Raw genomic sequence first — 576,716 nt, 5'->3', positions numbered from 1 at the left:
ACAGCCGCTATGGCAAACAGCACGCCTTGTTTCTCATTCATCTTTGATATAAAGCATTTTATGTACTGATTCCATTTATATTTTGTCTTTTCCCTCCAAAATGTTTGTTTTTAGTGGCAAGAAAAGAGATTCGCTGTCAACAGCAATGGAATGACATCTGTGAATGTCATTCATAAACGTTACTGGGCAACCAGTAGTGGGAACGCCCACTAGCGACTTCACCGCCAGCCACTGGCGACCTGCAGCGACAAAGTCGCTGGCATTGTGTACGCAGCTTTACTCTTGTGTACCTTGCTGTCAGTTTCTAATATTCATAACCCATGAATTTGTTCCTGTACTGGAAATTTGTGAAAAGGTACTCAACCAGGTATATACGTCTTTCACACAAAAAGAGTCTTTTCATCTAAAAAGCAGTTGACACAGCACAACAAATGGAAAATAATGCAAGATTCTCAAGACGTATTTTTAAAAGACGTATTTCTTTAACTTGATTTGCTATATAAAAAAAATGACACTTGAAAAAAGTGAGTCACAATACAACAGTCAACAATGTCTGTTTAGCACATAGAGAAAACAATTGGAAAAACAGCGCAGATGGACACAAATATGTGTTCAGTGTTGTCAAGGTGTGTTATCTTGAAGTGGTTTTTGTCCTCTGTCTTCTGTTTCATCCAGAATACATTTCCCATAATGCACTGCCCTCATCACTGCCATCTGTTCCCCATTGTTCACACCTGTTCTTCATTCCCTCATTAGCCCTTATGTGAACAAATATTCTCTAGTTTTGTTCCCTCTTTGTCAGTTCTTGTTTGTTGCTATTTGAGTTCTTTTTTTTTTTTCACTTTCATCATATTCATTAAAATCCATCATCTCCCGTCTCATCTCAGCAACTACTTGTTACAGGAGAATTGACCAACATGGATCAAGCAGCTGTCAGAATTATTTTGCTCAAGCAAGGGAACCGTCCAGTTGAGGATTACGTCCGTGAGTTTTTAGAACTAGTGAATTTAGTGCACTATCCTGACTGCTCTCTGGTGGTTTTCTTCTGGACCAATCTGAATAGTGCACTGAAGGAACTGATGCATCCGGCTGATCCTCCAGCCAACAAGACAGCGCCCACTCCTGCCACAGCCAACAAGCCAGCGCCCGCGCCTGCCGCGGCTAACAAGCCAGTGCCCGCGCCTGCCACATCCTAGAGCTAGCGTTGACAGCCTTGTTCGTCCCAGAGCCAGCGTTCACACTTGTTTCAGCCCTAGTGGAATTTTCAGGGGGGGCATCATGGCTCTGCCCTTCAAGCCTCCTACAGCTGTACTCATGGTATTCTGGAAGTGGAGGAGGAGCTCCCCAGGCACTGCCCATGCTCACGACCATGGAGGTCATTCCCCAGATGCTGCCAGTGCTCACGACCACGGAGGTTGTTCCCCAGTCGCTGCCAGTGCTCTCGACCATGGAGGTCGTTCCCCTGTTGCTGCCAGTGCTCTTGACCACAGAGGTCAGTTCCCAGTCACTAACGGCTCCAACCTCAGTGTCCTCCATAGCTCCACCCCTCAGGCCTCTCCTGGCTCCGCCTTCCTTGTCTCCACCCCTCAGGCCTCCCTCGGCTCCACCTGCCTTCGTCGAGCCTCTCTAGGCTCTGCCTTCAGAATCTTCCATGTCTTCGTCCTCAACCCCTGAAACTCCACCTCCTACGGTTCAGCCCGCTCCGCCACTATCTCCACCTCTGGTTCCTCCTCAAGACCTAAATCCTCATCCTCCTGTGGCTCCGCCTGACCCCATTCAATGTCCTTCTCCTGAATGTTCAGTTTTTAATCCTCCAGCAGCTCCACCTCCTGACTCTAAAACTCTGGCTCTTCCTGTGGTACCACGCACTTTTCATCCTGAGACTCCTCCTTCGACTGCTCTGCCCGCAACGTCTCCAGACCCATCTCCAGCTCCGCCTCTGGATCCACCTATGGCTCCGCCCCCTAAGTTTCCACCTCCGGCGGCCAAACCGCCGAACCCCATTCCCTTCCTAGAACTGCCTCCCAAAACTCCTGAACCGTCCCTGCTCTGTTGCTGCCTCCCAGAACTCCTGACCCTGTCCCCAAACTGTGTCCGCCTTCCAGGCCTTCTAATCCTGTTCCTGCCCTGTGACCGCCTCCTAGGCCTCCTGATCCTATCCCTGCCTTGTGGCCACCTCCCAGGTCTCCAGATCCTGTCATTGCCCTAAGGCAGCTTCCCAGGCCTCCTGTTTCTGCTCTGTAGCCACCTCCCAAGCCTCCGGATCCTGTCCCTGCCCTGTGGCCACCTCCTAGGCCTCCTGACCCAGTCCCAGCCCTGTGGCTGCTTACTCTTTACAAGTGTAATCGGCCACTTAGACTGCAACATTATGGATTTTTTTTTATTCTGATTGGTTGATGCATGTTTTAAGGGTGTTGATTAGTTGTCAAACTGTACAGCTATGAAATAGTTCCAGATTTGTTAACCACAACAGTATATATTTAATATGTGACTAAACTAAATAGTTATACAGACAAAAGCATTTGAGGGATGTTGTGGTATTAAGGCCTCAGGCATAAAATATTAAATAAATAAATTGTCCAAATTCAATGATTCCTCACTTATTTCATGGCTCTCTCTAATACTCACTCTTTTTATTTTTTTTATTTGACACCTAAACTGTATAATATATCAAGCAACCAAGCCCTGCACGTTTGACTCTACAGTCTTTTTTTCTACAATAATTATATAATGTAGTATATATATAATTATATTGTACAAAAATATTATTTTAACTGAAATCATGTTTCAAGTTCATTTATTTATCGCAGTGAATACTTGCACTATGTGTAAATAGTACTTGCCACATATTGCAACAATTTGCACTCAAATTGAAACAGAATTTGATAACAAACTGTGGAACGAAGGTGTGGATGTGGAAGTCTTTGGAAGTCTGAAAAAACACAATAAACATGCTGCAGTGATGCCCCTATACTGTTTGTTAGTATAGAATTATGGGTGCAAAAAGTGCCTGCCAACTATTTGCACTTAACACCATAGTGCAAATAAGATCATTTTGTTGCTCTTTACACTAAGTGTATATATATATATATATATATATATATATATATATATATATATATATATATATATATATATCACCTATATAGCCTCTGCCTTTATTTATTATTTCCCAAGTAGCCATGTAATGCATTGTATAACATACAGTCAACCAGTCATTAATCCCCTATATATTGAATGGACTGTAATTCCATCCCTTCCAGTCTATTTTTCATTTGTGTCAAATTAAATATGGGCTCTACTCCAACTTAAGTCTAAACAGGGTTTGCAGAAAATAGTTTTATGAGATCTGAAAGGAGAAAAAAAACTCTGTGTATATGAGTATGCTATAATCAAACGCATGACCTTCAGTGCCTCAGCAGAATTGTCTTGTACGAGTCAGAAGCTGTGCCATTGATTGGTTGCACAAGTGGGGCCTGCCCTGGTTCAAACTGTACGTCCTTACAATGTAATCACAGATACTTTGACTGCCTGGTAAAGAGATGTTTCTTACACATGTCTTCTCCCTCTACACAGCTCAGTTCAGCAGGCTGCGTGCTCCGTTCTTAGCTTAATCGATCTCTTTTTAGGTACTTGGTTAGCTAAGCGAGTGTTGGCTTCCCAGGGCCAGCAATTACACGGGCCGATCTCTTATCCGATGAAGACAACAAATGGATGTTCTGACACTCCCTCCCTCAGCTTCATGAGAGAGAGAACAGGTTCTGACTGACAAGGATACAGCTTACCTTATCAGCTCACTTCCCTCACTGTCAATAATGACTGTGGCTCACACACACATTACCTGAAATATTTACTGCAGAGATGAAATGGGGAGTGAGGGCAGTGGGGTAGGAATCAAGCTGTTACTAATCAATCATCGAAAATCACTGTCATACTTTATGGCTCTTTGATCTGGGCTTGCAGTGAGGGGCGCTACAGCGAGAAGTGACGGACAGAGGCAGAACAGGAAAAGCAGTGAGGTGTGTATTAAGGTTTGATGGACAGGGGAAGGAAAAACAATTAGACTAGAGAGTGCTTAGAGGAGAAAATATGAAGGGTAGCAAGATATAAGGAAAGCTGGAGACAAGCGAGTGGGAGGGAGAAAAGAGTACAATAAATTCTCTCGGCAGGGTTAGACCACTTTCACTCGGTTGATCTCTGTGGGACGACACCACTGATGTCCACTAACCAATAAACAAGCTTCCATTGGTTCTCTCCTTATCCAGCTACTCAATTATAATCTCTTTTTCTACTCTTTCTCTTTTCCTCAACTATAATTGTTCACCTAAAACTGACAATTCTCTCTGTAGGTACGAACAATGCAAGTGAATCGTGACCAAAACTTTGAAGCTCTAAAAAGAGTCCTCTTCAAAAGAGCGGTCTTCTAAGGTGATCTAATAGGTTACGCGTGAGAACAGACCAAAATGTAATTCCCTTGCGATCATGATTTCAAGCTCGATTACACTTCCTAGTGCCATCTAGTGCTCTGCGCATGCGTCAAGTACTAGGAAGTGTTATCTAGCTTGACATCATGATCGTGCCTAGAGACCGCAATGGCAAGATGCACAGTGAATAAGTAATGACATTTTGGTCTGCTCTCACCCAAAATGTATTAGATCACTTCAGAAGACATGGATTAAACCACTGGAATCGTATGGATCACTTTTACGCTGCCTTTGTGTGCTTTTTAGAGCTTCAACGTTTTGATCACCATGCATTTGCAATTCCTATTTAATGCTCAGAAATTTTACAGAAATTAGACAATTGTTGATATGGAGTATAAAAAGGGCTTTAAAGTGTTCTTTTAAGGTTAAAGTCTAGCCCTTATATTTTGACATGGGAAGAATATAATGAGACATGTTTTTTTGTTTTAAGTTATGGTTTGTTTTGCCTATGTTTATAGGAATTTGAGATATAGACAGGAAATCGGAGAATGGAGTCGGTACACAATGTAGGCTGGGCTTGAACCTGCATGTGGCACAAACCCTACCCACTGTGCCATGGCTACGAGAGTGCTCGAATTGTTCATAGTTTGTTCATTTAAGTTCATATTGAAGTATAAGTTCTTTTAGAAAGCCTTTGATATCTTTGATAAAATGTTGAATAATGTTTAACAAAAGGAGTGTAAATTGAACCTAAATAATGTAACAAAGTTGTGTCATTTGTAATCAGTTGCAGATTACATTTCAGGAGTAATCTACCAAACACTGCTTGCAAGTAACTTCTCCCCAGGAATCCTCACTATCTATTCCAGACACAAATCTCGAAACCCTGCAGCTCATCAGTGAGTTCATGAAAAACATGTGACCGTGAGACTACTCCTAAACACTGCACTCTGAACCTTTGGAGAGCTACTGAGGCCACATCAAATCCAGAACCATTTGAACATAAGAATGTGTGTGTGTGTGTGTGTGTGTGTGTGTGTGTATGTAGGGCAGGGCCGCTAAGGGCCTCTCCACCTCTGTACCAGCAGGGCCTGAGCTAATCCCTGTCCTGAGGCCCCAGAAAGACATCACCCTCTGCCAGCCGCCTGGTTGTCTCCCTGCTGCTGCAGGAAATGAGCTCAAGAGCACCAGCCAGGGGGAGACTGGCAGACTCAAGACAAGGGCCAGCCCTCCCCTTACTCTGCCCGGAGGTACAGAACCGTGACCCCAACAATGCTAAAGAATTTCAGTCGCATTCTGCATGAGCAGGGCCAGAATACCAGAGGAGATGGGGAGAGGAGGTGTGGACGAGGAGACTAAACGGATAAAAGTTTTAGAGCTTTTGTGTGTGTGCGTGTAATTGAAAAAAGAGAAGGTGTGTGTGTGACAGACAGAGAGAGAGAGGTAGAAAGAAGGAGTGATAGCAAAAACAAAAAGTCAAAAACAAATTGTAAAACCATGAAAAAGATACTGTGTGTGAAATGTGAATAAAAGCATGTTGAGTAGTGAATAAAAAAGTGAAAAAAACAATGCTGGTCAACAGACAGTTGAACAAAAATTAAATGTTTTGGTGCAGATTGACACTAGTTCCTGTTTAAGCCATCAATGACACCAAATGGCTTTAGTTCTTGATGTCTCATACTCGTTCACAACACATAAATGAACATGCATAAGCACGTGAAAGTGTGAAATTCGAGAACTACACACATTTTTCAGTGTTTAGTGACTTAAATTTAAGTATGCTCCATACACAATGCTATCATATGGCTTCACTAGACTTGAAATATAATGCATAAGTTATATCATCTACATTTATTGTACTCATTTTATTTAATTTTTTAAATTTTTTGAGTTTTTGGAGGTCGGTTTGGAGCAAATGACTATGCAGCAGGAGGAAAACAGTGTAAACATTTTCTACATTTCTCATTTTGTGCTCAATACAATTAAATAAAAAAATCGATTTATAGAATGATAAAATATCTCTTATCTCTTACAAGAGTCCAAAATGAATAAAGTCCCAAAAAGCAGTTTGTTGTTTCAACCAAAATCCCAATAATAACCAGAAAATTCCGATTTGGTGTGGAACGTAGGACGTTGTACTACAAACGAGCACAAAATACATTATTTTGACATGACAGAGACATGGCTCCGTTATAATATACAGTAAGTGTTTAAGTATTATAAGTATCTTTAACTGCTTATCCAATGTGCGCAAGATGTCTGCATGCCTGTTTAGGTTTTGACGTCAAAAGCAGAGAATAACCTGCTGATTTCAAGTCTCATGTAAACACACTTTTCTTGCGTTGACGCGCTCTGACAGGAAGCCTGAACGAGCCTTCTGCATTTGGCCTTATGTTGCTGCTTTCCATGTGCTAACAAAATGCTTAAATTAACAAATGAACACTGTACAAATGTTTGCCCCAATGTTTATTTGTTTCTGAGAGAGAGAGAGCGAGAGAGGGAGAGAGAGAGAGAGAGAGAGAGAGAGAGAGAGAGAGAGAGAGAGAGAGAGAGAGAGGGGATTGTATGAGCATGAGGGAGGTGGAGAACAGCAGGACAGAGTGTCGAAACAGTTGATTATGAGTCCCATCATGTGATCAATGATTTAATTAATAAGACGGATCATATGGCTGTCAGCGCACTGACTTCAGAGAAATGATCCCACATCACATTTACTAAACCTTCCCTCCCGGGAATACCGGAATTACCCCATACACACACACACACACACACACACACACTTACCAATTCAATAATTCCCTGTTAGTATAACAGCCCTACACCAAATGGAGGGGACACTGAGGGGACGTAAAAATGAAAGAAGCGTCAGGATAAACGGCTCGGAGAAGTAGAGAGACAGGAAAAGGAAAGGACAAAATCCATTTTGAGGCCCCATTTTCAATTAGGCTCCACAAGCTGTTATCACAGGTGTCACAGAATAGGGCCGAGCGAGGAAGAGTGGCTGCTATCCGCCTGCTGAAATGAACCCTTATCTGCACGCCACAAAGATGTGCCGGGACAGACTATCTGTAAATTACTTTCTGACCGTTCTGCTAACAGGAACTTTATTTCTGTTAGATGACATTCGCCTCTATTTGCTGGTGATCATTTAAATGCCTGCCTAGAAAGAGGGACGTCACCTCTGCCTCTCTCGCTTTCTGTTTGCTCTGCCTCTCCTTTTATCCTTTTCACGAGCCTGTTTTCTTTTTCTGTTAAGAGCTATAATGGCTTTTAGGTAATCTCAAAATATGCCCAAACAAATTTGTGGTCTTTAAAGAGTCCATTGCTACACTACATCAGCAAAAACAAACACATAAAAGATCCTCTTTCATTTTTTTAAAGGAAAAGTTCACAAAAAAAAAGATTCTGTCATAATTTACTCGCCCTCACGTTGTTCCAAACACATTTGACTTATTTTATAAAGAATCTCAAGGTCACACTTTTCCATTAAATGAAAGTGAATAGGGACTTGGCCTCTCAAGCTCTAAAATGGCAAAAATGTACCATAAAACTAGCCCATAAGACTTGTGTGTAATATTTAAAGTCTTCTGAAGCCATACAAGAGCTTTCCATGACAAAACACAGACAAATTTAAATTGTTATTCACTGATAACCTTCCCCTTCGCCAAAGCTCTGAAGTAGACCACAAAGATGGATTACATAAATGGCACAACAAATGCCTTTGGCTCTTGCGTTTCTTGAGACCAGAGGTGGGTAGTGTAGCCAAAAACTAATCAAGCAAAAGTACAATAAAAATTTTGGAAACATAAATCTAGAGGCCTGAAGTTATGTAACACCAATAATAATAAAAAAAATTAACACTTAAACATACTAACATTGCAATATAAAGAAAACAGAATACAAAGAATGTAATGTATGTATAAAGAAACTATATATAATAATAATTTACACATAGAATCAGGCACAGTTTTACATTACCATACAAATCAGACCTCGAGACCAAAATCAAGAACACAATATACAAGTTCAGTCCATGATTATAGAAATGGAGAAAAATCGATGTCCCCATTGAGACTGGGATACAAAAGAGCTTTCAATGTCTGTATCCAGTAAGTCTCCTGCTGCTTTAGTCTTTTCAACTTATTTCCACCCCTGGTACCAAGTGACACCTGTTCTATACCCAATGCTTTCAAAGTGCTGTCATTTCCATGTTCGGCTTGGGTGTAGTGTTTAGCCATTGGGTAGATTGTGTTGCCAGTGTGTATTGGGTACCTGTATTATGCCACTTTTCTCTTAACCTCCTCTTGGTAAGACCTATGTAAAAACATTTGCAGGGGCATTCCAGTCCACATCGTACATACTGTAAGTGGAATTGCAGTTGATAAAGTCCTTGATGTCATACATTTTCTTATGTTTTGTGTCCTCAAAAGAATTGCTTTTAACCATGTTGATAAAATAACTGTGACTGCCACAGCTAAAATTTCCTTTCGGTTTTCTTAGCCAGGTTTCCCGTCTTGGGGCTGGAAGGTAACTTCTCACCAGTGTATCCTTTATTGTTGGGGCATGTTTAAAAGTAAACCCAAGTAAGAGTAAAAAAGTATCCAATTAAAAGAATACTCAAGTAGCGAGTAACTAGTTACTTTCATATGAAACATAATGGATGTTTAAATCCCAATATTCCATTACATAATTTACATTTAACATATAATATAATAATAATAATAATAATAATAATAATAATAATAATCATCATTTAATAGTATAATAATAATAATTATTATTAGTATTGGAAATTCTTTCATCATTCATCCTCATGTTGTTCCAAACCTATATGGCTTTCTTGCTTTAATGCAACACAATTAAGAAGATGTCAGACAGAATGTTATCCTCAGTCACCATTTACCTTCACTGCATGTTTTTTACTCCATATTTTAAAGGGAATCATGACTGAGACTGTCAGTCTCCAACATTCTGTCTAACATCTTTTGGGTTCCACAAAATGCAGAAAGTTACACAGGTTTGGAACAACATGTCTGGAGGGCGGGGAAATGATGACAGAACATTAATTTATGGCTGAACTGTCACACTAAAGGATGCTGGTAAGATTTGGATGAATCTGTCAATTAGAAGAGAAGTTTGGAAACCAGTTTCTAGTAATTATTAAGGTGAAAAACGAGAACAATATTCCACAGGCCAAATAATATATAATGCTGAATTAAACTAAGCAAGATCATGCTCTATTAATTTCACAACTTTTTAAAGTCCTGAATGAGTTCTTAGTTATGTTACAAAATTTTTAGGGTAGAAAGAATTTAGATCATTAGTTCTGTTCAGTAAACTGCACCTTATCTCTGTATTTGGAAGCATGTTAGGCTTATTTCTAAACATCACTGCAGTGTGTTTATTGTGTTTATTTAGGCAGACACAGACACGCTACTTTAGCGCCTACACCTAAACCTAATCTTAACCTTACCTTAGAAAAAAATAACTTGGGTTTTACTACAGTAACCATGATTTCTCCATCATTGTGGTGAATTTTCAGTAACCACAAAATAAACCATGGTTACTGTATTACCACAATTTAATGTACTTGACATTCACTGTGACCAAATCACAGTGACAACATTTATATACATTTTTATAAATTATTTTAAGTAGTATTAAATGAAATATTAAGAGTGGAAACAGGAAATCAAATGGGAAAAAGAGTGGGACAATATGCAGATTCCAACCGCGGTCGCTAAGACAACGATACACAATCACACAGGCCGCTGCAGCGACACCTGAGGTTTGGTTTGTCATATATGTCTGTGGTTTCACCAGATTATTGGGCTGCACTTTGTGGCAGATGCTACTTGCAACAGGGTGCTAACAGACACTTTGTGTGTTCCACATAAGAAAAAAGTCATACAGTGTTAACTATTCCTATAAGGAGCAGAACTTCCACCTCTAGAAATACACTGTACAATCTTTGCCTGACAATCCAAACTCTTCCCTCCTTTTTTTTCCTCTGTCTCTCCATCCGTTCCTTATGTGTCCTTCCTTCATGTTCACTTCATCATTGTGGCATCCATGACAAAGTACATCAAACCAACAATCCTGAAACTCTTTTGCACTCTCATTCTCTCTCTCCCTCTGTCCCACTGTCCTCTCTGAATGGCGGGTGCCTTTTTGCCCCTTTCTCCTTTTTAATTAACAAATTATCCCATGACGACCAGATTTATTCAGCCGAAGCGTATGAACATCTCTCTCTTTCTTTCTTTCTTTCTTTCTTTCTTTCTTTCTTTCTTTCTTTCTTTCTTTCTTTCTTTCTCTTTTTCTCTCTCTCCCTCTCACGGTTTAGGCAGCAACAATAGAATCAGGGGACTTTGTGGTCCACCTGCCTAGCAAATGATGTGAGCTGAGGAGGAGGGAAGCCCCCCTCCCTTCACCCCTTCCAAAGAGGACCAATCAGGCCTTTGTGGTGGCACAGTCGGTTCCTTTGAGCTGTCAGGCCGGGGGAGCGGGTCCGCAGATGAATGCTGTGCAGGCCTGTGCCAGTCTTTAGCTATCCATGTGGGAATGCTCCCCACCAAGCCTGCACAATTACACAGCGCGGCTAAACTTTTTCATAACTTTGGAAAGCGGAAAGGAAGAAAAGTATTAGGATAAAGGAGAAGAAAATTGAAAAAGAGAAATGTGCTTGCACTATTGGGTGTTAGTAACCTTAAGAAACAGCTTAAACCATCCCTTTGCTGGTCTTAGCTGGTTTAACCTGGTCTCCCTGCCTGTCCAAGCTGGTCTCCAATTGGTCTCCCAGTCTGACTGGCTTAAAAGTGGTCAAAAGCCAGCAAAGAGACTAGACTTACTTTTTTTATACCAGCAGTGTGGCTAGAAATACTTGCATTTTTTCTTCTATTAATTTGAAAAATACTATGAATCTGTTATCTTTTCCCAAGTGAAATAAAGTCTTATCAAACACCTGGCTTCCTTTGTTCCCTTAGAAGCTACTCTTTCTCAAAATCATTAATGTTGGCAAGCTTGTAATTCATCTCTTTTTTTTTAAACTTAAGCTCTGCACCACCACCACATTCTCGCTGTATTATTTGGGGTTTCCCCTTCTGCACATTGCTGGGACGTGCCAAGACTGATCTAGGATTAGTTCTGGTGTTTATCTTGAAGGTAAAGGTTATTACTGCACCATAACTGGCTGATCCTGGGTCTGTGAAAGAGGAGGGACAATAGACCGCTGCCAATGTTGGGCTGCTCACAATTGCCTTTTGTTAGTGTTGAGGGGGCGGCCCGGGTATCACGGGTTAAAGTTGACGGGGTTTAGGTTACATCAGATAAGAGGTTATGAGTATTGGGAGACCAAGAGAATGCAAGGTAATTATAACCACACCAGGAATGTGTAAGCTTTCTTATGGCTGTGGTAAGGCCCTTCGGGGAGCAGGTCTGGGGTCTGTTGTGATGGATAGCTCATTATGGTTCTGTTGAGAGCTTGCGGTCAGGGCTGCTTACTGGAATCAGAGCTTTAGAAAACGCTGTAAAAGTTTACTATGTTGGTATGTGAATTTAGAAGAATTTCCATCACATTCTGCCTCCAAAACAACTTCTATGGTTTGCTCTGCCCACAGGAATGAAAAATCACAAATGAGATCTCTTTTGGACTATTCTGGGTTCAATATAAGTTAAGCTCAGTTGACAGCTTGTGTGGCATAGTGTTGATCACAACAGAAATTAAAAAAAATTAAAAAGAGAGCAAATTCTGAGGTTACAGTAAGGCACTTCCAATGGAAGCGAATGGGGCACATTTCTGGAGGTTTTAGAAAGCCAGAAATGTGAAGCTAATAATTTTATAAAGCACTTAACATTAATTATCCGGTTAAACTTGTGTATTTTTGTGCTGTGAAATCGATTAAATCGTTGTTTATATGGTCGTTTTAGCATTTTAGACTTTACGCTGTTACATCGCCATGGCAAAGAAGTTGTAAAATTGTCTATAACTTTACACAGAGAAGGTTAATAAGTGATTGTATTACACTTTAAAAAAAAGTGTTTTTTGATAGTCAACATTTTGCCACAAATGCTGTCAATTGAGCTTAACTTGTACTGAACCTGGAATATTCCTCCCAGACAAAAATGAGAGAACAAATGATAAAACATTTTCTCTTGACAAAAAGCCCCCTGTAATCTCTCATGTGTCTCCTCCAGAGTTTCAGAAGAGATTTCAGCAATGTCTCACTTTTTGAGAAATATTCTGGAAAATCTCACAGATTTTCCAAAATACCAAAGTCTGCAATCAAAAGTCCGAGCTCTTATCTGAGCTATGCCATCCACATTATTGTTATAGCTCTATGCTCTTACTGTATGTCAATAACTGCCTCATCTTTATTCATCCTAAGACATTTTAGAAGAAAGACAAAGTTGATAAAATAACAGTTTCATTAAGTCTCCTGAGCTATGAATGAGTAATATTTTCCTCTGGGTGTAATCCTTCAAAAAGGCACAATGAATGTGCCACATGACCTCTGACAGCTGATATAATCCTTCATATCTTGGATCTGCATATTAGAAATGTTCAAACTTATTATGGATGAAAGATTTGTCATGCCTTACTATTTCATAAACAGTTTGCTTGGAATGTTAAGCTTGAGTCTTGTGGCATGTTGAGGGTGATGGTTTTCATTTAGAAGTGAACCCCTGGTTTTCTCCCCTGAGTATAGGACTGCAATCTTGGCCAGATGATCGCTGCAGCAAACTTTCCAAGACAAACCTTATGTTGTTCAGAGGAGTAATTACCCTTGCATTACAGAGAAAAATCCACAATCAGTAAGCCAAATTACATCCATGATTTTTCCTCAACAGTAAAAGCCCTATCCCCCATCTCTGCCCCCCAACCCCTCCCCAAACCCGTCGCCCCACCTCTAATTAATGAAAGAGAGCTGGCCATCTGGGAATGAATAACAGTGAAATAGAGATGGAGAGAGAGCTCATAAGAACAATTAACGATGCCCTCCTTCACAAAAAAAAAAAGGAAATTCTTTTTCTGACTTCCTGCCATTTCACCAGAGGCTCTCATATGGAGTGGTACAAAACTAAAACCACTCATCAACCAAGACACACACTCAAAAACACACATGCATGCATACACAAATACATTTGTGTGACTTTTTCATCACAAGATGGTGAGAAAGGAGAGTGATTGATACAACCCTGCTGAAAAACCAAGCTACAACCATTATATACAAATAGGCCTAGATGGTTGATCAGCTGGGCTATCAGCTGTGGACCCGATTTCAATCTGGAAGACCATCTTGATCAAGCTGGTTAGAGCTGGTTAGACCCTATTGGACCAGCAAAACCTTGCTACGAAGTCCAAAATCCAGCTTGATCAACCATAAAATGGTATAACCTGGTTTTCCTTGCAGGAATCCTAAATATTTAAGATATTTCCATCAATAGGGCATAAATAATACATTTTATGAAGCACTAAAACAATAAAAACAGAAATGGAATAGAGGATGGACAGAAGTTTGGGTTTGATGGTTTAAAAACTAAAGAAAGAAAAGCTAAAGTTGAAGGGGTGAAGCTGTACCATTGGAGGTAGTGCTGGAGGCCACGGCCTTCTCACTGATGTCTGTGCGGGAGGATGCACTCTTGGTGGCTACGATGGTCTCCACTCTCTTCTTCTTCTCTGCTGCAGAACTGGTCTGGGACTGGGTTTCCATGACAACTGTGCATTCCTCAGTACCACATCAAGACAAAATACCTGCAGGTTCAAGGAAGAGGTCAAAAGTAAGAAGAATGCAGATGAGTCTGGGAAAGACCTTTATGCATGACACTGATCTTCAATCTTCAAAACAGAAGCTGCTTAATTGTTTTTTCATTACACATTTAAGAATTTAATAACAATTATGGATGTCCAAGAACAGATAATTAATAATTATTTGTAAATCCTTGCACATGACTGCCTGTCTAAGATTTCTTTTGGGAATATCAGAGTGCTAAGAGGCCTTATCACCCCAATTCTACAACTCAGAAAGATAGTGTTTTACTTAAAGGGATAGCTCATAAATTTAAATTCATCATTTACTCACCCTTATGCATTCCTTGATATGTATGACTTTATGTATTCTGCTGAACACAAACAAAGATTTTTAGAAGAATATTTCAGCTCTGTAGGTCCATTAAATGCAAGTGAATGGTGGACAAAACTTTAAATGTCCAAAAAACACATAAAGGCAGCATAAAAGTAATCCATAAGTCTCCAGTGGTTAAAGCTATATCTTCAGAAGCGATATGATACTAGGTGTGGGTGAGAAACAGATAAAAGTCTTTTTTTTTTACTACAAATCTACATTTTCACTTTCAGAATGTGAAAGTGAAAGTGTTGATGTATGGTAAAAAATGTTTTTTTATATTCATCTGTTTTTCACCCACACCTATCATATCGCTTCTGGAGATATAGCTTTAACCACTGGAGACTTATGGGTTACTTTTATGCTACCTTTATGTGCTTTTTGGAGCTTTAAATCCACTTGCAATGTATGGACCAACAGAGCTGAGATATTCTTCTACAAATCTTCATTTGTTTTCTGCAGAAAAAAGAAAGTCATAGGCCTACACATTTTGGATCTGAGATTTTTCATTTTTGGGTGAACTATCCCTTTAAACCTAATTTGATGGTTTTGGGTTCACCCAAAATGCTACATTAAAAGTTCTGGGCCCCCTATCAATGCCTTGATACAGAGACAAATTGGTCTACAGATTTACTAGTTAGTCAAATTTGATTCTCAAAATCCATTTCACACTGGAATATGACATGACAAGTTAAAAATACACACATTTGAAATATGCATATTTACATTAAGCAAATTCCACATTTGTGAATCTACAAATCATCTATAATTGATGTAAATGTTCAGTCTTTCTGTTTGTTGTAACAGAATTATTGAAATGGTCTAACAACATTTCTAATCGTTTTCTAAGTCTCTGACAGGAGTAGGTTACAAGGGGAATATAGAGGCAGCTGTCTGGGATTTACAACACAGCTATTCAACTTCAGAGTGCTTGAATCTGGGAAGGGGGGCAGACAAACACAGTTAGCTTTGTTTGTTTAGGGACTTTTTTCCTCAACCGCTCGAGTGTGTGTGTTCACTTTCAGCTTGATACAACATCTGCTAACAATCCTGGTTTACGAAACAGAAAAAAATGGAACAACCATGCAATTATCAAGACTTATTTTCATTTTTCCTTTTGGTTGTTTGTTTTGCATGCAAGGACATTTTTTTAGCCTTTTGATTTGTTAATGGAGATGAATAAATGTTGGCATAAATTCTTGTGAGGATGGTCAGGCAAATCTGTTTGGTTAGTAACTGTGGAACTGTTGAAACCTGGCAATGTGTGTCAAAAAGTGTAAAAATGTCCCAAAAGTTGGTTTACACAGTCTGATTGTGGAGCAAGGGTAAAGAGGAAAAAGTGTGGAGAGACGAGAAAAGAGATTGAGAGTCGGGACATACACATTCCTGTGGACAAGCAAAAACGGTGAAATTGTGTCCACTCAAGCATAGCTGACATGTCTTTTGTGTGCTCCATGGGGCGGCCGGCTGTACAACTGCAGCAATTAAAACCGGGACCTTTTCACCCATAATCCCACTGACCTGGCCTGTGCCACCTAATCCCACAGGTGTTCAGGAATCCTGATTCTCCACGCTTCTCCACCCAACTTCACCCTTCAGCAACACTCTTTCTTTCTCTCTTATTTTATACTTATATCCTGTATCTTTTTATCTCTTCCACATATTCCACATAAATTGTAGTTGCAAAATGTAAAATTGTAAAAGCAGAACCACCATACTATTGGTATTGGTAGATGATGATATAAATAATCGCATATTAATCTCGGCACACACATTTTGTAACAGTGCATCCCAAATTTCCTCTTCTTTTTTTTTAGAAGAGAAAAATATTAGATCTAATTTGTGATTTTTCTTTCCCATTGGATTACACAGTTGATTATTTGCTCATTAGATGAGATTATTTAGTCATTTTCTTTTGCCCAATGAAATTCAACACTGTAGTTTTATTACATACAGGTGTACTTTATAGTGTGCATGTCAATAACACAGTGTTAAGTAGCGCTGACAATGAACAGATGATACGTTTATGGCCTTAATGTAAGTGTCAGGATGTTAAACCACACATTAGAATGCATTAAAACCACTGTTTGGTGACAGTTGTTCCCAAAATAAATGTAAATTCTCATATTAATGCTTATTCCTTGCTCTAACAGTGTCCCATACCCAATTAGCTGTGGGAAAGAGAAAGAGTGTTTTTTTTCTGTGTTCTGGTCCATAATCCTTTCTCACAAAAAAGAGAAGTGATTAACCAGGTTTAAAATACCACAATTCAGCCTTCTAAAAAAAAAAAATCTTATTTTAAGCATATTAAGCAAATCAATTTAACATAAATTATATGCTCTGCTGACAAAAGCTAGGAGTTGAAAGTCAGCTATGAATGGTACATCAAAGTCACAACTGAAATACTGTTTTGACTCAGCTTGATACAATTCAAACTTCAAGGTGTTTGTCTTCACCTTGTCATCATGTAAACATCATTTCCTTTCAGAGGTTTTACATGGTTCTCACTAGCATACTTCTTATAAACCAAAGGCGGTTTCTATACGGTGGGATTTGTGATTGGATTCATAGTCTCTGGTGTGCAGGTGAGCGGATTAGTTTTAATTTAAAGGTCAAGAGCATGGGCGCCTGCAGTATTTCATCTGAGGGTACGCACAGAAATCTGCCTAATAAACCTTATATCTAAGGGGGTCCGGGAGCATGCTCCCCCAGGAGATTTTTTTCTTTTGTGCAAAAAACAACACCAAAGCATTCAGTTTTGGTGACTGAGATAAGCATTTGTTTTATTTTCTTTAGGATGAGTAGCAGTCATGTAACTATTGGCTAAAGCATTTCTCATAACCGTTCAGAAAGATGCATTTTCACGCTTAAAAAGCAAAATAGAGCACAATAAATAGAGCAGAACACAGGTGTCTTGAGACAGTTGAAGTTCTTTTTAAATTGACACAGAGGCTAAAAACGAAGCGCTCCCGTGATAGATGCTAAAAACACAGTGAAACGAGACGCAGCTGTTAAAAGACATAACCCTAACTATAGAAAAGCAGTGCGAGCGGATGCAAAAACACGTTTGGTACCATACAAATTGTACTGAATCACGAATCGATTCAGACTGTTTTGCAAGCCTGTTTGGCCAATTCACAGAACAAAGCCAACCCAAAATAATTATTTTCGCATAAAATCGCATATTGGGCATTGCTAGTTCTTTTAAACAGCCAACAGAATTACGGGACACATTTCATGATTGGTGAAATATTTTCAGAGTAAATGTTAAATGATTCTCAGGTCAATCAGATCACTCATGGTACGCACAGTGTGTACAGCCGTACAGCTGCAGGCGCCACTGGTCAAGAGAACAGATTTTGGGTTTAGTGGGTACGTGATACTGGGTTAGTTTAAAACAGGGTACTGAGTGTTTTGTTTGAAATGTTTCCAGGGCAAATATTAGCTCATAGTCAAAAGTTAAAAGAAAGCTTCTGAGTATAAACTAATGATAGCGTTCAGACTGTGGTTAAAGTTCAAGGCTGAAATTTCTGTATAGAGAAACTGGGGTTTTGGTTTATGAAATGATGGGTTTGGGGTGTAAAACTTTGGGTTTGAGGGATAAATGTCACTACAGAGCTGTACCTCAGAAGACATTCCACTTGAAAATATGTGAGGAACATATGAAGTTCCTTATGGCGTGACCACAATTATGTTGCGTCAGCAGCATGGGAGACCCAGGTTCTTATCTCGGTTGAAACCAGGAAATAATTGCATTTGTATAATCAATGATGAGTGTAATGTGGATTTTTACTCCACTGATGATTAGGTTTAGGATTGGGGTTTTGGTTTTTAATGTTTTTAAAGTTTTGCTTTTTCCCCAACTGATTCTGATCCCAACAGAATATGCCTCAACCTCAACACAACATCAGTTCACGAGAATCTATTTGGCAACAGGCAAAATACACACATTATTTGTAACCTTTTGCAAATAGTTTGAAAATGCTGTTGAAATGTCTCATTTAAGTCCTTTTGTTTTGACTTCCTTTGGGGGGACAAAAATGTATGTATAGCAACAGACAATCCAACAAAGTAAGAGTCTAAATTATTTTCTGTTGTTATCAACATTTTGCCACAGATGCTGTCAATAGAGTTTAACTCTATTCTATCCTTCAGCTCATTTACAAAGCTATCAACAGGCCAGAATGTTCGATGTTTAAAACCATTTCTATTAACTCTCTCCAAAGCCATCCTTGCGATCCACTGCCCTGTAACCACCTGCAAACAAGCTTTCCTCTTGGTGAACAGTATCTGTTGAAACTGAGACAGAAGTATAGGAAGGTTTTGAAGCAAAAAAGGGCTGTTTAAAGGATAAGTGAGCCAAGCTCCCTTGTCCCAGCCACACGGTCCACCAGTGAGCATTGAGCACAGTGCGCTAATAAGATTAGCTTTCCTCTCTCTCTTTACGCATAGTGTCATACAACCTTTTCCACTTAAAATGCTTTAGAGGAGCCGGCGAGGGATCACAAATGACTTTCACCGGCAATTGAGCTCGCCGCGTCTTACATTCCTGTGTAACAAACACGCAACGATGTAATCTTAATGCTTACACGGTCCCTCTTTTGCGCTTGCTGCTCAGTAGATAAGAGCAGAAGAAAGAACGCATGACAATAGCAAACCTCTCGTGAGCACCGGCTCCTTGGCTTATTAGATGCCTTGTTTGTTTGTTTGTTCTGCCCCACATTGGTTTGAAAGCTGAGAGAGGGGGGAAAGCAGAGACACAGAGAACAAGAGACCCAAAAGACGTGGCGAAATGAAGGAGCAGCTTTTTTCTTCTTCGTTTCTTCCCCCAGAGCCAAGAAGTTTCTGTTGTGTAGCCATCTCAGAAATGCTCCTGACAAGACTCATTTCCACGCTGTGCCACAGAGCTCATGTCAGATGGTTTGCACGCTTTATTATCTCAGACAAATGAAAAGGGGGAAATGCAAGTTCAGCTGTTTGTTTGAAAGCCGCCAAACTATCTAATTCAAGGCCTAATGTGAACGGACAAACAGAATGTGTAAGGTAAAAGCCTGAAAGCACAGTAGTGGTAGCATATATCAGATGGTAATACTATTGTACTTTGATATATACAACATTATGGTATGGAAAAAATCAAATATGATAAAAATGATTCTTTACACAGCTCAAATTCTTGATTCTGATTGGTTAACTGTAACATTCTGCAACCACATTTGTTTTATATTCGCACAAATCAAGAATGCCTAGCGCTATTAGTCTAACAAAAACTTAATTAAGACTAAGAAGGTTTTTATATACTTATGTAAATCTGCATAAAGTGATAAATAATCAAAGTACTGTACTAATGTTTTATATACTCACTGATAACGAAAAAAAAATAGTTTTTATGAAATGCAGTTGAAAGATCCTTTCGTAATATGTGCTATCAACACTGTTTAGTGGCCTATATGTTTAGTATGATACTAATAATTTATTACACAGTTCGAATACTTGATTCTGATTAGCAAATCGAGACATTCTGTGGTAAAATATACTTATATAAAAAAATATTTTGCAAACACAAAATGTTTCTGTATAATTGGTTGTTGTTTCAGGAAACAAATTTGACAGCTGTGGAAATAAATACATAATAATAATAATATATATATATATATATATACACCGATCAGCCTCAACATTAAAACCACCTGCCTAATATTGTGTTGGTCCCCTTCGTGCCGCCAAAACAGTGCCATCCCGCATCTTAGTAAAGCAATATAATGAGATTATATTCTTCTCACCACAACTGTACAGAGCGGTTATCTGAGTTACCGTACACTTTGCCCAAGACAATTCTCTGTTGACCTCTCACATCAACAAGGCATTTCCATCTACAGAACTGCCGCTCACTAGATGTTTTTTGTTTTTGGCACCATTCCAAGTAAATTCTAGAGACTGTTGTCTGTGAAAATTACACACACATCAGTTACAGAAATACTCAAACCAGCCCATTTGGTGCCAACAATCATCCATGCGATTATCTAATCAGCCAATCATGTGGCAGCAGTGCAGTGCATAAAATCTTGCAAAAATGGTTCAGGAGCTTCAGTTAATGTTCACATAAACCATCGGAATGGTGACAAAAATTGATCTCAGTGATATGGAGCATGGCATGATTGTTGGTGTGTTTATGTTTGTGTGTTTTTAGTTCAGTTTATTATTAAAACTATTATTTAGATTGTCAAGCCGGTTTTCGCCTCTTCTTTCCTTTAACCCTCTGGGGTCGACAGACGCGCCTGCTGGATATTTTCGTCATTACAGCAGAAACAACTTAAAATACCCCATCATTTTTGAGTATACAGATAAGTGTAAGACATCATTAGAGACTACAAAGGGTCTTATTTTATTTGTGTACACTCACCATAACAACAAAATCTTTTTTGCTTTTGTAAAATAAAGAAAATAAAAGGGTGAGCTTTCAGCAGTCTCTGTGTTCACGAGCATATTTCAGAAACACGTCACAAAAATGAACTGAAACTGCAAATACTTATCACACAAACATGAAACATATGTCTAAAAAAGCTTAAGATTTCTACTTTTAAATAAAACAATTCAAATTTAAAACAAATATTCTCCTGCAATGCAATCTGTTTGAAACAAAGTGATGTACAGTTTTTACTTGGCTATCTTATTATCTGTAATGTGATCCCACCCACCAGCAGAGCACGGCATTCATACGGTAATGTGCTGAGACGATCAATGCAAATGTACATGCCCCGACTGTGAGGTTGTAAACACATTTCATAAATTTTTATGCTAGTTTGCAAAGATACACAGGCGAGAAAGCTCCAGGATAGTATGGAAGAGTTAACATTTTCCTCAGAAGAAGAGCAGGACTCCGATGAACATTTGTATATTGAAGAGAGACTTGATCCAGTCGAGGATACAATTTCGGACGAGTAAGTCATTTGGTTTTCATTAGTTGACATTCTATTTTATATAAACATGTACATATTTTACTAGTGGGACTGTTCCCAGACTTGCCAGCCAGGATTCAGAGTATTGATATTTGAAATATGTCCTAATAAGCAAGTTTTAGTTACATTTAAATTCTGTTTTGGCTAAAGCAGGTATTTCAATTGTATGCTGTATAATATAAATATTATATGTAATATGATATAAAAATAATATGAATGTTTAGATTATATTTTATCTAGTGTTTGTAATGCCTCATTATCATCAACAAAGCTTGTGCTTGCAAATATTTGTTAGGGTTAAATTAGTAAAATGCACTTTAAATATGCCCATATTAGAAAATCAGCATATTAGGATGATTTCTGAAGGATCGTGTGACACTAAAGACTGCAGTAATGATGCTGAAAATTCAGCTTTGATCACAAATTGCATTTTACAATATATTAAAATAGAAAACTGTTCTTTTAAATTGTACATGGGGTCTGTCTAGATTTGATCAAACATTACTTCTTCTCAAATAGTGATGGTGCCGTTTTTTAACATTAGTAATGTCCTTAATAAATTTTGTGATCAGTTGAATGCCACTTTGGTGAATTAAAGTACCAATTTCCTTCTGAAATGGCAAAATCAGTACATTATTCCAAACCTTTGGCTGCCAGTGTGTATATATATAAATACATATATACGATAACCCAATTGTACTTTTTTCCATGGGATTTGAAATTTAAATGCCAGATAAAGTAGCATGGCCAGTTTCAAAGTTGAGGTTCCTAACTATGAAGTAGTCAATAGCCTGTCTCAGTGTGTGTATGTGTCATAAACAACACTCAAGTTTGATGTCACATTGAGAATCTAGATGTGTGGGGGAAGAGAGATCCATCTCATTCTGCATCTAGTGTTTATGTGCACACATTCAATATTTGCGTTTGGTGGTATGTGAATCTGAAGTTCAGGTAGCAGAAGATAAAGAAAGAGGGTTTCCTTTGCTGATGCAAAGCACCCAGTCAGCCCATTTTCTCTTTTTTCTCAATCACATACACACACATACACACACACACACACACACACACGTTGCTTGCATTGACTGAGATCAAACATAGCTGTAGTGAGGCTGCTAAGGCTTTTAGGGGGGTCTCACACTCATCTCCCCAGAGGCTCGGAGCACACCTCAATTCCTGTCACATCTCAGTACCTTACAAACTCACAACAGGTGCAGAGCCCTACATACATCTAACTGCCTTCCTCTGGCTATATATCAACAGATGATCTTACACAGAATCACATTTTATTGCTCAGAGGTCACTCTTTCATAACTCAGGAGAATTAATCGAGCTTCATTAAAGTATCAAGTTAATTTCAGATGTTTCCCCCTAAAATTCCTTTAGAGAGGTTCAAATTAAAGTAAAGTACGACTTCAGATACACACCATTTTCAGATACCAACCAAATTTCAGATACTCAAAATGCATACGCTTATACTCGCGCACACAAACACCTCCTTGCCTATCCAATCAGCCAAAGCAGATAGGCCTTATTAGCCCCATTGGTGTAGAATCAAGGAGCAAATTATCTATCCCATGGCTTCACGATTCATCAAGCTACAGCCCAGTCCCACAGCTGCCCCCTCCCCCCCAACAGTCCCCTGGAGAAGTCATAATGTTTACTTAAAGACAGGCTGCTGCCCCACAGGCATGCTCTATTAGTTCTTATTAATTCCTATACAGATCCTGGCAGCCTCACCATTTACAGCTTATTACAACCCAGAAATTAGACTAGATGAAGTCATCCTGCAGTATAGGGCTCTGCTGTTGAAAGAAAAGGAGGGAGGGGACTTCCATTGAGGGCTGAATGTAGAATGAAGAAAATGAAAGTGAGATGGAGAGAGGAAAAGACAGATGGAGGAGAGCAGAGGGGAGAGAGGAAAGGTCAAGCGAAGAGAACACGTTAGTTTTAACATAAACAAAGATAAATACGGAGCGGAAGAAATGCGAAAGAAGGACGACAAACCAGTCCAGATAATGTTATCGAAATTTTGAAATTGAGGGATGGCAAGAGGCAGTAAGATAGAGCGAGATGGAGAGTGTGAAAAAAAGGGGGCGAGTTTTAGGGCCGATGTTCTGTCTAGAATGGTTGCTCTTACAAAAGCTGCTGAATCATATAAACCGGACATCTTCTAATAGACAGTACTTACAGTACTTACAGTATACATCTGCTCAGACTTATGAGAAATATCTGTTCTGAAGGGTCGTATGCTAAAATTCAGTGTTTGTTATTTTTGAAGGATGCATATGGATTGCATATGTGGAGTTTGACCACGTTTTGCACACATGCGAGTACTGGGTAGGTAAATTTAGTATTAATCATATCTCACTTAAATTATTTATAGCCCAGAGTGTTTTCCAATAAAGGGAACATGTGTAATGAGAATGTTAATGTTTTAAACTGTTATATATGTCTTTAAAGCCTGGTTTAAAAATAAGCAAAATGCATTGAGTGATTTAAGCAAGTACTTAAATGCATAAAATACTGTGATTTATATAAGCATGTATTAAGCAAGTGTTGAGGTATATGGGTAAGCTAATGCCCTGTTTTTCCTTTCATTTGGGTAGTAGCCTCTACCCAAGATCATTTCTGTATTTCGTTACCGTATTTCATTTCCATTTTACTGTTTTTCATTGTTCTGCATTTCATTATGCTGGAAAGTATCAGCATTCTTTTTATATATATATATATATATGGCCCAATCGACCACTATATGTTTTCTTCAGATAACCCCCCATCCTTTGTGATTACTTACATCCCAACATCTGCATAAAAATGGCCAAATATCTACCATTTTTATTCTAATATATTTCATTTATTATTTTTATTCTGCCTGGTCGATATATACACTATGTCTAATCACTCATAAGAATATTAAAAAGAGCAGTCAGACACATAAAGCGAGCAGTAAAGCGAGAACATTTGTAAATTTGTTTACTTTGTAAAGGTCTGTATCTTTTGACCAATAATATTAAGTGTCAGAGAAGTTTGTTTTGTTAAGTAATCCCATCTGAAAGAGACTTGTGTAATGATAAACAGCTAAACAGGATTATGTGTGCATGTCTGTGTCTAAAGTTTATTTACTTTTACTAACTGCATGAGGAAGACATTGTGTGAGTTTCTATATTCCTCTGTAAATCAGAGGCAAATACATTTGGAGAGTCCAACAGACGGGAGGCAAACTAAGATGTGGGACAAAGGCACCAGGGAGGCAGGCACAGGGGGAGTTCTGGAAACTTCTACCAACTCTGTAACTCCCCACACACACTCGGAAACATCTCCCATCTGCATGTACTGTACACAGAGAGACACGAGCAGAAACACAGAGGCAAGAATTGCTTCTCACTTCATCTGTCTTCTCCCGCAGCCTTCTCTCCATATTTTTCATCATCCTCCAACCCACCATATTATCTCAGATTTAATCTCACACACAATCTCAAACTCTAATGAAATTGAAAGAGATGTTCTTCTTCGTTCTTCTCTCAGAGCCAAAAAGAAGTTTGAAACAGCTGAGCAATGACATGCTGATTGCGAATATCCAGACACCAGCCACTTAGAGGAGCATTTAAATATGAGGATGCACAACACTACATGTAAAACAATGACAGTGTTATCTATGACATCATGCCTCATTCTATCGAGTAGAATTCACACAAGATCAGCAAAAGATGCTGTTTAAACAACTCAAAGATGATTTAAAATAAGTAGATTTGTCATGTTGACATTCTGCTATCTGTTACTGTTTTTTATGATGACACTGACACAACTGCAATGATCGGTGAATAAAAGAGTGTAAATGGGTAGAATATAGACAAAAAAATTATGAGGCATATCTTACTTTGGGTAGATGTGTGAATGGCTTTTGGCAGCAGACAGCACCTGAGTGAAGCAGCATATCAAACAACAGAGTACATGGGCACTAAAGAGTATTTGATTAGATTTGATTCCTTTTGTAGACTAATTAAACAAACAAAACAAAAGAAAACATCACATGACATATTGCCAAGTGAACAATTGTACAGATATAGGTAAGTTTGCACCAGCTCGCTCTCCAAGCCGGTGTGTTCATGTTGACTGATCTCCAGGTCACACCTACCGATGACGTGGACCAATGATGGTTTGGACAAAGTTTTCCTAAAGGTTTGCGCTGGAAAGCTGTTACATACCACCGAAACTAACGCAAAAACACCTTTGTTTTGGACAGATTTTGATCTAATTCACGTCACACCTCTTACGTTCTTCAATTTTGTATGAAGGATGCTAGGGCCTTTACCTTCAAGAACCAAACATGTACTTTAGGTATGTTGGAATTATCACATTCTACAGAGCATATGACCACAATCCAAAATCAAAGATTACTCTTTGAATCATTGACAGGTGTGCAAAACATCTGTCTAATCATAGAAAATCATGAATCCCAACTATCTCTTAAACACACACACACACACACACACACACACACATGCAAACAAATGTCTCTACACCCACTGTGACACAATCAAATTAGAAAAACACAGACACCCACACACACTCATTAACACATTAACCTAATCTCACACATGTAATTTCACTGATCTGATGTGTTTGTGTGTGTGTATGTAAAAACAGAGACAGGTCTCACAGAGTTAATGAGTTTACATGGCTTGTTGAGCGCGCAAGAGGCACTTTGCATTGATCTCCTCTCGCTGTGCGAGAAGACAAATCACTCTGGCTCGACTCTCATCTCAACCTCTCACTCTCTAATCATATAAACACACTCCCAATAACCGAGCCATTAACATATGTCACTTCCACAAATGCCCACAGTTTAACCAGTGGGAAAATAATCTCCGGCGTTTAGGCCTTTGCTCGCTCCGCAGACTTAACATGTCTCGAACACATTGAACAAAATATCCTATTTGATTTATTGTATTGAGAAAATACATAGTTTCATTTTTCAAAATAGAATAATTTTTATTAAAATTCTCTGAATGAGAACTATTTGGTTTTTGTCCGTTGAGTGCCCTTACTGAACATCAAATAAAAGAATGTTCTGGATAAAGCTGTTGATTACCACAGAAAATAATTTCTCTTCCCTCAGTTTAGTAAACCACAACAAAAATATTTGTTTACAGTAATGCACTTACAATGGAAGTATGTGGGGCAAAGTATTCCAGAGGGTTTAGGGGCCATTTAGTCCAAATGCATACTTGTGCTTAAAACAAGCTAGATGCAGCACAACGAATAGAATAGAAGTGTCTCAAGACTGTCTCACATGTTTTTAAAAGTAGAAGTTCTTTTTAACTTGGCATAGCATCTAAATAATTTGCCACTCCTGTGTGTTTAAAGGCACCTGTTTAGGGCACGTTTTCATAGAAAAATACGTTAATACAGCGCATATGGATGTCCCTTAAAAGTAAAAATATGCAGATTTTATTTAGTTAAATAGCTTATTTTATTTCTTATATACAAAAATGGGTGTTTTTGAGCTGTTAAGTTGTCTATATTCTCTATTTAGCTGAAGGACTACTTGCCTCATAGACGTTCATTGTAAGTGCATTACTGTAAAAAATATATATATATTTTCATTGTTTATACAATCTTATGGGCAAGTTCGCAATTATTTTAGTAGTAATCGACAGCATGTCGCAGATTCTGGCGATACAGTTTAACAAAATGGGTGTAACTTGCAGACAAGAATAATTGCAGTTACGCAAGACTTTTGAAAACAGGCACTGCAATTGGCATTAACAATTTTTATTCTGGGTGTGTAAATGTCTTATTAAAAGATGTATACCACATCAACTGCTGATCATTTTGATTTATGTGCATGAGAATTATACAAAACAACATGCTCCAAACAAGGCTGCAAGATATACAGTCAACTAAGTGTCTGTCCTCTCGGAAGGTTCTCAGATGCCCTCTCAGCAGAAAAGAGGGATTTTGGAGGGAGGAGTTGGAGAGATGTCGTCTGAGTTCAGTAGAGTCATTCAGTCTAATAGGAGGAGACAAGTGCTTAGACTGTAGCACAAAAAGCCAAACAACATAAATAATTCTAAAAGCTAAGGAGCCCCCTTTGTATGTGGAAGTACCCCCTGAATACAGTGCTGACATACACACATGCCATCACGTGACGCACACACATATCCTGGCATCTGAGGGGTTTTTCAAGTCTTTGTGAGAGAGGACATCTATAATACGGATGTCAGTACAACTGTTCTAGATATCATATTGGTCATATAAAGAAAAAAATTATGCATACAGTATTCTTTCTTTTACTCATGCATTCATACTTAAAATGATAGTTCACTCAATAATTCAATATATAGTCATTTACTCACCCTCTTGTAGTTCTTTAACTGTATGATTTTCTTTCTTCCATGGAACACAAATAGTTAACTTTTGAAGAACATCCTGGTCGCTCTATTTCCATATAATAACAGGCATTTAAGTTGTTATTCATTGATAATCTGATGATGAACAACAACTGTTCCTCATACAAAGCTATCATATTATTTCAGAAGACTTGGAATAGAGCACACAATTCTTGAGACTACTTCTACAATGAAAAATATATTTTTAAACTTTTGTGTTCCACTGAATAAAAAAATGAATGTGGGTTTGGAACAACACGAGGGTGAGTAAACAATAAAATGTGTATTTTTGGGTGAACTTTGTCATTAAATGCCTGCACACACTAAAATACAGACCGACCTGAAACGTGCACATGAAACTCCACTGTGTTCTACTCAAACATGCACTTTATATGCATGAAATAACTCACACAGGTGGGCAGACATACACATATGCATGAAATGCAGGGTGGTAGAATCTTGTAAATCTGTTTGTGAAAGCAGATTTTGAGGGGGGGGGTCGAAGGGAGCTTACACACTGAGTTCTGAGGGGGGAAAAAACACTCCCCACTCAACTCTTTCTCTCTAACTCTCTCTACCCTCTTTTCTTTTCCGTTGTCTTCCAAACTCATCCTGACCCTTTTTCTATCTCTTTATAATCCTTTCTGCATTCCTCTTTCTCCTTGCCACTATTTTTTCCCCAAAATGGACTTCAATTAAATCATATCAAACCATATCGTTTTAGTTTTTCAAAGGACTTTGAATGTAATGCCATATTAGCCATACAGGTATGGGACAATGTGAGGGTGAGTAAATGATTAGGCAATTAAAGTCCCCATTTATTAAACAGTTTTTTGCTTTCATTAGTTAATTTTAAATGGTCCTGAATAAATATTATAAATGTATTAATTGTAGTCTCTCAATTAAAATGATCATAAAATGTGCATGCATAATAATTAAAAAATTCTCTTAAAAAATGGTTTAAGATGAAGTCTAGCATGCCAAACCATAACTTGTCAACTTCCCAAAACTATTTCATATTTCAACTACACATTTACAGCAAAGAACAGCATCCAACATGCACTTTTGGACATCTTACAGTTATCACAGTCTACACAGCACATCACCACAATCCACAATTCCCACCAACACACACACATACACATCTGTGCTACCCATTCTATGATTCACTGTCTCTCTCTGTTCTTCATATGGTGGAAATCTGTCTGGACAAAGTTTAAAGAGCCCTTTTGTCCCAGTAACTAACCCATAGTATGCAAACTCAGTTCCCCATTCATAAACTTAGCAAGTCCGGGTGCCCTGGGCCTCTAGTCTCTCTCTCTCTCCCTCAGCAGTGAGTAATGTCCTGCCTCTTCTCAGACAATGACTACGGCAAGTAGCCGCCAAACTGTGGGGCAGCGAGAGAGGGGGAGCACTCACGAGCGCCTTTGACAAATGGAACCTATCGCTCTAAACCGCGGCTGCTGGAAGAGCCTTTCCTACGGCACATGGCACGCCACTGTCCGCCGAGAGCACGCTGCAGCCTAAAGAGGCCAATTGTGTGTGTGTGTACCTGTGTTTGTGAGTGTGGCTGAATAATATATTCCATAGCAAAGTCTAACCTTGTCCTCCTACAAGAATAAGATGTATTTTCCAAGCAAGCTGGGCCCTCTTGATAAAAACATCCTTCTGGATTGGTGTAGTGTGGCGAGAGCCCTTGTACCGCTCATGTGCACATTTATCCTGCTTTTGATCTCTAAATGTTTGCCTCTATTAGGGGTGGTTGGAAAAGCCAAAATTGTATATCATGATATGAGTAATTCTATATCACAGTAACAGAATACATCACAGTAGGCCTTTATTATAGTTCTTTTTGAATATACAGTATGTGAAATGGTGCTGAAAGCGATTTTAGCATTCTGAAGCTTTCACATGACCAAGACGTTGAATTAGCCATGCCCCCTCATTCCAAAACCCTGCCCTGCAAGGATAATTTTGCGACCAAAACCGAGCAAAAGAGCAGCATTGCTTCCCTGGCTGTCAAATTGAACAATGGCACAATAGCGCCCTCAGCTGAAAAATATTACGATTCATAGCCTCAATGATCCGCTTCAAATACAACACTATGAGAACAGGCAAAATGATTGACAAGTGAAAAGCGTCAATGTCCGCGGTTCACAAAATTTTGTAAAACTGATACTATTAAACGGAGAGTTCAGAGTCAGACATGAAATTCTGACTGGATGAGCCACTTCAAAGCCAATGTAAAAAAACAAAAGCTGATATACACACACCTGTGACCGCACATCTTTTGAATTCTATATTAACACAGCAAGCTGTGCCATTGCAACCATCGAGTACAGCAGTGCCCACCCATTTTTTTTTTTTCAGCTTTCTTGGTTCCGAAAGTATATTTACCATTTATTTATTCAATAGGGATTTCATAAAACCCATCATAAATTCATTCTAAGCCAAGAACCAGTCAGCTCCAAAGTGACTCATAAAATAACAAACTTTGATTTTAATCAAAAAAGTATTTGATAATCAGACAAAAAGACAAACGTATATGCAGTTGTTAAATTGGGATTTCGGAGGTGGGGAAACCCTAAAATGGTAAAAGGGTGATGTCGCAATCATGCCACCCGCCCATGTATTTTATGAACTTCAACTTATTTGAATAAAATACATGGGTGCCTAGATATGGATTAATTAATTGGCCTGGATTTAATTCACATAATAAGCTTTTTTTTTGCAGATGAATCAATTTTACTGGGATAATGATTTGTCTGTCATTATTTCTGCATCATGTAATTAATCAACTTCATTGTGAAATAATATATAGAATATTTGGTTTTAGTGTTTTACATTAGATGACAAACTTGATTAAGAATGATATCAATGTATATTATACATTTTATAAAAATCAGATGACAGCTTGGACAAGTTACCTTCTTCTTGCCCTAGATTGGGCATCATCTTATAGAACATGCTAAACTTTGGCCTAAATCTAGTTATGCTATAATTTAAAAGTAAATGCACATTGCTCTTAACAAACACCTTCTACACAACTACCTTTTACTCAAATTTTTCTTCTGATAATATAATTTAAAATGAAAACATTTGCTTTATATTATAAAAGAGTTTTAAAATTCTTCACTGTGGTGTGAAGAAGAATTTTTACTAGTGAATCCCACTGTACATTATGTACGAGTGGTCTTTAGATCTCAAGTGATTTTTTGATTTATGTTGATATTGCATGTGAGTGATTCCACTACAAAACCCCTTTATGTATACAGATTTTTAATAAACTAAGCAAAATACGTTCTGCATATCAGTGGATCTAAGAAAAGGTTGAGCAGTTGATTCCATATTACGTGATTTCTATGAAACAGAGATTGGACCACGGTGCAAAGAAATGAAAAGTATGTCTGTATGTGGGGCCGCTACTGTGATAGATGCTACATGCATCATCTACCAGTGTCCGCAAATGACTAGAGAGAAGCATAGTAAGCTTGAGATGTTTTTAAACAAGCACACTCACCAAATATATGGAATGGATTGACAAACAAGCATTTTTTTCGAATGATTTTTTAATCGAAGTTTAAACGGAAACGAGCGGTGTTACGGACCATATCGGCCCAATTTAACATCTGGGTATGTAATTAATGTCTTTCATGAGGGAATAAACTAAAATCCCATGAAGCATTGTGACTGACATAATCTAATTAAAAACTATGAAAAAATATAAAACTATTGATTTAAAGTTATTGATGTAAAGTATAGAATCTAGTTTGAGAGTGTAGGCATTGCATCATGGAAGTGGGCAGTTGCTGCTGGACCCTTTTGCAGCAGTTTGTCAGCTGTGATTCTCTGATTGGAGGATTTTTCTCGGTTGGATCGTGGATAGATCACCCGCATGAGTTAAAACAAAATAAACTGAAATAACACGCCTAATAGCTTCAGCAGAAGCATATCCCATTGATTAGAAACTTCAGCGTACAATAGGTCTGTCTTAAAAAGTTTAACAATGTATATACAGTGGTGGCCAAAAACTATGGCACCCATGGTAAATATGAGAAAACAAGGCTGTGAAAAAAAATCTGCATTGTTTATCCTTTTGATCTTTGACTTTTAATTGAAGTAAAACAATTGAAAGAGGGGAAATATCTCATTATTAAATACATATTTTTCTCCAAAACATGTTGCCACAATTATTGGCACTCCTAGAAATTCCTATGAGTAAAATATATCTGATGTATATTCACATTCATATTTTACATTTTTGAATGCACCTGGGTGGCAAGGCACATGAAATTGTTCAGCCATGACTTCTTATTTCAAAGGGGTATAAATATGAGGTAACACACAGGCCAAATTCCCTTAATCATCAATCACAGTTTGTTAGTCTAAAGAATATAGTTCTGATGTGTGGCAACAGGGTGTTGAGTTTCACAAAATGGGAAGTGGCTATAAGAAAGTAGCCAAAGCATTACAAATGCCCATTTCCACCATCAGGGCAATAATTAATAAGTTTCAATCAATGGGAGATCTTAAGAATCGGCCTGGAAAAGGACACGTGTATATATTGTCTCCGCACACAGTGAGGAGGATAGTTCAAGTGGCCAAAGAATATCCAAGGATCACAGCGTGAGAATTGCAGAAATTGTTTGGGTCTTGGGGTCAGAAAGTTCAAAATCAGATATCACCTACATCACCACAAGTTGTTTGGGAGGGTTTAAAAAAAAAAAGCCCTCATCCAGCAACATACTCAAGCATCTTCAGTTGCCAGACACTACTGGAACTTCGACTACTGCGACTATGGTCAGATGAAACAAAAAATTGCTTTTTGACAGCAAACACAAGAGATGGGTTTCGCACACACAGAGATGAAGAAGTTCCCAATGCCCAAGGTTAAATGTGGTGATGGATCTTTAACATTGTGGGGCTGATTAATGACATCTTGTTTAGATACATGGCATCATGGACTCTATCAAATACCAACAGATGTAAAATCAAAACCTGGCTGCCTCTGCCAGAAAGCTCACAATAGGAGCTGATTGGATCTTCCAGCAGGACAATGATCCAAAACAAACATCAAAATCAACACAAAAATGGTTCACTGACAACAAAATCAAAGTTCTGCCATGACCATCCAAGTCCCTTGACCTTAACCCCATAGAACACCTGTGGGGTGAACTGAAGAGGAGAGTTCACCAAAATGGTCCTCTGAATTTGAAGGATCTGGAGAGATTCTGTATGGAGGAATGGTCTCAGATCCCTTGTTATGTGTTCTCTAACCTCATTAGGCATTATAAGAGAAGACTCAGAGCTGAAATCTTGGCAAAGAGAGGTTACAAATAGTACTGAATAAAAGAGTGTCAATAATTATGGCCAATGCTTTTTGGATAAAAACATTTATTTAATAATGAGATATTTCCCCCTGTTCAATAGTTTTACTTAAATTAAAAGCCCTCTTTGCTCATATTTACCAAGGGTGCTAATATTTTTGGCCACAAATGTACAGTAGTTAAAAATCAATTCACTTATGGAGAAAATGAATGGGATTTTAACTTCCGGAATAAGACTGTTGCGCTTTATTAAACTCTTCACGTTGTGCCAAACAACACCCCTCATCTTCACTTGTTTGGGACACATCCCGCTCTGTATTTTCACGTTATTCCATGTTTTCTCATCACTCTTGTTTGTAAATAACATAACATATCCCTGCCTACTGATAGCAGGTGCAAATACTGTGTGCAAATATCTTCTGCGGCATAAATGGTACAGCAAAATCTTCCCTGGTTGACACATCTCTACCACCGAACCGTGTACTGTACATACCGTCAGACCGCCCAACCCTACTCTATTACTCCTCCTCTCTTGCCCCTCTGAGAGTATACGTGTCATTATAAACAACTGCAGACTCCGAAGACCCGTTCTCTCCCTCCCCTCCACTCCAAAAGCTCCTAGAGGGAACTAGTCTGTAAAACTTTTGCCTCCACCCCCTCTCCCTCTCTCCCTGCTTGAAAGGAGCTGGTCTTTGTTCAGCAGGAGAGGGACCCCTCCAATAGCCCCTACCTCCTCTTCAAAGCTCCCTGTGGAGTATTGTTAAAACAAAGCCCCCCCTCTTACACACCTCTTCCCTCCTCTCTCCTTCTCTCTCTTACTCCATCTAAACCCGGGCCCTTAAAACCAGCACACTTTGCATGAGAAAAGCGATTAGTCTTCCGATGCTGTGATGACAATGGGGAAGTCTTTCAGGCTTGCTTGAAATTTGCTCATATAGTTGAGTCCCCTATTTTGTTTTTGTAAATAGGGACATTATTTATCTCAGTGACAGGGGAGGGCAAGGGATTTAACATTTACTTCTAAAAGTACTTAGACAGAGAGTGTAAAGGAGTCAGTGCAAAACATACAGGGAAGAAGAGGCAAATAGGAGTGGAGTATTGCTGAGGGATTTAGGAGTACATATTCCCCTTCATTGACTGTCTGACTTTCTATGGATCTGATATTCAGTTATTCCTGAGGTCTTGTGTCCCTGACCTTAGGGTTAAAGATTAAGTCAGTAAATTGTGGATGATTATAATACTTAGAAAAGAGATTTAATGGTTTATTTTTTTCATTCAACGTGGAATGCTGTAAAATCTTATCTATATCGTTTATGCAACCTATACAGCATAAAATAACATACTGATGTGATTAATTTAATTAAAGGATGTTCTGGGTCCAGTGCAAGTTAAGCTCAATTGACAGTATTTTTGGCATAATGTTGATAAACACCAAAAAACAAATGTTGACTCTTCCATCCTTTTCTTTAAAAAATGCAAAGATTGAGGTTACAGCGAGGCCCTTACAATGGAAGTGAATGGAGACAATGGAAGGGATTGTAGCCAATTTTTGGAGGCCTTAAACACAGAAATTTTAAGCTTATAATTTTTTAAAAGCACACATTAATTCTGTTAAAACTCATGTATTATTTATCATTTAAATGGACATGTTTACAGTCATTCTAGGGTTTTAGGGTTTGTTGACTCTTACATTACATCGTCATGGCAACAAAGTTGAAAAATTGGCTATATCTTTCCACAGAAATGGTAAGTTAACGATTTTATCACACTAAAATCATGTTTACATGCATATCCTTTATATCTTGTGGCTATACTTTTAAAACAGTGAGTAGTTCAACATTTAAAAATTTGCCCCATTCACTTCCATTATACTGTAAATGCCTCACTACAACCTTGATGTTTGCTTTTTTTAAAGAAATGGAGGGATGAGTTGAAACAAATGTTTGTCCTAATCAAAATTTTGTAACAAATGCTGTCGATTGAGCTTAACATGAAATGGACCCGGAACATTCCTTTAAATCAATTCATTAGAATCAGAACGGCCTATTGTAGCTTCTATGCAATGGTGTAGAACTTCCATTCTTCTTTGTCCTGACAATCTCCTGGTGTAAACTCTGGAGACCAGCAGTGTAGAAATCAGAGACATCGATCACACTGAGGGACCAAGTCATTTGTGCCCTTTGCGTGTGTGTATGTGTGCAGCGTCTTCACATTTGCTCAAAATACCTCACATCAAAGCTGATGTCCCGGGATATTTACAACACACTAAACACTCCGTCACCAGAAGTCATTCACCCACCCTGCCACCAAATGGGTAAGTACTTAGTTCTCTTGTTGCCGCACTTCACACACACAGGTTTACAGATGGTTTTACGACCAGGACAGCAAATAAAAGAGGCAAACCAAGAAGTTCTTGCCAACACACTACCTGAGCTGTTTGCACTCACCTACTTGAGAAAAGAAAACATTAGCTTTAACCATGCCACACTTTTTTTTTAACACATACATCCAGAAACTATTCCAAAAGCCAGAATTTTCATGTTTAGGCTGGTTTGGCAATGTTTTAGCTAGTTGGATAAGTATACTCATATTGTTCACCTTAGTTGGTGAATTTGGTTAATCAGCATGATTTTTGTGGTGAAGCTGTTTGACCAAGGACGTCTTGCTGGTTAAGCTTCTTAAGAAGCCTGTTGGTGACACCAGCACACCAGCATGCAAACATATGGTCACAAGAATGCAAAAATCCATCTTATTTAAACGCCCTTTAAGAAAGTGTCCAATCAGTGTCAAGTGAACCTGAAAGCAGCCTAATTAAAACCAACCTGGTAAAGCTAATTCAGAAGCATCCTGTGTGCAAATATGCATATGCTTGTGACCGACTATGCTTGTTTTTTTGTTTTTTGGAGGGGGAATAACTATTTTTTCTCCTTTTCCCAGTCTCTAACCCTTCTCTAAAAGGGTAAATGGCCAGGCTAATTGGCAGGTCAATTCTGAGTTTCCAGCAGCCAGCGCTGCCAGTGAAAACAAACTGTCACCTTCAAAGTTTGGTATGGACCTGCTCATTTCCTGTGACTGCCCGCAGGCTGTATGTGAATGAGAGAGAGAATGAAATGGGGGGGTGGTATGTGACTAAACATGTGAATTAGCATGTTTTCTTGCCCCTGAGTCCCATACGAAGCATGATAGGAGATTTTAGCTGGGTTACTTACAGGTCATGAGCAAGTTATTATAACTGAGGAGATAATGGGACACTGGGAGGGCAACACAAGGCATAATTAATAGAAAAAAAACTGAGAATGAAACATGGAACATGTACAAGGAAAGAAAAAAGAGAGTGAAAAGAAAAGGCAACAGATACAGTGGGCTCCACAAAAATGCCACAGAAATTGGTAAAAAAATTAAATAATTCAAAATATGGGTGAAAATATGCCTCCGTAAGAAATTCTTCTTTTTTTCCTTCTTTTTTTTTCATAATAAAAAGAGTTGATGCTGATTAAATTTTGTAGGTAACAACCTAATTAGAATGAAAATGGATTTTAATAATTGATTCAAAGTATTTTGCTTGAAACAATGACACATTTTTATATAATTATTAAAAAAATGCTCTCATAAAGGTAAAAATACCACTGAAAATCAATTCCAGGAGAGAATATTGCCCCTTAAAAAAAAAAAAAAAATTCCAACAATGGTCCAAACTGAAATTCTGTGATTTTGTTCATTTAAACCTGGAAATAAGATGAAAGTTTGATCATGACAAACCTGGAAATAACAGAGAAGTATACATTTATGATGTATAGGCCTGGAAAAATCATGGAAATATAAAATCATAAAAAGTTTTCAAAATTTTTAAAGTGAATATGAATTTACTAAATATAAATTGGAAAAACTTCCAATGAAGCAGACAAGATACTCACATTTTGAAACAATGTCATACCATGCTTGACAACATAGATTGTAACAAGTACAAGGGGGGCATACCATATACTTCAAAATTCTAAAATGCATGTAAACATTTCCATTCAATTCAATTTACACTCAAACTGTTAGCCTGACAATATATAATTTATAACAAACAATTTGGATATAATCAGTAAACTGCATTTTCACAAGAAGTCTCAGACCTGGACCCTACTGTATATAAGGATAGAATAATAGAAAAGGAGATAAAGAATAAAAGAAAGAGAGGGAGAGAAACAGAAAGAAGAGAAGGAAGGGGTCGTCCTGACATAGAGGCAGATCTGAGGCATGCCCTGAAGGGACGACTGGGCCTGGGGATTAGAAAGGGGTAAAGAGAAAAGAGAGAGAGAGCGAGAAAGAGAGAGCAAGCCCATAAGAGCAAGCCCCCCAACAAAGCAAGAGACCCCCTCTACTGAGACACAAATATAGATGAACACTTCTGACATGTCTCTACTTCTCCACGATGGCTCAACTTCTCATCCAACAATCCGCACTCTAACCTGTCCCACACCTTGAGAACCTCTCCCTCTCTACCTTTCCCTCTGTCTATCCGCCTTTTTCCTCAATTACACACTCTCACTTGTTCCTTTCTCTCTCTCTTTCGCCCTTTGTCTCCTTTTCATTTGATGTCGAACGTATCAAAGTTGAGGATCATCAAAGTGAGAAATTTCAGTTGGAAGTCATGGCTTGTTGACAGCATTGAGTGGAAGCAGAGCACCACAGTACCTCACAACAAAGATTCCATGACAATTGTAGTCAGGTGCTGCTAGTTTAGGTCAAAAATGCTAAACATGGGCAAATACATCAGTTACGTTTAGAAAATAAAAAAGTAATTTTACTCCTCAGTCTCTCTCTCTATATATCTCTGGAGGCAAGATATAAAAATAGGACAAATCTGACAACAGAGTGGGGAGCTGTACGGAGTTCGATTTTTGATAAAATACCACATGCACAAAAAGCCTAGTAGTCGCCACATACCGCAACAGATCTATCATAACAAATCACTCTCTATGCCTAGTGCAAAAGCAATCAGCCCAGCCTAGCTGCTGAGACGCCAAACTCAAAAAACACTGCGTAACAAGAAAAAAAAGAAGCTTCCAATCGCCCCGAGAGCACTTCCACAATCTCAATCTGTTATCAGCCTCAAAGAAACACACAAATTTCCCATCCATTTGTTCCTTATTGGTTTGGACAATAAGCACAGTGCTATTCAAACTTGCATTAGCATCTCAATGGCCCCCTGTTAGTCATCTCATTCCCACATGCACCTAATGACAGGTAAAACTGCTTTAGGATGCTAAAGGACCCTCTGGGTGAAGGGTACAGGCGTCCCTCTCAAATGCCGTGGCCTAATCTGAGGGTTTATGCACGTGGAGTGGGGGAAGGAGGGGGTAATGGGATGACATTGAGGATAATCGTGTGTCATCTCCGCTTGTTAATATTAGCCGGTGACATAGTGTGCTCAGTACGGTGGGCGGGAAAGGGGAGGCAGGCGGGAGTGACCCGCTAACCTTTGGTTCTGTTCTGCAATGCAGCCATGCATATATGAACAGTAAACCATGATAAACTCCTGTTTGATGAGGGACACTTGCAAGGAACTGTGAGTATGTTAATAAAGATATGAAGTCTATTTTTTATCTTGGATGTCTCCTCTGTGCCTGGCTCAGTGAGGATGAATAATTCACGAGGCAAATATTTGTGCAAAATTACACCTGTTGGATCAAAGCCTTTTCTGTTTCATTTAAGCACATTTGTACATTTTTATGTTATACACATTCTACACGTTTACTGGATGTCTGTTCTAGATTACTTTAAGCACATGCAACCATTAGCAATATAATATATTCTGTCCTGTTTCATGTTGTAAAGCTTGAGTTTAATTAAATTCATATCCCAATATCCAAATATAATACAAATGCATCCATGTTAAACTATAAATTACAAACATGTGTGCTTGATTCATTCATATTTTGGGAGATCAGATTTTTCAATTCAGTGTATCTATTCTAGTATTTAATTTTTAAACTACTTAATTTTATTTTTAGGCAAAGCACAAGCCTAAAGACATATTTGTTCCCAAAAGAAAAGATAGAAGCTTGAGATAAACACAAACTCATGCAGTGGAATTTTTGGTAATCACACAACGGTTTGAGTCTTATCAGAAAACACCTTATCAGAGAGCTTAAGATCTTAAATGGATTCTTATTTTATATTTTTTTTACTAAAGGTGGAAACATCATAAATCTCTACAACGACCTACTACTGAATTTGACATCAAAGACAGAACTGATTACAGATTATATGATATATTTTCTTTATATCCCATGTTTGACTAAGATCATGCAAATTCACTAGGCCACTGTATAACTTTTAACATGATGAGATGTTACAAAAATATATAATTCTGAATTACATTTAAATATCTGAGGAAATATAAAATCACCCATTAGAGCCCTGTGTCAATCATGTTTAAGAAGTAATACAGTCTACATAGACTTATTCAATGAAATGTAAACAATTCACTTGGAAACAACTGTCATAAACTGCTTGGCACAAGGTAAATGTAATAAAAGACCAAAATGAGAAATAAACTGGAGGGGGGCGACTTAAACAATCAAAAATAGAGAAAGAGCAGGCCTCATTTCGTAAACTTTACATTACAGTGACCATGTTAAACATGTATTATAATTATTAAAATAACAATAACAAGCAACTATATCTGCAAAATAATTTAATATATAAATATATATATTACATGTTGTTCGTTACTGTTAGGCTCCGAGCTTATACTTTTGTAATACACAGTAGAATTAACACTGTAACATGTGGCCGAACGTTTAATTCGAATTCAGATTTTTGAATTTAAATTTGAAATTTTGAAAGATGAAATTTTTTCTGAATCACCGTTAATTGCGCGCCAGGTGTTAGAAGGGATTTGGCGGGGCAGTCAAGGCATGAACATTCCAAACACTCTCATGCGTGTTGCCGATCTGCAAAACTGCAAGTTTCTGGAGTGACTGTTCCTTAAGTCGGGTTAAAGGCCATAAAGTTTTACATAAGCTGCAAGCGAATATCTAAAGTAATAAGGCACATTAATGCACTAACTTTGCACCATATTCAAACGGAAAATGATAATTTCCACCATTAAACTCTTAATTAATCTGGGTTTTGATGCTCAAAGTCTAATCAAATTAAAGGCATTTGTACTTATTTCAATTAGGGATCTATTTAGGGTGTTTATCATCATGCAAAGCCGACACTTAATTTAAAAAAACATTATTTTTATTCATTTGAGCTAAATACATACATTTTACATAGTCCCAGTACAATCGAACATAATTATTTTAAAATGGCTGGCCCGCCTATTATTATCATCCAAAGAGATAATTTTTTTTTTTTTACATTGTAAGGCCATCATGCAATCCGTTTAATTTTTTGCAACGTATAAGAGTTCAGAGACAGGTTGTTTTTTCCCTTCTCCATATAGTAAAGTGAGAAATAAGCTACCCTAAAATTGTACTGGCAGGAAAATTACGCAATTAAAATATAATGCGATGTAAATATCCAAATCTCCAGCTTTTATTCAGGGCTATATTTAAAAAAGTTTTTAAAAGCCCCCTTTGAACTTACTTTACCACATAAATAAATACTAAATAATAATATTAACAATTACAATTGTGGCAATGGACACAATGAAAAGTTCATTGAAAATGACGTGCTGCACTGAAGCCCGTTGCGTCCCTAATGGATGTTATTATTTGGAGAAATTATCAATCAGACAGGCGTAAAACATTAGGACACAAAATATTAGCAGACCAATCTTTCTCTATTTTTGCCGTAAGTTTGTCAATAAGTGGCCAAAGTGTGCAAAACGGCTCTGCTGAACTTGCGCCGCACTTTATAAAAAAAGAAAACCAAAATAACAGCACACATCCGACAATAAACATTCTCTTTATGTGTTCGTCCCATTGACTTAATGTATTAATTTGCACCAAACTGTCAGGGGTATCGCATTGCGCATTTTGCGACTTATTTGAAACGCGATACCCCTGACAGCACGGTGCATTACTCTTTTCCCCCCTCTTCTTCTTCTTTTGTCAAAACTTTCATGCAACCAAAGGCAAAGAGGCACAGCTCCAGATTTCTTGCACTTACTCGTCCGAAGGTGTCTTCCCTCCACTTGTTCCGAAACTTCTTTCCTCTCCTCGAAGACTTTCTTCTCGCTCGTGCGCAGATGCTTGCTGCAGAATGAGAGCGACTCTTCGCTTCTTCACTTAAAACTCCAAAACTGCTCTGCTGAGATTTCTCTTTTTTCTTTCTGTCTTTCTTTCCTAGTCTTCCCTTTCTTTCCAAAGTGCGCTTGGCAGAGGCAGCCCGAGCACTAAACTAACGCACTGACTTTGCCTACATGCCTAAAGACTACCACCAAAAGTGCTGCGACTCGAGATACTCCTAAATGTTTATCGCAATAAAGGCTGTAACGGACAGTTTCTTGAGGAAAGAAGATTTGAAGTGTGCTGTGGAGCTCCAGCTGCCCTTTCCCTTTGCGTAACTCCTCCCTCTCGGAGAGCGAACACACTACTTCCCCTCATTTTCTTTCTGCCCCCTTTTTCACTCCCTCCCTCCTTCACTTATCCCAGCGCTCATTCCTGAGACGGTGGAGTCACTTTTGAGTGATCGGAGACTGAAAACCAGTCACACTTTTCATTAGTATTCGTGTCAGGTGAAAGAAATGTAGTTATTATGAAAATATTTGGTCAAGCAACTTGTAAATTAGGGTTGCTACTATTGTAATGCATTATTATACTATGTTAATTATGAGTAACAGATATTGTAATGAAAAGTGTGAACAAGCAAATACAATCTCAGCCATTACAATCTTCAAAAACTGGGCTTGATTCTTTGGAACTTTTTTTCCTTCAAGACAGTAGGTAAGGTAAACGAAATGTGGCAAGGAACTATGGTAAGGAATTCTTCACTAACAGGAACTTTGTGAAAAATGATGCAAAAAACATTCAAATAATAATAATAATAATAATAATAATAATAATAATAATAATAATAATAGATATATTTTAATAGATATGAATTCCCCATTATGCAAACCAATTTTACTATTTGGAGGATACATTCAAAATGAAAATAACAGGTTCTTTGTTATTCTTATTTTATTTTTTTAATTTTCTAATTATTATTTATGTATTGTAACATTAACAAAACAGAAATAAAACAAAACAGAAATTACTGTGACAACATTGTCTTGTCTTCATTTAATATTCAAGGGTTTGTGTAAGCAACTATGTATGCAACTCATTTATCAAGCAGAAGAAATGATCTGTTATGTAAATCATTTTTCGATGGGATACAAAGTAGTGACTTTCTAAAGACAAACATGACATTTTGAGGCGATGAAACAGTTTTTTAGAAAGGAAAATAGACAGACAGAATTTTCCATATTGCCTTACTGAGCCTGTTTTACTCTTTTTGCCACTTATCATGCTTTGTAACAAGGATTCCTTTTCAGAAACTATCATTAAATAATATATTAGTCTATTGTAATTGACATCTCCAATCTAACTGTACAAGAGGCTACATTATGTTATAAAGTCAAAAATCTAATCTGTAATGTTTACCTCGAATCTAATTCACATTGCTGTTTTTCAGTAGCGCAGCCATCCATCCTGGGATCTGGAATGGGGAAAAATGTCAAGCTTATTCGGGAGAAGCTGGGACCTCTGTCTGCAGGGAAAACACCTTGTGGGACCTTAACGCAAACATCGAAAGGAGGATTCTGCCCCCAGTATGGTTATTCCAAATCAATGTACATAATCAATATACAGGGAAATGAAGCAGTTAAAAAAGACCTTCTGGGCTCACCATCAATCAATGGGGCAGTAACAGATTTTGCAGTTGAAAAAAAAAAAACGCTCTAATCTCCTAAACAGGATCTGACTGCACGTGTGGCCGAGAAGTCAAGTCCACTAAGAGTTCTTGTAATGCCATTTGCTACTGATGTGTCTATCAGAGAGACAAACACAGTGTTAATGATTGCACGGCATGCTGCACTCCATCTTGGTAATCAAGATTGAATTTATTTACCCATAAAACAACAGTTTTGCATGTTTTCAGTGCAAATCAATGCAAACCTCTTAGATTGAAACCAATCTTTAAGTAAGCACATTGAGATTGATGCATGAAACAGATGTATATTTATAATTATGCAAATGAGAAATATTTATGAATGTTTACACCATATAAGGTCAAATGCTTTGAAAATACAAAAATGTATACTGTTCGTTTTTGGTGGATATGTGGAAAAAATTATTATAAAAACTGTGCCCAAAATTCAACTAAAGAAAACCAATGTGGCTCAAAACAACCAGTTAACCAAGATTTAGAATTACCACAAAAAAAGGAGAAAAATGTAGGGGGAAAAACAAAAAGAACAAGCCAAGCAAAACCCTTAGACTAACATCATCCGTTACACATAACATCTAACATTTGTCATCTACAAAAGCCACAGTCATGTTCATGTATGTATTTGGGCACATAAAGTGACTCAACGCATTCGAAATTAATTTCAACAGAAGTATCTGAATAATGTTTCCTGCCACAAAGTGCTTCTTATTCAACTAGATACAATTTCCCATATTTAAGATCTGTGGGCAGACACAGAGAACACATGATACACCTTTTCATGTGTTAACTCGCTCTCATCCATTCTGGTCAAGTGGATGGAGAGACTGATATAGAGATGTAGGCAGTCAGTCAGTCAGCTCTCTTTGTGAATCTCTCTGAGAGAGATGGATGAGAAAGAGAGGGTCCATGGAGGAGAGGGGGAATGAGGAGGGGTAAGGCAGCGTAGGGATTGGGGGTGGTTAGCTGCTCCCGATAGTATTCCATCAAAGAGGAGCTGGATCCCGGGGACTGAGATTTTGCCTGGAGGCAAGAAACCGTTGGTCTCCCAAGAACATATTCCAAAGTCAGCCTCGAAGAGCCAAAGCACACATCAAAAGCCGCAGCGGTGCCAAAGCGGTTCTGGAGGAGAAAGAAAGGGGTACAGGTCCCTCCTTGGCCTCTTCTGAGCCCCTGATCTCACCCCAATTAAATAAGAATTCCTGACTATTGCTGACCTGACGCACATGGATTTGGTGCACACACTGAGACTTAAGTACATACAATCCAACAGTCATTTTGCCATGCAGTGTGTAAGAAGGATGCACAAAGGTTTCCTTATGGAGATTGCACATACTGTACATTTACAGTACATGAAAGCAATATTTTCAACTTAATATTTGGTTGCACTTTATTTTACAGTACGTGTACTTGCAGTATACTTGCAGTGTACTTACCCAATAAATACTGAGTAATATTAGGTAACTACACATAAGGGTTGGGGTTAGGTTTAGGGTTAGTACTTAGTAATTACTAGTTGTTGTAATTATATATGTAAATGTAGAACACTTAGCACATGAGACACATGGACTTCTTTCATGGTGCATTTTGGCCATTTTGGAGCTCAACTGCATCCATACCTATTCTCATTCTTTTCATACATTTGCATTTGGCAGGCACTTTTTTATCAAGCAGTTTGCAGAGCATTCAAACTATACATTATATATGTACATGCATTGAATCAAACCCACAATCTTGGCATTGCTAGTTCCATCATTTAGCAGTTGAGCTACAAGAACGTACAAACTTGTTGTTGAAAATATGCACACATATGGTCTCACAAACACAAACACTACCTGAGTCAATAACTTGAGGCACTTTTTTTTCTTTTTTTTTTGTCCGGTTCTATGTTATTTTAAAATATATATGAAAAAAAAAATCATTCATACAAAACAATTACTTGAATACAGCTGTAATATGATTTCTGAGTTCAAAGTCATTTTGATATTTTTTCTAAGACTTAATGTCATTAATGTCTAAGTGGTGTAACCGTACAGAGACTCATTAAACAAGTCTCATTAAAAGCTGAAAATGGTGAAAAAAGAAATTAGTAGTTTGTAATAATCTTTCATTACTTCTTAGAAAAATAAGCTGTGAAACGATATTCTAGACCACTAAATCAAAGTTATGCCAACCAACATGCAAGAATACCATAAAACAGAGAGGACCCCATTATTCCCTCCTCACTGTTTGAATTTGTAAAAAATATCAGACATTTTGAAATCTTTATGAAAATGCACATTTTGTACAGGTAAATGTAGTAACCCAAAGAAAACGTTTTATTATTCATGATTTGTAAAAAAAAAAAAAAAAAAAAATGGTTGTGCCTTGACAAATATGATTGAAATCGTAATTATTGATTGAAAAAACATAATGATTAAGAGACGTGTTTTCAAGGTGGAAGGAAAGTATTTTAGTACCGCTTATTTGATGGTTTACACCTCTTGACGTTTCTAAAGTCATGATCCATTTTTTTGACAAAAGAAAAACGATTCTATAAAAATATTATACATAAATGTCTTTAAAAAATCAGTGCAACCAACATGGACACAAACATTTCAAAAAATTTGACACGTGCTTTAAATTTGATTTTTAAAATATTTCTCATGTTATAACCTTGAACAACCTTATTTGTCAATGACCCAGAGCGTACACACATACTTGCACGGAGAAACACAAAACATCCCAAAAATCCAAATAGTTGTCACATATGTTACCAGTCAAGAATAGTAGAAAAAGAGGTCTAACATAATGTACTACCAATATTATAAAAATCCTAATCCACAATCCATCCTCGTGTGACAAATTTGACAGATTTTTGACAGGTTTTTCAGCTTTCACCAATCCTGTCATTCATAAATTGGTAGTCAATAATTTAACTCATACGGTTGCTTGTTTGCTTTGCTTTTTGTTGTAAAGCTCGAGCAGGGATTAGCTGGTTCACAGACTGACGTATCTCATCTTGAAATGTTTAGTCTTGAGCCCAGTAAACACTCCACAAAGTAGAGATTATTGAGTAATCCAGTGTATGCTCAAAGGCTAAAGAGTAGAAGGCCTCTCACTTCTAAAGCTTGAAACGTCCTATGCAAGTGTCAAATCCTCGTTGTCTATCCCAGCAATGAGCAAATTGTGCCGATATAATCTTTCTCATTTTTAAGTCTCTGTTGTAACCCTCTCATAATATTGGGATCTCTCTGTGCCCTCCTCCTCTCGCTGTTGGAGGTATATCTGGTGTCTACGAGTGAGCCATTAGTGTGTTCAACCGATAACGGGTGTGCTCTTTGCCCCTCACCCCGCCCTAAAATCGGTAAAGGGATATTTGTGAGATTATTTTGAAGCTGTCAAAAATAATAAATGCAAAACTGAATCCACTTCAGCTAGTTAAGTAATTTTCTGACTGATAGTATCCCGCGGGGGATTCCATACCACTTCTGAAATGACAGCATAATGAAAGTGGTATGCAAGTTCTCTCTTATCGACAGGGATTAGAGAGGAGTAATGAAAAGGAGGGGTTGCCGAGCCTTGTGTGGCATGAATTTGATTATCTAATGGACAACGGTGGAAAAGCGTGCTAATTTCACTAAAGCGTGAGACCTTTCTACGCCCCTGGCTCCTCTCAACTTTTCTTCATATTCATCGGTTTACACTCAGACTCACTTTATTTTTCTTTTGTATCATCTCCCTCTCTCTTTATTTCTCATTACATTGAAGAAATGCCCCACAGAGGTTATTATGCACATTAGCATCTCAATGTGCGGATGCAGTGTATGCAAGCATGCACAATTGAATCCCTCTGTTTTTCATGCATTCTTTCTTTTGCAATCTTTTCCTCTGTCCTGAAAGGGCTATACTGACTATACTGTCCTACAGTCACAATAAAGTAAAAAAAACACACTCAAGGCAGTTATCAATATTCACATTCTATATAAGTGTATTTCATGCCTGGACTTTTTCTTTGTTTCCGCAAGAATGTGGGTCACTTCTACCAGCAACTCGAATCAAACTTTTTCGCCACCACTGGAAATCTTATTTCACGCTCATACTGATAGGATGTATTTGAATATTGGGTCAAAGAGTGCTCGTTTAATTCTCTTATGGACAGAACTTGTGCATATTTGTGTCTTTTGCCACTTTAGTGAGAACATTGCTGCAAATGAGAGCCCAAAATCAACGGTTGCACTTCAAACTATAATATTAGGAACCATGTCATTATTCATTTCTCTCATGACAACTTGTAATAATTTGTACAAGATGGTGAAATATATTACAACTTGGCTTTCATACAACTTTTGTTCCCATAGAGGCCAGCCAATTAACAGATAGAATTTCAAACTGATACAATGCAGTCATCAAATTTGAGCTAGCCTCCTACCCAACACTTTATTTCAAGGAAACATATGAACAAATTTGGAGTCGCAAGTTTGAATCCAGGGCGTGCTGAGTGACTACAGCCATGCATCCTTAGCAACTAAATTGCTAGAGAGGGTAGAGTCACATGGGGTAACCTCTTTGTGGTCATGATTAGGGTTCTCGCTCTCAATGGGACACGTGGTAATTTGTGCGTGGATCGCAGAGAGTAGCATGAGTCTCCACATGCTGTGAGTCACCGAGGTGTCATGCACAGCGAGCCAAGTGATAAGATGCTTGGATTGATGGTCTCAGAAGCAGAGGCAACTGAGACTTGTCCTCCGCCCCACGGATTGAGGTGAGTAACCGCGCCACCACGAGGACCTACTTAAGTAGTGGGAATTGGGCATTCCAAATTGGGAGAAAAGGGGATAAAAAAAAAAGAAAAAGAACCTGGAATAGGATTCGTTCATCTTGTTCCAAACCACAAAGTTTACTTTTTGTTCGTGATACAGAAAAATTAATTTTCCTTTTAAAATCAGGCTTAGGAAAAATCGTAACAACATTGTTAATGTGTTTGGATATTTTTCTCTACGGGATAAAATTAGTTTGTTTCTGTACGTACCAACTCGTACAATTTCGTACGATTTCACCATCTCATAATATTATTATGACTTGTCACGAGACCGTGTTGTTACTGTAGATGGGACATCCACTGTAAAAGAATAGTTGAGAATGCTGTTAAGGAATGTTTACTATTACAATAAAACTATTCAAATTAATGGATAAAACGTTATAGTTAGTTCTGGTCCTTCAATCTGATTGGAGAAATGTATTTCCAAAAGTGTTGATATTTAGTTTATCACTGCACTTGTAAACTATTTTCATTAGCTGATCAAAAATGGACCAAAATAACTGGCCATATTTTGTCCATCTCACGCACAGTCGAGCGCTGTTGTATAAGCTGAATATCAGCACAGCTGTGACTCAGCTGAAGGTATGATATTGTTTAATTGTCCCTCTGTTAGCTGACAGACAAATCAAACAGTCAGATGTATCTGGGAGGTATACGCACAGAGATATACAAATATAAATGTGCAAGACACAAAGTGAGGAAAGATTTTACACCTCTGACAGGTTCTTTTTATTTATGTTGGTCAAATCTGTCAAATGTTTGTCAGAAGTTGACTATGTGTGGGTATTGATGTGTGGGGGTGCATCTTCTTTTTGATCACAATAGCTAGTACTACATTGGGTTGATCAACTGAGTGATTAGCTCCAATAAAAAATTCCCACTCTGATGCTGTGATACCTGATGAATCACATGTCTTACTCTGCAGGTCCACTACACTAACTCCTCTTGCTGAAAGTCAAACTAACTTCCCACGGGAGCTGCTATCAATTGGAGAATTGCTATCAATATTTCATCAAACTGCTGCCTGTATATGGTCAACATCAAAGACTTAACTCCTGTTTAAAAGCAAGCTCAGGCTATGTATGCTGGATCCTAAACTGTTTAAGGGGGCTAACTTTACCTCAAAAACACAGCCGTAAGGGTAGGTATATATTTCTTTTTAAACATGTCTGTCTTTTGGACAACAAGGAGATGGTGGTCTTAGAGGAATATCCTCTTATGTAGGACAGCACATAACAAGTTTACTGAGAAATTATTGTAATAGTTATACGTTCTGCAACATGTTGTAAATGAACATCACTTGATTCATCGTAGATAGATATGTATGAAAGTAAAAATTTGTACAGCTAAGAGGTTGCTCTTTCAAAGCTCAGGAGACTTAACGCAATTATGTGGCATATGTATTTCAAGTATCAATTTTGTCTCAGAAGTTTCTCCTAAAATTCCTTGGAATAAATATAAATAAATAAGACATACAGTGAGAGAGCTGGAAGATGAATGATGTACATATCTTAGAAACGTTGGTCTTGGAAGAATTTGATGAGAAATATTCTGAGTTTGTATTTAAATCTCTAACATTTGATTTGACACTTGGTATTTTAGTAAATGTGAACACAGTTTATACCATAGTCAAGTTTAAAATCAATGAAACCTACCTTCCTACCCTAAAGCTAAACCTAACCAATAGTGTCATAAAAAGCAAATGTGTGTGAACAACAGATGAAGTTGTTAAGGTTAATGGTTTTTAAGGTCATATGTTTTTGAAACTTAATGATCTATAGAGTTTTAAATCAACAATACCTATCTCCCTACCCTAAACCATACACCTAAACCTGATGATTGATAGTTTCACAATTGTGAGACATAAAACACAATTGCTAAAGCAACCACATCATTATGTAGTGCGTCTATGGCACTTTTGGTTCACGTGTTGACATGCTCTTCAGGAATTGTACCCAGATCCAGTTGAGCAACTTTGCAATTTGATCACATTTGAACAAGCTTGTTAATGTAGTTGGTAATGTAATGCAAATGTTAAAATATATTTCCTGGCAAGTCATGTACTATTGTAAAAGTGTTTTAATGTCACAAGATAGCATTGTGTGAGGAACAGTGCGAAAAGTAAGTGTTTATGAACTGATAATCTGCCGGAGGTGTGTGAAAGTGAATAAGACATTGGTCTTGACTCTCTGTGGTCAATAAAATCCCAGGACACTTCTCAAAAAGAGTAGAGGTGTAACCCTGGTGTTCTGGCCAAATTACCCCCATTGGCCCTTTCCAGTCATGGCTTCCTAATAATCCCCATCCATTAATTGGATCTATTACTCCACTCTCTCCTCTCCACCAATAGCTGGTATACGGTGAGCATACTGGTGCACTATGGCTGCCGTCACATCATCCAGGTGGATGTTGCACACTGGTGGTGGTTGAGGAGAGTCCCCTGTTCACTGTGAAAAGCACTTTGAGTGTAGTGTCAGAAAAGCATTATATAAATGTAATGTTCATTCATTCATTGTTGTTTTAGCAGCTCTAGTGTTCACTTCAGCAGGAAATTGCCCTGATGCATTCAACAAGCCACTTAAAAAATTTAGTTATAGTAAGTAACTTGATGCGTTCAAAACAGGTTGGAAAAATCAGAAGACTTAAACAAACATTTCAATTTGTTCTTCATGTAATCCCATTTCTGTCTATGAGAAACAATTGAGAGATTAAGGAGCTCTGATTTGTGTTTTTTGGTTGTTGTTTTTTTCATTCCAATGGGTGCCTGTCTAAACATTTTGAGCAATAACTTTTCTTTGCAACAGTGATTCATACTGCTGTTTTGGCACAAACCTAGGCCAAGGCAAAAGGTTAAGTCACATCACTAAAGCTCATATCTCTAAAGCACATTTCAAAGATCCTGCTAACTCCTGTTCATAAAGTCAGGATAACAACAATGACAAACAGCTGTAAAAGAATCAAGAAAACAGTCTATAAAAACAGATATCCAGTGAGAACAGCAGAACACTTTCGAAGCTTGAAAAGAGCAGAGAATAGTATACTTTTGTAACACTATCCAACACTACCCAAGATTTCACACAGTAAAGTTCTGAAGCGTTTGTCTGGAGTGGCTGCCCCAAGCCCCATTGCTGTTTGTGGTCTCCAGTGTGTCAGACAACAGAGGAATCTTACACTCAAAATCACATCTGTGAGTGTGTGTGTGTGTGTGTGTGTGTGTGTGTGTGTGTGTGTGTGTGTGTGAGTGTGAGTGTGTGTGTGTGTGTGTGTGTGTGTGTGTTTGTGTGTTTACGAGGGCATTTTTTTAGGTTACAAACTGGCAATTAAAAGGGTATTTTGCTATAAATGTGGTTTATGAGAGCATTTGTAGTGTACCCATAATTCAAATCGCTTAAAAAAACATACAAAATTATATATTTTTTTAAAATGTAAAAATGCAGAAAGTTTTTTGTGAGGGTAGGTTTAGGATTAGGGTTAGGGGATAAAATCTATAGTTCATTCAGTATAAAAATTATTATGGAGAGTCCTCGTAAGGATAGCCGCACCGACGTGTGTGTGTGTGTGCGCGTGTGTGCGTGTGTGTTCGCGTGTGTGTGTGTGTGTGTGTGTGTGTGTGTGTGTGTGTGTGTGTGTGTGTGTGTGTGAGAGAGAAACTTGGAGGAGGACAGTGACAAATGACACCCGTCGTCCATCACACACTTATCACAGTGCAGGTAACACACACACATGCAGCAGCATGACTGAGATGAAATGGGAATGTGTGAGAGATATTCTATAAATGGAGGGGATGAGGAGATGAGGAAGGATAAGAACAGAACTGTGGTCTGGTATGACACTTCTAGAGATGGCTCAGCATCCAGAAAAACCAGTTGAGAGCTTATGAAAAGGTATTGGGGAACATAATATCACTCCATCCTGATAACCAAAAAGTAGATAGCGAGGACAGAGAAATTCAGAGACTGGGATGATACACGAGAATGGCCTTTAGGTACCTCAGGTAACCCTTGAATGCTATGTCAACACAAATTGATATGCTCTTATACATAAAATAAAGAAAGAAACTGAATATGCACAAGATAGAGAGAATTAAAAGAATAGTACGCCTAAAAATGAAAGCTCATCATTGATGCACCCTCATGTTGTTCCAAACCCATATTACTTTCTACTGTTTAACACAAATGGAGATGTTAGGCAGAATTTTAACAATACTGTTTGTGATTTGAAAATAATGCAGAAACATATACTGACCAGGGTCTGTCAAGTACCAAGCATTTCTCCCTAGAATTTCCTTGAAGAAAGTCAAAGGATTGGAACGACATGACATTGAACAAATGATGACAACCACTTCAAGTGAACTATTCCTTTAAGAAACAAAAACAACATTAGAAAAACATACAAATATAACACATAAACAACTGTACTTGCCTACACACATACTCTAGGGAGATGTATAATGAATGGGATGTTCAGAGACACAGGTGCTGCTCCACTTTTGAAATACACTCTCCTTTCATAGCTCTTGGGCTGCCCTCTGTGCCGTTTCTCTCTTCTGTGTAATTGACCTGAGAGTGAGAGAAAAAAAGAGTAAGGCAGAGAGAAATATGCTATGAACATAAAAACTAAAGCCTTATTAGCCCTTACACACCTGTGCTGTTGGTTGAGGTCTTTTGTTTTCCAACTTGTCAAACTTGAACACATTTAACACCACTATGTGTCGCTACTGTTCCCCAAATTTGCTTATATTATTCTATTAGTCCTTTGCTTAGCTCATCCACCTTATGCAGTGCGTTAGTCGCCATCTATTGGTCAATAATGTGAATTGCAATCTAGTATTTGATTGACTATATACTAGTTATTCACTATGGTGAAATGAAAAATCATGGCACATATAAAAGTATTTTAAATGATTATTCAAATCGTGAAAGTCTTTTATATTTTTGACATTAAGGTAAAAAGTGAGAGCTAAAAGCAATTTTAAGTACTAATTTTAAGACAGACCATTAACATTCTGCCTCTTTTTGTGCATGAGCTTGAAAACGACATACTCTTCCAGTTCTTGAACCCTTTGGTCTACAAACCCAAACTTGGGCTTGTTTGAAAGCAGACACTTAAAGTAAAAATGTATCACTTTAGTGTAAAAAAAATATTAGTTAGAGCTATTCAATATTTTAAATAGTGACCGCAAATATCATTTCAAAAAACATTTATTTTAAATATGCAATAATATGCGTAGTGCCCCAAAAACACATCTGATACAAAGCAACATTTATGCACAATTTTTAAGTTGATATGACAAATCTCTTTGTTCCATAATGATTTATGTAAGTGTACTTCCAAAAAAAAGGCCACTTGTAGGTGCCAATAGACCAAAAATCTGTGGACTTGGCTGACGGAACGCCCCGCCACGTTCTCAGGGAACAGATGGGGTCTCTCCTGCCCCTGGAAGTGGCCCTGACCGCTCCAGGCGGTCAGTTAGGAGCCCCTTCTCCCCTCGTGGTCGGCGGCCGTTCCTCCGCTTCCAGGCAGCCGGGCTCCTCCGTCCCCCGGAAGATGGCTGCGGCTGATTCATTGGGGTGGATGGTAGCGGCGAGAACTCAACTACACCATATCCCTCCTCCTTCCTGTGTTTCTGCACCAGTGTAAAGATATTTAGGAAAAGGAGGAGGTGAGAACCGGCTTGGCAATATTGTCACGAACATCGAGAGCATCTCCCCCTCCAGTCGTCGGAGATCAGATTCACCGGAGTTCTGAGTATAGACTACATTTCCCATGAACCCACATACTTAGGTCTGATTACTACGCAGCTGTGCCTTGTTTGTTATTCCCTATTTAATCAGCCTTGTTCTAACACTCTTTGCGAAGTCTTGTTTTGCTCCGGCTACAATTCCAAGTGTTTGTTCCAGTTCATTATCCTGTCTATTGTGTATCGACCCTGCCTTGTTCCAGTACCGTGTTTTTTAGCCGCCAGCCCTTTATTACCTTTGCCTGTTCCAAGTTCGTTGATTGTTTGCTGCCTGCCCCGATCTCCTGCCTGCTCTCACGTTGATTCTGCCTGCCTCCTATATTCCTGTTTGCCCGTGTTGACCATTGCCTGTACCTCTTCTGTGTCTTCATTAAAATACTGCTGATGGATCCCAACCAGTCTGTGTCTTCATTACAGAAGACTTCGCCAAACACCGATCCCGCGGTAATCTCCCGCATGGCAGAAGAGCTCTCAACTCAAGCGAATCTCTTAACAACGCAACAACATCAGCTCGCTCGACTTACATCAGCTGTCGAAGAGATGATGCGCTCCATGCAAGCGCAGCCCCAGTCTGTCTCTTCTTCGGTGCCCGCTATACCTCAAGCCAGCGCAGCTGACACCACTGTTCCGCACTTCATTTCTTCTACCAGCCCAAGGCTCGCGCTGCCAGAAAAATTTGATGGCACGCCCTCTAGATGCAAGGGGTTCATCATGCAATGCTCAGTTTTCCTCTCCCAACAACCTGCACTGTACCCAACTGACGAAAGCAAAATCCTCTTTATGAGCTCTGTACTCACGGGTAGAGACCTCGATTGGGCCACTGCAGTCTGGACCAACCAGGGATTCGCTCAATTCACCTTCGACTCCTTCCGTCAAGGTCTGATCGACGTCTTCGATCACCCTGAAGGGGGTAAGAATGCAGGTGAACAACTACTGGCGCTCCGCCAAGGCAACCGCACGGCGGCAGACTACGCACTCTCCTTTCGTACCCTTGCTGCACAAACTGGTTGGGTTGAAGCAACCCACAAATTACTATTTCGTCAGGGCTTAAACACTGAACTCCAGTCCGAACTGGCCTGCCGTGATGAGGGGGTGTCACTCGACCAATTCATCGCTCTGGCTATCCGAGTGGACAACCTCATCCGTTCCCGACGTCCTAGTCGTTGGTCACCACCTTCCTCTGCCATGTTCCCGATGAGCGACACAGCAGAACCCATGCAGGTTGACCGCACACACCTCTCACCCGAAGAACGTGAACGCCACTTCTCCAATCGCCTCTGCCTCTACTGCGGCCGGGCTGGACATCAACGCGCCAGTTGTCCGACGCGCCCGTCACAAATGCCACGCCCCGGGGTAAGTATATTAATTTCTTCTACCCCATCTGGAAACTGCCTCGAAGTACCTGTAAAGCTTACCTACCTTTCGGACAGTATTGACACTCATGCCTTAATAGACTCCGGGGCGGCGGGCAACTTCATTGATGAGAGTTTCTGTGAGCATTACCAAATTCCCCTGATCGCTTGTAATCCTCTCTTGACAGTGGCAGCGCTAGATGGTCGGCCTCTGGGATCCGGCAGAGTGTGCTTCTCCACCTGTGACATCACCCTGCAGGTGGGCTTACTACACTCGGAAAATTTACGATTCTTCGTCATCAACTCCCCTCGCAAGTCTGTTATCCTTGGTTTCCCCGGGCTTCGAATGCACAACCCACAAATCTCCTGGCAGGAAGGGCAAATATCTTAGTGGGGCCCGGGCTGTTCCACGCAATGTCTTCAAGTAGTCCGACCTATCACCGTGGGCACTACCCATGCTAGTAAAAACCCCGACTCACTTCCTGCGATACCCCATGCATACACTGATCTCAGAGAGGTGTTTAGCAAGTCCAAGGCTGCTCTACTCCCACCCATCGCTCCAGCGATTGCGCCATTGAACTCAAGCCCGGCGCCACACCCCCTGTTGGTAGAATTTACCCCTTGTCCGAACCAGAGTCTCTTGCTATGAAGTCCTACATCGAAGAGGAACTTGCCAAGGGCTTTATCCGTCCCTCCACTTCTCCCGCGGCAGCTGGTTTTTTCTTCGTTAATAAGAAAGATGGCTCCCTACGTCCTTGTATTGACTATCGGGGCCTAAATGAGGTTACCATTAAATTCCGATATCCTCTACCACGTGTTCCCTCCGCCCTAGAACAACTGAGATCAGCAAAATTCTACACCAAGCTGGACTTACGAAGCGCCTATAATTTAATTCGCATTCGGGAGGGGGACGAGTGGAAGACCGCATTTTCTACCACTTCTGGCCACTATGAATATTTGGTCATGCCTTTCGGCCTTTCCAACAGCCCCTCAGTATTCCAGTCCTTCATCAATGACATTTTCCGGGACATGCTCAATAGGTGTCTAATCGTTTACATCGATGACATCCTGATTTACTCTGATTCCCTTGAAGAACACATTGCCCAAGTCAGAACGGTACTGAAGCGCTTGATCCAACATCAACTATACGCCAAGGCAGAGAAATGTGAGTTTCATCTAAGAGCAGTTTCCTTCCTCGGCTACGTCATCAGCCCGGAAGGGGTGGCCATGGACAGCAGCAAGGTTCAATCCGTCCTAAACTGGCCTCAATCTAACACTGTTAAAGAGCTCCAACGTTTCCTGGGTTTCGCCAACTTTTATCGGAGGTTCATCAGGAACTTCGGTACTGTCGCCTCACCTCTCACTGCTTTGGTTAAAAAGGGACAAACCAAACTTCACTGGTCCTCCGACTCTCTCCGGGCCTTCCATCAGTTGAAGGAGCGCTTTACCTCAGCTCCCATCTTACATCACCCTGACCCTGATATTCCGTTCGTGGTAGAGGTTGACGCGTCCAACACAGGCATTGGATCCATTCTCTCCCAACGACAGGGTAACCCACCTAAATTATTTCCCTGTGCCTTTTACTCTGCATAAACTGTCTGCTCCCGAGCAAAACTACGACGTCGGCAACCGGGAACTCCTGGCTATGAAAGCCGTTCTAGAGGAATGGCGACACTGGTTGGAGGGGGCCAGACACCCATTTCAGGTCTTTACCGATCATCGCAACCTTGAATACCTGCGCTCGGCCAAAAGACTCAACCCCAGACAGGCCAGATGGGCCTTATTCTTCACCCGCTTCAACTTCTCAATTTCCTATCTACCCGGCTCCAAGAATGTCAAGGCCGACTCCCTTTCTCGACAGCACGAAGCCACACTTCAAAACCCCTCCGATGATCCCATAATTCCTCCCGGACTGGTTCTCGCTCCCATCCAGTGGGACATCATGTCAGACATCACTCAGGCCCACACCTCCAACCCCCCCTCCCGAATGCCCACCCAACCGAACATTTGTACCTCACAGTTTGTGGGAGAGGGTAATTCGTTGGGTACATGATACGTCACATTCCGGGCACCCAGGCACCACAGCTACAGTTCGCCTGCTTCAGAACCGCTTCTGGTGGGAGACTCTGTTGGAAGATACCACCGACTTTGTCAACAAGTGTCAGGTCTGTAACATCGCCAAGACACCCAAAGAGTCTTCAGCTGGCCTACTGCAACCCTTACCCATACCCCAACGTCCCTGGTCACACATCGCCGTAGACTTTATCACCGATCTCCCCAGTTCTCAACATTACACCACGATCCTCACTGTCATCGATCAGTTCTCCAAGGCTTGCCGTCTTATCCCTCTACCCAAGCTACCCACTGCCCTCGAGACCGCTGAACAGCTCCTTCAGTACGTCTTCCGTTATTATGGTCTCCCAGAGGACATCGTTTCGGACCGGGGCCCCCAATTCACATCCAGGGTATGGAAAGCCTTCTTTCGTCTCCTAAATATTAATGTCAGTCTTACCTCAGGCTATCACCCCCAGTCCAATGGCCAGACAGAACGCCTGAATCAGGAAATAACCAAATTTCTCCGAACATACTGTCACCAAAATCAGTCGGACTGGAGTCGGTACCTCCCGTGGGCAGAGTATGCTCAAAACTCTTTACTCAAACCTGCTACCAACTTAACTCCCTTCAAATGTATCCTGGGATACCAACCCCCCCCTGTTTCCCTGGTCCGGCGAACCTTCGGAGGTCCCCGCAGTTAACGACTGGCTTCGGTGAAGTGAGGCGGTATGGGACCAGGCCCACGTCCATCTACAACGGGCAGTGAACCGATCCAAGGAACAAGCTGACCGTCATCGTCGCCCTGGCCCCAACTACGCTCCTGGTCAATGGGTCTGGCTCTCCACCCGGGATCTCCATCTTCGCCTCCCCTGCAAAAACTCAGTCCTAGGTATGTGGGTCCCTTTAAGATTCTCAGACAGATCAACCCAGTTTCTTTTCGTTTACAACTTCCAACTAACTATCGCATTTCTCCCACTTTTCATGTCTCCCTGCTCAAACCGGCTGATGGTCTGAGGGCTGAGGAGGAGGTGAGTTCCAGGCCCCCTCCCCTGATTGTGGGCGGCGAGGAAGCTTTCCTGGTGCGGACCTTGCTTGACTCCAGACGACACCGGGGTCAGCTCCAATACCTGGTGGATTGGGAGGGGTACGGTCCGGAGGAAAGATCCTGGGTAAATACCAATGACATCCTCGATCCCAATCTCATTGCAGAGTTCCACCGGACCAATCCGGAGAGACCGGCCCCTCGACCCCGGGGGAGACCTCGACGTAGGTCGCATCCTCGCATCCGGAGCCGCTCACAGGGGGGGGGCTCTGTCACGAACATCGAGAGCACCTCCCCCTCCAGTCGTCGGAGATCAGATTCACCGGAGTTCTGAGTATAGACTACATTTCCCATGAACCCACATACTTAGGTCTGATTACTACGCAGCTGTGCCTTGTTTGTTATTCCCTATTTAATCAGCCTTGTTCTAACACTCTTTGCGAAGTCTTGTTTTGCTTCGGCTACAATTCCAAGCGTTTGTTCCAGTTCATTATCCTGTCTATTGTGTATCGACCCTGCCTTGTTCCAGTACCGTGTTTGTTAGCCGCCAGCCCTTTATTACCTTTGCCTGTTCCAAGTTCGTTGATTGTTTGCTGCCTGCCCCGATCTCCTGCCTGCTCTCATGTTGATTCTGCCTGCCTCCTATATTCCTGTTTGCCCGTGTTGACCATTGCCTGTACCTCTTCTGTGTCTTCATTAAAATACTGCTGATGGATCCCAACCAGTCTGTGTCTTCGTTACAAATATAAATTATATTTAATTAAGAACTTAAACCAAAAGACACAAACACACACATATGACGGACAGCTGCCCGTAAACACTCTCTCTCTCTCTCTCTCTCGCACCACCGTCCGCAGTTGGCCTTTATCCCTTTGGAGGCTTGATTAGCCTGATAAGGGGCCGGGTGTCTAGAATCACAACCCAGCCCCGCCCTCCGCCCTGTCACAGTGAGGCATTGGGTACGAATCAATATTAGACACCGCGTTTACTTTTCTATAATCCACACAGAACCGTACAGACCTGTCGCTCTTTGGAACTAGAACAACCGGGCTGGACCAATTGATGTGGGATTCTTCTAATACCCCAATAGTGAGCATTGCATCCAATTCTTCCTGGAAAAGAATCTTTTTGTGCTCAGGCAATCGGTAGGGATGGCTACGTGCCATTACCCCAGCTCGGTCTCGATGTGGTGCTGGATGAGGTTTGTATGATCAGGCAGAGGAGAAAACACATCTGCAAACCCCTGTTGCAACCTGGCAACCTCTGCAAGTTGATACGGTGAGAGGTGGTCTCCACAAGTGACCAGGGTGATATGATTGTGTTTTGTATTCACCTCCAGAACTACTATAGCCAACATCACGGGGACCGTCTCCCTCCATAATTTCAGGATGTTGAGGTGATATATTTGACGTGCGCCCCCTCAATTGGTTCGCTTTACCTCATATTCGAGAACCCCCACTGGTCATATGTCCTCAAAGGGTACTTGCCACTTGGCGAGTAATTTGGAGCTCAATGTGTGGAGTAATACGCGTACCTTATCTCCCGGTGCAAATTCCCGCAGCCGAGCTCCCCTGTTATGCAGTCGGCTCTGTCGTTCTATATATCATTCTTACTGGCTGAAGGTCCCTCCTCACAAGCTTGTGTATGACATCAAGCACACATGTGCTGCCCATACAGCGGCTCGAAAGGGAAAAACCCAGTGGAGGACCTCTCGTAATGCAAATAACAGGGGATCTAGCCATTTGTCCCAATTTCTAGAATCCTCGTGCACAAACTTACGAATCATGATTTTAACATGATCTGTTTGTGGATGGTAAACACTGATACGAATCGACTTAATGCCCAATAATTCGTAAAGCTCATGTAGTGTCCGTGACACAAAGGTTGTGCCCTGATCGGTGAGGATCTCTTTCAGATTCGCCACCAGGGAGATTGTTTTGAAGAGTGCCTCTGCAACACTACATGCTGAAATGCTGCGCAGAGGCACTGCTTCCAGATATTGTGTTGGATAGTCCACTAGGTCTAATACAAAGCGATGTCCGCGTGCTGACCACTTTAATGGCCCGACATGGTCCATGTCAATTCTCTCGAAGGGGACCTCGATCACCAGGGGCGCAATAGTGCTTTTGAGGTGTCCGGCAGGTTCAACAGCTGACATTCACGGCAAGCCGCACACCACCTACGGACATCGCCGGCAAAAAAAACGGGCTATTAGACGCTTCAGTGTTTTTCTTTCCCATTTCACCATTTCCCAACAGCTCCGGGGTATTAAGAGCTGGCTTGTATCTTCCTTTGTTTGAGCATCCTGCATCACTCCATACAACCACTTTTTTATATTTGCGAAATAGGGATATGAAAGTGCAACATTCGGCCGGAGTTGTTGACCATCGATCACTCTCACTTGGTCGAAGGCGTGCTTGAGCGTTTCATCCCGCGACTGCTCCAAAGGGAAATCCACTTCGGGAAATCCTGGAGGATGGGAGGGGCTGCAGCCTCTTCCCCCCTCACGTCATCCTGATGTGGAGCTGACGAAGACGGCCCTGGCTCCGCCTCCCCTGCCAGAGCATCGTACATTTCACATCTCATCGGTTTATGCAGGACCCGTCCTTGCATATTCCCTTTAACACGTTTCTGAATTCAGGCTAATTAGTCCCCAAAATCAGCGGATTGGTGAAATGGGAACTAACCACAACCTCCACTCAATGTTTTGTTCCCTGGAATTTTATCACAAGGGTCACCACAGGGTAATTGTAAATATCCCCATGCACACATTTCACCCTCACCCTTCTGGTTGTGCCCAAATCCTAACGTTGAACCAAGCATGGGTGGATAGTGGTTTGATTACAACCCACATCCACCAATGCATGGTGAGTACCCCCCTTAACTCTTACCGGTATCCGGTACGCTGTGACCCGATCGGGGGCAGCCTGTGGAGTGTCGTGGATCCAGACCACCATCCCCAGCTCCATCACAGTTCATTGATCCCAGAAGTGTCCTGGATCCCCACAACTCCAGCAGACCAGCCCAGGTGCCACGCCCGCACCTGCGTCGGCAGACACTTCCACCTGAGAGGGGAGAACAGCGGGGTACTGCTGATGCTGTGGGCGGTGCAAACCCCCACATGTGGGGTACTGGCTTCGGTGGTGGGACTCCTCATCTCCGCAGCACAGGACCGGGCTCTGGGGAGAGAGCAGAGTGAGAGGGAAGAGTGGAGGGGGAAGAGAATGGGGAAAACATAGGGGGAGGGGAGAGAGAGGATGAGGGCTCTTCCGCCCTCGGGTAAGCCGCTATATGGTCCACCACCAATTGGACAGATTCCTCCAGTGACGCCGGGTGGTGGCACTGGACCAACTCAGCCATTCCTTTTGGCAGTCGATGGATTAGCTGCTCCAGTACCACCTGGTCGATCACTCCCTCGACGTCACGATCCCCAGTCAGCAGCCATCTCCGGCAGGTGTCTCAGAGCCATTGGGTGAAGGTGAATGGATGGCCGGTTCTTACCAATTTCATGCCACGGAAGAGCTGGTGATTCTGTTCCAGGCTCCGGCCAACACACTGCAGGATGGACTACTTTAGGTCCTCGTAAGCCAGGAGACTATCTGTCGGCAGTTGTTGAGCTGTGAGCTGGGCTTCCCCGGACAGCAACGGCCACCCAGCCAGCCAGCCCCAGATCTCGGCGGTATGCTCAAAGAGAGCTATGAACACCTCGGGATCATCTGGGCGGGGGCATGGGGGATGTGGTGTCCAGGGTCACGGCCGGGGCTTTCTCCAGGCTGAGGAGGCTTCTGATTGCATGCCTGTCCTCTGCTTGAGCTCAAAGGACCTCAAAGAACCGGCGATCTTGATCTTGTCGGAGCTCAAGCAGGGATTGTTGGTGAGACTGGTGTAGGCCAGGGAGGGACTTGAGGATCTCTGCCAAATGGGAGGACTCCATGGGGCGTACTTCCCAATTCCCAGGTTGCAACACCAGTGTGAAAGAGTCCACAGCAGAATGAAGGAGTACACAGGGAAACTGAAACTTCTCCTGGCACAGGTAAGATCTTTAATTGGCAACTTCAATGCTTACGGCTTCCCAAAACTTATTAGCTTCACAGGTACGTAGTTTCACAAATGTATTAGCTTAACTGATACGAGCACACATCAGCTTCACAGATATTATGGACTTCCTTGTGCCAGGCTCTCTCTCTCTCTCTCTCTCCACTGGTGGTGTGGCTGCTTACATGCCGCTCTTCCAAGGCTCACTGGAATTAGAGACAGGTGTTAGACATAATTTAGCTCAGGTGCAAGCATCCTTACTGCTCTCTCTCTCTCACTCCGGACGGACACTTGACCACGCCCCCGCTGCCACAGTGTTGAGTACGTAAAACAAAACAAAGACAGATTTATCAATATTTCTACATATTTGTACATTTTTGGACCAAAATCCTTAATGGATTTTATTTATTGGACTCTTACATTGAAAAGCATACCGAAGTTTGGCGGAGTTGTGCTCATCTATGTTTGGCTGGAATAAAGGTCAGAACTTCCAGTTTCCTTTTTCGTGTTTTGATTTTCACTTTAATGAAATCTTATTGTTGTAGATTTGCGATCGTCAAAATCGCTTTAAAATATCACATTCTGAGACCCAGATCTTTCAAATGATATATTGGATGTCAATATTAGTTTACAATTTCACAGTTTAAACATGCTTTAAACATAAATTAAATGTAAATAACCATACAAATAGGTCATTTTTGAACCACCCATCATTAACAGTTTAAACAAAGTTGTGAGTTTAAGGAGGCTAACCTAAGTGTCTTCCACTTTCACTACCACCTACGTACTTCACACACATAAAACCAACAGAGTAGGTCTGATGCAGCATGTGCAGATATAGAAGCACGCACAGCATGGTTGAAAAGGACCACATGAAGGACTTATGTGGCTCCAAACAGAGCCAGATAACTTGCGAAGTGTGCATCACTCAAGTTCTCATTTCGGCTTACCGAAAATAAAGCCATTGTAGGCCAGAGGGAAAACACGTGCCATTTGAACAAAACAGTTTCAAAAGAGCATTTTTGTATATATACATGTTTGTGGCCCCCACAAGCAAATACAGTCAATTGATGACATTGAGTCATTGATTCTCCAAGCATATTTTACAACACATAGCAAAATTACTTTCATTATAAGCAGACTTACATTATGCAAGGCATGGTTTGCTGGTTTTAAACATATATAAATAAATATATATATATATACACTGGAGGCCAAAAGTTTGGAATAATGAACAGATTTTGCTGTTTCGGAAGGAAAATTGGAACATTAATTTAACAAAGTGGCATTCAACTGATCACAAAGTATAGTCAGGACATTACTGATGTAAAAAACAGCACATCACTATTTGAATAAAAGTAATTTTTGATAAAATCTTGACAGGCCCCATTTCCAGCAGCCATCACTCCAACACCTTATCCTTGAGTATTCATGCTAAATTGCTATGTTGGTACTAGAAAATCACTTGCCATCCCATAGATATTGCAAATGAAATACATTTTAAAGTACACTGTAAATAAGCATGTTTTTATAAGCAAATAAGCTATTCTTATTTTTGTAAGTTCATATTAACACTATTTATTAAATCAAGTCAAATCAAAGACTCATCAAGTGTATGCATCATTTTATAATTATAATTTTTCAATTGCCTCAAAAACAATACCTACAAGAATACAGCAACAAGCATATTTCATGTTAATTTGATCTGTTCGCCTATTATTTTTATAGTCATCTTATTTTTGGATCATCTGTCATCTACTCCTTGGGAAACAGCACAGGATTCGTGATGGACTGCGGTAAGGTTGTTTTTATATTGGATATTCGTTAGATATTCAATACTTCATATAACATTAATTGGTATGTAATTGCAAAATAGTGGCAGTTTATGCTGTCTCGTTCAGATAACACTGTTTATCAAATAACATCGTAATTACTTTTGCTATTATGATTTACAGTATGTTTTTAAGCATCAAAAGTGAAAAACGCAAAATAGCGATCCCAACACATGCAATCTAAGTTAGGGAGTGTCTCAAAACTGCAAAATGCATAAATATCAGTTAATGGTGCAATATGTAACATTTTTCATGTAATATTCGCTTTATTTTACCAATGTGCAAATGGTTTGTAATGCAACTTAAAAAATGAGCCCTTCCCGGACTTTCTAGGTTGCCTATTAAAGCCTGTAGACAAGAGAGTTTTGCCGGGAAAATCCAAAGGATGTGACGTTTATGCGCTCTTCCGAGAACCTTGCCTCAGTGCTTCTCTTCTGCTATTCAGCAATGACAACAAACTGCAACACTAGGTAATGTTATCTTAGAGATGGAATCCAACAAATGTCCGGCTCCCAGCACAACACCGACTAGCCAAAAATGTTTTTTAAATGTATCTACTGAATCCCGTCTGACTAAGTGGGAACGTGATCGTGGGCGAGCGAAAATTATAGTGAACATCGGCAGGGCATTTGATTCCTGGAGGGACATTCGTTTGGTTTTGGGGATCAAAACCGACCCTGAATTGGCATTCTTCTTATTGGACAGGTAAGCTTACATAACGGCAAAGCATGTAAAATATAGTGGCATAAGGATTGATCTGTGTAATTTTAGCTAACTTGATCCTGCCTGCTAACACTGACGAATTGCAAGCTACCTTGCTTCGTAACTTTCAAATATTTTCAACAATCTTCTCTTTATACTAAAAGTCACGTATACAGGATAAATGTATGCTGGTATGATGGTTTCTTCATCGTAGTACAACATATGGCATACAAAACATACAATAATGCAACATAAAAGTGTAGTGCAACAGTAAACTGTCTGGTATAGTGCGGTAGTATTTAGCTGTATGTTTGTATCAGTATGCCATCAGTTAGCTAATAAGTAGTTTTAGTTTAGTCTCAAAGTTTGCAGTAAAACAAACTGTATAATTTTAATTATGCTAACTCATCTGTCAGCATGATGCCGGTGAATCACATTTAGTCTCTTTGTACATTCGTCATTGTTTTGGCCAATGCTCGCTCACATCCCTGTGGAGTGTGTGTAGGAGCGCAAGCACGAGCAACAGGTAGCTGGCTGCAGTTCACTAAACATCCACAGGTGTCATTAATAACAAGGGTTTCTGAATCTTACATACTGCACCTTTAAGAGATAATTTAAGAGATAGTTATTCCATGACTACATTAAAAAGTGGTTATTTTTACATATATATTGTTTATATTGGTAAACAATTAAGTTAAATTTAGATCATTTTTTATGTTATTATGATTTATATCCCTGTTATAACTACTTAATGTAAACCGAATGCATTAATGCAGTTCCCAAACATTTTACTGTGGTGTACCTCTCCAAACACTCAACATCCATTCATGTACCCCCTTTTTAATGCATAGATAACATTCACAAAAAGTATTTTGAAAATGTGTACTGTATATTTAACACCATTATCTTTGTAAAACAATTCCCTAATATTAAACATGTTATATTTGTTCATGTTTTGTACATGTTATATTAATTATATACATATTGAATAAAGGGTTTACCAAATGAGATGGATATGCAAGATACAGTATGATATAACTGCATAACTTGAAAACTCCCCCTCATCTTGTCGCAGTACACAAAAATAGCGTTCAGTTCTGTGCCTGGAAATGCGCATCATTGCAGGTATGTTGAGTCGAACTCTGTTTCCCCGTCGGGATCTCTTTCCCCACAGCAGATCTGTATGGGCGGGAACAGTTTCTGACGGTAACATTCCACGCTGTCAGAATGCGTTACCCTATGCACAAACCTAGCCTACCTACCTTAACCCTAACCTGCACTACTCTACCTACCCTAACCAACCCCATACCCTATCGGCGCTAAAGGAGGAAACATATTCCGACGGGGAACACAATTCGATACAACACCGGCTGACTTTGACCATTGCAGGAAATCTGTGTAATTGCGTGGTCAGCTCAAGGTGCTTTTTTGACATTTGACACTGTTAGCAAGGTTGAGCTCAAAAACATCATACAATAATGTAAAAACCGGTCTCTAGTGTGCGAGCAAATGTGATTGAGAATTACTGCGTGTGAATATGGAACATTATTTGGCCGCTCCGGATGTCATCAAAACTTATATAGGCCTACCATCAGAATCAAAACTATGTATGCATCTAACCTTAAATACAAATTCTGTTTTAAACTGTGAAAAAACAACGAGTGAGTCTGCAAAAACAGTGAAGTATCAATTTTACTTGCTATCACTTGTGAGAGAAAAAAGAGGGGAAAGAAAATTGTGTGAGTGCTAAAACAGTGAAGTGTCAATTGTACGTGCTATCACTAAGATACGTCATCTACCACTGTCCTGGGCTAGATGCATTTTGTTAACCGCAAAAGATATGGTTATTTGATTGCATATTTATCTGACATTTATGACACAATCATTTTGGTGTTTCAACACTAGAGGGCACACAAATTATTTTTGCCAGTGAGAAATACATGAACTGGGTTTGAATGTTGGTTTCGACTGCAATGAAATTAAAAGAACGGTAAATCTAAGAATTGTATTTGCATACCCCCATTGTCACCTCACGTACCCCAGTTTGGGAAACACTGCTTTAATGAAATAAATCTATTTAACTTTCTGGCTTTTTTACCTAAAGATCTCACATAACCTGTAATGTATTAATACTGTTAGGGGTATAACAGTTATGACCCGGATCAGATAAGGAGAAAGAAAAACCAGGAGTCAAGAAGTTCAATCAAAGAATCCAAAATTTACTGAAGAATAGTTTGCAGTGAAATTGGTACAGCCAGCGGCAAAGTCTCACGAGGAGATCGAAAGCTAACTCATACCTTACACAAAATTTTACATCAATTATACCATTTGCAAGGACGTACATTCTATTATTTAACTCCTGATTGGCTAACAGAACATAAAGTCACAACATATAGATGGCTATGGCCTATCAACATTAATCAGCGCACTTGTCGTCAGAGCCCGGGATTTACGTCTGAAGTGACCTCGCAGATGATCGCGGGCGTCTTCGAGTCGGCCTGGTGTGTCTTCCTGGGTAGAAGGTCGAACGCACACACAAAACACTGACGAACAACAGTTCTTCTCTGGGCACAGGAGAGCCAGAGCACACATTATCAGGTCATTTAAGCCAAAACAGATAGATAACTCTGGAATGTTCCTTGAAAGACACATGCATAACATTCACACACATATGATTCAAAGTATATTTCAGTTATGCATAAGAAACTAGAATTGATTATGTGATCATGCATATAGTTAATTCATCATTTTATTACGTTTAAGCAACAGAATATAGATAGATATTGATATGAAAGGATATATATATATGTATTGATATATCTGAAGAGACAAGGGATTTTTGACCCTCACCCTTCAATACACACTTGCTGCATATCGTACACAGCTTTGATTGTGAAAATATGTTTGTGTATTATGCTGGAACTTTTCTGGAATACTAAAATCCATTTAACTTTTTGTTCATTTCACCTGATGATGTCACACCACCTGTTTTATGTTTACAAACACCTAAAACACATCTTACATGACTTGAAATTTGGAAATATGATTTTGTGTATTTTTATGAATTTTTGAAATGTTCAAATCCATATAACTTCCAGATCATGTGACCTAATGATGTCACACTACCTGTAATATATTCAAAAACACTATACTCACAAACACCTATATCACATCTTACATGACTTGGATTTTGGTTTAAAATTTTACATTTTTTATGAATGTTAATTTCAGAAATATGAAGAAGAAAAAAATGCTGGTAACATTATATGAAGTCTGGCCTCCTTTGACAGAGGCCAGATTTCAAATAATGGTACCAGCATGCCTACCTTAATGAGTCATGGCAAAGCACTTGCAGTATGCTCCTATTTAATATGCAGCAAACAACCATTTTAATAAGTGACCATAACCAGCAGTTTGGACAGTGCCTGACTTGGGATTTGAACCCATACTCTTGGTGTTGCCAAGATCTGTTGAAATACATGACTTACCCCAAAAATTTTACATGAAATCTGGATTACTAACTCAAAGGACAGTTTACCCACAACTTCATCAATACCAACAATACATCATTAATACTGTAACCGCTAAGCCAGCCTAAGCTTAGAACAGCTGAGGGTTACACAGAGGGTTGAAGTAGGCTAGTTGACGCGCTTACCGTGGTCGCTTAGTTCGGTTCAGAAATAATGTTACAGGAGTTCAAGTTCTGATTTCTTCTCTGTCGTGAGAGATATGATTTATTGTTACACAAGGTCTTCATTATCCACAACGAAACAATATTCCATCTTCATCGACACTGTCACATTATCAAACATACAGCCACAGCCTCCTTTGGCGGTCAAAAACTAGTTGGCATTTTCCCTCTGGCAACACCTGTGTCTGATTACACCTATCCTCCTAAGTAGTTGAGCCCCAATAGCTATACCATGAACATGTCACCACCTAATGGCCAAACCTGGACATAAACATTGAAATGGCTCTTACACAACCAGCCCCTAATTGAAATGGTTAACAAACATTACAATTCAAAACAAAGCAAATTAAGGAGCCATTACCAACCTGATGTAACATATTATCTAAACATTTTTAGTCACAGTGAGTTCACACACATTAAAACTGAAATTGCCCATTTAACCTTCAGCCTCAAGCAACAGACAGAGCTTTGTTACAGGACGTTGAACAACACTTGACTTTGTTTGCAGACGTACTGAACGCACAAATCCCTTTTGATCCCGGAAAGCTTCCAACACTCTTCCCAGCGGCCAAGAGCCTCGTGGGGCAGTAGGATCCATAATGACGACAATATCTCCAGGCTTTAGATTTCTCCTGATTTCATTCCATTTTTGCCTCTCTTGCAACAAGGGTAGATATTCCCGTACCTAACGTTTCCAAAAAGTTCAGCAATGTACTGAACTTGCTTCCATCTGCGTTTTAAATACAAGTCATGCGGCTCAAACAATCCTGGCGGCAATGATGGATTTCCTTTCATCAGAAGAATGTGGTTGGGAGTAAGTGGCTCCAAATCATTTGGATCGATCAGAGAGTTTGGTGATAGGCCTATCATTTAGGATGGCTTCAGCTTCACACATAACTGTATGAAGCCCATCATCGTTCAGGGTCTGCTGTTGAAGAACTGAACTTAGAATCCTTCTCACCATGCGGATAACCCGCTCCCAAACCCCACCATGATGTGAACCTGCTGGAGGATTTAAGCTCCACTTAACTCCCCTTTGCCTCAGAGCTCCCTGAATTCTTCCATGATCCAAAGCTACAAGAGCCTCTCTTAATTCTCTCTCTGCTCCTATAAAGTTGGTTCCATTGTCAGATAAAATACGAACAACTTGACCTCTTCTACAGATGAAACGTCGCAGAGCATTAATGCATGCATCAGTGTCCAAAGAGTCAGCCACTTCAAGGTGGACTGCTCTGCTTGCCAGGCAGGTTAGTATCACACCATAGCGTTTGGCTGTACCACGTCCTTTCCTCACTGTAATTGGGCCAAAATAATCAATGCCAACGTTGGTAAATGGTGGCTTGTCAGGAAGAATCCTTTCCTCTGGCAAATCTGCCATCTTTTGCTCCTGCATCTTTCCATTATATTTCTTACAACAGAAACATTCGGTAATGACTTTTCTTACAGCGGAGTTGGCGCTAGTGACCCAGTACTTTTTCCGCAGTGTTGATAACGTGTGATTCTGACCACTATGGCCCTGCTGCTGATGAATGTGTCTAAGGATAAGAGTGGCCACATTTTGATCCTTAGAGACGATTAGTGGATGCTTAGTTGACTCTGGCAAGGAACTTCTAGTCAGCCGCCCACCAACTCTGAGAAGCCCATCATCCAAGCGCGGATCCAACCTGTGGATTGTACTACATGGTAATTTCCTCTCCAAATTTCTGTTGCTGACAATATCGAATGATAGCCAACTCAGCTCCCAAAAGGTCATCTATGGACAAAATTTGCCCTCCAGGCTTGTCCTTGAATCTTGCCTTTTCCGTGACATATTATTGTCTGTGTTCTGCTTACCATCCACAGCAGGTTTCTCCTCCCTCCTCCTGCGGCTTTTTTCCAACAGAATGGTTTTCCATTTAAGTAACCAGGCCACTGCCACCTTGAGCTTACTCCAACTTGAGAAGTAGGTCAGTAAACGGGTTGTGGTAACATGGGAACCATCCACAGACACAACATTCACTGTGACTTCCTTCTTGACCTCTTGATCATCTGGTTCTATGATAGTTTCTACCACATTGATTGTCCAATTAGCTTCTGATTTGCACAAAAAACTTGGACCCTCTATCCACCTCCTGCCATGAATGAAGTCTCCAACCCTCACTCCTCTGGATGCCTCATCCGCTGGATTTTCCTTGGAGCTGATGTATCGCCATTGTGAAGTTTCAGAAGCTCCTCTTATAGTCGATACCCTGTTTGCCACAAATGTATGGAAACGTTTATCCTCGTTTTTTATATACTTCAACACAGAAGTGCTGTCAGTCCAAAAAATGGACTGCTGTAACTGGAATCTCAGCTCAGCCTTCAGCATCAGATCAACACGAATGGCAAGCACAGCAGCAGTCAGCTCCAGGCGAGGAATAGTAACAGTCTTTAAAGGCGTAACTCTGGCTTTGCCCATCAGAAATGCAACATGAATGTCATTTCCATCATTCAGCATCCTGAGATATGTGACTGATCCATATCCTGTTTCACTAGCATCTGCAAAGTGATGAAGCTGAGCATGTCTTGATTGTCCAAAGCCCTTGGGCTTAATGCACCGATCAACCTTAAATTCAGACAGCATATCCAGGTCCTCCAACCACCTGAGCCACTGTTGCAAGATGTCTTGTGGCACAGTCTCATCCCATCCATAATTTCTTCTGCAAAGTTCTTGCAGCATAATTTTGGCAGGCAACACCACGGGTGCGACGAAGCCTAGAGGATCGTACACAGAACTAGCCACTGACAACATTCCACGCCTGGTAACTGGCCTCTGCTGGATCTCCATCTTGAATTTGAACGAATCACTCTCAATGCACCATTGCAAGCCAAGAGCTCTCTCAAGAGGAAGTTTGTCTCTATCCAGATTCAGTTCAGTCAGGTCTTTAGCTCTGTGTTCCTCTGAAATAGTCTGCAATGTGGTGCGACTGTTACTAATCCATTTCATCAGAGTGAATCCTCCTGCCTGACAGAGAGTAATTAAATTTTTGACCATGAAGGCAGCTTCTTCTTCAGAGGGCATGCTCTTCAGACAATCGTCCACATAAAAGTTCTCCTTAACTGTTTGAAGAACTTCAGCCGGAAATTCAGACTGGTTGTCATCTGCTGTTTTCCTAAGAGCAAAGCTAGCACAACTTGGGGAGGACACAGCACCGAACAGATGGACAGTCATACGAAACTCAGCTACTTTCTTGGTGAGGTCTCCCTCTGGCCACCATACAAAACGCAGGAAGTCTCTATCCTCCTTTGCAACTCTGACCTGATGGAACATTGCTTGTATGTCGCCCATGACTGCTACAGGTTCCAGCCTAAACCTGAGCAGGACACCAAGCAATGTACTGGTCAAATTGGGGCCTTGCAAGAGCTGCTGGTTCAAAGATGTTCCCTTAAAGGTCGCACCACAGTCAAACACCACCCGCAGACTCCTCTTCCTGGGGTGATATACACCATGGTGTGGAAGATACCACACCCTACCACTGCTGTAATCCAACTGCTGCTCTGGAACTTGCTCTGCATAGCCCAGATTGATCACCCTGTTGAGGTTCATTTTGTATTCTTCATAAAACTGTTTACTATTAAGGAACCTCCTTTTCAGCCCAAGCAATCTTTGCTTTACCACAGAGAAGTTGTTGGGAAGAGATACATTGTTCTTTTTAAAGGGCAGCTTCAAACTGTAATGACCATCTTCAAGCGTTGCAGAATTTTCCATAATCTCCATGAACTTGATGTCTTCTATTGAAGGAGCTTTCTCCTCTGTAGCTCTTTCGCTGAAATCATAATTATACTGGCTATGTAGCATTTCTTCCAATCGGCTCACAGAAATCCTGTTGACAGCTACTGAAGGAACTTCTGTTTCCAAGCTGCTGTCATTAGCCGGCAAAGGGCCATTAAGGACCCAGCCCAATACTGTCTTAATTGCATATGGTCCTCCCCCTTGGCTATTTATGACCTCCCAAGGTTCCAATATCTTGGGATTATTGCTTCCAATCAATAGGACAACATTAGCCTCTAAACTGGGAATCTGTACTTTTGCCAGATATGACCATTTTGCCAACCCTCCTTCAGAGACAATACTGTCTGAACTTACAGGCATTTTCTTCTGCGTGAGGACTTCTGGTAGCTTATAGAAGACATTGCTCTCTACACTAGACACCTCCAAGTCACACAATAAATTTGCTGGCACAACCCTTTCCTGTCCCATGGTTTGTAGCAAAAAGTGGGTTTGTTTACCATACAGCCCAAGCCTTTGCATGAGATATTCCGAACAGAAAGTGGCTGAACTGCCGGTGTCCAGAAATGCATATGTTTGTATTACTCTGCCCCCTTTGATGGATTTGACTTGAACTGGCAAGATGGAAAGAAGACAGCGATCACTTCCGACCCCTACACGACCACAGGCTTCTTTAAACACTGTGGTGTTAGGTCTCACAGGCTCCTTAGGTCGCTCTGTGTCTGCATTAGCTTTGTCTCTCTTGTCAACATGAAGCACACTAGGATGGGTTTGACCACAAATCCTACAAATCGCACGCTTTCCACAATTGCGACTCATGTGCCCAGCACATAAACAGCCAAAGCAAAGTTCTTTCTCCTTTAGAAAGATTAGTTTATCCTGGTGCTTCTTCCTTTTAAACTGTTGACATTCCTCTAAAGAGTGACTTTGCGAACAACACACACAAATTGAAATAGTAGAACCATTTTCTGGCAAGAAAGCCTTTCTCTCTTCAAAGTTACCAGCTGAGTGTACAGGGGCAATGGTGGTGGCAATGCTGTTTCCTTTAAATCTGTTGCCTGGCTGCGACTTCAGCCTGTCGACCTTAGCACCAACTATTCCTGGTGCTGGGTCCTGAATATCGCCAAACAAAGGGTCTAACAGAATATGAACATGTTTCTCAATGAATGCCACCAAATCTTTGAACAGAGCTCTGCGTCCAGATGTACCCATTATGTTATGTGCCACTGACCTCCATTGCTCCCTCAGCTTGAATGGGAGCTTAGACATGACTGCTCTTACGTTACTCGTCATGTCCAACTCCTGCATATATTGTATGTTCTCCATGACATTACAGCATGAGCGCAAAAAAAGCGAGTAAGCCTGCAGTGTATTGACATCTTCTGCCTTTATAGGCGGCCACGCCAAAACCTTTTCCATATATGCAGAGGCAACTTTATACTCGTTGCCGAAGTGTTGTTCAAGCAGCTACTTTGCTTTAACGTAGCCTAGATCAGCTGTCATATGCTGGCAGCTTCATACCAGTTCCCGTGGTTGTCCCCTCGTGAATTGTTCCAGACTTTCCACAAATCAATAAGAGCACCCATTGTACATTGTACACCTTCTTTATCACTTATTTGCATAAGCTCTTTAATACGTTCTCTTAGCTTAGAAGCCTTATTTAATTTAACCTTCCTATCATTTTGCAGCCTTTCCAACTTTTGTTCAAATCCCTTTGCAGTTAATGTTACAACACGTTTTTCTTTCTGTTTTAACACACCAGAACCATTTGCTTTACTGTTCCATTCCGCTGATTGCACAACCGCCTCAGCAGCTGACGCGTCTTTTTCAAGTACACTCATGGTGAACTTGAACGTCACAATGCTAATAATCAGTAACCAATGTAATTTGTTTTTCAATACAAAGTTCCTTTGTTCAGTTTTTTTTTTTTTTTTTCCTTTCACCAATGCATTGGATTTTTACGCCCGGGTAATGACTAGTATGCACACAACTTATGAATGGCCATTCAAGTACTTTGTAGCGCTACAACATACCTTGCGTGGGACGTCTTGTAGATGAATAAAAACCAGCTCACAATGTCCTCACATTGGTGAATGATGAAAGAAGTTTCTCGTAGTCCTCGAACAGCTGAACGGACCTTAGCTTGTCTGACGTTGTCTCCGGGCCGGCTGAATCAGCACCGCCGCGTCCTCTCACCGATGCTGGGCTAAGCGGGTAGTCCCCGCTTACTCCGTTTCAGCCTGTCCTCTCGTCAGGTTCCGGTGTGTAACAAAGCCGGGCAAATACACAATGAACAGCGTTCAGATGTCCGGTTTCCAGCGGCCACTCCACATGGCTTTAACTGTGAACATCAAACTCCACGCGCGACGATCTTCCAGCTTCATAAAGCCTAGTTTTTGACTTGTGTAACCGCTAAGCCAGCCTAAGCTTAGAACAGCTGAGGGTTACACAGAGGGTTGAAGTAGGCTAGCTTACCGTGGTCGCTTAGTTCGGTTCAGAAATAATGTTACAGGAGTTCAAGTTCTGATTTCTTCTCTGTCGTGAGAGATATGATTTATTGTTACACAAGGTCTTCATTATCCACAACGAAACAATATTCCATCTTCATCGACACTGTCACATTATCAAACATACAGCCACAGCCTCCTTTGGCGGTCAAAAACTAGTTGGCATTTTCCCTCTGGCAACACCTGTGTCTGATTACACCTATCCTCCTAAGTAGTTGAGCCCCAATAGCTATACCATGAACATGTCACCACCTAATGGCCAAACCTGGACATAAACATTGAAATGGCTCTTACAAATACCATTGTATGCTCATGTGAAACCCTTAATATTGTTTACATGAGTATCAATTGTTTCCTTTCGATTACGGTCTCTCAACTTTGCGTTGCTGACGCTATGAGAAATTCCTTTCTCATCAACATAGCTGAAGTCCTTTGTACAATAACGCCAGTTTTAATTTGTTTTATATTTTATTAAAATTAATTTTGATTTGACCAAAAGTGCAGTTGTCTGTGTCAATTAGTTGTTTACTGTACACAGGGTTGGGGAGTAATGGAATAAATGTTATGGGATTGTGCATTTAAAATACAAAATATAAGTAACTGTATTCCACTACAGTTACAGTTTAAATCATTGGTAATTAGAATACAGTGGCCGCACTATGCATATATTGTTTATTGTGCAAAATAAACAATATATGCATAGTGCGGCCACTTTTTCCATTTTATATGTTATCTTTTAGGCCAGCACTCTTAAAATTCATTATATACACTGAGTGAAGCCTGCTCTCATCCTTACTTAATTAGAATACAGTTACATTCAAAAGTATTTTGATTACTGAAGAGATTACTTTGCATTTTATTGTCCTTTTTTTCATTTAATATTTAATCTTTTCAGATGGAAAACATTTATACATATAAATGATGTGATCTAAAGTGCATTTGAATAGCAGTGAAACACTTTCTCATGATGTGTTACATTAATTTGAGCAGACAGAGAAGTATAAAGTTTAAAGCAAGTTTGGAGCGGAAGAAATAGAAATAAACCTTGTGTAAATTGTCAGCTTTATGCTAAACTAAAATGCTATTTCTAGCCATTTTACATGCACATGTTACCAGAAACGATCATATTTAAAAATATATATTTTAATGCTTAAAACAAGATCAATTTGATTAATCTTGTTTTAGAAACAACACTGCATAATATATTTAGTTTTTTCAGAGAATGTATTTTTAACATGTGTATTTTGTCTTACTGTACTGGCAGAGTTTTTATAGTGAAAACAAGTGAAAAAATCTAAAAGTAATCCAAAGTATTTAGAATACGTTTCTGACCTTGAGTAATCTAATGGAATACGTTTCAAATGACGTTTTACAGCATGTATTCTGTAATCTGTAGTGGAATACATTTCAAAAGTAACTCTCCCAACCCCGACTGTGCAAATAGTTTCTCCACTTACATCAGTTCATCCTATTCATTGTAGGGATGGGCGGATCGGTCCTAAAGTGTCGATACTTCCGATATGATGTTTTATCAAAAATATTGATCCTAACATTTAAAAAAAAAACTAGGGATATAATTATTTGGTTACCATGAACATGAACAAAGTGAATTAAAATGGATTCGGGCAAATATTGTGCAGGATGGGAACTATTTGTTCTTCTGCTCATCTTAACATGCATGCTGAAAGACACAAGCAGACAAGCGAAACCATGGTTTTACTACAGTAATATTGTAGTTGTTACTAGTGAAACCATGGTTAACTATTGTAGGGGTAAACAATCTCACAAATGTAAAAAAAAACAACAAAAAACAACAACAACAAAAACAATAATAATGGCTAAAAATAATATTTTAAATTACCCATTTAATCCCTAGAAATCATAGAAAAAATAAATGTATTAGTAGTATTGGTATCGGTGTCGATGATATTGGGCTTGAAATGATTGGTATTGGATTTTTAAAGAAAACAAGTGGTATCACCCATCCCTAATTCATAGCGATCTGCAGAGACCAGCTGTGATGCCGGAGCATGAGAGGCGGGCACTATAGCATTGATTGATTGACAGATTATTGAGCGAATTACAGCTAACAGACCTTTCTCACAGACCGTGATGACGCGTTTCCACCTTATTTAGCAGCGAAAATATAGCCAACCTTTTTTTAGTGTAAGTTTACAATGTTATGCTTTGTGTTATATTACCTTGGAATTAGTTTGAAAAAATTTATTACCACAGCTGCAAGGAGGTTTCGATTACAGCTGCTGAGAGAGTGATAGTAAATTTGGCATCTTCCCCATCTAACTGTCTTAATCCACCATTTTCTATTTATTTATTTTTTTCTCATCTGGAAAGTCATTCTAATGTAATAATGGATTTTTTTATTTGCTCTTGGAGGAAATGTCTAAGTGAAAATAATATTTGCTGTAGTCTCCCATTCACCGCTGTCAAAGTTAATCCTGCAATCGTTTACTTCTGCGTTCCAAAACCCGGAGTGTGAAAAAGATCTATTGGTGCCAATAGTCTCCCCTCACGTGAATTTTCGCCTATATTCGGCAGTTAATTCGCCTCCAATTCAGCACCCACTTTATGAGCAGTTATATTGCAATAAGCTGAAGAGATGTGTGAGAGATGCAGCCTCTCTATGAAACTTTACCCACTGGGTGTCTCTGTTTGACAGAGTGACTGCTACACATTGTTTGAGCTCACATTTCGTAATATTGTATTTGTTTTATTTATGTACAGTCGTTTAATTTGCTCACCCACATTTTTGAGGAGACATTGCCTCCCTTGCCTACTCTGAGTATTGGCCATTGATTCAGACCCTTAACTCAGTACATATTTGAACCACTTTTGGGAGCGATTTCAGCATTAAGTATTTTTGGGTATGATGCAACAAGCTTTGCACACCTGGATTTGGGAATTTTCTGCCATTCTTCTCTGCAGATCCTCTCAAGCTCTGTCAGGTTGGATAGGGACCGTCGCTGGACAGCCATTTTCAGGTCTCTCCAGAAATGTTTGATTGGGTTCAAGTCCGGGCTCTGGCTGGGCCACTCAGGAATATTGTACCTAAGCCACTCTTGCATTGTCTTGTCTGTGTGCTAAGGGTCTATGTCCTGTTAAAATGTGAACCTTCGGCCCAGTCTGAGGTCCTGAGCACTCTGGACCAGGTTTTCATTAAGGATATCTCTGTATTTTGCTGTGTTCAGCTTTCCTTAAACCCTGACCAGTCCCCAAGCCCTTTCCACTGAAAAACACCCACGGCATGATGCTACCACCACCATGCGCAGGTGCTGAGTGGTGCCTGGATTCCTCCAGACATAATTCTTGGAATTGTGGCCAAACAGTTCAATCTTCGTTTCATCAGACCAGAGAATCTGGTTTTTCACAGTCTGAGTCCTTTTGGTGCTTTTTTGCAAATTCCAAGCAGGCTTTCATGTGTCTTGCATGGATAGCCCATAGAGCCCAGACCGGTGGAGTGTTGCAGTGATCCTTCTGCAAGTTTCTAAGTGATAAGTGATCTCCACACATGATCTTAGTAGCTCAACCAGAGTGACCATCAGGTTCTTGGTCACCTCTCTTACCAAGGCCCTTCTCCCCCTATTGCTCAGTTTGGCTGGCCGGCCAGCTCTAGAAAGAGTCCTGGTTGTTCCAAACTTCTTCAATTTAAGAATTACGGAGGTCACTGTGCTCTTGGGAATGTTCAATGCAGCCGCATTTTTTTCGTAGCCCTCCCCAGATCCGAGTCTTGACACAATTCAGTCTCTGAGCTCTGCAGGCAATTCCTTTGAGCTCATGGCTTGGTTTTTGCTCTGATCTACATTTTCAGCTTTGCAGCCTTATATAGACAGGTGTGTGCCTTTCCAAATCATGTCCAATCAATTAAATTTGCTACAGATGGACTCAAATCAAAGTGTAGAAACATCTCGAATATGATCCAGAGAAAAGGGATGTACAGTACATGAGTTAAATTTCAAGTGTCATAGCAATGGATCTGAATACTTATGTGATATTTCATTTTTCTTTTTTCTTTTACATTTATTTTTTTTTTTTTTTAAAGTTATAAAAAATCTGGGTTTTAAAGCATTTTAGCATAAGGCTGCACCATAACAAAATGTGAAAAAAATTAAGGGGTCTGAATACTTAATGAATGCTTACTGTGTGTGTGTGTGTGTGTGTGTGTGTGTGTGTGTGTGTAGACTTTGATAAAACCCAACAATCATAACTCGTGATATCTACCAAAATAAAACTATTCAGTGCTGTTATTACCCCCATATTGCAGCATTTTATTACAGTTTGAGTAAATGCAATGTTAATAAACATTAAAGAATGGCAGTGAATGAAAATGAACTTTCATAAGAGGCATAATTACATATCTGGTGTGTAGTGTGTGATGGTGCATCTGAGAGCAGAGGGGCTTTAAAGAAGAGAGTTCTAGGAAGGTTCACATATATCAGTCATTCACTACAGTACATGTTGTCCCTGCAGATCTCTGTGTAGTGCACAGAGGCACAACTATAGCATAAGCATGCATAAAGAACGTTGTTGACATGATTGACAGTTTCCTGTCGTGAGAGGTAATTGAAGCAGAGAAAGTAAGAAGGTGAGGGACTTCTCGAGTGAGTGAGGTAGAAAGAAATAGAGAGAGAAAGATAGTCAGGTGGTAAGACAGAAAGAGCAGCCGAAAAATGTTTCCAGGAGAAGCTGTGGTCTCACCTGAAGGCTGCAGGTACAACCACTCTCTAAACCTACTAAACCTCAATAACATCATACTTGTTTATCTCTTGCTTTGGAAAAAGAACATTATCGATGCCACAGAGCAAAACATAAAACCACATTTTCTAAAAATTACAAATAATTTTGGATGCTGTAAAAACAGTTTTTTTAAAGGTGCATTCAGTAATTTTGGGTTAATTTAAGAAGTTTTACACATAAACAAATGAACATTTTTGTGAAGAGTGATCTGAATAGTGTACACACATGAGATGAAGACTGTACTCATAACAGTTTTCTATAAAAAGTGTTTTTATTATACATGGTGCGGGCAATGTGTTTCGCCATGTTGAAATGACATGACCCACTGTGTTTCACTAAACGTCGAAGAAGAAAATCCTTGTGCTCATTGGCTGCCACCTATGTAGATATGCTTGGCTATGCTTAGAATAGTGTTGTTTGGTGATGCGAAGGGCGAAAAGAACACAATGGAATATACTTATTAACGTGCTTTAGCAGCAGAGACAACAGGAGATTCAGTAGCTGCACTGCCGAAGAAGAAAAAGGTTCGAAGCAAGAAACATTATTACAGCATTCACAAGGTGGAAAGATTTGATGATGGAGAAAAACCTGATGCCATACTGCTTTTTGTTGGACAGGCAAGACATTATTAATTGTTTAGACCACTCTCTAAAACAGTATCTCATTCAAGTTTCTCTCAAACTTTTTAAAATGACATCTGTAGTCAACGTATGTTAGGAATGGACAGTTTTCAACAGTGTTTAAAAACGCAACCGGAATGCAATGAGTCATTTGCTTTTCTTTGTTATCACAGCTATAGTAAAGGGGGCCCATCTACCTCCACCTCCATAAAATGGCACACATCTTCATTCATTTAGTAGCTTGGCACAGCGATTGTTGTGGATTTTGCGTAAACCATGACGTTGGATTGCTTGGAAACAAAACGTGTTCTTCAAATACATGGACATTCTTAGATTCATGGACATGCTTAATCTGATCATCAAAAACAATTCTAATCTTTCCTTTACCAAGACTGTAACAAAGAGGAGGGCGGGCCAGACCATGAGTGTGCATGGCCAGCCCCCAATCGCGCTAATAAGCCGAGGAGAGGGATAAGGTGAAGCCAGATGCGGCAGTATGTTTGTGTTTTTTTGTTTCAGTTTTCATTAAAATAGTACTTAAGATGCTTCGTTCACTTTCCGCCTCCTTCTTGCCCATTTGAACCATGTTACATTGGCTCCGAAACCCAGGAAGGTGGAGGGACACGCTTTCGTGGAGTGCTCGCCACTGCCGTCTGCCCAAAGGAGCAGACGCTGCCGTCCAACAGGGGAGGATGGGCTTGCTGCTGTCCGCCTGGATTAGTTTAGCCACTGCCAGGGGCAGAGGGGCTCACTACCACCAGCAGAATGTGGAGAGGCGTTGCATCTGCCAGGGGTCGTAGGACTCTTTGCTGTCCGTCTGGGGAGGAGTGGCTGTTGTCCGCAAGAGAGTGGAGGAGTGGTCGAGGACCAGGCGATGGCGTGTCCGGGAACCGGCGAGCAATTGTTTTCTCTCTTTCCCCTCTCTCGCTCTCTCTCTCTCTCTCTCTCTCTCTCTGCTTTGCCCTTTGCTTCTCCCATTTTCCCTCCCCTTGTCACCCTCCCATGTCATAACAGGTTGGGAAAGCCTGCCAGCAGGTGCAGCTGGAAGGGCAAGGCCCCCCTCGCAAAGGATGACATATTGTTGTGTGTTTATGTTTGTGTCTTTTTAAGTTTTTATTAAACATTATGGTTCAGCCGGTTCCCACCTTCCTCTTGCCCGACCTTTACCTGTTACAATGACATTCTGAATGGCTGGATAATTGAGGTGTATTTCACGCTAAACTAAATTCGTTTTCCAATAAAGGTAATAACTGTCTTAAGTAATACCGTGAAACGTATTGATATGAGGGACAATAATAATCTGTCCTTTACTGTAGAAGTCTGTTCGCTTGAATTCTGATGTTTGTTTTTAGGCAAAAAAATAATATTACAGTAGTAATAAATAACTTTACAAATTACCTCAAACTCCAACATTTTCCAGATGCAAATGATATTCCAAAGATGGCGGGGCAGCTTTCTTCTGCTTAACACAAATTTTAGATAAATATCTCCAATCTCTTGGTCCATACAATGCAAACGAAAAATAATGCATATAATGGCAGCATAAAAGTAATCCATACGACTCCAGTGGTTTAATCCATATCTTCAGAAGTAATATAGTAGGTGTGGGTGAGATCAATATTCAAATCCTTTTTTACAATAAACTCTTCTCTTTGCCCTGTAGGAGGCGAAATGCACAAAGAATGCAAATTGCCAAAAATGAAAGAAGACCTCTTAGCATTTAGCAGGGCTGGTGAAAGACTTGTTGTAAAAAGTCTTACATTTTGATCTGTTTCTCACATACACCTACAGTATCATATCGCTTCAGAAGACATAAATTAAAACACTTGGATCAAATTGATTACTTTTATGCTCTCTTTATGTGCTTTTTGTTGTTTAAAATTGTTGGTCACCATTCACTTGCAACTGAATGGACCAACAGAGCTGAGATATTTTTCTAAAAATCATAACTTGTATTCAGCAGACGAAATAAAGTCATAAACATCTGGGATGGTATAAGGGTGAGTAAATGATGAGAGAATTTAAATTTTTAGGTGAACTGTCCCTTTAACTCAAAACAGACATATAGATATAAAACAGATATACAGGTGAAACTCGAAAAATTAGAATATCGTGCAAAAGTTCATTCATTTCAGTAATTCAACTTAAAAGGTGAAACTAATATATTATATAGACTCATTACAAGCAAAGTAAGATATTTCAAGCCTTTATTTGATATAATTTTGATGATTATGGCTTACAGCTTTTGAAAACCCCAAATTGAGAATTTCAGAAAATTAGAATATTACATGAAATCAATAAAAAAAAAAGGATTTTAAATACAGAAATGTCGGCCCTCTGAAAAGTATAATCATGCATATGTACTCAGTACTTGGTTTGGGCCCCTTTTGCATTAATTACTGTCTCAATGCGGTGTGGCATGGATGCTATCAGCCTGTGGCACTGCTGAGGTGTTATGGAAGACCAAGATGCTTCAATAGCGGCCTTCAGCTCTTCTGCATTTTTTGGTCTCATGTCTCTCATCTTTCTCTTGGCAATGCCCCATATATTCTCTATGGGGTTCAGGTCAGGCGAGTTTGCTGGCCAATCAAGCATAGTAATACCATGGTCATTGAACCAGGTTTTGGTTCTTTTGGCAGTGTGGGCAGGTGCCAAGTCCTGCTGGAAAATGAAGTCAGCATCTCCATAAAGCTTGTCTGCTGAAGGAAGCATGAAGTGCTCTAAAATGTCCCGGTAGACGGCTGCGTTGACTCTGGACTTAATAAAGCACAGTGGACCAACACCAGCCGATGACATGGCTCCCCAAACCAACACAGACTGTGGAAACTTCACACTGGACTTCAAGCATCTTGGATTGTGTGCCTCTCCATTCTTCCTCCAGACTCTGGGACCTTGGTTTCCAAATGAGATGCAAAATTTGCTCTCATCAGAAAAGAGGACTTTGGACCACTGACCAACAGACCAGTTCTTTTTTTCTTTAGCCCAGGTAAGACGTTTGACATTTGAAGCCCATGTCCAGGACCCGTCTGTGTGTGGTGGCTCTTGATGCAGTAACTCCAGCCTCAGTCAACTCCTTGTGAAGCTCCCCCACACATTTCAATGGCCTTTTCCTGACAATCCTCTCCAGGCTACGGTCATCCCTGCTGCTTGTGCACCTTTTTTTTCCACACTTTTCCCTTCCACTTAACTTTCTATTAATGTGCTTTGATACAGCACTTTGAGAACATCCAACTTCTTTTGCAATTACCTTTTGAGGCTTTCCCTCCTTGTGGAGGGTGTCAATGATGGTTCTCTTACGAGAAGTTCTCTCGTATTGCGTAAGCTAGCTTACGCTACGGGAAAGATTCATCTTTTCTGAGATATTGAAGCCAAAAAATTATCCTTAATTTTGTATCCATTTTCAACGCAGTGCGGCAGCTGCGGCAACTGCTGCAGCCCATAGACGAGCTTGGGCGAACTCGCATCCAATGAGAGGCGTCCGCGCGCTCACTGCATCAAAGCCCGCCAAAAAGGGCGTGACTAGAGTGCATATAAGCGTAGTTCGTAGGCTGGAACCCTGATTTTCATCTCTTCAGCGAAGCTCTTCGCATCACTGAACCGGAAGCCGCGTCGCCGTTCGAGGGGCATCAAGCAAGCGTGGACAGCACTCGAAGAAGCCGGCCGTCTTCGCCACCTTCAGCCGTCCTGCGAGCTACGCCATCCGGCGACGTATCCTTTTTAAAAGCAAGCTAGTTCTTAAAGAACTTCACAAAAGTGTACGAGCGTCTTTTTTAAGATGCCTCGCTTGCGCCTCATGCCGCGCTCCTCTCAGCACCGGAGACCGCCACATCATCTGCGCTCTCTTCCTGGGACTGGGGCATGCAGAGCTCGCCCTCGCCGAAGGCGGATGCGATCTCTGCGAGGAGCTGCCGATGTCGACCCTGCGGCTCGACTCGAAGCACTCAGGACCGAAGCCGCCGCGCCTCGGGCTCGAGTGGTCACCGCCCCTTGAGCAGGCACCCAACAGACTTGACGGCTGCTTTCTACAGAGCCGCCGCTGCGCAGCACCCGCTACCCGGGCCGCTCCCTTCCTGCCGGAACTCCATGCCGAGCTTTCCAAATCATGGAACGCGCCTTTCTCGGCCAGGGTCCGATCCCACGTCTCCACCTCTCTTGCTTCGGTGGACAGCGCCACTGAGAAGGGCTACGCTTCCATCCCTCCGGTCGAGGATGCGGTAGCAGCACAACTTTGCCCGCCCTCCGCGAGATGGCGGTCTAAACCAGTGCTCCCGTCTAAGGCCTGCAGAACAACTTCCGCCTGTGTTGGCCGCGCCTATTCCGCCGCCGGCCAAGCTGCATCTGCTCTGCACTCTATGGCCGTCCTACAGATCCTCCAAGCGGACCTTCTGCGGGAGTGGGATGAGGAAAGCAGGCATCCAGAGGCGGTTGCAGACATACGGAGTGCTATGGACCTCGCCCTCCAGCTACCAAAGCTGCAGCCCAAGCTATAGGGAAGTGCATGGCGCGCTGACTGTGACCGAGAGACATCTGTGGCTAGCGCTAGCCAACATGGGAGAAGCAGAGCTCTACGTTCCTCAACGCACCGCTCTCTCCATCCGGTCTCTTCGGCTCCGCGGTGAGTGGTATCATTGACCGGTTTTCAGAGGTCCAAAAGCCACACAAGCCATGAATCTCTTTCTGCCTCGTCGCGCTAGCTCCTCTGCAGGCCGCCCACGTGAGCCTCCTGCACGAGCCTCTTCACAGCGCCCAGCTCAACAAAGCCAGACTTCTCAGCGTCGACAGGGCGGCCGCCCTCGTCAGCGCTCAGACAGCCGCCGCAGACCGCTGCCCCAGCGGGCCTCGGACTAGAATTGCGCTGAAACCTGAACAACCGAAGTCCTCCTAGCTTTGTTGACAAAGCGACGGATCAGTCCCGCTGCGGCGGACCACCGTCAAAGCTTAGCCCCTGTCAGTCCCCTTCCTTCAGGCTACTACAGTGGTAGATTCAGCAGCCAACAAGCCGGTGTTAGCGCCCGCTTGCCTGCGCTCAAACGCCGTTTTCACGGCGACCCAAATAAATCTGGTAAAGAGCAAGCATGCCATATGTGTAGAAAATGTGCCCACAACCCAGTGTTCACCTCTACACACAAGCATTACACATCCGTGTCCATACCAGAGAGCAAACATGTCTTATGTGTAGAAAATGTGCCCACAATCCAGTGTTCACCCCTACACACAAGCATTACACATCCCGTGGCCCTATCACGGCACACTCACATAAAGCGGTTCACGAACCGCTCGAGTGTTAGGGTTAATAAGCGCACCCACGAATCCGTGCACGCGCCCATTCTCTGGCAGCTCTGTCACACGACCAGCCTTATGTGTAGAAAATGTGCCCACAATCCAGTGTTCACCTCTACACACAAGCATTACCGTTCCGTGTCCCCATCAGAGCACACTCAAAAGCGGTTACGAACCACTCGAGTGTTAGAGTCAATAAATGCGCTCCGCGAATACGTCGGCGCTCCCATTCTCTGCCCGCTCTGTCACGCGGCCAGCAAACACTTCTCTGTATGTAAGTCCCGTGCCCGTGACTATGCTTGCGTATCACTTAACAGGCGTGACTCTTTCCCCATTCACCTCAATCGGAAGTCACTCACAGAACAGCCTGTCCATGCTGTCTGCGAGCAGTCCAGCATAAGCACAGTAAGCGCTCACACATTCTGTTCAGCGCTGTGTCGCGGCAATCAGAGCGATTTGGCCACTCACCCTCTAACATTACGCTTCAAAGCGTGGGAAGATATTCAGGGATATCCGAATGGGTGTTAAGCACAATAAAACAGGGCTATTTGCTACAGTTCGATCGCCGCCCTCCTCGCTTCAGGCGCGGCTCGAAACTACTGTGAACACGGAAGCAGCGTGCATGCTTCGTTCAGAAATAGCAAACCTTCTGTGCAAAAGGGCCATAGAGAGTGCCGCCTCCCTGAGCGAGTCGGGGTTTTACAGCCATTATTTTCTTGTCCCCAAGAAAGACGGCGGCCTCAGACCAATATTAGATCTCAGGGTTTTGAACAAAGCGCTTGCAAAAGACCGTTCAAAATGCTTACAACCAGCAAACTCCTTGCGCATGTGCCAGGGGACTGGTTTATTTCTCTCGATCTGAAAGATGCATACTTTCAGATTCAGATAAATCCCGTCACAGGCCATTCTTGAGATTCGCCTGACGGCCAGGTTTATCAATACACCGTCCTTCCGTTCGGCCTGTCCTTAGCACCCGTACTTTCACGAAGTGCATGGACGCGGCGCTCGCACCCCTGCGGAGTCAGAGTTTGCGAATTCTGAACTATTTGGACAATTGGCTGATTTTGGCACAATCATATACGGAGCTTCTGTCTCACAGGACAGTTCTCCTCAGTCATCTGAACAGTTTGGGCCTTGAAGTCAATTGGACCAAGAGCTCACTACAGCCCAGTCAGACAATTTCCTTTCTTGGAATAGAACTAGACTCAGTGGCAATGACGGCTCGCTTATCTACACAGCGCGCGTGCCGTGTGCAGCGACTAGCCGCGTCATTTCAGATGAACAGCCTCACACCTCTGAAGAAGCTTCACATAAATTGTCTGGAAATGATAGCGGTCGAATACGCGCTCGTGCGCTTCCTCCCGATCATTCAGGGTCACCACGTCCTGGTCCGCTCGGACAACAGGTCTGTGGTATCCGATCTAAACCGTCAGGGCGGTGTCAGATCCAGGAACCTCTTCCATCTGACGAAACGCATACTGAGTTGGTCCCAGCGCCACCTGCTCTCGCTGTGGGCGACGCACGTGCCAGGCCACCTGAACGACGGCCCAGACAGACTGTCCAGAGACAATATTCCCCCAGGGGAATGGTCCCTGCACGCTCAAACAGTCCAGACGTTATGGCGCATATTCGGCAGAGCAGAGATAGACCTCTTTGCGTCAGAAGAGAACTCTCACTGCCCAATATTTTTCTCAGCGAGGGCAGCTGGCCCAGGACTGGCCCAACCGCCCGCTTTACACCTTCCCTCCCGTCTCGCTAATGCCACAGGTAATGCAGAGGATCAGGAAACGCGCCACTCGGTGCTCCTCATAGCCCGTGCTGGGAGAATCAAACATGGTTCCCGGAGCTTACGCAGCTGTCACTGACAGCGCCGTGGCCCATCCCAGTGAGAGCAGATCTCCTCTCGCAAGCTCGCGGAACGATCTGGCATCCCCACCCAGAGCTGGGCGCTACGCGTGGGTGATCAGCGACTACCCGTCGCTTTGCCAGAAGGAGTAATAAAACCATCATACACGCTAGAGCCCCCTCCACGAGAAGACTCTATGCGTCAAAATGGTCTGTGTTTTCAAAATGGTGCACCGACAGAGACCTGGACCCACGGACATGTGGGGTGTCGCCGCTGCTCGTGTTTTTACAAGAGCTGCTGGATAAGGGCAGATCCCCATCCACGCTCAAAGTGTGCGTGGCGGCCGTCGCGGCGTTCGCTGAACCCCTGCACGGCCAGTCACAGGGTAAAAGCGAGCTGGTCATCCGGCTTCCTCAGGGGAGCTAGAAGGATGAACCCTCCGCGCCCCCAGCGGTTCCTATCTGGGACCTTTCTATAGTTCTCGAAGCTATGAAAGCCCCCTTTCGAACCGCTTCAATCCGTGGATGTGAAACACCTCTCACTTAAAACCGTTTTCTAACTGCCCTATCATCAGTTAAGCGGCTGGGAGACCTTCACGCGCTATCTGTCAGTGCTGCGTGTCTTGAGTTTGGACCAAGTGACTCCAAGGTCATTTTAAAGCCTAGACACGGCTACGTCCCCAAGGTGGTCGGTACTCCTTTCAGAGCACAGATCATTTCCTTGTCGGCGCTACCAGCATCTGATAGCGAGCGTGGCGCCAATCTCCTTTGCCCAGTCAGAGCACTGAGATTGTATACTGCGCGCTCCGCATCTTTCAGAAGCTCCGAGCAGCTTTTCGTTTCATTCGGAGGGCGACCAAAGGTCTCACCGCCTCGAAACAGACACTGTCCAGATGGATAGTGGGCGCTATTGCTGCAGCGTACACGTCAAAAGACCTACCATGCCCGCTAGGCATTAAGGCTCACTCCACTAGAGGCATGGCCTCCTCGTGGGCATGGTCCAGCGGGATTTCCATTCACGACATATGTGTGGCAGCGGGCTGGGCTTCCCCCTCCACCTTTGTCAGATTTTACAATCTGGAAGTACCCGCTCTGCAGGCTAAACTGCTAGCGGTTTAATACGCTACAGCTCCCCTGGTGAGCTGCATTAATGGGACACAGTCCACACAGACCGGCACCGCCGCTCTGTCTATGTGCTTATGTACTACACACACACTGGCCCGCACCTCTTGCCGGCAAAATATTAATTCCCCACTCACAAGGGCTCCCCCGGGTCCCCCTTAATTCCCTGGGGCTCATGCAGTGGATGCTTGGCGAGCACGGCGTTGACAATGGGTTCCCGTAGCGTAAACTAGCTTACGCAATACGAGAGAACCTCTCGTAAGAGAACGAATCGGTTACCTAACGTAACCTCGGTTCTCTCTAGATGAGGGAACGAGTATTGCGTAACCGGCCGTGCTTTCGCGCCACGGCGATTTTACGCTTCATTCAATGAAAACCAGGGTTCCAGCCTACGAACTACGCTTATATGCACTCTAGTCACGCCCTTTTGGCGGGCTTTGATGCAGTGAGCGCCGACGCCTCTCATTGGATGAGAGTTCAGCCCAAGCTCGTCTATGGGCTGCAGCAGTTGCCGCAGAGCAACCAATGAGCTCGCTAGCTAGCCCGCTCAAGGTCTGCAGCTGCCGCACTGCGTTGACAATGGATACAAAATTAAGGATAATTTTTTGGCTTCAATATCTCAGAAAAGATTAATCTTTCCCGTAGCGTAAGCTAGCTTACGCAATACTCGTTCCCTCATCTAGAGAGAACCAAGGTTACGTTAGTAACCGATTCGTTTTCTGCACAACTGTCAGGTCAGCAGTCTTCCCCATGATTGTGAATTCAACTGAACCAGACTGAGAGACAATTTAAAGGCTCAGGAACCCTTTGCAGGTGTTTAGCTGATTAGAGTGTGACACTTTGAGCCTACAATACTGAACCTTTTCACAATATTCTAATTTTCTGAGATTCTGAATTTGGGGTTTTCATAAGCTGTAAGCCATAATCATAAAAATGATATCAAATAAAGTCTTGAAATATCTTACTTTGCTTGTAATGAGTCTATATAATATATTAGTTTCACCTTTTAAGTTGAATTACTGAAATTAATGAACTTTTGCACGATATTCTAATATCTAAAAAAGTCTTACATTTTGATCTGTTTCTCACATACACCTACAGTATCATATCGCTTCAGAAGACATAAATTAAAACACTTGGATCAAATTGATTACTTTTATGCTCTCTTTATGTGCTTTTTGTTGTTTAAAATTGTTGGTCACCATTCACTTGCAATTGAATGGACCAACAGAGCTGAGATATTTTTCTAAAAATCATAACTTGTATTCAGCAGACGATATCTTACTTTGCTTGTAATGAGTCTATATAATATATTAGTTTCACCTTTTAAGTTGAATTACTGAAATTAATGAACTTTTGCACGATATTCTAATTTTTCGAGTTTCACCTGTAGATATACTGTTCAAAATGAAGACAAAATGTATTTGGGCACTGTCTGGTTGTCAAATGTCCACTTTAATGACTTTGAGACCAGTTGGTTTGCAAAAATAGCTAATAAAGTCAGTTCTGAAAGAAAAAAGTGAGAAATATATTTGTGGATTCCACTTGTAGATACCAAGTGGTAGCTGATTTGCCATTGCAGTTATTTTTGCAAGCATGGTCTCATATAAGTACCTAATATCCTCTGAAACCGCTGTGTCACGCTTGCATTACCCAAGGTGCATGCCAACTAGACCTTTTTTGCATTACACTTAGCACTTTCAATGTTGTGTTCGATCTACACCAGACACTGTAACAATCATAGTGAAAACATGGCTAAGACAAGAAGCCACATTCAAAAACATTTCTCTTACCACAGAAAATACGTTACACACTTCTAAAAGCACCATGTGGCTTTCTCTGAGGGGTTTGAACAAAAACAGGGCCTGAGGGTCTAGTTCTAAGTAAGATATCTTGATAGTCAAACTTGATCAATCGAACAATAAAACACTGCTAGTGTTCAGCACTGACCAATACAGAAGTAGGTACTAATAACAATTAATAGTAAGATAGGCCTAAACATGACAGTAGAATTGTAGGTATTGATAACAGTAGGTATTGATAGTACTAACTGTTACTAATAGTAAGATAGGCCTAAACAAGGAAGTAGCTGGTACTAATAGTGCTAACAGTTACTAATAGTAAGATAGACCCAAACAAGTTATTAGTAGGTACTAATATTACTAATAGTACTAACAGTAACTAATAGTAAGATAGGCCTAAACAAGAAAGAAGTAGGTACTAATAGTACTAACAGTTACTAATAGTAAGATAGGCCCAAAGAAGTTATTAGTAGGTACTAATAGTACTAACAGTTACTAATAGTAAGATAGGTCTAAACAAGACAGAAGTAGGTACTAATAGTACTAAAAGTTACTAATATTAAGATAGGTCTAAACAAGAAAGTAGTAGGTACTAATAGTAATAACAGTTACTAATAGTAAGATAGGCCTAAACAAGACAGTAGTAGGTTATTAAAGTTACTAATAGTAAGATAGGCCCAAACAAGAAAGTAGTAGGTACTAATAGTACTAACAGTTACTAATAGTAAGATAGGCCTAAACAAGAAAGTAGTTGCTACTAATAGTACTAAAAGTTACTAATAGTAAGATAGGCCCAAACAAGACCGTAGTAGGTTATAAGATTTCTAAAAGTTACTAATAGTAAGATAGGCCTAATCAAAACAGTAGGCCATAAGATTTATTCAATCAGATTCTAAAATCTACCTAAAAAATAAAACAAATGCAAATAAATAAAATAATAATTAGGGCTAACATTTCAAAATTGGAACATTATACTTTAAGTGAGAAATCAATGGAAAAATAATAAGCTTGAAATGGCTACACCCAATAGCCTACCCCACTCTGTTAACAGGTGACTTAACATGTAGCCATGTACCATCTTTTTCCAGGTGAGATAAAAAAAACTATACAACAAAGTATAAACAGCAACAGTCAAAGTCCCATTTGGCGGCCATCTTGGGAATGCTCCCGTAGGCAGCTATTTCCTATTAATAGAAGCAGCATAGAAATCTTACTTGAATGGTGAAAGCCCGAAATCTCCAAAATGATTGGTCAAGATTACGATCGAAGAACATATTTAAAATCAGCAGTTAAATCTGCCAACATTGGTATCATAAATTGTGCTTCTTTACCTCAGTTACCACAACAACAACAAAAAATTCAGGCTGGTCCAGCTAATGCATACGCATGTTCTCGAGTTGACTAACAGCTGATAACTGTATTTAAAAGGCTCTTTTACCTGTAAGGCCAGACTTCCTTTTCTACGTCCAGCACATTTTGTGTTTCAGTTTCTCCCATTCATTTTAATACAAGTGCTCCATCTCATGCAAAATAGTCTCTTCAATAGCTAAATGTAACACATTTTGTTACACTTACTCACATTTAAGTCATTCTAAACTCCATTTTGTTTTGCTCTGTGGAGCACAATAGTAGACATTTTGCAAAAAGTTCCTTTTGCAACTAATTTTGAATAACTGAGCTGTCAAGCTCCAGAAGCACTATATAAATAGTAATATGTGACGCATGGGTTATATTTTTAAATTTAAAGTATTCTAAAGTCATCCGATAGATTAGTGTAAGAAACAGAAATTGCAAATGTGGTTATCCAGTAATTGTTTCCTGTAACACAAAGTTTTTTTTTTTCTAAAGGGTGTGTTTGAATGCTCAGAAAACCAAATCCTCTGTTGATCCGCATTCAACCGCCAGGAGAATACATGTATAATTTGGGGACACATGTTCACTCTAAAATCATTAAAAAATGATTCTGCCCCAGCAGAAAAAAATCTGCCCCAGCAATTTCAATAAAATTATATTAAAAATTCCTTAACCAGTAATAGTAATCGTCCATCCCGACCATTGCTAAGAAAAGTAACAGGTACTATGTGACCTGGCTTACAATGTGCCATGTCAGCAATAGTCTGGACATGAATTTACACCAGAATAATGATACTGCAAATTTTTAATAAACATTGAAATTCAAATTTGACTTCTTGATTCTATATGTGAAATATTAAATTGTTCAAAAAATTATCAATGATCTATGTCTTTGTTGCATATTTGATTATATCTGGTTGAATAGATATATCAGATAGATTTCAGCACAATCATCAGTTAAGGTTAGCTGGCTCCCGATGAATCCATAAGGCCCATTTCCATTGTTATACTCCTGCAGGTCAATCCTAATCTCATCTAACCGGATACATTTGTTTCTGTACTGAGCAGGATTGTTTTATATAAACAATCATTCTGCATCTATAAACAATCATTCTGCATTCTGCAGGATTGTTTTCTATAAACAATCGGCTGCATTCATGCCATTCACCTTTTGAGAATTTCATGCGGTTCACATCTTGTGGTACACCCTCTCAGTGTGTACATGCGTAAATTAACCAATGCCAGTCCCTGTAATGCCTCTGATTTGGTGCAAAGTCTTTATCCTTCCCACTGAGTGCGTTAACCACAATAGTTTTGAGTAGATACAATAGCTAATTTTTGGGGCCACTGTGTAAATTAAACAAGTTGTTACAAAAAAATACATTTAGAACTTATAATGTATTTATCAGTTTATTTTTAAATGTATATGCATAACACTCAGTTCAAACAAGTACTACTTTTTCTCATCTATTTACAATTTACTTACAATATAGACTTATGGAAAAAGTATGGAAAACATAGTAATGCAGCTACAAAATACATTGTACCCCTCTAATCATCCTTCCCAAAATCCAATCAAGATTGACTATATGCTCAGGTACAGACTATATACAAAATATCCACAATCTTCCATCATGTACTGTCAGAGAATATAGGCATAAATTGTGGGAGTTATATTACGATGAAGCATATTACTCAGGCCTTGCCCAATAATGTTTGTGGTCATAAGGGCTGTTTACAAGGACAAGCAGAAAATCATCCCTCTGATAACATGCTAAAAACATACTTTGTTGATGTACAGTAAATGCAGATTTTGAAAAAATTGTCAGTACTGTAACAATGGTGAGTTGGTCTATAAGGAAAACCCTGGGGTGGTGTCTGTGTCAGACATAACAGAAGGCCTTTTAGGAACTGGTTGCAATTTGCTGTTGTTGACCAATCCCAGCCCGCAAGACAGACGGTGAATCAGGCTTAAGAGATCCTTCCTGAAGCGAACCCCAATAAAGACATACAGGATGGGATTCAGGCAACAGTGTGTGTAGGCCAGACACTTCACGATTTGGCCAGACATTTCTAAACTTTGCATGACAGTGCAGTCTGTTATTGTGGCATTGTTAGCTTGGGTAGCCTCTATGATCAGATACCCATTGAATGGCAACTGGGAGAGAATAAAAGCTGCCACAACTGCAAATATGACCTTCAGGGCTTTGTGTTTTTCAAAGCTTCGAGCCTGCATGAGTTTACGAATAATGACTGAGTAGCATATTACAATAACCAGCAAGGGAAGTAGGAAGCCAACACAGATCTGTAAAGCTAACACCAAGACTTTGGTATGGTTATTGTCTAAGGTTGAGTACACCAGGACACAAGAATTTGGCTGGTGCTCATAAGTTTTTACTTTGGCGAAGATGAAGTCCGGTAGGGCTACGAGGCAAGAGGCAACCCACACAAAGACGCAAGTTATTTTACTAAATAACATGCGTTTCTTTTTGTAGTTGTGAGCTTCGGTTACGTGGACAATGGCGATGTAGCGGTCCACACTAATGCAAGTGAGTAAGAGCATGCTGGCAAAGAAGTTGATCTTGTAGACCGAAGAAACTCCTTGGCAAATGATCTGGCTGAACACCCAACCCTGGGCGGCATTTGTTGCCCAGAAGGGCAACGTGCAAAGGAAGAGAAGGTCAGCCACTGCCAGGTTCAGCAGGTAGACATCAGTCATGGTCTTGAGGCGATTTCGCACCGTTGTGAAGATGCAAACGACAAGCATGTTGCCCAAAGCCCCTACGACGAATATGATCCAATAAAGCGGTGGCTCAAAGGATTTACTGAACTGCCGCACATGTTCTTTGTTACATAATCCACTCAGCTCAGACTCGTAGTCAGTTGTATCAGATATCTAAAATGATAAAAAAAAAAAAGAAAATATATTGTCAGGCACTTATATACTGTAATTAAGAAGCATCACTTTGATACCAAACATCTGTTGTATTAAAGGAATAGATAGACAAATAAATGAAACCAGTCATTATTTACACACTCTTGTGTTGTTTCAAACTCGTGAAACTTTATTTCTTCTGATGTCAGATCTGCATATAAAGGCATCACATTTGAATATACAGCATGTGGATGCAGAGAGCAGAAGGCTCAGTAAATCTTTAGTAAATAATGACCTCACACTAAGCGATCGTATGGCTTCAGAGGACTTGGAATATAGCACACAGGTCATATGGACTACTTTTATGAAACTTTAATAGCACTTTTTAGTAATTTTGGAGACTGAAAATCCCATTTACGTTTTATAAGACTGAAAAGACTGGTGGTACTGTACATTCCTCAACATTTCCCCTTTTACTCTAAGATCCACGAAAGACAGTAAGTCATACTGGTTTAGAACAATATAATGGTGAGTAAATGATGACATCATTTTCATTTTTGCCATGGAAAGTCTTATTAGACTTATTATTCATGGTTATTTTATCAAATTTCTTCAACATAACATTGCAGTTTGACAATCTCAATTATTTAATTCTGACCACATTAGCTTCTTTCCTGTCAAAATGCTGACTAAATCAGTTAGAAGTTTGGGTATTTCGTTTTCCCACCATTTATTCAGACAGCTTTCAGCTCATCCGACAGCCACTTCCTGTCTACAGTGGTTTGAACACTGTCAAGTATAACTGTCTCTCACCATTGTGAAGCTGTAATCCAGTTGATCAGTAAAGTGTGAATTCTTGTGACATCATGTCCCAGTGAGTTACAGTCTAAATTTACAAAGCATGCTCCATAGCGAAGATCAGGTGCAGGTGTTTTAAGAGGAGCAACCACACCAGTACACGTACACCAAATCCACATCCTCTTTCAAGCATTTCTAAAGCGTGTGCAAACATCACCCACCCCGAGGGGTGAAAAAAACAGACCCCCTTTGGAGCACATCTAAAGATGCTTTTCCATGCTGACATATATAGATATGAAAGATAAAGTATATGTGACGCACACAGTGGAAAATCATTTCATCATCTTACTTAAAAACTGTACCAATGTGGTAACAGTCAAATTTGTTTGTATGAATTTTATTTGAATCCAAGCAGTGCTTCAGATAATAAAGGGTAAAGACGTTCTTTTGTATAAGGGTTTTTACTTGTCTGACACATTTTTAACAAATTATTCTGAAAAAAAAAAAAAAGCAAAAGAAGTTTGATGTAGAAAAAGGCATGCATCACCAACAGAAACAGATGAGAAAGCCAGATGCATGGAAAATTGTAAAATCATAACAATTATGTTTTTGATATACTGTAACTGACATATTTACTTTCCATCTATTAAGCTATAAAGTATACTGTATATAGGAAAGTAGCTAAACACAGAGAGAGCAAAGCAGGGTATAATAAATGCATTACTTACCAATTCATCTGTGAAATTATAGACTTCATCAGTTTCATCTGATGAGAGACAAAAAGAATAATATAAATACAAATATATAAATATAAAAAGAGTGATCAGTGGAAAATAGATACAAATAAGGAATATGGAATGCATTTGAAATGAACACAAAAATGCAATATATTTGATTAATCTATATATAATAATATTGTATTGCTGTTGTTATGGATAACCACAAATCACAGGACAACACAGACATGTACATTTCAGGATTATGTCTAAATTATTCAATTAAAATAAAACAAAAACCACAGGCATGTTGACCACATAAGCTAAAAAGGCATGAAAAATGAATCTTACATAGTGGCTTAATATACTTTTAAGAGATTTATTTTTATGTTAAACTAATAATATGTCACAAATATGATTATATTCCAAAAAACTATTTATGATGTACTGTACTTACAGTCAAGAGTTGAAGTTAATATTTGCATGTTCTGTCTCTGGGGAGAGTCAAAACAGATAGCCAAACGTCTTGAAACGGTTCAGTCATGAATAATGCTCCCCCATTGTCTACACCAGTTTATAAGATGTTACGCTCAGACCACAAAGTCACATGCCTCTGAAAAGTACTGTCAAAACCTTCAGAGGCTCTATGCATTTGTCACATGACAATTCCACTTACAAAAATGCATTTTGGATGGAGACGGTCGAAATACATACTTTTCATGCACAAACACTGCTCTGAATCCCTCTGAAGTGATGTAATCCATCCTCAGAGTTTTGATGTTTGAATGAAGCTGTTTGATGGGGCACTGAAAACAGAGGTGTGGGTTGTTATGGTATACCCTTATGACTCAAAAGATGAAACCTTTTGGCTGGGTGCTTCATTCACCTGATTTCTTAAACATTTCCATCACGTTGAGCTGTAGTGTCGGATAGCAAAAAGCATTTAAAGCATGACATTTAAATAAAGAGCAGCATTGCACCTGATTGCACTCAAACTAAGCTTGCCAACACTACTGGGAAAAAGGTTGACACACTGCAATAATGTGTCTGGCTTTAGAGGCAAAGTCAACTTTAGCACCCAAATGAGGCTGATCTGCATCTCTTGTACTTTAAACAGTGAATCTCCTTAACTTTTAATAAGTGGATTAAAGTATATGCATCATCATGAACTGTGAGAATAAGTGATAACAAGGGGATTTTAAGAGCAAACAACTAGGATTTTCCCTTTTCAACCAAGGAATCATGAGTGTCTATAGCATTTGTATCGAGAGATATTGCTGTGCGAATCACAACAGAAATCCTGCTATGGAATCAATAATGCTTAATTTAAAATTTAACAAAATAATATTAAATAGTTTGAGCCAGTGTTATAAACGAAGCAAGAGAATGAAAAATACAATAAACAATAGAAAGAAAGGGGGAAATGAAACCAAAAATATTTTTAGATGATGAGTTCAATGTGGCTAAACTTTCACCTTTGGTGTAATGCACCGGTATTCCCTCATTGTGTATGTTTTGGTTCTCTAAAACTATACTTATACCTTTATAACAGCTCATGTGCACTGTAGAGTGAAAATTTGCTCAATTGTTACCTAAAGACATAGTTCACCTAAATGTCTAATGTTGCCCCAAATCCATATGACTTCATCAGTCATGCTTTTGGAACAACATGGTGATTAAAGGGTGATTAAATGATTCCAGAATTTTCATTTATGGGTGAACTATGCCTTTAAGGAGCTATTTGAAACTGATCGACCTGTTCTGACCCTTTAAAATGACTTTTGATTGTGGAATCCAATGAAATTAGATTGATTAAATGCAAATAAATATTTTTTACTTATATAAAACAAATGAACTGAGATGTAAGTGTATAAAGCACATTTTGGGTAATCTGCCAAAACATTTTGTACAGTGTGAACAATGTTCTCATAAAACAAGTGCATAGATGTGGTCTTGTATGCTGTAGCAGTTTTCAAGAAAGAGATAAAACACAACGTCTGCTTGGTGTGAAAGTCCTGAATGTGAAAACAGCCTCAGCGCGTTCACAGGGGGGTTTCATTACCAAAACCTGATTTGACAGTTTCATTCGTCAGGAATAAAGCATTGTTTTTTCTGCGAAGGAGCCAGAGACGGTGTTGTGATGGTGAGGTGTCGTACCCACGGTTTTGTCGTTTTCTTTCTCAGTTTAAACCACAGTAACGCAAAACGAAACGGCCGTGTCCGGGACCCTGGCAGTGTGGAGTCTGGGAAAGTGTTTGCACAGGATGTGACACATACAGAGGTTTTGGTGATATCAGTGCCAATTTGCAGAGCCGATCGGAAGTGAGAATAACGTACAGACATCCAAAACACCAGGTGCACCCTAACAAAATGTAAAAAAATATCTGAAGTTAAAATTATTCTAATTTACCAAAAAATATTTACAAATTACAAGTGTGATATTTCAATGTCAGATGGAAAATCCAGAATTATTTCAGATTTCCAATCAAAATCAAATAAACCAGGGTAGGGTCAGGGTAGATGTCGAAACTACTGTACTGCACACTATTCTGCTGCCAAAAAGCACCTCCTTCCATTGATGGACAATTAAAAGTAGACGTGTATTAAACTCGGCCATGACAGTAGTTGGCGTAAGGAGAATAATCACCATAGAAGTGGACAGTTCACACTAAATAAAGCTATACTTGCATTGTATTATGAACCCAACAACGTATGAAATCGAGCTTGAGTAGCCAGAGTTCATGTTCTGTACTCTACATATCATAGAGTTCAATTGGTTTCTAGTGAAGGATTCGGAATTGTGCCTTGTGGTGCTATCAGCGTTATTATGACATCACTGAAATTAATGATAATGGGTAGTTTTCTCCAGATATTATAGCCCTCTGGTGATAAACAGACAAAGTCAAATATAAAGTATCTCATACTCAGAGTGAGGTTAAAAGATTTAGACTCTTGCCCCTCAATGTGGTTTTGTGGGATGTCTAATGAAATTGATCTTTTGTCGTTATGCCACTTTTAATCCACAACAGTTAAACTGAAAGCCTGGTCACATGGCTTGTTTTTACTGACTCATTCAATTAGTAGACCTGGTATGAGAACTTGTTCATGTTGGCACAGGGTATAACCACAAACGGACAGAGATAAAACGGCAACTGTTTCTAATAACAACTGAGTTATGAAGACAATGAAAATTCTAGTCCTCCTATGTGTGACTGCAGAAGTCTCTGCAGAAAAAAAATCTGTCACCTGATATGACCTGGAAGTGTAACGAATGGTTGCTGAGATGAGACAGGAGATGTTGGATCCATTTGCAGACTTTAATAAACATGATGACAGTGACACAACTAACGGGAATTCAAAAAAACAACAACAAACAAGAACTGACAAAGAAGGAACTAAACTAGAGGGTATTTATACACATACGGTCTAATGAGGGAATGGAAAACAGGTGAGAGCAATAAGGAACAGATGGCAATGATGAGGGCAGTGCATACTAATTAACGTAGTCTGGGGGAAACACTTCATAATAAGAGTCTTGGGATACCTGAGGGAGACAGACTGTGACAGGAAGACAGATTGAAGGTTTGCCTAACAGAGATCTAAGGAACCAAGCAGTCTTGGGTATATTGGCCCTCAAGTCCCTTTAATGCAAATCAGGTGACTCGGCGGCCTTGTTCATAACATCCCCAGCATCCTGCGGGAAGCTATTTTCTATGAATACAAGTACTGCTCCTAGTTACTTGAATGGGAAAAGACCGAAATCTACAGTTTGTCAAGATTACAAGCAAATAACATATTTTAAATCAGCAATGAATTCTGACATCAATCATATAATAAACTGTTCTCAGATCACACTAAAAAACCAAGCTTTTATTCCGATGAATTTTGTTACTGCATGTGCACGTTCTTGATGAAAACTGACTTGATGAAATATGATTGGGTCTTTTAACTGCAACATGGGACTTCCAATACAGTCACCATATTGAGCGTTACAATTTACTAGTGACCCGTCTCATTCTCTACAGTCTCTGATACAAGCATGTCATGACTTATTGTTCCAATTGTTTCATCAGTCATAACAGTTGTTAATATGACATGGGCTTGCCATTTCAGAGCTTAGCTATTATTAACTGAATTCTTATATGTATGACTTGAAGTTTTACTAATTATTGTATATGTTTATATTTCATTTAATCAACCTAAAGGCTAAATAGCATGGGCCAGTTAACCCCTGTTGATACTCCCTGCTGGTACACATTTAGGCTCAAAGAGCTTTTCAAACAGGCTCTTAAAAACAAGAAACTGATGAATCTCATTTTCGCTTTTGCAAGTTAATTTTAGCCACAGAAAACACAACGATTTTAGCCTTGTACCAAACCACTGCTGTACACACCAGGGATAGCCTCACAATTTAAAGACTGCACTTAGTAAATTCCTGTTCTAAAGGAGAAATGTGGAAAGTCCATTTACTCGTCACTTTATACATTGATAATATAAAGTATATTGTATAAATCGCATTGCTTGCCTCAGGAACCGCATGAGTCATGAGAGCTTCCTCTTGTACAGCAACTAACTTTAAAGCTTCCATATGTATGACTGAAACTGAGATGACGAAGTTGGTGATGGCAAAATTCCTCAGAGTTCTAGGGGCCTTTCTCTGTTGCACTGGGAACTCACAAGCGCAGTAACGATGAAAAAATAATAACCATAGGTTTTTGCCCACTTCAGATTCTAGCGGTACACACACACACACACGCATACGCAAACACACACAAAAAGATTTGAGTGGGGACAATTTGAGTAGCACAGCAGAAACTAACCACTTCCTGCTTGTTGTTTGTGCTGTGTCTGCTGAGATTTGTTCCTCAAATTGATGTGCTAATGATAAGGCATAAGCTCGGACATTTTTTTTATACCAGTAATGTCATTCTAGGACGTTCACATAAAAAAAAAGTAAATGTGGTGTCATGATTTCCCAGGTGCATAAGTCTCGCACTGTAAGGTTTCAGAAGCGCCCCAGCAACATGACAGTTAGGATTCTCATTGCACGCAAGACATGGACATTGCCTTAACGGTGTCATAAATCACACACTGAAGTTTCAGTAACTGACAGTTAGTTTGTTTCATGCTCAAAGTATAGAATACTGTGTCTTGACAGTACCTTGAAATAATTTGCTTGGTAATAACTGAATTCCAATTGAATTCTGTTCCAGTAGATATCCTTTTTTTTTTTTTTATAGAATATAAACTTAGAATATATTCAGTATATTTATATTATTTTGCTTGAAAAGTTTGCAGTAAGAAATAAGCCTTTTTGTGCCATTAGTTTTGTGATTTTTTTCTTCATCCTGAAATAATATAATTGCTATAATTTTATTACATTGTGAGAAACATTTCAACATTTTATAGATGTGCTTTCATTTAAGGTCCACTCAGTTCCCCCCCCATAAAAAAGGTTTTACTCCTAAAGAAATTAATTGTCATTTTGAAAAGAAAAAAAAAAAACAGTATATAAAATCATGAACACCCACCTGAGATGAGGACTCTACTCATATCAGTAACCTTATAAAAGCGGTTTTATTCTACATGGGGCAGGGGCGCCCTCATGGGTGCTGCCAGTTTAGAATCACATGACCAGCTGAATACGACTCGTTTAATCTCAGTAACCGTCCTGTTATTGGACACTTGGACACGCGTGGATTAAATGAATTATGGCTGACTCTGAATATTGAATTTCTTTAATGGCATCTATAACTGAATTCGATTGATTTTGAATGATGCTGCATCCACACCACTAAGTGTCAATGAAAGTCCAAGATGACACAAGAAAAAAGCTACTGAGTGCACTTTTGAAGTTACATAACATTATCACACACACACACACACACACACACACACACACACACACACACACACACACACACACACACATGTTGTGTTTCCATGTTTTATGGGGACTTTCCATAGACATAATGGTTTTTATACTGTACAAACTTTATATTCTATCCCCTAAACCTAACCCTACCCCTAAACCTAACCCTCACAGAAAACTTTCTGCATTTTTACATTTTCAAAAAACATAATTTAGTATGATTTATAAGCTGTTTTCCTCATGGGGACCGACAAAATGTCCCCACAAGGTCAAAAATTTCGGGTTTTACTATCCTTATGGGGACATTTGGTCCCCACAAAGTGATAAATACATGCTCACACATACACACGACACACACACACACACACACACACACACACACACACACACACACACACACACACACACACACACACACACATGTACACAGATCATATGTTACTGCTCTCCTGGGTTACTTCAAGACAGACTGTGGGTTTGAGGGTTTCACTATAAACATTTTAAGGGGCTTACCGCTGGTACTCTGTATACCATGCCAAAAACACTTTAAAAAGGGGTGATGCCGTTTGGTCTTATACCACACTCTTCATGCTATATTAGGAGTGCTGTGGTATCAAAATCAAGCCACTGGCTAACCTTGTGTTAGTTTTGTACATAATGTGAATGATCATTAGTTCATTATTTAAAATGAACCCTCACAATAATAATAACACTTAAATATTATACTTTCTCAAAGTTTTTTTTCTGCTCATAGCATAAATATATATATATATATATATATATATATATATATATATATATATATATATATATATATATATATATATATATTTAAACACACACACACATAAGAAGAATATAAGTACATCTAAAATTCTTTAAAATTTTTCATATCAAATTTACACTAACATTGTTATGCTGATCATTTAATTTATAATGGAAAAACAGTATTAAATTATAAAAACAAAACAATAGAACACTTTTTGTTTTGATTTATTTAGAATTTTTTAATATGCAAATATACTGATGTTTAATTGCAAAATTGTGTTATTTACTACAGGACATTACACTATCATGCACACACTGTTATGCTCCATTCTGCACTACTACATTTATATTTAGGTTCAATGACTGTAAAGAACTGTGACTTCATTGTATGATTGCCAAGTGCACCCAGATCAGCAAATTCAATATGCCAATTAAATATTTATTTTAAGATTCATATCTTTTGCACCTTTTAAGGCAACATTATCTTTAGAAAAACCACCACTGACAGCATGACCACTGACAAAATGACAAAAAACGATCTCAATATTTATTCTACTTCATGTCTATGAATAATTGTTATCTGTGGACAGATGGAAATAGAAGTTTTCATACATATTCGACTAATTTCTTCAGCGTTATCTGTAAAACCTCTGCAAGGAGGCTTTGTGCAATTATTGGAATGATCTACCACCGTCCACCAATTTCAGATTTGCTTGCCCCTTAAATGTCACATAAAAAAAATGAACTATGGTTGGTCATTTTTTACATGATGTTCAGGCAAGTGGATGTTCTTGGCCTAAAAGAAAACATTACCGCGTCTAAACTGAATTTGTTATCTTATCTGAATTTGATATAATTTAAACAAAGTCGCAATTAAGGCGAGCCAGTCCACTTAGTGTACATTTTTGGAACTCTCCCGGGCAGCTACTTTCTATGAATACAAGCAGCACCTGCAAGGGACCACAATCTACTTTAATGGGTAAAGACAATCTCCAAAACAGTTGGTGAAGATTACAATCAAATAACACATTTCAAATCAGCAGTAAAATCTCACTACATCGGTATCATAAATTGTGCTTCTTTAGCAAAGATTACGCAAAACAAATGCTATTTTTCAGGCTGGTCTATCTAATGTGCATGCAGGCTCTTGTGAGCACATTCTAAAAGATGACTGGCTCTTTTACCTGAAAGGCGAGACTTTCTTTTCTCCATCCACCATATTGGCCTTTCCAGTGTATACCATTTATTTTAATACAAGTGGTCCTTCTCAGGCTAAATATTCTCTGCATTTAAGGTCACAATGATAAGAGATCAAATAACTGTGATTAGATTTAAAAGTTACAAAAGAATCTAGGAGAGTCGTTTTAGCAGCAATAAACCATAATCAGACCATGAGTGCTGCAAAAGCTGACTTTATGAGCTCATTTGTGAACAATTGCACTTTCACACTAATATTACAGCACTAGAAAGGTTACACACAATAAAAGACCCCTACCAAAGGTAGAGTATATCACTCCAACAGTTGTTCAAGCAATCCTTTCTGATTGGGGAAAAGATGCAGGTCTTACAAAAATATACTGTGAATAGCATACAAATATATAATGAATGTGCAATACAGGAAACATTTTAAAGCACTAGTGTCTCCACTGTTGTGAAGACTGCAATCTGAGTGTAATTGGTCTGTTAGTGTTGAAATGTAGATACTTTTCAGCTTTTCAAAGAGAATTAAGTACAGCCTCTGACATTGAACACCAATTTTACAAGGTATTTCAAAACATTCAAAGCCAAATGAAAAAGAATAGCAAAATAATAATAATAATAATAATAATAATGAAGGTTGTGGATTGGTACCCCACTGTGGTGTGAGCCAGAATAAGAATAAAAGAATGAAGAAAAGAAATGAAGGAATATTCAGAGGGCCAACATAACTAATAACACAGTACAGTCAGACAGTATCCAACTATAGTCAAACAAATTAAAAAATGACAACATTTTTGACATTGACATACACAAACTCTTCAAAATTCCACCACAGATATATCAGTAAAGTCTCTACTGTGTGTGTTTTTCAGGTTTTCTGTGTATATTATGTATTATAAAACTATTCTTAATGCCATGTAACACACACACATTGTAATCCTTTATCTTTTTATAAATTACTGTAACAACAATTATAATATCTACCCATCCAAGCCCCTGCCTTTTAAGAGTACAATGCATTATTAGAAATATACAATATTTTATGTACAGGTATAACCATGTGTAGGTATGTATTATGTACTATAACTGTGGTTACAATTATTTAGCTTCAATAGATTAGGTGTTATAATGCTTTATGAATAAGTTATAATGTATTAAAAGAATAGATCACCCAAAAAAAAAAATCTCATCATCTACTCACCCTCATGCCATTTCAGGTGTGTATGACTTTCAACTTTTTTTTCTGTGAAACACATACAAAGATTTTTAAGAAGAATATTTCAGCTCTGTAGGTCCATACAATGCAAGTGAATGGTGGCCAGAACTTTGAATCTCCAAAAATCAAATAAAGGAAACATGCAAGTAATTCATAAGTCTCCAGTGTTTAAATCCAAATCTTCAGAAGTAATGTGATAGGTGTGGGTGAGAAACAGATAAATATTTACGTCCTTTTTTTACTATATATCTCCACTTTCACTTCTACATTCTTCTTCTTTGTTTTTTGGCGATTGACATTCTTCGTGCATATTGCCACCTACTGGTCGGGCTAGTCAAAGGTGACCAAATTAAAGCACTGTAGACTTTGGTCACCATTCACTTGCACTGTATGGACCAACAGATCTGAGATATTCTTATAAAAAATCTACATTTATGTTCTGAAAAAAAAAAAGAAAGTCATACCCATCTGTGATGGCATGAGTGTGAGTAAACAATTAGATATTTTTTTTTCGGTGAACTACCCCTTTAAGTATACCTTTATAATGCATTATATGCAGGCTTCACAGATATATCCTTTGGAATGTTGTCATCTACAATTTTTTCAAACTCAGGTTATTCTAGCTGTAGCAGCTAAACTTTCTAGTAGAATAACTTATGCATAAAATCTGAAAAACAACAAAAACTGAAAAAGATGCACAGATGTGTTGTCATCTGGAACAAAGAGTAAAGATTTGTCATACCCAGAAACAATCAAAGTGTCAAGGATAAATTCATCTCTAAGTAATAGGAACAAAGCCTTGGACATTACATATCTTTTCTTCAAAGAAAACACAATATTCCTGTGCAAAAACATGAAGGAACTTGAATAAAGTGCCTCTCTGGCAACCAGCCACAGACACTGAAGAATACAGAGTGATGAGAAATAAGCAATTGTAGTGTCATGTCTGAATTATATCTCTAAAGCACAGAAAACTACTAAATCATACAGCAACATGTTGGTGATACTGTATGTCAGATGTTGGTCTCACTGATGAGAAATGACAAAATCCCTTCTTCTCCTTGTTACTCATACTTTGGTCCCTTGCTGATTTTTTTTTATATGTATAGCTTTCTAGGCCAAAAATAACTTTACTTCCTTTAGTATCCACTAAAAGTCTCTTTGTGTCCTGTAGTTTAAACAATCACTCATCCGATTCATACCTGAAAAGAAAATATTATGCAATAAATTACAACAAATTGGCAAATGACTATTTTATGATGATATTTCACACGAGTTCAAAGTCATAACATTTCAACTAAAAGTGTACCTCTGTAATCTCTTTCTCAGTTCTTTAATCTGATCATTCTTTTTCGTGAGAATCTCCTTCATGTTACGATAAGCAGCAGTCTGCTGAAATTTCTTCTCCAGTTCCTTGAAGGACAAACATAACCATGCAAGAAACATGATAAGGTTGATCCAACACATTGAGCTTCACAGATTAGTAAACATATACCTTAAATGATTTAAAGACACAAAACGTTAGACTTATGTCTTGTAAGTTCACTATTGGGTGTCCATTTATTTATAGTTGGGAAATAATGTGTCATGCTGCACTTGAGCTGCATGTATAACCGGTTAAAGAATGGTCTATTCCATCTTCAGTACCTTCTCAGCCAGGGAAAGTTGCTCCTGGACACGGAGCAGGTCGTGTTTAGCAGATACCAGTTTGTCTTGCAGGTCTTTCTGAGATGCAACTTTGGCACTCAGAGTCTTCTCGAAGTCAGCCTGCATTGCTGCTACTGTATCTTCCAGATTAGCAATCTCCTGAGCACACGTTGCAGACTGACAAAGACAAAAAGAGGCTGTGAACATTTTGCCATCACACGGCAGCATGTAAACTTGACAGAGGACACTCAACACTGTACGTTTGGCCATGCAGATGTAAAAAAATAAAACAGCACATACCACAGAGTTTCCACGAAGCCAAACAGAAAGTAATAAAGGAAATGGTCAGAAATGAAACCTCAAGCAAAATATGAGAAGTCACAAAAAGCCTTGACGTCTTTTTAAGTTAGGTGATTGACAAAGGGACAAACCCAGTCTAAAACGAGAGCAACCCAAACAAAAACAAGCTTCATGGTGATAAACAGGCAAATTTTTAAATCCCAATCACCATGTGATAAATTTGATACCTGCTGATCTCCTTGGTTCTTCTGAAGATCTTTCAAGGCTCTTTCTGCTTTGGACCTGTCGTCTAGAGCACTCATGGCCTAGAATACAACCATGATATAGGCATTAATTATAATCGAACTCTACCATGAATCACGTCTACAAATGTATTTTCTAAAACCTTAAATCTTTACACTTCCAAGGTGGCACAGAAGCTGCATTTACGCAGACTGTTTAATGCTACTCAGAGCAGGCATAAATGTATTTACACAGAAATTACAATTGCATACATGATACGAGATTATTGTTTTAAATAGAAATATTTGAATATAGAAATATGAAATGAATGAAAATTTGAAATTATACCTTAAATATGAAAATAAATTATGAAATATAAGCTATATCATGACAAAAACAAAGTTTAAGGCTGCTCTGAGGTGGGTAAGAGCAGGCTTAACTTAGACTGGCTTTTATAACTGCAGGATTAACTCGGCCGTGTAAAGACGCCTACAGTCGCTTTTCTATATTTGTAAGTTGCTTGGATATAAGCGTCTACTAAAAGAATAAATGTCAATTCTTTTCACCTGGGATTCCAAAGTTTGTAGTCTAGATTTCAATTTATCTTTCTCCTCTTGAAGTCTAGAAATCTCCTGAAAACATGAAATGAAAAGTTGAAACAACCATCACTGTTAGTTGTACTGATATACAGTACATGCATCCATGTCAGATTTGTGGGTTAGTGAACTTAACTGATCAGTTATACAGGGTTCCCACCATTTTTTTTGACCAATGGAATTCCATGAATTTCCATGACCTTTCCGAGCATTTGTGATAGAGAAAAGATCATTTTAAAAAATAATTTAGATTCATACAAATTGGCTAATGAACAATTCAGATTGATTTGTGAGCCATTCTGACGATTCACTGTCGAGCACATTTTAGCCAAATTTTCTCTCCAAATGCAATTTTTCCATCTGTCTGTATTGTTTTTTTATTAGTTTTTTTTATGTAAACATGTCCTAGACAGACATCTTTGAACGTTGTGCCATGTCATTTCATTTTCTTTAGCATTTGGCGGCTGTGGCTCAGGTGGTAGGGCAGGTCGGCTGCCAATCGCAGGGTTGGTGGTTCGATTCCCGGCCCACACGACTCCACATGCCGAAGTGTCCTTAGGCAAGACACTGAAACCCAAGTTGCTCCCAGTGGCAGGCTTGCGCCTTGCATGGCAGCTCTGCCGCCATTGGTGTATGAGTGGCAGAGCCACATTTACAAAAAACACTGTATCCGCAAAGCAACCAGCATTGTGGACGACCCCACACACCCCTCACACAAACTCTTTACCCTCCTGCCGTCTGGCAAGAGGTACCGAAGCATTCGGGCCCTCACGGCCAGACTGTGTAACAGCTTCTTCCCCTAAGCCATCAGACTCCTCAATACTCAGAGACTGGTTTAACACACACACACACACGTGACCTGAGTTGCACTTTAATTACTGTCACTTGTAACTGTCTGCTACCTCAATAACTGCTATGTGCATAGAACACTATCTCATAGTATGTTATGTTTACGTTTTTAGAAACTGTCTTCTTTTTGCACTACTGAGTACTGGTCGGCGCTGCACTGTGTCTATTGTCCTGTTCATTGTCAGAAATGTGTTGTACTGTCCCGTACTTTGCACATGTTTGCACATGCACTTTATATAGGTATATATAAGTATTTTATATAGGTATTTTATTTCGTTGTGTTGTCTCATATGGTCCTGTGTTGGTCCTTTGTTGTTTTTATGTAGCACCATGGTCCTGGAGGAACGTTGTCCCGTTTTGCTGTGTACTGTACTAACTGTATATGGTTGAAACGACAATAAAAGCCACTTGACTTGACTCGATTTGAGTGTGTGTGTGAATGGGACACAGTGTAAAGCGCTTTGGTAACCTCTAAGGTTAAAAAAGCACTATAGAAGTGCAGACCATTTATCTTGCACAGCAGCACTGTGTTTTTTAGATGTTGCGTCAGGTTAAAAAGAACATCAACTTTAAATAAACACACCTCAAGACATCTGTGTTCTGTTCTATTTATGACTTGCGTCTAATGCCAAAAGATTACATCTATATTACCATAAAGTTTACTTATAAGTATAAGAACGCTGAACATCCACGTACAGGAAGCCTGACGCAAATTTCGTCATCAGCATAGTACTCGAGCACTTAACCCGTGCAGTCATATTTTCCTAACTGCACGCACCTGGAATTAATTGCATTTATTAGTGGGTCCACAAGGTGGCATCACTCACAACTGAACCGTTGCTGTCACAAAGAAGCACTAGAAGATGTAACCACCACTAAACAACAGGAGACTGAAGGTGAAAACAACAACAGTGGATGTGCAGGAGATAACGGCATTTGTATAACTAGAGTCTGAAGGACTATAAAACATCTTTATGGGTCTAAACTCCTCAAGATAAATAGTCCAGTCTCTCATAGCAGTCGTAGCACACATGCGCCAACCATCTGTGTATGTAACCTTAAAAGGCTGCTCCAGAACCAAAGTATATTTTGGCTTTAACGCATTCATTCTGAGTGGCCACTCACTCTACATAAAAGAAATCTTGACTTTTCCAGGTCTGGAAATCACAATTTTAAAATGCACATATATTTTCATGTTTCCCATGACTGTGGAAACCCTGCTTATAGATCACATGAATGGTTATGTTATACATACAGTATATATCAAATTTTGCCAAAACTATTTGTCTTGTTTACCTTCTGGAGTAGTTCAGACACACCTCCTTCATTCAGTGGTGCTAATTTTGGTTTATTGGGTTCCTGATTTACCTGAAAGTGCATTAAAACAGATGCTCAAGTTAGCCTACAAGGACATAACATTCTTAAAATACAGTGCTGTCTTTACTTCTTAAAAGCAGAAACTAATCCTTCTCTTCAACTCTGAAAATGACCAAACAGACCCCACAACACCAAAACAATATCTTTATTATAAAAGGGAAGTTGTGTTTTTATTCAGTCTATATTTGCTATCAAAATCAGACAAGAATGCAAACTGATTTTGCTTTCAACAAAGAAGGCCTATGTCACACTTTAATCTGCAAAATGTGTAGGCGTGTAGGAGTTTCTGCAGGCAGCAGGTGTTATATGTTTTTCTATATCTAGTGTCAAAAAGCAACTCAATCACTATGCATTTCACAGACCGATATATGTCCTTTCCGGACCTGAAATGAGCTCACCTTGCTGTTAGGTTTGAAATCAGTCTTCTCAAACTCAGCAACTTGTTCTAGTAACTCTCTAATAAGATGAAAGAAAAACAGGTTTAGAATCAGACAGTGAGAGAATAGAAATGTACAGTTTCACTATGATTCAAACAAGATAGATGAGTGTGATTCACATTTCAAAGAATCAAATTTCCCTTGATTTTTCAAGTTGTTTTACTATGAAAAAAACTTTCATACCTCAGAACTTACTTTGGGGAAAACAATTATCGATACTAAGCTGCAAAAACAGTTCCATACATTCTTAAAACGTCTGACATCGGACAGATGAATCCATCTGAACACACGAACAAACATATCTGCTTACATTCCCTCGTTAACACCTAAAGGGTGATGATGACACCAGATGCACTAAAGATAAGAGTAAAACATGAGTAAGTCTATCAGTCCTTGCGCCGTTCCTGGGTGCATGTAGCACCTCCTGCTCTGCATCCTTCTTTTTGAAGGATGAAGAACTGAATTATGACTATTTTATGGCTTTATAAGTGGCATTTGAGGAAAATTAAATAACATGGCCCCTTTAAATGCATGAGAAATCTTCCTGAATTTAAAAGTCACACATCTCGCACAGAGAACATCTAACCATTGGCAGTCATAGTTTATTTAACCGTAGCTCAAAGCCACACATAAGAAACATCTCTGACACAATAGCAGGTGCACCTGCTCTGATTCTCAGTTGTAGGTGGAGTCAGAAGAGAATGAGAGAGTAAGAACACATACATGTCAGTTACATGGTTCTAAGAGGAAAAATAAAGCCTCTCCTTCTCCTTGTGAAAACAGTTTGTGGTAGGCAAAACATCTCTCCACCGGCTGGCTATACGTGTGGTCTGATAAGGTTGCGGCTAACGCATAGGACGTGCAGATATGGGTGTTTTCCCTGTGTGTGTGTAAGCCAATGTGTGTGAGGCTTGGGAGGGGGCATACACAAACACACAGCTGTTTATTTGAGGCTAGGTATGTAATGGAGATGAAACATACTTAGCAGCAAACACCCACTCTGCAAAAGCAACATGTTTCAGTAAACTGTATTTACATGTGTGATTGCATCTCAGCTCAGTTTGTGATGTTCAGTGTTGTGCTTTCTGTAAACTGTAAAAAAAAAAAAAAAAGGTCAAATGAAGTTCATGATGTTCTGCCACTGCATATACTACAATACATAATGTAAAGCAACAGTTTACCCAAAAAATTTAAATATATATCTTTTATAATCATCTACTGTTTCTCATGTTCAAAATCTGTGTGGAACACAAAAGGAGACGTTAGGCAGTATGTTAGCTTCAGTCACCATTGATTTTCAGTCACCATTGCATTTTCCCCCATACAATAAAAGTGAAATGTCAGCCTTATGTGGAATGCCTTTTATTTCAGACTACAGCAGTGCAAGCACAGGCACTCAACTCCTACTTGATCATTTCACTTAGGTGGGTCCCACTTGATCGTGTTTCACTGTTGGTCCAATGGGGCCATCAGAAGTTTCAGGGGGGCACCAAGAAAATCTAGGGGGACATGGCCATGGGTAGGAGTGGTATTCAGCTAAACTCAGTTGTGGCCAGACTCAGCCTCACCACCATAACGACATGTATCTGAGCCCAATGCTGCAATAGGAATTGTTCAAACAGAACCTGGGATCTTGACATGCACTATTAGATATTGAGCGGAGGGGCATTTGTCAAATTTAGTAACAGATCCTGCCTCACAAATATAACATCATGAGTAAAATGAACCACTCTGACTCTAATTCCTCATCGTAAGTTCCCCAAAATTATGACAATTTTGGCTGGTTGTTAGTGTGGTCTGATAAGATTGCGGCTAACACATAGGATGTGCGGATATGGGTGTTTTCCGTGTGTAAGCCACTATGTGTGAGGCCCATCCCTGATGTACTTGGGGGGGGGTACACAAACACACAGCTGTTTATTTGAGGCTAGGTATGTAAAGGAGATGAAACACACTTAGCCGCAAACGCACACTCTGCAAAAGCACCATGTATCGGTAAACTGTGTTTACATGAGTGATTGCATCTCAGCTCAGTTTGTGATGTTCAGTGATGTTCAATGTCAATTCAGGCATGGTATATCAGCCTATGGGCCAATAGGAACTGTTCAAACGGAACCTGGGATCTTGATAAGCGCTATTCAATATTGAGCTACTTTCAACTTGACACAGTGTTTTAAAATGCACTGCTTAGGTGTCATTCAAAACGCAAAAACCTTTTAAAAGTGGACATTCTTTTAACCTTACAAAGCATCTGAAATCGGCACTCCTGCATAAGATGCTGAAAAAACGGCTGAACATGGAGCAATGATCAAAGACGTCTGTCTAGCACATTTACATATAAAAACAATTTGAAAGGAGTACAGATGAACACAAAACCATTCTGTGTAAACGGCCCCTTGTGCTACGAGAGGCTGATAATTGTGCAAGACGTAATGTACAAAGACCACCTCTAAGTCATCGTCAGTGCTTTGCACACATCTTAAATTCAAAAGCACAGTTTTTGCATTTGAATGTACATTTTTATTTCAAATCTAGGAATATTCTAATTTTAATTTGACAGCCTTACAGCCTAATATCTCCATTTGTGTTCCACGGAAGAAAAGAGTAAATTACAGAATTTTCATATTTTGGTGAAACTACCCCTTGAATGGCTATGATTTTGGTATCTATTAAAAAGATTCCAATCTTTATATTAAGTAAAATACTGACATAATCAGCAATTGCCCCAGTTTGAGTATGTATGAGTACTCAACCCATGATAATTATGTAATACAATTCTAAGATCACTGTGGCGTTACAGACGTTCTAGAGTGATGTTACTTGCTCAACTCTCAAGTACCTTCAAAATCAACAAAGACTGCTTTGAAAGTGAAAGTGTGACTTTTAGTTGACCTTTTTGCATGAGGCCAGGGCAGAGCAGTGGTAAGGATGTGGCTTTGAATCTGACAGTGGAGCAGAGGGGGCATGGGTCAAATTTAGTGACAGATCCTGCCTCACAAACAAAACATGAGTGAAATGAAGCACTCTGCCTCTAATTCCACATCATAAGTTCCCCAAAATTATGACCATTTGTGCTGGTTGTTAGTACAATTATTTGATTAGGCTACAACATCAAGAACATTTTGTAAAGGTCAGTTAACTGTGTAAATACTGTTATTTATTAATCAGCTCCAAACCGGTATCCACCCTGTTACCAGTCTAGTCCCAGATGATTTTGGAAAGGACCACGATGTTGAAGTGCCTCAACAACAACATCTCTCTGTCCCTCTGTGTCTACAGATCTAATTCATCAGTATGCTGTTCTGAGCTGAATTTCTCTACTAAATGTCCTCCTTCCCTGGTCCATTCCTCTAAACTATTCCTCTAGCCCTCCAGTCAGTCCACGGTGGCACCTGTAAACTTTTCAACCCAACTAGCTCACTTCTCCAATCATTCCACCATACTTGTTTATTAAATCCAGTCAAATCCTTCTGCTCGATTCTTTTCCCCACTGCTTCCATTTCATGCCTCTTGCTTTCGCTTACCTCTTCTTCAGACTGCTGTCGCAAGTAGAACACCTTGTTGTAGCTGCCTAAAACTTTCTATATGCCTTAAAATTAAGCCCACACCTTTAAAATACTGTATGCTGAACCATAAACTCAACGAATTATCCTTTACAGCTTATTTCTTATAGTATAGTGCAACAAGGAGTCAGATTTGCAGACTAAAGGATGGGAAAATGGTAAATTTAGAGTTAAGAAAGCAACATCAGGCAAGTCAGATGGGCATCATGTCACACATCATACGATAACAGCATTAACAGAAAAATAAAATGTTCTTTGAGTACATTTGTTGAAAATTTGTATGGCTGGGTTGTGGTAACAGGAGCGGTCGGAATAAAAATCCCTAGGGGCAGAGAGCAGTGAACATAAAGCAAAATTCTGCGAGAGTGGGCGGGTACGGATAGAAAAAAACAGTCCCACGCAGACCTCTTTATTGTTCTTTCCTTCTGAATCTTACCATATCTCTGTAACGTTCCGGTGTTGTCTGTCCTATGTTCTCTGTTTTCACCCATCACGTTTATGTCATGTTTCCTGGTCTGCTCCGTGTTTTCCGTCTCACCTGTCACCGCTCCCATTCCATGTCACGTTTTCCCTGTTGTCCGCCTGTAGTCTCACTGTCCGAGCGTAAAACTGCAATTCCCACAATTCCCGGCCCCTCTCACTGCCTGCACTCTTCATTGTTCTCACCTGTGTCTCGTTGAGTCTTCATTGTGTTCGTGTATTTAACCGTGTCTGTTTCTCCTTTCCCTTGTCGGTCTTTGTTGTAAGTTGATGCCTGTTTCCCATGCTTCCATCATTGTTCTCTCCGTTGTTATCCCCGTGTACGCTTCCCGTGTTATGTTAACCCTTTGTTTGCCTTTCGTGTTTTGTTTATCTTTTTCCCATCGTGGATGTTTACTTTTGTTCATGTTTTGTATTACCCTTGTTGTCTAAATAAAACCTCCACTGCGACTAGATCCTCATCCTGTGTCTGCCTCCACCTTCAATCGTGACATAAAGACCGACCCCGAACGGTTCTAGCAGCGGTTTTCACCACACTGGCCCATGCAAATTTTCCCATTTGCGAGTACTCACGGCTCTTCTCCACGGTCGCCATCCACACCGGGTTCGACGACGCTTCCCTGAAGCTCATCTACCGGAGCGGGTTACCATCAGCCCAGTGGTGGGAAGCGCCGGAATTCGGAGAGCACACTTGGAGGGAGTACGTGAGTCTCACCCTCAGGAAACTCGCACCCGAGAAACCACTCCTCGTGTTTCCGGCTCTCGAACCTGAGCCCCTGCCTTCCCGGATCGATGAGCCAGCGCAGCCAACTTCTTCCGCCCGGAGAAGGAGGAGAAGGAAAGCCTCCGCTCTCCAGCTCACGCCTGCCACGGTCAACGAGCCAGCACCCGCGCCTGCCACGGTCAGCGAGCCGGCACCTACGCATATCACGGTGAGCGAGCCAACGCCTACGCACATCACTGTGAGCGAGCCTGTCGCCCCTGAAGTCCCTGAGCCAGCGCCTGTAGCCTCGACCGTCCCTGAGCCAGCGCCTGTAGCCTCGACCGTCCCTGAGCCAGCGCCTGTAGCCTCGACCGTCCCTGAGCCAGCGCCTGTAGCCTCGACCGTCCAAGAGCCAGCGTCAGCAGCCAGGACCGTCCAACAGCCAGCGCCCCTCGAACCCTCTAGGGCTCTGCTTCCCGAGCCTCCCAGGGCTCCGCCTCTCGAGCTTTCCAGAGCTCCTCCTCTTGAGCTTTCCAGAGCTCCGCCCCTCAAGTCACTCTGGCCTTCCAGGGCTCCGCCCCTCAAGTCACTCGAGCCTTCCAGGGCTCCACCTCTCGAGTCTCTCGAGCCTTCTAGAGCTCCACCCCCTGAGCCTCCTACGGCTCCGCCTCTCGAGCCTCCTACGGCTCCGCCTCCCGAGCCTCCCACGGCTCTGCTCCCAGAGACTCCAGAGCTTTCTACGGCTCCACCTCTTAAGCCTCCTACGGTGCCACCGCCTTCGGCTCCGCCTCCTGAGCCCTCCTCGGCTCCGTCTCCTGAGCCCTCCTCGGCTCCGTCTCCTGAGCCCTCCTCAGCTCCGTCTCCTGAGCCTTCCTCAGCTCCGTCCCCAGAGCCTTCCAGGCCTCCGCCTCTAGAGCTGCCTACGGCGCCACCGCCCTCGGCTCCACCTCCTGAGCCATCCTTGGCTCCGCCTCCTAGGCCTTCCTCAGCACCATCTCCTGAGCCCCCAGAGCCTCCCTCAGCTTTATCTCCAAGGCCCCTTGGATCAGCCCTAGCCCTTTGGCCTCCTCCCAGGCCCCCTGAACCGGCCCTTGCCTTACGGCCAGCCTCCGGGCCATCTAAACCCGACCCTGCCCGGGCAACACCTCCCAGACCACCGAAACCTGTCCCTGCCCGGTCGATACCTCCCTGGCCTCCTAAACCTTTCCCTTTGTGCCCCCGCGGACTGCCTAATTGCCCCTTGTGCCCCCACGGACTGCCTAATTGCCCCTTGTGCCCCCGTGGACTGCCTAATTGCCCCTTGGGCCCCGTGGACTGCCTGGTTTCCCCTTGTGCCCCCGTGGACTGCCTAATTTCCCCTTGTGCCCCCATGGACTGCCTAATTGCTCCTTGTACCCCCCTTACTCTGTCTTTGTGTGCCTTGTGTCCTCTTTGGTCTGTTAGTTTTTCCTCCCTTCTAGCCCCTCTCGCCCTCTACATCTGTTTATTCCTGTTGGTTTTTCCCTCCTGTCTCTTAGGACCGTCTGGAATCCGGTCCTTTTGAGGGGGGATTATGTAACGTTCCGGTGTTGTCTGTCCTATGTTCTCTGTTTTCACCCATCACGTTTATGTCATGTTTCCTGGTCTGCTCCGTGTTTTCCGTCTCACCTGTCACCGCTCCCATTCCATGTCACGTTTTCCCTGTTGTCCGCCTGTAGTCTCACTGTCCGAGCGTAAAACTGCAATTCCCACAATTCCCGGCCTCTCTCACTGCCTGCACTCTTCATTGTTCTCACCTGTGTCTCGTTGAGTCTTCATTGTGTTCGTGTATTTAACCGTGTCTGTTTCTCCTTTCCCTTGTCGGTCTTTGTTGTAAGTTGATGCCTGTTTCCCATGCTTCCATCATTGTTCTCTCCGTTGTTATCCCCGTGTACGCTTCCCGTGTTATGTTAACCCTTTGTTTGCCTTTCGTGTTTTGTTTACCTTTTTCCCATCGTGGATGTTTACTTTTGTTCATGTTTTGTATTACCCTTGTTGTCTAAATAATACCTCCGCTGCGACTAGATCCTCATCCTGTGTCTGCCTCCACCTTCAATCGTGACAATCTCGCAGTTACAACTGAGTCCACTGCGGGGCACTGTGGATGTGTGTCATCGAGTTGTTGGATGAGAGAAGGAGATAAGATGGCGTCTGTGCTTTCAAGCAAACCCAAGTGTAGCAATACTTGTAATATTTTGATTCCTATTAAATTCTACTCTATTGGTTTTCGGTTCTTGTTAGACCTCTTATTAGAGCTTCTGAGTTTCTCGTACCGCTTCACATTTTCATTCCACCTTAAAAGAAAATCGTCACCCATTGGTTTGCAGCAACCAATGGATGTCGATATGCTTTTAAGGTGGAATGAAAATGTGAAGAGGTATGGGAAACTCAGAAGCTTATTAGATTTAGCAGAGACGGGCCACTTCTATTAAAGGGATAGTTCACCCAAAAATGTAATGAATGAAAATGTTCTTGGTAATAACAAATTATAATTTTTTTGTGGGTTAGAGTACTCGACCACAAAATTACTAGAAAAGGTCCATCCCTAATACATCGACAGCTGGATGGTGCACATCGGATTGCAGGGGTCACAGAATGCTTCAAGAAGTATCAAACTACTTTTAACTTGACATAGATGCTTATAAATATGGCATTTACACACAAGATGCTGAAACCAGTCAGACGCAACCCAACCAAAGTGAGACACTCCAAAGGCGTTGGAATTTGTAGGCTTTGATTTTTTTTGACCGCTTCGTTATTTTGATTATATGTTCATACCTTTTAAAGTGTCATTTCAATTTAGAAATATTTTTGGTTTAGTTTTTGTTTCAATAAATTAATGTAATTTTTAAAAATCTAAATCAATTTAATATGATTAATTGTACTTATATTCTCTGTAATTTAATAGAGCCTACATACAAATTCTGACGAGAATCATATTTCCTATGCATATAAAACGAGTGTGTCACTGTCATAGAAATATGCCTGAAAATCATCAAAGTTAATACACAAAAGAACATCATTTTCAATTCATCTAATTCATTGCATACAGTCCATTTACACTACCAACTGCTTTTGAATGTGCTGTCTTGGCTTATATCACTGGTGATTGATGGAATGAACTACAGGATGCAGATGGTGGAACAATAATCGGAGAAAGCCTTAGAATTAAATTGCATTTAATCCAGCCCATTTGCATGTACAATTTCGCCAAACCTACTTGCGCATAGACTAAGTGCATGCTTGCATGAAAAAACTAAATTTCATGGCCATGCCCACTGACTTAGTTTGCACTTACGACTGATGGCATAGTGCTGCGCTAAACGCTAGCACTCTTAAACAACTCTCTCCCACTTAACCCTTCCATTTCCCTTGTTCCTCCTCCTCACCTGTTCTCCAGCTCAGAGATGTCAGTCTGCAGTCTCAGGTAGAATTTCTCCGCCTGGGAAAAGAGCTGTCGCAGCAGCAGCACGTTAGTGTGAGCTGTGTTTATGAGTTCCATCTCCACCTCTCCACGCACCAGAACCTGCAGTCCATCCAGCATGTCAGACACCTCGTCCACTGTGTATGTCTCCTCAATGAGCCTTTAACATGGACAAAAACTGAAAAACTATAAGGGCCAAGAAAAACATTTCAGAAGCTAACAGAGGGTAACTGCTAAAACTACCCAATTAATGGATTGGAAAACATATCTAAATTACGGGATCAGGGGAACTTTGACATCTTTGTGTAGCCTCTCACCTGCTGTCCTTCAAGTCTTGGAAACAGGAGTCGACGGTCTTCAGTCTCTGCACCCGTTTAGAGCGGGCAAATCGCATGTAATTTATCACCTCATTCTGATGGTGCTCATTAAACCCCAAATCAGCCTATGGAAGATAGAACAGAGAATACATTCAATGGCAAACTGTGTTTCACAGGCAAGTTTGAGCTCTACCCCACAAAGCTTACAGTAAAGAAACAGCACCTTCTTCTGGATGAAAAAGGCAACCCTAGAATTAAGTGCTATTGAAAAATCACTTTTGCAAAATTATCAGTTTCTTTGGATTTACTATTTATAGGTATGTGTTTTGAACATTTCTTTAATGAACATTTTTGTTTTATTCTATAAAGTACTGACAACATTTCTCCCAAATAAAAATATTGTCATTTATTTGCAGAAAACGACAAATGCTCAAAATAACAAAAAAGATGCGGTGTTTTCCGACCTCGAATAATGCAAAGAAAAAAGTTCATATTCATTTTTAAACAACACAATATTAATTTTAACTTGGGAAGAGTTCAGAAATCAATATTTGGTGGAATAACTCTGATTTTCAATCACAGCTTTCGTGCAACTTGGCATGCTGTCTTGGCATGCTCTTGGCTTGTGGCCATCCATCTTCCTCTTTATCCCATTCAATGGGGTTCAGGTCTGGAAATTGGGCTGGCCATGACCATCTGGCACCAACAATCATGCCACGGTCCAAATCACTGAGATCACAATATTTCCCCATTCTGATAGTTGATGTGAACATTAACTGAAGCTCCTGACCCGTATCTGGATGATTTTATTTACCGCAATGCTTCCACATGATTGGCTGATTAGATAATCACATGGATGACTGTTGGTGCCAGACAGGCTGGTTTGAGTATTTCTGTTACTGCTGATCTCCTGGGATGATTTTCATGCACAACAGTCTCTCTAGAATTTACTCCAAATGGTGCCAAAAACAAAAAATGTCCAGTGAGCGGCATTTCTGTGGATGGAAATGTCTTGTTGATGAGAGAGGTCAACAGAGAATGTCCAAACTGGTTTGAATTGACAAAGTCTACAGTAACTCAGATAACCGCTCTGTACAATTGTGGTGAGAAGGTTGGCGCTGCTTTGGTGGCACAAGGGGGACCTACACAATATTAGGCAGGCGATTTTAATGTATGTATGTATGTATGTATGTATGTATGGATGGATGGATGGATGGATGTATATATGTATGGATGTATGTATGGATGTATGGATGGATGGATGTATATGTATGTATGTATGGATGGATGGATGTATATATGTATGTATGTATGGATGGATGGATGGATATATATATGTATGTATGTATGTATGGATGGATTTATATATGTATGGATGTATGGATGGATGTGTATATATGTATGGATGTATATGTATGTATGGATGGATGTATATATGTATGGATGTATATATGTATGGATGTATGTATGTATGGATGGATGGATGTATATATGTATGGATGTATGGATGGATGGATGGATGTATATATGTATGGATGTATGTATGTATGGATGGATGGATGTATATATGTATGTATGGATGGATGGATGGATGGATATATATATGTATGTATGTATGTATGTATGTATGGATGGATGTATATATGTATGGATGTATATATGTATGGATGTATGTATGTATGGATGGATGGATGTATATATGTATGTATGTATGGATGGATGGATGTATATATGTATGGATGTATATATGTATGGATGTATGTATGTATGGATGGATGGATGGATGGATATATATATGTATGTATGGATGGATGGATGGATATATATATGTATGTATGGATGGATGGATGTATATATGTATGTATGGATGGATGGATGGTTGTATATATGTATGTATGTATGGATGGATGGATGTATATATGTATGTATGTATGGATGGATGGATGGATATATATATGTATGTATGGATGGATGGATGTATATATGTATGGATGGATGGATGGATGGATATATATATGTATGTATGGATGGATGGATGGATGTATATATGTATGATGTATGTATGTATATGGATGGATGGACAATATGTATAAAGTTATATAAATACATTTGTCTCAAATATCATTCCAAATTATCAGTTGTTGATTTTTCCATGTAGATGCATAGTCATTTCAGTAGTTAAAATACTTTCATTGACTATACAGTACCTCTTATTAATACAGTTTAGTAACATTTTAATTAATTACATTAATAATGTGATTAAAGTGGAGAGATTACCATATGTTGTGAAAAATTATACAAAAATTAGATGGTTATAAACTACCTATAACATTAAGACAGACCTTTAATACCTTGTTTATTGATATTGGCTGCAACATTGCATTTAATGGTTTCAATGGCCTGATTACGTTGCAACCTGGTGTTGTCATGCTGCTCCTGTCTGTCTTTACTATCCCCACTTCCTTAAATTGCTTATTTTAGTGATCAGACAGAGATTTTATAGCTCAAAAAGGAAGCATCTGTGTAAACTTGCGCAAATCACACGCACACATGTGATTTATTCAGCAGTTTTCTATCAGATCAGCTAATGTTAGCTGGCTAAGCTACTTACCATTACAGCAGGATGATGCGGAGGAGTTTTATCGTGAAAAGAAGATAAAATCAACGACTCTAGAATACAAAAGTATCCGTTAACTTAAGGCTGGAATACAAGAAAGCATTGAATAGAGAAAATGGCGGCAATAATGTTCAGGACTGGAAGATATATAATGTAAGTTAGCGAGAAGAAAGCCCTGTTGTGCTTGTGGTTGCGCTTGGCGACGGAACAGCGTCACTGCGTTACTAACCACACTGGAGAGAGTTCAGAGAGCGGACACTAGATGGCGATCTGCGCACGCCTGCGTCAACAGAAACAGAAAAGTGAAGAAATAAAGAAATAAAATAACGAAATACTATTAAAATAATACATAATATAAATTCAAATAAATACAATTTAAATACATATATTTTATTAAATATTAAATAATATGAAAGTATATTAAACATTAATGATTCAATATGAATTAAATTAAAAAAGTATTAAACTAAATAATTGATTGTGAAATTATACATTAAATAACAAATTGATATTTTAAAAATATGAATATAAAATTAATAATAAATAATAAATTTAAAAGAAAGAAAGAAAGAAAGAAAGAAAGAAAGAAAGAAAGAAAGAAAGAAAGAAAGAAAGAAAGAAAGGAGCAGTATAGTGGGTCTTAATATTTAATTAAAATCTTCATATTATTTTAACTCTACACAGAATTCAATGTTTATTCAAATTTTAAAGGGGTCATTGCATGCCTTTTTTATTATTTTATTATGTTGCTTGAGGTTCACTTATAGTATTAGTAACGTTTTTTGCACAATAAACAGTCATATTTTTTCATCATTTTCCACCCTCTGTCAGAAATGCTAGGTTTTGATGCTGCTCCTCCTTTAAGATTTGACAGACAACGGCCACTGTTCTGATTGGCTCTTTGCTCTTGACTGACCTGCTCTCTCCTAACCATCTCACTGCTCACTGCTGTTGAGGAATAATAGAACAAGTCATTTTCCAGACCAGAGATTGTTTAGCTCGAGATGGACCACTTGTATGAAAATAAATGCAAGAAATTGGAACACCCAAGATGGCAGATGTAGAAAAAAAGTCCCTCCTTTCAGGTTAAAGAATCAACCACTTTCTAAATACAGGCATTACCTGTCAGTTAACTTGAGAACGTACATGTGCATTAGCTGGACAGGCCTGCAAAATAGCATGTTTTTTTGTTTTGTATTTTCCTAGCAAGGCCTGAGCTAAAGAATCACGATTTATGATACAGTTGTTGACAGATTTTACTGCTAATTTGAGTTAGTTGATTTGATCATAATCTTAACCCATTTCGAAAATGTTGGTGTTTCCCCATTCAAGTACATAGAAGCTGTACTTTTATGCCACAAATATCCATTAAAAATGGCCTTAGCCTCACAAGAGTCTCATTCGCTGTTAATAAGATTAGATTTACATTTAGATTTTGTGGTAGGGTTATGGTTAGGTTTATAGGGGTTGGTGTAGGGTTTCTGTAGGACTGGCGTGAGACTTTAGAACCGGGCGGTTACCTTCTTCTAGACACAACCATAGAAAATAGCTGCCCGGAAGCATTCCAAACAAGATGACCGACTTGCCTTGAAAGCGACTTTGTCCAGACTGTGGCTAAAGTAGCAGGCAGATGGATTAATCATATTGTACATCTTATGTAATAATTTTTGACGATGAGGGCCTCTTTATTTGTATGACAGGCACTAATCCTTGCAATGTATTAATTTAAAAGACGATACTTTTAGTGTGCAAATGTTTGCAATGAGTAAAAAAAAAAATGTTATTAATCAAATAGCCTTTCTTTGCCATCAAGTGCCCTCTGGAAGGGAGACTTTTTATGTCCCATAGGAAGAGATGAACAGATATTAAAATGAGCCGCCAATGCGTTATTTCTGTATCTATATAGAAAAGGTTTGAACTGAGAGCAGTAGGGCCTATAGTGTGCTCTGCACACACACCTCAGTTGCTGAAGAGACATTAGCTCCTCAGACTGACTGAGTTCAAACCCTCACTCCCCTATAAGTGTTAATATTACTATCTGCAGGAACACAATTTGACTGTACTTTTATTGTAACTATCCCACTGACATTTGGTTTGACACTAATGTGAACCGAATCAAAATTATTAGACCTTTAAGTCTGTCTAGGAAGCCAAGACTGTTGTCAGTGTCGGTTTTGTTTTGGGATTCTACCAGAAAAGCATGAAACCCCATCCTTTATCCTTGCTGTACTAACTTCATTTGGATAATGGGCAGCACATGCTAGGCCCCTTGGATCAGATGCTTCATAACGTGACCTCTTCCCTTGCTCTCCCATATCCCATCACTCCTTATGTTGACCAAAGGCAGACAGCAAGATGTTTCCTCTTTACCTTCAGCCAGGGTGAGTTCCTAAAGCTTCATTTGTTTTCAAAGTTGTCAAAGCAGCATGAAATTAAAGGTTCTCTTGGCTTGAGAAATGTCAGACAGTGAAAGGATTAGTTGTAATTGAGTTAGAAAGTTTGATCAGATTGGGGAACTTACAGGCACATAACAACAAAACTGATATAAAAATGAACTTTTGAACTTTTATCAAGAAAATGAGAATCAATAGGAATCTTATATTTTCTTATCAGGATGCTGTTAAGTTAATAGATTTAAAATTAAGTATATTCAAATGATAGTATGTCACTAATAGTGGGTTTCTTGTGTTTTTATGCTTTTAATAAACACATTTCTTTGAAAGTGTTTGAATGAAGTCTTGCTGATTTTTACCTGATTTATCTCTCTTTTCATTTGACACGTGCATTTCCATTTGCTGTTTCAGAAATAGTCTTATTGTATAATTACAGTGTAGGCCTATACTTCTCATGTAGCCTATTGTGTTTGTTACAAAGCTCTGATGTGTTTCTGCTGTTTGTAATGACTTGGTCAAATAGGCACTGTCAAATGAAAAGATCTTAGTTACTGTACAGTGATGTTTCATTTACTGTCATGATGTTTGTGATTATACAAATTTAGTAGTTTAAATGAAAAAATGGTGACAATTTACAACAGTGGTTCTCAAGCTTTTTTGTATGTCACCCTTGACAGTGTGACTGAGTTGGAACTCCTTTTATCAGGTTCTTATTGTAAATGTAGTATTCTCTTTGTATTTCTGTAGGCAAACAAAAGCAGATATTTTTTATTAAACTCAAATAGATAAGTAAACACATGGAAGCATGGACCTTCTTGATTTCTATAAAACAAACTATGGAATTTTGTAATTATAAACAGTAGGCCTACCCTAAAAACATTTAAAAACAATAAATACAAATACAAATTTGTAACAAAAATATATTACATTCCCTCACATCCCTAATGTAGCCTTTGACAAATTGAATTGAGCTGAAGTAGTGATATGATAATATTAATCATCAATCTATTTCTCCCTAAAGTACAGTTAGTGTTACTGTAGTAAATTTAAGGGTTGTGATGTATAATTCTGTGCCGAAGTCAAATGGTTTCTGCTTCTCACTGGTTCTCGCAGCGCTGTTGTGATCAGAGGTGTGCATTTAAAAGCTCGAGACCAGTCTGCAAGTAAAAACGCACCTGCTTTGTGCTCGCGCTGCTCTGTACATTGAGCCGTATCCATCTACAGAGCCATACAGGTGCATTCAGATGTGTCGCTAGAGTTCAGAATCAGATGAAGCACGGTACAAATGCGTACCAACCAATAGCCAAAAAAACTGTCTGTCTAAAATGGAGACAGACTGTATAACACTGTGACACAATTCAGAGATTGGCCTTGAGTACTAAGAAAGATACTACCCAGCCTAAGATTCAAAGTTAACAAAGTTGTAATATAATGTAAACTACTAAATTATATAACAAAGATATGGATGACATTTGAAGTTTGGCATTGACAATTCAGGCTTAATCTATTTCTGATTACTTGATAGCTTAGAAACAGAATTTTTTTTCAAAAATATAATAAAAAAGAGGTGCAAGGGGGGTAGCACATTGTTGAAGGGGCTAGTGGGGCCTACATTCTATATATGACAATCTAACAGCAGAGGAATCTGCAACTCTTGTTCAAAAACAGTTTTATTAGGTCTAGCTCACTTAATAATAATCAATGCAGTGTGCCATCCCCACCCCAACAAAGCACTCTCTCTCTCTTTTAAATGAGCTTTTAATGAGTAGTTAACACATTCAGTAGCTGAACTGTGGTCTACAGGAAACCTGGAAATGTTGCCTAACACCAAGCAATTTCATAGCACCTTTCATTACAAGTAAAATGTGTTATAGTCCAGCATTAATTGCAAACATTTTGCAAATAGGTTGTTTGTAATCACTACTTAAAGGGCACCTATTGTGGAATTTTTAAAATTACCTTTCATGTAGTGTGTAACATAGATTTAAGTGAACAAAAACATCCTGCAAAGCTTTATATATGAAAGTTCACCGTAAAAAAAGTTATTGTCTCTCAAAAGTAGGAGTCGACTCTTGAGTCAATGTAATGAATCGTTTTTCCAATGAGTCATTTTCCTTTTCGTTGTGACGTCAAGACGAAAAATTATCAAATTGGCACGCCCACTCATTGCTGCGCACGAGACACCAGGGAAAACTTGAAAACATCATGTCGACAACAAGACGCTGTGTTCTGAAGTGCATATCAAAAGCGACCTTTTTTTCACTGCCCAGGGACGAGCATGTGAAGAATCAGTGTCTAGAGTTTATATTTACAACTATACCACACAAGTATAGCCCGAACCTTGTGCTGTGTTCGTGTCATTTTAATGACTATTGCTTTACGAACATGAATGCTTTCAAGTGTGGATTCGCGAGCCGGTTGATACTGAAGGAAGGTTCAGTACCAAGTTTATTTGGATCAGCTTCCTCCTCCGAATCACAATCTGTAAGTATTATTAATAATTGTTGCTTTTATGTGTTTTTTAGCATGCTTAATAAGTATTTGTGTGTGTTGTGTACGTTACGCTCAGCGCAGCTTCTAGGTCTCCAATGTCAATTTTTTTGAAATATGTGAAATGTTTGTCGATGTTATTGGAGTTGTCATAAATAAAAGAGCAATAACTTGTAGTAATGCAGTGCTTTATCAATATGTTTATGCGTTGGGCTAACGCAAACAATAACTGATTGGTTGTTTACCACCGAACTTTGGGCTATGATCGCTAACATAAATCAACTCAAATTCCTTCTCTGATTTTGATTTTTTTTACTACAAATCGGTGATGGGCGTTCCTTTTCCGACAATCTCTGCACAGAGTATACCAATCACAACTGACTGGGTCATCTGACCAATCACCGCAGATTAGCGTCACGCAAAGGAGGGGTTTGGAAAAATGAGTCGTTGAACAAATCATTTGGGAGTCGGTGAGCAAATCAGGTAAACATAAATGCATATTATAAGACAACAAAAGTGTTTTTTGTGATTGCATGCATGTAAAACTGTTGTTGGGGACTCCCAAAACAATATTAGGAACATTTTAAATGCCATAATAGGTGCCCTTTAAGTGAAGGTTTTTGCTGTGGTGTCTGCAGTGCAATTTTTATAAGGAAGCCTCTTCTCATTGTTCAAATAAATCAATGATCAAACAACAAAACAAAACAAAACCACTATCTTCATCATTAGCCACCACGACCATGTTTTAAAATCATTGTATATAATTTCCAAGGAGTTGCATGAGCCAGACTATGATACAAAGACATAAGTTATGTTTCAGCTGATCAAAGGTCAACAGCACAGTCCAATTGTGCTCACAGTATAGTCTATTGTCCATGCTTATCCACAAAATTACATTCATAGTAACCTCACTCCCCTCCAGTGAGAAGTGATATTTCTAAAAGACACAGGTAAGCAAGCGGCCTTCCATGCAGCAAGGTTGTCTGATGGTTCCAACACAAAATTTAAAATAGGTGTATGTGGTATTGTAACGGTTTGGCAGAAGGAGGCAGACAAGGAGTGAGGATCTATGTGCAGTTCTTTAATGAGATAAACAAAAGGGTGAACAGGATAACTAAAATAAAACAACACCAGGAACAAACAAAACAACCACAAGGGGAAAACACAACATAAACATGAAAAACCATCGACAGCGAATACGGGCAGGATTTAAACACAGAGATTACCATAACATGCACAAACATCAACGATCGACAAGGGAATGGAGAACAAACAGGGTTTATATACACTGGACACATGATGATGACAAACAACAATCAGGTGAACACAATGACACAGGGCTGTAGGGTTGAGGGCCGGGGATCATGGGAAGTGTAGTTTTAGACAAAGACATGTGAAACCCAGGGCAGACAACAAGGGAATCGTGACAGATATGTCCAGTAACAGTTCACTCTTGTGGAAAAAAACATAGTCAATCAGTGCAATCACCTGCTTTTGATGGGAAAAGTGGTGATAAATCCTCAATATTTTCAAGCAGGTGCAAATTCAAAAGCAAAAGACATTTATAAATTAAAGGATGCTGCATTGTCAAAGAAATGGGAATAGAGAAACGCAGTAGCATTCTATTTGGCATCCTACCTGCAGCTTGATATCCCATGTTTTCATTTCTGACAACAAATGAGAATATTCATCACCGTCCATGCTCAGTTCTGTCCATTGTTTACCTCCCTTCAGTGCTTCGGTACAAGGTTTGGAAAATCTAGTAGACTCCAAAATGTAATTCAAATCAGCTGTCCCATTACTTGCCTTAGACCACTAACAGCACTGCATTATGTTTTAACAGTGCAACAATTGCTTTGATATACTGAGGAGCAAGGTATCAATGAGAGATGCCAAGAAATTGTCCCAAAAATGTCACCTCAGAAAATTAAAACTTCTGACTTTTCAAATGCACTTTAAAATAGTTTTGGAGAGTTCTCTGAATGTAAAATCTGCAGAGTCTGTTCCTTCTATGTTAGGCTGGAAATCATAAATTCATCCATATTTTGTAAAACAATGGATCCACTTTTCTCATTATATGCAGTCAATAACATTAGCCAGAGTCCAATGAAAAAAATAAAAAAAAATAAAGATACTTCTTTTTAAGCTAATTGCAAAAATTGATGTAGCAACTGTGTCCATGTCCATTGAAGCCATTTACAGGTGACTGCAAACGAGCGATTGGGCCAGTCCAAAATACATTAGAAATGTCCAAAGTTGTGAATGCCTTTCAAAATGGAAGGAGGATTGGGCACTAGCATGTAATCAGTTGTAAAATGACATCTCCCATCAAGCATACTGACAGGGTACATAAGCAATTTAGTAGGTGGAACAATGATCCACAGCTTCGTTTTCAACAATTATCTCTGCTTTCTAACAAGATTCTTTCTTCTGGAAGTGTTGTAGTCTGGCTTCATGCATGGACCTTGGTTCACTTAGGGGTAAAATGTATTTCTGAGCCAAAAAGAGAGTGCATAAAGAGCAAGATTATCTTGAGAAATCAAAATCTGTTATAGGTAACATTATATACATTTTAAGTAACACAAAGCATATCTATTCATTAATTACATTGTACAATCTTTTTTTTGTCTAAAAATCGTTGTAAAATATATGAGCTATTTTCCCACAACAAGAACATTTGACAGATCCTTAATAGCAGTTCTAAGCACTATGTCCAGATTTTCCACACAAACGACAGAAGGATTTATCTGAAGCAGGCATCTCTTCTTCTTTCTGTGTCTCTAGAGCCTCAAGCCATTTGAGGCTCCAAACACAAGTGCACCACTTGGGCAGTTTAACCCTAGCAATCAATATAGATGGCACGTGACCCGAAGAGTTCTTGGTATTTCTCATTCAGTCCAGTGAGAACATAGTCTACCAGTGGACATGAATCGTAGATTTCTGCCATGTTGTTGGCACTACAATAAGTCTCATAAGCTTTGCGAACGTGCTGCACACAGTTTTGAGGGTTCTCACCCGGCTGTTGTCTGATAAAACGTACAATGTTCCAAAAAAGAGCAACCCTTTCCTTGAACCTCCTGTATTCAGTTTCTGAAATCTGAAATGGAGGCATGGAATTACGTTGATTTGGCCGTAGCTGTGGAATGAACTTCAATTTTTTAACCTCTGGTGATTTCGCGAAAGGCAGCAATTGCTCAATCACATCTTGGACATCACACATACTTAAATAGTGAGAGTGCTATAAACTGATAAACCCAATCTAAAGAGTAAACTGAAGATCTAGTATTTTTCACAAGTCCAGTATTAAAAGACAAGAAAACAATCTGTTATTCCAGTGACTTTGATGAGAGAACTAACTCCGAACAAAGAAACTCTAACAATTATAGGCATGTGCAAAAATAATTTGCGTCAGCTCAGCTCACTGTGCGATAGGCTAAAGGTTAGAATCTTCTGGAAACTTGTTCTGGTCTTCATTTTCATACAGATATATTACGCATGTGTAACAGAAGATCATCCTTCTTGACATCCAGAGCAGCACCTCTAGTCACACTGTCTACCTAGATATAAACATTCCATGGGAAAAAAATAGATTGTAATAAGAAAAACAATCCTTATCCTCCTCTACCCAAGGACGAGTGTTTATAAGTACATCTTTGAGAGGACAGACATGAGCGCAGACTATTTATGGAGAGATCCTCAGTTTTCCTACACGTAAAACACTCACAATATGGCTGCTTAACCATTTCACACACATCAGAGACAATTTCTGTATTGTCAGCTTGCAATATGACGGTTAATCTTATAAATGCAGAACTCATTCTTAATAGGCAATGATTTAGCCTATCAGATGGGGAAGAGGAATTAATTTAAAAGCGGAACAATTTTGGTCATATTTTTTATTGAATCTGAGAACAGATTTCTATTTTCTGGTAAAAAAAACCACAACACTACAGTGGTGTAACAACAGGCAGTGCCAGGGGTAAAAGGGGGGCCCACAACAGCCGCCCAAAAATGTACATTTAAAACTACAGTGGTCATGGGCGATGACAACCCCCACAACCTCCCCCCGGAAGGCGAAAACAGGGAGCCATAAGATCCAAGTTATGCCACTGCAACACTAGGAGGAAACAATCAAAACGTTTTTTTTTAAATTGGTAATGGACAAAACTGACCAGTGGAATAAATTGTTCAAAATATAGTATCTTCTCAATTATTTGTTTGTAAATTTCATGCACATGTGCCTATTATAAGCGCCCATTCCTGCTGAAAAAGAGAAACAAAAGAAGGCGAGGCACTTACAAGTAAATGTGGTCAATTTTTGGAGGGTTTAAAGGCATAAATAAGAAGCTTATAATTTTAGAAAAGTACTTTACATTAATTCTTCTGTTAAAACTCATGTATTATTTGAGCTGTCATTTTGTTTAAACTGTAGGTGCATCCCAAACTGCACACTTCTGCACTATTATATGTAAGTATAGTGTAAGTAGTGCAAGTAGTATGTTAACACTGAAAATGCAGTAGGCTACCCAGATGATGCACTTTTTCAACCGTTCAAACAGAGTGTGGAATGTTGGATACTTCATGCACTCAGCGCATGCGGCTTGCCGTAAATAGTGGTAGGGGCATAATTTCCCGGCTGCACTGCTCGACTGACAAAACAGTTGTAAATAATGAAGAATGTAGAACCTAGCAAAACTACAGTGGATACAGCACCTTAAAAATATAAGCTGAATGCTTTAACCTTACCCCAAGCTGTGTGAATTTATGATGCAAGTGTTGAACTGAGTCTGGCTCAACGCGCTAAAGCTAGTGGAAACACATCACGTTTGCTTCAAACGTCACATCTGTCAGCTGTTAAATGGCAAATGCTTCCGTGCAGTAAAAAAACGTTAAGTGTTCCATTTGGGACGATACTACACTTTGAAAATTCGTACAGAGTGCATAGTAATATTTTGTAAGTGCAGTGTGTCGTTTGGGACACAGCTTGTCATTTTTACAGTTATTTTAGGGTTTTAGGGTTTGTTGGCATTACATCGTCATGGCAACAAAGTTATAAAATTGGCAATAACCTTACGCAGAAAAGGCAAATAAGTGATTTAATCACACTAAATTCATGTTTATCCTCATATTGTTTATGTCTTTTGGGTATACTTTTGAAAAAATGTGTATTTTAACATTCAAAAATTGACCCCCATTCATTTCAATTGTAAGTGCCTCACTGTAGCCCAGATTATTCTGCTAATCAACATTATGCTTCAAATGCTGTCAATTAAGCTTAACGTAATCGACAGCTTAATATATATATATATATATATATATATATATATATATATATATATATATATATATATATATATATATATATATATATATTTTTTTTTATTTTATTTATTTTTTTTAAGCATCTTACACACAGGTCTAGCCTAATTGCTCCCATTATTTCAGTTTAATATATAGCTACAATTTAATATAACCACCCAATCCCTTGACTGGTGTGTATTTTCACCAAACAAGAGACATTTGTTGACAAAATTCCATTTCCCAGTAATTTGCACATCCCTTGCAATACTTAAAAAAACATTTATGTCAAAACACACATCAAACCCTGTCATTACCTCCACTACTCCAAGTTCTTTACTTCCTGTCTAACCAATCAGCTGACAGACTCATGAGTATAGCCAGTCGTGCGCATGCGCAGTTCCTCGCTGGTGGCAGAAGGAAGATGGCGGCGTCCTGAGTTTCTTTCAGAGTGAAGCGCAGTCGGCCAGTTTGGGCATCCGGGATCACTGAGCTGCAGCAGCCGCGCATAAAGGAGGGTGGGGGGCTGAGGGACATCTACGAGTTGCTTCTGATATCCTAGATTCAGGTAAAACATAACGACGAGAAGCATTCCCCTGCACTGCATTGAACGCGCTGGAGCTGTGATATAAGGCCAGTGGCGTCTGACAACGTCCAGTTACTTTAATATACAACACTTACTATACAAATACCATGGTAAACATAGTTTACACAAAAATACCATAGTTAAAATTGTAAAACCAATCATAAATTGATATGAGACTGTGTAAGGTGCTTTCAGAATATGTTTGGAATTTAAATATCTTGGAAACACTACAATAGCCTAAGGTTGTTTGTGTACGTTAATGCATGAGGTATCATGAAATTCCAATGAACATTTCTTTACAGCACTTTTTAATAATGGTTAGTTCATGTCATAATTAATTAACAAATAATACTGCATACAACTTCTAATTTATAAATTTGTGTATGTTAAAATGAAAACTAACAAGATTAATTGGTGCTTTACATTAGTAAACAAGAACTAACACTGAACAATTCTTTTAATTTACTAATGTGAGCCATTACAACCTTATTTCAAAGTGTTACTAATTACGTTTCTGATGAAAGCTGGCTATTAACAACAGTAACCGTAATTATTGGTGGAAACTATAGTTACATTGGTTATTTATGTAAAGATAGTTCTAGTTATGACAATGGTTTGCATTATAATAATAGCACAATGTGTCAGTGTCTTTACAATTGATGACTGACATGAACTAAATGAGAATATATTGCCTAATGTTGGAGCTTTGAGGCTTTCCACATAATGGAAACTGAAATTGAACCGGTTCTTCACAGATGATGTGAAGGCACTTTTGCTCTTCTGCACTCTTTAAGTGTTTGTTAGATGTCTGCTCATATTTTTAAACTTGTGTGCTTAAACTTAAATTAATCCTATCAAATGTGGGCAAATGTATTTAGGAAGTGGCATATCACAGAGCCTCCGTTTTTATTGGTGTGTTACTGTCATGATTTCCTACTCCCTTTTCTCTTAAACGTAACATTTGTTAATGCCCTTAAGCATTGTGTTACCACATGTTTTACCTTTTTCATTTCTGTTGCCCAAGTCTGCTGGCACTTCACTTACCTTTTATGCTTATTTTGATTGAATATGGATACTGTACAGGGTTAAAAAAGTTCTAGCGTCATCATTGCAGACAGTTTTATAGTGTTGGACAAGTTGAGGGCACACTGAGCATTTTGCAGTTGCTTTAAATCTATTTCTAGTTTGCTTCTTGCTGGCCTAGTTTTTGATTCAATGAGTTTCTAATCATCCAAATTAAAGTGTTTTGTCATCAGTTTGTTTTAATTTGGGAAATTGGAGGATATTGCAACTGCACTGTTTAGTTCCCAGGGTTGTATTTAATCATAGTTAGCATTTTCTTTTCTGGGGCTTTGGGTTTTGACATGGGCAATGAGCACATGACTTGAGTCATGTGACTCATCCTCTATCAAGCTGAACACTAGGCTGTCAAGATGAGAGCGTCTGGCCAGCACGCCTGATAAAATTCTTTGTTGCAGGGCTTGGTTACTTTTAAAACATGCATGGCAAGAAGCAGATTAAAGGTAGGAGACACTGCTCGACCACTGAATTTCGGACCTGCATAATTTGTGCAGTTTTATTGATTTTTTCTTTACTGCAACACATTCTCTTTTTCATGTATTGCTGCACATCAGGCATTGTAATTATCTAGTATTGTTTGCTGTCCTTTTAAATGGCCTTGAGTTCCATTGTCAAACATTTACTATTTAAACACAATTTCTGCCAAAATGTTGCTTTTATAATATTAAGTAAATGTGTGTGTATATATATATTACATATTTATAATAATGATATTATAATTATTTAATTATATAAATTAGACTATATCAATTATAATTTTATAACTGAATATTTTTTTTTTTGTTGCTTTTTGTTGAATTTCTTTTGTTGTTTTTTATTTGCTTTTTAGTTATATCCTTATAAATGGTGTTTCATTCTCTTTGGTTTGTGAATATGCACTGACAGGGAAAACGTGTGTTTATAGACTTATACATCTTATTCAGCAAATTAAGAGACCACCTCAAAATTATAAATTTCTCTGGATTTACTATTTATAGGTATGTGTTTTAGTAAAATTAACATTTTTGTTTTATTCTATAAAGTACTGACAACATTTCTCTCAAATTCCAAATACAAATATTGTAATTTACAGCATTTGCTTTAAATGACAAGTGTTCAAAATATAATAAAAAATATAAAATATGCTGTGTTTTCAGACCACAAATAACTTTTTTAACTCAGGAAGAGTTCAGAAATCAACATAAATATTAGGCAATGCATTATGAACTAACAATGAAAAATATCATATTTTTACATTAACCAAAATGAATAAATGCTGTAAAAATGTGTTGTTTATTTTATATCATGATACATAAAGTGGGAAATATAAAGTGAACCTTTAAAGTGAAAGTGTTACCTATTTTTGTCTTGCTATTTGTATTTATGTTTGCCATGTTTCTCATATAGTGAAAAGATTTAAAATATATTTTTCTCTTTGTGAATTATAAGCTATACAGTGTTCTCTGTATTACATTTAATCGCTCAGCTATACAACTCGTTGCCTACTTAGTGTGGCACACAAAGTAATTTCCATTATCTAAAGTTTATTTTACATATGTATTTTCACTTGTGTGAGAATAACCCATAATGCGTCTCTCTTTTTCCATGGTCCCCATGGCTTCAGTCTGTTTCTCTCTGGAACTCTCGCCTGTCACAAAAGCAAACATTTGAGTGTAGAGGCATTGAGTATGAGGTGTAGAATCTGTATGTCCATTGTGAAGTGTGCTGGTGTTCCTAGTTTAAGAAGTGTTGGAATCTCGTTGCCTTTGTTTGAGGGGTGTTTGCAGTCTAACAGAGTTACCATGTGGTTGTGAAAGAGTGGTTGGGTCCTGCTCCTACTTGAGTAAAAACTTGTAGCAGAAGTCTATATCCTTTGGTCAAGCACTAAAATTGGCTATATTTGTCTTCAGATCTCATTTGTCATTTTTGTGCTGGAAGTAAATCTGTTTATGTCTGCGCTCATGTCTGTCCTCTTTTGAGTTGTAGACATTGTCCCTCTTCTCTTTTCACAGGCCCTGTCTGAAGATGAACGTCCTCAAAGACAACAAAGACTTGGCCTGTTTCTACACAACCAAACACTCCTGGAGGGGAAAGTAAGCACCTCATTTTACACACTGCTTGCCGTTACTATGATACTTTCATTCAGAAGGAACCCGCTTATTGGATTTCATGACTTCTTTGTGATCAGGCTTCAGTGAGATTTATTCTTGCATGAGTACAGTGGAAGCCTGTCGTATACCATGTGGTGTCCTGATGAGAAATTACCTGACTTACCTTGTTTTGTGTTCTTGTGTCTTGAAAAATTTATCTGTTTTCTTCATTAATACCTGCAGATGAAAAATTCCTCCTACCTATCTGCTATCAAAACTCAGGCATTTGTAACCTATATGCTCAAAAAGCTTGTTTGAAACATAACTACAGACCACCTGCGAATCTATATTTCACACAAAAATGGCATGAGCTGATTGGCTGGATTTATGCTATATTGGGTGTCAGGGTGCACTTGTTTTTTGTCAGTTTGTCTGAAAACAAAGTTATGTTTACAAAGTTCCCTGGTCCTACAAGAAGCGCTTCAGATGAACATCTATTCGGTGATGTTTTGGGTTGCATAACATCTTTGAAAGATACTCAAGTAAGCAAGATATTTTTGAATGCACCTGAATGTTTCGCTTAGTTCTTAGAAGATCTCCCGATTTTAGATCTTCCTGCCCTTAAACCAGTAGTGTAGTCAAGGACATGCTGTATGCCTACCTATCTTTCGCAAAGGATTTTGCATATGCCCAGTTTATATTAGTTATGAAACGTATGGCTGCCAGAACAGTGAGGAGGCTTTGACTCATAACTTTTATTATACTGTGGTGATGCTACAGCACCGTTGAATGATTTGTGATTATTATTATTTAAATAAGTGTACAGAGGTTCTCAGCACGGAGCAGCGGGAGTTGGGACTGCAGCTTAAGGCACTGGCGAAATAGACAGTTTGACTCCGCTGAGCAACCAATCAGAACGTTCGTTATAGACGCGATTTGGATATTTTTTTTAACCAATTATATTTTCTGTTTCAATAATGGGCTGGAGAATTTCTAGCGTCTGCAGTAAAATGCTGATTCACCTGCAGCGCTGGAGTCTCCATAATCATTTTGCATTGTATTTTTACTTCGCTACTAAAAGTGAAAACATTAATGCCTTTAAATAAAACAACTTGCCTAATAAGATAAGAAATAATATAAGGTAATATAAAATCACAGTATGCCCACCTCTTCAGTTACTACTTCACCACTGCATTAAACGTCATGTACAAAAGTCCTAACAGTGGTTGGTCATTTTACACATGGATAAGATGGGCTTTTCCTGTCTAAGTGGGTGGTTTTTGCATGAATAAGCTGCAATGTGGCTTAGGGTCTGGGCGAAAGGACGATGTCATCAGATATCAATGATGTATTACAAAGATCCTGATGCCGATTGCGACACTCGATTGAGAGACGGTGACCGGCAATATCAGGAAATGGCAAAACCATGGATCTGGGAAGTCGGATGTGAAAATATCACCCGCCACCCACAAAATGCAACGAGGCTGAATCCAGTTTGCGAGCTCTTCGTCCAAATGTATTTCATGCACGATTAATTTTACATTAAATTAAGTTCTATTTTCTTTTCTTTAGGCAGCATTAACTGTATTACCAAAATGCAATACAAGCACAAATTCGATAAGAACACACATTTGGCAGCATTATTTTGGGAACACAAAGACATTTATTAGGCTTATTTGTCTTCAGTTCTTAATCTGTAGGCTATTAGTAATTTTCCAGATGTTAATGTTGACAGATGCTTGCATGATGGCAAATGGAGCTGTTGGAGATGGTAAATGTTTGGATTTGAGGAGGTGGTTAAATTAAGATTTTTGGATCACTTTGATATTTTATTGCTTTTTTCATTTTGTTTAATGTGTAATTTGAATAAAAAAATGTCTTATGTTTTTTTTTCCAATAAATTAACATTTTAAATCAAAATCAATAATGCAAAAAAATTCCCGACCCTCGGCAGGGGGGTTGACAATGTAATCGTGTATCGCAATTTCTTTTTAAGGCGATTATCACTAAAATAATTTTTACATATCGTCCAGTCCTGATGTAGATCAGACTTTATTGATTGGTGAGACTGGCTTGCATATTCTGGGATTTTTTTTAATTCTTTTCTCTTTTTTCCTAGAACCCAGGTGCGTTCACATTGTAGTCTCACTTTTACTTCTGACATACTCTGTTGGCCATGTACCCATCATATTTTAATGATGCATTGATGGAGAATCCAACTATTGCAGCCTGTTGAGCCCAGGCTCTGTTTGATGTGAATGGAGGCCTGGCAGATCTTCACTGGGTGATTGCTTAAACAGGAGGACGTAAGAGAAGCACTTTGATGTGCTGCAGGAAAGGGGATTTGGGGGGGTGAAGGGAGCTGCTTATGTCATTGGAATTAATTGTGCCTGTTCATCAATGGGCTCAGAATAAGAGGGAGTTGAACAGCTGTGCGCAGCTGGACTCTTAACCATTACAGGAGTGAGAATGCACAATTTTGTAGCCCTGAAATCTCCACATTCCTCAGATATAAAACATGTGGACAATGTGTATGGTCAAAAACCTTGCAGGTTTATACACACAAGACTCCGTGCATGATTAACTAATGCCTCCCACACACTACATGACTTCCAAAGATGTTGGATCGTGGTACCACTCATATTACACAACTGTCTGTCTTGTCATGGAAGTCGTAGCGTTTTCAAATTACACGACGAATTGGCGACAGTGGTCACATTACAAAACATTTCACTATTGACGAATCCCTGACGACTCTGCCTGGACTCCAAATTACGTTTCACAACAGAGTACACACGAGAAATGATACGCGATACAAAAACAAATGCATGATCAGATGTTATGCGCTTCTCTCAAATTGGAGTGGTGGTGGTGTAGTGGGCTAAAGCACTAAACTGTTAACCAGAAGGTTGTAGGTTCGATCCCCACAGCCACCACCATTGTGTCCTTGAGCAAGGCACTTAACTCCAGGTTGATCCAGGGGGATTGTCCCTGTAATAAGTGCACTGTAAGTCGCTTTGGATAAAAGCGTCTGCCAAATGCATAAATGTAATGTAAATGTCTTTGAAAGTTCATACATTGCGATCATCGCTCACGGGAGCGAGCGAGCTCTGATTTGCCTACGATTTCAGGCTTTTGTCTGCATTCTCCACAAAACTGTTGGCGAGGGAAAATCTGGCTTAAAATCATGTAGTGTAAACTCGGCATAAGAGTCCTCAGTTTAAAGGTGAGCAGCTGGATAATGTTTGGGAGTTTCTGCTGTTTACATGTTAGGGTTTGACAGGGGTCAATTTATGATCCAAATAACACACTCCGAGTTAAAGGAATAGTTTACACAAAATTGGCAATTTTGACAAAACGTAATTATTCCAAACTTGGATGTCTTTCTTTCAAGGAATACAAATGAAGATATTGGGCAGAATGTTCACATGAAAGTGAATGGGTATGGAGGCTGTTGCTCCAAAAAAGCACCTTAAAAGTAACATAAAAGTGGTCCATATGACACTTAAGCTACATTAAAATATTGCACATCAAGATGCGTTGTGCCATGTTTGATGTCAGAGATGCAAAACGTCATTGGTTCTTGCATGGCTTCAGAAGACTTATAGCGGATGTAGAGTAGCAGTCATAGAAATAAAGTTTTTGCACTTTTACAGTGCTTTTTTTTATTTTTGAAGCTCAATAGCACCTTTTCCGTTAAGTCTGATTGTATTAACAAGAGCGGTGTAAAGCGTTATGCCTAATGCCTGTTTTACATCACAAGCGTGAGCAAGGCATATATGAAGCTACAGCGCAACTAGATCATAACTACAGCTGCAGACTCGCTAGGTCTTTACTTTAGGGAAGTATTTTTTACAGCATTACATCCGCTGCTCTATACAGAAAATAAAGTGATTTCTACGCAACTACGTTAAGCATTTCCTTTATAAATGACTATAACTTTAAATGGTTTCCAAGAGTGGGCGATTGATAAGTATTACAAACTTTATTGTCATTTACTTGATGCTGGTGTAACCTAATGTAGTCATGTAGAATTGTTTCAGATAGTGGCAACGAGAACAATAAGCTTACAAACATCATCATTCAGTGTAGAAACTAGGTTTTTACATGATGGTGAGGGGTAGTGCGACAAGCCTTTGAATTTTATTTTGAACCACACAGGTCGCTTAATCTGTGCGATTTCTACCTTTTGTCTCAAATCGTATTCAATTTGTCCATCAGCAGTGTGTGGTCACTTTAATTCAGCGTGAGCAATGCTGAAAAAATAGACTTGAAGCCGAAACTGCAGCTCGATTGACGCTCAAGTTATGCTCTGACGTGCTGCTGAAACTTTAACCTGTTAACATGGGCCCCATTATAAAAAATACTCTCTGCTCATGTGCTACTCACTCTTGCGATGTTAATCAGGCCTAAAATCTTCTGTTCAATAAATCTTTTTGCCAGATAAAAAAAAAATTAAGAACGTTCTTAGGATAGGCTAAATTGTAACAAGTTTGTAAGAAGGTATCTAGCTATCCACCTTTTCGGCTAAACTAGGGTGCCGCCATTATCAACCTTTAATGTGGACCACTTCTGGTATTAGCCACTTCCAACTATGTTAGTTATTCAAAAATACTACATTATGCTGCTTTATATTACAGGCTGGCAATAAATGTCAACATATTACTATCATTAATAAAGATTTTTATAAACGGATTGGTTTTAAGCCCATATAGTTTTATTGTTTATCGCATTTTGTGATTAATTTGTTAATCAGGCACTGACAGGACAGTCCTCTGCGCCATCTGACATGCCTCCACAAACTTTACACAACCAGCAGAGAGAAGAAATCTGCCAGGAAAATGCTGCTTCAACTTTCTATGCACCAAAACCGCATCTTGTTTCATCTTGACAAAATAATAAATGCATTATTCTCCCTGTTCTTGTCAGAGAGCATTCTCTCTTTCTTAGCGGTGTATAGTAAACAGACACACAGATCGCACATGCAGCATGGCTGATGAAACATCGCCTTTGGAAATAAATAAAGGCATCATCAGAGGTTATGCAGGTACATAGGAATGGAGGTTTACATGGAGACAATGTTTTGAATCTTGGTTTGTTGGTTCTGCAGCCGAGTCAATCTGGACAGTAAATATAAAACATGGAAATAAAAAAATATAAAAGGCCATATATTCTCTCTACCAAGTCTGAGGAGTTCATAAGGTCTTTGGAGAAATACACTTGGATAAAATCTAGAGAAGAGACTCAAAGACAGAGAGAGGGAAGAGTGGTACAACAACATACCTCCCTTCCTCCCTCCCAAACAGCAAATCATGTCTTTTATGATCGTGTATAATAGTGTGGAATGTAGGGAGGTGTTGGGAGTGATCTCTGGAGGTCGATTAACTTGAAATCTGTTGTTTTTGTGCACCATATCGCTTGTTTGTTGAATTTTAGTTATTACTCAGAGAGTCTACTGAGAGTTGCTTTTAGTGGTCCCCGTAGGCTAACTTTAATTACCTGTGATCTTTTTAAGCCATAACTCTCTTGTGTAGGCCTGACTCATTAACCTGTAATCATTAGTCATACCTATGTATACAAAAATACTGCTGTGATTTCCTTCAGGTTCCTTGATGTTTTGATTATTTTTTGTGGCATATGTGAGAGAACTAGTCGTAAACATGTGATGGTGCCTACTATGAGTTTATTAGATTTACTAAAGACCCTCTTAGTGATGGGTCCACAAAAGCTAAACACACACAGCCATATAGGAAATCTTCTGTTTGTTTCTGATATGGGTCTGCCCCTGTATACTGGATATGGACTGCTCACACAGCTTAAATTTCTGGCAGATGTTGACAAAATTATGCAACAATTCTTTAACATGATTGGTTAGTTTTGTCAAGATTAAAATTGTTAAGGTGTAATGCTCATCTAGTTCCGGTCTTAAAAGCCATACACTGACCGTCTTCTGCATAATGTTTACAAAAATGGCAAGCTTTAATCTGATCGGTTGGCTCTATACAATTTTCAGGAGTCAGGGTGCACGACTTTTAATCTTTCTGCCAGGAAACAAAGTCATGTTCACTTAAACAGTGGTTGGTCACTTTACATGTCAGTCAGATGACCCCTTTCTATCTAAATGGCCAAAATAAACTGGAAAGTTGACAAGACTTTATGCCAATAGTAAAAAGTCTGATGGTGCAAGACTAAAACTATACGTTTATCTTACCCTGAAAATACAGCATCCCTGTTGAATCCAACACTATCATACAGAAAACGACAAGTTGTTTCCAAATATTCATGTACTTTTAAATCATCTCATTCAGCCAAATTGCTGATACCCATACCTGATCACATAATTTTACATAAAAGATTTATGTGATTTGCCTTTTCACACTGCAATGATAGCATGTTTTGTGAGTAACCTTCAAGACATGGGACACAGGAAGTAACCATACTCTGTGAAAAAACCATGGTGAGCACGATTCGGTAGTTGCATTTTTGCTTCAATGACAGCTAGGTTTTGGGTTATGGTTAGAGCCAGAGGTGGGTAGAGGAGACAAAAACTGTATTTAAGTTAAAGTACAATTACTGACAAAAAATTATTACTCAAATAGAAGTAAAAGTACTAACATAAATAATTACTTGAGGAAGAGAAAGTATCCAATTAAAAGAGTAACTCGTTACTTTCACAAATTACATAATAGATGTTTACTCCCCTATATTCCAATACATAGTACACATTTAACATGTATTACAGAATAATAATAATTATTATTATTAATGGAAACTAATTCAACATCATGTTGTTTCAAACCCTTATGACTTCCATGCAACACAATAAGGAGATATTAGACAGAATGTTTGCAGGAGTCACTATTTACTTTCAGTGAATGTTTTTTTTCTCTCCATATTTTGGTGGAAAGTCCCTAACATTCTGTCTAACATATTTTGTGTTCTACATAATACAAAGCATCACACTGGTTTGGAACTACATGAGGATAGGGAAATTATGACATAATATTAAATTATGGCTGAGCTATCATTTTAAAGAGATTTAAATTCTCTCCTCATTTACATGCACCCTCATGCCATCCCAGATGTGTATGACTTCCTTTCTTCTGCAGAACACAAATGAAGATTTTTAGAAGAATTTTTTTTAGCTATGTAAGCCAAAATGTTGATGCTCCAAAAAGCACATAAAGGCAGTATAAAAGTAATCCATAAGACTCCAGTGGTTAAATCCATGTCTTCAGATGCGATATGATAGGTGTGGGTGAGAAACATCAATATTTGTCATTTTTGCTAGACAGCAGGGGGCGATATACACGGAAGAATGTTAATCACCAAAAACATAAGAAGAAAGAATGTGAAAGTGATCTGATTCTCTGTTTCTCATCCACACCTATCATATCGCTTATGAAGATACTGATTTAAACACTGGAGTCTTATGGATTACATTTATGCTTATTTATGTTTGTTTAGCTTTAAAATGTTGCCACTCATTCACTTGCATTGTATGGACCTACAGAACTGATAAATTCTTCTAGATGATTGTCATACACTAAATAATGTAAATAATGTGAATTGTAATTTATGGTGAACTATCCCTTTAAGGCTCTTCAGATCTTGATGAATTTGTCAACAAGAGAGGTTTGGAAGCATTTCTTGTACCCCCGCGAGGCTGCAGGGTAAATGCGTAAACACTGATCATGACATTGGGGACGTGGGACAAAGCACACTGATATATTGCTGCACTGATTTAAAAATGTACACTTAAAAACTGATGTCAAAAGAGCCCAGTTACATTATCACCCTGAAAATCTCATTACACAGAAATCCCGCATTTGGATTAGAGCAATAAATTAACTCGGCATGCTGCCTTAAATTAGAGCAGTAATTTTAATCTTGAAATACCCGCTTGTCTTGGTGTTAAAAGAAGGCATTGCATGATGAAATTGTTCTTTTTTTCACTATGTGGAGTGAAGAAAGTGTTTCACTTTGAAGAGTTTGATGCCGCAGCAGTGATTGAGTGACAGTCTGTGACAGCAGCTCGCGCAGCTGCTTGAACTTCCCCTGTCCTAAATGTCCCATTCAATAATCTCTTAATAAATTAAACATTAAAGTGAAACCAAGGAATTTAAATAATTTCATAAGAAATTTACTTGAGTGAGAGTAAAAAGTACCCACTTTTAAACCTGCTCAATGTAATCCCCCCCAAAAAAAGTTACTCAATTAAATGTAATGGAGTAAATGTAGCGTGTTACTATCCACTTCTGGTTGGGCTTATGGTTAATAAAATACGCTTTCCTGTTGACTGTATTACATTATTTACAACTAAAAATATTACTCACTTTTGCTGCAACTCTGTGGACTGGTGCTCACACATGCCAATGAGTTCAACAACACTTCCAGCTTGGCCACTCAGGGCAGTGTTTGAAATTTTGGTAAATCCGATTTCTGCAGCAGAACTTCGACCTTCGACTGTTGCCAAATTTACAGTGCAATTAGTCTGTTAAATCATCATTAAGTATCTTTGCTGGGTGAAGTACACACTTGGAGGTTGACATGAACTAATAATTAGTCAGGATTTGGTGGCATTAACTTGTGATTATGTCGAAAAAAGAATAGTTGGTTGGGGAAGTGTATAGATATCAGAATCCTAATAAAAGAAAATAAGTGAAAGTGTCACAGCTGTTCAAACTAAAAATAAAGGACAGAATTGAAAGCGAAATGAGAACCGATACTTCCACCAATGGGCAAATGCCTTCCCATATAGGCAGAGAGCTCCTGACCATCACTGCCATCATTATGCCATCATTAAGCTGGCCTGTTTACAGCTGGTAATATTGTGTACTGCTCTGTGCTCTTGTTGAATGCTTTTAGTGGCTCTTTCCGAGGGTACGCTACACTCCTGTAATACAATCTGTCAAGAGATTTATGGACACAAACCATCATCTCAACTTCACCCCAGCTTTCTGCAACATCAAATATACATTATGTGAATGTTTATGCTAGTCCCACAATTTTTTTTCAATTAGCCTATGTATTGGGACTCACATATGAAGCAATATGAATAGTCTAAAGTCTTTTTACTTTTTTATAAAATAAGAATAGTTTGTTGGGTCCAGCTATGTGGAACGGGTGTGATGAAGATTGAGTGTGGTGTACTTGTTCAAGGGAAGATGTTAAAAGCCAGAGACAATGAATTATTAACCAGTCTTGTGACTGGTCTCATAAAGACTGTATTGCTCTGCAAGGTCAGAGAGACAAAAAGAATGGAGACTGGAAAGAGAGGCGTTGCCTTAAACTGCAGATAGTGGCTATATTGGGTATATCATAATACCATACTGCTTTATGTGCTGTATGTGCATTTTATGTAAAAATAGGCTGCGCCCTAATTCACATTCTGCCAGAGTATGTACTGCATTTGATGACGAACGTACTTCTTGCTGTCATTTTATATTTTTTTTAAACAGGCTTAAGTTAAGTCATGTTAAATAGTGCTGCAAACACTAATCGATAAAATCAATAATTATATCAGTAATGAAAATCATCTACAACAAATGTAATTATCGATTGGTTAGATATCCTAACTGACCTAAGACTGGGAATGTTATCTATGATTACATTTCAGGACTTGTGAAAAACTGAGTTTAAATGTATTTGGCTAAGGTGTATTTGAACTTCAGACTTCAACTGTACATATTTTGAATGAATAAATTGTACACTTTTCTGACACTATACTAGTAATTACTAAATCCTTACTTGCACTCAAAGTGCTTCACATAGTATAGGGGGAATTTTCTCAACACCACCAGTGTGCAGCATCCACCTAGATGATGCTACGGCAGCCATAGTGTGCCAGAACGCCCCACCACACACTAGCTATTGGTGCAGATGGGAGTAGAGTGATGTAGCCAATTCAGGGATGAGATTAAAAAGTGCTTTTACATAGAGAACAGGGGACTCCCTTCAATCACCACTAGTTGCCAGTATATTTTAATCTGATTATTGGAGTGTTTTATCTACTAATAATGTTTGTATTGTAGCCTACTACACATCAATTTAAGAGGTGAAACTCGTGATATTGTTGATTCAAGTTCAATGGAAGACTTCATTATTTTTACATAATGTAGTGTTAATCTCGTCAACTAAATCAATGACGAAAATGTTCGTTGACGAAAGGTTTTTTGATTTTGTCAAAGATATAGATGAAACTAAACAAGCGCATCATCACGATAATTAAATTATTTTATTAATTTATACTTTTGATGAAAATATGATGATAAAACTTAAAATGCAATGTATAAACAGTGCAAAATATTAACAAAAACAAAACATCTTGAGATTCTGTAAATAGAAGAAGATATTAGACATTGATTCATCTAATCCATTAATCCAGTACGGATATCTCCGTTTGTGCTGTGCATGTTGAACGTGCTGAATGTACTGCTTTAAAACATCCTATTTATAACATCCTATTATATATCAATATATCCACAACATACTGTATATGTAATATAACAACTTACATCTGCACAGTGAAGTAAATGAGCAGGTGAACTTTAAACGACACGCTAATCAGTATATGCATAATTTGCGTTGCGTAACTTTCATTGTGAATATGCCGTTTCCATAAGAAACACGCAAAACGCAATGTAATATCCGTTCACAGAAAATGAATAAGTCTCAGAAACATGAATAATTCAGAATACAGGCTAAAAAGTAGCAAATACTTCTGTCTTTACATTATTATTTCCACTGTAGATTATTATTTATGTCAGCGTAAAACAGACTAAAATTAATGAATTTAACTTGACGAAATATTGACTATTAAAGGACATTTTCATCAAAAGACTAAAACTGTGACTGAAACGTAAAATGAACACGGCAGTTGATAAAGCAAGAGAAAATGTAGGCCAAATAACACTTTAACAACTAAAAACATAAAACGATCAATAATGTGGATAAAATATACTTAATTAAACATAGAAGTCAATTTCAGAAGTCATACGTATTAGTAAACATGCACAGAAACGTTGATACATCACGATCGGTTAGCATATGTGAAATGTTTGATTCAAAAGCATGACGACCCTACCAGACATCAACTGTATCCAATTCCAAGCATTCTAGCATGTAAACAACTTCGGTAAACGGATAACAGATAAATGTCCATACAGACTGCAGTGATGCCATCCTGAACTGTGTGACTGACTGTGGAGTGGTAGTGGAGTAGTGGACTAAATCACACAACTGTTAATCAGAAGGTTGCTGGTTTGATCCCCACGGCCACCACCATTGTGTCCTTGAGCAAGTCACTTAACTCCAGGTAGCTCCGGGGGGGATTGTCCCTGTAATAAGTGCACTGTGAGTCGCTTTGGATAAAAGCTTCTGCCAAATGCATAAATGTAAATGTGAACTGTACAGCGTCCTCATCTGGAACACGTGACAGCCGTTAATTTAAATTCTTCTTTCCTGTGTTTACGGACATGACATCATGATTCAAAGAGGAACTATGTAAGCCAGCATTTTCGCACCAAATCGAACCCGACAGCTCAAAATACAAATAATTGTATAGGCTTATCGAAATGAATCTGGAGGAGGTAAGGACATTATTCCTCCACAATGTTTAACAAGGACATTGTTGTGGACATTGTGTGATCACTTGTTTTGATTGTGTATGTACATAATCAATAATGGCAATTTATTAATTTTTATCCAAAAGATCTTACATAGTGCAGCTTTAAAATACTAAAGTTTATGTAATCGGTGAAAGTGTATATTACAAGCATATGTATATAACATAATTATATCATTTAAAGCTAGGCAGAATTATTCATATCTCTGTTCTGGTGGCACAATTGAGATAGATAGACAGGCAGGCAGGCAGCCGTGTGTTTATGTTTGTTTTATGTTGCTTTAAGTTCAGTTACATCATTAAAGTTATGTTGACTGTCCTACCAGTTCCTGCCTCCTCCTTGCTCCAGTTTCACTTTACGGCCATGTAATGTCAAATATCCGTGGTCATTGTGGGTTTATTTACGCAGTGTTACAGTGAGACAGAGGACATGTCCTGCCCTATTTCTGTGGAGATTATCAAATGCAAGAAACAGAATCTCAAAGTCTTCCTTCATGAGAAATAAGGGCTTGTGAGTTAACCAGACAGCCTTAAAATAATGTGTGAAAGTGAAGAATTTAAGGCAGAAATATTTTACTATTACTTAATATAATATAATATAATATAATATAATATAATATAATATAACAGCTATATAGGTTAGCTGGGTTACAAAAGAAGCTAAAGAAAACAAAACATTGAAAAAGTTAAATGGATCAAAAGTAAATCGGACAAATAAGAGACATACATTTTAGTTATTTAGACATATTTTGATAATTAAAATATTATTTTAATTATTTTATAATTTTATTTGACTGTCATTCATACGTTTTTGAAGCCTGAAAAGGAAATCGTATACCCTTATTTTATTATATGACCCAATCTAAATTAGTGTAAATGACTTTTGGAGAACATGAAGCACACATAGTGAGTTTGTTTGGTATTTAATCATCATATTCGTGAAACACCTAAAACAGATAATTAATCATCATAGTCCTAAAACAGTAATCATAGTCATAATCACAATTATTTGTTTGACAATTAATTGTCAGCCAAATTTCACAATCGTGACCCCTAATTTTCATTATTAGGGTCCAACCTTGTGAATTGTTTTGTTACAAATGTTTCTTTTACTGAGAGTTGATTAAGATGCACAAGTTTTAGTTATTCCTGTTAGAAAAACATTTAAGTGTTACTCAAATTGCACTAATTTTACTGTAAAATAATTGTATGTTGGACTGCTAAACTTGAGGTTGCACAATGTTTTGATATTCCTCCTGAAAGTGACTTGAATTTTACATTTTGTTTTATTTATTCTGTTGTTGGATTGCTAAAGGTAGATTGCACTTTTCTTTTACTGGAATTGAACAAGTTCTTACTTAAAATCACTCCAAAATAAAATTAAATGAATCTACATTTAGCAATCCAACAACAGAATAAATGAAACAAAATGTAAAATTCAAGTCACTTTCAGGAGTAATATATCAAAACATTGTGCAACCTCGAGTTTAGCAGTCCAACATATAATCTCTCCAAATAAAAATTAACGTTGGACTGTAAAATGGAGATTACCAGTTGAGACGGGGCTATTTTGTTGAGGAATAATTTCCTGCAGTGCACACTTTGTTTCTTGTACATTTGTTTGTGTTTATGAGAAGATCATTTATTAAAATATTGAAATATTAATGAGAAGTTTTTATATTTATTTTGGGTTAATTAATTGTTATATTAATCAAGAAAAAATAATAAAACATCTTTAGAAAAATTGGCAAATTATTCGTTAGATTAATCGACTAATCGAAAAAATTATCGTTAGATTAATCAATAAAAAATAATCGTTAGGTATACCCCTAAACTTTACCTGACCCTCCATTTCCAGTGTGACGAATGAATCAAAGAAACATTAGCACAAGTTCTTAAGTCATAATTTTTTTGGACTTTCAAGAGTTCAAATGTTTTAAAGATGCACTCAGTAACTTTTATTTATGTCATTTTGAACTTACAGTGACACTTAGTGGTGTGGATGCAGCATCATTCAAAATCAATAGATTTCAGATGTCATTAAAGTAATTCAATATTCAGAATCAGCCATGATTCATTTGATCCAAGTGTCCAATAACAGGACGGTTACTGAGGTTAAGCGAGTCGTATTCAGCTGGTCATGTGATTCAAAAATGGCAGCCCCCATGAGGGCGCCCCTGCCCCATGTAGAATAAAACCGCTTTTATAAGGTTACTGATATAACTAGAGTCCTCATCTCATGTCAGTGCTCATGATTTTATATGTTTCAAAATTACTATTCATTTCTTTAGGAATAAAACCTTTTTAATTGGAGAAAAAATACTGAGTGCACTTTTTAAGCAAAATTAGCTAAAAAAGGCAAAATAACGAACCGTATTTATTTCCGTGATAATTGGATTGATCTTTTCACACTTGTCTTATAAAAAGCTTCTTGCACTGTTTGCGTGAGTGTTTGTCAGCATGCACAATGTAGCGGATGAGATGGTGTTGAAAACTTTCCATTCACTCTCAAACTGTGAGTGATTTGCATAGGTCACTCTCTAAATGAATACAGGGTAAACAGCCTGCCTTATTTTTAAAGACACATCCATATGCATATATATAATCTGTCTGTGCTGGGCTAAACTCCAACAAACATTATCTTCAGAGTAAGCTGCTTTCTTTTTGTCTCGTTTAGTTAAATCAGTCACAGTACCCCCTCTTACAATAACTTGTTTTGTAAAGGGCAGTTCATCTTAATCAAATTTTTTTGTATTTTCATGTCACTTGTGTGGTGGTATTGCTATAGTGAGGATGTCACCAAGAAGTCTATTCGATGTGTGATTCTCCTGTAAAGTTACTCTGAAAAGATGTTTATCAAATAATGATGCTTAAAATAAAGAGAAACTTTTCAGATGAAATGCTCCTTCATTGACATATCGCTTTGTGTGAATTTGTTTTAGTATGTCTACATGGTTAATCAATTAAATGAGACATTTTGAATTATAAATGGCTGACTTTGTTACTCAGCTTCTCTTCATTTGTCTTTTGCTCTAAGCAAATGCAACATCTTAGTCAAAGCACTTAGCGCACTCTTCCTGTGAGGTTTTTTGTTTTTTGTTTTACTTCTGTCTGTTCAACTAGCTTTACCCGTTAAGCTGAAACCCAGTGCTTTCGTTACCTTCACTCAATGGTCCAATCATGTTATAAAAGCATTATAATAATGACGGGTTTGTTTGTGGGCGGAAAGAGCATTTTGAAGCTGTCGTTTGTTTCTGTTGGCTGTTTCTGGGGCATTCTGTTTCTCAGTATATCTTTTTACTGTTAAGATGTCAAGACTCAAGATGACATTTCACATTCAATATTTCATATAAACTCATATTCCTTCATTTAAACCCTAACTGGAAATGGCTGTTTTGGTATTGGACAGAATTACAGTGTATTTGAGACATTTTATCTGTATATATTTGAGTTCATTTGCTTGGAGGTCAAATTCTCTAACATTTCAGACCAGCATAATCCAATAAACACTTCATTGAATATTCCAGGTTGAATACAAATTAATCTGAATATTTGGCATAATGTTGACTACCACAATAATAATATCAACTCGCCCCTCCTTTTCTTTAAAACCAAAAATTAAGGTTACGGCAAGGCACTTACAATGGGAAAAATGGGGTCAATTTTTGGAGTGTCATTTTCTTAAAGTACTTGCATTAATCCTTCTGTTAAAACTTGTGTATTATTTGAGCTGTAAAGTTGTCTAAATTAGCTTTTTTTTTTACAGTTGTTTTAGAGTTGTAAAATTGGCTGTAACTTTACACAGAAAAGGTGTAGTAAGTGATTTTATCACACAAAAATCATGTTAACATGCATATTGTTTACGTCTTGTGTCTATTTTTTTGAAACTGTGTATTGTAACGTTCAAAAATTGGCCCCATTCACTTCCAATGTAAGTGCCTCACTGTAACTTATTTTTTTGTTTTTGCTTTTAATGAAAAAGAGGGACGGGGCCTGGGTAGCTCAGCAAGTAATGACGCTGACTACCACATCTGGAGTCGCAAATTGGAATCCAGGGCATGCTGACTGAGTCCAGTCCGGCTATCTAAGCAACCAGTTGGCCGGTTGCTAGGGTGGGTAGTCACATTGGATTAACTTCCTCGTGGTCACTATAATGTGGTTCTCGCTCTCGGTGGGGCACGTGGTGAGTTGTGCGTGGGTGCTGCAGAGAATAGCGTGAAGCCTCCACACACTAGGTCTCCGCGGTAATGCGCTTAACAAGTCACGTGATGAGATGCGCAGATTGACGGTATCAGACACTGAGGCAACTGAGATTCATCCTCCGCCACCTGGATTTAGGCGAGTCACTACGCCACCACGAGGACATAGAGTGCCCCCCCCATGTATTTAACATGTATTTTGTTTACATCCATATAATTTGTACTATTTAGAAGTATTTACATTGATTTGATTTTAAGAATAAAAATTGGTATTGTCTCTTTAAAATACTAGTTGTTCTGTAAAGAGTGTCTGTAAATGAGCGCATGTTAACGAGAGACAACTTAAAATGCTTTGTTTTTTATTGTCAATTGACTGTAAAGAACAGAAAGGATATGTTATTGAATGACAAATGGATTGTGTGGATCTCATCTTTGGACACGCATTACACAGATATTTTCAAACCAAATTTGTACTCTGAACATGCAGTGAAAGGATCTCGCTGCTAAACTTCGCCGTTATACTACACAATCACTGGCCAGTGAAATCTGAAAATGTACTTTGTAGGCACATTTTGGGTCACAAAAGCCTTTATTCACAGAAAAGCATCCTTCAGTGACATAAATATCCCCCCTGATACTGTATCAGCATTTTCTTTGGAGTGAGGAAAGAACATGCCTCCCTCCCTACAAGACTGAAATGATCATCAAGGTATCTGGTAGTCGACCCACAGCTGCAAAACTAAATGAGACATAGAGAGAAAGTAGTATGAGGGAGATGGCTAGCACAAACAGGTTAGAAAGCAAATGCGTCACATCATAAGGCCTTCAGAGCAGAGGGGAATTTGCTGTTTTTTTCCTCTCCCCCTTTTGTTGTATTTCTCTCTCTCTTTCTTACTGTGAGGCTGCACACATTCACACACAGTCTGTAGTTCATTTCAGCCCTCCTTGTGTATCATGAACTCTGCGGTTCATTCATAGTGACATCAGCACTGGTTTTTTTTGTAAATCAACCTTCTCTCACTTTGTTACTCTCTCTCTTTATCCTTTTTACTTTCTTTTCCTGCACTCAAACACATTCCTGTCTAATTACTGACATATGTTCAGATTGTCTGGGGGCGACATTTTTGGACTCAGACAGATAACAATGTGATCATCGACCGTGTCTGCCTTTTCAGATGGCTTGGGTCTGAACTTGCTGCCCCATCTTAAATTATCTTGCCTTATTCTGTAAGATAGTACCAAGATGCCTGTTCAGTTCTTATAAACCTGTTTTATTTTTTAAATAAAGTATGCCATGAATACCAAAGGAAAATAAAATGGAAATGTCAAAAATGTGTGTTTTTTGTGTTTCCTCAGGTACAAGCGTGTTTTCTCAGTGGGGACTCATGGCATCACCACATACAATCCCACCACGCTAGAAGTTACAAACCAGGTCCATCTTTCCCTTTGTGTGATTTCAGTAGTTAATGTGCAGTATTTGACCAACAGTGATGATAGATTAGAATGTATGCAGACTCAGAGGCCATTGTTTGAGAGCATTTTCCATTTGACAGTTTCACTGATATGACGTAGGCCTTCAAGACAACATGAAATTGAAATTGACACTTCTTAAAAAGTGTCTCTCATCTTTTTCTCTTTTTTTTATTTTTTTATAGCCAATAAAATAATAATAATATATATATATATATATATATATATATATATATATATATATATATATATATATATATATATATATATATATATATATATATATATTTATTTATTTATTTATTTATTTATTTTCCTGATTTCAGTCAAATTCTTAATTGATAAAATCATGTTTCATGTCTTTAAACATTAAACATTGTGTCTGTTTTTCTCCCCCTGTTTGGTCAATCTCACATTCTCTCTTTTTTCTTCTCTAGTGGCCTTATGGAGATATTTGTGGCATTGCTCCGGTGGGTAAAGGCCAGGGCACAGAGTTCAATCTTACTTTCCGGAAGGGCAGTGGCAAGAAGTCAGAAACGCTCAAGTTTTCCACTGAGCATAGGACAGAGTTGCTTACAGAAGCACTGGTGAGAGAGACCCTTTTTTCATTTTGTTTTCCTCTTTCATTTTCTCTCATTTATATTAAATTAACCAAAAGACATCATCTAATTTTAATTGAATACTTATTTAATTGCTGTTCAATTACATACTAGCCTAATACTGTATATGCCTGTTGTTGCTATGATACCCTGGTGTACCTATTAGGACATATTAATGGGACATTTCCACAAAGAAATTACTCACCCTCATCTCGTTTCAAATTTGTTTGACTGTTTTCTTCTGTGGAACACAAAAGGAGATGTTTGGGAGAATATAAGCCTTGTTCATTCACTATTCTATGGAGCCCCGTAGAGCAGTGGTTCTCAACCAGGGGCCTCAGCACACTTCCAAGTGGGCCTCAAGATTACTTAAAATTAATTTAAAATAAGAAATATATAAAAAAAAAATTGAACTAAATAATTAATTTTTGAAATTGATGACCAAATAATAAAGAAAAGCAGCCAATAAGTGCCCAATATAGATGGAAACTCCAATACCTTTTAAAATACATCTCTGGGAATACCTATAGTCACTTAATGTTGATTGACTGCAACACACAATTGATTTGTTTGACTCAATGAGCATTAGACTGAAAACACAGGTGCAACCAATAATGAAAAAGGAAGCTAATAGCTAGTTGTGCTTCTCCTTGATTCTCAACTGGAAAGTAGCAACATGGAACCTCAAAAGAACTCCCTAAGGACTTAAAAACTAGGATAATTCATCAATATGAATTAGGAGAAGGATGCAAAAAGTTATCACAAAGGTTTAAGGTCTCTGTCTCCGCAGTCAGAAATATAGTTCGAAAATGGAGGGCCACAGGAACAGTCCTTGTGAAGGAAAGATGTGGTAGGCCGAGATAAATATTTGAAAGGCAAAGTCGAAGAATGGTTAGAATGGTCGCAGACAACATCTTGCAGCTGATGGTGTCGTTGTACATCGTTCCACAGTCCAGCGCACTTTGCACAAGGAGTCATTTGAGGTATGCAAAGGCTCATCTGGACAAACCAGAATTATTTTGTAATAATGTGCTGTGGACAGATGAAACTTAGAGCTATTTGGTCACAACCAGAAGCACTTTGTATGGTGGAAAAAGAACACAGCTACAACAAGAACACAGGAGAAGAACCTGCTACCTACTGTAAAATTTGGTTAGGGTTAGGGTTATTCCTCCCAGTATCAACAGATTCTTAAGAACAATGTACAAGAATCAGTCAAGAGGTTGACGTTATGCCAGGGTTGGTTGTTTCAGCTGGACAACAATCCAAAGCATTGTTCCAAATCTACCAAGGAATTAATGCACAGACACAGATACAGTGTTCTAGAATGGCCATCCCAGTCTGAACTGGAGACATTTTGCTAGGAAGAATGGTCCAAAATACCTGCAACCAGAATTCAGAGACTTATCAGCAGCTATAAGAAGCGACTACAGGTTGTTATTTCAGCAACAGGAGGATCTACTAAATATTAATGTTATTATTCCATTGAGGTGCCCAAATGTTTGCACCTGTCTGTTTTTGTTATGACTCACATTGGATTGTTTCTGTTGATTCAATAAATGTTATTTCAGTACTGAAATGTTACTGTTTCCATTAGGTGTAAATTATATCCAAATGAAGCTGCTGCTTCGAAAGCCCAGCAGATTATAAACTGAAATTATGATAACTATCAGGGGTGCCCAAGCTTTTGCTTAACTGTATATTAACCATAGTTTTTGGCAGAAACCATGGTTTTACTATAGTAATATTGTAGTAACTATGGAAAGTGTGTGTGTGTGTGTGTGTGTGTGTGTGGTGTGGGGGGGGGTCATGGTTTTAATACAGTATACTGTATCCAAATAGTAACCAATAAATAATATAGATAGTATATAGTATAGATTAATCATGGTTAACCTTGAGGTTATTATGTAAACCATAGTAACCAAAAGTATTATTTTTATTACCATTATTTTTGTTCTCCTTTATTAATTATGTGATGTTACTATGAATATCATGGTAAAAATATAATGGAAAATCTATTGCAAAGGAATGCTAACTATTGTGAATGAATGCAAAACGTATTGTGAGGGAACAAAAAATGTATTTGCAAGGGAATGCAACAGCCTACCAGTTTAGAACAAGCCGAACAGGACCTAAATGAAAACAGGACCCCATCAAATCAAGCCCTCCATTCAGTGGAGAATGAATGCCAGTTCACTAACTGGCTGCATCACACTGACCCAGACTGTCTTTTTAATATGATATCTTGTCTGACACTTCCCTCTTTCTGCTCCACAGAGATTCAGAACAGACTTCTCAGAGGGAAAAATCACTGGAAGAGTGAGTATGACCTGGCCGTATGCACCGTTACTGAAATGAAGCAGTTTCACACTGAAATTCAAATCTGAATGTGCCCTGATTTTATTACAAATATCCCCAAAGCATTAATTCCAATCATGTTTTTCATTTAAACTGCTCATTGAGGACTTTGAGACATTACAGACATTACTGCATCATTTTCTGTCACAACACAATTTTCTACAGTATATACTGTAGCTGCTTTGAAATTATGTGTTGTGAAAAGTGCTACACAAATAAAAATGACATTACCAAACATTCCTTTTTAAAAGGAGAGGTATTCATTTCTCAAGGGAATCTGTTTTAGCTTCTATTTACGATATTTTGATTTTGTGCTAATCCTGATGTTTGGCTGGTCGTGTTTCCACAGCGCTATAACTGCTATAAGCATCACTGGAGTGACACACGGAAGGCTGTGTGTTTAGAAGTGACGCCAGGGGGCATTGATCAGATTGACCCCAACACCAACCGAGTCATCTGTTCCTATGACTACCGCTGCGTTGAGGGCTTCGCCGAGGTTTCCGACTACCAGGGCGGCTTCTGCATCCTTTATGGAGGCTTCAGTAGACTGGTGTGTGTTTATGTACTGTCCTATAACAAGGAATTAACTTCATAAATGCACACTGCTATGTCAGTATCTCAATCAGTATTTTTGTCTTGCTTATATCTAAAGATCTTGTTTATTATTCTCACACCATTGGCAAATTTTTCCTTCTTTTAAGTAAAAATCAAACAAAATGTTGTTAGGTTTATACTTTAAACTAAAAAAACAAACATAAAAAAAATCTATTTGCAAATGGTGTGAGGAAACATAAAATGAATTCAAGATATATTCCTTGAAAAAAAGTCGTATTATCCTACTGTACACATTTGCTTCTCAAGAAAATGTATGCTGTTTTAAAGGAATTCTGGGTTCAATACATGTTAAGCTCAATCAACAGCATTTTTTGCATTAAGACATTTTGAATCTATGTACTGATTATCAATTTCCTATGTCTGCCAAACATGTTGAGTGGGCCATACATGATCTGCTGCCTGAAACTGAACTTTAGGTTGGATTTTAGGAGTGAATACACTTATCTGCATAGAAAGCTATAGGATACACCCTTGCTTCCTATTTAGTGAATGACTTAACCTTTAGTGTGCTGTCTGTTTGCACTGGTCTTAGAGCAGTTGGAAAGGCCCCTTATGTTCATCCTAACTCCATATAAAGGCTCTGAAAACAAAACTTTTAGTCTTTTGCATGAATACATTAATTTTCAATGTGGAAATACAAATTAAATATACTGTGTAGGAATGCATTTACTAATGTTAATAAATAGAACCGTATTGTACAGTGATAAAAAAAAATAAAAAAAATCATACATGAAAAATTCTATGGCGCTACACCCATAGAACCGCTTCACGGAAATCGATGTCATGCTGTTGTCACGTGACGCAGTGCGCCAAAAATGTAACCTGTAAATGACAGCGTATAGTGTTGTGAACAGTATTCAGTCAGATTTAATTCGTTTAAATTATGTTGCGTATTGCAAAGCCAAAATGCAATGTTCACACATGTGGACACAGGGTTGCACAAGGTTAAAGAAGAATCAATGTAAGTGCTTTTATAAAGTAATAAGCTTCAAATTTCTGCCCTTTTAAGCCCTCCATGGATTGAACCCATTCACTTCCATTGTAAGTGCCTCACTGTAACCTTGATTAATGTATTTTTTTTTTAAGAAAAAGAGGAACGAGGAAGTTACTTACAGTTGAAGTCAGAAGTTTACATAAACTTAGGTTAAAGTCACTCCACAGATTTCATAATAGCAAACTATAGTTTTGGCAAGTCATTAAGGACATGAAATGAGTAATTTTTCTCAGCAATTCTTTACAGACAGATTGTTTCACTTTTAATTGACTATATCACAATTACAGTGGGACAGAAGTTTACAAACACTTCATCAGCTTCTGACAGGCTTATTGGCTAATATGAGTCAAGTGGAGGTGTACCTGTGGATGTATTTTAAGGCCTATCTTCAAACTCTGTGCCTCTTTGCTTGACATCATGGGAAAATCAAAAGAAATCAGCCAAAATCTCATGGCAATTTCCAAAAGGCTGAGCCTTACAGTGTTCATCTGTATTAACAATAGTATGCAAGTATAAACACCATGAGACCACGCAGCCATCATACCGCTCTGGAAGGAGATGCATTCTATCTCCTAGAGATGAATGTAGTTTGATGCGAAAAAAGCAAATCAATCTCAGAACAACAGCAAAGGACCTTGTGATAATTCTAGAGGAAACAGGTTGACAAGTATCTATATCCACAGTAAAACAAGTCCTATATCGACATAACCTGAAAGGCTGCTCAGCAAGGAAGATGCCACTGCTCCAAAACAACCATAAAAAGCCAGACTACAGTTAACAAGTGCACATGGGGACAAAGATCTTACATTTTGTAGAAATGTCCTCTGGTCTGATGAAACAAAAAGTGTATTGTTTGGGCATAATGACCATTGTTATATTTGGAGGAAAAAGGTTGAGGCTTGCAAGCCGAAGGTCACCATCCCAACCCTGAAGCATGGGGGTGGCAGCATCATGTTTGTGGGAATGCTTTGCTCCTGGAAGGAAAATGACAGAGGACAATTATGTGTATATATTGAAGCAAAATGGCTTAAGGACAACAAAATTAAGGTATTGGATTTGCCATCACTAAACCCTGACCTCAGTCTAAAGAAGATTTGTGGGCAGAACTGAAAAAGCTTGTGTGAGCAAGGATGCCTACAGTCCTGACTCTAGCTGGAGGAATGGGCCAGAATTCCAGCAACTTATTGTGAGAAGCTTGTAGAAGGCAACCCAAAACGTTTGAACCAAGTTAAACAATTTAAAGGCAATGCTACCAAATACTAACAAAGTTTATGTAACTTCTGACCCACTGGGAATGTGATGAAAGAAATAAAAACTGAAATAAATAATTCTCTCTACTATTATTCTGACATTTCACTTTCTTAAAATAAAGTAGTGATCCTAACTGACCTAAAACAGGGAATGTTTTCTACGATTAAATGTCAGGAATTGTGAAAAAATGAGTTTAAATGTATTTAGCTACGGTGTATGTAAACTTCTGACTTCAACTTTGTTTGATATTTTCCCCAGATTTTTTACTCTTACTATTTCTGTATCCCTGTGTAGCATCTTTTTGCGTCAGAGCACCGTGAGGAGATAATTCGCAGTGTGACTGAGCATGCTGCTAACTTCATAGGGATCACGTTGCGTCTCCGTAAGGAAATTCTGACATTCGAGGGCTTTCTTGGCGAGCGTCTGGGGAAGTACAGCACGGACGAATGCATCACCTCTCTAACAGAGTTTATTGTGCAGAAGATCACGCCACGTCATGCGGTAAGACATGCTTCAATATACTCCCTATCAAAATGTTAGACATTATAACTGTCATTACATGCTGTGGGTTCTCAGTGCTTTTCTGATGTAGTGGAATGTTTTGATTAAGTTATATGGCTCATTTTAGTTAGACAAAGTCTAACATGCTTTTTTCAGAAGTGTCACTTTTCATTTTCTTTTATTTGTTCTGTTTGTCATAGGAGCCTGTCAGGAGGATTTTGGCCCTCACAGAGACATGTCTGGTGGAGAGGGACCCCGCATCCTACAATATAGTTACTGTTAAGCCTTTTGAAGAGGTCTGTGTTCATTTAACCATTTCACATTTTATTTCCTTACTAATAGCTAATGCTTTTATCATTTGTGTGCAGATTTGTTTTAAGATATTAAATCTTCAGTATTAAAATGTTAAAGATGTCAAGATAATGTCATAACTTGACATTAGTTAAGTTAAAAACATGAAGTAATATTAAATGAAATGAACTAATCCTTTCAAATTAAAATGTGGTACTTCACTAAGACTGTAGTCTCTAATATAGAGAATTATTATTTTATTTTCTTATTGATAGCTTGTTGACAGTCTGTTTTACATTAAAATCACATTAAAATGACATGAAAAATATTAATTATTTGTGGATGAAAATATATTTTTAGGACTGTGTTGTGTTCTTGTGCAGGTATTTGCTCTGATCTGTGATTCAGAGAATCCTCAGGTGTTCACTATCGAGTTCATCCGAGGACAGATACGAAAGTACTGCTCCACTGAAAGGTACCCACAGACACAATCACCTCATTTATTTTCCTCTGTCGAATACAGTCAGCAGTATATTAGTAACTTGATTTCAGCACAGCAGAAGGTGAAAAAGTATTTTCCTCCCATTTTGTTGTGTCCTTAGGGATTCTCTGTTGGCAAGTCTGCTAGACAGTGTGAGGGCATCTGGGAACAGGGATGTGTGTGTTAAAATGGCCCCCACTCAGAGAGGGCAGAGGTGGGGTCTGATCAGCATGCCTGTGGGCGAGGAGGTGGAGAGCTTACACCTCAGATTCCTCGCTGCCCCACCTAGTACGTTTGTCTAACGTACACACACACACACACACACACACACACACAAACGAAGTGAATGTTGGTTTACATCTAGTGTGCAGGTAATAGGAGAATCTCACAGAAACAGATCACATTTCATCCCAAAGTCAAAAGAAAATAAAATATTTTTAGCAAGATTTCTTGGCAATTAAACAAAAATGACAATCAAAGGGATTGTTCACCCAAAAATGAAAATTGTCTCATCATTTACTCACCCTCATGCCATCCCATATGTGTATGACTTTCTTTCTTCTGCTGAACACAAATTAAGATTTTTGGAAGAATATCTAAACTGTAGGTCCATACTATCCAAGTGAATGGTGGCCAGAACTTTGAAGCTCCAAAAAGCATATAAGGGCAGCATAGAAGTAATCCATAAGACTCCAGTGGTGAAATCTATGTCTTCTGAAGAAATGTGATAGGTGTGGGTTAGAAACAACAATATCTATGTATTTTTTACTATGAATCTCCACCTTTGACCAGACCTGACCAGTAGGTTGCGATATGCATGAAAAATGTGAATTGACATAGAACAAAAGAAAATTTATTGTAAAAAATGACTTTTTTGTTTTTTTTATTGTTCTGTTTCTTACCCACACCTAACTAAATCTTTGTGTTCTGCTGTAATAAGAAAGTCATACACATCTGGGATGGCATGAGGTTGAGTAAATGATGAGAGAAATTTCTTTTTTGGGTGAACTATCCTTTCAAATGATATCGTCGTGCATTAAAGGTGATTTATTGCTGTAATCAAAATTTGATTTTTGTTTTATTTCAGTAATGAAAATTGTTTCAACAATGCAAAAAAATGGCAATGTTTCTAAAATAGTCTTCATTTTCTTTGAGCAAATATAATTTTATGATTTTGAGGTATATGTGAAAATGAAGGACACTGAAATATGACCCAGTCATGTTCTTAACAGGTTTGGTGAGATTCATACTATTGTCCAGTGTGTGATTATTATCAAGTTTATGTGCCCGTTTCATTGTGATTTGTAGAAATACATGCTGTCATCTGCTGCCTACTGGGTTCTTTATCACTGTGCCGCAGGAAATCAGATTTGTAGAACTCATAAATGTCCTGTTCCTTGCTGCAGTCATCAATATGCTCCTTATTTATCAAACATTCCCAAAACCTCACTTCAGACAGAGTAGTACTGTGTCCTCATCCCCTAACATGTTAATATTAATACATTTCAATGTTTGTTTTTAGGTAAACATTTAACAACAGTTGTGTAAAGTCAGCATTTAATGGTCAATGTAAAATTTGGGGCTTGGAGCAAACCAGTTGATTGAGAATGAAACAATTTTGGCTGGCATACATTTAAAACTATTGTGTTCTTTATAATTGTATTCTATAACAATAAAGTTGACTAAGTTACTATTTTGTTTTTCTGTGCTATAGATTGTAATTTTGCAGATGCAGTGTTCCGATTTAATGCCAACATCTCCTACAGTGGAGTGCTACATGCCGTTACTCAGGATGTAAGTGTGTTTGCTTGAGTGTCTCTGTGTCATTTTTTTACATCGTTTTAAACTGAATTTTGGTTGATCAGTCTCTGTGCACCAAGTGCTCTGGTTAATATGTACATTTGTACAATCATTCCTTCGCTCTCATCTCTCTGGTTTCTTTTATTTACAGGGTCTTTTCTCAGAGAACAAGGAGAAACTGATCAACAATGCCATCCTCGCTCTCCTATCTCAAGATACTGAGCTGCCAGGACCCAATGCAGAGCTGGAGGCCCAATTTCAGGCTATCAGACGTCTGGTGGCCTCCAAAGCTGGATTCCAGGCCTTCACCCAGCTCCCAAGGTATGTTCATCTGGGCTCACTAGATTCCCTCCAAGCATAGGACTGTCCAAACCTAAACTCAGCAGATGTTTACTGTATTTGTAGGCCAAATTGGTTGGTTTAGGTGGTAATTCTGAGCTAAGGGTTTGTGTTTGATCTTTGTCTGTTTGCTTGATGAATCATACATGCTCTGTCAAGGTGTTAACAAACTTTCAATAATGTTTTTGTTCTAAGGTCTGGTCCCTTGGCTGGACTCGAACATACAACGTAAATATTAATCTATATATCTCAGTGCACCCTCTTTATTACACATAAAGTCTGTCTCTCCATTGTCCTTTCTGTCTTATAGCATTTTAAGAAAAGATCTATTTTCTTGTCTATTTTACATTTCCTTTTTTTATTTTTAATGCAATTTGTTACCTGGTTTACTTCTTGATTCTCTCTCTCTCTCTTGTTATGCTGTATCTCAGTTCTTTCTCTTTCTCTCTCTCTCTCTCTCTCTATCTCTCTCTCTCAAATTCAAATGAGCTTTATTGGCATGTTTTGTGCAGTATTGCCAAAGCATTGGCCATTACATGAGCAATGAACAAAATAATGATTATATAGTAAATAAAGAAAATATCAATCAATCAATCAATAAATACATGAGTACTTTAAAAAAAAAAAAAATGTATTTATTTTTTTAAACAAGAAAATGATTGGGGAAAAAAAACTGTTCATATCTCTCTCTTCCTCACTTATTATACTGTATCTCAGTTTTCTCTCTCTCTCTGCTCTCTCTCTCTCTCTCTCTCTCTCTCTCTCTCTCTCTCTCTCATTATACTGTATCTCAGTTCTTTCTCTCTGGGTCACTGAGATGTATAAATTGACTGTTAGGCTCTCTAGTTGTGTTTATACATCAAGAAGTAATTCTGTATTTGTATAGCACTGCACAAATATTGAATGGACTACCAGAAATGACATTTTTTACAGTTTCTGTGAGTTGTGATGATTTTTGGGTCATCATTCATGCAAGAATTATGATTTGTGATATATAAATTATTTATACTAAATTGTGTTTGTGTTTTAATATTGTGTGTTCCAGGTTTAGGGAGAAGTTGGGTGTTAAAACAGTTAAAGCACTGAAGAGAAACAACAACGGTGTGACACATGCTGCTATAGACATGCTCTGTGCTCTTATGTGTGTAAGTTACACAATAAAAAAATTCAATTACTAGAGAGAGGTGCTCCAGTATTTAAAGACCCAACTCTGTAATGTACATATTGAAACATTTTAAGATGACTGTTTAAAGCTCTGCGTGTGTTTCTGTAGCCGATGCATGATGATTATGACCTGAGGCAGGAGCAGCTGAACAAAGCCTCTCTACTCTCCTCCAAAAAGTTTCTGGAAAACCTTCTGGAGAAGTTCATTAGTAATGTGGTATGTCACCCATGTGTACATGTAGGAAGTTGATGTGCAGTGTGACATGCTGTATTGCAAACTGCTTTAAACAGCATTTTGAAAATTCTTTAAAAATGATTTTGCATTCAGCATTTATGACCTCATATAAATAGCGAGACTGCATTACTTTTGTCACAGATACATGCGTCAGACAGACGCTTTTGGATCATCTCACTTCAGTTGCTTTGCATCATAAACACAGCGTTTTTATGTTGTAGTGTCAAGTTTAATGTATTATGGAAATATAAGTATCAAGAGCCCTGCATTCGAAATTGTGCTCTGTCCAGCTGTGTTTGAATGCAAGAACATGTCCTCATCTTGTTCTGTCACTAGTGTCAAGCAAGCCGGCTGTATCTACAAGATAACACCCCAGCAACCCAAGTCTCATGAGACTATCATTTGCTGTTACTAAGATTAGGGTTATGATAAGATTTAGTGGTAGGGTTAAAGCTAAAGTATGTAACTTTTTTCAGAGTAAAAATACTTTCTCCTATCCCAGCTCAATATGCAGAGACCACTATAAATAGCCATTCAAACTGTAAACATTTTGTCTCTGTGGCACTATAAAAATGTCTGTGTTTGTTTTGAACAACCCCATCTCATTGTTTAACCAATGGCAGACTGGGGGCGTAGTCCGAAAGCTGTTTTGAAAACAATGTTTTTTTTGCAATTCCGTTCGGTGTTGCTAGTATAGCAGGAATTACATACTTAAGCTTTAAGTTTAGGTTTAGGGCCAGGGGAAGGTATAGGATTTCTGCAGGACTCCAAATAAACAGTGTGAACATCGCATGCAGCTTTTGCAAGATTTTAGGTTGCCGGGTGGCTACATCCTAAACATGACCTAGCAAGCAATGTGTGGCTTGTTTGTTTGAACAGCTGGAGTTTTGCTTACTGCCCCCTGCTGAAAACAGATGGTACTTCAAGCTTGATTTGCCCCGATGATAGGGACATTCCTTATTATGGCCCGGGGACATGATTAATTGCAATAAGTTGGTTAACTCGTTATTGTTTATATAATTAATCTCGCTGAATTAACATGTTGAATCGACAGCTCTAACATTTAAGCTAAAATCTTGATACAGACATGAATTACTAATGCATTAAATATTAAATGAATGTGTTGTTTTTTTTTTTTTTAAATGTCACTCATTTTCAGTTTGTCTCTTGTTCTTCAGGAGCAAGGCACAGGAGCATTTGTGATCAGCTCTCTGCTGGACTTCTTGACCTTTGCCCTATGCGCCCCCTATAGCGAGACGACCGAGGGACAGCAGTTTGACATGCTTCTGGAGATGGTGGCATCTAACGGACGGACTCTTTTCAAACTTTTCCAGGTCAGGAGTTGAATTATGAAGGGAAAAATATGGAAACACGAGATTTAAAGATGTGTTTCTTTTTCTGTCTAACTTTTTGTGTCTCTGCAGCATCCTTCTATGGCCATCGTAAAAGGGGCGGGTCTGATCATGAAAGCCATTATTGAGGTGAGATCTTTAGTGCCAAGACCATGGTGTACTGTTCACTAAGAGTATGTTTTAACATGCTTGCTGATCTGTGTGTGTCTGTTTTTCTTTCAGGAAGGAGATAAGGAGATATCCACTAAGATGCAGGAGTTGGCCCTGAATGAAGGAGCTTTGCCCAGACACCTCCACACCTCAATGTTTACTATCAGTGCTGACCAGAGGATGCTCACCAACAGGTCAAACACATGACACACTCCTGTCCCTGCAGTTGTTGGGTATGATAGACTATGGGCAGAAACACAAGCACAGATGTGAATGCTTGTCATTGCAATTGCACAGTCCTGTGGAACATGAATTGAGTTCTTGTGTTACTCTGTGGCATTAAAATAAAGATGCCTTTGAATCTCAGTGCCCTTAAACCAGATTTGTTTTTATTCAGGGTGCTTGCTATAAGCATCCAAACTTTAACTTTAGCAAGATTCTCTTCATATTGTGGCTGTGCCATGACAGTAGTAAAACTGAAAATAAAAGCAGACATTTTATGCTATTGTCCACTATAGCGCCCCTTGTGGCAGTGTTGAGAATGTCATGCGTGCTTGCATTGTTATGAATTGCAGTCTGACTCTGGAACTTCTGGAACACAATGCACAAAATTGAGTTTGTGTAGCTACAGTAGATACATGTGCTTTCACACAATTGCATATTGTTAAAGGGATAGTTCACCCCCAAATTTTAATTATCTCATAATTTACTCACCCTCATGCCATTCCATATGTGTGTGACTTTCTTTTTTCTGCGGAACACAAACAAAGATTTTTAGAAGAATATCTTTGCGCTGTAGGTCCATACAATGCAAGTAAATGGGTGCCAAAAACCTAGAAAGGTAGAATAAAAGTAATCCATACGACTCCAGTGGTTAAATCCATGTCCTCTGAAGAAATATGATAGTGCGGGTGAGAAACAGATCAATATTTAGGCTAAGTTTGTGTTTACCATAAATTCTCCCCCCTGCCTAGTAGGTGGCGATATGCACAAAGAATGTGAATCGTCAAAAACAAAAGAAGAATGTGAAAGTGAATAATTAGAGTAAAAAAGGACTTGAATATTGATCTGTTTCTCACTCACACCTATCATATAACTTCAGAAGACATGGATTTCACCACTGGAGTCATGGATTACTTTTATGCTGTTATGTGCAGTTTATGCTGGGGGTTAAATGATGAGAGATTTTTCAGTTTTGGGTGAAATGTCCCTTTAATGTGGCCTATTTTTTCTTTTATTGCCTCATTCAGACAGTTAAGTCGTCATCTAGTGGGTTTGTGGACTGCAGAAAACCCCATTGCCTTGAACCTGCTCAAGAGAATTCTGGTGAGCTGACTATTCTACATTTATTCTACATTTAACATTTATTTTCATATTTTCCTATCTTTTTGAAGTCAGATTGAAAAGCTTTTTCTCGTTCTCTGTCACTGTCTCTTAGCCCACTGGTCTGTTGGCATATCTGGACAGCTCTGATCCTGTGCCTGAGAAGGACGTTGACAGAATGCACATACGTGACAATGTCAAGATTGCCACAGTATGGAATGATTTTCAGTCTTTTAAGAATGGCAGTTTTTTAAAGGTCTTGTCTTTCTAAATTTCAGAATTCTTTTTTTTTTCGCAGGACCAGTTTGGGAGAAATAAAGTCCCTGAGTGGCAGCGTTTGGCAGGTAAAGCTGCTAAAGAGGTGGAGAAGTTTGCAAAAGAGAAGGCCGATGTAGTGCTCATGCACTGGAGAGACAAGATGGGCATCGCTCAGAAAGAGGTGAGTCACCATAGACCCCTTGGTCTGGTTTTGTCTGGTTTTGTCTGCTTTTTGCACCTTATGGTAGTTGTGCACAATATTGCACATTGAAAACTGTTTACTTTCACTTCATGCTGGGCAAGATTATTAACACTGTATAAAGCTGGGCTGTCGCTCTTTTTTATATTTTTTTATCATCTATTTACAGGGCATTTGCATTTGTGCCATGCTTGATCTTACAGGGCTTTTGATTTGCTGGTATTTCTGTTTGGTTGCAAAGGTGATGTGAAAAAACAGGACGCTCTAGTGTTCATTATATTGAATGGCTTTTTAATCTTGAATGCTGACTCTTAAGTTTTCTGTCTGATTTGTCTTTTATGTTTGGGGTGTTTTTGTCATTAGTGTGGTATTATTCACTAATAAATGGACACACTCTTTGCTTGGTATTTCTATGGTATGGCTTGCGCAAGTTCTGTTGGAGTCCTTTTATAAAGAATGAACAGAATGAGTAATTTCAACCTTTTCCTGTATGTTACAAGTTTACTGTATGTAAAGCTCATGATATGTTCTCCTATTAATAAAGAGGCTAGAGGAGATGCTTGGACATTGAGTGGTGGCACAACACTGTGGTTAAGCTCAATCGACAGCATTTGTGGCATAATATTGATTACCACAAATATTAGTTTTGACTTGTTAAAAAAAGCAAAAATATATGTATTACGGTGAGGACCTTACAATGGAAGTGAATGTGGTACATTTTTGGAGGGTTTAAACACAGAAATCTGATGCTTATAATATTATGAAAGCACTTGCATTAATTCCGTGATCCCTAAAAACTAGTCATTTGATTATTTGAGCTGTAAAGTTGTTTAAATTGTCATTTTTGCAGTCGTTTGTTTGTTGACATTACAGCGTCATGGTAGCGAAGTTGTAAAATTGGCTAAAACTTTACAAGTAAAAGGTTTATTAGCAAGTGATTTTATCACACTAAAATCATGTTAACTCGTATTTTGTATTGTTATGTCTTGTGGCTATACTTTTAAACTTTATACTTTCGGCCCCCCATTCGCTTCCATTATAAGTGCCTCACTGTAAACCAGATATTTATTTATTTATTTATTTTTTAAAGAAAAGAAGGAACGAGGGGCCTGGGTAGCTGAGTGACTCTAGCCAGGTCTCATAAGAAACCAAATTCGCCTGGTTGCTAGGGAGGGTAGAGTCATATGGGGTAACCTCCTCGTGGTCACGATTAGAGGTTCTCACTCTCACTTGGGCGCGTGGTGAGTTATGCATGGATCACAGAGAGTCGCATGATCCTCCACATGCTGGGAGTCTCCGCGGTGCCATGTAATAAGACGCGTGGATTGACTATCTCAGAAGCAGAGGCAACTGAGACTTGTCCTCTTCCACCCAGATTGAGGTGCGAGGTGCGTAACTGTGCCACCACAAGGACCAAATTGGGATAAAAATGGTATAAAAATATAAATGCAAATAAAAAACGAGAAAAGTAAAAGAGGAACGAGTCAAATTCAATCTTTGTGGTAATCAATATTTTGCCACAAATGCTGTTTACTGAGCTTAACTTGTATTAAACTTTTCCTTAACCAGCATAACACATGAAACAAACACTGAGCCATATACTGTATTAGTATTGCCAATTACCAATTGACAGATTCATTTGCATTAAAGTACAGTGTGTTTTATTTATTTTTTATCAGCCAGTGCAGACGAAGGCACAGCATTGGTGTGAGAACATGAGTTATAAACGATCATCATTTATTCTTTCCTCTTGAGACACCAATCATGCAAATTCACACACTTGCCGCTAAAAACAAAAACAAACACGCGTTAAAAAAAGAAGAATTAATTGAAGTGATGAATTTGAATTTGTATTTATTTTTTTGTTCAAATAAATGGCTAGTTGTCACCATAAGTATCTGCAAGTGCAATTCGTTGATATCAGGACCAATAACCTCTCTTGTCTCTACCCATTCCCTTCCCACCGGCCCTTATTGCGGTTTTCTACTGTCAATCAATGCAGCAGGACAGGAATAACCTGGTGAGTAGTATTATCCGATCAGAGACCACTCCCTCTGTTAGACCCTCCCTCCTCACTATCATGTGGGTTTTCATTCAGGTGTCTCATTGCACATTTAAAGCTACAGTTTGTGTTAGTTTCCATATTTCTTTTCAGGTTGACACTTAGTACAGTGAGGGGGAAAAAGTATTTGATCCCCAGCTGATTTTGTATGTTTGCCCACTGACAAATAAATGATCAGTCTATAATTTTAATGGTAGGTTAATTTGAACAGTGAGAGACAGAATAACAAAAAACAAATCCAGAAAAACGCATGTCAAAAATGTTACAAATTGAATTGCATTTTAATGAGGGAAATAAGTATTTGACCCCCTTCTCAATCAGAGATATCTGGCTCCCAGGTGTCTTTTATACAGGTAACAACCTGAGATTAGGAGCACACTCTTAAAGGGAGTGCTCCTAATCTCAGCTTGTTACCTGTATAAAAGACACCTGTTCACAGAAGCAATCAATCAGATTCCAAACTCTCCACCATGGCCAAGACCAAAAAGCTGTCTAAGGATGTCATGGACAAGATTGTAGATCAGCACAAGGCTGGAATGGGCTACAAGACCATCACCAAGCAGCTTGGTGAGAAGGTGACAACAGTTGGTGCGATTATTCGCAAATGGAAGAAACACAAAAGAACTGTCAATCTCTCTCGGTCTGGGGCTCCATGCAAGATCTCACCATGTGGAGTTGCAATGATCATGAGAACAGTGAGGAATCACCCCAGAACTACACAGGAGGATCTTGTCAATGATCTCAAGGCAGCTGGGACCTTAGTCACCATGGAAACAATTGGTTTCACACTACGCCGTGAAGGACTGAAATCATGCAGCGCCCGCAAGGTCCCCCTGCTCAAGAAAGCACATGTACAGGCCCGTCTGAAGTTTGCCAATGAACATCTGAATGATTCAGAGGAGAACTGGGTGAAAGTGTTGTGGTCAGATGAGACCAAAATCAAGCACTTTGGCATCAACTCAACTCGCCGTGTTTGGAGGAGGAGGAATGCTGCCTATGACCCCAAGAACACCATCCCCACCGTCAGACATGGAGGTGGAAACATTATGCTTTGGGGGACAGGACAACTAGTTTTTCTACTAAGAAGACAGGACAACTTCACCGCATCAAAGGGATGATGGACGGGGCCATGTACCGTCAAATCTTGGGTGGGAACCTCCTTCCCTCAGCCAGGGCATTGAAAATGGGTCGTGGATGGGTATTCCAGCATGACAATGACCCAAAACACATGGCCAAGGCAACAAAGTAGTGGCTCAAGAAGAAGCACATTAAGGTCATGGGGTGGCCTAGCCAGTCTCCAGACCTTAATCCCATAGAAAATCTGTGGAGGGAGCTGAAGGTTCGAGTTGCCAAACGTCAGCCTCGAAACATTAATGACTTGGAGAAGATCTGCAAAAAGGAGTGGGATAAAATCCCTCCTGAGATGTGTGCAAACCTGGTGGCCAACTACAAGAAACGTCTGACCTCTGTGATTGCCAACAAGGGTTTTGCCACCAAGTACGAAGTCATGTTTTGCAGAGGGGTCGAATACTTATTTCCCTCATTAAAATGCAATTCAATTTATAACATTTTTGACATGCGTTTTTCTGGATTTTTTTGTTATTATTCTGTCTCTCACTGTTCAAATGAACCTACCACAAAAATTATAGGCTGATCATTTGTTTGTCAGTGGGCAAACATACAATATCAGCAGGGGATCAAATACTTTTTTCCCTCACTGTAAATTGAAGCAGTTCTCATCGTGGGAAGACAAAGCTGACCCTGTTTTTGTGTTAAGTTCTTTTTGTGCTATTTGTTTATTTGTTTATTAGAGCAGTATTGTAACCTCACATACATTCTCACAGTACATTGTAGCATATGTTCTTAATTCACAATTGCAGTGTCATCGGAATAAACCTCCATAATATTTGTAGTTAAAGCATTTGAACCCACATTCTCTGTTCAGTGTTCAGATTCTACAGTATATGCTTTACAATTGACCTAAATTGCCTCTTCATTGAGTCTGTGTTTTGACCGATTGTAGAACCCAAACCAAAAACCAGTCATCCTGAGGAAGCGACGGCAGCGAATCAAGATTGAGGCCAACTGGGAGCTTTTCTACTACAAGTAAAGTGCATGTTACATTATTGCATATTTCATTATTGACTGTCCTTCAAAAGCTCTCCTCATGGGCCTGGGTAGCTCAGTGAGTATTGACGCTGACTACCACCACTGGAGTCGTGAGTTTGAATCCAGGGTGTGCTGAGTGATTCCAGCCTGTCCTCCTAAGCAACCAAATTGGCCCGGTTGCTAGGGAGGGTAGAGTCACATGAGGTAACCTTCTTGTGGTCACTATATGTGTGGTTCTTGCTCTCGGTGGGGCGCGTGGTGAGTTGTGCATTGATGCCACTGATAATAGCATGAAGCCACCACACTCGCCATGTTTTCACGGTAATGCGCACAACAAGCCATGTGATAAGATGCGTGGATTGACGGTCTCAGACGTGGAGGCATCTGAGATTCGTCCTCTGCCACACGGATTGAGGCGAGTCACTACGCCACCCTGAGGACTTGGAGAGCATTGGGACTTGGCCAATAGAAAAGGGGAGAAAATAATAATAAAAAAACCTCTCTTCATAATTCCAGTTATCTTCCATTCATTAAATGCGGTGTCTTTGTTGTTCTGTGTGTCTCTATAGGTTTCAGTTGGATCATGCTCGCTCTAATCTCATCTGGAATCTGAAGACTAGAGAGGAGCTGAGAGATGCTCTTGAGGGAGAAATGCGCTCCTTCAATGTTGACCGGGAGCTGGGTAGTGCTAGTATCATCTCCTGGAACCACCAAGAGTTTGAGGTATGTGTGTGTCACAAAAGGAGAAATGTTGATGAATGTACTGGCATTTTTTGTCCATATACTGTAATGAAAGTAAATGGGGACTCAAGCTGTCAAATTCCATAATGAATTTAAAGTATCATATAATTATTCTATATGAACATACATTTTAATTTGCAACATGACGAGTCATCATTGACCTCAAACCTGAAGTGACACTTCTAACAGCTTCATATCTGATTTGAGAACTAATGCGGAGGGGAAGATTTTAAGTGAATAATGACTTAAATTTCAGTCTTTTCTTAATACAAATCTATTTACAAACCTATCTGTAGGGGTTTGGAAGAGCATGAGGGTAATTGATGACAGAATTGTTTTATTTTTTTTTTTTGGTTATCTAATTCTTAACTTTTACATTGCGAAAGCATGAAGACACTCCTAACCTTTGGAGCTGATTTGATTGTTGTTGTTTTTTGCGACCGACTAACTTGAAGCAATCATTTAGACAGTCAAAAAGGTTTGCATCATCATGTATGAAATATAAATATAATCACATTAAATTGTGTGTTCAGGTGAAGTACGAGTGCCTTTCTGATGAGATTAGAATCGGGGATTATTACCTGCGTCTGCTTCTAGAGGAAGACGAGAATGATGAATCTGGAGCTATCAAGAGATCGTACGTTTACCATAACTTTCTCTTCAGTCTGTTAACATTATGATGTCTGCTTCTTATTGCTTTGCTAAAGACAAAAGGGGGAATTCACAAAAAATACATTTCACCTGGTAAAAGTCTGTGCTGGTTTAGCACTCAGTTCACTGAAGGAATAATGCAAATCGGGCATCGGCGCAAATGCACAACAAAATCACTGCTGAAGGCAATTTGCATGTGCAATTTCAATCTTACGGGCAGATTCTGAGCACCATATAGTTTACGATGCAGCAGACCAATGCTACACACTCTGGCAGAACTGAACAGCATCACTGACTACTGCGATTCAGACACCTGAATCAACTTGCCAAAAGTATGTTGACTACACCGTGCATCTGGATATGTGCCAGGTTATGATGCCATTTCCATCATTTGATCATTATTTGACTAATTACTTCTGACATGATCGATAGAAAATGTACACAAACATCTCTTTTATCTAAAATTAATTTTACTGCCTGCTTTTATCTGCCGGTAATAGCATAATGTGAATGAAGTGCAATCTGTAATAAGCCTAATTTACATGCAAAGGAGAGGCATGTTTGCACCAAAAGGAATGACAATGTCTTCATTTAAATGCTCAAAAAGCTGATTGCACCTGCTTATGCTAGATTGCGAGTGGTAAGTGAATAAGGCGCAGGTATTTACACCGAAATACCTCCTGCTTAAGTGTTGCAACTGTTTAGTGAATTCACCCCAGAGACTCTTGAGACAAAGACTTTCACCGTGCTGATAATCTGTCTCTGTTAATCTCTAGGTATGAGTTCTTTAATGAGCTCTATCATCGGTTCCTGTTGACACCCAAAGTAGTCATGAAGTGTTTGTGTCTTCAAGCTCTTACTATAGTCTACGGGAAGTGCTGCGAGGAGATTGGACCTTTTACTGACACCAAGTACATTGTGGGCATGTTAGACCGGGTCTGTATTCTCAGTTCAAATCTAGTCATTGCATGCTTACCATTGAAAGCTAAATCTTCTGTTATTGAGTAATTGCATTATTTAGCTTTCAAAAATATACCACCTATCATATGTTATTGCATGATTTTCATGCCTCTGTATTTTACAGTTTTAACTGGTATATAACAACTCACTCACCCTCTTTGTTTCTGTAAATCTCCAGTGTACAGACAAGCTAGAGAGAGACCGGCTCATCCTCTTCCTCTACAAACTCATTCTGAATAAGGTGAGTGACCCTTCATGGTGGTCTATAACTGTACTTGCTAAGAGAGCACAATCTACCAAGCCTCTTATACTAAGGCTCTAATACAATCAAATCACCTTACAATAGCTGAAAAGCTCATGACCCTCTAGCAAATCAACAAATTGGCTCTTTCTGGCCATTACATAATCTTCTTGATGATGATGTATTGCTGTAATCTGTCAGTAGTGTCATGATTGAGCTCAGTCATTATTTAGTAGTGATCGGTTTATTATGCTTAGGTAAAAATTCAAAACGTTTCTTTATTCTTGCGTTGAATTAATGTGTATGCATCACCATTTATTGATCTATTATTTTCTGCTGAGAACAGCCGTTGTTGTTTACTAATTATGAACTGTGCATCAAACCCATTTGGCCCTTTTAATAATGATGTAATGGCTTCAGTGTTTTTAACATTCTCCTCTTACAGAAAAATGTCAAGGATATCCTGGACTCTAATGGAGTCCGTATTTTAGTGGATCTGCTCACCCTTGCTCACCTGCACATCAACAGAGCCACTGTACCACTGCAGGTGTGTGTGTGTGTGTGTGTGTGTGTGTGTGTGCCCACGCGTGTTTCAATATATTTGATATGGTGACCCACATGTCACATAGCCAGATGTTGTAATCTTTCTCATCTGTCTGTGTGTGTTCATTTGATTCAGAGTAACGTGCTAGAGGCAGCGCCGGACATGAAGAGAGAGAGTGAGAAGGAGTGGTACTTCGGTAACGCAGATAAAGAACGGAGAGGACCTTTCAGCTATGAGGAGGTGCGTTATTTTTTTTCAGGAGATTTATGATGAACATATCCTGACATGCAGCAAATTAATCATAAGATTTCAATCTAATGACATTCATATTTCGACAAGAAAACTTGGATTAGAATAAGGCCTTTCAGTATTTTTAAATGTAGGAATATATTTATTTTGTAAATTTTTTTAATGTAATAATTAGTGTGATTTGATTACATTCAAAATAGCTTGTTAAATAAAATTACGTTAGTAATGCCCCCGGACCATAATAAGGAATGTTCACCTCCATATTTTTACTAATCTTGGTCAGCAAGGGGCATTAAGCGCACCTTCCAGCTGTAAAGGCAATGTGCAGCTGTAAGAAAACAAAACACACTTACAGACAGCACAAGGTGAGGTGTTGCATTGAAACACAGCTGGACAGAGCGCACGCAACTCTGAATGCAGAGTTCTCAAGATGCGTTTTTCAATCTTTCAAACTACGTTAAACTTGACACAATGTCTTAAAATGCTATGTTGATAACACAACCAAAGGGAGACGCTCCAAAAGTGTCCATCTGATGCATTTGTACATTTTGTCATTAAAAAACTCTTCCTACTCAAACTCTTCATTCATTTCATTATCTCATGTTTAATAATAACGTAAAAAAATTAAATATGCAATTTATTGCCTTCTAAAGCCATATGTATTTTGATGAACTGAATTATTATATTTATTATATATCATGTTTAAAATCATTCGAGTGTCAGTCATAGTAAAAATATAGTTATATCAAAGTAAGCTTTGTGTGGGATTGTATTGTAACATAATCCTTGCCGAGATGAGATGGTTGTGGCAAGAGAATGCAGGTCTTTTCAAACTAAACAATCACTGATTTGACCAACAGATGCAGGAGTTCTGGAACTCAGGTACTCTGACGGCAAAAACGCGCTGCTGGGCTCAGGGCATGGACGGCTGGCGCCCCCTGCAGGCAATCCCACAGCTGAAGTGGTGCCTGCTGGCCAGCGGACAGGCCGTAATGAATGAGACTGACCTGGCCACACTCATCCTCAACATGCTTATCACCATGTGCTCCTACTTCCCTAGCCGGTACAGAATCTCTCTTTCTCTCACTCATTCGGTGTGCATTATTTTCATTCATTTATACTCTAAAACACTCTTCATAATAATGCCTATAGCTTTCATGTGTTTGTGTGTTTAGGGACCAAGACAATGCCATTATCAGGCCTTTACCAAAAGTGAAGAGACTCATAAGTGACAACACCTGCCTGCCTCACATTGTCCAGGTACTAAGTCCACTGGTTGCGTATCAGAACAATCGCAAAGCCTGAAGCAGGTTTAAACTGCTCACTCTGTTTAATGCTTCTGTTATAATTTAAATCGCTATGGTATTATTTTATATAGATTAGTATCACTTATTTAATTCTGACCCTGACTTGACATTACCTATGATCACTCTGTCGTTTTCAGCTGCTTCTGACCTTTGACCCGATCCTGGTGGAGAAAGTAGCAAATCTGATGTACCTTGTGATGCAGGATAACCCTAACCTGCAGCGGCTCTACCTCACTGGAGTCTTCTTCTTCATTATGATGTACACCGGCTCCAACGTGCTGCCTGTTGCACGGTATGGCACCATAATATACCTCTCCCGAAACCCCACCACAAATGTTGGGTTACCAGTAGCACTGGACAACCAAATGTTTAAGTCATTTCAGAGTTTCACTTTAATATTCCTTGATTACTTTTATATTAATGTCCTTTACAAATATGGCTATATTGTATTCTAATTAATGAAGTAGAATCTTGTTCAAAAGCATACATTTTCTGTTTTGTTTTACTAGCTTCTTGAAGTACACTCATCTGAAACAAGCCTTTAAATCAGAGGAGGTAAAGCTTTTCACTCAATGGTCATTGCTTTAATAAGAGCTTTATTAAAACCCTTTTGACAATAATTTAGATCAGCTCTGACAACTGTTGCTCATCTCTATACATCTTTGTTCCTTATGGACCTTAGGCTAAAGGTCTGGACATTATCCAGAGAAGCGTGTTGGGCCCAATGTTACCGGAGGCCATGGTGTGTTACTTGGAGAACTATGAGGCTGAACGATTCTCTGAGATTTTCTTGGGAGAGTTTGATACGCCTGAAGCCATCTGGAGCAGTGAAATGAGGTAAAACAACTCATGTTACTTACTTTAATTCCTGATCTGGGTATATTTAGTGTAATCTTGGATTGACCTCTGTAATAATGCCTTTTGTCTTCTTTTTTATGTCTATTGTTTTGTATGAGCTTTTTACCGTTGGCCCAGTTTCTTTTCTTTTTTTGAATCATAAATGTGTTCTTTGCTACTTCTATACATTTTTAAAAGAATGTTTTATTATGTCAAACACTTATTTTAAAGGTGTAGTTCACCTAAAAATTCTCTCATCATTTATTCACCCTCACATCAACCCAGATGTGTATGACTTTCTTTCTTCTGCAAAAAACGAACAAAGATTTTTAGAAGAATATCTCAGCTCTGTTGGTCCTTACAATGTAAGTGAATGGTGACCAGGCATTTGTAGCTCCAAAAATCACATAAAGAAAACATAAGTAATCCATAAGCATAATAGGTGTGGGTGAGAAACAGATAAATATTGAAGTCCTTTTTTTTTTATTATTACTTTAAATCTCCACTTTCACTTTTACATCTGAAAGTCGCATGTGGTGCCTGTTAAGTTTCACTTTCACATGTGAAAGTGAAAGTGGAGTTTTAGGGTAAAAAGGACTTAAATATTTTAGTTTCTCACCATGCCTATTACGTTGCTTCTGAAGATATGGATTTAAACACTGGAAACTTATGGATTACTTTTATGTTTCCTTTATGGGATTTTTGGAGCTACAAAGGTCTAATCACCATTCACTTGCATTGCAAGGAATAACAGAGTTGAGATATTCTTAAAAAAATCTTAGTTTGTGTTCTGCTGAAGAAAGTCAAATACATGGGATTGCATGAATGTGAGAAAATTATGAGAGAAATTTCATTTTTGGGTGAACTATCCCTTTATGTAATATCTTGGTTTGGTAAATATTAATCTTTTACATTTGGATGAGGTTTAGATTCAAGTAATTGAAACATCTGTTCGAGAGACAGCGTCCATATACTCTGGGCACTTTGCTGTTTATCTGAATGGAGACTGTTTTGTATATGTTATAGGCGTATGATGATCGAGAAGATTGCCGCTCACCTGGCAGATTTCACTCCCCGTCTGAAGAGTAACACTCGTGCTCTTTATCAGTACTGTCCCATCCCTGTGGTCAACTTCCCTCAGCTGGATAATGAGCTCTTCTGCAACATCTATTACCTCCGACACCTGTGTGACTCCATTCGCTTCCCCAACTGGCCAATAAGAGATCCTGTACGCACATATACAAACACACCTCACACAAAAACATTGCACTTTAACTTAGTTTGCATGTTTAAAGCTGGTTTCTGATCCATGAGCTTTCAGTCTTAATAATCATCATAATAATCATCTGCCCTCAGAAGTGAATTTTTGTGTTACTGTGCTGCTCCCTATAGGTGAAGCTATTGAAAGACACTCTGGATGCATGGAAGAGAGAGGTGGAGAAGAAGCCTCCCACTATGTCTGTGGATGATGCCTATGAGGTGCTGAACCTCCCTAAAGGACAGGGCCAGTGAGTATACCTTCTCCTCAACATACTGTTATTATTAAAGGGGATTATTACATTTTACCCCTGAAGTCAATTTGAAGTCAGGTGTTGTGCACCAAAATAGTTGTAAATTCTCCATAACCATTTTCTGCCTTTTTATCAATTTATTATTTATTAACAATACAATTATACAGGCAGTTTAAGTACCCTTAAAGGGGTCATTACATGAGGAATACAGTTGTCCTTGATCTGTAACATATAAGAGTTAATTGTAATATAAAAACATACTGTAAGTTTCAGAACTCAAAACTTCTTCCTCACTGCAGAAAGAGCATTTGTTGAAACCAAGCTGCCAAAACGACTGGTAGACATTTGCATCTAACCCACAAACACATTAAAGCCTAATTTATCACTTCCTTAGCCCCACCCAGTAGTGGCGAGCAGTGAGATGATGAGGAGAGAGCCAATCATAACAATAGTTACTTTCAAGTCTTAAAGGGACAGTTCACCCAAAAATGAAAAATCTTTCATCATTTGCTCGCCCTCATACCATCACAGATGTGTATGACTTTCTTTCTTCAGCGGAACACAAAGATGTTTAGAAGAATATTTCAGCTCTGTAGGTCCATACAAGTGCATGGTGATTAGACATTTGTAGCTCCAAAAATCACATAAAGAAAACATAAGTAATCCATAAGAATAATAATTGTGGGTGAGAAACAGATCAAAATTAAAGTCCTTTTTTAACCCTAAATATCCACTTTCACTTTTACATCTGAAAGTCACCTTGGTTCCTGTTTAGTTTCACTGTCACATCCACATCTGAAAGTGAAAGTTAAAGTGGAGATTTTGAGTAAAAAAGGAACTTAAATTTTGATCTGTTTCTCACCCACACATATTTTTTCTTTATGTGATTTTTGGAGCTCTACAAATGTCTGATCACCATGCACTTGCATTCTATGGACCAACAGAGCTGAAACATTTTTCTAAAAATCTTTGTTTGTGTTTTGCTGAAGAAAAAAAGTAAAAATAATTGTTTTACAAATATATGACTTCACTTACATTAAAAGTGTACCTCAAGGAACATATTAAAATAATAATAACAATAAAGCATATCATGACCCCTTTAAGACTTCTGTTGTCATACATTAAAAAATCCCATGGACATCAAAATTGAAATTGAAATAATTGAAAGAGTGTTGTAAGAATGTGTGCTGGTTTGTTTTGCAGGCATGAAGAGAGTAAAATAAGAAAAGCTTACTTCAGATTGGCCCAAAAATACCATCCAGACAAGAATCCAGAGGGCCGGGTATGTATATAAAAGCACCTTCATTCTAAAAATCAGCGAACAAAATTTAAACCCCTGTGACTGAGAGAAGAATCTTTAACTGTGTTTGTTCAGGACATGTTTGAGAAGGTGAATAAAGCCTACGAGTTCTTGTGCACTAAATCAGCACGTATCATAGATGGCCCTGACCCTGAGAACATCATCTTGATCCTCAAAGCCCAGAGCATCCTCTTTAACAGACACAAACCAGGTTAGACTGCACTAACCTAGTCATAACTCACTAATGCAGGAATAGAGAATACCAATTTTCTTAGCAAATTAACTTGGACTTGAATGTGCTTCCAGTTGCCTGATGTTAACACAGTAAATAAGAGATTGCATGCTTTTTCTCTTTCAGATTTGGAGCCTTATAAATATGCTGGCTACCCCATGCTAATTAAGACCATCACCATGGAGACAGGTGATGAGCAGCTCTTCTCCAATACCTCACCATTGTTACCGGCAGGTGCTGAACTTGCCTTCCACACTGTCAACTGTTCTGCCCTCAATGCTGAGGAACTCCGCCGGGAGAATGGCATCGAGGTGAGAATTCCTTGATCTGTCATAGGACAGGCATCAAAGTTAATGGAATGTTCTGGGTTCAATTCAAGTAAAGCGGTTTCAATACAAGTTAAGCTCAATTGACTGCAATTATTTGAGCTGTAAATTTGTTTATATAGACATTTTAGTCGTTTTAGGTTTGTAACGCGGTTGTAAAATTGGCTATAAATGAACACATTAAAGGTTAGTGATTTTATCACACTAAAATAATCTTTACATGCATATTGTTTATGACTTGTGGCTATACTTTCGAAAAAAGTTAATATTTTTATGTTTAAAAATCCATTCACCTTCATTGTAAGTGCCTCACTGTAACCTTGATTATTGTTTTTTGTTTTTAAAATAAAAGGAGGAACAAGTTGAAATGAATATTTGTGGTAATCTACATTATGCCATAAATGCTGTCGATTGAGCTTAACTTGTATTGAACCCGGAACATTCCTTTAACCATCAAGTGCAATTTTATTTTTATTTGAAAAAAACCTTCTCTTATCCTGATTTAATTGGCTGAGACAACTGTAAATTAGCCATTTGTAGGTTGATTGTCCTCACTGTGCCTCTGTGGCACTATCAAAACATTGTTTGTTTTATTTGAGTATGCCGACCAGCCCAAAACAATAAGAGTGACTTAACCAGTGGCATGAGTGTAGAGTGGAACTATCTGTTTGGTCATTGAGTTGGCTTGACAAAGCCAAAATACTGTTGTTCTACAAACTTTGTTTTATAGTTTTTCAAAATCACTAAACTGAGATAAAAATGTCTTACACTAAATAACTCCTAGAGCTTTCAAGCTACATCCACCAATCTCAGCACAGAACTGCAGACTGTTCTGGAATAGTATGCCATGTATTTTCTAACTAATCAGATTTAGGGTTTTTGCACAGCAGACAATCAAAAATGGGGAGAATCCCATAGATTTACATCAGAGATAATTTAGCAGAGATTGGCCACTTCTATTAAAATGAATAGGATACATTAGAACGCTCAACCAAGGAAAAAAGTAAAAAAAAATGTAATTGTTGATTTGTAATATGTTCTTTGATCTTAGTCTTGACCTACTGTTTTTGAGATTTTGGAATGCTTGTTAATTCAGATTCCAACTTTAAAAAAAATTCAAACATAAACAAATCCACAAAAGGCCTTTGATCTGCTTTAATGCTGCCTTCACGTGCTATCAGAATTATTGAGTATTATCAGAGTTTCCAGCTACAGCGAATTATTAGTGCTTACCGTTTTGGTCATATTCATTTGTGTAGATCTGCAACTATTCTATGCATGTTGTACATTTTTACATCGTGAAAATAGCTCGTATTTGACCACATTTCAATTATCGTCAGCAAGATAATGGAGTAATAGATATTATGGTGTCAAAATAAAAGTTCCTCAAGAAATATGTATGAATGAACCTGCCGTCGTCCATGTTTCCTGTTCTTTCTGACAACAAAGCACTTGAACATAACATACGCACAAGAAGTCTTATCTGTCTCCATCCATCCATCCAACCGTACATCTATCCAACCATCTGTCTGACTATCTAGCTACTATCTAGTTAGTTAGCTTGCTAGCTGGCTGTTCTACTGTAATGTTTGTATAACCATCAAAACTAATTTAAACATTCACACAAGCCAACATGAAAGTTTGTCTTGTCAAATTTTACCCATCTAGTTTATTTTTTTGCATTTCTGCTTGGTGCTGTTGAAGCACAGAAAATAAACGCTTCACCTTTAACAAGGAGTTTTAAATGAAGCAAATGAAGACATGATCAGTCATTTATTTACTTTGGATCACAAAACCTGAGGAAAAGTCACACATTTATGTGCTCCTACTTCTGCATCTCTACTCTTAGGTGCTGATGGAGGCTCTGTCCCGCTGCGTGGCTGTACTTACGGCTTCCAGCAAACCAGAGGATATGGCAGTGCAGGTACAGTTCAGCCTCTTAATTCAACTCCAGTGGCAAAATATCCAAATACAACCACCTTGAAATTATTATTATTGTTTAGGAAAATTGTATTTTAATACTTTTTGTCATGTGAAATATATAATACACAATTCATTATATTCAGCCCTATGGAGAATTTAAACCTGATTATGTGTTTGTTTGTGGGTATTTTTCAGGTGTGCGGGCACATCTGTAGGTGCTATAGTGTAGCAGCTCAGTTTGAGGAATGCAGAGAGAAAATTGTTGAGCTTCCCAACATTATCAGAGATGTTTGTCACATTCTCTACTATGGCAAGGTAGGAATCTATTCCAGTGTCATGAAGCATCCCACACCTTTAAAATAGAATTGATATAATTTAATTACAAACCAGCCATATTATATTGATGGGACACCTCTTCATTAATATTTCTTATTTTAATGAAAAATATATGTGCTGTTAATGACCTTTATGATTGGCTTACCTCCACTTACTGCTGTTCACACTGTTGTTCATCAGGGTGGTCAAGTTGTTGAATACTGAGTTTGCAATAAAATCCAAATGTATTTTGTCACCACCTTTTCCGTCTTTGTCAGGGTTTGCCACGTTTGGCCTCATTGGTTGTTCAGTGTGTGAGCTCCTTCGCCATAGACTTCTTTCTCCAGACACACCTGTACCAAGCTGGGGCTCTGTGGCACCTACTAGTTAACCTTTTTAACTATGACTACACTTTGGAGGAAAGTGGAGTCCAGGCCAATCAGGAGACCAACCAGCAGGAGGTGGCCAACAGTCTGGCTAAGCTCAGCCTGGTGGCCCTCGGTCGGCTTGCGGGTTACACCTCTGCGGTCAGCCCAGACGATGGCCCTGGAGGGGAGGTAAATGGTGGAGGGACAGTGGGCCATCCTCCAGAGAATCCCGCCATCAGAAAGAGTTTGGCAGCCATGCTGACGCCCTACATCTCCCGGAAACTGGGCAGTAATTCACCTGCTGAGGTGAGGGAGAAAAATAGGTGTTTTTAGATGCGGTTATCAACATAAATTGTTCAGACTGTATTTTGGCATGTGGTCTTTTGTTGTGGTTTAGGTTTCCTTACAATTCTTTTCAGATTCTGAAGTTGTTGAACAGCAACTCGGAAAACCCTTATTTGATCTGGAACAATGGAACCAGAACTGAGCTAATGGGGTTCCTAGAAGAACAGCAAGAGAGCAACGTCAAAAGAGTGAGAGAAGCACCACTCACATTTTCTTGCAAAAAATTCTGTTTTCATATTGCACTCAATCCTTTGTCTCTTTTTTCTTTGTAGGGAGAGTGTGATAAGAGTTTTGGAGCAGAGTTCTTGTTCAGTGAACATGGGAAGGAGCTGATTGTGGGAGAGATCTTTGTTAGAGTTTACAACGAGCAGCCTACCTTTCCTCTGGAGGTGACACACTATTTAATGCACTTATTCAATGATCCACTCTTAAAACCTTGTTTTTAAGATAGCATTCAGGGAGGTTGATTTCTCTGTTTTCTGTTAATTTCATTATGTTCATTCTTAAATATTAAAGGGATAGTTCACCCAAAAATGAAAATTCGTGCATCATTTACTCACCCTCATGCCATCCCAGATGTGTATGACTTTCTTTCTTCAGCAGAACACAAATGAAGATTTTTAGAAGAATATTTCAGCTCTTTAGGTCAATACAATGCAAATGAATGTTGACCAAAACTTTGAAGCTCGAAAAATCACATAAAGGCAGTATACAAGTAATCCATAATCCAGTGTATAAATCCATATATTCTAAATCAATATGATGTGGGTGAGAAACAGATCAATATTTAAGTCCTGTTTATAATATATAAAAAAGTCTCCACCTTTGACCAGACAGACCAGTAGGTGGCGATATGCATGAACAATGTGAATTGGCAAAAAAAAAGAAAAAAAAGAAAGGTGAATATGGAGATTTATAGTAAAAAAGGTCTGATCCGTTTCTCACTTATAATATTTCTTTAGAATATATGGATTTAAACACTGGAGTCTTATGGGTTACTTTTATGCTGCCTTCATGTGCTTTTGGAAGCTTCAAAGTTCTGACCACTATTCACTTGCATTGTAAGGGCCAACAGAGCTGAAATATTCTTCTACAAATATTCATTTCTGATCAGCAGAAGAAAGAAAGTCTTAAAAATCATGAATGGCATGGGGGTGAGTAAATAATGAGACAATTTTCATTTTTGGGTGAACTATTCCTAATCTGTCCGTTTCTCTCTTTCTCAGTATCCAAAAGCATTCGCATCTAGTCTGTTGGATTATGTTGGCTCCCAGGCTCAGTACCTGCACACTCTGCTAGCTATGACTCAGACCAATAAAGTAGAGTCCCAACAGCATGCTCAGAGATTGCGCTGGGCCGAAATGGCTCTTGAAGCTCTCCGCAATGTCATAAAAAACAATCCAGGTGATTAATAAACACAATAGGATGATACATGGTCCTCCTGTACGTATGTGCTCTTTAAAGATCGACGTCCAAGCTGTTATGTGTTTTGTTTTTTTGTTTTTTCATTATCTGCTGACTCTAGGCTCTGAGATGGAGTGTATTGGCCACTTTAAGCTTCTCTTCTCACTGCTGAGAGTTCACGGTGCCGGCAAAGTGCAGCAGCTTGCTTTGGAGGTACATCTTTTTGCAAATATCATACAGTGGGTTGTATTTTTAAAATCTGTGCTGTTTCATACACTTCCTACATTATGAACACCGTTACCCCTCCTGTCTGTAATGTAGATGCATTGATGTGTTTTACGTAATGTCATCTTGCAAATGAGGTTGTCTCAACATTATTATTCTCATGGGATACTTCCTAGAGATGTTTGCTGCATGAACTGTTCTTCAGTCTGATGTTGTGTTTTTGTCTATAGGTTGTGAATACTGTCACGTCAAACAAAGACTGCGTCATTAACATCGCAGAATCTCTTGTTCTTCCCAATCTGTTGGTGCTTCTACACTCTTTACCATCCAGTAAGACTTCCTTCGTAGTTAAAAGTTCAATTAGACACAAGCAATGCACCAGGAGCAGTTTTGCTGCTGATTTCTTAGTCCTGAAAAAAGGTTTACGGACATGTATGCTAAATATCTAGTTACATATAAAATAAGGCCATGACTTATATGTTAATTATATTTATAATGAACTGTTAAACTGTAAAGATTCCAGGGTTTTTTCCTCCTCCACTTTTCTAACCACCTCCTCTCTGAATGGTCACACAGGCAGACAGCTTGTGCTGGAGACACTCTATGCACTGACTTCTAACACAAAGATTGTAACGGAAGCCATGAACAAAGGTGAGTGTAAGCTCCAAACATAAAGTAAAATAGTTAAGTTTTAGATTATTTAGATTAGATTTCATCTGTGTATGCATTGATAATGTTAGCATAATCATGCATTCAGTTTAACACACTGTGTAAAGTTTCATTTTCATTTAAGATTAATTTCTTGTGTGCATTTGTGGCTGTTCAAGGACCTGGAGGACCTCAAGCACACAACAAAATCAAGATCAGTATGTTTACAACACCATATGTGACATCCGACTTCTCATTTCTGTTTCCCAGGTGCACTGATCTACCTTTTAGATCTATTCTGTAACTCCACCCACCCTCAGGTTCGCACCCAGACTGCAGAGCTCTTTTCAAAAATGACCTCAGACAAGCTGGTGGGACCAAAGGTAAGACACTCAATCACTTCTACCATTAATGTCTTATATATTTCTTGTCATTATTTGTACTGTAGCTTCCATCCATGTGGATATGGCACCAGGAACACCATTTTACTTGTTGAATGACAATTACGTTTACCACAAAGTTGAGCTTTCACGCTCTTTTCCCACCCAGGTGCGTCTGACCCTGATGCGTTTCTTACCGGCCGTTTTCATGGACGCCATGCGTGACAACCCAGAGGCCGCTGTGCACTTATTTGAAGGGACGCATGAGAACCCAGAGCTCATCTGGAATGACAGCTCGAGAGAGGCCGTCTCCACCACCGTCAGAGAGATGATGCTAGAGTGAGACAATTTTAACTCAACTTAATGTAGTCTATATATTGCAATTTTCAGGTCCAGGAAGTAAAAATCCAATTTATTTATGCCATAGAAAAATGTATATTTACTGATAATGTAACTATCCGAATGTTTCAAGTGGTGATAAATGTTTCTGTAGAAGCTACATGTCAGTGTGGTTTCAAATTGTTATTTTTAAATTGGGGTTAAAATTTTAATTTAATTTATTATATGATATGATATGCTAATTAATTAAACACAAGTTAATCACACATATAAATATTTGCCGAGATGGGCCCCTGAATAACATGAATCTATATGTAATGATTAAATAATAATAGTTACTTTTAAATAATTAAAATATGTATTCAAAAAATTATAATAAATTAATAATAATAAAGATAATTCAAATGCATTACATTGTTCTGGCAGAAAAGCATTGATAAGACAATACACAAATTGGCTTTAGAATCCAATATATTGTTAATTTCCATAAACTTGATCATTAGCCTATCATTGGCCTACTGTCCACAGCAATCCATTTTGCAACTGACTTTGTCAATGTGTCAGAGATAGATTTATTATAAAGACTTGCTTAAGGACACGTCAATGTGCACATGAGTCAGATGGATGCTTTTGGAGCATCTCACTTTGGTTGCATTGTGTCATAAACTCATCGCTGTAGGTCACAGTTTGAAAAACATGTCTCGAGATCCCTGCATTCAGAATTGCGCTCTGTCCAGCTGTGCCTTAATTGCTGAATTCCCAGTGAAAAACTAATACCCATAATCCAGAAGTGAGACATCCAATCAGAGAAGGCACTGTTTCTATGTATATAAAAATTAAAAATGGAAACCCATTGCAAACACGGGGAGAACATGAAACCAAAATAGAAAACAAAAATTATATTTGGTGCATAACGTGAGACTTTTAACTATAAACAAGACCCCAGAATACACTTATTTTTAAATGACGGAGACATGGCTCCACTACAATCCTCTATGTTTAGTTTTTTGCCAACTTAAGCTTTTTATGACCTACGTTCACTAGATTAAAACTATTGGCAACTATCGGCATATATTTTTTGCAGATTGTTAACTATTGATAACTATCGGCACGATTAACGATTAAACCGATATATCGGCCTACCTATATTGGACCGTAGTTTCTAGTTTGAATTTGTCTTTTGCAATGCTTCATGAGATGAGTTGTTCATTCCCTCATTAAAGAATTTAAGTACACAGTCTTGTACCTTTTGTAATTTTCAAATTGTCAAATGCTTTTCACTTAAAATCACAGTTTGTAATTTGGTTTGTCGCTGATAGGTTTGGTTCAAGGCTCAGAACTCTCTAATGAATCATTTTTTCTAAACCCCTATGAAGAAAATGAAATGGGAAACAGAACCAAGGCCAACAATAATTGGGCAGGCACTATTGCACTTGAAGAACAATAATTTCTCCTGGGTCATTTTCTCGTTAACTCATTCTTGTTTCCTGCAGGCATTTTAAGCAACAGAAAGATAATCCTGATGTCAGTTGGAAGGTGAGGAGTTTTTTTATAATGTATTCCATCTGAATGTATAGTTTAGTTAAGTTTAATCATTTGTGACCCTGAAAGTACCGTGTTGTGATATATCTGTGTGTATGTATCACTCACAGCTGCCTGAGGACTTTTCAGTCCCATATGGAGCAGGGCAAGGAGAGCTGGAGGTTGGTGGAGTGTTTCTACGGATCTTCATTGCTCAGCCAGGCTGGGTTCTACGCAAACCGAGAGAGTTCCTGGTGTCTTTAATGGACACGCTCACCACGCTAATGGAGAGGAACAATCCCAATGTGAGTGCCTGCACTAAAGCAGACACACTTTAATGGCTGCGTATTAATAAATGACTTTATCAAATATCCTTTATTCTCATCATTTTAGGGTGAGGCGCTTGAGACAGTAACCACAGCAGCAGTGTGCCTCTTCAGCACCCAGACACAGCTGGCCGATCAGGTCCCTCCTCTCGGGCATCTCCCTCGTGTCCTATCGGCACTCAACCATAGGAACAACGCTGTCCCTAAAAGTGCCATCAGAGTCATACACGTGCTCTCAGACAATGAGGTACAATGCAATTGTGCACACACTGTTACTTTTGTGTTACTCACAGAAGTAGCTTGGTGGATACAGGTCTGGGTTGGATACCATGAACAGTTATCATCAAGGTCACATGTTTGTTAGTAGCAACAATTGATAAAAGGGAGTAACAGGATATTATTATTTTTTCTTAGTTTTTATTTCTCCATCTCCTTGCCCTGCCCACTGCGGACTCATAAATAACTGTATATTACAAATCAAATATGTTCTAATTGGATGTGATTGTGTCATTTTCGTGTTCTGTGTGAACAGACTAATTGCTTGCATCTTAAACCTAAATTGGATGTATTGATCTCTACCTTGCTTTAACACTATGACAATGACAAGTTTACCATGTGCACATTATTAGTAATCTAATTGGGTTGTTCTGGGGTATCTTTACCCTGTAGCTTTGTGTGCGGTCCATGGCAGCTTTAGATACGATTGGTCCGTTGATGACTGGTATGAAGGTGAGGGCTGATATGGCTGGACTTGCATGCGAGGCGCTCAACCGCATGTTCCAGCGAGAGCAGACTGAACTGGTTGCACAGGTAAGCAAACCTATGCACTGTTTTTCCTGCAGTGTGAATAATTTTATTTTGGAAATATGACCCAGACATTTCTTTATGAGATTGAATAGGTCCATTTAAGACCCAAAATGTTATGTGACTGCAACATTCACAGTGCTGTCATTGTTATTGGAGATGGTGGGTTTCTTTCAAGGCTTAGAAATCTTTATTAAAGGACTAAAGCCTATGGAGAATGGAAGAAACTCTTCTGAATCCATGTTAGCGGGAAGAAAAATAATAATATTATGAGCCCTTCTAAAAAATCCTACTGGTTTTTATGTTATTCCATTTTCAGGCTCTCCGAGTAGAGTTGGTGCCCTACCTCTTAAAGTTGTTAGAGGGAGTTGGCTTGGAGACTCTAGAAAACCCTTCAGCAACCAAAGCTCAGATCGTCAAAGCCCTTAAATCCATGACCCGCAGCCTACAGTTTGGAGAACAGGTACAACCCATTTTCACTAGCATACTAGAACCTACTAGAACAACAATATAATGATCTGTGCACTGTGCCATAGCAAGAACATATTTTACATACTTACATATGTTCCAGGACTGACGCAGTGGTTTTGTTGCAGGTAAACGAAATCCTCTCTCGTTCCACTGTGTGGAGTGCCTTCAAAGACCAGAAACATGACCTCTTCATCTCCGATTCCCAGACTGCAGGCTACCTGACGGGTAAAAAAACATTCATCTGCTCCTCTTATGTTTCTCTCTTTTTTGCTTTTATTTAGGGCATCAGAATCCTGAACTCAAGTGACCCACTGGAATCTTCCTGGTTTGAAAAGAGTTAAGCTCTAGCAACAGCATCTGTAGCCTGCTGTCAGTTACCACAGACAATCATTTCAACTCAGCCCAAACAAAAAACTTGTTTATAGCAATGCACAATGGAATTCCATTGTAAGTTTATTACTGTAAAAACAACTTTTGCTTGTTCTTAAAAGCTGAGAGAGGAGTTGAAATTGATCTCTGTAGTAATCAACAGCATACTTAATTTGCAGTGAACCAGAAACATTCCTAAACATTGTTGCAAGCTTTTAACTGTCTGCCTAAATAGTTTATATCAGTGCTGGATATAAACTACTTACACATGTCTTAGCTTTAGTTTCTCCACTGCATTTTTCTCCACGTCCTTGTTCTGACTTCTGCTTGCTTGCTTTCTCCTGCACTCTTCCCTTCTTCTCTCTTTTCTCGTCTCACTCTTCAGGTGTGTCCACTCCATCTCTTCTGGCTGGCAGCAGTCCGTTGCGGAGTGGGCTTTAGTGGCCCCATGTGGCCTTTCCCACCCGCCTCTTTTTTTAATTACTTTAAAACAGGTAGACTCTTCACCTCGTCCTCTAAAGTTCGTTTTTGTTATTCACCGTTTCAAATTAATTTCCTCTGACATGTAGAATTTATGGTGTATTCTAGTAAATTTCAGGCTAGTGCTAGTCTTTTCCATCGAAAGGAGCCTTCTCATCATCTTTACTCATTACTCCACACATTTTCATATCTATTAAAAGAATAGTACACCCAAAAATAAAAATGCACTCATCAAGCTTTTTATTAGGAACACCTGTACACCTGGTTATTCAATTACGACTCGTTCCTCTTTTTCTTTAAAAAAAAAATAAAAGTTACAGTGAGGCACTTACAATGGGGGCCAATTTTGTGAATGGGGCCAATTTTTTTACGTTCAAATATCCACACAAAAAAATTCATATAGGTTAGGAAAGATGAGAAATTATGACAGATTCTTCGATTTTGGGTGAACTATTCTCTAAACTCACTATATATTTAATTTACGTGTAGTCATCTAATAAAGTTTATTTAAATGTATTAATTTTAGATGTATCTAAATGCTGACGTGTAGTCTTAGGTTAACTACATAGTTTTCAGTTAACACACCCTCGCCTACTTCATTTCACCAACCCATAGTGATTAAAACAAGTTAATACATAAATATGATTGTGTGTTAAACGTGCACAGGTCCAGGAGTGGCAGGTTATCTAACAGCAGGCACAAGCTCTACAGTAATCCCAAGCGTCCCACCACCTGTAGATAACGACATTGGCGACCTGGGCTGAATTACACAAACAGAATATCAGACGAACTCCACCTGGCTCTCTGGAGTGGTGGCATCCTGATCCTGAGGGAGAGAATACAGGATGATGAATAAAGAGAGAAGGAAAGAAATGGAAGGGTAGTGATTACATCCTCTGTTGTTGGGTTTCCTGAAAATGCTGTCACCATGCTATGAAAATGTCCAGCATCCTCCCTCACAGCACTCATGGTCTTGTGATTCCTTCATTTTAATACAAGTCAATGCTTCCTTCTATTTCATGTTATATTCATTTCCATCTCAAGCTTTTATGATTTCTTTCCAAGGAGAGTAGAGTAAAATAGTTTAATTTTGTATTGAGAGATTTTTTTTATTTTTTATTTTGTATTCATTTTTGTTATTTTTTTGTTTTGCCTGCCATGTTGGCTCCAATTCATGGTCTCTTCTCCTCGTCTTCCTGGTTTCCCATTCAGCCCATTCTTCACTTACATCTGTTGCCATGTCAACAAATTCTAGGTGTTGTTCATTTTATAATTTGCAGCCTTTTCAAAAAAAATCATGATTGCCCATTTTTGTATTTTTCTTTTATTCTAAAGTACCCAAAGAGCTTGCTAACATAAGGAAAGATGAAGTTAAGAAGGAACCTGTTAAACTGTGATTATTTGTGCACATGTGAGACCGCACTGGCTGCAAGCCTATCCTTGTTTTCCTCATCGGTCATCTCTGTTTCATGTCTGCTCGTCTCATATTCCTATATAATATGATACGAGCAGACCTATACTCCCATATTCCCCGGCACTCCACTCTTATGTTGCTACCAACAAAATAATCTTCTTCATTTTTTCTACCTTCCCCAGAAAGCACTAGACTATTTATGAATAAAGACCAACTGAAAATGAGCTTCTAAAAGAACAAAGGTCAAATTGTACTGACTCTGATTACAAATATATGTGAAAGACTAGTGCAGTTGTGAAATGTGAAATGTAATATGCCGTACATACACTTTCTATATTGAATGTACATTGATAAAAAAAAAAACACAAATCAGTTGCACTTGTACATAAAATTTTAAAAATAAAAGGGAATCTACAGTTGTTGAGTTTTATTTTTCATAATAATGCAATGTCCTTTTTAAAGGGTAAAACGTTGTTCTATATTACACTAATTGGCTATTTCATTCATGGTGATTCTCAATATTTTATATTTGCAACTTATACTCTATGTGACCATGAAAATGGGCCCCATTGGTGTAGAAACTGAACAAATTCGTAGTACCATTATTTATATATATATATATATATATATATATATATATATATATATATATATATATATATATATATATATATATATATAGGCATTCTTGGTAAATATGAGCAAAGAAGGATGTAGAATTTTAAAATATTCAAAATATTCACAAAAATGTACCCTCTAATGGATATCGAACATTTGCCACCACAACACATTCATCCATCTTCTATAGCCCCTTGTAGGGCTGTGGGTTGTGCTGTAGCCTATCCCAGCTGTCATCGCTGAATGGTCCATCACTGGGCATAACACAACACAAGTTTTATTAAAAAAAACAAATATCTTTTTCAAATATTCTGTTTGTGTGGCACAATTGGTGGCACCCTTTTATTCAATATTTTGTGCAACCTCCCTTTGCACAAAATATTGAAACACAGCTCTGAGGCTTCTCCTATCGTGCCTAATGAGGTTGGAGAGCACATGGCAATGGATCTGAGACCATTCCTCCATACAGAATCTCTACAGATCCTTCAAATTACAAAGACCATGCTGGTGGACTCTCCAGTTCACACCACAGGTTTTCTTTGGGGTTCAAGTCAGGGGACTGGGATGGCCATGGCATGTGTGCTGGAAGATCCAACCAGAGCCCATTGTAAGCTTTCTGGCAGAGGCAGCCAGGTTTAGATTTTTTTATCTGTTGGTAGTTTCATGATGACATGTATCCATACAAGACATCAAGTCTTGTATGGATACATATATATATATCATATATATATAGCCCTATAACATGAAATATGCACCACCATATTTAACCGGCATGTGGTACTTCTCCATAAGGCTACCTCTCTGTGTGCGCCAAACCCATCTCTTGTGTTTGTTGCCAGAAAGTGCTCTTTTTGTTTTATCTGACCAGTAGTGTCTGGCAAACTGAAGACGCTTGATTTTGTTGTTGGATGAGAGCACAGAGGCTTTTTTTTTTAAACCCTCCCAAACAACTTTTTGTGAAGTAGGTGACATCTGGTTGTAGTTTTGCAGACTTTCTGACCCCAAGACCCAACTAATTTCTCCAATTCTCCAGCTGTGATCCTTGGATATTCTTTGGCCACTTGAACTATCCTCCTCACTGTGTGCGGAGACAATATATACACGTGTCCTTTTCCAGGCCGATTCTTAAGATCTCCCATTGATTGAAACTTCTTAATTATTGCCCTGATGGTGGAAATTGGCATTTTTAATGCTTTGGTTATTTTCTTATAGCCACTTCCCATTTTGGGAAGCTCAACAACATTTTGCTGCACATCAAAACTATTTGTGATGGATGACTACTGGCTTGTTTCCTCATATTTATACCCCTGTGAAGCAGGAAGTCATGGCTGTACAATTTAATGTTCCTAGTCACCCATATGCACTAAAAAAATTGGAAATATTAATGGGAATGTATATCAGATATATGTCACTCTTAAGCATTTCTAGGGGTGCCAATAATTGTGGCAAGCATGTTTTGGATAAAAAAAAATTTTTTTTAGGTTCCCCCCTTTCAATTAGTTTACTTCAAGCAGCCGCATTTGATCATATTTACCAAGGGTGCAAATATTTTTTACCATAACTGTATATGTTACTATATGAGCTATGCGCCATGTGAGTCTACTTTCAGGTAGTCACTATTGCTGTTGAATTGTTCACCATTTTTATCACCTTAATGTGTTTTGAAGGAGTGATTTGCAAGAAAACTAATTACATCTCCAGTGTCCAGACGAGGGCATCATTTCATCAAATCTAACTGACTACAACCTCTTCAACTGTGTGATTTTATGTGTGCCGTCAGTTTCCAGAAACCCCCATTATTTCTCATTAATCTAAAACTCAGTCATGAATTGTAAAATGATAAATGTTCAACATAAATCCAAAGTGCATCCAAGTGTGTCATTCTAAATTTAGAGTCATTTGGGATGCCAAATAAATCTGTTCTTGATCTTTGACCCAATTGAGAAATGTCAGAAACAGTTATTAGAGAAAAAACACCACATTCCTATGGTAACCATTTTATAAATCAGCTTGGAATTTAAACAGCAGTTTACTGACATCAGTCAGTTTATTATTTCATTAAAATGTGTTTATATAAGCCCATGTCTCAGGGGCTGTGTGTGTGTGTGTGTGAGCGTGTATTTATCACTTTGTGGGGACCAAATGTCCCCATAAGGATAGTAAAACCCGAAATGTTTGACCTTGTGGGGACATTTTGTCGGTCCCCATGAGGAAAACAGCTTATAAATCATACTAAATTATGTTTTTTGAATAAAAATGCAGAAAGTTTTCTGTGAGGGTTAGGTTTAGGGGTTGGGTTAGGTTTAGGGGATAGAATATAAAGTTTGTACAGTATAAAAACCATTATGTCTATGGAAAGTCCCCATAAAACATGGAAACACTACATGTGTGTGTGTGTGTGTGTCCTTAGACAAACCCTCTACAAGAGTTTTTCCCATAATTTTGCCAGTCCAGGTGCTGGAATATCCCACTCATTCTGTTCTTGCCCCAAAGCATCCTGTCTCCCAGACCCAATAAACTTTATCTTCTCCAGGCAGCTTCTATGTCTGACTCATTCAGAAGCCAGATATGCTTAGTTGGAAAGTTGTGCAAGACTCCAGCAGACACTCCCGGCTGTTGATTCCACTGGGATTGTATCAGATCATTACAAATGAAGTAGGCTAAATGATTTTGAGCAATACCTTGAGCCATTGGAACTAATTCAATAAATATGTTTCTCTATGTTAATAAAGTGGCAATAGATACACAATGAGAAGAAAACAAACAAAAATGCTATTTGATGATTTATTGATGCGCTTTCATTTGCATAGCTGCAAGAGCATGTGCTTCTAGAGCCAGTGCCCTTACAAGAAGATCAAGTGAATGTACCTGGAGATCCCACCAATGAAACTTATGTTGATTCAGAGAGAAAATATGAATTCTAGGCGCGTCACTCGAACCCTTTTACTGGGGCACGTGCTCCTGTATAAATGTGCTGTGCCCCAGTAAAAGCTCAAGTTTGAGTTTTAACAATTTACTTTATTTGTCAGTGCATTCATTTAGGGGAAATGGGTCTATCTAGATGCAACGCAGTAACCCAACCAATCAACGTGTTTAAAAGCAATGCAGTTTAACTGAAAACACAAATGCATGCTAGCAGAAATCCACGTCCGTGCGGCGCACGCCTGTGCGCTTGCTATAACCAAAGCACACACAAGTCCAGGGGGCGGTTGCACCAGCTATACAGGTGAAACTCGAAAAATTAGAATATCGTGCAAAAGTTAATTCATTTCAGTAATTCAACTTAAAAGGTGAAACTAATATATTATATAGACTTATTACAAGCAAAGTAAGATATTTCAAGCCTTTATTTGATATAATTTTGATGATTATGGCTTACAGCTTATGAAGTGGAAGGGCTATGAAAACATGATAAAACTAAGGTAAGTTTCTAAATAATACTGATGGTCTTCTTTTGACTCAAACATGAATGGCTCCTGCAGAGGGACATCAGAAAATTATTTGGACAAGCAGGGATACATAAAGGAAAAATTTTTTTTGGGAGGTAAACAAACTACATGATAAATAAACTACATCCTCAGCTGTCAGAGTCAGGTTTCAGACATTAGATGAAAAAGCATCAAGTCTCAGGAAACCGTCTGTCAAGTCTATGGAATTGCAGAGAAAATAAAAAAAATTTGGTGTTCTGTAACTCTGTCTTTGATTATGAAAACATTGAATCAATCTTTCAGGTATTAAATTAATTTAATTCACTAGCGATAGTTTAGGACACTACATAAACAGTTGGCAGAAACTATGGCTGCTGTGTGCTAATTACCTGGCGACTAAAAAGGACTATATTTTGGCTTGTTTTGAGTTGTTGTTGCAAGTAAACTTAATGAGTTTCAAACGTCAGTTTACATTTACACCAATTATGTTAGCTAGCTAGTTATTCATTTATAGAAACAACACTTTTGCATTTATAAAGTTAGAGATTGCGCAGCTAGTTTCACAAGCTAGCAACAAAATTCAGCCAGTTTAGCTACCAACTCTGCATAGTGACCAACTCTCTGCTCATTCTGAGACTTTTTTGTCTGAGGCCATTTTGCCTGACATTAGATAATGCAGTTCCATAGACTTACTTGACAGGTTTTCCTGATGTGTAATGTGTAATATAGAAGAATGCAAATGTGCAAGAAAGTTTTCTCCGGCTTTGTTATTTGCATATACAGTGTATGCATTTTATGCTGTAAAACATGTTGAGAATACGTATCTTAGTATCTCTACATGTTTACCTTTCCCAGTACTTGTTGCAGTGTAGGAATAGTGGGTTAAGCAAGGTTTTGTATAGTGCATTGTGTTGCACACTTCTTGCACACAGCAGGCTTTCAAGAAAGAAAAAAAAAACGATATTAGTAATGAGGGCCCTGTGCCCCAGTAAACCATTATGTCTAGCAACGCCCCTGCATTCTAACATTTAACCTTGTTGAATCAGTAAGTCACAGTACAACATTGGAAAGGGAAAAGAAAAACTGAATGATCCAGGATATGATTTAAAGGCAAACTAATTAAATCCTCTATCAGTGATCATTCTTGAAAGAGATTATTGACCTGCTTGCTTTTTTTTTTTTTCTCCATTAGAATCCTGTAGATCTATTTCACTTAATTTTCAGGAATTTCCAACTTTCAAATTAGGACAAAATCCTGTTTTGCTGGGTCTAGTTAGTAATACTATGCTAGAAAACATGGTATTTAAGAAATACAGTTGTCTCCAACATTTTGACCTACTGTATTTGGACACTTAAGCCAAACTTACAAATAGGTAACAAAATATCAAACCAAGTATACTTGCAAACAAATTATATTAGATGTTTATTTTCCAAAACTAAATTCAATGTTCCTAGCAATTTTTGCACTCACTGTTAACAGACTGGTGTCAAGGAGGTTTTATTGGATGTTTTATTGGAAGTCAGATTTTTTTATTTATTGTGGCTATAATGTTTAACTGGGGCCTCTGTGTGTTTCTTGGACTGTCATGGTGGCAAGAATTTGTGTTGTGCTCCAGTATTTAAGTATTGGATTTTTGGAAGAAGGAATTATTATTTTAATTTGAATTGCATAGACATTTTTATTATTATTGCATACTTTGGTCTCCTTCACTTGGTCTATAACTATGAACACACACACAAAGATCCCAGACTCAACTTTCCCCCATCCTGATCAGATTGGCTATGACCCAGTAAACCCCAAGCATCCCTGACAATGAAATGTGACTTATCCTGTCCTCGCCAACCTGTGCTTTGACTTCAGTTTACTTTCCCCTCATATATGTGCACTGAAAGCAGCTCTCCAACTTTCACATCCTCTTCCATCTGTTTATATAACACCTTGGAGTACTTTTTGAATTATCACATATAAAACTGTCAGATATTATTTCGTAAGACACGATTTCTAAAGTAAACACAGCATATCTTAAGTGCCTGGATCTCCATTCAAGCCTTTCAGTGCAAAATTCACAGACGTGGAGGGCAGAATGATTTTTAAAAAATATGTTTTATTTTTGAGTGGTGTGGGGGGGTGGGGGTGTTTTTGGAAAAATCGAGATGAATGGATTGTCTTAACATTTTTACTGGTTCTAATGTTGGCATCCACAGCAATGAATGCAAAAATGAGCATGTTTTTCTTCACTTTTCATCTGTTCTTTCAGAAATACTTTTAGAATACATATCTTTTAAACTGTCTTCAAGAGCATTCCTTAGATTAATACAGGTTGTGCATGACATATACACTGTAAAATGTGGTAACCTGCTAACTATTGTTACCTTCTGGGGCTATTTCTACTTGATCTAAAATTTGTTTTGCTGGTATAACCAAATGTATGTTGGGTAATACAGTGATGTTGTCCTTAACATTCTGCCAAACATACCTTTTTTTGTTCCATGACAGTCATTCAGGTTTGAAATCAATTTGTTACTCAATAATCGTCAACCTTCAGGACACGTGTTTTGTGGTAAGTCTCCATATTGCCCAGTAAATCAGCCTCTTAAGCCATTATGGCAAATTACATCAAGACTGCAACATATTTTCCACTTAAACAGACACTTTCTTCACAGTACAAATTTGAGGCACATCTAGTTTAGTTGACACTTTATTATCCATTAACTCTGCCATCAAAATATGAAATCATAATCCTTAATTGAAATGTAGAAAGTTTTTACAAGTAATTTAATGTCTTTCATTCAGAGTTTCATTGAGCCAACATAATTTAGTTTGATTATTAGGTCAAATGAATGTACTATAGTAGTTTTTACTCAACATCGTTTGTCAGACTTAATTTACTAAGGTTTAATTATAATTCTTTTCATGTTGAACCAACTTAATATATTTTAATACTCAGTATTATAAAGTGTGCCAGGTGAGCAAATGTAAGGACGGTGAAACTGTTGCACTGTCAATTTAATAGCATCTGCGTGTAGAGCTAAGTGGCACTTAAATCAGAAAGTACGTCCCCTAACTAACCACAAGTGCCATTCTTCACCACAGTGGTTACAAAGCACACTCCAGCATAACAGATATTCTTTTTAAATATCAATAGCCTATAACAGAATATTAAACATGAAAAACTCCTCCTATTCTCTCCTGGCTCATAAATGCAAAAAAACCCCAAAAAAACCACTTAATTTCAACATGTTTTATTCTTAGTCCCATTCAAAGCATGCTGCGAAATGGAAATCTACATTAAATGCTACATTAACACCACAAATGGTACTCATGTTGTCCCAACTCAAATGGATTAAGTAAACCTTTAAATTGTACACATTTAAATGGATAGAACGCAGTAAAATCAAGCTGTGACAAAATGTTCTAGAATTGTTATGCTTTTGTTTAAAAAATCCTCTTATGAGTGTAAAATAGAAATGTGCTTTTGAAACTAATATAATAAATTACACAAACGTAAAATGAAAAATGGAAAAAAGTAAAAGGCACAAACAGAACAGCATCACAAGTAATTACCAAAGTGATCAATTAGAATCTCTGTGACTATAATTACCCATAAATGCCTCTCTTACAGAACATTTAGAAATGTCCTCACACCATAAATCTGTCATCAAAAAACAAAACTGTCACCAGGAGATTGGGTCTGACAAAATAGTGTATGATAAATCTTGGCACTCCATAGCTACTAAAAGTCCCAAAGCTCTACAGCAGATTGACCAAAACGGAATTAGATGACAAAATGGAGCTTAACACATCCTGCTCAAGCAGACAGCCAGGGAAGCTTGGGAATATCATGCCCACCCCAAATATTCGGCCTGTACCTTTTGTGTGGCTCTTTGAATAGAGAGACTGTTTGAGTTCAGTCCTGCTCAGCCCCTGAGAAGAAAACAAAACCAAACTTATGGGAAGCAATCTCATGCTTAAATTCTTATACAGTGCAAGATTGAGTTTTATTAGTTTTATTTAACACAGATTGTGTTAAATCCTTGTGGCAGTTGTTTATTAGTTTAATACTTTAAAAACCATAGGCCTAATTTTAAGAGTGCTAGCATTAAGCATAGCGTTACGCTTTAAGTCATAAGTGCAGTCAATGGGCATGCCATGAAGTTTTGGCATTTTTGTGCAAGCATGTGCTAAGTCTAGGCAAAAGTGGGTTTGGTAACATTTTGCATGCACAAATGGGCTCGATCAAGTGCAATTTAATTTGGTTATTACACTGTCTGCGGCATCGATATAAACAAAGACAGCACATTCATAAGAAGTTGGTAGAGTAAATGGACTGTATGCAATGAATTAGAAGAATAGAAATATTCCTATGACGCCCCTTTTATAAGCATAGAAAATGTGAGTCTCATCAGGATTTGGATGTGCGTTCCATTAAATCATAGAGAATTTAAGTATTATTAGTCATTTTCATCAACTGACACGCTAATCCTGGTTAGTATTAAAGGTGATTATATCGGCACACACTTCACTTCTACTGTTCGATTTTGATTTTGAAAAATTACATTAATTTATTGAAACAAAATAACAAAGTGGTAATTAAAACATTTTATCCTCTCCAACTTCTTCCACCGGCCCCTTTTGCAGTGAAATAAAAATCACTATGCTACAACAGGTGGGAAAATACCACTATAAATAAGAAAATAATTACAATTATAAATGTAAACATAATAATAAATTAGACTTTTATTTTGAAATTCTTGTTCAATTCCCCACCTGCTCCACCAGAGACTCCTCCTCCAGCGGCTCTGCCCGCTGCTCCAGAAACTCTTCCTCCAGCGGTTCCCCCACTCCTCCAGAGACTCCTCCTTCAGTGGTTCCGTCCGCCTATCCAGAGACTCCTCTTACAGCGGCTCTGCCCATCCCTCCTCCAGTGGCTCCGCTGCCTGACCAAGTCTCTGCCCATGTTCATGACCACGGAGGTCATTAGAGAGTCTCTGCCCTGGTTCACGACCTCGGAGGTCTTTCCCCAATCTCTGCCCGTGCCTACGACCACAGAGGTCGTTCCCCAGTCGCTGCCAGTGCCCACGATCACGGAGGTCGTTCCCCAGTCGCTGCCAGTGCTTACGACCATGGAGGTCATTCCCCAGTCTCTGCCAGTGCTTACGACCATGGAGGTCATTCCCCAGTCTCTGCCAGTGCTTACGACCATGGAGGTCATTCCCCAGTCTCTGCCAGTGCTTATGATCATGGAGGTCATTCTCCAGTCACTGCCAGTGCTCACAACCTCCGAGGTCATGAACATGGGCAGAGACTCTGGAATGACCTCCGTGGTCATGAAAATGGGCAGAGACTTGGTCAGGCGGCAGAGCTGCTGTAAGAGGAGTCTCTGGTAAGGCGGACAGGACCGCTGAAGGAGGAGTCTCTGGAGGAGTGGGTGGAACCACAGGAGGAAGAGTCTCTGGAGGACTGGGTGGAGCCGCTGGAGGAGGAGTGTCTGGGGGAGCGGGCAGGGAACTAAACAAGAATAAAAATAAAACTCAAGAACAAAAAACAGGAAATATTTGACAATAGTGCAAACACTCCCACCCATGTCCACTTGGCACTGGCATGAAAATTGTGTTTAGAATTAGCGCTCTCACGAAAATTGGATAAGACTGAGCATGATCGTTTGTGTATAGCTCTGCGCTTTGTGCACTCACAAAATAGAGCCCCTTATGTTTAAGCAGAGAGGCTCTGTATTTTCTTTTTCAAATTGTATTTCTTTTTGAAAATCCATGTTTAACAATACAAAAACAAGTCTACATTTTGCTACTTGGTTAAATAGTTGCCGTTATTGTGATGAATATTTACTGCCCTGCCCCAAAAACAGGCCATTGGTTGAGTCAATACTGCTATGTAGGTCTAGTCGGGATACTCAAATCAAGAAACAGAGCAATGCTTTTGATAGTCACAGTGTTTACACTTTTTGGGGAATTAACCTGACGTGCGTATAGTTGTTTCTACATATTAAGCCGAGATAAAATATATTTTATACAATTACATCAGCTTTAAATAACGGTCGTGGAATTCCCTTTTCCCAGAGCATTCCAAGCATATGATTGTCAGGATTGGTGGGATTTCTCTCAAATCTAATCACAGCAGTGTGTACCTGTTCCTTTTGATGTTATTATCATATATCTATATTCCTGGCTTTGACGTATGACCTTTGATGAGGCTTATATTTCCTCACGTTGACAGTAAGTGTAGTTAAGAGGGGCTCCATCTCAGCTGGTTGAATGGCACTCTTTATATTCTTCTGATAATTCCGAGCAAACATACATAGACGTCTTTGAGTCTTTGAAATGGATGCAGCCAGCTTATTAGTGTCACATTCATTTTAAAACACAGTGTTGTGTCCAACTTACACCCATTGGACATATTTAAGGGGCAGTCTTTGAGAATGTCTGCCACACTCTGGAAAACAGAGAACATTTGCATTACAGGTTCCTATTTACACTGCTTTTGGGGCTTTGTACATACTGTATACACTTGATAGTTTTAGTGGGCATTTTGCAGTTAAGCTCGTTTCACCTTTTGTATACTTGTCTTGGAATGAAGAAATTTGCTTCAGTGTAAATATATGTGTTCTTTTGCAATTTGCAAGTCTGCAATTGAAGCTAGGTTGTTTATGGTTTGCACACATTTGTTGTTGAAGTAGCTTCTCATGTATACCTTGTAATCATCAGGGTCATTTATTGTTTTTTAGTTTTTTTTTCTCCCTTTTTCTCTCCAGTTTGGAATGCCCAGTTCCCAATGCACTCTAGGTCCTCGTGGTGGCATAGTGACTCGCCTCAATCCAGGTGGCGGAAGACGAATCTCAGTTGCCTCTGCATCTGAGACGTCAATGCACGCATCTTGTTGAGGCATTACCACAGAGACATAGCGCATGTGTAGGCCCATGCTATTCTCCGTGGCATCCACGCACCCCACCCTTGAGCAAGAACCACACATTATAGCGACCACGAGGAGGTTACCCCATGTGACGCTACCCTCACTAGCAACCAGGCCAATTTGGTTGCTTGGGGGGGCGGACAATTACAACAACAATAACCATGGCATAGATATCAAGTTACATTCTCTTGCTCCACATTTGACAGGATGTTCTAATGTGTGCCCCATATCTTATATCACTGAAACCATCTCCACATTGCTTTCATCTTAATGGCCTTCAAAGGTCTTAGGAACCAACAGGAACAAACAACTTCATTTCCCCCACGCTGAATCGCTCAAAGTGATTTAAGTGTTTGTACTCCCAGTTGTGACTTGTAACTGTTAAATTACACAAACTATTTTCTCAATAAAATGAAAGAGTTTTATGTGTCTAGAACTTCTTCAAAAGGCAAAAAACAAAAGCTTTCATTCCATTCACCATTATAGGAGACAATATTGACCTGGAGTTTGAGTGTTTGTTCTTTTTCAATTGTCAGAGGGAATAAAGGTATTTGGATAAACTATGAATGTGAAAGCAGGTCTGTAACCCCTCTGGAAGAGACGGTTTCCAGTTTTGTTTATGGCCAGATGAGAAGACCACCGATAAATAATAAATAATGTAATAACTTTTATGTATGACGGCCAATACATTTTCTTTTCCACTTCTCCTTCCAGTCTCTTTTTTCTCTTTTTTTTTATTCTCAATTTAACATTTTCTGTCCATCATTGTTTGAGAAACCACAAATGTTTTCTCACTGCATGCTATCAACACTTCCAATGGTCCCATATGCTCAAGATTGAATCCACAGAAATAGCCTAATTCTGGACTGAAGTAGACTAAATAAAGAGTCTTTATATATCTCACTTAAAATTATTTGGGTATCAAAATACCTAAACACAATAATAAAAATCCCATTCTAATGTAATTATCAAGTCAAAACTTATCAATCAGTTAATTTGCCTCAACAGAACAATTCAGTTCAGCACAGTGTGAATACAGACAAAAACCATTTATTTGCCCACAGGGACTTTCAACAAACTTTTCATGCTTAGACTGTTGCATTATGTTTACATGGTACACATTACCACAAAATACAAGACAGCTGATGGCCAGCATTATTTCTATTGAAGAATATTGATGAAAGCACTATTTGACGATCTAGACATTTTCCACTGTGACCATATGAGCTCTTTTAAGTCCTTAATAGTTTCCACTGCAACTGTTATTAATTCTGCGATTGTGGTCTCAAAGTATGCCAATAGTGAAATGACTAAACTGCCTCTGCCAGTCTTTAACTGCCTCATCAAAGATCTACAAACCAAGAAACCGATGCACAACAGGTTTTAATAGCACCCACTGAACATGGGGTTGGCTGGTCCTGACCCTTCCTGCATCTTTGCCTTTAGCAGGGCAATATCTGCCCCCTGTATGTGTGTGTTAATGTGTGTCTATGCTGTTGGCGTCATCAAACAAAGATAGCAGGGTGTGAAGTTCAAATCTACCCCCTCAGGGTTAGTGCGTATGTGTGTTAATTGTCTGACTCTCTCTCTAAACACTTAAAGGGGGGTGTTACATGGCAACAGTAGAAGGCAATCTATTTCCAAACCTCTCTCCATTGTGTGTGACCTGTTGGTAGCCTCTATGGATTTTCAGCCTCATTCTAACTTTTAATTTTTCAGAGAATAAAACTTAACATCCATCCATCCATCCACCATCCATCCTTCCTCACTCAATCTTTTACTTATTCAGAGCAAAAAAACATATCATCCATCCATCCGTCCATTAGTCTGTCCAACCATCCATCTGTCTGTCCATCCATCCGTCTGTTAATCTGTCCGTCCATTCATCCATTCTTCCATCCATCGTCCATCTATTCATCCGTCTGTCTGTCCATCCATCAGTTCATCTATCCATCCGTACATCCGTCTGTCCGTTCGTCCGTCTGTCTGTCTGTCCATCCGTCTGTCCATCCATCCATCCTCACTCTACCTTTTACTTATTCAGAGAATAAAAATATATCATCCATCCATCCATCCATGAAAGGAAATTACTTTGAATCAAATGTATACTGTGTATATATATAGATGAAAAACTCATACACTTTGTGTATTGTACTGTCAAAATATGCTAAATTTAACAATGTACCTCTTGTGAAAATAGTACCAAAGCGAATTAAAATCATCAGTGATGTCCGTTACTAAATCCGCAATGTTTTAAAATTGGATACAATTTTGGGTGACCAAACTTCTTTATATACTCTTCTCCTTATTGGATAAATGCTATTAACACAGCATAAGGATGATTATCTCTTGACCTCAGGCTTGGTGGCAATGTGTCTTACATCTGTAGCTGAAACATGATTAGATGACCCAAAGCTGGTCAGCTGTGAAGAGCTAAATTGATCAGACTTGTTCAGGTCTTACACGGGCTATGAAGCCATTAATTAGAAAGACATTTGCTAAGAACGACTGTGAACCATAAGGCACAATGTGGTGGATCACATTGGGAACACATTGGGTTTTGCGGATTCTGAAACATTTTCAAAGTGCAGGTTTTGTACAACAAATATACAGTATGTGTTAAAATATACATCTTTGCAACTTTGAAGCCCTCTTTCTCTCAAGAGAATGGAACAGGACACAGCTAAGAGCCAAGAGTTGGTCCTTAGGGAACAGGTCTGATCCCGTGGACAATGATCTTACTCTATTCGCGTCTTTTGTGAGATGTGACCCAATGCGCCATGCAGAGTTGTTGATTCTGAGCCACCGAGCTGCACTTCAGTCAAGAGATTACATCTTTATACCCTTTTATCTGATCTGATTTCCCTCATGTTTGCTAATAACTTCATGGTGTATTACAGTACTTGCAGGACATCGAAATCCACACATCAACACATGATGCTTTAGGTTATTGTATTTTCTTACAGGACTAAAACAAAACAAGCCCACAGAGAAAAAGATCCTTTGTGTACCTCTAATTTTCTTTTTTATCCAAGATAGAAAGATAGATTTACAAATACATGGATTTTAGGCTAAAATAAATATATAATGATTAAATAATTACAAATGGTTATATTTAAATAATTATAAATATTATACATTATAAATATAATAATTCAGATTATTAAAATGCATTATATTATTGTAGCATACGAGTAAATCAGTAATAACACAATTGAAAAAGTGGCTTTAGAAGGCAATTTGTTGTTTATTTCCATATTATTGAACCAGACTGACCTCACAGTGAAATTGGAAACAATAGGTTGCCTTTTATTTAGCTGAAACAGCTCTGTGCTTACAAAACACTACCCCCAGTGGCCAAAGCGTTAACTGTACTATATACCTACATTAGACAGATGCTTTTGGAGCGTCTGACTTTGGATCCGTCACTTTATGAACTACGTTTTTATTTTGTTGTGCCAAGTTAAAAGTTGTTTGAAACTTCTCGAAATCCCTCAATTCAGAATTGCGCTCTGTCCAGCTGTGTTTAAACGCAATAATTTTTATCTTATCGTATCACAAGTGTCAAGCAAGCCTGAGTGTGGTTTGTTGTTTGTGCAGATGCATGTTGCCTAACAGCTGGAGTTTCACTTACTGCCCCCTGCAGAAAACAGGGAGTATTTCAAGCTTGAATTACTCGGAAGGAATATTCCTTTTTATGGCCCAGGGACATGATAATTTTATTGAAAAGAAATGTAAGCATTCTTATATAACTAATCACACTGAATAAACATGTTAAATCGACAGCACTAAAATGACATCTTCTTTAATAGAAGTTAATAGATGCACTATTACAGAAATTATAAAAAAAACCTTACACAATAGCTAGAAATATGTTGTCTTTGTAATTTGGTGGTAAATACTCAGGCGAGTATAACAAAGTCAGCTTTTTCCATACACACTAACTGACAGGATGATTTACCATTTACCATCGTTTTATAGGAGTCCTTGCTAGGTAAGAACAAGCCTCTTAAACCAGCCAATCTGATATGGAGCATAAAAGAGAGGTAATTCTTCCTCAGAACATGTGTTTCTGTTTGTGTGAGGGAAAGTGCAGTGGAGTGATGTACAGTAACTCAGTCCACATGTGCCATGTCAAACTGCTGAAGACTTACTCTGGCCTGACCAAGAGGAGGAGATTGGCCAAGCAGTGTGGGCTCTCATTGACAGTAACAGAAAGAATGGTTCAAATTAGTATGCCGGGGCTTGAGCTTTCCATTTTTTAAGTGTGATCAAATTATTTCTAAAGAAATGCCACTCATCTTCTGTCCACCCAGGACATGATTTGTTGCCAAGTGCTGAAAACCTTGCATAAAATCAAATGCCCCACTGTTCATTCCCATTCCTCACACATGCACTTGTGTGTGTTTTTGAAAATGTGTAATGGAATGTTCCTCAGTGGAGTCTGTGGTCAATACAGAAAGAGGAGTACACATCCTTTTTCCAAGATGATGAAGCTCTACTTATATGTTGGCTGCTTGGCTGTGCAGCTGTATGGTGCTGACCATACAGAGTCATGAACAAACTTAAAGAACCATATGAAGAAAGAAACAAACACTCTAGAACGTCATCCATGGGCTGGCACTCTTCCACACAGTGATGTCAAAGGGGCAAATTAACATGTTCAAACCTGTTTTAAGCCATGTATTCACCTCATCATTCACTGTTGTGCTTCCCTCCTTTCTACAGCAATATGTGAGTTAGCTATGGAGTTACAATCTCGCTAGGGAACTATGACTTAAGAGCTTTTAAATGCCTCTACAGGAGCAAAAGCGTGTCTGAATGAATGTTACATTATTTCATTTTAGAACTCAAAGGCAAGCAAGATAAGTTTTTTGGATACCTGGTGAGGTAATTTTAGTCCCTTGTGAGTTTGGTTCTAGTTTTCATGACATTGAAAGCCCTAGTCAACTTGAGGGCCTGAGGTAATGTCAACCGTGTGAGTGCAAGTGTCTGTCAGTCTTTCCCATTTATCATCATCATGGTCTAACCAGCTTGGAGTATTTTTCATTTCACCACTACAGTGTAGAGAGGACATCCCTTTAATCTTGCTGTTTGGAAAAGTATTGCTGTCTGTTGCTCCACCACAGGATATTAAGTATGGTTATTCGCAACACATGTCATGTGCTCTCTTGTCATTTGAACAATTCAGTCCTCTTAAGAATTACCTCACTCAATGCATCTGATCACAGCTAAAGAGTTACATGTTCCTTATCATCCTGCTGCGAGATGGGCCAAGCAGCCAAAATCTGCTCCTGAATATACAGTTTCTTCAATTGGCCAAACATTACATAAAACCAAATAAAGACAGATGGCATGGTCATTACAGCGATTTTATCACTGTAATGGAGATAACATTAGCGACACAAATTGTGACTGGTAATTCTTATTTCTTGTTTGTGAGTGTTTCAGCATAGCATATATGTAAAATGATAACATTGTAAATCGACATGTTGCTGTAAAATGTTCCAGTTGCACAGGTTCTGGTCCCATGGAAAATAGGAAGTAATACTGTTAACATAATTATTGATGAACACGATTAGGACTTTCATTTTCTCCTTTGAGATTACATTTCTACTTCCCTGATGGTTGGTTTAGGGTTAGGGTTTGGGTTAGCTCATTTGGTTAATAAAATGTACATTCCTGTTGACTGTATAATGTCATTTGCAACTAAGAACGATTTACTTTAAAACTTGCTTTTTGTGACACTTTATGGACATTTCACCTGAAAAGTTGACCTCACATTTTAACAACTCTACCAGCTTTGGCCACTGGAGGCAGTGATTCAAATTTGAGTAAGTACAGACTGATTTCAGTAGAAGAACTTTTGAACTTCTGTTGCCGAATTCACATTGACTGCATCTGAAAACGTAGGCAGCAGCACCATTTGTTAGGTGTGTGACACCCTCGGCCAAAATCAAGTTGTTTTGATCTGGCTAGTAAGATGCCGGCAAAGGTGGAAAGTAACAAATTACAACTACTTTTGTTACAGTGCTTGAGTACATATTTTTTTGTTTATTTTAACTGGTTCCTTTACATGAACTGTCAGAAATACTTATGAGAGAGAGAGAGAGAGAGAGAGAGAGAGAGAGAGAGAGAGAGAGAGGATGGTTTAGGTGAGCACATTTGATGACTCACTCGACTCCATTGCTACAGTCACACTATTGAATATTTTATTTAAATTTGTAACTTATAATTAACTAATCCCCAACACTGATTTTTATTCATTAAAGGAATAGTTCACCCAAAACCAATTTTGTTTGAAATCAAACAAAGATTTTTTAGAAGCATTCCCAACTCATTTGGTCCAAACAATGCAAATGAGTGGGTGCCAAAATTTCCAAGCTCCAAAAAATCACATAAGTCATCATAAAATTAATCCATAAGATTATAGCTGTTAAATAAATGTCTTTAGAAGTGATATGATAAGTGTTGATGAGAAACAGATTACTTTCAAATTCTTTTTCTTGTGTCTTTGGTGATTCACATTCTTCAAGCATACCATCCCCTACTGGGCAGGGAGAAGTATTTCAAGCAAAAAAGGGTTTAAATATTGATCTGTTTCTCACCCTAAACTATAATATCTCTTCTGAAGACTAAAACAATGGAGTTGTATGGAATACTTTAATGATGCCTTTATGTGTAATTGTAATGATCTTCAGAGCTGAAATATTCTTCTAAAAACCTTCATTTGAGTTCTAAATAAATCATACATACCTTGAATGGCATGAGGGTGAATAAATGATGAGAGAATTTTCATTTTTGAGTGAACTATTCCTTTAAAATAAAGTGCTTAATCCTACATCTATAGTGCTTTATATTGAAACCAAACTGTCTGTATTCATCTGCAGGCTCTCAATTGAGCACAATCATTTAACCGCCAGTCAGAGCCAGTCATCTGTTTACAGATATAATGTCTGCCATAATGTGTAGGAGATAAATTATTAACAAACATTCCAACAGGAAGGCCATGTTTTTTAAGTGAGAGGTATCCACTACATGGAAAAGAGTACAGTATATTGGTCTAAATTCCCAAAATAATGAAACCGGTTTTGATCAATGGAGGACATTATATTTGAGCATTTAGAGAAAAAACAACAAAAGATAAAGAGGGAGAGAAATAGTGGCAGAGACAGAGAAAGAGAGATTGATATGGCCTCTAGACTGAGACCTCAGGTTGAAGCATTTTCAAGAAATTAGATTTTCTAAGAGGAGTTCAACAATAACACATTGATGTTTTATTTAGGAAGTTCCTCAAACTAAGGCCAAGTTCTTGCAGAGGACAGAGTTCTAATCACACCATTGACGAGACACATACTTTAAGTTAGAACATTGCTACAATGTATACTAAGGCTGAAATTCCACAAAGGCCTCTGTAAAATGGAAAGGAGGAAGCGAGAACCGGCTTTACAATATAAATAATGGTTTAATATAAAACTTAAACAGAAGACAAACAAACACTCACATGGCGGACATGTCCGTAAACTGTCTCTCTCTCCCGCACAATCCTCTGCAGTCGACCTTTATCCCTCTCGGAGGCTTGATTAGCTTGATAAGGGACCGAGTGTGTATGATCACGACCCGGCCCCGCCCTCCGCCCTGCCACAGCCTCATTTGTAGGCACTAGATCTTTACCAAGCAATACAGAATTACTTTGACACTGACATCACCCTGCATCCAAAACAAAAAGTCACAAATTATATTTCAAACTTGAAAGCCAGAATGTTTCACAATGGATGAGGTAGTTGGGTGAAGTAATTGCTTCATTGTGTGCTTTTGAGTGTTTGACATCCCTTACAATATGAATGCAACAATTCACTGCAACAATGTGCTGAACACTACAGTATGTGATCAGCATACTCCGGAGATGTTTATGTACACAGGACTAAGCCAAGATCATCTGTCTCCGACTCTTGACACGCACCTGATCTTCAGATTGCATTTAGTCACGCATAGAGTGCAAGATTATTTACTCCTTGGAATACCAAATGTAACGCCATTGAAAGTGTTTTTCCACTAATTAACCCACAGGGAGAAATGGCACATTTTTACAAGAAAACATATAAACAGATCATTAAGATAATACCAAAACCATGGAAATACACAAATATTCACAAAAGTGAAAAGATTTACAGAGGAATGAAAAAGGGTAAGATCACCAACACAACGTCTTCCATTGTTTAGATGGTTTGTCTGATTCTTGTCCAATATTTGTTCATGTAAAGATATGCAGAATGTCTTGAATCACATCCTAAGGAATCAAGATATGTGTTTTTAGTCCATTTCTATTAGCTTTGAAGCCATGTGCTAGTGTTCTTCTAAAAGTTCACAAAAATAACCTTTAACTGATATTGGCATTTAACAGTTACAGTCTTTCTCTTTTGGGATCAAATATTTTGATGACTCATCTTACAATAAACATGATTTTAGAACAATCAAATGCTCTAAAGAGCAAGAGAATGAGAATGTCCCTCCCCAATACCACTTATAACTGACTAGCAAGCAGCTAAATTATGGTTCAAGGCTGTGATGTAACTAAAGCCTATTAACCTTTTTTTTAAGTGAAGAATCTTTTGATATGTCCAACAAAAACTTCATGTTTCAAATGGAAATATGTTAATACAGGAAAGAAAACTGAAGGAAATTATTATATTGGGTCTGTAAAGCTTTTATCAAAATTAGGTGTGTACATTATGTGCCGAGGCATACCATTTTTGTCTGATATATGAGATCCTTTAGCATATAATTGACGTAATTGGTGTATTCATTTTATGCATTAGTGTCTGTTGGAGGGACTAACTGTAGACAAGGACTCCTTTCAGTTATTTTTGGGGTATTTCCCTCTTTTACTTTCTTCCCATGTGGGCAAACCTATCCAGCTGTGTGTTTCCTCACATATCCAATTAATCTGTTCATGTTCTGATTCCATTGCGTCAAGAAGCCATAATCTGGCACAGGCCTCATGACAGCATGATATTTTCCCTATGTTCTTACAGGACTCCATAAAAGTTATCTCAGATCTAGTACAATGTCTTGTTGTCTTGCATCAGATTTAGGTTCAAAATCATGGTCCAGTGAAACCTGTTTGTTTCTGACAAGCTTTGCATTACTGTTGGTTCTGCCACAGACTTCCAGATGAAGTTTTCTTTCCCCAATCATTTTTAGGATAGATTCAGTGCAATTCAGTCCAGCTGAAAACCTAGTCATATTGAAATTGGATTTGGTTTAAATAAGGACAAGGGACTGTGTGGTATTTTGTGCACTGGCTCACACGTGGCAGTACTTGAAACAACAAGATATTCCACAACAAATAATGTGTGCTGTTGGATATGTAAAACAAAAACAATATGGGGGCTGTAAATCTTTCAGCAATTGGACAACATGATCACACGTGAGGTTGGCATTATGTTTCCAATAGTTTCGGTACCCTAGGATCAGCGACTGTATGCTGATGCACTGACATGCAGCATTCTTGCATCAGACATGTTTGCAGTGGTTTCACTGGGTTTACCTTTCCACCTGGCATGATTGGCAGCACATTGCATCAGCTGTGTGGAAGACTAGGGTTCAGAGCCAGGCAGTAACTACTTTTGAATAATCAATGATGAGCGTGATTCAGAGGTTTCACTTTTCCCCTTAACATTACTTTTTACTCCACTAATGGTTAAGAGAAGGTTTGGGTTTGGGGATAGAATCTATAAATATATGCTTTTCTCTTCATTGTATAGCGTCCTGTAAAACTGAAAACAACTTGCTTCACTACTAGCTTTTGGTGACCTCTCCTGGAAATAAATGGAGCTCACATGTGCCAATATGCTCTACAACACTTACCGCTTTGGCCACTGGGGGCAGTGTTTCAAATTTCGGTCAACGTATACCGATTTTGACGAAAAAAGTCGGTCTACTCTTTCCAATTTCAGGCTGAGTTGGATTAGATTGAGACCATTTCTCCTGTTTCTTAAACTATTATTATTATTATTATTATTATTATTGAGATCTCAACAATGTCATATTTGGCTGATTTGCTAAGATACCAAAGTTCAAAAGTCTTTCAAAATTCAGATATTTCAACATGAACATTTCTCATAAAAATTTTGCAAGCCAAAATGATCTGAACCAAGCATTACATATTAATTTAAATTTACTTCATAGCTCTGTACTCTTAATGTATGTCAACAATTGTCTCATTTATGTCTATTTACAGTATATTTCTTGCAAGAAATGTAATACCTAAACATTACTTAGAACTAGAAGTTAGTCTCCTGAGTAATTAATGTTTCCTGTGGGATCTCTCTATATTTCTTTTGCCAAAGAGCTGAAAAAAGTTTGCTTTGAGATATCATCTACTGTTCAATGATGTCATTTGAAGTGCACAGGAAACTCAACTCTTAGGGGGAATTCCAATTGACAGAGATCATCCCTATGCCATACTCACTCCGAAGGACAGAGCTCTTGATGTGGGCACTCTGATGGGAGCTTGGCATTACTGTATGAATGTACCCTTCGCTAACAGTCTTGTGGAAGAGCCATTAATTAAAAAATAAATAAAACAATTGTGTATATATATATATATATATATATATATATATATATATATATATATATATATATTCTTACAGTCTTTCATTTGGAATGACATTTTGAGTGGCTTACCATTCCCATTGTGCCCTTCAAGGGTGCATAAATGCTGTTTGAAAAATGCCCTTGATTGATTTTAATAGAGTTTGGCATTAGCATGTTGCTAAGCTAAAAATATAATACTCTAATGAGCATAAAACTTTAAAACACAAAAATGTTGAGAAACTTTTACATTTTTAACTAGATTGAAGTATTTTATTAATAATGAAATAATATTTAAAAAAATTAACATTTCTTCCCCTTTGTACAACTTATCAACTTATTAGCAAGTTAAGTTAACAACATGATACTCGAATAAGTGTAAAAATACATAACATGTTGGGAAACAATTAAATTTTTTATTAGAATGAAAAATGTTTATTGATACTTTTCATTATTGAATGAAATATATGTACACTCACCTAAAGGATTATTAGGAACACCTGTTCAATTTCTCATTAATGCAATTATATAAGCAACCAATCACATGGCAGTTGCTTCAAACCATTTAGGGGTGTGGTCCTGGTCAAGACAATCTCCTGAACTCCAAACTGAATGTCAGAATGGGAAAGAAAGGTGATTTAAGCAATTTTGAGCGTGGCATGGTTGTTGGTGCCAGACGGGCCGGTCTGAGTATTTCACAATCTGCTCAGTTACTGGGATTTTCACGCACAACCATTTCTAGGGTTTACAAAGAATGGTGTGAAAAGGGAAAAACATCCAGTATGCGGCAGTCATGTGGGCGAAAATGCCTTGTTGATGCTAGAGGTCAGAGGAGAATGGGCCGACTGATTCAAGCTGATAGAAGAGCAACTTTGCCTGAAATAACCACTCGTTACAACCGAGGTATGCAGCAAAGCATTTGTGAAGCCACAACACGCACAACCTTGAGGCAGATGGGCTACAACAGCAGAAGACCCCACCGGGTACCACTCATCTCCACTACAAATAGGAAAAAGAGGCTACAATTTGCAAGAGCTCACCAAAATTGGACAGTTGAAGACTGGAAAAATGTTGCCTGGTCTGATGAGTCTCGATTTCTGTTGAGACATTCAGATGGTAGAGTCAGAATTTGGCGTAAACAGAATGAGAACATGGATCCATCATGCCTTGTTACCACTGTGCAGGCTGGTGGTGGTGGTGTAATGGTGTGGGGGATGTTTTCTTGGCACACTTTAGGCCCCTTAGTGCCAATTGGGCATCGTTTAAATGCCACGGCCTACCTGAGCATTGTTTCTGACCATGTCCATCCCTTTATGTACCCATGTACCCATCCTCTGATGGCTACTTCCAGCAAGATAATGCACCATGTCACAAAGCTCGAATCATTTCAAATTGGTTTCTTGAACATGACAATGAGTTCACTGTACTAAAATGGCCCCCACAGTCACCAGATCTCAACCCAATAGAGCATCTTTGGGATGTGGTGGAACGGGAGCTTCGTGCCCTGGATGTGCATCCCACAAATCTCCATCAACTGCCAGATGCTATCCTATCAATATGGGCCAACATTTCTAAAGAATGCTTTCAGCACCTTGTTGAATCAATGCCACGTAGAATTAAGGCAGTTCTGAAGGCGAAAGGGGGTCAAACACAGTATTAGTATGGTGTTCCTAATAATCCTTTAGGTGAGTGTATATTTAGAAATGAAGATTTCTCTTCCTTTGTCCGCCAACTTATTAGCATGTCGCTAAGCTTACAACATAAGATAATCTGATAAGCATGAAAATATATAACACACACAAATGTTATTTGAGCTATTCCATTTTTAATTAGATTGAACCATTTTATTTATACTTTTCAATTTTGAAAAAAGTAGTATATATTGAATAATTAGAAAACAACTTTTCTCTCTTCTTGTATGTCTACTTATTAGCAAGTTGCTAAGCTAACAACATGATACTCTAATAAGCATAAAAATGCATAACACTCAAAAATTTTGGGTGAACTATTACATTTTAATAAGACTTAACCATTTTATTGATACTTCTTAGTGTTGAATAAAATACATGTATATTTAGAAATCAAGTTTATTCTCACTTCGCTCATCAAACTATTAGCACGCTGCTAAGCAAACAACATGTTACTCTCACAAGCACAAAAATTCATAGCACACAAAAATGTTGTATTTGTACTGAACCATTTATAGTGATAGGCTACATTTCTGTATTAAATGAAACTTATGTAGGCCTACGAGTATATTTCAAAATCAACATTTCTCTCTTTTCGAGTTCATTGCATTTTGTTAAGGGATTTCTTTATCTGCAAAGCATGCATGTGATGCTGTAAAAACAAGGTCTTTTAAAACTGCTTTCATGTGGGAGTGCACCTGTGATGCCTTAAAATGCTGCCTATATAGGTAGCTCACTAGGTTTTGGAACAAAGCCTATGTCTGTGCATGTGTGAGTTTAAAGGTGCGGCAAAACTTCTTGTTTGGGTTTGATAGGTTTGCAGTTACATTACTGAAGGCTATGCTTAGACACCTTATCTGACTGACCTATATTTGACCTGTGTATCTGTATGACCTCTGACCTTTGAAAGGATCCTGAATGTTAATGGTCACGGTTTCCACTAAACTTGTTTACCCTCTTAAATCTGTTTGCCTAGACGAATATGATTTTCAACTCTGTCCACAGTTCAGAGATTGTTGGACATTTTCTCTGTGGAGTAACTTCCCAACTAAGCCAGTAAGCCGTGTGTGTGTGTGTGTGTGTGTGTGTGTATGTGTGTGTATGTGTATGTGTATATGTGTGTGTTTGTGTGTGTGTGTGTGTGTGTGTGTGTGTGTGTGTGTGTGTGTGTGCGTGTGTGTGAGTGTGAGTGTGGTGAATATGTGAAAAGCAATGTGCAAATGTAGAAACTGTTCTCTCCCAGGGAGTCAATCAAGAGACCTCCACCATTGAACCCCTCCTCCAAGTGTTTTTGCTGTTACCTTTTTTGGATAAAACCCAAAACAGCTATTCTTATCTCTATTTGATCCGCTGAATCATTTCCTCTTAATACAAATTGGCCTGGAGAAGTCAACCAGCCTTTGAAACTTCAAACACAAATCTATCTATCTATCTATCTATCTATCCCTGTGGCTTACTGTGAAATGTTCGATAGACTCAAAGGTATGGAATGAATTAGTGAATATAAGTATATATTTGGTCAAGGTATTGCAGTGTTTCCACTTTTGTTTTACATGGGTTTGAAACATTAAAATGTATTTCTTCCTTAATGTTTTTTTAAGTCACTCAGAGCAAAAGACAAATGTGTGTAAACGGTTACTGTATAATTCAATGTGTGGTTTTCTGATAAGTTTTAAATATTCATTCACTTTACTGTTTTTGGAACTTTGAGAGAATCCCAGAAGGTGGTATGACACTTGTAAGGCAAACTAATCTGTTAGGTTGGTGTGTGTCTTAATGGAAAGGCCTCTGTATGTTGAATCCTTTCATGCTATTAGTCTAGTAACTACATTACTTTCAGTGGCAGCTGATAACACAAAGCTATTTGAAAAACCCCTTGGCTGCAGTGGGTGGTCCATTGACACATGAATGAAAGACTTTAAGTTCAAATACTTAGTCTGATTTTGCTCCTCTGTTCTAATCTTAACACATGCAGACAAATTTTGCACAACTTCAATTACTTTTTAAAGGGCTGTATAGGAGTTTCACATAGGCTGATTCACTTAATGTATAATGTCATGCATGTGATCTAAACATTAAATGATGGGTTTGGTCAGCTTATTCTTACTATTTTAAGCTGTATGAAGGGGTTCATGGAAGCAGGACAACGTACCAGCACTTATTCGAGCATATGGGCTGAACCTGCACAATGATTGAAAAACAGAAATGATCTGACCGTGGCCATGGACATCTTTTTTCCCACTGTTTATGGAGCCTATGGCTCTTACAGAGACAGGTGTGATATGGATATATATTTTTGTGATATCAGGCAGGTAAAATGGGCATTTTCTGCTTGTAATTTAATTAATAAATACATAATGACTTACAGCACATTTAAGATCTTATTGAAGTGTCTCTGCAACTAAGTTGCTATGCAACTAAGCAGTCATGATGAACCTTGAAGACTTTTCAAAGCTTCAGACAAAATTATCACTATCCCATTCTCCACTTTCTCAGCCCCCATTCTCAGATGTATTTTCATACAACAACACCCCATTGCCAGCCTCCAAATCAATAACAACTTCACCTACTTTCTCATCCCTATGGTGACTCCATGCCATATGTGAATATCTTAGATAATCAAAAGGACATTTTATTTTAAGAATGTTCAAAAACTGATCTGAATTGGTGGGGCTATGAGCTGGTGTCCAAAAGTATAGGCTAGTTATCTGTGAGTCGTGTGTTTTCCTTGAGGATAAGAAAATCATTGTAGCTGTCTTGAAACATCAAATTTGTTGCTTTTGAGACACATACCCAAGAGATTGTGACAATTATTGCACAATGTCCCAGATGTTTTCTGTTGCAGACATGATGTCTTACAGATAGTCAAGCCTTGAATGGCTCCAAGTTAGCAACAAGGCCACAATATTGTAGACTGGTGCCTGAAACAATCTCTGAAACACTGGCCTCAAACAGACATCTCCCAACATTGACTCTCAAACTAAGGCATCCATGACACTAAATACAGTGCTATGAACACAGGAGCCCTTGAGCTTGTCAGAACCTTCTGGCTGCCTCCAGAGGAATGCTGTTGAAGGTTGATAAGGTTTATCAATAACTGTGATGCTAATATTTCAGGCTGCTGGGCAGGGTTTTTCCAAAGCATCCTTTTATCTACACTGAAACTCCCAGGCATGCTTCAGACTACCTTGAGGGAGTGAATTCCGTAATCTTGATGACTGATGATGAATACTAGTTTTGGAGTCGGGATGTCTTTTAAAGAAAATCCTTGTGGCCTGTTGCCTGTATCCATGACATCTAACATCAGCAAGAAATGAAGTCATCTGTTAAGTTGACCACTACGGCTATATGTATTTCTCAGTGTGTGGCCTTGTGTTTCTACAAGGTCTTCTCTCTCACGTAGTAATGTTTTGTTCTCAGCTAAATTCCATTTGGAGATTCTAAAAGTACTCAGATCAAAATTGCAGGTGCAGTGAGATTTCTCAAATATTCCCCTTGTCTTCCACTGCTCAGACAAAGAAGAACATGTAGCACTGCTCCAAACTCACTTATTTGGTTGAGCCAGTGTTGCAACAGACAGATCACACCGTGAATTCAGCAACAGTAGGTCAAAACTTCAGCTGCTGAAACCGGCATATGCTTACCGAAATTCAAATCACTGCCCCCAATGATGTGAACTGTGGTTTCTCCTCGTATTTCTGATATCAGAATTTCTTGGAATATCTGAAGGAAAAGAAAACCGGATTTCCCCCCCAAGCACATTCGAATGTAACAGATTTTAGACAGGTGAAAAACTAAAAGCTTGGTCCATAATTCACAGAGGTCCTGGCTTTTGTAATGCAGATGGTCTAGCTAGCAATGGTTTTCAAACCCAAGTGCAGAAATCTTCATTATAAACAAGATACATAATCCAGAGCAGAAAGATGAAAAGGATAAACGTAATAACAAAAACTGGAAATAAAGTAGAATATAGTAGACTTCTCCTTACCTTAATAGTTTTAATGTGAATCTATAATATTTCTTTCAAATCATACCTGTTACTAAGTTGTTGATGCAACAGTAATGGGACACAATATGTTTTCTCGTCTTTTCCTCATCAGCGCTGTTTAGAATGTCAGATCTGTCTGGCCTTCGAGATGTTTGACATTCTCCATAGTGCTTCAAAGTAGAAAATGATCAGTTTAATTCAGGTTTTGTGGTCTGTGCCACACTTTTTAGTGCTCCTCACGTTCCAGTCAAACCTGGTTTATGACATGTTCAGTGCGAGGATGGTGTGGGGGGTTCTGCTAGGCCCCCTGTCACTATTGTCCATAGAATCGTCCTAACCATGCCCCTGTTCATGAGCACATGAGCGGGGATATTTTTAATAGATGTACACACTATGGAGCATTTAATCCTTTATATGGCATTTTAACTTCATAAAAAGTCTTAACCAGATAACTACCTTAATCTCTGATTTGGATATAAATGTGGTCATCTTTAAGAGACGGATATACGAGCTCCACTGTCAAATCATCACTTTAGGTCAGGAAATGAACATCGTGCTCAAGTTGGTTAATAAATGAATACATGGGAATCATTATGTGTGAAGTATGCGATACATTAACATAGACATTTCAAGAAGTGGAAAATGTATATGATGTATTATCTAAATTAATACTACTCTCGACAAGCTCCTGTAAATAAACAGAGACCGCAAACGGAGACAAGACCGAAATCACGTCCGAAATCACACCTTGCGCATTTTCATTCATAAGGGTTACACATTAGTTATATTAGCTTCACTGACTCGTAAATTTGTCAATATTTTAGATATGTTTATTTAAAATGTCGCTTTTTCCTTGTGATTTCCTGTGGGATCATTTTGGTTATGTACAGTATGTATTACAGTTATAAAATGTGAAATATATCTTTTAAAAATCTGCTTTATTAGCTGCTGCAGATGGTGTCACACCCTTACAAATTTGGTTGTAATTCTGGGAAAGTCCCTATCATTCTCAAAATTAAAAGAATAAAACAATCTCATGCAGATCCTCTGAGAATACCACATACATTTTTTTTTTTAAATAGCTGGCAAAGACGATCTCTGACTGTCACTCTGTGATCCACAACAGGAGCTACACAACCCTTTATTGTTTTCAGATGTCTGGCAAGCCCTTCTACAATCAAGCCCTTACTCAGCTAAGACCTCTGATGATTTGAACACTATACATAATTATCATGACTGCAGGTTTTTAATGGTTATAAAATTGTTAGCAAACATTTTTAATACCATCTCCATCTGTCTGCCATATGTCATACTCTTCATGTGCAACTTTAGCACCATGTTAAAAGGGTATTACAAACACCAGTTTACTGATTTCGACATATAGACATGGTTTCAAAGCGCTCTCATAGTCTTGGAGTCGACAAGTTTATGAATGACAGGAAGATATCATTGTGGTCTTTGCTGAATGGGTGAATAATTGACCAAATCCTGCGAGCAGGAGCAGCTGAGATAGTGTTGGCATCACTTTGCTAGAGAGTCATCTCCGTATTGGAAGAGCATGAATGGACTATCCAAAGCATTCACTGAAAAGGAAAAAATATTGGTGGAAAAAAATATGTAGTTCTCAGATGTTGCCTGAAGCAATCATACAAGCATGATGATTGCTATATGTCAACATTCTGGTTGAGTAATCATCACTTTTTATTGCTGGTGGTTGAAAATCCCTCATGCTTAAATATTGTAGTAGACAAGCATAGGTGCGTATGTGGAGGTATGGGTCTTGGAGATTTCATAAAAGGGCCATTTTATTCCAGGGATTTTTAAACCTGTGGGTGTGTGGCCACGACTAACAATGGGAAGCGCAAGATTACAGGGATTTTGGTTCATCCCATTGACTTTCCATTGGAGTCTTTTGAATCTGTTCACCTAAGAGATTCATTAATGTTCATTTAAATGTGTTCAGTAACCATTGTAACATATTTGGGCCAACAGATTGTGACAAATGTAATATGTAATCAGTGGCTTATTAAATCATTGATTCAACTGATGTGTTAAAGAACACTGAGTCATTGCATACAATATGGATTCACGAACATATAACATAACGAGCCACTTAATGAACCATGTCCGCATGTAATGGGCTTGCAAATAACAATGTTAAATTCTGTTAAACTATTATACATGCAAGGAAAATAAAAGCTTGCAAACAATGTCAATACAAACATTCTTCCATACTAATATATATATATATATATATATATATATATATATATATATATACTGTGTGTGTGGGTGGATGGGTTTGGGTGGTTTACTGAGGACATTTGTTTGGTTACAAACTGGTAATTACAAGGGTATTATGCTATAAATGTAGTTTATGAGGACATTTCTAGTGTCCCCATAATTCAAATCACTTAAGAAACATATTAAATGTTTTGTTGAAAAATTAAAAATGCTGAAAGTTTTTTGTGAGGGTTAGGTTTAGGGGTTGTGTTAGGGGATGGAATCTATAGAAGTACAGTATAAAAAGCATTATGTCTATGGAGACTAAGGATAGCTGCACCAACTTGTGTGTGTTTGTGTTTGTTTTATTGGACATAATATATTTCTTAAACACTTAAAGTTGTGACCCAAAGTTGTGGCAGACCTGTTCCCATCATAAAAATCCCCATATTAAAATAATGTACAATTCCATAAATAATAAAACTTGTCAGTAGGGGAGGATCTCAAATAGTCATCCCCTTTACCATGATCTTGTAAAGAAAACAGCTTGTAAATAAAAAGTGGATATTTTTTAGAAATATTAGCATGGAATTATCATTCTAATAAACACCTTTGTAGTGTGACGTCAGTGGACATAGTAATGGCCAAAAGAACAGTAAAACTGTCAACCATGTTACAGTCAACTATGTTACTATTTCAAAGGCAGCTATCTCACAAAATATAGGCTATTAATTTTATATTTTATTCTTTATTTATTTAGGCCTATTTTTTTTTTTTTTTTAGATGTCATGGTGCATTTTATTAACACATGCAGATGCCACTTTGCTTGATATTTTGTTATTAAATGCAAATCATAGCCTGTGCATTTGTAAGTATAGCTTAAGTGTCCAAATACTTTTTGGGACCACTGTAGTGGTAGGCTATATCTTCATGCTCTGAGTCACAATGACTTTGATCTGAACTCTCTGGGTGAGGGATTTGTGCGTGAATCCATTTGGATTTGGGAAGTCGAGTAGGTGGGGAGCGCAGGTTAAAGCGGTGGTCTCCGACGGGATCCCGAGGAGTCACATTTCAGTGTTTGAAGGAGTCTGGACTAACTGAGACTGCCTTTGTTCACGTGGAGCTCCTCGCAGTGCAAAATGGGCGTGCAAGAGAGAGAGAAGAGCGCAACTGTTTGGATACTGATAGAGCAAGTGAGTCTCACTAACGGGACCACTGAACTTAGAGACATGGGTCGTGCAAGTGTTTCATCGTTGAGGTGATTTCATGTTTCTTCCATCCGTATCCATATTTCATTCATTTTATTTTGCGAAAGATCTTCATTATTTCTTTCTCCTCCGCAGAGTCCCGCTGTGGTGCTGGAGTATTATCACTTTGGGCATCTTTTCTCCTGGGATTGCCTTTCAGCCCTTTGAGTCCGGTATGTCACTTCAGTTATGTTTTATAAAAGCAGACATGTTTGCATGCTATGAAGGTTTGATTTAGGTTGCAAACACTACAGGGAGATTTATGAGTGATGCATTGCTGTATGTCACAGAAATTTAACCCATTTCTGTGGGAATCAAGAGCACTTAGATTTCCAAATTATGTTGTTTTATTTCACTTTTATTCTTGTGGCTAATCATTGTTATTCATGCTGACAATTCATTTTGAAATAGGCTTCATAGAGATACAGATTCAGCACTGGAGGGTTTTTGGATGCACAGTTATTGCAGTTATGGATGCAAGTGCATTAAAGCAAATTACTTGCTGGTAATTGTAAGCAGTAAACTCTCATAACAGACCGGATAATGGCTAAAAATCTGTTTGAACGGAATAAGAGCCGCTGAGAATTAGAATGAATCAAACGGAGACGTCATGATGATGCGCCCTGGTTTGCGTCATATTTGCTGTAATTTGCGTTTGGCGCTGATACTGAACTCAGTGAACTGTCGCTGCTCCATAATTTATTATGATCCGGTGAAGTATTGGAACGAACCTTATTGATAATGGAATAACACTTTCTATAAACTTTTTATGGCTTTAACAAACATTATATAATGCTTAACAGATTATTAATGTAAAAATAAAATAGTTGAAATGTAATTGATATATTCTATTGTACTGTAGATTTTTTTTTCTTCTTCTTTTTCATAAATGCTCTTTTTTTTCATTTTTTTTTTTTTTTTAAAGATTTGGCAACATTTTAATGAACTTTGATGCAAATAAAATGATTTATGCAAAACAATTGGACACAAATTATTAAAGACAATTATATTAAGGCATACTTTCAATAATAATATTAATAATAATAATAATAATAATAATAATTAAAAAAATATGTGAAAAATTACTATTACAATTTGAAAAGAAATGTTCAGAACTTCTTAAACTACTTAAAAGAGTTCTCGTCAAAAAAATCCTCCACGATCAGCTTTGCAGATTCTTGGTATTCTAGCTGTCAGTTTGTCCAGATACTCAGTGACATTTCACCCCACACTTCCTGTAGCACTTGTCATAGATGTGGCTGTCTTGTCGGGCACTTCTCACGCACCTTACAGACAGTCTAGCTGATCCCACAAAAGCCCAATGGAGTTTACATTTACATTTATACATTTGGCAGACAAATTTATCCAAAGCGACTTACAGTGCCCTTATTACAGGGACAGTCCCCCCGGAGCAACCTGGAGTTAAATGCATTGCTCAAGGACACAATGGTGGTGGCTGTGGGGATCGAACAAACAACCTTCTACTTAACAGTTTTGTGCTTTAGCTCACTATGCCACCACCACTCTGAACTACCCATGGTTAAGATCCATAACACTCTTTTCCAATTATCTGTTGTCCAATGTCTGTGTATCTTTGCCCACTCTAAACTTTTCTTTTTGTTTAAAGTGGCTTTTTCTTTGCCATACTTCCCATAAGGCCTGCACCCCTGAGTCTTCTCTTTACTGTTGTACATGGAAACTGGTGTTGTTTTTTTGTTTGTCGTTTTTGACCTAACATTGACCTTAAGACTATTACATACTGTGGCAACTCAAAAACAAACACAAAGACAATGTTAAGCTTCATTTAATGAACCAAATAGTTTTAAACTGTATTTGATATGGCAAGTGATTTTCTAGTACCAAATGATCAATTTAGCATGATTACTCAAGGATAAGATGTTTGAGTCATGGCTATTGGAAATGGGGCCTGTTTAGATTTTATAATAATGACTTTTTTCAAATAGTGATGTGCTGTTTTTACATCAGTAATGTCCTGAATATACTTTGTGATCAGTTGAAAACTACTTAAGTGAATTAAAGTACCAATTTCCTTCCAAAACAGCAAAATCTGTACATTATTCCAAACGTTTGGCTGCCAGTGTATGAAAGAAATTTTAAATTAAGCTGTTCACTGGGGACTTAAGACAGCTATGACATTGCAGGCAGACATTTTTTGTTTTGAAATGATGTGTATTGAGAAAAGTGCTATACAAATAAAAATTACTTAAAGTCTGCAGCTGTTCTACGGTAGTTTTGAACCTACAGCAAACTTTTGAAAACGAATAAATAATTTGCCACTTCTGGCATACAGTTTGCACAGAAGGTCACACCAATCAAAGTATTTTATAAATGTCAGAACCAGAAGAAATAGCCTTTTCGGGTAGCACCTGCATATATCCACTTTTTACAGTGTACATATTTATATTTGAATGCACACAGCATGACATAATATTTGTTAAAGGGCTTTCATTTAAATGTATTATGACGTATTAACAACAAAGGAAATAAATGAATGCTGTGATGCTGCTTTGGCATACTACATTTCCATTAAACTTTTTGTATATTTTATTTAATTACATTTTATATACAGTCCATAATTGGTATATTTATAGCTTTTCCTGAGCAGAGTGACTTAAAAAGACCCATTAAAGATTGCTTTGTTTCCATCAATGTGTCCAGGTGAGGTGCATAGTTTAGTGATGGAACTCAGGGTCACTGAAGGCCTCCACTGAGAGATAAGCCCTGATTTTTTTTAACCTCAATTGCCCCTATAATGAAAGATAGTTGGCAGGATTGCTCTGTTCGTTCTCTTCAGTTGAAATTGTAAGCACATTGCCATTGCAGCAAGCTGTGGCATCCTAGTAATCATCCCCTAAGGATGACATCATGTCCACAAAAGCTGTTTTGTGTTCCAACTGTAAAATAATGCACTGGCGATTAGATTCACTCAAAATGGGACATGTGCCACAGGATTGCATTCTTGACCTCTTTTTATGTTAATTAACTTATTATGCTTTGAGGCATGGCTTGGCTGTTATTATAGGGTTATAATAACACAGACATTTCTCTACTTGGAAATCAGCTCATATTTGACACACTATGCCAAATGATGCCTCTGAAAGTGAAGCTAGAGGAAAGAGTGTGACATTACTCCCTCTGTATTGAGATTACTGCTTCTGAGCCCTTGTGTGATTCAAATTTCAATATCTCCTGTAACATGTGATACATTATTTTGAAGAGCTCAGCTAGGAGAACTCTGTACTGACCAGACAGACTGTTTTGGGACAAAAATGTCCAGCCGCAGGTGTACACAGAAAGGAAATGGAGCTGTTGCCACAGAAACGTCCCTTTAGAATGTATTGTGAGAGAGCAGCTTCTTTTCTAATTCAAATGTTGGTGTGATGCAAAAACATAACATCTTAAATATCTTAGGTGTTTTTTTCTTTGAGTTTGTCCTCTGTTGTTCAAGGCCTCTTGCTGTATCCACAGAGTTTGGCCTTGGTTGCTCAATTTATTTTGTAGTTTATAGGGGTCAATACATGCATTTTATTTTTCTTGAGGTTGACTTATAATGTCTTTGGCCCTCTGTCTGTAATGCTCGGTTTTCTGTGTCCTTCACCTTTACACGCCCACTGTTTTGATTGGCTAACATCATTGAAAAGCAAAGCCTTCCTGCCATTACAAGTATGGAACTGTATCTTCCAAAATGAAAGAATGGAAATTTATCTTGCAAGCGATATACAAAAATCCCCTTAAAGCAGTCTGTCCAGGCAATCATTGATATGAACATATGCCCCAATTTATACAAAGCACACAATCAAATTACAACAGAAAAATGATCGTCACACTGTTTCATCCCAATACTACTGTGATAAAATAACAGTATTTAAACAGCGAAAACAGTTAACACAAGTTGCAAATTTGAAGAGTTAATAAACATGTTTCAGCTCTAAGGGAGAGTGTGATAAGGGACGGTCAGCCTGGGGATTCCCCTGTTTGATCTCCTGGTTTCAATGTGCATCCTGTGTCAGGAAATAAGCCCTGTTCACCGGCTGGGGATTCTCCTTCGAATGATTTGCCAGTCAACCTGGGGAGGTGTTCTCCTTCAATAAATTAGCTGTTTAAATACAGGAAAATGGCTGTCCTGATGCATTCATTTCTGCTAAAATGCAGGACATCATGGCTATAATGAGACAAATGAGAAAGCATGCAGCCTTAATACCATAGTTTATACTTCACTATTATTTTTTGTTTCGCTATGCGCTCTTCAGCCATATTTAAATAATTTAATCTTAAATCAATATTACGTGAAGAACTATGTATTTCTTTGGTAAGTAACCATATAATAAGCACAGTCTACTCCCCTTTGGAGTCAAGATAATGGTTTATTTTGTGATAAAAACAGCTGACTATACAGTTCCTTACATATCAAACAAACACAGGCAGATTAAGCATTAGAATTATACTTGTTACTCACCGGCATTACTGTCGTGTCCAATATTGTTGCCACTGCTGCATCTTTCAATACAAAAAGTTTTTTGCAATGCCTGAATTCTTGGTTCTCAGAAGAATTCCTCCATGAATCCAAAGAATCCAGATATTCATTCACAAATTAATGTGTTCAGGAACTTCGTTTGAATTAGCCACTCATTCCTAATGTTGTGATCCTTCAGAAGGCTATGCAGAGATTCAGTTTTTCCACAACCTGGAACACAACGACGTCTGGGGGCCTAATTTTACACTTTTCACTGGTAAATCAAACTACGGTTACAGTAGTACCACTTTTAGTGTTGCTGTATTCTAGCCGCTTTCTCTCTCTGTCAACACACTGCGACAATTATCTATGCTGTGGAGGCGGGGACTACGCAAATGACACTACGCTGTGATGTCACAATGTCGCCGATTTTAAAACGAGTTTCTTTTGCAGGGTAGAAACAATAAATGCTCTTTTTGGACTGGAGATGATGCTTTGATAATTCTAATATTTACAGTATGTTGTTGACCTCAGAATTAGCCCAGCCCCAAAGATGTGAATTGGATTTTAGAGAATTGAAGGGGGCGGGGGCGGGGGTGGGGGGGGTTGTTCCTGCAGCTTGGGGCTGTTTTAGTTCCTCTGTTCTCAGTCTTAATTTGGATGCTGTCAACTTGTATTAACCAGGAATGATGGCTGGTCTTTTGTAATGATCCTGCTATTGAAGGATTCAAAACGTTTGAAACCGTGATTCAACATGGCAAATCTATGAAACTTACCTCTTTAGACCCTTATTTTACAAAATTTTGCAAATATTTTATGGATGGAATGGAAATATTCTATGCAAGGTACAAATATCTTTCAGCATATTTTTATGTATATTTGGTCAGAATATAATCAAACGACCATATCAAAATGGTCAGATTGGTGGTGGCTATACATTTTCACTCCAGCATGATCACGTGAAAAGTTGGCATTAGGTTTACAACATCTCGCTTCACATCTCACTTTTAGGACCCCTCCGTGGATATTTTATCTGGAAAACTGAGCTCACACATGCCCATATGCCCAACAACACGTATTGCTTTGGTAACAGGTAGTGTTTCCAATTTCGGTAAGCACAGACCAATTTTAGCTAATGAAAAGTCAGCTTACTGTTTGCGGTTTCACTGTGAGGTCAGTCTGTTCTGTCAACATTATTATTTCTCTGCTTGATGGAAGTGGCACTCTGGCTTGAGCCATGGAGGACCAATGAACTCTCATTTGCAGAAGTTTGACAATCATACAGTCACATCGGTTTAGCATTGCTTTGAGGCCATAACAAGATCTCTAAGTAATTTAATGGAGTAGGGGGAAGTAATTAGCCTTCTTCAAAATAAAAAAAATCTGTTAGTGTTCCATTAAAACAGCTTCCTCCCATTATTTGACTTAGCATTCCTCACAAGATATTTGGAGAAGATAGAGATAACAGGCTGTACTGAATACATTTTCCAATTAAGTAGACAAATAATCCAAGCCTGCTGTGTGACAATCTTTTCCACGATTATTTTTTGTCTTTTATCTATCCAATTTATCAATATTCAAGTATATAAAAGGTGCTTCCTTCTCGCAATGGCCCAATTCCAAAAATAATCTGAGAGGACTAAGACCACCATGTGTGTATAGTGAAGTAAACCATAGCCTTACTTTCACCTGTCACTTCCAAACATTACCAAGATATCCAAAATAGAGCCAATACTTTTCCAACTGGTGACCTTTACCATGGAGATTGAGAGGACACATTTTTTTTACTTGTTCTTTTCAGATCCTGTTTACTGCCATAACATGAACAGTGTTTTTATGTGGTGTGTAACAGCAACAAAATGCACGTGGCATGGTCAGTTGCAAATTGAATGCTATACAGCAATGCATTATGCCGTTGCTCAACAGCTAGCACACCCAACAATGTCTGTTTTGAGAGGATTTTGCTTCCTCCACTGCCTTCTTTGCTCATTGTGAGGTAGCCTCTGATATTGATGGCACTTTCTTTCTAACATGAGACATGTCAGTGAAAACGTATTTCAAATGTGTGATAGCATCACTCAATGTACTTTTTCTTTACCTTGGAAAGCAGATCCAGTATTATATTGGCCCATTGCTTGTTGAAATGCACTGTGTCCTACTGGCCAAGAGGCCTAAATTAATCTTACTGTCTGCTTAGCATCTGTTCATCATGCAATGAGAAGAACATAGCAATCCAAGCTGTCCTCCTTGGAAAGCCTGTACCATCTGCATGTGGTACAGTATCAGTATGCTTAGTATCAACAAAGAAGAGCCAAGAGCTGCTGTTGTGTTTCAGAATGGCTTAGTGCATCCATTCCTGGGTCAAATGGTTTGCTCAGCTGGGCAATATATTTTTAGTTTTGTACACATTGCAGTGACAATATGGCAAGTGGACTTCATAACAAAAGCAAGTCCCATACCTCTATGTTATATATTATCCTCTATGTTCCTGTATAGATACACTGTATGGCCAAAAGTATGCAAACAACTCCTTTTAAATAACGGGTTTGGCTATTTCCACCACACTAGTTGTATAAAATCAAGCATACAGCCATACAATCTCCTTAGACAAAGATATTTAGGAGAATGGGGTGTACACAAGAGTGTGCATGCCACCAGTAAAATAGATAACTGAGTCTGAGCCAAGGCCCGAATCCCAATCAACACCTTTGGGATGTAGTGGAATGCTGACGGCAATTCAGCATCCTTCCCTCAACATCAGTGCCTGAACTCACTGATGTTCTTGTGTCTTAATATGAACACATCTCTGCAAGCCATCCCAAAAGGGCAGAAGCTGTTAGGCAGGGCAAATTCCCTATTAATGCCCAAGGGTTTGAAATTAAATGTTCAACAAACACTTATGGGTGTGGTGTTCGGATGGCCATGTAGTATACACTTACCGTTTCAGCTCTCTAATTTCTAAAAAGCAGGAAAAGAACTTTAGAAATAGATGTTAGACTCTGATGGAGAATGTTTGTACCCATGCCTACCAATAACTATTGTATCATCACAGCAGGAATGTTCAAACAGTGACTTTGAAACAGAGCTCCTGGGAAGAGGAATATTTTTGCAGACCGGGCAGCAATGTCGGGTTGGAATGGAAGCATAGCACAAATGAAATGTCAATGAGACACAAACTAAAACAGGAAAGAATGACTCGATGATTCCATGGTCTGCATGACACATCACAGAGGTTAGAAAAAACTAATTCCCATTGTACCCAACAACGTCTTACATTACACATAAATGGGCATCAGAGAAACTGATTTGGAGTATGTAGCAGCCTAAAGGTGCATACACACTGCCAGCGACTTTGTCGCTGCAGGTCGCCAGTGGCTGGCGGTGAAGTCGCTAGTGGGTGTTCCCACTACTGGTTGCCCAGTAACGTTTATAAATGACATTCACGGATGTCATTCCATTGCTGTTGACAGCGAATCTCTTTTCTTGCCACTAAAAACAAACATTTTGGAGGGAAAAGACTAAATATAAATGGAATCAGTACATAAAATGCTTTATATCAAAGATGAATGAGAAACAAGGCGTGCTGTTTGCCATAGCGGCTGTTTATTTGCGTCGAAAATGCAAATGCCGGTCTGTCTGGGTCCATAAAATCACCGCGATCTCAGATACACCTTTCCACGCAGTATTTTTCTTAAAAATGTCCTTGTACGTGGGAAGAGACATATCATAGAGCACTGAAAAATTTCTAACAGCAAGAATTAGCCTTTCATCCATCTTTCCGTTACTGCAGGTTCTGAGAGAGAGAGAGAGAGAGAGAAGGATCACGTGAGCTCTCCCGTCGTCTCTCCTATTGGCTGTTGCTTCCGTTAGTCGCTCTTCATTTGAATAAAGTTGAACTTGTCTCAACTTTGTCGCGTCGCTGGACACGCCCACATCTAGCACCAACGGTCGCGACAGCTCGTGTCGCCGGAAGTCGCTGTGTTCGCATTGAAAATGAATCAGGAGGTTTGTCGTTTTGAATGATCTATGGTAAATTTTCTCATTCGTTGTGATGTCGAACTTTCAGGAACTTTTCATGTATGGGGGAATGACGTATGTATGCAAATTTCACCTGAAATCCATCCCAACAGCTCTAAAATATAAATAATTATTATAGGTTTATCAAAGTGTATTTGGGTAAAGTAAAGATATGTTTTGGAAGATGGATTTTTGTTTTGGTCTGTGTAGGGATCCGGACACTCATGATTGTTTTGCTCCAAGCGTGTTGATGTTTTCTCCCTCATGTGCTTCAGGTGCCGCTGGCATGCGGAATCAGCATTTCCATGGGAATCCTGACTGTTTCCATGGGAACGCTGATCATGCCAACATTCAGCTGGCAAGCGGCACCTGTTCTTTGTTTGTTCTTGCCTATTTTAATCCCCTCGTGTGTCATGGCCTTTGCTGGTTTGTTAGATGTAGTTCAATGTTGACTGAATGTAGTTTGTTGTGAATGTAGTCTGTAATGACTGTTATGTGTACATTATAGAAAGCTGTTTGATGTGACGTAACTTACCTCACATTCTCTCTGCCTAGTTGATCCTGTCTCGTGTATCTGTTCATTGCCTGCGTGTCGGGTGTGTGGTTGCTTTCCAGTTTGCTGTGTGTCAACTCATCTTCCAGGGAGGATACTTTGTCACTGCCTGAGTGTCAGGTGTGTGGTTTCTTTTCCAGTTTGCTGCATGTCAGCTAAGCTTCAATGGAGGATTCCACGAATCAATTCCTGACTTCCACAACTCAGTGAATACTTACATTGTAATTAACTCCTTTGAACTGTTCCTCTGCTCTTGGGTCTGTTTGTCTTGCTTTCGCTATGACATTATATTATATTATCAAGAAGAGGTAAATATACTGTAAATATAGCAAATTATTAATGTTAACCGACCCATACATGAATTCTGGAATAACAGATATATGCATTCCACATTGAAATAATAAACAATATAGCAGTATGGGAAGAATGAGGAAAACATGGCCATAGTCACAGATTTTATAAAATGTTATACTTTTGCACAGGTTTATATTGCAACTGCTCCTGTTTATTCAAAGCATCATTCTGCAGCCTGTCTCTTTCAAACTCGTGACTAGCATTTTCCCCATACAAGGTTGTGTTCACTGAAAGGCTCTCTAGTCTTGTCTGTTCTTTCACTTCTAGCTATGACTCAATTTCAGTGTTTAGAGAGAGAGACACTACTGGATACTTGCTGTGACTTAGCATGTTCCTAATGCACATTGATAATGAACTAATCAGACAAATTTAAGTTGTATTTGTTGGAAGTGAATTTACAAAATTGAGCATTGACTAGCAATGAAAACTACAGTATAGTAGTGTAAAACTGTAGCATTGTAAAAGTGTGTATACTTATAAATATGGTAAACTAGATATGGAAAACATTTTTCATTTAGCTTGGCTGAAATGAGTAATTCGAAATTTCTTGTCACATATGGACAACAGGGGGACTATCAACAGGGACGATTTTATCATTTCCAACAAAGGCAGGATATGACTTTTCTGACTTGCTCTACATGCATAGCCAGATAGCTAATTAAAATAGGAAGAAAAATGCAATAAAAGTTGACATCTATAGAGTTGAAACACTAAGAAAAGTAATTGAACAACAAAGAATAGTTAATGATAAATAACAACTTGGTGTAAAATTATGTGTTAATGAGCATTTATTACTTAGTACGTCTTTAATGGTGGAGAAAATTTCTAATTTCTTTATTCACTGACTTTATGCAATGTTTAGAACAGTCGACATTAGTATATTTCAGTGTTCCACACTGACTCTTTATGTATGTCTGGTCTTCATTGTGAAATACTTGCATACTAAACACAGAACATTCACATTTAATCATGGGCGTACACTGCACTTCAGTCGATATCTTAAAAGAATAGTTCACCCAAAAATGACAAATCTGCCAATATTTAAAGACCCACATGCCATGCCATTCCATTCCAAAAGCATGTTTTTTCTGTTGATCACAAAATGCAGTTTACATCAGCAACCTGATCCTCATTAAACTCTCTTAACTGAGTCAGCCCAAATCCATAAAGGCTGATTTATACTTCTGTGTCGACCCTACAGTGTAAGCTCCATGTGTAACAAGGCAGACGAGGAATTAGGATCTAGATGCAGCTCTAATAACACGAAAAGAAACAAAGTAACTCAGAATAAAATTAAACAAAACACAGGGAATCCAAGTACAGAACATGACAGTATAATACATGTAAAAACTGACAAAGTAACCAGGCGAAACAAGGACTTAAATACATAAGGGATAACAAGGAGCACCTGTGGAAACAATCAGGGAATGAGGAACACCTGGGGAACCAATCAGGCTGAAACAATCATGAAATAAAACTACGACTACAAAACTAACAGGAAACAGTAACAGGGAACTAAACAAGAATTGCAACATAAAAGTCCGGACAAAAACAGGGAAATATATGACAACATGTAGTGGGTTTGCATTTATAGTTCTGTGTAGTGTGTCTTCATCTTTCTGTGAGTACACAACCAAAATGCTAAAAATACGTTTCATTAATTAACAAAAGCAATGCAAGTAATGTCATTTATTGATTCAAAGGTATTAACAAAATGATTGTAGCATCGAAAACGAGTTAAACGTTTTTGAGTATGTTGAAATACATACTGGTATTATTTATTTTATATGTTGCCTGCATTGCAGGCAGAAAATAAACGAGGAAATGACTGTACGCTTGCTATTAATTTGCTTAAACAATAGTCTAATACATAAAGATTTTGGCATTCTTTGATGTTCCTTGATGAAAAAGAAATTGTCTAATCAATGAATAACAACTTGCTTGAATAACACAAAATGAGTGTTGTTTTAAAGATTTTATATAGCATGTAGGCAGTACAGTATAACCAACTCTTACCAGGTGCTTTTAAATTTGCTGACAAATTACAAGTATTCCATTTTCAGAACTAATGAAATATGATTATTTACTGTGCACATACTATCAAACATATGGTCAAGTCATTGTGCCGATCATAAAGTTCATGAGTAGAATACGACAAATATTGTTCACTCACACATCAAATTAATAGGGCCCTGAGAAAAAAGAGAGACCAGAGCAGATCAGGTGGATGGCCAAGAACCAAGGAGGGCGGACAGGAGACCAAAGAGTCCACCACTGGGTAGGGACTGGGTCAGGAGTCCTGGTAGGCGGCCACAGGGCCGATATAGGGTCAGGAGGCCTGGGGGGCCTCCCAGACCTCCTGACCCTGTCTCAGCCCTGCAGCTGCCTCCCAGACCTCCTGACCCTGTCTCAGCCCTGCGGTCGCCTCCCAGACCTCCTGACCCTGTCTCAGCCCTGCGGCTGCCTCCCAGACCTCCTGACCCTGTCTCGGCCCTGCGGCCGCCTCCCAGACCTCCTGACCCTGTCTCGGCCCTGCGGTCGCCTCCCAGACCTCCTGACCCTGTCTCGGCCCTGCGGCCGCCTCCCAGACCTCCTGACCCTGTCTCGGCCCTGCGGTCGCCTCGCAGACCTCCTGATCCTGTCTTTTAGAGTTTATAATGTGTAAACAGATATAGGCCTATTTTGTCACGTTTCTCGTGTAACTTCATAAAACACAAACAGGTTAAATAAACAGCAAATGCTACCGATTTGAGGCAATTGCTTTAATGATCACAAGTCCAAATACAATGTAGTATGATGCACAGATATTAAAATAATCTTGGACAGAATGTGACGCTACCTCAGATATATTTGTTATCATCCTGGGGGGTGGTCTTTTATTAAAGTGGACCAACCACAGCTGCCGTGGTCTGTGTCGACACAACACACAGTAACATTTTTTAAGTGGTACATGTCAGGCTATGCCTTAACCGGCATAGCTACGCATAGCCTAAGCCGTAAATTCGACACAGAACTAAATATTGGCCTTAATCTCTCCCTGTGTCCGAAACCGCAAGTTATCACAGTATGTTCTGTATTTGATGAGAAACGCACTTCTCAGCCGGTAAAACAGTATGCTCTTTAGGTATGCGAGAGGCAGTATGAATAGAATTCAGACATACTAACATCCAGGAACATATGCATGGTCCCGTGTCCAGAATATATGTCATGATAACAACAACCGCGAAAATAATCCACTCAAGTTCGGTTAAACAAGTGCCATTGAAGCACAATGAGCAATGCTCTTTTTGTATACAGCTCTTACTGTTGAAAACAGCCTTCCACCCCACGGTTCTCCGCCATTTGTTTTAAATCCAGTGTATGAACGTGACGTCTCCTCAGTGTTCAACCGATCCACACTTCGGATTCCTGCCGGAAGTAGCAGGACATCCGGGCATTTCTCGCTTACTGTCTTATGAATACTACGGATTCAGACATACTGCTCCACTGGCATACTGTTTTTGGCATACTATATAGTAGGGAAGTATGGATATTCGGACACTATGTGCAGCTGGCTTTCTTCTCTCTTCATGCATTCTTTGTCAGCTCCAAACCCAGACATATTATTTGAGCAACCAATCACGGCTTTCTCCGTTGTCTTGATTAAGCTGTTAAAAGCTTAATGGAGAAAGCCTCCTTGACATATTAGTTTCTTTGTGTATAACAGACTCAAGACTGTTAAAGCTGTCCACAGCTCACAAAACATGGTGGTGCCGCCAAGTAACAAGCTCAGATCATACTGTCTTGGATGGATTTGGAAATGTTTGCTCTTCATTTGATCCCATTGCTGTATATGAGAAACAATAGAGATATTAAATCGATCTTATTTCTGATTTTTCTTTCCGAAGGGTACACACGCCACAAAAGCAAGTGTAGCAAAGGTGACACAAAAAACACTTTCTCAGCCAACGTAATAAAAACTACTCAGCGGGAATTCGTTCCCCTTGACTCTTTGTGGTCCTACTGAGATTTACAATCACTCACGCTACAATGTGTGGGCCAACCAATCATGTCAACCTAATTGGGGAAAGTTCCAGCTCTCTTGGGTGATTGCCTTACTCGGACCTGAGTTGATTGCAATGCCATGACTGTTAAATGTAAGATTTCAAAAGCAGCCTCAACATTTAGGACTTCCTCTCTTGAGAGAAAAGGCTCTGAGTACAACACCCATGAAATAAATGTCTGCCAGTTCATAGTTGCAAGAGATTTAATGTCCATGAAATAACACACCACCATGCAATGTTAATGACATTGTTTACAATGATTTATTTTTATTACAGTGTCCTGTGAGACCAAATCATCATTTACTCAAGGGCAAAATACAGTTTTATTGGGTTGACAATGTGAATATGAATTGCTCTGCTGTTTTGCCAGGTTTTGACTAAGAACCTGGTTTATTGGTCACCAGTGTGATATTTATTCTAAACTAGAGCAAAACATATTCTTAAAACACAAGAATACTTATTTTGAAAAGCTGCTGTAGTCCCGACTCAACATTATTAATAATTCAACATTCATAATTGGCTGAAATCAATATAATATTGAAAATATATTTTTAAATTTTTCTCATCTAAGACTTAATAAAACGTAATAGTCAATACAGGTCGTCATGTATATTTTTATAGTGCTTTTCAGAACACACATAGTTTCAAAGAAGCTTTACAGAAAAGGATGCTGTAACAGAAAATGATGTTATGATGTCTTAAAGTCCTCATTGAGCAGTTTAAATGAAAAAGGTTTTCTCCCAAGGTTTTTTCGATTCCTATGGCAAGGAACTTGACACTCCAAAAGATGTTAGTTAATGGAGAAAACAAAAAAACAAACAAACAAACACAGCTGGGCGAGCCAGTTGCCCTCTGGCTATACAGAATTATAATAATGCCAATATTGTTATCTATGTGTAATACAAGTCATGTAGCCTAATATTTGAGTGAACTGAGTTGAGTTGCTGGTGGGCAGTGTTTAAAATGAAAATGTGATTTGATTGAATATAAATTAATGATTAAGTGTCTTTGAAGTCCACCCCAAATTAAATTGCAGAAGTGCATGTAGATACCATTCTAGTATTCAGTTTCATCCAAGTCAGCAGTAAAGGATGTTTAAACTCTTCTGTATGGTACATTAAGTCTGTTTATGACATCTTGAGTCATGATTAAGAGGCTTGTGGTTTCTTAAAGTCGATTGCCAAAGTTGGGAGCCAGATTTATTTTTATTTGAGCCATTTTCAAAGCAAGCTATGCTGTGATTAAGCGGAAAGAGAAACATTATACACTGTACATCATGATTCATAACCAAAACAGAACTGGTAAAAAATATATTTGAAGTTGAAAATAAAATAAAAACACGACTCTTCTTTATCATTCTCATTTCAGCTTGAAAACAGCAGAAAAGGAAAGACATACAGATGAGCTTGAAAACAACATGTTTATATTTGACAAAAGCTGAAATATAGTCCCCTACATTTTATAGAAAAATACTGTCAGTGGTCCATCAGTTCAAAAAGAACTGCTAGATTGGTAGCGTGAAGCAAGGTCGTTTTTAAATCTAGTAGTTGGTGAGTGAAAAGCTTGTAGACAAACCCAGATGATACAGGATGCTGAAACCATATGGCCACTTCCTTTTCCAGTTGTCTCATCTGAGCAATAGCATCAGCAGGGGAGATATGCTGATTCAGATCCGATATTCATTATGCTGTTCTGACCTTATCAAACAAGACACTTAGATTTCATCAGGAACTCTTTGTACCTCTTTAAGACAACACTAGAGGATGACTCAAAGTTAGCTCTGGTGGTAACAGGGGCTGTAATAGCTCTCAATCAGAAAATTGCATTACGGAACTGCTAGACACTACGCCAAATCTTTAAGTTCCCAGGCCTCTCAAAGAGGACCATAGGATTAAGAATAAGACCACTCATACATTTTTAGCATAAAAAAATGAATAGGCAGGTTGCGATCCAAGCAAATGAAATGCAATTATCCAACATCCCAATTTAGCACCAGTTTGACTGGTTGAATTGATATTACACAATAATACAGCATGTAATTAATAAAATATACTCTACCTGAGCCAGCTGTGCTGTTTTGATTTTCATGTCAAGGCAATTTCCTTTCTTAAATCTGATGGATTTTGGAAAAGCTCCTCTTTGGTTTGAATTATTCACCACCTAATTTGCTTGGGCTTTGGATTGATTTGTTTTAAAAATGGTATATGAAATCCAGGGATTTATTTTTAAGTTAAACTAAGCACTTTGAGGAACCAGTACTGGAAAAAGAAAAGTGTTTACCATAAAGTGAAAAAAAACTTGGCCGGATCACAGAGTTATATTTGCAAATGGCGGTATATCTAGTAACACTGTACACAACAGATTATCTGGAACCTCCATAAATCAAAATATGCCCATCCATTCTGATATCTCTGGCTGCCCTCTGGAGGGATGTGTTTTTCATGGCAACAAAATGTGTTTTTACCCCATGATGATTTCACCAGTTTGATCAGTATTCTATTTATTTTCATTGACAGATCATCCAGAGTTTGAAATGATTTTCCAGTTGATGATCCAAATTTCCATTATTTTAATGGGGTAGGCTAAAAAGACTTTGATTAAAAATCAAATGCATAATGCACTGTAATGCATTATATCATGATCTTGTTTTTGACAGCTAGTAGTAGTAGTAAAATAGAACAGTTGGATGAGTCTCTTCAGATCTTCAATCTCCATTATAAAGCAACATTAGATAACCCTTTTGTGCAGCCTGGTCTCATGAAACTTATGTGACTGAGGCAGCATTTTTGCAAAACTATATGAAATGTATGATGTATATACGGTGTTAATTTTTTCACAGTTTTTTTTTAGTCATAGTTTTACTCTTTTGACATACATATTAGATCCAGAACTAATCCAGAACACCAGATTTGTCATGTGAGGTGACAAACTAAAACTGTTAAGACCAGCAAATCAACCAGTGTTTTTTTAATATGGTGATACCTGAACTGTGAAGCTACAGTGCCATTTAAATGGTATTGCTTTCCTACCAATATAACTTAAATATTAAACCCTTATGTGTGTTATTTTTTTCATGTTCAAATACTTTCTCCCATCCCATCTTAACATGCTGTAACAATTATAAGTAAGCCATAAGTAGGTTGATTTCCCCAAAAAGTGTAAACACTGCAGCTCCATGGCACTTTCAACATTCCTCTGTTTATTTTGAGAAACCCGTTCGGCATCCAGCCAGACACAACAACATTGACTCAACCAATGGCATGAGATTGGGGCAGAACTATCTGTTAGTTTGACCAAAGGCGTATGAAGGGTGTATTCAGAAAGCGGTTTGAAAACAATGTTTATTTTTGCAATTCCGTCATACATATTAAACATGTCACAGTAACTTCCCTGGACAACATAGATACATTGTGATCGGTTTATACACGAGTGATGTTCGATTCATAAAATCATGGCAGCAATATTATCTTCAACAACCCTACCAGAAAACATATCCAAGCATTATAGCAGGTAAACAACTTCGCCAAACGGATAACAGATAAACATTCATCTAGACTGCAATGATGCTGTCCTGAACTGTGTGAGTGAAAATGAACTGAACAGCGTAGTTCATTTCTCCAGCCGAATCAAGCGACAGCTGGTAGCCTACTTCTTTCCTGTATGTGCCAGTGATTTCGTGCCAATTCGAAACCAACAGCTCAAAATACAAATTATTTTTATAGGCTTACCATAGTGAATCAGGGTAAGGTAAGGACATTGTTTTGAACACTGATTTTATACACTGATCAGCTGTACATTAAAACCACATACCTAATATTGTGGAGGTCCCCCTCGTGCCGCCAAAACAGCGCCAACCCGCTTCTCAGAATAGCATTCTGAGATGCTATTCTTCTCACAAAAATTGTTCGGAGTTGCTGTAGACTTTGTCAGTTCAAACCAGTCTGGCCATTCTCTGTTGACCTCCATCATCAACAAGGCATTTCCAACCGCAGAACTGCCCCTCACTGGATGTTTTTGGCACCATTCGGAGTAAATTCTAGAGACTGTTATGTGTGAAAATCCCAAGAGATCAACAGTTACAGAAATACTCAAACCAGCCCATCTGACACCAACAATTATGCCACGCTTCAAATCACTGAGATTTAATTTTCTCCATTCTGATGGTTGATGTGAACATTAACTGAAGCTCCTGACTAGGGCTGAAATGATTATCATCAACGTTGACTAGTCAATGTCGAATAGTCAATGTCGAATAGTCATTTGATCTCATTTAACATAACATGAGTTCACATTAAACTTTAATGATGACGCACGAGAGAGGTCATGTAAATATCTACAAACTCCGAAACTGCCATTTCTCTGTGTGGTCAGCGCCTCTTCTATGAGTATTGCAAATTGTCCCGATCTGAGGGGGAGAGATTGAAACTGCATCCGGCTGATGCACACTCTGTCGTTGGGACGCTCGCAGAATATAAGAGAAGCAGCATATAAGTTACTGAGACTTGCTTTTAGAGAATAGATCTTGAATATAAGTATATTTTGTCTTTACTGCACTCACAGAATTATAACCATGTAAAAAATACACTTACATACAAAATACTCTTACTGTATATTTAAGATACATCTCTTAAAGCAAGTCTATTTATCTTATTTGCTGCTTCTCAAGAAAATTTATTTTGTTTTAAGGATTTTTAGACCATTTTAAATGGAAAACAAGACAAAAACACTTGATAACAACAGGATTTTTTGCAGTGAATTTCTTTACTGAATTAAACTTAATAAAAATAATTTTTCCTTAAATTCAGTGAATATCATTTAGAGCTATTTTAAAAGATGATTTTTTCTTCTTCATTGTTAGGAAGCACATATAATACAACCTTTTAAGATAGGGCACAAGCTGAATAATCGGTTATAAGCTAATGATTAATCGGTGCAACAATTGCAGAATAGTCGAATAATCATTCTAATAATCATTAGATTAATCGATTATAAAAATAATAGTTAGTTGCAGCCTTACTCCTGACCTGTATCTGAATGATTTTATGCACTGCACTGCTGCCACACAATTGGCTGATTAGATTATCACATGGGTGATTGTTGGCACCAGATGGGGTGGTTTGAGTATTTCTGTAACTGCTGATCTCCTGGGATTTTCACACACAACCGTCTGTAAAATTTACTCCAAATGGTGCCAAAATATCTAGTCAGTGGCAGTTATTCAGATGAAAACCCCTTGTTGATTAGAGAGGTCAACACTGAATGGCCAGATTGACAAAGTCTACGGTAACTCAGATAACCACTCTGTACAATTGTGGTGAGAAGAATAGCATCTCATAATGCTATTCGGAGATACAGGTCATCGCTGTTTTGGTAGCATGAGGAGGACCTACACAATATAGATTGTTGTAATGTTGTGGCTGATCGTGTATGTACTTAATCAATAATGGTAATTTGTTCATTTTTAACCAAATAATCGCCCATAGTGCAGCTTTAAATGTTTGTGCTGTAATGCCTCATAACTCATGAAACAAAGGCTTCCACAAACCTGTCATAAGTCTCTCCAGCCAATTTGTATTTCCTCAGTTTCTGATTTATATAGATGGCATTTCTGATTTATATGTGGATGCACACATGGAGTTCAAACATAAAGTTTAAGATAAGATCAAGCAGCAGCAACAGTAGGTCCCCTATTAAAAGCTCAGTATGTAGATTTATGGATTTAGTTGCTAGGCTGATGTTCTCTTGGTGGTGTAAAAGGTTAAGTCCAGATGCTTCTGAAGAGCAAATACTTTTGCAACTACAAGGTTCAACAGCAGGCAGTAATGCATGGTGTCACACTTGATAGTTCAGAATAAAATCACAACATATGAGTATAATGTCTTTTTTCACCTTTTTGACTTTTACCATTTTCTAATTTACTAATAGAAAAACATTACTTTGAGAGCTTCTACTCACTTTATTTGCACAGAACACATTGTCATTTGGGATAGCACGTCTTTCTTAGAGCTTTAAAAATGTCCCTTCATCCTGCGACTATGTAAAGTGATATCAGTTGGGGTTTTTCATCTCTTGGTACACGCTGAAGTAATGTGGAAAACCATAAAAATGCCTTACACTGTCTTGAGTCATTTGGATCTTGTATTCCTAAAGGTCTTGTTTTTGGGCCCTGGTCACCTCCAGTATGGGGGTGCTGGATGGCAGAGGCAGGCTAAATAAAAACAAATTGTGCCGTTTTGATTTAATGTGCTGAGTAACGTAATATTTCTCACCGTGTCCAGTATTAAAATCATTGCGACACACTTTGCAAAAGGCGTCGCCATTGTCGATATGGCTTCGAGATATGAAATAAAATGTTTCCGTCCAGTTGTTGTTATATTTACATGTATATTTAGTTTTTCTGCCGGAGCACTAGCTAAGTCTTCTCCTCCCATCTACCAGTGATACATGATTCAACTTCCCGCGTCTACCACCCGCGCAGATATCAACAGCGCAACTGGGTTGTAGGTTGCCAGGTTGAGGCCACAAATGGGTGTGAGTAGGATGTTTTCTTACAAGATCCGGCAACCGGACAACCTTGAAATAATATATTGATGTGATTATTCATATAACGAGGTTTGGGCCATACAAATTACGGGAGACTCCGTTGACAGGTGTATAAGGAGAGTGGACCACAGGTTGGATCACGTGTCCTGAGTTGCACTTTAATAACTGTCACTTTATAACTGTCTGCTACCTCAATAACTGCTATGTGCATAGAACATTATCTCATAGTATGTTATGTTTACATTTTTAGAAACTGTCATCTTTTTGCACTACTGAGTACTGGTCGGCGCTGCACTGTGTCTATTGTCCTGTTCATTGTCAGTAATGTGTTGTACTGTCCCGTACTTTGCACATGTTTGCATGTGCACTTTATATAGGTATATATAGGTAGTTTATATAGGTATTTTATTTCGTTGTGTTGTCTCATGTGGTCCTATGTTGGTCCTTTGTTGTTATTATGTAGCACCATGGTCCTGGAGGAACGTTGTCTCGTTTTGCTGTGTACTGTACTAACTGTATATGGTTGAAACGACAATAAAAACCACTTGACTTGACTTGACTTGATCAGAAAATTTGCCTAATAGGAACATGTATGAATCACAAAAGCTGTTTGTGATTCTATAGAACAGAGATAAGCAGATGGGAGACATCAAAATATCTTGGTAAAAGATATTTAACCAAATTCAGCGTTCCAAGTTATTACTCTTTAGGGTTCCTTAAATGTTTGAGTGTGTTTGCACTTTTGTTCATAAGTGTATGTATGAGTGTGAAATCCCCAGAACAAGCAGATGTTTTGGTGGTTCCAAATGTACATCTAAAATATAAAGTTCCAGATTGATCCCACAGTGAAATTGGAAACAGTAGGTTGACTTTTCTTTTGCTGAAATTGGTCTGTACTTACTGAAATTCAAAACACTGCCCCCAGTGGCCAAAGCGGTATCTGTTGTTGGGCGTACGGGCATGTGTGAGCTCCATTTTCTAGGATCCGAACCCAGGTCTCTGATGCTGCTTATGCAACACGCTTCTGCTCGCACTACAAGAGAAGGTAAATGCACTGGAGTTGATGCAAAAAAGCCTGATAGGACATGCTGCTTATCAGTGAATCAATGTATAATGTGGCTGACCCTAGGGCCAGGGAAAGAAATATAAAATGTCAGATTCATGAGTCCTTGAAATACATTTTTTCCTTGACATCATTACAACTTAAGCCACTTCCATTTTCATAGTGTTTTTAGGATGGCAGTGATGAATTTAAATAAAGTTACAAGCATGTCATGGAATTCATTTTCTTAAGAAGCAAGAACTTTCCCGAAAACTGTCATACTTAAACATTAATGTTACGTAAGATTTCAGTCAGCACTATGGCCATTCCCATTTTCCTTCCATTATTCTTTTTCTTTTCAGTTTCTTTTTCTCCTTTTCCGATTCTTTTGGAAAGCTTCACACTTATGCTTAAAGGTTTCAGACTCAAAGGTTGCATTTTGGAAGCAGGCTGCCAAAGGTACAAGCAATTTAAGTAAGACTTCAAGTCCCCTAACACTTTGTTTCAAGTATGTGACCTCACAGCTGCTTAAACACAGCTGTTGGCCATTGAGGTAAAGTGATGTTTACCACCCAGCAATGGACTGCATGTTATACAGCCCTGGTCTATACGAGCGGTTACTTTGACAGTTTAATGTTTTTTTTTTTATCTGTTTGTATGTGCATTAATCCACTATTAGTGCATTGTCTGACCTTACATGGCATAAACGTAGACTTTCTTTGGCTGTTTTGCAGATTTCTTTGCACATGTAAATAATAATTCTGTAATGAACTCTAGTTCCTTTTAGCTTTTTAAATGTCTCTGTCCACAATCCTTTATTAATGACCCACACAGAAAGATTAGTACTGTGTTTATTTGACATTAGCAGATTTATTTGCCTATATTAACATCTATAACAACTGTAACTATGCAGAAGTACAGGTATGCAGTTTGTTTTTCTTAATATTTCTGTGTATCTTTGTAAAAATATAAAAGTTTAATAAATATTAATGGATAACTATGATGAGTTTAAAAATATTGTTTAAACATTATTTTGCCTAAAAAAATTTAAAGACAATTTAAAGGGAAAGTTCACCCAAAAATGAAAATTCTCTTATCATGTAATCACCCTCATGCCATCCCAGGTGTGTATGACTTACGTTCTTCTGCAGAACACAGATTAAGATTTTTCGAAGAACATCTCTGTAGGTCCATACAATGCAAGTGAAAGGTGACAAAAATTCCCGGCAACATAAAATACATAAGACTCCAGTGGTTCTGAAGCAATATGATAGGTATGGGTGAGAAACACCCATTTAAGCATTTTTTTAAAACGATACATTCCTCCCTGCTTAGTAGGTGGTGAATGCAAATTGCCAAAACACAAGAAGAAGAATGTTAATATTGAAAACTGATAGTATAAAAGGACTTTAAATATTGATCTGTGTGACAGGCTCTTTAACTCTCTTCTTTAATCTCTCTCCTCCGGTAGTCTGGATTTCCTCTTTCATCCCTCTCCAGCTTTCAGTGCAACACAGAACAGCTGTTAGAGATAATTTCCCACAGGTGTCAATCCTTACCGTTCTTTCTCTCCTGGCCTCGCTCTCCACAGGCGTCACTCGGCCACGCCCACATCAACACATATCCCCATCGCCCCAAAAGGGAATGTGAAATAAAGGCTCGCCATGAAGTGCAGCTCTCACCCACGTGAACGCTTGCTGACACGGCTCCGTCAACTGGACAGGATCTGGTGCCCCCTTTTTAGTTAGATCAGTCAGCAGGCTGGTGATGGTCAAATATTTAGACACAAATCTGCGATAATAGCCAGCCAGCCCCAGGAACTGTCCGAACTCATTTTTGGTCTTAGGTCTCTGGGAGGCTCTAATTGCTGTTGTCTTATCAATTTGGGGCCGCACCTGCCCATGTCCCAAGTGGAAGCCCAGATACCGCACTTCCACCCACCCAATTGCGCACTTCTTTGGGTTTGCCATGAGTCCCTCCCATCTCAACGATCTCAGGACAGCCCTCAGATGCCGCAGGTGAAGTTACCAATCATTACTGAAAATTACTGCCTAAGTGATCGAGCAGCTCATCAATTCGAGGCATTGGGTACGCATAAAATTTAGATACCGCATTGACTTTTCTATAATTCACACAGAACTGGACTGAGCCATTGCTTTCTTGAACCAAAACCACAAAGTGGTGGTTACTCCCATATCCAGCATAGCCTTTAATTCTTCCCAAACCACTTATTTTTTTGTGATCGGGTAATCTGTAGGGATGGCTACGTACCACTACCCCTCGGATCATTTCAATATCGTGCTCTATGAGATCCATATGACCGGGAAGATCCATCCACACATATCCCCCTCAATACCATTGTAAATACTGGCCACTTCATACCCAAGATTAGTGGATGGGAGAGGCCGGGACTAACCTCAGCCTCAACACTATGCTTTTGACCCTGCAATTGAATAATAATCATCACTAAAGGTTAATTTTGTATATCCCTGTGCAAACACCTTCACCTGCTGGTTTGTATCCAAAGCCTCTGATCGAAACAAGCTTTGGTGAATGGAGGGTTGATTACAACCTGAATCCACCAAGGCTTGGTATGTAACCCCCGTAATACTCACAGGTATTCTGTACACTCCTGCTCAATCATCAGGGATTCGGACCAGTGTCTCCACCTGCATTGTGGGGCACCGGTCCTGGAAGTGCCCAGATTCCCCACAGCTCCAGCAGACCGCCCCAGACTTTATGGCCACACCTGTGGCAGCGGATTCACCAGCGTGTGGGGGAGAGGGATAGGGCAACCTAGTGGGTTGAATGGTCCACGGGAATGGGGAATGGGTTTTGGGGACACGATTCCCCTTTTCTGGGGAACCGGAACAGGACAGGGGAAGGAGAGGGAGATTGAGGATAGACAGAGGAGGACAAAGAGGGAGAGAGGGAAGAGAAAGAGTTCTTGCCGGCTCCCAAATATGCCACCATATTGTCTTCAGCTAACTGGACTGCCTCATCCAGCGATGCCGGGCGGTAGCACTGGAACAACTCTGCCGTTTCTTTTTTGTAGCCGGGCCATGAACTGCTACAGTACCACCAGATCGAGCACTACCTCAGCATCACATTCTTCAGCCAGCAGCCACCTTCAGCAGGTGTCACAGAGCTATTGACGAACACAATTTCCACTCTTAATTAATCTTCAAACAAATAGAGAAAAACTAAATGTTTATCCAGTCAGAATTTGTTCCTTGATGCTTACAAGCAAAGCGTGACAACTGTTTCACAAATCGCATGCCCAAAGCAGCGCATGAGTCTGAGCTCCACCCCCTCAGGCCTTCAGAATTTCCACAGAATCCCTCAACAGTGCAAATTAATGAGCAACTAAAGTCAGATTGTCAGATTCATCAGCCAATCAGATTGATTTATATGTTCTTATATGTTAGGTGTAATCTTTACAATATGTCCTGGTCGAGGTCTTCTAGCTGGCCTTGAGTGACGTAATCACGCTTTAATTTAAAAGCGAAGAGCACGAGATCTTGCTGATGAGTCGGCTGTCACGGCCGCTATCTCCATTGAGAAAGATCCTTATGGATTTAAAAACCTGAGATGTTCTGCATGACCGTGCGATTTGCTTAATTTATTAAACAGATAAGGAGGACTGATTTTCACTTCATGTAAATTGGTAAGTGCTTTTTGCATTGTTATAGCAACATCAGGAGTTTTCTAAGTGTAAATTAAGCTGCTTGAGCATTCAGTGTCGGGTCAAGTTTTGAAAAGTAGTGCTGCATTCCATTCAACTTGGAAAGTCAGATTTGACAACCTCCTACTAGGAAAAGTGCAATGGAATGCACCTTTGAGTCAGAATTACAACTTGTAGACTCGTGCTATTCGATATTCTCAACTGATTTCGATGAGATGCAGGGGCAGATGTCACACAAACATTTCGACACTCAGGGAGATATACAAAGATATAATTCACTTTATTAAGTAATATCGATAAATGAGTTTGTTTCCACATTACATGATATTAAAGCTTGTTTAACAAACGCCTGCAGAAACGAGTGTATAAAACATAATAAACTCTTTTGATCGGTCACTTGAAGCACAAATGCTAGCGCTGCAGCATTGTTTATCAGTTGGGTTGCTAGGAGACATATCTAATGAGAATCAAACCCACTTGAATGGAAATGTGTACCCTGACAAAACGAAATCTATTGCAAGCAATGTTTAAATTGGAAATATTATTAAATAGATTTCTCCAGATAGACCTCCTTGGTTGATTCATATGAAAAATTATGATTTTGAATGTCTGTTCAGGAGACATTCATTACACAAAACAGTCATACTGCAGTTAAAATTTGGCTTGTTTGAGCATTAAGTGTTGTTTCAAGTTCTGGCTTTTGTGCGTGGACGTGTTTTTAAAATGTCAACTGGTATTACTAGTTAGCTGTGGCATAATGTATGATGCCCAAAGGCATAGGGTGTCTTATTCATTGTGAAACTGTGTTTTCTTAATGGCATGAATCACACTGAAGGCCTAGACTTAAAACGCACGGCCCGCCACTAGTTGGTATGGATGTAAGAGTGTGTTTTGTTTTGTGTGTGTGTGTGTGTGTGTGTGTGTGTGTGTGTGTGAGTGAGAGAGTAAAACATCAGTGGCATTATATAAACAAACTGACATTTAAAGGGTTCAAATCCTGAAAATGAATGAATGAATGAATGAATATTTGCTAGTTATGATCAGGACTGATGTTGTTTAAAAAAAAGTCAGTGAAAGTGGAAAATAATATGAATATATATAATATTTCTATGGTAGTTTTTTTGAAGCAGGCATTTTTGTCCTCTAAGGTACTGAGTGTGTTTTTTTTTTGTTGTTTTTTTTCTGACATTGCAAAAAAAAAAAAAAAAATGCATCAAAATCAATGTTGTTGCTAATCATTGACATATCCCAGACTGTGATAATCCCAGAAAACATTCCCCTTAGCATTTAGTATATGGAAAATAATATTATTTCTCTGCTTTTTTCCATAGAAAATAACAGTGGCATTATTTAAACAAACTGGCATTTAAAGGGTTCAAATCCTGAAAATGAATGAATATTTGGTAGTTACGATCAGAACTGATGTTGGTTTAAACATGATCTAATTGAAAGTGGAAAATAATATTAATATATAATATTATTATGGCAGTTTTTTGACGTGGACATTTTTGTCCTCTAAGGACCTCGGAGTAACATTTTTAAACTGACGCACAAGGGTTAACAAGTTAGTTTGTCTTGGATAGCCAACTTTTAAATTCCATATAAATAGAACTACACATTTCTGTGTTCAGCCTTAATATTACAACATTCACCCTGTTAGTACTTTCAATGCTGTAATGTAAAACTGCCTTCAACTATAATTCTGAAGTCTCAATAAAAAGTTATCTTGGTCAAGACCCCCAAAGCTCATCTAAAAAAAAAAATATTCCAAACATGTTCCTCCCAAACAAGAGAATTAATGTTCTCCCTCCATACCAGAAAGATACTGTATGTGAATGCACCACTATTACTGCTCAATCATATGTCTTATCAGTGGCTGAACAAGAGAACAGATAATTAGAGGATCAGATATGACTGAAAGCATGTTCCATCTCTCTGCTTTAATTTCCTTTGCGATACCTGAACTATCCCTACCTCAAAAGACTGAAATGGATTCATATTTCATCCGTTATTAGTCCCTGACAGAATAAGCTCACTCCCCTGGTGCTTGACAGAGGTTTCCAATAAAGGAGACGCCACACATATTAGGAGGACGTTAAAGGGCCAGGGGATTATATCAGGTCCAGGAGTTGTTTGAAAGCTCATGTTACTGGTTTAATCCAAAAGGCTTGATTTAGACAGTAAGAGCCTGTCCTGTTAAACGCTGGCCTGCAGTTTAGGCTGAAAAGGCTGCTTCTGTCGCTTTCAAATTTGGAATCGGCACAAGAATGTTACGGTCGAAGACTGGTCGCCTGCTCCTTACATGTCTTTCAGAGTGACTGTGTTTATGAAGGAGAGATTGATGAAGTGGAATAGAAGAAGACACGAAACAAAGGGAGTGATAGAGCGAAAGAGAAATCTATACACTGATATATCAGATAATATATCCCTGTGGCACTGATATATATACTATAGTACTGAATGATTAGCATATTCATATTTATATGCATCTCCAAGGTATTTCAAAGAATACTATGGTTACCATGAGACCTGTCCAAAAAGTGTTACTTTTCAACTTTTGATTTCTGACATCCTTTCTGATTGTTTTGCGGTTAACATATGTACAATGTCCTACGTGATGTTTAAAGTGAAATACATTAAAGCTCACATTTAATTAAAGCTATCACACATCAAAGCTCTTAGATCATGTCTGAATCATGTTGAAAGTCCTGATGTTGCAATCTGGCATTACCAGCAGACATATTGTAGTCAACCCTATAAAGGAAGGAAAGACTGTCACATTTTGGCAAGACTGTCACATGCTTCCCCAGATCACAAGCTAATATTAGTGCAGCAACCCTGGCTCAGGTATAAACAGGTCTTGATGGAATGATTTCACTCTGTATAGGGAGTCATGACAGATCCTCGTAATGAACGGAGAAACAGATGTGCAGTTATAAGCACCGCCTGATCTCCCTGTTGTGTCGCCAACTCATGTGCCACAATAAATGTGCTCCCTTTAATTCCACAGCATCTGTATTGTTTTGGTTCCTTACCTTGCTGGCTGATATCACCCCTGCTGTATTTTATTGTTTTTGCTTTGTCTCCATCCACAGCCAGGGATCAATTAATCATAAACTTGGAGGAAGCTGAGCCTGACTCTAGAGATGGTTAGTTGTTTTAGCAAAGGGTCAGAACAATTGCAGTATTACTAAAAAAGCGCCTGGAGGTTCTTCTGCCAAAAGCTATCAATCATTGTCAGTCATAACAAACAGAAATAGACACGAGATACATCTTGCTTCCTGTATTACTGTGACTACATTTTATTAGCTGAGCTAAAAAAAACAAATCTGTGTTTGCTGACTTTTTGCAATGAATTAAAGCTTGAAAGTGGTTAATTAGGGCCACCGCTGGGCAAATTGATGCGGTGTGGGGGGGGGGATTTCTGGTGCCCTCCTAGAGTAAGATGGTGCCCCCCTAGGGAGTTGGTGCCCTACACAGTCTGCATATAGGGAGCGGTGGTACTGTGGTTAAATAAATATATATATATATATATATATATATATATATATATATAAGGAATTGCCTTTGAGTCTCTTGGTTTTCTTTTGTCATCTTGCTTCTGAGTTTTGCCCTCTTTCTCTCTTTGATCTCAGCTCAACACACTCCTTCCTTGTATGAGTGTTGGGCCTCAACCAGGTAAATGTTGATATGAAGCTCCATAAGTGGCCCGAACCATTAAGTAAGGATGAAGGTGGATGAGCAAATAATGTACACCTCTGCTATTCCGGTGGCACTGATATGTCTTTTTAACACCTAATGGGCCATAGTACAAGTAGACCATTAATCTGCATGGACATGGAATAAAAAATTATTTTACAAAACTTAGTAGTTTATTATGGTGAGATGGAGTTTCTGGTGTCCCCTTATGGTGAGATGGTGCCCCCCTAGGGAGTTGGTGCCCTACGCAGTAGGGGTGTGCAATGAAGCCATTATCTGTATTTGTATCTGTATCTGTTCATATGACAAAATGATCTGTATCTGTCTCTGTATTCGGATAGAACCGGGTGTGGGCGGGGCTTAAGCCGGAAGTACGTCCAAAATTTGTGAAATGCCCATTTTTATGTTAATCTGACAGTAATAATTTATATTAATAAAATATGACTTGTATATGCCTTTTCATACTAATAGCCTAAAAATAATAATTATTATTACAAATATATTATTTTATTAAAAAAAATTCTTACTAGATGAAGCTGAATTTGTAGGCTACATTAATTGTGGAATATGTTGTGGTTATTACTGGTATTTCAGATATTAATATATGCATGAAACGTAATTTTCGTTTGTCTGTGCATGTATAACAACTTTCTAGAGGCAAGAGGTGTCAAGCAAATTGTGAAATGTCAAGCACACATTTTGCAGTGAATAATAAATAGAAATTCAAGTACTAAAAGAAAAATAATAAATCAATGTAACCTACAAACAGGTAAAAGTCACACAAGTCTATCAGGATTTTGTATGATAGGACACCATTATTTAGTTAATAATAATAATAATAATAATGTTAAATTCATAGAGCACCTTATCAGAGTTAAAAAATCAGAATCAGAATCAGCTTTATTGCCAAGTATGCTTACACATACAAGGAATTTGTCTAGGTGACAGGAGCTTCCACTCTACAACAATACAAACAATACCAAAAACAGCAGCAAGACATAGGTAATTAAAAACAGAAAAGAACACAAAATAAATAATTATACATATACGCACATACACTCACCTTCATACATATCCACATACACACACGTAGTGCAAATCTAATACAATCTGTTATATAAAGAACAAAAACCTGTATATTATGTACAGAGCAATGTAAGTAATGGCAGAAGTAGATATGTTGGATAATATAAATTAAAATTAAAATTAAACTGTGTATTGCACATAATTATTGCTCAATGGGGCAATTTAATTGTTCATTAGATGGATGGCCTGAGGGAAAAAACTGTTCCTGTGTCTGACGGTTCTGGTGTTCAGAGCTCTGAAGCCCGGCCAGAAGGCAACAGTTCAAAAGGTAGTGGGCGGGGTGAGTGGGGTCCAGAGTGATTTTACCAGCCTTTTTCCTCACTCTGGAAGTGTAGAGTTCTTGAAGGGGGGGCAGGGGGCAACCAATAATCCTCTCAGCAGACCGAACTGTCCTTTGTAGTCTTCTGATGTCTGATTTCGTAGCTGCACCAAACCAGACAGTTATTGAAGTGCAGAGGACAGACTCAATGACTGCTGAGTAGAACTGTTTCAGCAGCACTGGTGGCAGGTTGAACTTCCTCAGCTGGCGAAGGAAGTACAACCTCTGCTGGGCCTTTTTCACAATGGAGTCGATGTGTATCTCCCACTTCAGGTCCTGTGAGATGGTAGTGCCCAGGAACCTGAATGACACCACTGCTGCCACAGTGCTGTTTAGAATGGTGAGGGGGGACAATGTTGGGGTGTTCCTCCTAAAGTCCACAATCATCTCCACTGTTTTGAGCGTGTTCAGCTCCAGGTTGTTTTGACTGCACCAGACAGCCAGCCCAAACTCCTTTCTATATGCAGACTCATCATCATCTCGGATGAGGCCGATGACAGTGGTGTCGTCTGCAAACTTCAGGAGCTTGACAGAGGGGTCCTTGGTGGTGCAGTCATTGGTGTACAGGGAGAAGAGTAGTGGGGAGAGCACACATCCCTGGGGGGCACCAGTGCTGATGGTACAGGTGGTGGAAGTGAATTTTCCCTGCCTCACAAGCTGCTGCCTGTCCGTCAGAAAGCTGGTAATCCACTGATAGGTAGAGGTGGGAACAGGGAGTTGGTTTAACTTAGTCCGGAGTATATCTGGTATGATTGTGTTGAAAGCCGAGCTGAAGTCCACAAAAAGGATCCTTACGTATGTCCCCGGTCTGTCCAGATGTTGCAGGATATGATGAAAACCCATGTTGACTGCATCATCCACAGACCTGTTTGCTCGATAAGCAAATTGAAGGGGGTCCAGAAAGGGTCCAGTGATGTCCTTCAGGTGGGTGGGCCAACACCAGTCTCTCAAATGACTTCATGACCACAGATGTCAGGGCGACAGGTCTGTAGTCATTAAGTCCTGTGATTTTAGGTTTCTTAGGGACGGGGATAATGACTGAGCGTTTGAAGCAGCATGGGACTTCACACTGCTCCAGTGATCTACTGTAGATCTGAGTGAAGATGGGGGCCAGTTGGTTAGCACAGGAACAAAGGCAAGCTGGTGAGATGCCATCTGGTCCTGGAGCCTTCCTTGTCCTTTGCTTCCGAAAGACACAGCACACATCGTCCTCACAGATCTTGAGTGCAGGTAGTGTAGCAGGAGGGGGGAGGAGGGGGGTTGCAGGAGGTGTTAATGGTTGTGTGAAATGAAGGTCCGAGTGCATGTGGGGTGTGAAATCGGGCCTTTCAAATCTGCAGTAAAACACATTCAGGTCATCAGCCAGTCGTTGGTCCGCCACAGGGTCGGGGGTAGGAGTCCTGTAATTAGTAAGTAGTAATTTTAATTTCTGCCTGTAGGTCGGGAGAAGATGAACCAGACAGTGAACAGAGAGTCCCAAAGCTGCACGTGGGACAGAGCGATATGCATCCTTTAATGTTGTATAGCAGTGATCCAATATATTCCTGTCTCTGGTGGGGCATGTAATGTGTTGTCTGTATTTGGGCAGTTCGCGTGTGAGATTTGTTTTGTTAAAGTCCCCAAGAATAATAATGACTGAGTCCAGGTATTGTTGTTCTGTGTCTGAGATTTGATCAGCCAGCTGTTGCAGCGCTAAGTTCCCAGACGCGTTAGGAGGAATGTAAACACACACCAGAATAAACGAAGAAAACTCCTGCGGCGAGTAGAACGGCTTACAGTTAATAAAGAGCGCTTCCAGATTAGGACAGCACATCCTCTTTAGTGTTGTTACATCTGTACACCAACTTTCGTTGATGTAAAAGCATGTTCCACCTCCTCTCGTTTTCCCCGTTAACTCCGCGATGCGATCCGCTCTGAACAGCTGGAAGCCCGGCAGATGTAATGCGCTGTCCGGAATGGCTTCACTCAGCCAGGTTTCAGTGAAGCACAGTGCAGCAGAGTTTGAAAAGTCCTTATTAGTATGTGTGAGGAGATGTAGTTCGTCCGTTTTGTTGGGAAGAGAGCGGAGATTTGCGAGATGAATGCTCAGCAGTGCTGTTCGAACGCCGCGCTGACGGAGTTTAACCAGCGCGCCAGCTCGTTTCCCTCGCCTGCGTCTCTTAGCGCATCTAAACAACACAGCAGCGCCTCCAACTAAAATGTCCAGCAAAACGTCCGAATATTGAAAAACCGGGAAAAGATTATCTGGTATGTGCTGCCGAATGTTCAGCAGTTCGTCCCTGGTAAACCTGATTGGTAAAAGACTGCTAAACACAGGACAAACTAACAAAACAAAACACTTAACATTTTCAAATGAAAAAAAAAAAGACAAAGAAAGTTTCAGTTTCTATTCCTAATAGATGAATACTCTATGGAGTATTTAAACCTAAATGGAGCATTTGATCTTTTTTCAGAAAGTCTTAACCAGTTAATAACCTTAATTGCTGATATGGATATAAATGTGGTCAACTTTAAGAGACGGAAAGACGAGGTCCAACGATAAATTGAATCAAAATTGCATTTTGTATGCATAAATTGTAATATTCACATTGAGTTTACATTATGTATATCAAACATTAAAATGGTACTGTCTCTTTAAGAACAGCGGCTGTTCAGCAAACGTGTTTCAGTTGAGCGGTTTCATTACCACATCCGTGCTGTGTGTTTTAATTAGTCTGACTGTAAAACAGAACAAATGAAAATTGGCCCCGGGGCCCTTGCTAGTCATAGTGTGCCCCTAATAGGGGGCAGCTGTACTGTTTAAACTGTTTCCTTTTATGCTTGTTTGAACTCTGAAGCAAATGAAAGGAAGAAGGCAGGAGGTTGATTTGAATGTTTGTGGCAAATTCCACTTGTAATTGAAGGGAACTTCAGTGGCAGATTAGGCATTGGCAGCCGGCCAGGGCAGCATCTTGCTGGGGGCGGCACAGATAGTGTGATGATTGGGGGGGGTTAGTGGTGATTGCCCAGGGGCCATACAAGCTAGAACTGCCACTGGGGTACCTGCATTACAATAGTGAGTGTGTGCATGCAGAACGGCGCTAGTTCCTTACACTGTTTCACACACTTGTGTCTAAACAAACAGAGTTCTGCTAGATGGTAGAGGTTCCATGTGATCTATGAATGACTGCCGCTCTGCTGGCTGATACTTTACTTCATTGAAAGGCATTTAGCCATGCGTTCAGTGCATAGTTTTATATCTACTGAAAACGTATGTAATTATTCTATAGGACAGCTAATGTCAGAGCAGCATTCTACATTTGTGTTTTTAATATACAACTTAGGTTACTAACATTTTTACCTTTCATACTTGACTGGCTCATTTAAGCTACTTGTTTGACTAGAAAATACAATTTTGTCCATCCAGCAATTCCCATAGACCATAGCATCTACATATCTGCTAATATTGAAAATAACTGCTGATTAACAGAGACTTTGTGCAGGCAATTATTATCTTTGAATCTAACCATTTACTTCACTTTCACTTAGTCCCTAGTGAAAGCAAACTCTAAAATCAAAGGCAGGCAGTAGGAAATGCACTATTTTTGGCTGAACGAAAGTGGCTGTATTAAGGAAATGTTGATAAATGCAGATAAATACTGTTCAGCTGGGTTACTAAAGGGAGTGGCTGAGGAATATAATTGTTCAGCTAGCTCTATGATAAGGCCAATTTGGCCCTATCTCTCTGTGTCCTCAAGCTAAGGTCAGGATTGCTATATACTGTAGGCATCATATACGGGTGGGATGGGTGGGACATGCCTCCGCCACTTTTTAATTTGTCCAATTTTGTCCATACCACTTTTTTAAATAACTTTGTTTGGTGCAGTGTCTAATGCAGAAAAAAAACATTGGTAGTTCTTGAGCAGAAGTGTGCTATATAAGTGTGTGTGTATATATATATATATATATATATATATATATATATATATATATATATATATAAATTATATAGGTAATGATCTGGTACTGAAATGTGTTATTTTTAATGTTATGATGAGTGCAAGTTGCAGCTGTTTTGAGTGACAGGTGACATAGACAATCTTCTCTCGAGCACACAGATATGAGCACTATTTGCTTCGCTCTTCCTCAGCTCGTGCACTTAAATCCATGGATTTATCCACAGACACCAGGACCAATATTGCAAGTATTGGGGTAAAGTTATCAAATGAATCCATTTGAAGTGTAGTTCCCTTTCTTTCTAACAACTGTACAGTCATTTCAGCAATACAGTAAATTACCAGATTTACTTATTAATTAAATTGGACACTTCACAATTCATCATTCTGGTATGGATTCATTTCACCACTATTTATTATAGCTACATTTGGCATTCATCAAGATAATTTCCATTGAGGACTGACAGTTCTTTAAGCTTTCCCATGGTTCCTCTCTTGCACTTCAATCCCTCCTGTAATGTTCTGAAGTATGAGCTCACAATTGAAGCAGGTCAACTCCTCACACAAAGCTCATGGGAAGGCTCTGTAGATTCAAGGACACTGTGAGGTTAAAAACCTGTTCTGTTTGTTTGAGCACAGAGAACCGCCTAAAATTGCAACATTGTCTCAACCAATAGTGTGAATTTGGGGAAGGACTATCTGTTTGTGCAAACAGTGGCATGCGTGGTTAAACATAAATTTGAGTCATTATATTTGCAATTCCGTTAGGTGACGCTAGTGGAACAGAAATGACACAATTCAGTTTTAAGTAATTACTGATTCAGCTGAAGCTAATATCGTGAAAAGTATAGAAAAAAATGTGTATGGCTTGCAAATATTTATTAGTAACATTTCTTACAAAGACCTTCAGGCACTGATTTAGACTGATTGTACCTTGAATTTGGCAACAGCATGTCGAAAATGTGTCTGCTGAAATCGGTCTGTGTTTACAGAAATTTAAACCACTGCCCCCAGTGGCTGAAGCTGGAAGTGTTTTTGAACATATGGCACATTTGGGCTCCGGATTCCGGGTAAAATGTCCACAGAGGGGTGCCAAAATGTAGTAGTATTTTTAGTTGCATGCATATTTTATTAACCTGACACCATAACCCCAACGCTTAACCTAACTGTCAAAATGTAAATATTTTGTTTTAGAGGGAAAATGTAACCAATGAATTGCGCTCACCACTTTTTATGTGAACGCAATTACTTCTTGTTTTCCATGGGACCAGAACCTGTGTCTCAAAGGTTACTTGCGCAACATGCTATCAATAGCATTAGAGGGAAATAATGTCAACATTGAATTGATGCAAAAACATTAGATGGGATATTGGGGAATGGGGTCGATTGCAGGGCACCTAAACATTTGGGAAAGCAACATTTTTATTTTCTGAGTGATCGTTTTGGAACTATAGAATTTAGCTGTAAATCCAAATACTTTGCCACTCTACAGTAGAGTCTGATTTAGTGTGAGATACATAACCCAATATACCATTTATTTTAGCCTGTAATCGCTAATTATCTATAGTTCATCCTTGCGTTCACTTTAGATGTAACAAATGGCACAGTGGTCACTTCCATGAACATCTGTGGCTTTGCTCTCATTTCCTCATCATTTGTTGTGGTATTTATGCTCATCCGCAACCACGTGATCTGGCTGTCTCGGAGGTGCATGGATCATATCTTATTGGACCTCACACAGAACTATAGTTACTGTTGATGTAAAACAGATTATAGAATCAATGGTTACAACCTTACAAATGGTTGGGGATACATTATTTGCAGATTTCAACACCAAAAACACCAAAAAGGGGTCTAATGTTTTAATAGCCATAATGTTTTGCATATAAAGGTCAAGTTAAATCAAGTTTGGGTTGTGATCCTGGGTTGTACTATACAAAAGAGGAAAGATGCACTTCTTTCATAGATTTGGGTGCATGTAATCCACCTTACTCTGATTTTTTAGAGGGAAATTTGCTTATTCTTGGCTTTTGTTAACTAAAACTGCAAAACTAGAGTTGATTTTATTAATGCTTTACCATGGAATTTCTTTAATTTATACATGACATATTCTTAATTGTTTTGTTCTGTCATGCACATAAATTATGCAAATGTGTTTTATCAGTTTAAGTAAACTTGGACTTGAGAGTCATTATTTTCTTTGCCTTGTTTGAATTTAATGGTCAACATGCTCAATCGATTATTTGTTTTACCACAAACTGGTCTAAATTGACCAAAGTAATTATGTGTTTATTCCTTATTCCTACTGCTCTTTTGAGGTAACATGATAAAAGCATCTCCTCCAAGAGAGGGCTACAATCTTTGGTCACCATTCAGGGAAAGAATGAGAAAATAAGCAATAATGTGCTCCTTGACTCCCATCCTGACATTATCCTTGACCTCAATCCATTGAAAGCCCGATAACTCAAGCTTTAAGCTCTTTATTCAAAAGGCTTTGACTGTCCAATTTTCAAGCTAATAGGCACCATATGGCTTGGGAGTGCACCTCTCTGTTCCATTTTGCAAATGTCCAATAAATAAGCATTGTTCCAGAATGTCTTATGCTTGCTAAGAATTTCCATGAGTTACAACAGAGATGGTGAAATGTCAATAGGTCAACATCAAGAGAGCTATCTTCATAAGTGCTCAAAGCTTGAGAATAAATTACAAACACTAAACAATTTGTTGATGTCATCATTGTAACGTTAATTCTTATACATTACGAAATTTTAGCTCTAATTGATGAATACAGAGAATTTTATATGTTTTTTAAGGTGATTTTAGTGGTATTTTATAGGGGAAAACATGCTTTAGATATTGTTGCTACAGCTGTTCACGTAATCATTTATAACATTTGTCATCATGGAAAGTCAGATTTGTTATTTTGGATTCTATCTTTAATAATACTAATAACAAAAGTAAAATCTTTTTTATATGTGCATTGGGCAACTTTGCTCCAGTAAGCTTGGAGGCTGAAAAGAACTTCCAACCAGGAATATTGAACATGTTTTCTGACCTACAAAATCCTTTCTCATCTAAACCTTGTGTTTCTCACTACAGCATAAAGTTGTGCACTGAGTTTGATGAGAATCTGGCTTTTATGATGAGTTTATTTAAGGGGTGTGGGCTTAACCCTGCAGCTGTTTAAATCACTAGCCAAACAAGACCAATGATGATTTTCTGGTGTAGAATAAGTGTAGTTGACAAATTTTTAAGAGTCTGATCATTCATGAAGTATCCATTATACAATTTTTCAGTGACCATAGCTATTGAAGCCAAAACTGGACTTGCTTTAGTGAGGTTGAATATCATCTGCGTTTCTGTTTGACTTAATGATTTCTTTAATCGTGTTTATTCACCCCAGCTGTGGTGAGGCTTGTTGAATAAACACTTGCATTTTGTGTGATATAAATATTCATTCATTCAGATATGTGTCTCATGCTATAACAGAAAACACACAGCATTAACTATGAAACTAGCAAAGAAGTAATGACAGAGATTAGTGTATTACCTCAGGGATTCCTTCACCCAGGGGTGGACTGGACATAGGGAGAACTGGTACTTTTTCCAGTGGGCCGGCTGCAAGACGGGGCAGATCAGGCCGTGAAAAGCTGAAACGGGCCTCGATATGCAGAAAAGGAAAAGTCATTTTTGAGCATTATGTTTGAGGAATCTGACCAACCTGACACAGAAACATTTGCACAACCAGTAGTGTGAGTTTGGGGCAGGACAATCTGTTTATGCAACCAATGTCTGCGAGAGTTTAGGGAATCCATTTGAAAACAATAATTATGTTGGCTTGACAAAGCCAACATGAGTTTTGAAGAATCAGATGTGATATAGGAGCTTTATACAGCTTTGATCTGTGTGTGCAGTTGAAGAGATGGTAAGTCTATCCCTCACAGCCTTGTCTATACTGATATTCTAGAGACATAGTGTGGCGGGGTGAGCAAGAGACAAGCATTTATTTTTATTAATCATTCACAGTCCATGAGTTGCATCTAATTCGTGCCGGCGGTCTGGGATGTGAGTCCGGCAATGCATCTGATTTGTTCCCCACTCCATTCCTGGACATAAGAAGACACCAGTTGGTAGAGACTGGTCTCCCGAGGTGAGGCGTGCAAAGTTCTTAAAGACTTAATTAACATCAGTTACCTCATCATACGCTGGCAAATGGGGAATAGTCCCTGCACCCCTACTTTCTCTCCTGCCCACTCCCACCAAGAGCCTAGGAATGTTTTATTAATTTTTTTTCAAAATACCTAAACAAAGACCAACATTTCTGACTGTAACTCCTAGAGTTTCAAACTACATCCACCAAATTTGACGCAGTCCTTCAGGCTGGTCTGACTTGAGTTCTGACTGATCAGAATTATGGTTTTCACACAGCGGGCAATCAAAAATTCCCCAAATCCCATAGACTTGCATTAACAAACTGTTCAAACTGGACAAGAATATTTAAATGTAAACAAATGTCTCTCTCTCTCTTTCTCTCTGTTTCTTGGCTTGATGTTCTAACTGTAACCAAAGTCCAGTTCAAGGCAGGTAGGTTCACTCTGCCGGTATCTTTGGAATGCTTCCATGCAGCTATTTTCTTTGCATACAAACAGCAAGAAAGTACAGCTCCTATACACTTGGGGAATGACCAAAATCTCTCAAACAGTTTGTCAAAGGAAATCATCAGTAAAACTTTCACAGCAATAGTATCATAAATTGTGCTTCTTTGGCTCAGAACACCCTAAAAAATGCTGTTTGTCAGCTAATGTGCTCGCGCTTTCTCAAGTTGACTGACGTGATGACTATCTAAAAGGCTCTTTTACATGTAAGGCAGGACTTCCTTTTCTACATCCGCCATATTTAGCATTCCAATTTTTCCCATTCATTTTAAACCCTCAAACTTACTTATTTAAAATGTGTTTAAACTTTCAGTCTTTGTCAAGCCAACATCAAAGTTAGTCTTGACAAACTTTACCTACAGTATCTAGTTATTTTTGCAATTCCATTGAAAGCAAACTCCAGCTTTGAGATAGACCAAAGTATTGCTCACTAGGGGCCATTTGCTGGATAAGAGTTTAGGCGCATTTGGTACTTCAAGCCCAAAGTTACAGGCACTCTCTCAGCAGCACTGCACCTATTAGCCCACGCTAACCTCTTCCAGATGATTCTAGCTCATGCCGGTCATCTCCTACAGAGCAAGCAATTGTTTGTTCAGGTCTCCTTAACCCTAATCAAGAGCATGTGTGTGGTTCCAGGTCTTTAGCAAAAACCAAGTATAATAATTCATCCTTTTAAAGATTGTTTTAGTTGCTGATGCTCATTGTCTGTTGATTTGGGCTCAGTTTGTTGTGTTCGACTTATATTTGGTTAAATGAGGCTGAACCATGATTAGTGCAGGGCCTGATAGTTCTGGGTCATATGGTGCTGCTTTAGTTTCTCAGCTGCAAAGGAAACAAGGAGTTATTTTGATGAAACAGAAGCTGATTGATGTGAAAGGAAATGAAGATGTAGAAACCTGTGAGGATGCCTGTAGGGAGTGTAAAACCGATATAATGTGTATGGTAATAAAACTGCAGGGCTTAACTGCAGGAAAATGCATTGGGGGATTTTAAAGACCTTAAGTTTCAATTAATTATTAGTATGACTAAAGCGTTTGAAAACCTAGCTGAAAGAAAGACTATGCATATGCACATTCAGCTGGTTTAAAGCTGGTCAAGCTGGTTTTGTAATTTTATGTTGCCCTAAATTGACAACTTTATTTAGAGTTTTTAATTTATGATATTCTTTCTTTATGTCTAGAGAGGGGCTCTAGTGGACGATTGGACCTAACAGAGCTCATCGGCGTACCCTTGCCTCCCTCGGTCTCCTTCATCACTGGCTTTGAAGGCTTCCCCGCATACAGCTTTGGTCCAGACGCTAACGTGGGCCGCCTCACACGCTCCTTCATCCCTGACCCTTTCTTCCGCGACTTTGCCATTATTGTAACAGCCAAACCCACCACTCGCCGTGGAGGAGTCCTTTTCGCCATCACCGATGCCCTGCAGAAGATTGTTCACTTAGGAGTAGCTTTAGCACCAGTGGAAGATGGATCACAACGGGTGGTTCTTTATTACACCGAACCTGGTGCCACACACACCGAGGAGGCTGCTTCGTTTAAGATGGGGGATCTTACAGGAAGATGGGCAAGGTTTACGCTGGTTGTACAAGGAGAAGAAGTGAAGCTGTATATGGACTGTGAGGTGCACCACAGGGTAGCGTTCCACAGGGGCCGGGACAGACTCACCTTCCAGCCCAGCTCAGGGGTCTTTATAGGGAATGCTGGAGGCACCAGACTAGAACGCTTTGTGGTAAGTTTGAACTAGATGTTTTAGTCGTGTATAAAATATTGCCAATTATGTCTTCTAAAATGATAGAAGATATAGATATAGGAATATAATATATAGAGAGAAGCTGTGTTCAGAACACTAGTGAGCTACCTTGCTGTTGACTGCCTAGATAGGTAGCAACCACCTAAGAAGGCTAGGCCAGGGTTTTTTAAACTGGGGCCGATGGTGCTTGGGGGTCCGTAGAATTATTATTATAATTATTAAAGTATTTTTAGTGCAAAGATAACTTGTAAAATTTGGTTCACTTTTAACGTAGTTTAACCAAAATTGACATTTTTAGTTTCATTCTATCTAAAGACAAAAGTGTGAGATTAGACAAGGATATTTTGTTAAATGAAAGATGGTCAGTTAAAGGAATATTCTGTGTTCGACACAAGTTAAGCTCAATTGAAAGCAATGGGGCCAATCTGTATATTCCTTTCAAACAAATTAGAAATTTTAAAAATATGTTTAATTAAACTGAATATGTTTTAGATTTTGTACAATGCCAATATAACATTCAGTTATTTGATTTAGCAGTTAAGTTTTATTTATAATATCATGCTTACTATTTTTTCTCATGGTTAAAAGGGATCTTTATTAATGTTGCCTCTTTTGAAGTTGTAAAGTAAGGGACACTACTTTACAAAAAACATATTTTATATGTTGAAAATATATTTATTTTATTTTATTAAATTCTTTGTCTTCTTTATCTTATTTATGTATACATTTTAGTTGGTTTATACGTATTTGTAATTTTTAATTCATTTTATTAGTTTATTTTTTCCTTCACCTGTACTTATCTTTATGTCTCAGTGATTGTATTGACCTTCCACAGTTTTAGCACCATATGTAGACTTTTCAGACCAGTGGGGATTTCTTTAAGACTGCAAGGGAATCTCAGCTTCCCCTATAATGTCAAAAAAATAATGGTCAAATATGTACTATTGTTTAAACAATTTATTGACTAAAAATGCATTAGAACACGTTCATCTCGAAGACGAGTTCGTTCAGAATCAGCTACATTACATATAGCAGGTCGGCTGACTCGATTTACTTCTCATACATTCCCGTAGCGTCAGTGCATTTCCCTGTTGAAGCCGAGCGTCCATTGACTTCAATGGGGCTGCTCTGAACAGTTTTTTCAGTGCTCGAAAATAGACGGTCATTGGATAAATGCTGCGATTATGTCCCGCCCACGGACGCTCAGCGTCTCTGGGGGTGAATGAAGAGTGGGCTGGCCCGGACTCCGGGCTTCCGCGTGATGATTGGAGGATCTGTCGAAAGACTGCATCTCCTTTTGATTGACAGCGAATCTGTACTATAAGAAGTCACTGAAGCTATTTCACGCTCAGTTCCATCGCGGATTTCTCAAGTGTAGTCGAAAGACAAACTGCTGCAACCTATTTCTTTATATTTGTTTGGCGAAATTGCTAGTCAATTTGCATAATACATTTCACACAATTATACACCACATTCCTTGTTTCAGTTTTACCAAGTTTAATATATTTTGTTTTAGAGCGTTCGTTCGTTCGTTCGTTCAGTTCATTCATTCATTCATACAGTAGGCTAGGCTAGCGTCGTGACGGGTGAAACTGCGCACGATGGCAGACGGTGCTAATATTGTCGACCTGATTTTGGCGAAGCCATTTGAAAGTCTTCCTTACGAGGAAAAAATTAGAATTAAACAGCAGGGCAGATCAACACCTAAGATTGATTTAGTGCAAAAAATAGGGAAAAATAACAGGTCTTTTCAGCTCTCCTGGTATGACAAAGTTAGCTGGCTGACTGGAAGTGCTGTGACAAATAAAATGTACTGCTGGCCATGCCTCTTGATGAAACCATCTCACGGATGTGTTGTTTGGTCAAAAGTGGGGTTTGGAGATCTGTCTAACTTTTACAGGGCATATAAAAGACATGAAAAGAGCAATGAACATGTGAGTGCATGTGCAAGATTAAGTTGCATGGGCAGGATCAGGGTTGAGCATGCAATCAATGAAGGTGCTTGCATTCAAGTGACTAAACATAATGAAACAGTCAAACAAAACAGGGCCTTCCTAAACCACCTTATTGATGTAACATCCTTGCTTGGCCGACAGGAGCTGTCATTTAGGGGACATGATGAGAGTAGTGAATCATCCAACAAGGGAAATTACAGGGAGTTCATAGAAACATTATCTAAATATGACTCTGTACTGTCCACACAATTAGAGTCCTCAACTGTGTTTTCTGGTATGTCCCATACTATTATGCTGCCTTTTTTGGATGGCAGGTGGATGAAACAACTGATATATCCTGCCGTGCCCAACTCTCTGTCATTGTTCAGCTATGTGGATAGTGCAGGTAAAATTCAGGAGCGCTTTATTGGATTTTTTGATGTTTCTGGAGGGCTGAGATGCTCAGTCCGTTTTTGATGTTTTAAATGAGAACATGCAGGCCTACAATTTTAAGGATAAGCTTGTGGCACAGACCTATGATGGGGCTGCTGTCATGGCTTCAGCACTCAATGGTCTGGAGGCCAAAGTGAAAGCAATAGCCCCAAGTGCAATGTTTGTGCATTGCTATGCACACAGACTGAATCTGGTGCTGTCACAGGGGGCTAAATGCTTGCCTGAGTGCAGAATTTTTTTGCATCACTCTCTGGGTTTGGCACATTTTTTTCAAAATCCACAAAGAGGACGTCTTTTCTGGAGTCTGCAGGCTGTTCAAGGTTGCCCAGAAACGCTCCTACTCGATGGAATTTCACATCACGGATAGTGAGCACTGTGGCAAACAATTATGATGGCCTCCTGCAGACATTTGAAAACATCATTGCAGACACGACAATTGATGATGATACACTGGATTGTGCCAAAGGCTTTCTGAGGAAACTGGAGGATTTTGAGTTTGTGTTCATGTTGTACACATATGAACAAATCTTCACTGAGACTGATGTGGTCTTTGATGTTGTCCAGCAGAGGGCGATGGATGTTTTTACTGCAAGAAAAGAATTGAATCTCTTCTTGCATTTGTCAAAGAGAAAAGGTCAGAGGGGCTTTCCAAGCTGTTTATGCCAAAACAGCAGATCTCACATCAGACCCACGAGATGAGCCCATGAGAAAGCACCGTCTGACCCAATTGCAGGATCCCCAAGAGCACTACAGAAATCTCTACATGGCCATCCTTGATAACATCTTGGAGCAGATTCCTCAACGTTTTTCAAATTTGGAAAGTATGCTCTTCTTAGAATTAGTCAATCCAGGGAAATTTGATGACATGAGACAAGAATTTCCAGAGGAGGCCTTCCAAAGTGTCCTGAAAAGTTATGGCCATCACTTTGATTCAGGGAGACTGAGGTCTGAACTTCAAGTCCTGTATTCAGATCAGGACTTGCAGGGTAACTAGGGAAAGCTGTGTGATTACTTGGTGTTCCTCAAAGACATGGAGTTGGACAGTGCAATGCCTCAGCTTTACAAACTGTTCTCATTAGTGGCAACAATTGGAGCTACATCTGCAGGTGTAGAAAGGAGCTTCTCCTGTTTAAAGCGTCTCAAGTCCTACACCCGTAACACAATGGGCCAAGGTCGTTTAAGCAGCCTAGCTCTGCTGGCCATTGAGAAGACACTGGTCAAGTCACTGGAAAAGACGCCTAGTTGGTACGACAGAGTCACAGTGCATTTTCTCGAAAAGGAACGTAGGGCAGAATTTACTTTTAAATAAGTTTATAATGTAGGCCGAAAATGAGCTTCCCCTCTTTGAAAGACCAGCAGCCGCCACTGTTTCAGACGGTCCCTTACGCCCCTTTTTACGGGTTCATGTGTGACGACCCTAATCTTTATGCATGAAAATGTGTAGCTGCCATATAATTTTGGGAAGGGCGTCCTTGCAAGGGGGTCATCACCTTTGGGCCTTGCCATCAAAAATAAAATAAAAAAAAACATTGCTTAAGCAACTAAAACCTTCTAACAGATCACCCTAGTGACAGATTTGGAACACATTGGGAGTTACTCATTTGTTTTCAGTAGTCAGATGTTAGCATGTTGCTAACAACACAATAACATACTCAGAACAAGAATATAAAAGCATGTTTATAATTAACAAATTATTTTGTTGCCATACATTATGGGATTGCTGTATCTCTAAAGGATACATCCAAACTGACAGAATTTAGCCTAAGGTGTATCTTAAAAGGCAGCAAAATTATGTTTGTAACAGCCTACATGTAAGGTGCAGGACTATGTCTTTAAATGCTGTCTAGTTAGGCAGGTCGCTAGGTTTTGGGACAGAGCTGAATTACTTATTGTCTGCTAAGATTTTTGTGGTCTGTGATCATTTTGAAGCCATTGTGGATATCTATTTAGTATCACTAAGAAACCCGCTGCGATAACAAAAACATGTCAAAATGATTGTTTAGATTCTGTGGTTTTAGTTGAACCTCTTCATAGTGTATTCTGTAGCAGGTTAGCTTGTGTCTATTGTGTTTATCTTTAGACTGCTCCTCAGCATTGATTTCCACACAGCAATACAATTCTTTGCACAATCCCAACCACATGAAACAATAAATTAACCCTAATTTATTTTTTAATGATTCTGTGCATATGGTTGTATTTTCTTATGGATCATCTCTAAACCAATCAAAGTTTTTTGGAAATAAATCATAACAATTCATGTTTTTATATTCAATATTATGCAGTTCAACATACGTCATGACACAGATGTCCTATATAACCTGTCATTGCTAACAGCTTAGAAGCCAAGATACTGATTTGTGGGTCGTTCATGTTCTGAACAACATTAGACAACATTGGCCTTGCCACAAGACTTACAACATGGCCGCCTTACATATTTGGAGACTGGAAGACTGAAACTTGCTTTCCATTTTATTTATTTTTAATATAATTTTCAGTGAGTGGAAACTTGGTGACGTTTTGCCTGTGTAGACTCTTTTAAGTCGATAAATACGTTTTTTCCTCTTTGTCCCTCTATAAAACGCCTTTAAATGGATAGTTTACCCAAAACGTTCTGTTACTATTTACTCTACTATTACACTCACTCATGTCATTCACTATACTTTTTGGTTTTCTTTCCTCTATAAAAAAATAGATATTTTTAAAATAGTCTAAGCTGCTCATTTACATACAAAAAAAAGGTTGACTAGACGCTGTCAAGCTCCAAATGGTGAAAAAATAACATAAAAATAATCCAAACACCTCATATGATATATTCAAAGTCTTCTATATCCATACGATAACTCTGTGTGAGCTCAGGTGGTAGAGCGGTCGGCCGCTAATTACAGGGTTGGCGGATCAATTCCCGGCCCACATGATTTCACATGCCGAAGTGTCCTTGGGCAAGGCACTGAACCCCAATTTGCTCTTAATGGCAGGCTAGCGCCTTGATCTGCCGCCATTGGTATATGAGTGTGAGTGCGAATGGGTGAATGGGACACATTGTAAAGCGCTTTGGTAACCTCTACGTTTTAAAAAGGTGCTATATGAGTGCAGACCATTTACCATTATTAGATGCAATTCTCGTTTCTATATAACGTTATATACGCTTGTACATATTTATGCCAGATGCATCACAATTGCGCCATGAGGCATGCAAGACCCACATCATTGGTGATCTTACAACTGACTGATGTTTTTAATTGGCTTCTAAATCTTAGAATCTAAATATAAATCTTAAAACTCTGCTTGGACGTACTGTAGGAGTCTGTCAATTAGACAGTCCTTTCCTGTCAAAGTGGGCCTTTCCTGGCCTGAAAAAAACCCCCATGCAATGTGCACCAGACTTCATGCCAATAGCCAAAAGTCCTTCTTGCAAGTCTACCTAATACATTACAGTTATTTTATTTGGTTACAAAATGCCACTGCTCACACTGGAGTGGTTGACCAGTCGTGAATCATCATCGGAGCTATCCCAATGGCTGCCCCTATATGGGCCCTTATTCCTTTCCTTGCCATGTTGAGTAACCAGGTTCCACATAAGCACTCAAGACACACTGCTGCCTCACTGTAGTTAAGTGCAGATGCCAAAAGACTGTTTTGCCTCTCCTTTCGTACACACAGTGAGAATCAGTTTAGTGGCCATTTCTGAGAGATCTGTTTATCAGTGTCATAGTAGGTTGCACATAAAATCAAACCTAGGCAGACAAATACCTCAACAAAATAGTGTGCATACACAAACAGTACATGCTCAGAACTGCCACATCCGTTCAAACCATCCATACGTCAGGGATCTCTGTACATGTCAGTGTGTGTGGTCAGAGTCAGTCTGTTGACTGTGTGTTTGTGATTTGCATATGCTGAGTCAACTTGCAGACTATTTTCTGGCTAACTGAATAAACAACCCTTTGAAGATGAGGCCGGTTACAGCTGCAGTCTATCTGTAGGGACATGAATAGTCTCCAACATGCCACAGATTTAAGCAATACTACAAATATAACATCCTGCCATTTGTACTATATAGTTGCATTTTTTCAATAAAAGGAAAACTGATGTTATTTTACTTAATCGCTTATTTCCAAATTGGTCTGTTGAATAGTAGACATTTTATCCAGACTCAAACAAAACCTTATAATCAAACAGGATGGATTTCACTTACTCAAAAACTCTTGATTATGGTGTAGCAAGTCTTTTGAAATCACTGGAATGGGATTCCCCTGCTTTATGGAGATAGTCATGGGAAAGTCTTGGCTCTCTCATTAGGTTATCATGTTGAGTGGAGCAAATGTATTTAGACAGTTCAGTCACAAACTTAAAGTGCTCACTTTATATAGATACAGATAACAAAAATGATATTTTCATACTGAAAAAACAATGCATGTTCTGATCTTGCCTTATCCATTGCATGAATGACCTCAGGAGGACTTTTAGCATAGCTGACCGCTGACTCAGCCTGGAATGAACCATTGACAGGACTAATTGAAAAGCAGATGCTTGAGGTCCATGAACATGTGGTGAGAATTGAGCCGGTGATTTCCATCAGCTCCTGGTCCTGTGTGCCCCCACCCGTTACTGTTTAAAAACCGCTACTAATGTATGTAACAAATGGTAGCACGCATCGGTACAAGATTGCTTTTGATGTATTGACTGCGTTTAAGAGCTGTAAACTTTTTATCATGGTACTTTGGTGACAATTTGGATGTATGTATATAAAATACGCTTATTCTGTGGTTTAAAAGACTGTATGAGTAACTGTTTGAGTGAATATAAATAACAGACGCTTGACCAGTGCAGTCTGTCTTGGCGTGAAAGCCAACGTAACTGGCTGTTGCAGAGACATTTATGTGTGACAGTACGTATGAAAGGCTTAAGGACATGAATTCTCATTGCAAATGTTCACTTAACTGGAAAACACTCTGGGCTATAAATAATTTAATGCGATATGATTCATTCAAAATTTACATACCCAGTTCTTGCATGTGCACAAAACATGGTCAAACTCCACACATGCCAACCATATGCATCCTTCAAAAGTGTATAACAAACACTCAATTCGTATATATGACTCTTGTGAACACATACTGTATTTAATGTAATTTATCAGCATTTTGTGTAAAATCTGATATTTTCCCAAAGTATCTCAAATGATGAACAAAACCGAGAACTCACTTGCATCATGTATGTTCTCACGTTTCTAAAATGAGAGAGTACCGAAAAGCAGGTGTCACAAAATTTTGGTTCTTAAAGGGGCCACGTCCAACTTATGACTAGAGTTAAATTACATAAAATGTCTCTACTCGGCTACATTTCGTTCTTCTTTCTTTCTTTCTTTCTTTCTTTCTTTATTTCTCACGCCCTCCACATTTTTAGTAAAACACATTAGCGAATGGAAAACAGGTGCTTGTCTTTCTGATTCTGTGCACAAGAACATTGCCAACCACACCTCTGTAAATCAAGACTTACAGCTTGTTAGAACTTTGAGAAAATGTTAACAATCTAAAAGAACTGATGACCATTTATGTTATGACATTTGAAATGAGAAGACATTGAGAAGACAATGACATTGTGTTCTTTTTTGCACTGCCAATTTTATGTGGCATGGTATGGAGCAGTTGCAACCGGGATTGATATCTCCACTGGCTGTGTGTCTACATTCATTGATAATCAGTTTCAGGCTATTTAGAATTTACAAATGAACATGTACAGAAATTGGTGCATGACGTCTGTCTCGCTCTCTTCTCCAGGGCTCTATCCAGCAGCTGGTGTTGACTCTGGATCCAACCGCTCCAAATGAACAGTGTGAGGAGGATGACCCCTACGTGAGTGCAGTGCCTCTTTTCTTTAGATTATCAGAACTGGAGACAAGAATTTAAGGAGCTGTTGGCAATTTATTAAATATCATGCATAAATTATTCCTACCTGATCTGAGAGACAATATTGCTGGAATAGTGTCTTGATACATTGCTTACAGCACATTTAAAAAGCTAAAAGGACTTGACTTTAAAGATCTATTTTCCCTTTAATTCTGAATTAACAACAGTAATGGTTGGGAATATCTCATGGTCTGAACTGACTTGGGTTTGAACAGAAATGGGCATGCTGCTGAAGACTTTACAGTAGAGTAACATCTCCTTCTAGTGGCTCAAGTAGTACATTGTGAAGTAGAAATTTTGCCATGGAATGACAGCAATGACATGCTTTGGTTTCATGTGCTCAACAAAAAGCTTTTATTATGCATATTTTCAAACTGCCAGGAATGAATGCATTAATGTTACAAGTTTGGCAGAATGAGGAAAAATCTTCACCCTGTGTATTATGAATGTTTCTTTGCGGTTTCGAGTAAAAACAGAAACATGCACTTATACACTCACTCACACACAAATAAGCTAGAAAAGACTTGCTTTCAAAGATAAATATGTTTAGACTGCATCTGTTTCAGGCATCAGGTTACGGCAGTGGTGATGACATCTATGATGACACTGAGACTGGTGAAGAAGTGAAGAAATTAGTTGAAGAGAAAGAATATACAATGGTAAGTGACATCATGGAGATACATACAGTACACTAAAACAGTGAATCTCGGTTTGTTTTGCTTCGGGACCCTGATTTTACTTTGGACATCGAGTGGCGACCCAATTGTTTATCATATAAAAATTAAAAAAACAAAAAAAATATTAAAATTAAATCAAACATTGAACTTTTTTATATTTTACTATGAACTGCATAAACCCAACAATGTGCAAAACGATTAACATGACATGGATAGGATGAATAGGAACATTTATAGTTTTTAAAATGGTATAATTAACAATAGGAGTTTGATTTTATTGTTTGCCTTTACCACTGTTTATCATTCTGTCTGAACAGACCTGCAACCCATTTTTGGATCATGACCCACAAGTTGAGAACCATTGCACTAAAACACACCAATCCCAAATTATGTCAACAAACCTTGCTTTATGTTTTCTAAAAAGGACATTGGACTGGACCACTACATTGACTCACTTGCCCTTTCTGAAACAAGACAATATAAACTGAGAAAACTTGCAATTGTTTTTTTAATGTTTTCATATAGATATGTGTTATACTCCCTACATTGTATAAATATTGTATTACATTCATGGTTTGTTATATTATTAAGCCAAAAAAATATGCACAAATTATTACTTTTAATTCACGTGGATTTAGTCAAGGTTTCTTGCACTGATATCAGTCGAAGTTTTGTTTTTCATGACAACTTAATTTTAGCACTTCTGTTTGAAAAAGATCTGTTATGATTGAACCTCTTTGCATGTGAAATGTGTAATAATACCCATACCGAGTTTCTAAATACTTAATAAGCATTGCCATTTCAACGTGGCTGATTTCATTTATAATCTGCATACTATAAAACCTGTTTTCCATTATATGTTCCCTTTAAAACTATCTTGCCAAAGCAAAGCTTGAATCCATGTAGTCCACTCTTTGTCCTAAACACACACTTGGACCCATGCACAGTGCGTACACACACACTTTTACAATCAAGAGGTCAAATTAAGCCATTAAAACGAATCGGTTACCTAACGTAACCTCGGTTCTCTCTAGAAGAGGGAACGAGTATTGCGTAAGCTAGCTTACGCTACGGGAAAGATTCATCTTTTCTGAGATATTGAAGCCAAAAAATTATCCTTAATTTTGTATCCATTGTCAACGCAGTGCAGCAGCTGCATACCTTGAGCGGGCTAGCTAGCGAGCTCATAGGTTGCTCTGCGGCAACTGCTGCAGCCTATAGACGAACTTGAGTGAACTTGCGTCCAATGACAGGCGCCCGCGCCGTCACTGTATCAAAGCCCGCCAGAATGGGCGTGGCTAGAGTGCATATAAGCGTAAGTTTGTAGGCTGGAACCCTGGTTTTCATTGAATGAAGCGAAATTCGCTCGTGGCACGAGCACGGCCGGCTACGCAATACTCGTTCCCTCTTTTAGAGAGAAACGAGGTTACGTTAGGTAACCGATTCATTCTCTTACGAGAGGTTCTCTCGTATTGCGTAAGCTAGCTTACGCTACGGGAACCCATTGTCAATGCCGTGCGCGCCAAGCATCCACTGCATGAGCCCCGGGGGTGGGGGGACCCGGGGGAGCCCTTGTGAATGGGGGAATAATATTTGGCCGGCAAGAGTGCGGGCCAGTGTGTGTGTAATACATAAGCACATAGTGGGAAGGGAAAGACAGAGCGGCGGTGCCGGTCTGTGTGGGATGTGTCCCGTCAGTGCAGCTCACCAGGGGAGCTGTAGCGTATTAAACCGCTAGTAGTTTTGCCTGCAGGGCGGGCACTTCCAGATTGTAAAATCTGACAAAGGTGGAGGGGGAAGCCCAGCCCGCTGCCACACATATGTCGTGAATGGAAATCCCGCTGGACCATGCCCACGAGGAGGCCATGCCTCTAGTGGAGTGAGCCCTAATGCCTAACGGGCATGGCAGGTCTTTTGACGCGTACGCGGCAGCAATAGCGTCCACTATCCATCTAGACAGTGTCTGTTTCGAGGCGGCGAAACCTTTGGTGCGCCCTCCGAATGAAACGAAAAGCTGCTCAGAGCGTCTGAAAGAGGCGGAGCGCGCAGTATACAATCTCAGTGCTCTGACTGGGCAAAGGAGATTGGCGTCGCGTTCGCTATCGTATGCTGGCAGCGCCGATAGGGAAATGAGTTGTGCTCTGAAAGGAGTACCGATCACCTTGGGGACATAGCCGTGTCTAGGCTTTAAAATGACCTTGGAGTCACTTGGTCCAAACTCAAGACACGCAGCGCTGACAGACAGCGCGTGAAGGTCTCCCACACGTTTAACTGATGACAGAGCAGTTAGAAAAACGGTTGAGTGAAAGGTATTTCAAATCCACGGATTGAAGCGGTTCGAAAGGGGGGGCTTTCATAGCTTCGAGAACTACAGAAAGATCCCAAATAGGAACCGATGGGGGCGCGGAGGGTTCATCCTTCTAGCTCCCCTGAGGAAGCGGATGACCAGCTCGTTTTTTCCCAGTGACTGGCCGTGCAGGGGTTCAGCGAACGCCGCGACGGCCGCCACGTACACTTTGAGCGTGGATGGGGATCTGCCCTAATCCAGCAGCTCTTGTAAAAACACGAGCAGCGACGACACCCCACATGTCCGTGGGTCCAGGTCTCTGTCAGTGCACCATTTTGAAAACACAGACCATTTGGACGCATAGAGTCTTCTCGTGGAAGGGGCTCTAGCGTGTATGATAGTGTTTATTACTCCTTCTGGCAAAGCGACGGGTAGTCGTTGATCACCCACGCGTGCTGCGCCCAGCGCTCTGGGTGGGGATGCCAGATCGTGCCGCGAGCTTGAGAGAGGAGATCTGCTCTCACTGGAATGGGCCACAGGGCTGTCAGTGACAGCTGCGTAAGCTCCGGGAACCATATGTGATTCTTCCAGCGCGGGGCTATGAGGAGCACCGAGTGACGCGTTTCCCTGATCCTCTGCATTACCTGTGACAATAGCGAGACGGGAGGGAAGGCGTAAAGCGTGCGGTTGGGCCAGTCCTGGGCCAGCGCATCCTCACTTTTCGAGAAAAATACTGGGCAGTGAGAGTTCTCTTCTGACGCAAAGAGGTCTATCTCTGCTCTGCCGAATATGCTCCATAACTTCTGGACTGTTTGAGCGTGCAGGGACCATTCCCCTGGGGAAATATTGTCTCTGGACAGTCTGTCTGGGCCGTCGTTCAGGTGGCCTGGCACGTGCGTCGCCCTCAGCGAGCGCAGGTGGCACTGGGACCAACTCAGTATGCGTTTTGTCAGATGGAAGAGGTTCCTGGATCTGACACCGCCCTGACGGTTTAGATAGGATACCACAGATCTGTTGTCCGAACGGACCAGGACGTGGTGACCCTGAATGACCGGGAGGAAGCGCACGAGCGCGTACTCGACCGCTATCATTTCCAGACAATTTATGTGAAGGAGCTTTTCCTGAACTGACCATAGGCCAAAAACCGGAGAGCCCTCGCAGACCGCGCCCCGACCCGTGTTGGACGCGTCTGTCGAGATGACTTTTCGGTGAGATACAGCTCCCATCGTCACTCCCCGCTGATATCATTCGGCCACTGCCCAGGGCTGCAGAGCTGAGATACAGGTCTGAGTCACTCTGATCGGCTGGCGGCCCGTGGCCCAAGCCCGGCGAGACGCGCGGGTGTTTAGCCAATGTTGAAGGGGGCGCATGCACAGTAAACCCAGCTGAAGTACTGCTGTGGCTGAGGCCATGTAACCTAGCATTCTCTGAATTTTTTTCAGAGGCGTGAGGCTGTTCATCTGAAAGGACGCGGCTAGTCGCTGAACACGGCGCGCGCGCTGTGTAGATAAGCGAGCCGTCATCGCCATGGAGTCTAGTTCTATTCCAAGGAAGGAAATTGCCTGACTGGGCTGTAGTGAGCTCTTGGTCCAATTGACTGCAAGACCCAAACTGTTCAGATGACTGAGGAAAGCTGTCCTGTGAGACAGAAGCTCCGTATGTGACTGTGCTAAAATCAGCCAATTGTCCAAATAGTTCAGAATTCGCAAGCCCTGCCTCCGCAGGGGTGCGAGCGCCGCATCCATGCACTTTGTGAAAGTACGGGGTGCTAAAGACAGGCCGAACGGAAGGACGGTGTATTGATAAACCTGGCCGTCGAAGGCGAATCTCAAGAATGGCCTGTGACGGGGATTTATCTGAATCTGAAAGTAGGCATCTTTCAGATCGAGAGAAATAAACCAGTCCCCCTGGCGCACATGCGCGAGGAGTTTCCTGATTGTAAGCATTTTGAATGGTCTTTTTGCGAGCACCTTGTTCAAAACCCTGAGATCTAATATTGGTCTGAGGGTCTTGGTCTTTCTTGGGGACAAGAAAATAACGGCTGTAAAACCCCGACTCGCTCAGAGAAGGTGGCACTCTCTCTATGGCCCTTTTGCACAGAAGGTTTGCTATTTCTGAACGAAGCATGCAGGCTGCTTCCGTGTTCACAGTAGTTTCGAGCCGCGCTCTGAAGCGGGGAGGGCGGCGATCGAACTGTAGCAAATAGCCCTGTTTTATTGTGCTTAACACCCATTTGGATATCCCCAGGATAGCTTTCCACACTTTGAAGCGTAACGCTAGAGGGTGAATGGCCAAGTCGCCCTGATTGCCGCACACAGCGAGCTGAACAGAATGTGTGAGCGCGCTTACTGTGCTTATGCATGACTGCTCGCAGACAGCAGGGACAGGCTGTTCTGTGAGTGACTTCCCGATTGAGGAGAATGGGGAAAGAGTCACATCTGTGAAGTGATGCACGAGCATAGTCACGGGCATGGGACTTACATACAGAGAGGTGTTTGCTGGCCGTGTGACAGAGCGGGCAGAGAAGGGGCGCGCGCATGGATTCGTGGGCGCGTTTATTGACTCTAACACTCGAGCTGGCTGTGCCTGCTTTATGTGAGTGGGCTCTGATAGGGACACGGGAAGTGTAATGCTTGTGTGTAGGGGTGAACACTGGATTGTGGGCACATTTTCTACACATAAGGCATGTTTGCTTTTTACAAGATTTCTTTGGGTCGCCGTGAAAATGGTATTTGAGTGCAGGCAAGCGGGCAGTATCACCGGCTTGTTGGCTGCTGAATCCACCACAGCAATAGCCTGAGAGAAGGGGACTGACAGGGGGTGAAGCTTTGACGGTGGTCCGTCCGCGGCGGGACTGAGCTGTCGTTTCCTTAACAAAGCTAGGAGGACTTCGGTTGCTCAGGTTTCAGCGCAATCTTAGGCCGAGGCCCGCGGGGGGGTGGCGGTCTGCGGCGGCTGTCTGAGCGCGTTCTAGGGCGGCCGCCCTGTCGACGCTGAGAAGTCTGGCTTTGCTGAGCTGGGCGCTGTGAAGAGGCTCGTGCAGGAGGCTGGTCACGTGGGCGGCCTGCAGAGGAGCTAGCGCGACGAGGCAGGAAGAGATTCATGGCTTGGGTGGCTTTCTGGACTTCCGAGAAACGGTCAACAATGCCACTCACCGCGGAACCGAAGAGACCGGACGGAGAGAGCGGCGCGTTGAGGAACGTGGAGCGTTCAGCTTCTCCCATGTCGGCTAGCGTTAGCCATAGGTGTCTCTCGGTCACAGTCAGCGCGGCCATGCACTTCCCTAGGGCTTGAGCTGCAGCTTTGGTGGCGCGAAGGGCGAGATCCGTCGCGCTCCTTAGATCTGAAACAGCCTCTGGGTGCCTGCCTTTCTCATCCCACTCTCGAAGAAGGTCCGCTTGGAGGATCTGTAAAACGGCCATGGAATGCAGAGCAGATGCGGCTTGGCCGGCGGCGGCATAGGCGCGGCCAACACAGGCGGAAGTAGTTCTGCAGGCCTTAGACGGGAGCACTGGCTTAGACCGCCATCTCGCGGAGGGCGGGCAAAGGTGTGCTGCTACCGAATCCTCGACCGGGGGGGATGGAAGAGTAGCCCCTCTCGGTGGCGCCGTCCACCGAAGCGAGAGAGGTGGAGACATGGGATCGGTTCCTGGCCGAGAGAGGCGCGTTCCACGATTTAGAGAGCTCGGCGTGGAGTTCCGGCAGGAAGGGAGCGGCCCGGGCCGCGGGCGCCGCGCGGCGACGGCTCTGAAGAAAGCAGCCGTCGAGTCTGTTGGGAGCCTGCTCAGAGGGCGGTGACCACTCGAGCCCGAGGCGGTCGACGGCCTGTGTGAGGAGGCGCGTTAGTTCTTCCTCGACTCCGGCGCGGGTCCTGCTGGATTCCTGGGCCGAGGAGGAGGCTTGGGAGCCTGACCACTCCTCGCTGTCCGAAGCCATGATGGAACAGCAACCCTTATCCTCCGCCTCGTCATCCGAGATGGCAACAGTGCGGCCGCTCGGCGGCAACTGCGTGTCCCGGGGGGGCGGGGAGGGTGAAAGCGAGGCTCGAGGGAGAGGCTCCGGCAAGGTAGTCGCTTCTAACACCGGTTCCGGCAGCCTTTGGGAGCGGCGCTTCTTTCTGCGCGGTGAAACGAAAGGCGGCGCGGCGGCTTCGGTTTTGAGTGCTTCGAGTCGAGCCCACAGGGTCGACATCAGAAGCTCCTCACAGAGGTCGCATCCGCCGTCAGCGAGGGCGAGCTCTGCATGTTCCAGTCCCAGGCAGAGAGCGCAGATGAGGTGGCGGTCTCCGGCGCTGAGAGGGGCACGGCATGAGGCGCAGGTGGTGCGAGGCATCTTTAAAAAGACGCTCGTTGCTCTTTTTGTGAAGTTCGCTGAGGAACTAGCTTGCTCTAAAAAGGATACGTCGCCGGATGGCGTAGCTCGCAGGATGGCTGAAGGTGGCGAAGACGGCCGGCTTCTTCGAGCGCTGTCCACGCTTGCTAGATGCCCCTCAAACGGCGACGCGGCTTCTGCAGTTCAGAGATGCGAAGAGCTTCGCTGAATAGATGAAAATCAGGGTTCCAGCCTACGAACTTACGCTTATATGCACTCTAGCCACACCCATTCTGGCGGGCTTTGATACAGTGACGGCGCGGGCGCCTGTCATTGGACGCAAGTTCACTCAAGTTCATCTATAGGCTGCAGCAGTTGCCGCAGAGCAACCTATGAGCTCGCTAGCTAGCCCGCTCAAGGTATGCAGCTGCTGCACTGCGTTGACAATGGATACAAAATTAAGGATAATTTTTTGGCTTCAATATCTCAGAAAAGATTAATCTTTCCCGTAGCGTAAGCTAGCTTACGCAATACGAGAGAACCTCTCGTAAGAGAACCAATTTTCTGGTTAGCCAGTCTTTTAGTGATGCATGCTGAAATGTCCCCCTTTCTGTCAGCTCTCAACTGACTGGGTCACGATTCGAAAAATATTTGTAGAGCAACATTTCCTTTGCTGAAACACAGCTGCTGTCCAACACATTAAGATATTTTGTGTTTTGTAGCTCATCCCTGCTTTTAGGATAAGACCCCATTCATCTCTGGATCCAATTCACTCCCTGTCAGCACTTTTGGCCTCTGAAGTCAGCTTTGTCTTTCATTTTTTTAAAGTCTTTGAAGACCACAGAGGCCATGTTGATTATGTTCTCCTTCCTTCTCTTTCTCTCCTTTATCTTTTCCAATGTTTTTCTGACTTTGAAGTGGTTTCTCTTTTTAATTTATACCTTTAGACATTATTGTTCAGAGGTTGCACTTTCATAGCTCGTGGACTTAATCCAGGTCTAAGTTTCATTGAAACACTAACTTTGTCTCGGATGTAAAATAGAATGTAAAAAGGAAACAAGACAATTGTAAACATACAAAAATGTGAATGGCTCTGATAATTTAATTAGAAAAGTTCCTATTGAGATCTCTTGATTGCTTTTGATTGCAGACTTTGGTATCTTGCACATCTTAGTACAGTTTGGGACATTATAGGTTATTTTCCTCAGGAGAGAAATCTGAAAAGAAGGAGTCTGATGCAAATGTCTATTTAATATCATTGCTGTCAATGAGAAACAATTGAGATTTTATATAGAGCTTATTTGTGATATCAGGGTTGTAACTAGAGGGAGGGCAGGGTGGGCAGCTGCCCTAGGGCCCGGGGTGAGAGGGGGCCCGCAACAGTCAACCAAAAGAAACTATAAAAATTACTGTAGGCCTGAGGGCTGATGTAAAACTACCAAGGGCCCGACAGTTTCTTTGCACTGGGGATTGCAAAAGCCAAATTACGCCATGCACTTGATGTAATCTCTTATGGGAATTTCTCTCTTCTTATGATTTCAGATGAAAACTGTGAATTTAGAGGTCTAGATTTAGGAGACTTTTACTGAGAGTCTCTCGCTCTCGCTCTCGCTCTCACACACACACACACACACACACACGTTGTGTTTCCATGTTTTATGGGGACTTTCCGTAGACATAATGGTTTTTATACTGTACAAACTTTATATTCTATCCCCTAAACCTAACCCTACCCCTAAACCTAACCCTCACAGAAAACTTTCTGCATTTTTACATTTTCAAAAAACAGAATTTAGTATGATTTATAAGCTGTTTTCCTCATGGGGACCGACAAAATGTCCCCACAAGGTCAACAATTTTGGGTTTTACTATCCTTATGGGGACATTTGGTCCCCACAAAGTGATAAATACACACACACACACACACACACACACACACACACACACACACACACACACACACACACACAGTCAGACAGGAACTGCTTCCTTTAGAATTATTGTGCACCTGATTTACAGCACAGATGCTATGAAATCTTGGACAGTCTTGTGTAATAATGTTTTTCTGCTGTGTGGTCCACTAAAGGTCAGTGCAAACCATCCAGCTTGTTGATGTCATCCATTATCAGAGCTGCTGTGGTATCTTATACTCTGCATTTACTCTGGGAACATAATTATCTTGTAGAAATCCAGCAACCAAGCCAGAGGCTCATTATGGCGGTTGTGCAGGCTTGTGTGTGGGTAATTCATGCTAAACACACACAAATGCATACACAAATTGCTGGTTTTGAATTAAAGCCAGATAATTTAAAGATTAACATGTCCAGACCACCCAGACTGGCCACAATTTAGCTCTGACACTGAAAGCCTTGTCCACCAGAGGGAGACAGCTTGACCTAAAATAATTTATTTAATATCATTGGTTGGACCTACATGATTCACCTTTTATGTTCAGCCAGAGGATTTTGAGGCCACCCCAGTGAGAGCACCCCCGACTGAAATTCCACTACTTGAAACCGATGATGAAGACTTGGAGGAAGGCTCTGGGGAGGAAATAAAACTCAAAGAGGCAAAAGGTAAAAGTATATATATATATATATATAAAAAAAGATATACATTTTTAAATCACTTTTTATTTAGCTGACTTGACTTTTATTTAATTTCAGTAATACTGTAGTTAACGATTTAAAGTATAGTTTACAGACATTCATAGGGGCTACAGCTCATTTTATCTGATATAACAGTGTCTGCTTTTGATTTATATGCTACCACAAAATTACAACTATATTTATAACATTTTGTTTAACATATGACAGAAATAGAAGCATTTATGTGATCATGACATGAGGAATATAATTTTCCTTGATCTTTTAACATAGTTCATTGTACTGTAACATTCTGTAAGTTTTAGAACTCAAAACTTCCTCTTCACTACAAAAAGAGCATTTGTTGAAACCAAGCTGCCAAAACAACTTGTTCTCTACTTCCTCCACATTGTGACGTTACACTGTGGTAGACATTTGCATCTGACCACCTCTACAACACATTAAAGCCTATTTAATCACTCCTGTAGCAGGGTCTAGTAGCGGTGAGCAGTGAGATGGCAAAAGAGCACAACAATCTGATTCCGGAAGAGAGAATTTTATTAATTTATCCCATATTTTCAAAGATAACTTGTAAACCTTTAGAGGCAGACCTTCCATGAACTACGAGGTTGTTCATCGATGATATATGCTTCCGTTAAAGGCATCCGTCTGCATTAATTAAATTTCATTGTATAAAACAACTACATTACAAATGGTCCACCAGAGAAAGCTTCACCAATCAGAGAATCGTGGCCAACGAAGGCTGCGACACATGCCTCAGAACGACCGCCCACTACCATGATGCACTGTGAGTGAAGTAATAGAGTCGGTGTCTCTTCACCCTTAAACTATCTTTTCTATTTGTACATTTTGGAATATTTTGCATTAAACGTAAAATAGGAAGTTGTGATGTTGTGATTTACCTCAGAGCTGGTTGGTTTGGTTCATGGCTTACAACTCTTTCATGAAGGATTTTATTAAAAGTCAATGGAAGAAATGAATGGGGAAAATACTTCTGGAACCCAGATGGCTCAATAAGTGGGCAGGCACTGTTGCGCTCTATGAAAGAACAGGTCACCTATGAGCAGAGAGCCAGTCAATAACAGTGGGCATTTACAATCTAGTCTTAAAGGGGAAGCAGCACCAAAACCGAGCGTTTCTGACAGAGGGTCGGAATGAGGGTTAACTTTACTAATATTATAAGTGAACCTCAAGGAACATATTAAAATATAAAAGCAGGCCTGTCATGATACCTTTATGGGGTGTTCTCATATACAGTGCTTAAATCAAGATGACTCAGCCTCTGTGCTGTTGGTCTCTGGGAGGCGTTCCTACTCGACTGCAGTATCATACTGTATCAGGCAGTGGATCACTGACTTCACTCCCATTGATTACCGCAGATCTGCTCAACTTTATCATCTCATCAATAGTCACATTTTATGGAAATCACTAGCTCTCATTGACTTCATGTTGTATTGACATTGCAAGTTGCTGTATGTGTGAACACCCCTTTACTCATTTTCTGGTTGCCTAATGACATCTGTTTTTGATTTTCTGTCACACTGCAGAGCCAATCAGATCTGAGGGAGCCACTCAAGACAGAAATGTGAGTGATAGTCCATGTTTTTTTTAAGCCATCTGTTATATTAACACTTTTTCTCATCATAATTGCATTTGACCATGGTTTTGGTGGTTTCAGGCCATTACCATGCAGAAAGGAGAAAAAGGAGACAGAGGCCTGCCAGGCCCACCAGGATCCCCCGGAGCACCAGGTCCAACCAGTCCATCTAACCCATCTAAGGAGGGTTCTTCTGGGAAAGGAGAGCCAGGACCCAGGGGCCCACAGGGGCCAACGGGACCTGCAGGATCACCGGGGAAAGACGTAAGTGCTACCGACACTTCCTTTGCACTGAACAATGTTAAAACTTTAGACAGTAATTGCTGTTAATTTCAAGAGAATGTAATGGATATTCTAGCGTGTCACCGGCATCCAGTAAAGCAATTGTTTTGTGTAAAACACTCCAGTCCTGGGCCTATTATTGCAACTCAAATAACAAGTAAGATCATACTTGTTATGAACGAGCAGCGAAGGCAGACGAGGAGATGCAGATCCAGTTGCAGTTCAACTTTATTACATAAACAAACAGGCAAAACACAAAGGAAAACCCTCAATGGGGAAATAAACATTACATAGAAAACACGGGCAGGGAACACACACCAGGCTAACAACATTCAACGAACGACAAGGAGTGAACAAAAAGCAGGGCTTAAATACACAGTGAGTGATGACTGAATAAGACACAGGTGAGAACAATGAACAAAATGGCAGTGATGATGGCAGGTGGATTCTGGGAAGTGTAGTTCTTTAACAATGACAAGTGAACACGAAGACTAACAAAGAGACTAAGGGGCTACACAAGGGACAAAAGTGAAAACTAAGGAATGCAAAGGTGACAAAAATGGCAGACAGAGGGCAACAGTGAAACAAGACAAGGAATTCCTAACATAGCCCCCCCTCAAGGATCGGATTCCAGACGATCAAAGTAACATAAGACAAAACAAAAAAATGTCCATTGACTGGGGGGGGGGGCTTGTGGTGGGCAGACAGACCAAGGGGGGCAACGATGGGCAGACAGGCAGTCCAGGGGGCAATGAAGGATAGACAGGAAGTCCAAGGGGGCACAAAGGGCAGGCAGGAAGTCCAAGGGGGCACAAAGGGCAGGCAGGAAGTCCAAGGGGGCACAGATGGCAAGGACAGGTTCAGGTGGTCTGGGAGCTGGCCACCGGGCAAGGACCGGGCCAGGAGGCCTGGGGGGAGGCCACAGGACGGGAACAGGGTCAGGAGGCCTGGGAGGAGGTCACAGGACAGGGACTGGGTCAGGAGGCCTGGGAAGAGGCCACAGGACAGGGACAGGGTCAGGAGGCCTGGGAGGAGGCCACAGGACAGGGACTGGGTCAGGAGGCCTGGGAGGAGGCCACAGGACAGGGACTGGGTCAGGAGGCCTGGGAGGAGGCCACAGGACAGGGACTGGGTCAGGAGGCCTGGGAGGAGGCCACAGGACGGGAACAGGGTCAGAAGGCCTGGGATGAGGCCACAGGTCAGGGACTGGGTCAGGACCCCTGGGAGGAGGCCCTAAAGGCAGTGACCTGGAAGGCTCTGGCGGCGGAGCCATAGAAGTCTCTGGAGGCGGAGCCGCAGGAGGCTCTGGAGGCGGAGCCGCAGGAGGCTCGGGAGGCGGTGCCGTAGGAGGCTCAGGAGGCTTTGAGGGCGGAGCCGTAGGAGGATTTGAGGGCGGAGCCATAGGAGGCTTTGAGGGCGGAGCCGTAGACTTGAGGGGTGGAGCCCTGGGAGGCTCAAGAGACTTGAGGGGTGGAGCCCTGGGAGGCTCGAGAGGCTTGAGAGGCGGAGCCCTGGAGGCGGAGCTGAGGGAGGCTCTGGAGGCTCAGAGGCCTCAGGGGGCGGAGCCGTGGGGGGCTCAGGAGGCAGAGCCGAGGGAGGAGGAACCATGGAAAGCTCGGGAGGCTCAGGGGGCGGAGCCGCAGGAGGCTCGGGAGGCAGAGCCGTAGGAGGCTCGGGAGGCTCAGCTGAGGGAGGCTCTGGAGGCGGAGCTGAGGGAGGCTCTGGAGGCTCAGAGGCCTCAGGGGGCGGAGCCGTGGGAGGCTCAGGAGGCAGAGCCGAGGGAGGAGGAACCATGGAAAGCTCAGGAGGCTCAGGGGGCGGAGCCGTGGGAGGCTCAGGGGGCAGAGCAGAGGGAGGCTCAAGAGGCGGAGCCCTGGGAATCTCGGGAGGAGGAGCCCTGGCAGACTCGAGAGACTTGAGAGATGGAGCCCTGGGAGGCGGATCCCTAGGAGGCTTGGGAGGAGGAGCCCTGGGTGGCTCGGGAGACTTGAGAGGCGGAGCCCTGGGAGGCTCGAGAGGCTTGAGAGGCGGAGCCCTGGGAGGCTCAAGAGACTTGAGGGGTGGAGCCCTGGGAGGCTCAAGAGACTTGAGGGGTGGAGCCCTGGGAGGCTCGAGAGGCGGAGCACTGGGAGGTTCGAGAGGAGCCCTGGGAGGCTCGGGAGACTTGAGAGGCGGAGCCCTGGGAGGCTCGGGAGACTTGAGAGGCGGAGCCCTGGGAGGCTCAAGAGGAGCCCTGGAAGACTCGAGAGGCAGAGCCTTGGGAGGCTCGAGAGGCTTGAGAGGCGGAGCCCTGGGAGGCTTGAGAGGCGGAGCCCTGGGAGGCTCGAGAGGCGGAGCCCTGGAAAGCTCGGAAGGTGGAGCTCTAGGAAGCTCGGGAGGCGGAGCTCTGGAAAGCTCGGGAGGCGGAGCTCTGGAAAGCACGGGAGGCGGAGCTCTGGAAAGCTTGGGAGGCTCGGAAGGCGGAGCTCTGGAAAGCTCGGGAGGCTCGGAAGGCGGAGCTCTGGAAAGCTCGGGAGGCGGAGCTCTGGAAAGCTCGGGAGGCGGAGCTCTGGAAAGCTCGGGAGGCGGAGCTCTGGAAAGCTCATGAAGCTTGGAAGGCGGAGCTCTGGAAAGCTCATGAAGCTTGGAAGGCGGAGCTCTGGAAAGCTCATGAAGCTCGGAAGGCGGAGCTCTGGAAAGCTCGGGAGGCGGAGCTCTGGAAAGCTCGGGAGGCGGAGCTCTGGAAAGCTCGGGAGGCGGAGCTCTGGAAAGCTCAGGAAGCTCGGAAGGCGGAGCTCTGGAAAGCTCAGGAAGCTCGGGAGGCGGAGCTCTGGAAAGCTCAGGAAGCTCGGGAGGCGGAGCTCTGGAAAGCTCAGGAAGCTCGGGAGGCGGAGCTCTGGAAAGCTCAGGAAGCTCGGAGGCGGAGCTCTGGAAAGCTCGGGAGGCGGAGCTCTGGAAAGCTCGGGAGGCTCGAGGGGCGCAGGCTCTAGGACGGGCATGACCATTGGCGCTGGCTTTGGTCAGTCCTGGCTATTGCCGTTGGCCCGGGAACGGTCGAGGCTACAGGCGCTGGCTCAGGGACGGTCGAGGCTACAGGCGCTGGCTCAGGGACGGTCGAGGCGACAGGCTGGCTCAGGGACGGTCGAGGCGACAGGCGCTGGCTCAGGGACGGTCGAGGCGACAGGCTGGCTCAGGGACGGTCGAGGCAAGGCTGGCTCAGGGACGGTCGAGGCGACAGGCGCTGGCTCAGGGACGGTCGAGGCGACAGGCGCTGGCTCACTGACCTCTGAGGCGACAGGCACTGGCTCACTGACCTCTGAGGCGACAGGCACTGGCTCACTGACTGTGGTATGCGCTGGCTTGGGTTCGCTGACCGTGGCTGACGAAGGCTCTGGCTCGCAGACCGGGGCAAGCGAGGGCTCTGGCTCGCTGACCGTGGCTGACGAGGGCTCTGGCTCGCTGGCCGTGGCAGGCGTGGGCTCTGGCTCGCTGGCCGTGGCAGGCGTGGGCTCTGGCTCGCTGGCCGTGGCAGGCGTGGGCTCTGGCTCGCTGGCCGTGGCAGGCGGAGACTGGGGAGCAGAAGCCTTTCCTCTTCTCCTCCTCCGCTGGGCAGAAGAAGTGGACCGTGCAGGCTCACTGACCAAGGCAGGCGTGAAGGTACGAACCACGGGCGAGTGGAGGGTTATTACTGTGGGAGGAGTGGCAGAGTTCTCCTCGATGGCGCCCACAGTTAACGGCGAACTGCAGGCCAGCAGAGTCTCCTCCACGAACGCGTGGAGCGTCCAGCCGTGCGTTGCCTGTCGCAACCGCTCCTTAAGTGCGGGGTGCAGATTGCGCCTGAAGAAGACCACCAGAGAGGAGTCCGGGAAATCCGAGATACCCGCCAGCTTAAGGAAGTCGCGGATGTGGTCCTCTATAGGGCGGTCCTCTTGCTTCAAGCAGAGCAGGTGGAAGTTTGCTCGTTGAACCGCTGGATCCATAGTGTGGTCGTTCGTTCTGTTATGAACGAGCAGCGAAGGCAGACGAGGAGATGCAGATCCAGTTGCAGTTCAACTTTATTACATAAACAAACAGGCAAAACACAAAGGAAAACCCTCAATGGGGAAATAAACATTACATAGAAAACACGGGCAGGGAACGAACACACACCAGGCTAACAACATTCAACGAATGACAAGGAGTGAACAAAAAGCAGGGCTTAAATACACAGTGAGTGATGACTGAATAAGACACAGGTGAGAACAATGAACAAAATGGCAGTGATGATGGCAGGTGGATTCTGGGAAGTGTAGTTCTTTAACAATGACAAGTGAACACGAAGACTAACAAAGAGACTAAGGGGCTACACAAGGGACAAAAGTGAAAACTAAGGAATGCAAAGGTGACAAAAATGGCAGACAGAGGGCAACAGTGAAACAAGACAAGGAATTCCTAACAATACTGTGGTTGGCTGGATCTGTCTGTGGTTAATTCACATCATTTTTGAGTCTCGGTTGCATTGTGAAGCCACACTATACCGGATTAGTTCCTTGCTTCACGGCTAAAAGATCAACAATGTCAAACTCATTGGGAACATTCTTTCCTTCTGCTCCTTTAAACTTAAGTTGTGCAATAACTTCCATTCCACAACATTGTGTTTGATAATTTAACATAGATAATTTAACATTTAATTTTTTCATAAACATTATATGACAAGATATTAAAGGTATGTTCTGACTTGAACACAAGTTAAGCCTAACTGACAGCATTTGTGGCATTTCTGGTTGATTACCACAAAGCAATTAATTCAACTTGTCCCTCGCTTATTAAAAAAGAAACATTATAGTAAATCACCTACAGTAGAAGTGAATGAGGCCAATCTGTAAATGTTAAAATGCACAGCAAAAAGTTTCAAAAGTATAGCCACAAAAAGTAAACATTTTACATTTAACATGATTTTATTAAGATGGAATCGCTTACTAACATACTCGTGTGAAGTTATATACAATATTACAACTTTGTTGTCATGATGTAACAGATAAAACCTGTAATCCCTATTTTGGGTATATAACTTTACGCAAATATGGTAAGAAAGTGATTTTGCCACATTCAAATCATGTTAACACGTATAATGTGTACATCTTGCAGCTATAGTTTTGAAACAGTGAATATATTAAAGTTTATGGACTGGCCTCATTAACTTCCATTGTACTGTAAATATGTTTTTGTAACTGCTTTTTTTTCTAATAAAGGAGGGGCGAGACAACATTATTTTTAGTGGTAACCATCATTATATCACAAATGCTGTCAATTAAGATTAGCTTGTTTTTAACCTGGAACATTTCTTTACTTTGTTTATTTATAATGTTCAATTATGTATTGTAATATATTTTTATGTCCTGTACAAAAATAACTGCTTAAAACTCACTTTTGTTGGCAAACAATGCCATGACCGGCTGGCGGGCATAACAAAACTTTGAATGTGTGTTCTTTATTTATTTGCTTGTAAATATCTATAAGACTAATTTTGTCATGACAAACTGTGCACAGGTTTTACAATAATGTGAAAGAATATTGTAAGCTTACCTATCACTGAAATGTCCTTCATAAATAATGATCCACCATCATGTACAGCGTGTACCACCACATGCCACAATTCGGCATTTGTTCCCATATTTCATGATATATTTTTCTTTCTTTTTTTATGTGCTAATTGAATTGAAGTCTTACACTGTTCAACATATCACACATGCATTTTAAGTGTTGTTTTCACAAATTAGAAAAATTGTATTTCTTTTTTTATCAGGGCGGTCCAGGGAAAGATGGAGCCCCTGTAAGTATCCTTTAGTTTGTCACTACTTTTAAGCAGCCTGTTAAACTGGTCTAAACCCATCCATCCATCCATCCATCCATCCATCCAATACTATCTGAAGTAAAAGGGCTATCTTTCACAACATATGTTTTAAAAATGTATTTTAGGCCATTTAATGCTTTTCAGACATGCTGTATTTAAATGATTATGAAGCACAAAACAATTGATGAAACAGCAAAAAAAAAAAAAAAAACATTATTAACAATAACAAATATGAAATATCAACTCTCAACTAACAGTTATTAAAAAAGTATAATGATATAGAATTTTGTTTTGATTTTGTTTAATATAAGATTATAGGATTAAAAGACTAGTTCACCGTTTCCTCGCCCTTATGTCATCCCAGATGTGGATGATTTTCTTTCTTCTGCAGAATGCAAAAAAATATATTTTTTTGAAGAATATTTCAGCTTTGTAGGTCTATATAAGGCAAGTGAATGGTTACCAGAATTTTGAAGCTCCAAAAAGCACATAAAGGCAGCATTAAAGTACATCATATGACTCCAGTGGTTAAATCGATGTCTTCAGAAGTTATATGATAGGTGTGGGTGAGAAACAGATAAATATTTAAGTCCTTTTTACTATAAATTCTCTTCCCTGCCTAATATGTTACGATATGCATGAAGAATGTGAATTGCTAAAAACATTCTAATTAAAGAATGTGAAAGTGAAAGTGGAGATTTACTGTAAAAAGGACTTAAAGACCACCCACACCTATCATATCACTTATGAAGACATAGATTAAACCACTGAAGTCATATAATGGATTACTTTTATGCTGCCTTTTTATACTTTTGGAGCTTCAATATTTTGATACCCATTTACTTGCATAGTATGGACCTACAGAGCTGAAATATACTAATAAAAAAACCCGTTTGTGCTCTGCAGAAGAAAGAAAACTATACACATCTGGAATGGCATGTGGGTGAGTAAATAACAAGAGCATTTTCATTTTTGGGTGAACAGTTTGTTGGTGCTTAAAACCAACACAGAAAACCACAGCAAAAGAAAATGCCCATTTAGGTATGCAATTGAACTTGATCAAAATTTAAATCAAAATGTTATAACTGAGATATATCCCTTTTGACAACTTCACACATGGATAATGTTATTTATTTAATTTATTTATTTATATATATTTTTTATTTATTTACAATGAACTATCAAATCAAACTGCATGGCAATATTTTAAAAACACTGGCATGTGCAGTACATAGGGCCTACCAATTTTTTTTTTATGCTGTTGACCTCAAAGACAGATATGGAAATGTGCAAGAATTGTACATTTTATGTCCCTTGAACAGGCTATTCCCAGACCAAACTTAAAACCAGCGACAAACCAGACTCAAAATCAACATTTTGCCCTCTATACACAGCAGTATATTTTAATGCTGCAATAACTTACTCACGTTAGCCTGTCCAAACCCATTCCCTCTGGACAGTTCTCCCAAATGTGTGCAGCAGAGCTTGTCTACAGACCACAGAGAAGAGAAAATACATGGAGATATTTTCATAACATGAATCGATGCTGTACGGAACCTCATTATTTGTGAGGCATAGCCGGCAAATTGGGGAGCAGGCAGTTAGAGACCAGAGAAAAGACCGCAGTCCTGTGAGCCTTTCATCTACCTCTGTGTTTTAGTGGGAAATAAGAGCACCTGTCGGCACACCTGTACACCTAAATTGAACCACAATACAGGGGTTGCAACCGAGGTGTTCTTCTTGTAGATCTAGAGTGCAGTGCGAACATATGGGGCTCATATGTGTGTGTGTGTGTGTGTGTGTGTGTGTGTGTGTGTGTGTGTGTGTGTGTGTGTGTGTGTGTGTGTGTGTGTGGTTAAGAGAGGGAGTGTGTTGCAGAGCTTGTGTTTTGATTTGGACAAAACTAGCATGAATTAACTTAAATGTTTGACTTCTCATTTTCTTTCTCTTTGTCACATACAGGGAAAGGTTGGACCTCCGGGATTCCCAGGCCTTTCTGGAGATCCAGGTCCCAAAGGAGACAAGGTGTGACACTTTGTCAGAATATTTAGATATTACATATTTTGCTTCTAGAAGTATATATTGGGTTTTTTGCAGCTTACAGATGCTGAAAAAATATTTTGGGGTGAAGAACAAATTGCAGAAAAGATTAAGTACTTTCTACATTGAACAAGTACATTTTTAGCGTGAACTTGAAAATATTAAATCAGTTCTCCATTTGTACTCAGTTCAAACATGTAAAAATGAGTGCTCTAACTTATAAGTAGCCTTAATATTATTTATGATTGTTTCTTATCTATACAATGCGTCACCGTGTATCAATTCTAAAGAAGAAAATCACCAGTCATATTAATTCACTAATTTGAGAAAATTTCACATGTAACTAAAATAAGTAAAATTGACTTAACTTTTTAAAGTTGGTGTTCCCAGCATGCACTGGGATTGAATAATTTATGAGCTTTCATGGATTCTCTGTATGGAAGTTGATTTACAAACTTTTTTTTAAGTCTTAAGTTCATTTTCTACTCGAAATTACTCGTTAATTACCCATTAATTACCTGTTAATTACCTGTTAATTACCTGTTAAAAATGATCTGTTAACGTCATCAGGTTTTGTGCTCTGTGCACAGCTCTGAATATTGTTTCAGTAATACAAGGCAATGTTGTTTCATAAACTAGATAGCATGCATTACATTACCCTGTGGAATAAATTTGTATGACATGTGGTGCATGACTAAGTACACTGTAGTGTGGAGGTGAGTGGGGCCGGGCTGGAATGATGCACGCCCGGACCCCAATCAGCCTGATGGGGCGTGCGAGGGATAAAGGCGGCCGGTGACGACAGTTCGAGAGAGAGAGAGAGAATTACGGCTAATGTACAGCACCGGGCGCTCCTCCTCCTCCCCGGATTTCGGAACCAATGTAAGGGTGTTAAGATGGGCAAGGAGGAGGCGAGAACCGGCTTAATAATATAATTCATATTTAATGAAATAAAAAGACACACAAAAACACATACAGGGCTGCTGCACGTAATTCTCTCTCGAACTGTTCTCACTGGCTGCCTTTAACCCTTGCGAGCCCCATCGGGCTGATTGGGGACCGGGCGTGCGTCATTCCAGCCCGGCCAACTCATTGTTTCATTGCTTGAGTAAAATATACAAACACAAAGTGAGTACATTTTACTTCAAATGGAGTATTGCAATGTAAACAACTTAAGAATTTCTAATTAAAGCCACCAAGAATTGTGTGTAGCCTTTACTTTAAAATATGGTCTGTTAAATTACTAGAAATTTCTGTGTGGATATTTTTACCTAGGTATTTTAAGTAAACCCCACTCCAAATACTTTCAGTGTATCTAAGAAACCTGTTGATGAAGAATACTTTCTCACAATCACAGTAAACTATCTACTGTCTTTCTTACTTGTCCTTTGTTAAATAGGGCGATCCAGGAGTGGGCCTTCCAGGGCCACCTGGACCTCCTGGGCCACCAGGGCGTCAAGGGACATTTAAGTATTCGGTATGTATTCTATCCAAAATCAAAATATAACAACAAAACACACATGTTATGTGAAGTATTTCATTTCTGTGGCATTAGTGGTACCATGCAGAATTGCAATCTTTTTATTTATTTTGAGTGGCTCAGGCATAACAACATTTGGTAAACCAATGGCATGACTTTGGAGTGGAACTGTCTGTTTGGTCTACCAATGAAAGATGGGGGAGTGTTCGAAACCTGCTTGTAAACAGTAATACATTTGCAATACTGTTTGTTGCCACTAGTGGTGCAGAAATTAATTTACACATTTAACTTTACAGGAAAATGTGTTTTAGTTGTACATTAAAAAATTCCATAATGGCAGTTGAAGATGGAATCACTGTGCCTTTTTCATGTGCAGGACAGCATTGCTGGCTCAGGTTCAAGCTTTGTGGACTTTGACAGTGACACGGAGGTGATAAGGGTGAGTTATAGTGTCTCAAAATGATCAAATAAATTTCATGCTAAATGTATGGTCATAAGTCAACTCTAAGACACAAAAATATGATTTAACACTGAAATAAATATGGTCAAACATGAGTTACCCTTTCCGTGATAATTTATTTATTGCACTCTTTTGGTGTTTTTTTTATATGAAGGGGTCATATCATAAGAAATCACAAAAAAAGTTTACTGTACTTGTGAATGAAACGTTTCAGAATTTCAGAATTTCAGAATTCAAACATCCTTCCCAGAAAAATAAGACAATTCAATGAAATTAAGCTGCAAAAATGGCTGAAAACCATCAATGTCTGACATCAAAAATGCTAATTTGTTAGCATACGCCCCATATTTACATGCTAACATTGCCTATTAAGCTGGCTTTACACTAGCGGATTTTTCCAATGATTTTCAGGTATTAGCTTCATTAACATAATCACTGGCCAGGCAGAAAGACACAGAGCACCCATTAGCATCTCTCAGTGGGATGTGTTAATCACTTGACTGTCTGGACTGCCAGCTGAATGAATGCCTTGAAATACTGAAAATACACAACCCCCGCTCCAGTTAGTTGTCTGACAGGTGCTAGGGGGTGGGATGTTGGCTGTTTCCGTGTTTATAAACACGTCTCCCGCTGAACGCGTTTAGATGCGCTACACAATATGGAACAGACTTTCTGTGGGCCCCTCCCTCCTGTCAGGCTGGGACACCCCCCGCAATTCTGGGCCTGGGACAAAAGGTCCAATTGTCCCCCCTTATTGGTGGCGCTGGTTCTGCGTCTGCTAGAGTAGAGCCAGCTTTAGGTGTTCAGAAATTGTTCTGCCAAGTTACAGTGAGGAAATAAGGTGAAGTAGATTAGATGCTGCTATTCCTAAATGCCAGGAAATCCTGTTCCTGGCTATGTGTATCACCAACCACTCTGCATATCCTTTCAAAGGATCCCAACATTAGAATTCTTTTTTTTTTTAACAAAGTCTCCAATTGTTTCAGTCTGTCCTTAACAGTTTTGCGTCACAATTCAGCATGGATTTTGTATGTGAACATATGACTGTAAAATGCAGGCTTTGCAAAGAATGTTATTAAAGTATGCAACATTTCAATTATGACTGGGTAAAAGTTGGATTTTCTCTGTAGCATCGCGATCTTCATTTGAACAATCTCGATAGCTATTCTTAAATCCCAATATCAATCTTGCACTCTATACGGAAACCTTCTACAATGCAAGTAATGCAATCTACAGTATAATGCGACCAAATTTTGCATTATGCAACCAAAAATGTCTGTGATTATTCACTAGCTGGTACATTTTCAGATTTCACTCACCAGTGATTTAACAAATTGTACATACTTGAAAATAGTAAAAAATATAAATGTAAATAATAAACATGCAATCTCTATTCATCTATGCAATTTCAAGACATCAAATGTATTGATGGAATGCTTGGATTTGTACATTTTTGAGAAGCTACAATGTGATCAAAATGATGAAAAAGCTAATCAAATATAATAAGTAAAAGACATATTTTTGTAACATACCTCGTTAGAATGTCCCTTGTATAATTAGCAGCATTAGCTGAGAGAGAATTTCTTTCAAATGTAATCAAAATGGACATTATAACAGAAATATACCCATATCAATCAATTTCGAATCGAATGTAGAGCTTGTGAATCGGAATCAAATAGATAAATCCTTATCAATACCAGCCCTGATCTCAAACTATATTAGATCAGACAGAAAACCCACAGCTTGTGTATAAGCTCAAAGTACTTTTTCTAATTTCACTCGGAAAAAATGCTGTTTACGTAGAAGTCTTTAAGGCACAGCAGAAAAAGTAGCACTGTATGTTCTGACCCATTTAAGAAAAAGGACTTAGTATTGAGATTTGTTTTTTACTCTATGTCCCCCAGGGTCCCCCAGGGCCAACTGGGCCACCAGGGCAGCCAGGCCCTCCAGGTCCTTCGGTTGGAGTTCACCCAGGGCCAATTGGGCCACCAGGAGTTCCTGGAAAAGATGGGAAGAATGGGGAGATGGGTAAACCTGGAATTCCTGTGAGTATGGTTTTTGCATTGTGCTGCATCTAAGATAAAACCAGTTCCCCTTCTGTCGCTCTCTCCACGTTGTGTCGGAGAAGCGACACTAGGGGTCTCTCTTGAGCGTCGATATCCACCTCTGATCTATGAAAAAAGGCCAATGAGAGTTGGCAGCCGGTATTTGCATGTCCCGCCCCCGGACATACGGGTATTTAAGCGGCGCAAATACGGGAGTTCATTCAGAATTTTTCTTCAGAGCCGATGGTCTGTTTGCAGTCTGCTGCTAGAATACACACCCTGAACTCCTGTATCTCTGACGATCTGCTTGCTGTTGGATTTGATGGCGCACAACAGCAGCTTTCTCCTACTTTGCACAGCGTGCATTGTTGCCCCTGAGCGCTTCGACAGCGCAGACACACACACACACACACTGTGTATTAAAAGAGCAATTTCATTTAAAAGAGTAAATTCCTCTAAAAGAGCAAACACAGCGGCGTTGAACGTCCTTTTAAGGACGCATCTTTTTCAAGATGCCCTTCCGCCCCTGTGTCGTTCCTGGATGCGGTAGAAGCCTCTCCGCTTCAGACGGCCACAGGCGCTGTCTCGTGTGTTTGGGCCGCGATCACACCGAGGCGGCGTTTGTGGATGGTTCATGTTCTCACTGCGAGAACATGACCTTAACCACGTTGCGGTCGCGGCTTGCTTTCAACAGAAAGCAAGCCACCCCAGCTGCACCTCGCATTGCTCCTTCTTCCCACGGGATTGAGGACGATGCGGTTGGTGCTGGGGGCGGCAGCGGGTGCAGTTTCGCCGGGTAGCCCCCCCGCGAACCTCCCGTTCCCCGACACGCTCGCTGGTCCCCGTCCATGCTCGCGGCGATAGCGGCTCGCCTCACGGCCTGGCTGTCTATCCTCCCGAGCCCGAAGCAGATGAGCTCGCCACTGCATCGGAGAGTGTGATGTCTGATGCCGAGGACTCCCCTGGACTGCCGCCTTCGAGCCAGCACGCCCAGGCTGAGGCCGACGCTCAGATGTCTGACATGCTTTCCCGGGCCGCCGTGAGCATGGGGTTGGATTGGAACCCTCCATCCTCCCCACAGCCTTCACGGTTGGATGACTGGTTCCTGGGGGCAGCGCGCCATTCGTGGCCTCGCATCCCCCCGGTCCCATTTTTCCCAGAGGTGCATGACGAGCTGACGTCTACGTGGAGAGCCCCGCTCTCCGCTCGTCTAGGTGCCACCCGCTCCACTCTCACCATCCTCGACGGCGGAGAGCGCCACGGATACGGGGCGATTCTCCAGGTCGATAGGGCAGTTGCGTACCATCTATGCCCCGGTAGCCCTACCTCCTGGTGTGGCCGCCCCGTACTCCCATCCAAGCCCTGTAGGACAGCATCCTCGCTCAACGCGAAGGCCTACAGTGCGGCTGGACGCGCTGCCTCCGCCCTGCATGCGATGGCCCTCCTGCAAGTCCACCAGGCCAAAGCACTCAGAAACATGCACGGGGGTGGACCTGATCCTGATGTGCTACAGGAACTGCGCTCAGCGACCAACCTCGCCCTGAGAGCGACGAAGGCCACAGCGCAGGCACTCGGACAGGCGATGGCCACCCTAGTGGTCCAGGAACGCCATCTCTGGCTCAATCTGGTCGAGATGCGTGAGGCCGACAAGAACCGCTTCCTGGACGCACCTGTCTCCCAGATTGACCTTCTCGGCGACACCGTCGAGGACTTCGCCCAACAGTTCTCCGCTGTGAAGAAGCAGACGGAGGCCATCTCTCACATCATGCCCCGCCGCACACCTGCCGTTACGGGCCCTGCCCCATCTGCTCGCCGAGGGCGTCCCCCTGCGGCGAAGAAACCAGCTCCTGCTCCGCCCCAACCCGGGCCCAGCTCTCAGCCCCAGCGTCGAGCACCCCGCAGGCCCCTGTCTCACGAACCCCCTCTAACCCAGATAGCAATAAGTCGGCGGGCCGCTGGCGGTGCTCCGGCGGCAGTAGAAGCGGCAGAATGGCAATATCGCAAACACGTTTGACGGCGCACCGCCGGCGGCAGCCGCTTTTTAAAAGCGGCAGCCGCCTTCCTACCGCCTTCGTTCCGCGGCCGGCCCGCTGGCTATCGCCGTTCCGCCGCCGTTATATCGAAGGCGGACCGTCGGAGGCAAACGCTTTTTCCGAGCGATCTGCCGCCGCTTATTGTATATATATATATATATATATATATATATATATATATATATATATATATATATATATATTATTTATATATATATATATATATATATATATTTATAGCATGCAGTTTATCAAGAATAATGATTGATCAAACCAGACAAATTTCCATTTGGCGTTTTAATTCCACATTTCAAAGTACAGTAACTGTCATTGAAACAAGATGTCAGATCACTGATATATAAATAACAGAAAAATACAAACATTATATATATACACACACACACACACACTAAAGAACATGCAGGTTTCCAACTCAATTTTGGTAAAAAAAAAAAAAAAATTTAAAAACACTATTGTAACACTTACAATAATTGTTAATATAAAGAGGTCAGCTCTGGGATGAAAAGAATTACCAGTAAACATAAGCAATGAGGATATTTGGTACCAAAGAAAGTGCAGGATACCAAATAAATTGAGGTATAACATCATATTTACAAGTCATTTCTAACAATAGGTTAAGTGGTAATAATTTAGAGTAAAGCTCTGGAGTAGAATATACCATTATAACTGCAATGCTTACCTGTGGCACAAGGATTTACAAGCTATATTTAACAATAGAATAACAGTTAAGCACTGTGACGGAATGAAAGTAGAATTTTTGGTACTAGTTAATGTGCAATATCAAATATCAGGCATGAAATAGGATTTACAAACTATAATAGAATCGTTAAGCACTGACGGAATGAAATAAGCAATACTAAAGTCACGGTAAGTAGAATATTTGATACCAGATAATGTGCAAATATCAAGTATTAGATGTATAATCTAGGATTTACAAGCTATATTTAAAAATAGAATAGTTAAGCACTGTAACAATGAAATAAGCAGCAAATTGTATATGAAATAATTGAGATCTTTGGTATCAAGGAATGTGCAGGATAACAGGTATAATATACATTTTGACATTCAACTTACACATGACAACAAGTGGGAATAAATATAATTAACAGCAGAAAATCTGGCTGTAGAGAACACAGCCAATCAGAATGTCTGGAGAGGTTGGGGACTGCGTGGCGTAGTGGGCTAAGAATCACCGGTTTTCCCCGACCTCCAGAATGAGGCAGTGCAAATTAGCATATCTTCAGTGATTCCTCGTGCGCCTGTATAAAAGGACAAACCATCCCATATTCATCCAAGGAGCTGCCCTCAAAGCAGGGTCACGAGAAAAAAAAAAAAAAAAAAAGAGCAATTTCCACAGTTAACAGTGTGGATTGGGTGAGTGTAGTCTGACACTTTTAGCAGGCTTTTTAGGGGTCTTGATGTTACTGACTGCAGGATAAAGAAAGGGTTCCAGTTGTCAGTGATGCTGGGGTGTCAGTAGTCAGCCTAGGTTTAAGGGGTCGGCTGTGGGTCCCTCTCAGCTGTGCGGCGCCTTTTTCCACCTTCATGTTCAGATGCTCCTTTCAGGTAACGCGTTAACCTGGATCGCCTCATCAGTGGCATCCTGTGTTGCCGGGTTCTTCCGGATGGCTCCTGTAGAAAATAAAGATCTGTCATTCCATTTGAATGGCATAAGGTCATACACATCTACTTAAATATAAAAAAAATATCCATCTTACTTTGAACAATGGTCTTCAGGAACATGTCTCTAAAACATGCTTTATCACCTACACCAGCCCAGGTTGTATTGATGGAAAGGTGATTAGAGAAGATACTCTGAAGCATTCGCCACACGGTTGTCTTTAGGTCCCTCCCACATTTGATTGCCAAAAACCGAAGCTGAAAATACAAAAAAAACATGTTACAAATTACATTTCTCTGAAGCTTCTCATAAATTTAAAATGTGACAGGCTGTGGATTCAGACTGTACAATATGCAGTGTACGATCTTAATTTTACTTTTTTAGATTACCCTATACCGTTATAAACGAAATCGGCACACTTACAAATCGTTGCTGGAGCTCTTTATCCTGCCTCAAACTGTTGTCAAGCAACGCCAAATCTTCCTGGGTGTCTAGGGGGGAGTAACAGATCCCCTGGCAGGGATAACTCTCCAACAGACACATTGGCACTGAAATGTTGCAGCATAGCATTTTGTCGTCCATGCTACGCACAACATCGCCAAATTCCAAGACGTCGCAGCATTAGGGTTTGATCTGCACCTACAGGGGTTCCCAGAATAAAAGAATAAAGTACAGTCCTGGTCCTTCAACTACTAAACTATGACATTTATATCTAGGTCTACTACATGTACAGGTGGCCCCAGTGGGAATTAAACCAACAACCACAGGTGTTGTTTGCAAGTTGTACCTGATTGCCCAGTGCGAGCAAATGTCTTCAACATTGTCCCAACTTGCTTCACCTGCTCTTGAAGTGAGCCGCTGTCACCTGGGAAGTAACAATATATTGATTAGCAATACACTAAATATAATAGTAATATAATATAACCACAATTATCATACCAGTAACTTTCCCTGTAATTTCTATCCACAGTATGTTATGCATCACATACAAGTTCATAATAAAGAACCCTTATGATAACATCAATTTCATTTTTTTCTTTGAAGCAGAATATTTGTTTGTAAAAGGGGAGGAAAAAGAAAATAATGAAATGTTGGTATACAGATTTTGGTTGATATATCATACTGTACAGTGAAATTTGCTATTGTTGTATCCCTACTCACCTGAAGGACGGATAGATCAGGCAAATCTCCAGTCAGGCCTTTGTAGAGTGTAACATGCAACATATTGTAATAAATCTACAATATTCAGCCTTTACCTTACACCCTCGGTTGTTGCTCTACAATTTTATTATATTAAATACTTATTTATATAGCTTGCTCACTGTATAATCATGATAGCCTAATACTTATAACACAAGATTGCATCTTAAACGAATGACTGAGTTGAAAACTTGAATAAGAACGCATTTTACACAGAGGGGACCAGTTAGGGAAACTTACCTGCCTATAATAACTGTTTTCATTTGATTTGAGTTACATTAAACATGAATAACCTTAGCCGAGTCCCCAGGAACATCGGGCTATTAAAGTAACAAGCCTGTAACTGCGGTCTTATCAATTCTAGCTTCACCATACACTCAAACTGTGAGGTTTATCTGTTTTCCTCGTGGACCTGTAGCACAATGCCCTGACAGTGACTTCACCTGTGCCCTGATCTTTATTAGAAACTGAGAGGAGAGCAAGTTAATATAATTTATATTACAATTATCCCAAAAATTAACAAACAGTCTGCTTTAAAACTAAGAAAAAACAAGCTTCTATACTAACCTTACATAAAAAATGAACACGTGGCGAACTAGCTTAGCCGCTATCTGCCGGCACAACACATTAGATTAAAATACTTACCCTTGTAGTTGTGCAGATAACTCGATATGTAGAGTTTAAAGCCCTTGTCCCTCTTGCTTGTCGGAGCAGGGGACCAGGCATCAACAATGCGATGAACATCGCTGACGCGTATTTTCGGAAGATTCTGGAGACATCGAGTAAAAACAGACATTTTGGGCGACGCGCAATTAAACCGGAAACAGATATGGCGACAGCGGAACTTCACAGTTCAGTCTTTGTAATGTGTTTTAGCAATACATTTTTAACATTTATAATGCGTTTAGATTTTTTTTTATTGCCTTTACAGGGACTTTAACACTTTCTTAAACATTTGTACAGGTCATAATTGCAAAACCTGTAAAAGGTAAAATAACAAAAAAAAAATCGAGGTTGGAAAAAATGTAGACATAAACGAAATTTCTGCGCAACTGTGAAACCAGAGGATAATTTTAGTTTATCCTTCACGTCAAAACAGGGATTTTCATGTTTATGATAGATATCACCATGGTTGCAAATTAATAAAAAAAATTAAAGTATACCTGAGATTTTGGCCATGTTGCAGATGTCTTTCACTGTTCACTGATAGTCAGGCATTCGTGAAAAGTCTAACTTCATCAATTTATTCTGCTAAATTGTTCATACCATGAATTAAATATCTATTTTAAAACCTAATCAGAATCATAAAGATATTTATTGCCAAGTAAGTTTTACAAAAGGAATTCTTTTTGGTTTATTGGTGCATGTCTCAAATGCGCAGCAATCAAAGAAATGTAAACAATTTTCAAGTGCATAAAATAATTCAATATATTTTACATATATTACTGTATAATCACTTCAGAGTTTCAAAGTAATTTAAATGTCATTTCCTAAACCTTACCTTATCATGGAATCAAGAGTCAAGACTCTGTTATAAACCCTAATGGCTTTGGAGCAAAAAATAATAATAGCCAACATGGCTGGTCGATTTTGAGAGTAGAAATCCTTGTATTTCAAAGCGGCTTGCCGCCAGCCGCCCGCGGTCGATCAGCCCGAGGCAACCGCCAGAGAAAATGAAGCGGGCGGCCCGCCGTCTGATCGCCGGCGGCATATCGCAAGAAATGGGAGTGACGAATTCGGCGGCAAACCTCATCCCCGCCAGTGGGACGCAACTATAGCCGACAGCTTAGGGACGGAGGCAAAAAGAAGCCGTGTGGATATTTTTTGCCATCTGGGTAGGACCCGGAAGGCTCCCAAGCATTCCTGAGACAGTCGACCCAGAGCCGAAGACGTTAGCTCCGGAGGTGGTAAGACCGCTCCGTCCCCCGGTGGAGGGCCGGGTGGAGAATCCTTTGTTTTTTCATTTGCCACACCCCCTGACGGGGGCTGTGGTACCCACATTCTCAATAAAAGAGCTATTTCCTTTGCCTCTGGGTCACCTGGCCCGCAAATGCCGTTCTCACGGCAATGTGCTTTCAGATTACGACAGTCCCGGTACACCGGACGCGGCGATCCCGCCTTCCGCCTGCCCACGACTGTCCCCCGGCCGGCCGGTTCAGACGAGTCCAGAGGACGCCAACATCAGACCTCCTCCTCAGTCACGAACCCGCCCCCCGCCGGGCGCGCGGAGCAAGGTAAGTGCTTTGAGTCTATTCTCAGCACCTCAGCCTCAGGCCGCAACGAAGCCGCCTGACGCTGCATTACCTGTTCCGCCCCGCTGCGAGGCACCGCCGGGTACGTCCAAAATACTCGTCCCTTTGGTGCCCCTAGCGCAGAGCTGGGGAGCGTGCCTTTCACTTCCCAACGCATCACGCTGGCTGCACCGGACCATTCGATTCGGTTACGCAATTCAGTTTGCCCGGCTCCCGCCCCCCTTCAGGGGCATCCGCTTTTCCGCAGTACACGGCGAGCATGCCAGTTCCCTGCGCACGGAAATCGCAACCCTCTTAGCCAAGGGCGCGGTAGAGCCCGTCCCTCCAACCGAAATGAGGAAGGGTTTCTACAGCCCTTACTTCATTGTACCCAAGAAAGGCGGCGGCTTACGACCAATCCTGGACCTGCGAGTTTTCAATCAGCCTTGTTAAAACTCCCGTTCAAAATGCTCATGCAGAGAACTATTCTGGCTGGTGTTCAGCATCTAGATTGGTTCGCAGCGGTAGACCTGAAGGACACGTACTTCCACGTCTCAATTCTGCCATGACACCGACCCTTCTTATGGTTCGCGTTCGACGGCCAGGCGTTTCAGTACAAAGTCCTCCCCTTCGGCCTGTCTCTGTCCCCTTGCGTCTTCACGAAGTCGCTGCATGCCACTCACATCCCCGGCAAGCTCAACGTCGTAGCGGACACGCTATCACGACAACGCCTGCCCGGCGGGGAGTGGAGGCTTCACCCCCAGTCGGTCCAGCTGATTTGGGAACGGTTTGGCAAGGCCCAGGTAGACCTGTTTGCCTCCCAGGAAACCTCCCACTGCCTGCTCTGGTTTGCCCTAACAGAGGCTCCCCTCGGGACAGACGCGCTGGCACACAGCTGGCCCTCGGGGCTGCGCAAGTTCGCATTTCCCCCAGTGAGCCTTCATGCACTGGTGCTGTGCAAGGTCAGGGAGGACGAGGAGCAAGTCACGTTAGTGGCCCCCCACTGGCCCACTCGGACTTGGTTCTTGGAACTCAGACTTCTCGCGACAGCTCCTCCCTGGCAAATTCCCCTGAGAAAGGACCTCCTCTCGCAGGGATGGGGCACGCTCTGGCACCTGCGCCCAGACCTCTGGAACCTCCACGTCTGGTCCCTGGATGGGATGCGGAAGAGCTAGCCGGCTTACCGGCGACCGTTGTGAATACAATCAACCAAGCCAGAGCCCCCTCTACCAGGCACCTTTACGCCCTAAAGTGGCGGTTGTTCGCAGATTGGTGTTCCCGAACTGAAGACCCGCAGAGATGCGCGATCAAGTCAGTGCTCCTGTTCCTACAGGAGAGGCTGGACAGGAGGCTGTCCCTGTCCACCCTCAAGGTGTATGTTGCCGCCATTGCCGCCCACCACGATCCTGTAGACGGCAAGTCTTTGGGTAAGCACGACCTGATCCTCAGGTTCCTGAGAGGCGCCCGGAGGTTGAATCCCTCCCGGCCAGGCCTAGTTCCCTCCTGGGATCTCTCGGTAGTCTTGGCAGGACTCCAGAGACCTCCCTTCGAGCCACTTGAATCATTGGACTCAGGGCCCTCTCTCTTAAGACGGCCCTGCTGATCGCGCTCGCCTCTATCAAGAGGGTCGGGGACCTGCAAGCGTTCTCTGTCAGCGGCACTTGCCTGGAGTTCGGTCCAGCAGATACGTCTGTGATCCTAAGACCGCGACCGGGCTATGTGCCCAAGGTTCCTACCACACCCTTCCGAGATCAGGTAGTGAAACTGCAAGCGCTGCCCCGGGAGGAGGCAGACCCAGCCCTTTCGTTGCTATGTCCAGTGCGCGCCCTGCGCATTTACCTGGACCGCACACAGAGCACCAGACGCTCTGAGCAGCTCTTTGTCTGCTTTGGGGGACGGCAGAAAGGGAATGCCATCTCCAAACAGAGACTCGCCCACTGGGTTGTCGACGCCATCACACTGGCTTATCACACCCAGGCCGTGCCCCTACCCTTGCGGGTCCGAGCTCACTCAACAAGGGGTGTTGCGTCCTCGTGGGCACTGGCCAAGGGCACCTCCCTAGCAGACATCTGTAGAGCCGCGGGTTGGGCAACACCCAACACCTTCGCGAGGTTTTACAACCTCCGTGTTGAGTCGGTTGTGTCTCGTGTTTTGTCAGGTCCGAGCCCGTAGAACTCGGTAACACGTAGACCGACCGGCCGGGTGGATCGCTTGCGCCCAGCGCCCTTTTCCTGACGTCAAGGTAAAGTAGTGCGCCTTCATCCCAGGGCGCCCCACTCCGAGTCGGGACCCTGGTCGATTCCTCCCCAGCCCTCCGGGTCCGCGGTTCAGCGGAGGAACTCGCCGACCCAAGCCACTGCTGGTACCCTGATGGCTATCCTGTACTGGTATAGGTGTGTGGAGCGGAGGGGGGCGGGGCCGGTCAGAATATCGCGCGCCCGGTCCCCAATCAGCCTGATGAGGCGCGCGAGGGATAAAGGCGGCCGGTGACGATTGTTCGAGAGAGAGAGAATTACGGACATGTCCGTCATGTGTGTTTGTGTTGTCTTTTAAGTTTTCCATTAAACTATGATTTATATCGTCAAGCCGGTTCTCGCCTCCTCCTTTCCCATCCTTTAACTGTGTTACATTGGTGCTGAAACCCGGGAAGGAGGAGGGATGCCCGTCGCAGAGTCCTCGACACTGCCGTCCACCCAGGGGAGCGCCGCTGCCATCTGCCGGGGGACGGAGTAGCCCGACCGCCCGGATGCGGGGTACGGCCGTCGTCCGCGGGGCAAGTGGGGACTGGATACCCCGACCGCCTGGAGCGAGGGAGCCGCTGCCGGGGGCGGAGGAGTGCCCTGCCGTCCCCAGAGACACGGAGGGGTCGAGGGAAGACCGCCGTCCGCGAGGGGAGGAGGGAAGAAACTCTCCGACCGCCCGGAGCGGTAGAGCCGCTGCCAGGGGCGGAGGAGTGTCCCCATTTGCCGCCAGAAAAGCGGAGGCGCGTTCTACCCGCTGGGGGTCGGCGGTTTCACTCCGGTTCGCCCGGTGTTGGAGCGGCTGTCGTCCGCCTGAGTGTGGAGGAGTGTTCGAGGACCACGCGACGGTACATCAGAGAACCGGTGAGTGAGCTTTTTCTCTCTCTCCTCTCTCTCTCCCTGTCGCACCGTGTTGGCCTTTTCCCTCGCCTATTTTGTTTTTTTTTGTTGTTGTTGTTGTTGTCTTCCCCTCCTGTCTCCTCCCAGGGCGAGGAAGGCGGGGATGACCACGCGGGACGCAAGATACACCCCGCCCCAGGGATGGGGGGTGTACGTCATGCCGGTGGCACCCCGGCCTGAGATAACGCCGGGAGGAGTGTGGAGCGGAGGGGGGCGGGGCCGGTCGGAATATCGCGCGCCCGGTCCCCAATCAGCCTGATGAGGCGCGCGAGGGATAAAGGCGGCCGGTGACGATTGTTCGAGAGAGAGAGAATTACGGACATGTCCGTCATGTGTGTTTGTGTTGTCTTTTAAGTTTTCCATTAAACTATGATTTATATCGTCAAGCCGGTTCTCGCCTCCTCCTTTCCCATCCTTTAACTGTGTTACAAGGTGCTCCACAGGTAAGGCCTCCTGCTCGGACTCCCCCTGTGTGTAATTCCACGGTTCTGTCCCCTTACGAGCGGACCCCCGTGTCTCCCTTAGGCAGTTACAGCTGCCCCGGTCGCCGTGCTGTAGCAACTCCCCCCTTTCGAGGCTGGATCTACCACCGCACCATACTTTCCACACGAGCCCTAAGACGGCCGTGTGACGTGTCTACCACTTTTCCTCCCCAAGAAAAAGGGCAGGTGTGGTCTCCGCAGGGTCTGGGTAAGACCCCCTTCCCTATATGCGTGTAAGGGCCCCGGCCGTGATTGCTCTATGCGAGAAACATAGAGAGAAAAGAGGCCCAGCCAGGCTGGCCCGTTCCCATGTTGGCAAACATCGCCTTGTTCCCCTCCCAGGGTAACTAGAAGGATTCCGATGTTCTTATGGGGCATTGGGGAAGGGTACGTGCAGCCAGATACAGACGATGCGCGGCACTGGATGAAATCCCTGCCCGCCTCTGTATCGGCGGTTCACGTACACGGTTCAGCGCATGGCAAGATTGGAATGGGTCCCCTAGTGTCGCTTCTCCGACACAACGTGGAGAGAGCGACAGAAGGGGAACGTTTGGTTACGTATGTAACCTCCGTTCCCCGAGGGAGGGAACGACACGTTGTGTCTTTCCTCCGCCATGTCGCTGAACCGAGCCACTGTTGTGGCCGGACCATTTCCGGCTCCTCAGAATTATCCTGAATGAACTCCCGTATTTGCGCCGCTTAAATACCCGTATGTCCGAGGGCGGGACATGCAAATACCGGCTGCCAACTCTCATTGGCATTTTTTCATAGATCAGAGGTGGATATCGGCGCTCAAGAGAGACCCCTAGTGTCGCTTCTCTGACACAACGTGTTGTTCCCTCCCTCGGGGAACGGAGGTTACATACGTAACCAAACGTTTTTTTTTTTTATAACCTAATCTTAAGTTAAAGGAACATTTCACCTTAAAATGAAAAATCTGTCAACATTAACACACATTTAGGCTTCATGGTCAAACCAAATGATTATCTTGTTCCCGCAGAGCAATAAAAATGAAAAGAGACAGACACTGTCCAGTTTCAAAACTAACAAAAGATCCACCATAAATGTATCATTAAAATAGTCCATATGATGTGTGTCCGATATTCCTTTCTTTTGCTATAAAAGACTTTGAAACCCATAAGATTGCAGAACGAAGGATTACAGAAGGCGTTTTCACAGAAAATCTGATGCGGCACATCTGATGCGGGGTGGCTGTTGCTCAGTTGGTAGAGCGGGTTGGCCACAAATCGCAGGGTTGGTGGTTCGAATCCCGGCCCACAGGACTCCACATGCCGAAGTGTCCTTGGGCAAGACACTGAATCCCAAGTTGCTCCCAGTGGCAGGCTAGCACCTTGCATGGCAGCTCTGCTGCCATTGGTGTGTGAATGGGTGAATGAGTCACAGTGTAAAGCGCTTTGAATACCGTTAAGGTTAAAAAGGCGCTATATAAGTGCAGACCATTTACACACTCCACTTACGGACACACTACTCTCTACTCTGACCAGTGGCGCATTACTGACTTTATGTTGTTTTTGTTCGTGTTTCGCGGGTTTGCTTGACTGGCATGATCAGCGTTTCCATGGGAACGCTCGCTGTTCTCAGGGTGGCACCGATCATGCCACTGATTGCTTGTCAAGCAACACCTGTTCCAGCCTGATTGCACTCCCTACATATGCCCTCATGTTTCTCTGTTTCTTTGCCAGATTATTATGCTAAATTGAGTAATAACCTCGCTCTACTTGGTCCTGTCTTGTCACTCTGTTGGTTTGCCCACGTTGTTCGGGTTGTGGTTTGCCTTCCAGCCTTTGCTGAGTTCAGCCTGGCAATCCATACTAGAATTCCGCTCTATGCCCGCATGCTGGGGATCTACATTTCTGCTGTTGCTCGCATTGTCTGCTGGATATCTCTCTCATCTCCAAGCTTCTATGGAGGATTCTGCCAAGCTCCTTCTGACTTCCACGATGCACAAACTCCACTTACGGACACACTACTCTCTACTCTGACCAGTGGCACATTACTGACTTTATTAATACATATTTTTGGAACTGTTTATACTGCTCCTGGGTCATTCTGTCAGCACCTACAAGTTACAGGTAGTTCATACAAAAATGGAAAGTCTCTCATCATTTACTCACCCTCATGCCATCCCAGATGTGTGATTTTGTTTCTTCTACTGAGCACAAAAAAGATTTTTAGAAAAATATCTCTGTTATGCTGGGTGTGGAAGCAGGACAGGACAGACAGAGGTGCGGATCCAAATGCGGTATTTATTATGGCAACTAAAAATCACATAAAAACACAGGAACAAAAGAAAACATCCACAATGGGAAAACAGAGACTGAACCTTTGAAAGGACACGGGAACATCTACAAAGGGCACAGGAACCTCGAACGTGTGAGTAATCACGGGAAACACGGGCAGGACACAAGGAGCTAACACATACAACGATCGACAAGGAGTGGAAAACACACAGGGTTTATATACACAGACACAGGAGGATCACAAACGACAAACAGGTGCAAACAATGACACAGTGATGACAGTGAGAAGATCTGGGAATTGTGGGAAGTGTAGTTTTTCACAAGGACAGTGAGACTCAGGGCGGACAACAGGGAAAACGTGACAAGGAACGGGATCGGTGACGGGTGAAACGGAAAACACGGAGCGGACAACAAGAAAACGTGGAATAAACGTGATAGTGAAACAAAGAACAGAGGGCAGACAACACAGGAACGTAACAATCTCCGCTCTGTAGGTCCCCACAATGCAAGTGAATATTGGCCAGATTTTTGAAGCTCCAAAAATCACGTCAATGCAACATAAAAGTAATCCATAAAACACTGTGGTTTAATGCATGTCTTTAGAAGCGATTATAATAGGTGTGGGTGAAAAACAGATCAATATTTAAGTAATTTTTACTATAAATCTCCACCTTTGACCAGACCTGATCAGTAGGTGGCTGAATGTGAAAGTTAAGGTAACTTCCACACCAGAATATTGAATTAAAATATTAGATTTCCAGTAAAAAATGGCTTAAAATGTATCCGTTTCTTACCCAGACCTATCATATCGCTTCTGAAGACATGGGTTTAACAACTGGTGTCGTATGGAATACTTTAATGCAGCATTTATATGCTTTTTGGAACTTCAAAGTGCTGGTCACCATTCACTTGCATTGTATAGACCTACAGAACTGAGATTTTCTTCTAAAAATCTTAATTTGTGTTCTGCAGAAGAAAGAAAGTCACACACATCTGGGACCGGTTGGATAAAAATAGCCATTAACTTAAGATTTCGTCTAACAAATAGTCTGACTAGCTAAAGATGCCATAGAAAGCCGTTTTTTATAAAACAAACTCACAGTTGTCTTTAGTAAGACAGTCTAATTCCTATTGGATTGTGGGAAAAGTAAGACACTGGCCAGCTTAAAAAATTGCCGACTGTGGTCGCAGTTTTCATTTGCTGAAAATATTTGCTTATTAGAGGTACACAATGCTTCAAACATCATTCTATTGAACAAAATGTGTGATTTTAAACCAAATAATAAAAAACACAAGACTCTTCGTTACCAACGTAGAAGTCAAAGTCTTCTACAAAGTCTCAACTCAAGCCCCTTTCAGCCCTCAACTGAAGCGCCCACATAGCTGACAGTTATTTTCTATGGCAACATAGACTGTCAATGAAAGTTATCCTTGGAGTCTGTTGTCTTACATTTTGGTCCTAAATTAGACCAAAGTTTTTAGCCATCTGACTGAAAAAGATAAGACCACATTTTAGACAACTAACTAGTAAGACTAGTCTAAAAAATTTTTTATGCAACCGGCCCCAGGGATGGCATGAGGGTGAATAAATGATGAGAGAATTTTTAATTGGGGGTTGAAATATCTCTTTAACTCTAAGTTAACTCTTAACATGTATTTGAAAAAAAAAAAACCATAACATCAGAATTAGACTCAATACATTTATGACAAATTCACACCATTTCACATGAATCCTTTCCTCAATACATGATTTATTACATAAATTGTTTCAGAGAGTATCCAGCAAACTTGAGTAACTGAATAAAGCTGATGGTTTTGTGCTACAAGCCTAACACATTCACCCTGTGTTGCAGGTTGTTTAGGTTGTTGAGGACTGGTATAGTGGGTCTGGATTTGAGTTTGTGTCTGGATTTGAGTTTGGCTCAAGGCTGCATTCAGCCAAGGTTGAGCTCCTGGTCCCAGATGGTAAAATGAAACCATGGGCCAAAAAGGCAGTTGTTTCCTCCCATCATGTTCCAGATACACATAAATCTTAACACTCACACAAACGCTTCAGCTTTCACCACGCTCAAACTTCTGAACAGATAGTCACATCAAAATTAAATGAGTATGTGGGAGGAATTGTTATGTGTGCGTGTGTGCGTATCTTGTTTGTGAAATGGGCATTTGTCAATGAAAGGGGCATACAGTTCAAGAAAAAAATATATGTGTGAATCTAGTGATATGCTGAACAAAAATGGTTCCGAAGCTGCTATAGTTTTGCATTTTCATATTTGTTGTTCAGTTTGACTGCATTTCAGTGTATTTTTAGTTTTGTTACATTTTAATATTTATTTCATGGACCCATTTGTATTTCATTTTTAAATATTTTAGTTTTAGTTGTAGTAAACAGATTTCTGAAGTTTATAACATTTGTTCAAAAATAAGCAAGAGCATTGCATTTAATATTGGGAAAACTTGCTAGAAGAAAATTGAAAAGTAAGAGGAAACAGTTAAATATTTCAGCAATATGTTTAAAAAATCTTTTACTCTTTCCACCAATGCAAACATTCACTTTGTGTTCTTTCACCAATCATCAAAATAGCTTGTGCAACCATGATGTGACACTAGCTCTTATCACAATGAAAATGACACTTCGTTTTTGTTGTTTCTTATGTATTTAGTTTAGATTTGTTTTATTATATATATATTTTTTTAGATTCGTTTTTCATTTGATTTGTGTTTTATTTATAATTGTTTTATTTACATTTTAGAAAATGTTCTTAAATCAGTAGTTTTCATCTTACTGTAGTTTTAGTTTGCAATAGTAACCCTGTATGGTCTCATGCATATTTATGTTGGTACCATAAAATATGAGTAGCTATGAATTTATAGTCATAATCACTTTTTATGAAATTAGTGATTGAAATATTGAAAAGTCTTTTGTATATTTATTATGGGCACTATTTGTAACATATTGTTGGGGCAACTCGGTAGCACTTAATAATAAGGTTACATTTTTAACATTCACGAGTTCATCTTCTTGCCTGAACCTAGGAAAAGGTCAATATTATGATAATGGTAAATGTGTTTGGATTGCTGTCCAAGGAGAGGGAGAGGGAGGGCTTGAAAGAGAGAGAAGGCCCGATCTTAGATTTAGTTAATGTTAACTAATGTGTTAACTAATGTTAAACAATTTTACCTTATTTTAAAGTGTTGCTGGCAACATACTGTACATCTGACTCCAAGAAGCCTTTCAGAGCTTAAATACAGTTTCTTTGACTCAATGGACATACAAAACTGTTTATCTTCAGGAATACTGGGGTATACAGACATACTCTTATTCTTTATTTAATCTGAAGTGTCATGCTGTATACCCTGAGGGTGTGTGATCTGCTCGCCAGACCTGTGTACCGTTAGATGTCCTTTTGTGTGGAGATACACGTATGCTGGCTGACTGCATGCAGAGATGTTTAAAACTCCCACACATCATGTTTTGATGCGTCACTGTGAAATCCTAATATACTAGATAAGACTTCTTGTTTGGTGAGCAAGTATACTTCAAGGGTCAAAATGATCAAGAGGTGCTCGCATTGAAGTAAAATAGCAGTAGAAAGGTGTTTTACAGCCTCTGGTTCTGCATGCCATTGACTTTTTTCTCACTTGCAGACTCAGTAACTCAGTCCGCAAAAGCATCAAGAGTGTGAAGACAAAAACAGGATGTTTGCGCATTTCCATTCCTTGAACATTGAAATGTAATGCTAAATATTTGTAGCAGAAATGATCTCAGATAAGTCTACATTCAGATTTGGGGGGACTGCCTTTTGAAATGTGTGTTTCTTAACATTTATTTAAGTTGCAGGAGGTGCTCATGTACTGATTTTTGCTTTTTAGGGTGCAAATGGACAAGACGGTGAACCTGGCAAAGACGGAGAAAAAGGGCAAAAGGTAAGATATTCATAAAAGGAAGACTGATTTTTGATGACTTGTTTTATATGGCACTTTACAAGGTTTTTATACTTTTACTTATGCATTGAACATCCCTCAAATGGGTTTGAAGTGACACACACTTGTGCGTTCTTTGACAGGGCGAACTAGGGTTACCTGGACTCATCGGACCGAAGGTAATTTCATTTGCATTATCTTGGTGTTTCACATTACTATTGAATGGTTTGCAACACTTCGGAGGAAGATGCTTGATTTGTGTGAAAGTGTGAACTCTTCTTAGTGAATTTACTTTGGACATGGCATGAATGTCTTTACATTTGCGATATCAGATTTATTCCAAGTTAAAGATGTGCCTGAATTATACTTGGTCATGTATAACTTTGGAACTGATGTCGTTCTTTTTTAGGGGGATCCAGGTCAGCCAGGTGTCGCAGGACAGCTAGGACCCGAAGGTCCCAAGGGGCGCCCAGGCCTTCCAGGGCCTCCCGGGCCTCCTGGACCACCAGGAAAAGGCTATAGCTTTGACCTGATGGTGTGTGTCAGACTGTGTATAGTTTGGTATATTTTGGTTTAAATAAGTAATTAAGTAATTAAAGTAAAATAGTTTCCTTTGTGTGTGTGTGTTTGTGCAGGAATCTGAAGGGTCAGGTCTGGATGAAAGCAGCGGTTTCATGCATCTACTGCCCAAAGGACCACCTGTAATACATTACATTTTACACATTCTTTTTCTAGTTGTTATAAATGAACTGCAGTAGGGAACTTGTCACAGTCTACATTCTATTATAGAAGCATGATTTTGTTCATTTTCAGGGTCTTCCTGGTCTCCAAGGCCCACCAGGACCACAGGTAGTCTCACATACCTATATAGTTCTGTAATAAATCTGGTTTACATGATCTTTTAGGACATTGGCAGTTATTACAGCTGCCATATGACATCACCTGTCACTGCATAATTTTGGTGCATTATGGAAGTTAACGTGCTATTATAAGGGTTCCTATACTTGGAATCTATATTTATAGAGAGTACATATGTGCTTACAGTGACCTGTTGTGTATGTAGTCATCTTCAATACTGCACATTATTCACTGTATACTACATACTATATAGTAAGTGAAACAGTATGCATTATTTTAGAATGGCATCTGCATTTACTCCTGCAACACATACAGTATTCCATACAGTGGACTATCTCGTATAATGCTCATTTTAGCAAATGAATGCAGGAAATTTGCATTCTAAGCACAGGATTCTATTCTTTGTACAGTATATTCATACTACCTGTATATACGGCAGCAGTAGAAGGAGAAGTATGTTAGTATGCTGTTCCAAAAACATCCTCTATTTCCTCATCCCAATACTGTATTTAAATAAACCCAAATCTATATTTTTAGGGCAACGATGGCACCAATGGCCCTCCGGGTGTTTCAGTGAAGGTCTGTACTCCTCACAAACAATTACAAAATCACATACAAAAAACATCAGAGCATCAATACATCTACAACTGTTTCCATTCTCGCTTTCCAAAGGAAGCACATGGTTTCAATCTACGTTTTCCCCATTAGCCCCAAATTGTCAAATCTTCCACACATCTGCAAGGGTCAGTGGAATGCTTCACAGATTTTGAACTCTTGTTCTTAGTGTAAAACACTATGTGTGAAAACACATTCATGTAGATGCACTTCATTCTGATGGCTTTTTATTCAGATTCAAAGTAGATTTTATTTGCAATAAAACTTATACTTCATACAAAATCATTTTGTTTAACCACTGGCCCACAACACTTATTTAGCTTACTATTTTAACCACTAATAGTTCTAAACATACAGTAAATAACTAATATTGGCATTATATTCATTCATTTTCTGTTATAACATGTACATTTCATGTACAGTGGCTTTTAAACAATGCCTGTTGTGAAAAGTGCAATATAAATACATTTGACATGACTTTAGGTGTTTTAAAAACAATCCAATAACAGTTTAAGTTGAAGTTCTGACTTTAATAGCCCAAAAAGATTTGTCTTCATTCTGCCACACAGATCTTCATTTTTAAAGGTGATTTATTAAAATATCTGAGATTTAAAGAGATTGTTCACCCAAAAATAAAACATTTTCATAAATATAAATTTACTCACCCTCATGCCATCCCAGATGTGTTTGACTTTCTTTCTTCTGCATAACACAAATAAAGATTTATAGAAGAATATTTGAGCTCTGTTAGTCTATACAATTTAAGTCAACAGGGTCCAAAACTTTGAAGCTCCAAAAAGCATATAAAGGCAGTATAAAAGTAATCCATATGACTCAAGTGATAAAATCCATATCTTCAGAAGCAATATGATAGATACATTTTAAGTCCTTTTTTACTATGACTGTCCAAGAGTTCTTCTTTTGTTTTTGGCAACTCACATTCTTCTCGCATATAGCCTACTTGACAGTACAGAGAATTTAGAGTAAAAAAATTACTAAAATATTGATTTATTTCTCACCCACACTTATCATATCACTTCTGAAGACATGGATTTCACCACTGGTGTTATATGAATTACCTTTATGCTGCTTTTATGTGCTTTTTGGAGCTTTAAAGTTCTGGTCATCATTCATTTGCATTGAATGGACCTACAGAGATCTTCAAAAAACTGAATTTGTGTTCTGCAGAAGAATGAAAGTCATACACATCTGGGATGGCATGTAATTCGTTTTCTAATTCAATTTAGTGACACTACTTGAGCAGAAATGACACACCTCAACTTTAAGTTGAAGAAGTTAAAGTCAGGAGCTTATCAGCCAAATAACATTGCATGAGGTGTACAACTTAGGAAATTGCTCCTGTGATTTAAATGAAACATTTCATCCATAAAACACACAATTAATCAAACACACACCTTCACTTTGAACATTTGAAGTGAAAGTTTATCTATTTGTATAATCATTTATTTACTTTTTTTTTAATTCTCCTCCACTCCTCTAGGGGGAACCAGGCCCAAAAGGAGCTGATGGACAACCTGGGTTATCTGGATTGCCTGGACGACAAGTAAAATACAATGCCAAATTTGACTCCTTCGACTTCTATTTACTGTTCATTACTTTTTCAATAAGCAAAGCAGATTGAAAAATTGTTTTAGTTTTTAACAGTAATTAACTCTTTTGATTTATTCAGGGGGAAAAGGGAGAGAAAGGTGACATGGGTCAGAAGGTTTGTATCCAGATGGTCACTGTCTATTTTTCTCTTTCAGATCTTGTTCTGCTTTGATGCTCATAGGTTATGCGTTTTGTATTTCAGGGAGAGAGGGGCCTGGATGGAATTAGTCTCCCTGGACCCCCAGGGCCTCCTGGACCCCCAGGACCAGTCATCAATCTGCATGATGTGAGTCCAAATGTCCTGCATTTGTTTAGATTTTATTGTTCTTATGTCACATCGAATTCATCATGAATGGCATTATCTTGATCCTCATAATAATGCATTAGTGCTGAATTCTGAACTCTTTCTCCACATTCAGCTTATCAATGACACAGAAGGAATCTTTAACCTCTCAGGGATTTTTGAACCACAAGGCCCATTGGTAAGAAGCATTGGAGTTTGTCTTCTTCTTATGTTATAGAGATACACACATACACTGCCATTCAACATTTTTAGACACACTTAACTGGATTTATAGTTTTTCTGATCTAAGAAAACTTGCGCTTTAAATAAGTGCAATTGAATTGGACTGGACAGTGAAGAAAAAACAGCCAACATACATGAGTACTCATTGAATATGGTTTAAAAAGTGATGAAGTTGGTTTAGAGAAGCCCAGAGTGTTCAGTTTGGGTTTTTATGTCCCAAACATCTACTTTAGTTCTACTCCAAAAACTTAAACATTCATGAAAGTTTGTGATTGCGTTCCAATAGCTCAGCCGCAAAACCACACAGTCACTTCATCAAAGACACGGGAATTTAAACACACTGCAGTTTAATCGCATTATTTACAAGGATCAGTCATTGAATTCTGTGTTAACTTGCCTTAAAATTGGGTTTTAAACAATTGGGACACATTAGCTTTGTTCTATTATGGAATTTGCGGGCATTGACATGTCAAGTGAAGCAAAGAGATCTGCATTGCATGTAAACAGTCTCTTAAAAGTCTTTTCAAATGAGAGGTTCAAATGCTATTGCTAGACGCTAGATTTAGAGGGACAATGAACAAAATCACAATGCCAAACCATTATACATGCCTTGTGGTTTGAGATAATAACCCAAACATTGTTTCACAAGCAACAAAAACAGACTATAGTATGATGGTCTCAGTGGAACATTTAAATAGGACAATGACTGGAGTTAATTACTGTTTAACTATGTAAATTTCAGCCTATATTTTCAATTAATGAAAGTAATATAGTGAGAAGCTTGTTTAAAAGCTTTGGTTTTTGCATCATGAATATTGTTCTGTGGTTTTACAATGCATTGATTTTTATTGCTGCCGGCTAAGGCAAGAATTACTACTATTGTTTATATTTGGGGGATTTGAATGACCCGCTAACCCTATAAGTATAACTTTGGCATGTAAATCTTACCACACTGTTTTTGCTACAGACATGAATAATACCTCAAACTGTGCAGCTTATTAAGAAAATGTACTGTATTACTTACATCATCAGTTAATGGATTAAATCAGCTCTAATTAGTTTTTGTATTGTTCCCACAGGGACCAAGAGGTCCAAAGGGTGATCCTGGGGTCCCAGGGGTCCAGGGGCCTCCAGGTGTAAAGGTAAATGAGCTAGAATAGAGTTGATTAAACAGGTGTGGAAGAGTTGCGTGTTTGTTGCAGAGGAAAGTGGGCCATGAATGTTCAAAGTGGTGCTATTTATTGGCATGCAATTAAGAATTTCGCCGTTTGAGGTTCACCACATGTAAATCCCTCCATATACTTTTTATCAGACCACACATAAAGTGCAGGCACTCAAACATCTACAGGGTAATTGTTTCCATTTAAAGGCAAACATACAACCTTTCAAACATTCAGTATCTGATCATTTTAGGAGAATTATCTCCTTTTTTATTTAGGAGAAATACTACTCTTAAAGCAACCAGATTAGACTCTTCTAATGGTCTGATATTGATCTGTTGACATGTCATAATCCTAATCTCATTGTGATCTCATAATCTCAGTCTGGAAATAAGGTATTATAATAATTGAGTATTGTGTGAAACTAAACACTAGACACGAGATTAAAGAGTAGCTTCGTACTGAATCACTGAGGGACGTAAGTGCAGAGTTAATGACTACCAGACAAAATCTGTGTGCACATACACTTACAAGCACAAACGATCTATACACAACAAACTCCACTATCACCAGGACTCAGAAAACTGAATGAAATGATTCATTGCTTGTTTCTTGAAAAGGGACTTCAATGCCACATGAGGTTTTCATTAACCTGTGTGTGTGTGTGTGTGTGTGTGTGTGTGTGTGTGTGTGTGTGTGTGTGTGTGCGCATGAAACAGAATACTGCAGAGGTTTGCATGTGTATCATGTTCTGTATATGGGCTTCCTACATTATCATAAGTGCTTGCCATTTATGGATTGGTATGCGAGTGTGTTTTTCATTATGTTCTCATTTAAATTTGTATTTTGCAATTACTTGTGTATGTGTTTGCATATGTGCGAGCATAGGGTCAGAAAGGAGAACCAGGGTTTACAATTCCAGATGGAGTACTGATGTCTGGAATTACTGGGCCACAGGGACCAAAAGGACTTAAGGTCATTGGCAACTTTGTATACCCACACTCAATGCTTTTAACCACTACATTACATGCGCAATCAGTGTAGTCCACTTTAACCCAAATTCTTAATCTCTTAATATATTTGAGACAGTTTGGTACATGAATCAGTTATCTTGGTTATGAAGCAATTATGTACAGTAACCAAATATTAAAGATTGAGGAACTAAATTGTACAATACATTTTTTTTTTTAAACATATTAATGAACCACTCATTAGAATGTGTGTGTGTGTGGGGACGGGGGGTGGGGTGCTCATCCCCCTCAATGTCTGTTGTGGTCTATTATGCCAAGTTATAAAGTATTAATTTTGTATTGTTTCACAGGGAGAATGTGGTGTTCCTGGACCACCTGGAAATATGGTGAGAGGAAGATGTCTGTGCCTATAATTCTCTCCACTCTGACACATATAGTGTATTAATGAATCTGCCTTCTATATGGAGTTTCAAACAAAAGTTCTGATGGACCATGTTCAGTTAATCCCACTAATTTTAGCTGATAACTTGACAATATCATCTGTTGAAATTTCTTCCATTTCACTGTAAATTACAATAACAGCACATACTCTACATTTAGAAGTGACAGTATAGTTTATATACTTACTTTTCCTAATCTATATGAGCTCAATATTCAAAGCCTTTTTACCCATGCTCTTTTGTAACATATCAAAAAAAGTTTCACTGATTCTTGAGAGAAGGGACAGAACATGTCTTGCATACAAAAGTCATCTTTATGTAAAAAATCAAGAAATTAATAATAATAAAAATACTGGAAAAGTTCAATCTAAAGGAAATGTGTATACTCAGGGCATTTATTACTATTTTAAAAATGCATGCTCTATACTTGGAAGCATGTGTAAGTTAACCTGTCCTCAGCAAGAGGTAACAATGTTAAACTGCCAAACAAACTGTTTATAAATGCAACACATTTATAAATGGTGGATGCAATAGTAGGACACGTGGTCTGGTAAGTTTTATATTTTTTACATTTTAAGCAAACAATGTTTAAATCTCTGTAGCCACAGCTTCATCATGTCAACTCCGTCATTCCCATTTTGATAATTTCTGTTAGAATTGTGGGATAAATTTGACCATTTTAGTTTAGGTTATTGAGACAGTTTTAACTGAGGAAAAAAATCTAAATGGCTTCAGTGTACAACACATGGTTAAGATGGAAAAATATTCAATTTTGTCAACTCATTTTCAGAATAGTGTGAAAATAGAAAAACAAATTATAGAATGTATTTTATCACTTAACTCTTTTGCTGAACACCATTATTAGATAATTAAAGACTTTACACTCTTTTTGGATGGATCCAATTAAAATAGCATGCATTTGTGTGTCTGACGATGTAGACACAAATGACAGTAAGATGTCATTTATAAAGTGAATAAATATCAATTTTCAGGAAAAAAAAAAGCATTTTTATAAAAATGTGTTCCCTTACATGGTTTATTTGCTGAGACCTTTGTCAACAAATATATCCATTTCAAATTAATTTAGTATAAAAAAAAAAAAACTTTTTTAAACATGTTTTGCCCCTTATCTCAAGAATCAATGTTTTAATAAAAACATCATGAAGCAATCCAAACACACTGCAAAGTTGAAATTCACTAGTTTATTAATTATTAATTTATTAAAGAAATAGTTTACCCCAAAATGAAATTTCCCAAATTCTGTCATCATTTACTCACCCTTGCCATCTCAGACTACAACCCCAATTCTGAAAATGTTGGGACAGTATGAAAAATGCTAATATAAAAAAAAGAGTGATTTGTAAATTATATTCACCCTTTGCTATATTGAAAGCACTATTATAAGCACATTATATGATGCTTTACCTTGTGAATTTCATTGTTGGGACAGTTGAGTGTTTACCACTGTGAAACATCACCATTTCTTCTAATACTTATGAAGCATTTAGGCACTGTAGACACAAGTTTAAAAAGTGGAATTTTCCCCCATTCATCCATTATGCAGGTCTTTAGTGCACAATTGTACAGGGTCTTTGTTGCCGTATTGTCAATTGGAGATGATCAGGACTTCAGGCAGGCTAATCTAGTACCCGCACTCTCTGCTTATCTGGCCAATATGTGGTTTGAAGTTGAAAATTCTGGGATATCCCTGGAAAAGACAGTGCTGAATGGCATTATATGCTGCTCCATTTGACTTATCTGTCTGCACTAATGGTGCCCTCACAGATGTGCGAGTTACCCATGCCATGGGCACTGACATGCACCTGGCCCATATAGACGCTGGCTTTTGGACCTGATGCTTATAACAGCTTGGTTGGTCCTTTTCCTCTGTGGCTCGGAGAACACAACAGTTGTGTTTTCAAAAACTATTTGAAATGTGGACTCATCGGACCAAAAAACACAGTTCCACTGATCTACTTTCCATCTAAGGGGAGATCAAGCCCAGTGTTGATGTACGGCTTCTGCTTTGCATAGTAAAGTCTTAACTTGCATCTGTGGATGCAGCGGCGAGTGGTGTTGACTAACAATGGTTTACTAAAGTTATCCCAAGCCCATGTTCATGATATCCATTACAGATGAATGCCAATTTTTAAAACAGTGACGTCTGAGGGATCAGAGATCAAGCGCATTCAGAAGTTTTCATCTTACCCTTTACGCACAAGATTTGACCAGATTCCTTGATATTTTTAACTATGTTGTGCACTGTAGAAGGTGAAATGCCCAAAGTCTTTCCAATTTGTCTTTAGGGTACATTGCTCTCAAAGTGCTGGATTTATCTGTTGGCAAATTGTCTCCTCTGTTCATTGTGTCAAGAAATGAGAGTAGAGATCCAAGTGCAGAGGCAAAGTTAACAGGCTTTATTTTAGAGCAAACTCAAACAAGACTGATGGGCAAGGAAGTATCAGGCAGGGCTGATGAGCAGAGAGTAACCCAGCTCCGACTGCAGCGTGGCGATGGAGATTGTGTTTTTAGGCGTGTGTGCATCATGGCAGTGTGGAACGTAGATCCGCGAGGAATCCTTTGGAAGAGAGTGTGTTCGTAGGCGTGTGTGCTTTGTGGCAGTGTAGAGGGAAAACCAATGAGGAATCCTCAGGTGAAGAGTCAAGGCAAGCGATGAGGCAGTCAGGAAGTAACCGTAATCCGGCCACTAAGGCGAAGACTGGCAACCAACACAGAATACATGTAATTGGACCGACTAAGGCAGAGAGAGCGAGGTGAGTCTAACATCACACACAACAACAATCTAGCAATGAACACGAAACAGAGTAGGGTAAAAGTAAGCAGGAAACAAACAAGGGACATGTGCCATCAGCCAGCAGAAAGATGGCATGATCAGCATTCCCATGGAATCAATCAGGGTTCCCATGGAAACGCTGATTCCATGTGCCGGCGGCACCTGAAACATATTAGGGAGAGAACGTCAACACAACTAGAACAAACTGGTGGACTCACCGAGACCGTGACACCTTGCTCTTGAAGGACTAGGCTGTTTTTGGAGGCTGCTTATATACTATAACATGATTGCCTCACCTGTTTAACATCTCCTTATTTTAACTCGTCAAATTGTTATTAGACTTAAATTGCCCCTGTCTCAACTTTTTTGGAGTGTGTTGAAATCATATTATTTGAAATTATTGTACATTTAAAAAAAAGAAATTCACAAGGTAAAACATCATATACAGTAATGTGTAGGTGTGGTGCTTTCAGTATAGCAAAGGATGACCATCATTTACAAATCACTCCTTTTTGTTTTATTAGCATTTTTCATACTATCAAATTTTTTGGAATTGGGGTTGTAGTATAACTTTCTTTTTTTCTGCGGAACACAATCAATGATATTTTGATAGAGATGTTATGTGTTTATATTCATACTATGCTAGTAAAAGGGGTCAAAACATGTCAAAATCATACAAAAGGACATACAAACAGCATAAAGTTAATGCATGTTGTTTAATTCACGTCTTTTGAAGTGGTATGAACAGTTTTGGGTGAGAAGCAGACCATTGCATTATATAGATATAAACACATTATCATCCATCGAAATATCAATCAGAGTCTCAATCAGTCATGTTTGTTTGAGTCCATTTCTATTTCCCAATTCATAATTGTTTATTTTTCCTGTGCCTTTGCTGTTTGATACAGCTGCTTCTGTTCAAAATGTTTTGGAAAAAGTAGTTAGGCCAGAGTTGTCCTGTACAGACCAGATTACAATGAGGCAGAAATTCTGGCACATTATATTCTCTTAGCTTGGCCTCATTTGGCTGTGCACCTGTTTTAGTGGGTTCATTGTTGTGTTTGTGAGCAGTCTTGCCTCAATGTGATTGTGTGTGTGTGTGTGTGTGTGTGTGTGTGTGTGTGTGTGTGTGTGTGTGTGTGTGTGTGTGTGTGTGTGTGTGAGCGTGTATTTATCACTTTGTGGGGACCAAATGTCCCCATAAGGATAGTAAAACCCGAAATTTTTGACCTTGTGGGGACATTTTGTTGGTCCCCATGAGGAAAACAGCTTATAAATCATACTAAATTATGTTTTTTGAAAATTTAAAAATGCAGAAAGTTTTCTGTGAGGGTTAGGTTTAGGGGTAGGGTTAGGTTTAGGGGATAGAATATAAAGTTTGTACAGTATAAAAACCATTATGTCTATGGAAAGTCCCCATAAAACATGGAAACACAACATGTGTGTGTGTGTGTGTGTGTGTGTGTGTGTGTGTGTGTGTGTGTGTGTGTGTGTGTGTGTGTGTGTGTGTGCTTGTGTTATTTAATTCAAACCAGGGTCCAATAGGTCCGACTGGAGAAAAGGGGGAATTTGGATTTCCAGGACGTCCAGTAAGTAACCTAATATTCCAGTTCCTTTAACACAGTGCTATACCATGACACTATATAATGTCAGTGAAAACACCAAAAAACATAATTTCATTTCATAATCCGAGATCACTAGTTGTTGTACAATCAGATAATGGTCATTTTGATTTATTGTGACTTTCATATTCATTCATACTTAAATGGACATAATTTACTGACCCCAAAATGTATTTGGCCGCTTAAGCCACAATTAAATTGTGCAGTTTTCATTGCATTAGCAATCAAAGAATAGAGCCTTTCTTAGGACCAATTTCACTTTTTGCCAATTACTTGGAACTATTTGCTCCCTGAGGTTATTTTTAGTGAATGTATAAAGTATTTAAATTAATTTGACAGTTTTGTAGTTTTGCACCCTTACTCCATTTAGTATGGCACACTATGTCTGTCTTATGAAGCTGAGTTTGAGACTTATGTTAACTGCTCCCAAATTCATTTACAGTAAATGATACAGCTGCTGAGGTGAGTAGCATTATTGCTTGCTGTAACTGATTATCATAGGATTGACTTATGATTCTTCTCAGGGTCGTCCTGGAATTAATGGACGTAAAGGAGAAAAAGGAGAGTCAACAGGATTACCTGTGAGTATTTTCTACAGATTCAAACGCTGATTGCTTGTCATCGTCATCTAAACTTGGCATCAAACATCCTCATAAAACACTTATAACTGACACTGTATCAGGGTGTAGCGCTCACTTACAAAACCAATTACTTCATTTGGAGCCTTTTTTCCCATTCACTGTCTCCTATTCGAATTTTAGCCGTAAACCATACCAAAACCTAAACCAAATCAGTCTGTGTTTTATGTGTTTTTAGTGTATTTTCTTATGAGAAAACACAACTAATGTCCTTTAAGCTCTAGCGCCACAACATCCCAAATTAACTAATGTTAGGTACTGTGGGTAGATATCAAACAGTAGCTAATCTACCTAACTGACTGTTGTGTTGGCTGTCATGGTAACCACAACAACTCTGATTCGAGGATCTTGCTTTAGGATTATGGGTATTGTAGTTCTTCACCAGGAATTCTGCAAGGACACACAATTATTTATGTATTTATTTTAGGTAATTGAAATCATGAAGTTAAGGCTTTTACAGAAGTATATGCTGTTTTTCACAACATCGGATCCCGTGGTCAGTGTTTTGAAAGGTTTACACGTTATTTCTAATTACATTTAGATTTTTTTAATTACATATTTACTTCCAAAACTTTAGAATTATGTTGTCTGCTAACAGGAACAAAAAAACAAAAAAATAAATGTTTGTCATGTGGTAACATCTGGCCAACAGGTTTTATTAGATTTAAGTCAAAAATATTATTTTCAATCAATTAATTAACCTTAATGACATGAAAGTCCAGTTGTTAAGAGGTGCAGATGGTACAGACCAGTCAGTGCACATTAGTAAAAAGTAGAAATACAGACGGTAATACAGTAAAAATGGCAGGTGACTAATACAGTGCAAATGATAATGTAAAAATACTGAATATATAGAGTAGTTCATTTTTGTTGAAATGTGATAACAATTTTATATAATCCATGGAAGATTCCCATTATATTGCAGATAACATGTTAAAGAGACAGGTGCATTGACTAAGTACAGCATTGAAGTAAAGCAAACATGGCTGGTTACCACTTTTAAAGTGTACTGTATGTTACTTGCTTTTTCAAAATTTTTACTCTGCTCTTTAAGAAAATTAATGTTTGCTCCTCACATATTTATATCTTTTTCCCAAAACAGCACTATATCAAATTGTTGCACCCATCAGAGAATTAAGCATACTGTAACAAGAGCCTAAATGATAGAGCCTCATCATCTTTCTGCGCAATCTGAAAACAAGAAGTTAGCTTTTTATCTTCCTGATATTAAATGCTCAAAAACGACCTAGCAGCAACAAAACAACAAACATCTTTAATCATTTAGAACTGGAGAGCTGCTTTTCAAAATAAGTTTTCCTTTCTATTAGCAAGCTGATTGTTGTGTGTGTTGAAATACTATCCACCACAAGTCTACTGTGAAGTGTTTTTTTAATTCTTTATTTCTTGATGTTTCTTAATAGTTTGCATCTTCAATTTTTACCCATTCTTGTCTGGCTTGTGTCCATCATCTTCCACCAACCATCTTTTATCCCATAGGGTCCGCCTGGTCCTCCCGGCCCACCGGGACGTCCAGGAATATTCAACTCTCCTAAAGGAGTAAGTGACTCTCTGTTACTCCTTCCCTCTTTCTTCCTCTATTTTTCTCTGTTGTCATACACACACTGCGTGTGATGTGTATTTGTAACTCTCTCATGCTCAGTGTCCACTTTACCTTCACGTTTTTATAGACAGTGTTTCCGGTTCCTCCTAGACCTAACTGCAAAAAGCCTGTAAGTGACTGAGCATGTGTTTGACATATTAAGTAGTTGTCTAAGGCTTAATTACTTCATCATCATCATCATCTTCTTCATCATCTCTGAACCAATTAACTTTCACTCTAACAGGTCGCTCAATGATTACTCCTCAAACGTTGGTTCTTTTGTCATAAATAAACCATCTTATGAGTAATGCACATTCTAACTGGCAACTCTGCGGCTACGTTCATGCAACAACAGAAAATGGTTGTCAGTCTTGTTTAAGAGTGCTAAATGTGGTCCCGTTCACTCCTCGTTCGGTTATAATAGAGAGTGAAAAACTTATTCTAAAACTGAAGTGACTAAAAGTGTAAAATGTTCAAGATTTGCAATCAAATTTAGAGAGCGAATTCAAGATCACTCTTGATGGATATTGGCAAAAGTCCCATCTAATGTGTTAAATAGCATTATATAGAGTTCATCAATGTTTTTTTTTTTTTTACTGTTGTTTGATTTTCCACTTTAAATACAGCATGTGGCACCTTTAGGTGGAGATGTTTGCCTGTTGTCATTTGAAGATGTCTTTAAAGAGACTGAAATGGCTTATGGACAGTGTCAATTACTTTGTTGTTGGGCTTTATAGTTCTATTCACAACATTTCTAAGTATTGCTGTTGACTCATAGAGAGCCAAACCCAACTGTTCCATTGACATGTTCCATTTGACTCTTGTTTTATCCAAACTTCTATTAAATCACTGGAGATAGCAGGAAACTCGTGCTGCCTATTTGAATAATGACACATCAAGGCTATATTCTATGGATAATTATCTAAAATAAGCACTTAATTTTTTTGTTTTGTTTTGTGGGTTTTTTGTTTTTAATGAATGATTTCATTAAAAACAATGAAATTTCATTAAAAACAATGATTACAAATGGATATCTCATGATTCCTGGTCCATAAGCCAGAGCAGCCATCTTTATGAGATTTGTTTCAGCATGCTGCATGTCACATGGACAGAGGCATGGTCATGGTGTTCGGGTTAGTGTGCTTTGAAATGAACTACTGTAACTATATGGCAGAATGATGCCAAGGACATGAAACCTTCAATCTTTTCTTGGAATTCTGCTACATTCTTGTATCCCATGTTCTCTAACAGCATGGAATGATGAAAATCAGCATTGTTGTTTGGTTTCCTTGTTATAGCTTTACAGTCCCCTGCTGATTTTCTTTACAAATTAATGTTATCTCTTGGATTGAGATCCCCTGGCATTATGCATGTAGACTCAGAAGGAAAGGGTTAATAAAATACAATATTTACTACATTTCTTTCCTCCCCTTAACAGACGTATGCAGTAGTTATTAAACACCTCAACATCTGTTATTTTCATCCAATCACTTCTGTTGTAGTGACAACAGATCTACCATATCAAGTCTAATGTAAAACACTACTCTTTAGTTTTTCACTAACATAAGTTACATTTTCTTAATCCAAATGTTCCCGATTTATCCAGCATTTGATTTTTCATCCAGATGGCTAAAGTCTGATTGCTTTAAATTTACTGTTTAAGTTATATTCACACACTTCTCTCTTTGTTTGATTTTGCTCAGGTTAATGGAGATTCTACACAAGGTGAGTTTAAATTCTTTAGCGTTATTTTCTGATTATCGTACTTGTATATAAATCTGGTAATTTATTTGTATTATCATGGATGATTTCTATATTAAGTATCACAAAATGTTTTTTGGTGGTAAACGTCAATTAAAGTGTTCTATAAAAAATAATAATAAAAATATGGATGGATGGATTGGTGTGTGTGTGTGTGTGTGTGTGTGTGTGTGTGTGTGTGTGTGTGTGTGTGTGTGTGTGAGCGTATATTTATCACTTTGTGGGGACCAAATGTCCCCATAAGGATATAAAACCCGAAATTTTTGACCTTGTGGGGACATTTTGTCGGTCCCCATGAGGAAAACAGCTTATAAATCATACTAAATTCTGTTTTTTGAAAATGTAAAAATGCAGAAAGTTTTCTGTGAGGGTTAGGTTTAGGGGTAGGGTTAGGTTTAGGGGTTAGAATATAAAGTTTGTACAGTATAAAAACCATTATGTCTATGGAAAGTCCCCATAAAACATGGAAACACAACGTGTGTGTGTGTGTGTGTGTGTGTGTGTGTGTGTGTGTGTGTGTGTGTGTGTGTGTGTGTGTGTGTGTGTGTGTGTGTGTGTGGAAAAGTTTTTAATTGTTTCAGCAGCCCCAAACGGTATATAAACACTTAAGTTATGAATATAATTGTATTAAATAACAAAGGAACAAACAAAGCAAATGCAGCTAGACTTTTTCCTCATTAGACATTTTTACAATTACTTTTTACCAAGTGGTCATTCATCACATTGACTACTAACATTTAAGAGCCAGAAAGTGTCCAATACATTTCTTTATCATTTTGATTAGTATATTGATTGTTTAAAATCTAGAAAAACATATTTTGGTGAATAATTTTCCTTGAAAAGCATGTTTTTGCTATATTAGGGTTAGGCTGACATGTATACCTTTTAAGAGTCTAACAATCTTTTGGTGCCACTGTATATTTCCTGAATTATCTGTAATCTTCACAAACTTTATATTTCATGCCTAAACCCTTGTTATTTATGTTGACTGCTTCACCTGTAGAGGGAGCTAGCTGCTCATCATCAGGAGCCAAAGGGGAAAAAGGGGAGAGGGGTTTTCCAGGTTTACCATCTTTCTCAGGTATGTCCTCTCTAGTGCTGTCAGTTTCAAAGGTACACTCATGGTTACATCAAATTAAAAGTGTAACAGAACTCACAATTTCACTCTACACATCCATTCAATTCAAAGTTTGAGTTTGTCACTTCATGTGTGTCATTTTGAATTCATGTTTATGAGTACTCTGATCCATTCTTTTATAGGCCATACACTGGAAACCAAAGTTACGGTAAGTTTAAAATTTCAAATATAATTTTCATACATTTGTTTTTAAAGATGTTTTTAGAAAATGTCACGTTTTGGAAGAAGATGTCTGATCAGCCAATCAGGCACAAAGCAGGGCACCTTGGGCAAATTTAGCAGTGTGAAACTCTGTTCTTTTGAGTAATTTTTGTCTGTTTTTGTGAATGTTTGTTTATTTTTTGCTTTTTGTGTTTAACAGGGTGATAAAAGTGACCTTGGCTTTAGGGGAGAGAAAGGAGAAAAGGGTGAAGCCGGGATGCCGGGGCTACCTGGGGTCCCTGGAAAACCTGGCTTGGTGGTGAGTGGACATACAGTAAACACATATGCACTTAAATAAACCCTCTGCCATGAGAAAGCAGCTAAAAGCATGGTAAGAGCTCTTCCTATTAGAGTAACAGCGATTGTACAACAACATATTTCCATTCAACTCAAGTACAGTTGTCGGATATGCATTTATTTTAATGCACCCATTGCGGAGTGCTGGTTAGCCTTATTTTTCTGCTCTCTCTCTCTCTCTCTCTCTCTCTCTCTCTCTCTCTGACTGCTTTTCATCTCATTCTCCTCTCTTCTCACTTTGTTTTGTTCTTTCATTTATGTTTGTCCCTTTCTCACCATCTCATTCTGATTTCATGCTTTCTTATGTTTTTTTCTTCACACTTCTCTGTCTCTCTGTCGTCTTGTCCTCATCTCTATTCGCTCAAAGTGATGTTTGATATTCCTATGTGATTCAAGATTTGTTTGATTTAAAATTTGCCATGAAGAATTAATTGGCATGATGAGTTTCACATTACTTTGCTTCTCCTGGGTAAATAGCCTTCATTCAGAGATGAAAAAGATCACTTTGGAAAACTAAACCACAATGAACTGTGAATCACTTTGAGGATAATGACTTGCATTCACTTTGTGTCTTAGATCCAAATTAGGATGGCGTAACACATAACAAATCAACTTATTTTCCAGCTATTGCAAGAAGTTTCCAAACCCTTAAAATGGACCCAAAGCAAATCATCTACTTATAATAAGTGTATACTAGATTTGAGATAAATGTTTTTTGCTGGTCCGATCTCACATATATATCATAGATTATAATTATGTTGACTTGACGATACCAACATACTGTTATTCTACAAAATTTGTTTAGGGGTTTTTCATGAAATGAAGACCAACATTTCTGACTGTAACTCCTCCTAGAGCTTTCAAGCTACCTCCATCAAACTCACCACATACAACACCTTCAGAGTGTTCTGACTTTTATTCATAAATCTTTGTAACTGATCAGACTTACAGTTTTTGTACAGCGTACAATCAATAGATTTAAAAAAAATCCCTGTTTGAATGTTCAAATGGGCCAATGGAATGCTTGTAAAATCAAACTTCAACTGTCAAAAATTCAAATATAAACAAACCCACAAAAGGCCTTCGATCTGCTTTAAGATCTGCTTTGATTCTGTGGAAGTAGTTTAATTTATGTACATGTGCTCTCTCTCTCTCTCTCTCTCTCTCTCTCTCTCTCTATCTATCTATTGATCATCTATCTAACTGCATTATCATGTAATAGTCTGCATGGCTATCTACAGTTGAAGTCAGAAGTTTACATACATTTAGGTTGAAGTCATTAAAACTAATTTTTTTAACCCCTCCACAGATTTAATATTAGCAAACTATAGTTTTGGCAATTCGTTTAGGACATCTACTTTGTGCAAGTAATTAAAAAAATAAAAATTCAGACAGATTGTTTCACTTTTAATTGACTATATCACAATTCCAGTGGGTCAGAAGTTTAAAAATACTAAGTTAACTCTGCCTTTAAGCAGCTTGGAAAATTCTGTCAAGCCTTAAGACAATTAACCAATTAGCGTCTCTTTGCTTGACATCATTGGAAAATAAAAAGTAATCAGCCAAGACCTCAGAAAAAAAATTGTGGACCTCCACAAGTCTGTTGGCAGCAATTTCTAAATGCCTGAAGGTAGCACGTTCATCTGGGACCACAAAGCCATCATACTGCTTAGGAAGGAGATGCATTCTGTCTCCAAGAGTTTGGTGTGAAAAGTGCAAATCAATCCCAGAACTCAGCAAAGGACCTTGTGAAGATGCTGGAGGAAACATGTAGACAAGTATCTATATCCACAGTAAAACAAGTCCTATATCGACATAACCTGAAAGGCTGCTCAGCAAGGAAGAAGGCACTGCTCAAACCTGCCATTAAAAAACCTGACTACAGTTTGAAAGTGCACATCTTAATTTTTGGAGAAATGTCCTCTGGTCTAATGATTTTTTATTTTTACTGTTTGGCCATAATGACCATCATTATGTTTGGAGGAGAAAGTGTGAGGCTTGCAAGCCGAAGTACACCATCCCAACCCTGAAACATGTGTGTGGCAGCGTCATGTTATGGAGGTGCTTTGTTGCAGGAGGGACTGGTGCACTTCACAAAATAGATGGCATCATGAGGAAGGAAAATTATGTGGATATATTGATGCAGCATATCAAGACATCAGCTTGGAAGTTAAAGCTTGGTCTTTAATGGGTCTTCCAAATGGACAATGACCCCAAGCATACCTCAGAGTTGTGGCAAAATGGCTTTTTTACAACAACTTCAAGGTATTAGAGGGGCCATCACAAAGCCCTGTCATCAATCCGATAGAAAATTTGTGGGCAGAACTGAAAAAGCTTGTGCGAGCAAGGAGGCCTACAAACCTGACTCATTTTAGCCAGTTCTGTCTGGAGAAATAGGCCAACATTCCAGCAACTTAATTTGAGCAGCTTGTAGAAGGCTACCCAAAACGTTTTACAATGTAAAGGCAATGCTACCAAATACTAACAAATTGTATGTAAACTTCTGACCCACTGGGAATGTGATGAAAGAAATAAAAGCTGAAATAAATAATTCTCTCTACTATTATTCTGACATTTCACTTTCTTAAGATAAAGTAGTGATCCTAACTGACCTAAAACAGGGAATGTTTTCTACGATTGTATGTCAGGAATTGTGAAAACTGAGGTGTATGTAAAATTCTGACTTCAACTGTATCTAGCCATGTTAGTGTTAATGTTTGTCTTATTTTAATGTCTGTATATTTTAAAAATTAAAAATAAATTTTAAAATTCTAATACTAGTTTAAAGGGGTTATGGCATGCCTTTTTATTATTGTAATAAGTTCCTTGTGGTTCACTTATAATGTTAGTAAAGTAGTTGTAAAGCAGTCAATGGAAATGAGGAGGCAAGAACCGGCTTGACAATATAAATAATATTTTTAATGATAAACTTAACAGACAAATACACACATGACAGACATGTCCGTAAACTATCTCTCTCTCCCGCACAATCCTCCGCAGTCGGCCTTTATCCCTCTCGGAGGGGATAAGGGACCGGGTGTGTATGATCACGACCCGGCCCCACCCTCCGCCCTGCCACAGTAGTTTTTTGTTTTTGCATAAAAACAAAAACAGTCATTTATTTGTAAAACATGATCATTTTCCACCCTCATTCTGAGCCTCTGTCAGAAATGCTCAGTTTTGGTGCTGCCTCTCCTTTAAGATATGAGAGTAAACGGCCACTGTTCTGATTGGCTCTTTGCTCTTGACTGACCTGCTCTCTCCTAACCATCTCACTGCTCACTGCTGTGGAGGAATTAGGGAACAAGTTGTTTTGGCAGCTTGGTTTCAACAAAATATTTTTTATAGTACAATGAACACTTACATGCAAAAAGATCAAGGGAAATTTTATTCCTCACATCATGACCCCTTTAAACTTTCAGACAAGAATTTATCTAGCCAATGTCATAGTTTGTCTTGACAAACAACTTATCTAGTTTATTGTGAATTTTCATAAATTCTTCTGAAATGTTACCAGGTTCCAGTGCTTTAAATTATGACGCTCATAAGACATGGGCTATGTTCAGAAGAGCATGCTATGGTAGTACTCATACTATTTCTGCAGTATCTGCATCTTCTGTATGGAATAACCCAGTGTCCTACTACATTAGGAGTTGATATTCTTTTGTCACACTGGAGATGGACAGTCAGGCTTAGCGCATTGCATTGTACCATGTAGTGTTCAGAACATCTTTTATATTCTGCACATGCAGATGGCAAATATAGTAGGTCATCGGGGTATTCCATGAATGCAGAAATGTCACACCATAAAAATAATTTTGTAGTATGCTGTTCCGTAAACATACAATAATCATGTTCAAGACTGTATGCTCTTAAGTTTTAATGCTATGAAGTATGTAATAATTATGGTTTTGTCTGTAGGGGCCTAATGGGGAATCCTTTGTTGGACTGCCTGGTCATCCAGGACCACAAGGACCACCTGGTGCACCAGGTTTTGGGAAAACTGGTGTTGCTGGGCCTCCTGGTCCACCAGGCCCACCAGGCCCACCTGCACAATACAGTTCTGGTAACAATAAATATTCAATAAACATAATTCTACAATATTGCTGCATATCTCTCTTAGCCATTTAAAAAATTCCTTTAGATTGCGTCATTCCATCAGTTCAAACCACTATTAAACGTTCACACAAAAAATCTAATTCTGTCATCAATTACTCACACTCATGTCATTCCAAACTTGCACGCTGCTATTTTATGTGGCACACAATAGTAGAAACTTAAAAATTTCGACTTTTGTGTACTACTGAAAAATAACAGCCAATAGGTTTGGAACTACATGAGGGTGAGTAAATAATGACAGAATTTCTTTATTGGGTGAACCTATCCCTTTACACTAACAATCCAATCAATGGTGGCGATCAAATTGATCAAGAAGTTCAGAAAAGCATTACATATGTTCAAGCTCCTCTGTGTATTTGTTTCAAGTCATCCTGATTTCCTCTTCTGATGCGGAAGCGCCCATGTTGTTGATTTAAGCTTATGAGGGACCAAATGGCCTTCAGTGGAAACACGCCTCCTTCACACGCTATAGTTTATCCCTACTGAGTGTGCTAACAGCTATTCATTTAACTGTGATTAAAAACAAACAGGGCCTATGGTAGAGTTCTGCTACAATCACACTTTGATATGTATAAAGAAGGGTAACACTCAAGGGTTTCATGTTGTTTCAGGCGTAATAATCCCTGGCCCACCCGGGCCTCCCGGGCCCCCAGGAAGAGCCTCTGATACCTCAGGCACTGTGAGTAAAAGATTAAATAAATAAAAAAACACCACCACTGCAATGTAAAATCATAGTTATCTGTACTTCAGCTGTAATTTCACTGTGTTCAGAACAATAAGTCCCAGATTCCCATTGTGGACAAGCTACCATGATCTTAAGATGCTCACAGTTTAACACAATGGTAAATTAGGTAAATACTGTAGATTGCATGGTTTTCAAAATGCAGTAATCTCTCTTGATCCCAATATGCTGATAGCTGATCTTGGCCTTTGAGAAACCGAACGTGATCTGGGTTGGGATTTTGGAACATGGTGTAAAGGATTCTTACTTTAATGTAAAAAGGCTTAGGGGAAATGTAACCCGGTTTTGGGTGTTTGAAGCTCATTTACAGGCGCCAAAAAGTATTTGGACACTTGAGCCACGCTATGATTGCTATTGCATTAGATAACAAATATCAAGGCAAATTTCATTTATTTAGAAGAATGATAGCATAAGCACAGTTCTCAAATAAATAAATAAAAATGTATAATCTCTCTCTCTCTCTTTCTGTGTGTGTGTATATATATATATATATATATATATATATATATACTGTGTGTATAACTGTGGTTAATAATGTGTGTATGCATACCTGTATACTGTTCAAAATGGAGACAGTATTTGGACACTTTCTGGTTGTCAAACTTTAGTAGAACCTGTCCATGCCATTTCTCCAGGTCAGGAAATATGCAAGTCTTCAAGCCCTGAGACAGCAGACTCATGTGGACGAGGAGGGAACATTGTCCTTTGTTACTGATATGGGTAAACTCTATATTAAAGTCCCAGGAGGCTGGAGAGAAATTCAGGTAAGCTATACATGATGTCCAAATTAAATGATTAATTATAATCAGATGGCTTATGTTCAGTTTCTGGCAATTTGATAATTTCCATTTTTATTTGATTTGATTTGGTCTTTTCACAGCTTGGTGGACTGATTGAGATGTATCCACCCCCTGTCTTCTCAAAAGATGATGTAAGTACCAGAGTTTTGGATCTCAATGGACACCATTTGTGGATTTTATTAAAGACAAAAAAAAAAAACTTGAAGAAAGTGACTATTTTAAAGATTACGTCATTACTTTAAATGAATTAAGTGTGAAAGCGTCTCCGTGGATTGAACTAGTCAAAACTGAATTGGCTCATTAACTCTCTACAGGCCGAGCCCCTGATGCTGACCCCTCAACTCACTGGAATCCATGCAGGAAGTGCGGTAAGTCTCTCTGTATACATTTGTGTGTGTGTGTGTGCATACTTAGCACAAAAATTGTCCCTCAAAACGAACTTGGTGTGTTTCTATATTTCAGCTATAGGGCTGGGCGATATCTAGAATATTCATCATGTATTTGCAATAATTTGCTGATGATATAAAATTAAGCAATGTTGTGAATTCCGCAGAAATATTTAAGCACGTTTACATTACTTAACTAATTAAAAACTGTGAGATTAGAATACTTTAATGATCACCCCTTGTCTTGGGACTGGTGAGTAAGAGTGTGTTAAGGCAGAGATGTTTTAAACAATAACAATGTTATAGTTGATCATTTCCATTCATTTCTGTGAATTGATTACAACTCTGAATTAAGGATTCACTGGCGTCATCACTCAAATGTTCAGGGAAGTGTCCATGTGGCCTTTCTCATGTATTAAAAAAAGATTAAAAAATATATATATAAAAAAGAAACAGTGCTTTTGTTTAACTTTTTATTGCATTTTACTTCTTGCATTATAACATTTGGGATCTGCTTGGCTAAAATAGCTGTTTGGTTAAAAAGATGGTTCCTCTGAAAAAAAGCCAGAGCAAATACATAAATAATGAGATGAGAACTGAGAATGATCAAGATTTATGGCCTTTAGTGTCAGACAAACTATTTGGTACTGTCCCTTTAAGACCTATATGTGTAAATGAGCTCTTGTAAAATGAGTAACAACACTTACATACGTGTGATTGGTTTGCTGCCATTTTAAATATAGTTGCTATTTTTGTATTTGTTTGGTTATAATGATGGTTAAGTGAAATTTTTTTAGAAGTTTCCGTAGTTTCAGAGCAGACTTGAATGACAAGATAGAATGAGTTTGTGTATGAGTCTTCCTTTGTTGTGTGTGTGTTTTATGTGTATGTGTGTGTGTGTGATGCTTGACTGATGGTTGGCTCCCACTTCTGGAAACTTTCTCCATAGTGGCAGTATAACCCCAAATTAAAGATTGTCTCATATCCTACAATTTTACAAGGTACCTCTGGTTCTAACTCAATGTAGTGCAAAATGGAACCACTGAATCCTCTCTCACCCCATCTTACCTCTGATACATTCCCAGGCTGTCCTCCACTTAAAAGACAAATATATGATGTTTGAGATTTGTCATGGTTTGGTTATGAAAAACATTGGTCTGGCTTTTTCTCTGCCTCAAAAGCCTCAAATGATCAGGACTCTAAAATTGTCCTTGTGGTTTCCATAGCTCCAATTTTAGACTAAATTACGGTGCTGTCCATCTGTTGCCATGAAGAGCATCCCAGCCAGTCTCTTTTTACCATTTTATACTATTGTAGACTTTTTTCTCCCTGAAGTCCACTTATAATGTTAGTAACTATAAGTTATAAAGAAAATGTTCTAAAAAAGAATCAAAGTCTAAATTGATAATTTAGCTGATCATTTTCCTCTCCATCCCTTAGCATCGAACAAGCTGTTTTAGCGACTGAACCTTCACACCAAACTCCTTTTGTGTCCATCTGTGCATTTTTTGCCATGTGTTTCTATGTAAATGCACTAGACGGATGTATGTGACCATTGTGATGCATCCAGCTGTTTTTCAGAATCTTACGCCGGAGCGACATGCTTTTTAGGTGACATGTATGGTATAAAGGAATGTCAACATTTAAAATCTTGTCTCAAGACACCTGTGTGTTGCGCTGCCTCTAGCTTTTTTTTAGAGCAAGAAGCATTTGGTCTGAGTGGTCCATTAGATTCAATGTGTAAATGAGCTCTGTTATGATTGGCCAAACACTTCGAATGTGAAATGAGTTGCAATACTTCATTACGGGTTGTGGGTTTACTCCAATGCCAATAGAGCTGGCATTGCTCTGTCCTTATTCTGCAGTTTTGGAATAATATCTATCCTAATTCCTCCTTAAAACTTCACAGTGACTAGGTGGGCAAAGTTATGATGCCAAAACTGTAAAAGATATTTGAACAACCTGCTTTCGTAGCATAGTTTCTTTAAATGGTTTGAGTGGATTTTGTAGTGAAAATCCTGTGTATAATGGTATTTTATTGTTAATGTTTTCACAGCTCAGGTTGGTGGCTCTCAACACACCAATGACCGGAAACTTGGGCTCCATCAATTCAGTTAACAAGCTTTGCAGGACTCAAGCTCAAGCTATGGGCATCCGAGATGATTACAAGGGCTTCCTCTCTCATCATCTTCAGGACCTGATTGACATAGTTCAGCCAATGTACCGTACAAGCATGCCAATTGTCAACTTAAGGGTAAAACATATTTCTAATTGTATTTTTAAATTATTTTTTATAGAGCCTTGGTAATAATTGTTACTAATCATTCTTAATCAAGATCGCTACTAATGAACCTTGTGATGTTTTGAAGAAGTTTCAGTAATATGAAGGACTCACATGTGCCTGTTTCCTGCATTAACATTTAAGGTCTATTCACACCAAAAGTGATTTTTTTTTAAAATATTATTAATTTAGTGTTTTAATGCAAATCACATTTTAAATAGTTACAACACTTACTTATGGGTTGTGGGTTTACTGTTGGCTCCAGTTTGGCTTGCATTAAAGGAATGTTCTGGGTTCAATACAAGTTAAGCCCCATTCACTTCCATTGTAAGTGCCTCACTGCAACACAGATTTTTGCTTTTTTTAAAGAAAAGGAGGAATGAGTTGAAATTAATTTAGGTGGTATTCAACATTATGCCACAAATGCTGTCCATTGAGGTCAACTTGTATTGAACCCGGAACATTCCTTTAAGAGAAATGTCACACTTATAGTGAAAATTTGTTCAAAAAGAGAAGAATTCATTTTATTTTATTTATTTATTATAAATGTTTATTTTATTCTGTTACTCACCAGCCAATATGACTATATTGTATTGTCAGATGGCTTTCATTTTGCATTAAATAAAATTCTGTTTATAATTTCAAATGCATTGTATCTTGCCTGTAAGTACTGTATGTGACCAGAGTGCTTTTTTATTGTGCTCTTAGTGTGAATAGAGTAATTAGTCTGTGATGTTTTTTTTTTTTTTTGCTTTTTTTTCATTCTTATAAATAAATAGCATAAATAGACCCTAAGCGTTTAAATTCACTGTTTTTAACTGATTTCACACATCTTTATACATATTTTGGACACTCAGTTCCCTTTCGAAAGGCCTTTTATTAATTGGAGAAATACTGTATGTGGAATCCAATGATTAATACCCTTGTGTGATTTGTCTCTGTAGGGCGAGGTCCTCTTCAAGAACTGGAACAGTATCTTCTCCAACCATCTCCTCCCTCGCGGCATCCCTCTTTATTCTTTCGATGGGCGAGATGTGATGAGTGACCCCTTCTGGTGTGTACACATTTCAAAGCTGAAGTATAAATTAACTCAGTTTCAGATCAACATTATGATCCACCCGGTTAAGCGTTGAATGCACTCACGGCCTGTCAGCACATAATTTACGGAGATGAAATGGAGAAAAGCTTTGAAAAAGATTAAGTTAGTGAAGAGCCAGAATAGAATACACTTCAACAACTTGTTGATCCAATCATGTGCTTAAAAGATTCAGAGGTTTGTGTTGGCTGAATGGTATTCTTTCAAACGCATTTTAGGCACGCAATTGCACTCATAAGCTAAAAGACGAAGATGAATGTTTTGGGTCATGAGTAGTGTTTAGTCCTATCATTCTACCTCATTAATTGCTGAAAGGGCTAGCTCACAGAAAAAAAAATACATATACAAATAATTTACTCACCCTGATGTTGTTCCAAACCCACAAGAATTAATTTCTTCTATGGAACTTAAACTAAGTTACGTGCTAGTCAGAATGCGTATCTGAGGTTATGAATAAGCCATTGCCGTAACAATATGCTATATACAGCGCAAAATCCTAAACAGTCTCCAAATACATGAAGAATTTAAGTAGCTAATAAATGTATGATCATTATTATTTAATTATTATTATTATTATCTTATATACGTTGATATATGTTTAAATTAATACATTTAGTTTTTTTAAATGTTTGAAAATGTGGTTGGGTTCAATACTTTTTGTCATACTGCACATTATTAAAAGTATACGTTAATTTCGGTGACTAAAATTATGTAATTTTAGTAAGTAATATAAAAATGTATAAGTAAATATAACAAAATTTAAAGGACATTTTCATCAAAAGACTACATTTTTGACTAAAACAAAAATCTGTACAAAAATTTACTTTGCGTATAAGCTATATACAATGAATGGTGACTGGAGTTTATAAGCTTCAAAAAGGATGCAAAAGCACCATAAATGTATCATAAATGAGTGCAAGCAACTCATGTGCTATATTCCAAACTTTGAAGTCATGCAATAGCTTTGTATGAGAAACAGATCCAAATTAAGTTGTTATTCATTGAAAATCTTACTCTAGCTGAATTAATCATTCTGAAGGATTTATTCAGGACGTTTTGACACAGCAGTTAACAGCTCACTACAGAAGAACACTTGAATTTTTAAGTGAACTTTTCCTTTAAAGGCCGTACAGAAACTCCAAGTAATTAGATGCAGATGTTTAGCAAAGTCCAGTCGAAATGCTCTAAGAGCAAAAGCTACTTTCATCGTTATCATTGCTATTCCTTGAACATGTTTATGGCCAGCGTATTTGTGAACAGCCCTTGCGAGGTCTCTAATGCTTTGCCAAGACTCTGTGCGAGACCACCACTTCCGTAGAGCACAAACACAGCTTGCCTCCTTGTAGAACAACTAAAGGATGGCCTAACCACAATCCAGACAACAGTGGCTACACCTCTCTCTTTCATTTCTCATTTTTCCACCCGTGTATTTTTACATTTCTTTCTCTGTTTACGTGTATTTATATTTCAGAGCGGTAAATATAGCCTGTTGTATGAAGCACCAGATGAGGCATTGACAGCGCAGCAGCAATTGTGGTTAGCGAGTAGCCTTTTTAGGGTTGTTTGTGAAGTAGGATGTTTTCTGGGCCCCCGCAGGGACTTGGGTTTCAGGAGAGGTATGAATGGATGTAACAGAAAGAGACATTTCACAGACCTGTCAAGATCCAGTGTGTCATAAAGGCTATGTTAAGGGTTTAATAAGCAAGACACACCTCACTTGTCGTGCTAAGATGTATGTCTGTTTTTCACAAATCTCTCAGCTTTAAAGTGAGACTGACATGCATTTATCCAAGCTTTCTTATCATTGCCTATATATTATACATTAAATATACAGCCTTTAAATATTTGATTACTGGGTTTGTTGGGAGGTACAGATGAGTAAAAGCCTTGTTCTTCAGTGGCCTATTAAATTCCACATGTTGTGGAAGACAAATTATGAATTTATTTCAATAAACCTTTTTAATGTGTTGTTTATCCCTCTCTTTGGGAGATCCGTATATGTTCTGTGTTTCTCCATGGACAAGCAGTTGTAGATCACTGTATATTTTGGCACATAAACTTGCCTTATCTTGAGTAAGATTGAAAAGTAGGACACATATTTTTTAGCATAAACTGGTGTGTACATCTACATATTACTGTACTTGACTGTTGTGTAACTGGGTATTTATGTTCCGACTAGTCATCCAACAATCACATTTTTGCATAGTTTTTTAGCTTTAATATTTAAGTTAGTGTTTTTTTTGTAGTTTTATTGTAATGATACCTTTCTTTCATCATTTACTCACTCTCATATGTATCTTAACCCTTATCACGTTCTTTCTTTTTTTTAAGAATATCCTGGCTGCTCTTTTACATACAGTAAAAGTGAACAGGGATTGGGTTTGTCAAGCTCAAAAATGACAAGAAATATCCATAAACATACCATAAACAAAGTAGTATGACTTACATTTTTGGTCTGTTCTTTGCACAAAGCTAGGCTATCTGAAGGCTTGGAATGTATCACATGAGTTTATGGACTACTTTTATGCAGCCTAATCTCATGGAAATAATGTGACTGTAGCAAATTTTGCAAAATTATATTACGTGTTTTTTTACACGTTTCGCGGCAGTTCTGAGGTCAAATGTCCATTGAGTGGCGCTAAAGACGAGTTCAATTTTCTTCCAAACATATAATGTTTTTAATGTTAATGCTCTATCTAGTTTAACATAAACAAAACTAAATTAACCTAAACATTAAACCTAAACCTATCCGATAGTGTCATTTTGTGTTGCTTCTATTCTCTTTTTTGTTTTGTTTTTGCTCGAACATCTGGACTCGTCTTTTGCATCGCAAGTGCAACACTATGTGTTCAGTCATACGTAACTCTCAGAAAGATTTAGCATGTTAATGTGAGTATGACATATTGATAGAATATTAGTCTTGGTGGACTAGATCTACTAACGCTACTGCTGCAAAGCAAGCACAGAGACATGCCACTGCTATAAAATAAACGTACAGAACATACTGTGTTAGCATGTGGACATGCTGCTGCTGCTGCACATATGCATAAAACACAAGACATGCTGCATCAAGCATATATTAAATGCTGCTGCACAAGTAAACCTTACAAACAATCCCCACGTAGCAGATCTAGACATTTGGAGCTGGAGTGGAGGTGGGTTTCAGAGAAAAACTCATGCAGCGTGCTGCAAAGAAACCAGCTTATCAGCCAAACTGAACCATTTAAACAAGCAGTTAAACAAAGAAGAAGACTCAAGTTGATTGGTTAACCAATAACATGTCAGAGGACCAATCAGCTCACACCATGTGAGCCAATTGGCTCATGTTTCACATGTGAGTGAGCCGATTGGCTTTCGCAAAACAAGTCAAAGAACCTATCATCTTGTGGCACAGAGTTGCATGGCTGAACTTTGGTCATTTATACCTCTGGATCGCAAGAGCAATAGTATCAGAAATATTGTTTTCGCACTCAAACTTGTAAATGTAGTTGGTTATGTGACACAAACATTAAAATGTATTGCTTACTGGTCATGTACCATTGAAAAAAAGTATTTAGATGGTATAAGATTGCATTAAGTGAAGAACATGGTGAATAGTAAGTGTTTATGATCTGATAATCTGCCATTATGCTCTTATACCGTTATAAATGTCATTGCTGTTGCACCCTAGTGTTTATTTCACCAGAAAACTGCTGCTATATGCACAACAAGCCACATAAAAAATAAAAAAACATTTTGCAAAAATGTATGTATAGTAGCTTGATTAAATGAGATTTGCTTAATTGTATGATACTTTTAAGGTGTTTGTGTTGTTTTGGAGCTTTACAGACTAGTCTAATACTTATTAAATCAACCCACGACTAGTCGATTTTTAAAATATGTAGTTTTTGAACGTCTTTAGTTCCTTTGATCAGAGCTTTATAGCTACTTCTGTATGTCTGTAGCCATACATGTTTTGTCTCATCACAATTTACATTCATGTGTGTGCATATTTATGTGTGCAGGCCTCAAAAGGCTGTATGGCATGGATCTTCAGAGAGAGGCAAGCGGCTGGATGCTTTGAACTGTGAGTCCTGGAGAGCCGGTGACATGGCCATTACCGGTCAAGCATCCTTTCTCTACAGTGGCTTACTAAACCAGCAAACCCGCAGCTGCTCCAACCACTTCATCGTCCTGTGCATTGAAACCAGCCACGACCACAAAACCATTGAAGAACTCCAGAAGGCACAGTATCGCCACAGAAGATGGTATTACAGATACTAAAACCCTCTGTTACCGGCTCACCGGAAGATGTACATTTATTTGGACAGAGATGCAATGACAGAACCCAAAAGTCCAATGACCATTGAATCTCTGGCTTTGGGCACAAGAACTTACAACCAAAGCCATCTTTCTAGAATGTAAAGTGTATTGTCCCTTTCCCAATGTTGGACATTTGGGAATTGGCCATTTTTAAGACATTTTGATGCACTGTAATTTTCATATATCATTTTTGGTGTTGATTTTCCAAAACAACAAAAGTCTTTTTTTTTTTTAATCTTGCCATTTATTTGTTTGTTATTCTGTTCGTATTTAATTTAATTTCTATGTTTTATTTATACAGTGGCCACACGTCATTTAAAAATGCCATGTGAGTAAGGATAAATGTGTAATTTATGATTCCAGATGTTCAAATGAATTATCATGCCATTTTGTTTTTCTGACTTAATCAAACTACAGTCTTCAGGTCACACAGTATGTGACTGCATTGTCTTCATAAGGTCTTCACAAAACAGATCGTCAAGGCACCCTTTTCTGTCCATTTTATTTTAACAAAGAAATGTAAGCATTGTTTTTGTCTATTGAATAAAACTCTTTTTTTCCTAATTAGATCTCCATTCCATGCCAATGTTTCTTCACATCATACCTACCAATAAAATGGCACAACTTTTAAAAACCGCAAGCCTAACAGACTGGTCACACTGTGACTTTGGCAGCAGGAGGTCGAAAGTTCTGCTGCTGAAATTGGAACTGCTTACCAAAATTCAAATCACTGCTCCTAGTGGCCAAAGCTGGAAGTGTTGTTGAGGTGTAATGTCCAAAGTGTAGCGCCTAAAGCAAGTTGTATTTTAGTTGTGAATTACAGTCAACAAGAATACATATTTTATTAACTTTAACCACAACCCTAAGCCTAAACTTAACCGTCAGTGGAATACAAATTAAATTTTAGAGTTAAAATGTAACCTCTTAATGATTTCCACCAATGTGCATGTGAATGTAATTTCTTCCTGGTTACCATGGGACTAAAACCAGTGTTTTGGAGATAGTAAGAACTATCAGTAGCACCATGTAGAAAGGTAAACCGTTTATTTAAAGCAAAAATGTCTTGAAGGGGATGATGTTTGTCAGTAATTTGGCAGATGGAGTCGATTTCAGGGAGTCGATTTACATTCAGAATCAGCCTGTTGATTTCCTGTGTTATCATGTTGAGCCTGACACCTTTTCAAGCTGAATCAAAGCTTTTAAAACTGATTCTTTAGTTGAACTGATATATGCATAGTACAAACAACTACCCAAGATGAGTGTGCATTTGTACTGATACTCTATTTTCTCATTTAGATTTTTATTTACAAAGATTCTGAGAAACCTGACCTAAGGTGAACCCAAATGTAACACCATTGTGAGTGTTTACGGACAAATTTTGTGAACCTGAAATGGCATCTGCGGTAAACCTTGAAACAGAAATAGAGGCATTTCAGCATGCTAAACTGACTGCTGTTTATTGGGAAAGTTTGCACCTCCTAAACATGGAATATGGAGGGGGCAGAAATAACTGTTTTTTAAATGGTTGGCAGTGGTCATTGAGTTTGCATGGGATTCATTGTTTTTAAGGTCATTCTGGTGAGGTTTTGAACCCTCAGACTGGCAAAACCACATTGTTATGTTGCCCACCAACACACACCATTTGCTCTCAGTGTTGCATGTCTGAGTTTCACTACAATGGAATGTTGTGAGATGTACCACACTTGACCTCACTGAAAGTTTTTTTTTTTTTTTTTTCTTGGCCTGATGATCATACATATATATAGTATTGTAAATAGATAAACAATTGTATATTTCATGTTTTATATGAAGAAAAGACCATCTTTGGTCAAACTTGGTCACCATTGTTCACTATAGGATTTGCAGTTTTTAGCATTGCTTTAGTATCTGTCATCTTTTATTCAGTCAGGTCAGGTCTCTGAATACCTTATAATAATTTAGTATGGTAACCATAGTTTCTGCCAAAATAATAAATTAACTTGTGTGTGTGTGTGTATATATATATATATATATATATATATATATATATATATATATATATATATATACACACACACACACACACATGTACATTTATAATTTTATTTAGAATTAATATAAATATGTTTTAAAAATTAAAATGACAAAGTATTCGTCTTAATCTCTTTTTGTTATTTTTAATACTTTTGTAATTTATTATTATTTATTGGAAACTTATAGAAAGTTACCAAAGTTTTTTTAAACAATCAGTTTAGTAAATAATTTTTTTGTCAGAAACTATGGAAACTATGTTTTTAAGGGATTCTTTACTACGGTATATGTGTATTTATATGAACTGACCAGTCATACTGTTCCATTTTTATTTCAATTTTAGTTGCAATATTATTGCCCACCCTCCATAGCTGCTTATCCCCATAGCCTGTATAAAATCGCAACGTTTTCTGTTATGGCCACAGACTTTTACTAAGTTCTGCTATAGTTTGAAAAAAAGCCACCATATACCATAGCTTTGATCACTACATGGATCATTGCTCTCTTTGTCCAACAGGAGGCCTTATATATGTGACAGCTCACTTTCTCTCCTACCATTAAGACTGACATTTCATTATGTCATATAGAGCCAGATGTGTGTTCATTAGCACAGTGCTCTATGATTAGGCAACTAGATTAGGGAGTTTAGGCTCATTAGGATAATGAAGGTTACAGTTGACTTTTGTGTGGCTAAATTGTTTGGACTTCATATGGCAGACTTCTACCCATTAATGGTGAGCGACCGTGCATGAGAATTAGTGCTGTTTCCTGATGGTCTCTCGCATCTTTCAAGCCGAATCTTGCATGCAGCCACAACAAAGCCACATTTTTTGATTGTGAGTAGTAATTAAAGTACAACGTAGGATGTGACGGAAGGACCCTTGATGTAAATGGGACCACATGGCAATTCCTAGAGGTTATAAAGCAACATAATTAAATACAACTTAGTTATTTGCGTTCACGAAAAAAGTAATAACAGTCTCCAATTTTCTCCTTATTTTAGTTTGCTTTGGAACACCTACTGTAATTAACTCAAGACATCTTAGTTATGGCTTGCTTCAAATAGGGTGTCATTACCTTGATAAACAGCTATTTGGATGAAGTGGCCTGCCCAAAAGCACAAAAGAATAATCTACAATCCAAACCAAATAGCACATGTTGTACCCTCAGGAGTACTGCCATAGATGCATAATAAAGATCTAAATAAGGGCTTTACTGGTAGCAATAAGGAGATCCTTAGAGGTAAATGCCTAAAATGTATTATGCGTGCACGTATTTTACATTATGTTGACTTAATCCAACCTTGATAGCCCTTTTTTGCAGCATATCTTTGCATATCTATCCTTCTCTCTCATTTATTTTGAAGGGGCATCTCCTGATAAATCAGTTCTAGTTATGATGAGGTCAAGGATCATATTTTTACCCTCCAGTCCCCATTGAATGTGCAGATGGAAAACCACAGAGGACATCTGTGTTCTAATATGATTATGTGCATAATGGCCTAAGAGCAGGATACAGGGTCAAAGGTTTGATGTGTCATGTGGATCATACAGATGTGACAACCCTTAGCTGAACAATACCTGGATCTGTGTCATTTCTAATCAGTCTTTTGAGGCGTTTTTTACTTTTATTGCTTTTTCTGATTCAGCTGTTATTTTTGTTTTGTTTTATTTATTGTTTTTTCATGTGTTGAACAGTTGAGCATTGACCAAATTTCTGGCATTTAAATACACATAAAAGGCTTCCTCATCCACTTAATAGACAAGAATAGCCACGGTGGGTTCATGCCATTGCCCTGGGCCTTATATCCAGGGCGGCCTGAACATTAGTCCCTTTGTGTTAGTCTACTGTTTTGTCTCTTATTTGGGAATCACTAAATTCAAAGCTTTTCTTCTGAATTTGAGTAAATTAAACCTAATTTTGTCCACTGTGCATGCATTGTCATTCTGTGGTTGTCGTTTGGTTTGTGACTGCTTTTGAAAAAATAAAAAACATCAGATAAACATAAGACATTAAGTAGTAGCTTATACCTTAGACCTACACTTAAAGTTAGAAGTTTACATACACCATAGCCAAATACATTTAAACTCAGTTTTTCACAATTCCTGACACTTAATTGTAGAAAACATTCCCTGTCTTAGGTCAGTTAGGATCACTACTTTATTTTAAGAATGTGAAATGTCAGGATAATAGTAGAGAGAATTCAGCTTTCATTTCTTATATCACATTCCTAGTGGGAACAAAGTTTACATACACTTTGTTAGTATTTGGTAGCATTGCCTTTAATTGTTTAACTTGGGTCAAAAGTTTTGGGTAGCCTTCCACAAGCTTCTCACAATAAGTTGCTGGATTGGCCCATTCCTCCAGACAGAACTGGTGGAAGGAAAATGTATGTGGATATATTGAAGCAACATGAGTCAGGTTTGTAGATCTCCATGCTCGCACACACTTTTTCAGATCTGCCCACACATTTTCAATTGGATTTAGGTCAGGGCTTTGTGATGGCCACTCCAATTTCTTGACTTTGTTGTCAAGCCATTTTGCCACAAATTTGGAGGTATGCTTGGGGTCATTGTCCACTTGGAAGACCCATTGTGACACAGTTTTTTCTCCCTGACTGATGTCTTGAGATGTTGCTTCAATATATCCACATGCATTTCCTTCCACATTATATCATCTATTTTGTGAAGTGCATCAATCCTTCTTGCAGCAAAGCACCCCGGCTTCCATCCCATGCTTCATGGTTGGGATGGTGTTCTTCGGCTTGCAATCCTCACCCTTTTTCCTCCAAACATAACAATGGTCATTATGGCCAAAAAGTTAAATTCTTTGTTCCATCAGGCTAGAGGAAATTTCTCCAAAAAGTAAGATCTTTGTCCCCATGTGCACTTGCAAACTGTAGTCTGGCTTTTTTTTGGAAGATTTGGAGAATTGGCTTCTTTTTTTGCTGAGCATCCTTTCAGGTTATGTCGATATAGGACTCTTTTAACTGTGGATATAGATACTTGTCTACCTAGTTCCTCCAGCATCTTCAAAAGGGCCTTTGCTCTTGTTCTGGGATTGATTTACACTTTTCACCCCAAAGTATGTTCATCTCTAGGAGATGAATGCGTCTCCTTCCTGAGCAGTATGATGTCTGCGTCGTTTCATGGTTTTTATAGTCAAGTGGTTTTTATTTTCATTCAACCATATACAGTTAGTACAGTACACAGCGAAACGAGACAACGTTCCTCCAGGACCATGGTGCTACATAAACCAACACAGGACAAACACAGAACCACATGAGACTACACAGACTGAATAAGACCTACACATACCTATATAAAGTGCACATGCAAACATGTGCAAAAAGTACAGGACAGTACAATAATTACTAAAAAGGAAACAGGACAATAGGCACAGTAAGGGACAGTGAGAGACAGTGCAGTGCCAACCAGTATACATTTCTAATCTGAGTAGTGCAAAAAGATTACACTTAGTATGCAGAATGAAAACATAACAAACTATGAAATAGTGTTCTATGGACATATCAGTTATTGAGGTAGCAGCCAGGTATAAAGTGACAATGAATTAAGTGCAACTCTGGACATGTGCAAAAGTTGGATGGTGTACAGGTGTGTGTGTGTGTGTAGTCCAGTCTCTGAGTACTGAGGAGTCTGATGGCTTGGAGGAAGAAGCTGTTACATAGTCTGGCCTTGAGGGCCCTAATGCTTCGGTACCTCTTGCCAGACGGCAGGAGGGTGAAGGGATTGTGTGAGGGGTGTGTGGAGTCATCCACAATGCTTTTTGCTTTGCAGATGAAGCATTTGGTGTAAATGTCTTTGATGGAGGGAAGAGAGACAGGATGCTCTCGATAGTCCCTCTATAGAATGAGGTGAGGATGGGGGATGGGAGATGTGCTTTACTCAGCCTTCGAAGAAAGTAGAGATGAGGCTGGGCTTTCTTGGTAATGGAGCTGGTGTTGAGGGACCAAGTGAGTTTCTCCACCAGGTGAACACCAAGGTGAAAACCATGTGGTGCTCTTGACAATCTCCACAGAGGAGCCGTCGATGTTCAGTGGAGAGTGGTCACTCTATGCTCTCCTAAAGTCAACAACCATCTCTTTTGTGTTGTCCACATTCATAGACAGGTTGTTGGCTCTACACCAGTACGTTAGCCTCTGCACCTCCTCTCTGTATACTGATGAGACCTACCATGGTGATGTCATCGGCAAACTTGATGATGTGGTTCGTGCTGTGCATTGCTATGCAGTCGTGAGTCGGCAGAGTGAACAGCAGTGGACTGAGCACACAGCCATGGTGGACCCCAGTGCTCAGTGCGGTGGTGGTGGAGTTCCTGATCCGTACTGACTGAGGTCTCAAAGTCAGGAAGTCCAGGATCCAGTTGCAGAGGAATGATTGTGTTGATTGCTGAGCTGAAGACTATGAACAGGTGGGTGAGGGCAGATGGAGGGTGGTGGCGATGGCGTCGTCTGTTGAATGGTTGGGATGATATGCAATCTGCAGTGGGTCTAGTGAGGGGGAAGCTGGGTCTTGGTGGTGGCTTTGAAGCACGTTGGAATGACGGCGCTACTCAGAGAGATGTTGAAAATTATGGTAAGGACATCTGCCAGCTGGTCTGCACATCCTCTGAGCACTCTGCCAGGAATGTTGTCTGGTCCAGCAGCCTTCCGTGGGTTGACTCTATGTAGAGTTTTCCTCAAATCAGTCGTGGTAAGACATAGCACCTGGTCGTTGGGAGGAGGGGTGGTCTTCCTCGCCGCCACGTCGTTCTGCACCTAAAAACGAGAGTAGAAGTCGTTCAGCACATCTGGAAGGGAGGCATCATTGTCACGGGCAAGTAAGGTTGTCCTGTAGATGGTGATGGCCTAGATGCCCTGCCACATGTGCTACATGTCACCGCTGTCATGGAAGTGATTGTGGATTCTGGACTGTGCGCGCTTTGCCTCTCTGATGGCCCGGTACAGTTTGGCCCTTGCTGTTCTTAGGACTGCCTTGTCACCTGCTCTGAAGTTGGAGTCTCGGGTCCTCAGCAGCGCACGCACTTCCGCAGTCATCCACAGCTTCTGGTTGGAGCGTGTTGTGATGGTCTTGGAGAAAGTAACATCATCAATGCACTTGCTGATGTAGCTGATCACTGATGCTTTGTATTCCTCCAAGTCGGTAGAGTCGCCAAATGTTGCAGCCTCCCTTAACATGTGCCAGTCAGTATACTCAAAACAGTCCTGAAGAGCAGAAATGGCTCCTGCTTCTGAAGCGGTTTTGTGCACCTGACAAGTGGTCTGTATACTGGGATTAGCATAACAGAGATGTGGTCTGAGTAGCCAAAGTGGGGCGGGGCCCCTCTCATTACAAAGTCCACATACTGATGGAATTTAGGGAGCACTGTCTTGAGATTTGCATGGTTGAAATCTTCGGTGACAATAAACAGTCCATCAGGGTGAGCGTTCTGCAGTTCGCTAATAGCTCCATACAGAGTGCTTCCTTAGCATTAGCACTGGGGTAATGTAAACTCCAGTGGTGAATTCCCGTGGTAAATAAAAAAGTCTGCATCTAACAGTCACAAACTCCACCAGCGATGAGCAGTAGCTAGAGACAAGCATAAAGTTCTTGCACCATTCCATGTTGATGTAAACACACAAGCCACCACCGTGAGTCTTACCACACAGAGCTAAATTTCTGTCGGAATGAAATGAGGCGAGCCCTTCTAGCTGAATGGCGGCATCCGGAACTCTGTCGCTGAGCCACGTGTCCGTGAAAACAAAGACGCAGCAGTCTCTAATTTCAGCAGTCTCTAGCTTCTCCTGCAGATCATCATGCAGCTTGGTTGTTGCATGATTCTTGTATTTGAGCAGTGTCTGGCGATGGTAAACATGAACACCGTTTGCTCCGATGTCCATGTGCTATAAATGTTGGGCTAAGAAACAAAAATAGCACCATTTTGGATTCGGAGCGGCCATCTTGGATTTTTTTCTTATACTGGCGTATTGTTTGAACAGATGAACGTGGTACCTTAAGTGGTTTGGAAATTGCTCCTAACGATGAACCAGACTTGTGGAGGTCCACAATTTTTGTTTCAGAGGTCTTGGCTGATTTCTTTTGATTTTCCCTTGATGTCAACCAAAGAGGCACTGAGTTTGAAGGTAAGCCTTAAAATACATCCACAGGTACACCTCCAATTCAGTACACCTATTAGAAGCTAATTGTCTAAAAACTTGACATAATTTTCTGGAATTTTCCAAGCTGCTTAATGGCACAGTTAACTTCTGACCCATTGGAACTGTGATATAGTCAGTTAAAAGTGAAACAATATGTCTGTAAATAATTGTTGGAAAAATTTCTCATGTCATGCACAAAATAGTAGTTTGCTAATATGAAATCTGTAAAGTGGTTAAAAAAAAATAACTATAAAAATAATAATATAGTTTAATAACTATAACCTAAGCGTATGTAAACTTCTGACTTCAGCTGTATATAGACTTCCTGATAAGGTTATAATATCAATCTATCTATCTATCTATCTATCTATCTATCTATCTATCTATCTATCTATCTATCTATCTATCTATCTATCTATCTATCTATCTATCTATCTATCTATCTATCTATCTATCTATCTATCTATCTACCTGTTTATCTGTCTATCTGTCTGTCTGTCTGTCTATCATTACATTTCTTATATTTTGTAATACAGCCATGAATGCAACATTAATTCATCAATTATTATGGTTTTCATTCCAACTTAAAAAGGAGTTATATTATTTGAATCAAGGATTAACGGCCTTAGTGCAAAATAATAAAAGCGAAGCTTCTGAAGTTTTGTAAGACATTTTTTTTTTCTTATGCGGCCGTCCCCTTACCCCACCCCTCGGGTACATAACGATATAAGTGCGGTGATTTCTCATGGCTCCGTTAACCCAGCCCACCTCTCAGCAGTCCTCCATCCGCACATGCTCAGAGCTCCAGCTCCGCTCGCGCTCCGCGTCTCCTCTGTGCTCGCGGCCTGTCCGCAGACACACACGCTGATGAACTCCTCCTAGGAGAATGGTCTCATGGAGCTCGTGTCTCGTTTGCGTTTGAGTCCACCATGCACATTAGGATTTCAATAAGATGTATATGTGTTTTGAGATAATCATTTTGCTTCTCTCCTGCAACTTCTGCGTCTTCGTTTATACTCAGGGTAAGTCCGCTTTTAGTTCTCTTTCTCTGTTTCTACTTGAGGATTTATCCGATAAATGATGTTTTGTACCGACAAGATAGTGAAGGCACTGACTGTGTGTGTGTATTAAGAATAATACATGAATAACGGCATAATAACACAATAATAGCAAGTTTGGACTTGTTGATTCTGATGCACCGCTATTCTCAGACCTATCTTTCACGGATTTCTCACATCTATTGAATTCTGTCGTATTATGATGAGTAATGATTCAATTATCATTAATTAAATACACCGGTATTGACTTGAATTGTCAAAGATCTTTATGTACGCTTTCCCGAGCCGACTGTATTCGGACTGTAGCCCTACCGTTATATTCGCATAACTACCCGAAGCTTATGCATCCATTATTCATGATTCATGCTGGTATAGACAGGATATTGGCAGATAATAGCTTGAAATATTAAATAATATGCAACTGAACGTTTTAAAATGCATATTTTGGATAGAAGGAGCCTGCTCATATTGGGGTGTTCTCTCTTTTGGGTTCTTTACTGATATAATTGAATGGGCGTCTCTCTTCGAATGCACGGAAGAAGTTTGACTCATGCTGTTCAGTTACTGCTGATGTCCTGTCAGGATATAATCATATATAGGTTACACTTTACAATAAGGTTATATTCATTAACATTATTAAATGCATTAGATAACATACACTAACGATTAACTATATTTATATTGTATTTGTTTATCTTGACTAATGTTAATTTCTAGATATAGCCTATACTATTGTTCATTTTTAGTTAATATTAGTTCATAATGCATAAACTAATGTTAACATATGCAACTTAAATTTTTTTAATATATTAGTATGTTGAAATAACTTTAACCAAGATTAATATATGCTGTAAAAGTGTTAATTCTTCATAATGATAACTAAACATAAATCAGTTTAACAACATCAACCGTACACAATATTTCTTAAGTGGAACAAACACTTATATTTTGCCATTTTTACTTAAATTTGCATACACTTAAAAAACAACAACAGCCTTATAGACAGAAAGTGTTGACCATCTATTGACAAATCTATTGGTAGGTTTTAGATCTGACACAAGGGAAAGTTAAGACTCTTGTTAATCGGCCAAGGTGCCAAGCAAACAAGGTTATCGTCCTTATGCTGATAATCGCAAAATATTGGCCAATTTTATCGGTCTGGCCGAAATATCGGCCTGTCTATTATACCACCATAACATAGGATTATTGCTTAACTTATCAGTTGTTTGCATTCAAACATGAAACAAATATGAAAAATATTTTATATATTTTTTTACTATTTTGTAGTATATTAACCAAATGATCGCTTTTTCCTTATGTGGCCTAATACTATTATGTGTGCTAATGTTATTGAGGAAAGCATTATAAAAGTGTTAAAGAGGTGAGAAGGCATTGGAAACATTTGTTATTGCTATTTTGGTTTTCAGTTAGCATTTGTTTTGTGGTGTCACAATCAGCAAATCTCTCTTTCCAATGCATTTTGCAATGGCGAAATGTTTGTCTCTTCTTGTAAATGAAAATATTTTTTCCCTGTGGTTTTGATGTATTAATATGTATAAAAAAATATAGCAGATAATGTGAATAGTATATAATGACATTTTCAAGTCAGTATTCTTTCATGTTTCATGTTTCATCATTGTCAAGCTAACATCTGGCTGCCAAATTCCTTTGAAGTTTGTGTGTAAAGTGTGTTTTTGTGGACATTTACTCTCCAAGTAAATATCTGATGTGAGACAGTTGACACATATTAAAGGCATTAGGCTACTTTTGCTTTTAGATAGATAAAGTGACCATGCAAAAGTTGGCTGTTAACCTTTTGAACCTTTTAACCTTATTTACTCACAGTGTGTGCAGCTTAGCTTCTCTAGAAGCATCATTGCTAAGCAACTTTTTTGCTCTCACAGTTCACTTAAAAACATGCATTTCCTCCAGAAGTTGCCTTGAGGTAATCACATCTCTTAGATCTAGCAGCGTCTCACGTTGTACCTGTTTGAAGCTCTTTTTTTCTGTGCAAACATCTGCAACCAATTTAGACTCCTTCAAGTAGGGCACAGGACAAGAAGAGGAAAAATAGAGGTGGCAGCCCTAGCCTAATATCAAAGCCCTGTCATTCTTACAGCTAGAGTAAGGATTGCCATGGAACCTACAGCTAAAACTATTATTTAGGTCAAAAGACAGGGTAATAATTGTGGCCACAGTGTGTTTGAATATACCGTATATTAAAAAATTAAGATCTAATTCTTCAATTTCAAGCTCTTGTTTCTCGCTTGCTTTTTCATCGCAACTTCTACCAGGACATTTAAAGAAGTATTCCTTGCTCTCTCTCTCTCTCTCTCTCTCTCTCTCTGTCTGTGTGTTTGTTTTTGTGCTTTTGGGCACATGGTTATATTTATTTTGTCACTTTGTCACCACAAATGGTGGTCCTAAAATGAGTACTTATTCTGATGTAATGTTGGAGGGTAGTTTGTTTGATCTTTCATCTGCAATTCCATCCACCTGCACCTCTTTACCTAAACATATTCAAAAAATTACAGCTCATTTACTAATTTTGTCCATTTTTCAAAAGCATTTGATTTGTATGGACTGTACTCTATTTTCAATTGTGTTTGATGTCTTGTTATTGGATTTTAGGAGCCAATGGGGTGACACTGCTCTGTGTTTTTAGTCTGGGATGTTTCTTACATCTGTTTGGAATATTGATCTCACCTGGTTTCACTTAGATTGCAGACACACATACAGTATATCTGCCGTACATACTGTATGCACGATCATAGAACTGGACACACGTTATGCCCACATGTCTTTTGGCCATTTAAACCCATCTGGCACTTTCATGTCATACTGAACTTCCAGAACGTATTCTGACTATTCATCACTTCTTATTCAGGAAATCCAGGGATGTACACTGATGTGAGTGGTGAACAATTAAAGTTTGTGTGTAAAGTGAATATCTTAATGCTATAGCAAAGTAATATTGTGCCAAAGAGCAATTTAAATGGATGCATCCCATGTTAAGAAGTCCATTTATTCTTATAAGTTTTTTGTCTTATGACATCTATCTTTAAAATATTTTTGAAAGAAACTCTTTTAAGCCAATTCCTACAAAGTAAATGTTTTGCAATGACCTTTTAAACAACTGATTGACAACCACATATTTGGCTACATTTAAAATATTTTCACTCTTCTTCTTCTAACTCAGAATTATGAAATTTGTCTTAGATATTGAAAATGGGAGTATGCTGCTTAATTCAGCATGAGTTTCTTTCAGTCTGAAAACCATTTTGAGAGGATCTCCCTGAAATTTCAGTCAAGTCAGTAATTGACAACTGCTCGTATTGTTGATCTTCCAATTTTCTGCAATTACGACTGTAAAGTTTTTTTCTTCTTTCTTTTCTGGTTATGGCTATCACTTAAAAAAAAAGAATGTTAGGAAATTTAATATTTTGTCAGGTATCCTAAAATTGTTCTTCATAACCTCTAAAATATAAAAATCAAATATATACAGTATATATATATATATATTGTTTATATGACTTAATATAGGCATTTCATTTGAATTGTCTAGTCTTTAACCAAATTAAATAAATAAAACTTAAAATATAATTGGTTTTAATTTGTTAAAATTTAGTAAATTCAATTTGATCTGAAATTTGTTATGAAATTAAAAATGCATAAATCTTAATACAACAAAAGTTGGGGCAGATTTGTTTATGTATGTATTTATTTGTTTATTAAAAATAAAATAAATATGTATTACTTTGTATGCATTTAAATTATTTATTTACAAAGAAATAAACAATTTACAGCAAAAGTTGAGGCAGATGTATTCATTCAAATTAAATTAAAAAAATTTTTTTTATAGTACATTAAAGATTTGTGACTGAAACCTTGGAAATCACAGCTAAATGTACTACATGCAAACCCATTTTGTTTGGCATTGTTGTGTGCATTATTCAATGCATTGGTTTTGGGAACAGATCCTTAAATTTACTTTCTGGACATGTCACCCTGAAAATAAATCTGTTTTGCAAAAAAACTTTGCAAGTGCATACTCTGAGGCCTCCATATCAGCCAAAATCATGAAAGTGTTGAATGTTTTACATTTTGTCCTCATTCTTTTTTTTTTATTTGATTTTAACTCTTGGTCAATTTGATATTTCCACAGAGTGTGGGTAATTTCAGAGGAATTCATATGCTGACATCTCAGTTTGAAAAAATCTGGGACCCACACTGAAAAGTCCATCCTTCCTAACTCATGTCAAATTCCTTAATTATTAATGCACAGGAAATAACCTTTGAACCACAGGCATTATACTCTCTCCCCCACAAATGACTGGGCCTGCCACAGACGAATGCAGGAGCCGGTTGATAAAAAGCAAAACAAAAACTGAATTGTCCTCCATTCAACATTTTTTGTGTCTACAACCCTTACATTTTGAAGACAGGGCCAAGAGTGTCTTTTTCAGCAGACACAGGGAAGCAAAAGTGCCATTGACACATATCTTGTAACAAGGGTTGCAGCGGTATACCGGTTTCACGGTATACCACGGTTTGAAAATTGACGATTATCATACCATGTACATTTGCTTATCTACGGTATTGAGAAAAAAATGCAACCAGACGGAGAATCTCACATGCGCATCTCCTTTCCTCCTTGTCTGCCTGTCAGACTCGTCAACTTGCGACACACACACACAAACAAATGCAGCGGAGAAAATGTCAGAGAGAAGCGAGCCAAGGGAGACTGTCATGAGTGTGTGTGTGTGTGTGTGTGTGTGTGTGTGTGTGTGTGTGTGTGTGTGTGTGTGTGTGTGTGTGTGTGTGTGTGTGTGAGTTAAAGCAGTGTTTCTCAAATGGTTTACTCGGACTGGGTCGTGGACAGCAGAGAAAGAGCAATGCCATGGTTCTCCCATTGAAGATATTTCGGCAGCCGCCAGAGTGATAGACTATTTAAGACTGTTGAGGCAGATTTAATGATAATCTCGCAAACAGCTAAAGTAGACATGGGCAATTTACAGCCTCATTTATCGTAAAGCGTTTTTATTTTTCATTGAATATTTCAGTTAACTTACATTGGGACGTAACTCGTCTCCACAAGTGTATAACATGCTCATGGTTGCCAGATAAGAGACAAAACACCCCCAGTTTGAGATTTATACTTGCGCAAATTGGAAATATTCCGCCTAATGTAATACTTATCTGGCAACCATGCAGGCGAGTGCGCTATTTCTATCTGGCTTTCCCCTTTGATCAAACTTAGCGATCTGTAGTGCAATATTCTGCTCAAGGAAAAGTGTTATACGGTTACTCTGTGTTCATTCTTGAGGCTGCTTGTGATGTTTGGTGCTACTAATTTTGCAGGTAAACCTTCTTGGCTCAGAAGAAGGCTTTTCTCTCCCGGACGGGCGCTTGACCACGCCCACGCTGCCACACCTTCTCAGTGATAAAAGTAGATCTCGGCATTATTGACACACGGAGGGGTAATCATTGACATGAGAGCAAAAACAAGCCAGAGACGAATATGTAAATGTATTTATTATTTGTGCAATTTAGAAATGTTGAAGTCCCTTCGCGCCTGTATGTTAATCTAACTCTTGCAGTATTAATTTATCATAGTCATGCGGTCTGTGTTATTCAGTTGTGTGATGAAAGTCAAACGTTGACATCAACAACAAAAATAATGTCACTTGATGCATGTCCTTGTACTTGAAAACCATGAACAAAACTATACAACATAAGAGGAAATGCAACCCAGGATACATTAAATACAGTTTATGTTTAATCTATGGCAGGTCGACATTTGATTTCCAATATAAAATCTGTCCTGAAGCAAAACCAGTTGAGAACCACTGAGTTAAAGGTACAGACAGGAGCAGTCTGGCCTCACTGTCACGCACCTACATTATATGTTAATTGTTAATAATCATAGGACATTACTTTAAAAGCTCACACAGCTGATGTTATTTTTCATTTAGTAGTTAATTTAACATATAAACTAACATGCTTTAGTTATATAACATGTTATAGTTACATGCTATTTTTTATTATGTTTATAACTAAATGTATTATTATAATTTTGTTATCTTTCTTATTTTTTCTATTTATTTTATTTTCAAAAGGGAGACTTTTTTTTTTTTTACACATACTTCAATAAAATAAATGGTTTCAAGTTTCAATTATGATAAAGTGTTTGCTCAAAAAAAAAATACTGATAATAGTAATTGTGTAATACCGTATACCGTGAAACCGTGATATTTTCTGAAACGGTTATCATACCGTGAAAATCTCATACCCTTGCAACCCTACTTGTAACACCCTGCCTTTGCTGGATAGACAAAAACATTTCCTGTAGCATTGACTGTGAAAGAAAACAATCTTTTGAGGCGAAAAAGAGCAGAAAACTTCAACAGGAAGTGAACTGGCAGGATCGCCTTGATATTCCAGTGTTTACTAGCAACACCATTGAACAGACCTTTCATTTAAGGTTTTGTCAATAAATAAATATCCCTTTCGCTTGTCTTTATCTAAAGCCGAACCCTTTATTCTTCATGATGGAAAATGGGAAGCATATTTTGTCACTTGGCAGATAGAAGATGAACCGTGACCAGACTGTGTTGGCTCTAAAGGCAAAGTGGCCTGTTAGTGTCAGGACAACCTTTCATTAAAGCTAGGCAGATGTTCTAACAGGACCTCCTCAGCAATGACACTTTGGCAAGAGTCAGTGGAGAAAGGCTGGATTAAGTCAAATTCCACTTTATCACAAAAACAAAGCATCATTTTTAAGGCTTTGCTCATAACGAAGCAGTAACTATATTACAGTAATAGTTAACCCATGTAAATGAATGTAAATTCTATGTCATTATTTAAACACCCTGGCTTCAGAAGACCTATAGCGCATTAGTCATATGGATTACTTTTATGGTACTTTTAAGGGGGTTGTCTTTTTTGATGGACTGATCACACCGTGAATCCGGTGGCAGGAGGTTGAATTTCTGCTGCTTTAATCGGTCTGTGCATATCAAAATTCTGAGCGCTGCACCTAGTGGCCAAACCTGGAAGTGATCTTGAACTGAAACGTCCACAGGGTGGTGTAAAAAAGTATGTTGTATTTTTTGTTGTAAATTATGTAATACAGTCAACAGGAATTCATATTTTATTAACAATACTCCCTAACCCTAACCCAAACCCTAAACCTAACCATCAGAGAAGTAGAGATGTACCAATCGTGTGCACCATTGTTTATGTGAACACGATTACACCCTGGTAACCATTGGACAATACCCCATGTTTCGGAGATTGTACATGCAATGTGCTATAGGTTAAAATGTTTGAATTGATGTAAAAAAAAAAAAATCTCATATCAGCCATTGCACTGTAGTAAGTGCAAATTCTAAGATGGATTGTGAAGCATTCTTTGACAGATTGGAATGTAACCTTGAATGGGACTCAAACAAAACAAACAGCTTGATGTTTAATGCTATGAAAGCCCAAGCATCCAAACTTTGTGGTTACATAATATACTGTGAGCTGATAAATTTTATCCAGTGTGAATTATATAAAATGATGCCACTTGAAAATGGCTCAAGGATAGAATCACATTCTGTGTGGTCATGTTGTGTTTACTCACCATATGATGAGGCGAAGTGAAAGGGAGTGTCCAATCCCAGGCCATTTGGCAATGGAAGCCAAATGAATAATTCACACACTCAACCACATGCGTTACATATTTTGAATATAAATAACGTGAGTTCCTTAAAGGCTCTTGTGAAGAAGAAACTTCATTCACACTGCTTTCTGCAAGGAAAGATGCAATATGCTACCTTGTGTATATATATATATATATATATATATATATATATATATATATATATATATATATATATATATATATATTTGAAATATAATCAGAATTGTTTATTTACCAACTGCTCTTTTTTGATACTGGCTATTTAGAAGATTTTACCAGATACTACAGTATGGTAATTATTGGAGCACAATATCTACCTGTTGCGCAGCAGTCAGGAAAACTTGCCAGTGTTCTGTCCAAAATGCATCAGGCGGCCAGTTAATGGATTGTGGACAAGCCATCTGGTGCTGAGACTACGAGAAACTCTCCAGCTTCAGGGACCCCCAAGTTAGAGATTGAACCTAAAACCTTCTTGTTTGCATGCCAAACAATTAGGTCTTGACATTTTGCAAATAAATCAATATGAATCACAATGACTGTTCTCACAATCTTCTCAATTGGATGAGAGTAGGTCTAAAATGTTACTGCTGAAATCAGTCTTTGCTTACTGAAGTTCAAATCACTGCCCTAGTGGCTGAAGATGAAAGTGTTTTTGAACATATGGACACATGTGAGCCCATTTTTCGGGTGAAATTTCCAAAGAGTGGCACCAAAAGTGAATTGTACAGTGAGTAGTACTTGCTTATTTTATTAACTCTAGCCCTTAACCGTAACCCCAACCCTAAACCTAACTGTCTAGTGACATTTTCATTGATATGCGAACATGGTTACTTCCTGGTTTCACAGCCCTGGTTGTAATGTGTTTTTGTAGCTCAATTGGTAGCTCATAGCGCTAGCAATATTAACAAAATGTGTTCCTTGAATCCACTGTCAGTTGCTTTTGATAAAAACTTCTGCCAAATAAGTAAATGTACTGTAAATTCCTCGTATCAGTCATTTGAATTTTGAGTCATAATGCGTAGGTCCTGCTCTTTGAGAGTGCTCCTGCAAGACATAATGTCTCCTCCTGAGATCATAATTATTCTTCATCTGCTATCAGTGTTATCTCAATGCACTGCAGAGAGTGTCTGGTGAGTTCTCATGTATTCCATGGTGAGTCAAACTATCGAAGTGTCTCTTTGTAGCCACATGCCAGCTCCTGACTTCAGGAGGAAATGGCAAGGCTTTGTTGGGACAGATGTTTCATTCATGCTGAAGAAGGCCCATGTCAGTAGGGCATGATTGATAACAGCCCACCATGTGGGCATCAGAGGCACATTGACTACTTTTGAGCTGCCATGTGTCGCATACGATCAATGGATTGCGCCATGGAAGGCTGGAAGAAGGCTGTGCTTGAAAGGGATGAAGGGATATAACTCAACCAAATGTCCCTTTAAAAATATGTGTGTATTGTATGTAGTGAGCAGCATTTTGAATGCACAGTTTGACTGTGCTTTTGCTTGATGAAATTGCCACCCATGCAGATTTTGGGAAGAGGAAGTTTCTTTGTAGGACAAATATACACATCTGCAGTTATGGCTTGACCAATGATATGCTACAATATATTCCTTTTCATTTAAACTCACTCAAAGTGGTTGGCTGATACACAATCATCCCCTTACACAAGGGAAGAAAACGATTGGCCAGGAAGGCTATCATTAAATGGGTGCATGCCACAAAAACATGTCCAGGTCACATTTCATCCCGAAAGCCTTTTTAGGACAATTTAGGTATTTTTGCATAGTGATATTATTTTCATCACTATTCAGCAGTACTTACAGTATATTAATACAATTTATATAAATAATTATTTAAAAATATTGATAAAACTTATTGAAATCTAAAAATAATAATCGTAAAAATACATTTCAAAATATATAAGGGCTGTGAATTGATAATTTTTTTTACTGATTAATCTCACAGTTTTCTTTAATTTTGTTTTTCTATAATTATATTATGGTACATGACACATTACAACAAACATTAAAAAACCATCATAAATATATTTACTTTATACTTTGCCTCAAAGAACTTGCAAGAAATGTATTAGTCATAATTAGTTTTAATTATTTAAATACTGTATGTATGGTAAAAAGTTCTTTTTTTATTAGACACATTTTTACAGGTACTAAGACTGATATACAAGCATATTTAAACATGTCATAAAATCAGTGGACATGTCGTAAAATCTTCTGCCGATTTGTAGTGGACCTTTTTTAATAAAAGGATCAAATGGGCAGATTAATTTTATATAACTTTAACTTATATGTATAATGCCAATGCATTATTAGACACTATACATACGGTTATAAAACCAATTGAATGTTGAAGTTTAAACTCATGCTAAATTATAAAATCTCAAAACTTATTTTTTTATTTTATTTTCTCTGGCTGTCATTTAGTCTCTCAAAGTGTGCCTGGCTGCAGCTTGCTGAACGTCCAGGTCCTCCTCAGTATCTATAATATCAAGCATATGCTGGGTCTCACTAGGGCTGTTTCACTTTTGACAGTGGTACAAATGACAGCAGTTGCACACCTAGTTCACCGTTTCAAGTATTCATTCTCTATACAGTTAATCTGCTCCTGTGTTTATTATGCCTGGGACAAACGTAGCTTGTAATGAATAACCGTGCACAGCGCCACACAGTCAGTTTCTGTGCTAGGATGTGCAGTTGAGTCAAGCATGCACAGTACCTCCTGTAAATAAATGCCAACTTTAGTCACAGAAAGTGGGGAAAAATATTAGTGAAGTTTCACCAATTGTACAAAGGTGCTTGGGTTTGCTCCTGGCAGGCACCAGATGTTAGGAACAGCTTGGGACACCTTTCTCCTATCTCGTGAAGTTTCAGGGAGTAAAAACCACTTCATTATTTTCACATTTTGTTATGTTACAGCCTTATGCTAATATTCTTTAAATTGTTTTCTTTTCCAAATCAGTCTACACTCCATACCCCATAATAATAAAGCAAAAACCAGATTTTTTATGACTTTGCAAATTCATTAAAAATAACTCTTGAAATTTAGCTCAGATGCATTCCATTTCTCTGGATCATCTTTGAGATGTTTCTACACTTTGAATGGGGTCCACCTGTGGCAAATTATATTGATTGGACTTAATTTGGAAAGGCACACACCTGTCTATATAAGGTCTCACAGCTGAAAATTAATATCAGAGCAAAAAACAAGCCATAAGGACAAAGGAACTGCCTGCAGAGCTCAGAGACAGGATTATGTTGAGGCACAGATCTGGAAAGGCTACAGAAAATCTCAGCTGCATTGAAGGTTACCAAGAGCACAGTGACCCATATAATTCTTAAAAAGAAGTATGGCACAACTAGGACTCTTCCTAGAGCTGGTCACATGGCCAAACTGAGCAATCGGGGGAGAAGGGCCTTGGTAAGTGAGGTGACCAAGAACCCGATGGTCACTCTGGTTGAGCTCCAGAGATCATGTGTAGAGATGGGAGAGTCTTGCAGAAGGACAACCATCACTGCAACAGTCCACCGATCTGGGCTTTATGGCAGAGTGGCCAGACGGAATCCTCTCCCCAGTGCAAAACACATAAAAATGCACCTAAAGGACTCTCAGACTGTGAGAAACAAGATTCTCTAGTCTGATGAAACAAAGATTGAACTGTGGGTCATGTCTGGAGGGAATCAGGCATCGCTCATCACCTGCACAATACCATCCCAACGGTGAAGCATGGTGGTGGTGGCATCATGCTTTGGTGTGTTTTTCAGAGGCAGGGACTGGGGGACTGGGCAGGGTTGAAAGAAACCAGAATGCAGCAAAATACAGAGATACCCTTAATGAAAATGTGGTCCAGAGCACATCAGGACCTCAGACTGGGCCGAAGGTTGAACTTCCAACCAGACATGACCCTCAGCACACAGCCAAGACAATGCAAGAGTGGCTTAAGGACAACTCTGTGAATGTCCTTGAGTGGCCTAGCCAGAGCCTGGACTTGAACCCAATCAAACATCTCTGGAGAGACCTGAAAATGGCTGTCCAGTGATGGTCCCCATCCAACCTGACAGAGCTTGAGAGGATCTGTAGAGAAAAATGGCAGAAAATTCCCTTATCCAATTGTGCATACCCAAAAAGACTTGAGGATATAATCGCTGCCAATGGTGCTTCAACTAAGTACTGAGTTAAGGGTCTGAATATTTAGGTCAATGTGATATTTCAGTTCTTTCTTATTCAGAAATTTGCAAAGTTATAAAAAATCTGGTTTTTGCTTTGTCATTATGGGTTATGAGTGTAAATTTATGTGAACAGCTTACTTTAGTCAAAATGCACAAAAGAACACAGATGCCTGGACAAAGTCTTTCCTTGTCACTGTCAAAAGAGGGACACAGTCTACTATTCTGTTAAGTCTATCTTGTCACATGGCTCCCATTGAGTGAATGTCGTACCCAAAGTCAGGCTTGTCTTTTCAACTGTCCACTGGTCCATTGTGTACCTCAGAACCCCCTCTGGGTGACAGCACATGCTTTTTTACTGGTTAAAAGGATTACCCTAGGCCCCACACAGGCCTCTATCACTCATTGCTTTTGTTGGTTTAGAAATTTGTTTAACTTAGAAGTTGTCTCCAACTGTGAAGGCTATCGCCTCTTTACACCGATGTAACTGTGGACCAACTGGCTCATGCTTTCTATTAATATGAGATAGATTTCATCTTTGTTGTTGGGGCCTGATCTCTATATGTCATTATCTCAGTTTTCCAAATTATGATTTGCAAATTTATGAAGAGATTTTAAATGTTTTACAGACAATCTGCATTGTATGGGTAAGTGCCTAACAAACTCATGCTGAATAGTTAGAGTGGCTACAGAAATAATTGACTCAAAAGGGATGAACTGCTTAATGGTCTTCCATTGATACACAGTGAAGCACTACTTGTTTTCACAAAGCTGTTAGGGCAGTATTCTTGCCTTGAACTTGAAAGACTAAGTATGTGTGAGTAAAAACAATTAGACTATGTAAGATATTAGTATAGTATATTGTTAGTATGTGTGCTCCAAGGTGCTCATGTGGGTACCACAGGTTTGAGTCTGGTTCATTTCCCAGTCTTGTTGTTTTCAATCGTGTTAGTTTTGTTTTTGCATTTTTTTATTTTATTTTTTTGTCTTGCTTATTAAACCATGGATGATGTATTTTTTTCTACAGCCCAGCCCAGATCTTATCACTATTCTCTGGTACCCTCTGAGAATGGTTAGGAATAAATAACAAAAATATAACAAGTGAGTTTTCTGTATGAATGGGACATTTCAGACGAATTGTAGTATGGGAGACTGGGACTAGCTGACATGTTTTATTATGGTGAATGTGTCTCAAGAATACGGTAAGTCATGGAACATACAGTACAATAAATAAAAAATGATATTGAACATGTCCACCATTATTTCCCAGGATACAGTTCACCGAACACATTTTGACCTAGACCCACTTTAGGACATTTTAATTTGGCAGATAAACTTATTCAATTTGAATTGTTTGAATCCAAACATACTAAACCACAGCTAGAAACTATAGACTACTTTCTTTCGTAATTTGACTTTTAACTCATAACCTTATATATACGGAGATATAGCCCTTTGACAACTTCCCTGTGTGGTTTTATTTTGGTTTGCTTCACTCTCAGAAAGACCTTAATAAAACTGTTGGTTAATCAAATGTCAGACTTTCTCTCTAACAGATTCAAGATCAGCTTATTCTTCCATCTTATCTATAGTACCTTTACTGTGCACTTTAAAAGTGATAACATGCAATTGCTAACTTAAAGGGATTACTCGCCCTCATGACATGCCAGATGTGTATGCCTTTCTTTTTTTCTGCTGAAAACAAGTGAAGATTTTTGTAAGAATATCTCAGTTTTGTCTTACAATGCATGTGAATGGTGGCCAGAACATTGAAGCTCCAAATCACATAAAGGCGGCATAAAAGAAATCCATAAGACTCCAGTGTCTAAATCTATGACTTCTAAAGCAGTATGATAAGTGTGGGTGAGAAACAGATCCATTTTAAGTCCTTTTTTAATATAAATTCTCCTCCCCGCACTGTAGGTTGCAATATGCACAAAGAATGCAAAATGCCAAAAACAAAAGAAGAAGAATGTGTGAGTGAAAGTGGAGATTTGCAGTAAAAAAGGACTTAAATATATACCTGTTTCTCACCCACACCTATCATATCGCTTCTGAAGACATAGATTTCACCACTGGAGTTGTATGGATTACTTTTATGTGGCCTTTATGTGCTTTTTGGAGCTTCAAAGTTCTGTTCACCATTCACTTGCATTGTATGGACCAAACCCTTTTTTAATTGTATAAAAAAGGGTTTAGTAAATGATGAGAGATTTTTTTTTAATTTTGGGTGAACTATCCCTTTAAGGAGCCATTCCTACCTGCTAAAAGAATTTTGTCATTGTAACCTAATGTATTCAATTATTCAGTGATGTTAAATAATATTTTTGACTTTAATCAAATCAGTTAAATGTTACCACATTAAAAAAAATAGAAAAATAAAAAAATCAGTGTACCCAGTGCTGGAATCAGATGACCTCTCTGAATACACTAGTGGACTATACATATATTCAATTCATGACCCGTGTCTCTGTTCCACTGCTCATTAGCAGCCCATAGGCCTCTCAATTCGGTTCACTGCACAATTGATCCTACCCTTGTATAAAGTAAACCTCTAAACTCATCATGTTGTTCAATAAGCAACACAATATTGTTGTTTTTGCTGCCCTTTCTTTTTTCCTAGAGGAACATGCAAGAAATACTACAACTGGTAGAAGTGTTAGCTGTCATGGCTTTTAACAATTTTTACAGCAACAGTAATTTTTTTGGTCTTAACTGAAAGTCTTGCGAGCACAAAAGAGGGTAGATGGATGGCCAGGATGTGCATGACTGAATAATCCATTGCACCTTCAATTGTGTCATTAAAATCCCAGCTCGTTAAGGGACCACATGGCCACAAAGAGGCCACAAATTGTTCTGCTTTCCTTCCACTTAACCACGATATGCATTGGTATTTGCCCTTTATGCTAATCTCAGATTACCTTCTTCAATTCAAGAGGAATATAGCATTTTTTAGAAACCTCAAGTCAAATAAGAAAATAATACTCCATAGGGTCTAGAAAGAGGCGTTTTCATAAAATGCTTTGTTTAACAATGGGTCAGCTATGCGATTTTCATAATTTTTGAATTATGAAAACTGTTCACAGTTTTAATTTGAAACATATAAATACCTAAAAAAAAAAAAAATACCAAAATAAAAACCAAATAAAAATAAATTTTCAGTTGTCACCCAAGCTCTCTTTATCATAATGGATGTCCCTACCATAATGGATGTGGTAAAATTATTTAATATACATTGACCCATTTGCTTGAGAATCCAGTGTGTACTAACCACATGAAACCCCCACAGTCACAGAGATTGCTGTCAAGCTCAGCAATACCAATATTTTACTTTGAATAACGGAAGTCTCAGAATATAGTGCCATAGCTACCAGAATTACAAGTGAGTGCTAGTTAGTCACATCTCTCCACTAAGAGCCCTGCTGGTGTCTGGGATATTTCAACCTTTTCCCTCTGTTATTATTGAAGGTCATGGCACTTTGACCAGAAAGTCTGTAAAAGAATGCAAGTGGTTTTGCTTTGCTCTCTAAAGTAGGGAGTGCATGGGAATGCAGTCATTCAAAAGCTAAAATCTCTCCCCCTTATCTATCCAACTCTCTATATTGAAGACATCAAACATGGGCCAGTGCATCTGCATTTGCTGTAGTCTGAAATCCAGCTTTTGGAAGTTCTGCATTGAGTTTCTTTATTAACATTTAACAGAGTAGAATCTGATAGAAATGTGCTAACTGACATTACTGAACTGAGTGCTGGTTCTGAAGTCCTTAATTAGTGGTGATGCTAAGGCAAGCATTACTTTCACTCATACCTAGTGGCAGTTCTTACCAAATGCATTTTGGTGTCCATTTGTGCTATTTTTCAATTGATAACGTGCATCACAAATATCTTTGAACGGTGCAAAGCGTCTAGCTGTTATTTTCAGTGTCTCATGAAGGAACGCTAGTTTTTTAACTTTTACTTTTCTTCACTTGCATTCATTTCTATTCATTGTGCTTTATCTTGCTTTTTGTAGGACAAATGCAGTTGGTCTGAACAACCCCTTAGGGTTAGGGATTAGAACAAACCCCTAACTCTAAGAATTAAACTGTGCTACGGAGATGATTGATGCTTTAGATACAGTATACAAATACACAGTATATGTACTGTATATAATGTATATGTAATACATAGATTACATTTGCATTATATATGCGTACTTGATTTATATACACTACCGGTCAAACATTTTGAAACACTTGACTGAAATGTTTCTCATGATCTTAAACATCTTATGATCTGAAGACGCATGCTTAAATGTTTGAAATTAGTTTTGTAGAAAAAAATATAATTGTGCCACCATTTTAATTTATTTCATTATAAAACTAAAATGTAATAAATTGATGACTTGGACCAAATAATAAAGAACAGCAGCCAATAAGTGCCCCAACATAGATGGGAACTCCTTCAATACTGTTTAAAAAGCATCCCAGGGTGATACCTCAAGCAGTTGGTTGAGAAAATGTCAAGAGTACATTTCTGCAAATTCTAGGCAAAGGGTGACTACTTTTAAGATGCTAAAATATAAAACAGTTTTGGTTTATTTTGGATTTTGTTTAGTCACAACATAATTCCTATAGTTCCATTTATGTTATTCCATAGTTTTGATGACTTTACTATTATTCTAAAGTTTATTTTTATAACCTGCTTCATTATTATTTGAACTTTAATAAATTATGCTTTAAAGGTATAATGCTGGGGTGTTTCATTGCAAAACGGAATGCGGCACAATAATAATTTTATCTCGAATATCTTGTATTCATAATCGTTGGAAGCCAAAATCGTAATTGAAAATAAAATTGTATTAATCGTCAAGCCCTACTAGACAACATTGAAAGCACTAAAGCAACCGCATAACACACTAAACCACTGAGAACACTTAAGCAACTGCATAGCAATGTGCTAGGCTAAATTAAATTCAGAACACTGACTTTAGTAACCATTTAGCAACCCTTACAAAAATTCAGAGTTCTGGCAAACGTGCCTCTTCAAACTTAAACTCTTCATTGTCGTCAAATGTTTGCTGGAGGTTCCCCACTAACAGTGAAGAGCTGCAAACATTTGCGGTGAATTTTAAGCTCATTTGGATTAGAAAATAATGAGTGGGACGTTTACGGCAAGTTTGCCTGAACTTTTGATTTTTTGTAAGAAAACTCTCTTCACCAACCACATAGCAATGTGCTAAACACCACTCAAAGTGCTTTAGCAACTGCATAGCGACATGTTAAACATGACTGTGAACATTGGCAACTGCATAGCAATGCGCTAAACACCACTGAGAACAAGCATAGCAACGAGCTATAGTCAGAACACTTTATTAGCCACATAGCAATGCACTAGACTCCATTCCACTTTAGCAACTACATAGCAAGTGCTAAACACCCCTGAGAGCATTTTTTCAACCACATAGCAACTTACTAAACACCACTGAGAACACTGTAACAACTGTATTGCAGCATGCTGAACACCACTCAGAAATGTAAGCGCAGCGTAGTTCTAGCGCGATGACTAGCAGCTGTACGTCATCGCACCATTAGCTGGGTAATTCCCAGCCAATCACATGTAAGCCATTGCTTTATAAGTCTGCTCACAATATATCACATTGCTGTTTCAGTGTGCTAACACAGCAACCTCCACCACCCCACAACCACCAGTTGAGTCCTATCCTGCACGGTGGTAGGCTCCTCGCCCCTGCCTCCTATCTCCAGCAGGATATGACGGTTCCAAGTACTACAACTTCGGAGTACTGTTGACAGCAGACGGGGCCTACGCCAAGGACTACTTTTCTGTTTTATATTCATCAAATAAATGTCATCTTCAATTTCATTCAAGTCTATGAGTCTTCCTGACAGAACACTTAAGTAACTGCATAGCAATGTCCTAGCCACAACCCACAACACCCTAACACTGAGGCAATGACTTTTAAATGGGCTAGCGCTACTGAAAACATCTAGTAGTTTTTTTAATCACCTAGTCCATTTTGATACTCTGACTAATTGGACAGAATAATCACGTACAGTAGTTATTGGATTTGATTTGAAGTTGAAGACTTGTGTGAAGACTAAGTGGAATCCTCATGGCCATCAATGGAAGCAGTTCAGGCTCCAGGGTTTATCGACTACATATTGCAACCCCCCCACCCTGCAGTTGTACCCCTGGCCCTCTCGTCTGGTTCTCATTGATGTTTGATCAGCTTCGTCTAGGCTGTCAAAGTGCCTCCCTTTCAAGTTGTCGTTAATTCCTGCCAAGGCCCAGGCGTCTCTGGACATCAAATGTACACTTTCATAAACACTATTTGCACAGGCATGGCTAGATTTACCCTTCTCCCTTACTCACTGGGGAGCTCTTAACCCACTGCTAAAAAAACGATTGTGTGAAGTACAATTGGGAAAAGAAGAACTGGTGGGGAGCATCCTCTATCCTATCTGAATGGACCAGTTTGGATGTTAGCAAGCAGGAGGGGGAGGCGTGGATGTTCAGGAGCATTGAGAAGGGGGAAGAGTCGGTAAAGGGGAAGATGGGTTTGAAGAGGGGAAGTCCTTTGATGTTGATGTGGGTGGCATTATTACTATTTATCAGAAAAACAGGGACACAGTAGCGCGTAAGCACAAAATACTAGCACATGTTTTCTCCACGGAGTTATTCTTCAACACTAGATAGAAATCTGGAATTTTCATGTTGGTTATTTGCTAAATCTAATGGTTACTGACCTGACCTACAAACAGCAAACAAAAATACTGCCCCTATGCCTGTGGATTCACAGGAGAATATGTTATTGCTCAGAAGATGCTCTTTGAAAGCTCTGGGAAATTATTGGAGATCTCAGTTGTTTAAATTAAGAAAATATTCCTGTAGTTCAAAGTCTTCATGTATGGCAACAATTTTGACTGGGTATGTAATATCTTGGATTTTTGTTCAAAGGGGGGTGCAGTTTTATTATCACTCACAATTGAATCTCATTGTTTTCTAAGAGAAACAACTGAGATATTAATGAGATCACATTTGGGATTTTTCTTTCCTATGGGATAGTGGCTATAATTTGCAAAGAACAAAACTACTGAAGGCAATATCACAAAGGAATCAGTTGGACCAGACCTCTCATGTCTCATTTTCCTTTCTTTTTAAAATGTATTCCTTCCTTGCAACCCAACCTATTACCATTTCCAGTCACACCAGCTTTAAAAAGTCCAATCATCATCAATTTTGGAATATGTGTTGTCTAATAGTGCAGTAACTTTAAGCACTAAATGCATCAATAAAATGTCTTTGAAATTGAACTTAGTTAAAGTACGCACAACCCTACTTGGCTGTGGCTTTACTAGACCCTTGGCCCTCAAGGGTGAATAGCAATTTCTCCTTTTGCAGTTTCTGATTCACACTGTGATCGTATGTTTATTATTGCCTTAAAAACCTGTCATGAATGTTACTAAAAGGGCCATGGAATCCATCAAACAAGACAACTGCTTCCATTTAGAGGCTTATTTAAAAGAAAATGCAGGTCTATTCCTCAACATCAGAAGAACAACAATGGTACAAGAGACGAGAAATGTTTCTTAAAGCGAAGATTTACTGTGCAGTTTACATTTGCACCCCAGACACGTACTCATCCATATAGTACACTCTCCCTCACACATGCATGCATGCCCCAACATGTAAAAAAACCCACTGGTGTCAGCTCTATAAATGATAATGTCCTTTTCATCAGAAGGATGAAAGGAAAGGGGTGCTGGTGTATCTCACTTCTTCTGGCTGTCTGGTCGTTTAAAACCCAGACACTCTTAGACAGAAAGCAGAATCCCAGCAAACAAATGTATGTTCTTAAAATGTTTTTCAAACCTTTCATTGAGGTTGCAGGAACCATGCAAATGTAAGATTTTTAAGGTATAGTTCAACTAAAATATCAATTTTGTTATCATTTACATACCATCATGTGGTTTAGCGCTTAAACAGTGCAAACTCTCGTGTCAACATGCAATGAAAACGCAATTGTTGCTAGCCTTTACATAATGTTAGCCAAAGTTGTTGTAAACGTTCCCTGTTGGGTGGTTTTTATCCAGACCCTTTTCCACAAGACTCTTATGATTCACCACCAAACTACAGAGACAAAAGAAGAGCACTAAACAATATGCAAAGATTATCCGCACACACCTGAGTCACGACTGCTGCTCCTCTTTGGCACTTTGCTTACTAAGGAGGATGAGAAAAGGCAGAGATAGGTTCCATAAAGCAGAAGAAACAAATCAAATCACACTGATGAAAGGAACCGGCCTGGATGACACGCAAATGGAGGAAGGAGTCTGGGCTGAGATGAAAGTGCTTCATTTAGATAATGATGACTTTTTCCAGAGTTGCATAAACAGTTCTCAAATCCACAACTCTGCCTGATTATTAAGCAAACAGTTGAGCAAGCACATTAGGAGTATGCACCCTGTTGAATCATAGAACCTTCTCAATTCCCCTGGGGTAACAATGACAGTTGTGTTGCAGTACATTTTATGTTATAGTTCTGCTTTTTGTACAGTTTGTGTCATGTATAATCTCAAATTTGTTTATACTACTTCAATTGCATTCAAAGTTGGATGTAAAAAATTCCTACTTGATTTCTTAGATTTTCAACCATGAAGCTTTGACACGAAAGAAACAAAATGGAAACTATACTTCTAGCTTTGAAGTTGTTTGAAAAAGTTTTTTAACGATGGTAATGCTACATGCAAGGGATAATATACAGTCAGCCAGTTGTTATCGCACAGTAAACTCTGCGGCCCTACGGCATGCACCACGTTCTCACCACGCAGGACATCTGTTCAGCCCCTGGCCAGACCTAGCATCCTACAGGCAGGAGTTCCCCTAGGGCAGGTCTCCAGGCACGTCGTAGTTACGAAAGATGCCTTCCAGCGTGGCTGGGGCACAATGTGGAACATGCACACAGTCGCGCCCTTGGACCAGCCTGCGACTGCGCTGGCAGGAACTATTGAGGAGGCTATTGCCGTTGATCTGGGGCAAGCATGTGTTGGTCTGGACGGACAACACTTGTGTAATGTCACAACTCGCATGTCGTCTCCACCTCTGGAGTCAGCGGTGGCCCAAGTCGCTGCTAGCCACTCACATCCCCGGCCACCTAAACAGCAAAGCGGACGTGCAGTCATGGAAGGTTATGCTCAGGGGAGAGTGGAGACTCCACCCTCAGGTGGTCCAGCTGATCTAGAGTCGATTCGACCAAGCACAGGTAGACCTGTTCGCTTCCCCAGAATCCACCCACTATCCGCTCTGGTACTCTTTTGGCCCCCCCCCCCCCAGCACAGATGCCCTGGTGCATAGCTTGCCCCTGGGGCTACGCAAGTGTGAGTTTTCCCCAGTAATGCCCCCCCGGACTTCGTTCTCAGACCTCATGCTCCTCGCGACAGCACACATAGTTCTGCCTGTTTAGCACCGCCAGTCTGTGTAAACCGGTTCAGCTCTTGTGGCGTTTGCCATTGGGACCCCTAGTGTCAACTCATCAACACAATGTTGAGTGAGTGACAGATAGGGAACGGAGGTTACATCAGTAACCATGACGTTCCCAGGCCTATCAAAATGATTAAATAACCGTCTGATCTAACCACAGTTATTTGAGACAACCACGATTATCACATTTGAATGGCCAAATAACCAAATTTTAAGCGAATATACTGTAGAAATGCCATGAACAACGCGTTTGTGTGTCAGTCAGTTGAATTCTATGTCTGAACATCACTGAGCCGCACCGCGGAGGTCAACAATCTCCTGAAGAGCACGTGAAGCACTCTGATACGCGCATTGTCAGCTGAGGCTCGCGCCATACCCCCGCAAAATATAAACAAATAAGTATAAACTCTGGTTTAATTTTCAATAATCGAGTAATGACAAATGTTTCTAGTTTATACATGCTGTGTTAATGATACGCAGTGACAAAGAGGAGGAGATCTATTTCTCTGCATTGATAAAATGATGAAACAAAATCGCAAAGGTTTTGCTTCATGACAAATAAGGGCTCGTGGGTTTAATCAGAGCATTAAAATAACATGTGAAAGTGAAGAAATATTTTACTATTGCAAAATATAATAAAACATTTAATATAAATATAATAAAATATAGGCCTATATACAATTTAATTTTTTTTTTCCCCAAAAATTACATTTATATTGATATTTAAAACATTATCGACACACTTGCTGAAAAGTTGCCTCAAAGTTGCTGCAATATTTTATATTAGATTAAATATTTTAGGACACTGTGTTATAATAATAATTGATCTCCTACTTTTGGCTTTAAGCAAGTTCCAGACTCAAAATACCTCACTGTTGTGCCTTAACTGTTTTGGTCAAGTTTGGATTTTAACCACAAATAGGTGGTTTGGTATAAATCAAACGAAACCCTGAGTACTATTCTTAAAGCAGAGCCACAGTAAGGTCACCGTGTCCACACATAGTGGACATTTCAAGATATTTACACAGTAGATTATTTATGGGCGAACAAAAAGTGCCAACAAAAGTTATTCTACACTGAATTATAGTGACAAATGTTGGGAGTAAATTGGATCAAATGGGACTGAACTTGCCTTCCCTCTTTCTTTATGTATTTTCTAGATCCCTCCTGCTGCCATCATGCTGCAGAACACTTTCCTCAGTGTAGGGAAGCATGTGAACAGGTAAGACACATACACATTCACACCAACAAACTCAACATATGCAAAAACACGCACTGATGCGGGCATGCCGCAAAGTCAATGCAATGACATACTTTAACAAAAACATAATGAAGGGAGTTTTAAAAGATGTTTCTTTATCTCAAATCTTTCTTGGTCACATCTCTGTTTGAAAAAAGTGAAGTGTACCGAATGAACCCAATTGTTGTTCTCAAATGAAATGACTAGATAGTCCTTTTCAAAGTACAGTGACAGTAGTATCAAGAGATTTCCAAATTTAAGCCCCCTTGTGACTGGTTTTGAACCTACCACTTGAAAAAACAACACAAAATTATCAAAAACCCAATAACTGAGAGTAAACACAGAAAATGGCATTACAGACTGAATGAGTGTCAAAGAAAGAAAGTCATACAGAGAGAAAGAGAAAAAAGAGAGAGCGAAGAGAAAGTGAAAAGCCTGAAAGATCAATAAAAATGGTTTATAAAGAAGAGAGATTAGGAAAAGAGAATGTTAGCATCTCTTTAGAGGCAGGCAGCAACACTATAGTTTCTGGAGAGAAAGGAGGGAACCAGACTCTGTCACAGCCTAGCAGGATGAAAATCGCTACGACCATTTCAATCTAATGGACGGCTGATGCTTTGATGAGACGAGTCCTTTAACCCTTTAAGAAGGGGGGCCGCACTCCTTTAGAAGTTCTCGCTGGCACCCGCCATTGATTTAGCTCTCAAAACAAAAATAAAAAGGAAATAAAGGAGAGGTGAAAAAGAGCATCTTTTCCAAATGGACTAGATGATTCATTTATTTGCAGATCCCATTCTTTCTCTTGTGGGTGGGGTCGGCAGGTTTTCTTTGATGAACTGGCTGCAAATCACCATCCAGCAGCTGGTCTTGTGTCTGAATCTACAGTTATTTTTGACATCTTATGCATTTATCACACATTAGTACATATCACATAGTTTACTTAATTTGAGGTAACATACAGAACAAAACCATTTTCACATTTTGAGTTTTTATCAAAATTACACTAAATGCAAAATTGCAAATTGCTATTTATTCGGTACATTGTTTGGTCAAACTTGTGCCAATTTTGTGGCAAGTTTTCTAATTGCCTTACATAAGAAGGCTGCAGTAAAAGAGAAAAGTATGATTTCTCAGTACACCAATTCAGTGAATATTTGTTAGGTATTATGATGATTATATTAGTGGAATTCCAAAAGAAATCACTTACAGTAGCTTTAAATTTGCAGGTTCTCAACTAAATCTGAAAATACTTAATTCAAAAAACAAAAATGGTTCTTGTGCAGATTATGTTCCTAGAGAACTCAGACATTAATGAATAGATGATCATTCTGGATCATACACCTAAACACACTACCAAAGACAAATTTTTTATTTGTTTTTGGCAAACAGAATGGCATGGTTCTGCTGCCATGGTCTGGTAGAGTTGGATTGACCCATCACACCATTTGTAGATGTTTTTACACTAGGATCCAGACTGTGGACTCAAATCCAGACCATTTGAGGCCAAGGGTGAGATAAACAAACAGAATGTTCATACACCACAAGGGTGACAAAGTGCCTTCAAATTCATTGTTTACTGCTAGAACCTACAAACTACAATTTTTCAAGAAGTGAAATCATGTTGTAATGTTAAAGGTGATTTGTATAATTGTTTCAATCCTTTCCTCTATCCCCACCTAATATGTATAGACAACTGTAAGCAAAATACCCCCCAAAAAATGTCTCCCTTTTTCTCCCCAACTTGGAATGTCCAATTCCCAATGTGCTCTAAGTCCTCATGGTGGCGTAGTGACTCGCCTCAATCAGGGTGGCTGAGGATGAATCTCAGTTGCCTCCATGTCTGAGATGTCAATCCCTGCATTTTATCACGTGGCTTTTTGAGCGTGTTACCGTGGAGACATAGCGCGGCATCCACACACAACTCACCAAGTGACCACGTGGAGATTACCCCATGTGACTCTACCCTTCCTAACAACCGGGCCAATTGGTTGCTTAGGAGACCTGGCTGGAGTCACTCAGCATGCCTTGGATTTGAACTTGTGACTCCAGGGGTGATAATCAGCATCTTTACTTGCTTTTTAATTTGTATTTAACAAAACACACATCTAGCATCTTTACTTGATGAGCTATTCAGGCCCCCAAACCGACATAACAACATTAGATCATTCTGTGGGTTGTGATCAGGGCAATGCTATCTGTTTAGAGGACCCATGTCTGATGTGGTGTTTGGGAAGCCTGCTTGAAAACCTACATTTTTGTAGTTCTGTTTGGTGCTGATAGTGGCCAGACTAATCTCACAGGAAAATCACCAAGGAGGTTGAATGTTTTGTTATTTAAAATCAGTCTGCAGTATTCTTTCCGAATTTCCGAACTGTCATTCAGTGACTGAAGCTGGAATTACAGTAAATTAATGTTACATAATACATAATTACATAATTAATGTAAAACAGTACTGAGACCAAAGCTGTGTTCTTTCACTTACTTCTTTTTTCCAGATTTTCCAGAATATTGTCGGTACATTGGGTCTGACTTTCGGTAAAAAAAAAAAAAACATTTGGAACTAACACATCCTGTGTGATCATGTTGTAGTGGCACAGAAATAACACACTTTGATAACACTTGAAAATGTCACAACATAAATACAGTATATGGACTGCCACATGAATTTGCTGTCCTTTTTGTAGTGTAAACTATGTAGGATTTTAACATTTAAAAACAATTTTCATTTTTTTCACACTTTTCTCTCCACAGCTCGCAACCATTAGAAGTGAATCACGTCTGAGACACCTTCTTCTCCGTTTGCCAAGTTACTGCCCGGAGACTTTGGTAAATCAAACATAATTTCCTCAATCCTCCACATCCAAACTCTGTTTATGTTAAATCTGTCGCCTTGGCAGCACAGGATGTCTTAAACAGTGACCACTGCTGCTTCCTGTTCCTCCCTTGCTTTGTGCAGCTGTGGTTTTACCTGGTTAGCAGAAAGTAAAACCAAAGCTCTAGGCTGGAAAGCAGCCTCATGCCGTTCATCCTTCTTCCCTTAGTTTCAAAGCTGGAATGCCAGCGCCGGTAATATGCAATTACACTCAGCCTTTAAGTAGCCACAGTGGAAGCCTTCAGGCGTTATTTATTTGGATGTGTCTCCTGCACTAATTTTCCCAAATGGATGCAAATTGATTTTTGAAGTGGCACAGGCGTAAAAAAATGGAGAGACTCACAAAATCTCTTAACTTCTAAGGGTGTTGTAAAGCATTTTAATGCATGTGCTATGGGCTGGCAAAGAAAATGCAATACGTGCTGCTGTGTTTGAAATTGACACTCGGAATCAGTACATCTTCTCTAAGGTATTATTAAGCACATGAACGGTGCATTTGTTTTTTCTGTTGATCACAAATGATGGTGAATATTTTTGAAAGAAGCTTAATTTTTCATAAACCAGAGAACATGTCAAAGTACTCACAATGACGTAGAATGTAGATCTCAAAGAATATCCTGTTTTTTTGGTTCACTATCTTGTCAAAGCCCACACTGATCCGACATCATCTGACTGCAAGAGTTTACAATCTTTTTAATGTTTTTTGTGCTTCTCATGTGCATCTACTTTTAATTAAAGCAGAGTGATATTAGGAGGCTCTCTGGAGTTATAAGTTATAAGAGCTTCACATATACCAAAGTGGCCAGAGTTCCAAACTGTTTTAATTTTTTAAAATGTGCTGTTTGTACACAAGCTGTTTATTGTGCAATAACAACCGGCGACTGTACATTATCCCTTAATTAATGCATTATGTATCATGAAAAACAATGAACAACATATTTCTACAGCATTTATAAGGGATAATGTTCAGTCAGCCAGTTGTTATTGCACAATAACCCCCGAAAGGGTGATCAGGACCCCAATGCGAAGCGAAGGGGTCTTGAATCACCCTGAAGGGGTTTATTTTGCCATTACAACTTGCTGACTGTATATTATACTGCTTAGTACATGACTGCTAACAAAAGTACATTGAAAATAAATGAACATAAAATAAAGATTTGCATTGAAATGATGTACTTTGAGAGGAAAGAAATCGTTGAAGAGCTGGAATCACCTCTGGTTTGCATCGGAGGTCTGTTGGTGATCATTTTGTGAAAATGACCATCTGACTCCTCAATAATCAGCCTACAAGACTACATGCCAAATAAATAAATAAATTCCCATGGAACATTGAGTTGATTTGAGTTTAAATAATTTTATTAACTTGTCGTGATCGCACAGTGTGCCGAGAAGCAGGAGAGACGGCTCGCAGAACCCAAATGCACGGTCTGATACAAAGCAATATCTGACCGCTGTATAGCGCCATTAACAAATCAGAATAGAGTGTTCCAGAGAGCTGTGTAATAATGTTAGTTAATAAAAAATGTCAGTGTTCATTGTTAGATCATAGTGCATTAACTAATGTTAACTAACACAACTTTTGATTTGAAACATGTATTAGTGCGTATATGTCAAAATTAACATTAACCATGATTAATAAATGCTGTAAAGGTATTGTTAATTGTTTGTTCATGTTAACTAATGTCGATAGCTATTGTTAACAAATGCAATTTTATTGTAAAGTTTTGCCAAAAAAATCATACCAAATCCAAACATATTCACTCCATAAATCACACTCCAACACCAGATGAAAAAATACCATTTCAAATATGATCATAAATGCAATTGTAAATATAAACATAACAATAACAATAACAACAATAATAACAATAATAATAAAATAATTGAAAAATAAACCATGCCGTATAGTTTAACATAAATCTAATAATTTATTTTCTTCGTAAAAGGACTACAACTGTGAATGTAGCAGTTTGATGTTTCACTATATTTTCATGTTTGGACATGAACTTTACTACCGCCTGCTGGTGGAATCTCCAAACTGCAAATGTAGGATCTGATTTTAGACTTTGCGCTGAAAACAGACGTGGTTTTGAAATGTCTTCGCGTAATGGCCTACATGTCAGGAAAATAGAAAAATTACCTTTTGCGCCACTTCATTAACATACAATACACACACAGTTTGCGCGCATACACCCACAGATAGTGCAAACACTCCTACCCACGCTCACATTTAAGACTTTTAAGTGCTTTCACAGAAACACAGTCTTTGCACGCGGCCCTGCGCTTTGCGCGCTTACACTAGTGCAGCTCTTGATTGCATATATAATTGTGTTTTGTAAAATACATGCCTAGGCCATGTCCACACTAATATGTTTTGGTTTGAAAACGACATTTTGGGTTTCCAAATGTCATCACTTTCCAAAGTATGTGGTACTAGAGAGGGTATATACAGTATGTTCATAGCATAGGCTGTAAACATAACAAAACCAATGTGTTTTTGATCAAAAATATATTAGTGTGGATGTTGCCATAAAAAATGGCACATCTGTTTTCATCTGCTCAGTCTCATGTTGTTCGAAACCTGCACGGTTTTTCTTTGTTTCTGTTAGTAGTCCGTTCATTTTATCCATCATAGTCCAAGTCTTTTAAAGCCATAGATTTTTATTAAGTACAGGCCAAAAATCGTTAACTACAAATTGCCAGCCACCTTTTTTGCTACATAACTTAAATTGTGTACCATAGAATCTCAATGGTTTTGAACAACATGGGGATGAGGAGATGATCACTGCATTTTTATTTTTAGGTGAACTATTCCTTTAATATATTTTTCAAAGTTGTTGAAATGCTTAACATCTCTCCCCTCTTTGTTTTGCAGAGTGAGCTTTGGATCTGCATCAACAATACCTTACCTGGTATGATGTGCACTTATGACCCCAGATGGAGATTTTTAGGGGTGTCGGTAGAAACCCACCTGTCTTTTTAACCTGTACCAATCTAAAAAAGAATAAGAGAGGATTTAGATTCTCTGAAGACCTAATGCCTCCCAGATGCAAAAATATCGTACATCACATTTATCAAACTACTGTACATCTAACAATGCCTATTAAAGTCCCGGTCCAGAGCTTTGAGGTTCACTATGTAAAGAACCAAAGCCAAATCCAGAACATTAAAACATGTCTGGATGAAATATTTGTCAAGATTAATGCCTTGGTGATTGTTATTTTGACAGTGAATCAAAATAAGAAGAGTTTTCAAAGTAACGTGCATGCTTAGATTTCACGTGTGTCTCTTGCTGTAAATTAAATTAACTCTAAATGGAACTGACTTTTAATATGGGATGGGAAGATGGTGTCTGTCTGTCAATGGTTTTTATGCACTAATTATCTTTCCTTCTCAGGGGCATCAAAAAAGTCAGATGGTTGGGTTGGCCTGGGATGTTGTGAGTTGGCCATCTCGACTGAATGTCGCCGGGACTGCAAACAGGTGAGTGTTTTTTTATAAAAACGCAAGAATATTATCCCACATGGCACAATATGATCTTACTTTGAACCTCCAATTCCAAATCTATTGCTCTTTGCTGTAAACATTGTTTGGGCAACAACATGGAGAAAGAAGAGAAGTCATTGTTGAACTAAGATCAAATCACTCACTCGTGATTCTTCAAGACTGAATGTTTTAAAATGTTTTCTTTTGTTCAGGCATCATCTAAAAACGACATCACAAAAGTATGCAAGAAAGACACAGAGGTAGGAGTTGTCCTCTTATTATTCTTATTTTGATTACAATTAACTAAATAAAAGTGCAATCAAATGACTTAAAGGGATAGATCACCCAAAACTGAAAACATTTACTCACCCTCATGTTGTTCCAAACACAAAAAGAGATGTTAAGCAGCGTGTTAGTCTCAATCACCTCTTACTTTCAATGAATCTGCATACAATGAAAGTGAATGGTGACTGAGGCTAACATTCTGCCTAACATCTACTTTTGTGTTCAATTGAAGACTTAAAAGTCATACTAGTTTGGAACTGCATGGGATTTAGTAAATTATGACAGAATTATGAATGACCCCTTGACACTAAATATAAAAAAACAGATGCATTTGAACCTAATTATTAAGTATAAAAATTTAGCTACGGACTTGAATGTTAACTCATGTTGATTGTTGCTTTTATAAGCAATCAGACTTGGCATCGAAGGTGGGTCACAAACCATTTCTAGGGACCAGAAAATCAAAGAGACCTATGCATGGGCAATCACATGGAATACCCTAGAAACCACCTAGCAGCACCCTAACAAGCACACAGTAAACCCTAGCTACTGCATAATGTAGCAACAACCTCTTAGAACACCTAAGCAACCACATAGCAACGTCCTGGCATGCATCGTGGCAGCAAGTTTTGTACTGGCAAGCACCATAATCTAGTTTAAAAACGATCACCTAAAGTATTTTTACAGTACAGACTTCGCCTCTAATTTGCTCAGTTTTACTCAGGATTGTTCAGATCAAAGGAGCCAGTGAGTGGGAGGTCTTTATCTTTCCCTAGTCATCTCTGAAAGCCATCTTACAACATCCATCAAAGAGTCTCTCGTGGCTGAATCTGACTCTAAATTTCTTTCTATTTGTTTGTCTTGACTTGAAAGCTAGTTTGCCAACAGCTTTGCAGTCTCAAATTTGATCCAGAATGTCTTTTTATTTATGTATTTATTGCTATTGCTGATTTTAATCTTGTGATTGAAATCCTATTTTTAGCAACCCCCCCAAAACTTTTCTTGAATTGTGGAAAAATATAATTTCCTTGCTGTAACTGGACATGCTGCCACCATATTACAGAGTCCAATAAAGCTGGAATTTGGTGACTTCTGTCAGTGACAGTGTCACTGTCCTGTGACAGTGGAGGGGAATATTGATTTCATGCAATTTTCAGTGATTTAACTTGAAGTGTAGTTTAGTGCAGCTTTGTGCACAATGGTATTTTTCACTGCCGTTTCTCCCTCCCTCAGTTAGGCTCTTTTGATCCAAACAAACAAACAAACAAACAAACAAACCATTGGGCAAAATGTTTGGTTTGGACCACACTCCCACCAACTTTTAGGTCCTGTCTGCTTTCATCTTGTGCCCTATTTCAGTTTTCTGAGACGTCATTGTCCAAAATCAAGCAAGATCAATGCTGCCTATTTTTTATTCAGCACTAATTATTTTTTTCTCAAAGAAAGGTGTTGCTTGAATTGGTCAGTGCTGTTGGCAGGGGATTACAGAACTTAAATAACATCTGTCTGTAGGCATTCAGCTTGAAAAGATGAAAAAGGCAATTAATTAATTGGTTTGAGTAAACTCTGCATTCATTTTCATATTCTGTTGAGATTTACTGTATTGTTTTTAAAGGCATAGTTCACCCAAAAATGAAAATCCTGTCATCATTTACTCACTCTCATGCCATTCCAGATGTGCATGACTTTCTCTTTTCAGCAGAACACAAACAAAGATTTTAGAAAATCTCAGCTCTGTAGGTCCATACAATACAAGTGAATGGTGATCAGACATTTGTAGCTCCAAAAATCACATAAATGAAACATAAAAGTAATCTATATGACTCCAGTGTTTAAATCCATATCTTCTGAAGTGCTATAATGGGTTTGTGTGAGAAACAGAACAATGTTGAAGTAATTTTTTACTCTAAATGTCCACTTTCATTTTCAGATGTGAAAGTGAAATTAATCAGGCACCAAATGTGATTTTTTTAGATGTTAAAGTGAAAGTGGATATTTAGAGTAAAAAAAGGACTTACATTTTAATCTGTTTCTCACCTACACCTATTATATTGCTTCTGAATATATGGATTAAACCACTGGAGGCTTATGGATTACTTTTATAATGGCGATATGTTCTTTTTGGAGCTTCAAAGGTCTGGTCACCATTCACTTGCATTGTAAAGACCAAAAGAGTGGATATGTTCTTAATACAAATTTTCATACACATCTGGGATGGCATGAGGGTGAGTAAATGATGAGAAAATTTAATATTTTGGGTGAACTATCCCTTTAAGTTGTGATGTAAATAGTACTTGTGATAGTAACCTCTTATTTTAAAGTTCTAAACTGGGCTGATATTATTGACGCTTTAATCCTCTGTATTGCCACTATTCAGAAATGAGACTGGTCTACAGTATAATAACATTGATTCTGTTTTGGGTAAATTTGACCCTGGCAAAAATACAATGTAGAAAAATTCAATAAAAGAAATACAAATAGACAACTTGCAGGAGTGTATCTGTACATAGTGTACTCCAAATAATCTCAGCATATGAAAATGAATTGCATTTATTCCTTATTTTAAATACGGGATGTCTGAGACATAAGAAATGTGTAATTTTTCGCATCTGACAGCAAAATGCTTATTTATTTAATTAGTTCTTGGAATAATGACAGTGTACAAGTGTATCTGTACATGGTGTATGACAAAGAATCTTAGCATGTGAAAATGAATTGCATTTATTCGTTATATTACATAAGGGGTTGGGGGGACATGAGAAATGTGTAATTTTTCATGAACGGCTGTTGAAGTGTCTTTTCAAGATGAAATTTGGTTTATTATCAGAAGTACCAGAAACTTCAATGATAAGTATGTTTCTCAAGCTATTAAAATGGCATTGTGGTCTCTCAACTAAGGCTCAATCTTGTTTTTAAATGGTCAGGCAGGCTTAACTGTCAAGCTGTGTTGAAATTCAATTTTGTCCACTTGATTTTTTATAAAACCAGGGGCAATTTTTTTCTTCATATGTTATAATAATATTGCAATCACATTTTCTTTCTTTCTTTTGTGCTTCACAGAAACCACTCTACAGCTGTATCACCAAAAATGAAAGTAAGCAAAATTACACTTAAGATCTTTGGCTCCAGTGAAGGGTATCAGAATAAAAATCAGCCTGCTCCTCGTTTTAGTTGATGTAGTCATCTGAAATTGAATTTCCTGTTTGTTGATGTCTTTTTTTCCACTCTTTGAGTGGTATTAAAAGGAAATGAGATGCCACACAGCCTCATGAGTTGTTTATGTGCTTTGGAGGCAGGGTCATGACCTTTAACCTGCTAAAATTTGGGCTGTCATAGAGCTCCCATCAGATTAAATTGCTTATTTGTATTTATTTGTAGGAGTAATGCCCTGCAGACAACTTCCCAAAATGTCAAATGTCAAAAGCTGCATTTCTCAATATCTGACAGCAGAATGCTTATGTATTCTTCAATTAATTATTTGAAGAATGACAGCTAGCTTGCAAACTGAGTGACCATTTTAAACATACATAGATATGATTTTTAGAATCTGTGAATTTTGCCATGTAGATATATGTGTGCACTTTTATTTAACGCATAGCTCAAAACCCAAATGTATTGGTGCTTGTTAACATTGACTTGTACAAAGGAAGATATTCATCCTGTGTATTTGTGTGTTGTTTGGATCCTAGTGGGCTCAGTATGCTGCAGTTATGCAGGGAGACACACAACCTGCCGTGAATTCTGCCAGGCCATCTTTCGCACAGACTCATCACCTAGCGTCTCCCAAATTAACACTGTCAAAGAGTACTGCCAGAGTATCAGTCCACCGCTCATCAGCTGTGTGGCCAACTATACCAAATCCTACCCCATCAGAAGCCCTATTGACAGTTAGTACAAAACATATCTCATATACTTTATTTCTGTCTCTTTTAAGGCTATTTTAGACTAGGCAAAGTGGCTGCCAAATGCATAAATGCAAATGTCATGTAAATGTCAATTTTCAAAAAGGTTGTCTAAACACTTCCCATGTCTGGTATTGGTTGGATAGTCCCGCCCCAAACTCATGGCATTGTTTGAGTTAATGTTGCTATGTCGGGATGCTCAAACAAACAAAGCAATGATCTGACCGTTCCACAGAGCCACAGTCTTTATATTTTTAATTCAGGAAATCAATGTTTCATACTAATGACTTTCTTATATTTGACTGAATATTAAGCTGGAACTGGAGAAAATATTTGAACAAAACATACAATTAAAAATACCCACTTTACCTTTACGGAATCCCAAAAGTTAAGACTGGTTTAGCTCAACGGCATGACGTTGCTTGTTTTACTCTGGACTCAAAAAGTTATGTCTTAGGCAAGTATGTTTAGAGTATCTCTGTCTTGTCTCAGGTTTATACTGTTGTGACCGAGCGGAGGAGGCCCACTGTCAGACGGCTTGTAAGCGCATCCTCCGCACTATGACAACCGAGCAGGAGATCATGGACGGTCTGATCAAAGAGTGTGGCCGTCAGCCACTCCCACAGGACCCGCTGTGGCAGTGCTTCTTGGGTAGCACACACACCCCCACCAAAAAAAATCCAGAATCCCCTCCAATTGCAAAGATGGACTGCGCAAAACTCCACTGCTGCTCCAAAGCAAACACTTCACACTGCAGGTCAGCACCCAAATGGTTCAATCTAGATGAAAAGTTTCACTGTTGGACAATTACAAACCAAAATGAGTTTGCTGGTTAAATATTACCAATACAATTATTGTTTTGTAGATGACTGTGTTTTTGAAGGTGTATTGATATCTTCACTATGTATTAGGAATATGTGCTTGGAGATCAGCACTAACTGGGGCACTCAGACGTGGCAGGAGTTTGACCAACTTTGTGAATATAGCCCTGTTGAGATGGACCTGATCACCTGCTTGGCTGATGTGAGGGAGCCGTGCCAGTTAGGCTGCAAAGATCTGACCTACTGCACCAACTTTAACAACAGGTTGGAAACTCTGCTCTGCTAATTGGAGGGTGTATTCTGTTGTTATTCTATCCTACTTCCACTCACACCTAGGATTAGGGGGTTTTAACTTTTTGAAGTGCGTAACTCAGACATGAATGCAGTTTGAAATTGTGAAGATTGTTGGGGAGAGGTGTGCTGTCACTTTCTGAAGTGGTCGGACTTACAGATTACACCTGGTGGACGATTAAATGGGCAAAAAGATCCTGTAGACTTACACTGAGAGATCCAAGCCATATGTAGAAATCAGAATATCATAGAGATCTTTTAATGGACCTTTTTGACTTGGGCAACGAAGCAACCACCCAAAAACACCCCTGCAAACCCCTAGCAAACACTCAGAACACCCAAGAAACCACAGAGCAACATGCTAAGAGCCACCTAGAACATTTCATTGATGTCAAAACAACACAACCATCCACAACGCCATAGCGCAGAGTAACACAGCCAGGCATTATTAATTTTCTTCATAAAGTGTAAACATAGTTAAAGGGATTGTTCACACAAAAATGAAAATTCAATCACCATTAACTTGAATGGTGACCAGAACTTGTATGCTCCAAAAAGAATATAAAGGCAGCATAAAAGTAATCCATATGACTCCAGAAGTTTTCAGAAGCAAAATGAAAAGAAACGGACAAACAGATCAATGTTTGAGATCTTCGTTTACTATAAATCTCCACTTTCACTTACACATTCTTCTCCTTTTGTTTTTTAACCACTGTAGTTGTATGGATTACTTTTGTGCTGCCTTTATGTCCTCTTTGGAGATTCAAAATTCTGGCCACCATTCACTTGCATTGTATGGACCTACAGAGCTGAAATATTCTTATAAACACCTTAATTTGTGTTCTGAAGAAGAAAGGAAGTCACACACTTCTGCAATGGCGTGAGGGTGAGTAAATGATGAGAGAACTTTCATTTTTGGATGAACTTTCCCTTTAACATACAGAATATTTTCAGTGCGTCCATGCGTAGCATCTAATTTAACATTGAACTATGCTTTTTTTTTTTTTATTAAAGACTGCCATTCACTGAGTTTGTTGGTTTGGTTGCTATTATGCAATTGAACATGTGGTGTGTTACATGGAAAAATGAATATCCAAAAACAGTCCCTTGGTCAGCAGTCATATTGTTTGGCCTCTCTCTGTGGCCAACCCATTTTCTCGGTGGTTATAGACACAGACAGCATGATTTATAATGGCAGAAGCAATCCAGCATTGTTTTCAGGTCAAAAAGGCATAGAGCTCTATGATTGGACTGCTGCTTTCCCAAATCTGCTTCTTGGTTTCCCCATCGCTACACTCTCATTAGTCCCACTGGCCCTCTCAAAAGTTTAAGGAAGGGCGAATCAGGCAACTCAGAGTAAATCATAAAATCATTTTCATTTTTAGTTGAACTATCCCTTTAAACTCACAATCAACTGAGTTTACGTTGAGTTTAAAACTTCATAGTTCAAGGTCTGTTGACTATTTGTTGCTTTATTTTATTAAACTGAGATAATTATTTATATGTCTGCTGTTACTTTTCTAAGCTTTATGGTAGATGATACATAATGGCCAAAATGAATGGAATATTAATCAACCAAAAAGCAACATCCTAGCAACCACTCAAAACACCCTAGCAATTTTATTTAGGTGTTCCTGGATAATAATTACAAAATTATTAACAAAATGCTGTTTAAAAGTTTTTAGATGTAGTATAGCATGTCAACTACCCTTAAATGAAGTAATTCAAATTCTCAATTTTTTAATTTAGTTCCAATCAAAATGAATAAAGATCTGCTTCAGTGGGTTACATGAATCCCTGAAAATGACAATGAACCCCAGGGTGAAGAAGGAACCCAATACATGTGAAATATTCTGCATATTCTTTTCTTTGGAGAAGACTAATGAATCACTCTCTCTGTGAGGATGGCACCCCTGCTTCAATGACGCGATCTGGAGTTTAGGCAAACAGTCGCTGGCTTTGATTTCTTTGAAGGATTCCTGGGCATGATTGGGTGGCCTGCACTCCTGTAGATTTCACTGAACGCAAATACGAAAGAAAGCGGAAAGGACAGACTTGGCCCGGTGTGTCAAGCATGCCTGGAGTGCTGTATACTCACCCTGATGCAAATCAAAGCAGGCCTGTGAGGCACTCTATGGTCTATACCACAGCACAAATAAACCCAACCTGTTTGTGGATACAAAGTAGAGACATGCAAATCCCATGATTGGGGGAAATTGGAATGCCCAATGGCCAACGAACGTAGAAAAAGAAGTCACACCATACAGGTAAAAGAGCCAATCACATTTTAGATACAGACATCGCCTGTCAATCAACTCGAAAACGCATATGAGCATTAGCTATACAAGCCTGGAAAAAAGCATGTTTTAGTGTAATCTGGGGTAAAGGCGCACTATTTATGATACCAGTGTTGTCAGATTTTATTGATGATTTGAAATATTGACATTGATCTTGACCATCTGTTTAGAGATTTTGTCTTTCCCGATTCAAGTAGACAGGAGCTGCACTTGCATGCCACTTGTTTACATACATAAAAAAAATAGCTGCCCAGCCTGAGTGTTCCAAAGATGGCCACTGAATGGACTGACTTGCTTTAAGGGACTTTGATGTAATGCATCTAAAATCATTAAAAATCTGATTAATTGAATGCTGGTTAACAATGATGTAATAAAGGTTATTGCATTAATAGCACATAATAATTGACTTGGAAAATAAGCATTTAGATTAGGAAACATCAAGATCCCATCAAAAGTGTTTTGGGAAGGTAGTAGTCCTTCACAAGCAATTGCAAGCTTGTATTAAGATCTGGTTTTATTCTGTCATAAAATGTATGGCAATAATAGCAAATAACAATAGTTTTTTTTTGTGTGTGTTACTTTTGGTAAACTTGATCTTCAGCCTCTACATTCAGGTCATCATCTTAGTTCCCAGCAGGTCGAGGCTCAAATAAATATGGCTCAATTCCTCGGACAAAATGTTCATCTTCTTCACAATCAACAACAAACTCAGTTGATTCAATTTTGGCTCTGTTATGGAATGCAATCCAATCGATTCCTGATTCCCACCCTATAAATTACATTTTCTCGCTTAACCTCCTGAGACCCCCGCGTGACTGCTGTGTGCATTTTCCTTTTCCCTTTTTGATTTGTAACTAGTGGCACCAAATAAACAAGCAATAAATAAATACATTTTGAGAGCAAATAGTTTTCCTAAAAATGTATGTCCATACAGTAAATATGGACAGCGGGACTAAGTTGTGAAATTGTTTGTTATACCAAGCTATCGAATTTCAGCATTTTTGTCATCAAATAGTTTATTATGTGTCCGGGAGTGTTGGTTATTCATGTTTTTGAGACTTTATAGACATTACAGCTGATTTTCTATAAAGCTGAATTAATAATTCTTATTAAATATAATGTCCAGCATCATCAAATCACTGGGAACCATGTTCAAATAAAATTTGCATTATACATTTTGAATCTATGTACTGATTGTCCTATGTCTACCAAACACGTGGAGTGGTCCAAACATGATCTCCAGCCTGAAACAGAATTTTGGGTTAGATTTTAGGAGTGAATGAACTGCATAGAAAGCTATAGGATACACCCTTGCTCCCTTGCTCCATTTTAGTCAATGACTAATCCTCTAGTGTTCTGTCTGTCTGCACTGGTCTCAGAACAGTTCAAAATGCACCTTATTTTCATCTTAACTCCAGAGAAAGCCTCTGAAAGCTAAATTTGTTCAGCTTTTACATGAATAAATGTATTCTCAATGTGAAAATGCAAAGTAAATGTGATAAGTGACCCACAGATGTGCTATAGTTGAAAATGATTCAAAATAACTAACATGTGTAACGTATTCAATGGAAAGGAGGAGGCGAGAACCGGCTTGATAATATAAATGATAGTTTAATGGTAAACTTAAGTCAAAATACAATGTCCACACATGTTAATGTGGGGTCACATAGTGTTAATATTGTGTTTCAATCATACATTTGTAACATAGAAGTAAAATGGGTTTCAAATGCCATTTTATGTTGACTTTAAAATATGTGGCAAACTTTAGGTAAGGTTCTCTTCGTTAGCAATGAGTGTTTTGTATTCCCCTTAGTGTTCATAATTTTCATCTACTCTCTGCCCCATCACACCCAGCAGAACTTGCTGTAAACAAACCATTAAATAACCAGAAATCAGCTTCCAACCGCATCCAGCAACCTCAGCCGTGAATAATACGACTGGCCTTACCCACCAATTTACCCCACCCATCCTACTCTGGAGCTAAATAAAAAGAGTGGGATCATTAGAGAAGAAAAAAAAAAGAAGGTTCCCTCTGCTGCAGGTTTCCTAAGGATGTCACTCTTCCAGAATGTTCGTCAGCACTCGGTTTGGTGCATGTTTTTTCAGTGACAAAACAACTTCCTGTTGCTGATGGCATGCTGCACGAGTGTTTGTAACTTGCTAGCCTGCTTAGCATTGTTTATACTTATGGTTATATGTTAATCATTTTATCCTTTTCCATTTTACCGCATGCTTCGGGTTTTTCCTCTTTTCTACTGTTTCATCTGTGGGTATTATACCGCGTGCACCGTTCTTTTTTTTTTTCTTTTTTTTTTCCGCTTGTGTACATCTCGTGTCTCGACTGCATGAATTCGTTTTTTTCTCTACTGTGTTTTACATGGATTATTGCATCAATCTCAAACATCTGCTGATTAGGAACCACATCGATATTAAACCCTCACCACTGAAGAGCGACCATAACAACAAACAATAAGTCATTCGCTCATGTTATTGCTTCCTGCATTACATGCCAAATGTTTACTATAGCTTCTTCCATCAGCATTGAGGGATTTACATGTGATAAATGTAAGCAATTAGTCAAGCAGATGGAGAAGGTTAAGTGGTAGCTGGTAGATACTGTTTTGAATGTCGGTAGTACAGAAACCAACACACACACTTTGGTTATGGCGTTTGTGTGATGTCTCTGAGGCATACTCGCTCAGCAAAGCGACACCACTCTCCCTTTCCTTTTAGGGTATCCAATCGATTTTCCCCACTCAGTGATACACCCACTGAGAATGGTGTTGAAAGAGCCCTAATAATTGATTATTCTATTGTAAGGAACGTGGAAATAGAGACTCCAGCCTACATTGTTAAATGCATTTCATTTGGGGGCTTGGGTGTCTGACATCAGATCAAATTTACAAATGCTGGCTAATGCTAAATGTAGATTTTCTAAAATTGTTATTCATGTCGACACTAATGATGTCCGGCTTCGCCAGTCGGAGATCATTAGAGATAATATTAAAGAGGTGTGTGAACTTGCAAAAATTATGTCACTATAATTGTCTCTGGCCCCCTCCCTGCTTGTTGTGTGACAAGGTTTATAGTAGATTATTGTCACTAAATGGCTGGATGTCTGAGTGGTGTCTGGAGAATAGCATAGGATTTATAGACAATTATAAGTGTTTTTGGGGTAGACCTGACCTGCTAAAGAGAGATTGACTCATCCCTCCAGGGAAGGTGCTGCTCTCCACTCTAGTAATTTGGCTTATAGTCTTAATAATGATAGTATTTGACTAACTGGGACCCAAGTCAGGAAGCAGACAAACTGGTTAATCTGAACATCTGCTAGCTGCCTTGAGACATCACACAGGTCACATAAACTACAAGACATAGAGACTGTATTACCTAGATATCACATAGAGACTGTGTCTGTTTCCTGATCTACCAAAAACAAAATGTAATAAACATTTAATTACGGTCAAACTTGAAAAAAAAAAAAAAAACTATTTAAGATAAACATCATATAAAGGTAGGGCTACTAAACATTAGATCTCTTTCTACCAAAGCACTAATTGTAAATTCAATTATTACAGATCATAGTTTGGATGTGCTCTGTTTGACTGAAATCTGGCATAAACCTGATGAATATATTAGTTTAAATGAATCTACTCTCCCAGGTTATTGTTATAAACATGAGCCTTGACTGAAGGGTCAAGGAGGAGGTGTTGCTACAATTTACTTTGACATTTTTAGTGTTACTCAGAGGACAGGATATGTTTTTTGAATTATAATGCTTAATATGACACCGTCAGATATAAATTAAAAAAAATCTCTGTCGTCTTTTGCCCTTGCTACAGTATATAAATCGCCCGGGCCTTACTCTGGATTCCTTGGTGAATTTGCACATTTTCTATCTGGTCTAGTAGTTAATGTAGATAGAGCTTTAATTGTTGGTGACTTCAACATTCACATAGATAATTAAAATGACACATTGAGATTAGCATTTATCAATATTCTCAACTCTTTTGGATTCAGACAAAATGTGACAGGACCAACTCATCGCCATAATCATACGCTAGATTTAATTCTGTTATATAGAGTTGATGTCGATACTATAGAAATGATCAGATCTCAGATCATAACCTCGTCTCTTGTTTGCTGCAATCAGCTAATGTCACTCAGTTTACGCCACGCTATCATTCAGGTAGAACTATTCTTTCGACCACTAAAGATAGCTTCACTATTAATCTTCCAGAATTGTCTCACATACTCAGTAAGCCAAAAAGTCTAGAAGAACTTGATGAAATAACAGAAAATATAAATACAGTCTTCTCTAGCACTCTTGAACATTAAAAAAAAGCTTGATCCTAGAGAAGTGGCTAATTACAGACCGATTTCAAATCTACCATTTATGCAGTAAATGCTCGAAAATGTATTGTCCTCCCAACTATGTTCATTTCTACAGAGAAATGGAATATATGAACAAATTCAGTCAGGATTTAGGCCCCACCACAGTACAGAGACTGCACTTATCAGAGTTACAAATGACTTGCTCTTATCATCTGATTGCAGCTGCATTTCTCTTCTAGTGTTTTTAGATCTTAGTGCTGTCTTCGACACGATAGATCACGACATTCTCTTGAATAGGATGGAGAATTATGTGTCATTAGTGGACTTTCATTAGCATGGTTTAGGTCCTATTTATTAGACCGCTACCACTTTGTATGTGTAAATGAGGAATTGTCAAATCAAACAAAAGTTTGATTTGACTCCCAATGGAATGCCACAGGGATCAGTTTTAGGACCTCTGCTTTTCTCCTTATACATGCTTCCCCTGGGAGATATTGTCTGGAATCATGGAATAAGTTTCCACTGTTATGCAGACGATACGCAACTTTAGATTTCTTCTAAACCCAATGAAAATTCACAATTCTCTAAATTAGCAGAGTGTATCAATTAAATCAAAGATTGGACTCAAAGATTCCTTCAAAACAAAGGTACTAATTACTGGACTAAAAACCTCTAAAAATAAGACGCTAAAATATAATTTGACTCTCGATTGATATACTGTTACGTCATCTTCAGCAAAGAACTTGGGTGTTATATTTGATACCAATCTGTCCTTTGAAAATCACATTTCCAATGTTTGTAGAACAGCATGAGACATATTGCTAAATTATGACACATGCTTTCTGTTGCTGATGCCTAAAAATTAATTCATGCATTCATGTGCCTTAAAACTAGATTATTGTAATGCATTACTGGGAGGATGTCCAGGAAGTTAAAAATGTCATAATAAATCAACTTAAATTGGTTCAAAATGCAGCTCCCAGAGTGATGAATAGAATCAAGAAATATTAGCCCATTTTTATCATAGTTACATTGGCTACCTGTTAAATTTTGTATAAATGTAAAAATTCTGTTAACTACAAACAAAGCTTTGAATGGTCTTGCTCCGCAGTACTTAAGTTACCTTCTACCATGCTATATTCCATCACGTTCACTACGATCACAAAATTCTGGCTTGTTAATTCCAAGAATATCAAAATCCACAAAAGGAGGTAGATCCTTTTCATTCTTGTTCCCAAATCTATTTAGTAGTTTCCCTAACACTGTTCAGGATGCAGACACACACTCAGTTTAAGTCTAGACTAAAGACTCATCTATTTAGTCAGGCATACACCTAATTTATCCTTCAACTCACAATTAGGATGCTTTACTTAGGTCTACCAGAAACATCCATCATGATCTATAACTCTGCATAATATAGAATGGCATCTACGCTAATAACATCTATGCTCGGGATTCATATCCCTTGGTTACCAGAGCCAGCCAGATTCCTGCTTGGTGTCGGATTCCACTGCTACATGTTGCTGAGATGACGGCAAACTACAGCCATTGCTAGCCAGACATCACTTCAGTCTTTTGACTTCAGAGGATGAACTGATGCCAACTACTATCAGATACTACATATACCACTGCCTGAACCTTAGATTTAGGATGGACCCCACCGAACCTCACCAAAATGACACGCAGGTTGAACTGGGAAGCACCTCATTAATCTCTGCTTGCCTCACCTTTGTCTATTGATGGACTACATTCTTGAAATGGAATACATAGACTATCAATTAATTGCCAAAAAAAGCCTTCATCAACCAACTAACAAAGGACAATGCATCTATATGAACTTCTGCAGTTAATCCAGAATGGACTTCAAATACATTAGTCGTTAATCTTAAAGTTAATAAAAAAATATTTTATTTTTATAACACTGGACATTAATGCTTACTTAATTTACAAATTTAAAACCATGACTTGTATTGCACACAAATAACTAATATTGGCATTATATTCATGCCGTTTAGTCAGAGGGGAACTGGCCCCCACAGTGAGCCGGGTTTATCCCATGGTTATTTTTCTCCATTAACCAACATCTTTAGAGTTTTGTGTTTCTTGCCACAGCTTTCTTACTGTTACGTTTGAGCAGCGAGGAGATGCGGATCCAAATGCAGTTTAGACTTTTAAATTAACAAATGAATAAACAAAGGAAAAACCCACAAGGGGGGAAATAAACTGAAACGGAGAACCAGGGCAAACATAAACAGAGAACTAGGGCAGCAAACATTCATGCACATACATCAAACAATGATCGACAAGGACTGAACAAGAAACCAGTGTTTAAATACAAGAGGAACAAACAAGGGAATGAGGGACACCTGGAAGAAACAATCAAGGGAACACCAATCATAATAACAAACTACAAAGGACTACAAAAAACCAAACAGGAACCAGGAAACAGGGGCTAAACTGAACTTCAAAATAAAAGCACGAAGACAAAAGACACCAATGAACATGACAGAACCCCCCCTCAAAGGATCGGATTCCAGACGATCCAAAAAAAAAAAAAGAACAAAAGACAAAAAAAGACCCACAAAGAAAAAACAAAATGAGGGCACCAGGGGCAAACAGACAGTTCAAGGGGGCACAAGGGGCACAGAGACAGTTCACGGGGGTACAAGGGGCACTGAGACAGTCCACGGGGGCAATTAGGCAGTCCAGGGAGGTGGGGAGGGTAGACAGGCAGACCAGGGAGGCCGAGAGGGCAGGCAAGCAGTCTATGGGGGCGTGTCAAGGGGCTGGGGTCAGGTGGCCTGGGGGACATCCACTGGGTAGGGACAAGCTTAGGAGGCCAGGGAGGCATCCACAAGGCAAAGACCGGTTCAGGAGGTTTGGGAGGCGGCCACAGGACAGGGAAGGTTTGGGTGACCAAGGTGGCGGCCACAGGGCAAGGGCCGGTTCAGGGGGCCTGGGAGGAGGAGTGGCCACTGGGGAAGCTGGTGGAGCCAAGGTGGACTTCTGAGGCGGAGCAGTCGTGGCCTTGGGTGGGGGCGCCGAAGGGGGCGAATCAGCGTTGGGCGGAGCCAAGGGAGGCGATGGCGGAGCTGGGGGAGTCACTGGAGGCGGAGCCGAGGGAGGTTCAGGAGGTGGAACTGAAGGAGGCTCTGAAGGCGGAGCCAAGGGAAGTTCAGGAGGTGCAGCTAAGGGTACCTCAGGAGGCAGAGCCGAGGAAGGCCTAGGAGACGGGGTTGAGGAAGGCGGAGCCGAGGATGGTGGCTTCGTAGGAGGCTTTAGAGGTGGAGACCTGGAAGACTCTGGAGGCGGAGCTGAGGGAGGTGGCGCCGTAGGAGGTTTCAGAGGCCGAGCCCTGGAAGGCTCTGGAGTCTCTGGGAGCAGAGCCGTAGGAGGCTGAGGCGTGAGAGGCAGAGCCCTGAAAGGCTTGAGGGGTGGAGACCTGGAAGGCTCGAGAGGCTTGAGAGGCGGAGCCCTGGAAGACTCAAGTGACTTGAGGGGTGGAGCCTTGGGAGGCTCGAGAGACTTGAGGGGCGGAGCCCTGGGAGGCTCGGGAGGAGGAGCCCTGGAAGACTCGAGAGGCGGAGCTCTGGAAAGCTCGGGAGGCAGAGCTCTGGAAAGCTCGGGAGGCGGAGCTCTGGAAAGCTCGGGAGGCAGAGCTCTGGAAAGCTCGGGGGGTACTGGCTCTTGGACGGTCATGGCCACTGGCACTGGCTCTTGGACGGTCGAGGCCACAGGCGCTGGCTCAGGGACATCGGAGGCTACCGGCACTGGCTCAGGGACATCGGAGGCTACAGGCGCTGGCTCACTGACATCGGAGGCTACAGGCGCTGGCTCACTGACATCGGAGGCTACAGGCGCTGGCTCACTGACATCGGAGGCTACAGGCGCTGGCTCACTGACATCGGAGGCTACAGGCGCTGGCTCACTGACATCGGAGGCTACAGGCGCTGGCTCACTGACATCGGAGGCTACAGGCTGGCTCACTGACATCGGAGGCTACAGCGCTGGCTCACTGACATCGGAGGCTACAGGCGCTGGCTCACTGACATCGGAGGCTACAGGCGCTGGCTCACTGACATCGGAGGCTACAGGCACTGGCTCACTGACATCGGAGGCTACAGGCTCTGGCTCACTGACATCGGAGGCTACAGGCTCTGGCTCGCTGACCGTGGCTGACGAGGGCTCTGGCTCGCTGACCGTGGCTGACGAGGGCTCTGGCTCGCTGACCGTGGCTGACGAGGGCTCTGGCTCGCTGACCGTGGCTGACGAGGGCTCTGGCTCGCTGACCGTGGCTGACGAGGGCTCTGGCTCGCTGACCGTGGAAGGTGTGGAGTAGCGAGCAGAAGCTTCTGCCCTCCTCCTCCTCCTTCGGGCTGATGAGGTTGAGCGCGCTGGCGCAGGAGCAGAGGAAGCTGGGCACACCGGCTCTGGAGCGGACCAAGCTGGCGACGCTGGTTCGTGGATTAAGGCAGGCGTGGATGTTGGCTTGCTGGCAGGTGGGGCAGGCGCGAAAGGACGAGCCATGGACGACTGGAGGGTCACCACTGCGGGAGGAGAGGCAGGGTCCTCCTCAACAACGGCCACAGTGAGTGACGAGCCGCAGACCAGCAAAGTCTCCTCCACGAATTCCAGGAGAGTCCAGCCACGCGTCGCCGGTGGCAACCGCTCCTTAAGCGAACTGTTCAGATTGCCCCTGAAGAAAGCCACCAGGGAGGAGTCTGGGAAGTCCGCAACACTCGCCAGCTCGAGGAAGTCACGGATGTGGTCCTCCACAGGACGGTCCTCTTGTTTCAGGCAGAGGAGTCTGAAGTTCGCCTGTAGTACTGCTGGATCCATATGTGGTCGATCATTCTGTTACGTTTGAGCAGCGAGGCAGATGAGGATCCAAATGCAGTTTAGACTTTTATTAAATGAACAAACGAATAAACAAAGGAAAAACCCACAAGGGGGGAAATAAACTTAAACGGAGAACCAGGGCAAACATAAACAGAGAACTAGGGCGGCAAACATTCATGCACATACATCAAACAACGATCGACAAGGACTGAACAAGAAACCAGGGTTTAAATACAAGAGGAACAAACAAGGGAATGAGGGACACCTGGAAGAAACAATCAAGGGAACACCAATCATAATAACAAACTACAAAGGACTACAAAAAACCAAACAGGAACCAGGAAACAGGGGCTAAAAAGAACTTCAAAATAAAAGCACGAAGACAAAAGACACCAATGAACATGACACTCACAGGGGTTCTAAATACAATTATTATTTAATTATTTAATTTCTATACACATTTCTCAATCATATATAATCAAACTACACAATGATCACAGTAAGAAATTATAGATATTACAGTTTCATTTTTTTTTTTTTTAATGCATGATTTCCTATAAAGCTGCTTTGCAATTCATGTGTGTTTTAAAAAATGCTATACAAATAAAAATGACTTGGCTTAAACAGTAGCCTTTTGGGATTCAATTCCACAAAACACAAATCTGCTTTAAATTTAAAACAGAACTGATTTTTATTTTCTTTAATGTTTCTGCAGGGTTTTGTTCTGCTGTCTTAGTTGGACCAGTAGTTTAGATTTTTACTTGCCCTGCTAAAATTGTGCTGGCTCCACCACAAAGTAAATAATAAATAAAAAATAAATGTTATTGATTTAATTTAATTAAATTTGTATGTATTTTATATGTGCCAAAACATAACTGATTAGTTTGATCATTTCAACCAATTAAACTCTTTTACAATGGCCTTGGGCCAGCGGACCAGCCTTATTGTTGAACCCTGTTCTGTGGAGAATATATGGCTTTTTTTAAATACTAATGTATATGTTTATACATTTTTTGTGAAGAATCAAAGTTTTGTCTGTCCTGAGGCTCTGAGCCATTGAATGTCTGTACTTGAAGTTGTTACTCTATGACATATACAGAATACCATCCATTTCTGACATTTTTAACAAAGGCTGTTTAGTCATTATGAGAACTCACACCGCAGTGCCTTTTTGTGTCCTCAGGCCAACTGAGCTGTTTCGGAGCTGCAATGTTCAGTCAGATCAGGGTGCCATGAATGACTTCAAACTCTGGTCCAATGGAACTATCAAGATGCCCTTCATGAACATCCCAGTGCTGGACATCAGTAAATGCCAGCCAGAGATGTGGAAAGCTGTAGCCTGTGCCCTGCAGATCAAACCATGCTATAGCAAGTCCAGAGGAAGTGTCATTTGCAGGTGAGTCATTCATCTTTGTGTGGTATAAATAGGTGAATTCTCACAAAATGACCAGGTTACATTTCAAAGTTCAAAATGTCAATTATGATTTGCATAAAGAAAATTAGGCCTGCTTGAACCATTAGGAGTAATTACATAACAATTAGATTCTCTTTACTGACTACTATATTACAGTAAAAAATATTTTAAAAACCATAATGTATAAATATTTAAAAAATTACATAATGTATAATATATCATATATTACTTAAATAACGTTTGGTTACGTATGTAACCTCCGTTCCCCGAGGGAGGGAACGACACGTTGTGTCGGAGAAGCGACACTAGGGGTCTCTCTTGAGCGCCGATATTCACCTCTGACCTATTGAAAAGGGCCAATGGGAGTTGGCAGTCAGTATTTGCATACCCGCCCCGGACATACGGGTATTTAAGCGGGGCAAATCACGGAAGTTTAGTCAGGATTTTCTGAGGAGCCGAATGGTCCGGCCACAACAGTGGCTCGGTTCAGTGACGTGGCGGAGGAAAGACACAACGTGTCGTTCCCTCCCTCGGGAACGGAGGTTACATACGTAACCAAGCGTTCCCCTTCTGTCGCTCTCTCCACGTTGTGTCGGAGAAGCGACACTAGAGGACCCATTCCAATCTTGCCATGTACTGAACCATGTACGTGAACCGCCGATACAGAGGCGGGCAGGGATTTCATCCAGTGCCGCGCATCGTCTGTACCTGGCTGCACGTACCCTTCCCCAATGCCCCATAAGAACATCAGAGTCCTTCTAGTTACCCTGGGAGGGAACAAGGCGATGTTTGCCAACATGGGAACGGGCCAGCCTGGCTGGACCTCTTTTCTCTCTATGTTTCTCGCATAGAGCAATCACGGCCGGGGCCCTTACTGCATATAGGGAAGGGGTCTTACCCAGACCCTGCGGAGACCACACCTGCCCTTTTTCTTGGGGAGGAAAAGTGGTAGACACGTCCACACGGCCGTCTTAGGGCTCATGTGGAAAGTATGGTGCGGTGGTAGATCCAGCCTCGAAAGGGGGAGTTGCTACAGCACGGCGACCAAGGCAGCTGTAACTGCCTAAGGGAGACACGGGGTCCGTTCGTAGGGGACAGAACCGTGGAATTACACACAGGGGAGTCCGAGCAGGAGGCCTTACCTGTGGAGCACCTATACCATTACAGGGTAGCCATCAGGGTACCCGCGAGTGGCTTGGGTTGGCGAGTTCCTCCGCTGAACCGCGGACCCAGAGGGCTGGGGAGGAATCGACCAGGGGCCCGACTCGGAGTGGAGCGCCCTGGGAAGAAGGCGCACTACTTTACCTTGACGTCAGGAAAAGGGCTGAGCACAGCGATCCACCCGGCCGGTCGGTCTATGTGTTACCGAGTTCTACGGGCTCGGACCTGACAAAACACGAGATGCAACCGACTCAACACGGAGGTTGTAAAACCTCGCGAAGGTGTTGGGTGTTGCCCAACCCGCGGCTCTACAGATGTCTGCTAGGGAGGTGCACTTGGCCAGTGCCCACGAGGACGCAACACCCCTTGTTGAGTGAGCTCGGACCCGCAAGGGTAGGGGCACGGCCTGGGTGTGATAAGCCAGTGTGATGGCGTCGACAACCCAGTGGGCGAGCCTCTGTTTGGAGACGGCATTCCCTTTCTGCCGTCCCCCAAAGCAGATAAAGAGCTGCTCAGAGCGTCTGGTGCTCTGTGTGCAGTCCAGGTAAATGCACAGGGCGCGCACTGGACACAGCAACGAAAGGGCTGGGTCTGCCTCCTCCCGGGGCAGCGCTTGCAGGTTCACTACCTGATCTCGGAAGGGTGTGGTAGGAACCTTGGGCACATAGCCCGGTCGCGGTCTTAGGATCACAGACGTATCTGCCGGACCGATCTCCAGGCAAGTGTCGCTGACAGAGAACACTTGCAGGTCCCCGACCCTCTTGATGGAGGCGAGCGCTATCAGCAGGGCCCTCTTAAGAGAGAGGGCCCTGAGTCCAACTGATTCGAGCGGCTCGAAGGGAGGTCTCTGGAGTCCTGCCAAGACTACCGAGAGATCCCAGGAGGGAATTAGGCCTGGCCGGGAGGGATTCAACCTCCGGGCGCCTCTCAGGAACCTGAGGATCAGGTCGTGCTTACCCAAAGACTTGCCGTCTACAGGATCGTGGTGGGCAGCGATAGCGGCAAAATACACCTTGAGGGTGGACGGGGACAGCCTCCTGTCCAGCCTCTCCTGTAGGAACAGAAGCACTGACCTAATCGCGCATCTCTGCGGGTCTTCGGCTCGGGAAGAACACCAATCTGCGAACAAGCGCCACTTTAGGGCGTAAAGGTGCCTGGTAGAGGGGGCTCTGGCTTGGTTGATTGTATTCACAACGGTCACCGGTAAGCCGGCTAGCTCTTGGAGGTTCTTAGACGTGGAGGTTCCAGAGGTCTGGGCGCGGGTGCCAGAGCGTGCCCCGTCCCTGAGAAAGGAGGTCCTTTCTCAGGGGAATCCGCCACGGAGGAGCTGTCGCGAGGAGCCTGAGTTCCGAGAACCAAGTCCGAGTGGGCCAGTAGGGGGCCACCAACGTGACTTGCTCCTCGTCCTCCCTGACCTTGCACAGCACCTGTGCAACAAGGCTCACTGGGGGAAATGCGTACTTACCAGCTGTGTGCCAGCGCGTCTGTCCCGAGGGGAGCCTCTGTTAGGGCGTACCAGAGCGGGCAGTGCTCTGCCCGCTTCCTGGGCGGCGAACAGGTCTACCTGGGCCTTGCCAAACCGTTCCCAAATCAGCTGGACCGACTGGGGGTGAAGCCTCCACTCCCCGCCGGGCAGGTGTTGTCGTGATAGTGCGTCCGCTACGACGTTGAGCTTTCCGGGGATGTGAGTGGCACGCAGCGACTTGAGTCACTGCTGGCTCCATAGGAGGAGACGGCGGGCGAGTTGTGACATGTGGCGGGAGTGTATGCCACCTTGGCGATTTATGTACGCCACCACCGTGGTGCTGTCCGATCTCACGAGGACATGTTTGTCCCGAACTAACAGGAGGAACTTCCTGAGAGCAAGAAGGATGGTCAACAACTCCAGGCAATTGATGTGCCAACGCAGCGGGGCCCCTTTCCAACGGCACGCTGCTGCGTGCCCGCTGCACACGGCACCCCACCCGGACCGGGAGGCGTCGGTTGTGACCAGAACGCGTCTGGATACCTGCTGCAGGGGCACTCCTGCCCGTAGAAAGCAGAGGTCTGTCCAGGGTCGGAGTGTTTTGAGGCAGGCAGGGGTGATCCTTACCCGATGCATGCCGTGGTGCCATGCTTGTCTCGGGACTCGAGTCTGGAGCCAGTGCTGGAGTGGTCTCATATGCATCAACCCCAACGGCGCGACCGCCGCGGAGGACGCCATATGCCTCAGTAGCCGCTGGAAAATTTTTAAAGGGACCACTGTGCCTGGCTTGAAGGAAGCGAGGCAGTCCAGCACAGACTGAGCACGCTCGCTCGTGAGGCGTGCTGTCATTGAGACTGAGTCTAACTCCAACCCGAGAAAAGAGATGCTCTGAACTGGAGTGAGCTTGCTCTTTTCCCAGTTGACCTGAAGCCCCAAGCGGCTGAGGTGCCGGAGCACCTGGTCTCTGTGTGTGCATAGTAACTCTCGAGAGTGTGCTAGGATGAGCCAGTCGTCGAGGTAGTTGAGAATGCGGATGCCGGCTACTCGTAGCGGGGCAAGGGCCGCCTCTGCGACTTTCGTGAAGACGCGAGGGGACAGAGACAGGCCGAAGGGGAGGACTTTGTACTGAAATGCCTGGCTGCCGAACGCGAACCGTAAGAAGGGTCGGTGTCGTGGCAGAATTGAGACGTGGAAGTACGCGTCCTTCAGGTCTACCGCTGCGAACCAATCTAGATGCTGAATGCCAGCCAGAATATTTCTCTGCGTGAGCATTTTGAATGGGAGTTTTAACAAGGCCCGATTGAAAACTCGCAAGTCCAGGATTGGTCGTAAGCCGCCGCCTTTCTTGGATACAATGAAGTAAGGGCTGTAGAAACCCTTCCTCATTTCGGTTGGAGGGACGGGCTCTACCGCGCCCTTGGCTAAGAGGGTCGCGGTTTCCGTGCGCAGGGAACTGGCATGCTCGCCGTGTACTGTGGAAAAGCGGACGCCCCTGAAGGGGGGCAGGAGCCGGGCAAATTGAATTGCGTAACCGAGTCGAATGGTCCGGTGCAGCCAGCGTGATGTGTTGGGAAGCAAAAGCCACGCTTCCCAGCTCTGCGCTAGGGGCACCAAAGGGACGAGTATTTTGGATGTACCGGCGGGCCTCGCAGCGGGCGGAACAGGTAATGCAGCGTCGGGCGGCTTCGTTGCGGCCTGAGGCTGAGGTGCTGAGAATAGACTCAAAGCACTTACCTTGCTCCAGCGCCCGGCAGGGGTGGGTTCTTGACTGAGGAGGAGGTCTGATGTTGGCGTCCTCTGGACTCGTCTGAACCGGCCGGCCGGGGGACAGTCATGGGCAGGCGGAAGGTGGGATCGCCGCGTCCGGTGTACCTGGACTGTTGTGGTCTGAAAGCACATTGCCGTGAAAACGGCATTTGCGGGCCAGGTGACCCAGAGGCAAAAGAAATAGCTCTTTTATTGAGAATGTGGGTACCACAGCCCCCATCAGGGGGTGTGGCAAATGAAAAAACAAAGGATTCTCCTCCCGGCCCTCCACCGGGGGACGGAGCGGTCTTACCACCTCCGGAGCTTACCGTCTTCGGCTCTGGGTCGGCTGTCTCAGGAACGCTTGGCGGCCTTCCGGGTCCTAGAGGGGGTTCGTGAGACAGGGGGCGTGCGCCGCCTGCAGAGTGCTCGACGCTGGGGCTGAGAGCTGGGCCCGGGTTGAGGCGGAGCAGGAGCTGGTTTCCTCGCAGGGGACGCCTCGGCGGGCAGACGGGCAGGGCCCGTAGCGGCAGGTCTGCAGCGGGGCATGATGTGTGAAATGGCCTCCGTCTGCTTCTTCACCACGGAGAACTGTTGGGCGAAGTCCTCGACGGTGTCACCGAAAAGGCCAATCTGGGAGACAGGTGCGTCCAGGAAGCGGTTCTTGTCAGCCTCACGCATCTCGACCAGGTTGAGCCAAAGATGGCGTTCCTGGACCACTAAGGTGGCCATCGTCTGTCCGAGTGCCTGCGCTGTGGCCTTCGTCGCTCTCAGGGCGAGGTCGGTCGCTGAGCGCAGTTCCTGCAGCACATCAGGATCAGGTCCACCCCCGTGCATGTTTCTGAGAGCTTTGGCCTGGTGGACTTGCAGGAGGGCCATCGCATGCAGGGCGGAGGCAGCGCGTCCAGCTGTAGTGTAGGCCTTCGCGTTGAGCGAAGATGTTGTCCTACAGGGCTTGGATGGGAGTACGGGGCGACCCCGCCAGGAGGTAGGGCTACCGGGGCATAGATGGTGCGCAACTGCCCTATCGACCTGGGGAATCGCGTCGTACCTGTGGCGCTCTCCGCCGTCGAGGGTGGAGAGAGTGGAGCGGGTGGCACCTAGACGAGCGGAGAGCGGGGCTCTCCACGTGAGCGTCAGCTCATCATGCACCTCCGGAAGAAAGGGACCGGGGGATGCGAGGCCGCGAACGGCACGCTGCCCCAGGAACCAATCATCCAACCGAGAAGGCTGTGGGGAGGATGGAGGGTTCCAATCCAACCCCACGCTCAAGGCGGCCCGGGCAAGCATGTCGGACATCTGAGCTGTCGGCCTCAGCCTGGGTCTGCTGGCCCGAAGGCGGCAGTCCAGGGAGTCCTCGGCATCAGACACCGCGACTCTCCGATGCAGCGGCGAGCTCATCTGCTTCGGACTCGGGAGGATAGACAGCCAGGCCGTGAGGCGAGCTGCTATCGCCGCGGCGTGGACGGAGACCAGCGAGCATGTCGGGAACGGGAGGTTCGAGGGGGTTAACCGCGAAACTGCACCCGCTGCCGCCCCCAAATCGCCCCCAGCGCCAACCGCACCGTCCTCAATCCCGTGGGAAGAAGGAGCAATGCGGGGTGCAGCTGGGGTGGCTTGCTTTCTGTTGACGTGGTCATGGTCATGTTCTCGCAGTGAGAACATGAACCATCCACAAACGCCGCCTCAGTGTGATCGCGGCCCAAACACACGAGACAGCGCCTGTGGCCGTCTGAAGCGGAGAGCACTCTACCGCATCCAGGAACGACACAGGGGCAGAAAGGCATCTTGAAAAAGACACGTCCTTAAAAGGACGTTCAACGCCGCTGTGTTTGCTCTTTTAGAGGAAATTACTCTTTTAGTAAAAACTCTTTTAATACACAGTGTGTGTGTGTGTGTGTCTGCACTGTCGAAGCGCTCAGGGGCAACAATGCACGCCATGCAATGAGAAGGAGAAAGCCGCTGTTGTGCGCCGTCAAGATCCAACAGCATGCAGATCGTCAGAGGAAAACAGGAACGTTTGAGTGGTGTGTAACTCACAGCAAACTGCAGACAGACCATCGGCTCCGAAGAAATTTTCTGACTAAACTTCTGTATTTGCCCCGCTTAAATACCCGTATGTCCGGGGGCGGAGTATGCAAATACTGACTGCCAACTCCCATTGGCCCTTTTCAGTAGGTCAGAGGTGAATATCGGCGCTCAAGAGAGACCCCTAGTGTCGCTTCTCCGACACAACGTGGAGAGAGCGACAGAAGGGGAACATATAATTCTATCATCATATAAATACAATTTCAATATATCAATAATATTAAATAATTTTTTTATTTATATATATATATTTTAATATTTATTATATATTAATAAATATATATACTCGATTAGGTTTCATTTTCTTTTTCTATATTTTTTGTGTAAAATATGACCTAGACATGTACTTGGCAGGTTTTATGAGATTCACCCAAATCTGGTTTACTGCACTTGACTGGGAGTCTTCTTATAGCCACATAAACATCATGTAATCCACACTTTTGTCCACAAATGATCTGTTGATAGTTCATGCATTTTATGAGTGTGTGTTTGTCCTCTCCGGGAACCGGCACCTTATCGTAGTAGAGAGGTTTGTGTACCCTTATGATCCTGAGGGATGAGTTGTCTGGAGCCAGGTGCTCCTGGTAGGGTCTCCCAAGGCAAAGTGGTCTCAGGTGAGGGGGCCAGACTTAGAATGGTTCACAAAGTCTCAATGGAAAAAAACGCACGAGGAGGAGTTACCCTGCCCGGAGGAAGCCCAGGCCCAGAAGGCGCCAGTCCCAGACGGAGGGCTCGTCGGCGAGCGCCTGTTGGCCAGGCTTGTCACGGAGCCCGGTCGGGCACAGTCCGAAGAAATGATGTGACACCCCCCACCACCCTTTGGAGAAACCGCAGGAGTTGGGTGCGCTGCCTTATGAGTGGCAGTGAAGGCCGTGGGTCTCGACGGACCAGACTGAACTGGTGAGGGAGGTGGAGCGCTACCAGTTGGATCTGGTGGGTCTTCGACGCATAGTTTTGGCTCTGGATCCGTACTCCTGGATAGGGGATGAACTCTATTCTTCTCTGGAGTTTCCCAGGTTGTGAGGCGATGGGCGGGTGTGGGGATACTCACGAGTCCCCGGCTGAGTGCCGCTACGTTGGAGTTTACCCCGGTGGATGAGAGGGTCGCCTCCCTACGCCGACGGGTTGTGGGGGGTAAAACGTTGATTGTTGTCTGTGCATATGCACGAACAGCAGTTCAGAGTATTCTGCCTTCTTGGAGAGCCTGAATAAAGTCCTGAATAGGGCCCCAGTAGGGGACTCCATAGTGATGCTGGGTGACCTCAACGCGCACGTGGGAAATGACAGGGACACCTGGAAAGGCGTGATTTGGAGGAATGGCCTCCCCGATCTGAACCCGAGTGGATGTTTGTTATTAGACTTCTGTGCTATTCATGGATTATGTATAAAAAACACCATGTTCGAACATAAGGATGCTCATAAGTGTACGTGGTACCAGAGCACTCTAGGCCGAAGGTCGATGATTTTGTAATCGTGTCGTCAGATCTGAGTCCATATGTTTTGGACACTCGGGTGAAGAGAGGGGCGGAGCTGTCAACCGATCACCATCTGGTTGTGAGTTCGGTCAGGGGGTGGGGAAAGACTCTGGACAGACCTGGGAAGCCCAAGCATGTAGTGCGGGTGAACTGGGAACATTTGGAGGAGGCCCCCGTCCGCGAGATCTTCAACTCACACCTCCGGCGGAGCTTTTCAGGCATCCCTGCGGAGTTTGGGGACATTGAACTGGAGGGGGCAATGTTCAAAGATTCCATTGCCGAAGCCACAGTGGAGAGCTGCGGCCGCAAGGTTTTAGGTGCCGCAAGGGGTGGTAACCCTCGAACACCGTGGTGGACACTGGTGGTCAGGGAAGCTGTCCGATTGAAGAAAGAGGCCTCCGGAGGCAGTTGCAAGGTACCGGCAGGCCCTTTGCTTATATACAGCAAAGATAGGACGCTGTTGACCTCAACCGAGGAGGTTATTGGGCGGTGGAACATGCCCTCTATGCTAGAGGCAGAGCCAGAGGATGATGGGGGATCAGATTCTATTTCCCTGGGGGAGGTCACAGAGGTAGTCAAACAACTCTGCAGTGGCAAAGCCCCGGGTATTGATGAGATCCGACCAGAAATGCTAAAAACTTTGGATGCCTAAGGAGTGGCAGTACGGGGTGGTGGTTCCCCTCTTCAAAAAGGGGGATCAGAGAGTGTGTGCCAACTACAGGGCTATCACACTTCTCAGCCTCCCTGGTAAAGTTTAATCCAAGGTGCTGGAGAGGAGGGTTTGGCCGATTGTCGAACCTCGGATTGAAGAGGAACAATGCGGGTTCCGTCCTGGCTGTGGAACAACAGACCAGATCTTTACTCTCGCAAGGATCCTGGAGGGGGCCTGGGAGTATGCCCATCCAGTCTACATGTGTTTTGTGGATCTGGAGAAGGCATATGACCGGGTCCCCTGGGAGAGCCTGTGGGAGGTGCTGCGGGAGTACGGGGTGAGGGGGTCTCTTCTTAGGGTGATCCAAACCCTGTACATCCAAAGCTAGAGCTGTGTCCGTGTCCTCGGCACAAAGTCAAGTTCGTTCCATGTGGGGGTTGGTCTCCGCCAGGGCTGCGCTTTGTCACCAATCCTGTTTGTGATATTCATGGACAGGATATCGAGGCGTAGTCAGGGTGGGAAAGGTGTGTGTTTAGGTGGGCTGGGGATCTCATCGCTGCTTTTTGCAGATGATGTAGTCTTCATGTCATTATCAGTCCATGACATTCAGCTCTCACTGGATCATTTGGCAGTCGAGTGTGAAGTGGCTGGGATGAGGATTAGCACCTCTAAATCTGAGGCCATGGTTCTCAGCAGGAAACCGATGGAGTGCGTACTCCTGGTAGGGAAGGAAGTATTGCCCCAAGTGAAGAAGTTCAAGTATCTCTTGTTCACAAGTGAGGGGACAATGGAGCGGGAGGTTGGCCAGCTCTCGGTATTGCACTCGCTCTATCGCACCATTGTCATGAAAAGATAGCTGAGCCGGAAGGCAAAGCTCTCAATCTACCGGTCAATTTTTGTTCCTACCCTCACCTATGGTCATGAAGGCTGGGTCATTACCGAAAGAACTAGGTCAGGAGTAGAAGCGGCCGAAATGGGTTTCCTCAGAAGGGTGGCAGGCTTCTCCCTTAGAGATAGGGTGAGGAGCTCAGTCATCCGTGTGGAGCTCGGAGTAGAGCCACTGCGCCTTTGTGTCGAAAGGAGTCAGTTGAGGTGGTTTGGGCATCTGGTAAGGATGCCCACTGGGCGCCTCCCTAGGGAGGTGTTTCAGGCACGTCCAGATGGAAGGAGGCCTCGGGAAAGACCCAGGACTAGGTGGAGAGATTACATCTCCACAATGAACTGGGAATGCCTCGGGGTCCCCCAGTTAGAGCTGGTTAATGTGGCTCGGGATAGGGAAGTTTGGGGCCCCCTGCTGGAGCTGCTGCCCCCGCGTCCTGACTTCGGATAAGCGGTTGAAGATGATGGATGGATGGATGGATGGTGTTTGTCCTGTCACAGTATGTGAATTTCTTTAATGCATTGAGAATTAAATATATCGAGGTAATTTCAGATTGTCATATGATAGGGAGTTCTAAACCAACATGTTGCATTAGAACAAAGTTAATGTAAATCTTTTGTAGTCAAGAAGTATCTTCATGAAATCTATTCCCTCTTACTTTGTGCACTATAAATCCTTGAGTAGAGGCATTCAGAGCACACATCTTCTCAAAACACTAGAAACATAAAAATAAAATAAAAAAAACACAGCTCTGCTTTTGTTGTCAGAATTTGTCTAGTCAATAGTCTGAGTCTAGTCAAAACAGCCCTCCACCTCATGGCCTACTTCATAGACACCACACAGTGCCAGTGGCTGTTTTGCTTGAATTTACTGCACCTGTGCTTACACACGGCCCATTCACATTCAGCGGCTACCGTTTGGAATAGACATGTGCTTTGGTATTGTGGGGATTAGTTCTCCTCACGCAACTCTGCAGGAGAATGTTCAGTAATGATCACGTCTTCCTCTGTGACAAGAAACACAGTGACTCTGGACACTAAGAATAAAGGCCTGTGACTATGAATGATGGCAGTGTTCGACCCAGGATGCATCAGTCAAGCTTGAAACTGTCACACAAGATTTTGTCCCTCCAAGTCCTGTTCGAGCAGGCTTCTGTGTTTATGTTTTATAGAGAAACCACATGCCAGACAGGATGTTGTAGACAATCATCCATTTATATGTTGGCTTTTTGTTTGTAGTTATTGCCTGGTTTACCTAAAGAAAACTTTGGTTAAGTTCCACATCTCCACTAATTTATGTTTGCCAAAATAGTTACACAAAAATTAAAATTCTGTCTTTGTTTATGACCCTCATGTTGTTCCCAAAAGGGAATTTTTTTCTTCCGTGGAACATAAAAGGAGGTGTTTTGAACAATGTTCACGGTGCTCTTTTCCAAACAATAAAAGCATATTGTGAACAGGTGCTGTCAAGCTTTAAAAAAGTGTTATCAGTTATGAGACTCACGAAAAATAATAGATCTCTTTGACTGCAAGTTTAAATATGCACAAATGCAAAATTAGCTTTAAGAACTTGTTTTGTCCTTTATGGAATTAAACAGCCCTGAATGCTATAGCAGCATGTGACAAGGAGGAGGACTTGGCCGAGCCGAGAGGACACATGCCTGGCGCTGAATTGTCCTAATCAGCCTTGAGGGGGATAAAGATGAGCCGGGGCGTCAGTTTGAGAGAGAGAGAGACACATGCAGCCGCTGTGTGTGTCTGTGTGTTATGTCTTTGTATTAAGTACATTTATGTCATAAAATTTATGTTGACTGTTCCCGCCTCCTCCTTGTCCATCCTGTGAACCATGTTACATTGGTGCCGAAATCCGGGAAGGAGGAGGAATGCCGTCTGCCAGGGGACGGAGTCGCTGCCGGCCGCCGGGAGTCGGAAGAACCGCTACCGCCCGCCAGGAAGCGGAGGAGCCGTTATCATCTGCCAGGGGTCAGGGACTCGCTGTCATCAGCCAGAGGGGCGGAGGAGTACATACATACATTAATACATACATTTTAATCAGTCGTGCAAGTTAAATGTCATACTTGTTAAATGTGCTGCTAAACAAAACACTACACATTTTTCTACCAGTGTGAGTGAATAAGAAATAACAAATACATGGCTAGAATCAGACATAACACCCTAGGATGTCAAACCAGTTCTGTTGCTCCCTCGATAATGCCATTTATGGACTTGTGGCAGTTAAAAGCAGACTTGAAAAATTGCTTTTAACACAGCAATATCCCTCCAAGTATGAAGCCACTTTATGGTGTATACAGTCAACAAGAAGCACGCTTTCATCTCCTCTGTCTGACTCCAAAGGTTGCATGAGTTTCAAGGTTGGCAAGCACTCAGAGAAGTGGTCTGGCCTCATTCTGCGCCTCTGACAAACAAAACAAAAAACTTTTTTAAACAAAAGTACTCATAATATTCATGTAATAAGTGTTTTAGTAATCAGGAATGACACCGCCTTTCAAGATATTCCAAAATCGGAAAGGGAGAGCTGTAGATATTTGATTCGCACAGCTGGTGCATGGAGTACTTCCTTTTAAATACATGATTTTCATCATCAATGTGCTGCTCGTGTCTCCACAGGTCAGACTGTGTGGATATCCTGACCCAGTGTGGAGATCGCAAACGGTCTCTCGATGGACAGACTCCAGAGCGGATATGTGACCTCCTGTCCCCAACAGATGATCCAGAGCGGTGTATTCCTCTGAAGACATACCTCAGTGAGTGTCTGCAGACGTAGGCGTCATTTATGGGTGGGACGGGTGGGAAATGTTCCTATCACTTTTTGCTTTTACCCCCCTGGAGTTTCCATTTCGTCCATGTGTGTTGTAATAAGTGGCAGTGCAGCACTGGTGTTTGTTAGTTTTAATGTTATATTGAGTTCTCGCAGCTCGTGCTCATTTCCAGTTAAATTGCAAAGCAAATTGCAAACAGATGTGTAATTAATACAAATATATATTATGGTTAGATTTATGGATAAGTTATCAAATAAATTATGTGAAATATTTATTGTTCGAGTATAAGCGGCCGAAATGGGCTTCCTCAGAAGGGTGGCGGGCTTCTCCCTTAGAGATAGGGTGAGGAGCTCAGTCATCCGTGAGGAGCTCGGAGTAGAGCCGCTGCTCCTTTGCATAAAAAGGAGTCAGTTGAGGTGGTTTGGGCATCTGGTAAGGATGCCCCCTGGCCGCCTCCCTAGGGAGGTGTTTCAGGCACGTCCAGCTGGGAGGAGGCCTCGGGGAAGACCCAGGATTAGGTGGAGAGATTACATCTCCATACTGGCCTGGGAACGCCTCGGGGTCCCCCAGTCAGATCTGGTTAATGTGGCTCGGGATAGGGAAGTTTGGGGCCCCCTGCTGGAGCAGCTGCCCCCGCGACCCGACTTCGGATAAGCGGTTGAAGATGGATGGATGGATGGATGGACTTATTGTTTTTGAGTTGATCTTCTAGTATGATTATTTTTCAAAACAGTAAAACATTATTTAAAATTATCGGCACATATCCACATTAATATTTATGAGTTTTGCCACATTGTGACATCACCCCCCAAAACTGTCCCTACCACTGTTTAAAAGAAAGTGCTTCCAATTTTTTTAATATAGATTTTTTCATTAATTTTTCTATTATTATTGTTTTATTTTATTTATTTGTTTTTTAATTATTTATTGTATTGTATTTACTTTTTATTTATATTCATTTACTAGTATATTTATTTTTATTATTGTTATGTTATGAATTGTATTTTATATACAGCACCAAACCCATAACTAGGTCTAGATGATAAAATATGTTACTGTTTAAAAAAGAAGTCCATTACGGGGGCACATGAGCACTTACATAATAAATATCTAGAGCATTTTTGCACAGAGCCGTGGTTAATTGCTGACCCTGTACTGCACTGATTAGTTCTGATAATGTCCTCTATGCCATGTTGACTGTTTTCATTGTTGGAATCATTCTGGTATCCACAGCCCCCAGTCCCTTTGCTAACCTTATTGAAGAAGTGATCCATCCCTGCAACCCTAACCCATGTCCAAGCAACCATCTTTGTGAAGTGAACAGGAAAGGCTGCCATCCAGGACAAGACTGCCTACCATACTTCTGTGTACCTGGTACTATATTCACTGAACTATATTTTTTAGATATAGGTCTATAGGAAAGTTATCAGAATACAACTCAACTTGTTTACTTGTGACTTGTTATGAAAGAAAAATAATATACCGTACAATATGTACATTTTTCGCCCTGTCATTGGTCTTTATAAACAAGGACAGACAACATTAAGATGCTGTGTTCGAAATGGAATACTAGCATACTGATTTCTGCACAGTAAACAGTGTACTTTATATATCCTAGTTGTAAAGTATTATCTAAAACAGTGCGCAAATATGAAATAATAAATGTTTCTAATGGTAGTATGCTATAAAGTTGTCACAAGACTTCACCACATTGCACATACACAATGGTTATGCAGCAAGTGACTCCCAGTTATCAACTCAAACATAAACATTAGCATTTTTAATCCAAGTTTGGAAATGTGCGTACTATGCATAGTGTGATATCTCAAGAATTGACATGTCTTCAAGGGTGTAAACTAGGAGAAGCATCTGAGTTCCTCGTCCCCATGGATGCCCGTATCCAAGTGCCCACTCGGAACAGGCAAATGGGATGCTATGAGGTTTGCACCTGCGGTCAAAGTGGTCGTCTGGAGAACTGTGCTGAAATGCCATGCTTTGACACCACAAAGACCTGTTTGTTTGGAGGACAAAGAAAAAGTAAGACTAAAATGCAAGCAATATTATTTCCATGTAGTTTAGTTGCATAGCCAATTACTGCCAATTGCTCTCCACATTTTCAGAAGTTGTTGCATGAAATGTAACGTCTTGGAAAAATAAAAGGAATCTGGGGCTGTTATTTTTTATTAAAATAATGACATCAATTAAAACTTTAAAGTCTAGTAAACATCTATTGATTGCATTAACATTGCTACCAGAAGGTAAAAATTATAATTATTATTTTTTTGTTTTGTTTCGTGCCATTCCTTGCCGATAGATCTGTGCTGCATCTGCTAGATTCTTGAATGTCACACACAGGATTGAAACACTCAATTGAACAAGAAGAGTAAAAGCCCCAACATGCTGGAATTTCCTTCCTGTGTTTTTACAGGCAGCTAAATATGTTGGAGAACAGATTTGATTATGACTCAAATTCCCCAACACAAACTCAATCAAGTCTTGTGTTTCTGTTCTGTAAACTGTATATCTTTATAAGTACAGGGAATTTTTTTTTACGTGTAATTACAAATCTTCTTTAGGAATTTGTTGACTGTGGATTGTCATTTTGGTTTGTGGACACTGCCACCTATTGGTGTGGTGCTACATAAATAACATGAATTCTGTACCCTCAAAGGAATTATACTCAAGAAAATTATAAATGTTTTGCTTATATTTCCAATATGTCCTAGAACACAAGCAATCAAACAGGAAATAACAGTCCAACATTATAAAAATGTGCATACCCTCTAATTCAGTTAGGCTTTTCTTTTTATTATTTGTGTGCTTCTTTTGTAAACTGCTCATTTTTATGCCTGTTGTTTTGAACCTGAATGAGTTTATTGCCTTTCCTTTCATGTTTATTTTTATTCCACTTCTAAAGGAGTCGGCCATCTTGGGCTTATTTGAGACAGATGTGCTTTGCTTTAGAGTTGTGTCAAGCAGTGCGAATTAGGCCCGCTTGGAAAGTGCTAAATAAGGAAGATAAACTAATCTAACAAGGATTTTTACTGTTTCTAAGAGGAAAACATGTGTAGTCTGCTATAATCTGCGATTTGCTCAATAAGTTAAAGAAATAATAAAATAGTATGTACATAGAACATGTCATATGTCTTTCACAAAGAGTAAATGTCCTAATATGTGTGAGTTATCCAGTTAACAGTTGACTAATAAATGTGATGGTACAAAACAGGATTTACACAATTAAATATAGTACAGTAAAAACTATATAATTAAAGGGATAGTTCACCCAAAAATGAAAATGATTATCATTTTCTCACCCTCATGCCATCCCAGATGAATAGGACTTTCCTTCTGCAGAACACAAATTAAGATTTTTGAAAGAGTATTTCAGCTCTGTAGGTCCATACAATGCAAGTGAATGTTGGCCAGAATTTTGAATCTCCAAAAAGCAAATTAAGGCAGCATAAAAATGTATTCCACATGACTCCAGTCCTTAAATCCATGTTTTCCGAAGCTAAATGATAGGTGTGGGTGAGAAACAGATAAATATTTAAATCCTTTGTGTACTATAAATCTCCACTTTCTCTTTCATGTTCTTTTTTAGTTTTTGGCTATTTGCATTCTTTATGCATATCGCCACCCACTGGGCAGGGAGGAGAATTTACAGAAAATAAGAGCTTAAATATTGATCTGTTTCTCACCCACACCTATGATATATCTTCTGAAGACATGGATTAATCCATTTGAGTTGTATTGATTATTTTTACACTACCTTTATGTGCTTTTTGGAGCTTCAAATGTCTGATCACCATTCACTTGCATTGTGTGGACCTACAGAGATTAATTATTCTTCTAATTCTTCTAATTAAATATTCTCCTTGTGTTTGGCTGAAGAAAGAAAGTTATACATATTTGGGATTGCATGAGGGTGAGTAAATGATGAGACAATTTTCATTTTTGGGTAAACTGTTCCTTTGAACTTATTTTACTCTGCAGGTCATGGTATGTCCTTCCAGGTAGACTGCAACCCCTGTTCCTGCTTTGCTGGAGAAACCATTTGCTTCTCTCGCCAATGCCTCGGGTCAGACAGCTCTGATGAGGATCGACGCCCCTTCACAGGTGTGTGTTAGTAGTTTTTGGGTATAAAGCATGGCATATCCATGTACTTTTTCCTTTTGTCAAAATATTTGGTTACAATATATATTAATGTTTCAGTTTTCACCATTTTAATCACCTTTTGCCTTCACTTCATGTAAGGGTTATATCACCCAAAAATGAAAATCCTCTAATAATTTACTCACCCTCATGCCATTCAAGAATTGTATGACTTACTTTCATCTGCTGAAAATGAACAAAGATTTTTAGAAGAATTTCTCAGCTCTGTAGGTCCATGATGCAAATATAAAATGTATAGGTGCCAAAATTTTGAAGCTCCAAAATCCACATAAGGGCAACATAAAAGTACTCTAGATGACTAGATGGTTAATTCCATATCTTCAGAAGCAATATGATAGGTGTGGGTGCGAAGCAGATCAATATTCACATTCCCCATCTGTTTTTGGTGTTTCACATTCTTGATGCATATCGCCCCCTTCTGGACAGGGGTAGAAAAAAAGACTTATAAAATGTATCTGTTTCTCACCCACACCTATCATATCGTGTCTGAAGATATGGATTTAACCTTTTTCCTTTATGTGAAGTTTGGAGTTTCTTAATTTGGCACCCATTCAATTGCATTGTGAGGACCTACAAAGCTGAAATATTATTCTAAAAATCTTTATTGTGTTCTGCAGAAGAAAAAATGTCATACACATCAGGGATTCCCAGAGTGTGAGTAAATTGTGAGAGAATTTTCATTTTTGAGTGAACTGTCTTTAAATAGTCCTGCGGTGTGACCAATGATTTATTACAAGTACAAATATTCCATGTTGTCTCTGTGAAATTCATCTAAAGCCATTAAAGCTGCATAAGTCACTTCTTGCTTACTAAAGATTGCCTTTAGACATTAAGACATGATTTTCTGTAAAGTTGCTTTGAAACATTATACTGTATGTTGTGTAAAGCGATAATGTTCTAAATAATTTTTCTGTCACACCACAGGACATGTCAAATTCTCAAAATTATTTAATGTGATAGCTTTGTACACTTTCACACTACCTACATATGTATGGCATCACTCAAAACGTGAAATCACATAAAGTAACAAATGACACATTTCTATTGCTAAAAACTCTAGAACATCGATTCTTACACATTTATCACTTTCCACTGTCCCTCAGGACTTCCTTGCGGCTGTGCTGATCAGTTTGTGCCTGTGTGTGCACATAATGGACGCACATACCCCAGTGCCTGTGTTGCGCGCTGTGCTGGCTTTCGAGACAATCAGTTAGTTTTCGGGTCCTGCAGAAGCATCGATCCCTGCTCGCTAAACCCCTGCCAAAGGAACCAAAGGTTTGAACCTACAGACCATTTATTTCCTAATTACTCAAAATCAGATGATTTTTCAAAGGGCCAGTAACACCTAAGCATATGTTTATTTCCCTAACAATGTAGTCTTACCTCCACTTTACAGTGCATTAAACAAAACTTCAAAGCTTTAACAAAGGTAGGAATTTCACATTTCTGCACCTTCTGGTGGGATTTTCTGCTTGGCTTCCATTGAAAATTCATCAATGTTAACATGTTTTTCATGTTAACATGTTCGTTTTTACAAACTAAGAGATGAATCTCAACTATTTATTTTGTGGCAATGTATGTTTGATTATTTTTAACCCTAAATATTTAAAACATTAGTTGTTTAAGCATTATGCATTAAATTAATGCAATGCATCTTAAGACCTGCCTATAAATTAGCATTTTTGTGTTTGTGTGAGCTTGTAAACAATCTGAATTTACAGATTGTCAAGAAGGGGTCTTTCAAGGGTCTGGAGCTCAGATTAGACATTTTCACCTACAAGCTTTACTTCAGCTTTTTCTTCCTCTGTCAACTTCCCCCTAGCTCCTAGCTTGGACCATCTAGACTCATTGTTTGTTCAGGTGTCTCGCTGTTTCCTTCTCTAGTCTGCCTGGAGGAGGACTGTGGGGGGACCTTGTTTGTGTAACCCTTCCTCTGAAATCACCCTGCCATTTGATTAGCCCTTGTGGCCTAAATGGATCAGTCCTCTCTGGGAAACTGATCTTACATCACAGGCCCAATTTAACACTGGCTGACTTCAGACACTCGCCACATGTGAACATATGGGTTTCACAGTGAGTGTGGATGAAGCAATGGAAACTCGAAGATATACAGCTCTGTAAGAAATTAAGAGACCACTGCAAAATAAGATAACCCTGTACGTGGCTTGATTCATGTGTCCTTCACAAAGATGAATCTGCCAGATTCCAGCCTTGCTGAAGCACCCCCAGATCATCACCAATCGGCCGTTAGGGCTGGGTAAATTTGCAGGGGGAGAGGGCATGCAGTGGGGGCTCCGTAGTGCCCCATTTAAAAAATGGGGCACTACCCCCATTTTCACCTACAGTCACCAAAATTGATACTCAACTCAACTCAATTTTATTTATAGAGCACTTTCAAAAACCACACTGGTTACCAAAGTGCTGTACATGGAGTTACAAAAAATAAATAAAATCACACACATACAGCTTAAGAATGCAACAAACATTTAAAACCAATAAAAACAGGATACGATCTAATTGACCTAGTACAATTTATAATGCAATTAATTAAAAGCTAGGGAAAATAAATACGTTTTTAAGGCCCCCTGGAAAGAGAATAGAGACGGAGATGATTTTATGACCAGTGGAAGCTCATTTCAAAGTCATGGGGCTGCCACCGCAAAAGCTCTATCACATTGAGTTTTTAGGCGAGATCGAGGAACTGACAGACACAGCTGATCACCAGAGTGGAGAGACCTTGAAGGTTGATGCAAACTTATTAAAGCAGAGATGTACTCTGGTGCAAGACCATGAAGAGCCTTAAATACATACAGCAACACTTCGTACTTGATTCTGTATTGGATCGGTAACCAATGTAGTGAAATCAATAATGGGGTAATATGCTCTCGTATTCATATATAGTACATATATAGATCTCATCAAGCCAGACAACTTTCACGCTGACAGTCATAAGCTCCGCCCAACAGGAAGTCGGCCATTTTGGATTGTTTGAAAAATGCATGGTCTGTAATTTGACATACTCCTAGGGAGTATTCATGTTACAGGTGCCAAATGTGGGCGAAATCATGCCAAGATATTAACATTGCTAAATTGCAAATATTTGTTTTTTTTGACATGTCGAACGGTGTTGCCATGTTGACACGTTAAATAATGTAAAAAAATGGGAAACAGGAAGTGTCTCATATCTTCTGCGTGCATCATGTGATTTACATAAACATTTTGCAGAATGTTTGGCCTTGAGGGCTGATCAAATTGATGTGGATATTGTGGATCACGGTTGTAGTACCACCAACACAGAAAGAAGTGTGGAAATTTTAACAGACTTTGAAATATCCCTCTTATGTTTACCTGAAGTGCTTAGGTTTTTCAGAATAATGTCAAGACAGTGCAGATTTAAATTCTGAAGGGATTCTTGATAATTTAGTTGTAGTTTACTGTAGTTTAAATGATTAACTGTACTTCTGATTAAGATATATATTTATCATATTTTAAATTGGTTTAAATTGTTATATCTCCTGGAATTTGTTTTTCAAATGTGCTTTAATTTGTGCAGTATAAAGACACACTACACTATTAATATATGCTTATTCTGTGCATTTTGTAATTTTTGTGTCAAATCACATTCATTTTATCCATCAACAGTGCACGGTCACTTTAACTGAGCGTGAGTGGTGCAGCAAAAATAGACTCCTGCTGCACTGCAGCTCACACTACGTTCTGACTGGCTGTTGATGCTTCCGATGTGAATGCTCTAATCTGTTATTATGTACAGCGAAAAAAATACACTCTGCTCACGTGCCGATCACACTTGTGATGTGAAACGGCATTACATCATATCACACTATCTGATAGTTATGCTGGTAACACATCCTGATAGGTATTATCTGGCTGATTTAAAGTTGTGCTACCTAGGTTTTTAACATCCTGTTGTAGTATATACTGACAGGTTCTCCCATGCCTCGACATGTGCTACCCAGGTTTAAGCTTTACGTCTCACTGTTTTCACTGCTGGTAGCACATCTTAGCAGGTAGCACAGATTGTCAAAACACCAGCAGTTTTTCTTGCATACCAATACTTCTCAGAGTTTGTCAGTACAAAGTAATGTCTTTATTTAATGTAAATCAGTGATTCGATAAGGCCAGCCAATCACTTTTATCTGACCTTCCAAATGATTTTGATAAAATTGTGGCAGTAAACATCTGAGCCCTCTCTGCGCAAAACTCAGTGGTGAGTTTAACAACACTCGACAAATGCAACAACAGCAATGGCGGTTGTCAGGCTATCCATGGTCCAGTTCCGGACAGGAGCACGCATGTTTAAGCTTGTCTGGCCATAATTCAATTGCACTCTTTTCCAAAACATGAACCAGCAGTTTTTAGGTGATGGCATACCTCAAATCATACAACTTTTTGAAGAGGTGTGCTGTTTCTTTCCTAACCAATCAGGCTTATGATTTTTGCCTTGTGGGCAAATTTTTTTTAATTAACTTGCATTGAAAGAGGGACCCAGGCCATATCATAGAGACATGTATATGTTTGTTTACTGCATGCATTACCTACAATATTTGCCAAAATATGATTTTCTACAAACATCAAATGAGGGATTTTTGTCCGTCCTTTTACGACAAGTGCTGTTCCACATCTGTCTTATGTAACACATAGCAATGCTTGTTGCGTAACACCTCCTTGGCTCAGTGTTCAAAGGAAAGCTTTTCACCATCATTTGTTCCTTGGTAAACAAAATGGTAAAATGACAAACCCCTGATGTTAAACACCTGAAGTACTTTTATGATGGTAACCTCAGTGCACTGAAATAGATTACCAAGTCTGGTTACCATAGACAGAGATTTGAAGGACAAACCTGGCCCATATTATTAGCATAAACTATTTACTGTTGGGCTTTGCGTGGTGTATTCAATGAATTTATCTGGAATACATTTTTGGTCCTATTTGTCAATACAGCCTGATTTAACACTTTAGAATTTAGAATTTTTACATAATAAAAAATATGTATACATATTTATGTGTATTTAAATATACAAAAATATTTAAATTATATATATATATATATATAGAGAGAGAGAGAGAGAGAGAGAGAGAGAGAGAGAGAGCATGTGCAATCATCCCAAGCAGAGAAGATCAGCTTTCTCAGTGGAATAATAGCGGTAGAACCCTATTTTGCGGTAGCCGGTGCGCAAGAGTCATTCTCTATAGAAACCGTAATGTCCTCCATTTTAAACAATGTGTTCACTCCAATGTGGAAAGTCTGGTAAGAGGTATGTGCCTTCAGTTCGTGTAATTAATCAGTCTGTTGTGTCTCTCAGAAAAAAAAAGACAAAACATAGCTCTTAACAGATCTGTTATAATTTAGTTTAGAATGGCTCAAACACAAGTGGAGTGATACACACAAAGTGAAACATCCGAGTGCTGATGGTATCAGACCATCAGTACTCATGGAGCATCTCTCATCCAATCAGATTCGGGGACTGGAAGTAACTGATATATATATATATATATATATATATATATATATATATATATATATATATATATATATATATATATATATATATAAATATTTATATATATATATATATATATATATATATATATATATATATATATATATATATATATATATATATTAGGTATGTAATGATATAAAATTTCACAATATGAGACAAGCACCCACAAATGTTTCACTCAGACTTATTCAAGGATTCAACATAAATATCTTTTAAATCCTAAATGCCACAAAGGTGTCTGACATTGGCAAAAAAAAAAAAAAAAAAGAGCTCTATAATAAAGTAACTTAAACAGCAACACTTCATTTATTTAGTTTGATTGTTAAGAGAAAGACTCATATGAACTAAAAATGTTCACGTTTTTCTTGAGAAAATACATTTGTCTACACTCTGGTCTTTCATATAGCACTTTTCACAATACACATCTTTTCAAAGCCTTGTTATCTAAAAGCACCCTGTGATGTGAGCAAGCTGAAGTTACTGTAGCAAGGAAAACACCTTTTAATGTTATATAGTGGTGTAAAACAACTTGAGAGGAACCTGACCTCTGGTTTTATGATATATGTACATAATCCAATATTATTTAGCCATTTGAGCAAAAACCAATTGGCATATATATATATATATCAGTGGGGATTTCGTTAAGACTGCAAGGGAATCTCAGCTTCCCCTATAATGTCAAAAAAATAATGGTCAAATATGTACTATTGTATAAACAATTTATTGACTAAAAATGCGTCAGAACACGTTCATCTCGAAGACGAGTTCGTTCAGAATCAGCTACATTACATATAGCAGGTCGGCTGACTCGATTTACTTCTCATACATTCCCGTAAGCGTCAGTGCATTTCCCTGTTGAAGCCGAGCGTCCATTGACTTCAATGGGGCTGCTCTGAACAGTTTTTTTCAGTGCTCCGAAAATAGACGGTCATTGGAAAAATGCTGCGATTATGTCCCGCCCACGGACGCTCAGCGTCTCTGGGGGTGAATGAGGAGTGGGCTGGCCCGGACTCTGGGCTTCCGCGTGATGATTGGAGGATCTGTCGAAAGACTGCATCTCCTTTTGATTGACAGCGAATCTGTACTATAAGAAGTCACTGAAGCTATTTCGCGCTCAGTTCCATCGCGGATTTCTCAAGTGTAGTCGAAAGGCAAACTGCTGCAACCTATTTCTTTATATTTGTTTGGCGAAATTGCTAGTCAATTTGCATAATACATTTCACACAATTATACACCACATTCCTTGTTTCAGTTTTACCAAGTTTAATATATTTTGTTTTAGAGCGTTCGTTCATTCGTTCGTTCGTTCGTTCATTCATTCAGTAGGCTAGGCTAGCGTCGTACGGGTGAAACTGCGCACGATGGCAGACGGTGCTAATATTGTCGACCTGATTTTGGCGAAGCCATTTGAAAGTCTTCCTTACGAGGAAAAAATTAGAATTAAACAGCAGGGCAGATCAACACCTAAGATTGATTTAGTGCAAAAAATAGGGTAAATAAGTTTATAATGTAGGCCGAAAATGAGCTTCCCTCTTTGAAAGACCAGCAGTCAGCCACTGATATATATATATATATATATATATATATATATATATATATATATATATATATATATAGATATATATATATATTATAGATATATATAGATAGATAGATTTTTTTGTTTGTTTTATTTATTTTGTAAGACAATTCTTGATTTTACATACATTTAATCACTACTTTGCTTACAAAAAAGTACCAAAAAAGTACCCCTGTGTTTTATTTGGATATGGTGCAATGGCAATGTTTGGATATGGTGCAATGGCAATGTACCATGTTTATTGACATATGTACCATGTGAATCCCATGGTACATAAAAATTATGATCCTTTAGTTCCATGTATATATAAAAATGCCATGGTATTACTATTTGATACCATCAAAGTGCCATGGTACTGTCACTTATTCTTCAGGGCTGAATGAGGTTACTCTCCTGTGGAATTAGATTTTTTTTTTAATTAACAGACTACTAACAGACAAATTCAAGTTAAGAGAAATGGAGTATATATATATATATATATATATATATATATATATATATACACACACACATATTAAATGTAATGTGCTAGTATGAAATGATATAACAGCTATTAAATATGATATACTGTAAATATATACTATTTATATGTAATAATGAGAGTAAATGTTGTGTGTTTATTTTTTTCACAGGTGCATTCCTAAACCGCAAGTGTGTTTAACGGACCTGTTAGACACTCCCTGTCCACTGTACGAGTGCGTTACTCGCCCATCCGTCTGTGACCAGAACCAGCTGGATCCAGTCTGTGACACGGATAACATGGAGCATGCCAATTTGTGTATGCTTTACTTACGGAGCAAAACCCTGGCATACATGGGTCATTGTCAGGTAGGAATATATTATAATGAGGAGTTAAGGTAAAAAGGTCATGTGAATTTTTTAACAGAATTGTCATTCCCCTTAACTAGAATTCACTTCAACATGAAATCAAAATAGACTCTATTTAGTTTGTTAATCCTTGTTCCTGGTTTTATTGTGCATGTTACTCTACTCTAAAGAATTGGGTTTTTTTTCATAATCTTTCATCAATTTGTAATTTGCACCACCTCTGAAACAACATTTCGGGTGAGGTCACCTAGTTAATATTAAAGGGGTCATGACATGCCTTTTTTATTATTTAAATATGTACCTTTAGGTTCACTTATAATACTTTAATATTAATAACTGTGTAATTAATAACAAAAAACAGACATATATTTGAAAAACATTTGGCCTCATTCTGAGCCTCTGTCAGAAACGCTCGGTTTTGGTACTGCTTCTCCTTTAAGATCTGACAGTAAACAGCCACTGTTCTGATTGGCTCTTTGCTTTTGGCTGACCTGCTCTCTCTTTTTGTCATCTCACTGCTCACTGCTACAGGAGTGATTAAATAGGCTTTAATGTGTTGTTGTAGAGGTGGTCAGATGCAAATGTCTACCACAGTGTAACGTCACAATGTGGAGGAAGTAGAGAACAAGTTTTTTTGGCAGCTTGGTTTTAATAAATGCTCTATTGCAGCGAAGAGGAAGTTTTGAGTTCTGAAACTTACAGTTTGTTTTTATAGTACAATTAACTCTTGCATGCGAAAAGATCAAATAATATTTGATTCCTCGTGTCATGACTGCTTTAACCAATAACCAGATAGCTATTTAGGCACTCAATTAGGCTACTGTTGTAGGTAATTCAGCCTTTCTTAAATCTTGACAATGTTTAGCAAAGTAACTTAATGCCAGTAATAAATGTAATGGCAAAATAGCCATTTACATTAAGCCAGAAGACAACAGAAGACAATTATATTCTTCTTTGTATTTAGAATATGTTCATTATTCTATGATTTGGTGTATGGAACTGATGTTGTGCTTCGTATTTTGATGACTTGCAATATTCTGTGATGTGGTGAATGATCATTCTAAGCTTTCGTGGCATTTATTGAGGTCAGATGTGCTTTCTAAAGTATTATTACATTTGAATTTGAAAGCAACCAAAGTTGAAAGCAGCCACATTTGAAAGCTCCATTCACTCCACTCTAGACAGAGCTCTTGGCTGAGCTTTCAAATTTAATTGGCACTTCACATTATTATAAGATCAATATATTTGCTAATTGCTGCTGCTTGAACACTGCCCTGATGATACAGGACACTGATGAGGACAGCTTTTTATTACACAGCTCTTAGTATATGAATGAATGAATAAATGAATGAATGATTTATTTGTGTTTTACATTTGTTTGAGAATTATGTGAGAATAAAGAGGCTTTAGAGTGATAGAAGAGACATGAAAGTAGCACACATTACTGTAGCATTAGCTCACTGTAATACATGGTGTTTTGGTATGCTTTAATCATATTGATTGATTTGACAAAACTGCAACACTTCAGTAATGAAATGTGTGTGTATATATATATATATATATATATTTATGTATATAGATGACAGATTAGTCTATTAAACTGACTACTAATAGTTGTTATGTGTTGTTTGTAGGATGCTTGCAAGAAGCCCAGACAGGTGTGTGGCCACAATGGAGAAACCTACAGTACAGTGTGTGAAGCTTTCTCAGACCGCGTTGCTGTGGACTATCAGGGTTGCTGCCATGCGGTCGGGACGATTCCAGAGTTCACGTCCGACTCAGGGTGTAACGCTGTGCCCTGTCCTCCTCTCTCCACAGAGGGCTGCAATCCAGTCACACCACCTGGTCAGTGCTTTTACACACCACTCACTTTAGTGTCATGTTATATGCTTTTAAGATGTAGCAACACAGTTTGATTGTTTTGTGCATTCGCAGGCGCCTGCTGTCCTGTGTGTGCAGGTATGCTACAGATCCTCTGGAACAAAGCGCAGATGAATATCTTCGCTAAGGTAAATAGTTAACTCCGTCTTGTACTGTGTTCTGTCTTGTGAACTCATTCCCACTTTCTCTGTTGTTTAGAGTTGTCAGTTTTCAAAAATGTTTTCTGATTTTAGAAAACATTTGTCAATTGCATTTAAACCCTACAGACAGCAGGTGGCAGCATTGATCATAAACTGTATAAGCACCACCTGGGGATTCCCATTAAAGCGCATTACACCCAAACAGCAGATTTTACATCACCCACGCTGTATATCTAAGCACGTTAGTCTCTTACAATGGTCTTTAAGCAGGGTTTTTTATTACTTTTATACAGTGGACTGTGTTACAGGATATGAGGACTGGCCAGTAATTAACAGTAATTAAGCAGGCATTACATTTAATAAACGCATTGAATATGGTTGATAAAGTTTTTCAATATTTTTACAAATTGTTCAGTGGTATTTGATTACATGTGCACAAAAACTAGCCGTTAAAAGGGTTAGTTGACCCCAAAACATTTAATTCTCACATAATTTACTCAACCTCATGTCATACCAGATTTGTGCTCTATAGGTCTATACAATGCAAGTGAATGGTGGCCAGAAATTTGAAGCTCCAAAAAGCACATAAAGGCAATGTAAATGTAATCTGTACAACTCCAGTGGTTTAATCCATGTCTTCAGAAGCGTGTGGGTCCTTTTTTACTATAAACCTCCACCTTTGACCAGCCCTGACCAGTAGGTTGTGATATGCATGAAGAATGTGAATCACCATTAAACAAAAGAAGAAGAATGTGGAAGTGAGATTTATTGGAAAAAAGGACTTAAATATAGATTTTTTTTCTTCTTACCCACACCTATCGCTTCTGAAGACATGGATAAAACCACTGAATTACTATGAATAGCTTTTATACTTTAAAGTTCTGGTCACTATTCCCTTAAATTATATGGACCTACAGAGCTGAGATACTCTTCTGATTTCTGTTCTGCAGTAGAAGTGAGTCAGTTATTAGATAATCTTCATTTTTGGGTGAACTATTCCTTTAAAGACCCCATGTAAACAAAATTGGAGATTTGTAGCTTTTTGTCTTTGAGCTTTAAGGCTGTCTATATGCTGGAGTTTTCTTTAAAGTTGACAATATTAACTTAGCTGCACATTTATAATGTAATCTTTCTCTTTCTGTTAAACTGTCCAAAAATATACAGGCATGTATTTTTTGACCAATAAAATGCTTTCTAGAATGAGAATGTACTGCACCTCCCCCTAATAACATCTGACACAGACCAAAGCAAAAGCAAGTAGCAAATCATTGTTTGTGGCCGTGAACTAAACTAAATGCTTTTGGCTGTTTATAAAAAAGTGATCTTTAGATATGTCCATCTCCAACTTATGAAAATATGTGAACACAGGAAAGAAAACTGCGCACATCAAGCCTTTTTATTGGGGTCTTTAAAATGAGCACCCTTGTTCACAGCTGAACAGGAATCAGCCCGTGACGGTGCACGACATCCTGAAAATCCTCCGGCTGCACATCTCTGTCCCTCAGTGTGACATCTTCGGCTATCTGAGCATCAACTCTGAGATCATCATCCTTATTGTGCCTGTTGACCAGCAGCCTACACCACTGCAGGTGTGTGTGTGTGTGTGTGTGTGTGTGTGTGTGTGTGTGTGTGTGTGTGTGTGTGTGTGTGTGTGTGTGTGAGCGTGTATTTATCACTTTGTGGGTACCAAATGTCCCCATAAGGATAGTAAAACCTGAAATTTTTGACCTTGTGGGGACATTTTGTCAGTCCCCATGAGGAAAACAGCTTATAAATCATACTAAATTATGTTTTTTGAAAATGTAAAATTGCAGAATGTTTTCTGTGAGGGTTAGGTTTAGGGGTAGGGTTGGGTTTAGGGGATAGAATATAAAGTTTGTACAGTATAAAAACCATTATGTCTATGGAAAGTCCCCATAAAACATGGAAACACAACATGTGTGTGTGTGTGTGTGTGTGTGTGTGTGTGTGTGTGTGTGTATACCTTTAAGAATTTTGAATGTCAATGCATGACAATTTTATTACGATTAAGTGCATTTCCCCCAAATTTTCTTTACTGTAATTTATGTTATTAACATTTTTCAAAATTAAAGTCATCATAAATAAAGTCCCTTACAATAAATATTACCATCACAGATATTTAAAATTGTAATTTTATTGTATTTATTTTTTTCAATTTTAAGTAGGCTACTGAGAATTTGGCAAGGGAAATGTGCTTCATTGTCATCAAAATAATGTCCTAAAAATAAGCATAATTTTCTTTGTGCAAAAAATATATATTTTTTCTTATTTCTTTCTCTTGATTTTGGGGTGAATAAATTTTTAAGTCCTATTTTACTATAAATCTCCTTTCACTTTCACATTCTGGTTTGGAATTGACTTTCACCTTCTTATACAGCCCCCTACTGGTTGGGGGTGGTCAAAGGTGGAGATTTTGTAGTAAAAAATACTTTAATATTGATATTTTTCTCACCCACACCTATCATATCGCTTCCGAATACATGGATCCATATGGATTACTTTAATGCTGCCTTTATGTCCTTTTTGGACCTTCTGATCACCATTCACTTGCATATTATGGTCCTACAGAGTTGAGATATTTATCAAATGCATAAGTACACGATAAGTATATTGCATCGAATGCTTAATTTTTTTAAAGTATATCAAAAGTTAAAGGCACCGAAAATGGTTTATCCAAGAACAGATTTACTTTGTTATTGAAAGACATGAATAATCATTTGTACAATTATGGCTCTTTTTAACAATATTTTTCTTGGAAATTATGATCAATCTGCTCATTCAGTCATCAAACAATTAATTAGAATTTGTACAAAGACAGAAGTTTTGTTTATTGTCTGTATTCACAGACAAGCCAGCAAATTAAGCTACTAGCATGCAGAGAAATGTCTCCACCCCCTTCATTCCCTAGCGCATATTTTCATGCGGTTGCATCATGCTCCAGATGTTCCTCAAATTTACCTAAAAATATTAAAGCTGTCTACAAGGACTTAATGCCCTATTTCTGCAGAGCCACAGATATTGCTGCTAAAAGATCTGTTCCTGTCTCTTGTGATTCCACAGATTGAAGCCTGCAGTAAAGAAGCGGAGAACATCGACTCCCTTATAAACTCTGGAAGCCCCACACTGGTGTCCCATGTGCCCCTGTCTGCCTTCCTCAACTCTGAGGTCAAACTTTCCACCATCAGTTCAGCTGCTACCACCACCCCCCTCTCTTTCTCCCTCTGTCTCTTCCTCTTCTGTCTCCTCCTTTCTTTAACAGGGACCCCATTTCCCTCGTAACCCCACGTTGCCAAGCAACACTATCACATGTTTGACCTCTGACCTTCAAAGTCACGACAGGAAGCCATTCCAGTCGATGTCGTGACGACAATCATTACACTGCAGAATGACAAGGACAATCAAGTTCCAACTTAATGACATGAAAATGTCTGGAATTCGTGGACATTTTTTCTTACACAATGAAGGACTTCCTCAAAAGGAAACTGTACTACGTTGTCTTGCAAGGTCACTGACTTCAACTTTGAAAATGGTGGAGCGAAAGATTAAAGGAAAAACAGGAGAGTTAGAGACAGCACAACATCTCAGATGTCAGGTTTAAATGCAAGACGATTGCTGCTTTTAGATGTCTCACTGGCCCAAGTACTCATGCACATATCAGCTTTCAAAACACTATTGTATCATAGTAAAAAAAAATAAAGACCTGGAATTAGGGGAGGCCGGGGGCAATTTTAACACTACATTTCTTCACTCACAAAGACGATAGAGAGAAGAGACTTATTCAGCACATGCTCAATATACTCTCTCTGCCTGAGGAAAGGTTTGGCATTTTCAACAAAAACATAATTTTATCCAATATTTTTCTTCTGTCTAAAGTTTCGATGCATTTGAAGTATCTATTATCTCAATTGAACCAATGACTCCCAGTGGCCAAAGCTGGAAGAGTCATTGACTAGTTTCCGAATTAAATGTCCACAAGGTGGCGGCAAAACTTAGTTGTATTTTTGTTGGGAATAGTATCATACATTCAAAAGCAATACATATTTTAATAACTCTGCATCCTAACCCAAACCCCAACCCTAAACATAATTGTCAAGTGAGAATTTTATATTAGAGTGAAAATGCAACCACCAATGTGAACATGTTTACTTCCCAAACTGATCTCACAGTGAAAGCAAAAACAGAAGGTTGACTTTTCTTCAGTTGAAATCGGTCTGTGCTTATTGAAATTCGAAACACTGCCCCCAGTGGAACGTGTGAGCTCCATTTTCAGGGTGAAATGTCCACAGAGGTGTGCCAAAACGAGTTGTAAATTGAGTTGTTACAGCTGTTCATGCAGTAATACAGTGAAGTGGAAAGCATGTTTTTTAAACTGAACCTCCCAAACCCCAAACCTAAACCTAAACATCAGTGGAGTAAAAATGTAATGTTCCAAATCTAGCTTGCTGCTGATTATACAATCATGATTACTTGCTGGTTTCAATGTGGGATCTGAACCTGGATCTCCCATGCAGCTGACACAACATGTATCAGGTTGCAACACAGGGAAATCTAAACATGCTGGAGTCGATGCAGAAATGTATGATAGATGTCGTCGCTTATCGGTGCGTTGGCATAATATGGCCGATCCTAGTGTACCGGAAGTATACTAACAACATGCCGTCCTCCTGCGTGATTTAATTCCATCAAAATGTCTAGTTTTAAACAATATACAGTATTTTATTAAAAAGTATTTCATTTAGCAAAAAGGATTTGAGATAATTAGAGTGTTGGTCCTAATTAAACTTGTGCTTTAAACACTCATTATTCTGAACAGCTAGAAGAATAAGTACCATATAAAGGACAAACATATTCAGTAAATATAATTCAGTTGAATTCAGAAGTTTATTAAAGTAATTAAAACAAAATTTTAATCCACTCCACAGATTTCATATTAGCAAACTAATTTTGGTAAATTGTTTAGGACATCTACTTTGTGCAAGTAATTTTTCCAACAATTGTTTACAGACAGATTGTTTCACTTTTATTTGACTATATCACAATTCCAGTGGGTGAGAGTTTTACATACACTATGTTAACTGTGCCTTTAAGCAACTTATGTCAAGCCTTGTAAAGGACCTTGTGAAGATGTGGGAGGAAACAGGTAGACAAGTATCTATATCCACAGTTAAAAGAGTCCTATATCGACATAATCTGAAAGGCTGTTCAGCAAGGAAGAAGCCAATGCTCCAAAACCACCATAAAAAAGCCTGACTACAGTTTGCAAGTGCACATGGGGACAAAGATCTGGAGACAAAAGAGTAATGTGATCTGGTCTGATGAAACAAAAATGTAACTGTTTGGCCATAATGACCATCGTAATGTTTGAAGGCTTTCAAGCTTAAGCACACCATCCCAACCGTGAAGAATGGGGGGGGGGGCATCATGTTGTGGGTGTACTTTGCTCACAAAATAGATGGCATTTTGAGTAAGGAAAAGTATGTGGATATATTGAAGCAACATCTCAAGACATCAGCCAGATAGTTACAGTTTGGTCAAAAATGGACAATGACCCCAAGCATACCAAATTTGTGGCAAAATGGCTCAAGGACAACAAATTCAAGGTATTGGAGTGGCCATCACAAAGCCCTGACCTCAATCCGAATTTTTGGGCAGAACTGAAAAAGCGTGTGTGAGCAAGGAGATCTACAAACCTGACTCAGTTACACCAGTTCGGTCTGAAGGAATGGGCCAAAATTCCAGTAACTTATTATGAGAAGCTTGTGGAAGGCTACCCAAAACGTTTGACCCAAGTTAAACAATTTAAAGGCAATGCTACCAAATACTAACAAAGTGTATGTAAACTTCTGACCCACTGGGAATGTGATGAAAGAAATAAAAGCTGAAATAAATAATTCTCTCTCCTATTATTCTGACATTTCACATTCTTAAAATAAAGTAGTGATCCTAACTGACCTAAGACAGGGAATGTTTTCCACGATTAAATGTCAGGAATTGTGAAAAAGGTGTACGTAAACTTCTGACTTCAACTGTAAATCTATTTATGGTACGGTTATTACTCGCCTATATAAATGTTTCTTATACAAAGAGAATACAGGTAAATTTTTATAATCTGTGAGTTGTGAAGGAAAATTTTAAATAAATTCCCCAGTCTCCCCTAATACACCTAACAAGAAAAGGTGACTTTTCAGCCACGTCTGAGAGACTTATATACTGGATCCTCGTAGTTGCAAAATCAAACAAAGAAACAAAAAAGAGGAACTCCTGCCATGTAATCAAATATGACAATCGTACTGCTTATCCATAAAGTGGTAAAAACCATATGCCTTTCTTATAAAGTTTATACAGTATATATAATTATGTATGTGTGTGTATAGGTTTGTTTTAAATATGAAGTATTGCAAAAACTTTATGTTAATAAGAGAAGCAAAACATTTTATTTTGAAAAGTTTCTGATGAAAAACATCACAATGTGCCATTTTATAATCTAAAGCTTGCATGTGAATTTTGAAGTATTGCTTTGTCATGTTGTTGAGTTGAAAGTGTTGTGTACATGCCTATAACACATTAAAGGCCACCTTTTTTCAAACAGTATTATTTTGCTTTGGCAGCTGTGTAGCATGGTGGGATGGGCCTTATTGTGTCCTGTCTGTTTGTCTTATGTCTGTAACGCTTCCTATGTATATTTTTTTATATGATTATAATAAATGTGTTTATATTGCCTGAGGATTTCTTCAGAATGCCATACTATCATACTTTTTTTCCAACCTGAATTCATTGAAGCAGGTTAGTATATCTAATTTTTTGCAAAAAGATTTTTATGTGGTTCATTGTACATATCATAGTGAAATGAACACTGGAGTATATGATTAATTTGATCTAAAAATAACACAAATGGAAGGAGATTCAAAAAAACAGGGAGTTTTCAAAAATGAAATTAATTCACAAATAAATAGAATGAGATCCACAAATATATGTTAGGAGCTTCCCATAAATAAAGTAAATTCACAAAATAAATAAAATGAGATTTGCAAATAAAAAAAAGTTAAAAATACGTCTTTTTAACTCCGCCCACCATCTACTCAAGCCAATCAGATAACGCCATATTACTCTGACCAATTGTAGCACGTTCTAGCTTCAACCAATCGCCAACCAAGGCTTGATTAGCCTGATAAATCCTCCGCCCTGTCACAGACCGCTAGTAGTATGCAAGTTGACACGTGAGCCGAAGGTGTCATAGAAACACCACAAAATGAAGTGGTTGCTTCAGCAATTGTGTTTCTCATCTCACATTTGCTTTTTATGACACTATACAAACATCAAACTCTTATTTAAAAAGTTAAAGGAAAATTTTATTTTTCATGACATGACCCCTTTAAATACTAATCTACTATGAAGTATATTTCAATCAGCTCAATCTTTATGACTGATACTCAAGTAATAGGCCTACGATGTAAAAATGCATCAAAATGATCAAAAGTGAAACTCTATGGTGACACTCAACAGCCCGCTCTCTTGATTGAAAGTTCTGCTTCCACTGTCATTAAAAGTCAACTTTTAATGATCATAAGACCTTCTACTTCAGAACATGCTGCGATCGCTCATCAAAGTCTTCTGTATTTCTGCGAATTTAATGAGATCAGCGTCAGATGAATCCATCAGATCATTCTAACTCTGTGTGCAGTCTCGGGTTTCTGTGACATTACTAATAAACTTACATTAAAAAAGGAAGTAGAAAAGATGAGTTGATGTACTCTTTGTTCAGGTTTAACACTAGAAATGCATTTAATGATATAGGGTCCTCAAACTTAAGAATTGTAAAACTTTATCATAAAGTTGAAATGAACTAGTTGGTTGTTAAAAACCTATACTCACTCTGGAGACGTGCTCTTGTAGAAACAAAGTATGCGTACGATTCAGGACAAAATGGTCTGAGATCAAATTAAGTCTTGCAGCCCTTACACAGGACTGAATCAAGTTTTTGCTCTAAAAGACAAAATCAGCACAGGTGTTAAAATACTGGAGTAACTGGCTGTAAATTTAGCCTACAAAATGCTTGTCTGCCACAGCTTTTGGAAATATATTTGAAAACTAGAGAAAAATACAAATGATTTATTTAATGTATATGAACTATAACTTAAACTGTTTTCATTTGGCAAAGAGAAAAGACATATATGCCATGTTTGCAGAAATATGTGCACTCGCATGCATGTGGTAACACTTTAAAATAAGGTTACGTTTGTTAAAATTTGTTTATGATATTAAGGGAATAGTTCACCCCAAAATCTCAATATTTACTCACCCTCATGGCATCCCAGATGTGTATGACTCTCATATGCAGAACAGAAATGAATTTTTAGAAGAATATTTCAGCTCTGTAGGGTCATACAATGCAAGTGAATGGGTGCCAAAATTCTGACGCTCCAAAATGGATTAAACCACTGGTGTTGTTTGGAGTACTTTTTACTTTTATGTTGCCCTAACGTGGATTTTGGAGCTTCAATATTTTGCCACCCATTCACTTGCATTATATGGATCTATAGAACTGAAATATTGTTTTAAAAACCACATCTGGGATGACATGAGGGTGAGTAAGTGATGAGAGAATTTTCCTTTTTGGTTGCACTATCCCTTTAATCTTCAGCACTGAATCTGACAATTAACAATTAAACTACAAAAATCAACATTAGGATGTCATATTTAACAGCACACATTGACCTGTAGTTGGGATCAAAATGCAAAAGCAAAAATGACTGTGTTTTCTAAACCTTAATCCCATACATTTCTTATTACTTATGTTTTGATTGTATTTTAGGTCTTTGAAGTGTCATTTCTACAGTATGTTACTCTCACTGTGACAGCATCAAAAGTGGAGAAGTCCACCCTCCCATTCATCAGCCTTTTAATGAAGGTTTGAATGCAAACTGAAAGAGGAGCTGAAATGTTGTGCCATTAATGTTATGAATAAATGTATTTATGTCCATGAACTTTGGACTTCTGTGTAGATTTAAATGAATAAAACAAAGTAAAAATTCAGCCCCCTTCATATGCTTGTGACTTTGTGCGGACTGTCAATATAACCTAATTTTTATGGAACAACATGTAATTACAGAGTCATTCCTCAAGAGGGCCTCAAAGATATTTACTTTGAGTAACAGAGTTGTGTAAATAAATGACATTTTATTAGAAGTTTGAACTGTTTCGGACTTACCTGACCAAAGCATATACTCATTTGCCACTGGCAACAAGACAAAACATTGGGGATAACTGTAGAGTATACTGTAGTCCACACACATGTCTTTGTAATTAGTTGGAAGAGGTGTAGCTTTCCAAGGAGAAATCCAATCACACACAGGTGATTGAAACAGCCTTCGATTGTTAATCCATCAGAGTATTCAATCAAGTTATGACCTTCCTGATGAACTACTGTGATGTCAAGTGGCACATTGTATTGCTCAATGCATTTGATATGCTGTGATGAAGTTATTGCTATAAGCCATCCATCTGTCCATCTGTCCATCCATCCATCTATCCATCCATCCACCCACCCATCCATCCATCCACCCACCCATCCATCCATCCACCCATCCATCCATCCATCCACCCACCCATCCATCCACCCACCCATCCATCCATCCATCCATCTATCCAACCATGCATCTATTTGTCTATCTATCAGTCAGTCCATCCATCCATCCATCCATGATTGGTTAGTTAGTGGGAATAAATCTGTTAAAATAAATTAATAATCACCTATTTTTATTAATAATTAATTATTATGTATTAACAGTCTGAAAGTAGATTCCCTGACATGCCAGTCAACCAGGAATCATTTAACCATCTGAGCAGTTTTTCCTTTGGCTTGCTCACTGGTGATTGTAAGGCACTATGGTTTGTAAAGCTGCTTAAAAATTATTTGTGTTGTGAAAAGCACTATGCAAGTAAATTAAATAAAATTTAATTGGGTTTCACATTGGTTTGTCAGTATGAATAAGTAAAAGCAGCTTGTCATAATTTGAGAAACTTGCCTTCAGCTTTATTTGCCATTTCAATAAAACAGCTTTTTTCTCTTTGTCATTGTTCAGTTTACTACATAAAAACAAAACCATTTTTGTTTTCCATTGAAATATACAGTATTTCCATATTTTATCAAATTTCTTGTCAGTCTAGTCAAGTAATTTTTATTTATATAGCACCTTTTACAACACACATCAGTTCAAAGCAGCTTTACAGAAAATCATACATTAACAGAAAATTAAGCTGTAATGTCTAAAGAGTCATCATTGTGCAGTTAGATACAAATATGGTTTTAAATTGTGTATAAACATAAATATTATTAATTGTATCTAGAACCCCTGTGAGAAAGCTGTGGCAAGAAACACAAAAACTCCAAAAGATGTTGGTTAATGGAGAAAAATAACCTTGAGAGTATCCAGGATTACTGTGAGGGCCAGTTCCCCTCTGACTAAAAAACATGAATGTAATGCCAATATTAGTTATTTATGTGCAGTGCAAGTCATGGTTTAAAATTATTAAACTGAATAAGTGTTAAGGGCCAGTGTTTAAACAAACATTTTGTATGAACCGTACAATGAATGATTAATGTCTTTGAAGTCCATCCTGGATTAACTGCAGAAGTTCACATAGATGCAATTGTCACTGTTAGTTGGCTGATGAAGGCTTTTGTTGGCAATTAATTGATTGTCTATGTATTCCATTTCAAGAGTGTAGTCCATCAATAGACCAAGGTGAAGCAGGTAGAGGTTAATGAAGTGCATCGCAGTTCAAAGGTGGTGAGGTTCGGTGGGATCCATCCTAAGTCCAAGTTTCAGGTAGTAGCACATGAAGTATCCCATGTCTTGCGGTTGGAGTTGGCATAATTTTTTTCCCTAAAGTCCATCATAGTAGACTGGAGTGATGTCTGGCTGGCACCAGCTGCAGTTAGTCATCGTCACTCAGCAACACATAGCAGTGGAGTCGGACACTAAGCAGGAACAAAGCTGGATCTGGCAGGCAAATTCAAAAGATAAGAATCCAGAGGTTGAGACAGGGAAACAAATAGAATAGTTTTTTATTCTGGTCTGCTATATGATAACAACTAATTCCACCATTGTTTATTGGTAAGTTTTTTCTCAATTTCCAATGTTTTAAATCATATACTTTAGATGCAATCATAAATAATAACTGTCTTCTTACATTCCGAGTCAGCCTCATTTACTAAGCTTAAATCTCACAACAATGCCAATTGAGAATCTGTTTAAAAACCACTTATTTTCATCACGTCAAAAGCAAATTACGCCTAAATAGAAGCATAACAGCTGACTTTACAGCTGAGTGAGCTGAACATGGAGCAACTCTGATCCTAGATCAGCCTGACAGAGCCTAAATGAAATTTGCATCGCATCACATGATAAGATGTGTGAGTGTGGGAAAAAAGTTGAGATGTTTGGGGAAGGCACTACGGGTTGTGAATGACAGCTGAGGCATATTGCATAGGGAGCTCCAAACTCTTTCTCATTATCCCTTTTCCTCTTTAATCCATCCTTCCATTTCTTCCTTCAAAGCTATGGCAACATTGTTCTCCCAATTTCCCTATCTCTCTATGTTCCCTTTTCTCTCTGTGTAGAGACAGTAGTGATGGAGGATGCACAGATGGCTCGAAGCAGGGCTCTGGATCTACCTGTGCGGACAGCTGGTGATGTCCCATTAACACTTAAAGAGAGGTCTGCCACTGTCACCTGAGCATCGGGAGGGTCCTGGCAGCCCGTATCAAAACAGAAATCAGGAAAATGAGAGAGAGAGAAGGAAAATAAAGTGCAATGCATTCTGTTTCTCATAAGATGTTCTTGCTAAAGCAGAATCAATATAACTCATATACAGACTGAGGAGTTTATCTAATAATAAACTCGTCGTAGTCTAATAATTTGTACAAAATGGTGAAATTGTAAGAAATCCAACTTGGCTCATATATAAACATACAACTTTTACAACCATGGAGAAAAACATATGCACCACTGAATACTGTTATTACGATAAGTTTAACCACAAACCCTAAACCTGAGTTTAAGGAATATTCCAAGTTCAATACAAGTTGCTCAGTCAACAGTATTTGTGGCAAAATATTGATTAAAATATCAAATAATTTTGACTTGCCCCTCCTTTTCTTTAAAAAAAGCAAAAATCTGGTTTACAGTGAGGCATTTACAATGGAATGGGGCAATTTTTGAACATCAAAATACTTTTCACAAGACGCAAACATTATGTGTATTAACATGATTTTAGTGTAATAAAATATAGCCAATTTTACAACTTCATTGCCATGATGATGTAATGTCAAAAAACAATCAAATCAAAGAGTTTTAACAGAATAATTAATGCTTTTATAAAATGATAAGCCTCACATTTCTGCCTTTAAACCCTCTACAAATTAGCCCAATTCACTTCAATTGTAAGTGCCTCAATACAACCTCGATTTCTGCTCTTTTTTTTTTTAAAGAAAAAGAGGAAAGATTTGAAATGATTTTTTGTGGAAATCGACATTATGGCTTAACTTGTTTTGAACCATCACAAAGGAATATTCCTTTAATAGGAAAATCACTGTTGTGTAGCCTTGTGTACAAAACATGAAAGAGAAACAATCCCCAAACCTAAACCTAATTATAAAGCCTATAAATGAAACGTTAAGATGATTGAGAGATATACAATACCTCAAAAGCCTGTTGCATCATATTTGATACATTAATTTCTGCATTATATTTCTATAAAATCATGTCCAAAATGTATCTAAGTTGCTTCAATTCAGCAAAAACTCAAACACAATATAAATGTTATTGTTAATTTTACTTTACCAAAATCAGCAAAGATTTCACAGCATTTTGGAAATTATATTACAAGGTCTTCTACTTCCAAAAGAGCATGGAAACTTTCACCAGGAGGCAGTAGACATCTAGTACATGGCATACAACAGGTTTTTCAGCTAAGTGTTCATCCTGCTGATGATGTAGATACTTTAGAAAATCATGTTTCAAATTTGTACAGCTTTACAGGGTTAAAGTCAATAATACCCAGATGAGAACGTGTGTTAGTAAGACTTGTGCCTTAAGTGGACTAATTAATGATAAATGGTGTGTGCCCACAGTAACCTGTGAGAGAGGCAAGGGAGTATGAGTGTTTTTGCAAGGCAGACAGACAAGGCATGTGGCGACATGTGATAACCATTGTGATTAACTTGCCAGTCTAGCTGAAGTTCATTGTCCTCATTCACATGTCTGTATGAAAAGCCACATCCTCATATCGAGAAGTTCCTTAAAGATGAAGTGTGTAATTTCTGTATGAATAGTGTCACCAGACCAAATAGCAAAAAACAAAAAACAAATAGACAAAACTGAAACACACATCAGCATTAGATAGAATCAGGTCCTCTAGAAAATGTACTGTTTTATAATATAACATCTTTGAACATTTATATCATATTACTCAAATAGTGTTTCAGCAAATAATGCCCTGTGACCTCCTAAATATGTTCCCTGTGGAATACAGTAGATCTGTCACTTATGTGTAATAAGTTACCCAGACACCAACAGAGAAGGAAGTTCCCTCAGGACTCCTCATTAGCCACATGCAAAATATCTCAAGATAAGTCAAACAAAATAGGACTTTGGACTTACATCATGTTACAGGAGTGATGTTATCAACATTTGGTAAGAGCTTATCTTGAGGATGGCCAAATCAGGAAGATGCCAATGATTTTCACTGTTCTGAAGCAACAAACATTTATCTTGAAAGAATGGGCCTTAGAGCAAGCTTTTTTATTTATTTATTTTTACAAAAGAAAAGTCTGAAATCAGACCAGTATAAGATAAGAAAAAAGAAACATGAGAAAAATGAAGGTTTGCACTTTGGCCTTGCACAGGTCAAGTGGTGCTTGCTAAGGCTAACATCAATATAACTAATATAGTGCATACTAAAGGTTCAGGATGGGGATTGCTGAAAGTATCTTTGTAGCATAACTTGTTCCACATTGTATGTGCTATATGGACATTGATAATATTACAAAACATGTGGTTTTTTGTGAAAGATGTGCTAGTACTTTTCTAATTGATCTGACTTATTTTGCCTGGCAGACAAAAAGGTAAAGGTAAAAAACTAAGGCTTAAACATAAAAAATAAAAATAAAAAAAAACAGCCATACATTGGACAAGCTAACATTTTCTTTTGAAAATATACAAATCAATTTCACACTGATTTTGCAATGTTTTGTCTATGAAAATCTCTTGATCTCTGCAGATGATCACCAGCATTTAAAGGCTTCACTTGACATGACCTTTCATCAAAGCAGGGAAAGATCAATATTTGAATTATAAGATATATATTAAAGCTTCCTCTTTCCCAAAATCCCCCAAGTTTTGCTTTAAGACAGCTATCTCTACTTAATCACACCACTGCAATTCTCAATTTAATACAATGTACCTCTTTTATTTGCCTAATTAGTCCCAAAATACTCTATATCTTTTTTGAACGTACTTCGTTGAAGCATTACTCAGCGGACCAAAAGATTCCCTTAAGTTAACACATTTTTGTTTGCCCTACTTATGGTTAGCCCCATTACTGCTTAATAGCCATAGAAACTTTTTTTTTTTTTAAGAAAAACACTACTGTGCAGCGTAAATTAATGGCTGTTTCTGAGTTTTGGGCACTAAATTAGGTGTACTATTAAACAAGCTATTTAAAGTATGTTTTAAGGTCAAATACCACACCCATCTCTTACCAAAAACAGGTTAACACAAGTTAACTGATATCTGATTCAAACCACTATTTATGCTTAATGCATAAGATTCATATTGAAGTCTATGACATGTTCCATTGCTACCTATAATACTGTATGTGTAACACTGCAAAACGTTTTTAAATGCATTTAAATTAGAATGTGTTGACTACATAAATCCCAAAATACCCAGGATTTTTTATATTGCTACAAAGGCACAAGTACAAAAAGTTATTCTCTTGTGCTATTTGTAAACTGCTTTTTTTTCTCTCTCTCTCTCTCTCTCTGTCTTTCTTTTTCCACTTTAAATCGATTTTGAGTTATGTGCTGAGTGTTTGGTCCTGAATTGAAATTGAATTCCCATACAGAAATCTGATATATGGCAATTTATGTAAAACAATATTTCATATGTTTGTCCATGTATGGTTTTCACTGCTATAAAAATGTACTTGAGAGTACTAAAAAAAAAAATCTAAATCATATTCAGTAAGTAAATATATTTTCCTAAATACTAGTGGAATTTGTGTTTGGTACTTTCAATTGACTGTCCGCCTGTCCTAATAATAAAATTAAATTAAATGCAACTTCTAGATTATTTTGTGTGCACATTAACTTGGCCACAGACATGTTTTTTTGTACAAACTGTGACATGTAGTCCACTAATATGACACAATCGTGCTATCAGGTTCGAACATGCAGCATTCCTCCTAGTCCACATCAGAGGCACCATAAAGATGACACACCACCATGGCTCATGTCCAGATGGCAGGTCACAGCATGATGGTGGGGGGTATTATTTAGACCCCATCATCACACCCACTCAAAATAGACATGGCGTATGACAAAAGCCATCCACAACTTTCTCTAGCCTGTCTCGACTACGAATGTTTACCTTGTTTTATTTATTTTTTGGTTTTTGTGACAGTGCACATGGCAGTTGGATAAACATCTCAGTTGCAAAAGACACTGCCATGATTTTTAGGCATCAGTAAGTAAGTAATCTTAGTAAGTGAGGAGAAGGGGGATGGGCTTCTTAGTAAGCAAACCCTGTATACAAGATCAACACGGCCTATATGGCGATTAAACAATAGGCGATCATTAATCTCTGTTGCTGTTGATGGGTTTGGGGAGGGTGGATGGTTTGAAGAGGTCAGATTTTTTGTCATCTCGGATGAATGCAGAGAGGACGGCTGAGGAGACACAAGGAGGACCACGCCCAGTCAAGCCTGCACAAACACCATTATTTACAGCAGTGATGGTCTTTCTTTGTGTTATTCTTATTAAAAGGCAATATAATAAATGTTTAACAAAGTTCTTCTAGTCTATCTGCTTTCTATAAAAAATGCCTGTTGATTTGCAAATTGTCTTTGCTTCTCACAGTCCACCTACTAGACTAAAGTGTGTCTAATAAACATTTAATTATAAGCATGTTGTTATCAGAGTAAATTAGATTTTGATGTTGCTGACCAGAAACTCTTTATTCCATAATTTTTATTATACGTGTAGACTAAAGGCCAATGTATATGTCGGGTGTCCGCTTTGCTGATTGCTCCGTGCACAGAATGCGTGATGCAAATTGCATAATCAGCACAGTATGCAGGGACTGTCTGTCAGAATCACAGAGTGATCTGCTCTATTTTCTCTTGTCTTCTGAGAACCTTTGCTTCGGAGAGTACTAAAGTCGCTTATGTCATCACCTTGCTGGATGGGTGGGCTCGCCAGTGGGCAATCACAGTGTAGGAGGTGAAGGCTCCTTTCGTCACTCCCTATGAGGAGTTTTCAGCTGAGATGCTCATGGTCTTTGATTGGCCAGTGGATGGCAGGGAAGCAGCGTGCCATCTTGCAGCTCTTCATCAAGGGGAGTTGTCAGTGGGCGATTCTCCATCAGGTTTCGCACCCTGGTGGTGGCTACCAACTGGAATACGGCAGCTCAGGTGGACATGTTTTGACATGGGCTCGTGGAGGATGTTAAGGATGAAATGTTCAGTCATAATCTTCCCACCCGCTTCGATGATTTGGTGGAGATAGCGATCAGAGTGGACCATCAACTGTCTCATTGTTGTCGTCATTGTTTGACTTATCCACCCAGGAGAACATCATCCCCTTCAGAATCCTCTCCGTCTTCTAATCCATTTGCTGATCCCGAGCCCATGCAGGTGGGTAGAACCCGCCTCACAGCACATGATGATCAAAGTTGTATGCCTATACAGGTTTCAAAGACCTGCCTGGTAAAAGCCAAAGCTCGCCATTAGTAAGGTTTCCCCTGGTGCTCGTACTCTTCTCCATGCCATCCTGTGGTGGGGAGATGCTTCTCACCAGTGTTCAGTCCTCATCAACTCTGGGGCTGAGAACAACTTCCTTGATGCAGATCTGGTGACCAATTGGAACCTTCCCATACAAGATCTCTCAGTTCCCTTCATGGCCAGTCACTCACCAAGGTTTCCAAAACTACTGCCCTGGTGAGTTTGACCATTTCCAGCAACCACCTGGAGGTTCCACCTGGCGGTCTGCTGTATTGGGGCCATTTATAAATTTTTTCACTTACCTCTGCTTTTGAGTCTTCTGATACCTGATACCTGACATTTTCTCTGTTTTTTGTTTCGTTTTTATTGAACAAATCACATACTGGTACAAAACACCAACAGCCAAGGGGAAAAAAATACTTAACTTTTTTTAAAATAAATATATAATTAAAAAAATCACAGCAATAACAATAAGTTAAATAAAGATAAGCGAAAGGAATATAATAAACTGAAATGCAAATTAATTATAATAAATCTTATATAAAGAATAATCTTAACTCTTAATTTTTTTCCTAGCTTTTTTATTTCCAGATGCAGAATACATTTCAGAACATTGCTTAGAATAGACAAAGACAAAGTTACCCGGGCCTTAATGCTACTGTGTAATACTATGGTAATACCTTGGTACTTGTATACCTTGACAATTAATGATTACCACAAATTCATGTATCATGGTATTATCATGGCCTCTAAGGTTCTTCATAAGGCCCTTTCCTACCTACAGTCCTGGTACTTTTCCCTCAGTGGCTTTCTAAATGAGAACTCTTACGAGGAATGGAACACCCGAGTTGAGTTTTCCCATGTTGAATTCGAATTAACAAAAGGAACCACCGTAGTGACGTTTTCTATTATTGACCAATATTTCGGATGTTATTTGCACGAGCATTTCAATAGCATCAACAACAAAAAATCAGAGTTACACGTTTGTTTGTTTAGGGCTCTTTTATACGAACTGTGTTTGCATCAGAAAATGTAGGCAGCTGCCCTATCAGTTAAAGGGTTACACAACAGTGTTTTGGGATGAATAGAACTATCTGAACAGTTTAAAAGCATCTTATTTTTTCCTAACTTCTTCCATCCTTATACAGCCTCCGAAGACAGAATTTTCCAGTTTTCGGACACAGCTTGTGTCTTCAGGTTACAGTTTAAACTGGGCGCATGAAACATCTGTGCGATGCTCTGTGCTGCAGCCAGAGTGAGAGGAGAGACAAGGTGGCGAAAGAGTGCTTTAACCATGGAGCACACGCTGAACTCAGTTGACAACATGTTGAAAATGCACTATAAACCTATGTATCAATACAATCTTTTACAATAAAGGCTTTTATGAATCAGCGTACATTACTGTACTGAAATTATCAATTATTGACTTAAAAAATACGTTTTGATGCAAGTTAACCATGCAATAACAGGCACGCAATACTTCCCTCATGTAAACTAGATTTAATGATGGTTAAGTGTAAAATAAAGTTAAATTACCCATTCTGGGTTAATATTTTATCTGTCATCCCAGGAAAAATTAAATGTAGTAATCCAGAAATCACTTTATTTTCTGTATAATCACATAATACAGATGCAATGTCAAGTGTACCTAATCGTAAGGGATCTCAAATAGTGTCTCCTGACAAAGACACACACATACACACACACACGTGAAATGGGTGATTCCCTTTGGATACTTTGTTCGTTGTATGTTATTTTTGTTAAGGGAATAGTCAATTTTGCTCAATCCACTGAGTAACAGACTAGCAGCTAGTTGTTATCTAATGGTGCCTACGGAGCTCATCTCCTTTCTCAATGCAGGTTTTTGTCCAATAACAGGCTGCAGCACCTCCCACAGTCCCTATACGCCCCAAACGTATCTACCACGGAGTAGGAGCTAAAAATGTCTATGACGAGGACCTAGGCATGGCATGCTGTCGTGCTGCATGAGTGTCTGTGTGTCCTTATATTTTATGTTGTTTTAAGTTAATTTATATCAGTTAAGTTTATGTTGACTGTTAAGCCGGTTCCCATCACCTCCTTGCCCATCCTTATACTGTTACTGTGGTGTCAAAACCTGGTAGGGAGGAGGGATTCACAGTCATCCGCAAGGTGAGCAGTCTGCCTGGGGAAGGAGTGGTCACTGCCGGCCATTGAGAGCTGGAGGAAGGGGAGGAGCGGTTCCGTTCGCCAGGGGCCGGAGGACTCGCTGCGTCCGCCAGGGGAGGAGTGAGCTGCCAACTGCCAGAGGGCAGAGGAGCAGTTGAGGACCAGGCAACAATGCATCTGGGAGCTGGTGAGCAATTTCTTCTCTCTCTCTCTCTCTCTCTCTCTCTCTCTCTATCTCTCTCCCTCTATGTGCCTCTGCTCACCCTTTCCCTCTCCACACACCTCCCATTGTCTCTCTCCCAGGTTCATAGGAGGCGGGTTGGACCACCAGCTGACAGAACGGCTCCTCCCCCACCCAATTCAGGCCTGGGCACCACCAGACTGACTTACTGCCCCACACCTCTTGAGGGGAGACGCTGCCCTTCTGGCTGTTCTGTCAGCTGGCGGTCCACCCCGCCTCCTGTGAACCTGGGGGAGAGATGAGGGGAGAGGGAAATGGCGAGCAGAGACACACACAGAGAAATAGAGAGAGAGAGAGGTGAGAGAGAGAAGAACTTGTCTAGCTCCCAGACGCGCTGTCACATGGTCCTCAACCGCTCCTCTGCCCTCTGGCGGATGGCAGCGAGACCTCCATCCCCTGGTGGATGGACCCGCTTCTCCCCTTCTTCAGCAGACAGCAGCGGTTCCTCCAGCTCTCAGCTGCCAGCAACAGGCAGACGCAGCTGCTCCCCTGGTGAATGGCAGTGGCGAGGACTCCGCAACAGTGCATCGTAACCAGTTGTAACAGGTAAAGGATGGTCAAGGAGGAGAAGGGAACCGACCAGACAGTCAACATAAAGTTTAATATCAAAACTCAACTTAAAACAAAGATAAACAAACACACACACATGCAGCTCTCCCGCTGCACTCTTGCTGATCAGCTGATTCAGAGCTGGCCATGCAGCATCACTGCGTAGACACACCCTCCTTCTAGTCACAATGTCCCCTAAAACGACTTTGAGGAACTATAGTTTCTTAGGTGCTAAAGCAACAAAAAGCACTAGACCTAAAACGGGCTTTAGTACTGCCAGTGGGAAAGGCCCTATAGAATATCATGGAACCCAGAAATCTGATAGATGGCCATGTATGAAGACAATAGGCCTACACATATACACAAATATGTTTGAGCATAAACGTACATATTCAAATTCTATTAGGATTTGAGAAAATATGTTGCATATACTGTATAAAAACTTAAACTTTTTGTAGTATTTTGGAATATATTAAGTTCCATTTATGAACAAGTATATGACTTTTTATATCAGTGAAAGCCATATTTAAACATATAGTTTATTTCCTATTATGCATTTTATATATATTGCAATATGTCATATTTCTGTTTGGAAATAACCATGGCACATGTAATTACATACATACATACATACTATTACCATGATACAATGTCCAAAAAACATGGTAGAATGAACATAAATTAATCAATTATTGGCTTGATACAATTCATTGCCAGTGTTGTGTAAATAACTAAAAAAATAGCAATCAACTACAAACTACTTCCATAAACTTGTATTCAGATTAATTTATTAATTACTTAAAGGGAAAAAGTAATAAAAATAGGATACTATTTTGATACTACTTTAATTTCTATATTAATTTTCATAGAAAATGTTTGGTTTTTCCACTCAATTCAAAATAATGTAAATATTTCCTCATTGTACATTCTCGTTGTCCTTTCAGCTGTCACAGGAACACAAACAGACATACGAGAATGTATAATGTGTATGCATAATTATTTTTATTTTTTTTAAATGCATTGTACATAAATAATATTATTTAAGAAGAAATATACGTAAATATGTAATGGACTAAAAATTTAAAATAAAATAATATTGTATCAGCACTTTTTTCGAACTAGAAAGTAATTTGATTACTTTGTAGAATGTAATCAGATTTCACCCAACACTGTTCAATGCTTATTCAAATTAAAGTAGTAAAATGAAATGTCCTGCACTTTACTTTCACTCTGAAATGTATTACAGTTTCATCAAGAAAAAGCCATGCTCAAGAGACCAGACAGATGCAATATTATACAATATTATTTTCGTGCAAGCAGGAGAGGTCATCGCCTTAACAAATCAGACAAAAAGAGAACATGGAATTTGTTATTATGCAATAACACAGTCCAGCTGAGGTCCAGACGGCGTCTGGGCGGGGAGCGGTGTTGGTCCGTCCCAGCCAATGATCAACGGGTTTTTCCTCTTCCATTTTCTCTCTCGCTATTTTTTTTTACTCCTCCGGCAGCTCAGTCTGCCTTAACAACTTGAGTCTAGCAAAATAACTGTGAGCGCGAGGATAATGATGATGATGGATGCAATACCGTGTCGTCTCGTGTTTTTAGCCCTGTTCTTTGGAGCCCGGGTCCAACACATAGAAGGTATAGCCAGTGCGGTCTCTGATTTATGCATGCATGCATTTTTCACTCCATCCGTGGGGTGAATGTTTGTGTTGTGGGGCCGTCTGAGGGTTGCTCTTTGTTTTCAAGCAACTGCAGCCCAAAGAGAGTCTTTCTGCAAAGATGGCGCAGGTCAGATCGAAATAGAGAGAAAGAAAGAAAAAGATGAGAAAGAGAGATAAATAACATGCTGTCAGCTGAAGGTTTATGGTTTCATTCAACATGTCGAGGAAAAAAAACTGGACCGAGTAGAAAGGCAGAGAAAGAGCTATAAGTCCTGATTAGGTTTATAATTGACGTAAGATTAGACTGACAAAATTCACATGCAAATGTGTTCTGATGATTCATGTCTGAGTTGTGTGTTTGATTGAGTTGTTTCTGACTGAAGGATGATTGTGTTTAAGATCATGCCTTTCGCAGGACACACTCTTCTCATCCCTGCCTAGAGGCGCTGTATTTTCAGTGGAAACTCATTTTGACATATTACATATTTTCTTTAATAAATTATGTATATTTTAAGTGTTGCGGCTTACATATATCATAAATGAATGTCACAGTTCCTTGAGACACAAGTCGGAAACTTTTGTAATTTGTTTTTATAATCTTGAAACAACCAAACGTTAACAACTCCTTGTTTAATTCTTATTTTATTAATGCATTAACGTTTTGCTTTCATAGGCTTAAATGAAATGAGTAAAACAATTAAACAATACACCGTTATTTACCTTAGCTAGCTCAATGCTGCTAACCATCCACATTACTGTTTAAATCTGCGTTTCAACTGCTGGTAGTATTTCAGAAGTTTAAAATAGTCTGAATTTGTCCTAAAGTACGACTTTGTATGTATTCGGTTAAACATTAGATATATTTTTCTATTTAACAACGTTTAAAGTGTGTATTGTTATCGCTTTTGACGTCTGTATACGATAGAATAGCTGTTAGCTGTTTGGCTAACTTGCTACACTCAGTTCCTCTTTGAAAAGCTAAAATAATATACAAACCATGGGCGCCTGCAGGATTTCATCTGATGGCACGCACAGAAATCTGCCCAATACAACCTTATATTTAGGGGGGTCCGGGGTAAATTTCCACTGTATCCAGCGCTGTATTCGTAAATATCCCGATACTGTTTTACTGTGAGAAACCGTTTTAAGTGATTCAGTAAGAGAGCGCTCTGAATGAATTGTACTGAATCACGATTCACTGAAAAGGACCACCTCAAAATAATTATTAATTCGCAAATTGGGCATTGCTAGTTCTTTTAAACAGCCAACAGAAATACGGGACACATTTCATGATTGGTGAAATATTTTCAGAGTAAATGTTAAATGATTCTCAGGTCAGATCACATCACTCATGGTAGGCACAGTGTGTACAGCTGTACAGCTGCAGGCGCCACTGATACAAACAATAACATTTTTGGGATTAGATACAGCTACCCAGTGAATCTTAATGTATATTAGTTACACAGGACTTTGGGATATTTTTCAGGTAGATTATTCATCGTGTAAAATTCGTTGAAACATGATAGGGCGAAATCGATAAATCTGAGACTCTTTAGTAATAGTTATGCAAACATGTTAGTGACAGAGTGAGTTCAACTGTGTACATAGACTCAATTTTGTGGATTAATATTGTGGAATTTGTCTTGAAACCTAGTGAGCTGCCTGTTTAGACAGCATCTTTCGACATCATACACTTATAAAGCTACATATACTTTTTTGCATTGTAGTACTATTGTTTTACTTCAATTGCCATGTAACTACCATGGTACATGAATATAACGACATTTATGTCAAAGTACCATGGTATTACCGTCTAAAACCATCAACATTTCCTCTCCGATGTTAACAAGACATTCAGCAGATGTCTTTGAGATGTTTGATTTAGAATGTTTGTAAATCTGCTCTTTTAAATATGTTTAGCAGATGTTAATTAGAATGCAGTTATTTTCCAAATGAAACAGCTCGTAGATGTACGTGTGCGATCTGGAGCACTGGCAGTGTTTTACCACCACAATACATTTTTGTAAGGGCAGGTATGCTCGAACGCACCTATACCCATAAAGATACCTAGAAATGCTGCCTAAGTAGGCAGCTAGCTAGGTTTTGAGGGATGTAGACTAGACATCATTCCTGAATATGCACTTGGTCTTTGTTCTTTAATGTCTTAATCTCTTTTGTCATATGGAAGTTTGAGTTAGAAATAACTTCAGTCATATTTAGTTGAACAGCTCTTCTGCTTTGTCTAGCAGGCAGGGAGAGAGTGCAGTCATTGTCATATGCATTTATTGCCAAGTGACATGCATTGTGTCACCTTATCAGTAATGGTTGCTTCAATGACATTTCATATTTGAATCACGAAAGTCCTTTGTGCTTTGGTTATTTGACTGGTTTAAACTAATACAGCACTATTTGATTGTGGACAACACTGTAGTATTAAAAATCTAGTGCTGGCTATATGGGAACATCCAAATATTCTTTGGTTTATTGAAGGATTCGGATTAGTGTTACGGATCCTAACTATGAAGCTGTTTAAGCACAAACATATAAGTGTTGAGGCTATAGTTAAAGAGTGGAAAAAATACCCTCTGCCTTTTGGCAAAGTGGATATCATCAGGCATGAGACAGTTAATCAATGCAATGGCTACATAATTTTTTTAAAACATATTGATGTCTCGAATTACAAGGCATTTAATATGCGGTTCCATGATGGACCACCATTGTAATCCCACTAATATACAATTTTAAACGTATTATCGGATAAAACAACACTTGAGCACCTCAAATAATGCATTGTTTGTATACTAGATAGGCAGATGCATTTCTAAGATGTGATCAGGGCTACCTTGGTTTATTGTGTCTTTATAATACAGGCATATCCAGATACACTCTAGGGAGCGCAATTTAAACCAAAAGCCCTTGGAGGCACCTCTTTAGAATGAACATTTGATACATGTTCAATATAGTAATGTTGCCTTTGGGACAGAGGAATCCAAAGTATTTGTGTGACCCCAAACTGCCTGTTGTCCTGGCTTAAAGAACCACAACTAATTTGAGAAGTAGCATCTGTGCCAGCTGTGATTGAATTCAGAGGTAGTGATGCATTCAGACTGCCTTGCTTTCTGCAGAACTGCGTATTTTGTTGTGATGATTTTTAAAGTATAGTTGGTGGGGCGAATTAAATGAAATGCTTACAGAGGCTTTGGTATGAAGAGCTTTTTGAGACTTTCTCTTTTATGTTGGACTTCAAGATCGAAAAAACTCATAAACGTAAGAGTTTTAAAACTTGCATTTAACAGTAATGGTTTACAGTTATGGGCACTCTGACAAATTTATTTTAAGTAGCTCTTTTCAGTCTGTCTCTCTTTGAGTTGAATATGGCAGTACTCACACTTTAATAATGTGACAACATTTGTTTCTCCTTTTAGCTGAATAGCTTGACTCAAATTGACAGTGCAAGCGCAAAGCTCTTAGGTGATTGCTGGCTTTTCATTAAACCATTGCGCCACTGACACCCTACAAAAATAACGCTAAGAGTTGCTTCCATGCAATCCATTTGTTGTCTGTATTTACTGAAACAATTTGGATTAAGTGCCCTCAGGTAGACAAAAGTAAGCCGCCCCATCAGAGTGTCTCAACTCATTTACCCTAAAGTCAACTCTGACTGTTTAAAAACCTTTTTTTTTTTTTGGGAAGAAACCGAAGCCTTGTTGAGACTTTCTTCTCATACCACAGCACTCTCAATTTTCAAATATTCGATCCAGCTCAGTGCTTGGGCTAGTTGTACCTGTTGTGGAGATCGTGTATCACTTCAGTGTTTTCTACATTCAGACTGTGGGATTTGTGGTTTGGATGCAATAGAAGATTGTGGCATGATTAATGGCATTGTCAAAGGATATAAATCAAAAGTTTTTCGAGCTTGCACTGTCAACATAATAAAATATTCTGTATAAAAAAAGATGCATACGTAACCGTTTATGGAATGGTTCACCCAAATGCATTCACAGACTCATTCTTCTGTTGAGGTGTTATAAGAATGATGATGTTGTCTGTTTTAAGCATTTCTCTTCACCTTCGTAACATTTTACACAAAGCATTTTTGCTATTTCTGCGTTTCTTGTCAAAGGTGCTGTAATATGAGCCGCGTGTAGCGATGAAGCAAAACTATACTGTTCCAAAGCCATGCATGCTTGCACTATTTACTGTGGTCAGCTTTGTTGTTTTAAAACAGGAGCGATAGTTTAATCACAACGCTCACTTGCAGAGACGTGGTACAACATCATGTAAAATCAACAGATTTATACATAAGTTAGGGCTGCACGATTATAACAAAATTCATAATTGTTGATTATTACTCTTGATAATGTAATCGCGATTATTGATGTTGATTAAAAAGTTTAATTACCGTGACGTCACAAAGTAACCAACCGTGTGGTTCTTCAGAGTAGCAAATTTCAACGGTGGATATGCGCTGCACTCCAATTTCTTTTAAGCATCTTTTAAGCATTATATTGTATTGTATTTTATATTGTAATAATGTTTGTTAAGGTAAGGCAAATAAAAATTATTGTAAATTGATATCTATGGTATAGAATAAATTAAATTATTGCTAAATTACTGCTTAAATTATTAGTCCATGTACAGTAAATAATATGGCATATTCAATATTCAAACTTATTAACAGCTGATTTAAATCGACCAAGTTACTGCATTCAGTAAGCCCTTTGGTGGCTAGACAGGGGACCATTCATCCTGTTAGATCTTCAATGGTGATCCTGTTCATGTAAGATCATCGTTAGATCATTTTTGGCCTCAGTGGTTGTACTTTGGAAATTAAAAACATTTATCTATCAGAGTTTGTGCGATTCGTGAAAATGTGAAATCTACCAATACCAGCTGCGTGGCAAATAGGTCTTAATAGAGCATACACGATAGCAATGACGGTGATTCCTGAAATATGCTATTCATGTCATTTTCTTTATGTTGGCTACACCTCCAAAACACACTTAGAAGAGTTAAGCTGAATTATTTTATTGCTATTTTGTACAAATCAAATTCACATTGTCCTACTTATTAACATGACAAAACAAAACTGTTATTACATTTTCAATAAATTGTACACAGAAATCGAGCAACGTGACAAAATGTCCCATTACAACGACTGCTGTCACTCACTGCAGGTTTACACTGTTTGAGATCTGCATTTCGACGCAAGCTCAGTGACGCTCCAATGTTTTGCACTGTCACGAGTGCTCTCATTAAAAACAAAGCTGTCTAATCAGCATAATAATTTTCAGTGTATTTAACATCTACGTTTAAAGCGAGCGGTGCAACATGCAATGAATCCAAAATAATTACAAAGTGCTTTTCGCTCTTGTTCTGCAGCTTCTTTTCATAGAAGCCATTTCATAGCTCAACGGACATGTTAGTGATTGGTTAGAATACTCAACCGCTGGTAGAACACGTTGTAAATTGAAACCATTAACGCAACAGGAGCAGGCTTAAATTGAACGCTGCAATCGTCAATTTTCACGATTGCATAATCGTGGCAGCCATGAGAGAGAGAGAGAGAGAGAGAGAGAGATTCAGAAGCACTAATTACTCACACTGATACTAATATTTTATAAAGAAAGACACAATTATTGATTTGATTTGTACATCTGTGTGGTTTTGTTTACAAATTCTCAACTACTGTACTTGTTAATGTGAATAAATGTGTGCAGGAATTTCCCGCGTTATGAACGTGGGACTTGAGGGAATTATTAAAATGGTGTCCAATACACGCAATCATCCGGCAAATTTCAGGACCTGTTGGACAGGAATGAGTTTTGAGATCTCTGGGTAATGGGAAAAAAAGTTCAGCAAATGTTTGAATTTCAGTCTGTTCTTCACACCAAGTAGGCTATCATATGGCTTCAGAAGACTTTGAATATAGTGCATGAAACATCTTCTTTTGTATTGCATGGAAGAAAGAAAGTCAGCTGAAAGAAATGGAGCTTTTGAACGACACATGTGAGTAAATGATAGAATTTTTAATTCCTGTAAACACCAAATGGATCCATAAGTGCTAAAGATAACATGTTCAATGTGGTAAAGAATCAGCCCTACCCTGACAACTTGTTCATCTTTGGATACTGAAGACATTGGCATGTGGTGCCCTATTGTGCCAACGAAGAGCTGGAATCCATGTCCTGCCCTCTATTCCAGTCATTTGTTTTACTGGCTGATTTGAAAGGGAGCTTTGCTGGTTTTATAGCTTTCGTCTCTTTCCTCTTGGAGCTTGTTACCTCAAATGGAGAATGCGCCTCTCCAATCGGCAAAGAGAGGGGCAGTTTTATGATCCCTGTGTGACTCAGTGGCTGCCTAGAGCGCCGCGTATTTATAAAGAACAGTCCATAATGTGCTCTGACACATCAGCAATTAGGCAGTGAGAGTGGCGAAAAAGTTAGTGTTTAAGCATTGAAGAGAACATACTCTTTGACAGTTTACTGCCCTTTTGTCTCTGAAGGCTTATTAGCGCGTCAGGTTGAAGAATGCCATAGACCTGAAAAGTCAGTTTTTGAGTGCCGTGTTTTAGTTTGTCCTAGAATATCTGTCTCTGGCTAACACATTCTTTGGAACAATACGCCCACAGTGTGTTGCTCGTTGACAGCCCACATTGAAGATGTCCCCTGAAACTTGTGTAACTGTGTAGTTCTGTTCACATCTTTCATGCAAGTGCTCATCAGTAAGATACAAACCAGAGACCTTAAACGACACTCCGACATTCCAGTATGATAGCCAGCCAGTTGGAACTAGGTCACTGTCAGCAAACCAAAGAATTTCCTTTCTCGTCTACAACTTGTCGTCTTTTAGATGACTAGCTTTCATTTCAGAACCATACTGTTTCACCAACTAAATTTCTTGTTCACTTTATTGTGTACAGCCTTCAGATAGTTAACTATTATGATATTGTACTTTGCTAAACAACACTATGAGTTGCTCACAGAGCCAGCGGAGTAGCCTTCCAAAATGTCTTGTTCGAACAGCTGGTTTCTTCAAGAGTTGCATTTTTTAAATAAACCACCTCCTGATTCGTAAAATACACCCACTGGGACTATTTGAGCTGTTGCACAAACGGGTTGTTTTTTCTTCTGTGTTTTAGCCATGCAAGCTCAACTAGGCACGTTGGGTTTTGGGTTTTTACTAAACTTAAACCTTATAGTGATGCACAGAAATGAAAGTTTTTGGCCAAAACTGAATATTGTGGACACATTGGGTGGAAAATTATTATTTAAAATTAGACTAAATATTATAATATTTTTCTGAAGTATTACGCTTGTTCTTGTTACTACCATAATAGACTGATCTCACAGTGACATTGGAAACAGCATTTTTTTTTTTAGCTGAAATCAGTGTTTACACAAATGCAAAACACTGCCCTCATTGGCCAAAGCGTAAGTGTTGTTGAGCGTTTAGGTACGTTTAATCTCAATTTTTTTGGGTGTAAAGTCCATAGAGGGGCACCAAAATTGGGTTGTTTTCAGCTTTGTATGCTGTAATACATTGAAGAGGAATGCATATTTTATAAACTGTACACCCAAGCCTAAACCTAACTGTTGAGTAAAGATGTTATGTTAGAGGGGGAAAAAATGCAACCTCCGAACCACACTCGTCGCTGATTTCAACAGTGGGTACGATCCTGGGTTTCCCACGCTGCTGACGCAACATCATTCCAATCGTGCCACAGGGGACTGTAAACATGATGGAGCCGATGCAAAAAAAAAAAAAAAATAAATATATAGGCCTATATATATATATATATTAGTAATTTTCTTTCTGGAAAACCAATAAAAAATTGGTTAACATAATAAATAGCCATATTGTAATGCCTATGTTTTGAAAATCCAGTCAGTGAAATAAATACTTTTAAAATTAAAACTACTTTCTATTATATATGTTCTCCTTATTTAGAACTTGACAAACAGTCAAAGATAAAAATAAAATAAACACTTGGTTTTAAATCAACCTTACCATAATTCTCAATTTCACATTATGCCACATTTCGGTCTGATATGTTGCTGACTAATATTGTTATAAACTTTCCTCAAGAAACTCAAGCTCTTTTCAAAGCAAGAAACAATGAAAATATGACATAATTTTAGTAAAAAATACACAACAAAAATAACACTTGCAAAAAAAAAAAAAAGAAGAAGACGGAATTAATGCATCTATCATTCCAAAGATTTCTACCGGTTGACACTTTATATCGTCTGCATGATAAATATCGTCATATCGCCTAGCCCTAATGTTGACCATCACACAGGCTCTAACAACTTCTAGAATGTTCTTAAAATTTTAAATATATATATATATAGGCTATATATATATATATATATATATATATATATATATATATATATATATATATATATATATATATATATATATATATATTAGGGCTGGGCAATATGTAAAAAATATTTTAGCGATAAGTCCCTTAAAATGTATTGCAATATCCAATTATATTGTCAACCCCCCCCCCCCTGCCGAGGGTTGGTGAATTTTTTTTTGCTTTATTGATTTTGTTGTAAAAAATGTATTTGTTTATTGAAACACAAAAAATGTAAACCAAGAGACATTTCTAAATTCAAACTGCACTTTAAACTAAACGAAAAAAGCATTTAAATAGCGAAGTGATCAAAAAATCTTATTTTACCACCTCCCCAAATCCAAACATTTACCGTCTCTGTCAACGACAATAGGTGAAAAATTACTAGTAGCCTACAGATTAAGAACTAAAGACAATTATGAATATAAAGACAATAATAATCAAAATAAATAAGCTTAAAAAATTCCCTTGTGTGCGACATAGTGAATCAAAATATACATCACTGTGCGTATCTTATCATGAAGAAAATCGGTGATACGCTCTATTTAGAAGACAAGTGAACATAAAGGTAAGAGAGTGTAGTCCTAGCCCATTATACACTGGAACAAAACACGTTTTTGATTAGTCTTTTTTGGCTTGTTTTCCAAAATAATATCTAAAACTCTTTTAAAACAACATACATTTACTTTAGGAGCTATAATGCATTATGTAATCAGGGCTCAACATTAATGCTTGTCCGGGACAAGAGGATTTTTGACGGGGCAAGTGAAAGAGAACTGAAAACGTCAGTAACAAAAAACTAACCGACTATATTTATGATCGTCTAGGCCTGTGTCACTTATTAGAAAGTTCTTATTCTGCTGTTGAAAGAAATCCAGAGCACATCATTTTATAATTCGCTTGCAATGTAGTAACTTCTTCGCCCTGTTTGATTGACGGGCAGCGTATTTGTGTTTGCTGAACAAGCGTGTGTTTTCAAAATGCTCGTCTTGGTGAGGTATTCATGTAAACACAGAGAGTGATGGCTAAAGTGAACATAAACAGCGGAGAAAAAAGCAGATTTGTATTAAAATGTCGGACTTGAACGTATAAATGTAAGCTTATAGATCTGCTGCTATTGCGTCTTTAGAATAATCAAACAGAAACAACCATAACAAGAAAACGAGAAAACCCTCACTGCTCTTTACTAGGTAAAAGTATCCATGTATTATAATCATACAGTGAAGACCAGTAGTATTATGTTGCATTTCATTCTTAATGTTTCCTTGAATACTTGAATCTAATCTAAAAATGTATACGCTGTTAAAAAAGCATTGCGTTGTGATAATGTATAGCCTTTATTGTACACGAAGTGTGAAGTGTGAGCACCCCTGCTGTAAATGGGGGCTGTTCTTTATTTGTCTACCATACATAACATAAAATAATTATCATTTGACAATAGCCTCATCCCCTACTCAGTGCAGTTTGCATTTCAATTTCAATGAAATCCACTGTTAAAAAGAAAAGTTTTTTTTTTTTTTTAAAGTTAAATAAATGCATGATGTTTTTAAAAGTCAATGAGTAATCATGTTAAATAATCGTGATCTCAATATTGACAAAAATAATCGTGATTTATGATTTTTGCCATAATCGAGCAGCCCTATAATAGCGCATGTCTTTGTGACTAATAGTATTTCTTGTTGTGTCACTCCGAGACAGGTCACCCACTTGTTGCGGGTAGATGAGCAAAATTACCCACGCATGATTTTAGGAGAGCTGTCATACCCTTCTCAACCAAGAGTATGACTCCTTATCATTTGTTCGTCCAGACAAAGGCACATATAGCATAAGGCTTTTTGGGGGTGGTAAAAGCTGATGGGGTCCATCTGAGCCCTAACACCCAAACTCACATCTGTCGCAGACAAAAGGTTTGCAATAATGGCTGGATAGGGGTTAGGGGCCAGAGTGTGACCTATGGAAATGACTCTTGGATCCCTTGTCATATGGGAAAGGGCTCCACAGCTCGAGTCCATTGAAAAAGGGAGCAAGGCAATCTCGAGCGAGGACTTGAGGTTCGTGGACACTGCACATGAGTAGTGGCTTCATTCCCAAACCCCCTTTATATGTGATGTGCATGCACCTTTCGCTCAAGGTAATGATGTATGAGCCAGCAGGAGTGTAGGGGATTGTGGTTGCCTGGAAACGGGGTGTAATTAATTCCACTGCACACGGAAGATGAACATGAGGAGTTGTGCGGAGGGGCTTTCTTTGATGAACTGCCCACGTGACGCGAAGGCTGCTTTCCCTTAAATCACTCCTTCATGCCTTGTGGAAACCAGGCACTGTTAATGTTTTCCAAGGTTGTCCTAACTATTGTGTTGCTTAGAATCTCAGAATTTTTAAACTGGTTGAGAGGAGAACACTTGATGCAGGTTTGTGATTAAAATTAGGGATAGTCACGATGGTCGACTAGTTGTCCAACAACACAATTTGGTCGACTAGTTTGAGATTTGATTAGGCTAGTTTCGATATTTTTATGTCAGTGCTTTAATGAATGTGCTGACAGCATGTTATGCTTTAGCTGTTAGACATTTTGTATGACAAAACCCTCTTGGAGCAGTTGAGTTTTTAATTTAATCGCCTTTAAAGCGCCGCCTGTACAGCCATACACATTCAGTTTGACATCTTTGGAATTGTTGTGTTTTGCACTGTTTTTGAGCATCCCACCATGAGCATATGAATTAGTTCAACTTTTAAAGATGTGTCTCGAGACCCCTGCTGTCATGAACCCCGCTCCCTCGCTCCGCCCCCTCGAGCTTCCACGCTCGTTCCGCCCCCTCGAGCTTCCACGCTCGTTCCGCCCCCTCGAGCTCGCACGCTCTTTTTGCTCGCTCAAGCCCTCACGCCCACTTTGCTCCTACTCGCTCACATGCTCGTAGGCAATCTCCCTTACTCGAGTTTCTCGCGCGTTTCCAATCCCCCAGAACATTATGACCACCTGCACTTGCGTCATCTGCACTCCTGCACATTAGTTTCACCTGCACTCGTCTCATCACCTGTCATGGTTTACACCTGCACTCGCCCCTATATATATCACTACCCTTTCGTCTCACGGTTGTTGGTTATTGTATTTAGTTTCCTGTGTCTTTGCCCCCCGCTAGTCTCGTCTAGTTTTGACCTCCTCTCGTTCACCTCTTAGCTTGCCAGCTCCCCTTGTTCCCCTGTCTTTTGCTCCCACTAGTCCCGTCTCGCTGATCCTGTTTACCCCGGCTTTGACCCTCGCTCCCCCCTACTACTCTCCCGGATTTGCCCCCTTTACTCTCTTTGATTCCCCGGCTTTTGACCCTACGCTTCCCTCGACAACTCTTCTCTGGATTTACCCTTTTTCTGTACTTTTGCCTGCCTGCAATAAAACGCAGTTTGACTTACATTGTGACTGTCTCCTCTTGTGCGGGTTACAGAATAACCAACCGTTACCGAAGACAGTCACAATGCCCCGCGCTGAGGATTCGCGCAGCTCACTAGAGCGGAGGTGCACGTCACATTCGGCGCGAGGAGCTACAGTTTGGAGGCAGGACCAAGCGCTCGCGGCCCAGGGGCAGCAGGTATGTCCCTTGTCTGATTTATGTCACCCTGTTTCACCTGTGTCTGCCCCTGAGCCCGTTTATGCCTCCAGTGCATTTCTGAGCGCCGTAAGCCTTCAACCCCCTGAGAGGTTTTATGGCTCATCGGACGCGAACCAAGGGTTTTCTGTGCAAGGCAGTGGTTATGTAACTCATAACCCCGTCCTTGACATTATGGAGCCAGCGGCCCGACTCTTGGGTTTGCGCCAGGGGAGCCAACCCTTGGAGGCTTATATTATGGATTTTTGTGCCCTGGCGTACCAGGTGAATTTTGATGAGGTGGCTCTGAAAGACATTTTTCAATTTGGACTGAATGAGCCAGCCTCATCATTCATGCCTGGTGGTCGCTGCTCTCTCAACCTGGCTCAGTTTATTGACCTCGCCCTACTGTACGCTGGTTCCTCGTTTACTGTGGGGGAGGCAGAAACTGAACCAGCGTTCCATACCACGGCCCCCGTCTTGAAGCCTACCACGGCCCCCGTCTTGAAGCCTACCACGGCCCTAGTCCTGAAGCCTGTCACGGCCCTAGTCCCGAAGCCTGTCGCGGCCCTAGTCCCGAAGCCTGACACGGCCCTAGCCCCGAAGCCTGACACGGCCCTAGCCCCGAAGCCTTACACGGCCCTAGCCCTGAAGCCTTACACGGCCCTAGCCCCGAAGCCTTACACGGCCCTAGCCCCGAAGCCTTACACGGCCCTAGTCCCGAAGCCTGTCATGGCCCTAGTCCTGAAGCCTGACACGGCCCCAGTCCCGAGGCCTGACACGGCCCCAGTCCCGAAGCCTGACACGGCCCTAGCACCGAAGCCTGACACGGCCCCAGTCCCGAGGCCTGTCACGGCCCCAGTCCCAAAGCCTGTCACGGCCCCAGTCTCGAAGCCTGGCACGGCCAGCGAGTCAACGCCCATGCCTGCCACGGCCAGAGAGTCAGCGCCCGTGCCCGCCACGGCCAACGAGCCAGCGCCCATGCCCGCCACGGCCAACGAGCCAGCGCCCATGCCCGCCACGGTCGGCGAGTCAGCGCCTGTAGCCTCGACCCTCCCCATGGCCACGAAGGAAGAGGGCCCCGTCTCCCCAGTCTCGTCTTCTGCTCAAGACCGCAGAGGTTCCCCCAGAGTCTTCCACGGCTCTGCCGGGTTCTGCTCCGCCCCCAGAGTCTTCCACGGCTCTGCCGGGTTCTGCTCCGCCCCCAGAGTCTTCCACGGCTCTGCCAGCCTCTGCTCCGCTCTCAGAGTCTTCCACGGCTCTGCCCGCCTCTGCTCACCCCTCAGAGCCCTCGCGGCCTCCGCCTCTCGAGTCTCCCAAGGCTCCTCCTCCCAAGCCTCCCAGGGCTCCTCCTCTCGAGCCTCTCAGGGCTTCTCCTCTCGAGTCTTTCAGGGCTCCACCCCTCAAGCCTCTCACGGCTTCGCCTCTCGAGTCTCTCAGGGCTCCTCCCCCCCTCGAGCCTCTCAGGGCTCCGTCCCTCGAGTCTTTCATGGCTCCACCCCTCAAGCCTCTCACGGCTTTGCCTCTCGAGTCTCTCAGGGCTCCTCCTCCCCTCGAGCCTCTCAGGGCTCCGTCCCTCAAGTCTTTCATGGCTCCACCCCTCAAGCCTCTCACGGCTTCACCTCTCGAGTCTCTCAGGGTTCCTCCCCCTCTCAAGCCTCTCAGGGCTTCCCCTCTCGAGTCTCTCAGGGCTCCTCCTCCCCTCAAGCCTCTCAGGGCTTCTCCTCTCGAGTCTTTCAGGGCTCCACCCCCTTCCAAGCCTCTCAGGGCTTCGTCTCTCGAGTCTTCCAGGGCTCCTCCTCCTCCCGAGCCTCTCGGGGCTCCGTCTCTTGAGTCTTTCATGGCTCCCCCCTCGAGCCTCTCGAGCCTTCCAGGGCCCCACCTCTAGAGCCTCTCGAGTCTTCCACAACCTTTTTCCCCAAGCCTCTCACGGCTCTACTCCCAGAGACTCCAGAGCTTCCTAGGGCTCTGCCTCTCGAGCCTCCTACGGCTCCGCCTCCCGAGCCTCCTACGGCTCCGCCTCCCGAGCCTCCCATGGCGCCACCTCCCGAGCCCCTCACGGCTCTGCTCCCAAAGACTCCAGAGCTTTCTATGGCTCCGCCTCTCGGGCCTCCTACGGCTCTACCCCCCGAGACTACAGAGCCTGTCAGGTTGTCGCCTCGGGGACCTCCCACGGCGCCACCTCCATTGGCTCCACCTCCTGAGCCTTCCAGGCCTCCGCCTCTAGAGCCTCCCACGGCGCCACCGTCATTGGCTCCACCTCCAGAGCCTTTCAGGCCTTCGCCCCTAAAGCCTCCTTCGGCTCCACCTCCAGAGCCGCCTACAGTGCCGCCTCTGACGGCACCGTCTTTCACGGCTCTTCCCTGGCCCCCTGACCCTGTCCGGTGGCCCCCTGACACTCTCCCTGTCCTGTGGCCTCTTCCCTGGCCTCCTGACCCTGTTCCTGTCCGGTGGTCACCGTCCAGACCCCCGGACCCAATCCCTGTCCTCCAGTCGCCTTCTAGACCCCCTGACCCAGTCTCTGCCCTACGGCTGCCCCCTAGATCTCCCGACCACCCGCCTGTCCGCTATGTTCCCCCAGACCTTGCCTTGATACTGCCCATTGACCCCATGGACTGTCTCATTTCCCTCTGTGCCCCTTGGACTGCCCTCAATTTTGTTTGTGTGTTTTGTGGGTTGTCTGTTCAGGGTTTTTTGTTTGTTGGGTTCGTCCAGCACCACTTCCTCGCAACCGAGCGCGGCCATCAGGAGCCGTCCGTTTTAGAGGGGGGAGTACTGTCACGAACCCCGCTCCCTCGCTCTGCCCCCTCGAGCTTCCACGCTCGTTCCGCCCCCTCGAGCTCCCACGCTCGTTCCGCCCCCTCGAGCTTGCACGCTCTTTTTGCTCGCTCAAGCCCTCACGCCCACTTTGATCCTACTCGCTCACATGCTCGTATGCAATCTCCCTTCCTCGAGTTTCTCACGTGTTTCCAATCCCCCAGAACATTATGACCACCTGCACTCGCGTCATCTGCACTCCTGCACATTAGTTTCACCTGAACTCGTCTCATCACCTGTCATGGTTTACACCTGCACTCGCCCCTATATATATCACTACCCTTTCGTCTCACGGTTGTTGGTTATTGTATTTAGTTTCCTGTGTCTTTGCCCCCCGCTAGTCTCGTCTAGTTTTGACCTCCTCTCGTTCACCTCTTAGCTTGCCAGCTCCCCTTGTTCCCCTGTCTTTTGCTCCCACTAGTCCCGTCTCGCTGATCCTGTTTACCCCAGCTTTGACCCTCGCTCCCCTCTACTACTCTCCCAGATTTGCCCCCTTTACTCTCTTTGATTCCCCGGCTTTTGACCCTACGCTTCCCTCGACAACTCTTCTCTGGATTTACCCTTTTTCTGTACTTTTGCCTGCCTGCAATAAAACGCAGTTTGACTTACATTGTGACTGTCTCCTCTTGTGTGGGTTACACCTGCATTTGGTGACATTCCGTTACACAGTTTATGACTGAAAAAATGCCTTGATGCCTCAATGAAATGTGGCTGATTAATATTTACAATTAAAAACATTTTGTATCATTTGACACATTACTGATAAAGTGTGAATCTACTTTTGTTATTACATTTGTTTAAAACCCTACATGCTAATAATTATACGTGATCGAACCACTCCAAGAGCAGTAAACAAATCCCAACCAACAAAATCCATCTACAGTCCGAGCCATTATTAGACACTTTTAAACGGTTAAAGACAGCACAGCTGTTAACAAGGACAGCACAGCAGCAGTAACTTTCACATAGTTTTGTGAATAAACCTCCATGTTTTTGGTATGCAGACATCAAGTACACTGTAAATCACAATAGTAGTATTAATATATTTGACAAAGAAAACATGTAAGATCCCTAAAATTGTTTATTAATAAAAAATGATACAAAGACAAAGATGCCACAATATATTATATTGTAAAGAGAACTCATGTAAGATTAAATACCATATGCAAAGATGCAGCAGTATGAAATTCATAATGAAGACCACATAAGATCAGGAAGTTTTTAAATGGGATGCAAGGCAGAGATGCAGCAAAGTTACTTACAAGTTAAGTGAATCCACATGAGAAAAGATGTGTTTTGATGCAAATTAAATTCTCATACTCTGCTGGTTCCAAATTTCTTTCTTGAGTTGCATTTGGTAGATACGTTTATCCAAAGCGACTTACAGTGCAGTCAACATATACTGTACATTTTACTTAAGCGTTTTAATGTCATTGGGCAAAATAACTTATTCTACTTTTGCACCACCAATTGCGCTGGTTTTGGTAACTGCGGAAGCAGATCAGACTGCACACAAATCATATTTTTTCTCAAATCAGATCTTTCCAGGCAGACTGTCCGCACTATTAATTGCAAATGATCAAATCAGTTTTGCGTGTTCAAACATAACCAACCTATCTGCATGGGTTGATGTGTTAAAGACGTAGGCGTACCCACTTGACAATGATTTCAAAACAGATGTGGGAAAAATGGAGGTGCATCATCTCGCTCTCTAAATAAGCACCCTGTCTAGTCGTGGTGCAGAACTTCTCTGTCGCTCAAGAAAGACTCAGCAATGTAGGAGACTGGTAAATATTGTGATGTTCTGTGCTGCAGTCACCGATTTTTGACATCACCATTGTGTGTCGCACTAAGAGTGACGCAAAAGACCATTTGAAATCCGAATTGAGCAGACAGAGCGTCCAGACTCATCTGAAAAAATCTGTTTCCAATCGAATTTGAAACCACCTCCCGATGTGGTTCGACTCAGATTCCGAAAAGTCAGATTTCATGTGTTTTTTTGCTGTCCAGACTATCAAAAACTCATCTGAATACAATCTGGATATGCAAAAAATCAGATTTTTAGTGGAAGTCAAGGCCATATTTTCAACCTAGTCTCATAGAATGAAGGTTGACTTGGGTGTTGGTTAAGGGTAGGGGTGGGCGATATACCAGTAGACATGATAAACTGTTTTGGAAACCGGTTTACATTTTGGAATATTGTCTGTATCGTGGTTACACGAAACCATTCTATTCACGTAACTTGTATGTGGGATACATTCTGTCTGCGAAATAGAGGAGGAAAGCAGAGCGGCTTTATGTGAGACAGAGAGAATTGAACTAACTGGGTTTTTCAGGTACTAACAAATTCCATTACATCAATCTCTTGTTCTGAATATGCTTCTGATCAAGCAGCTGTGTTTCACGTGATTTTCGTGCGTGCTATCTCTGAAGCATGAAAGTGCTACTCAGCCTGGTTTCTCTCGGTCGTGGCACAATCTTCCAAATTTGCGTGACCCATCTGAATTCTACTGAGTTTTGCGTTTTTTACCTTAAAGCACTATGAAGGAAGTCAAACATCTCAATCAGCAGGAGAGCCTGACATTTTAACACTGATGAGGAAAACAGCTAAAATAATGTGTCACGTGGCAACAATTATGTACCATCTGTCATGCAGACTACACATCATCACCCTTAAGAAAATTCAGTTCGAATTATGTTGGATATTCAGATATTTCAGATATTCAAATATTGTCTGAGATGACTTAAACCATTAAGAGCCTAATGAAGTGTTTATAATAATAACAGGCCTACTCGTCAACAACATCAGACTGAAATGTGAAATTAAGCAATGAATGTAATTAGACACAATATTATTTTAGAAAAATACTATTTTAATTTAAAATGTAGGGCCTAATCAGTGACAGTTTGTAAGCAGCATATGTTTTTAACATAATTCTGTATTTTCATTAAGCAGAATTTTTAGCTGATATTTTCATTTGGTGTCTCCAGTGCCCTGATCTGGACTGATTTGTAGTCCCAGTACATCTCTGATGGGTGATTTAACATTTTCAAGAACATTATTTTTAGCTAAATTTTAAAGAAAGAACTGTTTTCCAAATGTCTTTAAAGTAATAATAATAATAATAATAATACTAAAAAGCTTCTCTTGATTCAGGCTTAATTTAAAGAATCATGAACCGGACCAAACAGTACAGTAACTGTCGTGAGATAAGTGAATTGTTACACCCCTACTTCTGTATTAAAAAAGCTAGCTCGCTTGAAATCCAGGCTGCCTTAATTCAGTTTCTTATTGGCTGGTCTGTCTCACAAACCAGAACAGAACTATTTGCGTCATTGTTGATCTCACTATGGTCTGCAGGTTCATTCTGCAGGTTCATGTTTATTCTGCAATGCAGTTCGTGGATACTTTTTGTGTTCAGCCAGCTGTAGTCTGTCTTTTATGATAGGACTTTTGAACATATTACATCATAAGAGAGAGAGAAAGAGATGGATTGAGAAACACTTTTCACACAGCTGTGCCAAGTACTGTACCTTTGTAAGTGTTTCGCCATGCAATGTCAACTGTCTTCTGTACACTATTTGTTTAGTCTCGTTGGCATCTTTCAAAAGTTAATTAAATGGGATTTATGTTGAGATGAATGCTGACCAACCCACTCTACCACTTTACCAGTTTACATCAAGATGAAGATTAATTAGATTGGCTCTGAAAACTGTCACACTCTTCAATTGATTCTCTGTCTGTTGTTCAAGCAACCAATGAGACTGTGAACAATTAGCACACCTATTCATTTAACTTTCCACCGAATGCTTGGATTACTCCAATAGATCGCCTTGGCATCCACACACTGCAGTGAGCCCGCACAAGCTTTTGCTGGCTTTCCCCCTCTCTGGCGAAAAGATATTGAACAGCACTTCTCTTTTCAATGCCAGATAATTCAATTACTACATTAGAGGTTAAAGCCCAAAGCTCCAACAATGTGAAATCCAATTGCCATTGAGTTTTTTCTTTCTCGCTTTGTCCTCAAAATTTAGATGAAACCGTTTCCATCCTTTTCATTTGTAGTCGCTCTGGAGACCTGAAATACCGCAGACATGGGAGACCCAATGGTGTGAGGCCAAGTCAACCCCCACCCCCCTTCCCATCCATTTAAAAAATGGCTTTGTGAGACTTAATCAGATAGCGCTATGATGGAATTAGGTTAATTGAAAGCATTACAGGACTTGAGTGACTCAAAATTGCATGCTTTTCATGAATGGCAAAGTTATTTGGAAACAGTCCATTTCATCTGGAATATAATTAAAACATTCCAGTCAGGTTGTTTCAGACATTAATGGACATTCTTAAAGGGATGGTTCACCCAAAAATAAAAATTCTGTTATTTACACACCCTTATGGAGTTCCAAACCTGTATGCTGGAACTTTAAAAGTAGGAATTTTTGAAGAATCATTTATTTGGGAATTGGTGTACACTGGAGACGCTTGAGATTCAGTAGCGGTGTGTTCCGGCATCGCAAAATAGGGAACACTGTCTGAGTACACTGTAAAAAAATAATAATGAGCAAATTTAAAAAATAAAGGCAATATGATGCAGTAAGATATTTGAGTTCTCTCAACAACTGTTCCCCTTCTGTCGCTCTCTCCGCGTTGTGTCAGAGAAGCGACACTAGGGGTCTCTCTTGAGCGCCGATATTCACCTCTGGACTATGAAAAAAGGCCAATGAGAGTTGGCAACCAGTATTTGCATGTCCCGCCCCCGGACATGCGGGTATTTAAGCGGCGGAAATACGGGAGTTCATTCAGAAAATTTCTTCGGAGCCGATGGTCGTGCATGCAGTCTGCTGTGAGTTACACACCAAGTTCCTGTTTAATCCTTTGACGCTCTGCATGCTGTTGGATCTGACGGCGCATAACAGCGGCTTTCTCATTCGTGCACGGCTGTGCATTCTTGCCCCTGGGTGCTTTGACAGTGCAGACAACTCGAAAGAGTCATTCTAAAAGAGTGAATTTCGCTCTAAAAGAGCAAAACACAGTGGCGTTGAACGTCCTTCTCAGGACGCGTCTTTTTAAAGACGATTTTCCGCCTCTGTGTAGTTTCTGGATGCGTTGATTCTCCCCACCTCTGACGGCCATAAAAAACTGCCTTGCATTCCTGGGTTGCAGTCACATGCAGGCAGCATTTTTATGAATGGTCTATGTTTTCAGTACGAGAACATAGCCATGACAGCATTGCGGTCGTAGGCTTTTTCTTGTAGTGAGAAAAAGCCGCTTCAGCCGCCCCCCGCGCCTCGCCTCCTTCCTATGGGATTGAGGCAGGCGCCGTGGACGATGAAAACGATCTGGGGACAGTGACGGGCTCCGTTTGGCGGGTGAACCCCTCGAAACCCCCGCCTCCCCAGCACGCTTGCTTGTTTCCGTCCGAGCTCGGGATGAGCATTCTCGCCAATGGGTTATGTTTTCAGTGTGAGAACATAACCGCGGCAGCGTTGCGATCTCTGCTTTCTCTTGTAGTGAGAGAGAGCCATTTCAGCCGCCCCCGCGCATCGCCTCCTTCCTACGGGATTGAGGCAGGCGCCGCGGGCGATTGAGAACGATCTGGGGAGAATAACGGGACGCTTTCGCCGGGTAAATCCCCTCGAAAACCTCCCGCCTCCATGGACGCCCGCCTTCAGCCCCACGACTGTTCCCCGGCCAGCCGGTTCAGACGAGTCCATAGGACGCCAACATCAGACCTCCTCCTCAGTCACGAACCCGCCCCCTGCCGGATGTGCGGAGCAAGGTAAGTTCTTTGAGTTTATTCTCAGCACCAGAGCCTCGGGACGCCACGTTGCCTCCCAACACCTCGTTACCTGTTCCGCACAGCTGCGAAGCCCTGCCGGGTACGTCCAAAAAACTCGTCCCCTTGGTGCCCCTAGCACGGAGTTTAGAGGCGTGGCTTTCACTGCCCGAGCCGTCACGCTGGCTGCACCGGACCATTTGACTCGGTTACGCAATTCAATTTGCCAGGTCTCCGCCCCCCCTTCGTGGGCGTACATTTTTCCGCAGTACACGGCCAACATGCCCATTCCCTGCATGAAGAAATCGCCTCCCTTCTATTAAAGGACGCGATAGAGCCTGTCCCTCCAACCGAAACGAAGAAGGGTTTCTACCGGCCTTATTTCGTTGTACCCAAGAAAGGCGGCGGCTTATGACCGATCTTGGACCTGCGAGTTTTCAATCGGACCTTGTCCAAACTCCCGTTCAAAATGCTCACCCAGAAACAAATTCTATCTGGCGTGCGGCATCTAGATTGGTTCGCAGCGGTAGACCTGAAGGACGTGTACTTCCACGTCTCAATTCGCCCTCGACATCGACCCTTCCTAAGGTTCGCGTTCGACGGCCATGCGTATCAGTACAAGTCCTCCCTTTCGGCCTGTCTCTGTCCCCTCGCGTCTTCACGAAAGTCGCCGGCATATGCATACTCAATTACCTCGACGACTGGCTCATACTGGCCCACTCCCGAGAGTTACTATGTGCACACAGAGACCAGGTGCTCAGCCACCTCAGCCATTTGGGGCTTCAGGTCAACTGGGAAAAGAGCAAGCTCTCCCCGGTCCAGAGCATCTCTTTTCTCGGTCTGGAGTTAGACTCAGTCCCAATGACAGCACGCCTCTCCAACGAGCGTGCTCAGTCAGTGCTGAAATGCCTTGCTTCCTTCAAGCCAGGCGCCGTGGTCCCACTAAAACGTTTCCAACAGCTCCTGGGGCATATGGCATCCTCCGCGGTGGCAGCGCCGCTGGGGTTGATGCATATGAGACCACTTCAGCACTGGCTCCGGACTTGAGTCCCGAGACGAGCATGGCGCCGCGGCACGCACAACGTAAAAGTTACCTCTGCCTGCCGCCAAACCTTGAAACCCTGGACAGACCTCTACTTTCTAAGGGCAGGAGTACCCTTGCAGCAGGTGTCCCGACGCGTTCTGGTCACAACCGACACCTCCAAACTGCAACGGACGCGCAGCCGCAGGCCGGTGGAACCGAGGCCCGCTGCGCTGGCACATCAACTGCCTAGAGCTGCTGGCTGTTTTTCTGGCCCTGCAGAAGTTTCTTCCGTTAATTCGGAACAAACACATCCTAGTCAGGACAGACAGCACCACGGTCGTAGCCTACATAAACCGCCAAGGCGAAGTTCGCTCCCTCCACATGTCACAGCTCGCCCGTCGTCTCCTCCTTTGGAGTCAGCAGCGACTCAAGTCACTGCGTGCCACTCACATCCCCGGCAACCTCAATGTGATAGCGGACGCGCTGTCAAGACAAAGCTTGCCTGGTGGAGAGTGGAGGCTCCACCCCCAGTCAGTCCAGCTGATTTGGGACCGGTTCGGCAAGGCTCAGGTAGACCTGTTTGCCTCCCAAGAAACCTCCCACTGCCCGCTCTGGTATGCCAGGACAGAGGCTCCCCTCAGGGCAGACGCGTTGGCACACAGCTGGCCGGCGGGGCTGCGCAAGTACGCATTTCCCCCAGTGAGCCTTCTTGCACAGGTGCTATGCAAGGTCAGGGAGGACGAGGAGCAAGTCATTCTGATAGCCCCTTACTGGCCCACCCGGACTTGGTTTTCGGACGTCACGCTCCACACGACAGCCCCTCCCTGGCGAATTCCCCTGAGGAAGGACCTTCTTTCTCAGGGACGGGGCAAGCTCTGGCACCCGCACCCAGACCTCTGGAACCTCCACGTCTGGCCCTTGGACGGGATGTGGAAGATCTAGCCGGCCTACCACCGACCGTCATAGATACAATCAATCAAGCTAGAGCCCCCTCTACCAGGCATCTCTACGCTCTAAAGTGGCGTCTGTTCACGGACTGGTGTTCTTCCCGAGCCGAAGACCCGCAGAAGTGCGCAGTTAGGTCAGTGCTCGTGTTTCTTCAGGAGAGGCTGGAGAGGAGGCTGTCCCCCTCCACCCTCAAGGTGTATGTCGCCGCTATCGCGGCCCACCACGACACGGTAGATGGCAAGTCTCTTTGTAAGCATGACTTAATCGTCAGGTTCCTAAAAGGTGCCTGGAGGATAACTCCCTCCCGGCCTAACCTGTTCCCCTCCTGGGATCTCTCGGTCGTCCTTACGGGACTCCAGAGACCCCCCTTCAAGCCGCTTGACTCAGCTGGACTCAGGGCCCTCTCTCTCAAGACTGCCCTGCTGATCGCGCTCGCTTCCATCAAGAGGGTCTGGGACCTGCATGTGTTCTCTGTTAGCGACGCTTGCCTGGAGTTCGGTCTGGCAGATACTTTCATGATCCTAAGACCATGACCGGGTTATGTGCCCAAGGTTCCTACCACGCCCTTCAGGGATCAGGTGGTGAACCTGCAAGCGCTGCCCCGGGAGGAGGCAGACCCAGCCCTTTCACTGCTGTGTCCAGTACGTGCTTTGCATATTTATCTGGACCGCACACAGAGCACCAGACGCTCTGAGCAGCTCTTCGTCTGCTTTGGGGGACAGCAGAAAGGGAACGCTGTCTCCAAGCAGAGACTCACCCACTGGGTTGTTGACGCCATTTCCCTGGCTTATCACACCCAGGCCGTGCCCCCCCCTTGCGGGTCCGAGCTCACTCCACCAGGAGTGTTGCGTCCTCATGGGCACTGGCTAGGGGCACTGCCCTAGCAGACATTTGTAGAGCAGCGGGCTGGGCAACACCTAACACTTTTGCAAGATTCTACAATCTCCGAGTTGAGTCAGTATCGTCCCGTGTTTTCTCAGGTACCGAGCCCGTAGAACTCTGTGGCACGCCCACGATCTGACCGGGTGAATCGCTTGCACCTAGCGCCCTTCCCCCTAACCAGGGGAAACAGTGCACCTTCATTCCCAGGTGATCTCAGGTTTGGGACACTGGTTGATTCCTCCCTAGCCCTCGTGGGTCGCAGTTCAGCGGAGGAACTCGCTGACCCAAGCCACTGCGGGTACCGCAAGCTACCCTGTACTGGTATAGGCGTTCCACAGGTAAGGTGTAACACCACGGTTCTGTCCCATCTGGCGAGCTGACTCCCGTGTTTCCCTTAGGCAGTCATGGCTGCCTCGGTTGCCGTGCTGTATGTTCCTCCCTCTATGAGGCTGGATCCACCACCGCACCGACTTTTCCACATAGGCCCTAAGCAGGCCTCTGATGGTTTTGCCACTTAAACTTGCCTCCCCTCTTGGGTAGGCGTGGCCTCCGCAGGGTCTTCTCCGCCCTGAATAAGGGCTAAGACCCCCTTCCCTCAATGCGTGTAAGGGCCCTGGCCTTAGTTGCTCTATGCGAGAAACACAGCGAGAAAAGAGGCCCGGCCAGGCTTGGCCCATTCCCAGGTTGGCGGCCAGCACCTTGTTCCCCCCTCCAGGGTAACGATAAGGAATCCTGATGGCTTAAATGGGGCATTGGGGAAGGGTACGTGCAGCCTGATACAGTTGGTCGTCCTGCACGTAAGAATACCTGCTCGCTCCTGTATCAGCAGTTCACGTACACGGCTCAGCGCATGGCTTTTATAAGTGGACCCCTAGTGTCGCTTCTCTGACACAACGTGGAGAGAGCGACAGAAGGGGAACGTCTAGGTTACGTATGTAACCTCCGTTCCCCGATGGAGGGAACGAGACGTTGTGTCTCCCCTGCCACGTCGCTGAGCCGAGCCACTGTTGTGGCCGGACCATTTCCGGCTCCTCAGAAAAATCCTGAATGAACTTCCGTATTTGCGCCGCTTAAATACCCGTATGTCAGGGGACGGGACATGCAAATACTGGTTGCCAACTCTCATTGGCCTTTTTTCATAGTCCAGAGGTGAATATCGGCGCTCAAGAGAGACCCCTAGTGTCGCTTCTCTGACACAACGTCTCGTTCCCTCCATCGGGGAACGGAGGTTACATACGTAACCTAGACGTTTAATTGTCCTCAGTAACATTGCTTTTTTGTTCACTACATGCAGAATTTCTTGTTGAGAGAACTACTAATGTCTTGTTCAGCCTACTATCAATTTGGAATAAGAGAATTTTCATTTTGTCATCATTTAATTTACTTTGACATGACATTAACTGCTGTCTTTACCTTTGAAGATAGGTATGTCTTGCAAGGCAGTTGTTTGGCATAGACACACAATAGACCTCAACCCTTAACACACACACTCTAATAATGGTATCAATTAACAAACCTCATTAAAAGATGAGCTCTTAACTTCACACAACAGTTGTGCATAAAAGTCAACAAACAGCCTTATCAACAAACAGCCATAACTGGTAAACTGGTAATCAGAAGGTTGGTGGTTCGATCCCCACAGCCACCACCATTGTGTCCTTAAGCAATGCACTTAACTCCAGGTTGCTCCTGGGGGATTGTCCCTGTAATAAGTGCACTGTAAGTCGCTTTGGATAAAAGTGTCTGCCAAATGCATAAATGTAAATGTATGTAGATGCAATATAATTCACATTTCATAGTATCTGTGCCTCAAAACCCCCCATAAGCTAATGCAGTTTTATATTTTACAGTGTATTTTAATAGTTTTTTTGTCCACAGCACCGGAAGAATGCCGAAGAACCATTAACAGAATCAAACGTCATGTAACTCATTTGGTTTCATTATTGAAATGTCATTATTACCAGAGATTTTGTACGTGTGGTGGTGGGCAATTAAAACGTACTTGCATATATACTCATGAAATCCTGAACATTGCCTTCATCTTGCTTCTATTTTTACACCTATTTGAGGCTATCGGAAACCAGTTGGAAGCTAGCTGCAGAGCTGTTCTATCTAGATATTTTCTGGTAAAAGCTCCATACAAAAAAATTCACCCACCAAATTGAAAAATTATCTGCATTTGGCACTTGACTGGTGTTAAGTTTTGACCCTGATAGTGGTACAAATGACTGAAATCAAATGAAAGCTTTGTGTAAGAATCAGACTGATTTGTTTTTATTCATTCTTTGTAATTCAATGATAATCTTCACCTCCAAAGCAGTGAAGCCTCAATAATTCAGACTCAAAATTGGCACAATATCAATGCCTAAATGGCATTGGCTTTCCTTGTGTTTGCAGAAACCTAATGAGGTTTTAGTCTGTTCCTCACACAAAGCTGTCATTTGGCTTCAGATGACTAAAAATGTAGTGTAACATTAGTCATATGGAGTACTTCTATGATAGTTTTTATTGGCCTACTCCTTTAATGGTGTTTTTTTTGTCCTTTGTGGAGCATGATAGCCCTTTGTTACTGCAGTTGGCATGAGTTGTGCAGCTTTTTCAAGAGTTGTGTGCTGCTTTACTTGAACTTATTGAAAGATATGAAAATCACTAGTGAATGATCCATTGAAATAAAGGTTAAATAAATGTATAAATATTACAATCTAGTCAGAAGTCAGTCTTCATCATCAGAGAGCCTGTCTGTGGCCTAGCTTTGGTGTTTTCAGATTTAGTCTAGCATTGCCCCAGCTGTGCTTATTTGTGACACTCCTTTGCCATCTTTTTATAGTTTGTCTGTGGGTGTTTTTGTCCTCTTCCTACCATGGAAATAAACAAGACAGCGATAGAGTAATGGCAATGTTAGTGTCTTGGGATGAAAGCGAGAAGATGAAAATAAGCCGCTGTGGAAAAATAACATCTTTTGGATTATGTGAGAAGCAAACATATTCGCTTGTTTAATGCCTGCTGCGTTCAACAGGCTTACTTCTGTAAGCCTCAGTTGACTTGTATTCTTTCTGGATATTATATTGCTGAAGTGATAAGTGAACTCTTGTGTTTGGTTATCGCTGTGAAGAAATATTTATTCTTATTTATTTGGAATCTCATTTACTTTACTACAGGACTTTAAAGATTGACATCAGGCAATGATGAAACAACACAATATGCCTGAAGAGGCTGTTGGAGTGATTTTCCTAGAGATGTGCAAAACTAACAATTTTCATAATCGACTAGTCGGTTGGATGTTTGAACGACTAGTTGACTAGTCAGTGTGAAAAAATGAACATGTTTACTAATACTCATGACTTCTGAGTATTTTATAACATTGCTGTAGTTTCCAGGTCCTCTCATTTTTGGGTGAACTATCCCTTTAAAGATAATAATGTATAATTAGGCTTCATTATGTTCACGTGACCCCTATCAGACACGCTTCTGAGGAATATACGGACACTTAAGCGCAGCTCTTCAACACAGTAAATAACAGATATTCAACTATATAGGCCAAATAACTATAACATATTTTTGCACCAAACTATCAATGTAAGAGAAGTAAGATATAAGAAAGGCTTCAAAACAGCATATGCAGATTCTTACGCAGAATGACGCACTTCAATGTAACCAGAGCACTTGGGAGTCAGTTATTTTTTGGAACCCATTTAACTAAAATATTATTGTAATTTGTCAACGAATATAATTATTAATTATTATTATTGACTTCTAGAATATTATAAAACAAGATTAATATATTTCTGTCATGCACCTTTAACTTTAAAACCCTCTGGCTTTTATTTTGACGGTCAGAACACTAGTAGTCATATGGACTTTTATGGGTTTTTTTTATTGTAATTTTTTAAGCTTGACAGTAGCAATCATGTCTAAAGGCGGGTGCACACTGTACGATTTTGGCCACAATTCTGCCGTCTGAGACAAATTTCAGGAATCCTAAAGGTTTATTCTCATCGCAGGGCAAAATCGTCAATCTTATAACGTTCAGTGTGACATGTTCACAGACGGCCAATTAATAGGTTTTGCGATGATCTTTAGCCTCCGACAAAGTTTGGGCAGTGTCTGAAATTTAGCATCGTAGCCGTATAGTGTGACTGCTATTACGATGGCCAGATGAGATCTTCCGCTCCTCTCTCGCACCATCGCAACATTTGTGCCCAGTTATCACTCTACTCAAGCACTTTCAATGTTTTTACTTCTTTTAATTTTATATAAAAAGTTTTAATAAATAAATAAGCAGAAAATACTTGGAGAAAAGTGTAACACGTCAACAATATCAAAGATTTATTGATGTCCCGACTGTGGTGGGCAAATTTCACAGTTTCGCTTCTATTCGGAAACACTCCCGTAACATGAGTCACGCTCACTGATCGGGTCGATTGGGACCACAGTCGGCTACGATGTATATTGTGCAGTCTGACATAACCTCGCACAGTGTGCCATGGCGATATCAGTGTGTTCGTATCAACAGTCTGACAAGCAACAATCTTCAAGGACTATAAAAATTGTACAGTGTGCACCCACCTTAAGTCCCGATCCGTCTAAAAACAATCTAGGTGTCGGATCAGTGCATCCCTAATGATTACTGAACACAATTGTTCTGAAATCAATTAAGCAACGATCAATAAGCTTAATCAATCTAATGGTTCATCCAGTCAGAGTTTAGAGACACATCTATCCATTTTTATTAAACGTGGTTATTGATGGTAGAGTTGGACAACACTTGTGATTGCTGTACTTAACTTGGTGTACTTAACTTTCACAAAAAAAAATTCCTTAGTGAGAACTGGGCATCTTTCCCTCAGAGACTATATCTGTGTACTGCTGTAGGAAAAATTGGTTCTGTACTTTTAGACATTAAACAATCCAGTATTACTGGTTGAGTTTGGCTGTACTTTTTGGTTGTGCAAGTCATCAGCCCATTCCACAGCAGCGCCCATCTCAGTTTGCTGATCCTTCCTGAAATAGTCTTGGCTTTGGTACACTGTCCTCCCTGCCGTGACCATGTCAGACCCTCTCCCAGCCAAACACTGAGTCATTATTTACACATGTCTTCAATCTTTCTCCTCTGTGACCAGCAGGATATTGCAAGGATCCATTCAGGCTGCCATCCTAAAACTAGAGACACAGGATGCATGTTGATAGAGTTGTGTTTCGTGCCTCTAATGTTTACTCATGGCTGATATTGACCTGTGGAAGCTGTGTGTGGACTGCTGGCATGCTGCACTTGTTGGGCCAAGGCCAGCAAATAAAACGATTTGCTGTGGCCAACTTTGCCTCTAGCTGAGTCACATAACTGTCTAATAATTGTGCAGCACAAATCGTAACATTACAGACAAATCATAAATGTACTTTAGCATTAACTTGGTATAGGACTTCAAGGAATAGTTCACCCAAAAATGACAATTCAGTCATTTATTTATTCACTGTCATGTTGTTCCAGACATGTTAAACATACCTTTTTCCCTGGAACATAGAGATTCTTTGCAAAATCCAGAAAGAAAAATAAAAACGTGTGTGTGTGTATTACTGAGAGTTGATACACAAGTTTTAGTTATTCCTGTTAGAAAAACATTTAAGTGTTTCTCAAATTGCACTAATTTACTGTAAATATATAATAATTTTATGTTGGACTGCTAAACTCAAGGTTGCACAATGTTTTAATATTCCTCCTGAAAGTGACTTGAATTTTACATTTTGTAAAATAATTTATTTTGTTGTTGGATTTCTAAATGTAGATTGCACTTTTCTTTTACTCAAATTAACAAGTTCTTACTTAAAATCACTTTTAATCTACATTTAGCAATCCAACAACAAAATAAAATCTCTCCAAAATAAAATTAATGTTGGACTGTAAAATGGGGATTACCAGTTAAAACAGGGCTATTTTGTTGCAGAATAATACCCTGCAGAGAAGATAATTTATTAAAATATTGAAATATTAATGAGATAAATTTTTTTAATTTATTTTGGGTTAATTAATTGTTCTATTAATCAAGAAATAATAATAAAAAATATTTAGAAAAATTGACAAATTAGTCGTTAGATTAATCGACTAATCGGGGAAAAAAATAATCGTTAGATTAATCAATAAAAAATAATAATCGTTAGGTGCAGCCCTACAGCAAGTACAGTCCGATTTCTAAACAAATTACTGTAATGAGCTGGTTCTTTTGAATGCACAGTGCAACACATTCAACTCTACCAGTGTAGTCCGATTCCTGAACAAATGACTCTTATGAGACAGTTCTTTTTTTATTCTAAATTTATTCTACATAATATTATCTGTGTTTCAGAATGTTTTTTGGAGTTGAAACGACGTGAGGTTAAAATCGGTTGACTCATTGCCTTGTGCCAGTGCAAACCTCCGGTGCATTTCCACTAGACAAAATATCCTCTCCGTGCCATCAATAAAAGATTCAGCGTGATATGCTTTGCTAGTACACACTGTTCTCAATCTGTAAAGTACATGTGTGAAGGAATCATATATTGCCTTTTTGTCCACAGTGCTGTTGGCAAGCCTTGAGCAAAAGAGCCCTTCTCTGCCTCTGAGGATTACCAACTTATGCTGTTTTAAATAAACTCATCAAATGAATAAGGCAATGTCTTTGTTACAGTGACTAGACAGCAGGTTGCTTGGTTGTATAAATAAATTATGAATACTTTGAGACCATTATTGTCTATGCACCCAATGCCCTGGCTGTGTTTACCTGCGCTGGTAATGTGCGGAGAGCAGGTTTATGAAGGATTGTATGTTTTTTTTTTTTCTCCCCTGGCAGCCTTGCTGAAACAAAGAAGAGCTACGTAGGAAAGGGAGTCAGACAAAGGAAAATGCTTGGTTCCACCTTAAATTTGAAAGCTGACTGGAATCCATTTTGGGCAGTACTACTGTGTCACTTATGCTTCATAATCAGTATCATGAAGCTATCATTACCCAATTGAGGAGGCTTTTCTTTTATCATATTTCTTCATCAGCTTCAGGAAACCAAAGCAAACCTGTAGTAGGCTAACAAAGGATAGTTTTGGGTGAAGTTGTGTAGAAGATAAACGTGACAAGAAAAGTATTTCTCTTATTTTATTTCCCAGAATGACAATGATTCAAGATCCAATTTCTTTATTACCATTGTGTGGGTACATTCCGATTTATTTATTTTTTAAATTATTTTTCAAGAATAGGTTATTGTCTGGGCTTATGCTGCCTTCAAGCCTTATGCTCCTGACTAGTCCCTTATGATTTAAAAAAATCATAATTACAACATGATGTGTATTGTAATTCTGGTCGTAATAGAGTGTAACAGCCAGGTTCCGAAAGTTAAAAGCCTTTAAATAATGTTCTGTAGAGGAATTGATTTGTAATGATTTATCAACCTCTAAAGACCTACCTGACGTGAGCGTTGAGGTAGTTTATCGATTGTATATGGTTCTGTTGAAGTCATTAGTCTACATTTTAATTCAATTTAGGCCTAAACCCAACCGTCTTTATTAGTGGAAGTTGCACTAAATAACTACACTACCTATGATCCTGACGGGAAAAGATTCACCAGTCTCACGCTCGATTTACGCTTGGGTTAATGCATATGAGACCACTTCAGCACTGGCTTCAGACTCGAGTCGAGAGATGGGCATGGCGCCGCGGCACATACCATGTGTTCATCAACTCTTTCTGCCACCAGACATCCAACCCTTTGACAGACCTCTGTTTTCTGTGGACAGGAGTCCCCCTACAGCAGGTGTTCAGATGCACCGTGGTCACCACAGATGCCTCCAAACTGGGTTGGGTTCCTGGACAGGATCATGCCTACGTTGGCACGTAAACTGCCTAGAGCTGTTGGCTGTACTTCTTGCCCGGCAGAGGTCTCTCCCTCTGATCTAGTGTAAGAATGTCTTAATCCATTCAGACAGCACCAAGACGGTGGCGTACATAAATCGCCAAGGCAGTGTACGCTCTCATAACATGTCACAACTCACCCGCCATCTCCTCCTTTGGAATCAGCAGCGACTCGGGTCGCTGCACGCCACTCATATCCCAGGAAGCCTCAACACAGCAGTGGACACGCTGTCGCGACTGGGCATGCTCATTGGAGAGTGGAGGCTCCACCCCCAGGTGGTCCAGCTGATTTGGGAGCGGTTCGGCAAAGCACAGGTGGTCCTGTTTGCTTCCCAAGAGACCTCCCACTGCCTGCTCTGGTACTCCCTAACAGAGGCTTCCCTCAGGGCATATGCGCTGGCACACAGCTGGCCCTGGGGGCTGCGCAAATGCGCATTTCCCCCAGCGAGCCTACTTGCACAGGTGCTGTGCAAGGCCAGGGAGGGCGAGGAACAAATCACCCTAGTGGCTCCCTATTGGCCCACTCAGACTTGGTCGATTCCCCTGAGAAGGGACCTTCTTTCTCAGGGTCAGGGCACCCTATGGCATCCGTGCCTAGACCTCTTGAACCTCCATGTCTGGCCCTTGGATGGGCTGCGGATGATCCTAGTGGCCTACGACCTGCTGTCGTAGACCCGATCAACCAAGCCAGAGCTCCCTCTACCAGGCAGCTTTACGCCCCGAAGTGGTACTTGTTCGTGAATTGGTGTTCTTCCCGATCTGAAGACCCACAGAGATGTAGTGGGGCTGCCCCCCCGCCACCTTGAAGGTCTATGTAGCCGCCATGTCGGCTTACCACAATGCAGTCAACGGCAAGACCTTAGGGAAGCGCGACCTGATCATCAGGTTTCCTAGAGGCGCATGGAGGCTGAATCCTCCCAGGCCATGCCTGTTCCCCTCATGGGATCTCTCCGTGATCCTATCGGGCATTCAGAGACTCACTCTTCGAGCAGCTGGAGTCAGTCAAGCTTAGGGCACTCGCCTTGAAGACGACCCTCCTGATTGCGCTCGCTTCCATCAAGAGGGTTGGGGACCTGCGTGTGTTCTCTGTCAGCGACACTTGCCTGGAGTCTGGTAGATGCTCACGTCATCCTAAGACCTCGACCGGGCTACGTGCCCAAGGTTCCTACGACTCCCTCAGAGATAGTGAACCTGCAAGCGAATCTGCCCCAGGAGGAGGCAGACCCAGCCTTATCGTTGCTGTGCCAGTGCATGCTTTGCGTACCTATGTGGACCGCATGCAGAGCTTTAGATGTTCTGAGCAGCTCTTTGTTTCCTGTGGCAGACAGCGGAAAGGGGTGCTGTCTCCAACAGAGGTTGCCCACTGGGTTCTCAGACCCAGGCCGTGTCCACCCCTTGCGGATCCGAGCACACTCTATGAGCAGTGTGGCGTTCTCGTGGACACTGGCCAACTGTACCTCCCTTGCAGACATCTGCAGAGCGGCGGGCTGGGCAACACTCAATACCCTTCTACAATGATTCTACAATATCAGGGTTGAGTCAGTCTCGTCCCATATTTTTTCAGGTCCGAGCACATAATGTGGAATGGCTGACCGGGTGTTGAATAGGGACCCCAAGTGTCTCCTCATTTGACACAACGTCGAGTGAGAGACAGACAGGGAAGGTTTTAACCTCTGTTCCCTGATGGAGGGAACGAGACATTGTATCCCCGGCCACGACGCTGAACCTTATTCTCGGCTCCTCCGTGCAAAACCTGAATGAACAGATGCACAATTCCCCTCCTTTTATACCCATATGTATTGGGGAGGGACATGCAAATTCTGTCTGCCAATTTCTCATAGGCCTATTCTCAAGTTCAGAGGTATCCGAGGCCTTCAAGAAAGTCCTGTAGAGTTACTTCATTCGTCTCGATCCCTCCATCAGGGAATGGAGATTATAATGGTAACCTAGATGTTTTCTATTTTCCATAATTTTTTTATTTGATTTTGCCATTCAAAATGCTTCATCGGATTGTAGGTCTTTCCCTAATGTAAGACATTAAATACACCGTCTTACCTAGGTCTTTTTGTCCTATTTTACTTCAATGTTTGTCTTGTGTTTCACTTCTGAGATAATTAGTCACCTCTGAGCTCTTTTTTGAAGGATATTTTTAAATCCTATGGAAAAACATTTATGGGAAAACATATGAAGGTAAAATAGTGCCTAAATGATTTGCATGCACAGAGTAAGATTTGTAAAAGCGTAAATGAATTTACTGGAGTGATAGAAAAATGTGCATACTGAGTAAGATCTGTGAAAGCATAAATCAAATCGCATGCACACAGAACATTTTGTAAAGGTGTAAATCATGTTGCAGGTGTAAGTAACAAATGTGAGCAATACTTTAATGCTTTGCATAAGTTTAATTCATGTGTTGTGAATCTGTAATTGCTTATTAACACAAAGTACATTTAGTGTGTATCCTTCTGACTTCCTTTTTTTTGCACTTACACTTTTGGCACTGTTTTGCACCTAAGATTGGCTAAAAGGTTAGCAATCAGCGATATGCAAGTAAAGAACAGCAAAACAGATTGACCGCATAGAATCAGTCTGTATGTGTAAAATAATTTACTGCAAATGTGTAAATTACTTGTGTTTGTGGCATAAATATTTTCCAGAAATAATCCGATATACACTGTTCCGTCTTCCCTTTTTTTGCACTCACACATTTGGCATGAATTTCTCACTGAAGAGTTTTGCAAGCGTGAGGGGAAGGTGGGTCTACCTGCTTCTAGTATCCAATCAAATTAGGTTTTCCAGTTTACTCAGACCTGGTTGGTTTAATTACGTGACAGACAGCTGATCTCACAGTGAAATGAAAAGAGTAGACAGACTTTTCTCCAAAATCGGTATACGGTGACAAAAATTTCGAAATACTGCCCCCAGTGGCCAAAGCAGTAAGCAGTCAAGGAAAACCTAATTTGATTGTTACAAGAAGCAGTTAGACCCACCTTCCCCTCATACTTGGAAAACTTTTTTCTGTGAGAAATTCAAAGCTTCTGTGCCAAACCTCACACCACCACGCCTGGAAAATCATCCTCCTTTCTTATCGCAGCTGCTAAGGGTTCCAAGTCAAGTCAGAACAATAAGGGAGAATGAGTCAAATACTGTGAAATTAATAATCCGTTTGAACTGCTGCTACCGTGTGTCTATACATTAACTTGATCCACCCAATAAAAGTATTCCTGAATCCATACATTTCCAAAATCATAAAAAGATAATCCCATTCTACCATATCAAATGTTTTTTCGGCATCAAGTGAGATTGAGATCAACCGGAGACTGATCGTTCACCACTGCCCACATGATATTAATGTAACGCCTAATGTTATCAGATGAGTTACGGCCCGAATAAAACCCACCTGATCTATATAAGAGGTGTCATAACTTTACTCAATCCGTTAGCCAACATTTTGGACAATATTTGTATGTATAGCTGGATCAGGAAAATTGGATGGTAACTCTTACACTCGCTTGGATCTTTGTCTTTTTTAAGAATCCGACTGCACCGGCTTGTGTCATGGTTGGCAGAAGCTTTCCATTCTATAATGATTCCATGTTAACGTCTAGCAAAAGTGAAGCCAGTTCTGTTGCATAAAATCAAAAAAATTCAGCTGCAAAATCATCTGGCCCCAGAGCCTTGCCTGTGGGCAAGACCTTAATTACCTTGCCAAGCTCCTCTAAGTTTATCTCTGAATCAAGAGAAAAATCTCTGCTCAGCCGACAGTTAAGGAAGTTCTAATGGTTCCACAAAGTTTCTAATATCCTTTTCAGTAGACAAAGGTTTGGAACTATATAGATCAAGATAGAATTAGTTAAAAGCATTTTTAATATCAGTGGGCGATAGGGCTGCACGATTTGGGGAAAATGTCATATTGCGATTATTGAGGTTAATATTGCGATATGCGATTGTGATTTCGATATAATAAACAAATGGTAACATGAGTCAACTTGCTTGGTTATAAAGGAAAATGCACAAATAGATAACTGATAATGCTGAAATGTGTATTTCTCAACTCAAACATACAAACTAGCAACAACAACAACTATAAATGCAGTGTTTCAAATTAAAATATTTTTACAAAATTAAATAATAACATCTTTCCATTACTGCAAACTTGTTATTTTCTGAATATTACACCTAAATAAAATGGAACAATAAATAAAAACATACAAATTTTCATGAAAATAAGATTGTCCAAACAAACAGGGACATTTAAGCAGGATGTAACATGTACTTTCTATAAATTCTTTTGAAAATAAAACTGGATATAAAAGTGTGGTTCACTCAAACCACTAAAACTGTTGTTGTTGTTGCTGTTGCTGTTGTGTGTGTTTATTTTTTTTAAATGACCAACTGGTATTTCCAAATCCTCATTCTAAAAAGTTCTGCTTATCGCTGGTACCTCTTGTCCAGTGTGTGGATAATTTTCTGAAATCCCACTTTGCTAACGGTGCATCATGTCTCTTTATATCTCTGTGAAGACTGTCATATGGCGTGACACTCGCAAACACATCTGTAATTGTGCTTTGTTTTGTTTGGCTTACTGGGCTTTTTAATGTAGTTTTAGTAAATGAAAACTGTTGACATTTTAGTCATATTTTAGTAGCATTTAGTCATATGGATATTTTTGCCACTGAACACTGTAAACATTTTAGCCATAAGAGTATTATTGATAAGCATTTGCCAAACTTGTCTATCCAAAACCAGTAGTGTTATTTTTCACATAAGATTGATCTTATCATGATGATCTCATCAATGATGCTACACGTTGCAAGCTGCAGACAGCGGGGGTGAGAGACGAGCGTCTCCGTGTTAGAGTGCGCATCACCCGGCAGAACTTTAAATCTCTCCCGGTCTCGACTCCCGCTCCGATTGTGTCTTCCGCGACTGGTTGAAGCGGCTCTGACCGCACCGAGAATTACAGTTTTGGAGTTTGTGTTTATTTACATGGCTCTCTCCCTTATTATATTAACTTTAATTAAGGATGAATTAAAGATATATCGCCAAGCTATGATCTGTGTTATTTTTTCGGGCCACCAGTTCAGTGTCGGTCTGCTCGGCGTCCATTTTCACCTGATTTCCACGCTGCACACCGGAAACTCACACATCATGACCACACATGCCACTCCCTAAACTGAGACTGACTGGTCATCTTTATTAGTGGTGTAGAAAATGGGCAAACAGCTCTCAGAGAGAATGGGCTGTCACATCCACACATGCACTTATTTATTTAATATAATCGCAGCATTTTGCCGTCATATAATAAGCACAGGCTGTCATCGCGATTCCGATTGTGATATGATTTATCGTGCAGCACTAGTGGGCGAGGTATATATTTCACCACCAAAAGATTTCACTGAAGGAATGGTAGAAAAAGACTCTCTCTGTTTTATATATCTAGCCAGAAGCTTCCCTACTTTGTCCTCAGACTCAAAGTATGACTCTCTTGCCCTGAATAGCCAAAACTCCACCTTCTGCGATAAAATAGTATTTTATCTGTATTTCAATCGGGTCAAATCTTATGGACTGATGAAACAAATGTATAGTCTCATTCAGATTGGTTGAAAAGTCCCCAAATGTCTGTAAGATCAAGATTTTTACACATCCTGTGAAGCATCAATGTTGCACTAGGTGGCTTGCACACTTTTGCTTCACTATGATCAAGCACGGAATCCATCAAAAGATTAAAGTGTCCTCCCAATGTTATATCATGAGGGGTGCCAGCGGCTTGCAACATCCCTTCAAGATCTATAAAAAAGCCCTGATCATCAACGTCAGGTGCATAAATATTAGCCAAAATAAGACTTTGCCCCTGAATTTTAGCTAAAACAATAATGACTCTTCCTAATTTATCTGTTTGAGACATTTGGATTATAGATGTTTACTTATTAGCGAAATGACACCCCTGCTCTTACTCGAGCCAGCACTATAAAAAAATGCCCACCTCATATCTTTCCAAATTTTTCAGCTTCCTGCAGAGAAAAGTGCTTTTCTTGAAGAAACAATTTACGCATAAGAAGAGAAATAACCTTCCTCCTTTTTATGGGGAGCACCAACCCATTCACATTCCACATGGACAGAGAAAATCCAATCATTTACATTTGACATTTTGATCAAATGATTAGATCGTGTTTTAAAAAACAAGATTATAAAGACCACATTCCAACATTAGTGTAACAGTCAAAACCCAAACATCCCCCAGAACAAAACAAACAAAAAAAAGAAAAACCCATGCATTAACCCCTCAGACGACAGCGACAACTTGTGTACATCCCTCCAAACACAAAACAGGCCATGCACACCTACGAGAACCCCTGGGACAACTTTGCCATTGGATTACTCAAGTCCGGTGTTTCTATACAATTTTGGGAGACAGAATTACATGGCAAAAGATAATCTACAAAACAAACTCCAGCCAATAGGTGGAATAAACACAAAGAGCATGTAGATTCAACCATAAAACTGTCCTGAAGGTGTGTTACTCTACAAAATTCCACTAGAGTTTCTGCTAGGCAGAACCAGCACAAAAGGAATGCGCTGAATCCTCAAACAGTCAAGCAAATGTTCATTGAGCCGGTCTACTTGGCTGCAACATGAGTACAACAAGAAGATTTACTCACTAAATTGACTTTGCAAGAAATACTCGCTAGGTGGAACCAGCCCAAGAAATAGCAGCTAGGTGGAACCAGCCCAAAAAAAGCCATAATTTTCCTCGAACAGTCAAGTGAATGTTCAGTGAGCCGATCCACTTGGCTGCAATGTGAGTACCACAAGATGACTTACTCCATTGACTTTATGAAGGACATCGCTTGCTGTGGGCATGTGATATTGTCTGGGAATATCAGTGCAAAAGCGAACTTCTGTTGATGTAAAAGTTTCTTGCATTCCTTGAATCGATCACATTTCTCTCTTGTTGAATTCTCAAAGTCTGGGAACAACAAAATGCTGTGGTTTTTCCAAGAAATCCTTCCAAGAAGTCTTTATCGGGTGATCTAAGAATTTTGTCCAGAATTGATTGGGGCCTGTCTCCCTCCGTGGATCTCTGAGAAGAAACCCTGTGAGCTTGCTCGATTTCCATCTTATGGTCTGTTATGTAGAGCAGATTTGGAAGGAGCCTATCTGGGAATTTCACCATATCCTGACCCTCTTTGGTGTCAGGAATTCAGACAATACGGACGTTATTTCTCCGGCTACGGTTCTCAGTGTCCTCCAACTTCTCCCGAACATGCTCCAAATCCACCTTGGTCACTTGCAGATTAGCAGATAATTCCCTCTCTGATGACTCCAGATAATCAATCCTTTTCTCGACATCCCTAACTCTTGTAAACACCTCAGTGAACTTCGCCTCCATGGCTGTGATTGATCGACGTATCGTAACAAGATCTTCCAAATCAGCAACGACCTTCGTCAGCATTGCCGACATGTTCAGCATCTCTCGCCGCATTTCCCGCACCTCTCTGACTAAGTTGATTCCCAGGCTCGCGGCCTGCTCTGGGGTGTCAGCTTGAGCACGCAAGTGTCTTTTAATGTCTCCAGAGCCCGAGGATTTTGAATTCATTGACATATTGTCCTCCTAGTGTATTGAATCTCACCGGTTTATGTCATTTAAAAGTGTTAAAACTAGCAAAGTGTGCAGAGCTCACTGTTCACATGACCGATCCTTGCATGGCGTCACGTTACTCCTCCTGTGTTGGGCAATTGTATTTATTGGGAAGCTTACTATCTATTACACAAAATGCATGCAAACTGAAGTGTACAGTCAATACTCAATGAAAACTTAATTTTGACCCATAATAATTAGAGCTTCTATCATGATTCTTGAATTTACATGCCCCCAAATTCGAAGGTCAGGGCTCAAAGAAAATCCACAGTTTAACAATGGTAATTAGAAATTTGTGTTTGTGTTCACATGCACTTGTCTTGCATATGACTTGAAAGCAGCATTAACCTGTTGACAAGGAGAATTGCTTTTCCAAAAATAAATAAATAAATAAATGTTTTCCAAGTACGCCCATCCCTTTATTTATTTGCTAAATTTCAATCCCGCCTTGGTGAAGTACAGAGTTTAGAGGCAATATCTGGGGATTATTTAGTGCTAGCAGTGCCAGCAAGATGCACACTCTTAATGCGCTGTTCCCTTTCTTGTTCGAGCAAGCCTGCTTCACTGCTGTTTCAACCATTAGGTTTTTATGACTAGCTTCTTACTGCTCTCACTTTTCAAGGCTGATTCAGAGAATGGAACAGCCTTGTGCAATATGAAATAGAATTCAAACAGCTTGAGAACTGAAATTAGTCCTGGTGCCTTTGAATATTATACACATTCTGAGCTTTTACAAGCTTCTCTTTTTTAAAAGTAAGTGCTATAGGTTAATCCTGTCTAGTACCGCCACTCCCTATAAGCAGACTACGCAGTCTGCATAGAGCACCAACTCCCTACGGGGGCACCATCTTACCTTAGGAGGGCACCAGAAAGTCCACCGGCTTACTCAAAGTTAAGACTTATAGTCTTACTCGCACGTTATATGTTATTCAAGAATCCGAAAGCAGTCGCGGAACATAGATGATCACTTCGCGCTCACATCACGCAAACCCATACCCCCTACAATACTAAGATAATGCATTGAAATGCTCAGCTGCTTTCCCAATATACCTCACATCCTTTTCATTCGTTATACAACATAAACTTTTTTTTTCTGCTTATTAGTCCATGTCTTTTTTCCTTTTCTGCATTTGAATAGCCCCATACTGCTGATGACAGCTGTGCATTGTGTGACTGTTTCCGCCACGACTCAAAGCCTTCATGCCGTAGAGCCAAAGGGATTATGTTGCAGCTCTGCATTAGGGTGTGGCTCAAGTCAACCTCCTGTTTTCTTAGATGCGTCAATATTACCAATCTGTAATTCCGAGCCTCTTTGCTTGCTGAACACAACCTTTATTTACCACAGTTTTTTAATGTCTGAAGGCAAATTAACATTTTGACTATAGGTTATGGGATCCTTAAACCCAGCCAGCCACAAACTTGTGTTCAGTGAGCTTTTATTTTTGAGTCATTCCAGGAGATTTACTGCAACTCAAGGAGTTATTGGTTTTCGCAGGGATATATTCAAAAACCTTTTGATGACTTTATGCACTTGTGCCTAATTTGCCCAATAAATCTTAGCATATGTGTAGTCGGTGAGCCGCATAGTCCCAGATATCCACACAAATGTCAAGATTGAGTGGCAAACATTTTATTGAAGTATCCTGATTCCTGCTATATTTTGTCATGCTTGTAATTTTGAATTTGAGCATTGGACTAGAGTGAGTGTGTTGCATGCTAGAATGTAATTCCAAGCTACTGCATGCAGACGTGATTAGGATGTGCCTGAGGGGTACCCAGAGTTATTCCTCTGGCCTCATGTTTGTAACCCATATATTTGACTGCTAGTTTGGTCATCAAAGCTCTAAGGAGTTGGTTAGTTTGCATCAAGTTGTTTCACCTGTTGGGAGATAAGGTCTTTATATTCTTTGAGGATATTTGGTCAGTTTGCTTTACAGCTTAATGGCTCTATTAGTGATCGATCCCAATGGTCAACTATTTGATCAATGAGATATTTAGTTTAAATAATTTTAGGGGTGGTTCTTTAATTTGCATGTTGACAGTTTTACTATGTTTTGGCACCATAAAAATCTCCCTGAAAAGTGTCTTTAAATTGATATTGTTAATTAAGTCATCCCCTTTATTAAAAACAAATAGTCCAACTATGTTTTTCTATGTAAATATGCACTAGTCAGCCAATTTTTATTTCCCATACCACAGCAAAGATATGTTAATATGACAATGTGCTATTCAACACAGTCTTTTAGCCTAATTTTACATTATTTCAGTGTAAAATGCATGTGTTTTTAAGTAGGGCCTTACTGAAATCGGTTATATTTTTCCCCAAATCAATTTTATTTTATTATAATTTTTCCAGAATTCAATGTTTATTAAGTTTAATTTCATCATCAAAATGATGTCTAGTCAAATTCATTCTTAAAACTTTTAACAAGTGAAAATAGAACAATTAATTTTCAACATACCACTGCATTTAAAAAAATAATAATTATTCAGTAAAACAGCACTCTTGCTTGTGATATATTGCTTAATTTATTATTATTATTTATTAAGCATTATTTATTATTAATATTACTACAGTCAGTACCTGTCACAATTATTAAATAATCATCTGATCGTGGTTATTTGATCTAACCACAGTTATTTGATACAACAGAGATTATTGTGCACTTCAAATTCCTATCACATTTTTCTGTCCAAATAAGGGAATTTATGCTTTTATTATATTATAAATGGTGCATTTATGCCTAATGTTCTGGTATTACTGCATTTGATCACTCCAAATGAACTCTGATGCAGACCACATCCAATGCAGCTCCTGAAGAGCATGAGAAGATGGACAGCTTCTGACCCGCTGTAATGCACGCATCTGCAGAGGTTCGCACCAATCTCCCGTGGAAATCTAAATAAGTAAAGTGCTAAGTGCCCTGATTTCACTTTAATTGAATGATCGTCTAATGGCACACGCTGTTGTAATGATCATGTAATGTGGTTGTTACAGGTTCATACGTGCAGTATTAATGACACGCAGTGACACAGAGGAGACGCCTGCTTTCTCTATTTTCGTGGAGATGATAGAATTAAAAAAATATTCTTTCAACAGAATCTTTTCCTTCATTAGAAATGAAAGAACTTGATGTGAACTTAGGACAGTAATATTTTACTATTTTCATTAGGCCTACTATTTCAAACGCTATCCAGGTTGGCTGGTTCCACAAACATCAGTGCAAATGTAAAATGGACCAAGACTGTATTTGATCAAAAAGAGGGGTATATTTAAAGTATGTGGAAATATTTGAATTAGGTATAGTAATAATGTGCATTTTGTGCAAAAAATAAATATAAATGAACAAAATGTTCCCTCATACTTCATCATTTAAGTGTTATCATTTAGAAATTAGATGATATCGAAACGAAAATCTCATACCGTATATCAAACCGGATCATGAGATCATGTCTCATCCATTTAAAATATTTTTTCATGTCATTCATACGTTTTTAAAAGCCTTAATGAAAATCATATATCCGTATTATTTTATACGATTCCAAGTTAAATATGAATAAATTACTTCTTAATAATCATGGAAGGCCTGAAACAATTAATCATCATAATCATAAATATTTGTTTAACAAATAATCATCAGCTTAATTTAGTAATCGTGACAGCACTACTACAGTGAATATTACATTTTACTATACAGTTGTAATATATTCCTGTTGAAATTTCTTCAGTTTAGCTTTCATTTTGAATCTTGCTTTTATTTTGATGTGAACTTTGTTTTGAAGCCATAATCGGTCACTTTTGTGAAGGTGAAGAGCAATGATTGATGTACAAAAGTGAGGGATATTTTTACACGTTAAGGATCTTTCACGTGACTCGCGTCAGCGCTGCAGAATACATTGAAGTCTATGGAGTGAAGTCAATTTACACCAAAGTATTTTTCACTCACATGTTTTTGCTTCACCAGTAATGTCTTTGTGAGTACTAAGAAACAAGAAATATTTAAAAACTGTCCAAATTTGTGGAGACATTGAATGTCTCAAAATTACTTTTAATTAAATATTACCTTATCGTTTACGAATATCAGAGACCCCAGTTATTGAACAAATTTAAATTCACCAAGAAAATGCTTAGGCCTAAACATAAACAAGTCCTTTTATTACTTTCTGCTATCAAAGCAACAGCAAGCCTTTTCTCACTTCCAAATACAGGTTTTCCATGTTTATTGTGTACACCTCCCGCTTTATATGTGGCAAACTCATAAAATCGCCCCTCTGTGACGCTTTCTACTACTCTTGTCATGTGGAGGACAATGCGGTGTTTGAAGCTGGGTTCAGCCGATAGGAACCAAATTAAAACTGCCACGAGAAATCGTCTGTCCGAGGCAAAGATGCATAATCTAATGACAATTGCCTCAGCATCAGTCTCTCTTGATGCGTTTGACACACAGGCGAGGACCCCGTTTAAGTCGATGCAGAGGAAGTGTTGAGTTGTCGACTGAGATCTATTCAGTCCATTTTTTACGATGTTTTGCTCATTTTAATCGTATTTGTATTTTTTTATATTGTGTTGTTCATATGTCGTGTTTTAGTTGTCTCCGCTGTTACTGCGGGGGAAAAAACATGAATCTGCTTCGTTCATCTGTTCTCTTCATAAATAAATAAATGCATAATCTGCTATATGCTCATCCTGTAAGTTCATGATTAAAAATGAGAACGTGAATGAATATAAAAGCTATTACATGTCTTATCATTAAAATATGAAAATTAAAATGATGGGTAATAATAGATTATGACAGAATTTTTACGACCCTGTCTGTCAATATGATGGACGATGAGAAGAAGTGTGCCGTGGGAGAAAAAAGTTTGGGAAACACTGATTTAAAGCATGCAGCACATGCAGACTAAGATTTGCAGCCTTTCGCCGTTTAATTATCATACAAGGACATCACAATTTTAATTTTATTAGTTGTTCATTTCAGTGTAAAAGGATTAACAAAGCACACACTCAAATAAGCATGTGTGCATTTAAAAGTAGTCATGTGTCAGTCAGACAGCTTGAAGGTATCGAATTGAGTCGGTGATCGTTAATTCCAGTACTGCAGAAGCACTGGTATTGAGACATCTTTTTATTTTAGCATTGACTTGGTACCGAAGTACCCATTCTTTTGACATCACTAGTGTACTAGTTGTTCTGGCAACCCACTAACTATTCTGTTTTAAAAATGTTAGTTTTTTAAGTCCCTTGTCTCAATATTATGGTTTTATTTCATGGAAATCTTGCATGATTGTTTGTGGAAGCTTTGGAACACTTACAACAGTGAACATGTGACCTGAACAGGTTCCAAATTTGTTCATACACTTGAAAACCGTGCCGTTCCAGAAGATACAATGTGAAGTAGAGATAAAGAGAGAGATGTGAGGAGAGATGGGACCTGAGAAAAGGAGAGGGGTCAGCAGAGCAGAGAAAATGATAGGTAGAAAGAGGATAATGGAGGAAAGAAGGACTTAAGAAGAGAGGATGTAGGCAGGCAAGCATCTCTCCTCACCAAACTGGTGTGTACTGCTCAGTCAGCTGTTAACAAGCTCTTGCCCTGGAGGGGAATTTCATAACAGAATGCAAAGTGCTAGAGTAAAGCCATTAGTAGAGGTCCTTTTTCTATGGGTGCTGTTCAGGCTCTGTTCTGAAACAAGACTATACCTCATCTAGCCAGACTTTTAACTATCTGCATAAAGTCTGCTCCATTATTCTAGCCAAGAATTGCCCAAATAGACAGGAAAGGTTTTTTACCAACATGTGAATTGAACAATCAGCTTGGTGAACAAAGTGGAATGTGTATAAGGTATGTTTACCTGCCTCCTAGAAGTCTCAATCAATACTCTTGGATAGCATTCAGAAATGTAATAGCGCACACCTTGCAGACTATGGCAAATTCAGCAACTAGTTCTTACAATGAAATACTCATTGTAGAAACCTGTAGTATCTTGTAAACATTACTTTGTTTCCTAATTGACGGATACAAACTTTAATAGAGCAAACCAATCAGATTAGAACTGCCGATTTTAGTCAGCGCTTGCCATGTTTTGCGTGCAGAAAGCATTCGATTTTTATTATTCTACTATTCTGTTGACAAAGTGTAATCATGTAAATGCCTTAAGTGTTGTTTTCTGAGGTAAAGTCATAAACCTCCCCAACCTGTATTCTTACAATCTCGATTCAGTCTTGAAGGTCCCTGTGAGTTCAGTCTTCTTGGATTTCAATCTCAATACTCAATCTCAAATACTCTGCTCCCATGCAGCACTTAGCTGTGTGCGTCACTGTTGGGAATTTCAAACTAAACATCATTCAGGAATTGTTCAATGACTCGCCCTTTCCTGTTGGTTTGATTGTTTGTGTCACTGCATAAATATTTTTTTTTTACATTGACTACGATTCAGATGCTCAGTTAAAGGGATAGTTCACCCAAACATGAAAATTATCTTATTATAACCTCGTATTACCCTCATATTGTTCCAAACCATTGACTGTCTTGTATGAATTGAAACACAAAATAACCTGGCCTGCTGCCAAATTCTGTACACTCTTCTACCCCAGTTATGTTATCTGGATAGACTGCAGACTAGACTGCTGGTTGCAAGATGTCCTTTTATATCTACCTCTTTACTGGAAACCGAAACGCTTAAATTAATTTCCCTCATCTCAATTTCTCAAGGGCAAATCATATTGAAAGTCTTTGACATGTTTGGCGCTCTGATGCTGTCTAGACCTTTAGAAATGCCACACTGAATTTATTGTTGCTTGTGGTTTTGAGTTTTCTCAATCATACCCCACCACTTCTATATCTTATTCCCTCTATCTGTCTCTCGCATTTATCCTGTTAATGAACATTTTACCTTCTCTTTTTCCTCCCTTTCTGACAGTTTTCCTCTGCCACAGCTTAACTGTAAGCATGTCCTGGGATCTGTGGCCAATGTGGAAGGGTTTTTGGGCAGTTTACGGAACTGACACTTGCTCTGTGAAGTGTTTTTAATGACTTGAAAACTTCATTTCAGTTTTTGTGATGTTTTGAACAGTTATCTGCATGTCAATTTACAGAGTCTTACTGAGAACCATAAAAGCAACATTTAAGTAGTCCATATGACTTTTGCATTTTGTTTAAATCCTCTTAAAAACATATGATAGCTTAGTGAATCTCAAAAGGCTGTGTTTAATGAATAAATATAGTCTACATGTACAGTGCACTTCAGTAAATGAGCACTGCTCTTTTGTTTCACATACACAGAGCATACGAGGTCTTATGACACGCTACTATACTCCACTCTCAGAGAGGGACGCAGTATGTGAACGCTCCACATGAACTACATCTCAGATGTAGATGCTCGATAGTTCAGTTAGCTTCTAGCATGCATTGATATTGGAACTGGAGGAGCAATTCATCATATCTTAAACAATTTATAAAACAAAGCAGTTCCCCAGAATGGAAAGCAAATTAAACTACTGTGAACTAGCCCACACAAAGACAATCTCCCCATCTTCATGGAGTGTTCACTCAAAATCAAAGCCCTAGGGTTATAAAGGTAATCTCTATTGTATATTAAAAAACATTTTATTGTTATTGTTGTTATTATTATTATTAACAACAACAACAACACCAGTAAAAATAATAATAATAACTAGATGGGTACATTTCCTGAAGAAAATGTGAGTGGTGCTTGCCGTGGCAAAACTCGTCAAACAGCATGTTATAACTTGAAAAGACCAAAAATTATGGTCTTAAATAAATCAACCCAGAAGTCTGTATGATTTTCTGGTGCAGAAATATGCGATTTGTTACTCGGTTGCTAGAGTAAGCCCATGTGGTTGCTATGCAGTTACCAAGGTGATACAATACAAGTCTCCTTGCCATCCTGATTGAAATAAGTCAACCCGGAAGTCTCTACGTTTTTCTGATGCAGACATATTGGATTTGTTACTCGGTTGCTAGGGTAACCCCATGTGGTTGCTAGGCAGTTACCATAGTGATACTAATGAAGTGTCCTTGCCATCCTGATTGAAATAAGTCAACCCGGAAGTCTCTACGTTTTTCTGATGCAGAGATATGTGATTTGTTACTCTGTTGCTAGGGTAACCCCATGTGGTTGCTAGGCAGTTACCATAGTGATACTTATCAAGTGTCCTTGCCATCCTGATTGAAATAAATCAACCCAGAATTCTCTCTGATTTTCTGGTGCAGAGATACAGTTATTGCTAAACGGTTGCTAGGGTACTCTGTTTAGTTGCTAGGGAGTGGCTTGGCAGCTGCCAATCATGAAACTCCAAAGGCTGCTTGTCAGTATGAATGATATAAACCAACTCCCATGCCTCTGTGACATTCAGAATGGAAGATATCCCTCTATGGATTTTGGTTGCTAAGGTGTTAAACAATGGTTGCTAGGGAGGGGCTAGGAAGTGTTGAGGTGATTCATGATTGGCTGTTTGCTGCCCCGAGTCAAACGAGACCACCCTTGTGTTTCTATGACACTTCTATCCGGAGATATCCCTTTGATGTGTTTCATTAGAAGTCTATGGGACTTGTTGCTAAGGTGCTCCAAATTGTTGCTAGGGCGTGGCTTGATAGATTCAAAATGATCCTGAGAGACTGATTGGTCGTCTGAGTAAAATGAGCCCACCCCCTCGTCTCTATGACACTGTGATCCAGAGCTATGTTCAATAGAAAATCCCTATGCCTTTTCATTTCATGGGCCGTCCTACACCATTATAAGTCAATTGGGGCATTTTTGGGCAGCTCCTGCACCCCAGGGGTACAACTTTTACCCCATATTGAGGTATGCTCTTACAGAGCCTGCCAGCCTCTTCAAATGTGGCAAATCACACGTTTCTGTGAAATCCTCTATTGGAGCTGTGACGCGTCAAAGTTTGTCGCAATGTTAAGTCTATGGGATTTTTCGGCCGCTTTTTTGCCCCTGGGGCAAATACCGTACTCCGATAAGCTATAAAAGTCATAGCACACGTGTCATCAATAGGTCGTTCGATTTGACACCTCATTCGGTGGGTCTACGCCAAACGGTGCAGGGACGAGTTAGGTGCCGAATTTTTGTACGGAGATATAAAAATAAAAATAAAAATAATAAGTATGTGAGATTACAATAGTGATGCTTTGCAAGCACCACTAATAATAAGTATGTGAGATTACAATAGTGATGCTTTGCAAGCACCACTAATAATAAGTATGTGAGATTACAATAGTGATGCTTTGCAAGCACCACTAATAATAATAATAATAATGTTTTATATAAAATTATAATAATTTTTAAGTAGACTGGGTTACAAACAAAATCTGTAATTGAAAAGAGGACTGATTACAAAAAAGAGGTCTACATCTATTTAAGTCCAGATATAAGTTACTTGGCTGGCTTCTCTTGTACTAAAAACTTTCACTCGAATTACTGTTAATTTTGTTGCTGCATTATCCAGTAGACTATTTAAAAATAAAGTTTTTCTTAATAGGCTACATATTTTATATTTAATAATTTTTTGTTTGTTAATTTTCTCTGTTTTATAATGAAATAATGTGTAGTTAGAGGTTTGTGTTTCTTTCCATATCGGGCTACACAATTAATTTGTATTTATTCATTTATTTAAAAATAAAATGATTATTATCTCCACTTTTCTCCCCAATTTGGCATGCCCAATGTGCTCTAGGACCGCTAGGTGTGGAGGACGAATCTCAAGTTACCTCTGCATCTGAGACAGTCAATCTGCGCATCTTCTGACCTGGCTTGTTGAGCGCTTTACCGCGGATTTGTCATATATGGAGGCTCACGCTATTCTCTGCGGCATCCACACGCCCCACCGAGAGCGAGAATCACATTATAGCAAGCATGAGGAGGTTAACCCAATGTGACTCTGCCCACCCTTGCAACCGGGCCAATTGGTTGCTTGGGAAGCCTGACTAGAGTCACTCGGCATGCCCTGGATTCGAACTGGAGACTCCAGGTGTGATAGTCAGCATCTTTGCTTGATGAGCTACCCAGGCCCTTGGGCTGCACAATTAATTGAAATAAAATTATAATCGTGATATGACCTTGGTCACATAAATTAATATACAAATAATACACTCCATGGCACCATGCATTTGTGGACAGAGGAGAACAGCTGTTGTGAATTCAACTACACACAAACTTTTCATGCAGATGTCGCCAAACTGTTTAGAACTATTTTGTTTAACTGGATTGCATGGAAGTGCCCCATGCAAGTTAAAGGGATAGTTCACCCAAAAAATGAAAATTCTCACCCTTGTGATATTCCAGGTGCGTATAACTTTCTTTCATCACCGGAACTTATTTGAAGAAAAATAGAAAATACCTTAGCTCAGTAAGTCCTTACAATGCAAGTGAATGTAGCTGCTCCAAAAATCTAACTGATACGACTCCAGCTGTTAAATGAATGTCTTCTAAAGCAATATGGTCACTTTTGCATCGGAAAAAGATCAATATTTAACTACTTTTTAACTATAATCCAACGTGAGGGTAAAGTCCACGAGCGGGTGGAGTCTAAGCGGTCTCTCTTGATGTATTCATGTTACCATGATACTGAAGTAATCTCACATTCTCTACTCGGTTGAGACATCCAGGATAAGCAGACAACCATTGTGAGTAAAGAAACCGATAATGACAGATCTAAACCAAAACCAACCAAGTTACTGTTCAGCGTTATTCCTTCTCATTTGTAAACTGCACTGCTCTTCCGGCTGTGATCCAGCCATGTCAGTTCTCATGTTATGCCAATGCAATTATATGAATGGAAGCATGATTTAGAGTTAAAAAATACTTAAATATTTATCTTTTTCACACCAAAAGCAATTGTGTTGCTTTAGAAGACATACATTTAACAGCAGGTGTTATACTGTTTGGATGACGTTTATGCTGACTGTCTGTAGATTTCTCTTTTGAAGCTCAGAAAATCACATTCACTTGCATTTTATGGACCTACTGAGCTAAGATAAGTTTCTAGTTTTCTTCAAATGTGTTCTGGTGAAGAAAGTGATTCACACCTGGGAAATCATAAGGGTGAGAAAATAATGAGAGGATTTTCATTTTTGGGTGAACTCTCCCTTTAAGATTTTATTACTGTCAAGTATTGCTGTTATATAATAAGAATAATGATAATAATAATAATAATCAATATAACATTATAATATTGCAATAATATAATATCAAGTTTACTGGGTTCCAAAAAATAATGATGATGAATTGTCAGGATTGGTGGCTGATCAGTTGGTGAGTCTATATTCCTTCTGTGTTTCATTGTTTGTTTGGCCATGTGCTGGCAACTAGTGCAGGGTTTCCCTGCAGGGGCAGTGGCTGTGCTGGCTTATGGCTTAATTAGTATCACCTGTTCTTGGTTAGTTGATTGCCTCTCTTGCCCTTGTGTGTGCTATCTTGTGCCAGATTGTCTTGTGCTGTTCTGGCTTGCAGTCTAGCTCCTGTCTGTTCCTGTTGGTCTGTGTTTGTTCTCTTCTGCCATCCCAGAAACTCTCCTCAAGCCCTGTCAGCAGTGCATCTTGGCTTCCCTGTCTCTGGGGTTGTACTTACCTCTCATTTTCCGCAGTCAGATCCAACGCTCCTCAGGGATCCCACCCAGCCTTACCTCCATTGGCACCACTCTCTGACTCACCATCGGAGACATCGCTATCCACACTGCAGTCATCATCTTCCTGCATTGCTCATGCATTGTATTCCACATCCATTCCACTGTATAATTAATTGACTAGACTCTTTATTAAAATCTTTGGTTTATTCTCAGTCATTCGAGTCTGCCTTTGATTGCGCCTAATATTGCAATATGTCTAACATGGCTTACCCCTTTACCACACAACACTTCTCCAGGCTCAGAACCTCGTTTGAACCCCCCACTGCCCTATGAAGGTGATCCTAAGTATTTCCGTTCATTCCTCTCTCAATGTTCCTTGGTTGTTGCTCTGCAGCCATCAGCCTTTCCCTCGGAGGAGGCCAAGATCACCTACATGATCGCACTACTCAACAGGCAGGCCCGGAAGTGGGGAACAGCTGTCGAGGACAACAAGCTTCCCTGTTGTGCCTCCTTCAACGAGTTTACAGCCAAAAATAGGAATTCTTCAATCTGTTCGCACAAGGCCGGGATGTGGCCCGTCAGCTCTTGGATCTTCATCAAGGGGTAAGATCAGTCTCTGATTATGCTATTGAATTCAGGACATTAGCGGCTTCTTGTGACTTGAATGAGGGGGAACCATGTGACCACTTCCTACATGGGCTCTCAGACCAGATCTCAGACCAGATACCTCTTGTGTGGACAATCTCATCAGCTTGGATATTCATGTGGACAACAGACTTTCTGTACGCCAGCGCCATTGCTACACTCACCTTGTTGAGGAGGCTGAAGTTGTCCCCATTCCCACCATAGTTCCCTCACCAGATTCCCCCTGGGAAGTTGAGCTCATGCAGATTGGAGCGACCTGCTTAACTCCTGAGGAGTGGCATCGTTGGCTGACACGGGGTTGTGCCTTTACTGTGGTAAGCCTGTGCATGTGGCCAACTCCTGTCAGGTAAAAGCTCTTTGGGCTCACCAATACCCCAGCTGCCTTCCAGGCCCTGGTTAATGATATTTTGAGAGATGTGGTCAATCGGTTTGTCTTTGTGTATCTGGATGATATTCTGATCTTCTCCCAGTCTCTCCAATTCTGACATGTCCGCTAGGTCTTACAAAGGTTGTTAGAGAATTATATCTTTGTGAAGACAGATAAGTGTCAACTCCATGCACCTTCTGTTCTGTTCCTGGGGTTTGTAATTTCTTCAGGGGGAATCTGTATGGATCCTGCCAAGGTAAGAGCAATTACCAAGGTTAGCCAACCCCAGATTCTCATAAGGCCCTGGAGAGATTTCTAGGATTTGCCAGGTTTCCAGGTGTTTAGACATTTTGATCTGACTGGTCTAACCTCCACCAAGACCAGGTTCAACTGGTCGGCGCAGGCTCAAGCGGCCTTTGACAAGCTTAAAGGGATACTCCAGCTGTGGGAAGATGAATGTGTATTTAATAGTGGTCATTTATGTAGTAGAAATGTGAAATTATTTTTGAATTTGAAGCATTCTAGACTGAGAAAAGGAAAAAAAAAAATTTTTTACTCATGTGGCTGAAAGACAACAACTCCCAGAATGCACTTGCTTTGTCGCGACTTTCGAGGCCACTCCCAAACCACGATTATGCCGGGTGTCCAAACTCTGTACATTACGCCTTAGTAACAAAAAGAAATACAAAACAAATACTCACTTTACACTAAACCGTCCATTTGTCCCTGCAGGCTTTGGCTGGCGTTTCCAATTTATCTTTGGGATCCTGAAATAAGTTTCCAGGACCCCCTGTCCATGTGTGGTACAAAACTTGGGTGCTCAGTTACACATGCTAGCGGTGCAGTTTCATCAGCGGATTCAGCGATCTCATGCAGAAGAAAATGGCATCGCTGAAATACGCGACAGCAATAGGACTCTCTATCTGTTTGCATAGACGCATAGCGAGAGCACTGACACCACCAGTTCAGCCCCAGCTCGAGTCTGGCCGGGCTCTTCCTCCTGACCGCCAAGCAGGTCTTGCTCCCCTGCTGCAGCAGCTGCTCCGCCGCCTCTTGTTCCTCCATCTCCCGCAACTGTTCGATCGCTGTATTGCGGCTCAGTATAGGTAGCCACGAGCATCCGATTCACACAAAAGATCTTCGAAATCCCCATCTGTCATTACTTCAAAACTTTCTTCCGCCATCGTGATTAGACTATTATACAAAGTTTTACAGAGCAAGAGCCTGTTAGCTTAGCTTAAAGATGGCTGACACTATCTTTACATTCTATGAGTAAGATCCTGCCTCATATGGGCGTGGTGAAAACATCGTGAACTAGCTACTAACACTGGCTGTAGTTTAAAGCCTCTGTCCCAAAATCCTCCGATGACGCTAAAATGACGATTTTTAGGTCATCGGAGGATTTTTTCCAGACTAAAAATGAAATTTTCTCTCATCATGGGGATATGAGGGGGGGGGGAAGCAGGGTAATTCGAAAATACAACTGGTTTTCTACTGATACAAAGCTTAATGCTACATCCTGGAGTATCCCTTTAAGTCTTTGTTTACCTCCGCACCTATTTTTACCATGCCTGATCTAGATTTGTGGTGTAGGATGACACGTCTGTGGTAGGGGTTGGGGTGGGTCTATCACAGTATTCCCCCAAGTACAGAAAGATTCACCACGTGCCTTCTTTTCCCACCGGTTGTTGCTGGCGGAACAAAACTACAACATCAGTAACAGGCAGCTGCTGCGGTGAAGCTGGCCCTGGAGGAGTGGTGTCACTGGCTGTTCTGCCAAAAGGTTGAAGTCCGTACAGGCTCTTTTCTCTTTGTTTAACTGTTTTATTAATTTGTTTTATTTAAAAAAATATTGGCTTAAGTGAAAAAGTTAATAGTTTGGGTTTTTTAAGAGGACTCAAATGAACCCTCAAAGAGTGATCAAAGTTTGGTAAAATCACTTACAAATATTTTGTTTATCATATCGAAGTACAAATCACAATTGCAGTATTTTTCAAAATAATCGCAATATTACTTTTTGTCAAAATTGTGCAGCCCTATTTCCATATAAAAGAGTACCCCCAATCAGTTCCACACAGTGAGGTATAGACATAGACAATTTAACAGAGATGGAACACTGAACACTGAGAAATGTAAACGCCCAGCAGCCAACAGATATAGAAAAGGAAGTCCCGCCTTACAGGTAAACAAGCCAATTTGATCCAGAGAGTTCAAGTATTGGAATCGGATCGGGTGAGAAAAAATGGCATCTGTGCATCCATCTTAAATGTCTCCTTCCACCCTTCACTATTCCCTCAAAGTGACCTTGTCAGGGAATCAATGAGTCAATGAGCTGATATTTCTGGCATCTCATGGCTGTGCAAGTGTGATCCCCTATGAACACACACTGCTCAGCTTCAGCATATGGCGCCATGACAAGCTGGCCTGGGTTGACTTATTTTTTTTTAGCAGTCTAGGTTGGTTTGACAGAATAGGACTGAAATACTTATTAGCAACATAAGTCACCTTGCTTGAACCTCAACTAAGCCGCATACAAATCACACAGTGTGTGTGCACAGTCACAGACAGTAGTTGAATGTTCCTGTCTGTTAAATGTAACCTGTCTTCACCTTGACTATGTTGTGTTCTCTTGCCTGTATAATTACCTCACCAGACTGGGGCAAAAACAAGTTCAACGAGTGCAAAGTTTTTAAAGCTTACCTCAATTGTTTATAAAAGCTGATGAAAAACATTTCATATTAGCTTTCATATTTGTATTGCATTAAAAGTTTATTTATTCATTTCGTTATGGTCTAACACAAAATATTTCAATTTGTTTGTTTAAAATTGGTTTGCTGCACTTTGCTATACTGTAATTATGCTGTAACTATTTCTAAAAGCTTTATAGTGTGTTGCATTGAAGTGACCAAAATGTATTACAACATACTTGACTAACTTTTTATTATTTACTGTGACAAGTAAGTTGGATACTAAATTCAGTTTTAGTTCAGTTTACTAAATCACAAAATTCATCATGAAATCTGAAAATTGGTCATGATTGTGTTCATTGTGATCAATTTGGTTATCAATTTTTTAAATATTTCACAAATGTAACAGGAGAGCAGTTTACATTGTTTTTGGATTTAATGGTTTTTACTACTGAAAATGGGTCACGTTGAAATTTACACATATGGCACTTTTCCACTGCACGTTACGGTTCGACTCACCTCAACTCTTGACTTTTCTGAGCTTGCATTTCCACTGCAGTTTAGTGGCACCTCAACATGGGTGGGATTATAGGCTGATTGTCATAGTTGAGCCGCCACTACTGCCGTGACATCATCTTAAACACGACACAAACTGACCAAAACAATAACACAACCGCTAGCTGTTAGCTCATTGTGCTGCATAAAGCAGGTGTTGCATGGTGATTTTACACAAGTGCAACAGTTAAATTGGCATGGTTGTTTTAGAAGCAAGCTTCCAGTAGCTGGTCAACTAAATAAAGTGAAGCTTTCAAGCAGAGTATAGAGTTAACGTAACAAAATGTACCATGCTCCATCGAGTCTAGGGCACTCTCCCACCCATTGCTCACCGGTTTAAATAGCGTCCATTTGGTCGAACCACTTCCACTTTTCTTTGATGGTTCTGTAGTCATTTTTTTTTTTTTACCTTTCCCTACACTGTTGGTAGGACCAGTGGTAGCTGTGTGCGGCCAACAGCTGAGACACTTCCTGAGAGACTTTTTAGTTTCTTTTTAGCTAACGAGTTGACCGTCTGCACCTCGTTTATTGACCATGGCTTGGTTTTGCACACAGCCATTTCTTTTTTCACAAGTCGAAAGTCACGTGAACAAATTATACTGTTATCGCTTTTGCTAGCTTTAAAACTAGCGGGTTGATGTCGTGTGCCGGAAATCCAGTGATGCTGGTAGTGACAATTCTCCCTGACCAATCAGTAATCTGCAGGATTTTGTCATCACATTTAGTATCGGCTCAGCTCGCTTGGAATCTCGACCAAGCTGGTACTAAAAAATGTATCAGGTACCAGGTACTATCCACAGTGGAAAACCCCAAAAAAGCAAGCAGAGTCGAGTTGAGTCGAGTTGTACCGTGCAGTGGAAAATCCCAAATAGTACTGGGGCTGTGCCAATACTATCAAATAGCGATAGATTGTGATACTTTTCCTCACAATATCGTATTGATACTTTAGATCCCTTAATCAAAATTTGTATTCAACTATTTCTGTATTCACATCATGTCCAACATCTTAGTAAGTGCAACATCAGAGCAGTGTTTCTCAGTACAGTCACTGCTATGAGGCGCAAGAGAGACTGAAACAGAGCTGTTTCTCTCGCGGACATGCTGGTCCTCTCTCACGTGTTTAAACATCAGGGCTGTGCAAAAATATTGATTTTCCTATTAACCGCGATCTTCATTTGATTACTTGAATATTGATTCTTAAAATTCTGCCTTGTAATATTTCAGATGTCACTCGCCAGTTCAGCACTGAGTTCAGCACTGAGTTCAGCATCCTTTCACTGCGTGTTGAGAGTAAAGGTTTGGTTTGCCTTAATGTGTGCCCAAAGATGAGATACATGTAATCCATTTATCATTGATAAGGTCTCTTATAATTCCCTTTTTGGTCTTTGCAGTTAGACGTTGATATAAAAAAAATGACAAAAACAAACGTTTTATTCTAATCGTACATTCGAATCCGTGTTAAAGTCTCTGTCCTTAAAGAGACATTACTGGGTTATAGCACGTGTTCTACATATTGACGTAAATACTTTAAAATAGGACAAATTAGGCATCTAAATAATAAACACACACACACACACACACTATATATATATATAATATTTTTTTTTTTACATAATTAAAATGTATTACATTCTTGTAGCAGAAGAGTTCATCATTGATAAGGCCATACAAAAAGCGGCTTTAGAATACAATGTATTGTTTTCTACCATATTATTGATCATAAGTCAATCATTGGCATACAGTTCACAGCAATCCATTTCACAAGTGAATTTGTCAATCAGTTGGAGATTTATTATGAGGGCTTATTTAAGAGCCCGTCAATCTACACCTATGTCAGATATGCTTGTGTAGTGTCTCGGGTGTCTTGCATCATAAACATAAAATGTTTAGGTCACTGTTTCAAGTTAAATATAGTTTAATACTCAATCTTTAAACACATCTTGAGATCCCTTAGTTCGCATTTGTGCTCCTTCAAGTGTTTTGAACGCAAGAACGTAACGCATGTTTGTGGTGTTCTCCCTATTGAAGTGTTTTCTTCACTGTATGTTTATACTGCGCGTTGCTCATACAGCTGAAATTTCACTTACTGCCCTCTGGAGTAAACAGGTGGTACTACAAGCTTGCATTTCTCAGGAATCTTCCTTATTATGGTCCGGGGGCAGTGCGATTTAATTGCGTACATTTTTTTAACGCCTTATTTTTTGTCAAATTAATCGCACTGAATTAATGTGTTAAATCGATAGCCCTATATATATATATATATATATACACACACACTTAGACAAACGCATATTTAATTTTTGGACATCATATTTGCTGATGGAATACATGAAATTTGTATGTTTTTAAAAGCTAGAATGTGACCAAAGTGATGAAAAACTATTGATAAAAAAAAAGTTAACTGTGAGAGAATTTCTTTCATTTGTAAGCAAAGTGGACATAATTGAAATATACCAATATTTATTGGAATAAAATTGAGAGCATGTGAATCATAAGTAAATTGAACCATGATATCGTGATGCATCACAATATATCATATAGTGACATATGTATCATGATACGTATCATATCGTGAGGTGCCTGGCAATACCCAGCCCTAGTACATTTGGTAATATTATGGGGATATTTAAATTCCATAATTGATGAAATGCATTCCCCCTACTTTTTAAATCTTTTTTTTTGTCTGGAATAGTATAGTTTTGATTGTAAGCAAAGCTCTGGCTTGACCTTCATTTTCAGTGGGATTTTCAGTGTTTTTGGATGGTGGCATATGTATGTTGAAGAGAGGCAGGTGGTCGGTATGGTGCAACTCAACTCAGACAACAGAAATGTCCTGCTGGACAATGGAAATCTGCTGATGCCAGGTTTTGGATTTTCTATCGTGAAATGGTGCATTTCACCCGAAATGAGCAATGACTGAACTCTGTTTGGAAAACTCAGTCTGAAAGTTTAGTTTTATCCCACCTTTGATTTCATTCTTTGTTTGTGATATTTGCTTATAATTGGTTCTTTAAAGTCCCTTTTAAGGCAAGTCAGCCCAATCAACGGCCATCTTGGCAATGCCTCTGGGCAGCAATTGTTTTGTTTGTAATAGGCATAAAAGTGCGCGGCTCCTAACTACTTGAATGAGAAAAGCCCACATCTCCAAAACTGTTAGTATTTGGACTGCAAAAATTAACTGGACATTTTTGGATACTTAAGTCACAATGTTAATGTATTAGATATAAAATATTAAAACTGTGTGAAGCATTAAAACAAGTGGCATCTACAAACAAATGATTCTCTCTCTCTCTCTCTTTCTCTCTCTCTCTCTTATATATATATATATATATATATATATATATATACACACACACTGGCAGCCAAAAGTTTGGAATAATGTACAGATTTAGCTCTTATGGAAAGAAATGGGTACTTTTATTCACCAAAGTGGCATTCAACTGATCACAATGTAGTCAGGACATTAATAATGTGAAAAATTACTATGACAATTTGAAAAAATTCATAACTTAAACTATTTCAAAGAGTTCTAATAAAAAATTCCTCCACATTCAGCAATGACAGCTTTGCAGATCTTTGTCATTCTAGCTGTCAGTTTGTCCAGAAACGTAGGTTACATTTCACCCCACACTTCCTGTAGCACTTGCCAAAGATGTCTTGTCGGGCCCTTCTCACACACCTTAATGTCTTTCTGATCCCACAAATGCCCAATGGGGTTAAGATCCATAACACTCTTCCAATTATCTGTTGTCCAATGTCTGTGTTTCTTTGCCCACTCTAACCTTTTCTTCTGTTTTGAAACAGAAAAACTCTGTTTTTCTGTTTCAAAAGTGGCTTTTTCTTTGCAATTCTTCCCATAAGTCCTGCACCCCTGAGTCTTGTCTTTACTGTTGTACATGAAACTGGTGTTGAGCGGGTAGAATTCAATGAAGCTGTCAGCTGAGGACATGTGAGGTGTCTATTTCTCAAACTAGACACTCTGATGTACTTATGCTATGCTCTTGTTTAGTACATCTGGCCTTCCACATCTCTTTCTGTCCTTGTTAGAGCCAGTTGTCCTTTGTCTACGAAGAATGTAGTTTACACCTTTGGATGCAATCTTCATATATATATATATATATATATATTGCCAATTTAAATCATTGTATACCCTTCATTCCTCAAAACAATGATTGACTGATGAGTTTCTAGAAAAGAGTTTCTTTTTTGTCCTAGACATGCCAGTTTATTGCATACCGTGGCGTCACAAACTCAAACACAAAGACGATGTTAAGTTTAATATAATGAACCAAATAGCTTGAAATTGTGTTTGATATAATGGCAAGTGATTTTTCTAGTACCAAATTAGCAATTTAGCATGAATACTCAAGGATAAGGTGTTGGAGTGATGGCAGCTGGAAATGTGGCCTGTCTAAATTTGATCAAAAGTTACTTTTTTCAAATAGTGATGGTGCTGTTTTTACATCAGTAATGTCCTGACTTTACTTTGTGATCAGTTGAATGCCACTTTGGTGAATTAAAGTTCCAATTTCCTTCTGAAACCGCAAAATCTGTACATTATTCCAAACTTTTGCCCACCACTGTGTGTGTGTGTGTGTGTGTATGTATGTGTGTATATATATATATATATATTTTTTTTTTTTCAGAGCTAAGTTCACTTTTCTTTGCCATTTTTTTCTCTCTCGGTGTCTTTTAACCAACTGGTCTCAATGTGATTTTAGTGGATGTATGAAGTCAGTTCCTCTCAAGTTCTCACAGGTGTCTTAGCAGAGTAACCACAGGTGTAGTTCATCACATTAACAATGGATATGTTCCACTAACTTTTGACAACCAGAAAGTGTCACAATACCTTTTGTCTTCATTTTGAACAATACATCTATTGCTTCAAAAGTTTGTTTTGTCAATCTTTTGTTTTATAAGTAAAGGTTGAGGTTTGTCTAATTAAAACTGGTGTCTTAATTATAAAACATTCATGTTATTTTTCTTATTCTTTTCAGCCTTACAATGCTACTGTCACCGATGCTCAAACCACACCTGTGCCACAGATGGTCTGTGCTATGTGTCCATCACCAAATCAGTCAGCGGCACCACGCAACAAAGCTTTTGCATCAGCGAGATCGAGCTGATCCCGCGTGACCGACCCTTCGTCTGTGCACCCTCTACCAAGGAGGACACAGGAATTTACCCCATATGCTGTGACACAGACTTGTGCAACAAGAACCCTGACCTCACAACATTCCCAGGTAAGAATCAGTAGACTGACATGCAGATCAGTGGTCAAAACAATGGCAGATGGGTAGTCGAGTCAAAATGTGTCCATGGAGAGTTTTTTAAATAATAATAAAAAATATTATCAGCTACAAGATCTTTGGATAAAATTGATGGGCACTTTTAGCACTGTGGACTTCTAGACAGTAAAATATTGTTAAAGCATTTTTTTACAAGGTCCAACAGTGTATGTATGCATCACAGGAGAGTTTTGTATTTATTAATTTATTTTTTCTTATAGTAATGGAAATTCCCACCACATTGTAAATTCCAGCAAATTTCAAATTCTGTACAGTGTTTACTAGGCATCCTTGGTGGAAATTTCATTTTTAACATCTTTGAAATAAAATATTTGAATCCTTTTGTCTTGCTTTGGCTAATTTCATAGCTAACTTTTTATGTATCCTAAATACACTCAATTGAATTATGTTTTCATAATTTTTGCATAATTTGGTCAAATTAAAGCTTGATTGGAATTGATGCAACAAACATACTCTGCTCATACGTGATATTTACCTTGATTTTTCTTTGTTTCCTTCAAACATCACTTGCCTCATATTTCATCCCAAGCATGGCTTTTTATTGGCACTTTTGTCAACTTTGTTAACACGTTCTCTAACTTTTGAAAAAACGTTATTGGGGCAAAATTGTTTGTGTGGTTGAAATGATGGCAAAACTGTGGGACTTTTTGTAATAGAGATGAAATCATTTTCACACAATAATTGAAATGGTTTGTATATATTTCACTATTTTATTATAATATTTTTTTTAAAGATTATCATAGTCTTAAACATGTACTAATTTTATATGTATAATGTATTTTCATTGTTTAATATTGAAAGTTTGTGTCTGGTACAAGGCTAAAACAATTAAATCTATACATAACATGCTTTTTTGGTAAAAAATAAATAAATAAAATAATCACAAAAAAAGAAAAAAATTAACCCCTGGGACATGAAATTGCTTCATGTAAAAGAAACACCTTTATTTGAATGTATTTTGGTCCTGTAACTTGTCACCATTTCCATCTTTTTGAATCACTTTTTGCCTTCATTAGTTAATTTTAAAAGGTCCTGCAGTGTGAATTTTAAAAAGTACAAATATTCCATGCAGTATCTCAATTAAATATGAGGTAGTTTAAGCAATATATTATAATGTAATAATTATAAAACAATTAGCAAAATGCTGTTTAAAGTAGTTTTAGATTAATTATAGCATGTCACACTGCATGTCAACCTTTTAAAAGTGATTCATGTCAATTACCCAGATACAGTGGCCCCAAAAAGTATAGGTGCTTAAGCAACATTTACAAAATGTATAAATGTCTTTGCACTATATAACAAAATTTAAAACAAGTAGCATTTATTTGACAAAACTGTCTTCAAAAAGTGAAGTTTGTTCTGAGGAAAGGTTTAGTATATGTTTGGAAATGTCATTTGGTTTGATATTTTGTTATCTAATCATTAATTCAATGAAATTCATAAATCAAGTGTCAAATATTTTCTGGGGTCACTGTATACAAAATTCACATAATTGCTAAAACTAAATAAAAATGTTGCACTCATACACAGAAGCATGTGCATATATGTCCATCACTAATGTAGATAAAGTGGTACAACTGGAATGTGAAAACGTTTGCTTTGACTTTCAGGAGTGAATGTACTGTATATTTTTGCAGATCAATCTGTTAAAGGTCTGCTGATGAGTCGATGCTGAGTAACATAGTCAGGCTTGTTAATGTATACATCTTCCAAATGTCCGTGTATCTTTTTATTCAAGTTTGCTGGAAGATGTTGGATGGCACGTATAGCTTCATACAGTTATACAAAAACAGCCGAATGTAAATGCCTCCATGAGTCTGTGATAAAATTATTATCTTGATGGCATGGCAAAAAGCCTCACGTTCTGGCTGCTGCTTATAAAAGGCTCTACGGAAAATCCCCAGCCCTCATTTGAGAAACCGAAAGAATAGTTCAAAGTTGGGTGCGGTACCAAAAACTATTTTCCCCAAGACAACATTTAAAGTAATAAAATCATGGCTGACTAACAAGTATGAGTTGGTTAAACTGTTATGTTTCATTTTATAATTTGGTCACAAAAATTCCGTGTACAGAAATCTGCCTCCTTTGTTATATCTTAACTCCTCATACCGTGCTTGGGTGACTGTTTTAGGTGATTGTTTGCTCTAGATGAATTTTGGATGAAGACACCTCAGTGCTCAGCAAGAGACTTCCATGTAAACAAAGGAATGTCATTTGGAACAGATGGTCCCACCCGCGCTGTTTGGTGGCTTATTCAGCCTGTTGGGATCACCATATTTTTACAAACCTTATTTTCTGTGAGTCAAACTGTCCTCTGCCTTCCTTCTGTTTGGCAGTTTTGTTTTTCATTTAATTGGTTACACTTATGTTTCCCAAAAATTGTTAGCAATACCCACATGAGATTAATCGCATGGGCTTGCGATATCATGATATCATGATATCCTTGTAATGGAATGTCTGTCTGAAGCCTAGATGGTAAACTGTGGGAACTTCTTTATTTTATGTCGGTGTAACTAGGCTTCACAGAAAATGCAGAATTGAGCTTGACTAGTTTGTTTACTCAAAACCAGACACACATCATCTGGCATTACTTGGTTAAAAAGCAAATCACAGGGAGAACAAAGGCCCATTATTTCTTCTCTATTAATTTTTTTGTGGCTCTGGTGACAGTATTATCCCCCCAGATTCTAATGTAATACTCAATTAGAAATCTTGGCAAATTTTCACAAAGTTATTGGAAACAAATGCATCTGTTTTATGCAAGTAAATAAATTACTTTAGGAATTGACTGTTCCCAATTCATGGGCTTATAAACTTTTCTATGAAATGGCCGACTGAACCGCAGCCAGAGAAAATAATCGTTTTGATATTTTAAACTTCAGCAACTTAAAGCATTAAGTTTGTTTTATATCTGTATTTATAGTGTCTAATGATGCATTGGCAATGTACACTTAAGTTTATCTTGTCAATAAAGCTTGATATTAATAGATTCTGCCCATTTTATGTTATTATTAAAATAAAGTCCACTTGAAAGCTACTTTTAAAAAAAAAAAATGTATCCCCTTTTCTCCCCAATTTGGCATGCCCAATTCCCACTGCTTACTAGTTCCTCATGGTGGCACGGTTACTCACCTCTATCTGGGTGGCGGAGGACAAGACTTAGTTGCCTCCACTTCTGAGATAGTCAATCTGTGCATCTTATCACATAGCTCATTGTGCATGACACCGCGGAGACTCGCAGCATGTGGAGGCTCATGCTATACTCCGCGATCCACGCACAAATTACCCTGCGCCTCACTAGAGCTAGAACCACTAATTGCAACCACGAGGAGGTTTCCTCATGTGACTCTACTCTCCCTAGCAACCAGGCCAATTTGGTCGCTTAGGAGACCTGGCTGGAGTCACTCAGCACTCCCTAGATTGACAGAACTCTAGGGGTGGTAGTCAGCATCAATACTTGCTGATCTACCCAGGCCCCTGCTGAAGAACTTTTAATTACAACATGTCCTTTTATTTAATGGCATGTATACATATACTTATATCAAATTTTAACATGCATATTAATACTGTAATTAAAATAAATGATGACTCACCAATTTCTTGCAATTATTTTGAGACAGATTATAAATTCAATATATTTGTGATTTATATTTCAATGTTTGTTTTTATTTTATTTAATTATTTAAAAAATGTAATCAATTTACAGCTCTGTTCTTAATTGTCTCCCACATGCACTGCGATGCTCATCAGGTCTACCAAAACAGTCAATAGTAAGGTATCCGACCAAGTTGTGATTTTAATTTACTGGGAATATCGCAAAAACTATTTGCGAATAAAGCAGCATTGCCATATTGATTATTTTCTTTGAGCGAATTATGTATTCACATTATTTGTTGCGGCAAAGTCACATTACTTTTTGGATTGAGCATTTCTTCTTGTAAATAAAAGATGTATCCACCTCAAGCGAGAGTATGTCCTTGCAACATGTCCTTGCATTCTTGTTTTCTTTTTTCTTTTTCTTTTTTTACTAATACAGTAAATAATGAATTATAAGCAAAATAATTTCCTTTTTCCTTGTGCAGTCTGGTCTCTCATGTATTTTTCAAGGCAGCTCAATCAAAATCTGTACAAATCACCATAATAAATCTGTAACTTTTAATTAGCATTAATAAGTCTTTAACTAACATTATGAAACTGATAGTTCAGTCTCTAAAACCTGATTGGATGAGCTATATGTTAAGCAGTATTAAATAAAGTAGTAAAACACTCATGACTACCTTTTACCGGGGGGTAATAAAGTGTACCCTTTATCCGTGGCAAAATCACTGACACACACACACACACACACACACACACACACACACACACACACACACACACCCTCTTGTTGCTTATTTAATACTGCTTAACGGATCGGTAGTTCATGTATGTTCAAATGTGAATATAGGAAAATGATGTATAATGTGTTGCAAACAATTTCACTCTCTCCATTTCTATCCCGATGTTTCCTAACTATCTTATTTTTTTTCTCACACAGTGCCAACACAGAAGCCTCCAGCGTTGGGGCCCGTGGCCTTTGCAGCCCTGATCGCAGGTCCTGTGTGTGTGGTGTGCTTCATGATGGTCACCATTTTCTACATCTGCCATAGCCGTTCAGTCATCCACCACCGCGTGCCTAACGAGGAAGATCCCTCTATGGACCACCCCTTCATTACAGTGGGAACCACGCTCAAAGACCTCATCTATGACATGACCACATCGGGTTCAGGCTCTGGTATGTCACAGTCATTTTATGCCATATGCAATTTCTGTGTAATCAGTCTCACACCAAGCTAATGAGTGTGTCGGATATCAAATCTGTCTCACCTTTACACCTATTTTTAAATTCACACAGTTTCAGAAATCGCATAGATATCCAATCATAAATAAGACCAAGTATGTATGTCCTTCAAGAAGGCTATCAATCCAATCTCTCTAACAATCTTACATATGCAAGATGCAACATGACCAAGTGTAAATGCATCTGGTTGTTCAAGCTTTATACTTTAACTTCCAAACAGTACTGTGTCACATACTACTCCCAAACAGAACTACATTAATATGTGGAAGTTTGGGAACACAAAGACAACAAATAAAATGCTACTGCCTTTTGGACTGCAGTTGTCAAAGCAGTTTTAATATTTGTTGCCTCTTCCTCTTTTTAGTTTTTATGAGCCTCATCAAAATTACAAATTTCACTGGCCAACATTAGCATCATCACGGAAGTAAACTTTGTAAGGGATAATCTACAGTCAGCTGGTCATCATCACAAAATAAACCCTGACAAGGAGCGGATTATCTTGCTTTGAGATCGCAGAGTCTGCAGAAACCACTGAATTCCACCTTCGGTTTTCATCGGACGATATATTGTGAAAAGGTCTGACTGCTCATTATTCCACTTTTTACAAGACTACTTTTCAAATAAATAAATTCACATGAAATTTTGATTCGAGATGAAATTACATTATATTATTATGTAAAAGGAAAGAAATTGCGTAGTGTCCAGAAACAGCCGAATTCCACCTCCAGTCTAATTTTATATACAAAAATGACAGAGTGACTGCTCATTATCTCACTTATTACAAGACTATTTGACAAATAAAATTAATAAAAGGAAATAAAATATTGATTTAGCTTACTTGTAAAGATCACCGAGTGAAATGAGCTGTAGGAAAGATGACTCCCAATACCCGGGCCTGTGAAATATCACTTTATGCCAAGATGTGCGGTCATTATTCAAAAATATCAGGCTACTGGATGCTGCTATTGACCAGTCAGCCATCTCTTTAATGGTACGTACATTATAAAGCTGGAGAAAGCTCCTAGATTCCATCTGATTTTCCACAACTCATGTTGTCTGGAGTTTTTTGTCTAATGAATGTTCTTGGAAAGATATTTTTTCTGTGTTGTCTGTGGAACAATCCAAAAACACTTTAAACTGCAGTAGTCTATTGAAGAGACTGTAAATCTATTTTCTATTATATGTAAATGTATTATCCTCACAGCCTCATTGTCATTCCCGTTAAAATCAGATTTATAAGTAATATTTTATTCAAGTGTAAATGGAATGTGCATACCCAATCAGATAGCAGTTTGAATAATAAAGATGCATGAAGTGAATAAGTGTAAACATGGCTGTCTGACTCACAGGAAACTTTTCAGGAGATTCCTGTTATTCTTTATTTACGCATTTTTCATTCAATATAATTACTTGTTTGTCTTTCTAAACACCTGCCTCCTTTGATGTGTGCTTGCCACCATGTATGTTTACGTCTGATTTTCTGCTTGGCTCTGTCTGTTTTGAGAATCTTTTTCTCTCTCACCCGCCCTCCTTTGTGTGTGTGTTTGATTGTGGTTTGCTGAATCGCAGCAGTCATCGCACGGCAGCTCAGGCAGGTTTAAAGATGGGGTGCTGAGTGTAAAGTGGCAGGTAGCGTATTGGCATGTCTTCGGATGTGCTGTCTCCGTGGCAAGCTGTAAAAACAGGGTAACGCTAACTTAACGCTTTAAAGTTGCTCCCCAAGGCCTTATCAGACGTGTGAAAACTGGAGTGAGGTCCGAACAAACCCGTATGCTTCAGTTAAGGCACATATCCTCAGATATCTATGCCAACTTGATTTGCAGGGAAACAAGGTTTCGCTGCTGTTTCTTATGTTTACTGAAGGAATAAAATCTGTGGAAGTGGTTGAAACGTAGACCGAACATATCCAAGGACATGCTGCCGTTTTAATGAGGGTGTGAAATTATTACAAATTCATTTAAAAAAAAAAAAAAAAAGTTAACTCAAATATTTTTCCACTGTTAAAAATGGCTTACTCCCAAAATAAATGAATAGTACTTTTGAAAAATATGTTTAATATCAAACTCACATGAGATCAGTTGCTTAACAAAGGCTGACTTGTATAAAAAAAATAAAAAAAAATTATGAAAAGTGCATAGGGCTTGGTGACGTCAGCCGAAAAGTTTAGTTGTTGCAAGATTTCTTTATTTTTCTCTTCATAATATCATGAACTGATTTTAACAAAATGTCTAGGAAAATGCATTACAAAAAGGAATGCTAGTTGATTTCACGCTGACTATAAACCGAAAGGAGAAAGTATTTTTAACTTCAAATAAAATGCACAATTCACTTTTAAAGGAGGCCTTAGGTTTTAAGAATAGGTTTAAATAGGATCTTTAAGTAGGTTTAAAACATATTTTATTCCAATTCCTGTTAACCTATTTCTTAATTCATTTCAGCAGTCTGGTGTCTGTTAGACATCCTCAGACTCATTTGATTGAGTCTGTTGGTCTGGCTTAGTGTAGCGCCTCTAACTTGTCTTACTTTAGCTGTCTGTGTCTGGATCTCTTGCATGACGTAACCTCACCAGTGAGTCACGTTGTACACATAATGTTTTTTCTGTCTTCCTCTGTTGGTTGTGTCTGTATGCCACATATCTATCCCACGACACTGCTCACAGTCTCTGCAGTTCTCTGCTTGTCTGGCTGACCTTGCCATCTACTTTACAGTTTTCATAATTTTTTCCCATTTCCATGGAATTTTCTGAATTGCCATTTCAAAGAAATTCATGAAACACAACAAAGGAATTTTGTTAGTCCGACACAAATTACAGTTATAAATTACAAGCGTAAAAAATTACTTTTGAGGTTTCCATGATGTGAGTTGCTTCATGCTTCATGTAGTTTGGCTCCAATTTGAAGACTTAGGTGTAAATTATAGTCTTCTTGGAAATTAAGTTATTTTACCATGTTCCATAGAGGCTAATGAAAGTCAACTTATGAAAATATAATGACATTTAAATAAATGCAATAACCAAAGCTTCTGGTTTTAGTATTAGCCCTTATGTACTCATGCATCCTGTCACCCTGCCTGCTCTGAATATCGCAGCCATGCAAAGGCCAAAATGATCAAGTTCTTCTCTATGAGATTATCGCATGGATCGATACGTTTTTAGTGGCATAGTTGCTGCTGTCCGAATACCGTTTGGCTCATACCGAACCCATCCGTTGCCTCCATGGCCTCTTACCATTTCCATGCAGAATGCACGCTCCATTTGGCTCCTAATGGCCTGCCCTTTTATTTTTTTAAGTGTCACTAGTCCTTTGAGTTTGAGCCCTGAAGGCTTAAGTGTAGAATGACTCACCATAATGTTGCTAGAGAACATAAACCTTGAGATTGTCCATATAGGTTAATTGGTTTTGATTTGTTTCTCTTCAATTCCTGCACACATCTCCTCTGGCATTCCTTTCCATCTCTGCTTTTTTCAGCCTTTATTATTGACAGCGACAGTCAACAGCAGAAGTTGGACAACAATAGTGAGAGTCAAACCTGCCTCTCCCATATGAGCCACAGCCCATACACATGCTGCAACACCTGCACCATCTCAATATGATTTCTATTGTTTTTCAATAATTAAGATTTCCCCTCTCACTGTACTAATGTGACTTAGACTTATCGATAATTTGGATGCTCTTCTATAATTCCAAATATTTTATTCATGTTGGAGTCTCAGCTGGTCATTTCACTAGTATGAATGAATGTGTTGCCTGTGCTGCACTTGACTCTGAATTAATTCAGACACTTAACCAATTTAGTTGATTTCGTCTCATGACACCATAGCATCTGATCTAAATTAGATATTAAATACTTAATGCCACTGTTTTCTGCACAATTGAATGCCAGTGTTCACTGTGAAGTCTACTACCCCATGGCGAAACCATCTTCTATTTAAGCTGAGATGTGAGCTTGTAATTAGAAAACAATTTGATGAGAGCGAAATTGAGCTTTGCAAAAAAAGGGCAATAAATAGACTGCAAAACTTTCAATTACCCTCTGTTTGCTGGTTGCATGCAAGAACGAACATACGGCCAGTGATTTAACAAAAGAATGACTACTATGAGCCGGTTCTTTTTAGTGACTACTATGAACTAAAAAGTACCGGCTCATCGAAGTGACTTGTGGTCTGTATTGAATTGAGTTGCTTGGTTTAATCTAACAATTTACTCACTCAATCAACAATCGTTACTCAACTCAAAATCGTTACTTTTGGACACGTCCTACTCAAACTCTGTGAAAACTGAAAACTGTTACTTTTTTTTAACACTTTCTAAAAGCTATGTTTAAAAATGTACATTTATAAAGTTTGTAAGTCTAAATAATGACTGTTGTGGGTATGACAGCCTGTTAAAAAGATGTATTCAATTATATTAAAAAAAAATAATAGAAAGATAAATAACACTAACCGTATTGGTTATTGAGTAAAACTTTACAATAAAGTTCCATTTGTTAACATTATTTAATGCATCAGGTATCATGAACAAATAATGAAGAATATATTTTTACAGCATTTATTCATCTTTGTTAGTTAATAAAATACAATTGTTCATTTTTCATTCATGTTAGTTCATAGTGCATTAACTAATGTTAACAAATACAACTTTGATTTAAAATTTATTATTAGTATATGTTGAAATTAACATTAACCAAGATCAATAAATGCTGTATAAGTATTGTTCATTGTTAGTTTATGTTAACTAATGTTCACAAATGAAATCTTATTGTAAAGGGTTACCGGTTATTTTATATATATATATTTCTTGGCATCTCATTCTTTTCTCTTTCTGTCTATATATAATCTGTCTGTTTTATCTTTTCCAGGTCTTCCTCTGCTAGTGCAGAGGACCATAGCCAGAACCATCATCCTGCAGGAGAGCATCGGTAAGGGCCGTTTTGGAGAGGTATGGCGGGGGAAGTGGAGAGGAGAGGAGGTGGCAGTGAAGATCTTCTCCTCAAGAGAGGAGCGGTCCTGGTTTCGGGAGGCTGAGATCTATCAGACTGTGATGCTCAGGCATGAGAACATCCTCGGCTTTATCGCCGCTGACAACAAAGGTCAGCAGCACTGATGCATGCAGGGATTTGTTTATAGGTCTTGCCTTGAGTGTGCCTCATTTTAATGTGGTCACACTACACCTTCTGTTTAAAGACTTGACAAGTGATGTCTTTTAATGCTTAAAAATCGGTCAGAAATTATCCACCCTCATGTCATTCCAAAACCGTTTGAATTTCTTATGTGGAACACAAAAGGTGAAAATACAATAAATATTCCAGTCCGTCTTTTCAGAACAACTGCAGTGGATAGTGACTCACAAAAGTAGCGCTTAAAACACTGCAAATTCTTGCGTGAGCCACAGTGAACAAGCTTCTATCGCAGTGCTCATGAATGCACAGTAGAATCAAGATTTTTTTTTAATTGTTTCTCATTAAAACCTATTGTATGTCTTCATAAGACTTGGAATATGACGCACAAGCCGCACTGACTTTTTACGACACTTGAGTGCTTTTTTAAGCTTAAAAATGAGTCACTATCAACTGCCTTTGTATTGAAAAGACGGATTGGGATATCCATAAAATTTTGTTCCTTTTGTGTTCAGCATTAAAAAAGTCAAATGAGTTTGGAACAGTGCCAGAAATTACGTTTTATATTAAGGGGCAATATTTGCCCGTGGATTTGATTTCCAGGAGCATTTTTTACTTTATTTCTTTTCCTAACCTTTTAAAACATGAACTTTGTTTCATCCGTTTATGTCAAATGCATTCATTTAATCAATTCAGTAAAAACAAATTGTCAAGATTCAGAATTTATTACCTCTTACCCTAAAAATGAAATCAACTCGATAGTATGTATAACTAGGACATTAATAGAATATTAAGAACTATATCAAATGTTGAGAATATATCCTTAGAATTCATTACGAAGGCATTTTTTCCCACACGGTTTGAATTTCAGGGTCATTTTTGGTGGCATTTTTGCCATGAACTCCCCTTAATTTCTGAACCTGGTTTGAAACATCATGAGGGTGATTAAATTATGAAAGAAGTTGTATTTTTGGGTGAACTTTTACCTAATCTAAGAAAATACCCAAATTTTGTTGAAGGATACAAATACACATAATACTAATTGCCTTCATAAATAAACTTGAGATTAGTTTTTTTTTGTATTCAAGACAATGTTCAAGTTGTTATAATGTAATTCCAAAACCTGCCTCTGTTATAACCTGCCCTCAAAATAGTTGAAACCAACAGCATCACTATAACTGTTGCTCATTCTTTGGTTTAGGGATTTAAGCAGATCCCTGAACCGAAGTATAAACTCGCCGTGTTTATACTATGTAATAACCATGTTATTACTTCACAACATAATCAGACTTAGCATTTCAACATGATCACACGGGAAGTCGTGAAATGGCTCTACAACAATTACTTTTCCCTCATGGCACGACTGGTTGTGTCAGTTGCATGGGAGACCACAGTACAATCCCCATTCAAACGAGGAGGTAATCATGTTTGTTTAAACAATAATGAACATGATTAGGAGGTTGCATTTTGATCCCTAACATTGCATTTTGTCTCTACTAATGGTTAAGTTTAGATTTGGGATTTGGTTGGGTGGTATATTAAGTAAAATAAACATTTCTCTTCACTGTTTCACACCCTGTTTAGCTGAAAACAATTATTTTTACAACTGGCTTCTGGCGACCACTCCTGGATATAAATGGATGAAACACTTACCGCTTTAGCCTCTGGGGGCAGTGTTTTCAAATTCGGTCAACGTATACCGATTTTGGCTAAAGATAAATTGGCACACACTGATTTTTGGCACACGCTGATTTTTATGTGAGATCAGGCTGAGCATTTCAACCTGTTGGAAGATAAAATTGGAAAAATCCTGCAGACTTGTAATGAAGAAGGAACCCGGGCCATATCTATGGCTGGAGAATCATAGGCTATGTTCATACTGCAGGCAAATCAGATTTTTTTTCTCAGATCAGATCTTTTCAGGCAAACTGTCCATAATATTAATTGCAAGTGATCAAATCAGATTTGCGCATTCAGACATAACCAACCTATCTGCATGGGTTGCTTTAGTAACAACGTAGGCATACCCTCGTGACGGTGCTTTCAAAACAGATGCGGGAAAATGGCGGTGCATCATCTCGCTCTCCAAATAAGCGCACTGTCTAGTCCCGGTGCAGGAGACTGAGACTGATCGAAGCAGTCACCGATTTGTGACGTCATCGTTGTGTGTCGCGTTAAGAGTGATGCAAAAGACTATTTGAAATCCAAATTGAGCAGCCAGAGCATCCGGACTAAGATGCATCTGAAAAAATCAGATTTCAATCGCATTTGAAACCACCTCCCGATGTGGATTGAATCAGATTCTGAAAAAGTTCAAAAGATTTCATGTGTTTTTTTCCTGTCCAGATTATCAAAAACTCATCTGGATACAATCTGGATATGCAATAAATCAGATTTTTTAGTGGCAGTATGAACAAGGCCATAGAGACTTTAGGGCAGACTCCTATTTAGCTACAGTACATTACCATCAGATCCCATTTCACATCAGACAGAGTTCATTTAGAGACTATAATTGTTGCTGAATTTCTTGACTCTTGTATCTGATTAACAATTCTTAGGCTTAGACTCTGTTATAAGTTATATTCAGCAACATACTCTCCTTTTTTCAGAGTGATTCTGGAAGCATGTGGTGTGAGTTTGTGTTTATTTTGAGCAGTTGTTGTAGTCCACAAGTGGTTTGAGATCTCACAAGCCATCTGGTGGTCTCGCACTCTGAGAACGGCTGCTATTTGCTCATCTAATCTGTCTTTCCTCTCTCTCTCTCTCAGACAATGGGACATGGACCCAGCTGTGGTTGGTATCAGACTACCATGAGCATGGCTCTCTGTTTGACTACCTGAATCGGTACACGGTGACGGTGGAGGGCATGATCAAGCTGTCTTTGTCCACTGCCAGTGGCTTGGCTCACCTGCATATGGAGATTGTAGGAACACAAGGTATTTGTTTGCTCACCTGTGTCCTGAAAACCACAGACAGATGCACAATAGTTCTCACACCTGTGGTTGGTGCACTGACCGCCTGTTATTAAACAGAAATGAATTATCTTTTTGCAGCTACAATGTAACTTTGTACATTTTAAGTATACTGTTTGGTGGCAAAATTCCTCCTAGTGATGAAGTTAACAAAAAAATTACGAAAAAGTACCATGGTAGTACCATGGTATTTGGTCAGTGACGTGACACTCATAAACAAAGAGCAATGTTTTGATGGCATCACAAAGCCACTTTGTTTTAATAATGTTTTATTTGCATATTAAAGGAAATCTTGAAAATCTTTATTTTTTAATGATCCTAATATCATGGGATTTTTTAAATACCAAAACTTACCATATAAATGCCATGGTGTGTGAGTATGGTGAGTACCATAATATATATTTCCCTAGGCAGCCTCAGCAAGTGTCTGTGTTGGATGTTGTCACCATGTCAACCATAGCAGATGTTAATTTGGTTGCTCATTTATAGTGAGCTGGTAATTCCTTTTCACACGGGCTGTACTGTTTTCATTCTAATGATGCCAAATCAATATTGCACCTTTACAAGCCTTGTTTATTTAGCCACTGCAGGCTCAAGGAAATTTATGTATTTTTTGTTAAATTTAGCAAAATAGTAGTTTGAATCACATTTTTCCAAACGGTTCCAAACTTTTAAGCATTTTTGCTGGTTTGAGACTTATTTAGACTGCTATATTGCTTCCATAATTATTTAATGGGATTTCTTAATTATGTCATCAACAGAGGTGTTTGTTATTGCGGAAAGCTTCATTAAATGGCACGGCAGCTTTATTACATTCATATAATTGAGACATAATGCCCCATTACGCTTTGAGAGTGTGTCACAATCAAGCCTTTTTAAGATCAATTTAATAGGGCCTATTGTAGTGTGAAAGGTATAAACACAGCTTTAATTTGTTTACGACTGCTGAAAACTGATGTATTTTTAGTGGCACTTGCTAAGACAAGCTTCTCTATTACTATTGGTCAGGGTTTAAAGTAAAAATTAAACTTTGACATGCAACTTGTCCGATACCTTGCGTAAAATACTTTCTATAATGTTTTCTAGTACTGCATTCTTTGAAAAACTATGAAAACGTATTAATGTGGCTAAAAGGAGGTCAAGGACATATTCAACAAAGGTATAAAAGCTTTTTCATTTTTGTTATCCAAGTAACAAAATCAAAGCAAGTAATATGCAATCAGTAAGTGCTGTTTTCTATTTTGTATGGGAAAGTGTGAATGGTTCTTTGTCCGATTACACAAGAGATGCATGCAATTTAGCGCAACCAATGTAGTCTGATTCCTGAAAGAATGACACTTACCAGCCTGTTCTTTTTGCATGGGCAGGCACTTCTCACATTTCTTTCAGGAAATTAAAAAATCTAGTCTTAAATGTGAGAAATTGTGTGGATGGTTGTGCATTGAAACAGACTTTAAGATTTTCTTTGAAATTCGTGCAGCACTAATCTGCATGTAGTCTTTTAACCGTAAAGGCAGAGGACCAGTTCTGTTGGTTTCCCTTGTGTGCTTGAAGGTTTAGAGCTATATGCAGTAGATACATGCTGGGGCAGCATTTAACCGTCAGCAAATAATGAAAAGTGTTTATTTAGCTCATGGGGCACTGTGAAATTGTTCCTCAGGGAACACAATGCTTGCTTTTATGGGTTTACATCCACGTAAGGGTGTGCGGAGGTGTGTGTGTGTGTGTGTGTGTGTGTGTTTGACTGTGACATGTTGGAAGTTTTCCCACTGGTATCTATAGGCCAGAAATTACTGCATGTCCGGAATGCATGGTATTCCTCTTCCCTTAGACAAAGTACTGTGGTGGTACCATAGGACAGTAGTTGTATAAGACGGTAGTACCATGGCACTCTTTGAATCATTCAGAACCATCAAAACCATTGTATATAACACAGGTCCTGAAATTCATTTCTGAAAATGGGGGGAATTTATATGGGGGGATTTACGCACTTTGGGAGGGAATATAACTGACATTTTACAACAAATCACACCTAATTCTCACGGGGGCTACTTATCTCAATTCTCACTTCTAGTTTTATTCAGATGTAATGATTTTAAGTATTCATTACTGCTTACATAATGTCCCTTCTCTTTGGTCACTTGTTTCTCAGCAAGATGTGATGCAATCATGTGACAGTAGCCTAGTTTCCATCCACCTTTCACGCTATTTTGTTATCGAAAGTGAAAATGTGAAAAATAAAATTGCGACATTTGCCGTCTTCTGCCTGTTTCCTATGGAATGATTTTCCGGACATTATTCAAAAGGAATTGCAAATTGTATTTGCAATTGCGTTTTCAATTTGTGGACGCATAAAATGTGACATAATCCAAACGCAATTGCAAATCGCGCATTACCGTTTGCATTTTCGTTTAAGCGAACGCACAGTGACTGCCAGATTTCAAATGGAAAAGCAAAGTCCGTTTGCAACTGTGTTTCCCATATCTTACGAGTTTTGGCCCTGTCATATTTAAATAGCAATTTCAATTACCACGTCTGCTTTTTCACTTTCTCAGCGTCGCATATGTAGCCAGCCAAAACTCAAATGGAATACTAATTCCCTTAGTATTTCCATTGATGCCTTACACGGAAACCTGTCAATCAGGGTCAAGGGTGGGATTATGCTATGGGGCGTGTTTGTCTTGGGAAGTGACGTCACTCACGGTCGACGGTCAAGAGTCATTATATAAACAAGCATTAAAAGTAATGGACCAGAAATCTGTAAGATGGCATCATTGCATCATTCTAAGGAAGCATAATATCTTGAGTTTTGACAGTTTTGTAAATTTTTCTTTTTAAAACTAATTTTTAAGTGTGTGAACAACGTTGCACCAGAAATATTCTGTCAACTAGTACATAAACAAAAGAGCGGAATAAGAACTAGAGGCACAATAAGTGGAAACTATAGCCATAAAACGTAGAACAACATTTGGTCAGACATCATTTTCAGTAAGAGGCATACATTTGTGGAATGCATCTGAAATTAAAACATTGACAGACTTCAAGGTTTTTAATACACATTTAAAGCAATGGCTGAAACTGAAACAACTTTGTGAACACTGACTGTACAGGACATAACACAATGCATACAAACATAATGTTGCATATGTGAGCACGCACAGACATATGCACCCTTTTGTGTTCTTGTATTGTTAAATGTGTCTAGACTTTGTTTTATAGTGACTTCCACATCTACTTAAGCCCATATCTTATTTCATATATGGGATGTATTTGTTGTATGTATTTTATTAATTATAAATCTTAAACTCAATACTCTGTAATTTTTGTTTTAAATTTATAAGCCTAACCAGGGACAGGGGTTGCAAATTAGTCATGGCTAGAAACATGTATGCGTGGCATCTACTTTGTATTCTTTATAAAGCAATGTTCTATGCATTTGTCCCTGTCAAATAAACATTAAAATAAATACAAAATAAATAAAGAGGTGATGCCCTGAACAGACGCCGGTTTATTTGATCTTGACCGTCGACTGTGAGTGACGTCTCTTCCCAAGACAAACACGCCCCATAGCATAATCCCACCCTTGACCCTGATTGACAGGTTTCTGTGTAAGGCATCAATGGAAATACTAAGGGAATTAGTATTCCATTTGAGTTTTGGCTGGCTACATACGCTACGCTGAGAAAGTGAAAAAGCAGACGTGGTAATTGAAATTGCTATTTAAATATGACAGGGCCAAAACTCGTAAGATATGGGAAACACAGTTGCAAATGGACTTTGCTTTTCCATTTGAAATCTGGCAGTCACTGTGTGTTCAGCTAAACAAAAATGCAAACGGTAATGCGCGATTTGCAATTGCGTTTGGATTATGTCACATTTTATGCGTCCACAAATTGAAAACGCAATTGCAAATATAATTTGCAATTCCTTTTGTATAATGTATGGAAAATCATTCCATAGTTTCCATTCAAATGGCCTTTTATCGATAAAAAGTGTGCGCGTGATGACGTCATGCCTAAAAAAACACTGTCGCATAAGTTTTGGTTTAGCGCAAAATAAATCTGCCCTGAAGCCGATTACATTCAGAAATGTGTGTTTATCACTAATTCGCCTCCCAGATGTCCCTAATTTTTTTCTTCCAAAGTTTTGGTAAAACGGGGAGTATTGAGACAATTCATTAAAATTAGCCAGTTTACTATCATTTTAATTTCACAAATAAATGCAATCAGTAGAGGAGGATTTGCAATCAAAAAGGAACAGTTGCCCTTCTGATAGGACTGTAATATTGGTTCTGATGTTGCACCTATCGCAGATTGGCACCGGTTCCGACCCGAATGCGGATCGTCATGGCCCTGTTCAAGCTGGCAACCTGCATCAAGTAGTGGCGGAAACTTTCTGTCTCAGTATAAGGACCATCAATCAATGTGTATAAGCTGTGCACAGCTATTAAAGAAAACAAAATGATGCAGTGTAATATCAGGGTTTACATATGATACATTCCTGATATTCAATATTTTGAACAATCATCCAATCTAAAGCATCGTCATCATACAAAACTACATATTTCTCCAACAACTTTTAACTTGGAAAAACATTCTGAGAAAGTCATTCAGCGGAAGGTCTAAAAATATATATATATTTTTTCGTTTGGTAATTTGTATTTTTTATTTAATGCTTATTTAGTTTGGTAATTTAATTAATTTAATACAGGGGATTTTTCCGTCATTTTGTCAAAACAAAAACACTGATGCTTTTCTCCTAGTATTGTGTATTTATTCTTAATTTAAAACATCTTTGTGCACAAAAATTGTATGTTTTTTTGTACTATGGGCTAATTCCATGACTGCCGTCTATTATTTTGAATGGTGTGGAAAAGCAACTTTCATAAATAAACGGATGGATACTGCGATTTAATGAATCGCAAACAGTGGCCATTCATTTGATCAACGTGCATGAGATATTTGTGTTGGCAATCCTGGAATTGTCAGGTTTGCAGCATCTGATCTATATGCCGTAAAGATCAATCCATAATCATATAGAATAAATTGGCTTTCAATACTGTCGTCGTGATTAACACAGGCTATTGGGGCAAAATCTGTCATGTAACACTACATTTTTGCGTTAATGCTAATTTTATTGACATAAAGTGTTTCCAAACCCTTTTTTCTTTACATCTGATGTATCGACATAATATTTTTCCGTTTAACTCAAGCGCATAAACTCTATGTCGACATTTGTGACATTTTAGCGATAATGTGCGTTTCCATCAGCTTTATTTTGATGCGCTAAAACTTTTTTTTGCTAAATATCCTTGGATGGAGACATAGTTAATGAGGTTTTTATAGTTGTTCTTGTAAAATATATTTAACAAACACTTAAACAGATAGTTAAAAGGATAGTTCACCAAAATGACATTTCTGTCATCATTACTCTTAAGCCTGTATGAATTTCTCTCTTCTGTGAAACACATATGTTAGGCAGAATGTAATCCGAGTCACTAATGCATCTTTTTTTTTCTATACAATGAAAGTGAATGATGTCTGAAACTAACATGCCTAACATCTCCTTTTGGGTTAAGAATTCACATTTTTGGGTGAACTATCCCTTTAAAAGTACAGGTCAATACTCAGCACTAACATTTAAAATTGCTGCTTGATGACCTTGACAAAATGCATTGTGAATGTTAATAGAGAGAGAAAATAAAAAAATGCTGAGAGGCAACCTTTTTGCTAAATCTGTCATGACATACTGAAAACAAATAATTTGTATATTAAAGATAAATCATAATATATTTAATGTAATGTAGATATTAATATGATGATATTTATATTATATTATTATTACTGTTTGTAAACTTTTACATAATTATTAAAATTGGCTGAACCAGAGGGCAGAAAAATATACCTGTAAAGGTCAGATGGAACAAGGATTAGAAATTAACTTTTCCATTAAGGTTGGAATTGATTTCCAGGGGCATTTTTTACCTTTATAAAATGACTGTCATCATTTTATGTCAAATAATTCAATATAAACAATTAATTCAATTTGAAAAATGACATTTTAATAATTACATAATTGCCTCTACATTGCATAATGTATATTGTTACTCAAACAACTTTTTCTCATGTACATATTTTCAAATATTTTGGCTATTAAATGAACATAGCCTTCGAAACTAATATCATGCGCCGACATAGAGGAAATGACAGCATTTCTCCAGATTTGGAAGGAGGAGCTTATAAAAAACAACTTAGCAACTCCATGCCAATTGAATAAAATATGCAAAAAACATACATTTCATGATGAACGTTAGTCAAAGGTATGATAAATAAACTAAAAGGGATTAATGTTCTTTACAATTATTAATGTATTATTAATGACATTTTTATTAACTTCAAGGCCATTTAACAAAAATAGCAGATATAATTATTGTTAATATTATTATTAACTACAATATAGCATTCGATTACATTATATTTTGTGATTTCTTAGACCAGATTAAGTTACTAAATACAGCTATAGCACCCACCCCTCTCACGCTTTTGGCCTTTAGCTGGTGAGGTTTCTTTTCGAACAGATAGATTCATAAGTGAGATGACACAACAGGTTTTTAGGCTTTAATGACTGAGGAAGATGCAAAACGACACAAAAGATTGCAAAACTAGATCGCTCCAACTTCAGGTGCCTGTAATGTTGACAACGTCTTGATAATAATCAGGAGCAATCGTTTAATTGTGTCGTTCGCTTACGGAGACACAGTATAACGGCTTTTGCATGTCGAATTAACTGGTTTAGAAAGGTTTACACATCTATAACATCTTAAGTTCAGTAACCACAATGCGACAAACAAAGTGCTTCCTCACTCTGCACGCTCACACTAAACTCAACAGGGGCTCAATGCGCTGCTGCACTAGGAGAGAGAGAGAGAGAGGTATGGACATGAAAGAGATGATTTACTTCTGGAGTAAAGGTTTGATACAAAAACAAAATAATTGATTTGATTTGTTCTTCCGAATGTATTGGTTTACTAATTTGCATCTGCATTCGAAATGTACGGTATGTTTAAATAAACGTAGTAGTATGTCCAAAAATGGTAAATGGGACATGTTCAAAGAACATGGTATTATTACCACAATACATGTTCGGCAAACATGTTAGGACAGTTGTGCATGTCCAAATAAACATGGTGGTACCATGGAAATCATGGTGTTACTGTCTCCTTAAGGTGAATTGCACATTACATAGGAATTATATTATATTCCTCTTTTTTAAATCACTTTAGATAAAAGCATCTTCTAAATGGATGTTTAATCATGTAAAATACCAATTACCATGATACATGTCCAAAACATTTGTATTTTTTGTTAGTGTCATACCTTTCTAGATAAGAATACCTTCCTCTCGACTAGTTTAATTGATCATTTGACAACTGTCACTTTTCTTTAAAACTCTTTCTCGTTAGATTGTGAACGTCTCTAACCTCATGTTCCTTCATTTGATTTCAGGGAAGCCTGCTATCGCACACAGGGATCTGAAATCAAAGAATATTCTAGTCAAGAAGAATGGCACATGCTGTATTGCTGACTTGGGCTTGGCTGTGCGCCACGACTCGGCCACCGATACCATCGATATTGCACCCAATCACAGAGTGGGCACCAAAAGGTAATGTTGCCCTGTTAATAAACTTCTGCCGCTCTTCTAGTTTCTCAGTTAAATGTGGTGGTTAGCAGTTGAGGTTTGCTTTTTTTCTACTTAAAGGGATATTTTGCTTTGTTTGACTCTTACGTCTTCTCCCACCAACAGGTAAGGATGGGAATAGAACAATTCTGGTTTGATTCCAAATCCATTTAACGATTACAGTTCCGTAACGCTTCCATTTACAATTCTTTTAGTAACTGCATTGCGTTCAATTAAAGTAACATACTCTCAGCTTACTTAACCCATTTGCCTCAAGAGAAGAATAGCATGAAATTAGTGCCCACTTCTCAACATGCTCATTGGAAAGAGACTCTCTGAAGGCAATAGGAAGTCTGGCATTGAGTTGGAAGCATCTCTGTTAACCCTACTACTGTCCTGGCTCACGGCCTGAACTCCACCTAAATCTATTCAGATTAATCAGGATAAAGAAACTGACTTCCCCCTCCTGAATTTGGGGGGAAATAGTCCTTTTAATGTCCTTATGTCCTGTGAAAGACTTCACAATAACGTAGTTGTGTTATTTCCCTCCCTCTCCTGGTATCATAACAGCTATCAACGTTACCATAGCGTCAGTTGATAGGCTTTAGGATGGTCTTTACTATGGGGGCATTTTGTTAGATGTTTCAGATGTATTTAAACATATTATAAGTTCTTAAAATTAGAATTAAAGGAATATTTCACCCCAAAATAAATTTACTCACCCTCATTTTGTTTTAAAACCATGTTTTTTCTTTCTCATGGAACGTAGATGTTTTGGAGAATGTCTGTCTGCTCTTTTCCATTCAATGAAAGGGAACGGTGGCTGTCGAGTCCCAAAACTAAAAAAATATATCATCAAGGTTATCATTAATGTCAGACTTGGCACAATATGTATTTAAACACTATATTTGAATAGAATGAGATTTAAGAGATCCAGCAAATAACGACTTAAATGTAGTTCTTGTCCTCAAACTAAGATGATTTAGTCTTTAGTCTTATGGTCTATTTTATGTGTTTTTATTGTGTTTAAAAAACAAAGTCAAGGCCCTCTGCACATTTTTTGTAATAATTGTTTTCTCTAAATATAAGCTCAAAAGCTGCTAGTTTCTCTCCTTTTTCTGATACTTTTTTGTGTTGTCCCGAGTTGTAAACCTCTGCCCTTGGGGAAAATGTATTTGTTCATATAAGTGCAAAGTAACAACAAAATAATCCTTAAAAGGGACCCTTTTTTGTCATTTAGTTTAAATCTGCTAAACACGGGATTATAATTATTTTTGTGTGTTTTATGGAATAAAATATCTCTTCAACAGGTATATGGCCCCAGAGGTGCTTGATGATTCAATAAATATGAAGCATTTTGAGTCTTTCAAGAGGGCAGACATCTATGCCATGGGACTAGTCTTCTGGGAAATAGCAAGCAGATGTTCTATCGGAGGTAGTAATATGCTTTTTTCCTACTCCCAAAAACAAATACTTTCCCAATTACCCCCTCAGTCTCCATTATCAATACAACATATAAAGTGTTATCATGTGATCTTCCTAATTAATCTTTCAATCATACCAGCAGTATCATCATAAAACAAGACACTATCATCTGTTTTATGGTTTTCTAGAGTTGTTTTTCCTTGTGCTTGTAGCCCTGGTTTGACAAAGCACTGTTTTTCCACAGGCATTCATGAAGACTACCAACTGCCTTACTATGACCTGGTGCAGTCTGACCCGTCGGTGGAGGAAATGAGGAGAGTCGTGTGTGAACAGAAATTACGACCCAACATTCCAAACAGGTGGCAAAGCTGTGAGGTAATCATGCACAATTTTGCCAAAAATATGCCTACCCTAACCCTGGGTACCCTGTGCGTATGCTATTGACTTTCTGTTCTTCAAATATATCCGCTTTATATATATATATATATATTTACCCTTATAGATAAATGTGTTAACACCAGCATTTCATTATGCCGTACACAAATCTGTCCTCTATTTCGGAGTAATCACATCACTGCGGCCCCCGGCAGAGAATGGAGCATTAATGAATCCTAATGGTGCTCTTCTTCCGTTTAAATTCCCACATCTGTGCATTCTTGTGTCATTGGAGACACCACAGTCTTCTCTGAGCAAACCCCAATCCCCACCATATTGGCGTGTGAGGAGTACTGCCGTATTTTCCCCTCTCTCAGATTTCCCGTCTGTTGCCCTCTAACCGTTAATCAAAGGAGCACTCAAACCATTCTGTTCTGTCTTCAGCAATGTCTTCTTTATTACTTGGGAAGTAACACAGTTTTATTGGATTTGATCCATGATACCACAGCTCTGTAATATAATCCAAATGCTCTTAACTTGTCGGTGGCAGGTCTGTTCTGGTAGGGTTGCAAACATCAGTGAAAAACAATGCTAAATGCATTTAATAATATGCAACTGACCTTGTAATCAGATTGGATAGCAAAATATATAGTCTTCTCAATGCTTGACATATCTTTTGTTAACATAAGAGGCTGTGCCTCCAATCCAAATTCTACTGTATTTTGGCACAATTTAATTTCTCACTTTGTAAAAGCTTGCCAAATTAGGCAGGTGCCAAATGGGACGGGTTACGTGACCTGCCCTCATCCCCTAACTCCTTGAACAAAACTACACAAGGTAAAGGAAAATATTATTCAGACTACATAAAATATGGGTTCACATGCAATGAGAGTGAATTATATTATAAATATTCAGTGTTTGGTTTTAAGGAAATTTTGGTTTACTTTTGTATGATGACAATTTTGGTTCATCCAATGTAAAATCTGAGCAAAATCAGTTGAGAACAACTGGACTAAGCTTTCTGCATCATATGAAGGCTGCCAAACTTGTTTTATTTTTTTATTTTTTTGGAGAAACTTGTTCTGTGAAATAGAGATGCGTGTCACTTTGTCTTGCCTTCTGTTCTCATAAATAGATATACCGTCTTTGTTTCTTGCTAGCTGTGTTGGAGGACCTCGTATCTAGTGCATGACTCAGCCGCAGTTCGGACATTTGTGCGGACTGTGACATTTAATGTTTGGTGCAGCATTTAAGCAGATGGTATTTCTGCATTCTCGCCCTCGTTTACAGGTTAGCCTGTAAATGCAAATGCCTGCAAAAAGATCTGTGTCTTTGGAAATTGTTTTGACTTTGACCGGAGCATGCAATCTGAGTGTAAAATCTGAGCCTGTATCAGATAATGTGGGGTGCAAATGACAGTTTTGCTGACAAGCTGACAAGTTTGCATGTGCAGAAGTTTACAAGTCACAATATCTGTAAAATGTTAATCATTTTAAAATAAATATATATTTTTTGTACATTTGCATGAATATATTTACTGTGTGTATGTATGTATGTATGTATTTATGTTAAGTGTAAGAGCAGTGCAGATGTGTTTAGAGCTACTGACCTTTTTACATTACATATGTTAGCCAGCAGGTGGTAGCAAAAGATCATTTTTATGTGTATTATGAGCCAGTTAGGTGACGTGAAGTAAGTCAGCGTCAGTCAGTGTTTACATACAACAGCACTACGTGATCGCTCATATTATTACTACACTACTAAAGCTAGGAAATAGCTTTAAATGGCTTAAACGAACAACTTCAGCATTATGGTTCATCACAGCTTAGAGACACATCAGACTGATTAATTACACAAATTCAAGGCCCTTACCTCTTACTGGAGTTTCCACATTGGAGAGGACACACAGTTTAAAATGGCAGAGGAGACTGCGGTTTCTATAGTGAATGACTCTTGCACATTGGCTACCGCGAAATAGGGGGAAATACCCCTGCTTGGACAGCTATTGTTCCACTGAGAAAGCTGATCTTCAGAAAGCTGACAGCATCTCTGCTTGTGTGTGTGTGTGTGTGTGTGTGTCTCTCTCTCTCTCTCTCACACACACACACAAACACATCAATCCATCCTTGTTTATCCAATAACTTATTAGAAACAGCACAAGCCGTGATACTATTTCTGAAGTGACATTTTTTAATTATTAACAGAGGTTTGGACACATCATTTAGTTTGAACCAGCAATGGCAGATTCTGATCCGTCACGTAAGAATGTGGTTCCATGCACAAATGCGTTTTTTATGACCGTAGAAACCGTTTTTCCTATTATTTTTTTTAAATGTACTTGTTCATTGAACTGTTGTATATAATCAATATTACACTCGCAATCATGAGTGTAACCCTGGCTCGGCGACCATGGCTTGGCCCTAAATCAGCACTGCTGTGATTACCTACAGCACTCGGCCTGCGGCTGAATCACAGCAGTGCTGATGTAGGGCCATATCACACTCTTGCTCATGTGATATTGCTTTAATATATACTGTGAAACCCCCTTCCCCCTTCAGTGGGACTGACTGATAAAAATCTGACTGAGCCAGATTTTTCAGAGATCAGATCGATCAGATGTTAAAAACAACCACATTCAAAACAGCCTGTTGTTTTTTGAGGCTTTATTTTCTCACTCAAGGCGATACCCTTCAAATTTGTGAGGGAAAAAAAATGTATTTGGAGGCAGCTAAATTGAATGTATTTGCATATCACGGTGTTTGTTTTCATAGCTCTAGCTCTGTCTTAAGCAAAAACAAAAATAATTTTATTTGCATTCTGTAGAAAATACTACCATACCGCAAGCACAATGTGGGTGTGAGTAATTACCCCAAAGAGAGCTCAAATCTCTTTTGAGATTGTTGTGCATTTTGTATGCTGGTAGCAGTGTGCTCAGTATAGAAAGCTCTTTTGCTTGCTTTGTCTAATCTGAATCCATTAAAAATCCAAGTGATGAGTAAATCTGTTGGAGCAGCACTCTGTCCAGCTCTCACAAGCTTCACTTTATTAAGGGCTCTTAGAGGAGGACTCGCTGAAGTCATTCAGAGATGATGTGCAGATAATGGAAAGAGGGCCATAAATGTCTACAGTAGCATATTTGTATCCATTCTAGCATGTCCGAGTTGGCGTGAACCTCAATTTGGAATACTGAGACACTTAATAGTTTGCTAAAACTGCTTGGGGAAAATAGTTTAAGTGTTTCAGAGTTTAAGTTAAAACACCAAAGTACAAACAAGGGTCATTCACACAGAACGTGATATTGCATCAATCTATGCTACTGTACTTTTCTGTTGTTTTTCCTATGTAAACATGTGCTAGGACGTTTTGAAAATGCGCCTCGGCACTTGCGGTCTGTTCTTTTCATTGTGCTGTATTTAGCTTTTTTTAGTGCAAGAACGTGTTCAACTGTACATATTTGTGTGGAATACCCATAACATAAACACCATTTCAGTTTGTCACGTATAAACCTCTTTTTGTTTCACGGTTAAGTTCATGAGTTCACATCTTACATTTTGATAGTTTAGTTCCTGTTTTATAGTCATGAGATTTCCTTTTCCCTCATGTGATTTTGTCATGTGTTACTACCCCGTTCATGTTTATTAGTCTTATTATCTTGTTTACAGTTCTGTCTGTTGATTGGTTGTCATTGTCATGCATGTTCATTATTTAAGCCCATGTTTGCCATTGTCTTGGGTTTGGTGTAATGTTGTTCAAGTCAAGTCCATGATTATGTCGCTTTGTTTTGTACTTTCACATTTGTTTGGATTCAAGTTTAAGATTTGTAAATAAAACTGCACTTGGGTTCTTCACACTTCATCATCTTCGTCTGCCTGTCAATGCTAGCAATGTTACACAGATGCTATTTGGACTGAATGCTTTTAGTATTTTTGTGGTTCAGTAATGAATGTACTGTATAATCAATCAAAGCCATCTCTTGCATGTAAATCTTAGGTTGTTTTTCTATGTACATATGCGCCAGACTAGCATCTTTTACCATTGCGCCGCTCTTACTGCCATGTCTTTAACACAGGTGTCAGGTTAAAAACTTTGTTGCTGTTGTTGAGAAACGTTTGAGGCACTCTGTTCTTTAATTTAATCTAGATTTTTAAGTGCAAAACACTTGGGGCCTTATTTTAAGAGCACTAGCGTTAAGCGCAGCACTATGCCATAAATCATAAATACATAGTCAGTGGGCATGGCCATAACATTTTTGTATTTTTAAGCATGCGCTAAGTCTAGGTGCAAGTAGTCGAAATCATGCAAATGGGCAGGATTAAGTGCAACTGAACTCTGAGGTTTTTCTCTGTGATTTCCACCATCTGCGTCCTATTATATTCCAAACACCAGTGATGTAAACAAAGACAGCACATCCATAAGAAGTTAGTAGTGTAAATGGACTGTATGCAATGAATTAGAAGAATAGAAAATGTGCATCAACTGCGTTCTTGATGCATGCCAGGCATATTTCTATGACAGAGACGTGTTCCTATTATACGCATAGAAAATGTGATTCTCTTTTGGATTTGGATGCTCCGTTAAATTATAGGGAAATAATTTTCATCTGACACACAAATCATGGCTAGTATTAACAGTAATTGTATTGGTACGCGCTTCACTTCTACCAGTCGATATTGATTAAAAAAATGCATCTCCAGCCATCTGTGTTTTGTTCCATTCCTTCCACTGCATCTAGATTTTTTTAGCACAAGAAAGTATTCAGTCTAAATGGCCTATAAGTGTTTATGTGACATTAACATAATATTTCAGATGCACTTTTGGACTGAACACTATTAGTATGTTTGTGGTTCAACAATGAATGTTTAAGAAATAAAAGCCATCTCCTCCATGTTTATCAGAGTTTTAGACACTTGCTGGTGTCCATTATGTGGTTTCACACTGGGTATCCCCGCCCACAGTCCAAAATCATGTTCCATAAGACTTCAAATATTCTCTGATAGGATGTGATCCATTTTGTTTGCCATTTCCTAACACCACCTGCTCATGACTAGCAATAGCAGGTATCAAATTATCGTTTGTGGCTGTGATGTAAACTAAAAGCTATTGGTTATTTATTTTAGTAAAAGGGATGGGCCCTTCCTTTCATTTCCGGAATATTTTCAACGTAAGGAAAGGAAACTTTTCTCATCGTCCATTTGCTTTAACGTCTTTCTCGTTTCATTTTCAGGCTCTGCGAGTGATGGCCAAGATCATGCGAGAGTGCTGGTATGCAAACGGAGCCGCCCGCCTCACTGCTCTACGCATCAAAAAGACTTTATCCCAGCTCAGTCAACAAGAGGGTATTAAAATGTAGGCCAGCAGGCAAGGAAAGTTGGCTTACCGTTTTGAAAGTCAAACTATCATTATCCTTAATTGCATTATCCTCTGTCCTCAAGAGAGGACACAAGCACTTTGAATGAAGTTTTGCTTTTATTTTGCCTTTGTTTTGGTCTTAAAATTGCTTGTGAACTTTGAGGCTAAGAGAATGTGAACTCTTGATTCTATAACCCATACCCCACCTTTTGTTGGCACGTCCATCTGGGCTTGTTGATAGGTTGGCCCTGCAGATGATGGAATATCATTTTTGTATGGAAGCACAGCACCAGACTCAAACAATAGCATGGCAGATATTTGCAAGCCTCCTGGGTGTTGGGTTAAACGAAAAAGCTTCCCTGCAAAGAAGTTTTTATTTTTATTTTATAAATTGTGCTTGGTCAGTTGCTGGGTAGATTTTATGTTTTTAGTTTTTTTTTTCTCATGACGGGATGACTGTTTGCGGTCAACTTATTTCTTTGGGAACTTATTATTTGCACCTTGTTTTCCTTTTTGCTTATCACTGCAGTTATTCAGGTCAGCGTAATGGAAATGTTTTCTTTCTTTTCGTTTTCATTAATTTTTTTGCTCAAACAAAACTGGACATGACCTCATTCAGTCTTGGCAAACATGCTGTGACATATGCAATATAGATAAATCTTATCTACTTTATATTTTTACTGCTCTGCTGCAACGACTACAAATTCAACTATGATGACAACCATGCCTTCCAAGCCAGGTGTTACCAGAAAGTGCCACTGCTTTGAACCAACCCTCCCTCATGGTGTGAGCCGGCCCCTTCGGTCACCATCGGTCTTAATGTATTGACAGTGGAGAGATTCTTTGTTAGGTTTCTCATGGGATGTCTGTTATGCACAAGGAGCAAAAGGGGCCGCTTCACTTGAATTTGCTGGTGCCATTTTTCGTTTTCTGCCTCTTCATGATCATCATTGATGCAGCACTGAGGGATGTAACAACAACAATCCAGACCTCTTCTCATTTTACAGCTTCTTTTTTGGACATTTTGTCATTTTTGGGGGAATTGCTGCATATTGGGAAACCAATGACTGACCCAAGTACCCTGACAGTGCTGTGAACGGACACCCACCTTTGTTCTATCATTTGATTGGTAGAAACTGGAAAACTGATGAGGGTCTGTGGCCAGTAAACTAAGTTACAAAAAGACTATATAAGGATGAAGTATAGCAAGGATTAAGTAACTGTCGCTTGATGCGAAGAAAATGAAGTGCAGCCCAGGGATTGGACTGTGGAAAAGTTGGCTTTGAAAAACAAAAACAGTACCATTTCTGAAAGTTGCGCGATGAAAACGTATGACTAAAATATTTCTTACAGTCAAGCTTTTGTTCTCAGTTTGCAAAAATGCTAAGATACATTCATTATAAATATAGCAAATGAATATTTACTAAGCCATAGGTTTTCCAACATTTTGTGGCAACTTTTTCTAATAGAATGTAAACAAAAAGAGAATATTGAATTCAAGGACTGCTTCAAAACTTTGGAGCAAGCTTTAAGGGACCAATCGAAAATGTTGAGGTTGTTTGTGCATTGTTTAAAAAAAGTCTGTTTGAATCGACTATAATAACACAGTAGGGTCAATACAGTATGTAACAGAATTCATAAATGTAGCAAAAGATCAGCTGTTTATATGTCTAAGGAGGTAAACTTGCCACCCAAACAAGCTTGCTGTCTAGTGTTTCACACTTTATTTTCTCATGGTATACATTTCTGAATATACAGTGCTTAATATCTCTCTCTCTCTCTCTCTCTCTCTCTCTCTCTCTCTCTCTCTCTCTATATATATATTACACATGTGTTTTTTGGAGCCACTTTATTTAAAAAAAAAAATCACTAGTCACTTATACTAGCTATACGTTCGTGTCATACATCATTATAAAGCAGTAAGAGCCCGTCTTTAAAGACACATGAATATTTTCATTGGTTTGGCCATTTCTGCGGTTCAAGCATGTTAATTGCTATTGCAATAGGGTTTTTTCTGCTATACTATTCTCAGTGCTGGAGCGAGTAAAGCATATGGTAACACTTTACAATAAGATTGTATTTGTTAAAATTAGAAACTGCTTTAGGTAACAAATAAACAATGAACAATATTTTCAACAGCGTCTTAATGTTAATTTTACGAAATACAATTGTCCTTTGTTATTGTATGTTAACATATACAACTTCTACTATTTATAATGTATGAATACATATTGAAATTAATATTAACCAAGATTTATAAGTGCTTTTAAAAGTATTTTTCATCATTAGTTTATGTTAACTAATGTAGTTAACCAGTATTAACCATATACAACCTTATTGTAAAGTGTGACCAAGTATACACTAGTACGTAGTATGGGGAATGCAGGTAAACTGGACCATTTTTTTTGACATTGGTGATTGTTAAAAAGCGGCCCAATTGACCTGAATTCACCCATACCAGGTAAAATGAAATGCAGATTACTATTGGAACATTTACATATTCAGAACAGGATTTCACATCGATTTCCTTTAAGAAAAAAAATAAATAAAAAAATATATATATATATATATATATTTTTTTTTTTTTTTTTTCATGTGCATAAAAAAACCACTTGTTGAACCGCTGTAGTATTTACCATATGCAGAGTGATTTACACCATGTACACATGTTTTAAAATAATCACAATTAAGAGTTAAAGAGCTTGTTTGAGATGGCATTAGCTTAAGGAATCCATACTTGTAAATAAAGCAGTGCCAGTCACTTGGTTAGAAAGTGTTATTATGGTCTGTTACTTCTTGATGCTGTTATTTTTTTTTTTTTTGTTGGGACTCAATATGATGTTCCATATGTACAGTGATTGATTGATTGATTGATTGATTGATTGATTGATTGAATGAATAACTGACATCTGCTACATGTTGAAAATGCTAAATTCCAGAATGAAGTACCTTTTTGTGTGGGGATAGGACATAGTGTCTATAAATAATGTGTAAATGTATATAAATATGTTTGTATAACGCGTGTCAGGCTGTTGGCCCTATGCCGTGTACAGTTTGTTAATGAAAATTAAAGAAAGAAACATTTTTACATTTAACCCAATTTCACCAAAAAGCAATGAAGATTGCTGCCAGAATAGGATATGAGCTCAAAGGGAAACATTAGAGAAATGGCTAAGGTTGTTTAAGAGATTGCAAGTGCAGTTAAGCTTTCTTCGACAAACTTTTGATAGTCTTTCTTCTCCTGTTCATGCCACGTCTCTCATCAAAGTTGCACACATCTTAAATCACCAGCAGCCTTTTGTTTTAAATTCAAACATGGTAACATTTACATCCAGGTTCCTTCTATTGGCCATGAAGGCCAAGCCACACCAGCTACAAAGACCATACCGTTGCACCTCTGAATCCATGGTTAATGTGATTTGCCAAGAAAGGCATGTTCTTGGGGCAAAGTCTTTTGTTGGTACTCGAGCAACATTCCTTTCAAAGAAACCCCCTAAGCTGTTTAGTGTACCCCAAAATGAAAATTCCCACCAAAGCCTACACCTACTGTTTCCCTATCCCAACCAACTGATTGGATTATAGGAAGGTCCTACTTGACAAATTCACATTAACTGTGGTTCCACTCAAATGGGCGAGACATTGAGGCACTTTTCAAATGGTCCATTCCCTTTTAGTGTAGCTCATATTTTTTCTATACAGGTCAAACATTTAGGGAATGAACTATTTGAGATTGACCAGTGGTGTTTTCTATATCCCTCTTGCATTCACTCGCTGTCTCGTCCATTCGCTGCCAATATCGCTCTCGATGTCAGCAACTGATGTGCCTCCTCAAAACTCATCTGTAGTGCATCGGGTAATGTTTATTCATGGCAGGAGATTTAAAATTTATGGTGGTCATATTTTCAGTAGCCAGACTGGACGTGGTCAGGTACCCTTTTTTGACCCAGACTTTAGAACTTGCTGCATTTTATCAATAATTCAAGCCTGTGATTGATTGAAGGCAAATTATGCAAATGTTTCACACTATAATGCACAAAAATATGTGCCAGTACATATTATGTAGCGTCAGGACTAATTAATGTAATTAATGTCAGCCTTTGTGTAATGAGTTAAGGCCAGGAGTGGAAATGTCTAACCCAAATCTGACGGACGTGAATGTTAACTTTTAAAAAGCTCAACATTGCCCGCAATGTGCCAGCAACTACAGTACAATTTGCATCATTTCAATAAAGAAAAAATACACTGGTTTTTCGCTTATTTATGCAAATTCATATTAACAATCCTAAGGCTTTCCACTAGCAATTGCAGAAGTATTTATTACAGTTTAATGAAACATCTATGCCAATATCCAGACACTGTGTGAAAGACCCTTCAGGGACGGTGTCCTGCCAGCACCAAAAATCATGAATTTAGAAAACCTTATGTAGGCTTGCTGTAATTTGTTATAAATGTACATGGATGAGAAGGTTTCTCAATTTAGGGTAAACATGAAGCAAAAGCAGAGGTCTGGGTCATTTAATGGCAGAAATTAGTTAGAGTAATCCAAGGTCAGTTCGTGTGGCTGCTGATAAAACATTGTGGAATGGAAGTTTTATCATATGGAAAGTTTTATCATATTTTATTTGGTGCCTAAGTTTGACATAATGTTTTATTATTATTATTATTACACTTAGAATGTTGCACTGCATGGAATTTATTTCTAATGATTGCATCACTTTTTTTATTAAAATGTATTAAAAGTAGGAAAGAAAATATGTAATAAAAAAATAATAATAATAATTTTAAAGTTTTAAAATGGTCAAAAAAATACCTCCTCTGAAGACCAATGTGTTTTTACCTCAGTGTATATACAGTATTTGATTTGTTTACTCCAAAATTATGTTTCTTTGAAATGCTAAAATTACATTTTATGTCAGTGGTACTTATGTCAATGGCATTGTGATGTAATATTGTCCAAACAGTTTATTCCTTCTTTAAACAATTATTTAGTTTGATTCTTTTTCATCTTTTGTTCTGTATAAGTGCTTTACTGATGTCATACTATGTCCTTGAAATGCCTCCTAAGCTGTATATAAATGCCTTGTACTGTTTCTTTTACAAAAAAAAAAGAAAAAGAAAATTGTGGACAAAACGAGATAAGTGGGGGGTTTCAGCCAGTGACCTGTGTCCCCCCTTGTGATTTCTAAAGTATTATGTATTGACTTTTTATAGCGCGTACATACATACAAATGAACTGCATAGGATCATAGCAGAGTGAAACTGATGTTGCTTTCTAATATAGTGGAGTAGAGATGGGTGTGAATAAAAAACAAAATGTTTAAACTTTTATACGTTTACCCATTTCATTGCTATCCTGACTTTTAATATTTTTTTTATATATTTCTTCAGTATCCTCAAAGTCAACCTGAAAACAAAATTGACCCAAATTAATTTGTTAATGATGTTTTCTGGTCTTGCTGTGCATAATTTGTCACTGCACCTTATTCCAAAGGGAAATAAAGGTTTGCCATTGTAATCTTTCAACAAAGTTGAATATATACTCCACCTCTGAAACCACCTTCCTTTTCGTCTGATGTCACCTACACAGGAAAAATATAGTAAGTCAATAGCCTGAGGTATAGGCATTGTTTTGGGCTAATATTGTAGGTATCCATCCATCCATCCATCTTCAACCGCTTATCCGAAGTCGGGTCGCGGGGGCAGCTGCTCCAGCAGGGGGCCCCAAACTTCCCTATCCCGAGCCACATTAACCAGCTCTGACTGGGCGACCCCGAGGCGTTCCCAGGCCAGTGTGGAGATGTAATCTCTCCACCTAGTCCTGGGTCTTCCCCGAGGCCTCCTCCCAGCTGGACGTGCCTGAAACTCCTCCCTAGGGAGGCGGCCAGGGGGCATCCTTACCAGATGCCCAAACCACCTCAACTGACTCCTTTCAACGCAAAGGAGCAGCGGCTCTACTCCGAAGCTCCTCACGGATGACTGAGCTCCTCACCCTATCTCTAAGGGAGAAGCCCGCCACCCTTCTGAGGAAGCCCATTTCGGCCGCTTGTACTTGCGACCTAGTTCTTTCGGTCATGACCCAACCTTCATGACCATAGGTGAGGGTAGGAACAAAAATTGACCGGTAGATCGAGAGCTTTGCCTTCGGCTCAGCTCTCTTTTCGTGACAACGGTGCGATAGAGCGAGTGCAATACCGCCCCTGCTGCCCGACTCTCCGGCCAACCTCCCGCTCCATTGTCCCTCACTCGTGAACAAGACCCCGAGGTACTTGAACTCCTTCACTTGGGGCAAAACCTCATTCCCTACCTGGAGTACGCACTCCATCGGTTTCCTGCTGAGAACCATGGCCTCAGATTTAGAGGTGCTAATCCTCATCCCAGCTGCTTCACACTCGACTGCCAAGCGATCCAGTGGGAGGAGGATATTGTAGGTAGTGTAGCCTAAAATCTTGATGCTGTAATTTAATGCCAGTTTATTTTATTACAATAAGCAAGGGTTATAACTATTTAAAAAAGTGTTATCACTGTAAGTGGTATACATTGCTGAGTTTTAGCAAAATTGCCACTCATTATTATTTTCACATGCAATGACCTTGCAATTTTCTGCAAATTATTGCCAAAGGTTGCAGTTCTTCACTGGAAGTGGTGAACCTGCAACAAACCTGAACATTTGCTGCTACTGGCACACATCTTTGGCAATCCTGAGGCAACAATAAAGAGTTTGCTGCATGGCTAACTGCAAGTCAAAATAATGAGTGGCAAATTTGCAGCAAGTTTGCCTCAGTGGTTTGCCAGAACTTTAGATTTTTGTGAGGGATGGTTAACTTGACCTTACTGGCAATTTATTTTCATTATTCAGGGTTTTATTCAAGACTAATGGTGTGTTCACATCATGTTGGAAATGTCATAATTACAATATTCCCAAAAAATTTAGCCAATACTAGAACTGGTAATTCCAAGTTGTAATTCAATGAAAGCTCCGACAGTGGTGACGTCACGTAAAAAGAACCAATACGGCAGCAGCCTCAACGGAAAAAGGTATTAGTGAACACATTTCTGCTTGATATACCTTTTTTATAATAATTAGGGTCAGGGTAATTAATGGAATATTCCGGTGTGGAACTGGATGCGTGGTCGTGTGTCTGTCTGCGGGAGAGCAGTCACCTGGGCTGTCCTCATTATCACCTGACTCGACAAGGGCATCCGTCGGCAGAAAGAGGAAGCAGAGAGAGAGAGTCGGCTGAGTACAAATAATAATATGAACTCTCATTTGATTTGCTTGTGTGTTTATTTGGCCACAAAGAGCCTTTTTTGTTTAAGTTTTGTCTGACGCTAAAGGAGTAATAAAAATACTCACGTTGACTCCTGACTCCTCCATTTGCCCAGAAACTACGAACTATGTTACTTCCGGTTTCAATACAAGTTGAGCTCAATCGACAGTATTTGTGGCATAATATTGATTACCACAAAAACGTATTTTGACTTGTCCCTCCTTTTCTTTAAAAAAAAAAAAAAACTGGGTTACAGTGGGGCTAACAATGGGAGTGTGTAAATGGATTAATGGAAAGTAGGAGGCGAGAACTGGCTTGACAATATAAATAATATTTTAATATGAAACTCAACCAAAAAGACAAACACACATTAGCTAAAGCTAATTTTACAACATTGTTGCCATGAGGTTGTAATGTCAACAAACCCAAAAATGACAAATAATATAGTTTGAACAGAAGAATAAATGTACGTGCTATAATACAATTACAAGCTTCACATTTCTATCTTTAAAGCCTCCAAAAATAGGCCCTTCCATTCCACTTCCATTGTAAGTGCCTCCCTGTAACCTAGATTTTTTTAAAGAAATGGAGGGATGTGTTGAAATATTTTTAGTGGTAATCAATATTATGCCACAAAACAGCAATGTCACAAAAAAGGACATATGCCTCTGGTGCAGAGAACCGAGGAAGAGAAAAAACAGCAAGATAAAGGCATGTTAAGTAGCTAGGCTATGTTGCGAGCTAACGTTAGCTGGCTAGTTAGTTAGCATAGCCTAGGCATCATATCTTCTTGTTTTAGGAAAGTTCACGTTTGATTAAACATCCATAAATAGCCTTGACATCTTAATATATTATAATACATATTACTGAGCTAGTTTTAGATGAAAGTTTTTGTCTTTTGTGTAAGAATAACTTGTTCCTGGGTATATATATTTTTTAATAAAAATAAGCTTTTGTTCCATAAACTTGGTACTGATAACAGCTTAAAATTATTTACATTAGCCTACCGTTTTGGGGTCTTTGCGATTATATTCCAATATCATTATGCCTCAATTAGCTAGTTATATATTAAGAGTTGTTGTTTTAGGTGTACAGATGGCTTGCTGCTGTGTATAATAATTGATGTTGTTAAAATAACATTCTGTTCCGTCAACAGTGTACTCTTATGAAAATTCCCTTGGAGCACTGTTGAAATATTTTGGAGGTGGGGCACAACCAATGCCACCTGCCCCAAGTGCCAGTGCTACAGCTGATGATGATACAGCAGGTGCATTTTCAACAATCCCTGATCAATATATTTATATGGATAAACCATGCCTTTTGTGAGATCTTTTTTGTTTTTGAACGACAACTGCATTACCTTCTAATATGACATCTAGCATGGCTAGCTTTATTATTATTATTATTATTATTATTATTATTATTATTATTTTGCAGAAGGATGTTCGTTCGATCCCCACAGACCACCGTTGTGTCCTTGAGCAAGGCACTTAACTCCAGTTTACTCCAGGGGGATTGTCCCTATAATAAGTGCGCTGTAAGTAGCTTTGGATAAAAGCGTCTGCCAAATGCATAAATGTAAATGTTTCATCTTTCATCAGGTCATGGACGATGACGATGGCATCTGCAGGCGAGGAGCACTTACCAGCACCTGCATCCACTGATCCTACTCTTCCATGTCTGTTTCAACCTCAGAGGATGTGGCAGGTAAGCTATTAGCACTGCAGCCTTTGTATTTGCTCAGTTTACTGTATATTTATATATATATATATATATATATAAAATGTATACATTTATTAATACTGTTTATCAAGTTATTTTATTTGTAATTGATTGTTCTGCACTTTTGCATGTTGCTAATTTTTTTAAACCAAGAACAATTAAAGCGGTTAACTTGTTACTTAGTACTGTAAGTAGTACTAAATTAACACCTGACCACTCTTGTGGGTTTGCTACTGTTACAATTAAAAACCATAGAAGGGTAAAAACATGCCAGGCAGACATTGGTATGTGGTAAGCAACACAGCTACAACTAATAAAATTGATAATGAGTGTGTTAGATTTATAGTGTGCGAATAATGAAGCATTGACAATAGTCAATCATATTGGCGGCACCGATGGGCCCCCAAATCAAATTCTGCTTTGAGCCCCATAAAGGCTTGGGCCGGCCCTGCTAGTCACTATTGCTTGCTCATACTGAAGGTTAGTGATTTGAACAAACTCTTAATCCTACAGTATATATGAAACTTTGGCAAGTAACTGTATTGTTTGTAATTGTTTATAGACATGAATGACACCTCTTGCTTGTTAAGGAGATGTGTGATACTACTTTTCCAAGTGAAAAGACTTCAGATTTTCCCTTGGTGCAATAAAACAAGGAAAAAATTGAACGTTATTTAGGGACCATAATACCAAAGAGATATTGAGGTGGTATTGACTTGGACCAGTACCACTTTGTATACTTAAAATGATCTAGAAAACCTTACCAACCACATAGAAATATCTAGGCATTGTGGCACCACCTAAATAGTTGCTTTGTTTTAAAAAGTATTTTTAAAAAATAATACTTTCTGCATCCACAAGTTGGGCACTGAACAAGAGGGTTGATTCTTATTGTATCTCTGAAATAAAATATCTATTTATATATACCGGTATATTTTTTTAAATTGCTCCCTGATTAGAAAGCTTGTTTAGTCCTTTGGTATCGACATCTCAAGCACAAACCCCCTCCCTTCCTCCACTTTCTAATTTACGGGGCAATTGATTGTGAAGTGTTTTAGAAATGGCTCAGAGATCCCGGCAACTCAACAAGGTTTCTTGCCGCATCTATTGCACCAATCGATTCTTGTGACACTGCCAATTATACTCAGAGTTCCAGCTTGGCCATTCGGAAATAGTTCAGTAAACTGAAACTGACATTGAAAAAGCGTGATTTTTCACTCCCTCTCGCTTAAGGTTTTCTTGTAAGCTGTACAATCGATTTCCTTCATTTAGAGAGCATTGGATACACTCCAACACACATGATAAAGACAACTGTCAACAAATATACTTCAAAAATACTGTATTGGAGACCAAATTTGAATAATTCTCTCTCAATCTTTAACGTACTCAGTTCTTATAATCTTTCCAAGTGTACTAGGACATTATGAAAGTCCATCAGTCATACCTCTGTGTCAACCAGAGTGAAGTTTGTCCAAGTGACTGTCTTCATTCATGCTTTGTATAAAAATGTGCTTATATATTTGCTCTTCTTTGGCTGTATTTCCATGCTCTGAAAGACTTACAGAATCTTTCCAGCATTCAAAAATATATTTTCATTTGGGGATAATTTATTTTTACAGTATATCATTATGATTGTATAAAATGTTTTAATTGTTTGTTCAAACCATTTGTAAAGATAATCAAGACAAAGGATAATTTCTCAGGAGATATATTTCTGATTCATTTTTCCACACACACATGAGCTGTGGTTTGAGTCAGGATATTGCAGGTGTTTAATCAGGCAGGCTCTTAATAGCATGTAAGCTATAACAATAAATTGGAATATACACTGATCAGCCACAACAATAAAACCACTGACAGGTGAAGTGAATAACATCGATTATCTTATGGGATATTTTAGGCAGTAAGTAAACAGTCAGTTCTTGAATTTCATGTGATGGAAGCAGGAAAAATGGGCAAGCGTAAGGATCTCAGCGACTTAGACAAGGGCCAAATTGTGATGGATATTTAGAGCATATCCAAAATGGCAGGTCTTGTGGGGTGTTCCCAGTATGCAGTGGTTAGTACCTACCAAAAGTGATCCAAGGAAGGACAACCGGTGAACTCACGACAGGGTCATGGGTGCCCAAGGCTCATTGATGCCTACAATGGGCCTTGCCTACAATGGGCCTGTGAGCATCAAAACTGGACCATGGAGCAATGGAAGAATGTAGCCTGGTCTGATGAATCACGTTTTCTTTTAGGTCATGTGGACAGCCGGGTGCGTGTGCATTGTTTACCTGGGGAAGAGATGGCAGCAGGATGCACTATGGGAAGAAGGCAGGCCAGCAGAGGCAATGTGATGCTATGGGCAATGTTCTGCTGGGAAACCTTGGGTTTTGGCATTCATGTTGATGTTACTTTGACATGTACCACCTAACTAACGATCGTTGCACACCACGTAAGCCCCTTCATAGCAATGGAATTCCCTGTTGGTATGTAATGTTGGGGTACTCAAGTTTGTCACCCGCACCCATGCTGTATGTGTGTGGGAAAAAGATCGCCATTCTGCCGCTCTCATTCAGAAATATAAATAAAGGAAGTACACTTTAAAAAGTACATTCCCAATTCTACAAATTATTAAATAGAACACATGTATTACGAGACTCTCGCTTACTACGTAAAGTCATTTCTAACTGGAAATGTTGACTATATCGAGACAAAATCAAATTTACTATGTATCCGGGACATTTAAACTAATATGATGGATGAAATAGACCATGATGGAAATTGTACAACTCAGTCCATCACATATTTGTAGCGCAACCTCTGTGTGTTACCTGTAAAGCTGACACTTGCTTTTCAATGGCAAAAAAAGTCAGAAAATACAAGGAAGATCACAAGCGAGGGGAAAAGTCTCTGTTCACTTATTATCCAAATAAGATGAAAAGAAATGTTAGCCCAAGGTGAGTTTGACTTTAGGGAAGTAGGCTACACTTGGACCCAGCAGGAAGACTGAAAAGTGTGAAGTGTAGTACTGCAGTATACAGTATATACACTGGTGGCAAAAAGTTTGGAAAAATGTACAGATTTTGCTGCTTCAGAAGGAAATTGGTACTTTAATTCACCAAAGTGGCATTCAACTGATCACAAAGTATAGTCAGGACATTACTGGTGTAAAAAACAGCACATCACTATTTGAAAAAAGAAACTTTTGATCAAATCTAAACAGGCCCCATTTCAGGCAGCCATCACTCCAACACTTTATCCTTGAGTAATCATGCTAAATTGCTCATTTGGTACTAGAAAATCACTTGTCATTATATCTAACACAATTGGAAGTTATTTGGTTCATTAAATCAAGCTTAACATTGTCTTGTGTTTGTTTTAGAGTTGCCACAGTATGCAATAGACTGGCATGTCTTAAGGTCAATATATGGTCAAAAGTGGCAAAAACACAGCTTTCTTTAGAAACGCATCAGTCATTCATTGTTTTGAGGAAAGAAGGCTATACAATGCTTGAAATTGCCAAAGAACTGAAGATTACCACCAGAAACTCGACACCAGTTTCATGTACAACTGTAAAGAGAAGACTCAGGGCTGCAGGCATTATGGGAAGAATTGCAAAGAAAAGCCACTTTTGAAACAGAAAAACAAAAAGAAATGGTTAGAGTGGGCAAAGAAACACAGACATTGGACAACAGATAATTGGAAAAGAGTGTGATGGATCTTAACCCCATTGAGCTTTTGTGGGATCAGCTAGACTGTAAGGTGCGTGAGAAGTGCCCGACAAGTCATGCTACAGGAAGTGTGGGGTGAAATGTCACCCGAGTATCTGGACAAACTGACAGCTGGAATGCCAAGGATCTGCAAATCTGCCATTGCTGGATGTGGATGTGATTTAATATATAACTGAATACTATATACATATTTCTTTTAATGGTATCTGATCTTTTCTGTTTTTATTTTATGTTTTTGTATTTAATTTTAAGGGCATTATTAAATGGTTTATTATTACAATTTATTAAATGTATTAAACACATTAAATGTATTTCATTATTACATTAAAAAAATTTCACCCATAATTTTAGATAAAACTAAAACTAAATTGAATGGACAAATTGAAAATGAAGTAAAAATAAAATCGAAATAATAACTCTTTCGCTAATAAATAAAGCTTTCGCTTTCTTTAGTCTATGTTTGAGTGTAGAGGAAAAGCAACAAATGACTGAAATGTGAACAGAACACAATTAGAATTTGAAGTTTGTTCAGTAGGATACTAATCATTTGTTTTTTGCATTTATATTGACAAATTGATTTCTTAGTTGTGAAGGTTAAAATAAGTTTAAAATATTGATGTTGAGTTTACGGTTACAATTTTAATTCAGATTCTTGAACAGATGAATTCGGACTCGATTGTTTAAAGATTCTGACTTGACCATGGTGGACTCAAACCAACACTACCTGATGGCAATATCCTCTTCCAGCAGGATAATGCGCCCTGCCGCAAAGCAAAAATTGTTCAGGAATGGTTTGAGGACAATGACAAAGAGGGTACCTGCAAGATATTAGGCAGGTGGTTTTAATGTTGTGGCTGATTGGTGTATACTGTATATGAGCCACAATGAATGTCGTGAGATGTGAGGAGCAGGCAGACGCTTGAACTATTTAAAGTTTATTTGCTGTGTTTCCTTTCAGACTGCGAGCAAAAAATAGCTCAAACTTGCATCCAGCTGCGGTTGACATTGATGAATCTCTTCTGCATTCGCGTTTGGCTTCAAACGCGAGAATTTGTTGAAAAAGCTGCTGATGAAGAGAGTGTGCAATGGTGAAGACGAATTGATTTTTGCGTGTGCTTGTTTTATTGTCTAAAGATCAGTCACCAAGCTTTACTTTAAGGCTGGAAAAAGGTTTCAGAAAAAGTCAGCCCTCTTTTTAAAAGCAGTAATGTTCATGTAGAGTATCAAAAAGAAACCATCACTGCAATACAGTGGTTTGCAGTGTCAAAGAAGCCAAAGGAATTGAGACAAACTCTCCCGGCAGAGGGCGCTGTTGTCTTTGCAATCTTAACGTAAACTACACTGTGTTTTTGAGATGTAGCCATTAAAAATGTAAATTGTTTTGTGAAGCAATCATTTTGAGTTACTGCATACTTATAAGGGTGTGTAATGTGAAAGGCTAATATGGGGTAAAAAATAAAATACAATAAAAAATCAATGATTATACATTTTGTTCGGAACAGAAGACATTAAAACAACCCAACTGATGCTTGAGAAAGCATTCATTGCATTGTTATTGCATTATTTATTATTTATGAGAACTGAGTCTCTACTCAGATGTCTTTGTGCTTCTCATGTCATGGTTATCAGGCCTGGGGCTAGGCATCTTTAAAACCAATAATTAGCTGTTAACAAGGCCACTTCTCAACATTATGTTTCTGAAGTGGTGTTGGGAGATGAGATATTGAAAATGAATTTAGAAAGCAATTACACGCACTCCCCAAAATATGCAGCTTCTAACTGAAAAGGCAATTGTCTTGTCTAAAGTTGTTAAAATAATGGTTACACATTGGGACCGATATCACTTCTGAATAAGGGTTGTTATTTAGAGTCAATAACGCTGAGACTGCAAACAAGCATTTTATTTACCAGCTGTTTTTTAAAAGCTATTACATGAGGTTGTCCTTTTATTAAAATATATACAGTGGGGTTTAAATGTCCACTTGTGAAACTGCATCTATTTTGTTTTTAATTCAAATGATATGGTCAACATTGCCAACTGAGTGAAATTGGCATGAATGTTTTAATTTAATTTAATATGGCCTATTTTTACTTTAATGACTGCATGTATTTGAACTGACATGGAATCCACAAGTCTGTACAAAAGCTGATGATTTATGTTTTTCCACTATGATTTCAGCATCTTGTGTGTTTCAATGGAAGCATGGAAATCTGATAAATCTGAAAATCACAAATTTGCTTATTAGTGCCCTTGAAGTAATCCAGAATCTTTAATATTTTGTTTATATTTTACTTCATAATATGCCTTTATTTTTAAGTTTTTATATACCAAATCAAAGCTGTCCAGTTTTTGCAACTGGATAGATTTATAGGGGTGTTTTATGTAACTCAGTTAGAAGGTAGGTCAGTTTTTGACAACCATGACAGTGTAGTTGTTGTTTTTCTCATTCTCATAGATTCACTTCATATGAATGGACTATTTCCTTATGCACATAATTTGTTTGGCTGCATAATTCATCTATATTTCGGGAAATGGCTCGGGATGCCTTGTTCACATAATCTTTGTAACCTACAGTTTAATAACCCTAGTCTAGGTAACGTAATTACCAACCCACCCTTTGAATTAGACTGAAATGCATTGTCAAAGAGAATAAATCAAGTCACCAAAACACTCTTATGATAATATCCAACTCCCTGTTTCGCCCACAGCTGTGACTGTTCGTCTTTTTGTATCCCGTTAATTAAAGCAGCAGAGGAAAACAAAATCAAGTGCGTAGGTGTGGCCACAGTTGGATTTGAAAGTAATTTAGCAACAAGGATGTAATGAAAAATGTATGAATCTACTCTTAGCAATAAACTGTACACACTTTTAAAACAGATTTATCAGTGACAATTCTACATTTCACAACAACAACAAAAAATCCATAGACTTACATTAAAGGAGCCCGAGCCATACCAAGGGATCAGAATATCATAGAGACAAAGTAACCACCTAGCAACATGCTGAAAACCACTCAGAACAACTTAGGAACTGCAGAGCAATGTCCTGGCAACCACCCAAAACACCCTATCCAACCTTGTGGTGGCTAATTTTGCAAGTGCAAGAACCAAAAATCTAGTTTAATAAAATAAATTAACATTTGTATTCAGCTTGCTTGCTCTCAAGAAGTCATATTGTGGTGCTTAATAGATTTGTACGTTTTCAAATTGTTGCTGGAAAGATATTGCATAGTCTTAGACAAATATGTGATCGATCATGCAGCATTATCAAAACAATTTCACCCAGTCCAGTTCATCACATCCCTTTACAAATGAAGGCATTCTAAATTGCATCCTAAATCGTTGACATACCATCTGGATTTGAGCCCAAAGAAAGTAATTTTCAGGGGCACTTGGATCTCAGCCGCTGTTTTATCAAACGCTGAATTAGGCTTTTTGATTAATGGCTTTTGTTCAGTGTCTGGCTGCTTTTGGCTCCATCCCATAATCCTCTCCTGCAGAAGTTATTATATTTCCTTTATGATTATTTCATCGTCAAGGTCACCCTGTTTACACAGATAATCTTTGCTATCATGGCTATGACTGTACGTGCTGTTATGCACATTGTGTGTCTTACACAGTGTGGTGAATGCGGATTACCAGTGCCCACTGAGAACAGGACAGGGATTATAAGTGGTTCTTGCTAAGGTAAGCATCACTATTACCATTGTGCAAGCTTAGATTTAGGGATTTGAACCCCTAACCCCAAGTATCAAACTTTAATATGCAACTCGTCCTATATGTAGCAAACTGATCTCACAGTGAAATCTGAAACAGTAAGTTGACTTTTCTTCAGCTAAAATCGGTCTGTGCTTACCGAAATTCAAAACACTGCCCCAGTGGCCAAAGCAGTAAGCGTTGTTGGGTGTATGGGCACGTGTGAGCTTCATTTTCCAGGTGAAAAGTCCACAGAGGGCCATCAAGAACAAGTTGTTAAGTGAGTTGTTTTCAGCTGTACAGGCTTTAATACAGTAAAGAGGAATGCTTTTTTAATATATATATAAATTGCACCCTCTCAACCCAAATCCAAAATGTAAATGTAACCATAAGTGGAATATAAAATGTTATGTCAGAAGGGAAAATGCAACATCCGAATTGTACACTTCACAGTTTTTGTGAACATTATTAGGCCTACTTCCTGGATTCTATGCTGGATCTGATCCTGGGTCTCCCACATTGCAGACTCAACACAGTTCCAGTCACACCAGAGACAGTAAATGTACCTGAGCTGATGCAAAAATGTCTGATGGGAGATGGCGCTTGTCGGTGAATCGCATAATGTGGCTGAGGGTACTGGAATTCTCTGAAACATTGTGCTGACTTTCAATGTAATCATGCCATTTCTGCTATAAACATGAATGATACCTCAAATTGTGCAGCTTGTTGAAGAGAGAGTATTAATACTTTGTAAGTGATCAAACTTAGAAACAAAAATAGTTTCATGACAACTCATAAGTCGTACAAGATGCCAAAATCATAAGATATAATACAACTTGGCTCATGCTAACAGGTACGACTTACAAACATAACACCAATACAAGCAGAATTTCAAAACTATACAATACAGGCATTACTTTGATTCAGCTAGCCTCCAACACTCCAACACTATTTAGGTTTACGATTTGGGATTTTGGTTAGGGATCAACTTAGGAAAAGTTGTAATAACTTCGCTCATTGAAAAGTTATTAATTTTTGTATGAGCCAACTCTAATTATTAGGACTTTTCATGAGACCGGGTTGGACATTTGCCCAATGAGTTTCGCTGTTTTTTTTTTTTTTACAAAAATGTTTCTTGAGGACATTGTAATGCTATATAGGGGTGTATCATGCACTTTGTATACTTCTTGAACTTACTAATCTTGAACAAGACATTTTCCTTGACTTTATTAAATTGATGATCATTTGTTTAACTTTAAGAGAGAGAATCATAATGTCAACAATTTTCCCTAGAAATCTAATGTAAATTAAGCATGACCATTATTCTCTGCAAGCCATTTCATCAAGTTTTACAATATGCAAATTAGGAGAAACAGAAAGCTGCCCACACGCAGTGGTATTTAAAGACTGACAGGTTGACAGGAAGACTAATGGTGATGTGGCACTCAGAGAATAGCGTGGGCCTCCACATGTGCTACGTCTCTGTGGCAACACGCTCAATAAGTCACGTGATAATGTAACAATGCTGGCAAGGACGGAGACGATGACATGAAGTGTAGACGAACATGTCAGATTATGTGCAGTTTATTAAACTAAACGTGAATTCCAAAACCCTAACAATAAATGAGAACTAAACATAAACATAAACATGAACTTGACTTGGACTTGGACTTGGACTTGACTTGGACTTGACCAAAACAACCGTGTTACATTAACAATACTCGACAAAGGACAATGGCAAACATGTGGGTATAAATGCATGTACTTTGGAGAACACCTGAACAACATAACCAATCACAAGACTGAACTAATAAACAAGATAACAAGACAATGACCATGAACCAATGAAACAACTAGAACTGATAACAACATAATGAAACAATAAACCAATGAAAACAAGACACATGAACATGGAGGGAAAAACAGGACATCACATGACATGAACAGGAACTAAACGTTTTTAAATAAAAGACATGGAATCAAGACATGAACATAAACACATCTAAACAAGACAGGTAAAATGCACGGATTGACGGTATCAGACACGGAGGCAACTGAGATTTGTCCTCCGCTACCTGGATTGAGGTGAGTCACTATGCCATCATGAGGACTTAGAGTGCATTGGTATTGGGCATTCCAAATTGGGGGAAAAAAAACAAAGTAAGAATTATAGCACACACCATAATTGCGTCTGTACATTTTGTATATTAAATGATTTAAAAGGTTATAATACCACGTGTACTTAATAACTATTTGCTAATTTTAATGTCTGTATTTAGTACATCAAATATAAGCCTTAAAGGCATAGTTCACCCCCCCAAAAACTGAAAAAATTATCTAATCAATTACTAACCCCCTATAGGCCTAATTCACGCTAGCGCCATCTTTGATTTTTTATAGGAATGACAATGAGGCTATGAGGGATAGGTGTACAGTCTCTCCAATGGGCTGTACTGCAGTGTAAATTATTTCTGGGTCATTCCATGGACAAAACATTGAAAAAATAGCTTTCTAAGAACATTCAGTAGACAAAAAACTCCAGACAACATGAGTTGTGTAAAATCAGATGTGATCAAGGAGCTTTTTACAGCTTTATATAAGAGGTGCACCGATACCAATTTCTGAAAGCCATATCAAAGTACCAAGTACTTAGATTTGGGTATCGCCCAATATTGAGTACTGATACAAGTAGTTTTGTGTTTGTTAACATATACCATTCTATATGCTTTTGATATATTAATATTGCTAATATTAGCATTTTCAGTCATTACAAATGAAAATTCAGGACTGTTTTTATAGGGTGTAGCTTAAATTTAAAAGTATCCCAGCTAACACATACACACATGCTTGTTGTTATTTTATCCATATTGTTCTGTACATTCACAGAGAGGACAGTGCAGCTTTAGTATTGATTGATTCTTCTGGTTTTGTTGCGTTGAGCCTGACTGAGTTTTATGTCTGTTTATGTTAAAAAGCCCATTACTAGTAATATGCCTTCTGACATAAATCTTTTTTTTTGCCGAGATTGATCGACGCACAGCATACAGCATAGCAGCCAATCAGCGTTCGCTGATCTACGTGCATGCGAACATCCCGCCCACAGTGCTCTGTGTGAAGTTGAGAGTTGATTCTGTCGGAGCACTAACGCTGTATTTTTGCCATTGTAAATAACATTTAGTTGTTAATTTCATGGGTGCTGTGCGTCAATGCAAAGTAAGTGTATTATACTTGATTTCTAGCAATTATATGTGCAATCCTAGACCTGTTCAATATTTAGTTTGCCGTTATAACGAGCATTAGCTCGTTGAGGTTAATTATAGGAGTTGTCACGTCTTTGGAACGATGTTGTGCTGTATATAAGATGTTATATATCTACTTAGTTGTTCATATTGATGTAATCTATGTATATTTCATCGGTGTTTGATGCATTTCAATTGTTAAAGACTGCGTTTGAGGTATTCTGAAGTTGTAAACTACTTAATGCGTGTGCGTGTAACAAGCCCAGACAGAGCACCGCTGACAAACTATGAGACGCAGATCAAACTGTTTAGAGTGTAATTTAATGTATGACATAGCAAGTTTGTTTTTCTTTCTTTATTAATCTCATTTCCGTATTTTGTTCATACTCATCATGTACCTGTTTTAAAACATATAATGTTATTATTATGTATGTTTACACTTGCCTATATTTTCTGTTACCATAGAAAAACCACACCTACTTATACACCTTGATTAAGGACAACTACTTTGTTATCTGAGTTGATGTGGTGACAAATAAACGGGTTATTCCCAAATATCGGACATCTACTGACCAGTCTCTTACCAGACACCCTGTGGCAGGTTTTCAACCTAACTAGCAACATAACTAAATGTGATTGAGCTGTCATCAGTCAATTCATTTCTTCATGGTCCTTCGAGCCGGATGAAACTTGCTACAGGCTTATAAGATGTCAGCACACGCAGAAGATGAGCCAACTGGGCGTGTCAGAAGGAAGACTGCCCTTCCCGCCCGATATGAAGATTATGATCTCACTGGTTTCTCCCTGACTAAGCTCTTGTATCCCGAACCCCTGTCACCATACACTCAGATGCCCTCCTATCAGTCAGAGGGTGAAACCCAACAGGAGGGTGCAATGGCATCCGATCCAGTACAGATCCCAGGTAATGAGCCCCTTAGCTCAGAAGAATGGTCCAACACTGAACTAAGCAGGTCTGAGAATGACATTCTCAAGCGAAGAAATATTACTTCTCGCCATGCAAATAGGAACATGTTTCGCACTGTCAATCCGATCCAGCAGGAAAGGGATGCATTGCAGCAGACAAATCAGCAATATGCACAAGAGCTCTCTTAACTTAACTTAACAGATGCAGCAGCTACAGATTCAGGTAGAACAACAACGGCCTGTGGCTCAACCGCTACCATCTGTTATTCCTGCCCGTCAGTCATACACTAGCCAGCCTATTCCTGCACCACGTCGTGTAAAGAACATGCAGTCAGCTGAGAGAAGTTTTAGGCCTGTGCCAGTACCACGCTTCAGACAACATGATATCAACTCAGATCATGAACATTCTTCCGCTCCTGTGGCTGAACTCAGAGACAACGATTACTCCCCCTATGACATTCCATGTGCCCAGCCATCCAGTTGGGAGGTTCCAAAGGAGGAGGAATTTTACCAACCTGAAAGAGAATATCTACCCCCATATGAGAGAGCGTGTGCAACCTCTACACCTTATGATTCTGCCTGGCGCCAAAGAACGGCCCACGGCTCACAGAGTAAAGTGCGCCAGTTTGAGCCAGAGTCAATGTACAGAGGCCCTACTCCCACCATACCAGATTTTGTACATCCAGACCCGAGAGAGTTCTCACATTTGAAGATCGCCTTAGAGAATACACTCCCTGCTAATGCCACAGAGAGGTTTAAATTTCAGATTCTCAGAGACCATCTCAAGCTAGAAGAGGCGCTACTCATCGCTGATTCTTACAGCCATTCTCAATACCCCTTCACAAGAACAATGGACGCTCTGGATCAGCAGTTTGGTCAGCCACACCAGCTTGCATTACAACGAATAGCAGAACTTATGGATGGCCCAAATATCAGCAGCGGAGACATAAAAGCCTTCAGACTGTTCGCACTTAAAGTTCGGTCACTCGTTGGCATGCTGGGGCAACTCGGAAGGAAGGGCAACTTTGAATTGCAGTGTGGTTCTCATGTCTCCAGATTATTAGGAAAATTACCTCATGATCTCAGGTCAAGTTTTCGCTGGTTTGCACATCCACACATTGTTCCGATTCCAACACTTCTAGATCTTTCTGAATGGTTGGAGTACGAAATCCAAGTGCAGGATGACACATCAAGATTTGTAACCAGCCAACGTAAAGGGCCTACTGCACGGACCAGAGAGATAATCAAAGACCACAAGTTTTCTCATAAGTATACTAACATTCTGCTCAACACTGAGAAAGCTCTGCTTGACACAATGACATCAGCTACGACCTGGAAAGCTGGATCAAAGCCTTACTGCCCCTACTGCGATCATACTAAGCACTCCTTGAATAACTGTCAAAATTTCAAGCAACTCACCACCAATCAGAAGCGTAACTGGATCAAGGAGAACAATCGGTGTTGGCGCTGTGGCAGAAACCATCAAGCAACGGAATGCAGTCTGAAGATGCGCTGCAAGCAGTGTAACAGCCGACATTTGCTAGTTCTTCATGACATTACAGTGAGAAGTGCGGAGAGATCACAGACTGTGCAAAACGAAGCTGCTACCACAACTACCAATTCCTGTCTTCTGAATACCATGAATGAGATTCTTCTCATAAGAAAACCTCCTGCCAGCCGAAAAGTCCTACTGAAGATCAGTAAAGTAATCCTCAGGAATGGAAAACACAGCATGACTGCCTATGCCATTCAAGATGACGGGTCAGAAAGAACCATCCTTTTACACAGTGCTGCTCAGCAGCTCGGCCTCAAAGGTAACCCAAAAGACCAACCACTCCGCACAGTCAGGCAAGAGCTCCAGGTCCTTAGTGGTGCAGCGGTGTCATTCTCTATCTTCCCACTGTCGCAGCCTAAAAAGATATTCCACATTAAAGGTGCATTTACAGCCCAGCAGCTGAGCCTGGCTGAACATACGCATCCAGTCAGAGCATTAAGGGAGAAATATCAACACTTGAGGGGGCTCCCGTTGCGCAATCTAGACAATGTCCGTCCTGTGCTACTTATCGGTTCAGACTGCCCTCATCTTATTACTCCAGTAGGGCCTGTCTGCTTTGGTCCACCAGGGGGTCCTGCTGCCATCAAGACACGACTTGGCTGGACATTGCAGGGTCCTGTGCAGCATCTCCAGAGGGAGACCAATGAACAATGCTGTTTTTTCATCGCAACTTCATCTTCTGAGACAGATCTTTATAAGCATGTTGAAAGACTTTGGCAGATGGATGTGTTACCTTGGCGCAGTGAAAAAAACAATACCAGATCCAGACAAGACCATGAGGCAATAGCGCTCCTGGATGAAAAAACAGTCAGGGTTGAGGTAGATGGGGTAAAGAGATATGCCACCCCTCTTTTGCGAGTCAAAACCATGCCACAACTTAATGCTCCCAAACAGGCAGTGATTTCACAGCTGAGAGCCACTGAGAAGCGATTGGTGAAAAATTCAGAACAAGCAGCTGCTTACTCTGCAGAGATCCATAAATTGGAACATGCAGGCTATGTGGTAAAGCTGAAACAGCATGCTGAACAGGACTCTGGTTCATCATGGTACATCCCACACCATATGGTCCATCACAATGGGAAGGACCGAGTAGATTTTAATTGTTCATTCCGACATCAGGGCCAAAATCTCAACGAGCTGTTGCTCCCTGGACCAGTACTGGGACCGTCTTTACTCGCTGTTCTGCTCAGGTTCCGGGAAAACTCCATTGCAGTCAGCAGTGATATACGTGGGATGTTCCACCAGATCAGGTTGCTCCCAGAGGACAGACCACTACTGCGTTTTCTCTGGAGAGATCTCAATGTACAGGAACAACCTAGTGTTTTTGAGTGGCAGGTCCTTCCCTTTGGGACCACTTGCAGTCCCTGTTGCGCAGTGTACGCCCTTCAAAAGCATGTACTTGATCACAGCCAACCTGGAGAAGATGTCAGGTATTCAGTCTTGAAGTCCTTTTATGTCGACAATTGCCTGCAAAGCTTTACTACGACAGAAGAAGCCAAAAACTTCGTCGACAAAATCGGGAACCTACTGGTAGATGGTGGTTTTGAATTGAGACAGTGGTCTAGTAATCAGCCGTCAACCATAAACCATCTGCCCTCAGAGTTGAAATCAGTCAGTACTGAGCTCTGGATTTCTCATGGCCAAACAGATACGCAAGAATCTACTCTGGGACTGCTTTGGAACCACCAAACAGACACCATTTCCTACCGGTATCGTCCCAAAAAGAGTGCTGAAATCACTATGCGTAACATCTACCGAACGCTGGCCAGTCAATATGATCCCCTGGGCTACCTCATTCCGTACACCACCAGGGCTAAGCTCATAGTCCAACGCTTGTGGGACAAAAACAGGGACTGAGATGATCCAAACCTTCCCCCTGATCTACTACAGGCTTGGACAGAGTGGGAGGCAGAGTTATCATCTCTACCATTCATTGCCTTCCCAAGGTCTTACACCAGTCCAGCCAAAGACCAAGAAAAAAGTCAACGAGACATACACATCTTTTGTGATGCCTCTGAACGGGCATATGGTTCAGTCGCTTATTTAAGGACAGAAGACCGGCAGGGGGACGTGGAGGTCTCTTTCTTTACAGCAAGATCAAAAGTTGCGCCAAAAAAACAGCAATCAATACCCCACCTAGAACTCTGTGCTGCGCTAACTGGCGCTCAACTGGGCAAAGTTGTAAGTGCTGAGTTAACCTTGCCCATTCATCACGTAACTTTATGGACTGACTCAACCACAGTCCTTACCTGGCTCAAGTCTGAATCTTGTAGATTCAAGGTCTTTGTTGGCACCCGGGTGGCAGAGATCCAAGATATCACTGAGAAGCATACATGGAGGTTTGTGCCATCTTCCAGTAACCCAGCTGATGATATCACACGGGGACTGTCCTTGAATGAGCTTGGTCCAGATAGACACTGGTATCAAGGACCATCATTCTTAAAAGACTCTCCAAGGTCGTGGCCTGAAATACCACATCCTGTGGATGTAGATGGAGAGGAACTGCGCAAGACAGGTTTGTGCACACTTGCATGCTTCACAACCAGCCCTTCAGTCCCCAACCTTGATCAGCATATAACTTTCCAAGAGTTGATAGAGTCCACGGCTTCTCACGGGGCGGCCACCGGTAGCCTGACAGCCAGTGCCTACAGAGATGCTGAAGTCACTCTTTTACAACAGTCCCAACAGGATTCTTTCCCCTTAGACCTTGAACAATTAAGGAGTGGTAAACCTCTAACCCATAACAGCCGCTTAAAAGCCTTAGCACCTGAACTTGACAGTGAGACCCAATTGATTCGAGTTGGAGGTCGCCTACGTCAAAGCCCCTATCTTGAGCGAGATGCTATACACCCAATCGTTCTTGATCCGAAGCACACAATCACACAGCTCATCATACAAAGTTATGACGCCAAACTCCACCACCCAGGGTGTGAGAGAGTATTTGCTGAACTTCGCCGCAGGTACTGGATTCTCCGCACTAGGGAAGCGGTTAAAAACCTCTTCCCAATCCTGTAAAATTAGCCTAAAACGCCTAATCAAGGCATACCCAAAGTAAATTTAAAGCTGTTCTTGAACCGTTTGGAGTACATGCATGGTTTTGGTCACATTTGAAAGGGGACACTCTGAAGTTTTTTCCCCAGCAGTCAGAATTACTGTAAGTGCTACTGATTCTGAGTAATAGAAGTTTGAACACAATGAAATAGAAGTTTTTTTTTTCCGCCTGAAATTTTTTTTGCATACAGATGCCTGCAGATGACTATAACTTGTAGCTATTAGCTTGAGAACACAATGGGATCACAGCATGAATCCTTACCTAGTCCAAGTTCAAATGTTATAACAATACCATAAAAAATTAATATTTTACACATGTTTTTCTAAGGGTACACCCAGGCGTTTTACAAAAGTGCCTTTTGGATACTCCAAAAGGACCCTTTGGTAACCTAGGACAAAAAGGCTCCTACTTTTGAACGCTTCAACGTACAGTCATAATTTTGGGCTCTAATGAAAGATGACACTTAGAGCTATCATATTCCATATCCAGATCCACTATTAGTTTTGCTGACACAGAGTAACTGATGCATAAACACATTAGAGTGCCTTTTCCCTTCTTGAAACTAAATGTTGTGCATATAAAAGAGTCAAAACTAGTGCTATGGTGGACAATTTGTTTATATAAAAAATACACAACAAACTATTTACATGAATTTTTACACAAAGTATTTACAAACCATTATAAAATTTTACATGTTTCTAGCAACATGCCAGTCATTGTAGCAGTCACATTTGTGTACAAAGCACATAGGCACAACACAGGAAGAGTACTTCACTGGTGTCTTTGCATGACACTGCCTGCACTTCAGACGACCAGCGGTGCAAGATTTGGTGATGTGCAACGGCCTGTGATGTGCTCTTCGTGGAGCAGGAGATACGGGTCTGGCTGTGGAGTGAGACCCCAACTCTGCCATGCTCCTCAGCAAGGGTCTCTCTGAAAGCCCTCCTCTCTTGATGAGGTGCTGTCCTGCTGCTCCACTTTATGTGGCCGCTTGCTGAGTGGGGAGAATAAATAAATGTAATTTAGAAAGCTAGACACAACTTTTCCATCTTTTCTGTATTCTATATATATATATATATATATATAGTTTTTCTTTTCGAGTGTGTAAATATGTATTATTGTATGTATATTTACTGTAAATACTGTATACTTTGCCAATGTACTATGGAACAAAGAGATGGGCCTACACCTCCCCCCATGAATTCAGCATTGTAACAAATAGATGGGCCTACACCTCCCCCACCTCCCCGCATTGTAACAAATAGACTCTCAAACGCAACATATATTCTTATTTTCAACTTATATTTATTGATTTATTTATATATATATATATATATATATATATATATATATATATATATATATATATATATATATTTCGTCCATTTATATATATATATAAATATATATTTACAGTAAATATACAAAACATCTATATAGCATGTCAATAGATCTGAAACAAACAATGAACTAAAAACACGCACAAACGGTTCAAACACTCACTGAGGAAACACACGACAAAGGGTTATTACAAAATGTGTATTCATTATTCAAACTAAAGCTTATTTATGCGGAATATACAGTAATATATGTTATAAAACACAAGAAAACACTTACTTGTCCAGAGCAATGTCTCATCTCTCCATATTTCCTCTGCCTCCAAATCATCCGTATTGTTTTCAGAAATTTCATCTCCAAACTCAGAATTTTCACAATGAATGCCTTCTTATATCACATCCTGAGGTGAAAATCCTGTTTTTTGCGTCCGTTTCACCATATTTAAATCGCCAAATGTGTAAACAGTTCCAAAACAACTCTCCAATGGCTTTACGCACGGAGGCGCAAAACAGTGGGTAAAGAAGATTATAGTTTGCGCACACGCATAACAGAATCGTGCTCTAATCGTTCTACTAAAGCCGCATATCACTGTTTTCAGAATTTCATTGGCTATACGATGCGTCAGTCATTTCCGCTCTTCAATGTAATTGGTTTGATCAGTAAACAAAGGAAAGTGGGTATGCCCTTACATTCGACACAGACTGTGGTTGGGTATTGAAGGCTTTGGACAGGGCATGGAAGCTCCTATTGGGTCAAATGAGGTGTCAATCGAAAGGTCAGAGTGCGTGCTTCCATTTTGATACCGGATATAGGAAATGTTTACATCTGAACTGAAGTTAGTACCGATTATATGTGAAAGATTAGGCACAGCTGCCAGGTGCTTTGAAATGATGCAACAAGAGTCTGTGGATATTTATTGATGTAATAATGTGATTTGGACTAAACATTTTACTTGATTTGATCATTTGGACATTTGACAATGAAACAACACCGTTTTTGTCGGGAAGTTATGGCTCAGTGGACTACTATGAAGCTTCATAGGTGAGTTGCCTAAATTTTGTTATTGGTTGTTTATATGTTGGTGGTCTGACAAAGATATAGATTGTACCTGCTGTTGTGATTGTATCTTAAAATGGTTTATATCAATAGAAAATCAAGAAATGTAGCTTTCCAAAGATATGTGGCATGTGTACCAATGTAACACACAGCAGTTTTGTTTATCGCATACTTTTATTTTGTACATTTAAGGGCCCGTCCGCGGGCTTAGGTTTCCATGTCGTTAAGCGGTACCAACGAAGATGTGTAGAGTGCCAGAAATGGAGAAGGAAGCCAGAAATTCCCAAAATGGCAGACCTCCCTCCAGCCAGACTACGACTATACCAACCTGCATTCTATTCTACAGGTATGGACTGTTTCGGCCCTTATGCTGTCAAGGTCGGAAGGAGGACTGAAAAGAAATGGGGTATCATTTTTAAGTGCCTAACCACTCGAGCAGTGTACATTGATATATTACATAACCTTGATACTGATTCCTTCCTCATGGCCCTCAGACGCTTTACTGCCAGACATGGAACCCCATTCGAACTCATATCAGATCAGGGCACCAATTTCAAGGGAGGAGAAAGGGAACTCAGAGAAACATTCACAGCCCTTGCCCCTGAACTTCAGGGACAGCTTGCCAGACACCAGATCGAATTCCATTTCAACCCCCCAAATGCTCCTCACTTCGGAGGTTGCTGGGAACGAGAAATCCGCTCTCTTAAGCAAGCACTGACAGCCACTATCGGAGCCCAGGCAGTTACCTTCGAAGTACTAGATACAGTGTTGGTAGAAATTGAGGGAATACTAAACTCTAAACCTTTGGGTTATACTTCCTCTGACATTGTTGATCCAGACCCCATCACTCCAAATTCTCTCTTGATGGGGTGGCCGGATTCCTCTCTACCTCCAGTGGTATACCCAGAGTCAGAGCTGTTAAGCAAGCGGTGATGGCGTCACAGTCAAGTTCTTGCAGACCACTTCTGGAGACACTTTCTGAGGTTTTACCTTCCTGGTCTTCAAAGCCGTCAGAATTGGCAAGGTGACACATCCAACGTTCAAGTTGACACCACAGTGATGATAGTCGACCCACAGTTGCCTCGAGCCCTTTGGCTGGTGGGACGAGTGTCAGAAGTCTTCCCTGGGGCTGATGGCAGAGTGAGGACGGCTAATGTTAAGGTGGGTGCAAAGACGTACACACGCCCAATAGCACGTATTATACAATTACCTACCATTCCTGAATGACTGTAAACCAATCTGTTACTTGGAGGCCTTTTCTTAATTGCACAGATTCTCTTTACCGAATCTGGGGGCGGCTGTTAAAAAGGCCATTACTAGTAATATGCCTTCTGACACAAATCATTTTCTTTTGCCGAGATTGATCGACGCACAGCATACAGCATAGCAGCCAATCAGCGTTCGCTGATCTACGTGCATGCGAACATCCCGCCCACAGTGCTCTGTGTGAAGTTGAGTTGATTCTGTCGGAGCACTAACGCTGTATTTTTGCCATTGTAAATAACATTTAGTTGTTAATTTCATGGGTGTTGTGCGTCAATGCAAAGTAAGTGTATTATACTTGATTTCTAGCAATTATATGTGCAATCCTAGACCTGTTCAATATTTAGTTTGCCGTTATAACGAGCATTAGCTCGTTGAGGTTAATTATAGGAGTTGTCACGTCTTTGGAACGATGTTGTGCTGTATATAAGATGTTATATATCTACTTAGTTGTTCATATTGATGTAATCTATGTATATTTCATCGGTGTTTGATGCATTTCAATTGTTAAAGACTGCGTTTGAGGTATTCTGAAGTTGTAAACTACTTAATGCGTGTGCGTGTAACAAGCCCAGACAGAGCACCGCTGACAAACTATGAGACGCAGATCAAACTGTTTAGAGTGTAATTTAATGTATGACATAGCAAGTTTGTTTTTCTTTCTTTATTAATCTCATTTCCGTATTTTGTTCATACTCATCATGTACCTGTTTTAAAACATATAATGTTATTATTATGTATGTTTACACTTGCCTATATTTTCTGTTACCATAGAAAAACCACACCTACTTATACACCTTGATTAAGGACAACTACTTTGTTATCTGAGTTGATGTGGTGACAAATAAACGGGTTATTCCCAAATATCGGACATCTACTGACCAGTCTCTTACCAGACACCCTGTGGCAGGTTTTCAACCTAACTAGCAACATAACTAAATGTGATTGAGCTGTCATCAGTCAATTCATTTCTTCAGTTTAATTGCTTTATACTGTTATAGGGCTGAAGAAAAGTGACAGACAGTAACTCCTATCAATTTTTCCAGCTTTGTCTTTACATGTAACAAAATATTTTTGCCATTGCAGTGTTTCTGGCTCTGATCATAGCGCACTCAAACACAAATGTGCGGCGAGAGAGAAGGCAGTTGATTTAAATGGTTTAAACACATTAAAATGTTTCTCACATTTTCAAACTAGTCTTCGAAGCAATAAGCAACACGTGCAATTACGTCATTTTATATTAATATACTCGTACACGGAAATATGAAATGATGACACCGATACCGAGTACAAGTATGACGCCACAGATGACTGCTACAGTGAGGAGCTCTCAAGCGTTTTTGTTACTTTTGTTTGTTTGTCATGTTTTTGTCACTCTTCCCCAATCAGTTTCACCAGAGATGAACTGTTGAATATTCGTCAGAGCATGCCTGATAATTTTTTGCCAGTGTTTGATTATTCAGACATTTTATTAGACATCTTAGTTGGTGGTGCAGCGGTGCTCTACAAGTGATCCAAAAGACGCACGAGAGGGAAGCAAGCCGTTGCACTTGTGAAGCTTCATTACTGTGGCGTTAGGATTCTGCTGCCGAGTCTGGCGAAGTCCATTTCATCTACTGGGCTGCCAGTTGTTCAGAGCGGACTGTGTTGCGGAATCATCGGGGAAAACGAGAGGCAATGGAACATACATTTACATTAAGGAAAGTTGGTGTACAGATGTAACCGCGTTGAAGAAGATGTGCTGTCCTAATTTAGAAATGCTCTTCATCAACTGTCAGCCTTTCTTCTCACCGCGGGAGTTTTCCTCGTTCATTCTGATGAGTGTTTATATCCCGCCACAAGCGTGCATGAATGCAGCATTGCAACAGCTGCCTTATCACAGACATGGAGCAACAAAACCCAGACTCACTTCTTATTATTCTGGGAGATTTTAATAAAGCTAACATCAACCATGAACTGACAAAATACAAACAACACATCACATGCCCCACCAGAGAAATATAGTGGATCCCTACTACACCACTGTAAAGAATGCATATTGCTTTGTCCCACATGCAGATTTAGGACTCTCTGATCACTGTCTGGTTCATCGTCTCCTGAACTACAAGCAGAAAATAAAATCAGCTAAGCCTGAAGGGAGGACTGTAAAGAGGTGGACCAATAAAGCTGAGCTGGAACAACAAGCCTGCTTTGACTACACTGATTTGAGTGTTTTTGAGGCTGCAGTCACAGACCTGGATGAGCTCACATATACTGTGACATCATATATCAGTTTCTGTAAAGATATGTTCATACCTACTAGAACATTTTTATCATTCAATAATGATAAACTATAGTTTACAGGAAAACTCAAGACAGCTTCATCATGACAAAGAGGATGCTTACAGAAGTGGGGATAAAATGTTGTACAACAAGGCCAGGAACACACTGACTAAGGAAATCAGAGTGGCTAAAAGAAGCTACTCTGAAAAGCTGAAAAAAATGTTTTCAGCCAATTATCCTGCATCTGTGTTGAAAGACCTGAAAAGCATCACCAAGTACAAGACACACCAACACCTCCAAGAACCCCCCTCCTCCTACTCAATCTGCACTCCTGATCTGTGAGGAGGATGTGTAAAACTTCAGGCTCAGATGCTGTTTCAGATGCCTGTCTGCAAGTCTGCACTGACCAACTGGCCCCCATCTTCACACAGATCTTCAATAGATGACTGGAGCAGTTTTAAGTTCCCAGCTTTAAGTTCAAACACTCTACCATCATTCCGATCCTCCCCCAAAAACAAAACAAAAAAATCACAGGACTTAATGACTATAGACCTGTCACGCTCACGTCTGTGGTCATGAAGTAATTTGAGAGATTTGTTTTGGCCTACCTGATGGACATCACTGGACCCCTGCTGGACCCCCTTCAGTTTGCTTACCGAGCAAACAAGTCTGTGCATGATGCTGTCAACATGGGACTCCAATATATTCTGCAACACCTCAACAGAACTATTTGTGGACTTCAGTTGAGCCTTCAATGCCATCATGCCAGATCTTCACTCAACCAAACTGACCCAGCTCTCTATGCCCACCCCAGTCGGTGAATGGTTCACCAGATTTCTGACAGATAGGCAGCAGCTAGTGACACTGGGGAAACTCCCATCCGGGACCATCACTATTAACACTGGTGCTCCTCAGGGATGCATTCTCTCTCCACTGCTCTTCTCCCTGTACACGAATGACTGCACTGCAAAAGACCCCACTGTCAAGCTCCTGAAGTTTGCAGATGACACCACGGTGCTCTGCCTCATTCGCAACGGTGACGGTTGTCTGGTGCGGTAACAACAACCTTGAGCTAAACACGTGGAGAAAATAATGGACTACAGGAGAAATATATCTCATGTATGTATGTAAATTCACATATTTTATTCAATAACTGTACATACCCATACCTTGCACATACATAACCACTTGAACATGTACATTCTGATTCTGAGTATTTACCCACCAGTATCGGCCCGAAACGAGTACTACCAAATAGTATCTTTACATCTCTACTTTATACCATTCATTCCATTGAAGAGACTGTAAATCTTTCCCTCAGAGCCTCATTGTCATTACCATTAAAAATGAAAGATGGCGCTAGCGTGAATAAGGTCTATGACTTTCTTTCTTACATTGAACACAAAAGGGACTGGGGCTTTTTCACAAGCTCCATAAATGACAAATGAATACAGTAAACCATATGTCTATTTGATATGTGTTTAACTATGGAAACATATTTTTTAGGTTGTTCGCTCATCTGCAATACATCTATACAATGTTTTCTCTTGGGTGTAAATGAGATTCAGCAGATGTTTTTGAGACTTTTATGATTTAAAAATATTTGTAAATCTAATATTTTAAGATGTTTAAATTGTGATGCTTTCAGATACTTTACTCGATTTCATAAAATGAAAGTAATTCTCACATGTCTCATGACCAAGTATCATTGATGTTAAACCATGATAAATTTTGACGTGCCTTATTTGAATGTTAAACACAACAGACAATTTAGAGCTACAGCATACGGCTTCAGAAGACTTTGAATAGCTCAAGTAAAGTCATGAACATTCTGCAAAAAAACTCCATTTGTGTTCTATGGAATAAAACATTTGGAACAACATGAGGGTGAGTAAATGACCGATTTTTCATTTTTGGGTGAACTAGACCTTTAAGAGTGTACTTGCAGTATAAAGGAGTAAAACACATTATCAAAGCAATAAACCTTATTTCAGAATTTTACTTTTCTTAAAACATTTAGGCCTAGATCACCACAGCTAATAGCAACTACATTTATTTATAATACTAAAGTAACCCCCCCCCCCCCAGTGTTTTGTACTGCAAACTCAGGCCATTCAAGAGCTTGAGCTGAAATTAATGGTGCTGACCTTTAAGGGCCTCTGACCAATCATCTGCAGATCTGAATTCTTATATCCATCAAACGCACAGGCAGGAAGCAGTTCTCTGTGCTGGTGATACAGATGTGTCATTTGTGTATTGGACAAAGGCAACAAATCCCTTTAATTACTTTGCAGTTTCCCCCACTTAAAGGGGTCATGACATGGTTTTTTTTATTGTATTATTATGTTCCCTTAGGTGCAATTATAGTATTAATATATTTTTTTTTAAGAAAAACTTTTAAAATCTAGTGATTTATGACCTTTTCCCACCCTGTTTCTCATCCTCTGATTCAAACAGTCTGTTTTGGGGGCGTTTTCCATTTAAGACTTCAGTGTTAACGCCCACTGTTATGATTGGCTAACGTCAGTGCCTATGTATCAATTATTGACGCCTCCAGCCAGAACAATATGCAAGTAAACTAAGTAAAAACACTGTGATTATTCATAATGAATGAAATTGCGCTTTAAAAAGTAGTTTAAAGTTTAAAATAGATTACTTACAGTTTGCGTCGTCGTTGTTCCCAGAATAGTCGGCACAGACTTATCTTTGAGCAACAGTTTTCTGGCAAAGCCAGCATCATATTGAGATTTGTTCTCAAAACAGTCATCCTTAAAATGTACAGAACAAACGCTTAAGTTAACACTGCCGTGACTGGGACGTCCTCAAAAAATAAACTGCATCCATTTTTCCCTGACGTCTGGATCTTTCGGCAGCTTATTCAGAGGTTTTGTTTGACCACAGCCAGGAACAGCACATCTGTGTGGCATCGTAATTTTCCTGTGCACAAGTAGTCTCTGTCAGAGCTCGCTGTCCATCGACTGAACACTTGTGAGGCGCACGGCGATACGAAATGAGCGTAGTTGTCTTGTGCTGGAGGCGGTCATATGCAAACGCTGTTACGTCACTTCTAACCGACACGTCACTTCTAACCATGAATCCAGAACGAGCTGTATTTTGAGCTTGATTAAATAAATGATTCGTTTAGAATGGGGAGGACGTCTTAAAATATTAAACTTGCAGGACGTTTTAATGATACAAAGACCTCTTATATACCAAAAGATCAAGGCAAATTTGGTTTCTCATGTCATGACCCCTTTAATGCTTTCTCACTTTCTTTGACCTTTTCATCTTTTCTCTGACTCTCTCTCTCACACTCACTCCCTTACTCATTCTGTCACAGTTTTATGCCCTTATTTCTTTCTCTTCCCTCCTCTTCGATCATTGCTATCATTCTGTATCATTAAGGACGTATTTTGCACATGGAACATTTTATTTATCTATAATTTTTCTTTATTTGCTGACAGTCACAGAGTGCCGTTAAATCAGTAACACTGAATGTTGCTTTTGCTAGTGAAAATGCATGAGCCACTGAATAAATAACGAGAGGCAATCAGGGCTGGACTGGTAATCTGGCATTCTGGGCATTTTTCCAGTGTGCTGAGGCTCTTTGGGGCCGATCAGGGGCAGACTGGCCATCGGGAGAATGCCCGGAGGATTTTTGGGCAAGTTGCCATGTAAAATCTCGGGCCGAATTCTCTTCCCAGTCCAGCCCTGGAGACAATGATATATGTAACCCCTATTTTGGGGCACATATTTGAAAAATACAATTCTATATTTCTTGAGGCTAGAATCAATACAATATTGAATATTGAGAATATAGTGACTTCAAAAGGCAGTTGTTAGTCTTGAAATGCAAAGGTGTACCTGCAATCCCTCCAGCCATGACTATTTGCATGTATAATTTGTTAAAACAATGTACATATTAAGGAAATCCGATTAGTGCCATTCATGTGCTAAAAGATAGTTCCTTTAAAAGGAAAATTATATAACTGCACACTCTCTTACAAGTTTATTTTATTAAAATTATTTTTCAACAAGCCTTTATCAAAGGTACAATTTCCTCACAGTGGAGAGCTGTGTAAATAGAGTCAGTCATTACACACAGGTGAAAGCAGTGACATAACAATGGACATTTAGTAACTAGCTAACATTTTTGTCAATGAAGCTTTGAAGGGCATGTGTACATATGTAGAGTGTTCAGGTTTTTGGGAGATAATGCCACAGCCAGGAGTTTCTAGATCTACAAAAACAAGAGCATTTTGTGTGGAGAGAGTGGAATACTAAGTGAATGCACTTGGGCAGCATCTGATTTGATTGTAGCACTGCAAGTAAGATCTGAAATGTTGCAGGGTGGAGGGCGGGGCCGGGTTGTGATTATACACACCCGGTCCCTTATCAGGCTAATCAAGCCTCCGAGAGGGATAAAGGCCGACTGCGGAGGATTGTGCGGGAGAGATAGATAGTTTACAGACATGTCCGTCATGTGTGTTTGTGTCTACTGTTTAAGTTTTATATAAAAATATTTTTTGTATCGTCAATCCGGTTCTCGCCTCCTCCTTTCCATTGAACTTCTTTACATGATAGGCTTTCCCATCCTATCCAAAAGTAAGATTCCTTTTGTTAAAGAACTCTATGACTGGGTGAGCAAGTGTGACTCACCAGACTCTTCCGAAGTGCATCTCATTTGGCCGGAACACTCCTCGCTCTGATCCTGGACCTGCAAGGACGGCAGTGTGTGCACACGAGGAGACACTCTACGTTCTTATGGCAGCAGTGATGCACATCCCTCGTTGCTAGTTCTAAAATGATGTTTTCGAACTAGCAACGGAGACTTGAGTGGCGGAAGAAAGTTGTTCCTCTCACAAGAGTGTTTTAGGAATGAAAACCAGAAAATGTCTTGATATAAAACCCTGGATGATGTCTTAAGGTGTGGTCACCATGGTATAAGAAGAATAATTGACTTCGGCCCGTTGCACGGTGTGATCACACTTCCAGTGTGCATTATTTTTTCAATAATTCAATGGTCTATCGTCAATTATTAGGGAACACTGTACTGTAAAGGGTTACCGTTAAGTTTCCTAACCGACATGTCTGAATACATAAAAATGAAACTATCAATTAAATTATTTTTAAAATGTTAAACAGACAGCTGACATTTGTGGTAAAACTATTTAATAAAATGGAACGTGGCAGACTGGCCATCAGGAGCACCGGACGTGTTCCTGGTGGACCGCTGGGTAATTTGGGCCGGCCTACTACTGCGCAAGTATAAAAAACAGACAGAATACCAGCAATATAGGTGGCCACCTTGGGCTCCTACATTCCCGCACAGACCCCATTACAGAGCGAAAATGTAATAAATGTTGAAAGGTTAAGAGAATATAATGGCTTTTATTTTGAAATTATATAATGACTTTTAATTTGAAATTACTTGCACATTCAAGTACATTTCTGTGTACATGCATTCACACCGTAATTCATCTGGACTTCATTATTTGGCATACAAATCACAATAATGGTGACAATTAAAAACACACATTAAGTATAAGATGAGCTCTGAATAATCTCAAAATGACAAATAACTGAAAGTTACAACAAATAGAATATCAGCAGCGTAAATAAAGTCAGAAAACAGGATAGATATTAAATATTGGTCTGAATCTCACACACACCTATCATGTTGCTTCAGAAGACATTGTTTAACCACTGGAGTCTTGTGGATTACTTTTATTCTGCTACTTTTATTAGTCATGTGATATCCTGTTCCCTTGTGTTCATGTGTCTTGTTCTCATTGGTTTATTGTTATCAGTTCTGTATATTCATTGGTTCATGTTTTAGTAGTTTCGTTATCTTGTTATTTGTTAAGTCTTGTCAATGGTTGACTTTGTCATGTGTTTCCCTTGTCAGTGTATTTAAGCCCTCATGTGTGCTATAGTCCTTGGTCGAGTATTGTTTGGTTGTAACTCTGTTTCATGTTCTGATACCAGCATTGTAAATAAACAGCATTTGGGGTCACACTTCAGCTACTTCGTCTCCATCTGTTCCTGTCTTCAGCCTGCCAGAATGTTACAGAATACTTTACCAAAAATAAACCCAGCAGTGGCACTTATTTGCCTACGGCAAGGGGATCATCCCATAGAGGAATTTGTGCTGGAATTGTGTGGACTTTGCGACCAGGCGAGATTCAAAGAGGTCTCCCTGAAGCTGTATTTTCATGCAGGACTAAATGAGCCCATCTATTCCTTGATGCCACCAGGGGGAATGGATTGACCTCTTCAAAATTTATTTGCCCTGCTCATGAGTGGTTCAACCTTCACTGTGGGAGTGGCTGATGAGGAAATCCGCATTCCTCCTACAGTAAACGCCATGCCAGCCATGTCTACCATGACAACCACAGTCAATGAGCCAGCACCCTAAGCCTCATCCGTACCAGTGCTAGCGTCCTTGGCCACAGAGGCAGGATAAGGGCTCCTGCTCCTCTTCTGGACAGCCGGGAGCAATGCTGTCAGAGTGGCCTCTGTGGCCGAGGACGCTGTCGGTGCTCACGGCCACTGAGGCCGTTCCCCAGTTGCTGCCAGTGTCACAGCCACAGAGGCTGTTACCAGTCGCGGCCTGAGCTCCCGGACATGGTGGCTGTCGATAAGCCTGTCCTGTTCCCCAAGGCTGTCCAGTTCCCAGAGATTCTATCTTCCACATCTCCATCCCTCGAGTCTTCCATGGCTCTGTTCCCCTAGTTTGTCCAGTTCCCCGAGATTTTGTCTTCCTTTGTAAAGTATAGTTTGGTCGTAACTGTGTTTCATGTTCTGATACCAGCACTTCAGCTACTTCGTCTCCGTCTGTTCATAATGTTATAATTATTTACTCACCCACACAATATCCCAGGTGTGTATGACTTTCATTCTTCACCAGAACACATTTGTAGAAAGATAGAAAAATGTATTAGCACAGATCCTTAAAATTGTGAATGCCGATTTTTCTTCTGAAGGTACAAAAATCACAGACAGCCAGCATAAATATCATCGATTAATGACTCCAGCAATTAACTTAATGTCTTCTAAAGCAATACAATCGCTTCTGGAGCAAATAAATATCAATATTTAAGTACTTTAACCTTTTGTGATAGAGAGGCTGAGGCAGTTAGATCCATTTGCAGCGGTTTTAATCAACACAGGTAACGGAACAAAGAAATCTTGACATCAGCTCACGCTGGCAATAGAAAAGAACTTGGGCAGGCAGAGGTACAATACTCAGGCTGGCATTAGTAGAGGGGCAATCCAATATGCTGGGTGAAACACAGGCGAAGGTCAGGGCAGGCAGCAAAGGTTCGAGAGTTTGTGAAACAGTCCAGGTCAGAGATTCAAGGTCCAAGGACAACAGAATTATGTGAGATACAGACGGGTAGGCAAAACAATACTTCACAGAGAACAAAGGAGAAGCAGTCAATATAAATAGAGGATGGGAGCAACAGGTGATAATGCTGAAGATAACAAGGGAATGCAGCAGGGCTGGATGGTGATGAGTGCAGAGGGGAGAGATGGGAGATGAAGAGTTAATACTCAGGGAAAAGGGATCGGATGACGCCAGAAGGAGGTGTTGTAGTGCGTTCTGTGACAGAGCCCCCCCCCTGCGAGCGGCTCCGGAAGCGAGGTCCTGGATGTCGACGAGGTCTTCCTCGGGGTCTGGGAGCAGGTCGATCAGGACAGTTACGGTGGAAGTTGGTGAGCAGTGCGGGATCCAGGATATCCTGAGCCCTGACCCAAGAGCGCTCCTCAGGACCGTAGCCCTCCCAGTCGATCAGATATTGCAGAGACCCTCCGCGGCGTCTGGAGTCCAGGACTTCTCGCACCCGGTAAGCCTCTGCGCCGCCGACCTCAATGGGGGGAGCCTGCATGGGTGTGCTCTCCTCCTGGACCTCCTCTCTCCTGGGGGTAGCCGCGGGTCTGAAAAGAGACATATGAAAAGTGGGTGAGATTCTGTAATGAGCAGGGAGAGCCAATCGAAAAGAGACGGGAGAGATCTGGCGCAGAATTTTAAATGGTCCAATGAACCGAGGGGATAGTTTCTTGCTTTGCAGTTTCAGACGCAAGTCTCTGGTGGAGAGCCACACCCACTGGCCGGGGCGATACTGAGGGCCGCCACGCCTTCTCCGATCCGCATAATGCTGATAGTGGCGGATGGCACGCTGAAAGTGGACATGAGCAGCTTCCCAGGTAGCCTCACTACGACGGAGCCAAGTATCCACTGCAGGGAGGTCAGATGGGTCTCCTGTCCACGGGAATAAGGGGGGCTGAAACCCTAAGACACATTGAAAGGGAGTCAATCCTGTGGCCGGTTTGAGCAGGGAATTCTGGGCATACTCTGCCCAGACCAGAAAGCGGCTCCAGTCCTGCTGATTTTGGTGGCAATAAGTCCGCAGGAAGCGAGTGAGGTCCTGGTTAAGCCGTTCAACTTGCCCGTTGGCCTGAGGATGGTATCCAGAGGTGAGGCTGACATTAATATTGAGCTTGGAGCAAAGTTCCCTCCACACACGAGAAGTAAACTGCGGACCCCGATCAGTGATGATGTCCTCGGGAAGACCAAAGAGACGGAATACTTGATTGAGGAGCGCCTCTGCGGTCTGAAGAGCTGTGGGGAGTCCAGCCAAGGGGATAAAACGGCAGGACTTCGAGAAGCGATCGACTACCGAGAGGATAGTGGTAAACCCCTGAGACCGTGGCAGGTCCGTGACAAAATCTATGGCGATGTGAGACCAGGGATGTTGTGGTACTGGCAGAGGCTGTAAGAGGCCGGCAGGTTTCAGGTGCAAGGACTTGACAATGTTACATGTGGTACAATGATGAACAAACTTCACAACATCCGATCGAAGTGAAGACCACCAAAAGCGATTAGAGACCAACTGAGTGGTGGCTGCGATACCCGGATGTCCAGCGCAAGGGGTGCAATGAACCCATTGGAGTACTCGGTTACGGAGTTCGAGGGGGACGTGCAGGCGATCCGTGGGGCATTCAAGTGGAATTGGATGCCCCTGCTGAGACGCAGTGATTTCAGAGATTATGTCCCACTGTACGGGTGCAACAATGAGAGTGGAGGGTAGGATGGATTCTGGTTTAGGAGGCTCACAGAGGCTGTCGAATTGACGAGATAGGGCGTCTGCCTTTCCGTTCTTTGAGACCGGCCGGTAGGTGATTTTAAAATCAAATCTGGAAAAGAAGAGGGACCAACGAGCCTGGCGAGCATTCAGACGTTTGGCAGATCTGATGTACTCCAGATTTCTGTGGTCAGTGAGGACCGTGAAGGGCTGACGCGCACCCTCTAACCAGTGTCTCCATTCCTCGAAGGCTGCCTTCATAGCCAAGAGTTCCCGATCGCCCACATCATAGTTGCGTTCAGCTGCATTGAGCTTACGTGAGTGGAACGAGCAAGGATACATCTTAGCGGGACTGCCGTGGCGTTGAGACAGGATCGCACCCACCCCGGTGTTAGAGGCGTCCACCTCTACAATGAACTCCTCCTCAGGATCTGGGTGGCGGAGGATGGGGGCTGTGGTGAATTTTGCTTTCAACCATTCAAACGCCGAACTGCACTCCGCAGACCAACGGAAACCTCTTCCCCCTCCCTGAAGAAGGGATGTGAGCGGGGCCACGATCATACTGAAGTTCCGAATGAATCTGCGGTAAAAATTGGCAAAGCCCAGAAAGCGTTGCAGCTCTTTCACTGATGTGGGTTGGGGCCAGTTAACAACAGATTGGACCTTGCTGTCATCCATAAGCACTCCCTCAGCACTGATGACGTACCCCAGAAAGGCGATTCGTGTCCGATGAAATTCGCACTTCTGAATTTTAGCATATAACTGGTTCTCAATTAAACGCTGAAGGACGATGCATACATCCCTGACGTGTGTGTCGAGGGTCTCGGAGAAAATCAGGATGTCATCAATGTATACGATCACACTCCGATTGAGCAGGTCCCGGAAAACCTCGTTGACAAAGGCTTGAAAAACGGAAGGGCTGTTAGAAAGTCCGAACGGCATCACCCGATATTCATAATGGCCGGAAGTTGTGGAAAAGGCCGTCTTCCACTCGTCACCCCTCCGAATACGAATTAAATTATAGGCGTTTCGTAGGTCTAGCTTGGTGAAATAGCGGGCAGTGCGGAGCATCTCCAGGGCATCGGGAACAAGTGGCAGCGGATAGCGGTATTTGACCATTAATTCTTTGAGACTCCGAAAGTCAATGCATGGCCGGAGACCCCCATCCTTCTTTTTGACAAAAAAGAAACCGGCAGATGCTGGAGACGTAGAGGTGGTAATGAAACCTTTAGCAAGCTGCTCCTTGATGTACGCATTCATGGCCTCAGTTTCAGGTTGAGATAGCGGATAAACTCTACGGACCCCGGCAGGAGCTCGATGGCGCAGTCACCTGCCCGATGTGGTGGTAAATGAGAAGCCTCCCTCTCGCTGAATGCCAGGGCTAAATCATGGTAAGCTGCGGGTAACTCCTGGAGACATGAATCCTTGGGGGGGGAGAGAGCTCGTCTCCGGACTCCGAACAGTGGACCTGCAGTTAGTTTCAGAACCCTGGACAGTGGACAGGCAGCTTCTCTGACAAAAGGGTGACCACTGAATAATCTTCCTCTCTACCCAGGAAATGTGTGGGTTATGTTTCTCCAGCCAGGGAAATCCCAAGATAACAGGATGAAGGGGCGAGTTGATAGTAAAAAACTGAATTGACTCTGTGTGCTGCGAACCAATGCAGAGAGTGAGAGATTGTGTGGTGAACTGGACCTCTCCAGTCCCCAGGGGGCGCCCATCTAGCGCTGCCACTGACACACGGGGTGCACAAGGAAGAAGAGAGAGATGATGAGTGTTGGCAACGGCTATAAAGTCAATGAAGTTTCCAGCAGCACCCGAGTCGATTAAAGCCCTCAGTCTGATAACTCTCTCATTGACATTTAAAGAAATCTCTACGATGAATGAATTAAGAGAGGGTAAACAACAACTCACCGCAGCGGAATCTTGAGGTGCGCGTCTTACGGGACAGGAAGCCCTCAGATGCCCGGTTTGTCCGCAGTACATGCACAGATGGTTATGTCGTCTTCTCTCACGTTCAGCGGTGGAGATGTGTGTGTAACCGATCTGCATAGGCTCTGGCTCCGCCCAGGTGTAGGGCTCGGTATTCAAACTGGTTCTGAATGGAGTGCGTCGAGCATGGATCAGATTGTCGAGACGAATGGCGAGATCCATGATTTGATTGAGGGTCTTTCCCTCGTCACAACACGCCAACTCTCCCTGGAGGTCCGCATTTAATCCCTTGCGATACAGAAGCTTCAGTGGTTCCTCCCCCCAGTTAGTCTGAGCCGCCAGTGTTCGGAAGGAGAGAGTGTGGTCTGCTGCGGTGGAACTTCCCTGGCGTAGAGCGAGCAGTAGGTCTCCAGGCTCCTTTCCTCCAGCGGGGTGTTCAAATACTTCTCTGAAGTGGGTAACAAAGACATCATAAGCGAAAGACGACAGCTGGCCCCCTGACCACATTGCCGTGGCCCATTCCAACGCCTTTCCAGTGAGAAGCGAGCATATAAAGGAGATACGGCTCTCATTAGTGACGTGCTCTCGGGACTGGTTGAAATAAATCTCACATTGCATGAGAAACCCCTTACAAGTGGTGGGTGACCCATTGTACTTTTTGGGAAGTGCCAATCTGGGATTGTTGGACGCGGTACTCACGGCTGGCTGAGAAGGTGCAGGTGCAGCGGGAGCCGGAGCCTGATTAGCGGCCACGATTTGCGGGGATAACGCCTGAACGGACCTCACCAGCTCCTCGGTGAGAGAGGTAAGTTTGACCAACTGCTGACGATGTGTGGCCAGCTCAGATGCTTGAGCGGAAACCTCGTTGGCGAGGCGGTGAAAGTCTGCTGGATCTTGTGTTGGTGAAGTATTCTGTGATAGAGAGGCTGAGGCAGTTAGATCCATTTGCAGCGGTTTTAATCAACACAGGTAACGGAACAAAGAAATCTTGATATCAGCTCACGCTGGCAATAGAAAAGAACTCAGGCAGGCAGAGGTACAATACTCAGGCTGGCATTAGTAGAGGGGCAATCCAATATGCAGGGTGAAACACAGGCGAAGGTCAGGGCAGGCAGCAAATGTTCGAGAGTTCGTGAAACAGTCCAGGTCAGAGATTCAAGGTCCAAGGACAACAGAATTACGTGAGATACAGACAGGTAGGCAAAACAATACTTCACAGAGAACAAAGGGGAAGCAGTCAATATAAATAGAGGATGGGAGCAACAGGTGATAATGCTGAAGATAACAAGGGAATGCAGCAGGGCTGGATGGTGATGAGTGCAGAGGGGAGAGATGGGAGATGAAGAGTTATTACTCAGGGAAAAGGGATCGGATGACGCCAGAAGGAGGTGTTGTAGTGCGTTCTGTGACACCTTTTCACACGTACATTGCATTTGTCTGACTATGATATAAAATATCATACAGCGTTGCTTTGTTATAGACATACTCTGTGAATTAAATTATTAAAATAATGGTGAAGCATTTTCATAAACCATTTCAGTGAGTAAAATATTACCTTTTTTAATTTATCAATAACAATAAAATATTATGATTGTAATATAATGATAACATTGCCTTCTCTTTTGCAGTCTCTAAGGCTTCAGGATGTGGTACTCTACAAAAACATGGGCTAACACAAAAGGGAGTGTTGCACAGCTCTCATGTACATGTGGAGTACATTACTACTTCACTACTCTGCATTCTCTTTGGTAATTTTGCAGGTGACAATGGTCATTCTGATCCTATTTGCCCCCACAGTACCACAGGCCCTGTAACATTGCTAGGAGAATGTGGGACTGGTATACCAGTATCCTTCCTCACATAAGGTAAGGTCATTACAACAGACATGGAGGTCTCAAGCCCCTCATA

At 39.7% G+C, this 576,716-nt stretch overlaps 7 protein-coding genes across 10 annotated transcripts in view; 4 read left to right on the top strand and 3 right to left on the bottom strand.

Moving 5' to 3' along the window:
- LOC127634864 (transcriptional activator GLI3-like) overlaps positions 1–41,657 on the bottom strand; it is a 171,114-nt gene extending 129,457 nt beyond the window's left edge. The window contains exons 1-2 of the mRNA XM_052114588.1: positions 41,333–41,657; positions 14,002–14,175 (exon numbers count right to left, since the gene is read on the bottom strand). Coding sequence (XP_051970548.1) covers positions 14,002–14,134 — 133 coding nt within the window. The 5' untranslated portion in view covers positions 14,135–14,175; positions 41,333–41,657. The remainder of the gene's footprint in view (positions 1–14,001; positions 14,176–41,332) is intronic.
- A 51,124-nt stretch (positions 41,658–92,781) lies between these two features.
- LOC127635134 (C-C chemokine receptor type 9-like) lies at positions 92,782–96,950 on the bottom strand. Of its 2 annotated transcripts, XM_052114932.1 has the most exons (4): positions 96,476–96,950; positions 96,219–96,255; positions 95,774–95,811; positions 92,782–94,268 (listed from the first exon to the last, which is right to left on the bottom strand). In XM_052114932.1, exons 2-4 carry the CDS (start codon positions 96,244–96,246, stop codon positions 93,225–93,227), a joined length of 1,110 nt encoding a protein of 369 aa, XP_051970892.1. In that variant the 5' UTR covers positions 96,247–96,255; positions 96,476–96,950; the 3' UTR covers positions 92,782–93,224. The 2 variants fall into 2 exon arrangements, with proteins under 2 accessions (XP_051970892.1, XP_051970891.1); XM_052114931.1 differs by lacking the exon at positions 96,476–96,950 and having other exon boundaries at positions 96,219–96,460.
- A 6,086-nt stretch (positions 96,951–103,036) lies between these two features.
- On the bottom strand, positions 103,037–121,561 carry LOC127635358 (leucine zipper transcription factor-like protein 1). The gene is made up of 10 exons (XM_052115331.1): positions 121,362–121,561; positions 118,751–118,875; positions 118,399–118,593; positions 110,207–110,264; positions 109,728–109,799; positions 107,553–107,618; positions 106,992–107,069; positions 106,465–106,641; positions 106,127–106,230; positions 103,037–106,019 (listed from the first exon to the last, which is right to left on the bottom strand). Exons 1-10 carry the CDS (start codon positions 121,362–121,364, stop codon positions 106,001–106,003), a joined length of 897 nt encoding a protein of 298 aa, XP_051971291.1. The 5' UTR covers positions 121,365–121,561; the 3' UTR covers positions 103,037–106,000.
- A 10,418-nt stretch (positions 121,562–131,979) lies between these two features.
- Positions 131,980–191,309, top strand: LOC127635107 (dnaJ homolog subfamily C member 13-like). Of its 3 annotated transcripts, XM_052114896.1 has the most exons (57): positions 131,980–132,116; positions 135,206–135,286; positions 152,465–152,540; positions 153,016–153,165; positions 155,455–155,496; positions 155,885–156,085; positions 158,690–158,896; positions 159,097–159,192; positions 159,571–159,662; positions 159,790–159,956; positions 161,383–161,462; positions 161,620–161,789; positions 162,003–162,035; positions 162,853–162,952; positions 163,081–163,188; positions 164,385–164,540; positions 164,631–164,687; positions 164,781–164,902; positions 165,959–166,034; positions 166,147–166,242; positions 166,330–166,470; positions 168,491–168,508; positions 170,574–170,656; positions 171,229–171,382; positions 171,934–172,037; positions 172,828–172,987; positions 173,190–173,252; positions 173,698–173,799; positions 173,932–174,036; positions 174,906–175,108; positions 175,221–175,305; positions 175,490–175,644; positions 175,862–175,907; positions 176,035–176,189; positions 177,216–177,417; positions 177,582–177,697; positions 178,904–178,982; positions 179,076–179,211; positions 179,359–179,543; positions 181,408–181,482; positions 181,677–181,796; positions 182,075–182,470; positions 182,584–182,697; positions 182,782–182,898; positions 183,736–183,913; positions 184,035–184,126; positions 184,369–184,468; positions 184,715–184,789; positions 185,057–185,169; positions 185,336–185,505; positions 186,999–187,041; positions 187,158–187,331; positions 187,420–187,599; positions 188,022–188,162; positions 188,476–188,619; positions 188,753–188,852; positions 190,143–191,309. In XM_052114896.1, exons 2-57 carry the CDS (start codon positions 135,219–135,221, stop codon positions 190,238–190,240), a joined length of 6,819 nt encoding a protein of 2,272 aa, XP_051970856.1. In that variant the 5' UTR covers positions 131,980–132,116; positions 135,206–135,218; the 3' UTR covers positions 190,241–191,309. The 3 variants fall into 3 exon arrangements, with proteins under 3 accessions (XP_051970856.1, XP_051970858.1, XP_051970857.1); XM_052114898.1 differs by lacking the exon at positions 162,003–162,035 and having other exon boundaries at positions 168,494–168,508; XM_052114897.1 differs by lacking the exon at positions 162,003–162,035.
- Positions 191,310–221,390: 30,081 nt separating this feature from the next.
- Positions 221,391–341,079, top strand: LOC127635274 (collagen alpha-1(XV) chain-like). Its single transcript, XM_052115182.1, has 42 exons — positions 221,391–221,617; positions 221,703–221,779; positions 261,192–261,739; positions 269,928–270,002; positions 270,623–270,715; positions 279,787–279,907; positions 281,485–281,522; positions 281,616–281,798; positions 287,581–287,607; positions 289,591–289,653; positions 291,068–291,145; positions 291,525–291,587; positions 293,513–293,653; positions 310,516–310,569; positions 310,710–310,745; positions 310,976–311,101; positions 311,202–311,267; positions 311,380–311,415; positions 311,962–312,003; positions 313,541–313,603; positions 313,730–313,765; positions 313,853–313,936; positions 314,070–314,132; positions 315,256–315,318; positions 316,225–316,311; positions 316,658–316,693; positions 321,077–321,130; positions 321,688–321,744; positions 323,299–323,358; positions 323,490–323,531; positions 325,105–325,126; positions 326,166–326,243; positions 326,423–326,448; positions 326,662–326,760; positions 330,720–330,864; positions 331,529–331,596; positions 332,295–332,423; positions 332,540–332,590; positions 332,774–332,827; positions 334,902–335,099; positions 336,071–336,180; positions 340,227–341,079. The coding sequence occupies exons 1-42, from the start codon at positions 221,499–221,501 to the stop codon at positions 340,483–340,485; spliced, it is 3,870 nt and encodes a 1,289-aa protein (XP_051971142.1). The 5' UTR covers positions 221,391–221,498; the 3' UTR covers positions 340,486–341,079.
- An 8,381-nt stretch (positions 341,080–349,460) lies between these two features.
- On the top strand, positions 349,461–430,016 carry LOC127635275 (reversion-inducing cysteine-rich protein with Kazal motifs-like). The gene is made up of 21 exons (XM_052115183.1): positions 349,461–349,713; positions 372,258–372,319; positions 375,089–375,163; positions 378,085–378,121; positions 378,607–378,692; positions 378,908–378,955; positions 382,041–382,074; positions 382,670–382,867; positions 383,375–383,639; positions 383,794–383,967; positions 396,649–396,861; positions 408,974–409,110; positions 410,359–410,499; positions 410,974–411,162; positions 413,119–413,241; positions 414,402–414,573; positions 421,035–421,230; positions 422,865–423,075; positions 423,166–423,239; positions 424,685–424,840; positions 426,333–430,016. The coding sequence occupies exons 1-21, from the start codon at positions 349,644–349,646 to the stop codon at positions 426,549–426,551; spliced, it is 2,880 nt and encodes a 959-aa protein (XP_051971143.1). The 5' UTR covers positions 349,461–349,643; the 3' UTR covers positions 426,552–430,016.
- Positions 430,017–443,915: 13,899 nt separating this feature from the next.
- LOC127635276 (TGF-beta receptor type-1-like) lies at positions 443,916–535,279 on the top strand. The gene is made up of 9 exons (XM_052115184.1): positions 443,916–444,855; positions 504,629–504,874; positions 509,478–509,714; positions 514,638–514,868; positions 517,664–517,831; positions 525,373–525,529; positions 526,855–526,979; positions 527,214–527,344; positions 532,569–535,279. The coding sequence occupies exons 1-9, from the start codon at positions 444,777–444,779 to the stop codon at positions 532,692–532,694; spliced, it is 1,500 nt and encodes a 499-aa protein (XP_051971144.1). The 5' UTR covers positions 443,916–444,776; the 3' UTR covers positions 532,695–535,279.
- The last annotated feature ends 41,437 nt before the right edge of the window (positions 535,280–576,716 follow it).

The sequence above is a fragment of the Xyrauchen texanus genome, chromosome 42, assembly GCF_025860055.1.
Source record: "Xyrauchen texanus isolate HMW12.3.18 chromosome 42, RBS_HiC_50CHRs, whole genome shotgun sequence".
NCBI classification, from domain to species: domain Eukaryota; kingdom Metazoa; phylum Chordata; class Actinopteri; order Cypriniformes; family Catostomidae; genus Xyrauchen; species Xyrauchen texanus.
Note: the sequence above shows the minus strand (reverse complement) of the source record. Positions and strands in the feature narration are given on the sequence as shown.

What these genes read in the sequence shown, in the direction of transcription:
- LOC127635134 (XM_052114932.1), bottom strand. Translation starts at nt 96,246, where the DNA reads ATGCAAATATTAACTTCAACTCTTGACT. An exon ending in ATTAACTTCAACTCTTGACT is followed by an intron (nt 95,812 to 96,218) that starts GTAAGTACAGTA and finishes GTCTCTCATCAG; the next exon opens with ATGAAACTGATGAAGTCTAT. An exon ending in ATAATTTCACAGATGAATTG is followed by an intron (nt 94,269 to 95,773) that starts GTAAGTAATGCA and finishes TTATCATTTTAG; the next exon opens with ATATCTGATACAACTGACTA.
- LOC127635358 (XM_052115331.1), bottom strand. An exon ending in ATCTCTGAGCTGGAGAACAG is followed by an intron (nt 110,265 to 118,398) that starts GTGAGGAGGAGG and finishes TCATCTTATTAG; the next exon opens with AGAGTTACTAGAACAAGTTG. An exon ending in TACAAACTTTGGAATCCCAG is followed by an intron (nt 107,070 to 107,552) that starts GTGAAAAGAATT and finishes GTTGTATTCTAG; the next exon opens with GCCATGAGTGCTCTAGACGA.
- LOC127635107 (XM_052114896.1), top strand. Translation starts at nt 135,219, where the DNA reads ATGAACGTCCTCAAAGACAACAAAGACTTGGCCTGTTTCTACACAACC. An exon ending in GCCTTCACCCAGCTCCCAAG is followed by an intron (nt 161,790 to 162,002) that starts GTATGTTCATCT and finishes TTTTGTTCTAAG; the next exon opens with GTCTGGTCCCTTGGCTGGAC. An exon ending in AACGGAAGCCATGAACAAAG is followed by an intron (nt 184,790 to 185,056) that starts GTGAGTGTAAGC and finishes TCTGTTTCCCAG; the next exon opens with GTGCACTGATCTACCTTTTA.
- LOC127635274 (XM_052115182.1), top strand. Translation starts at nt 221,499, where the DNA reads ATGGGCGTGCAAGAGAGAGAGAAGAGCGCAACTGTTTGGATACTGATA. An exon ending in CACTGGAAACCAAAGTTACG is followed by an intron (nt 326,449 to 326,661) that starts GTAAGTTTAAAA and finishes TGTGTTTAACAG; the next exon opens with GGTGATAAAAGTGACCTTGG. An exon ending in TGCCAATTGTCAACTTAAGG is followed by an intron (nt 335,100 to 336,070) that starts GTAAAACATATT and finishes TTGTCTCTGTAG; the next exon opens with GGCGAGGTCCTCTTCAAGAA.
- LOC127635275 (XM_052115183.1), top strand. Translation starts at nt 349,644, where the DNA reads ATGTATATGTGTTTTGAGATAATCATTTTGCTTCTCTCCTGCAACTTC. An exon ending in CGTCTTCGTTTATACTCAGG is followed by an intron (nt 349,714 to 372,257) that starts GTAAGTCCGCTT and finishes TGTATTTTCTAG; the next exon opens with ATCCCTCCTGCTGCCATCAT. An exon ending in TGCACCAACTTTAACAACAG is followed by an intron (nt 383,968 to 396,648) that starts GTTGGAAACTCT and finishes TTGTGTCCTCAG; the next exon opens with GCCAACTGAGCTGTTTCGGA.
- LOC127635276 (XM_052115184.1), top strand. Translation starts at nt 444,777, where the DNA reads ATGATGATGATGGATGCAATACCGTGTCGTCTCGTGTTTTTAGCCCTG. An exon ending in CCGGGTCCAACACATAGAAG is followed by an intron (nt 444,856 to 504,628) that starts GTATAGCCAGTG and finishes TATTCTTTTCAG; the next exon opens with CCTTACAATGCTACTGTCAC. An exon ending in AAGCAGATGTTCTATCGGAG is followed by an intron (nt 526,980 to 527,213) that starts GTAGTAATATGC and finishes GTTTTTCCACAG; the next exon opens with GCATTCATGAAGACTACCAA.